At 43.4% G+C, this 576716-nt stretch overlaps 1 protein-coding gene and 1 pseudogene across 2 annotated transcripts; both read right to left on the bottom strand.

Moving 5' to 3' along the window:
• Positions 1-98277: 98277 nt before the first annotated feature.
• SLCO3A1 (solute carrier organic anion transporter family member 3A1) lies at positions 98278-424548 on the bottom strand. 2 transcript variants are annotated; one of them, XM_030815055.1, is made up of 11 exons: positions 424064-424426; positions 362011-362476; positions 175870-175968; positions 166218-166481; positions 152342-152506; positions 146692-146890; positions 144114-144252; positions 129031-129206; positions 125222-125286; positions 107682-107924; positions 98278-98934 (listed from the first exon to the last, which is right to left on the bottom strand). In XM_030815055.1, exons 1-11 carry the CDS (start codon positions 424241-424243, stop codon positions 98852-98854), a joined length of 2079 nt encoding a protein of 692 aa, XP_030670915.1. In that variant the 5' UTR covers positions 424244-424426; the 3' UTR covers positions 98278-98851. The 2 variants fall into 2 exon arrangements, with proteins under 2 accessions (XP_030670915.1, XP_030670914.1); XM_030815054.1 differs by lacking the exon at positions 98278-98934 and having other exon boundaries at positions 104764-107924; positions 424064-424548.
• Positions 424549-442533: 17985 nt separating this feature from the next.
• Positions 442534-442631, bottom strand: LOC115835783 (annotated as a pseudogene).
• Positions 442632-576716: the final 134085 nt, after the last annotated feature.

Raw genomic sequence — 576716 nt, 5'->3', positions numbered from 1 at the left:
GCAAGCACTGGGGTGACTGGGGAAAGAGGCTAACTGGCATCTACACTTAGTCATTATTGAGAGCTGGCACTGGAGTGGATGCCCTCTGGTGGGCATTTTTGTAAGAAATGATTGTCTTCTCTGTGCTCATTCTGAGAGACCCACCCACACATCTCTAGCCCAGGCTTCCCTATCACCATTTTCCCAATATTGGTCTTTCCAAGTTTCTAGCCAGTCACTTACCTGTTAACCTCTGCCAATGACATAATGTTGAGCCTTACTCCTGCTCTTCTCTTCCAGGTGAAATAGGCAGCCATCTGACTGTACAACTCAAAGCCTGCCCAAATGAGGATTTCCCTTCACCACTCTCTGAAGGCCACTCCTTTGAAGGCCACTCCTAGTGGATTTTACACCCTGAAAACCCCTCCGTAAACTGGAGACTGTTGAGCAGGAATTCCCTATGAGGCCATCAGTGTGAGTAGAGGGAGAAGTAGTGAAGCATAAGGAAGAGACACCTTGAGGGAGAGAGAGGTACATGCTCAAGCCATTTACTTGTACCTTCTGTACCTGTTTGAGTCAGTCTCATTTAGATCTTTTCCATGTAACTACAGGTTCTGTGCCCACCTCTATGATCTGGTGACTCAGATGCCACCCAGTTCATGATGGGAAGTTTCCCTTACCATGTGCATGCAATGAGCACACTGTCACTGAGGGAGTGCTCACACATGATGTTCTAGGGGTTATCAAAATAATCAAGATCCCTGTGCATTATATTATGATAAAGAAGCAGGGGAGTTATCATGGTCTCAAGGGAAAACATGTGGAGACAAATCTCTTCCAGTTATCTTTTTCAATAGAAACCAAAGAAATGGCATTTGCTATGTCAATAGTTGCATACCTGTAGCCAGTGGCTGTACTGATTTTCTCAGTCAATTACCACATCTGGAACCAAAACTACAGTTCTCATCCTCACCTGATTAAGTATGTGATAATGCACAGTTATTCTCCAGACTTATCTGAGTTTTGTACAGGCCCAACAAGCTAATTAAATGGCCACCACGGTAAGACCCAGCACCCCTGTCTTTCTCAGATTTTTGATTATGGCCTTCTACATGCTGGAACTGGACAAATAAATCACGGTGGGTCCCACTAGACCCACTGAGAGACTAATTCAATTTCTAGGGCTTGACATCTGCTCAGAGATGACTCTTACAACCCTTGGAAAGTCTGGATATTTCTTTTTCCTTGGTGCATAGTCACCCTGTAAATAAATGCAGGGCCCTCTGGGGAAGGCCTAGAGGTAGATGCACACCGTACACACGTGGTTGCACTATAGAGTTCTTCCTCAAAGAATCCAGCCTACTCTGGTTCTGTGAACTGGCCTAGGTCTGGAAAGTGGGCAAGAGGCCATGGAATCCCATTACGGTGATTCCATGTATTAGGATTCATTGTATTAGGATTCTGCTCACCAGAACCAGAAAGTTTCTTTCTACATGAGTCAAGTATACTTAAGTAAGTCTACCCATCGATTTCATTTCTAGGGACTCTACAATTCAATTAGTCATAGATGCTGCTGGTCAAAATACTTCCATTGCCACAAAAGACACCCCTGCTAATTTTAGAAATTGTGTCTATGTTGTTGCTTATGGTTAAGGGCTTCCACTCTGCTCCTGGAGCTACTGCTGGTACCAATTACAATGTTAGTCTAATCTTGTCAAAAAATAGATGGAAATTTCAGAAGGGTGAATGGCGAGAGTCTAACGAAGGAACTCTTTGCAGAGGTGCAGTTGGGTTAGGGGAACCCAGTAAGACATGGTGAAGCATCCCAGGCCCAGGAAAAGTAGAGAGCTTCCACCTGCACATCCCCTGACCCCCAAGGCCTGAAAGGCAAGGAGAGGGATGGTTTTCAGAAATGGCGGAGTGGGAACATCTAGTAGAATCTGTGGTCTTTGGTAGAGAAATGAAGCTACTGATGAGTTACTAAGGAGGATGCCAGGAGAGTGTGTTTGCTGAATTTCTCCCTCTTCCCCCACCCATACCCCTTTAGATTTCCTAAAGTTCCTTCCCATTGGCTGACCCCAACCAATAGCCAGAGGGCAAAGAAGCCACCCTCCTCACACAGAGCGGGTTAGAAAAGGTGGACACTGTGGATTTGAGGGTTGAACCGAGAAGAGCATCCAGAGCAGGTGCTTTATCTTCCCTGGATAAAGCCCTAGATATGATTCAGCACCCATTCAAGAGCAAACTATTAACAAACTATGGATTTAAAAAAATTTCCCTGACTGGGGCCAAATAATCTACCAGAAAACAGCAGCAAAACTTATACCTATTGGTGGAACTTTAAGAGAATTCCCATTTAGAAGTATCAATTTGCATAAACTCTTAACAGTGAATATGCCCATTTATGTCTTCCAATAATTTATTCTAAAATAATAATCATTCACAAAATTGATAGTACATTTATGTTCATTGCAGGATTCTTCATGAATGAAAAAAATGCTGGATGTGTTCAATAATTAAAGGTTAATTTAATAAAGTATAGCATAAACATACAATGGAATGCTGTGTTAAAAAAATTCTTTGTTGTTTTTTGTTTTCAATTAGCCTTTCCTGTGCACCTAACTATAGATCAGGCATGATCAGTCACTTTTTTAAAGTTCCATTCATTCTTCATTATTCTGTTTGGTTTAACAGCAGCCATTTGTTTTTCAATTTAAACACTTTTACGAAAGAGCTAGCCTTCTTAAGACTTCATCATTGAGGCTGTAGGATGTTCAAGATTATTAAGATATAATCTCTTCCCACAAGGAACTCCCAGCTGAAGAGGACAAATAAATGCCTATATAACACACAATGTAAGAACTGCTATAGAAAATGATAAAGGAGAGGACTCCAGAAACATGCAATGGAGAGGGCTTGCTTTTATCTGAGGTTGTAAGGAAGGCTTCCTGGAGGAGGAGGTACCTGTTCTGTGTCTCCATAATTAGGTATGATTTGACAGGTATACATAAGCAAAGGGCACCCAGATGGGGGAGCAGAATGTATTGGAGAATAGGAAGTGGTATGGCTTGGCAATATTGTTCTTCATTATAATTGTGGATTAACAGAATTTTATTGAATAGCCTGGGACCTTCACCATCATTGTTTCTATGAAGAAGAAATGTTCTAATTTTTTAGACAATGCACTTTCAAGTGAAAACGTCTTTAGCAGTGAAGGCCTTTTTATATCATCTTTGAGTCTTTTGTGAGCACAGTTTAAATCTGCCAATGATAATCATGCTGACTTTCTTTAACGCGCCACTTGCTGTTGGATTTCATGAGGTAATTTTTAAAGCAGGTGCCTCCTTATTGCTTATGTTGAAGATTTGGTCACGGAATTTTTTTGTTTGTTTGTTTGTTTGTTTTTGAGACGGAGTCTTGCTCTGTCGCCCAGGCTGGAGTGCGGTGGTGTAATCTCAGCTCACTGAAAGCTCTGCCTCCCAGGTTCACGCCATTCTCCTGCCTCAGCTTCCCAAGTAGCTGGGACTACAGGCGCCCGCCAACACGCCCGGCTAATTTTTTGTGTTTTTAGTAGAGACGGGGTTTCACCGTGTTAGCCAGGAATGTATGTTTCTCCCTGGGATCATCCCTTTGGGGCCAATGGTTTTTTATCAGCAGCATGTCATTTTATTTGAGGTTTCTTATATGTGTTTAACAAGGCATTCAGTTGGAGATATATCTTGTAATTTTAATTGTTGATCGCCACCCCTGGTAGGAGGGCCTTCCTCTTACCATATGGAATAGAGATGTGAAGAGGGTTGAAAGAGGGCAAATATAATGACCATCAATCAGGAATGTTCCAGGCTAAGGAAGAAGAGGAAATACCTGAGTCTTATCTAAATGGATGAATATGACAGCTGTTGGCCACAGGCTAGTTAGGACATAAGAGCAGCAAAAATTGAGATATGGAAACATGCTGGAATAAAAAGTCCTTTGGCAAGATTAATACGTGGAACGTGGCTTGTTCAAGGGAGGCACATATTTAGGTACTCTGTTGTCTTCTTGTAAAAGGCTGCTTGAGGGGCATGAAGAAGTTCTTGAAGTGAAGCAGGTGCTACTTTTGCACAGCTGTGACCCCGAGTCTGCCAAGCAGAGATCAGGGATGCAGCTGCCTCTTGCAGTTAATCATCCCAGGCATGCTCTGCTGCAGGTCTGCTTGCCGTTCTGTGTCCTGGGTCTTGATTGTGTCTTTTGACCACATTGCCTGGGATAGGTTGACCCTAGAGAGTGTGACAGCAGTTTTCTGGAATGTGATAATGGGAAAAGGGGCCAGGCAGGCAGCTATCAGAGCTGGGAATAGTGCAACTGCTCCTTCAATGCAGTTGGCAGGAAGAAGCTTGGCTTGGTGCTCCATCATTATGCAGCAAACATGTGCAGAGCGGGTGGTCACAAGCATTTATCTTCAGCCATGTACATTCCACTACATCCAGTCCTGCCACAGTATCCTTGGGGTGCTCCAGCCAGAGCAGGATGGATTCCTGGAGTAAGCATGAAGGCGGACCCTGTAGACCTGCTGCCATCTGATCCCAATGGGACTTGCCAACCTGCCTTCCCCTGGTTCTGACATCTGGCATATCTCATGTGCTATAACAACTGAACTGCTTGCTCTTCCCTATGTTTCCTTCCTGCCTGACTTGACTCATTCTATTCCCTTTGCCCTGGAAGCCATTCCAGTGACACTATGCCCTAGAATCCAAATCCTACCTCTCCCTCCTCAAATGTCCCCTCCTCCACAAAGCCTTCCATACCTTTCCCAGCTGGGAGAGAGAGGATGCCTGTTCAAGTCATCCCATCTCTTGGCTCTTTATGTGCATGGATGTCAAATAATAATATCCTTTGTGTGGACTTGGCTCACCATAAGACCGATAGCTTCCCAAGGGCAAACTACTCACCTGGTTCACAATCCCTTGCACAATGCCTGAGAAAGTGTAGGTCCTAAATGTGTGTTTAGGGTGCAATGATCTGTTTTCTCCCCTAAAATATTTCCAACCTGTTATCCTCTTTAGGGCCCGTCTTGTGTCTTGTAACTGATTGTCACAGCTGACTTGTTAATTTGGCTAAGTTTCTGTGAACTTTAGAGCTCAGCTAGCCGTGAAGGGCAGGAAAGAAAGAATGCATTTACTGAGCACCTACTTTGTGCCAGATCCTAATATGATATCACTGTCATACCCACTCTCCAAGAAAGATCTAAGCAACCCCTCAACTTTTATACATTCAAATTCCATACAACCTGTCCTTTAGTATGTTGACACCCTTAGCTACCTCTTCTGTGTCCAGTTTATATGTTACCCAGTGAGCAGAAATTTGTGCTTATAATGTGAGATCATTGCCACCAGCCAAAAGATCGTAGGCAGAGACCAGGTAGATATAAGGCTCTGGAGGTTGCCTCCTTCTCCTTGGGCTCCAGTGCAGTTGCCACTTGGCCTCCACAGGGTAGGGCCCATCTGGAATAAAAGACAGCTCTATGCACCCCTTAGACACCAGATGCTCTGACAAGAAAGTGATAGAAGACAGCAAATTCCAAGGAAGAGGCCAATGAAGGGAACACAAATAGTCCAGCAAAGGGAATGCACCAACAGGCTGGAATTCTCAAGCTCATTGCATTTATGCAGGGGAAGCTCCATACCAATTATGCTGGCCCAATTTTGTCCTGGGCCTTGTCAACATCAGCTCCCTTTCTCCTCCCCAGTAGGTAGGGGAGGCAGGAAGCTTTGAAATGTGCTACCAGGACAACACAGCTTATTAAGTCTTTTATGAGTCATCTCTTGACACTGCTCTTGCACTCTACTTTTCTGCAATGCTGCAATGCTGAGCATCCATCATGTTCGCTTTCTTCTCAGGCTTTGACTCTGCTGCTCTTCCTCCTAGAAAATTCTTCCCCTCTTTACTACCCCACTCTTACTCTCTTTTGTCAGGTTAAAATCTATTTGGGCTTCCCCTCTCAGCTGAAGCACCACTTCCTCCAGCAAGCCCTCTGTCCTTCCTTAACTCTTATGTTGTCCTCATGGAAGGCCTTGTGACACTCCACTGAAACTACCTCTTCTGTCTCTGAATCTAGATCTTGCACTGCTTTAAGGTGGCTACTGTGTTTTAAGCACCACTTTATTTCTAGCACCTGGCGTCTGCACACAGAAGGGACTCAAGGAATATTTGATGGGTGAATGAATTAATTAATGAATTTTTGCATTGTCCTGCACATTTTCAGTGAATGGTTTGCTGTGTGGTAATGGGAACTATTAGAGGAAGTTATTTGTGGACTGGCATTAGCAGGTTTTCGCATCTCTATGGGCCTTGCAACGTGAGCGAGTTCAATTTTCCTAAGTCTGCTTGCAAAATTCCTAGGGCCTCAATGCTCAGAATGAAACTTTTGTTTTTGAGTAAGGCCCTCCAAAGATTCACCATCAGCCTTGACTGATGAAGTATGTAACACTACTTTGGCTTAATTGTTTAAAACAATGATATATTCTGTTCTCTGCATGTACCTATCCTAAGCCCCAAATATGGGGTCACTCATGGTCCCATGAAGTTTGTATGTTACAGAGCTGATGGGCACAAAGACACATTAGCCAACAGCTATAGGAGTGGAGCATCTAGCGGACAAGATTCTGGTTCACAGCCATTATGACTATTCCTGAGGCTCTGAGGAGTGAGTCATACTCCTTGGCTGGGTTCACTTCCAAGTGAGAAAACCAGTGAACACCTGTTCATGCTACCTCATGTGGGAGCACAGGCTCCAGTACCGGGGTGGTTCAGAGAGGCAAGGATACAGCCTGAGAACACTTCAACAGGAGCAGTAAGCCAGAGTACAAGCTGTTGTTTATTTTATTTTAAAGATTAATTCCCCAAATTTCAGGTGCATCTTTGAGAAATCTGTGCATACGAGCTGCAAATCTACTCATACATTCATATTTTGTATTTCATTCTCAAACCACAGTGAATAAATTTGGTAACTAAAGGATCCTACCCCTCTCCCAATTGCCGAGTCCCAAAAAAAGCAATCAGTGTTAATGCATTTCTATTTGTTAAACATGTAGATGTTTTAGCATAATGGTAATTATAGAGTAATGATTTCTTATCTTCCTATTTCCTGTTAATGTTATCAGCATGAAAATAACATTTTTAAAAACATGATCTTTAAAAAGGCTCACTTTTATTATCAATTTAATGCATAATTATTAAACAAAAATTTTGGATAAATGAGCAAAATTTGAAAGAGCTGCAAACATGACTAATGCCTACATTTTGCAATGTTTTCTTCCAGGTGTTCCTGGGTAGGAAGTTTTTAAAATACAGCTGTAATCAAGCTCTAGGTGCAGTTTGTAGCCTTTGTTAAAAACTTAGCCTAGAAAATATTTTTGTTATAATACCATAATAATAGTTATTATTATTTTTTGAGATGGAGTCTAGCTCTGTCGCCCAGGCTGGAGTGCGATGGCGCAATCTCGGCTCACTGCAACCTCCGCCCCCTGGGTTCAAGCAATTCTCCTACCTCAGCCTCCCTAGTAGCTGGGACTATAGGTGCCCACCACCACGCCCCCCTAATTTTTTGTATTTTTAGTAGAGACAGGGTCTCACCATGTTAGCCAGGATGGTCTCAATCTCCTGACCTTGTGATCCGCCCACGTCAGCCTCCCAAAGTGCTGGGATTACAGACATGAGCCACCACACCCGGCTAATACCATGATTATTCATTGGTCTTCACAGACATAATTTTTAATGGCCATGTAATATTCTATTGACTTAATGCTGGGCATTAAATTGTTGATAATCTGTCACTTTTCCAAGAATAACTACAATAAATATCTCTCTTCGTGTTTTCTTGTAATGACTTCCAATACCAATATAGGTTGTTTTTAGTGATGATGATGGTTATTATCGTTTGCTTTTGTTTGGGCCCCTGATTCTGGGGCATCAGCTCTTTCTTCAGCGGATGGGATAGCTGCCCTTTAAGAACAGCAAACCTTTACTGAGCATCAACTGGATTGCAGTTACTGGGTGTTAGAGACTTTTGAAACCTGAGGGGAAGTTTGCATTGAAATGCTAGGGCCCTTGGGACTGGACATGAGCCAGGCCTTGTACAATCCATGCTCAGTGGAGATGGCTGCCTCTTGGCAAAGGACAATGCCTGGCCCACAGCTCCACTGCTAAGGGCAATGATGATGACTCTTAGTACTGCACATCCTGTGCCATGGAAACTTAATATTCAAAAGTTCACCAACTTGAGGTTGATAAAGCCAGGATGCATTTTTAAAACATTTGAAAACCTTTTCAGAATGCAATAGGACATAAATAATAAAACAAGCAAACAAATTATCCCAGTGAATACTATGGACACATCCACCTTGTGGAATCTCTGATGATAAGCAGCCTTTCATAAGCTTACCCACTTGTTGATTTATGCCTACGGTTTTCATCATTGACTCTCTCATGTTTAATTTCCTCCCGTTTTCAATCTGAATCAACCTGTTTATGTCTAAAAGCCAGTAGCCTCATTGTATTACATAAGTGAGAAAGGTCAGAGCTCAGGAGAGCTGCTGCATCTGGAGCAATAGCGTATGAAGAAAGGAGTGGCTTGATAGAAAATGACCTTTTGCTTTCAATTAAATTTGGCAAATAGAATACCCTCAAATTCACGCATAGTTCCAATTCCATAAAACAATCTCCCTTGTACATTTCCTTCTAGATTTCTTAACAGGTAGATTATTTGTAACTAAAAATCATACTGTGCTATTTTCCTGTTTTTCCTTATGCTTTCATAGTTAATCTTGTTTTACTGTTTTCCACTCCAGTCTGTAGACCGATGATTCTCAAAATGTGGTCCCTGGGCCAGCAGCATCAGAATCACTTGGGAACTTGTTAGAAATTGCAAAACTGGTTCCCCTTCAGACCTACTGAACCAGAAGCTTTAGGGGCAGGGCCTATCCGTCTGTGTTTATCAAGCCCTCCAGGTGGTGTGATGAAGCCAGTTTAAGAATCACAGCTGTAGGCTGTCGTATTAAGCACCTCCAATGTGCCAGAAATTCTTTTAACCCTTGCTACCCAAAGTGTGATCCTTGGATCAGCGGCATAGTATCACCTGGGAGCTTATTAGAACTTCAGAACCTCAGGCCCTTCCCAGACCTGCTGAACTAAAATCTGCATTTTTTTTTTTTTTTTTTTTTTTTTGAGACAGAGTTTTGCTCTTGTTGCTCAGGCTGGAGTGCAATGGTGCCATCTCGGCTCACCACAACCTCTGCCTCCAAGGTTCAAGAGAGTCTTCTGCCTCAGCCTCTTGAGTAGCCGAGATTACAGGCATCTGCCACCATGCTCAGCTAATGTTTTTTTGTATTTTTAGTAGAGACGGGGTTTCACCATGTTGGCGAGGCTGGTCTCGCGCTCCTGACCTCAGGTGATCTGCTCACCTCGGCTTCCCAAAGTGCTGAGATTACAGGTGTGAGCCACCACGACCAGCCCCAAATCTACATTTTAAGCGCAATATGGATCACCTGAATCTTGTTGTAATTCAGATTCTAAATAGGTGAGTTTGGAGTATGGCTTGAGATTCTGCTCATTTCTAATGAGTGCTTCGGCGACGCGGATGCTGGTTGGTTTGCGGACTACACTAGGAATAACAAGTATGTGTTGGGTGTTTTTAATCCTTTTACAAAACGCATGAACCTGAGCTTTTAAAAAAGGACCAGGTACTACTCATAAGCATCTTATAAGTTATGTGCTGGTCATAGTTTCCTTTCTGGATGAGAAAAATGAGGCAGAGAGATGTACAGTGACTTCCCTGAGGTTGCACAGCTATTCCTGCCGGAGCCACGCACACAGGTATGTGACTCTTCACTGCTACAACTCGACTTCTACTGCATGATTTTGAACGTTGATTGAATTTAAAACACATTCAAAGGTAATAACTTTTGGGTAACTAAAAAGCAAATCAAAATCCAATCTGCTGGTGCCACAATCTTCTATTCTCTTAACATGCTTAGCATTTTTATCTCTATTTTTTGAGGTTTGCTAATATTTTATCACACAATTACCACATTCTCTTTAAATATGTGAATCTAAAGCTATTAGCTGTCTTATGAAGTGTGACTTTATCTTGAACATAACATTTTTACCGAAGATTACATTTCCAGCTTTGCCCAGCGCTGCCAATTCCTCTATTACTCCCCTCGAGGGGTAATAAACACACGTGAAACTGTTAATGGCTTAGGCATCTTTTGATTAGAATCAGCTGCTATATTTCTGTGTGGATGTAAAGCATATCATTTTCTAAAGGGGGTGGTCAGAGGAAAATGCATTTGCAGCTGCTTCTCAGTGTCTCATTCTGGAGTTAGCTTAATGTGCATGTGTTCGAAGGCTCCTGTCTGCTGTTGTGGTTTTGTGCAGAGCCTGGAGTAATGGATCCCGACCTGTTGGGAGGCGAGCTGGAGGAACAGCCAAAGTCCTGAAAGACCCATGTCATCACTGCTTTCTGTCCTGCTCTCTCAGCCGACACTCATTTTCTGAAAGGAATAGGTTTCATTCTCTACCTGTTACTGATGTGTCAGTCAGCTGCATGCAGCGTCTAAAGCTATTACCAAGGGAGGGGAGTGGGAAAAAAGCCCCATTGAACTTTTAAATTACATTTCATGTTAAACGATCTCATTACTTCCCAAGTAAGATGAAATACAATATAATTTTAGCATATGTCTTGGCAGCCTCTTCCTTTTTGATAGGGTGTGTTGGCGGTCGGGGGATGATGGATAAGTGGAGAGAAAGAGAGGCCCGGCTTGCTTCGTGTCATCAAGAGCTCAGTCGATATTCAGTGATAAACAGAAATAGATCACCTCGCCAACCCCAAGGCAGGCTGGTGCATTTATCCGGATTGATAACTGAGGGGGTTCACAATACAGGCAATTGCAACATCAGGCTGAAGGAATGCAGAGGAGGATTCTATCAGACACGGTTGCCATCAATAACTCACTGCTTGTCTGGGAAAGAGGCTGGTACATTCCTTCCTCAGAGCTTACTGCCCAGCAAAGGTCAGCCCCTCCTCTAATGGGCATCACGCTCTGACCCACACACCGTGTGTCTGTGCAAGTCTCAGTGGCCTGGACTTTTAAAAATAAGGTCTGTGGGACTCATGGACACAGATCCCGTTGTTATTCCTCAGAAAGGGGATGTGCATTTCCTGAGAATCTGCAATGAACACTCTCCTAGCATTATACCACCTGATTATCACCCAATTCAATTTACAGTGTGCTGAGCAAGGCAGAAAGGTAGCATTTGCCTTTGTGCTCTAATTTGGACACTCTGGTTATTCACACTGATTCCTACCAAATAAGGCAACCACAATCTAAAGAACTGCTTCAGAGAAGTTGGGAAACTGTCCTGTCGCTTTATCCTGCCCCCTAGATTATGTTCCCTAACTGCAACTGGATTCTGAGCCACTAGGGCAAGCACTGTGTCCTGAGGTCTTCTGGTTTGGGTTTGTTTCCCACCCCCCAACCTTATCCACAGTAAATACGTGAATACCTATTTAAATCTTCATAGAGAGTTCTGGTTATGTCACTATTTATTTGACAATCTCGAATGGCTTCTCATGTTCTAAAGAATCAGGATCTAACTCCCTGACATGCCATGCCAACGCCTTGACGTGACCTCAATCCCATTTTCGCCACCTATTCCTTTCCCCTGTGAACGAGTCAAACCAAAAGACTCTGTTTCAAAAGCTTTGCAGTTTTCTCTTGTGAAGACATTTCCCTCTGCAGGGAATTTTCTTTCTCCCATCTATCAAAATTCTTCCTGCTTTTCAAAGTTCAGGTCTGTTGCTGTCTTCTGCTTGAAGCCCTTCCCAACCCCCTGGTTTCCTCCAGAAGACTGTTGGCTACACAATTACTAACATAGGTGCTTTGAGCCATTCCGATCCTGCTGCCCAACACGACATTCTATCTTTGCTGTTTCAGCTGTTCTAAAGTCGCTAGAGAGCCACTCTTACCCCTCTGAGGATAGAATGGGCACATTTGTGAAAGAAAAGCAGGCAAACTGCAGATTAATTACTTTCTGCAGTGGTAGTGTTGAGGATTGGGGGGACTTGATGTGTTCTGAGCCCGTTATGAAAAGAAGGGTGGTAGAATTAAGTGGGGGCAGGAGGGTGAAGGTCTCATGTGACACAAGAGGACTTCTCCAGAGCCAACTGTGTGGAGGGCTCCTAGAAGTTGCAGAGCACTCGAGAGCATGACCATGGAGTGTGTCTGTTTTCTTGGCTTCCATGAAGTTTACTATGCCAAAAAAAAAGTTATGTTATAAATTATAATAATCAGACACTCATAACCCCACTAGCCAACTTAAAAAAATACAGCATTACAGAAACTATTACATTTTCTGAATGTTTTCTCAATTCTGTCTCCCTATCCACTCCGAAACCCTCCATCACCTGTCCTGCCCCGCCAAATAGAGTAACCAGTATTCTGAAATTTATTATTCCATTGCTCTCATTATAGTTTTATCACATAAGTATTTGTGTTTAATATCTTTATTTCATTTTTTCTTGTTTTGTACTTTATAAAATGGCATCATATGGCTTATATTTTTTTAACTCAGATCATACTCTATAGATTCATCCGTGTTCATGTGTGTAGTTATAATTCATTTATTTGTATCTCTACATAGTATTCTCTTTGAGTACACCACAATTATCTGCTCATTATCGATGGGTACTTGGGTTATCCCCACCTTGCCATTATGAAGACTGCTACTACTTAATATTCTTTGACACATCTACCTGGTCATAAGTGCAAGAGTCAATACCATACCTGGATTTTATATTTTTTATGTGGCATAATGCATGGATAAATTCAATCTTTTTCTCAGATTGAAAATAAATCCTAACACTATGTATTAAATAATTCCTTCTTTCCCCAGAGATAAATGTGTGGGTCTGTTTCTTAGCTTTTAATTGGTCTATTTTCCATCCACTCACTAAAATCACTGTCATAATTATGGTTTATTTATGGTAAGTCTTGATATCTAGTAGTGAAGCCTATTCAGTTCCTCAGGAGTATCTTGGTTATTCCTGGTCTTTTGCTTTTTTACATCCACTTAAAATTTGGCATGTTAGAGGAATGATGGAACAAAAGGAACTAGATTTACTCTTCCATCGTAATACTTGAACATGGGTTATAGTAAAAATGTAATGATAGTTCTCAGGTATTTAGAGAATAGAGATCATGGTACAGGGATCCCTGAGAGCAAGGAGAAAAACTAGGTGAGCCCTTAAAGTGCCACCATTTTCAGGCCAAAACACAAGGAAGGGTAATCCAGAGTCCATCAGCCTGGCTCAATTGATGTTCAGAAAAGCTAAGGTAGCTGAATTTATGGAGGAAAATACTAGAAAGGCAACTGAAAAGAGATAGTGCTCCAAAGTCCTTCTGATGTGTCTCCTGGAGTCTTTGAGCACTGATCTGCAACATGTGAAGAAACTACTGGGATTGGGGAAAAAAACACCAGAAAGAAGGAGGAAGAAAAATTTCCATAGCTCACATGAGGCCAAGGACAGTTTTCATTCCCATCGGTTAGAGTGGAAAGACTTCCTAATAGACGTGGCATTGGAGAGCATCATAAAAGAATAGTGCCTCAGGAGTGGGGTCGTATTAGCCCTAGCTGAAAAGCTGTTCTGGATCTGCCATAACAAAGCTTACAAACAAAATGTGAATGGATAAAACTGATTACAAATAACTTCACTGCATCCCCAAAGTGGCCGAACAATATTTAAAAGAATGTCATAAAGTCTAGTCCCCGACTAAAAAAGTCATAATGTCTGGCATCCAATAAAAAATTACCAAGCATGAAATAGGACTTGTACCCAGAGGAGAATTCAGTCTCAACAAATAGAAACAGACCCAGAATTGATACAGATGATAGAATCAGTAGACAAACATATTAAAACAGTTATTAGAAATATGGCCGGGCATGGTGGCTCACGCCTGTAATCCCAGCACTTTGGGAGGCCGAGGCAGGCGGATCACTTGAGGTCTGGAGTTCAAGACAAGCCTGGCCAACATAGTGAAACCCTGTGTCTACTAAAAATACAAAAAATTAGCTGAGTGTGGTGGTGGATGCCTGTAATGGCAGCTACTCGGGAGGCGGAGGCAAGAGAATCGCTTGAACCCGGGAGGTGGAGGTTGCAGTGAGCCGAGACTGCACCATTGTACTCCAGCCTGGGCGACAGTGTGAGACTCTGTCTCAAAGCAAAAAAAAAAAACACCTCATAGGCTCAAAAAGATATGCCCGTATGCTAAGGAGAGAAATAGAAGATATAAAAAAGACCCAAATTGAACTTTTAAAGATAAATGCAACAACTGAAATAAAAAATATCCTGCATGGGATTAGCAGAAGATTACATACAGAAGAGGAAAAGCTGGTACATCTATAGCAATAAAAACTACCCAAAATAAAAGACAAAGACTAAAAACAATGAATGAAGAGCATCAGGGAACTATGGAACAATGTCGAGTAGCCTAAATGCATGTAATTTGAATACCAGAAAAGGAGTGGGGAGAAAAAAATGTTTGAAACAATAACTTCAGAATATTTTTCAAGCGAATACTGGAAACAGACCAAAGTAGCTCAACGGAAGCCAAGCAGGAGACACATGAAGAAAACAAATGCCAGAGCATGTCATAACCCAATGGCCAAAAATAATCAAAAAGAGAAAATCTTAAAAGCAGTCAGGAAAAAAGATATACACAGAGGAACACAACTAAGAATTGTAGCAGACTTATCAGAAACAATGAAACCCAGAATGCGGTGGAGTGACATTTTAGATTATTGAAAGAAAAATGGAAAACTCAACCTAGAATTCTATAGCCAGAAAAACAAAACATTCAGTAATTAAGGCAAAATTGAGATCTTTCGGACAGAAAAAAGCTACATGAATTAACTGCCAGCAGGATAGCAATACAAAAATGTTACATTATTCAGACTGTGAAACTTGAAAATCTGAGGCAGGTCTCAGTTAATTTAGAAAGTTTATTTTGCTGAAGTTGAGGATGCCCACCTGTAACACAGCCTCAGGAAGTCCTGATGACATGTGCCAAGGTGGTAGAGGCACAGTTTGGTTTTATACATTTTAGGGAGACATGAGACATCAATCAGTATATGTAAGAAGTACATTGGTTCCGTCCAGAAAGGCAGGGACAACTTGAAGCAGGGAGGGGGCTTCCAGGTCACAGGAAGGTGAAAGCCAAATAGTTGCATTCTTTTGAGTTTCTGATAAGCCTTTCCAAAGGAGGCAATCAGATATGCATCTATCTCAGTGAGCAGAGGGATGACTTTGAATAGAATGGGAGGCAGGTTTGCTCGGAGCAGTTCCCAGCTTCAGTTTTCCCTTTAGCTTAGTAATTTTGGGGCCCCAAGATTTTCCTTTCACAAGACAGAAGGAAAATGATGCTGGATGCATATTGGGATCTATACAAATAAGAGAACTAGAAATGATTAATATTTGTGAAAATATAACATTTTTTAACACAAAAAATTTAAAAAATTCTTTAAAGCAAGAATGATAATGTGTCTATAGCATGTATAAAATTAAAATGCACAATAGTAGCTGCACAAATGCCAAGTGGAGGAAATGGGAGAATATTTTTGTAATGTTTCGTATTCTATGTGAAGTGACACGGTATTATTTGTAAGAAAACTTTTGTAAATTGAAGGATGTATATTATAAACGCTATGTGGGCCAGTAAAAAAAATACAACTAATGGCTCTGTTATGGAAATAAAAAGTAATATAAAAATATTCCTTTTGTATAAAAAGTCAGAGAAAGGGTGGGGGAGAAGAAACTATGGGGGTGCGAATAGAAAACAACTTTGAAGATGGTAGACTTAAGCAATATTGATAACCACGGTACATGTAAATGGTCTAAGCAACCAAATTAAAGACGGGAATGGGAAGTTGTTGTTGAATATGGGTAGAGCTTCTGTTTATTATTATTATTATTAAATGGTGGTAAGATATGCACAATTTAAAATTTACCATCAGAACAATTTCTAATCGTGCACTTTAATGGTGTTAAGTACATTTACACTTCTGTACGGCCAATCATCAGAACGCAAACTGAAACTCTATGCTCTTAACTCCCCATTCCTTATCCCTCCTCCCCCAAGCCCTGGCAGCCACCATTCTACTTTCTGTCTCTGTGAATTTGACTACTCTAGGCACCTCACATAAATAGAATCATACAGCATTCGTCTTCTCATGACTTCTTATTTCATTTAGCAGAACGAAGGGTCATCCATGTTGCAGCATGTGTCAGAATTTCCTTTTTTTTTCTTTTTTTTTGAGATGGAATCTCGCTCTGTCATTCAGGCTGGAATACAGTGGTGAGATCTCAGCTCACTGCAGCCCCTGCCTCCCTGGTTCAAGCATTTTCCCGCTTCAGCCTCTGTGGTACCTAGGACTACAGGCACCTGCCACTACATCTGGCTAATTTTTGTATTTTTAATAGAGACGGGGTTTTACCATGTTGGCCAGGCTGGTCTCCAACCCCTGACCTCAGGTGATCTACCTGTCTCAGCCTCCCAAAGTACTGGTATTACAGGTGTGAGCTATGGCGCCCAGCCAACAATTTCATTCCTTTTCAAGGCTGGATAGTATTTCATTTCATGTATATATCACACTTTGTTTATCCATCTGTCAATGGACACTTGGGTTGCTTCCACGTTTGTCTATTGTAAATAACTCTGACATTGTCTGTTGTAAATCTGTCAAGCACGCTCTGCTTTTAGCTTTAAAATGTTCTTTATTCTTTTGTGAGTTTAATTTGCTATTGTTTCTTAGAGTTTAGATCATTCAAGACTTTTCTTGTAAGCTTTTAATATTATAAATTTCCTTCTATTTTCTATATTTTTGGTGAACCCCACCAATTTTAATAACATGCTTTCATTTCTGTTAAAAATGTTTTCTGATTTCTGTGGTAATTTTCTCTTTGGCTTGTGAGTTATTTGAGGTGAGTTCAAATTCTAAACATCTGGAGATTTTTCCAAATACATTTCTATTATTGATCTCTAGCTTAATTTCTTTATGGTCAGAAAATATACAATGTGTTATTTCAGTGCTTTTCAATTTATTGGGGCTGGGTGCGGTGGCTCACGCCTGTAATCGCAGCACTTTGAGAGGCTGAGGCAGGTGGATCACTTGAGGTCAGGAGTTCGAGACCAGCCTGCCGAACATGGTGAAACCCCATCCCTACTAAAAATATGAAAATTAGAAGGGCGTGATGGCATGTGCCTGTAATCCCAGCTACTTGGGAGGCTGAGGCAGGAGGATCGCTTGAACCTGGGAGGTGGAGGTTGCAGTGAGCCAAGATCTCACCACTGCACTCCAGCCTGGGTGACAGAGTGAGACTCTGTCACAATAAATAAATACATAATAATAATGCATTTATTGGGAATTATTTTATGGCCCAGAAAAGGGTCTGTGTTGGAAAATGTTCTGTGTGAATTTGAAAATATTATTTTCTGGGCTGTTATTAGGTAACTTGTTCTATAATAAATGTGTGAAATATAATATTCTTTTTGTGACTTTAAAATTTTAGTTGAAATTATTCAAGTCTGCTTGAATAAGACACTCATATGCAAAGAATGCACTTCCAACCATACCTCACAGAATAGGCAAAACTGAACTCAAAATGGATCATACACCTAAATATAAATCTAAAAATGTAAAAATTCTTTTTTTTTTTTTTTTTTTTTTTTTTAAATTGAGACTGAGTGGACTGCAGTGGTGCAATCTCGGCTCCGTGCAACCTCCGCCTCCCAGGTTCAAGTGATTCTTCTGCCTCAGCCTCCTAAGTAGCTGGGATTATAGGCGCCCGCCACCATACCCAGCTAATTTTTGTATTTTTAGTAGAGACAGGGTTTTACCATGTTGGCCAGGTTAGTCTCAAACTCTGACCTCAGGTGATCCGCCTGCCTCGGGCTCCGAAAGTGCTGGGATTACAGGCGTGAGCCACTGCACCTGGCCTAAAAGTGTAAAAATTCTAAAAGAAAATTTTGTAAACTTGGAGTGGGCAAATATTTATTAGAGATAACCCCGAAAGACAATACATAGAAGGAAAAAAAAGATTAAACTTTGTCAAAATTTAAAACTTTTGCTTTCAAAAATTCTATTAAGAGAATGAAAAGACAAGCCACAGACTGGGAGAAAACATTTGTAAATCACATATCTAATAAAGTAATTGTATCCAGAATATGTGAAAAACTTTTGAAACCCAGCAATGGGCAAACAACCCAACTAAATAAATGGGCAAATGATTTGAATAGACATTTCACCAAAGAAGATAGATGGATTGCAATAAGTACATGAGAAGATACTCGGCATCATTAATCAATCTTTATTTAGTTTTCTCGTTTAAGCTGTCTTAGTAGAGATTTACAAATTCAGATTCAGTGCATCTTCCTGGGGAACAAAATTTTATATGCTTACCTTTCTAATCTTGACTAATGATTTTCACCTTAAAATTTACTTTGTCTGATATTAATACAGTTACACCAGATTTCTTTTTTAGTAGGTACATGAAATATTTTTCAATCATTTTATTTCTCAATCATTTCTCTCAATTTTAGGCATCCTTTACATAAATAGACAGTTCAATTATCTTTTAAATCATGTCAGAAATCATTGACTTTTAACAGGAGATTTTACTTTATTCCCATTTATTGTGATGAAATATTTGGCTTTATATCATTTTGTGTATCCTACTTCTCATACTTTTCCAGTTTCTTTTTGTGTCTTCTTTGCCTTATTTTTAGATTCTTTGTTCATTTTTTACTTTGCATTAGTTTGAAGATTTATTTTCAGTTTTATTCTTTTAGTGATTATCCTTAAAATTATAACACCGATAATTAAGTCTAATATTTACCCTCCTCCTGACAAATACAAGAACTTTAGAATATGTTAACATCAATCTTCCTCTTCCAGCCTGGGTGTTATTGTTGTCCAGGCATTTAGCTTCATCTTGTTGCATTTTAACTCCATAAACTAGAAACAATTACTCTTTTATGCAGTTCATTTCGATATCCACACGTTAACTATTTTCTTTTGTCGCCATTCCTTTTTGTGTTTTCTTGAATATAAATCTTTAGATTGAGAAATGATAGCTCACAACTCCTTTTTTTCTTCATCTGAAAACATATTTCAACCTCATTTTTTATATATCCAATTTTTAAGTTCTGGGATACATGTGCAGAATGTGCAGGTTTGTTACATAGGTATACATGTGCCATGGTGGTTTGCTGCACCTATTGACCCATCCTCTAAGTTCCCTCCCCTCGGCCCCCACCCCCACAACAGGCCCTGGTGTGTGATGTTCCCCTCCCCGTGTCCACATGTTCTCATTGTTCAGCTCTGACTTATGAGTGAGAACATGCAGTGTTTGGTTTTCTGTTCCTGTATTAGTTTGCTGAGGATGATGGCTTCAGCTTCATCCATGTCCCTGCAAAGGACATGATCCCATTTCTTTTTATGGCTGCATGGTATTCCCTGGTGTGTATTACCACATTTTCTTTATCATTGATAGGCAATTTGGGTTGATTCCATGACTTTGCTATTGTAAATAGTGCTGCAATGAACATAGTGTGCATGTGTCTTTATAGTAGAATGATTTATAATCCTTTGGGTATATACCCAATAATGGGATTGCTGGGCCAAATTGTAATTCTGGTTCTAGATCCTTGAGGAATCTCCACACTGTCTTCCACAATGGTTGAATGAATTTACATTACCACCAACAGTGTAAAAGTGCTCCTATTTCTCCACAGCGTCACCAGCATCTGTTGTTTCTTGCCTTTTAAATAATTGCCATTCTGTCTGGCAAGAGATCGTATCTCATTGTGGTTTTGATTTGCATTTATCTAATCAGTGATGTTGAGCCTTTTTTTCATACGTTTGTTGGCTACGTAAATGTCTTTTTTTTGAGACAGTCTCGCTCTGTCACCCAGGCTGGAGTGCAGTGGCACGAACTCGGCCCACTGCAAGCTCTGCCTCCCTGGGTTCATGCCATTCTCCTGTCTCAGACTCCCGAGTAGCTGTGACTACAGGTGCCGGCCACCACACCCAGCTAATTTTTGTATTTTTAATAGAGACGAGGGTTCACTGTGTTAGCCAGGATGGTCTCAAACTCCTGACCGCGTGATCCACCCACCTCGGCCTCCCAAAGTGCTGGGATAACAGGCGTGATCACCGCACCCAGCTGTAAATGTCTTGTTTTGATAAGTGTCTGTTCATATCCTTTGCCTGCTTTTTGACGGGGTTGTTTGTTTTCTTGTAAATTTAAGTTCCTTGTAAATTATGGATATTAGACCTTTGTCAGATGGATAGATCGCAAACATTGTCTCCCATTCTGTAGGTTGCCTGTTCATTCTGATGATAGTTTCTATTGCTGTGCAGAAGCTCTTTAGTTTAATTAGATCCCATTTGTCAATTTTGGCTTTTGTTCAATTGCTTTTGGCATTTTCTTCCTGAAGTCTTTGCCCATGCCTATGTCCCAAATAGCATTGCCTAGGTTTTTTTCTAGGGTTTTTCTGGTTTTGGGTTTTACATTTAAGTCTTTAATCCATCCTGAGTTAACTTTTGTATGAGGTGTAAGGAAGGGGTCCAATTTCTGTTTTCTGCATATGGCTAGCCAGTTTTCCCAGCACCACTTATTGAATAGGTGATCTTTTCCCCATTGCTTGTTTTTTGTCAGGTTCGTTGAAGATCAGATGGTTGTAGCTGTGTGGTGTTATTTCTGAGGTTTCTGTTCTGTTCCATTGGTCTATATGTCTGTTTTGGTATCAGTACCATGCTGTTTTGGTTACTGTAGCCTTGTAGTATAGTTTGAAGTCAGGTAACATGATGCCTCCAGCTTCGTTCTTTTTGCCTAGGATTGTCTTGGCTGTTGTGGGGTCTTCTTTGATTCTATATGAAATTTATAGTAGTTTTTTTTTTCTAATTCAGTGAAGAATGTCAATGGTAATTTGATGGGAATAGCATTGAATCTATAAATTAGTTTTGTCAGTATGGCCATTTTCATGATACTGATTCTTCCTGCCCATGAGAATGGAACGTTTTTCCATTTGTTTTTGTCCTCTCTTATTTCTTTGAGCAGTGGTTATATGGAAATTGAACAACCTGCTCCTGAATGACTCCTGGGTAAATAATGAAATTAAGGCAGATCAAGAATTTCTTTGACACCAATGAGAACAAAAGAGACAATGTACCAGAATCTCTGGGACACAGCTAAAGCAATGTTAAGCAGGAAATCTATAGCACTAAACGCCCACATCAGAAAGCTAGAAAGATCTCAAATCGACACCCTAACACCACAATTAAAAGAGCTACAGAGACAAGAGCAAACTAATCCAAAAGGTAGCAGAACACAAGAAATAACCAAGATCAGAGCATAATTGAAGGAGGTGGAGACATGAAAAACCCTCCCAAAAAATCAATCCAGGAGGTAGTTTTTTGAAAAAAGTAACAAAATAGATAGACAGCTAGCTAGACTAATAAAGGAGAAAAGAAAGGAGAATCAAATAGACACAATAAAAAAATTATAAGGGGGGATATCACCACTGACCCCACAGAAATACAAACTACAATCAGAATACTATAAACACCTCTATGCCAATAAACTAGAAAATCTAGAAGAAATGGTTAAATTCCTGGACACATACGCCCTTTCAAAACTAAACCAGGAAGAAGTCGAATCCCTGAATAGACCAATAACAAGTCCTGAAACTGAGGCAGTAATTAATAGCCTACCAACCAAAAAAAGCCCAGAACCAGATGGATTCACAGCCAAATTCTACCAGAAGTACAAAGAGGAGGTGGTACCATTCCTTCTGAAATATCCAACTTTTTATTATGAAAATGTTTAAAATACTGATAAGAGAACACAAAGAAAAATAGTACATGTAGATTTTTTAAAATTAATTTTGTTTACTGAAATATCTGAAAGTAAGCTGCAAATGTTATGACATTTCATTCTTAAATATTTCAGCATGCATCTCTTAAAAATGACATTCTTCTATAAAACCGCAATACCACTATCACACTGAAGAAACATTAATGATTCCATGATATCATCTCATGTCTGGCCCATATTCAGAATTTTTCCACTGCTTCCAACATAATAGCTTGTTTTTTTTTCTAACTTTATTGGCTTGTAATCAGGTTCACGTATTTGGTTATTAAATCTCTTTTAACTTAAAACTGTCCTTTTACTTTTTAAAAATAAGTTGACATTTTTGAATGTAGTTTTCTTAAACACATTCTAGATTTGTCACATTCTGGGTTTGTCTGACTTTCTCATGACATTAGAGATGCTAAGTATAAGCATTTGATTAGGGCTCAGCCTAATTCCTGAAAGATATTGGCTCACAGTGGCCAGGCGTGGTGGCTCACACCTGTAATTCCAGCACTTTGGGAGGCCAAGGTGGGTGGATCACAAGGTCAGGAGATCGAGACCATTCTGGCTAACAAGGTGAAACCCCATCTCTACTAAAAATACAAAAAATTAGCCGGGAGTGGTGGCGGGCGCCTGTAGTCCCAGCTATTTGGGAGGCTGAAGCAGGAGAACGGCGTGAACCTGAGAGGCAGAGCTTGCAGTGAGCCGAGATGGTGCCACTGTACTCCCGCCTGGGTGACAGAGAGAGACTCTGTCTCAAAAAACAAACAAATGAAAAAAAAAAAAAAACACTGGCTCACAGTGACAAATTTCTTGGTAGGTATCATTTTCCCCAGTACTTTGAAAACATTATTTCAACGCTTTCTTGCTGATTTCAAGATCTTTTTCTTTGGTGTTCTATAACGTAACTATGTTGTATCTAGTTGTGGGCTTCTTTATTTTGTTTGCTATTCATTGGGTTTCTTGAATCTTAAAATTTATCTTTTCACCACTCTGGAAAATTGAAACCATTATCTTTTCAAATATTGCCTTTCCTCCACCTCTGACATCTAGTTGGATGGTTTATGCTCAGTCTTTCATGCCTGTAATCTCATATTTTCCAACTCTTAACCTAGATCCTAGATGCATGCTGAAAAATTTAACAGCAAAATGCTATGATATTTCCAGTTTACTTTCAAATGGCTCAGGAAAAAATGTGTGTGTGTGTGTATACACATTGTTTTTTCTTACTTTTTGCTATTCTTTCAACCATTTTATATTTTAAACCTTTTCATAATAAAAAGTGGAAAATATAAAGAGTGAGAATGAAATAAGAATATTCTTGGAACTCCTAGCTAGAGTAATCAGACGAGAAAGAAATAAAGGGCATCCAAATTAGAAAGAAAGATATGTTTGCAGATATGATCTTATATTTGGCAAAACCTAAAGACTCCACCAAAAAACTATTAGAACTATTAGAACTGATAAAGAAATTCAGTAAAGTTGCAGGATACAAAATCAACATACAAAAATCGATAGCATTTCTATATGCCAACAGTGAACAATCTAAAAATAAATTTAAAAGTAACCCCATTTCCAGTAGCCACAAATAAAATCAAATACCTAGAAATTAACCAAAGAAGTGCAAGATCCCTGCAATGAAAACTATAAAACACTGAAAGAAATTGAAGAGAGGATACATAATAATGGAGATTTCATGTTCATAAATTGGAAGAATCAATATTGTTAAAATGTTCATACTCCCCAAAGCAATCTACAGATTCAGTACAATCCCTAACAAAATACCAATAACATTCTTCACAGAAATAGGAAAAAAAATTCTAAAACTCATATGAGACCACAGAAGACCCAGAGAGCCTAAGCTATCCTGACTAAAAACAAAACTGGAGGAATCAAATTATCTAACTTCAAAATTATACTACAGGGCTATAGTAACTACCCTACAGAGCTATAGTAACTAAAACAGAATGGTACTGGCTTAAAAATGGACCATAGACAAATGGAACAGAATAGAGAACCAGTAAACAAATCCATACATGTACAGTAAACTCATTATCAACAAAGATGCCAAGAACCTACACTGGGGGAAAAACAGTCTCTTCAATACATGGTGCTGGCAAACCAGGATATCCACATGCAAAAGAATGAAACTAGACCTCTATCTCTCCATATACAAAAATAGAAATGGATTAAAGACTTAAATCTGAGACCTCAAACTGTGAAACTATTACATGAAAATACAGGAAATTCTCCAGGACATTGGGCAAAAATTTCTCGAGTAATAACTCACAAGCACAAATTTCTTGAGTAATAACCAAAGCAAAAGCGAACAAGTAGGATCACAACAAGTTAAAAAGCTTCTGTGTAGCAAGGGATACAACCAACAAAGTGAAGAGACAACCCACAGAATGGGAGAAAATATCCACAAACTGCCCATCTGGAAAGGGATCAATAACCAAAATATGTATGGAGCTCGAACTATAGGAAAAAAAACCTAGCAATTTGATGGCAAAAATGAGCAAAAGATCTGAATAGACATTTTTCAAAAGACATACAAATGGCAAGCAGGCATATGAAAAGGTGCTCAACATCATTGATCATCAGAGAAATACAAATAAAAACTACAATGAGATACCATCTTCATCCAGTTAAAATTGTTTTTATTAAAAAAAAAAACAGGCAATAAGAAATGCTGCAAGGGAACCCTTGTACACTGTTAGTCAGAATATAAATTAGTACAACCACCATGGAGAACAGTTTGGATGCAGATTCCTCAAAAAACTAAAAGTAGAGCTATCATACAATCCAGCAACCCCTCCACTGGGTGTATACTCAGAAGAAAAGAAATCAATATATCTAAGAGATATCTACACTTCCACGTCTGTTTGTAGCATTGTTCGCAATAGCTAAGATTTGGAAGTAACCTAAGTGTCCATCAACAGATGAATGGGTAAGAAAAATGTGGTACATATACACAACAGAGTGCTATTCAGCCATAAAAAAGAATGAGATCCTGTCATTTGCAAAAAATATGGACTGAACTGGGGATCGTTGTGTTAAGTGAAATAAGCCAGGCACAGAGACAAACTTCACATGTTCCCACTTATTTATGGGAACTAAAAATTAAAATAATTGGACTCATGGACATAGTGGAATGAAGGTTACCAGGGGGTGAAGGGGAATTAGGGATGGTTAATGGGTACAAAAACTGGTTAGAATGAATAAGACCTAGTATTTGATTGCACAAAAAGGTGACTATGGTTAATAATTAATTGTACATTTTAAATATAATAGGATGGTAACATAAAGGATAAATGCTTGAGGGGATAGATACCCCATTTACCATGATGTGATTATTTCATATCGCATGCCTGTATCAAAGTATCTCATGTACCCCACAAATACATACACCTATTATGTACCCATAAAAATTTAAGGGTTTATGTGCTTTAATTCCTCATGAAAGGAATGTCTAATAATTAATGTCTAAAGAGTCCCCAAAAGTACAGATCTACCTTTTAGTTCACAAATTGCATCTAATTTTATTATGTTCTTTAACCTTTCCACAGGATTTTAAAACTAAATTATTATATTTTTATTCTTAGAAATTTTTTTCAAATCTACCTGTTAACTTCTAATAGACTTTACTTTTACTCACCTCTTAATTCTTTTACTTCTTTAACCATGTTTAACATCCTTATTTATATATTATGTCTGATAATTCTGTTATATGAAATCTTTATTAATGTCTGTCATTGCAGTCTTTTTTCCGCTTTATCTTAGGATGATTTATGTCTTGTGATTATTTGTGAGGTTGTACTTTTTGAGATTCATTCTGATTTCTCCAAACCAGGAATAAGGCTGCATTTGTCTAGGGAGTATTTGTTTCTCCCAGAGACTGGTAGTAACTTACAGACCAGGTCTGTGTTAAGTAGAATTCTCCGGGAGAGGTTTTGGGACACATGTGGATTATTTGGCTACTATATATGAGTTAGCTTATGGCTCAGGAGTGGCTTTATTTAAAAAACAACAACAACAACAAAACTGTACCTAGAACCTAGACTAAGCAAGTAATCACACACAGAGGCCTCCACGGCAATGCCTATGCTCACTTCCCTTCTGCCCCTACTTCCGTTTAACCTCCTTTTCAGTCACTGCCTCGTGGAATTTATCTTCCCAATGTATTCATTTTAAAGTGTGTGTGTGTGTGTGTGTGTGTGTGTGTGTGTGCATGATGCAGAATTGTTACCTAATTTGCCATCAGAATTTCAAATCATGTTGTCAGATATATATGTTAAGATATGTGTTATGTGATATCCTTGGATTTGTATTATATGACACACAATTATAATTCTTTTGTGGCTATATTTCCTTGAGTGCAATGTTGCTGTGGACTGAGCCTCACGTATCCTAACAACCTATGGATTAGAGCCCGGTAAATGCTGCCTGTGTTCTGACTGTTGCTGCACTTGTCTTATTTCCCATCTAGGAAGCAAACATCTAAGGACTTAAAATGCATCTTGCTCATGACTGTATTACCAGTGGATGCTGGTAAACTGGCTCCCTTAAATTAAAACCCCTGATCTGTAGTGTTTGCCAACTTCTGCCACGTAAATACTCCAATTGTGGCCAATTTCAAGCTACCGATGCTGTAACAATTGGCTCAAATAAATTCCCTGGAATTTTAAGAGTGAACCCTTGCCAGCTGAAAGGGCTGGTCCAGCACACCACTGTCACGGCTCCTCATGTGGCATGTGACAGAAAGAGTGCTCAAGAAATACTTGTTGAAGTACAAAATGACTTTTCAGTACCTTGAGTAGTGCTAAAAACGGTCATAAATTCCTCCCATTTTTCGGATTTTTTGAAGGGATAACTCAAGCAAAATTTCCCCTCTGTATCTTCTCTCATTCTCCCATCTTTCCAGTTCAGGCAGTGAAATGACTAAATACCTTGTTCTTTAACATCTTTCAATTTCCTACAAGACTGCAAAAATGAAATGACTAGAATGGAGATGATAGCTAAAACGTGACATTGAAAGCAAAGTGTGTCATAAGTACGTTTCGATGTATTCAGTGCCTCACACAACAATGAAGGGTTGCTGCAATGCAAAAAGCAAATTTTCTGCTTTGTGAAAATGGAAGAAAAACCCTAGTCCTTCCTTAGGAGTAAGATAATTGGTTTTATGGATATAGCATGTGCAATATTCCTGAGTGATTACCCTGGCCCAGTTAAATCAGCTATTGGTATCCAATAGTCTAAAAAGCATGCAAGTTGAGAGAAAAAAGAGCTGCTTCCAGTTTAGTGGTTGTAACAGGCTTCATGAGAGAGATAACACTGAATTGGACCTAAAAAGATGTGTAAAATTTTAGCTACACAATGTTGGGAACACTTAGGAATAGAGGGAACCTCTAAAAATCATACCACTTCTCTGTATTTTCTAAATGTAAATTCTTTCCTGGACAACTATAAATGATACAATAATCTACAGATTTATGTAGGTGAAGATGTCTTAGCTATTAAAGGATAGATAGCTTGCCCCTTGACAAGGGGGATAAGAATTAAACTGCTAAAGTCTTCATTTCTCTCCTTTTTCCAGTTAACCTAAATCTTACTTTTAAAGGGACTAAGAATTCTAGAAAGGAATTCCGCCATGAAATTTTCATAGCACATTCAATTTTTAAGGAAAATAGCTAAAATAAATTTCCCTTGAAGTTAAAGTCTTTTATACTTCAAAGTGTTTGGGGATGTGATTTGATAAGTCTGATTTAAAAGTTTGCTTGAAATCTTATGGAGTTTATTACATGTTTTGTTGACAGGGCGTGGTTGAAAGTTGAGTGAAGATTTGAGGGATTTTTTCAGATTGTCTACGTTTCAATAGCAAACATCTTGAGAGTTTACTGTAAGCAGATGATGATTTATTACCTCCATTGTCTAAAACCGGAAAGTTGAAACTCAGATTCCCTCTCATCACCTGCCTCCAATCAATCACCAGTCTTGTTCATCATACTTCATTAATGATTTCCCACATCTAGCCACTCTTCTGTACCCCATTTACTGCTCAGTTGAGGCTACCACCTGTCATCTTGCAGAAACCTGTGGATGCATCTCTTCTAGCTGTGCTTTCCTTCCTTATCGGTTATGATTAGTTTGCTGCTGCCTATAAAAGTAAGTACAAATCACAGCAACGTAAAATAAAGATAAATATATTTTTTTCCTCCAGTACAGGAGGTCTGAAGCTAAAGAGACTCCTAGGGCTGGTACGCCATCTCCATGGACAAGAGGACTGTGTTTCCGCTTTGCCATTCTAAGCATGTGGCTTCCATCCTCAAGGCTGCCTCACGATAACAAGGTGGGCACTGTTGCTAAGGCCATCCCATTCACAGCAAGGAGGAAGAGAACAGGGGCGCAGAGTATGCCATGCCATCAGTCCCCCTCTAAGTTTTGCCAGAAGCCTTATCTCCACAAACTGTACTTGCAGCTCACAGAGCTCCCTATTTGCAATGGAAGCCACGAAAAATAGTTTAATTGGAAATATTGCTGTTCCCAATAAATAGAGGTTCTATTGATAAAGAAGAGGAAAGGGGATATTGAGGAGGCAACCAGCAGTACTTGACCATGTATCAATGTTTGGGTGACATTGCAACTCTTAGTAAAATGAAAATTGATCACATCAGTCACCCAAGTGAAATCCTCTCATTGCTCCTTGTTATTCTCTAAGTTTCCATACAAGGCCCTGCAGGATCTGCTTCTTCTGCTTTATCTCTTGACATTCCCCATCTCACTCTCTGTGCTCTACCCATGGACTCAAGCTCCTGCCTCCTCCCCAGACTCCCAGGACTTGACACAAGTTATATCCTCACTCCCCGCTACCCTCCTTGGCTGTTTACTTCCTAATTTAGATCCGGTGTAGACTTTGTCAGAAGTCTTCTGTGACCACTCAAGGATGGGTTAGGCGCCCCATTTCTGTTTCTTTACCCCTTGTATGCATTTAGTACATTCTACTCTATTTATCTTCTACTCATCTATCTCCCCAAATAGATGGTAAGCTCATGGAGAAATAGGAAATTGTTTCAGTCATCTTTGCATCTCCTGCACCTAGCACAGGAATAGCACATCAGAACTCTTAATGCATTTTGGTTGAATGAATAAACTAACTGACTAAAGCATGGGTTGTGATGGGATCATTTGTCTTGATGACTCCAGCAATAGTTGCCAGCCCAGGAGTGGGAGCAGCTGGGAACATGGTGGGGAGTTAGGCACAGGAACAAGAATCAAACAGGCAGTGAAATGACCCATCGGAGTTGACAGCTTTTAGCTTCAGATTCAATAGTTTGCATGTGAAATTTATAGAAACCACAAAATCAACATGAAAAGATTCTTCTGCATGGCCATCAGAAGATGAATCCATATCACGGTTTTTAAGTAGAGTTTGAGATTAGTTGTGACTCGTAAAGACTGTCTGGGAGTCCTGTGGGCAGGTCTCTTGACCTGAACATACATGTGATACGTAAGATACAATTTTACTAATGATAAACTATTGGAATTTCTTCAGGGGCATCTCATAAAAGCAATGCCATTTTCCCTATTCTTCTAAATTATGTTATAGAATCTAGCCTGTGCTCAGGACTAAGGGGTTGGTGGAAGGTGGGTTCCCACCACCCTCTGAGATCATGGGGCCAGTATCTGGACCAAGGCTAGGGAACAATGAATGTGAATAGCCCCCATGTGGGATATGTGGACATCACACCCCCGAGAACATCTGAGTGACAGAAGTATAGTGATCCTTCCCCCCAGAGCCACTTAATATTTAAGTTTTAGAAATTTCTCCTGAATAATATCTAGTCATTAGAGGGAAAGAAACAGGTCTCATCGCTAAGCCATGTGAGGTTTAATAAAACCACTAATTTGACTGGCAGTCAAGCAACTGGATATCCCCTGCTTCAGAGCCAAGCCCTGTGTCTGACATGCAGTAAGTGTTAAAAAAAAATAATTATTAAATGGAGGAACGAATGGTTTGGTGGCACCGATCTAGATTTTTTTTTTTTTTTTTTTTTGAGACAGAGTCTCGCTCTGTCACCCAGGCTGGAGTGCAGTGGTGCAATCTCAGCTCACTGCAAGCTCCGCCTCCTGGGTTTTAATGAATGTATCACATAATCTTTCTCTGCTGAAGAGATCTTCAAACAAGGAAGTTTGGGAATTATGCATCACCTAACAAGATCCAACTGCGCTTGATTTCATACTTTCTTTCTCCTATAATAAAGAGATGGTTGAAATCCTAATTTTACCATAGTTCTCACAAATTTAACCTTAGTTCTTTAGTTCCTTTGTGTCATCTTAGATCTGAGAGGTTAAATTGAGCGTTTTGTAATGTGGCTTAATTTATTTCTCTTTTGCCAGTGGAGAAATAATTTTATTTGGATGGAAGGTTCATGGCTAAAGAACTCCTATAAGATAAACTAGAATAGAATGCACATATTCATCATGCTGTCTGAAAATGCATATATTTAACTTTCGGTTACCTACTCTAATAAAGAGAAGGGCCGTCCATGTAATAAGGATTTGACATAATACAGAGAAAAATGTTTGAAATTAAAACTGAAGTCAGAGTTCAAAATGTGGAATTTCTGATCATTCAAATAGAGTAGATCTAAAATTTTATAGTCTACATGAAAGTTTCTAATATGCTATTTCAAATAGTCTTAAGTTTGTTAAAGCTATTCTGGTTGAATCTCCCTTGGGAACCACTTTGGAGTTGTTGGTAAAGTTATTGTTATACTCCAGAAAGCATAAAGCTACATTTCTTGAAACATGATCTCTAATTCTAAGGAAACTCTTTTATAATTACTCTGAATTAAAAAGGGCTTTTTTGTTAGAAAGCATTATAAGATATTCAGAGACAGCAGATTTATCGCCAGTTTTCTTTGGCATAGGCTAAATATTAAAATTACTCAACCTTCCTGGTGTGTTATGAAGTAACCTGGACAAGGGACCCTGATGGCCTCGCCATTGATAATTGTATCTTTCTTGGTTTTTAATTGTTCTGGGGCTCCGTGTAAGCACTAAGAGCAATGCCAAGTCACAATATTACTCACAAGAAGATCTATCGTTTTAACTGGCCAGCCTGCCTAATTAAGGAAAGGGAACTGGATCTTTTCTTAGGAGACTGAAATCATATTAAGAGCCCTTCCAGAGTTCAGAGAAATCCTGTTTGATGTGGCTGAAATAATGTGAGTTCAAAGCAGCTTTGTTCTCCTCAGCATGGCTCAGCTCTGGACACCTCAGAGCGTCAACCTCAACAGTTTCGAGTTCCCTAGACCTGACTGCCACGTGGGTTACTGAAGACAAGGGCCTCAGAGGCCAGATGTGGCATCATTAGGCAGGGTTAGAAAGCTACTAGTGGGGGCACGAAGATAAGAACTCGGGCTTCCAGAATTCTAGAATGGTTTTTCTATACATATGTGACTAGTTCTCTACCCCATAGCAATATTTGCAATCAGACAGGTCTGGCTTTGAACTGGGTAAAAGTTTAATCTCTCTAAGGCACTGGTTCATAACTGGGGTCAACTTTGCTCCCCGGGGGACAGTTGGCAACGTCTGGAGACACTACTGGCATCTAGTGCCAGGGATGCTGCTAAACATCCTACAATGCACAGCCCCGTCATAAAGAATTATCTGGCCTCAAATGTCAAAAGCGCTGAATAATTTTAATATTTAAAGGTTGAATAATTTTAATATTTAAAACCCTGCTCTAAGCCTTGGTTTCCTCCTCAGCAATATGGAAGTAACAATGCTTTCTTAATAGGGTCACTGAGAGGATTAAACATGATAATAAAAGCAATATTTTTATTAGTTACCTTGCCCACAATGGGCACTCAGTAATAGATGGCTACCAGGAAATTTAGTGGGGCATAAACAAATTTTCCTCTGTCACTAAAACTCCCGTGACCACTGCTTGGCTTCATGCAGCCCGGTGTTTCTTTACAGGTTCACATCCATTTTACGATGGTCTATGCCTGTTCTTATACAGACATTCCTCAATTTACGATGGGGCTATGTCCCAAGAAATCCACTGTAAATCAAAGATATCATAGGTAGAAATGCATTTAATACATCTGTCCTACTGAACATCATAGCTTAGCCTAGCCTACCTCAAACGTGCTCAGATGACATTAGCCTACATTTGGGCAAAATCATCTAAGCCAAATCCTATTTTATGATAAAGTGGTGAGGATCTCACGTAATTGAATACTATACTGGCAGTAAAAAACAGTATGGTCATATAATTATGTGTGCATAATTTAGTACTTGAAGCATGGTTTCTACTGAATGTGTATCACTTTCATACCATCGTAAAAGTCAAAAAATTGTTAACTTGAACTATCCTAACTTGTACTGTGTGTATATGATATCTCTTCATTCTTTAGGATCTTTAGTTTTTTAAGTCCCTTATTTGGTAGGTAGGAGAATTTATCAGTTATTGCTTCAGGCAGGAGTGTTTGGGTGAATGTGTTAAGTATCTGCTTGTGTAGAATATTTTCTGCTGTCCTCCCATGTGCATAATAGCCTGAAACCCTGGAAACAAGGCTTGTATAGCATTTTCTTCTGGTGTTTAGAATTAAGAAAGAGAACTGAGGCCAATCTAATTCTTCTTTCTAGATAATCTGAACTTACTGGATTTGTAAGATATTTGCTTTTTGCTTGACATAGTAGTAATTCAGAATATGTTTTTCTGTTTCATTAACGGTTTGGGAAATTGATGGAACCTTAAAGCTAGAGATGTTATTTGGCCAAGGCGACTTCTTAAATATTTTATTACTTTTTGAGACAGTCTCATTGCATCATCCAGGCTGGAGTACAGAGGCACAATCTTTGCTCACCAGAACGTCCGCCTCCCAGGTTCAAGCGATTCTCCTGCTTCAGCCTCCTGAGTAGCTGGGATTACAGGCACGTGCCACTATGCCTTGCTAATTTTTGTATTTTTAGTAGAGACAGGGTTTCACGATGTTGGGCAGGCTGGTTTTGAACTCCTGACCAGGTGATCCACCTGCCCCTGCCTCCCAAATTGCTGGGATTACATGCGTGAGCCACTGTGCCTGGCCTATATGTTATTTTATTTTTAAATTAACTATAATTGTACATATTTTTAGGGTGCATAGATCAGAGTAATTAGCATATCAGTCAACTCAAACATTTATTCTTTCTTTGTGTTGGGAACATTCAATATGTTTCCTCTAACTACTTGAATGTATGTCATATATGTTAACTACAGGCATCCTACAGTGCTAAGTGAATAAAGAAAATGTACATATACACAATGGAATACTATTCAGCCATAAAAACAATGAAATCCTGTAATTTAAGATGACTTTAAAAATGTTTTATTGAGATAAAAATCGCGCACCAACAATCTATTAAAGTGTGCAATTCAATGGTTTTATTTTTTACTTATTTTTTAATATTTTATTTCATCAACTTTTGGGATACATGTGGTTTTTGTTTACATGGAAGAATTACATAGTGGAGAATTCTGAGATTTTATTGCACCCAAGTAATATACATCATACCCAATATGTAGTTGTTTCTTTTATCCCACCCTTTCCCTTCTACATTTCCAAAGTCCATTATACCATTTTATACATTTTTGCATACTCATAGCTTAGCTCTCGCTTATAAGTGAAAACATACAGCATTTGGTTTTCCATTCCTGAGTGACTTCACTTAGAATAATGGCCTCCAGCTTCATCCAAGCTGCTGCAAATGACATTGTTTCATTTCTTTATATAGCTGAGTAGTGTTCCGTGGTGTATATGTACCACATTTTCTTTATCCTTCTTACTCATTGATCAGTGAGCACTTAGGTTGGTTTCATATCTTTGCAATTGTGAATTGTGCTGCAATAAATGTACATGTGTGTCTTTTTCATATAATGACTCCTTCTCCATTGGGTAGATACCCATTAGTGGGATTGCTGGATCAAATGGTAGATTCACTTTTAGCTCTTCAAGGGATTTCCATACTGTTTTCTGTAGAGTTCTATTAATTTGCATTCCTACCAGCAGTGTATAAGCATTCCCCTTTTGCCATATCTATGCCAACAGCCATTGTTTTTTGATGTTTTAGTAATGGCCATTCTTACAGAAGTAAGGTGGTATCACATTGTGTTTTTAATTTGCATTTCCTTGGTGATGGCGATGTTGAGCATTTTCCAAATATGTTTGGCCATTTGTATATCTTCTTTTGAGAAATGTCTGTTCATATCGTTTGCTCACTTTTAGATGGGATTTTTTTTTTCATGCTGAATTGAGTTCCTTGTAGATTCTGGATACTGGTTTTTGTCAGATGCATAGTTTGCAAATATTTTCTCCTATTCTGTGAATTGTCTGTACTGATGGTTATTTCTTTTGCTGTGCTGAAGCATTTTAGTTTCATCAGGTCCCATTTATTCTTGTTGCATTTGTCTTTGGGGTCTTAGCCATGAATTTTTTCCCTAGACCAATCTCCAGAATTTTTTTTTCAAGATTATCTTCCAAAATGTTTATGGTTTCAGGTCTTATACTTAAGTCTTTGATCTATCTTAAGTTGATTTTTATATAAAGTGAGAGAGAGGGATCCAGTTCCATTCTTCTACATGTGGCTAGCCAGTTTTCTCAGCACCATTCATTAAATAGGGTGTCCTTTTCCCAGTTTATATTTCTGTACGTGTTGTTGAAGATCAGTTGGGTGTATGTATTTGGCTTTATTTCTGGGTTCTCTATTCTGTTCCATTGGTCTCTGTGCCTATTTTTATACTAGTACCACACTGTTTTGGTAACTATAGCCTTGTAGTGTAACTTGAAGTCTGGTAATGTGATGCCTACATATTTATTCTTTTTGCTTAGGGTTGCTTTGGCTATTTGCACTCTTCTTTGGTCTTTATATGAATTTTAGGATTTTTTTTTCTAATTCTGTGAAAAATGATATTGGTATTTTGCTGGGAATTGCATCAAATCTATAGATTGCTTTGTTTAGTATGGTCATTTTCACAATGTTGGTTCCAATCCACTAGCATGGGATGTGTTTCCAGTTGTTTATGTCATCTATGATTTCTTTCAGCAGTGTTTTGCAGTTCTCCTCATAGAGATGTTTCACATCCTCGTTTAAGTGTGTTCCTAGGTATTTTATTTTATTTTTGAAGCTGTTGTAAATGGGATTGAGTTCTTGGTTTGATTCTCAGCTTGGTTGTTGTTGGCATTTAGCAGTGCTACTGATCTTTGGGTACATTGATTTTGTAACCTGACACTTGATTGAATTTGTTTATTAAATCTAGTAGTTTTTAAAGTTTTCTAGGTATATGATCATATTAACAGAAAAGTGTGACAGTTTTGACTTCCTCTTTGGATGACCTTTATTTCTTTCTCTTGCCTGATTGCTCTGGCTAGTACCTCTAGTACTATGTTGAATAGAAGTGGTGAGAGTGGGCATCCTTGTCTTGTTCCAGTTTCAGGGGGGGAATGCTTTGAACTTTTCCTCATTCAATATGATGTTGACTGTGGGTTTGTCATAGTGGCTTTTATTAATTGAGGTGAGTCCTTTCTTTACCTAGTTTGTTAGGGATTTTTATGACAAAGTGATGATGGATTTTGTTGAGTGCTTTTTCTGCATCTTTTGAGATGATCATATGTTTTTTATTTTTAATTCTCTTTATATGATGTATTGCATTTATTGACTTGCATATGTTAAATCATCCCTGCATCCCTGGAATGAAACTAACTTGATCATGGTGTATTATCTTTTTGATGTGCTGTTGGATTCAGTTATCTAGTATTTTGTTGACAATTTTTGCACCCATGTTCATCAGGGATATTGATTGTAGTTTCTTTTTTGTTATGTCCTTTCCTGGTTTTGGTATCAAGGTGATACTGGCTTCACAGAATAATTTAGGGAGGGTTTCTTTTTTCTCAATCTTTTGAAACAGTTTCAGTAGGATTGATATCAATTCTTCCTTGAATGTCTGGGAGAATTCAGCTGTAAATCCATCTGGCCATGGGCTTTCTTTCTGCTAGCATTTTTTTTTTTACTGATTCAATCTCTCTGCTTGTTACTGGTCTCTTCAGGGTTTCTATTTCTTCTTGATTTAATCTAGGAGGGTTGTATGTTTCCAGGAATTCACCCATTTCCTCTAGGTTTTCTAGTTTGTGTACCTACAGGTATTTATAGTAGTCTCAAATGATCTTTTGTATTTCTGTGGTGTCAGTTGTAATGTGTCCGGTTTCATTTCTAATTGAGCTAATTTGGATCTCCTCTCTTCTTTTCTTGGTTAATCTAGCTAATGGTCTATCAATTTTATCTTTTCAAAGAACCAGCTTTTTGTTTTATTGATCTTTTGTATTATTTTTGTTTCAATTTTATTTAGTTCTGCTTTGATCTTTGTTATTTATTTTCTTCTGCTAGCTTTGGGTTTAGTTCTTGTTCCTCTAGTTCCTTGAGGTGTAACATCAGGTTGTCAATTTGCAATCTTTCAGAATTTTTGATGTAGGCGTTTAGCACTATAAAATTTCTTAGCACTGTATCCCAGATATTTTGATAAGTTGTCATTTAACATTCACTTTAAAGAGTTTTTAATTTCCATCTTGATTTCATTAAGTCAAAAATCATCCAGGAGCAAATTGTTTAATTTCCATGTGTTTGTATAGTTTGGGGGGTTCCTTTTGGAGTTGATTTTTAGTTTTATTCCACTGATGTCTGAGAGGATACTTGATATGATTTTGATTTTTTTTTTAAAGTTTATTGAACACTTATTTTGTGTCCTATCTTGGCAAATGTCCCATGGGCTGATGAGAAGAATATATTTTCTGCAGTTCTTAGGTAGAATGTTCTTTAAATATCTGTTAGGTTCCTTTGTTCTAGAGTGTAGTTTAAGTCCATTGTTTCTTTAACTTTCTATCTTGGTGATGTGTATAGTGCTGTCAGTGGAGTATTGAAGTCCCTCACTATTATTGTGTTTCTGTCTATCTATTAGGTCTAGTAGTAATTGTTTTATGAATCTGGGAGCTTCAGTGCTAGGTGCATATGAATTTAGGATTATAATAACTTCTTATGGGATTGATATTTTTATTATTATATAATGACCTTCTTTGTCTTTTTTTTTTTCCAAAGGCTGAAGTTTTCTTATTACTCAAATCAGTCTCCCCAAGAATTTGGGGATTGAAGTTTTTAAGAATAATTTGGTGGGTAGGGGGCCAGTAAGTTGGGAATGCTGATTGGTCAGGTCAGAGATGAAATCATAGGGAGGTGAAGCTGTCCTCTTGTGCTGAGTCACTTCCTGATCAGGGGCCGTAAGACCGTATGAGCCAGTTTACCAATCTGAGTGGTGCCAGCTGATCCATTGAGTACTTAAGATCCATCAAGTATCTTAAGTACTGATCTTAGATTTTACAATAGTGATGTTATCCTCAGGAGCAATTTGGGGAGGTTTAGTATCTTGCAGCCTCCAGCTGCAATACTCTTAAACCATAATTCCTAATCATTTGGATAATTTGTTAATCCTACAAAGTCAGTCTAGTCCCCAGGCAAAAAGAGCGTTTGTTTTGGGAAAGAGCTGTCTTTGTTTCAAACTATAAACTAAGTTCCTCTCAAAGTAAGTTTGGCCTATGCCCAGGAATGAACAAAGACAGCTTGGAGTTCAGGAGCAAGATGGAGCTGGTTAGGTTAGATCTCTTTTACTGTCTCAGTTATAATTTTGCAATGGCAGTTTCAGTCACTCCCTTTGGGTTTTATAACACCTTGATCTTCAAGTGTGAGCTAATGAAGATGGAAAAAGGATGACCGCTCTGACTTCTTCCTGATGACAAAAGGGCATAGTGGGGGTAGGTGTTGACCCCATTTTGCAGCTGTCTGAGCTGTCTGAGGATACTCCTGAAGGTCAGGCTAGGGTTCCAAGGCTTTCATGACAAAGGTGTTAGTATTCTCATCTATAGTTTTAGTACAGCATTTAAGTTGTCAGTGTACTATAAGGTAAATAATGAGTTCTAGGATAAGGAGTACAATTCCTGGTTTAAAAAATAAAGATTTGAAATCATTAGTATGGGGATTTGTAGCCAATAAAGAATTTAGGATTTGGTCTAACTTACAAGAAAAAATTTGCAAAAAGTCAGCATGAATAATTATTTGCCATATAGATTCCTTTTAAAAATTGCCTTTGCTGATACTTCATTCTATAAGGAATCCCAAATTGAAAGCCTTGACCCCAACCCATACCTGGCTGCTTGATGAATTCCTCACCTTGAGGTCTCAAGATAACTTGGGGCTCCTGGGCCTGTCAAAAAGTGACACTCTTTACTTACCACAGGTCAGGAACCCTGTACAGTGACTGTATAGATAAGGTATGAGGCCAGCTTTCCTAACAGACTTTTACTGGCTCTATAAGTCAACATTGATTATTTAAAGCCTGTCATTCCAGTCAAAGCCTTGGTAAAATAACTAGTTTATCCAATTGTGTCCTGTTACAAAATAAAACAGATTCTTATTGTACTTATGCAAAGAAATACACTGCCATAAGTTGTGAATGCTTACAAATAGTTTTTAAATTTTGGAGAAATCAGGTAGGGAGAAAGCAATATGCTTCAAATTTTGCTCCTAGGAATATACATTTTCCTCAATTGCTCAAAGTTGTAAGTAGCTCAAAAGAAATTTTTTGACTCTGAAAAATAAAGGGGTTAGCAATGTTTAGCAATGTTTAACACATCAATTCTCCACAAGAGTACTTAGAAGTTTTTTCCCCTCTATTACAATGGCACAATTTCTAATGTTATCAGAGATCTGCATTCAAGAGTATCTGTCAGAGTCCTATATCTGATTATAAACCACATTTTGAAAAGGATCAAAACAAGACAGAAATTATCCATGGATGGCAAAAGACTCAGGAAAGCCATAAAGGTGCAATCAACAAGGAAATTTGGCCATCTCTGTGATACCTAACAATTTAACATAATAATTATAATTATTACTGATGACATATACTAAGACATATCAGAATTACAGGAATCTTATATGATACTGCTGTTGCTTTAAAGTCTCTTTTATCTGATATAAGAATAGCTATTCCTGCTCACTTTTGGTTTCAATTTGCCTGGAATGTATTTTTCCACCCCTTTACCTTGAGTGTATATGAATCTTTATGTGTTAGATGAGTCTCTTGAAGACAGAAGATATTTGGTTTGTAATTCATTTTTTAATCTGTTCTGTCAATCTGTATCTTTTTAAATGGAACACTTAGGCCATTTATATTCAACATTAATATTGAGATGCGAGGTACTGTTTCATTCATCATATTAATTCTTACCTAGGTACTTTTTTTCATTTTGTTATTTTATAGGCCCTGGGAGTTTTATGCTTTCAAGAAGTTCTATTTTGATGCACATTGAGCTTTTTGTTTCAAGATTTAGAACTTTTTTTTAGTATTTCTTGTAGGGCTTGTCTGATGGTAACATTCTCTCAGCATTTGTTTGTCTGACTTTATTTCTCCTTCATTTGTGGAATTTTGTTTTGCTGGATACAAAATTCTTGGCTGACAATTACTCTGTTTAAGGCGGCTAAAGATAAGACCCCAATCCCTTCTGGCTTGTAAGGTTTCTCCTGAGAAGTCTGCTGTTAGTGGGATACATTTTTCTTTATAGGTTACCTGATGCTTTTGTCTCACAGCTCTTAGAATTCTTGCCTTCATTTTGAGTTTAGATAGGCAATGACTATATGCCTTGGTGATTACCTTTTTGCAATGAATCTGTCAGGAGTTATTTGAGCTTCTTGTATTTAGATATCTAAATCTCTAGCAAGGTCCCAGAATTTGTCTTTAATTATTCCCCCAGAGAAGTTTTCCAAAATTTTTGCTTTCTCTTCTTCCTCAGGAATAACAATTATTCCTAGCTTTGGCCATTTTACATAACCCCCTATTTCCTGGGCAATTTGTTCATTTTTTATTCTTTTTTTCTTTATTTTTGTCCAATTGGGTTAATTCTAAAGCCTGCTCTTTGAGCTCTGAAATTCTTTCTTCTACTTGTTCTAGTCTGTTGTTGAAACTTTACACTGCATTTTGTAATTCCCCTAAAGTGTATCTTTCATTTTCAGAAGTTCTGATTGGTTTTTCTTTAAGATATCTCTTTAGATAATTTTTCATTCATATCCTGAATTGTTTTATAAATTTCTTTTTCTTAGTTTTCATCTTTCTCTTGTATCTACTTGAGTAACTTAATAATAAACTTTTTGAATTCTTTGTCTGTTATTCCAAACATTTCATCTTGGGTCTGAATCCATTGCTGGAAGGTTCGTATGATATTTGGGGGTGTTATGGAACCCTGTTTTGTCATATTACCAGAATTATTTTTCTGCTTTCTTCCTATTTATTCCTTCTAATTATTCTTGAATTTATTTTTTGACTGTGTGGCTTGTTTTAATGACTTTGTTTTCCTTCCTTAAGGATGTGACCCTAATGTTTATAGTTTATTGTAGCCTAATTTGGCTCTTGGTGCTTTCAGGGGTGAAGATTCTTTATGAGTTCCTTGGTTGTAGACAGTCTTTGGATGATGGCTTTCTCAGATGCTGGTTTTAGTAGCAATGCGCTCAGTGTACAAGCAAGTTCACTGTCTCCTGTAGTGTTGGAATGGCAGAGATCTCTTAAAGCTTATCTCATTCCCCCATGGTGTATACTTTTAAAAAGAAATATTTTTTCCTCAGTATTTTATTTACTGGGTTGAATAGTTCAGGCTTCAGGCCAATAAGGGAGGTGTTCATGGGTAGAAAGTGGCTCTGGCTAAAGCAGCTGTGTCAGTGCAGTACTCTGTCCTTGACAGAGGTGGCTGGGGGAGCTCTTAGTAAAATGCATTGAGGTCTTATCAGAGGAAAGGACTGGAGCCACCTCAGCTCTCCTGCCAGGACAGCAAGAAAGCTATCCACTTCCCAGACAACTCCTGATCCAGTATTCTGGCTATTCAGATCACATAGGCACCTTTTTTAATCTGCAGGAATGTTCATATTCCAAGTAGAGAGGAACTGTGACCCTACCTCTCAGCAAGCCTGCACCTGAAAGACATACTTCTGTGGGGATGCAGTTACCCTGAAGTGTCCAAAGAGGTTGTCTATAGGTACACCCCTGCTAAGCTCCTGTGGGAAAAACCCCAGCTGTGTCTTCAGTAGTGGATGAGGGGGCAAAGAAGTCCCCTTCTCCAAGACCCTTCATGAGAACCAGGACTGGCTGACTGTTGGGTAGAGCTGCAGACTTGCCCTGTTGTGCCCAGCACTGCAACTGTGCCTCAGCTGAAGGAAACTTCCCACTAGGAGAAAGATCTGGGACTCAAGACCTGCTGTCTGAGTTCTTTGGTCCCATAAGGCATTCCCTTCATGTGGTGCACTTCCCCTTCCCCTAGGAATAGAAGTCCTTGAGAGCCAGACTGCTGTAAATGCTGCTGCTCCTCTGGGTCTAGCTGCCCAGTGGGGCTGCCATACTCCAGGATGGTGCTGGGGAATGTCTGCAAGGGATCCAGATATGTGACCTGTCCTCAAGTCGCCCAGCAGTGGGTACCAGCACAGCTACAGCTCTGATGGAGGTGGAAGCGGGGAGACATAAACTCTGAGATTCCTTGGTTATGATACCCTTAGCATGTTGGCTCTCTCAAATGCTGGTTGTAGTAGTAATGAACTGGTCACACAGCATACTCAAAGCCTCCTGACTAGCCAGGGTGGTACAGGCAATGATGATAGCTGAGGTCACACACAAGTTTTCTCCTTCCCGGGTGCAGTGTTAATCTACCTGGAGATGAGTGGAGTTTTGTTGTTTTTCATCTGTCTCACAGTGTAGGCTGCAGCCTGTCACTTCTTTCAAAGGGTCTGTAGGTTTTAGTTTTCCTGCTAAGTTCCTGTATTGCTTCTGTTGCTGGCTTCTCCATCAGCGCCACCTTGACATGGCTCCTTCCTGGGGCATGAAAGCTCTGGCTTCGTGGCCTGGGCACTCTCAGCAGAGCAGGTCAGGGACCTAGCTCCTGTGGCCACTGTCACCACAGCCAGATCTCAGCTGTGCCACCTTGTAGGCTGGTTTCAGGGTGCCTCCTGCAGCTAGGGGTAATGCCCTAAGTGTGAGCCCATGCTGGTGCTTAAAACCATGACGCAGTGTGGGTGGCAGGTTGCCTAGGAGCTGTCCACAGTGCTGTCGTCCCAACAGCTGACCGCCACGTTTCTGTTCCCCTTTTCTGCCCCTCCTTCTGTCCCTTTCCACAGAATAGCGCTTTCCTTTCCCTCTCCCACTCCTTCAGAGTAGTGCAACCATCATCATGGTCAATTTTAGTATAATTTCAGCCCCCCTCACAAAACCCCATGCCCATGAGCAATCACTCTGTGTTCCACACCCTCCTCCCTCCAGCCACAGACAACCACTAATATACCACATTAGTGCCCCCCGCAATCCCGTATCTGCAGGGGATATATTCCAAGAGCCCCAGTGGATGCCTGAAACAGTGTATAGTACCAACCCTTATATACATTTCCCTCTCCATCCCCACCTATGGTAAAGTTTAATTCATAAATTAGACACAGTAGAAAATTAACAATAATAATAATAAAGTAGAACAATTGCAGCAATATGCCAGCATCACTACTCTTGCATTTTTGGAGCCATTATTAAGTAAAATAAGGGTTAGTTGAACATGGTACTGTGATACCATGAGGTTGATCTGATAACTGAGATGGCTACTAAATGACTAGCAGGTGGGTAGAGTAGACAGTGTGGATATGCGAGACAAAGGGAAGATTTGTGTCCCAGGCAGGATGGAGCCAGGCTGAGAGATTTTATCATGTTACTCATAACAGCACACAATTTAAAACTTATGCATTATTTATTTCTGGGATTTTCCATTTAATATTTTTGGGCCATGGTTGTCTGTGGGTAGCTGAAACCTCAGGAAAACTGGATGAAGGGAGGCTATTGTATTTTTTCTCTATAGATCTACCCATTCATTTCATGCATAGAATCATACAACATGTGATCTTTTGTTACTGTCTCCTGCTTAGAATAATATTTTCAAGATTTATCCATATCGTGGTATATATTAGTACTTCCTTCTTATGACCAAATACTATTCCATTGTATGAATATAACACATTCACTCTTCAGATGAGGGACATTTGGATCATTTCTGCTTTTCTGGCTACTTTTAAAAATGCTGCTATAAACATTCATGTATGGTATTTTTGTGTGGACATGTTTTTCTTTTAATATCCCTTGAAATGGAATTACTAGGTCATAACTTTATTTAACCTTATAAGGAACTGTCAGACTATCTTCTAAACTGGCTGTATCATTTTACATTCCCATCAGCAGTGTATGTGGGCTGCAGATTTTCTACATCCTCACTGACTTCATTGTAATCTGTCATTTTGATTGTAGCCATCTTAGTGGCTATGAAATGGCAAGGGAACTTTTAAAATAGGTTTACTAATCATCTTAATCTTTATCCTTTACCTCTAAATCCTGCCATAACTTCTCAAACTGAGCCACTAAGTCATTTGATTTTTTTGACATATCTACTTAATTCTTCTCATTATATCCATTAGATCTATTTCTATCCATACCCAAGCCCCTTGACTCTTCAGTTTTTCATTGACAGGCTATCTATTTGGTCCATACAAAACTGCTAGTTTTGTTGGTCAAAATGATCAAACATCAACAATTTTATACAGTTTAGCCCAATGTTTTGATTTTGGAGTTCTCCCTCTCCACGGATATAATGTCTTCTTGAACAATTTCGTGAGAGTGATCTAGAGATTTCTTAAAAATTGTCTTCTGGTTCCTGGAGAAGACTTTTCATGAGTAATGTTTGTCTAATTCCTCAAAAGATCTATCTGGATTACTCAGTCTACTGAGATCTGGTTATTTTGTTTTCTTTGCTCATTCTTCAAGAGGTAGCTTTTTAAAAAAATTTAGTATCACAACGTGTGATGGCTTTTTCCCAAAATTCCAGGGGCTCCTATTCAAATTACTTAATCTCTGGCAAAGAGAAACAGGGAAAACTCATTTTCCCTCATTTTTGTTTTGCTTTCTTCTTGCTTTACCAAGAGTTGGGAGAGATGAAAGAGTGAGGCATGTTTATAGCTGCGCTCAGGACTTTCTTCCCCAAATCACCTTGTGCCCTGGTAGGTGTTGGCCCCAAGAAGGCCCAGAAGTTCTTTACAAGGTTGAGCTTTGCCTCTTGCTTCCTGTCTCTGATTCTCTGCCTTCTTTGACCACAGTCCCAGGAACATAGGAGCACCCACGCCAGGCCAGAGCTGTATCTTCAAAGGGAATTGTGAAAGAATCCTGAAGAAATGGTCAGTGAGCCTAGGGGTCATAACTCTCTACTCCCCATGTCTCCCTATCTTAGCTTCTTCCTGTGACAGCTTATAGACCCTCAAAATTTTCTGAGGAGTCCTGGCTCTTTGAGAGTCACTGTAATAGAGACAAGCAAGATTTCTTCTAATATTGCTGGTCCACCCATTGCATATCTTGGGGGGTACATTATTATGATTAAAATCTTTCCAAGAAGGAAAGAAAAGGCAGAGGTGAAGGGGATCCACACGCTCATCCCACCCCATCAAGTCAGCTTGAGCACCAAGCCATGTTTTCATTTGGCCATCCTCATTTTTCCTTTGTTTGGAACCCTGCACAGAGGCAGTGTGGTAGAGAGGGTGGAACTGGGGTGACCAGTGCTTTATATGCAGGGCTCCAGTGAGATTCCCAGAGTTCTCCCAACTATATTCCAGTGTGACCCTTTCATCCAGCCCCTGCTGGCAGGACTTAAGCATATTTCAGTGTCTGAAAAGAGCTTTACTAGGTAGTAAGACAAACACAGGATGTGGTGAGACAGTGCCCACTTAGTTGATACTCCCATATTTTCTTTTTAAATCATCTACATCAAGCAAACTTTGGGGACAGGCATGTGGCCAGAGCTGCTGATCTGTCATCGCCCATGACGCCCTTTTTCTGGGCCCTGCCAACTGCCCATGGCCTAGTCTGCTACTGTCCTCAGCATCAAAACTCTAGATTTCTTTGTTTTTTGTTTCAGGGTCTCTGGTGGAGATGCTTCCTTGTAAACAGACCCCTATCCTCCAACCCAACTTTAGTTATAAAATTATGTGCTGGGCACCACTGATCCATATTTTCCTCTTAAAAATATCATCTGCTTTGTGATGATTAATTTTATATGTCAACTTGACTGGGCTATGGAGTGCCCGGATATTTGGCCAAACATTATAGAGCGTGTCTGTAAGGGTTTTGCTTTCGTGGGGGGAGATGGATGAGGTTAACATTTAAATCAGTAGACTGAGTGAAGTAAATTGCCCTCCCCTAATGTGACTACATCTAGTCAGTTGAAGGCCAAAATACAATTAAAAGACTGACTTTCCCCCAAATAGGAGAGAATTTCTCCTTCCTGTTTTCAGACTTGATCATTGGCTTGCTCCTGCCTTCTGATTCGAATGGAAGCATCAGCTGTTCCTGGCTCCTGTGCCTACTGGCCTTTGGACTGCCATTGCACCATTGGATCTTTAGATTACTGACTCACCCTGAAGATCTTGGGACTTGTTAGTCTCCACAATTTTGTGAGCCAGTTCCTTATAATCATAAAACATATATCTCCATCCAGCTGTTTCTGTTTCTCTGGAGAGCCCTGACTGATACATGCTTTCTTACTGTCCAGTAGTCCCTTAAGTTTTCTTGTTCTGTGTCTCCCTTATTTTTCAGTGCTGCCATAGACATTGTTTTTATTTTGCATCATCTTGGTCACCCTAATGAGTTTCTAGGAGGAGGTGAGATAAACATGTGAGCTCATATCTCTGTCTTGAAACTTGAGGTCCATTAAAGTTTTCAAAGCAGTGAAGAAATCCTCCTTTTTTTCCCTGTAAGCTCCTTCTTATTTTTCACGTTTTCACACCTCCTCCCAACCCCCTCATCCTTTTCTTCCAAGTCACGACACATTTTCTCTCTTCCTTCTCATTGCGGTGTATACTCTGTAGTTCTTTAAAATATACCTCCATTTTTGTGCTTTTTGGTAGTTAAATGCCAGCCATGTCTCTCTTCAAAGGCTGTCATTTTCCTTTTTATTCCACTCACTGACCCTGTAAATGGCATTTGATGTGCAAGAACTAGAACAGTCATTAGCTTAAAAAGGCTTTTTTTTTTTTGAAAGAAAAAAAAAGATCTCTTGTAGCTCTGAATCATTTCTTTAAAAAAAAAAAAAAAAAAAAAAAAAAAGGGCACCCTACAGTAAACTCTCTCAATGTCCATGCCTGGTCCTGCTGGGTTTTGATTGCACAGGAAAGCAGAAGAACACTGGGGAATGTGGTTGTGTGCATGGTGAGGTGAGTGGCTGAAAGTACCTGAAACCCTAAGGTAAGGCTCCTAGGATCAACTATTTTTTTTCTTGTTCCTTTAGAGTAGATCATAATCTTCCCTCTGAAGGAAGTTATATTTATTTATTTTGCCTGTAAAACTTTTATCTTTTTCTTTCCAGCTTTTATTTCAGGGGTACATGTGCAGGTTTTTTACATGGGTAAATTGCACGTCTAAAGTTTTAAAACCAGTCTTATATATTATATCTTTCCTGTGAGGCAGAATCTTTGAAGGAATTGAACAAAAAGGAATGTCTAATTGAAGCCCCATGCTTACTAAAGTGAGTTGGATTGCATCTTGGACTTATCACTAACTGAATGCATTAAGAAAGTTTTTTCAGCCTGGTGTCAGATACACCTAGTTAAAAGCCCAACTGGCATGATACAGAGGGGCAATAACAAGGTGACCAGGTATCTTAGTCCATTTGTGTTGCTGTAACAGTATTCTAGATTTAGGCAATTTATAAAGAACAGAACTTTATTACCCACAGTTCTAAAGGCTGGAAAGTCCACAACCAAGGTGCTGGCAGGACTGACATCTGGTGAGGACTTTTCTCTGCTTCCATGATGTGGTCTTGTAGCTGCATCCTTTGGAGGGGAGGAATGCTGTGTCCTCACAAGGCAAAAAGGACAGAAGGGGGGTCGAAAGAGGCTGAACTTCCCCATCAAGCCCTTTTATAAGACCACCTAATCTCATCCATGAGGGTGGAGCCCTTATGACCCAATCACCTCCTAAAGGCCGCATCTCTTAATACCATTGCCTTGGGGATGAAGTTTCAAAATGAATTTTGGAGGAAATACAATCATTCAAACCATAGCCTCGGGTGACTATTCTGTGTTTGGGGCTGCTCTGGGTTACTTCAACTTGCACATTGTGTAGAACATGGCATCTGCATGTTAAAGTATCTGGAAAGAACCCCCACCTGGAACAGGGACATCCAATCCCCTTTGTCATATTCAGAGTGTACTAACAGACTCCATTCCACTTCCAGGTTAGGAACCTTGAACCACCTTTTACCCCTTAAGGAACCCGAAAGGCCCTTAAACCTTATGTGTCCTGGGGCATTGTTCTCCAGAGGGTGAATGAGACAACCAAACTGTCATTAAGTTGCATGGTGGCACCCATGGTGCATGTGATGACAAACTGTAAAGGCAACTTAAAAGCAGGAAAGAACAGAGCACACGCCATCTCCTGAGACCCAACATTATTCCCTAGAGTGGTGTGCTTGAGGAGTGGAGCAGTGGAGCTGAAAGTGCACTCCAATTAAACATCTCCGTGCCACCAATTTACATATTTATAGCCTAGATTAAGGTGGAGTAGGGAATGCCTGGTTTTCTATGAAATAAAGGGGATTCCTGATCCAGAAAGTAACTTTTATTACTCGGGTGCTCAGTGAGGGAGTTTGAATATCACTGTTGCTAATAGAACTTGCTGTCCTTTCGTGAGCTTGTGCAGACAAGATGAACGAACTTTTCATTAGAAAGGACCATCCCATTGCACGGCCACCAGAGACCAAGGGTTTGTCCTTTCTCGGTCTGCCTTCTGACCTTTAGGATACATTAACTATAAGCTTCCTCATTTGGAAAACCAGTCTTGAAACGGAGCCTTCAAAGCTTTCTGACAGCATCTGAGGAGTCACTGTATAATGAGAGAAGTCTCTAAACATATTGTAAAGCACATCATAGGGATTTGAAGAACTCTACTGAGCCAACCCACCACGGAGCCCAGGGCTAAGAGGTGAAAACCTCATGGTGTTGACTGAGAAAGAACCTGTAGCCACCCAGCCTGCTCCTGAGATAGTTGAATGTTGAGAGCAGGAGATACTTCCTATAACATGGACTCCATCCAAGGCTATCCACATGACCTGGCAAGAGAGCCAAGCCTATTCTTTTCAGGATTGAGGTTCCAGTTGGTTCTGAGCAATATGCTTTAGGGTAGCCACTAGGTGGCAGATAATGTCTTGGCCTCATGAAGTGCTTATCCGTGTCCAGAATTGTCACATACAATGGTGAAACTCTGTTTCCTTAATACCACAAGCGAGACCCCAGTGCTGGTCCCAAGAACCTTAATGACCAGTACTCCAGTGGATTTCTGAGTCACTATAAAGACTACAGAATTATTCCCAGAGTGAGAGACAGATTATTACTAGGAAGAGGCATTGCACAGCTGGATATCCATACAAAGAAACAAGTCCCAAGATGGATACCACACAGATTCAAGATAACATTCCACCTCCACTTGGCAATGACAGTTTTTCATCGGATAAAATAACTTGCGTGCATTTAGGTTCTAGTGTTGGGGTGGAGCAAACCTCATTGCTGTACTAGCATGCAGAAGAACACCACCAGGTCTCTTAGGGCATTTACAAGACTGCTGGGAGATGAGATGGCAGAATGGGAGTATCACTACCTACGTGAAAGGATGAAGAAAGTTGAACATGATGAGTGTGGCTGTGAAAGCACTTAAGAGGATACAGCAAATGGGGACTCTGGACCTTGCTAGCTATTAGCAATATTCTCAGTGTCACTGGGAATAGGATGCCAGTAAGATCATCAAAGCTCGATTAGATTGGGGATGACAAATTCAGTGTCAAAGGAAGTTTTCACAGTGAGCCACTGCCTGGGAGAGTTCATAAAACTATTCAGGGATCTCTGTCTATGTAGACAATACACCATTTGTTTTTTCCTTGTTGCTTCTGGATATACTTTTGACTTTCATATGGATCTGTCACGTTTCCTGATATATTTTCTATTATTTGCAGTTTGGCACCTATTCAATTTCTGGATTTTATATTTTTCAGTTCCTCTACTCATGAGCCATAATTCTATACCTTCCTCAATGGCTCCTAGTACCATCTGGTATTTACATGCTTGTGTAGTTCCCTCCTACACTGAATCTAGGCATCTTAAAAAATAGAATTCAGAGAAAATGATATGTGACTTCAGGGCTAGGTCATAAAGTCATGATGGCTTCTACCTTATGCTCTCTGATTACTTGCTCTGTGGAGAGGCAAAACATCCAAGCATTCCGTGGAAAGGCCCACATAAAGAAAGATGGAGGCATCTGACCATTGACCAATACCCACTTGCTGGCCATATGAGTCACTGTGTATTTAGGGCACAGTGATAAGCACATAAGTCACCTTCTATGATGATGAAGAACTGTCATTGCCAAGTGGTTGTAGAATGTTACCTTGAATCTGTGTGAGATAGCTTTGTGTATTTTGAGCCAACTTAGGAGTAAATTCTGCAGCCCAATTAAGCCTTCAGATGATTACATCCCTGGCCAAGATTTGACTGCAACCTTACAAAAGACCCTGAGCCAGAACCCTCCTACCAAGCTGCTCCTGAATTTCTGACCTTGAGGAATAGTGAAAGAGAATAATTATTGTTTAAAGCCACCGAGTTGTAGAATTATTTATTATATAGTGATATGATTTGGCTCTGTGTCCCCATCCAAATCTCGTCTTGAATTGTAATCCCCACATGTCAAGGAAGAAACCTGGTGGGAGGTGACTGGATCATGGAGGCAGTTTCCCCACTGCTGCTTTTGTGATAATGAGGGAGTTCTCATGAAATCTGATGATTTAAATAATCCAGTTTCCCCTGCACTCTTTCTCTCCTGCCACCCTGTAAGACGTGCCTTGCTTCCCCTTCACCTTTTGCCATGATTGTAAGCTTCCTGAGGCCTCCCCAGCCATGCAGAACTGGGAGTCAATAAACCTTTTCTTTATAAATTATCCAGTCTCAGGTATTCTTTATAGCAGTGTGAAAATGAACTACTGCATATAGCAATAGCTAACTAATAGGGAAGATGACATGAGCATAGAGCTACAGGACAAAGCCAAGGTCATTCACTTCAAGAAATTCACAGGACTGAGACCTAATTAAAGAACTGGGAACATGTGCTTGGCTAGATTTCAAAATTGCTATGAACCAGTGACTCCTGTGTACCTCTGTTTTCCCTGTTAGTGCAAAAATGATTATCTTCTGCCTCATTCACCATTATATGTTGGATGAGTTGGGGTAGAAAATTGTCTTTTCAGTTCATAGGTGTTCAGCCTGAGAGAAACTGTCCCTGAGGAGCTTCATCCACACCTATGCCTGGTAAGGAGGGATGATGAGCCTGAGCCTGATGCTGGCATGAATCAAACTATGGAGGAATCTTTGGAGGGTTTTAGTGTATTTTGCATGTGGAAGGAATGTGGATAATTTGTAGCCAGTGGACAGATGGTGTTGGTTTAAAAACATATTTACAAATGTTTCCCAAAAAAGTGGAGTCTAATTCTCCCACTTTTTGAATATGTCAGCTTTAGGCAATTGCTTCTAATTACTAGAATGCACTAGAAATGATTCTATGTGGTTACAAAACCAGGATAGAAAAGATGATAGCATTACTGTCTGGCTCTCACTCTGTACTTTAGCCCTTGGAACCCAGACACCATGCTGTGGGGATGCCGAGACCATATAGAGAAGTCACATGTGAGTTTTCTGGCAAATAGCCCTAGCTGAGGTTCTAGTCAATGGCAGCAACAGCTTCCGGACATGAGTGGGGGAGCTTTCAGATGATTCTAGCCTCTGTACTTTAGTTCTCAGAGTTGATGCCAGGTGGAGTACGGACTGTACTACCTCAGCCATATTTTGCTCAAATTGTAGATTTATGAGCAAAATAATTGTTGAAAGTCTTGTAAAACACCAAGTTTAGGGGTCATTTGTTACACAGCCGAAGTAATTGAAATAGGGTACTCTGTCCTTTCTTTCTTGATTCCCTTTTTTTTTTCCTTTCTACATAGAATCCTGAGACATTCTGGGGCCCCTTTTCATTATTTTCTACTATGAGATAGGGTAATATCAGCTTCCCTCAGTGAAGAAAGCAAATGCAAACCACTGCCCATTTGAGAAGGGCATGCCCATATGAAATCATCCTGCATTCTCTGCATCAAGGCATATATCAGCTATTCTCTTTGATGCCCAAGTTCTCATATGGCTATGTTAACAGAGCAACCATCTCAAAGTGGCAACTGCCTCAGTGAGGTACTGCAATTTATAATCTCAGAAATATCTCCTAAAGGGGATATATATAGTCCTGAGTCACTTACTGATGAGGACACATTCTGAGCAATGTATCATTAGGCCGTTTCATTGTGCAAATCTCAGAGTGTACTTATACAAACCTAAATGGCAGCCGGGTGCAGTTGCTAATGCCCATAATCCCAACACTTTGGGAGGCTGATGCGGGTGGGTCACATGAGGTCAGGAGTTCAAGACCAACCTGGCCAATATGGTGAAACTCCGTCTCTACTAAAAATACAAAAATTAGCCAAGCATGATGGTTAGTGCCTGTGGTCCCAGCTACTTGAGAAGCTGAGGCAGGAGAATCGCATGAACCCAGGAGGTGGAGGTTGCAGTGAGCTGAGATCGCACCACTGCACTCTAGCCTGGGCGACAGAGTGAGACTCCGTCTTGGGGGTGGGGGGTGGGGGTGGGGTAAAACCTAAATGGCATAACCTAATACACATTGAAGTTATATTTTATAGCTCCTAGGCTGCAAACCTGAACAGCATGTTATTGTACTAAATACTATAGGCAAAGATAACACAGTAAGTATTTGTCTATCTCAACGTATCTAAGCATAAAGAAGATAAAATGTTATAGTTGTATAGGACATTTACCATGAATAGAGCTTGCAGGACTGGAAGTGGCTCTGGGTTGAGTCAGTGAGTGAGTAGTGAGTAAATGTGAAGGCCTAGGACATTACTACCCTCCTTTAGACTTCATAAACACTGCATACATAGGCTACACTAAACTTATTTTTAAAACTTTTCTGTTTTCCATAGCAAATTAACCTTAGCTTGCTGTAACTTTTTTTACTTTATAAACTCTTTAAATTTTTAAAACTTGACTATTTTGCAATAATGCTTAGTAAAACACAAACACATTGTACAAATGTACCAAAATATTTTCTCTATATCCTTATTTTATAAGCTTTCTTCTATTTTTAAAATTCTATTTGTTTTTTACTTTTTAAACTTTTTGTTAAAACTAAGACAGAAACACTCATTAGCTTAGGGCCTGCACAAGGTTAGGATCATCAATATCACTGTCTTCTACCTCCACATCTTGTCCCACTGGAAGGTCTTTGGGGCAATAATGACGTGCATGGAGCTGTCATCTTCTATAATAACAACACCGTCTTCTGAAATGCTTCCTGAAAGACCTGCCTTAGCTATTTTAGAGTTATTTGGAAAAGTACACTTTTAAAATGACAAAATACAGTATAATAAAATCAGTAACAGTCATCAAGTATTATGTATTAGACATAATTGTATATATTTTTATATAATTGACAGTAGGTTTATTTACACCAACATAATCACAAACATACGAGTAATGCATTGCACTAAAATGTAATGATGGCTACAACATCACTAGGCAATAGGGATATTTCAGCTCCATTGTAATCTTAAGGCCACCACTGTATATGCAGTTCATCATTAGCTGCATATACAATGTCATGAAGTGCATGACTTCCCAAATCCACCAAGTTCTTGATCAAGAATTGGACAGAAATAGCCTTCCCCCGCATTAACCAACCTAGGCAATCAGTTCTCTATTCTTTTGACAAGGGTCATATGTTATTTTACCTATTGCTTATTATGCAGCATCATTCAGTAAAACTAATGCCATCACTTCTTCATTCAAAATAACATCCCAAGCCTTTAAACACCCCTCTGCAGGCTGCTGATAGCCCTCCTGGAAAGACTCAGTTTTCATATGGAATCTGGTACCTCCTCCAAGTGATGGTTCCCCTCACTCCCTGTACAATATGCCCTATGATAACTGGTTTCAAACTGCCTCCATGGCTGCAATAACAGTCATTCTTTTTTCCCTCATGGAAGAACTCCCTCTGTGTCTGAGGTGGCCAAGTGACTGTCCTACTGGCAACACTGAAGATGGTGGATACAGAACCATGCCCATCCATCCCATCTCCAGGTCAAGTGATTGACTTTAGTAGCTGCCCTAGATGCAACAACAGTATTTTTCCTGTTTTCATTTCCTCCTCCTCTTGAGGGCTCAAAAACACATCCAAATGCAAAGGAATCAGGGGGGAAGTTCATTAGCAATGCTATCTCCCTTCATGGCCCTCTCACAGCACTTCTACCCTTCTTCCATGATCCGCAGCACCATCCAGCCACCTCAGCGAAGTGAGCTTGCCCCTACTCCAAGGTCAAGGAGTAGGGCATATCTCCCACCTTGGCCCAGCTAAACTCTTTCCCTGATTGCAAAATATCAGGTTTGGCAAGTATCCCACAGTGTGTATCAAACATAATGTATGATACATGGCGACCTACACCATGATGCATCCATGGTGTAAACAATGATAGTATTTATTGGGAAACAACTTCATGAGCATAGATGAAATACAGTGCATAAGAGTAAGGTATGTTTGGGCCGGGCACAGTGGCTCACACCTGTAATTCCAGCACTGTGGGACCCCGAGGTGGGCGGATCATGGGGTCGGGAGATCGAGACCATCCTGGCAAACACCGTCTCTACTGAAAATACAAAAAAAAAAATAGCCAGGCGTGATGGTGGGGCACCTGTGATCCCAGCTACTCAGGAGGCTGAGGCAGGAGAAGCATGAACCTGGGAGGCGGAGCTTGCAGTGAGCCGAGTTGACGCCACTGCACTCCAGCCTGGGTGACAGAGTGAGACTCCGTCTCAAAAAAAAAAAAAAAAAAAACCACACAGTAAGGTATGTTTAAGCCAGTAGAAGTATAAGTGCTAAAAATAGCACCCCAGTAGAGAAAACTTGCCCCACACTGCTTTAGCTATATTGGCTAGGCTGAGAGTGGTAAGAGACACCTATATATCTATATAACAAAGGCGTTTACTGTTAGGAACCTAAAGCTGAGCTATGGAGTGTCTATTATCAATGTCACAGGTATCAGCTGGAAGCCTTGCTGCAGGAAGAAAGAAAGGATAGGGGTCTGCATGGATGTAGGGACCAAAGGTTAGTCTCTTCTCACAGGCAGATGATGAGAGCACCGGCATTGCTCATGTTGGGACTAAATGAAAAGGGGCAAAGGACTGCTCAGAGTATAGGATTTGTGAGGATTTTGTTTACATGGAGTAGGTTTCCCCATCAAGCCAACCCAGGACATCTCCCAGGAGCTCTCAAACTCCCGAGAAGCCTTCTTTCCCTCTCCACTCACCAACACAGGGCCTCAGTATCCTCAACCTCTTTGTGTTTCAGTTTTGCTGATTCCCATGATCCTGTCTTCAAGTTTAGTAATTCTTGTCTTCACTGTGTTGAGTCTGTTGATGAGCATGAAAAGGAATTTTAAATTTCCTATTGTGTTTGTCATTTCTTGTATTTTCACTTAATTATTTCTTTGCTTCCATAGCTCTACTGAAATTAACATCTGATTATGTGCCTTGTCCACCTTTTCCACTAGATCACTTGACATTAGTCATGGCTATTTTAAATTCCCTAATAGTTCTAACATCTGTGCCATATCTGAATCTACTGGTGATTGATTTGTCTCTTGATAGTGTGGTTTTTGTCCTTGCTGTTTTTTGTAAGCCACACAACTTTTTGCTGAAAGTCAGATACCTTGCATAAGAAAGTAGACACTAAGCCTTAATCCCAGCTGCTCAGGAGGCTGAGGCAGGAGAATTCACTTGAACCCAGGAGGCGGAGGTTGCAGTGAGCTGAGATCATGCCATTGCACTCCAGCCTGGGCAACAAGAGTGAAACTCCGTCTGAAAAAAAAAAAAAGTCATGCCTGGAAATGAGCCTACTTTTCCTTCTGCTGGGCATTTACCAAGTGGGGGTTGAGCCAATCTACTCAGGAGTAGATGGTTAACTCCTACTCAGGAGTTACTGTGACCGGCCCCTATTTATAGATCTGCCCCCACCCACCTCCTCAATCCCCCAACACATATTCTTACTCATCCCTGTGGATAGAGGTCTTGTTCAATTTCTGTTCTTCAGCTGTGATAGTTTTTCGCCAGTTCCCTAAAAGCACATAATTTGCTGTTCTTAGGTAGCTTATGCTTTTTGTTTGATGAGGGAAATAGAGGAGAAGATCCAAGAATAGATGCTTCATATCCTTTCCCCCAGTGGCCACTGTTCCCACAAGGGATGCTTTATTAAGACTCTTGCTCTGCCTCCAATATTTTTTGTGCGTGTGAGCTCAAGGTATGTGGCAATGCCCTGCAGGGGATTGTAAATTGCCTTTATGTCTTTGTCTCACAGGGACTCTCTGCCTAGCTCACATGTGATCTTTAGCAATTGGTTAATATTAGCTGGATTCTTCTTGCTGATGTCTGGCAATATCTACCCCAGTTAAGAAGTGCTCATGACCGTCTCTCCTTAAACATGTCCATATTCCTTAGATTTTATTGTCTGAAACTTCAGCTCTCCCATGGGTTCAAGATGAGTTGTAAATTTGACAATGGTCTGGCATTTTATTGTTCTTGCTGTTGTAAGGATTAGAATGATGTCCTCTCCATCTTTTTATATCCTAAGAAGAAACCAGAAATATCTCTTATTTCCTTTAAATGAATCAATACAAGCTACTGATCTTTCCACAGTAAACAAACAAAAGTGAGTCACTTAATGAATTAAGTCTTTAATAGTGTATGATGCCTCATATTATTAATTATATAATACTTTTACTTCAGATAAAAGTATTTAAGGTATATTTCTTGGCCCTTAGTAGGTAGTTGAATCAGTTATCTGCCATTATTTTTTCAAGGCAAATGTTCCTGAGTTACCCAAGGTGAATGTTATTTTTAGCCTGTATTCTTCTTGTCCAGGTAATTGTTCATTTCATTTATTTTTCTTATTTCCCAGTTAATTGCTTTAAACAACATTCTTTAATCTTGCATTTTTCTCGTCTATAACATTTTATGATATTCCTGCACAGGAATCTGATTGGTAAAATTCAGGCAACTTGGCATATACAAAAGCATAACATCTAGGCACCAAGAAGTCTAGAATGATTGACAGCTTTGACATAATTGCCTCATTGTACTAATGAGATAACACTCCAATTCTGTCTTTTGCTATGTTCATTACGGAACGTGAGTTACGCAGTGATGAAAAAAATAGAAGATATTGATAAGATATTTTAGTATTGTAACCTATGATTTACAAAATTTTCTGAATCAGGTTTGGATAAAACAAGACCTATTCTTGTGATATTGATGGATATTATGGGGTCAATAAAACCCTAAGATGATGTGAACTGAAATCTTCTTTGTCACTAAGAGATCATGGCTATCTAGGGAGTGGTGAAGCTTCTTGTATCATATAATCCTGAAGAAAACTATATTCTTGGCATTTTCCCTTTAGACAAAATTATCTTATGAAAAAGCGTGGGTCTCCAGCTGAAGCCGACATAAAAACCAGGTCTTATCATATGCCATAAAAGAAAACATTATTTAAAAAAATTTTTTTAATTATACTAGTAGTATAATTTTTAAAATATAAAACATCTATCAGAGTTGAGAAAGAAATTTTAGATCTTTTAAAAATAGAATAAGAAAATCTAGCCTGGTAGCCTTAATGGTTATATTTCTTTGTAGACACACACACTTATATATCCATATATAAGCAATCTTAACCTTAAAACTCATATATATATGCATATTTATATATATATTATCAGTGTCATAATATATACAGTTTTTTATCCTGCTTTTTTCAAACTTATTACATCAGAAATATTTTCCCATGTCATCAAAAACTCTTCATAAATATTTTTTAATAGCTGAATCCTATTCTGTTTTATAGTTGTGCCACAATTGGTTATAAGCCTTTTGTGTATTAAGGTTGTTTCCAGTGTTCCAGTATTGGAAATAATACCATGATGACCTTATTTATATATAAATCTTTATCTTCATTTTTGATTACTTCTTAGAATCCATTCATGGAAGTAAAATTACTGATTCTAAGAGAATGAAATTTTTTATAGCTCATGACAGATATTTACAAATCATGTTCTGAAAAGTTTTAACAAATAACATTGCTACCAGTATTTTGAGAATATGTCTTACTGAACCCTCAAAAATACTGAATACTGTTATTTTAAGAATCCTTGTCAGTGGTGAATCATGAAGAATAGTATCTAATATTGTACTTTTCATTTATTTGCTTAACACTGGGTCTGTAATTTTTTCCACCTTTTTGTGCCATTTGCGTTTCATTTTTAATGAAGTGCTTATTGATGTTGTTTCTTTTTTATTAATATTGTTAGTGTTTCTCACTGATCTGTAGGATTCATAATGAATAAATAAATATTTGACAATATATTTTCTTATTTCTACTTTTTGGTTTTCCCATGTGACTACCATTTTGCATTCCCAACAAAAATGTATAAGCACTCCAGTTGGTTTATATCCTTGCTGGTGATTTGATATTTTCAGCTTTTTAAAATTTTTAGACATTCTGAAAGGTGTTTAGTGGTATCTCATTGTGGTTTTACTTTGGATTTTCCTAATGGTTAATGACGTTGAGAGTATTTTTCAGGGGTTTATTTCCCATGTGTGTCTTCTTTGTTGAAGTGTCTGTTGAAATCTTTTGTCCATTTTTATAAGTTTGATTATTTGCTTATTACTGAGTTTTGAGGGTTATCTGCTCTGGATATAAGTCTTTTTCAGATATATGACTTGCAAATATTTTCTTGAAGTTCATGGCTTGCATTTTTATTCTGTAGACAGTATGTTTTGCAGAGCAGATGTTTTTAATGTTGGAGAAGTATAATTCATTGTGTTGTTATTTAATGGACCATGCATGCCTTTGGGATTATATCTAGAACTCTGGTACAATATCACAATGATTGCCCCATTTGTTTTCATTTAAAAGTTTTATAGCCTTAGATTGTCTACGATTCATTTTGAATAACTTTTTATGAGATGTGAAGTATATTTGAGGATCTTTTTTTTATATGAATATTCACTTGTTCCAGAAACATATGAAAATATTATTCTTTCTCCAGTGAATTGCCTTCGTGACTTTGTCAAAAGTGAATTGACCATATGTATGTGGGTCTATTTCTGGACTCTATTCTGTTTCTTAATCTATGTATATAATCTTTCAGCAATGTCACAGTGACTTGATTTTGTAGGTTTAAAGTAGTCTTAAAACCAGGTAATATGGGTATTCTGACTTCATTTTCAAGATAGTTTTGTCTCTTCTACTTTCTTTGCCTTTCCATATAAGTAATAGAACCAATTTGAAATATCTATAGGAGATTCTGCTGGGATTTTTTATAGCATTGAATCTATAATCAATTTGGAGAAAACTGATGTCATAAACAACACTGTGTCTTTAATCTATGAACATAGTATATATCTCCATCTATTTGGTTCTTTGATTGTTTTCATCAGTATAGCTTTCCAAATACAGATTCTATACATATTTTGTTACATTTATACTTATGTATTTCTTGAATTTTGGTACTAATGTATTTTGTTTCAAATTTTGATTTCCAGTTGTTCATTTCTAGTATAAAGAAATGTGACTAATTTGTGTGTTGATCTTACATCCTAGTGTCTTGCTAAACTCACCTATTAGTTCTAGGAGCTTTTTTGCATATTCTTTAAAGTTTTCTACATAGACTATTATGCTGTCTGTGAATAGAAACAGTTATATTTCTTTCTTTCCAATCTATATCCCCTCAATTTCTTTTTCTTGCTTTATTTACTGACTAGAAATTTCAGCAAAATGTTGAATAGAAATGCTGAGTATGAACATCTTTTTTTTCCCTGACATTAGGAAAGAAAGCATTAAATTGTCTGCTATTAAGTAGGATGTTTGCTCCAGGTATTTTGTAGATGTACTTTATCAGGTTAAAGCAGTTCCTTTCTTCTAGTCCCAGTTTGCTGAGTTTTTTTTTTTTAAATCAAAAATGGCTTTTAAGTTTTGTCATTCTTTCGTTGCATCTATTGGTAGGACTATATGATTTTTTAAATATATGAATATAGTAAATTACATTGATTATTTTTTAATGTTGAATTGATCTTGCATTACCAGAATAAGCTAGATTTGGTTGTGAGGTATTATAATTTTTATATATTGTTAGATTTGATTTGTCAATACTTTATTGAACAGTTTTCTGTATTTATGTTCTCAGGAGATATTGGTTTGAAGTTTATTTCCCTGTGTGTCCAGAGTTGGTTACTTCTGGTGAGTTCTTGGTCTTGCTGACTTCAAGAATGAAGCCAGGGACCTTCACAGTGAGTGTTACAGCTCTTAAAGGTGGCATGGACCCAAAGATTGAGCAGCAACAAGATTTATTGTGAAGAGCAAAACAGCAAAGCTTCCACAGTGTGGAAGGGGACCCAAGAGGGTTGCAACTGCTGGTTGGGGTGACCAGCTTTTATTCCCTTATTTGTCCCTGCCCATGTCCTGCTGATTGGTCCATTTTACAGAGTGCTGATTGGTCTATTTTACAGAGTGCTGATTGGTCCATTTTTACAGAGTGCTGATTGGTGTGTTTACAATCCTTTAGCTAGACACAGAGCGTTGACTGGTGCATTTTTAGAGTGCTGATGGGTGCATATTTAGAGTGCTGACTGGTGCATTTACAATCCTTTAGCTAGACACAGGGGACTGATTGCTGCATTTACAATCCTCTAGCTAGACAGAAAAGTTCTCCAAGTCCCCACTGGACCCAGGAAGTCCAGCTGGCTTCACCTCTCAATCCCCCCTCTAAATAGGACACCCCAAATGCTGTTGGGAATTGGGTGATGACCACTCTAGCTACTTCCTGCTGGATAGGGGCAAAGAAGGGGCCCTGCAGTTGTAGTTTCCTCCAGAGGGGAACTCTTTAGGCCAGCCAAAGGGCCAGTGGGTTGATCCAGAGGTCCTTGGTAGAAGTTCTTAGTTGAGCTCAACTAACAACTTACAAACGGGTTTCCATTTGTAAGACCTTCTGTAGCTTGATGGCCTCCATCCTAGGGGAAACAAATTTGACAAGGAGGTTAAAAATGCAGGGCCCAAAGGCGAGTAATAGCAAGATGGCTGTCACAGGACCTAGAAAGGGGAGAAGCCATGTTGTCCAACTCCAGAAGTTGGTGTATGAGTTTGAAAGGCATTGTCTGATTTCAGAAGCCTTTTCCTGTAAATGCTGGGTGGCATCTTGTACTATCCTTGACGGGTTAGTGTGAACAAAACACTCTTCCCCTAAGAAGGTGCAGAGTCCTCCTTTCTCAGCAGCAAGGAAGTCTAGGCCTTAGTGGTTTTGGAGAGTCACTGCTGCCAAAGAGTCTATTTGGGATTGTAGAGTAAGGATAGATTTCGTTATTTCTTGCAAACTGTCTGAGAAATCCTTTGAGAGTGTGTGGTAGTAGGATAATGAAGTAGATAAACCGGCTATTCTGGTTCCTGTAACAGTAGCCATTCCTAACCCTAAAAGTAGGGGTATTAGTTGTATGGCTCTGCGCTGATGGACTGGAGATTTGAGGGGTACTGATAGGGTCTGATTTCCTGGGGCGATGTTAATGTTAGGACTTAGGAAGACTAAGGTGCAAGTGCCTGTCCAGTTAGTGGGGAGGCAGATATAGGTTGATGTTCCACATTAGAAGAATATACCTTGGCTGGGTAGACAGAACTGGTTGTGTATGTTAAAAAGGTATGTGAGTTTGTTGTTTTTATTTTCCCATACTCCTAGAGTACTTGCCAAGGTAGCTCCAGTGAGCAGCTGGAAAGGGGTGCTGAGAGCAAACTGAGTGGCGCCCTGTGTTCTGTTTTCTCAATGGAGAAAAAAACCGTTTTGTATCTACTAGGAACCATTCAAGAGAATGATTGAAAGAGGGGATGAGAAGGCATTCACTAGTGGTGGGGTCGCTGCTGCAAGGGGTCCAGGGGTGAATGGTCATGCACGGAGTACATTTGCCATTACAAAACCTGGACTGTTTGTTAAGCAGGGAGCAGATAATGATTTTCGGAGGCCCTGAGAAGCAGACAAGCCATCCGAATGGAGCTGTTTGGGTGAATTGGAAGTTACTATGATCAGTTGGGGCTTGAAGTTGTAGGGTGTAATTACACTGATGGGGTAGTAGGTGCCCCAGGGGCAGGCCTGGTAACAGGTTGCGTTAGATGCATAAAGGGGCTTGGAAAGTTAAGATGTATTCATAGTTACAGGGCTATGTATGGGCTTTTCATTGCTTGTGTAATAGGTGAGATTGGGAATACAAGAACGTAAAAGTTGGATTGCACGTCCTGTTAGGGTATTCTTGGTCCCATCAAAGATGGGGAAGTTGGTTAATGATTGCATATTTAGAAGTCAGAAAGGGTCTTTTCCTTCATAAGGAGGATGGTAGGTTAAGTTGGTAAAGACCCAGTTTTTTGCAGGAACAGGAATGGCAACATAAGCCTAGGTTGATAGAGAGATACAAGACCAACAGTCATTTGCCATGGAAGGATTGAACTGGTTTAACAGAGAGTGGGTTAAGTTGAGAGTCTTGTAGAGGTAATTAGGAGCTAGTGGAAGAGGAGCGGTGATTGTATGGGTTATCCAAGGAAGCAGGAGGGATAGATAGGCAAAGAGTAAATAGGAAGATAAAGAGAGTGCTCTGGAAGATGAGATCATTTTATCCAGTTTGAGTTAAAGGTAGGAGTAAATTGCTGTCAGAAGGAAGGAAGATAGAAGGTTGATGTGATTAGGATTTTCATCCCGGCAGGAGCTACAGTATATAGACCTGTTGCAAAGAGTATGGTTAGTATGCTGCTTAATAATATGACGAAACAGTAAAAGGATTCCATTAAAGGGGCGAGGAGAGATGTTAAAGATTATGTAGGTTTTCACTTATCTTTTTTGAGGAGGAAGGGGTTTTTCCTCAGGGTCAGTGGTAGGAGCCTTTTTAGTCTGGGATGTTTCCTTTCAAAATAGGAGATACAAGTCCTCCAACAGTTCGCAGGTGTATCGAGGCTGGTCTGGCTGATCTTGGGACTCCTGAGCTGATGGTCCCGCAGGGGATGTCCAAAGTTTAACTCCGGTGTGGTGAATCCAAGATTCCACTCCTGCCACCTTAACTGCAGTGGGGGTAAAGAGGATTACCAAATATGATCCTTCCCACAAAGAATCCATAAATTGGGAGGTAGAGGGGAGAGATTTGACCAACACTAGATCTCCTGGTTGAAACAACCTTGTTCCCTTTTCTCTGTGACATTCTTCAGGTAAGTTTTTAAGGTTTCGTTGATATTTTGCCAAAGAAGTTATTTCTTTGACCAAGTTGGCCATTTCCTCATCAAGTAGGAGGTTGTTTTTGAGAAAAGATCATCCATACAGCATTTCATATGGACTGAGCCTCATTTTATGAGGATAATTTTGGATTTTCAACAAGGCCATGGGCAAAAGAGTAGGCCATGGGAGATGAGTTTCTTGTGTTAGTTTCCTTAAGTGCCTCCTGAGTGTTTCATTTGCCTTCTCGACCTTCCCTGTGAGGATTGTGGCCTCCAGGTGCAGTGAAGGTGATGTATCCCTAGCACCCTGGAAATTCCCTGAGTTATCATGGCTTTAAGAGCCAGACCATTGTCACTCTGTAAGCTTTGGGGAAGCCCAAATCTAGGAATTAGTTCATGAATTAGGACTTTAGCCACTTCCTGAGCCTTCTCTGTCTTGTAGGGGAAGGCTTCTATCCAATTTGTAAAGGTATCAAAGGACCAACAAGTATTGAAATCTCTTTGATTTAGGCATATGGGTGAAGTCTAACTGCCAGTCCTCTCCTGGATAGTGACCTATTATTTGTTCCCCTAGAGAAGCCTTACGATGGACCAAGGGATTATTCCTTTGGCACACCTCACGAGCTTTGACCACCTGTCAGATGGTCTGGAGGAGATTTGGCCCTTAAATAGGGATTTGGCCATTTGATGAGTGTTCTCAATACCCATATGAGAAGTTTGGTGAAGGGTTTTAAGTATGTTCCACTGGCTGACTTTGGTTATGAGTACCTTTCCTTCTTCTGTTGTTAACCACCCTGAGAGGAGAAAACTATGCCCCCATGAAAGTCCCCATTCTGTTTCAATCGGGGAATACTGGGGCTTGATCTCTTGGAGGGGGTTGTTCCATACCAAGGATCCTTCCATAGGTATTTCTAATGGGAGGTTCCACCTGGCAGCAATTTTGGCCTCAGGATCTGCCTAACAGTTTCCTTCTGCCTTTTCTCCTTCATCTTTTTGATGGCTTTGGCAGTGTAAGACTGCCACCTCCTTGGGTTTTTGCACTGCATGCAATAACTCCATGATTTCCTTGTGGTATTTAATGGGGGTTCCCCCAGAAGTTAGGAACTCCCTATCTTTCCATATTGCAGCATGGGCATGTAGAATTAGATAAGCATACTTACTATCTGTAGCAATGTCTCCTAATTACAACCGAGGAGGTGGGAGAAATACCTGGTTACAGGCTGTCCCAGGATTCCTTGGATGGTAACGGACCTTGAGGACAGTCGCCCAAGACAGGAGATTAACACTGAGAAGGCCGCGCCAGTGTCCAGGAGGAAGTCAGTTTCCTGGCCCTTAATAGTTAAACGTACCTGGGCTCAGTGAGGGCGATGACATGAGCTGGCCCTTGCCTCGGGCACCCTCAGTCCTGTTGTTGGATCATCTGGTTGGGGGCTTCTGGCCCAGAGAACATTTGTCCTCTGGGGCAGTGCACCTTCCAGTGATTGCCTTGGCATAGTGGACATGGGCGAGGGGGCAGCTTGTTTCTTGTTGGACAATCTTTTGTAAGGTGTCCTTGCAAACCATGCTGGTAACAAGCCCTACTGGGTGATTGGCCTGCTCCATTTTCTGTCCTTTCTGAACCACCAAGGTTTGTTTGTCTGAGGGCCATGACTAAGGCTGCAGCCTTTCTCTGATCTCACTTTACCTTTTCTGCCTGTTCCTCTTGGTCCCTATTATAGAACACCAAGGTTGCCAGGTTTAATAATGCCTCCAGATTTTGTTCAGGGCCCAGGACTCACTTTTGGAGGTTTCTCCTGATATCTGTGACTGCCTGGGTGATAAACTTATCTTTTGGGATCAATTGACCCTCGAGTGAGTCAGGTGACAGATATATTTTCTTAAGGCCTCCTGTAGCCGCTCGAGGAAGACAGGATTTTCTTCCTTCCTCTGACTTATGGTGGACATCATTGAATAATTCATGGACTTTTTCCTAATTATTCTTAGTCTTTCTAGAACACAGGTCAGCAGATGTTTGTGACTCCAGTCCCCATGATCTCAGTTGAGGTCCCACTGGGGATCCATACTGGGGATGGCTTGCTGACCAGCAGGGAATTTGTCCTTTTCTTCAGCTGTCATTCTATCATTTACTTAGCTAAGATACCAGGTATCTCCAAACTCTCGGGCTACAGCTAAAGCTGCATTCTTTTCATTAAAGGCCAGGGTTTGATCTAACAATAGCATGGCATCTCTCCAGGTGAGATAGAAGGTTTGCCCTAGACCCTGTAGGACATCTATATATCTATCAGGATCATCTGAAAACTTCCCCAGGTCTGCCTTGATCTGCTTTAAATCAGAGAGGGAGAAGGGGACATGCAGCCAGGTTGGGCCAAATTCCCCTCCCCCTACAGCTTGAAGGGGACATAACCGATAGCCCGGGGGTTTTTGTGGCCCCTTGGAGATTTCTTTGCTTCTTTCTTTCTGGGCAGGGGAGATTAGAAGAGGCTTATCATTAATTGGAAGGGGAGCTACGGGGAGGCTAGGATATGGAGGTAAGCTGAGAAGTCCTCTTGTGGGATGTAAATTGCACACTTTGCATAGTTGTGGATTCTCCTTCAATGAAAAGAAAGCTTGGACATAAGGTATTTAACTCCATTTGCCTTCCCTCTTATAGAAAAGGTTAAGCTGCAGGATAGTATTGTAATTTATACTTCCCTCAGCTGGCCATTTTTCCCCATCAGAGAGAGAATATTGGAGCCAGGCTGTAGTGTGGAAAAAAAATGAGCCACCTCTTTTTCAGGGTTTGAGGGTCAAATTGGTCCCAATGGCTTAGGATGCATTTCAAGGGTAAGCCTGTTGATGCCTGAGTGTTTCCCAACTGAAAGAAAAAAATGCCCATGGTTTTGGTTTGTGCCCCCCCCACCCCCGCCACTGCCCAGGAACCCACAATGGTGCCTGGACCCTGCTGATTGGAATAGTCACACTCACTGATGCAGCAGCAGAAAACCTTCTTGCCCAAGAACCTGCAGTGGTCCCTGGACCCTGCTGATCAGAATAGTTGTGCCCACCAATGCAGCAGCAGAAACCCCTCTTGCCCAAGAACTGCAATGGTCTCTGGACCCTGCTGATGGGAATAGTTACGCTCACTGGCACAGCACAGAAACACTAGTTTTCCTCCTAGACCACAAGGAGGACTGAGGAAGGTCGGATTTAATGGCCCTTACTGACACATTCTCGAAAACCTGCACCCTTGCCTGTCCTCTTAGACCATAAAGAGGACCGAGAAAAATCAGATTTAGTGGTGCTTACTGATGCATTCTCGAAAACCTGTTAGAGTCCTAAGCATTCTCCTGTTAGTATTGAGACCTTACCCCTGTCCTATAAAGATGTTATGCCCCCAAAATAAAGTGGAGGGCCATACCCTGAGGGAGGGAAGAGATCTCCAGGGTTGGAAGAGTGATGCCTTTGTCCTCACTTCTCATCATATGAATAGGAAGTGTATCATTTCTGAGGCTCCCCATATCTTGGCTTCAGGAATAGCCTTTGTTAGGCCTGCTAGTCTGAGGAGGGATCCTAAAATTCCAGATAGTTCCCCACCCCCGACAGGTCTTTGGGCAAAAATTATGTCTTTCTGATTGGTGAGCCTGGATGCCTAAAGAAAGGAACCAAGTCCCAAACTTTCTACTAGAAATTATCTTATAGGAGAAACTAGAAAAGCACCAAAGACAGGGAGTGGTTTTTAGAAGCAGGACTAGCCTTGGAGAAGAGAGGCAGGAGGAAGTTTGTCTGGCAGGCATTAGGATCCAGGAGGCAAGGGTCAGGATAGATAGGATAGATGGGCGAGTCTCGCTTGGGTGACATGATGTTGAGAGTTCCGCTGATGGCTACAGGGTCAACCAACTTTTTGTCAGGCCCCCGGAGCTGAATGGCTTTCCTCTCTCTTGACCCTCAGCTCAGCCCAGAAGTACAGGAAAAGTGGAAGCTAGTTCCAGGCAAACCAATGCTCCCAACTCTGAAGAGTCTGGGGTTGCTAGCCCTTTCCCAGAAAGCCTGACACCCGTGTCTTTAGTCCAGCAGCCATGCTAGTCACTTTTAACTGGTCGACAGATGCCTGGTATTTAGCCCCCAAATTCTAAGGAAAAATAGGACAGAATAGCAAGTGAAAGGGGTCTGATGGTACTCACCACTTGGTGATGGTCCCGTCCTGGCCACCAAGATGTGTCCCATCAAGATGTGTCCAGAGTTGGTTCCTTCTGGTGGGTTTTTGGTCTCACTGACTTCAAGAATGAAGCTGTGGACCTTCACGTTGAGTGTTACAGCTCTTAAAGGTGGCACTGACCCAAAGACTGAGCAGCAACAAGATTTATTGTGACGAGCAAAAGAACAAAACTTCCATGGTGTGGAAGGGACCCGAGTGAGTTGCTGCTGCTGGCTGGGGTGGCCAGCTTTTATTCCCTATTTGTCCCTGCCCACGTCCTGCTGATTGGTCCATTTTACAGAGCGCTCATTTTGTCCATTTTACAGAGCGCTGATTGGTCCATTTTACAGAGCACTGATTGGTCCATTTTACAGATTGCCGATTGGTGTATTTTTACAGAGTGCTGATTGGTGCATTTACAATCCTTTAGCTAGACACAGAGTGCTGATTGGTGCATTTTTACAGAGTGCTGATTGGTGCATTTACAATCCTTTAGCTAGACACAGAGTACTGATTAGTGTGTTTTTACAGAGTGCACATTGGTGTGTTTACAATCCTCTAGCTAGACAGAAAAGTTCTCCAAGTCCCCACTCGACCCGGGAAGTCCAGCTGGCTTCATCTCTCACTTGTGCTTTCTCTGTCTGGTTTTCATATCAGGGTAATGCTGACTTCATAAAATGCATTAGAAATTAATATTTTCTATGTTCTGTACTAGACTGTGTAGTATCAGTTTTATTTTCTTTCTTACCTGTTTGTTAGAACTTGCCAGTGAAGTAATTTGTGCCTAAAGTTTGTTTTGTTGGAATGTTCTAAATTACAAATTCACTTCCTATAATAGGTACAGTACTATTTAAATTATCTATTTTTTTTCTTGAACATTTTGGTAGTTTGTGTCTTCCAAGAAATTGGTTAGTTTTCTGAAAGTGAAAAAAATGGAAAAAGATGTTCCATGCAAATGGAATAATAAAAGAGCAAGGGTAGCTGTGCTTATATGAAACAAAATAGACTTTAAGTCAAAAAACTGTACAAGGAGAAAAAGTCATATAGTGATAAAGGAGTCAATTCATCAAGAGGATAGAACAATTTTTAATGTATATGTACCCAATATCTAAAATAAAAGTTGAAATTAAGCCAGGCACAGTGGCTTACGCCTGTAATCCCAACACTTTGGGAGGCCAAGGTGGGGAAATCACCTGAGGTCAGGAGTTCAAGACCAGCCTGGCCAACATGGTGAAGCCCTGTCTCTACTAAAAAATACAAAAATCAGTTGGGTTTGGTGGCAGGTTCCTGTAATCCCAGCTACTCGGAGGCTGAGGAAGGAGAATCGCTTGAATCCAGGAGGCAGAGATTGCAGTGAGCCAAGATCGCACCACTGCACTCCAGCCTGGCAACAGAGTGAGACTCTGTCTCAAAAAAAAACAAAAACAAAAAAACCCACCACTGTGTTAGTTCATTTTGCATTGCCATAAAGGAATACCTGGGGCTGGGCAGTGTATAAAGAAAAGAAGTTTATTTGGGTCACCATTTTGCAGACCATATAAGAAGCACAGTGCGAGCATCTTCTATTTGTGGTGGAAGGTAAAGGGCGAGCAGGTGTGTCACATGGTGTGAGAGAGGGAGCAAGAGGGAAGGGAGGAGGTCCAGGCTCTTTAAACAACCAGCTATCACATGAACTAATGGAGTGAGAACTCACTCATTACTATGAGGAGGTCACCAAGCCATTCATGGAGGATTCACCCCCATGACCCAAACACCTCCCACAAGGCCCCACCTCCAACATGAGGCATCAGATTTCAACATGTGATTTGGAGGGGACAAAAATTTAACCTATATTCCATTCCTGGTCCCCCAAATTCATGTCCTTCTCACATTGGAAAATACAGTCTTCCCTCCCCAATAGTCTTCAAAAATTCTAACTCATTCCAGCATCAACTCAAATGTCCAAAGTCTCATCTGAGTCTCAAGGCAAATTCCTCCCACCCATGAGCCTATAAGATCAAAAACAAATTGTTTATTCCCAATATATTAATACAATGGTGACACAGACATTGAGTCATCCCAAAAGAGAGAAATTGGCCACAAGAAAGAGGCAACAAGCCCCATGCAAGTCTGAAACCCAGCAGGGAAGACAATACATCTTAAAGCTTCAATATAATCTCCCTTGATTCCATGTCCCACATCCTGGGTACACGGTTGCATGGGATGGGCTTGCAAGGGCTTATGCAGCCCTGCCTCTGCGCCTGCTTTGCAAGGTACAGCTGCTGTTCTTGCTGTCATGGGTTGGAGTTGAGTAACTGTGGCTTTTCTAGGCTAAGGTGCAAGTTGCTAGTGGTTCTACCATTCTGGAGTCTGGAGGGCAGTGGCCTCATTCCCACTGCTCCACTAGGTAGTGCCCTGGTCGAGGCTCTCTGTGGGGACTCAAACCCCACATTTTCCCTTGGAACTAGCCTAGAAAAGGCTAACCATGGGGGCGCTGCCCTTGCAGCAGACTTCTTTCTGGGCACCCAGGCTTTCTGATATATCCTCTGAAATCTAGGTGGAAACTGCCAAGCCTCCACCACTCTTGCATTCTGCACACTTACAGACTTAATGCCATGTGGAAACTCCCAGGGCTTGCAGTTCGCACGCTCTGAAGTGGAGGCCTGAGCTCCTATTTGGGGCCCTTTGAGTGGAGGCTGGACTTGAGATGGCTGGGATAAGGGAAGCAGCACCCCAAGTCAGCACTGAGTAGCAGTGCACCTGGCCTTGTCCCTGAAACCAGTCTGTCCTCTTAGGCCTCTGAGCTTGCGATGGGAGGAGTAGCCTTTTTCCCATTGTCTTGACTAGTAGCACCTGCTTCCCTTTCAGTCATGCTAATCTCTCTAGCAAGTGGTTGTTCCTCATGCCTCTTGGATTCTTATCCTTTGGGTTCCTCTCCTGAAAATGTTCTTTCCTTCTCCACCATGAGCCAGGCTGCAGATTTTCCAAATTTTTACACTCTACTTCCCTTTAAATTGTAAGTCCCAACTTTAAGTCATTGCTTTGCCCCATATCTGATCTCAGATTGGTAGAAGCAGCCTTGCCACTTCTTGGATACTTGGCTGCATAGAAATTTTTTTTCCTCCAGATACCCTAAGTCATCACTCTGAAGCTCAGTCTTCCACAAAACCCCAGGACATTGGCACAATGCAGCCAAATTCTTTGCTAAGGTGTAATAAGGGTGACCTGTGCTCCAGCTCCCAATAAGTTCCTCATTTTCATGTGAGACCTCATCAACCTGGCCTTCACTGCCCATATTTCTATCAGCATTTTGTTCATAATCATTTAACCAGTCTCCAATACGTTCTGAGAAATAAAAATGAAATCCTAAGCCCTTCCCCCCACCCAGACTACTGAATGGACCCCCCTCTTGGCCAAGCGGACCCCAAAGAAACCTTAAAACTGAGTCCCAGCCCTGATGCAATGGGAGGTCAAACATACCTCGTTAGAGCCCGTCCCTTGCTGACCACCACTAGGCTTTCTTCTCTAAAGGCTAAGCAGGAACCAGCCCTTTCTCTTTTTTAAGATTATTTTATTTTAAGTTCTGGGATACATGTGCTGAATGTGCAGGTTTGTTACATAGGTATACATGTGCCATGGTGGTTTGCTGCACCTATCAACCTGACATCTAGGGTTTAAGGTATTCGTCCTAATGCTCTCCCTCCCCTTTCCCCTCATTCTCCAACAGGCCCCAGTGTGTTATGTTCCTCTCCCTGTGTCCATGTGTCCTCATTGCTCAGCTCCCACTTTTGAGAACATGTGGTGTTTGGTTTTCTGTTCCTGTGTTAGTTTGCTGAGGATGATGGTTTCCAGCTTCATCCACGTCCCTGCAAAGGACATGAACTCATTCTTTTTTATGGCTGCATAGTATGGTATATATGTGCCACATTTTCTTTATCCAGTCTATCATTGATGAGCATTTGGGTTGGAACCAGCCCTTTCAAAAGAGTCGCCTCACCACTGATTTCAACCAACCACCTGATGCTGTCCCTCCCTTTTGCAGTTTCAACAGAACAACCAACCAGCATTCCTTCCTGATAAAAGACCACCAACCACTGAGAGGTTCTGGTCAGTCTAGGAAGGCTGTGCACTGACTGAGGAGTTTTGTGTCCTCTGCTTCAACTTTTGTAGTCAGAGGCCCAAAAACTCCCCCCACACATCTTGCTAACACTACCATTTTTTGAACATGGACCCCATGAAGGGGCTTGGAGGTCGACTGAGCATGTGCATGTTTCTTCTTTCGTAAATATTCATGGCTCCTCCTATAGCTTGCTGAATATATATTTGGCCACCTCACTCAGCACAAATCCTTGTTTTATTCTTACACTCCAAGTGCCTGTTTCTAGCTTCTGGCCAGAGGCTATGCTTCCCATTCATTCTGAATGGCCACCCTGCAGGCTGCAACCATTTATGAGAAATACAGCTCTCCTTTCCACATTTATGAACCTCATTATCCTTCGGTTGACAGTTCTAAATTTTCCCTCATCTTCCTGTCTTCTAAGCCCTCCAAATTCTTCCAATATCTGCCAATTTACTCATTTCCAAAGCTGCTTCCACATCTTCAGCTATCTTTATAGAAAAGCCCCACTCCTCAGTACCAATTTTCTGTGTTTGTCCACTTTGCAGTGTTACAAATGAATACCTGAGGCTGGGTAATTTACAAAGAACAGAGGTTTATTTTGGCTCATGGTATGGCAGGCTGTACAGGAAGCATAGTGTTGGCATCTGCTTCAGGTGAAGGCTTCAAGAAGCTTCCACTCATGATGGATGGCAAAGGGGAGCAGGTATATCACAGTGAGAAAGGGGAACAAGAGAGAAAGTGGGGGAGATGCCAGGCTCTTTAAACACCCAGCTCTCCAGTGAACTAGTAGAGTGAGAGCTCATTCATTCTTGTAAGCAGGGCACCAAGCCATTTATGAGGGGTCCCCTATCATGACCCAAACTCTTCCCACTAGACCCCATCCTCAAAACTGGGGATCAAATTGTCACATGAGATTTGGAGGGGAGAAATGTCCTAACCATATTAGCCAGCATCTCAGCTCCAGATAATACCAGACTACTAGAGGGAGGAACACTGGGGGGTCTTCATGCTAGCTGCTTTCCACTGACATTTTCCTGGCCTCTGGATCTAGAAACAACCAAAAATAACTTGATGAATGTACTGAAGTTATTTATCAACCATTTACTGAGACCGCAACATTGTAAAAAAGACAGGGCTTAACACTAGGTGTAGGTTAAAGATACTGGAAGGTTTTGTTTCAACGTACTATATTTCTAACATCTTTCCAGAATCATCTGTCCCAAAACAGAAACCATCTTGTTTCTTGGGCATGCTATCAGAACAGGAAAAGAACTAAATTTTTTTTCAAAAAATAATTTCAAAATCCACATGAATGAAATACATTTTTAAGAACTGAACTTTTCTTAATATCAACCTTCGACAGGAAGCATCCTGCCAGCTGTGAATTAATGAGTTGCCATGCCTCCAAGAGACTGCATAATCCTCCTCCCATTTGAACTGGTGGCTCCTCCTACAACCTTCTTTCACTTTCCTTTGCTTCCCAATTACAGTTGTTGGTGAAAGACAAGCAATCTTGCAGAATGATTGCTTGCAGGCAGAAAAAGGGCTTCTGCAGGCCACTCACTTCCCCTGCTCCCTTCTCTAGCTCTCCTGTTTCTGCCCTGAAGCACAGGGTCCATATACCCAACACAGCAGGAGCCCAGGGTTGATTTAGTTTGGCTTCTGCACTTACTGGGACCTCAAATGCCATCACCAAATGAGGTTGTGCACAGACTCCCCCAGAGACTGACTGGAGAGAATGAAGAGATTAACACACAACCTTCCAATTGTTCTCTGTAACCACACCCCACTGCCTTCCTGTGCTTTGAATTAATTTTTCCTAGGAAAGCTCTAATTATCTTGTGAATAGAATGATTGTATAGCATTCTCTTCTGTCAAAAGCCTTAATTCTAAAAATGTAAACAATTTAAATAGTTCTTGATATTTTAATCCCATTTTTGGCATTTCTTTCTTGATTGTGAGCGTCAAAAAATGGCCATGCTCTCTGGCTTTCCTCAACCTCTGAGAAGCCCTGGAATCTGTATGCTGTGCTAGAAAGAGCAAAGGCAATGTGAAGAGATGGGTTCTGCAAACTTTCTGAGCCTCTACTGCTGCTTCTAGAGCAGGGGTCTCCAAAAGCAATCCACTGGGTTACAGGCAGAAAATATGAAAACTTCTATTGATTTTTTATCTCAGCCTAAAAGAGTCTAGTTTCTGTATTTGTGGTATAGTGTACATAATATGTTAATGCAATGGTACATATGTGTGCATATGTATATATAATTTTAAACTTAATAAATATTTATGGACATTTTATCCTGTAATCTTTTAAACAGCTTTAATTCATATACCATACAATTCATCCACTTAAAGTAGTATATAATTCAATGAGATTTTGTATGTTCACAGAGTTGCACATCCATCACCAAAATAAGTTTTAGAACATTTTCATTATCCCCAAAAGAAATCCCATACCATTCAGCTGTCCTCCCACCCCCAGGCCATGGCAAACACTTTTTTTGGTCTCTATAGATTTGCCTGTTCTGGATATTTTATATAAATGGAATTATACAAACATGGCCCTTTATATCTGGCTTCTTTCATGTAGCCTAATTTTTTGAGGTTCTTCCATGTTGTAGCATGCATCAGTACTTCATTCCTTTTCATGGCCAGATAATATTCCATTATGGATTCAATTCCACCACATTTATTTATCCATTCATCATTACTCCCATAGGTAAACAACTAAACTTTATTGTAGACCCCTGACCTATGTAATTATATATTCTATGCACTGTGCATAAAATATGACATTTAAAATATTCAATGAAAGCAAAGCACTAACAATAACAGATGCTGTCAGCACTGGAGTTGGCTTCTGGAAGCCCCACTTCCTGCTCAGGTACATCTTTTACTTGCTGGGGCCAAGAAAGTAAAAGGGCACTCAGGCTCGGGGTAGAGGCTATTTGCCAGCTGTTGCAGAAGTATTTTGATTTTTTTTTTTTTTTTGAGACGGAGTCTTGCTCTGTTGCCCAGGCTGGAGTGCAGTGGCGCAATCTCGGCTCACTGCAAGCTCCGCCTCCCGGGTTCACGCCATTCTCCTCCCTTAGCCTCTCCGAGTAGCTGGGACTACAGGCGTCCGCCACTACGCCCGGCTAATTTTTTTGTATTTTTAGTAGAGACGGGGTTTCACCGTGGTCTCGATCACCTGACCTCGTGATCTTCCCGCCTCGGCCTCCCAAAGTGCTGGGATTACAAGCGTGAGCCACCGCGCCCGGCCTGTATTTTGATATTTTTACAACTGGTATGGTCATATGCGTGCATGCAAGTTGAATACCCTGCTCGTGACATCTCCTTGGCAGATTTGCCTTGAGGGTTAAATAAGGCCAAGCACACAGAAGGGCCTGGTGAATGTTGTCCAGAAATATGTGGTACCTTGCCACGTATAGCACACACAGCAGTCATCTTAAAGTCACTGCTTCTCATTCCATTCTATCTAGGACTGCTCCCTGCAGCTGAGAGTTCCTTCCCTGGAAGCCTATTTTATTATGCATGTGAGGGGAGTCATAGATCTATAGCATGTGCCAGCGCACCACTGAGATATCAAAGGGAAAATCTCTTGCATGGGCCCCATGTTCCCTCCCTGGAAAAGTAGGAAGACAAACCTGGCTGGAGTCTGATGAAGCAGCCTGAATGTGGAGCCACTAAGAGACAAGAAGGAAAAATGTTCAAACAAAATCCTACCCTTTCAAATCACTGCTTGCCTTGCCTTGGTCTGTAACCCTAGAATATTCTCTGATTCAGTCTGTGGGCTGCTGATCACTTCATTTTTGCCATTAGGTCACGGAATTTTGGTGGAAATGGAGAGAGGCCTAGGTCAGGAATGTTACTCGCTCAAGATCACACACAGCGAGCTAGCTCGTGGCAGAGCTGAGATGAGAGCAGAAGTTTCCTAATTAGAGGCTATGGCTTTTCTAATACACCAGCCCTGCAAGAGCAGCCAGTTTAACAAGAGTGGCTGAAATGATAGTTCAGTTCAACCGAAAAAAGTGGTGAGCATAATTGAACTCGTTCTCTCTTCAGTCATGGTACCTTACACTTGTGCCTCACTCAGTTTATACTCACAAAGTGTAGTTTCCCAAATCCAGTCTCTTTCAGGCCTTATTATAGCCATATGTAATAGAAGGAGTTTTAACTATAGAGGATCTTGGCCACTGTCTGATCTGAAATGGAGTCAAATAATAATTTAAAAGTTAGAAATAATACTTATAAGAATGTACTAAAAGGACTTAGTCTGAAGAGAAAAACGAGGAGGCAGATTGATGATATTTTTAGAGGTTTTAGGTGACAAAGATTAATGCAAAGGGATGAGAGGGCAATTGTTCATTGCCCCAAGGTGGTGGAACAAGATAGCAGGGCCAGGAGGGGTGTCAGTGTCCCACTTTCAATTTCATACGATGTTTCATGCAGGCCTGAGGGCAGTATTGGTGGATTAGGACCTAGAATCCCAGGAAAATGCATCATCATCCCTTTGGGTTATTTGAATGTACCACATGTTTGCACTGCTGTCTTGAAGGGAGAGTCAGAAATTGGAAGCCAAATGGCATAAATTCCTACTGAAAGGTGTGAAGAAAGCCACACATCACCTGAGCCAGGGTTATAGATTCATCTGCTTGACTCCTCTCACCTCTGTGTCATTAACTGGAATCAGGAAGGGTATCCAGCTCCTTTGCGACTCCTCAAAAAGTTAAGGATTAGTAGGGGCTTTGAGCTGTGTATAACTTAGTCCATTTGGACTGCTGTAACAAAATATCGTAAATTGGGTAGCTTATAAACAACAGAAACTTATTTCTCACAGTTCGGGAGGCTCAGAAATCCAAGATCAGGGCACCAGCAGATTCAATGTCTTGCAAACCATTTTTTTTTGGTTCATAAATGGTACCATGTGCAGGCACTGCAAGAAGGTAGAAGGGGTAAGGCATTTCTCTGAGATCTGTTTTAAAAGGGCACTAATCCCATTTGGGACAGCTCTACCCTCATAATCTAGTCACCTCCCAAATGCCCTACTTCCTAATGCTATTACATTTGTGGTTAGGGTTCAACCTATAAATTTGGGGGAGTACACAAACACATGGACCATAGCAGTAACAGAAAACCCCAGCTCAGGCTGACTTAATGAGGGAAGATTATCTCCTGTAATTGGTCGTGGAGAAGTAGGTCAGGACCTAAGCATAGAATGAGAAACTTCTCAGCTATGCCATCAAGTTCCCATCCTCTTCATCTTGCCATGCTGGTGTCTTCATCTTTGCCTTCAGCCCACAATCCTTTCTTTGATGGTTATAAAGTGACAGCCAAGAGAAATTGGAGTGACAGGCTTTCTTATTCACAGAAGAGAAAGGGAAAGCGCACTTTCCCAAGCATGGTATAAAATCCCTTCCTGTTCACCTGATTGGACTAAATTAGATCACACTTGCCTCCTCTTAGGCCAAAATCAATCACCAGGGAAATGCTATAAGCCAACTGACTTTCAGCTCTTAGACTAAAATGATGTGGGATGGAATTTTGGGAGTCAACTGCAGTGCCCACTACACTTCATTCCATCAGGACAAACTCACTGCATGCAGCACCTGCCTGGGTAGGAAGGGAGACTAGGCCCGCTGGCTCTTGCAGTCACTGCCTGAGGATGAGGGTGTTTCTGAATCCCAGTTCCATCTTCTTTTGACTACCATTTATGTCACACTGTCAAACACCTGTCACTCAAGTAACACCATCACATGTTTTGCAATATCAGTATGTCACGTGTATTCTTTTCTTATAATTTTTCTTTAAATGAGCTCACTTCTTTTTCATAATTCTTTAAAAAATGAAATGTTATCACCATTGAAATTAGAAAAGCTGTATGTATCTCTTGCCAGAATAAGGTTGCCATAAAAATATGATATTAATCAATTTTTTCTAGATACTGTTGCCTGCAAAGATAGTGATTCTATAGAGCTTTTTAATTTAAAACAGGCAATTAGTAGTATTTTAAAATGTTAAAGACACACCAATACCAAATAGATTTCCTCTTTAACCTAAGTAGTGAATAGAAAAAAATTGAGAGTAGAATAGTTTCCTCACTGTATGAATCAATGCTATCTAATGACATATCTGTGTACCACATATTCAGTAACCAAAGGGATTAACCAATAACCAAATTAATTAGTTTTATTTTGCCATTTTATATGGGCAACGCTAGACCTAACCACATCTTGTGTACCATTAGTGATCTATGCCTACTCTTTGGGAAAATGTCTGCAATGTGATGTTGCCATTCTCCAGTTTTCATATTTCTTTTTTAGCACTAAGGTAGAGAGAGCAATTGTGAGAGTATTGACATTGTTTGCTAGTAGAGAAAAGTAGAGAAAAGAAAATGTTATTAAGAAAGTAATAAGGAAGAGAAAATATATTAACTCTTAAATGGAAGTAGATCATCATGAAGGTTTTCATCCTAGTCTTCACATTGAATAGACTGAGGGGGAGGAGGAAGAGAAGGGGTTGATCTTGCTGTCCTGAGTGGCAGAGGCAGAGGGAAATCCAGGTATAAGTGGACCTGGGCGGTTCAAACCCATGTTGTTCAAGGGGCAACCACATACATGTATTTATTGAGCACTTATTATAATTTTAGAGGGTATAAGTCAGAGTTCCTACCCTCAATCAAGATAAAGGAAGACAACATGCAGAGGAAAGGTTACTTAGTGATGGAAGATGCAGTAAGTTTCAAAGCTAAATTAAATATGATCTGGGTGCTGATTTTATACTTAGTAGTGTATACGTATGATATGTGCACTTTTCAATAAGCAGGCTACTCTTCTGCAGGCTTTTTTTTTTTTTTTTACCGTAAGAATTCAGAAAAGCAACAGAATACTGGTTAGGCCAGACCCATTAGGAAAAGTGGGAACAAACTCAGCCTTCTATGTTTACAATATGTAATTTGGTGAAAAAGTGGAGAAGGCTTGGGCAAAGTTGAAGAGGCAAGGAGGAAGGAGAAAGGCAGGACAAGGCAGCAGAGAGCAGATCAGCTCAGGTAAGGTCAGCCTAGAATGACCTGCTGCAGAATGTGGTTCAGCATTTGGCACCGCCATATTGGCGTTTTTAAACTTGGAGCCACAAGGGAGCAAGCAGAGTTTTAGGAAGTCAATCAGGTGGCGGTGGACAGAGGAGTATTGAGGGAGGATGTGAGACACTCTGAGCAGGCAGGGAGAGGTCTCTATTCCGTCTTCCCTTTCTTTTTCTTAGGCCCAGGCTGAGGTATGCTTGGGTGTTGCCTATTGGAACTTCTTTCTCTCTAATAGAAGTTGAGCATTGAGGGGCTATGCTTAGAAAAGATGAGCTCAGCCCTGGGCAAATCTTCACCCAGACAATATTATTCTTCTTGATTTAGAGGTTGCTACATGTGACCCACACATGGCCAGTTGAGGTATCAGGGAAGGTGTGCTAAAAGGTTGGGGAGAGATTTTCCTCTCTGGTGAAATAAGGAGGAGGATATATAGGAGGTTTTTGCCTCCCTTTTATTCCTCTCTGTGAAGTCGATTCTGCTGAGGATACTGTACTTGGAGCTGCTGCAACCATATTTGGACCGTGAGGAGAGGCACTGCCCGGCTGAGGATGGTAGAAGAAGGATAGAGAGGTCAAGGTGGAAGAAGATCTTGATGTAAGGATTGAAGTCCCAGACCAGAGGTCAGCTGACTTGTTGTATGTGACCTCTTGATAAGAGAGGTACTAGTAAGCCCTTCTTGCTTAAATCACTTTTAGGTATTTGTAGTTAATTTATCGTAAATCCTTCTACCCACTCATCTACTCCTGATACTAACGTGTAGTCAAAGACCAGGTAGAATTGTAGGCATTTTCCTAGGCTCTAGAGATCTTCTGACTGCAAAAGAGCTGCAGGCCAAAACCTCAGGGAGAGGCATTTCCACACCTGGAACGTCCTCTTTCCTATAGTTGGCTTTTGTTTTGCCCTCAATATTTAGCAGAATGAGGGTGAGGAGCTCCTTTTAATATTAAAGCATTTCAATAGTAATGATAATAGATATTTTAAGGCTATCGTTAATTGGGTACTTACTATACCAGGTATTGTGTTTAACTCTTTCAATATATAATAAATCCTCAAAAAAAACTGCAATGAGAACTACCATTTCCACGTTACAGATGAGAATACCCTAAGCTCAGAAAGTATAAATAACCTGACCTAGATTTTGTAGCTAATAAATTCTTAATGACATAAATGTCTTCTGAGGTCAATAGTGCCTTTAAGGAAATTTATAATTTCTTAATCATGAATTCTACACACAATTAGAAAATAATGGTGTGCGTAGGTGAGATGTTATGTCTTCCCTCTTTGGAGACAATGCTTGGCATCTGCATGATTCCCAGGCTCCTTGAATTAATCCTCTGATTCTCCAGGGAGCCAAAGTCCCTGGGCTGTGAATGACCAGCTCAAAGAAGTTTGGGAAGGTACACCCGACAATCTGGAAGCCCAGAGAGGTTGCTTAAACTGCCTCTGGTCACACAACAAGGTCAAGAATCCTTGTATGAAGATCCAGGTGTTCAAACTCCAGACAGTATCCCAATGATTGGATGATGCCTAAATCTCCATTTTAAGTGCTTATGGTCATTTCAACTGCCAGGCTAATTTGTCTGTTTTTAAAAATCTTTTCCTATGTGAAAAGAAGAATAGACAGGTAAACTTTCTATTAAGCATTTATTATGTGCCAAGCTCTGAGCTAAGTAGTGGGTATTACCTTATTTGAACCTCACAAACACCCGGCTTTTTAACCTGCCAATTGAAAAAAGCTTGGGCTTTGGAGTCAGACCTGAGATCAAGTCCCAGATTCACCAAGTATTAGCTGCGTGGCTTCGGGCTAGTTTATTTGCCTCCCTGAACCTCAGTGTCTTCATCTATAAGATGAATGAATGTACAGGAGTCTCCCGCTGAGGTTTTGCTTTCTGCAGCTTCAGTTACCCACAGTAAACTGCAGTCTGAAGATATTAATTGGAAAATTCCAGATATACACAATTCATAAGTTTTAAATCATGCACAGTTTTGAGTAACATGATGCAATCTTGTGCCACCCTGCTTTATCGCATCAGGGACAAAGCATCATTTTTTTATTCAGTGTATCCATGCCATATGTGCTACCTGTGAGTTACTTAGTACTTGGCTTGATTATTTGATTAAAAAATAATAACCATAGCATGTGTCAGATTTGGTACTATCTGCAGTTTCTGGCATCCACTGGGGGTCTTGGAAAGTATCCCTAGTGGATAATGGGGGGCTACTGTACTAATAGCTGTTTCACAGAGCTCTTATGAAGATAATCAAGTTTCAAAATACAAGAGTACACCATGTGTCAGGCACAACCTCCTCCTTGTTTGTATTGCTTCCTTCAAGTTGTGCTAAATTGGGGAAAAAAAAACTAAATGAGCATTTTCTGCAAGATATTGTGGTAAGACATGTTTAAGAAAAATGAGAAAATAAATTCTGTGTCCCAACACAAAAGTCATGTGCCTTGTTAGAGGTGACACTGCCAGGTCCCTTTCTCTCCATCTTTGTTTGGGAAAGATGCAGAAACAGTCCCTGTGGCCAAAATTGTAGCCATACAGTTAGAAAGTAAAAAGGGGAAGATGTGAGTGGTGTGAAAGAGCAGCTTCTGCCTCTACTCCTGCAGCTTAGAGGCAGCCCAGGGTGCCCAGAGCACTTCAGTCCCTGGGTGGTGACTGGGGAGTGAGGGGCAGGGGCCTGGTCACTACTTGGGTCGCCTAGTCTGGAGTAGCCCCATGCTTTCTGTATCTTCCTCACCTCATGCCAGTTGGGCACTAAGGAGAGAGATGCCATCTTGGTTTCGAAAACTAACTTTAATGGCCAGCGTAGCTAGGGGACTTGAGTTAGAGGAACTGCATGCTGAAGTCTCCCTCCAAAGTTCAGGGAAACCGAGCATTCAGAGGCTCAGCTGTGCCTAAGAATCTGGAAGAAAAGGGTAGGATATGGCTCTCACATTGAGTTAGGGGTATGTGAGAGTCCTCCTGAGCCTTGGCCTGCGGTGCCCTCCCTGTGCCGTGGAAAGAGACAGTTGCTAAGAAGAGGCTTCCCTGGTAAGGCATTTCCATTCGCTTACTTTCAGAAAGTCCTACAGGCTGGTATCTGAGCTCTGTTTGACTCCTTTGTCTTGATATTGGTTGGGGCATTGCTATTCTCATTGCAGGAGGAATAGCAGGCAGGAGATTCAGTGAATACCCTGCCCTGAGTTAACTGACTGATTGGTTCAGGGTCTACTGGTGATGTCCATCAGTGAGGACCCTGCTGCCTTTTCATTGTAATGCTGTTTACGTACCATCTTCCAAGGCTCATCGAGAGCTGACCTCAGCCATGCTCAGACCTCAGCAGATCACCCTGTTGCCCACTGCTTGTATCCCACAGACCGTGTCCTTCCTCCCACACAAGCCATCCGTTGCATTAGTAATCTCGCCTTCCCTCCTACTCCTCATCAAACTCAGCTCCTGAATTATTTAGCAAAACTTGACTAGCTCAGAGGAATTCTTTTCACCCTCTGTTTAACATTTATTTATTCCCTTGCTGGGTAAGGCGTTTGAAAGCTGCTGCTTCATTTGGGTTGGGACTCGGGAAGAGACTTGACTTCTCTGTGGCTGTACCTGATTAAAACCCTGTTCCAAAAATTAGTTCCAGGTGGTACTGTGCTCACTCCCAGTGCTGCTCTCCCAGCCTTTGGTTTTCCCTGTGTGATGAAAACAGCACAGATGAGGGAGCTAGACACAGGGTAAGACCCTTGGGCAAGGCCAGCCCTCCAATACTCCTGTTTCTTGTCTGTGAAATATATGTAGCAGATACTAATTTCACTTCACAAACTCAGGTGTGCAAGATACGTAACTATTTTTTGGTAAGAATGTAATTTGTATTTTGAGTCCCTGTTCTGCAGGATGGCAAAATTGTATGCTCAAATACTTTGGGCTTTTTTTTTTTTTTTGCCTTTTCCCCAGATTTACATTTATGTTCTGGGAACCTTATCTAACAACATGATCATTTCCAGGGCCCTATTGGTCCACGATGTCATCTGAGCATTTGCTGAGCTGTCCTCCCCTATGTGGGTCTCCATTGTCTATTGAAGCAGTTGTCAGAGGAAGTCTCATGTCTGGAGGATCCCTACATCTGGGACTCTCTATTCTCCTACTCAGCCATTTTTTGAGAGCACAAGTGTCATGCTGTGACCTGTCTAAGACTTCTAACACCTCCAGTCGTGTGCTAGTAAATACTTAACCACAGGCTCTGAGGGAGTTACAGTCAGAAAGGTGGAGACAGGGAAGTCCTGATTTGAAGCATTTGGAAATTTCCAGGTGTAGACACTTCCACCATAGCCGATTTCAGGCTGCCAATGATTTGACAGTCAGGTCACAGAATCCTAGAAATGTCCCAGTCATCTCCAGCTTGCTGTCTCCAGCACACCACTGCATGATGTAGCTTGTAACCAGTTCTCTGGATATGAACTGCCTCCTTGCCATTCTACCTGGCAGGCAAAACCAAGGTCATCTTGCCCTCACATCCCAGAAATAAATCCGATATTTTTTTCCACCTGCTCAGGCTCAGCCTAGGCAGCAGGGCATTGGGCCACTTCCAAAGGGTCTCCACCCTTAACATCTATGCGATCTCAAATTGTTTTCTAATTCCTCCTTCTCTCAGACTGGGAGTCACTTTTCTAGTTGGCAGATGGCTTTGAATTAGAGGCATGACCTATTCCTGAGCCCAACTCTCAACCTTGAGTGATTCCAGTTGCCAAAGAGCCTTGACTTCTGTAATGGCTGATTTCATACCCTCTCTTCCCAAGGTAACCAACACAAAATAGCCTGCCTGAGTGAAAGGAGAATGGAGCCAAGAGAAGAAAGTAAATACAAAGAGAAAAATTCATTAGTATTTCCAAAGCATTACTCTGTTGCATGGATGTAGTAATATACCACAAGATGAGAAGAATAAGTGAGAAAAGATATAGGAGGAGGTTGCAGAGTCTGCCATGGAGAAGGTGCTCCATCGCATGAATGAATGTGATCCCCAATGAAGATATCAGCAATTTCCATTGGTTTGCATTGTGCTGAGTCAAGCATGGCTCCTCTGGGCACTGGCTGCCCTGTCTCCTTCCCCTCCATTACTTTGAGAATGTGGCACCATCCTGGAATCAGAATGAACATTCCTTATACCTTTCCACTAAGAAGTCAAGAAAGGAGCAGTCACCCTACGAAGAGTTTACAGATTTTGTACACAGCAATTTTTTTTTTTTTTTTTTTTGAGACAGTCTCGCTCTGTCACCGGGGCTGGAGTGCAGTGGTGCAATCTCAGCTCACTGAAGCCTTTGCCTCCTGGGTTCAAGTGATTCTTCTGCCTCAGCCTCCCAAGTAGCTGAGACTACAGGTGTCCGCCATCATGCCCAGCTAATTTTTGTATTTTTAGTAGAAACAGGGTTTCACCATGTTGGCCAGGATGGTCTTGATCTCCTGACCTCGTGATCTGCCTGCCTTGGCCTCCCAAAGTGTTGGGATTACAGGTGTGAGCCACCACGCCCGGCACAGGGCAAATTTTAGCCACAGAAGTTAAGTGGTAAATGACAATGCCATGGAGATGGATCGAACACATTTAAGTTGTTTGACTCTGTTTGGGCTTTCAAGGAATCCTCAGTGTGAAAAGTATATTAATGATGACTCCATCCTATCTGCATGTTTTAAAGGACTTGCCACCATTCTGCATTGTGTCCTAGTTAACTGTGTTTTTAACCTCAGCCTTCCTGTTTGATGTACATCCACTGAGGACAGAACCTTGTTGGCTGTCAGAAAATGACTGCTACATTATCTTCTTGATGTCCTGGTTTCATTATGGTTTTCCATCTAGAAAAAGCTACACACCCAAGAAAGGGATGGAAAGTGTATATTTCCTCAATGTTGCATTGCTTGCCTTTTGACTTCTAGGCCTATCTGGATCTATCATTTCTATTGGTTTAGTCTAAATGACCTTCTGTACATGCAGGGAATGTTCGTTGTTCTCTCTCTGGGAGAGGGAATAGAATATGACATTCTACCTTGGGTTTGCTTGGAGTCTTCATCCATAGAGGTGCCTTTCAACTTATGTAGGGCATGGCTGCCTAAGGAAAGGGAAATGGTCCTTGGAAGCCAGAGGGGGTTTGCCCTGGCATGGGAATGCAGAAAGGTTTCACTGTTTGTCTAATCCCTTGAATCTCATACTTGGCATAGCTCTTTTTGATCCTGGGAGAGAGGACTATGAAAAGGAAAATTGGGAGGAAGGAACTGAAGATCTTCAGTTGGCATTGAATTCTGCCCCTTCAACATTGACTTTTGATTGCAGTGAGGACCAGGGGACTGCAACCCTGGTTAGGTGCTTAAAGAAAATAAGGCCAGGCTCTAGCCTGCAAATCAGGTCAAATGCGAGGCCAGGCTTTTGGCATGGGAAAGGGACCTTCAGTGCTATTTTTTCTTTCAAGAAAAGGTGAATGGATACCTTCTCAGCTGTAAAATATCTAGAGGTTGGTATGGGAAGCTCTCTAAATCTTGCTCCAGATTCCCTTCGAGCTTCAGGTTCTAATTTTCATGCTTTCGTGGCATGAAAATATTCTGCAGCATTAACCAATACATTTTCATTTCTAGTGGTTTTCTTACTTACCTTTTAGTCTTCACATTGACACTAGCCTGTGAAGCATCCACTGTCTCAGTAAAGGGTTGGTAAACCAGAAAAGCAAAGAGAAGAGTTTAAAAGCTTGGGCATTTGAATACTAAAATCCAAGGCCTTGAAGGAGGATGACTGTTCAGAATTTGGTCAGAGAAGTTCTCCCTCCTCAAACACCATTAGAAGAAAATCCCCTGAGATGAGAGAGGGAAGGAAAGAGAATCAGAGGATGGGATATTGGAGGTAAACTCCAGTGTGAGTCCTCAGAAAAGGTGCCCTGAGCTGTGCCCATACTCCCAGGGTAGGATAACTTAATGATGGAACACCCAGGTAGGACAGGGAATAATCCACAAGTAGCTGTTACCTGTGTCTTACTTCTCAATTGGAGCCTGGGGAGTTTGGTAAAGTCTGTAGACCCCACCTAGCATGGGGGGAATAGATATAAAATGGCTGCATGGCATATTTTTTCTTTTTTAGCAGAGAGATCCTGAAATAGTCTACATTTCCTAGAGCCCCCAGCAATGGTAGACAGTACCTGAAATTCCTCTGAGCCCCAGAAGAGAGCTTGAAAGCGGCCAAGAGGGAGCCAGCTCTGGAGACCCTCAGTGATGGGGACATACAGGATACAGTAATGACCTCACTCTGGTCTCTAAATCTTGCAGCAGATATTTATTTTTCCTGGACAAGGAAAAAGGAGTCATGGCTGCGCTATCTTGGGGAATCCAAACTAATACTTCCTCAGGGACTCTTTCCAATCCTTTGACATGAAAACTGCAGGAGGAGAGGGTCACATTTCCCAGCCTCTTCAAGTGGTATGTAGTGCAATGTTCCAGGCCTGCATTACCTAGTACAATAACCACTAGTCGTAAGTGACCATTTACATTTAAATAAATTAATATTGAAATAAAAATCCCCTTCTTCAGTTGCACTAGCCACATTTTGAGTGCTCAAAAACCACATGTGCTAGTGGCTATCAGATTGAACACAGCATGTAGGGCATCTTCACCATCACTGGAAGTTCTGTCGGTCAGTGCTGTGGCCTTTGCTGCTATTCCTGCTGAGACAGTGACCACGGACCACTTCCTCCTTTCCCATCACATACACATAAACATGTACTCAGCAGGCTGAGTCCAGAGAAGTCTGCCCCCAGTTTCTGAGCTGGCTTTTCCCTGGATATGGCCATATCCTATTAGTGGTATGTTGCTGACTCTTTCTTGTGTCCATACTGCTCTTACCACCACCACCGTTTCTCTCTGATATTGATGTAAGCAAGCCAGTGTCATGAAGCCTAAGGGTGGGCAGCCAACCAGGGACCATGCTTGCTCCTCCCATAGCTGCCTCAGATGCCACAGTCTCTGTGAAACCTGAATCATTTCATGATATGAGCTTCCTGGGACTAACAAGTCAACCTAGACCCAACAGAGACCACAGAGGGTGAGCAGCATTGATGGCTTGTGTGGATAACATGAATGGACCCTTCCAGGGTCTGCTCGTTCCCACCATATTGCAATAGAAGGTTTTCCAGGAGGAACCAAAAGAGGTTTATCCCTAAAACCTACCATTCCCATCACCACCATCAACTATTAATATAATTCTTCCAAGATTAGAAAATGCAAGGCCAGTGCCCTCTATTGAGGGCAAAGTCACAGAGGTTGGGGCTTGGACTCCAGTTCTACCCATTCTTAGGAAGGACTTTGAGTATCTCTTTCCTTTTAGGAAAACTGACATAATTGTACCTGCCATATAAATTTGTGAAGATAAATTAAAACACTTAGGAGAGTAACTGACACATAATTGGGCCTCAATAAATAACAGCTGCTATTTTCACTGCTCAGCTGCCCTCTGGGATCATCTGCCTTTTCAGGGTACAGCAGTAGGAGGAAAAATAGCAGTGGCTCCCTGCACCGCAGGCCACTTGATCTTGCCATCTGGCGTAATGAGAAATTGTCCTGCTTATTTTGTGGAAACTGCCTCGTGCCTGAGTCTGCACCTGTTTTACCTTGCTGGGTGCTCAGGCCTTCTTTCAGGAGGCTCGATGGTTTCCCGTGGCTAAGTGTGGGCAGGAAGTGCATTCAGGAGCAGTCTTGGGGGGTCTGTCTTGAGGACCTTTTGGGGAAGAAAGCCCAAACCTCCTTCCAGAAGACTTGAAAACACTGTAGGGTTAGGGCACACTAGCCCAAGCCTGCCTAATATAAGATGCCAGCCAATATCCAAAGGGACCTTTGAAGGAGAGGGGAGCACAGCTTCCCAGGCTCTGAATATTCAGAGGTGACATGACCTTAATCCTTACAGATCAGCCTCAGTGGAGTCACAGGACAAAAGACTGTTGACCTGGCTCTTCTAGAAGAAGAGTGGCCCATCCTGCCGAATTTGTACTGGAGAGGTTCAGAGGGAATACACAAATAAATCAAGCTGTACTCAGAGTGTCCTGGGAGAACATGGACCTCAGGAAGGGTTAGTCAGGAGCTTGCTTCTTGGAACTTTCTTCCAAGAAGCAAAAGGACCCACGCTGCAGTCATAAATGGGTCTCAGTCTGAAATTCAGGGTATCCGTGAACTACGTGGAGCCTTGGTTTGTTGCCAGAGGAAATGATGTTGGTCTCTCAGCCTGAAGATGCCTATGTTGAATGTTCCAATTTGCTGACAAGCATGCATTCCCCATTCCAGAGCTCAGAGAAGACTGATAACCCCAAAGGCCCCTGCCCGATGGCCAAATCACAGTCATCTCCTGGAAAGATGGCCCTGGAGAAACTACAGAGACTACAAAATCTTATGTGGCTCCCTGGACCCATGCAATTCAACATGCTTGAAAATGAAATCTTAGTAGACCCTAACAGGCATTGGGTTCTGGTCCCATTTCATATGTATCTACACCTCCGATGAGGAATTGACTCCTGATTTATTTGCAAAGACAGAAGTAGTTTGGGGAGGGGAAACACTCAAATATTGGACGAAAATGCACTGAGATTATAATTCCAGCTTTCCCGCTTACTAGCCAAGTGGCCACTGGTTAAGCCACTTAGCCCCTGGCACTCCAGATATTTCTCTGGGTTGCTAGAAAATCAAGAAAAACATAACTGGTTGTAGAAAAATCTTGGGAACTCTAAAGTCCTATACAGGCATAAAGGGTTATCAGTCCGAGTTGCTGATTTGAATTCAGCTAAAGGGAGATGGGGAATAACAAGGCACTTTCAGTTCTGGCTTAGCATAGATTATCACATAATCTTAGCAGAGATTTAGTCAATCACAGAAGATGCATATGGTTAGAAATAGCCTTAGGTGTTAGACCTTCCCCCTGGCTATGTTATCCATCTTTCTAGTCTGTAGGACAGAAATGAAATTAAGAGTATTTAATGTACCTTTATGTGTATATTTAACCTTATGTTAACACCTTAAAAATAAGGTGTTATGCACTGTGAGGGTTAGAGAATGAAACAAGACACAGATATTGTCTGTAAGGAATATAGCTCAATAGAGGAAATGTAACATATGGACCAAAACATGAGTAACACCAAGTATAAGTGCAGTGAGAGCACAGAACTGTGGGATCAAGTGAGAAACTATCACTCCTGGTGAATGGGTGGTGGTGGGGTGGCAATGTGGAGTGGCAATGTGGAGCCAGTGGACTATCCGCTGTCTCATCATTGAGTTTGTTGGTGCATTAAGACTTCCCAGCCGGGCTTGTGCCGTGGACCCCAGGTGGAAGATTTGAAAAATGCTTAGGTATGCTCATCCTGGGATAACTGGGGTGGGTAGGACATCCCATGGAAACTATTATGTGAACAAAGTATTAAGCCTTTGGCAAAAAGTCAAGCTGAATGAGCTAATCCCAGAGAGTACTACAGTTCTCTACAATATTTGTTCTGGATATCGAAGGATGGATTGGGTTTAAACTAAAGGAGGCAGTGGGGTTATAACAGGAATGTGAGGTAGAAGGAAATGAAGCTGTGTGCCCAGCCATGCTCTATGCAGGTCATGATGTGGGAAAGATGACATGGTGGCCAGAAACTCAACCCTTGATCACCAAGGATCCCTGAAGACCTAAATCCTATCATTCTATGTAACCCTCCTTCCTTGATCCCCACTCATCCCTTTATTTAGGGTGGATGTTGAGAAAGGTGATTTCTGGATTCCACTGCATAGGCCTTTACAGGTTTAATAGACATTGCCAGATTGTCTTCTGGAATGACTGCACAAGCATGAAATTCTCACCTTGAATTGTAATAATTCCCACGTGTCAAGGGTGGGGCCAGGTGGAGATAATTGAATCATGGGGGCAGTTTTCCCTATTCGGTTCTTGTGATAGTGAATAAGTCTCAGGAGATCTGATGGTTTTATAAAGGGAAGCTCCCCTGCAGAAGCTCTCTGGCCTGCCGCCATGTAAGACTCCAGCATTTGCCTTGTACCCTGACTGGAGATACTATTAATCTAAAATTTTAGCCAAAAGTTTTAGGTAAAAAATTATCTTTTTAAAATTTGTATTTCCTTCATTATTAGTGAGTTTGAATACTTAAAGGACATTTGTGGCTCCTCTCTTGTGCTGTGCCCATTGGTATTATTTGTGTGGTTTTCTGTAGGATTTACAGAGATGACGATAGGAGTTGCAGCCTGAAATTATGTGATATAGTAGCTCTAGTTCCTCTTTTTCTTGTTGATATGTAGAGATTCTTTATATATTGACAGTAATTTTTTGTAATTTATAAATCAAATATTCACTTGTGATTTTATACATGCTTTTCTAGATTATATAGATATTTTAACTTTGAAGTAGACAAAACTATATCTTTTTATTTATGGATTTTTAAATTATGGGTCTTTTTAGAAAACCACAAAACCGTGAATATATTCTCCTGTTTTTCCTGAATCTTTATAGCTTCTAAACACTTTTAGCCATGTAAATCACGTAAGATTTGTATTTTTCACTGGTGACTGGGAATGAATCAAATTTGTTTCTAAGTTGTCTCTCCAAACCATTAATCGAGTAGTCTGTTTTCCCAGTAATCTAAAATATTCCCCTTTAATTAATATATTCTAAGTCACACACATATATAAATGTGTTTATTGCTATTCTGAGTCTTTGACCTATCGTCTGGTCCTGTATGAATGCTGGTCTTGCTTTGACACACAGACTATAGTGCAGTGGTGCAACCATAGCTCACTGCAGCCTTAAACTCCTGGGCTCAAGCAATTCCCCCACCTTGGCCTCCAGAGTAGCTGGCCTTATAGGTGTGCACCACTATGCCCAGCTAATTTTTTTTTTTTTTTTGTAGAGATGGGGTCTCAGTGTGTTGCCCAGGCTAGAGTTGAATTCCTGTCCTTAAGCTGATCCTCCCATATCAGCCTCCCAAATTGTTGGGATTACAGGCATGAGCCACTGTGCCTTGGTCTGGTTTTAAGTATAGTTGTTCATTGGTTTACATGGGGGATTGGGCCCAGGACCCCCACACGTACTCCAGTCCCACAGTCAGCCCTACAGAACCTACAGGATACATCGGCCCTCCATATGTACGGGTTTCGCATCTGATGTGACTTGGTTTTGTTCCCACCCAAATCTCACCTTGAATTGTAATAACTCCCATGTGTCAAGGGTGGGGCCAGGTGGAGATAATTGAATCATGGGGGTGATTTTCTCCATACTGTTCTTGTGGTAGTGAATGAGTCTCTATAAATGGGAGTTCCCCTGCACAAGCTCTCTGGCCTGCTGCCATGTAAGACATGACTTTGCTTCTCATTCACCTTCTGCCATGATTGCGAGGCCTCCCCAACCATGTGGAACTATGAGTCCATTAAAGCACTTTCTTTATAAATTACCCAGTCTAGGGTATGTCTTTATTAGCAGCATGGGAACAGGCCAATATAGCATCCCAAGAATACTATATTTTTGATGCGGCATTTGGTTGGAAAAAACGCATATAAGTGGACCCATATGATTCAAAGCCATGTTGTTCAGGGGTCAACTGCACTAGTGCTTTATTAATATATTGATTTTTGAGAAGGGCAATCCTCATTCATTTTTATTTTTATTTTCAGAATTACCATGGCTATGCTTGAGCTCTTATATTTGAATTTTGCATTCAGTTCATGAATTTCCATAGAAACTCTTATTGAGATTTTCTTGGGGATTGCATAGAAATTACAGATTCATTTGGGAGAAATCACATTTTTCCAGGTTTTAACCATCCGATCTAGGAATATGGTAATTGTCTCTATTTTTCAAGTTATTACTTTTGTTTTTTAGGATAGTTTTACTATTTAAAAAAGTAAATAGTGCATATTTCTGATAGGTTTATTACTATGCTTTTTTATATGTGCTGTCATGAATGAAACCATTATCACTGTTGAGATTGTAACTAAGTACGAAATCTTTGTAAATGAACGGGGCTGGGTATGGTCTTTTCTGTAGCCATGTTTTTTTTTTTTTTTTTTTTTTTTTTTTTTGAAAGCAAAGCAGGTAGGAAATTTATATTCATCAGTACTCAAGGAACAGAACTTTGTCTACACCCAGTATGCCACAGATAGAAGGATGTGCAGAATTGTGCAAATAAGGCCATGTCCATGGATCTGAGCCTATACAGGCAGGGAAGTAGAGAACATTGATACACCACATTTACTAATTTATGCACACAGCTACCAACTATGTAACAACTAAGATCCATTTATACTAGTCTCTAGAAAAGATTACTTTATATTAAAAAAAAAAAAGACAACACAAGAATCTTTCTAATACCAAACATTTTAATTTTGGGTAAATATTTAGAAGGATCGTTAAATGTTCTTCCAAAGAGTTGAAGAGGGTAGCAATTTGGCTGTATTTCAGTTGTAGTCTAATTGGGTTAGATTATTAATGAATGTGATTTGCTCTAAGGGCACATTTCAATGCAACTTGAAATTCTCAAAGCTAACCATGGTCTAGACTCTGAGAGCATGTCAAATGCAGAGTAGATATTGAATGCACCTATTTTTACTTCTGCAATCACTTTGTATGAAAATTCGTTTTTCGTGAATGAAAATGTGGAAGTGATTGAAATGCTCTTCCAGGCCAGTAACAGCTTGTGTTCTTCTCTGGCAGCCATCTTGGGACAGATGGTTTTACTTTCTTTTGTGACAGGAGCAAAGTAAGAGCTACAGGGAAAGACACCTTTCCTCTTTGGGATTTTTCCGGTAGTAAAATAAAGTTTTATGGCTTTGTTATCTCTACCTCACAGAAGTATTTCAAGAACCTAAGAAGTATGCCAATGTAGACTGCCACCAAAACTCAGATGGAGAGCTGCATAAAAATTCATGTAACTAATGGATACCAATTATCTTGAGGCTTTCGGAGTGAAAACAGTAGACAGATTTAGGAATGAAGACTTAGACCCGTGTTACTAAGAACAATGAGAGTGTCGGACGTCCCAAAGGGAAAAGGAAAAATCCCTTATCAGGATCCATAAATTTGAAGTCTGCTTATTATTACTAGTTTGCTGTGGAATTCATGAAAAATTATAATAGTTTATAAACTCACTTTTTCAAGGTATTTTGAGCCAGATCTGCATATGATTATTCTTGGAGGGTTTAAGGGCAAAAAACTGTTTAAATGTGTGAGGTGACAACATATACCATGGTCTTTGCCTACTGTTTGAAATAAAATTCTCAAACCAGAAAACATATAATCCAGTCAAAATATTTGCCGAATTGACTTCACCACAAAGTATGATTTTACACATGTAGTTTTATACAAAGATCAAGAGGATTTGTGTCTGTGCGTGTGGTTTATAAAACCATTGTAGTCAAAGCTTCTCAGAAATACATGGTGTTTATAAGGGCTGGAGGCGTGCTGATTTTTGGAAAAGAATTAATACATAATTTGAATTCAGAGTACAAGCTTTTAAAAAATACGATCCAGCTTGGAGAAGCATTTCTGAAATACCTCTAGGGAATAAATTTCTTTTATTAATCCAATCAGCCATTGGATGTCATTCTTCCAATTTAATTACGTTTATCTGCCAATGGGTGACTCTGTTTCTTGTGGATGTAATTTCGGTGGGTGCAAATGGTGATGGCAAATAATTGCCCTCAGGGAGATAATTGCTGTTATAATTATTTACCCATGCAAGTTAGCTCTGTTAAAAATTTAACACTCTGTCAGATGACCTGGAAATGTGAGAGAATGTGTTTTCTATGTGCTGAAGTGGAAGAAGAGCCCTTATATTTCTTGGATATTTTCTAGGGGCCAGGCACAGTACTAAGTGGTTTAGAATCATCATCTCACTGAATCCTCACAATCTTCTTATGGAGTGAGTATGATTATCCTCATATTATTGATAAGGAAACTGAGGTCATACAGACGGCAAGTAGAGGAACTGAGACTCAAACCCCAGCTAAGGGGCTGGTATGAAATGATTCGTATTTCACAGGGGGCTTGCAAGGATTAAACGAGGAGACAGTTTTGTAAAGAATTTCTCCCGGCACCTGGTACGTTGTTGTTATCCTAGTGTCTATTCATAGACATTTTACTTCTGTAATCACTGCCCTGCCTCCTTTCAGAAACCTATTGTTATGGGCAGGGCAAAGCATTGTACCTGAAGCCTAAATGACAAATATTTCCTTTGGGGTCTTTGCACACTCCAAGTTCTTTAGAAAGCTTCCTCTGGCTATTTCAGGTCATAGGGCTTCTCTCCACTCCAAATGCCCATCACTCTCATGTACTTACTGCTCAGTAGGAGCCCTTGAATAGACAGGGCTTTGATAGGGGTCTTTGTATTATGTGGGTGCTTGTCTTGCCTTAATCTACATTGAAAGTTTGAGTACAGTTTCTCCTTGGATCTCTCTACAGGTCCTTAGAGGATACAGGGCTCCATAGCAGGCTTTGAACCAATACTCTTTGATTAAGTGTGAAATCTACAAAGACATACTTACCTGGAGGTTAGAAGACTGTTGGAGGCTCAGGTGTAGGGTGGGTGCTTATTATGAAAAATTGGGAGGTAGTGTCATCTCTCATTATTGTCACCCGTTGGCTGGCCTTCCTCTTTCTGTATTTGTATAGTGCGGTAGTGTGGTGTGCAGGGTGAGGATCTTTTGAGTTTTCTCCTTTCGGAGAAACTCACACTACCAACTCCTTGCACCTACCCTATATACACCCGTTCCCAAAACACACAAAGGGCTGGAGAAGAGCATGAGAGGTCACCTTTTTGGGTGAGAAGAGTAATGTTTCTGAAGCAAGGCACTGTTTGGGAAGGGTGTTCCCAAAGCAATTGCTCATAAAGTTTGGGGGTATGCACACTGGTTGTGTGTCCTCCCAGCATATGGACTTACCAACATGTCTTGTTGCTATCAGAGCAGACTGAGAAGAGGTGTGGGGGAGTACACTGGAAAGATGGGACCATGGAGGAGGGAGGCAGGGACAGCCCTTGGAAGCTACCTGTCAGTCACAGTGGGGAATAAGAGTCCTGCGAATACTTCCATCCTAGAGTTCAAGCTAAAAGGAAAGATGAGGTTGGGCTATGGGATTCCCTGAGACGAATCCATGCAGGGGAAAAGGGTGCTTACTGAAGGAGGGTGGAGCTCACAGCGGGCAACTGAGAGTTTGCTGGGAGCTGGAGCTGCCTCTCAAAAGGGAGCCCCAGAGCTGAAGGGAGCTGTTGGATGGTTTTCTCCTTCAGCTGGGCTTACTGGAGCCTGCCTGCCTGCCTCCAAACGTACTTGACAGATGGAGCTGCATCAGTAGTGGTGGTCAGTGATGGCAGCAAGCTTAGCCACAGGCAGTCTGCTGAATGTAGCTCACTTCCCTCTTCAGCTCCCACACCTCCATCTGGAGCCCAGTTGGGGCAGGGAAGAGAAAAGGGTTAGGAGAGGGTAGACCACACTTCCTCCTCCACTATAGGCCCCCTGAGCCACAGGCCAGGCCTGCCATTGTGGGGGTTAAATGGTGTATGAGGATGAAGTTCTCAAATGGTCAGGATCTTAATGAGTGAAGCAAATCTCTTTTAATAAGTAGAAGTGACTAAAAAATTAAGGAATGGACTGAGAACTCATTAAGAGAGTCAATACTCAGCAGGAGAGAGGATTCCCGAAGAGCAGAGTGGTAACATATATTGGCAAATAGAAGTGGTTTTGTATTTATATGGCCAAAAATGAGACTTCTGAATGAAACTCATGACTTCCTGAGCCCTGCCGGGGACTGACACTGGGCTGTACATGTACACTGAATTCTCATGATGTCTCTGCCAAGCAGGCAGCTGTAACCTTCCCATTTTATAGCTACATAAAGACTGGTTTAGAGCGAATCTTGACTTGCTAACCTGGCGAGGCTGAAAAGTGGCTGAACCGCTGGGATGTAAACCTGTTACCTGCTCTTTCCCCTATGCCAGCAGTCCCTAACCTTTTGGATTTCATGGAAGACAATTTTTCCATGGATGGAGAGAGTAGGGGGTGGGATGTGTAGAGATGGTTTCATGATAAGACTATTCTCAGGCATTAGAGTCTCACAAGGAACACAACATAGATCCCTCGCATATACAGTTCACAACAGGGTCCGTGCTCCTATGAGACTCTAATGCTGCCGCCGCTGATCTCACAGGAGACAGAGCTCAGGCAGTAATGCTCGCTTGCCTGCCACTCATCTCCTCCTGTGTGGCCTGGTTCTTAACAGGCCATCGACGGGTACCGGTCTGTGGCTGGGGGTGTTGGGGACCCCTCCCCTAAGTCATCTTGCTCTCCTATTGCCCCCAATTATGAAGTGGCCACTGTGTGCAGAGGACTTTACGGAGTCCTGTCCATACTCACTTGCTAAAAGTCACGGCCTTGCTTTAATCTGACATCTATCCATGTGAAATAGGGAATGAAACTAACCATCTTCCTCAGGGTCTATCTTCCCAGGGAGCATGGGATGCAGGAAGTGGAGGGTGAGACCAGGTGGCAGTGAGGCCTTCTCATGTGCATTCAGCTCCCTCCTCACCCAGCACGGGTCTTCACTCTGCACTCTCCTCCCCAGTAGCTGCCTCAGTGACTTTGTCAGGATCAATTCACTGACACCACCTGAGAAAATAATTGGCAGTAATGTGACCCTTCAAGAGTCACATTCTCTGGCACAGATGAAATGGAAATAAAATCTTATCTCCAACGTCCTGCTGAAAAGGAACATCTCCTTTTGTAGTATTGCATTGTCATGTCTAGTCATTTGCACAAAACTTGAAGAGCTAGAAAATGATGATTTTAGAAACAATGGAAAAGAATTGTCATTTTCTTTGGGCTGTTTTTTTTTTAACTTATATCAAGCACTAATTTTTACTATGAAAATATAGTTGCCTCAATACAGAATGATTGTCCACAGAAATGGAAGCATAAGATAGAGGGCAAGGTAAGCTTCTGAATGAAGAAAGGAGCCAGCTGCCAAGCTGAGGGGTGTAGAGTCTGGGGACAGGGGTCTTCCACATCTTTCTCATTGGCAGCATGTTTCATTTGCACCTGTGTACTGTGGTCAGGGTCTCAGTGATGTGTGATGTAGAGAGGCCTGACAGGAAAATACTTCGTTTCCGAAGGAGACCAGGGGCACCTGTCATATTGAGTTCAAGTCCCTGGTCAAACTCATACACTGGCCACCTTAGCTTGCTGTTCTGTCTTCTTTACTTCACCCCTTAATTTTATGAGCAACAGAGGAGCAAGATTCTGGAAGATCTGAAGTGCCCTCCTTTGGGGATCCCATAAATACATGTTCATGTATTTTATAACTGGAAACACTATAACTCAAGAAGGTTAAGACACTTTTTAAAGGCTTTCAGGAAAGCAAGTGAGTCTGCCCTGTGCATTAAGTGTAGACACTTGTCTCAAGAGTTATGGAAGCTGTTCTATAACAGTAGCTCGTTAAGTAACAAAGCCTAAAAAGAAGACAGAAAGCTCTTTGTAAAGTGGATGTATGAGTGGTTCTGAATCCATGTTATGGGGCCACAGAAACAGCCTGCTGTTGTTTTGGTTGAGCCAAATGCTTGAGTGCATGGCTAACCCTTTCCTGAAGACTGGGAAAGAGGTCGAGTTGGACTTTCAAGTGTGGAAGATGAGCTACTTGTGTATGTAGTTCAAGGCCCTGGTGGCCCATGGCAGCTGAGAGGACATTGGGAAGAGGGGGCATTTTGGGGTCTGATGAAGCCGTGTATTCTCTCTGAGTTATTAATAGTTGGACAGGTTTTGTGGACAGATTTCTCATGAATTCACTGAACTATTGAAAGATGAATCTCTTGACTATAAGAATGTCTTTGCAAGGCTGAGATAAAACGGAGAGAATAAGTTTTCTTTAAGTTGACCACCTTTATGGGGGAATGGTAGCCAGGGAAAATAAACTGGGCTATAGATAAAAACAAATGTAAAATGTGGGACTGAACAAACGGATACCTTAAGCACTAGCCTTTCCCTACTCCTTTCCCTTCTGCCTCCATCTGAATTTCTGGTGCAGGTGAAGCCCAGGAGGAACCGCTAACAATTTTTACAGCTGCTTCAGCATCTTTTAACATCAGGACAGAGAATGTCGAAATTGCATTTTCTTGGGATTTTTACACTGGAGAGAATAAATCATGTTGCTTTGCAAAAAATAAACAATCACATAACAGGGCAAGGCTAAAAAAGAATCCCCCAGGGCACCAATGGCCTATAATTGGACCTTGAAGAAAGTCAAGCACATTCTTTCCTGACCCCTAAAGCCTCAGAGTGAAAAGACAACTCAGGGCTGAGGTGGGTGCAGTCTTCAAGTAATAATAGATTTGACAAGCTTTGATTTGGGGTGAACTCAGCTGCAGTGGATGATGGGCTACAGAGGACAAGATTCAGGATGGAGAGGACTATGAAGAAAAGTGGGTCAGTCATGGGGCTAGCCCCATAAGAAAAGTGGATTCTAAGTTCTTTGCCCAAAAGACAAAGCACAGATAGAATTCTGGCAAGCATCCATGCCTGAGCTCCAGTCTGGCCAGTGGAGTAATGCAGTGGGGATTCCACTCTGCAAGTCAGTGGCAGGTGTCAACCCAACCTATCTGCTCATATGAGGTTGGAGTCCAGCCAGTGAATTAATAAAGATACGGAGGTGAGGCCAGCCAAATACAAAGAGACCTAGCAAGGTATGGGAAAGCCACTGGAGCTCTAGCCACTGGGTGGCTTGTGGACCTACAGAAAGGGAGGCAAATGCTGTAGTTTCCATTGAGGGAATGGGACTGGGTCTGAGGCTGTTTGTTCATCATTCATTCATTTGCATATTGATCACCCACGGAATGACATGCACTATACCTGGCCACTATACACTATACATGCACTGGGGCTTTTGTGAGATGAAGCCAACTGCCTTTCTCCTAGGCTTTACAGGCAGTGGGAGAATCAGAAATGAAAACCAGACAGCGACAAGATAGGATCACTAAATGTTACCAGTAGAAGCTGCTTGGTATGGAACATTTAGATTCCAGCCAGAGGTTGGGGTAGTAATGAACAATGACAATTTCCATGCTGTATGTTGCACTTGGTACCTTTACACATGATCTAATTTAAGTCTTACCATAGTTGTATAAAGTAGGCATTAATATTCTCATTTTACAAATGGTGAAACGGGGGCTAAGAGAAGTCAGATCACTACATTAACATCACACCAACAGTGGGGTAGGGATTTGAGTTCAGGTCTCTCTTGGCTCTAAAGCTCATACTCTCTTAAGTCCATAACCTCAAAGCCCATAAATATAGAACACACATGGCCAGAAACACTCTCCAGAATCTTTTAGAATCATTCTACCTGAAGGCACAAGAAAGATAACAGAGATTAGAGCATGAGACAAGAGGAAGAATTAAAATAGTGCTTTTAATATAATTTTCAGCAAACGTACAGTATGTACTTTACATCACATATTTCTAAACTGCTCATTTGGAAAATAAAAGCTGCAAAAATACAGAATACCACACTCAAAAATCTATTGAGTATGTGCTTTTTTCCCCCTCCATTCTGTGCAACAGGGTGGTTTTCACCCTCTCCGCTGATTTCGTTAAAGCTGTTGGAGCCCTCCGTCAGAGGAGCATTCCCAAGAGGGGAGTTTCTAAAGCATGTCGGCAAGCCATCCCCAGAGGAGGTAGAGGGATGGGTGGAAGGGAATTTGCACACCAGGTCAGCATGACTCTTTAGAGACCCAGGAAAGATGCCTACTCTGAGAGCTGTTTGGAGTACTCGTGACCATAAGTCACCTCTTTAGTCCTCATCACAGGCCTGCGCTTGGGGCCTCAAAGGACCACACACTGGCTGGATAATCCACATGGGGACCCTCGGGTTCTCGGGCAGGGAGGAGCACGCTAAGTGAGGCCCGCGAGGTCTGTGGGTGGTGGTGGGCTGTTTTCTCCAGGAAGAGGAAGAGGGCCAGGCCCTCAGCTTCTCACAAAGGAGTCTTCTGAAGGTGAATGGGATTCGGGGCAGGTTTTCTCAGTCTCAATGTCTTGGTACTCTGTGCCTAAAGGGGGAGGAGGGAAGAAGAGCCAAGAGGAAAAAGAGATCGGTCTTTTCTGCTTCACCTACTTTTTGTTAGGCTTATTTAATAGCATGATGGCTTTGCAGTGAAGGGACAAGAGTAGGCAGTCAAAGCAATAAAGTGCTGGGTTTCAGTCCACGTAACCCCAAGGGGCCAGATTCTGAGCCCAGAGACTTTTTTGAAGGCCAAATATCCTTTCTGGGAAGGATATTTATCTACATGACCATCCCCACAGCCAAGCAGATGTTGGGGATGAGTAAGATGTATCCCAGTCAATAATTTATCCTTATCTTATGTAAATTACTAGTGACAGACCTTGTGTTCTGGGGCTCTAAGTGTCACTGTACATCTCTATTGAAGAGATTCCTGAGTGTCAGAGACAACCGCCTGGCATCACAACATCATACTTCCTCCTCCAGCATTCGGGACAGTTTGTTTTTTTGTGTAGCCACAGATATTCACTGCATGCCGGCTGAAATGATATCCTCTTTGGAGCAAGGTTTTAAGGCTAGGCCACATTTCCAGAATAGATGCTGTGGCTTCATTTTAAAGGTATTAAAAACACAACTAGTCTCAGTGATGATTCACAAGCTGTGCAGGTCTCATTGATTGTGACATGCAGCTCTCCTGTTCAATAGGCACAATGAGGCCATAGAAGTCTCTGTCCATTTATTTGTCCTCTTTAGACTTTGACCCAGTGCTACAAAGGTGACAGTTTGGAAATGTCATTCCTTTCCTCGGGATTGTGAAGCTGAAGCCTGAGTCCTGGGCAAGTTGGAGCATCCTTCCTTCACTCTCACAAGGCCCAAGTTCTTATAGTCTTGGGTTTCACTGAAAGACTTGGGCGTGGGGAGTTGGGAAGGGTGGGACAGAAGTGAGAGAGCTGGGGTTCATCTCTGCTCAGCAGAATGAATAAGATAAAGGCTGATGAATGGCTGGGAAATTCCTGCTGATGTGGCTAAGGTTGAAGTAGGAAGGAGGAGTGTTTTGAAAGGTTTCCAACATTTAATTATTAAAGTGAAACCTAGATTCTTGTGCCCATAGGCAAAACTTTGCAGAGATTCTCACCGCCAACTCCTGGCTCACTTCTCTATGAAACAATAGACTCCTGCTAGGGGTTTCCCACAGGTAGATGCTCTGTTGGCTTTGTAGAGGCTTCATAAGAAGCTAGTTCCGTGTTCTAACTTCGGGGGCTGTGTGTTGTAGTGGAAAGAGCACTGGTTTGGGAGTCAGATCTGTCACTGGCTCCTGGTGGCTTTATAAACTAGCTATGTGATCTTAGAAAGGTTGGATTTGCTGAGCTTTAGTTTTCAGACCCGTGAAGTGGAAAAGAATATATACTTACCTCGTAGGGCTGGTGTGAGCAGGCTGCTGGGAGCAGTACCTGGGATCATGAATTCACAGAACCTGGCACGTGGGTAGCAGGTGCTTAATAAAAACATGAGCTTACTGGCCCCTTCCCTCCCTTACAGTGCTGGATGGGAGCACCATTTGTGTTCAGTTGGGATCCTCTTATAGAACATTTTGTAAATTCTATGCTTCCAATTCATTTTATGGCCTTAGATTATAAAATCAAATGGTCTTGCCAAACATGTCTCCATGAGAGCAATCTTCTATAAGGTTAGTGTTAAGAAAAACATTAATGGGATGGCAAGTGTCCACCTACAGAATGTTAAACTTGCAGAAAACTTACTATGTTGTTCATTTGCTCACAGCAAAAGAACATAATCAATTGTATCTTATGGGGAAAAAATTCAAAATTTATGACAATCACCAACTCCTGATTGTTGACCTGAGTCACTATTACAAAAATGGAAATGTCTGGATATTCTGTTCCTAAAAGCCTGGAATCTGAGAACAGAAGACAGAACAGCAAGCTAGGGTGGCCAGTGCATGAGTTTGACCAGGGACTTGAACTCAATATGACAAGTGCCTCTGGTCTCCTCTGGAGAGGAAGTATATCCAATTAGGGACCAGCTTCGGTGTGTTTGAAGCCCTGGGGCCAGAGCTGATCTCCTGTGGTTGATGCTGTAGGCTACAGGAGTGCCAGGCATGGCAGGTATCTGGGGTCTCTCCAGGGGAGCTCATGACCAGCACTGTGGAGTGCCTCCCTGGCATCTTGGTGCTTTGATAGTGCATTTCGGAATGCACTGGAGTAGGAGAGTCTCCTATCTGATTCCTCTTATCTGTCCGTTTCAGGTAAAATACTTCACATCAATGGACCACTGGGATCAGGGGTTAGGACACACAGCCCCAGAACCCAGCTGCCATGGTGTCCTGGTTGTTACATCAGGAGGCATGTGGGAGCATGTGGGGCCCCACAGTCCACTCGGGCCAGAGTCTTACCTGGTAGGGAGGTAGTACCCATAGTGGTTATGGGTCTGTCTGGGAATAAGGAGAGCTTTTTAAGACCTAAAAGCTTTTTCATAGACCTGGGTTTGAATCCCAACTCTGCTTTGTGAATTTGAGCCAATTCTGGACCTTCTGAGTCTCATTTTCTTCCCCATGTAAAATGAAGCGAATAACAGCTCCTACCTCACAGGGTTATGGTTGAGATTACATGAGCTAATACATGAAAAAAGCTCAGCCAGTAGCTGGTTCATAGTAAGTGCTTGAGAAATGTTAGCTACTATTATTAGTGCTTACCAAGTATTTTACCTGGCATATCTGTTAACTTTAGGGTGCCAGTGTTTTGTGTTGGTTGTGGGGAGGAAAAGGATTGGAAATACTCTTTGGTATCTGGAATCACTCTTCTTTTTCTAGTTTGAACGTTTCTCCCTCATGTGCCCATTTCCATCATTTAAGAGAAAAAGGATGGGGTAACTCTAGTCGAGCTACGGTGTCACAGCTGTATGGGAATGTAGACTATACAGTTCAAATCCGCCACATCACACAAGAGAAAAATAATGTTGCCTTCAATTTTAACCATGAGAGCAAAGGGGTACTTACCTTATTCTTGGAAATGAGACATCTGAATTAGAGTCTCATGGTCAGGAGTGTTAAGGCTGATAGACACCTAGCTCAAGGTCCCTTCCTAGGTTTGCCCTGGCCCATGCTACAGCAGAGTCTTAGGTGCTGGGATCTGCCTCACCTATGCTCAGCCGCTAGGGTCCCCCAAACATGCAGTGCTGCTTGAGGCCTTGCCTGTGCAAGAGAACAGAGATCAGCACACTATGGCCTTCCCTCAGCCACCGACTGCCTTTGTAAATAAAGCTTTATTGGAACATAGCCCATTTGTTTACCTGTTGTCTATGGCTGGTCTCACAGTATTACAACAGTTGAGTAGTTGCAACGGAGACTGCAGGCCCACAAAGTCTAAAATATTTACTACTTGGCCCATTAGAGAAAAAACTTGTGAATATGTTTTGGTGGCTCTCTCTCTGGGGGCAATTCTGCCCCTCATCTTCTCACCCTGTTTCCCCAAAAGTCACCCACTGCTCCTTAGTTCTTAGTTTCTAGGCCACCCACTCTCCAGAGCCTTCCTGACTCTTGCTGCCGTGAGGCAGAACTCACCACCATCATGCATTGGCTCTCTTTATCCCCAGACAGACTCTAGCTCTTAATACTATTATCCCATTGGTTTTGTTTGTGTTCAGATCTGTCCAGGTCATTGAAATGGGGGTTCTTGGAGGGTAGGGACCAAATCTTTTCCACTTTTGTATGTGATCTAGGGCTTGGCATATAGCCAAAATTTTAAGTAAAGGAATGAATAAAAAAATACATGTTTTGAATATATCAAACTCATGCAGTGCACCCCCAAATAAAACAAACTCTGCAAAGAAAAATGCTAATGTGGATAGTCTCTGAGAAGTGTGAGTTGTCCCTGTCTCCATGGCAGTCGCAGGTTTCTAAGGGACAGGGCCATCTTTGCTTTCCAAAATTTTCCATTTTAGGTTTTATAACCCATGTTGTCCCTGCCACGATGACCAAGCATTCTGGGTTGCTGAAGCTACTGATGAGGCAGGCGTGGGTGGCTGCGTGCATTCAGGGTGGATTCCACATGCTGTTCTAGGCAACAGGCCTGATAAGAGGCATTTGAACAAAAATCTTCCTTGCATCTTCCACCAGTGAGAGAGTATTCCAATTTACTCTTGAGCAATGACAATACACTAGGGGCGTGGGGTCCAAAGTCTGTCATTTAGGGTGGTTTACTCTAAGGGATTACATTCTTGCGGCTGTTGGGAGAGTAGCGGTTTGGAATAAGTTGGGTGGAGCAGGTGTAATAAAAAAGGAAGGAAGGTTAGAAAATGGATCAATACTATATTTGGGTCTTGAACTAATCTTCCAGGCCAAATTTAATTTCACTAGCACCCTCTCTTGGAAAAGTTGGCACCTCTTAGATATTTGAAGTGGATTCTAACCTAAGGGGAAACAGTCCCTAAAGGGAAACATGGATCATGGTTGAGAGGAGGTCAATCAGAGGAGAATGGCATGAGCCCAGTGGAGCCAGCAGGCCCCTGCCATGTGTCTGGTACTTTCCTCTGGCTTCTGGCCAGATATGTGGTTCTCCCAAGCCATCAAGATAGTCAGGTAAGAATAGCACCAGGCAGCAGCAAGTATTCTCCATCTGTTAGACTGAAAAAACTGCATGGTTTCTTCCCTCATCTAAAGCAAACCAAATAAAATATTCAAGCAACAATAAAATATAGTGTAACTCCGTCCAACTGCAACAGAAGCTCATCCTGTTTTTCTGGTCTTGACTGTATGATCAGATGCACTGACATCTATGCATTGACCTCCATAGCTTGCCACTGCTGAGTAGGGCCTTTGGAGTTCCTAGCAGGGCTTAGAGCAGACTGCACAGGTCTGGCAGGCATGGCTGGGTGGAGAAGAAACCAGACTTCCTAGGACCGGAAGCAGCAGGCAGCAAGAAAACCAGCCCAGCAGGCACATGGGGAGCCAGAAACTACTTTTCCTCGGAGGTTTCTCTGTTTTAGTACATGTATCTATCTCCATTTTACATGTTCCTCAGTGAATGACCTCCTCTGGAAGGTGGGAAAGAATATCCATTAGCAACCACAGGAGAATCTTTTTCCTGGGAAAATTCCTCAAGAGTGGTGTGACCACCATCCCAGGGACCAGCTGGTTGCCCTTGTGTGGAACATTTCTGCAGGCTTTTCGACTAGAAGGGCTGGGAAGCCCTGCCATAGCGTGAGTGAGGGGAAGCTGGAGGGCAATTACTGGACACAGGGGAGTGGAATCGGGGGACTGGAATGTACAGATGACACTCAACCAATCTTTAAAAGTCAGCACTAGAGCGAGCCATTCCATGATCAGATGGTGAAAAGGAAGTGATTTGTATGGAGGGGCACGCTCCCTCCTGCTCGGAAGACGTTAGCAACTCTGTTAAATGATTCCTTAGGAGCGTCTGGCTTTCCAGTTATTATTTTGCCTGTTAAGTGTTCCTAGCAAGCTCCTCGGGGGGACCGTGAAAGGAGGCTGCTCCCACTCCTTCGTTAGCTGTGAGGAAAGCCAGCATGCCATGCTGTGGCCTTCTGGAGCCCTGTGTCCCCAGGGTGCCTCAGAGCCAGCATTCCCTGACAGCACACAGCCTCAGCTGAGAGAAGGCAGCAAACCCTGTCCCCTAGAGAGGTATTTTTGCAAAATGTGCTTACTTCATAGGAGGGAATGATATTGGTTAAAAAAAAAACAAAAAACAAACAAAAAAACAAAAAACCCAAACCTTCTTTGTCTCTATGTAGGAGTTACAAAGATCTGTCAATTTCAGCAGAGAGAGACTTTTCATCCACCCTGGGCATGTTCAACTGAGATGGTGTAGGAGTTTGTAGCAGAAGAGAGAGAACTCTCGCATTCACTTTCTAGGTTTATTCCATCCCGTACATTTTTGTATTCTGTAAATCCAATGATCTTACCAGGAAATCTTTTCATTCACTTGAAACCAAACAGATAATCGAGGGGCTGGATCTAGTGTTGTATGTACAATGCTTCTTTAGAGCACAAAAGGCAAATTAAAACTAGACTGAGTTTTCTGTTCGGTACTATATGAGAAAAATTAAAATTTTCAAAGACGACACAACAGAATTCAGAGCCATCCTGCAACAGTGGCCTTTAAATTTATACCCAGTTTCTGATAAAACTCAGCCCTGGAGTTGTCTTCCTGTTATTCTAACATCTTTTTCACATTCATCCTAAAATCTTTCTTAGGAAAAAAAATCCAAAATGCAAAGAGTTTAAAAAACGTTTTTTTTTTTTTTTTCTCTCAATGCAAATAGTTCCATAAAACACTAGGTCAAAGGTCCTCAGTGTGTGTGTACTGAGTTTGAAGGGCCAAGCAATAATCTATAAGAGGGGACCTATTAGCAATATATTTGCAAAACTAAACCAAAATCTGTACAGGATATTATCAAAGGCTTAGGAACAACAGAACGTACATATTTTATGAAGTGGTTGGAGAACCATCTCCCCTTTACTAGTTAACATACTGATGAGTGTCCCCATTTTCATAAGCAAGGACATACTGACACTAGGAGTTAGTTGAAAGGCCTGTCTCAGAAGCATCCTGCCCCAGGTAGCTGATCACAGTGGCCCCACACCACGACACAGCTTTTCTTTTGGTCGTTCTTGCTGAGTGCTTTCTCTAGATTTGGGCTGTCATTCAAGCCTCTTCATTTACAATGTTCATTAAAAATTCGGTACCATACCTGTCCCACTCCCAACCATTTTTTACTTCCTGATTCTTTTGTTTGCCTTGTGGGTAAAATGCAAATGTGTCCAAGGTGAAAAAGCAAACCAATCAACCTTTGAGTGAGTTTTTTTCCAGCGCCAGGAATGTGACATGAACAAAGGTCACTGGAGAAGCATGAGGGGTAAGTTAGCAGGGCCCTTTGTTGTGTGTGTATGAGTGTTTGTGGCTTTACCTAAGCTCTGTCCCCTTACAGAAATGGCCATAGAAGGCCTAGTGTGCTGGTTGCAAGAGGTTTTCCAACGTGATTCTTACCCCAAATCATAACAGGTTCATTCTCTGAGGTTCACCCACCTTCAAAACACACAGACAAGGGCCTTAGTTCAAGACTAACACTGAAAATGTCACGGACATTTTCATGCATTGGACACACGACAGCTTCCAGGAGCTTGTGGGTCTATTCGTTATCAGAGATGCTACAGACTTCTTAACAGCTTGTGTTAGGGAACTGTTCTTCTTTCCTATCCCCGGAAGTGTTGCACCCATACACACAAACCCACATCTAAGAGTGTCTCCTCCACAGGCTGAAAAGAACGCCTCTTAGAATGTCAAGCATGAATATAAAAGGGCTTCCCGTGACAGTGATCACTGAATCATGGGGAAGAAAGCTAAAAGGCAAATTTGCAATTCATCACATTATCCCCTGTTGTCTCAAATGTGATTCTTTTAAAGGCAGGCTGCATATACACTCTTTTTGAAGCATTTTTTTTCTTCTTGTAACACATTGTATATTCTTGTTTTTGTAGAATATCCGAATGAGGATAAAATGATAAAAATTACAATAGGTTAATTGCATCCCTTGTATCACATATTTTTGGTGCATTAAAAAAGGAGAAAAAAAGTAAAAGCAACCAGCATAATAAATCCAGCCTGGAGAACTGTGTTAGTGACTTGACTTGAAGGGTTAACACAGATTTTAGAAGTAGTTAAAAATAGTATTAGAAGGTTATACATACAACAGTTTGAAATTCATATGGATTGTATTTTTTTCTTTTAAAAATGGCAAAATGTTTGTTTGGCAAATGTAAGCAAATGACTTGGACTGCGTTGGGTCTCACCAGCTCTGAGCCGGGTCAGTCATAGCCAGGCGAGGCCTACTGCTTCCTGAGGTCACTCTGTGGGGCTGGGGGAAGGTGGATGCCCGTCACTGGGAGGTGCTGGCCCCCCACCCGGCTCCCCCTCAGTCTTGAACGTGGAAATGGAGCTGGTGAGAGGTGCCAATTACAAACTCCAGCATGGATCACCCATTAGCATCACTGAGAGAACTCTGGGGCCTTGAACCACATGCAGACTGGGTGAGTCGTCTACACAGTGACCCATATTGCGAAAGTCAGAGAGAGGAGTGGGGCTTCCACCCCTCCGACTTGTGCGCCCGCCCCCAACCCCACCTAGAGGAAGGAGGGTGGCACGGGGTGTGTCACTAGTGCTTAATCTGGCAATGTTTTCAACTTCGTTTTTTTTTATTTTTTTTTAGTAAACTTTTAAAAAACGTTTTCTGTTTTGTTATGTGTATGTATATCCAGAAATGTCCATCCTCCAAGCTGGCCACCACTGTTCCCTGAATTTGGCAGTGCCTGTTGCTTGCAGCTGTCAGCATCCTGAAAACCATGAGGTGCCTTCAAAGTAGACTCTGTGGCCCAGCCGCGCGAGTGGCCTCCAGGACCCCGCCGCACGATCTCATTCTCTCCTTATTCTGAATCCTGTCTGGCTCTGATGTTGAGAAAAAGGACAAAGTCGGTGTGTCTGTGTGTGTGTGTGTGTGTGTGTGCGTGTGCGTCTGTGCCTCTGTGTGTGTATTGAGTTTCGGTTTTTTTTGGAAACCTTTTTTTCTTTTTTTAAGAAAAAATGACCCTTGGATTCCTAACACAGAGTTCACCCTCCTTTAGTCACTATAAAACCGACTCCATGTTTTCACACCACTCATGGTCTTCCAGGTTATAGATAAACTTTGTCCTATGTGTCTGGTTTGCGGGCACAGGGTCCCTCCCCAGGTTGTCTAGGGTCAGAGTAGAGGCAAAGAACTCACTGGTGCTCAGCCCGCCCTCGTGGTTTTTGATGTAGCGTTTATAGTTTTTCCTCAGGCACTGCCACGTGGTGGTGTACAGGATGAAGGCGAAGGATTTGAGCGCGATGGCGATGCTGACATACAGGTATCTGTAGACCACGTTGTCGTAGAGGACGCAGGCGCCCTGCTCCCCACAGAACGTGCTCCAGAACAGGCAGGTGGAGTCGATGCCCGCCCCGAAGATGAGGGGTGGAGGGATGAAGCCTGTTACGGGGAAAAGAATGTTAGCGTTCTGGATCTGGTGGTCAGTGCTCCCCTGTTCCTGTCTCTGCCTAGCTTTTCTTACAGCACTGCCAGGCAAATATGTCTGACTCCGTGGCTCGAAGACATGCTCAGCAGGCAAAGCGCATGAGTTTGTGCCCCAGTTCTGCCTTTTTATTATGGTACAAATCTCAGCAAGTTATTTAAGCCCTCCTGCCTTAGTTTCCTCATCTGCAAAATAGGGATGATGATAATACTACAGTCTTCACCAGATGGCTGTGAAGACTAACTTTACACATAGAAAGCATCACTCTGGCATGGTGGCTCACACCTGTAATTCCAGCACTTTGGGAGGCTGAGGCAGGTGGATCACCTGAGATCAGGAGTTCGAGACCAGCCTGGCCAACATGGTGAAACCCCATCTCTACTAAAGAGACAACCTGGAATTTGCACTGTGGTACATGTTGGTACACACTTGTAGTCCCAGCTACTTGGGAGGCTGAGGCAGAATAATTGCTTGAACCCGGGAGGCAGAGGTAGCAGTGAGCCAAGATTGTGCCACTGCACTTCAGCCTGGGCAACAAAGCAAGACTCCATCTCAAAAAAAAAAAAAAAAAAAGCATCTAGCACAGTCTGTACTGGGTCACTTTACCATGTAAAGTGAATGACGGCTGCTATTATCATCATCATCCTCTGCTGAGGGCCTGAGAAGGCCAAGATGGTCTTCCTTGAAGGGAAACATTCTTAGCGTCAGTGAAAGCGGCGTAGTCTCATAGGGGAAACTGCAAAGCACCGGCATACTATGTGTGGTGCTTCTGTATGAGGCTTTCAGGGCTGTGTGTGCTCTTGTGTGCAGGGACCACAAATTGGACTTGAGTACATCTGTGTGTATACACATATAGTTTAAAATGGAAAATATCTGCATATATACTGACAACTTCCCTTCCCCTGGATATTTAATATTCCCAGCTCAGAATGAGGTGGTAACCAGTTTTGAAACCCTCACGGTAGAGCATTTCCGGTACCTACAACCAGTCACCAAAAATTGCAGATAAGATGAAAACCGTTCCCCTTCCTTACTTCAGTTCCCTGTTCCTCTCTGTGTTTCTTTGCCTGCTGTTATCCCTGAGTTATCAGACCTGGCTGCCCATGACAATCATCCAGGGCGTCCCATCCCAGACCAATGAAATCAGAGCATTTAGTGTGCAGCGCAGTCCTCAGCACCTTCACATTCCCAGGTGATTCTGAGTGAAGGGGGAGAGTGTCATCTGTACTATGGGAAAGTGACAGATGAGTCACTAATACAAATTAACTGTTCAAAAAAACTGTCCCCTTGAGGCCAGAATAAAGTGCCAACCATCTTCAGCGACAGACTGCAGGAGGAGGAAGTGACCTCTGGAGCTAGGTGTGGCCAAATCTGAGATCCCAGGGCCTGTATACCTCTATCCGGAGTGTTCCTTGCAGAGCTAGTCCTAGAGCATCTGAATTTAATTTGTATGAAGGAAGGTCCCTCTGAGATTTTGATGAGATCTAGACCCATAGCCCAGCAAAATACACCTACCCATAAAATCGAACCCGTATTTCAGGGGGTTCATAGGCCCCTGAAGTCCATCCATGATTGCCGGAATAACAGCATGTGCATTATAAGCACAGCAGCACCTTCGTTCTGTGGGGCCTCCAAAGGCAGTTGGGGAGAGGGGGAAAGCTTAATGAAGGAGGCAGCCCTTCCCCCGGTTTTAATGACAGGCCTGGAATCGGGTGAGAGCGGGGCTGTGTTACCCTATGAGTGCTAATGAGCTTGGCAGAGCTCCGGGCTCTCTCGGCCCAGGTGCCTCTGTACTTCTCCTTGGAACTCTTCACCTCTGCTGCTTGATACCCCAAAGAGAAGCCCCCGAGATTTCCGGTTGAAACCTCATTAAACTTCCCAAGCAGCTCGGTTTAATAAACAAGCTCCAGGCTCAAAATCCCACACAACCTGCTTCCTTCTTTCCGGTTGCCAGGTTGGGCTGTGGTTCTGCTGAATGGAAGCTCATATTCCTAGTATTCCCTGTGATCCCAAAGGCTGCCCAGGTGTCTGAGCCCTCCCCCACCAACCCTGTGTGTTTTCCCTGCCCCCTAACAAGTGCCTTTTTTCATTTCACTGAAAAAGAGCCAACTGGAGGAACTGCCATGGCAACCGCATAATAGAAACTAAGCCACACAGCACATTATTTATGTAAAAAATGAAGATCTGGAGCCAGTTTGTATTACAGATAGACCTAGAGATAAAAGGAACTAATGTGGCCTGTTTCTGTGGCACAGCAGGGCAAAGCAAATCCATTCACCTTTCTGTCTCTGCATGGGGCATAATCATTATATTATGATTAGCTCCCAAATGCTCGTCCCTCCTTGTGAGCTTTCTTGAGGTCATTTCACTTTGTTCTAGCCACCCTCACCTAGCGACAGGGAGCCAAGGTTAGAGAGGACACCTCTAGTAAACGCTTTGCTGTGGGAAGGAACTGAGGGTACAGGTGTCCCTTGCTCTGTAATGCATGGATACTTGGATACAAATTCCAGGTCCGTGCAAATCAGGTCATATTTTAAGCACATCGAAGGAAATTTGCAACATAAAGGAACCATTCGTTAATATTTGTTAAAACCAAAATATCCCTCCAAAATACCACTGTGTAACTCATTCATGTACCTGAGTGAGAGTTTTTATAACACTTGGTTGTCTTTCAAGTAGGGCATACCTCTATGTGATAAATAAATATGCCAATTTTATCTTGCCTATTGTCAAGCTCCACTACCAGATGACAAAACCTCTAAACAACAATTTGAAGGCTACGTACTCAGGAGGCTGATGGGAGGATCACTTGAGCCCAGGAGTTCCAGGCTGCAGTGAGCCATGATCACGCCACTGCAGTCCAGGCTAGGAGACAAAATGGGATCCTGTCTCCAAAAAAAACAAAACCTACCAAAGTTTTTCATGCTATGCTCTGCTCAGTATTTCAGAGAGCGTTTGTGGTAGAGATGAATTTTTTTTTTTTTGAGACAGAGTTTCGCTCTGTGGCCAGGCTGGAGTGCAGTGGCATGATCTCGGCTCACTGCAACCTCCGCCTCCCGGGTTCAAGTGATTTTCCTGCCTCAGTCTCCCAAGTAGCTGGGACTACAGGTGCATGCCACTACGCCCGGCTAATTTTTGTATTTTTAGTAGAGACGGGGTTTCATTATGTTGGCCAGGATGGTCCGATCTCTTGACCTTGTGATCTGCCTGCCTTGGCCTCCCAAAGTGCTGGGATTACAGGCGTGAGCCACGGCACCTAGCCGAGATGAAAGAACTTTTAAGGTGCCAAAAGTCCTGGAGAGAAAGTCACTTGATCTTTCAATGTCTGTTTCTTCATCTTTAAAATGGAGCTAATACCACCCTCCTTGGTAAGGGCTAAGGTAAACACTACACAAATGAGCTGTGTGTGTGAGTGTTGTGCAAGGGTCTGATCTTTCCATGCAACCAGAACTTTTGCCACCTTATTCATGTTTTAGGGGACTTGGGGTGGTATTTTAGAATAAACTCTAGGTTGAGTACCTTAAGTATAACCTTTATGAGATTCCTTTTATACTTCTGAATAGTGAAAATATTGGCTTTTCCATCAAATTCATCTTTTCCTTTTTATTCACTTAAAATTCTTTCCCAAAGGGAAGGTCTAGTTATCAGGCCCTAAACTGCAGGTGTGCAGAGAATACCAGAGACGAACTGACTGCATCTTTTTTGTTAGAGGCCTCTGCCATTCTGGAACTCACCTGATGAGTCACAGAAGGGAGTCCCACCTTGGTGTCATTTTCATGCCCAGCCCCACATCCTTATATGTTTATCACTCAGTTGGACCAAACAAAAACTCAGGCAGTCCCTGCAAGGAGCTGGTTCCCCACAGACAAATGGGAGACTGTGACAGTGTGACTGTGGCAACTGTCATGATAAGTAGTATCATTAATTACCTTCTACCCAGGACTGTATAGAGTGCTCTACATCCATTATGCATCCCCTCCATAACCACTCCCCCTGCCCCACCTTATTTCACATACAAATAAACTGAGAGTGACAGAGATTATTTGTTCCAGGTTTGATATTTCAAAATTCCAAACCCAATAATCTCCTTCCTTCTAATTCAGAGTCTGTTGATTTGAGAAGACTTTAGAGCTCTTATTGTGGATTTCCAGGGATACAGAGAACATTTTATTTACCCTTTTGCTAAGCTCCTGGAGTAACGGGCTTGTAGAAGCCTGGTTTTGAAGTGTGCAGAGGGTGAAACACACAGGAGGTTTGATCTTTGCAAAGCGGGCAGCCCTTCCTTCTCTGGGGTTGCTAATACATAGAGAAGGCTGGGAGACTTATTTTGTAAACAAACTCAGTATTTCACGGGACACCTGAGGCAGTAATGGCAGATACTGTGCTTGTCAGCAGGAAGAGACACGGAGTTGTCATCGTGGTAGGGTTTGATGTGAACTCAGACAGGGAGTTCACGTCTGGAGTTTTGGTGATGGGGAGGAAATGCAAATTTATGAACCAGAGACAGCTGATTTTGGATTCTAATTCCGCCACTTGGGAACTGTGTGATTCACACAACTTTAGTGCATCTCGGTTTCACTGTTTATACAATGGGCACGATCATACCTTCAGGCAGAGCTTTTGTAAGGAATCAATGGGACGCCATTTGAGAAGCCCTCACAGGGTGGGCGCTCCAAAAATCTGGTTCCCTTGCTGCTGTTTGGCTTTTGTTCCATGTTCAGGAACTCTTTTGGGTAAATGAAAATCCGTCCTAAGTTCACCACCTCTAGAGAGAGAGTTGCAGAAAACCTTTCAAGCTGTGATGCAGTGAATAACCCCCATTGGCAAGAATTCTGCACATCTACTCGGGAGGCTGAGGCAGGAGAATCACTTGAACCTGGGAAGCAGAGGTTGCAGTGAGCCAAGATCACACCATTGCACTCCAGGCTGGGTGACAGAGTGAGACTCGTCTCAAAAAAAAAAAAAAAAAATTCTCCACATCATAAGTGAGTTTTAGAGGATAATCAGGTGTGTCCAGAAGGCAGGACAAGGCAGAGGGTGGCGGGGGGGCCAGGTGGACTTTAGTGTCCCCTCTGGTTTTGAGCTCCTTCACTGTTCAGTCCTTAGTTACAAGGGAGCTTGATGATGGTGGTGTATTTCTTTAGTAACTGTGTCTTTTGAAGAAATGCTGTCTTCCCTAAAGCCCTCTTCCCTAAAGCCTGCAAGAGCAGTTCTCTTTTTTTTATCTTGTCTTCTCCCTATGTCCTCTGGGCAGGAACTTGTGGATGAAGCAGGTGTTAATAGGGTCCCATTGTTGGGGCACTGGGAACCCACCGTGTGCTGAGGAGGGTATGTGCAGGCTCAGTGCTGCTCCCCGCTACTAGAGGGAATATTAAAAGGACTAAATCTTACTATTACACTCTGGCTTAAATTGCAGCTATCTATATTTCAATGCATAAATTGCTGCACAATTTAAGAACATTGTCTCTGCTTTCCTGAAATCTATTAACAGAGATTAAACCTCAGGGCCTTATATCTTGGCTATTTAATTTACTCTCTCAGTTGAAATGGCTGGGCCTATTTATATTCTTTGGTCTAAACTTAAAAGGTGAACTGAAAGGCTTTTGTAAGAAAAATAAGTTCAAATTCCTTTATGGGACAAAATGGAAGCTGAAAATTACGGCCATTTACATTTAAAAAGATATCTGTTTCTCTCTGGCTTACCCGCCAAGACTCGAATTCACCATGGAATCTCTATTCAACCTGGTGGAATTACTGTTATGTCCAGCACCAGCTAGAAAGGGAGATGCTGAAAAGTGTATTCTCCTGGAAGGTTTAATGAGTTCTCTGCTTCAGCAATGCCAAGAAAGAATCTGGGCTGTTTTCCAGTGATACCTGACATTTACTTTTCTTAAACTGGAGAGTCTGGAGGAGCTACTATGTTCTCCTTTCATTCCTGGACCCCTTGTGAAAGTTGCTAAGGCCCAGAGAGCTTAAATAATCTGCCACATGGTCAGGAAAGGCAGAGCTAGGCTCAAGAGCAGGTGTGACTGACTTTAGAGGGCCATGGTAAGTACTGGATGTCATCTCAGCATAGGTAAGGGAGGCAGATCATGGGTGGTGCAGGTCCATCAGGAGGTGAGGTACACTGCTGACAGAGCCAGGGCACATGGCTGGCGCCTAACATATGTTCGCCGAACGAACAATTAAAAGTGTAGGCAAGTGGAAGGGGTCTTCCATGCATCCCACCGCCGTATCTCACTCCCTCTCATCTCTCACTTGGGGCCCCTGGGCCTGCTGTGCTTGCTTCTTCCAAAGCAGCATTTAACACATTCATTTCTCCACTTGCCTATAAACTAAACTTTGTCGTATGCAAGATGATGCTCACAGCAGGAACTCAACAAATGTCTGACAAGCCACATCAGGAGTGTCTAGGATGTGCTTTTCCAGAGTAGTTCACAAATCACCCCAGACCAAGGACAATCTGCTCAGGAATGACCCCTGCCTACAGAAATGCACCCCAAGGGCCTTCCCTATGCTTTTGGCTAGGCGGGCACGCTGGAAAATTAAGAGGCAGGGTCAGTGAATGGGGAGTTTGTGGTGGTATTGTGGAAGCTAAGCCCATCCCTAATGACACCCTGAGACACTTGATCTATTGTGTCTTATTCTATTAAAGGCTTCTCCACAGCCCCAGTCCCAGGGGCTCCAAACCTCAGCCTCATCTTGAGCTTTCGTTGCTTCTCTTTCGCTTTCACTTAGGTCGGTTGGGTTGGGGGGTCTCAATAGATGCTGTCTCTCTATGTGGCTCCCATCTGTCTTTGCCATTCAAACCCACTGCTTTGCTGGTGGTCAGCTTCTCACTTCAATGCTTTTGATGGGTTATCCTGCATCCTGCTAAACCTCATGCCCTGCTCACCTGCTGCTCTACCTAAAGCAGAATTCTGAATGTATATTCACTCTCCCATCTGAAACTCCCATTTGCTCCACACTGGCAACTACTCAGCCAAGTATAATTTCTCCCCTTGAAAATCAAGGCCCTCTATAACTCTTCTAACCCCACACCTTCCCCACACTTGCTTCGTTCTCCTACTGGAGCCGCCAGAGGCAGGATATTGGCACCTACTTATCTGTGCACCCTGAGCAGCCCCTAGACAGCACCTTGGATGTGGAAGAGTCTCAGCGCATGTTTGTTTCCACTAATTTAATTTGGTGTAACGTCCTGGCAAGCAGTAGGCCCCAGGAACAAGATTCTAGACCAACTCAGGAGCAGAGAGTTTGCCCACAGCCCGGAGAGAAAAGGAGTAGCCACGACACCTGCAGAAGAGTAAAGGAGGATGGACTCAATTACACCAGGAATTCTGCTATGAGTAGATCGTTCAGTTTCCTCTGAATTCACTGACCTTTCTCCAGCTCAGTGTCTTCCTCCCCTACTCAACATACACTTGTCCACGTGAGCCTTTCATTAACTCACTCTCAACATCCAGGCTCTTGACCCCTGTCCCTCTCTGGCCAGCAACACCCTGGGCTTTGTCATTGGTCAGAACTGCTCCACTTCCATAATCTCGAAGTCAGACAATAAGGCTTTGGCCACAGCCTCCAGTTCTTTTTCCGTTATTTATTACAACTAGTTTTTACAGTTCCTGTATCCTCTCTCCTTTCTCCCATCTCGGCCCTACTTTGATCATCACCCTCAGCTTCTTTGCTCCACGCTCCTGCTTCTACTCCAGGGTGCTGGGGCCACTCCCAGAGCCCCACTGACCAGTGCCTCTGCAGGCCCCGCCCTGGCCCTTTCTACCAACTCCTTGCTGTTGGTGTGTAAAGCAACAAGGGAGACCAATCTCACATTCATTTCTAGCTCCTGCCCTCTTCACTTACACCCAAGTGTCTGGAAAGAGGGTCTTCCTGTTCCCCTATCCCACTTCCTCACTGTGACCCATGAGGATGGTGCATCAAAGATGGCCCCCTCATTGTCCAGTATGGCAGACACTGGCCACATCTGGCTACTTATGTGAAAACTAGTAAAAATAAGTAGGCTACAGAAGCCACATTTCTAGTGTGCAACAGCACCTGTGGTACAGACAGAGAACATTTCCATCATCACAGAGTGTTCCACTGGAGAGCACTGGTCTCCACCACTCCCAACTTGCTCTACATCCTCTCTTCCTCTCATAAATAATTCCCCTGTTCACATTACCCAAGACTTTCCTAGGAGTGGGCACTGTGGGTGCCCCTTTCTGAGACTCCAGTCCTTATGCTTCCACTCAGAGAATAATGCAGGTTCCTCCTTTTATTTCTCAACCCTACCCTCTCCCCATCCTAGCATGAGCCACAGTCATTCACTTCATTACAGCAGCAACTTCTTCAGCCATGTTCTTATTCTCCACATGGCAGACAAGCCCTTTCTAAAATACACAGTGGATCTTTTCACTCTCAGGTTAAAGCCCGTCAACAACTTTCATTTGCTTCCCGGGTTCAAGGGATTCTTCTGTCTCACCCTCCCGAGATAAAGGTCAAATGCAGCAACAGGGCAGAAGCCCTTCCTGACCAAGTTCCTGATCTACTACCCTCTCCAGCTGCATCTTCTTCCATCCTCCCTTTCCCCCCAGTCTGGGCCTTCTGCAGCCCCCAAACATGCTGGGACCTTTGTTCATCCCCAGGCTTTTACCCCTTAAGTCCTTCTCTCTGCTCATCTGTATGACTCTTACTCCTTCCCCAGGGCTAAGCATAGACATCACGTCCTTTCCGAACCCACTGCTCGCATCCCAAGGCAAGATCAGGAGGCCCTTCTACATATTCCTGTTGCACCTGTGCCAACTGGAATCTTGTCACACTAACCTGTGATGTCCCCATTGTATCCCCATTGCCCTTGCTAGGCCAGCAAAAAAGTTGACAATGTCACAGGATCTGATGTCTTTGCCGGCCTTCACATTAACAATAATGGTGGTTAATCTTACTGGGTCCTGCAAGAAAGGGAATTAGGCCAAATGCTAAGACTTCTTCAATGAGCTGCTTTTAATTGAAAGATGAAGCTGTGTCAGTCTTCTAGAGCAGGGTTTTCCAGTCTCTAATTTATGACTCATAATGGGCAATAAAATCAATAGAGTGGGTCACAACCAACTTTTTTAAAAGCATGTAATAGACTAGAATAGAAAACGGCGAGGGTGGAGCCAAGATGGCCGAATAGGAACAGCTCCAGTCTCCAGCTCCCAGCCCCAGCGACACAGAAGACAGATGATTTCTGCATTTCTGCTTGAGGTACCGGTTTCATCTCACTAGGGAGTGCCTAACAGTGGGTACAGGACAGTCGGTGAAGCGCACTGTGCACGAGCCGAAGCAGGGCCAGGCATTGCCTCACTCGGGAAGTGCAAGGGGTCAGGGAGTTCCCTTTCCTAGTCAAAGAAAGGGGAAACAGACGGCACCTGGAATATCGGGTCAGTCCCATCCTAATACTGCGCTTTCCCAACGGGCCTGGAAAACAGCACACTAGGAGATTGTGTCCCGCACCTGGCTCAGAGGGTCCTATGCCCACGGAGTCTCGCTGATTGCTAGCACAGTAGTCTGAGATCAAGCTGCAAGGCGGCAGCGAGGCTGGGGGAGGGGCGCCCGCCATTGCCCAGGCTTGCTTAGGTAAACAAAGCAGCCAGGAAGCTCGAACTGGGTGGAGCCCACCACAGCTCAAGGAGGCCTGCCTGCCTCTGTAGGCTCCACCTCTGGGGGCAGGGCACAGACAAACAAAAACTCAGCAAGAAACTCCACAGACTTAAATGTCGCTGTCTGACTGACAGCTTTGAAGAGAGTAGTGGTTCTCCCACCATGCAGCTGGAGATCTGAGAACGGACAGACTGCCTCCTAAAGTGGGTCCCTCACCCCTGAGCAGCCTAACTGGGAGGCACCCCCCCAGTAGGGACAGACTGACACCTCATTCAGCCGGGTACTCCTCTGAGACAAAACTTTCAGAGGAACTATCAGACAGCTGAATTTGTGGTCTCACGAAAATCCGCTGTTCTGCAGCCACCGCTGCTGACATTCAGCCAAACAGGGTCTGGAGTGGACCTCTAGTAAACTCCAACAGACCTGCAGCTGAGGGTCCTGTCTGGTAGAAGGAAAACTAACAAACAGAAAGGACATCCACACCAAAAGCCCATCTGTACATCACCATCATCAAAGACCAAAAGTAGATAAAACCACAAAGATGGGGAAAAAACAGAACACAAAAACTGGAAACTCTAAAAAACAGAGCACCTCTCCTCCTCCAAAGGAAGGCAGTTCCTCACCAGCAACGGAACAAAGCTGGATGGAGGATGACTTTGATGAGTTGAGAGAAGAAGGCTTCAGACGATCAAACTACTCTGAGCTACGGGAGGAAATTCAAAACAATAGCAAAGAAGTTAAAAACTTTGAAAAAAAATTAGAAGAATGGATAACTAGAATAACCAATGGAGAGAAGGGCTTAAAGGAGCTGATGGAGCTGAAAGCCAAGTTTCGAGAACTACATGAAGATTGCAGAAGCCTCAGTAGCAGATGCGATCAACTGGAAGAGAGGGTATCAGTGATGGAAGATGAAATGAATGAAATGAAGAGAGAAGGGAAGTTTAGAGAAAAAAGAATAAAAAGAAATGAACAAAGCCTCCAAGAAATTTGGGACTATGTGAAAAGACCAAAGCTACGTCTGATTGGTGTACCTGAAAATGATGGGGAGAATGGAACCAAGTTGGAAAACACTCTGCAAGATATTATCCAGGAGAACTTCCCCAATCTAGCAAAGCAGGCCAGCATTCAGATTCAGGAAATACAGAGAATGCCACAAAGATACTCCTCGAGAAGGGCAACTCCAAGACACATAATTGTCAGATTCACCAAAGTTGAAATGAAGGAAAAAATGTTAAGGGCAGCCAGAGAGAAAGGTTGGGTTACCCACAAAGGGAAGCCCATCAGACTAACAGCTGATCTCTCAGCAGAAACTCTACAAGCCAGAAGAGAGTGGGGGCCAATATTCAACATTCTTAAAGAAAAGAATTTTCAACCCAGAATCTCCTATCCCGCCAAACTAAGCTTCCTATGTGAAGGAGAAATAAAATACTTTACAGACAAGCAAATGCTGAGTGATTTTGTCACCACCAGGCCTGCCCTAAAAGAGCTCCTGAAGGAAGCACTAAACATGGAAAGGAACAACCGGCACCAGCCACTGCAAAAACACGCCAAATTGTAAAGACCATCGAGGCTAGGAAGAAACTATAGCAACTAACGAGCAAAATAACCAACTAACATCATAATGACAGGATCAGATTCACACATAATAATATTAACGTTTAATGTAAATGGGCTAAATGCTCCAATCAAAAGACACAGACTGGCAAACTGGATAAGGAGTCAGGACCCATCAGTGTGCTGTATTCAGGAAACCCATCTCACGTGCAGAGACACACATAGACTCAAAATAAAGGGATGGAGGAAGATCTATCAAGCAACTGGAAAACAAAAAAAGGCAGGGGTTGCAATCCTAGTCTCTGATAAAATAGACTTTAAACCAACAAAGATCAAAAGAGACAAAGAAGGCCATTACATAATGGTAAAGGGATCAATTCAACAAGAAGAGCTAACTATCCTAAATATATATGCACCCAACACAGGAGCACCCAGATTCATAAAGCAAGTCCTCAGTGACCTACAAAGGGACTTAAACTCCCACACAATAATAATGGGAGATTTTAACACCCCACTGTCAACATTAGACAGATCAACCAGACAGAAAGTTAACAAGGATATCCAGGAATTGAACTCAGCTCTACATAAAGTGGACCTAATAGACATCTACAGAACTCTCCACCCCAGGTCAACAGAATATACATTTTTTTCAGCACCACACCACACCTATTCCAAAATTGACCACATAGTTGGAAGTAAAGCTCTCCTCAGCAAATGTAAAAGAACAGAAATTATAACAAACTGTCTCTCAGACCACAGTGCAATCAAACTAGAACTCAGGATTAAGAAACTCACTCAAAACTGCTCAACTACATGGAAACTGAACAACCTGCTCCTGAATGACTATTGGGTACATAATGAAATGAAGGCAGAAATAAAGATGTTCTTTGAAACCAACGAGAACAAAGACACAACATACCAGAATCTCTGGGACACGTTCAAAGCAGTGTGTAGAGGGAAATTTATAGCACTAAATGCCCACAAGAGAAAGCAGGAAAGATCCAAAATTGACACCCTAACATCACAATTAAAAGAACTAGAAAAGCAAGAGCAAACATATTCAAAAGCTAGCAGAAGGCTAGCAATAACTAAAATCAGAGCAGAACTGAAGGAAATAGAGACACAAAAAACCCTTCAGAAAATTAATGAATCCAGGAGCTGGTTTTTTGAAAAGATCAACAAAATTGATGGACCGCTAGCAAGACTAATAAAGAAGAAAAGAGAGAAGAATCAAATAGATGCAATAAAAAACGAAAAAGGGGATATCACCACTGATCCCACAGAAATACAATCTACCATCAGAGAATACTACAAACACCTCTATGCAAATAAACTAGAAAATCTAGAAGAAATGGATAAATTCCTCGACAAATACACCCTCCCAAGACTAAACCAGGAAGAAGTTGAATCTCTGAATAGACCAATAACAGGTTCTGAAATTGTGGCAACAATCAATAGCTTACCAACCAAAAAGAGTCCAGGACCTGATGGATTCACAGCTGAATTCTACCAGAGGTACAAGGAGGAACTGGTACCATTCCTTCTGAAACTATTCCAATCGATAGAAAAAGAGGGAATCCTCCCTAACACATTTTATGAAGCCAGCATCATCCTGATACCAAAGCCTGGCAGAGACATAACCATAAAAGAGAATTTCAGACCAATATCCTTGATGAACATTGATGCAAAAATCCTCAATAAAATACTGGGAAACCGAATCCAGCAGCACATCAAAAAGCTTATCCAACATGATCAAGTGGGCTTCATCCCTGGAATGCAAGGCTGGTTCAACATACGCAAATCAATAAATGTAATCCAGCATATAAACAGAACCAAAGACAAAAACCACATGATTATCTCAATAGATGCAGAAAAGGCCTTTGACAAAATTCAACAACCCTTCATGCTAAAAACTCTCAATAAATTAGGTATTGATGGGACGTATCTCAAAATAATAAGAGCTATCTATGACAAACCCACAGCCAATATCATACTGAATGGGTAAAAACTGGAAGCATTCCCTCTGAAAACTGGCACAAGACAGGGATGCCCTCTCTCACCGCTCCTATTCAACATAGTGCTGGAAGTTCTGGCCAGAGCAATCAGGCAGGAGAAGGAAATAAAGGGTATTCAATTAGGAAAAGAGTCAAATTGTCCCTGTTTGCAGATGACATGATTGTATATCTAGAAAACCCCATTGTCTCAGCCCAAAACCTCCTTAAGCTGATTAGCAACTTCAGCAAAGTCTCAGGATACAAAATTAATGTACAAAAATCACAAGCATTCTTGTACACCAATAACAGACAAACAGAGAGCCAAATCATGAGTGAACTCCCATTCACAATTGCTTCAAAGAGAATAAAATACCTAGGAATCCAACTTACAAGGGATGTGAAGGACCTCTTCAAGGAGAACTACAAACCACTGCTCAATGAAATAAAAGAAGATACAAACAAATGGAAGAACATTCCATGCTCATGGGTTGGAAGAATCAATATCGTGAAAATGGCCATACTGCCCAAGGTAATTTATAGATTCAATGCCATCCCCATCAAGCTACCAATGACTTTCTTCACAGAATTGGAAAAAACGACTTTAAAGTTCATATGGAACCAAAAAAGAGCCCGCATCACCAAGTCAATCCTAAGCCAAAAGAACAAAGCTGGAGGCATCACGCTACCTGACTTCAAACTATACTACAAGGCTACAGTAACCAAAACAGCATGGTACTGGTACCACAACAGAGACATTGATCAATGGAACAGAACAGAGCCCTCAGAAATGATGCCGCATAGCTACAACTATCTGATCTTTGACAAACCTGACAAAAGCAAGAAATGGGGAAAGGATTCCCTATTTAATAAATGGTGCTGGGAAAACTGGCTAGCCATATGTAGAAAGCTGCAACCCCGTCAAAAAGTGGGCAAAGGATATGAACAGACACTTCTCAAAAGAAGACATTTATGCAGCCAAAAAACACATGAAGAAATGCTCATCATCACTGGCCATCAGAGAAATGCAAATCAAAACCACAATGAGATACCATCTCACACCAGTTAGAATGGCCATCATTAAAAAATCAGGAAACAACAGGTGCTGGAGAAGATGTGGAGAAATAGGAACACTTTTACACTGTTGGTGGGACTGTAAACTAGTTCAACCATTGTGGAAGTCAGTGTGGCGATTCCTCAGGGATCTAGAACTAGAAATACCATTTGACCCAGCCATCCCATTACTGGGTATATACCCAAAGGACTATCAATCATGCTGCGATAAAGACACATGCACACGTATGTTTATTGCGGCACTATTCACAATAGCAAAGAGTTGGAACCAACCCAAATGTCCAACAACAATAGACTGGATTAAGAAAATGTGGCACATATACACCATGGAATACTATGCAGCCATAAAAAATGATGAGTTCGTGTCCTTTGTAGGGACATGGATGAAACTGGAAAACATCATTCTCAGTAAACTATCGTAAGGACAAAAAACCAAACACCGCATGTTCTCACTCATAGGTGGGAATTGAACAATGAGAACTCATGGACACAGGAAGGGGAACATCACACTCCGGGGACTGTTGTGGGGTGGGGGGAGGGGGGAGGGACAGCATTAGGAGATACACCTAATGCTAAATGACGAGTTAATGGGTGCAGGAAATCAACATGGCACATGGATACATATGTAACAAACCTGCACATTGTGCACATGTACCCTAAAACCCTAAAGTATAATAAAAAAAAATAAAATAAAATAAAATAAAAAAAAAAGAAAATGGCAGAACGTGTCATACCTATTACAGTGAGTATTTTTTCATGGTTTTTTTTTTTTTTTTTTTTTCAGCTGTATCTAGGCATAGCATGTGTGTACTGGGCCACAATGCAAAACTTGTCACCTCTTGCTCTAGATTACAGTTGCAGCAGTTGAAAAACACTATTCTAGGTACCACCTGGTTGATTATTCCTGGGGCAGGCATACAGATATTGAAACTGATTTACCGCAGTGTATGATGATTTTAACAGTATCATATGCCTCATAATGTTCACTTTTCCTTTCAACTATCCTACAATTTTCATTAACTTTTCAGAAATATCTTGCAAATTGTTTTCCATCTTGTGCTATCAATAAAATATTTTGCCAGTTGTGTTGAGTCCTTAGTATCTGTCTAGAGGTGCAGAGATCTCCATAGCAACTCCACAGATGAGGAGGGTGGGCTCTTACCTTCCCTGGCCAGCCCCAGAGGACTCGTAAGGGCGGAGCTGAGGTCACTTACCTGGGGATGGGTCATGGCTTCGAACACAATAGGTTTTCAATAAACATTAGCTTCTTGAACAAATGCATATGTGGAATGGCTTTACCATTTGCAAAAATTAGGGTCCCAATGTGCCAGTTAATATTACACATCCACCTTTCGATCCACCCCACACTGCAGTGAGAGCAGGGGTGTAATGATGTATGCAGATTGCACCCTCCCACTGACAGGAAAAAATCAGCACGATGATAACTCTGCCTTGGTATTTCTGCATGCTACTACAGCTTCCCAGGAAGGCCCAAATGCTTTACTTTGAATTAGCGCTGAACTTGTTTTAATTGGGGCATCTTCATACCTAGAGCACTTCTATTTTCCATGACTTAGACTTAAGACAATGCCATTTGAGTTTCCATGTATATACCAAGAAACATGGATTGCTATGGTTGAGAGCATTCTGAGGTCTTCTACCAGGCACAGAGGGAATGATCATAGATTGATTGATAGAAAGTTTTTGCTATAGGCAGAGAAGGAAGGTGAGGAGAGACATATGCTATGTATTTGCCATTCTCCAGGGAGGACCTTAATGGATCTAAAGGTTAATATTTTTCTTTCATATATCGGTATATAAAAATTAATCTCATAAAAGTAACAGACATTTCGTTCAAAACTTTAAAACAAATTTAGAAAATATAACCTTATTACTCAAAGGTAATAGCTGATACTCTTTTGATATCTTTTGCAATATTTTTCCACTTTATTACATTATAGACCTTTTTTTTCCCCTTCCACCTATCATGTGCCCTTTCTAAGTATATTTTTCTTTCCAGAATTTTAAAGGGGAACATAAATCCTACTGCGATGATAGACCATAACTGATTTAAGTAATTGCCTGCCGTTGGGCTTTTGGGTTGCTGCCAATTTTCCACTTTTACAAACATTTCTATAGCTAGGTATTTGTTCTTATCCATGATTATATACTTGGAATGAGGAATTTTATTTCTACCCTAAAAATACAGGTCATGGTTGTCTTCCCTTCTACATTCAGATGCCATTTAAAGTCCACTGGGGAAGGCGACTGTCCTATTATTCAAGGAAAAAAGTTATCTTGATCTTGGCCTTAACAAAAGAACGCTCATAAAGCAACAGTGTGGTACGGCAAGAGAAAAGCAGGCATAGCTGGGAACCAGGCCCAGTGTTAGCCCAGCCAGTGCACAGGAAGGACCTTGGGTGAACCACGGACTATCTCATCTTCCTTTTGCGTATCTTAAAAACAAGAGGTTAGATTTTATTCCTTCTTTCTATATCAAATCTTGAAACATGGGCCCTATAGTATGAAGGTCACATTTGCCCCATCCCAGAAATTCAAGGTAAATGAACTAAGTCAGTTTGGAAAAATTTAAAGGATGCAAAGTTTCCATTTTCAAGGCATTGTGAGAACGCCTCTCTCTCCCAGCTGGCGGCCCCATAAACGAAGCATTTCACAAGCTGCTCATGGCTTGCTTAATGAAGATGCCAAATTACACCACCAGATTTTTTTCCCCTTTGGTGCCATCACTTTTCCTCCTTATGCCGATGAGAATTCAGGGTGGCATGAAGATAAGAGTTGGTATAAATGAGAACTTTGTGATATCCAGGCAGTGTCTGAGTTTATCTCTGACCAAAATTTTGAGACTTAAAATTTCTTATTTACTAATAATTAAACTTCAAAGAAAAAAGAGACAGACCTAGGAAATGGGATAATTTCACTGACAGTTACTCACCTAGTAATAAGCATCCAATTCATTATTGAGGAAACAAAAAGATAATACGTACCCAACAAACGAAGGAGGAGAAAAAGAACTCCCAAAGCGTAAGACTTGAGTTCAGGGCTGACTGTCCTACGTGCAAAGAGATGACGAGAAAAAACAAACAAACAAACAGATTCTTATCACTCCCCTGTAATTAACAGACCCCAGAGTCATTTGCTGCTGTCCATCAGAGCTCTTCTTTAGAAAATTACTAATAGTGTCTTTTTCTTTTCCTGCCTAAAGTCTGAAAAATAACTGCAACTGTGGTGCCAAGATAAGTTTAGGAATTTAACAGTGTTTTTTAATAACTGGAGCTAACCTTGTCATTTGAAGGACAGAATGCAAATTTGGTCATAAAGCCTATGTTTAAAGACATGTTGGTTTTGCTGAGATCAGGAAGCATCTTAAGTTGGTGGGGTACGTGTATGCAGGGGAAAACATCAACTGAGAAAATAACTCCCCTTATCCTTCACAAACAGGCTGAAACCATGAGCACCTTTACCATTCTCCAGTCATTTTGTGAAATCCACCAAATTAGCATGGTTAGACACCCTAGATGGACCATTTGGGAAATAATCCACTTAGCATGTTTCAGCACTGTGAGGTTAATACTGTCAACTTGATTGAAGGATGCAAAGTATTGATTCTGGGTGTGTCTGTGAGGGTGTTGCCACAGGAGATTAACATTTGAGTCAGTGGGCTGGGAAAGGCAGACCCAGCCTCAATCTAGGTGGGCACCATCTAATTAGCTGCCAGCACAGCTAGAATATAAAGCAGGCAGAAAAATAGGAAAAGACCAGATGGGCCTAGCCTTCCAACCTACATCTTTCTCCTGTGCTGGACTCCTCCTGCCCTCGAACACTGGACTCCTAGTTCTTCAGTTTGGGACCCAGACAGTATAGCTAAGTCATCCCAGGGCAGCAGGTCATGACTTTCATTGAGTGATGGGGACGTGACTCTGGCTGATTGAGTTAGACACCAGTACAACGTCCATGATGAGTCTAGTGTCTCTGGACAGAAACACAGTACCCTTTAGAATGTGCATGTTTCAAAATCCAAGTTCTTCAAAGCTATTATCAGCTCCACATCTCCAGTTTTTGCACTTTCGTTTGAAAGCACTGACTTGAAAGACACATAAATAGAGGCAAATTCTCCTTATCAAGAAAGCACGCTGGTATAATGAGCTAGAATATTTATCACCTGAAATTTGATTTCCTTTCAGCTATCATGTCACTAGGAACAAAGTGAGCAAGGTGCTAAGATCTCCCTTCATATCCTGTTGGGAAACTGGTTCCTATGAGAAGAAGAATCCTTCTTGGCTTGAGTTATGAAGAAACGGAGGGCTCCGTGCGAACACTATTGAAAGCTCTGGACAACACTGGGAGGAGTCTTAGCTCTAAATGTACTATCTGGGTGACCTTGGGAACACTGCCTAATTACTCTCGGAGCCCAGTGTGGGGCCTAAGAGGGGCTGGGCATCAGCTTTTAACCTCGCTTCCAGACGTTCTGAGCACTGTTGTGGGATGGTCCTGTTTGGCATGACAGTGGGTCCATTCTTCTGGGAGGGGGCAAGGGCTGGTGCACATCTGTGCCCCTGTGCCAGCCTGAGACATCTGTGATGGCAAATCAGACTAGGAAGGTGATGGAATAAAGCTGTGTCTTGGACCTCTCAATATGCACAATGTATAGCATGTGCTTCCAGCACAGCGTGGAGTTATAAGCCTAGGCCATTTAGGCCATCTGTTGCTGATTAATTTAGAGGGAATCAAATAAGAGCTGTTTATCAAGCTGAGATTTGGAAGTGATTAAGAATTTCAACAAACTTTCCATGTTTGATAGTCACCACTAGTGAGTGTCTAGAGGCTGGGTTTTGGCAGAAGAGTCATGGGGCAAGCAAATAACAGACTAGTCATTTTTCATGCTTCTCAGTGCCTTTAGCGTATGAATATCACAACATAACTTCACGAGAACGTCTAATAATGAAAAATAAACTACTCGTAAGGCAGCCACCTAAAACCTATACATGAGATCTGATGGGTTTTGTCCAAATGCATATTATATATAATCATCTTCTCTAAATAGTTTTAAATTCAATAGTTCCTTTCATAAACACTTTCACATTCTTAAGAATTTTCATTATTCCATGGAGCTGCAGTGCCATAATTTAACTCACTATTCCAATTCAGGTTTTTCTGCTATTATAGTTAACGTTGTAATAAAAATTTGTCTGCATGGAGCTCTTTCTTTTTTTTTCTTGTAGAGAAGTACTTTTTTAAGATAAATGGCAAGGGGTAGGGTTACTGAATAAAAGGGTCTGAATATTTTTATGGCTCTTGACTCACACTGCCGTATTGCTTTTTTGAAAGGAGTGATAAGCCTTTTCCCATGCCACAAGCAATTTGTGATTTTGTCAGTTTTGCTACAGCCTTGTAAGCACTGGGTGTCAATTTTTAAAATTTATTTGTCAAACTTAGTAAGTATAAAATGGCAATTTGCTATTATACCCTAATGCTCTGCACATTCACAAGGCCTTGCTAATGACGTTCTAGGTAACGTTAGTACTTGTAAAAATCCTCTTCCTTGGGAATTCATAACAAAGATGAGGAAATGTGGTTGGCAAAGTGAGAGGAAGAGAGAAGCTGGATAAAGTAGAGGTGAGGTGCATGGACACTGGGTACTTCCATGTGTTTCATTCCTACTTTTATTTCCAGCCCTTGCTATTGAATCTGTTCACTTACATAACTTCATCCCAATAAGGCAAGTCTGTCTTTTTTTTTTTTTTTCCCCTGAGACAGAGTCTTGCTCTGTCACCCAGGCTGGAGTGCGGTGTCACGACCTCAGCTCACTGCAACTTCCGCCTCCTGGGTTCAAGCAATTCTCCTGCCTTAGCCTCCCAAGTAGCTGGGATTACAGGCGTGTGCCAACAAGCCCTGCTAATTTTTGTAGAGAAGACGTTTCTCCATGTTGGCCAGGCTGGTCTCAAACCCCTGGGCTTAAGCGATCCTCCCACCTTAGACTCCCAAAGTGCTGGGATTACAGGCATGAGCCACCATGCCCAGCTGATGAGTCTTTGTGTAGCGTGCCTTCCCCTGATTCAGATGAATGGCAGGCTATGTGTTAGTTCACTTCTGGGTTTCCAACACAAATCTTGGTAACTCTGCAAATGATAAAAGTTACTCAGAATATTACTAATGGCTCATCTTTGAGGCACCTCACCTGTCCCCAGGACAGGTCCCCAGAGACAGGTAACAATAGAATTTTGGTTGGCTCTCTCCAACAACCTCTTTGTACAAGAATGGTCACTGCTCACCTGCCATGAGCCAGGGTGCACAATAACCCGTCATGTCTCTACTGTGTTTGCATACACATGGTCTCAGTGGGTCCTGCTTCACTGCGGGAGGCAGGCAGGATCGGTCATATCCCCCCCAGTTACAGATTCAGAAGCAAGTCTAGGGGGAAAGTACCCACGGTCATAGGGCTAAGCAGTGGCAGGGTGGTAGGGGCTGGGCACTGATGCCATTTTCATTTTCCTCCAACAAGGCTGCGTCCTGTAAGGCTCAATGCAGGATCCTTTTCAAAATTGCCTGCAGGCTCTATTTCTGGGTGAACATGAAAGTGCTGTCTTCTCCCCCATGCCCTGCCTTCTCTTGGTGGGAGGTCCCTATCAAACATAATTGATTCCTATCAGTCAGCCTAGAGAAGCTGCGCTCCTTGCTGTGACCCTAGCTCACCTGGCTCAAGAGATTGCTGTTGTCTGAAGCTCTGGTCCCTAGGAGGCCTGCAGATGAACACCAGGTGGAAAGGAGGAGAGGCGGGGCTGTGCCGACGGCTTACCTGATGAGGATGATGACTGATGGCGTCTGTGCCATGGCACCGATCAGGCTGCAGATACACATCACACAGAGGAAGGTGAGGAAGGCCTCTTGGCACCCAGGACTGGGGCATTTTCCAGGAACCACGGTTGCGTTCTCAGCAGGGACGGTGGTGAGGCATGCACAGCCTGTGAGATTCTGAAAGAGAAGCGTTCAGCCCTTTTATCTGAGGGTATCTCTGGTTTCCAAAGGCAAAGCCATCCATCAGCTGAATCTGTCACAGCCTAATTACGCATTCTCTGGCATTCCATTAATTAGGCCTGAATAAACGAGTTAGCTTTTTTAAGGAGGCTGCAAAACACACGCAAATAAAGGAATATTTACGGGGAGGAGAGCTGATTTCTCTGTCTCTTGTGTGTTTCATTTCCATTCTCAAGAATCCGTCAGTAAGCTGAGCCACAGATAAATGTGTCCCCCAATACAGTTAGAGAGGAAATTGCGCTTCCACAATATGATAAAAAATTGCCAAATTAACATTGTAATTACTTGCCAATTTGTCCTCTCTTTTATGCAGTTATAATTACACTGAAGTGTATTAAAAGAAGTAAATCAGGTAACCCGCATATTGTTGCTGGTTGAGTGCCCAGCACGGCACTTGGAACAAAGGCTGCACGCTGTCACGCGTGAAGTCACTGTGTCTGTAAGGCCGGGCGAGGGACAGCTGATGGAAAGTTCTCTGGAGACTGAGGAAGCAAAGGGGGCTAAGAGATGCAGGAGCTTGGAGCAGCTGGTGGGGAGCAGAGCTAAAACCCAACAAGATACATTTATTAATATATGATCAGAGAGAAGAAAGACAAGTGCCTGCATTTCATTTGATCTTCCGGGTGGATTCTAGCCCAGCTGCCTGTTCCAGGCAGGGGCCTCTCTCCCGCTCACTCCAGGAATTTCTGATGGCAAAGGGAGGAGCAGGGGCTGGGAGAGGCAGTGCCCAGTGCCAAGCCGATTAAGGTTCCATAATAATAGTGCAGAGGCCTTTAATGAATACAAAGTGAAAACAATCATAAATGATTCATTGCTTTTCCTTCCACAACTGCTTGGCTTTCAGACCACATGCCCAGGTAAATCCTCCTGAGGGTCAAATAAATCCCCTCTGGCTTTTACAGGTCTCCTCCTCTGGTCCTCCCCGTCTCCCCACAGAACATAGAGATATGGGTTGTCCGATCCCATTAAGCTATATGGGATGGTTTCAGCGGTGTCTGAAAGTGTTCATGTGCCCCAAACCCAACAGGGCCAGTCTGTATAGCTGTGCCCCCAACAGGTGCTTTTATCCATGGGGAAGGAATGGGGGCAGATGTGTGCTGGGGCTCCACCCTTCCCCTCAGTGTCTGCCCAGAGCAGGTGCCTTTGTGGAAGTGGTTTAATTAGTGTACCCAGGGGCATTTACTGTAATTCCCAGAAGATCCCCAGGCCCCACCCCTCTGTCCCTTTTCATGTACCTCTGCCTAGAGACTTTTTAGCTCTTCGTCAAAGCCCAGCTCAGATACTGCCTCCCTTCTTGGAACCTCACCTCACTGGGCACATCCCAGCCTCCTTCCAAGTCCTGCAGGGCCCTGTTCAAGGGTCACTCCACCCCTACTGCAGAGACCTTTACATGCCTCCTGGAGGAGACAAGAACCTCTTGGGACAAGACCTATGTCTTTTGCATTCTTTCCCAAGCGTCTTTTCCTAGCACAGAGCTGAGACGTAGATGAAACTAAGCATACAGCTTTAGAATACACACGAGAACGAACCTTCCTCACTTTTATTAGGAAGCAAGACTTCTCCCCAACTTTCACTTAAAATGCCACTCCTCCTCTCCCCAGGAGAGGAAACTGCCCACTCCTCCCCAGCATCACAGCCGAACTTTTCTAGCTATTTAGCTCACCACCTGCATTTCCTCTTCTCCCACGCTCTCAGCTCACTCTGACTGGCTTCTGTTTCCACACGCATGAAGCCGGTGGTGCTAAGCTCTTCAGTGGGCTCCATATCCCAGGCCTACCATGCATTTTTCTCTCCTCGGAGCTCCCAGGAGCACAGGCCCCTTGCTGACTAATCACTCCCTTGTTTGGCTTCAAGGCTCCACTCTGTTTCCCTGGTCCCCCTCTGGTCACTCACTCTCCATCTTTGTTGCTGGTACCTTCTCCCCTTTCCCACCTGGTCTGGACTTTCTTCCTTTCTTCATCTGTACTCTTGCCCCAGCTCTCCTTCCTTCATTTTACCATCTCTGCATTTGATCACAACTCTCCCCAATTTAATCTTTAGCCCAGATCCTTCCCAGACCGACGTGCTATATCCCTTCCTAAGACTCATGAGCACAGTGAGGCATCAAAACTGCCTCCAGGAACGAGCGCCTGTACTGGATTCTGTGCTTTCAGCGTAGCACTACTGTCCCGCCTAAGGTTGGGAACTATCTCCCCCCGAATTCGCTTTCCTGCAAGGACAGAAGCTGGACGAGAAGGAAACCTGGGAGAGACTCAGAAGGCAGGAGTTGTAGGAGACCAGCATATGCCACCTTGCAGTATGCCTCTTTTGCATAAAGAATATTTTGAGCTGATTATTTTGAGAAACCACAGACACAGGAAGAACCTCTGACAACAGAAGTTATCGTTGTGTAAGGAAAATTAAATTTACATTTACAAGGGAAATCTCCATTTGTCAGGGTGGCTTCTCTCTGTACCAGAGATAAAGGAATGACTGAATCCCTAGAGACTATCATCAATCTAGAACACACTGACTTCAGCTTGCATAACAAATGTTACTCTTTTTTAAGGTGCTTTTTCTGGGCATCTCCGCATGACTGGCCTTCCCCAAACCCTTCTTTGTTTGGCTGGACCATGGTATTCAAGCCTGAAGTCAAAGCCACCTCTTTGAGATTCACTCATTTCTCTGGCTATCTCCTGTGTATACATCATGTATATGTGTTTCTAAACCTTTGTTTTCCTCCTGTTAATCTGTCTTAGGTTACAGGGGTCTGTCCCAACTGGGAACTGTGAAGGGTAAAGAGAAAATTATGTATTCCTCTTCTACAAAGGGAAGCTGAGGCCATTGCTCCCAGAAGGTCACACAGTCAGGCATGAGGATGGACACACAGACGCGCCCGGAAGGCACCGGCCTGTCCCAGCACTCCCCACTTTGTGCCGCCTTCTTTTCTGCCTACCCTGCTGACCAGTGGAGGCGCCATGCCCACCTCTAGTGACCTGGCTACAGCAGGCCACGTGGCTCCCCACATCCCAGAGCGCCCATCAGATCTCCTGAGCAGCCATGCAGCACAGCTTCCTGGGATGTTCCCCTGAGCTCTGACTCGCCCACCTGTGCCAGGGGTGTCTAGGGAGGAAATGTTGCTTTGCTTCTTCCTCTTACTTCAAAACACTGTTTTCCTGACAGTTACGCAGCCCCAGCCCCAGCTCCAAACTCCTTTCCCTACACCTCTTGCCTTAGTAACAGCACCCTATTGACTATAAAAGTAACGACAAAAACCGCAACTTTGCACCAACTTAATAGAAACCAGGAGGTAATTCTGAATCCCCCATTCATATACCTACATCAAATCCATCTTCCCCCGACACTAAAGCTAATGAAGACAGAGACCACTGTGGCTATACTCCCTAATTGACCCCAGCCATCCAGGACAGGGCTTGGCTCACAACAGAGATGAGATATATATACATACATATATATATATATAAATATATATGTGTATATTTATATTATTTATATATATGTTGACTGAGTGAATACCTAAGTTCTGTTCATTTTGCCACGTCCTAAATCTGTCTCAAACCCTGCCCTAGTTCAAACCACCTGCAACCATCCTTCTTTGATTACTGCAGTGGTCTGTGAGGAAAAAAGATTTGGGACTCAAGTTCTTAGAACCATATGGACTCAAAGAGTAGTGAGGCATAAATGAAAAGTGGGCCCCTTGTGGGTGGCTGTGGTCTTGCTTGGCTACGTACCCCAGGAATCCCTCAATTCCAGTACCCCCACATCACATTCCTCAGTGTTCCTGAGAGGCTACGTACTTGTAGCACACAGTCTCTCAGGAATGTGATATGGGCGCTGGGGTTGAGTGAGTGAGGCCAGAACCCTCTGAATAAGCCATGTGATCGGTGAGCTTTCTTTGGTTTAACAAGTCATCTGCAATTGCTGCCGGCATCTTGGTCTTATTTGTGCCCATACCTAGGCCATGGCTCGATTGTATTATATTTACCATAAAAAAGGAAACTGGCCTCTCTCTGCCCTAAAAAGTGGTAAATCCCTCCTGAAATGGATCCTCTGATCATGGCACTAATGGAATGGATAAAAGGAGACATCTTTATCTCAGGCTACAGCTGGCATGGTGCCTGCACAGCCCCATCCGGGTGAGCTAAATGTGTCCATGATGTCTATGTTCATGTTAATGAGGTGAGCAGACAGCAGGGTTAAGCTGCCATAGGATTTGCAGCCGAAACAAAGGGTAGCAGTGCGTGGTTTGAATGTTTGGTGTCCCTTGACCCAAGAATCCATATGTTGAAAAATAATCACCAATGTGATGCTATTACAAGGTGGGGGGTCTTCAGGAGGTGATGAGGTCATGAGGGTGGAGCACTCATGAATGGGCTTAGTGTCCTTACAGAAGAGGCCCCAGAGAACTGCCTTGCCCCTCCCACCACGTGAAGACACAGCTAGAGGGTGCCATCTACGAACAGGAAGCATGCCTTCATCAGACATTAGATCCATCAGCACTTTAATCTTGGACTTCCCAGCCTCCAGAGCTGCAAGAAATTTGTTGTTTATAAGTCATGCAGTTTAAAGTGTTTTCATATAGCAGCCAAAATGGGCTGAATGGACAGGAATGGGATGATTTAGGGTTAATGACATAAGAAGAAAAGCCAGACTGGCACAAGACCAGTGAAAATGTCTGTTTGTTGGTGTCCAAGAGGAAAAGCTGGAAAAGGATGGATCTCTCCTAAAGGTTCTAGGCAGATCTGTATTTACGTATTCAGATTTAATAGAGAGCTGTGAAAGAGGCTGAGGAGGAGATGCCAGAGTGATCTGAGCAAGGACTTGGATGGGTTTCCTTTTCCATCCCATGAGTCAATCCACCAGGATGGGCTGGGTGGTCCCACACACGGGGAGCAGGCTCGGGCAGCCCTGCAACCTCTCCAGCAAGGGATCCGAGGGAAAATGATGAAGTTGTGGTCAGATGGCAAGGGGTAGAAAGCTCCTTTATTGGGGCTTATGTTGACATAAGAGCCCAGATTTGTCCAACGTTGTGCTAAGGGAGCTGGGTGCGTAAGGTCGTGAGGCTGTTAAGGAGGAATCTGCCACTCAGATGTCCGAGGGTGGTAGGAAGAACTGCAGATGAGGACTTACATAGTTTCACCTTTCCCAGAGTGCAGAGAGATGATTTCCACCAATGGGGTTTTCAACTTTGATCTGAAGGGAAAAGGGGGAGTAGGGGATACCCCTTCAGCTGGCAGTAACTGGGCACCTACATGGGAAGCCCTAGATCTGCAAATGCTTTGAGCCATAAAAAGTTAGAAAAGCTAGATGTTGGAGACCAGTCTAATCTAAGGGGATGATAAATGTTGGGATCCTAATTCTCACCCCAGACCCCAATAGCATAGTTCTATTTGGCCAATCTAAAAAGCAGGTGTAGCTTGGAATTGACCTGTAGACTACCATGGTCTGAATGAAGTCATATGCCCCCTAATGCTTTCTATGGCTCTCCCTAAGACAATTAACTAGTAAGAAAGTATACCAGACTTCAGATTAGTTTATGATTGCAGAATTGGCAAATGCCTCCATTTTCAATCCCCATTTCAAAGGCAAAGCAGTGTCTTCCTGGTTTGCCATTCTCTGGGAAGAAATGCAGTCCCTGCTGCCTCTGGGAGAGGTGAATTCTCTGCTTGGCATCCAAACTTGCGGGGTGGTGGGATCTAGCTTTACTGTCAATAAAATGTACCATGACACTTCATGTTAACAATAAGGGGACCACTGAGCTCCCAGCACAGACCTGACAAGTGTGTTGACCTGGAGGACAGGGGGAAAAGGCTTGTCCGTTCTACGAGAACATATCCAACAGACAGACCTGCCCAGGCAAAAAAGGACATATATACAATATGAGTCACAATGTGGTTTGTCAGAGCTCAAGTTTTGCAGCAGTCTGGATGCTTACTGATAAGAGACTGGTTAAAGACAGACTACGAGGTCCACGCGATGGAAGACTATATAGCCGTAAAAAAGGTAGAAGAACATCCCTTATGTACTAATTTAGAAATAACTCCCAGGTAAACTATTAACTGAAAAAGCCAAAAAAAATAGTGATGTACAGAATAGGGCCTTTTATGTGCAGTAAAAAATCCAGAAGGATGTACAAGAAACCAAGGACAGCAATTGTCTATTTGGCAGGTTGAGGAAGAAGTAAACAGGGGGAAGAGGTGAAAGGGAGAGTCCCTCACGTCCTCCTTTTTATACTTTTTGATTTTTGAATCATATAAATGTATTAAAAATTGAAAATGCTATAAAATAAAGAAATCGATGAAAGGAGAAGAGCACATCACTGAAAACTATTTCTGTTCCACCTTCAGTCATTAATTTCAATGGAGAAATGTTTCTATTCACATACAATGATGAGAATAAATAATTACAATAAAGCTAGAGACCACAAAAATAGAAAAATGACTCTCTGGAATCTTAGACTTGTTTTCTATTGATGAAGGAAGCTGTCGGCATGCTATCTTGACAGCCAGTATTACAAGAACAAGACACTCCTCAGCAGTGTTTCAAAAATACTGGCAAATAAAGTTGTTTTCTGCTTGTTATTTCCCCCCCACATCCAATCCTGATGATCGATCCCTATTAATTGTACAAAGGAAGCGAAGTTCTAGGTGGAAAGGTTATTTTTCTAAGAGGATGGTATGGGGATATTTGCATTAAGAGCCTTCTATGGAAACTTGAAAGGTAGAGGATCACCCCTGGAATACTATTTTTGCTTTTCCTCCTTGAAAGCAGTTACCAGAGAGATATGAAAATTTCTTTTCTCTTTCCTTTTTTTAGAGATGAGGTCTTAGTTTGCAGTGCAGTGGCATGATCATAGCCTACTGCAGCCTCAAACTCCTGGGCTCAAGTGAGCCACCTGCCCGCCTCATTTTTTTTTTTTATCTTTTCAGATAGGGGTCTCACTATGTTGCCCAAGCTGGTCTCAAGTTTGGGGCCTCAAGTGCTCCTCCCCTCCTCAGCTCCTGAGTAGATGGGAGTACAGAGGCATGCCACCATGCCTGGCTCTGACAGTTTCTAGAAATGTTCACAAAGGGAGTTTACCAGGGAGTACCACCACAGGCCATGCTCTTCCTGCTTTTGCCTGTGAGATCTTTGATCTTTTGCATCTGATGTCCTAATAGCTGACATATCAAAGAACGTGGGACACCACCACAATAAAGTGGGGCGTTTTCCTTTGAATGGCAACATACTTCTCTGAGTTCCAGACACTTACGGATTTTCTCATGATTCACTGATGTTCCTCAGACAGTCTCCTGTCATTTATTACTGTCTTTTTGGAGCTTAGAATCTCTTCACTTCATTGGTTCAACCAAAGCCGGTATTTCCAGGCATAACCCTCAGATCTCATCACAAAGGGCGCCAATGGCAACCTACAAGCTCGAGGCAAAGGGGACACTGAAAAACTGCAAGAAGAAGTACGATCTCTTCTTCCCTTGCGGGGTCACTGGCTGAAGAATAATAGCCAGGGAGAAAAATTCTGAGATGAAAGCAAGACCTCCTTCCACCTTGCACCCCGGTAACCTGTGGCGCGTGAGCCTGAGCACATCCTGTTAGATCTTAATTATCTCCTGCTGAGGGGAGGAAGGGGGTTTTTATTTGGGGAGCAGAAAGGCTCACTCTGCTCCAGCTAACATAGGACACAGTGGGGAGATCATGGAAAGGTGAAAGGTGTGACTGCAACTCTGAAGGAACACGGGGCCCCTCCATCTCTCCCTCCAGCTTTCTCTCTTCCAACTCCAAACCTGCCTGCATCACGAGGTCCAAATTGTCACACCTCAGCCTGTGCACTCTTCCGGCTGGAATGTCCTTCCATGCCTGGCTACCAAACACCCACTACCCTTCATGATGAAAGCCTGGCCCTGCCACGCCTCCCCCTCCAACTCCTGGGCTCAAGTGAGCCACCTGCCCAGCTAATTTTTTTTTTAATCTTTTCAGAGATAGGGGTCTCATTCCCCCATCCCCCAGTGGAGAACATGCCCACTCCCTCCTTCCACCCCTGCCCCACCCAGAGCCAATTTCTACCCCAGCAGGCCTGACATTGCAAGTTCACTGATTTGTCTACATAGCTGCTTCCCTCTTTTAGAACCTAACCTAACCTAACCACCTAACCTTTAATGTTGGATTTTTTAAATTAAAAAAATCTGTTCCTCATTGGAAAAGTGATAGTCATTTTAGATAATTTTGAAATATACACAAAAACTGGAAACAAGCAAAATTTAGTTTTTCAGCCCCCTAACCTGAAGTATCCATCTATGAATGGATGGCTATATGTTCTTCCAATATTTTTTATGCAAAGATATGCATATATTTAAATGTTTCTTTATCAAAAGGGATTATTATCTATATATTTTTTTAAGATAAAATCAGCTAACATTTTAATGAATTATTATTACTATTTTTGAGACAGGGTCTCACTCTGCCACCCAGGCTGGAGTGCAGTGGTGTGATCATGGCTCACGGCAGCCTCTATTTCCTGGGCTCGAGTGATCTCCCTGCCTTAGCCTCTGGAGTAGCTGGTACTACATGTATGCACCGATATACCCAGCTAATCTTTTTTTTATTTGTTTTGTTTTGTTTTGTTTTTGAGATGGAGTTTCACTGGGCTGGAGTGCAACGGTACGATCTTGGCTCACTGCAACCTCCGCCTCCTGGGTTCAAGTGATTCTCCTGCCTCAGCCTCCCGAGTAGCTGGGATTACAGGCATGTGCCACCATGCCCAGCTAAATATTATCTATATATTATTTTATAATGTGTTCTTTTCACTTAACTGTATTGTAAGGTAAGGTTAGGTGTTGCTTTGGGTGCTCCCTTGCACATAACTCTATTAATAATATGACATCTCATTTTATAGTAAACATGAGCTCCTTTCCTTATTCATCTCTACACTTACAATGCCTAGCACAGGGCCTGAGATATATCAGGTGTCCCAGGTGGCGACGACCCAGTAGGGTTTGATTTCAGAATAGTCACAAGTCCCTTCTGACAAGCCATTACCAGCATAAGTACAGACTTTTAAATCAGCTCTGGCAGACAGGGCCAGGCTATATTAGAAGGGCTGCAAACTGTCTTTGGAACCAGACAGGAAACATAAATTTAAAAAATGGCTCAGGTATATGGGATGGCCAGTGGTGGGGGCTGTGTCTAAGTAGACAGCAAATGTCCTGCCCAAAAGGCCAGCGCTTCTCAGTTCCAGCCAACCACTGCCCTACTGGGTAGGGTGCAGGTCCCATGATGGCTATCTTCCAACTTTTTCAGGGAGGCCCAGTTAAACTTTGGCTCAGGCCACATTAAATGTATCTTCAGGGCAGACACACTGTTTCCTGTGCTACAACATGCTTTATGGCAGAGGTCCCCAACATTTTTGGTACCAGGGACCAGTTTCGTGGAAGACAATTATTCCACTGACCAGTGTGGTTTGGGGGATGGTTTCAGGATGATTCAAGCACATTACATTTATCATGCGCTTTATTTCTATTATTATACTGTATTATATAATGAAATGTAATTATACATTTCACCATAATGTAGAATCAGTGGGAGCCCTGAGCTTGTTTTCCTATAACTAGATGGTCCCATCTAGGGATGATGGGAGACAATGACAGATCATCGGGCATTAGATTCCCCCAAGGCACAAGCAACCTAGATCCCTCATGTGCGCAGTTCACAGTAAGGTTCATGCTCCTATAAGAATCCAATGCCACTGATGATCTGACAGCAGGCAGAGCTCAGGCAGTAATGTGAGCGATGGGGAGCGGCTATAAATACAGATAAAGCTTTGCTCACCTGCCAGTCGCCTCCTGCTGTGCAGCCCAGTTCCCAACAGTACCAGTACCACAGACTGGTACTGGTGCTAGAGGTGGGGGACCCCTGCTATATGGCACAACTAACTCTCCAGTTGGTTTTTATAGTGGGCAAATATGGTCATGGTGAGAAGAAAAAAGAGACTGAAGGATGAATACTCAGTGTCAGCTTAGATGCTGACCTTTTTCAAGAAAGATACAATTTATAGAACATGCCTCATCCCTTCTATGACAGCAGTGGTTCTTAATTGGGGGTGATGATACCCCCCAAGGGACATTTGGCAATGTCTGGAGACATTTACAGTTGTCAGAACTTGTGGGTGGGGAGGGCAGGGGTGGCATGTGGTGGGGAGAGCCCAGGGATGCTGCTAAACACACAGTGCATAGGGCAGCACCTCATGACAATCTATTATGTGGCCCAAAATGTCAATAGTGCCGTGACTGAGAAGCCCTGTATTAGAATAGTGGTTCTCCATCCTGATTACATATCAAAAACACTTGAGGAGGTTAAAAAAATACTGATGCGTGGATCTTACTCCAAAATAAGGGAATCAGAATCTCTGAGAGTGGGGCTCAGGCCTCATGTTTTAAAAGCTCCCACATGATCCTAAGGTGCAGCCTATATTGAGACCCGTCACACTGAACCATGAGCTGCCTGCCTGCGCCCATAATGGAGCTGTCCTCCTCCCTGCCACAGAACCTACTTGGCATTTCGCTGAAACCGGTGCTCAATAAATATTTGTTGCCTGGAATGGGGGGTATGAATTAGTCATCTATCATTAGTATCCTACAAACTGCAGTGCTGGACTCATACTGACTTTCAACATTCTATTGGTGGCTGATGGAAGTTTGTTTTTTTTTTTTTCTAGTCAATTAATTTAGTACATCAAAAGGATACAACTCACAGCAATCAGTCCGCAGCATACTAACATGCTTCTGTTGGAATAATTACTTCTGAAAGTGAAAGGTACAGAAACAATCTGGACAATATATTCATGCCAAAGGAAATTTACAGAATTAACTCATAATTGTTTTTTGGTCACCCTTCCTGGTCATATGCAGTGAGAAGAATTAGAAGTTGTACATTAAATGCAGGCCTGGAAACTTCCATTGCTATCACTCAAGGAGATATAATAAAAAAAAATGCAATCCAGAGCAGGAAGAAAAGTTTAATATCAGGAAACTGCTAACACTCATCAGATTTCCCTATAATCAGAATTTTTTGATCAGTGACTGATTTACATCTAATTGAGTTATGGGGAATTTTCACGTCTTGATGGAAACGATAAAGTGGTGAGTGGTGAGCAAGGATCAGGTCTTTAGTATTGAAACTGGCACCATCCAACCTACCCACTTGCCAACTGCTAAACAAGAGAATGGTATTACCCCTGTCTCCCTGGGGCTCTCTGAGGTCAGTACAGGGCCTCCAGCTGGGTGTTGAGAAAGCCTGGGGCCTTTATCCAGAGCCATGGCTGACAGTGAGAATGCAAGGGTCCACAGCAGAGCCCCTGTCCCTGCAGCTTAATGAGGGAGGTGCCAGAGTAAATGAGCCATTAGAACAGGTGAGGTGAGAGCCTTGCTAAGCAAGAGCAGGAGCAACAGGGGTTTGCAGGAAGGACACTAACACGCCCTGGAGGAAGCAGTGAGGTGGAGAAGGCTTCTCAGCAGTGGTGAAGGAGAGACAGCCCTGACAGATAAGACAGAGCTTAGAAGGGAGAGACTACTGCAGGTAAGAGAAACAACATGTGCAAAGGCCCAGGGGCAGGGAGAGCTTGATGTGTTGGAGAACTCCAAGAATTTCCACTTACCAAGGGCTCTTTAAGAGGTGAGAGGCCTTGTAATCCCAGCACTTTGGGAGGCCGAGACGGGTGGATCACTTGAAGTCAGGAGTTCAAGACCAGCCTGGCCAACATGGTGAAAAACCCCGTCTCTACCAAAAATATAAAAAATTAGCTGGGTGTGGTGGTGTGTGCCTATAATCCCAGCTACTTGGGAGGCTGAGGCAGGAGAATCACTTGAACCCAGGAGGCAGAGGTTGCAGTGAGCCAAGGTTGTGCCATTGCACTCCAGCCTGGGTGACAGAGTGAGATCCTGTCTCAAAAAAAAGAAAAAAAAAAAAAAAAAAAAGAGGTGGGAGGAATAGGGAGGCTGAGGCTGGAGAGGAAGCCAGGGCCACACGGTAAAGGCCAAATAATTGTCTTGAATGAGAAGTGCACGTTTGAAGAGGTAGAAAAAAGGTGGACCTCTTAGGGGAGGTGCAGAGGAAGACACTATTTTTCCTTTCTTGGTGTCCATGTGTACTCGACATTGGACAGACCCTACATTCAAAAGCCAGATCCCCCACTTCCTACTGCATGGCCTTGGGCAAGTGACTAACCTCATCTGTATTCAGGAAATAAGAAGAACACCTATTTCCCAAGGTTGCTGGGAGGATCAATGAGATAATATACACACGGTTGAGGCCATGGGTGGAAGAATTGATGAAACCAGGGAGAATGGCTGAATTCACATTGGGGAAGGTGGAGAATTCCAGGGGATCACTGTGAAAAGGAGAAGGAGGTGAAAGGTTTTAGCTTGTCAAGAGTTTTTGTTTGTTTGTTTTGTTTTTTTCCCCGAGCTTGGAGACAAGAAGAGTGGAGAAAAAAGGGGGAGAGGGAGGGAGTACACGTACCAGGAATATAGCCACCATTTGGCATTTTCTCAAAATACTGCAGCAGAGATTTAAAGGATTTAAATTGCTTTTCACTCATTTTTGGATGTTGGCCTGAGATTTCTCTGACTCTGGGCCAAGCTGCCATGGGCCACGAGTGACACACGGAAGGCCCCATTACCTGGACCTTAATAGGGCTCTCGACAAAGCTCGCTGCTGCTGCAAGTTTTATGGTTGTGGTTGTTGTTAAGGCTAGACTGTCACAAGGGCCCCTTTCCAGGATAAGCATTGCTCTGGCTCTCCCAATCCCTCATCCACTTGTTGGAAGCCAGGGCGTCTAGAGATCTGCCTCTGCAGGGAAGGCATTGTATGCCCCACCCCAGCTCTGGGGCCTGGTGGTTTCTCAATCTCTGCACTGCAATTGCCTGGGAATACCCTCCTTGCCTCACCTACACTCCAGCAGACAATGTGAGGCCTCGAGTAATGTGAATAAAAGGCAGGTGTCTGGGGGATAAACAGCAGGTCCAGAGGTAAGCAGAGAAGCTTGCAGTCTGATAACTGCATTCTCCAGCTTTGCTGTTTCAGCAGCGGGATGCAGCCATGGATGGGCCTGGTAAGGCTCTTATTCAATAAGACTCCTGTACATGCAAGATCAGGGGAAATGCAATTTTTAAGATAATTTTTTTGGTCAGTGCACTCCCTGGAATAGAGACTCATTTGGTCTCAGGACACTAGACTATATTGAGTCAATTTAATTCTTATAACAGGACAATAACCGAGACTGATTTATAATGTAACTTTTTGGATATTAAAATGTTAATGAAATTGTTGTCATGAAAAATAATGGCTTGTGTTTTTATTTGAACCATTCTCAAGGCGCATCCCTTCTTTTAAAATTTATTTCCACTCACATAAAGAAATTGCTTTATCATCTAATTTAAAAAAATCAGTTTCTCCCACCCACCCCCCATGGTGATTTATTTTCTCTATAGAAAATGTTAATAACTGGCCAGGAATCTAAATGTTAAACACAAGGAAAAATGAAATCTTTGAAAATGAAAATAAATGATCCATTTTTCTTCTTTCAGAGAAATTGCTGCTCCTGAAAGATACAAGACGTAGGAAGCAGCAGCAGCTAATGATCTCAACTCTAAGTCCCTTGAAAGCTGCCACTGGGGGTTCATATTTTCCTTCCCACTATGCCTTGCACAGACATTCATGGAGTACTTCTGGGTGCTGGCCCTTGCTTAAGAAATCCAAAGACCAGAGCAGATGACAGACACTTCTAGCAAATCACCGTAATAAAATGAGAACACTGTCTTTAGGAGAAACAGGTACCAAAGGACTTCAGAGAGAAAAACCCCAAAGATAAAAGAGGGAAGGGATGGTTTCAGAGGAGGGGACATTGGAGGAGGCTACTATCCGGTGAGTAGGACCTGTCCAACTGGAGGGAGGTGTATGAAAAGACAGGTTGTATGGGGGAAGCTGAACACCACAAACTGAAAGGAGGTAGAGCTGAAGACACGTGGCACCTAGAACTGATCTTCTAGTTGACAGAATAGCATGAGAAAGGGTCATTTGCTATGTTACAGAAACCCTTCTGACTGCAGTGTTGAACAAAACGCAGGACATAAGGGGCCATCCTGGGAGGCCAGGTAGGAACTACTGCTCGGGTCCAAGCAAGAGATGGGGGCAGGGCCTGTACAGGGCAGGTGCCAAGGACTCCTGGAAGGTGGGATCAGCACCACTGGATGACCCGTCACTAGCATCAGGTTTTCAGGGAGAGAATGTGGAAAGCTGTGGGCTGACAGCCAATTGTAAAATCCACGCTAAGCAGGAAAAAGCAACCCACCTCCTCCCAAAAATGTGTCAGGAACATGGAAAGAGGTGGGAGGCATTTAGTTAGGAGGAAAATGGCAAAGCAAACTGAGTAGGAAAGAAGCTGAATTGGTGTCAGAGTGTTTCAGGTCTGGAAGAAGTCTTTCCTGATAAATGGTTTTTAAGCCTTTCTTGACATACTTCCGGTGATGGGGAGCTCACTACCCATGCAGACATCCTATTCCATTGACACTCTGCAAGTACCTTGAACCACCATCTTTTCCTCTGGTTCCATACATACAGCTTCCTTTGAATTTTTACTTTCAGTTGCACAATGAGACTTCCTACAAACCCACTTGATTTAGCAAGAAGACCTGAATCAGTCCTCTCATCCTGCTGATGGCGCATCTTCCACTAGAGCAAGGCAACAGCTGAGACAAAGTCACACGGAAGGCAAACAGCCTGGGCAAAAACTTGGGTTTTAAGCCACTTTGGCTGCCTGAATCCACTGCCCCATCCCCTGCCCCATCCCATTACCGTGCTGTTGCAGCCAGCAAAGCAGGCAGACAGGTAGGTGATGCCATCTGCCCCACACACTGGAGTGAAGGAATCGGTTTGGCATTCACAGTTATTATTGCAGGGCGAGTAGGGGTCCAGGGCTGAGCCAGGTGCTGTGCTGGAAAAGAAAGGAAACACGGAAGCCATTAGAAACAGGTCAATTCGGAATCAGATGCCCCCAGTGACAGCCTTTTGCCTCTGCTGTGATGAGTCGTATGGTACCCTGCTTACGGGATTGTTCGGGATTATTACCTGGTTCTCCCTTCCCTTTTCCTTTTCCAACCTTAGCCTATCCTGTCCAGCAAGGAGCAGCCCAGGGCCACTACTGCGAGCTACGTGGGTTGTGCCCTGGCCAATGATGCCAGCTTGGGTGGTGGGCTGGGTGGGAGCTGAGTCCACTCCAGCCCCTCTCATGAAGCGAGGAGGAAGATGCTTTTTATCACTGGTACTGATGTGCCCTCTGGGCTGGCATCAGTTGGGACTGCTCAGGGCCAGCCCCTCCGCGATGCCTCTCCTGATTGCTACGGCCTCGGCTTATCCCACTGTCCTGAACCAACACCTATGCGTGCACCACTGAGGATTTAACTTCTTCCCTCTTTGGGCTGGTTCTTGTCTCTTTGCTTTATTCCTCCCCTACAGTCAGGAAGCCTCATGATGCTTACTTACTACACTGCTACAACCAGACTGACTTCAATAATTATTGTCTAATTGATTCAATGTCCTGAGAAAAATAACACTAAGATGTTTTAATTTTTCCTTTGCATCATTAAAGGCACAGTTATCTAGAGCAAGCAAATTGAAAAAAGAGCGAAAGGGTAGAGTGAGCGTATTAGCTCTGTAAGAGAGGAAACGTCTCTTCTTTAGTCTGATTATTTTCAGCTGTGTCTCCCAAGGCTCCGAGCACTTCATAATAAGAAAGATGACGATGGCGACACCTGGCAATTTATGTTTCATGCACTATTCAAAGTACTGCATGGATTATTTAATTTATTCTCATTATAACCCCATGGGCTTTAGAGAAGAAACCGAGGCACAGCCAGGTTAAGTGACTTGTCCAAAAGTACAGAACTCATAAATGGTAGAGGAGGCATTGGAACTAGGGCTGTCTGACTGTAGGATATACACTTTTATTTTCTTTTTCATGGAAGAATAACATCGTTATAGTAAGACCTTGTGCTCCTAACCACTGCACTTTACTACTTGGGAGTTGAGCAGTCTGCTACTTGAGACAGCTGTTATGCACAGCACGTGCAAACGGGAAGAAGCCATATCTGAACAGGAAGTCGGGGCCAGGCTGGGGTGGGGATTGGAAGCGGCAACCCCATGATGGTGTAAAGGGGAAGGAGGGGCCAGGTGCGGTGGCTCACGCCTGTAATCCCAGCACTTTGGGAGGCCCAGGCAGGTGGATCACGAGGTCAGAAGATCGAGACCATCCTGGCTAACACGGTGAAACCCCATCTCTACTAAAAATACAAAAAATTAGCTGGGCGCGGTGGCAGGCGCCTGTAGTCCCAGCTACTCGGGAGGCTGAGGCAGGAGAATGCCGTGAACCCGGGAGGCGGAGCTTGCAGTGAGCCGAGATCCCGCCACTGCACTCCAGCCTGGGCGACAGAGCGAAACTCCGTCTCAAAAAAAAAAAAAAAAAAAGGAGGGGGGGGAAGAAGGGGCAGGCACATGGTGCCTGGATTGTACACAGACATACAGAAAGCTGCCTCTGCTCTGCTCTCCCACTCTGCCTGCTCACCCTTGTGGGTGGCAGAGAAGCCCTGGCTCCACTGCATCTTCTGGCACAAGTGCAGGAGCAGGCCTCGTGGCCTCCTTGGAGGAAGAGTCTGGCTCTAGAGAGAGAAACTGGTAACCTGCAGGCCAGCCATGCTTCAGCCTCAATGCTCCAGGCTGGATTTCCAAGGCAGCCTCAAGTCCCATGTGGAAAAGGGGACAGCTATTGACACTGGATAGCTGAGGACTCTCCAAAATTCCCTCTAAGGGCAATTCTCACTAGACTCTAGTCCTAAGTCTTGGGATAAAAACTAGGAAGAAAGAAAAGTGGTCCTATGAGAACTTCCTTCTCTTCCTCCCTCCCTTCCCTCCACCTCCCTTTTTCTCCCCCTTTCCCTCGCTACACTTAAAAATACCTGCCATGGGCCAGATCCTATAATTGCCATGTGAGCCTAATGACAGCTTCTGATAGTTTAAGGAATTGTTGAAATCAAATCAATTCTGTCTTTTATTTTGAGCTGAATTTTGAATTAAAATTTTTATTTTCTATCTTCACATTTCTCCTAAAGTCAAATGCCAAAAATCGTGATGTGAGTCTGCCAGGGAGGAAACGGCTTCTCTTCTCCCCCAGTGCTTCCCAGCCTTTGAGTGCAAAGGTCTGCTCTCTCAGCCCAGAGGGTTCTACTGAGTTTCCAACGTGGACAGTAAGATGCAGAGGCAGCCTTGATGCCTCTCCTTGGGTCACTAGGAACGAAGCTGGCTCCCTCAACCTACTGCAGAGGGAGAGTGCTAGGGTCCCTGAACAGGCGGGAAGGCGGCAGACACTGCCAGTACTCACTTGTTTCCATAGGGAACAGTAACCCCAGCCACAGGGCCAGTGTCGCAGCCCAGGAAGAGGAAGGAGACGTAGCAAGCAGTGGACACCAGGTTGACGAGCATGGCCATCCGAATGGCCCCCAGGGCAGACAGGCTGAGCTTCTTCACCAAAAGACCGCCCAGAAAGATACCCAGACAAGCACACGGGATCGCAGTCATCCCTAGAAGGAAAATAGAGGGGCAGGGCTGTGAACAGGGAAGGTGGTGCCAGTCTACAGACCGGCAGGCGGCAGGCCTGAGGCTGAGTCCTGTGAATGCCCCATGACCCCACTGTGGTGTCACTGCCTCCATGGGACACTGGAGTCTTCAGCAAGGGCCTGATTTATGTCCCCAGGGAGCTCATGGAGAACTGGGAGAGACAGACATAAAGCAACTCTGCTTCATGAGTCTAAGTGCATGCACCTGTCCTGCTAAGTGGGGCACCCTCAGGAGAAACACAAGCTGAAGAGGGGACTACCAAGAGACGGAGTCAGAGAGACTGGGAACACAGACGTGCCTTCGGGAGAGTACATATCATGGAGCAGTGATGTGCTCTGTGTGCATTTTTGAGATGATGTGGGAAGGAGACTCGAGATCATTTAGGGATTTTCTCCTCGTCTTCTAATGAGGCAAGAAGGGAGGGTTTCACAGAAAGTACGGAGGCTGTTTAACCTAAAGGTCACGGAATTCACCAGGCCACAGAGTGTTTGAACCAGCTCCGCCACCCCTCAGGAAGTGGCATCAATCAATATGTTTTGTAGCTCTTGGTGAATAAATGGCATATATATTTTTTCCTTTCTCTCTCTTCTACCCAGGGCTATCTGCAAGGCAGCAGGACCATAAACCTGTTATTTCTGATTCGCAGAGACCATGGCATTTCAGGAGGACTAAAGGATCCCAGGGTTCCAAGTTCCTGGGTTGGTTTTGCTCCATTCTGATTCATCTCATCTGAAACTCAGCTTTCAATTGCCACGTGTCATTTATCTACCATGTAGATTATGCATGGCCAATTTTCCAGTCTAGGCTGCCTTCTTGCCAATCAACAGACCTCTAGGTCAACGGACTATATTAAGCAGCTGGTATGTGCTAAAGGAATGCAAATTAATTTTAATATTGGGTGAGAAAAAATATAATCGGGGGGTATAGCTCTGCAAGAAAACAGCACAAGTCATACTTAAAATGACATATAATATCTCTTTATCATCTGCTGCTCTTGGAATATCTGTGCTTGGTTTTCTTCCCTTGGTATAGGAGTGATCTCATGAGCCAGCTCCTGGGTGCCTCTTTATCCTCGTCCCGTGCCGCGCTGCCCACCCCAACCGTGCCACTGTCCCTCCTTTCTCTCCCTAGGACAGGCCAAACAGTTCCGGTTCCCCAGGCTTTGCACATGCAGTTCTCTCTCCTGGGACACTTGCCCGATGTGTTTACTTGGCTGGCCCCTACCCTCTTCAGACAGGTTTCCCAGGCCACCCTACGTAGAAATCCATGCACCCCCACCCTGAGATTCCGTACTGTTTTCATGGCTCTCCCAGCTCTTTGAAACAGCCTCATTTATTTTTGGGTTTCTTGTTTCTTGCTCTCTCTCTCTCTCTCTCTGCTAGGATACAGCTTTCCTGTGGACAAAAACCCTTTTTGTCTTGTTCAGTCCAGCCTAGATTTTCTGTGTCTAGCATGGTACCCAGCACGGAGTGGGCATCCAAGTATTATTTTCAGAATGAATGAGCTAAGGAACAGATTGGATGTGTGTGAATGGATATCAGTGACAACATGCCCACACCCAGAAAGCAGGCCTGTGTTTTGTTTCATTTCCTAGCAGAGACAGTGGGGGTGTCACCTGTCAAGGATGGTAACCATGGTAATCACAGGCTTTCACACCTTTTCTCCAAGCCATCGTCAGGCCCCCTCCCTCCCTGATGTGTGTGCTGTCCTTAACACTCCAGGCGGTGATCAGAACTTCCCTGAAATTCCATTCTCATTACGTTAACCTATGCAGATTGAGTCCTTTTTATCTCCACTCACATATCAACACCACCAGCTCTTTAATCACCTGTGTTGCTCTTCTCTGAGCTCTGCCCCATTTGCTGATGACTTCGCAGGGGGTGGAAGGGGGACCCAGTGCTGATGCTCTGGGATGACTGCCTGGGCCTCATCTTCCAAGTCTGCCTTCTCTAACCGCCCACTGCCAGTCCCTCCTGCAGCCAGCCTCCAGAGTCCACACTGACTGGACTGTCGCCAAGGGCAGGGCACACACAGAGGACACCCGTGCTGCTTGCCTGGACTGCCCAGCGCAGGAGAAAGTGCCCCCTGCCAAGCACACCAGCAGACAGAAATCACTGGGAGACAAAAAGGCGCAACAAGGCAGAATTGTGTTTTTGACCTTCTGCCCTGAAGACGATTGATTTGTTTGTCGATAGAAGACACAGGCATCTGTTCTAAAACAGAACACGGCCCAAAGTTGAAGCAACTGTGCAAATGTAACCAAAATGGAAGAAAAAGCAGCAGAGGAGTCAGCAGGTGAGAGATAAACTCTTCAGGCGCTGAAGGGCTAAAACTGAGAGATCCTGGGGATAACAAAGAAGTTATGACTTTAATTATAAAGAGGTGTATTTTACCCTGTGTCTGTCAGGCAGATATTAAAGGGCTGACTGCATTTTGCCAACACCTCTTGGAGGTAAAATTTACCAAGTGGTGGGTGGTAGAGAGTTATTTGTGTAAAAAAGAAACAAAAGACTCGTGGTACCCTGGCAGTTCCCAGGGAGAGGGGTGGTAATCTGGCCATATCATTGTGATAGGGTTTTACATTTTAATTTATTAATTAATTAATTTTATTTTTCTAGATGAAGTCTAGCTCTTGTCCTCCAGGCTGGAGTGCAATGGCGCGATCTCGGCTCACTGCAACCTCCACCTCCCGGGTTCAAGCGATTCTACTGCCTCAGCCTCCCGAGTACCTGGGATTACAGGTGTGTGCCACCACGCCCGGCTAATTTTTGTATTTTTAGTAGAGATGGGGTTTCACCATGTTGGCCAGGCTGGTCTTGAACTCTTGACCTCAGGTGATCAGCCCGCCTCAGCCTCCCAAAGTGCTGGGATTACAGGCGTGAGCCACCACGCCTGGCCTACTTTTCCTTTTAAACTGAGATATGTTATGTCCTGTGAAGTACAGAGAGCTTAAGGGAACAGCCTGATGAACTTCTGCATCTGTACACACCCTGTAACTACAGCTCAGATTAACCCTAGAACATTTCTAGCAGCCCAGGAGGCTCCCTGGTACACCTCCCAGTTAGCTTCCCCCAGGGGTAACCACTATTCTGGCCTCTATCACCTCAATTAACTATTCCTCTTTTTAATTCATCTAAATATGTGCTCTTTTGAGTCTCATGTCTTTCAACTCTGTGAGATTCAGCCACATTGAGGCATGTAGCAAAGTTCTTTGTTTCTCATTCTGTGTAATAGTTTACCATAGAACATTCTATAATTTATCCATTTTACATTGATGGACATTTGGGTTGTTTCAAGTTTGGGTCTATTATGCATAAAACAGCTCTGGACATTATTACATATACTATGTAAATGAGTGAACATAAACACTTATTTCTGTTGGATAGATGACCAGAAATGGAACTGATAGGTCACAGCATAGACATATGGTTAGCTTTAATAGGCACAGCCAAAGAGTTTTCCAACGTGGTGGCACCAATTTGCATTCCCACTGGCCGAGGACGAGAGTTCCAGTGGCTCCACATCCTCCCCAACACTTGGTGCTATCAGTCTGGTGGATATTTAGCAGCATCTCATTGTAGTTCCAATGTACATTTCTCTGATGACTCGTGATGGTTAGCACCTTTGTGTTTGTTTCTTGGCCATCTTGTGACATGACAGGAGATTTTAAAGGGAAAGATCAGAAAGCATCACCTTCCCTTTCCTCTCAGCAGACAATCTGACTCCTACTTTACAGAGAAGATGAAGTCTGTGGAGCTGTAGCTGCCCCCAGGCCTGGCTGTATCACCACACTCTCAGTAGCTTACATCACGTGTCCCTCCCTCTGCTCTTTCAGAAGAACAGGTGAACTCCTCTATCAAGGGCTGTCCACCACATTCCCTCTCTCTGCTGCAAATCCCCAGCTGTGGGCTCCTTTCCCTCCACTGAGAAACCTGCTCAAGTCTTTCCTGTCCCAGCAACCACATAGTCACCACTCCCTCCCTCAACTCCAACACACGTCACAGGCCACATCTTCTCTCCTTTCTCCCCTGGCTAAGTCTCGTGCTCACTGTCTACTCCTTCCCTCTGGTGGGCTGCCCTCCACACCACAGAACAGGTGCCACCACTGCCACTTCAGGGACACAGCCCTGACACATGCTGCAAGCTGTCCTCATCATTAAAGCCAATAGAGACATTTGGGCCCTCACCTTGCTTGACTGCTCACATTGCAGATGGCTGCTTTCTTCTTGGAATCATCTCACCCTTGACTTCCATGATCCACATTCTCTGCATTTCTTTTGGGTGCTGTTGCTTAAATTTCTCTGCAGACTCCTCTATTTCTTCAAGTTGGGGTTTCACCTATCTTTTTCTAACTCTACACATTTTTTCCTATGTAAACTCCACTCCAGTGTCCTCAACTACTATCCATTTACTGAGGCAACTGAACCTCTACTATTACATATAATATCAATTATCATCCCAGAGACCCTTCTTGACCCCACCCCTCGGCTGAATACTGGACATCACTTAGATAGGCTATGGGCATCTCACACTCAACAGCTTCAGGTCTGATCTAGAAACTTTGCACAGATCTGATTCTTCTTTGTTATTTCCAGTCTTTACAAATGGTACCACAAGCTCTCCAAGCCAGAAATCTGAGAGCCATTGTTGATCCTTCCCTCTTGTTTAACTGCTATGTCTGTTGCTGTTGTGTCCACTACTTATCAACATCTCAGCTGATTAACTCAACAAATGCAGCTTCCTGTCATTTGAAGTAAAGGATGATATATTGTCACAAAACAAAAAGCAAACTAAGACATGCTGTAGGACCACATTCCTTACCCTGCCTAAGCAACACTGCTTCTCATGAGTACAAATTGGTTTTCTTTAGTATGTCAACTCTGAACAATTGGGAGTAGAAACCTGTAGTCTACGATTTAAAGAACTGTAAAGCCATGCCTGACCTTACGGAGAAGGAGTGTCATGATCCATTAGTTATGTCTGCTGTGGGCACAGGGAGGAGTAGGGAGTGTATGGCTTCCAAGCTCTGCAGTTAACTATGGGTTTCATGCTGCCAAGAATATTCTTACTTTATGTGGCTGATTAAAACCTGCTCACCTTTCAAGATTTATCCTTCTTCATCATATCTTCCCCAGATTTCCCATTTCACACCCATCTATCCACTTACTGGCCTCTCAAATGTACATTTTATATTTTCACTCTTTATTATCATGTGCTTTTAGCAATTGATCCAGGCAGGCAGATCTTACTCTGAGAATATACTTTAAATTCCTTGTGCACAGAGGCCACATATATCTTGTTGCTGTAGGCCCAGAGCAGAGTGGGGCTCTTCAGCAGGGCTCAGTAAATTTTTAGTGCCTTACACACAGGACACCCTCCCCCGACACTCTCAGGAGGCCTGAGGACACACTCACCAAGCAGCTGGTTGGCAGAAGAGGTGGTGAGGTTAAACTGCTGCTCCAGGTACTTCCCCAAAAAGGCAGCAAAGCCAGCCACCACTGCAATCTCCATGCAGGCAGCCAGGATGATGCAGGTGAACACAGGGTTTGAGAGCAGGTGCTTGGTGACCTTCGGGATCACTGCAGGGAGAGAGAAGGCAGATCGTCAGGGTCAAGGTCACCCCCTGTGCTCCCATCTTATAGCCTCCTGCTCCTAAGGCCCCTTCTTGGCCTGCTCTTGTCCATTTCAGCAAACAGCATCCAGAGGCGCCCAGTTGCTAAGGCCAAAATCTACACCCCATAAGTCATCCATGATTGTGAAATCTCTGGCTTCAAAGCATACACTGACATGTTGCCAATTACTACCTTCTACTAAAACAGGAGAGAGTATACCAGGACTTTTCTTACAGTTCACTAGACACACTAAAAATTTTTTAAAGCAATGTCAGAAGATATTTTCATCCTCTACTAACAAAGAGTTTGGGGTTTGTTTCTCAAAAGAAAAAAAATGTGTGTGTGTGTGTATATAAAATAAATTATAAATATCAATATATTTAAGTATATGTCAATATACCTATTGATGGATCTATATATATAAGAAAATCTACTTAACAGTTTCAATAAAGATATGAAATTGTTGTGCTCTCCAAAATGTGCACATGCCTAATCAAACCCATTCTTGCCATCTTCATGGCTACCTCTCTGGCAAAATTTCCATCAGCTCTCACTTGGAGACCACCAGAGCCACCCAACTGGGGTCTTGGTTTTCACTCTTGATCCAATATAATAAGTCCCTGAGTAGCAGTCAGCAAGATCAGCTCAAATCAGTTTCCTGCTCAAAACCCTGGAATGGTCAAAATCCATAGGCTGTGCCATGGCCCGAGGTCTGCCCCTCAGTGATCTGATCACACCCCCTAGCCCCTCCTCTTCCCACCCTCCAGTCCAGCCCCAGTGGCTCTTGCTGTTTCTCGCCTGCACCCAGGTCCACCCCACCCAGGTCTTTGTCCTTGGGGGTCTTCCCTATACAAGAATGCCCTGCCTGTAGATCTTTGCTGAATGTGTTTCCTTCTCCTTAGGGGGTCTCTTCTCATCACCCAGTCTACCCTAGAAGAAGCCTCCTACTCAGTCCTGGTGCTCAGGGCTTCTATGAGAGCTGGTGACGGGCAAAAGTGCTCTGAAGTTCATGCACCACTTTAAATAATGACAGAGCCCGAAAGCAGGAATTGTTGAGGTCTGGTATTTCATTCTTTATTTTACTCTGTTTTTCTTAAAGCATGTGGTTTCATATACCACTAAGACTTCCCCTTATATTGGTGCTTTTAAAATAGGAGATTCGTTTTTTAAAAATCCTTTGAAAACAAGCACATTATTTGGATATTCCCAGCAATCAGAATCATTGGCATGTGGTCTTCAGCCAAGTCTCCTAAATTATGGTATGACGTATCCTGGCAGTGTGCAAGAGAGCTCTGGGGCACCAGGACAACCCTGTCATTTCAATATTTGTGCCATGATTTTAATGTGTCCTTACAACAAAGCTGAAATACAGCTGATACATCGAATGTGTGGTTTCATGGCTGTTATGGCTTAAGACACTGCTGGGCTACAAAAAGTAAGTAGATTTAAAGTTATTTAGAAAGAAGTCTTAGGTGCATAATGGTTCAGGCAGAATGCAAATAAAGCAAAAATTATAGAGGTGGTGTCCCAGAGACTAAAGTTAGGGAAGTCCGTGCTGCTGCGATCATAAAGTGTGGAATATCTGACATGCAGTTTACTTGTTTCCACCTGTGCAAACAGAACAGATAAAACACAGAGTCCCAGAGGAAGGAGGTACTACACCACGTCTAGGAAAAACTGATCAGTGCTGTGGTGGCATGCAAAATAAACAGGTGGGCCGGGAGTCTCAGACTGCATTCCAAGGTGATGAATTAGCCAGCTGTCCTAAAGAAGAGAGCTAATTATCAGGCTCAATCTCATCTCCTAGGAGATGAAACCTCTAAACGGCCCAACTAATTAGAATAAAATAATAATAGGGGATGCATAAGTTTTTAATAATATTAACAGACAAGCTCAATAAGTCCAGAACTGGCAGATATACAAAACTTAGAATTTATCATTTCTAGGAATGGTATCAAGTTTCAAGAATGAAAATCTACATAGAAGACAGGCATCTAAGGGTTCTTTGACATAATAAAAAGAACTTAGATATGCAAATGGACTGAGCCAGATGACCAAAAGCTTGGAATTGGCAAAGCCTGAGCAACCGAATCCTAAGTCATAAAAAGATGATAACCAGAGCTGGTGGCCTTGGCTGTTCTGTGGTGGTTCCTTGTAAAATTCCTGAAACATTAGGAAGGCAACTCTCTGATTAAATAAATGCACAAATAAAAATAACACTTTTAAAAGGGTATGAATAAGAATAAAGATAATAAGAAAACAACTTTAAGTCCATGGTATTAATAGACTTATATCCTCCTTGATTTTAAGTGTACTGGCCTTTATGTGTGTGTTTTGTCTATTTTTACAAGGTTTAAAACATTTACCATCATCTGAATTTTTAGAAATATCATTTCAAATAAATGTTTAGAAGTGTTTACTTTTATAACACCTACATGTAAATGTTGGGAAATTTTCCTGTGTTAAATCCACACTATGTTTAAAGTATGGTACAAATATTTAGAGTAATCCTGACTGTGAAATATTTAAATATGTGGATTGTTCAACAAATAAAGATGAATTCATTGGGCATAAACACAGGACAGTGAGGTAAGCATTTATCTTCATGTACAGAAGCCCCTTGGATGTTAAAACTCTATCCTCATAAATCACTACTAATGAGTGAAAGCTGATTTGCTATAGTGTGTGGCACGTTCTGATGGTGTAGTGTACCCGTGGCAAGAAACCTGTCAGTCATGCCACAGAACAACAAGTTTCACAATGTAGTGAGAACAGTATGGATCACAGCAGGTTGTAACAGTGCTTCCCTGTAATGAATACATTTGAATGTCCTGGTGGTTTATATGTTTTGGCAAGTAATAATGCCATTTCTCAATCACAGTGCTCTTTTGGAATAAAGATATCTAAATTCTGGAAACATTGCCAATGGCAAATAGGCAGGCTGGGGACATTCCAGGAAAATGATCCTCTGCCGTGCTTTCACTGTAGCCTTTATTTTTTTTTCATTAGGGTGCAGAATCTTCAGAGTCTAGGACTCCTGGAGAATAAAGCAGCACAGCCACACTTGGTTAGAAGTAAAACTGCTGCCAGGCTGCTACCTCCAGCATTTGCTGATTAGCAACTTTGCTCTTTGGCTCATCAATGACACTGATGATGATTTCAGTTTGATCACATTATCTATTTAGGTCCTGGTATCTCCCTGTCCTTGTTCAGAGTCATCATGATTTGTTTGGGGATGAGGAAGGCACTGTTCAACAAAGGCAACTCCGGTTAATGGAATGCTTTTATACTTCAGCAAGCAATTTAATTATTCTGGAGATAATTCCACTTCAGTGGGAAGGATTCCTTGTCAAGATAGGAGTCTGCCTGCTTTTGTCTTAATATCTAATAACTAATTTCTCCTTGAATTAGATGTGAAAAATCATTAGGTTTGAGAATGATTTGACTGAATCATTTGACTTGAGGAAGCCTCAGTGGGCCTTATTTGCATGAAGAACATTCTTTTTTTTCCCTCTGCCAAGGCAATTTGCCTCCAGAAATGACAGTTTCCTCTTGGGTTCACTACTTCCTTCCAGGTTCTTCCTCCCATCCCCAGTTTTATTGCAATGACTTGTAGCACACTCAAAAGATGATTGCTTTTCAAAGCAATGACTTCCATCCCCAGTTTTATTGCAATGACTTGTAGCACCCTCAAAAGATGATTGCTTTTCAAAGGTTCAGCCTACCTTCTGAAACCCTAGTTTGAGAAGGGCTATTAATTAGCTTGGTCCCAGGGCCAACCCCGTGTTTCAAGCTTTTTCATTCAAATAGACTGTTAAGCCTATAAAATTCTGACTTTTTAAGGAGGCAGCAGCTAATGGGGTGGCCCAGGGAAACAGAAACTGGTGAACCAAGGCCACACCAGGCCATTGAACATCTACGGACTCTCTTAGCCATGTACCCCCCACCTACCAATTTAGCCTCAGAACTTGGGAGCTGGAGGTGGGAGGTAGGCTGGCTTGAATTATGCAGCCTCACCAGCTGGAGAAACCTTTTCGACTCTCATTAGGAGCTTGGTACTGTCACCAGCAAGATGACACAAAGTTGGAAAGAGCGGCAGGAGAGTGGTCTCTAGGGAAAACAGGTTTTCTACTGCTAGTCTTCAAAAGAGATTCCTGTAGGATTAAGAGTTCTTGGAAACTTATGGGTCCTTCAGGACGGAGAAAGGCAGATTTTGGAGGAGTCATAAAAACTAACGTTGACAGAGCATTTCCTTTGTGCAAAAATGCCGTTCTAAATGCTTACCTGTCTGCTCACATAATGCTCACAACAAACCTGTGATCATGGGACTATTAAATCCTCCATTTACAGATGAAAAAGCTGAGGCAGAGAGAGGTCCCATGGTTAGAGCAGCACAGCAGAAACTCAAACCCTGGTACCTGCTGCCATGGCATGTGCTTGTAACCAGTATGCTATTCTGGTCTGGCCTCTGAGCTGCTCTTGGTTTGAAGATTAAGCATGCAGGCTACTCCTGGTAGTCAAAGGTGCAGCTTAATTCTAAGAAATAATGATAGTAATAGCAATAATAATAATAAAAAATTTCTACTTAGGTTGGGGAAAATGACCAGATCTGGCATTGATCTGGGACTTAGTCCTTTTTTTTTTTTTTTTTTTTTTTTTTTGAGGGAAGGGAACTAGTGGAGAGAGGGAGGGAGAAATATTAATAAAAGGAAGAAAGAATTGTAGAGCTGAAAGAGGAGGCTTGTACTGTAGAAAAGGTTTTGCTGAATGAGGTTGTATAAAATAATGGCTAAGAACCTGGTCTAAGGAGTCAGGTAATGGGGATTGAATTCTGGCTTCAAGGCTTTAGTAGATGTGGAAGTGACTGGATCACAGAACTCCATCCCACAGACTGCTATAAAGATGAAATGAGACCCAAGTGTGTAAAGCATGTGGCCCAGTGTCTCTGGCACACAGGTGTGAGCTCAGTAAGAATAATAATAATTAATACAAAAGTGATCCATGGTCAAGTCAGGGAGGAAACCCTCAGGCTCCTTGTCATGTGGAGTGTTCCTCGGAGCCGTGGGGATACACGGCTTGCCGCAGATGTCTCTGTGTTTGCAGCTTGGTGAACTAGCAGAGAAGGGAAAGAAGGTGAGGTGCGGCAGCCATAGCCATGGAGAAAGTGGGCTGGGCTGAGTTCCTGGGCCATCTCTGTGGTCAAGAAGAGCTCCTACCTCCAGAGGGCCAGGCAGCAGGCCAGGTCAGGAAGCAATGTACTTGTCCATGGCCTTGGTTTCCATGTCCAGTTCCCTGGAATTGAAGTTGCCCCAGGCAGTGGTTATCGTGGGGCTCAGTGTACCTGCTGGACTCTCAGTGCGTTTCTGCTTTAAATCTCTCTGCTGAAGTTGGCCTTGACTTTCTTTTCCTTTGATAACATTGCTGTCAACACACTACTGTCACGGCTCCCAAGAAGGGGAGATGAAGCTAATGCATGCAACTGTTCAGTAATTACAATGGTAGCCAATGCTTTTTGGGTTATCGTCTTAACATTGTCATTCCAGACATGAGAAAACCAAGGCTTCATTGGGCGGCTATAAATTCCACCTTGCCCAAGAATGCAGAGCTGGGAGGTGAGGGAGGGTGGATTTGAACTAAGGTCAGCCTGAGCTCCAAAGTCCACATGCTTAACATTCAGGTATTTTGTGGGGACTTGAATCTATAAAAGTTGTTTTTCTGAATGTTGAGTTGCCATGAGGAGCTTCCCAACACATGAGACCCACAGACAGGAGACAACAGAGAGCAGGGAGGTCTTAGATGAGATAAATGACAGTCTTCAAATCATAACTTAAAAAAAGGGAAAGAGGAAGAAATAATAAAGATGTAGAAAAATACTCTGACGGAAGTACAGGTGTGAATCCAAGGTGGGGTGACTCCTAGGAGAAATAGTGTCATGGAATAACATCAAGGTTTAGCAACCACCGAGTTGTTTGCTGATGTGCCCTGTGCAGGCTTAAGCCCTTGTGCTGATGTGCCACGTGCAGGCTGGATGCCCTTGCCTGAGTCCTTCTCGTCTCCCAAGCCAGAAGCCACCTGGGAACAAGGATGGAGCAGTTCCGTCATTAGATGTGAGCACCACGCCCAGTAAGAGCAGACACTTAACAAACTCAAGGTGTATTAAAGAATCTAATAAATAAATTTTAAAATGAATGAATGAATTGCAAAGCTTCGAAGGGTAACTATTATAGCCTCTTAAGAAACATCAACTGACGCAACAGAAACAAACTTATGAACAAACCATTAGTGACATGCCACAGGTTCCCTGTCCAGGTGGAAACACGTTTAGACCCTCGCTTCTACAGTCAGGCTGAGCTTATTTGGTAAGTCAGTTCCCCGCCATTACATGCCCCTTGCCTGTACAAATGCAGGAGGACCAGCTCTGACCTATTGACCTCCAGAGGAGATCAAAGAACCCCCATTGCTTCTGGCATTCATGTGCAATTGGGAGTTCCCAAAGAATCATCTAGGGGGCTTTGAAAACCTACGGATGCTTGGACCCCTTCTCTACCCACAGAATCAGAATTCCTGGGCTGTGGCCCACACACAGGGTGGTTCAAGAAACTCCACAGCCGATGCTGACTCAAACTCCTGGCTGGGAAACAAGGGCTCCTCAGGATAAAGTCCAGATGCTTCAAAAGGGCAATGCTAAGGCTTTCAATAACTCATTCATAATTTCACAAAAGCCTCCACATGCAGCTTCAGATACCAGGAACTGCTGGTGTGGGAGCAGCCCCTAGTCTGCCTTCTAGCATGACCTTTTCTAAAACCAGACATCTAGCTCCCAACACAGTGTCTTGGGCATTCCTGTCCATGTGTCTCTGCTCATCCCTGTCCCCCATCCCAAAGCTCTTCTCTCTCCATCCACGGGGATCCTGCTCATCCTTCCAGATTGGGGTGAAATGCTACAATCTTTAAGCAAGTATCTCCAAGTCCCCTCTCTCTGGTCCTCAGTTCATCCCTTTGAACCTCCTGTGAGCCTTTCCACTTTCTACCCTGTATTCTGGAAGCATTAGCCAAGTAGCCACAGTTAATGTGAATAAAACAGTTCCGAGTCACATATGTTTGAGAAGTATGAATCTCAGAGAGGATCAAACAGCACACAGGTTCCCAAAGTTATTTGGCCATGTAACCATTTCCCCATCCTTCTGTTATTGCTGCTGTTGATTTGTTTTTCCCTGAGCATCTCAAGGGACCCTCATTGGGAAATGCTGCCTTCTAATTATTTCCTTCATTCTTTCATTCAACACGCACTCCAGGAATACCAACAAAGTGCCAGGCATCATGCTAGGCACCCTCACATGGTCTGTCTCAGGAGCTTTGCTGAAATAACTTGAGAAGTGCAGCTGTAGCTTATCTATGGACCTATCCCTCCAGTGCTGTCCACAGCAGGTCCCCTCCCCTATCAATCAATATTGATAAGAACTTAAGCCAGTGACCAGTCTGGTCCATGGGGACCTATAAAAACAACTCCTGTGACATGGCAGAATGTAAATCACAGCCTGGCACAGGATTCCAAGCATTTGGGAGGGCAGATGGTCTCCTTCACCATGGAATCAGGAAAGAAAAACTTTAACAGGAAATCCACACACAGGAAGAACATGGTTCTGAGGACACAGTGCATGATTAAAAAAGCGCTCAGCTGGTTAGCCGGCAGAACAAGGACTCTCAGATCACCAGGCTCCTCATGATAACGTTATGCTGAAAGCCAGGCATGGGGTTTTAATTAAGAAAAACATAGAAGAAACTGACTGCTAGATGGTAATGGATAGAGGAGGCCGAGATGCAGAAGCATGAAGTGGGTCCTGTGGCCAGGGCTGAGCCGTGGAGAGGCATGAGCTGGGTCCTGTGGCCAGGCAAATGTGTGGCTCCTGCTGAACTGTAGGAAGCACGGTGGTGGGGCCGGGGTGAATGTGCTCCCTGACCAAGATGTAAAGCACCTGCCAGAAGATGGGCAAGTGACAACACGAAGCCCAGAGTCCCCAGGGCAAGTCAGTTTTGGCACCGGGGCTGGCACATCCTCTACCATTCAGCAGCCAGGGTGCCAGGAGCAGACCCTCTCCAACACAGGCAGTCACGTGTGGGCTGGTGGTGGCACTCAGGACACCTGAAGCTCTTGCCAAGTCTATGTCCACGGATTGGTCAGACACAGGCCAAAACCCTGAGTGGGAAGTAGGGGGCAGGGGAGCTTTGGGGAAAGCGGCAATCCATTTACTCCCTCCCCTATCAAATAGCAGGCACTGAGCACCTGCTGTGTACCAGGACATGAGCAAAAACAACTGCAGTCCCTGCCTTCATGAAGCGTACAGAGTAAGTGAATAAAGGAAAATTATTCACACATATAAAGGAAAATTATGATGTGCCTTGGAAGGGGTACCACCAGGTCAGGAAGATGTTCCCAATAAATGACGCATGAGCTGATGTCTGAAGATGAAATCAGAATTCCAGTAGAGGGAACAAATGCAGAGTCCTAGGAGGAAAGGAGCCTGGGGTATAAGGAGAACTAAAAAGAGGCCAGTGAGGTGGGCGTGGAGGGAACAGGGCATGACTGGCATGAGAAGGGTTTGGAGGGACTCAGAGACCATGGAAGGACTCTGCCTCCTTCCCTTAAAGCAAGAGGCAGCAACTTGATCAGGTGTGTTCTGAAGAGATCACAGCATGGACAACAGCCTGGAGGGCCCAGGGCATGCTGGAGTGTGGAGTGTTACCTTGTTAATGTTAACAAGGACTCTCGGATTAACAGAGATCAAGAGCAGGCTGGAGAGAGACTTGGGTGGCAAAATCAGCTGAACTCCATGATGGACTGCATTGTTCAAGGGGAGGGGAGGTGACAAGGACCCAGGAGGATCTCAACTCCTCAAAAGGTGAACCTTCTCTAGAGCTTGGGCTCTGCATGGCCTCTTTTGGAGGGGGGAAAGGCTGAGCAGAAGTGTAAGTTTCTCAGACACAGGAAGGGCTTTGTTACATGGGCCCCAGCCTGATTCCCTTTCTCCTCTTTCATCAGTTTATGAACAATTTAGTGAACCCTTACAGGAAACAGGCGAAAGAGCACGGGATTTGGAATCTGGAGAAATAGGTCCAGCCCAGCCAAGGGCATCTAAGTACCTGGTTTAACATCACTCACCCCTCCGTCTCCCCAACCACCTGCCAGCTTTGGTGTGCTGATCACTGATCAGGACAGAGGTTAGTAACATAACCACCCCATCAGCCACCCGTGGGGGCCAAATGGGAGGTCGATGCAAGAGCTCTGGAAATCATAACTCATCTCCTAGATTTGGGTGGTGGCTTTAAAGACTCTGAGCCTGAGGCCCCAGCCCTGCCCACCCAGCTGGCACCTGCTGGCACCTGCTATCTTTTCTGGGACAGGAAGAGACCACTTGGCAGTCAGCGTGAAGCGCTCAGTGACAAGAGTGCTCAGCTTTTGATTGCCCTCTCTTTCAGTGATCAAAGGCAGGACTCTCCCTTTGGATTTTAAACCTCTGGTGCGGTTATACTCATCCCAGCTAGAAAACCTGGCAGAGGGTCAGGACAGGCCAATGGTTGCAGGGAGTTGGTTCTTCCCTTCCTTTTAGGCTGCAGCTGTGTCTGGAAGCCCCGTCATTTTAGGGCACATCTGTGCTGTTGCAGCCAGCAGCCGTAGTTTTAGTACACTCTGCTAAGAAGTCAGTTAGCACCTGCTGACGCCACTTATTCTTTAAGAGAGTGTCCGTTTACTGTCAGAAGTGGCAGCATAATGTCATTGTTAAAAAGACAGACACTGGAGCCTTCGCCCGGGTTCAAATGCCTTTCCTTTCCATCTACAAGCCTCACTTGCCTTACTGGTAAGTGGTACCGACGCCTCCTAAGGTTAGAGGGATGAAATATGACAGTGTACAAAAAACAATCATTACCTGCTATTTGTGCACGTGTCCACATCTATACATACATGCAGGCTGGCAAGAAAGTATTCACTTATTACTTCATTCAACCAGTATCACCCTACATGCTATGCACTGTTCTGTGCATTGGAAATGAACAGATGAACTACAGCTTCATCCCTGGAAAATGTATAATCTTTGGGCAGATACAGACAAGCAGAGAGACTGCCACGGTAATGTGTTCACAGGTGCTTTGCAGGGATTCTGTGGAACTCAGAGGAAAGCAGCTAATCTAGCACCGGGTACATAGGGGCAGGTACACAGAGGGGCTTTGCAGGGCTTCCTGGGGAGGTGAGAACAGAGTCCAGCCCAGAAGTGAACTGAAGGAAGAAGGGCATTCCAGGTAGAAATAGCAGCAAACAAGAGACTGCCTGATGCATTCCAGGAACTGTACAGAGCTGGAGGGAGAAGGCAGATGGACATGTGGCTGCAGAAAGGTCTCTCAGGGCAAGAGATGCTGGAGACAACTTACAATGAAGCACAAAACTGTGGAGATGCTATTTAATATACTATCTGATGATGATACTGTACATTTGTCTATTACAGTCCCTGAACGTCTTCCCTCCAGGTGTAGCCTCTCACAAGCAATTCTGCAAATTCTGAGCATTTGCTAGATTCAGCACACTAGGTGCAGTCTTGCCCACACACGGCTTAACATATAGGAAAGGGGAGGATAGGACACAAGAGGACGAATGTGAGGTGTGTAAAAAACAGGCCATCCAAAATGCAAGATCAGGGAGGAGCAGAGCCAGAGCCAGGTCTTAAAGGAAAAGTTATTTGGTGGCACAGCTGAGAAGTAAAAATGTGCCCTGGCTTGGCAGGCCCCCACATCAGGGAGATACTGGCGTTTAACAAACCCAAGCATTTGTTCATCTGCTTTCTGCATGGTAAGATGGTTATGGGGCTGTTGCTGTAAGATGGGGACTTCCAGGCTGACCTGGAGCAAGACTCTGGGCTTTCCTTCTCTCAGCTTTGGATAAGGGTTGCAAACCCAATTGATGGCTGACTGTTGGAAGCAGACCTCTGAAGCCCGCTTTTTTTAGGGGAATGTTCTTAAAATCGAACCACAGACTCAAAGCCCCATATCACCAGAGCTTGGTTTTCTCATCTACAGACAGGAATAAACAGTGATACTGACCTTACACAGCTTTGGTAATGACTAAACCAGACACCACATGTGAAAGCTGAGAGGAGTTAAGTGATGTGGCCAAGGCTGCGTGATTAAGAAGCGACTGAGCTTCTTTTTAACCCAGGTGGGTCTGCCTCAAAGCAGACAGCCCCATTCTCTCCCAGGAGCAGGAGAAGACTCTAAGTTCCAGAGAAGAAGGCGCTGGAAGAGCTCTTCCTGGTGTAATGCCAGCTCTTCTCAGGGGCCTTTGCTGTCTGCAGAGCACGGCAGGGGACACAGATTGATGGCTAAAGAAGAAACCCATTTGCAAGCTCAGACAAAATGGATGAGAAATTGCAACATACAGGTTTTAGGAGCCAAGTCAGTTCTACATATACATGCAACGCTGTTCAGCTTATTTAAACCCACAAATGTGTAACACACTGCATGTATATAGAAGTGCATTTGCAGCGTGGGTTTCCCAGGATGCAAACTGGATGAAGGGTTTTGGAATGCCAGGGAGCACTGCATGGTGCTTTTGGTGGAAAAACTCATATAGCAAAAACATGTGTCTCGCATGGAGAAATAAATCATGTAAACGACTGTGGCCCTACTTCCTGCACTGGCACGTGTAAAATGTGTTTATCAGCATAATAGCTCATTTCACTGTATTTTGGCTCTTAAGGAATCTTGCAGAAACACTTTCTTCCTTTCCTGTTGAGACATCCTTTTAGTCCATTATGGACCAATTGCCTCTGGGAATTGTTCATTCTAAATTAAAATCATTAACCGTCAGAAGCGAAGCCTGTGTGTATACAGATCACAATTTGTAATCAATATGGCCTTGCGGGTCCCAGACTTGTCTACCTGACTGTCTACTTGTCAGCTCAACGGCAGCTCACCCAGTGCTTGCTTACCTTGTCATTGCTCTGACCTTGCCTATTGCACCCTAGTGGAATATAAGCTCCAGAATATAAATCGCTTTAGTCAAGGCTGTGCTCAGCACCTAGTAGGGTCTCAGTAACTACCGATGGAATAAAACAAATGAGTTAATGAGCGACTGAATCATGACCGAAGAATGCTGAAGCCATGGCAGGCCTCAAGACTTGGCTCAGCTCTGCCGCTGACCCTTCCCTCACCTGCGACTCCTGGCCCAGCAGCGGTGGGCTTCTCTCTGCCTCTTTGCTGCATTTCTGTAACCACCTGTACTGCTTGTTATTGCGGTTCTCAAAACACTGGGCTGCCTTTGCTGACTTGCAGGCCTGGTCCTATGTGGGATGGTGAGTTCTCTGATGGCACCATTGTATCTTTTTCATCTTTTTATTCCCAGAGATGAAAGATAAGTGATTACTAGTGCAGCTTTTACAATCAGAGCCCTAGGGAAACCAGGTCATCATCCAGAGATGGGAAGCAAACTGCAAACGCTGTGGTCGCCCAGGGCCAGGATGTCCTTTGAAAGCCACACTCTCATGCCTGCTCAATTTATTCCTAGGGGTCTCGTTACCAGGACACTTTCTATGGATGGCTGTTCTATTAGGGGAGTCGCAGGCATCACTCTCCTGCTACTAGGGGAGTCGTAGGCACCTTCCTTGCCTGGGGGCTGCTGGAAGTGAGACTTTTATTAAGCACATGTGCATGGGGACGGGGACATTCCAAGCCAAGGCAACCTTAGAGGACACAGATTGGTTCTCATTCTCATTCTGCATCATTGTTTGTGTTTCACCATTTTGTCAGAAAAGTTGCACTTTTTTTCTTTAAAAAATGATAGCAAGAGCTTTGCTGCATCCTAAAGTGTGACTGTGTCATTAAGACTGGGTTAATATTTCTTTCTGCAGGAAAACATCTCTCATCTTTAGTGGAGGCAATGAAAGGACAAAGTGAATCTAAAGAAATGTAATTTGGAGGTGGCTTTTTTTTTTTGAGATGGAGTCTCATTCTGTCACCCAGGCTGGAGTGCAGTGGCGCAATCTGGGCTCACTGCAATCTCTGGTGAGCTTGAACCCAGGATCAAGTGATTCTCCTGCCTCAGCCTCCCAAGTAGGTGGAATTACAGGCACGTACCACCAAGCCCGGCTAATTTTTGTATTTTAGTACAGATGGGGGTTCACCATGTTGGCCAGGCTGGTCTTGAACTCCTGACCTCAAGTGATCCACCTGCCTTGGCTTCCCAAAGGGCTGGGATTACAGATGTGAGCCACTGCACCCGGCTGGAGGTGGCTTTTTAAAGAATGCTGATATCAGGCAAAGGAAGCCAACTTTAAAATTCCTTTATTGCTTCCAGGTGCTTATAGGTGGCCTGAAAGAATTCAAAAAAGCTCCATAGACTATTTTGCTTCCTTCTAAAGACATTTATGTTTATTAAATGTCAGGTCCTATATTAACCACTGGGTCCCTTTAACAAATGGTAGCTATTTTTGTTTTTATTAAGCAAGTCAGGTTACTTACTTCTCAGGAATAAGTTAAGCACCTGGCTGGTAGAGGCCAGCCATGCAAGCCAGTATTATTCTGCCTCCACCAAGTCCCCGAGCACCCCAGTCCTGGGTGCCACCCCTTCACTCATCACCCCCATCCCAATCCCCCTACTGTTCTGAGCAGAGGCAGATGAGGCCACCTTTACCTCTCAGCTGCTGGAAACAGGAGGCACTGCTGTCTGGCTCCAGGGGGTGCCTCAGGACCCCGTTGCTGGGCTTGGGTCTCTCGTATTCTCTTTCGGGGAGCATGGCCTGCTCGCTTTCCATGGCGGGGTCTGAGTGCGGGGGCAGGGACTGTGGAAACCCAAACATCAAGAGGGAAGAGAAGAAGAGTAAGGCACCGCAGAGCAGAAAGCCACCCCACCAGGCTCCGATCCAGCGGGGGTCATCCGGAGTGATGTCCAGGTTACCTGCAAATGGAAAGAGCACAGCTTAGTGGAGAAAAGAAGCCTGGACCACTGGGGATTTTGCTGAGAATCTGAGTCAGCTGAACAGAGAGGGCAAGGGCTCTAGAAATGACTTGGGGTCGGGAACACTGGCTGCCAGGCTGCAAAGCCTATTGTTCCACACCAGCGGCTCTGTTTGTCTCAAAGCCGGAGGCTGATCACATTCCCTCCTTAATTTTCTTGTCTACCCTATGTTTATATCAGTCTAAACAAAAACAGTGAGAAGCCAGACATTCTCTGAATTTAGGCTAAAACTGGCTTGGCACAGCTGCCAAGGTGTGCTCAAAGAAACACAAGGAAATGTTTATTGTTCAGAGGTAGATTTTCACCAGGTATATTCACTCTTGGCTTCCAAAAAGCAGCTCATATGAGATCCCACTCAATGCCCCACTCACTGTCTTAAATTAGGTTCACAGCTCATAAGGGGAGGCACACAATAGGGTTTTAGAGCACGGCCTCTGAAGCCAGGCTGCCTGGGTTGAAGTCCTACCCCCTTGTCTCTGTGTGACCCTAGGCCAGTGGTTTGAACTCTCCATGCCTCAGTTTACTGATCTGCATAACATCTATGATGATGGCAGCACTTAGTGGGAAGATCAAATGACCACACCAGACATAAAATGCTCAGACGACAGCCTGGCACATGCTTGGGCACCCAGATGATGGTAGCCTGTTATTTATGGTGAGGGTCCTTTGTTTCCATGCATTAATTAATTAATGCCAACCTTGTTGATGGCCTGTGGTTTGGCACCAGCTCTCTAATACAAAGCTTTGCAGCCAACTCATGTGCTTAAAGGTGCTATGCATGTGGTTTGGTGGCATTGTACCACTATTTCTTTGATTGTGCCAGCTAAGTCACAAGAAAATAAACTTCAGCTTACCCTTTGGTACAGTTTTTCTCTTTCTCTCTCTTTACAACTGCCTTGCACAGCATGGCTCCCAGGTGAGCTGCTTAGAAATGTCTCTTTGATAATAAACCATGCCCCTGGAACATGGAAGGAGAACTGGGGAGGTCTGGGCAATGGTGTATGAGGTAAGACCAACCGGGCTGCAGGCCTGGACCAGATGGATGGACAGCTCTGGGAAGAGTAATGACCGCAGACACCAGATGAACACTTCAGCATTCATAAAATGCTCTCCCTGAAGCCTCCTCAGCTAGCATTAATGATAATGCCAGCCATCATTTATTGAAGGCTTCCTCTGCACCAGGCATTATGCAGAGCACATTCTTAACTGTTCCAGCCAACCTTCCCCATAACTCTACAAGGCAGGACTTTTATTATCTCTATTTTCTATAGATGGAGAAACTGAGACTTAGAAAGGTTAGGTTCCTTGCCCAGGTTCGCGGGGCTGAAGAACGGAACACAGGTATACACATGCCAAGGTCCACACTCTCACCTTTCTGTTCCACTGCCCCTCTTCAATGTCTGGACTTTGTTCTGGGCTCCCTATAGGGCCCGAGGTGAATGATCAATTCCTGCTCTTTGTGCCATGAGCCTAAGGCCACCAGCTCTTCCAGTAGGTAGCAAGTGGCCTTTGGAACACTGGTAGTCACTGTCCTGGAGATGCTGACATACACCCAGCAGCAATAACAGCACTACGATGGACCAGATGTTTCTGCATAGCTACATGCTGGAGAGGGGACAGTGTAAGCTTTGAGGACTTGGGGCTGAATCCCATCTCTGCCACTTACTAGCATGTGACACTGGGCAGATTACTTGCGAATCCCAGCTCTGCCACTTACTAGCATGTGATACTGGGCAGGTTACTTACCCTCCTTGAGTCTTAGCTGCATCATTTGCAAAATTAAGACAGCTTCAACCTAGAGTGGTTGCAAGGATGACAGGCAATGAGCAAGAATCACCTGATGCATAGTAGGCTCTTTATATAGAGAGTAGATCTTGTTATTCTCACTTTGATGTACATATATGTATGTAAATGAGAATCTCAAAATAGGGATCTTTTTAAAAAAGGGTACAGCATGGGAAAACACAAGGTGATCTTGAAAGCATCTTTATGCAAATGAGCGAAGACACAAGGAAATGAAACTGCCTCTGGTAGCTGAACAGGAGTATTTTCACTAGTCACTTACTGTGTTTCTTCACCTGCTGCCACGCAATGAATGAAAACAAAAGACAGCAAAAGGGAGCTGAAGTATTTCCCTCCATTGTCTCCAGGCTCCATAAAGGGGGAATTGAAAAGCTGGCAGATGTGAGCGGGTAAAGAGAGAGAAATCCTAGCAGCTATTTGGGGGAACAAAATTAGAAAAGTCATATTTTAGGAAGTTACTGACTCTGTTGTTCTATGTGTGAGAAAACAACCCAGGGAGAGGCACGGCAATGGGGGAGGTGGTGGTTTGTGTGAACGTGTCAACTTGCTCCCTGTAGGTATGTGTATGTCTGGGGAAGGCTGACGTTGGCTCACAGTTTGAAAGATGGGGAAGGGCACGTCACCTGTGTCAGAACCAAAGCCCACCTGCCACCCGGGCAGGGACAGGAGACAGGGCCTGCGTGAACGTGGTGGACAGCAGGATTCTGTAGATCCAAGACACTCATCACTGACTATTTTGGGAAGTATTGACTTTTTTTCTCCATTTCAATTATCCAGAGCACTGTGGCAGAGAGAAATAACATGCTGAGGGAAACAGCTCAGCTGTGGAGTGTGCTGCCCTGAGGGCGGGGGAGGCTTTGGTGAGTTTGATCTGGGGAAGACAACTAATGGTTGGACCCGTCTGAGAAATGTCTTGCCTCTGTCCATCTCTATAACAAATACTAATTTTTTTTTTTTTTTTTTCTGAGGTGGATTCTCGCTCTGTCGCCCAGGCTGGAGTGCAGTGGTGTGATCTTGGCTCACTGCAACCTCCACCTCCTGGGTTCAAGCGATTCTCCTGCCTCAGCCTCTCAAGTAGCTGAGATTACAGGTGCCCACCACCATGCCCGGCTAATTTTTGCACTTTTGGTAGAGATGGGGTTTCACCATGTTGGCCAGGCTGGTCTTGAACTCCTGACCTCAGGTGATCCACCCGTGTTGGCCTCCCAAAGTGCTGAGATTACAGGTGTGAACCACTGTGCCCAGCTAACAAATATTATTTTTATGAGGCAGTTTGGCTAGTTATGGTGAAAAATCTCCCTCCACCTGTTGGCAATTGTCCGTCAATGCTCTACAGACACTGTTTCAGAACTAGGGATATTGAGGGAGAGTTCTCTGTGTGGCTGGAAGAGGACGGTGTGGTAGATGTTATCAGTGTCTGCATTGGATCCTCTTCCTCTGAGGACAAGGAGGATGACACCTCCTCACTCTGTGAAGTTAGGTGTAACTATAAGCCACAGAGCTTTGCCTATGAAATGTGAGCAAGGGGACATGTATCATTTCTCGGTGGAAGTGTGTATGAGCTGGTGCATGACTCCACCCCCCCTTTCCTCCTAAGATGGTATCTGACAGGCTACAAATAAACGAAATGTCCCTGTTGACCTGCATTGGATCTAGCACAAAGAAGAAAGAACCCTTTGGTATTCCAAGCTGCTGAGAGTTGGGAGCTGTTTGTTACTGCAACATAACCTAGCCTACCCTGACTAGTACAAAAGGTTTAGGAAATAAAAATCCATGTTCTATAAGAACAGCAGTTTCAGGCAGGCTTGGCATAGCAAAAGTATTGTTTTAGATAAAGGTAGGGAGGAAGGCTTGAAAACTTCTTTACCTCTCTATTTGGTTCTAGTTAGTGTCTTAACTTTAAAAAAATGGCTGCAGTTTCAGCCTTCTGGCAAGGGCTGCTTTCAGTAAGATGCCCAGAACAAAACTGAAAGCACCAATCTGTCTCATTTACTTAGATGCATTCAATTGCCAACAAAACTAGACACATGGATGAAGAAAGATGTTGAATAAAATGAGGTAGAGACAGTATGCCAGGCTGAGGGAACAGGCTGAGTCAAGGTGTGGCACACTCAGGGGTCTCTAAGTAAATAGGCTCAACTCCCTCATCAAGCCACTAATCTACCCCGTGGTCATTCCAGATGATGAGAACAGATGCCGTTTCATTCTGAGGGAAGTCTGGTAAAGGGGACAGGAGAAAAGGGTTGCAGAGTAGAGCAAAGAGCCATACACTGGGTGTACCATGAAATATCTGTCATGAAGCCAGGCACATCTTGGACTTGTCTTGACATAGGTGTCAACAGGCATAGAAGGTGTTTCTCCTTTTCTAGATCCATTTTCCGTTTTTTTTCTTTTGTTTCATTTTGTTTTTTTTTTTTTTTTTTTTTGGAGATGGAGATTCACTCTATTGCCTAGGCTGGAGTGCAGTGGTGAGATCTCAGCTCACTGCAACCTCCACCTCTTGGGTTCAGGCAATTCTCCCGTGTCAGCCTCCCAAGTAGCTGAGATTACAGGTGCCTACCATCACGCCCGGCTAATTTTTTCGTATTTTCAGTACAGACAGGGTTTTGCCATATTGGCCGGTCTGGTCTCAAACTCCTGATCTCAGGTGACCCACCTGCCTCGGCCTTCCAAAGTGCTGGGATTACAGGTGAGAGCCACCATGCCCGGCCTTACAAGATCCATTTTTCTGACCCTTCCACTCTTTGTATCCGATTTTTAGGTTGTTCTTATTTGTTGCTTGTATTGGGTAAATTGAGAGCTGTTGACAGCTGTTTGCTCTGTCAAAGGTCAACTGAACTAGGGGGCTCATGGAGATTTCCACCCATTTCCAAGATCAAATGAAAAGTCACTGAAAATACAGTTAAACCAGTTTAAAACTAACCAACCAACCCACCCACACACTCATGAGGATACCTGAGATTGTGAGAAGAGCAGATCAAAGCAAACTGGGGACATTTACTTCTTATTCCTGGGCCATATGGACCTTTATTTTTTTATTTTTTTGGTAGTTCATTTACCCATTTGTTTAACCTATGTTGCCAAACTTTTGCTATGGGACCCAAGAATTCCAAGAGTATCATTAAGTTACGAACCTAATTAGAAACCGGAGACAGGAAGGGGCTAAGGCTGGAGGGTGGCATTGAACATCTAGAATCCCAGCCATTGGGCTAATTAGCCCAAAATGAAGGAATCTAGCAGTAGCAGCCAGCCCTCAGGACGGCAGAGTAGGAGGCTCTCAGTCTGTTGACCTTTTTTTGTGAAGCAAACAGATGGCCACATCTTGTTCCAGCTGCAAACGCCATGCAGCCTTCTGCGAGGCTGGCTGGTGTGTGCCTCAGGATAAGTCTGCACGGATGTGCTGGTGAGGCTAGGTCATCTCAGCAAGGCTTTTGTCCATGGAAGGGAGCCGCCTTCTGGCTAAATTTCTGGAGATGTTTCAGGGAAGCCAGCTGTTCTGTTAAGAGTGGGGCTTTGAGGTCAGACAGGCCTGGGGATGAATCCTTGCTCTATCCCTAGCTGTGGAAACTGTTAACCTCTCGGATTTCTTATTGTGAGTATTTATTGTGTGCTTACTATACGCCAGGCATTGTGCTAAATGCTTTGCATGAGTAACTCATGCCATCCATGCACCGACTCAGGATGTGTGTGCAATGTCCCCAGGATCACAGAACTCATAAGGGGTACAGTCAGTATTCAAATGGAGTCTGATTCCAGTGCTCGAATTCTTAACCACTGCATGATAATGCCTCACCTAATAGTAGGATCTACACTCCCATGAGAATGTGCTGAGGCTCCAATGAGGCAATCTATGTACAGCTTTAATAAGTGACCAGTTCATGGTTGCTGTTACTACTAATCTTTTTGTAATAAACCCACATAGTTAAGGTTGGCCAAGGCAGTGATTAGATATGTACTCTGCTACTAAGTCCTTTTTTTCAAGTTCCTGTTCTCACCTGGGTTTCAGTTTAACAAAGAACCTAAAAAACAAATTCTGGAGGCACCATAATTTCTTCCCCCAGCTCTCAGGGGAGGGATTTATTCTCCCTGAGCTGAGGAGCAAAGGGAACCACGTAGGGATCAAACATGGATGAAAGGCAGCAGCAGAAGCAGCCCATGTCTAAGTGGAGCCAGCTGGGACCTCCAGGTAAGGTGCCCCGTGGGGGCTCTCACCCCAGAACTGGCCCATGTCTACAACCAACCCTCCTTGGCAGCCCCAGCTGCGTCTACTCACAAGTTTCAACCAGCCTTCCTCACTGGATTCTCCTCTCAATGCTGGCACCAGGCTGTGTGGTAGATGCCGCCTTCTCTCCTCCATCTACCCCATAATAAGGGCCCTCTGTGGACCTGCCTTGCTGCTTCCCTACAAATTTCAGGCTGCTGCTTTTCCTGGACCCCGATCTCAGTGGGGACTTCAGAAACATGTGTCCACGTGTATGGCCCTTGTCTATTAATGCCTACAGTAATGTTCCCATACATTGGACAGCCCTAGAGAAGAGCACTGTTTTAGGAAAGCAAGGAAAAGATAGGGTAGGCCCTAAAGAAATTAAGAATCCCCTCCTCAAATACAGCCCAAATCCACCTGCAGGCGGCAAGTTTCAGTCACAAGATTAGAAACAATAAAAACTGCTGGAAACTACAGAATTCTATGGCTGACTCCCTAAATAGGATAAATGATATTCTTCTGCCCTCTACTGGTAAAGAGCTGTGCCACACGGTGCCTCACGGTGCCTCCGGGAAGGATGCAAACAAAGACCATGACTGACAATGCACCTTGCATTCTTTAGAAACAGAAAGGGAAGTCCGCTATCAACTTGGTGGGGAAGGCTGCCATCAGCGAGATGCCCACACGGGACTGAAAAGAGCCCACCTGCCTTACATCCATGCAGGCACCAAGTAGCCAATGAGCCTGGAACCATGGATCACACCCGTTCCACCCTGGGCCTTAATGGGCAGACAGAGATGCCGAACACAGTAAGATGGGAACAGCATTCCAGGCTGACGGAACAGCCTCAGCAGATGGAGGGAACTGGGAGTGGATGGGTTAAGCCCCCTCCAGCCATCTGTCTACCCGCTGGTCATTTCAGGTACTGACTGAGAAAAGGTGCCGTTTCATTCTCCTAAGAGAGTTTGGTGAGTGAAATCTCCACAGGCAGGCTCCAGATATCTGGGTTTTATGGAGATACATTCCTTGGATTGGGGACATCCCTTCCCCTCTCTATGACTCGGTTTCCTCATTTGTAAAATGAAAGAGTTGGAAAGGAATGACGTCTGAGGCTCTTTCCAGCTCAGATATTCTGGTCATTCACAGGCTTTTGGTTCAAGGCCACCACTGATACCACTGAGGGCAAAATATGCCACCTGGCCACTTTGCTACCCTTCAAGGTGGCTTACCCATTGCATGAGAAGTATGCCTCCTCTCTATCCCCTCTGCTGGCCCTGTCTTGTGCTGCCTTGGGTGCAGTGGTGGAAGCTGGCCTGTCTATACGAGCAAGATAGAAACTGACTCACTTCATGCGTCCTGTCTCTTCCCAGCCCACCCCTTACCGCACTCCCTAGGAAATGGGTTCAAAGGGCCAGCCGTTGGCTGCAAAACACCAGCACTCAATCACCTTCCGAACAGACTCAGCACTTTAAAAGTACATATAAATAGGGCTGCCTCTGATTTTTTTTTTCCACTTGGAAATTTGTAACATCATTAGCTACAAATAAATATATCAGTGGGATTAATGGAGTGAATCACAAAGCGACTTGATTGGATTTAAAACCACATTATTTCTTTGGAGTGAATTAGTAAATTTAGCACTGTCAAGAGACGACGGATTGAGAACCTGGGGACTGCGAATTCTTATTGATCCTGAGGATAGATCGGCATGAGAAGCAAAGGCTGGAATGGCTTCTCACCATCTGTTTTCAGAGAGAAAGGAAATATGGTTTTGCTACATGCTAAACTACACAGAAATATAGTGTTCTTTTTCAGACACAAGGTAGAGATGTGACGGCACATGGTAGGCAATGACCCAGATAGTCCCCTAAAATCCCTGCTGCCTGGCATTCCAGTCCTTGTGTAATAATCCCTTCTCTTTCGATAGTAAACCTGAACAAGTGACTAGCTTCTAACAAACAAAATACAGCAGAAGTAATGAGATGTCACTTCTGAGATTAGGTCATAAAAAGACTGTGGCTCCTGCCTCAGGTGCTTTCTCTCACCTTCTCTTGGGTTGTTTGCTTCAGGGGTGTCACGGTGAGGTAGCCCCCTCCTGTGGGCCCATGGCAGTGAGCTTGGAAGTGGATCCACCCCAAGCTGAGCCTTGGGATGACCCAAGACCAGGTTGCCACCTTGCAACACCTTGACTGCAGCCTCATAAGAGACCCCGAGCTAGAACTGCCCAGTGAAGCTGCTCCTGTATTCCAGACCCACAGAAAAAAATACGAAAAACTGTATGATAAGAAATGTCTGCTGTTTTAGGTCATTAGGTTTGGGGTAATTTCTTATGCAGCAACAGGAAACCAATACACCACATGGCTTGCTTTGGTTAATGAAATATGAGGGAAACATTGTATGTCATTTCTGAGTAGAGGTTTCAAGGGCCAGAGTAAAACCGGTTTCCTGCCTTGGTAACTATGCAAGCTGGGGTCAGGATGGAACTTCTGTGGGCCTGGGCCTGGGGGGCTGAGAATGCTTATTGATCCTGAGAGTAGATCTACAGGTCACCACGATGAGCCAAGTCTCCCCGACCCTGACACTGCCGACCTACACTGCACATGTAGTGTGACCAAGGAATAAACCTTAGATAAAATCACTGAGGTTTTGGGACTGTCTGTCACCACAGCATAGTCTAGCCCATCGATCTAGCATCCCATTCAATCCCACAATCATGGATTGGGGAACTCAAGGGTATTCTGAGAAATGCGCTTGCACTTCCTGCTAAGAACACAGGTTCTGCTTAAAATGGTTTTGAGTGTGGATATTTCCTCACAAAGGCCACCACAACAGTGTCTTCTAAAAGGATTTTCCAATATTCTGTCTCATTGACCCCGTTCGTACACTTGCACTTCCAGAACACATGCTCCAACTTTTAGTTTGGAAAGTAGGATCCTCACATAGGTTAATGGGCCCCCACTCAATGAGCATATGCCAAGCATTCCTACACAGACACTGTCATTAAATTCTTATCTGCCAGTCAGATATAATTATTGTTACCCTTTATTTACAGATAAGGAAAATACAGATTTGAGGAATAAAATCAGCTATCGGGGGTTATTCAGCCTCTAGGTAGATGTTAGCAGAACCCAGACTTGAGTCAGGCCCCCTGAACCAACACCCATGTTCTTTCATCTAATCTCGGGTGAGCCCCAGCTACAGAGGCAGGGGCATCAAGACTGTCTCTTAGCAAGAAGGTTTTAGAACCCACAGGCTGAAGCCACATTTATAAGGGAGGAAACGCTTGTGGATGGAAGGTAGACATCGAGATATATTCCTTACTTGTGTCAATGAAGACCGCATCCACGTAGATTTTGGTACAGAAAGAGCCCAGGATAAACCCGCAGGCTGGTCCAAATACCAGCATCGTGAACAGGATTCCTGAAAGAAGATGATGAAAAAAATAGATTACAAAACAGAGGCTATTTGATGAGCAAAATCACCAAAGGTCAAGGAGATTATTTTATAATGATGAGATGAGATGTCTGCTTTTACCAATGACATTAGGAATTAATCTAAAAATCCTAGAGGGGAAAGCCTGTATTTCTAATTTTTGGAAACTCTATGAAAGCACTGTATATTATGCTATAATTCTATAGTATTTTGGTAGGTTGCTTTGAAATTTGTGTCCCTTACTTTTAGAGGACTTCACCCTACATCAAACATATTAAAATACATCCACATCTATCATTAAATATTTTTTCTGCCATCCACACTTTGAAAAGACTTTTATAATTTTGCTTTTACATTTATTTAGTTTTATGTAACTCATTTAATTTATGGTTGGCTAAGATCCCTTGACACCCACTGTGCAAACTCAGGAATTTTTTGTGAAGTGAGGATAATCTACGCCACAAATTATTTTCAAATATAATAAAACGTTCATGACTCTGAAATTCAGCAAATAACAAAGTTCACACAACAATGGTAAATATCTAACATTTAATTGCATACTTATTAATTTCAATTCTTCAATTTCTCTCCATGTTTTGAAGTCATTATCTGTTTCCATTGTTGTTGTGGCTATAACAGCTGTTCAGGAATTAAGCGATTCTGTAGGACTTGAGAATATGGCAGGCTCTGGGCAGTGCTTAAGTATCTGATCGATAAAACACCTGGTATTTTACACAGAAATTTTAGGACATTCTGGGAAAAGTACTGGTCCCAAATTCAAACCCACAGGCTGTATCTATTTAAATTTCAATTTGGAAGACATTTCTTGAGAACTGACAGTTCTCCAGGCCCAGGAGGCAAAAATACGAGTCAAGAAAGTGGCCCTTCCCTTTAGAAGTTGGCCATCTGATGAGGACAGTCAGTGCATGGGTAATTCCAACCCAGGCAGCTCCAAGGCTGGGTGCTAACAGGCCACACGGGCACCTGGAGAGCAGGGTGAGATGAATGTCACTGCCGGGAACCTAAGCCCAGTGGATGGTAGCTCTCCAGCCTAGTCTGTTCATAGGGGTAGACCAGCTCACCCTAAATTCTCTCGGTGATGTCATTGTGGAATCAATCACATATTCATCCATTCAATCAAGTTTTACTGAGCTTCTTCTATGTGCCAAGTACTATTCTCAGGGTTGGGGATTCAGCGTTGAACCAAACAGTAAAAATCCTGGCCTCGCTGACTTGAAGCTTTCCCTCCTCCGAACTCATTCATTGACTTGGGGTGGGGAAAAACAACTTAAACCACACAGAGGAAGGCAAATGGTTTTTAAATACTGGGCAAAGGAAGCCACATAATATAGTTTGCATGTTTGTCCCCTCCAAATCTCATGTTGAAGTGTAATCCATAATGTTGGAGGCGGGGCCTAGGGGGAGGTATTAGATCATGGGGGCAGACCCCTCATGAATGGCTCAGCACCGCCCCCTTGATGATGAGTGTGCTCTCACTCAGTTCACACAAGATCTGATTGTTTAAAGGAGTCTGGGACCTCCCCTTCTCCCTTTTGCTCCGGCTCTCGCCACATAATGTGCCTACTGCCCCTTTGCCTCCTGCCATGATTGGAAGCTTCTGGAGACCTTCACCAGGAGCAGATGCCAACACCACGCTTCTGGTACTGTCTGCAAAACCCCGAGCCACTCAAGTCTCCTTTCTTTGTAAATTACCCAGCCTCAGGTATTTCTTTATAGCAAGGCAAGAACGAACAGACATTTACAGACAGGAACCCAGAACCCTGAAGCAGTCACTTGAACAGGGATTATAGGAGATGTTTGATGAAGGAAAGAATGAAGAAAATATGTTTTATATCACAGGAACAGGGCTGAGTCCACCCTCAGCAAAATCCTACTTGGATCAGAAGAAATCTGGAAGTTCCACTGTTTCCAAATAGTCACTCCACAGCCAACCAGAAACTGCAGAATCCTATTTCTGTTAATAAGCTGCATTTTAAAAAATGAAAATGTGTCACTTTGGAGAGGAGTGACATTCACAGGATTAGCACATTATCTCTAGTTTGTCATAACTTTAAGATAACCAAGCACATAAAGTTGGGGGATTGGGGATGTTACTGGAAATATCTTTTAGGGATGGACGAGAATTAGGGGGCTCTATTTAGTGGGGTTGTGGTTAGGGAGCAGGGCAGCAGGAAGAGGATCTGAGAAAGCAGCAGGAAGTAGAGGGCATGGAGAGCAGTTGTCGAAGTCAGCAGCGGCACCCACGCTAGACCCGAGAGATTCCTGCAAAGTCCTAGCCAGTCATATCCTCCCATCCAGGCTGCAGTCTGTGCTAAGCCATCAGTCAGAGTTACGGGCCCTCTAGAGATGGCTCAGCAAACTCACTGCTTAGCGCTTCCCAAAAGGATGACACGCGGAGCACGGGAATACAATTCTCTTGCCAAGGGTGCTGTGCCTACCCTTCTGACTCACCATCTGCTGTGACTCCCGGCACCTCCCCCATCACCCATAATCATAGGCCTTCTTCCCTTAAATAAATCCCCCAAGCAATGTATTCATCACTGATCCATGCCCCACAGACTGAATAATGAGAATTATTATTAATACTTAATAGGTCAAAGGACCAAGCCTTCAGTATCCTTGGAAAAACAGAAACAACCAACAAGCTGAAGAGGTTGCATTGAGACTGTGCTGATACCCCCATGCTTGGGGACAGACAGTAGAGTTGAAAGTGAGGACTGGCCAGACATCATAGCACAGCAGGGGTCCCAGGCCTCCTACCCTCTTGCAGAGAAGGAGGGGTGTCCCTCAACCTGCCGGCCTCAGCTGTCTCCAGGAGCCGCACAGGGCCCAGATGGGCCAGTGAGTGGGGACGGTGGCTTGAACAGGGAACAGCAGTGGCCTGCTGTCGAGACACCACACCCTGAGGCAGCCTCTCCACCAATTCCTCTATGAGAAGGTGTGGGTTTCCAGAGTTTGGATTGTGGCGTTTTCAAGGTCCTGTTCTCATCTGGGTTTCAGCTGAACAAAGATAACCCAAAAAGGAACAGGACGGAGTTGAGAGGACCCCATGCCAAACACCAAAGACATTGTGCACATGTATTTTGGTATAAACGGCATCTTCCTCCTCAGGTGCAACCTCTGGTCACTTTTCTATGTCACTCCTCCTCACACAGACCTCAAGGTAAACCTCCACCTGCGACGCGTTCTCGAACCTTTTTCAAAGGACAGGCGGGTGGTGGGACATGGGAGGGGCCTTCACGCATCGGGAAGTATCTTAAGACAACAACTGAAACGGGCAGCTTCGGAGGGCCCAGATGTGCAAGGCAGGTTCTGAGCTCACACAACGGTTATGCTGAGCTTGCTTCCTCGGTTTCCCCCTTTATTCAACCTGCTGGGCTGTGATTTTGTTCTTGTTTTGGCAAAGCCACCTCGAATGTTCTGCCTGAATGGAGGATCGGCAGATTGCCAGGTACTGAGACGCAGGATCCCTGTGGAATGAAGGGCCCGCGCCTTCAGGTGCAGAACCTTCTGCAGCGGCCCGGTGCTGCCCCCTGCTGTCTTCCAGGTTCATGTACGTCGGTGGGGAGGAGAGCCTGGGATTCCCTAGTCCAGGGAGCCCTGAAGGCTTTCTGTGCTGCTACCCTGGATAATAGAAAGCACTTTACATGCCTAATCTCCTGGAAGCCATTCAATGACCCCAGGGGGAAGCTGACGGGGCCTGTTTCACAGCGGAAAAACAGAATCTTAGAGTGGTTCAGCACCTGGCCCCAGCACATTGCTAGAAAGCAGCACAGTGGGAAGGATTGCCCAGGTTTTCTAACCCCCTAAGGGGAAAGTCCAGGTGAGAGTATGAACAGCTTGGGTTCAAATCCCGGCTTTACCACTTCCCAGCTCCATGAACCTTTGGGCAAGGTATATTTAACCTCCCGTGCCTCAGTTTCTTCTTCTGTAAATTGGGGGTAATAATAGATCGACTTCATCGGGTTGTGGTGAGGACTGAATGACGTCCTATTTGCAAACCTCTTAGAACAGTGTCTGGCACACAGGAAGACCCAGGGAAGGGTTTGTTAAATAGATGATACCTGTGTCTCTCCTACAACAATGGGGGCTGGCACCCTCCTGGGTTCCCAGTCCTTCTCTTTCCAAAGCTCACGACATCCTCCATACCTCATTTCCTAAAGCTATCTTTGGGGGAGAGGAGCTGGAGCTGGGAGCAGGCCAGGCCCAGGAAGGAGTTCTTGCTGGGAAGCAGCTGAAATCTCAAGCGTCGTCTGTGTCCAGACTGGACTGGCTGTCTGGAGTCCACCTCGTTGTTCTGCTGCTTGCCAAGCCAAGCACAATGAGTTGCTAACCCAGCCTCCCAGGGACGAGACGGCTGGACAAGATCAGGGGCTGAACGCAGTGCTCCCTCATGGTGATCTAGCTCTGGCATTCTGGTCTGCACACAGGCCTTCAGTGAATTATATTAGCACAAATCTGCAGTTTACAGGCTGTGTGCTGGGACTCCACTGGGTACTGCAGTGAACTCACAAGGGTAAGGCCGAATATTTTGGGTTTTTGAGGAAAACATAGCAATACTTGACATCTCTTGGACGTGTGAATCTACTATCCCAAGGTAGCCTATGGTTTCAACACTGGATTTCTTTCAATGACATCACATCTTTGTGAGCTGAGTTTTCTATAGTTGCTGTGAGAAAACCAAGTGTGGAAATCAATATGCAACAGAAAAAGAGGGTGGCAGTGTCCAATCTGATTCCAAGGTTTCAGAAACTGTGCAGTCACCAACAGGGACACACATCCCATTAGTAAGCGATTATGGTTAAAAAATATATATATATTTTTTCTGTTGATATGTATCATGTTTTTCAAGCAGCTACTCTATGCTGTTAGGATAGAAACACTTATTAAGTAGTATGAGCCTAAATGCTTGATAAATAAAACTATTACGTATTTCTTTTGGACTCAGGACACTGTGAACCATGCAAGTTTGGGACCCTCTGTTGCAAATTTGCCTGAGAAGCTTATTATCTCAACTTATGCCCAGATGATGAAGAGTTTCTGCCCATGACAGATTAGTCCAGGTATAGACTACGGCAAATTCCTTAAGAAAATGACCTCCAGCAAGACTTCCTCGTGGTGAGTCTGCCTTCTCCCTCACTATACAATCCTTAAATTTAGCACCAGCCACCTCTGGACCCTGGGGAAGAGAAGATAACTTGGACAAGAATTTTGCCCTCAAGAAGCTTGCTGTCTCATTAGAAAGACTTTCCACCGCTCTTGGTCAACAAATACCCACTGAGAACCTCCTACTTGCTAGGACTGTGTTAGCAACAGTGAACACTATGGGACATGGCAGTGAACAAAACAGATGAAAACCTCACCCTTGTGGAGTTTGAAGAACGGCAACAAACACAAATCTATTACATGATGTCAGGAGCAGTACCAAGATGACAGTACATGATGGTGAGGCGCTAGAGAAAGACCCTACCCTGCACCGAGTCCTCCACACCATGTGCCACATAGTATCGGATGTGTTTTAATAAAGCTGGGGTGGCCGGGCACGGTGGCTCATGCCCGTAATCCTAGCACTTTGGGAGGCCGAGGCAGGCGGATCACAAGGTCAGGAGATCAAGTTCATCCTGACTAACACGGTGAAACCCTGTCTCTACTAAAAATACAAAAAATTAGCCAGGGGTGGTGGCGGGTGCCTGTAGTCACAGCTACTCAGGAGGCTAAGGTGGGAGAATGGCATGAACCCAGGAGGCGGAGCTTGTAGTGAGCCGAGATCACGCCACTGCACTCCAGCCTGGGCGACACAGAGAGACTCCATCTCAAAAAATAAAGCAAGCAAGCAAGCAAGCAAGCAAGCAAGCAAGCTGGGGTAAGTGGACTCACAGGGGTTCCACTACTGTAGCAGGAAGAACAGTGGCCCCAAAAAACCTCCACATCCCAATCCCTTAAGGCAACTATGTTACCTTAAGCAACCAAGAGGAATTAAGATCGTAGATTAAGAGATTATACTGGAGAGTCCCCATAGGCACGATCTCATCACAAGGATCCTTTAAATGTGAAGAGGGAGTCAGAGTCAGAAATGCGGATGTGATGGCAGAGCCAGAGAGACGGCAGCATGAGAAAGAGCTGACTGGTCATGCTGGCTTTGAAGATGGTGGATGGCCATGAGGAGGAGGCAAGAAAACAGATTTTCTCCTCCATGCAGGATCACAGCCCTGCCAGCACCTCGATTTTAGCCCAGTAAGACCCAATATGGATGTCTGACCTCCAGAAGCATAAGATAACAAATTTGTGTTTTACACTAAATTTGCAATAATTTGTTACAGCAATGATAGAAAACTAATACAATCATTAAGCAAATCTGGGTTAAACTCCAAGACTTCTCAGATCTCATAAATGCTAATATGCATGAATGGAATATTGCACAAAGGTTTTGTGTTAATTATTTGACCACAAAACATTTGTGTGTGTGTCATTTCTCAGTCCTGGTGTTGACTGCAGCACAGTCCAAGAGACACTGTTGTAGATGCTAAGCCCCTCAGGCAGAGATGATGCTTTATTCTTCTTTATATTCCTATTTCGCCCCAGTGCTGATGGACAGTAAGTTCGCCGTTTGTTGAAAGGATGTGTGGTTGAGAGCACTAGTCACAGTGGCCATGCAGAGGAAGGAGTGAGCGACTCTTCTTGGCGATGGCCTCCCCAAGCTCACCTGGCCAGTTGGGGGCAGAGCTGGGACCCAGACCCAAACCTCCTCTTTCCCTGACCAGTGCTCTTTCCCCAAGTCCCTCTGCAGATGTCTCTGTCTGCACTGTGGACTCTCCCACTCGATGTACCTCCTTCTAGATGCAATCCGACCATGGGACTCACTAAGTGTACATAAAGGGTTAGGCTAGGTGCATGTAACCAGAAGAATTTGGAAAATACAACTGGAAACTTGAAATTTTCTGGTCCAGGAAGAATTATTCAACTTTAATACTATTACTGATATAAGATAATAATAGATGGGGCCGGGTGTGGTGGCTCACACCTCTAATCCCAGCACTTTGGGAGGCCGAGGCAGGTGGATCACCTGAGGTTGGGAGTTCAAGACCAGCCTGACCAACATGGAGACAACCCCGACTCTACTAAAAATACAAAATTAGCTGGGCATGGTGGTGCATGCCTGTAATTCCAGGCACTCAGGAGGCTGAGGCAGGAGAATTGCTTGAACCTGGGAGGCGGAGGTTGAGGTGAGCCAAGATAGCGCCATTGCACTCCAGCCTGAGCAACAAAAGCGAAACTCCATCTCAAAAAAAAAAAAAAAAAAAAGATAATAATAGATAATAAAAGTACTAGGGAACATTTTGTGTTTGTGGAATGTAGCAAGCTGATTCTAAATTGTTCATAGAAATGCTAAGGACCAAGACCAGTCTAGACGTGTTTGAAGAAGCACAACTGTTGTCAAGACTTTCCCTGCTGGGTGTCAGGACTTCTTTTAAAGCCAAGGTGCCTCTGGCACAAGAAATAACAAATATAGCAATGAAGCAAAAGAGAAGCCCAATAACAGATCCACACCCTTACAGACACCTGCTTTATGACAAAGTGTGCACTACAAAACAGTGGGGGAAAGAATAGCATTTTCCATAAATGGTGCTAGGACAATTTGCAACTGTAGGCGGTGGGCGGAGTGGGGGGGGGGTGGGGGAATGAGCCTCACCTCACAACACGTGTAAAAATCAATTCCAGGTGGATCAGAGACCAGAGACCTTAAGTGTGAAAAGGAAAACATAAAAGCTTCTAGAAAATGACAGAGTAAAGTACCTTCATGATGTTGGGAGTAGAGAAAGATTTCTTTTTTTTTTTTTTTGAGATGGAGTTTTCCTTTTTCACCCAGGTTAGAGTGAAGTGGCTTGATCTCAGCTCACTGGAACCTCTGCCGTCCCCACACCAGGTTCAGGTGATTCTCCTGCCTCAGCCTCTTGAGTAGCTGGAATTACAGGCGTGTGGCACCATGCCTGGCTAATTTTTGTATTTTTAGTAGAGACGGGGTTTCATCATGTTGACCAGGCTAGTCCCGAACTTTTGACCTCAGGTGATCCACCCGCCTCGGCCTCCCAAAGTACTGGGATTACAGGCATGAGCCACTGCGCCTGGCTGAAAGATTTCTTAAACCAAACTTAAAAAACACTAGCTATTGAAAGAAAAGACTGGGCTGCATTACAATTAGCAACTTCATTAATCAGAATGAAGCAGATTTATCAGAAGAGTTCACCAAGAATGTGAAAATGTGGGAAAATACATGTGTAACACGTATATTTTTATAATACATGTGGGAATCAAGGAGTTCATATGTAGACTATATAAAAACTACTATAAATTGATGAGAAAGAAAAAAACCAGGAGAAAAGTCGACAGAAACCTTAATAGGCATTTCACAAAACAGGAAATCCAAATGAACAATAAGATATAAGAAAATGGTCAGTCTCATTAGAATTCAGAGAATTGTAAATTTAAACCCCAATTAAATACGAGTGCGTTTCAGCTGGTTAAAGAGTCTGACACTACCAAGTGTTGACAAGGGTCTGAAGCTCTCCTACACTGCTGGTAGGAGTGTAAATTGGACAACACCTTGGCAAAACTTGGCAGTGTCTGAAAAAGTGAAGATAAACTAATCCAATGATGCACAATTCTGAGTCCTTGGTAAACACCCCACAGAAAGTGGCCTTACAGACTGGGGGAAGCATCCAAGAATGCACAGACCAGCACTGCTTGTAAGATTTCCCAGCTGGAAACTATCCCAAATGCCCACCCATGGTAGAACAGAAAAACATACTGTGATCCCCCGTACTCTGGAGTTACTCTACGGCAAAGAAAACAGATCATCTACAGGTGATCATCAACAACATGGTTGAAGTTGAAAGATGTAATGCCTGGCACAAGAACGCGTCCTGGTGTGATTCTGCTTAAGCAGGATTCCAAACAGCAAAGTGAACTCTTTAGTGACAGGGAGTCAAACTATAAAGAAAACTAGGGAAAGGAATATTATAGAAGTCAGGACTGTGGTTACTGTTGGGGAAAGGGAGGGTCCTTGGGGACACGTGGGGAGGAGATTCTCCAATGCTAGTTTTGTGGTTGATTTGTTTATAGACTCCATGGGTATTCGTTTCACAACAACATGTAAGCTGTATATCTACGTTTCAGGCAAGAAAACATGATTTTTATATTTTTAATACACACGTATGCACATCGTGATATAAGTGCATACACACAAATGGCTATTTGAGTGCTTGCTGTGTGATGCCAGTTGGACTCTGTGATTCACAAATGTTACCTCAGGATTACTCCCAGCTATGCAATGGGTTGGGTGCTACCATCCCCGTTTCATCCAAGAAGGAATGAGGCCCACTTAAGCAGCTTGCCCCAGGGCACGTGGCTTCCAGGCAGCAGCTTAACCACAACATGCCTATGCAAAACTGGATCCCCAGTTAGCTCAAGTGCAAATAGACAGGGTTAAAGAACAAAAACAACCAGACTTTGCTATTCAAAGGCAGCTCCTTGAATTGAGGAGGCCATTCAGATGCAGGGACACGGCTACTCTGAAATCAAAACTTACAGCAGGGAGGCCCAGTTGCCCTTCAGAGGGCAGGTGGGGTGGGGGTTCAGAGTGGGTTCTAGAGCTGGACTGGATGTGCATTCCAAGTACTACCAACTTAACTGACTGGAAACCTGGGGAGCCCCCTCAGCCTCTCTATGCTGGTTTGCTGCATCTGAAAAGTAGTGTGCTAATAAGACATTTTATAGGGCTGTGGTGAGTAATAAATGAAAGCAATAGTGGGGGCCCAGCCCTGGCACAGAAGCAGCAGTTCATAAACATCAGTTTCCACTGATGCTCTCCAAGAGGAAGACTCCATGGCACCCATTCCTGTTCTCCCTCCTTCCTCCTGGCCCTGGGGCTTCTGCAGGCTCACTGGAAGGCCTGCTCTTGGAAGAGATATATCACTGGCTGGCTACGGTGGTGCATGCTGCATTGTTTGAGAAAAATGTTGACCCTTTCACGTGAACCTTCATTTTTCTCTTTGTCAAAGTGTAGCATGGGGCGTGGCTCCTGCATTGAACATCCTGTGGGGCTGGGTGAGAGGAGCACAGGCTGCCCGAGGAGCTGCAGGCATCTGCTACCTGCTGGCATGAACTCTTTATACCCCTGAGAGCAAAGCTAAACAGGCCATCCAGAAACCCAGGGACTGCTATCAGCTCCCCTACTCACTTTGCAATTAGATGCACCCATTCGTGTTTCTGACCCTCAGCCTCCTGGGGTGGAAAAGGACACAGAGGTAGTACTGACCTTGAGGGAGGATTGGTGCCAAGGCTCTGCTGTACTGGTGTGTCTGTGAGCATGGTACAAATGCTCCCTTGGAGTCAGTTTCCTCCTCTGTAAAATGGGATGACAACAATCCCTACCTCCTAAGGGGTTATTGAGGGTCAAATACATAGTGCACAGAATACTTCTGATCAATTCCTGGAACATCGACATTCTCGAAAACCATCAGCTGCTATTTGTTCTTCTTACTGGTGCCTCTAACAGCAGGATTTTCTTTTCTTTTATGACTTTTTAAATCACTTAGGTAAACTATGCTTATTTTAGAGAATGTGGAAAATACAGGATCGTGTAAAGGATTAGCATCATTCTCATATTTCCCTTTAGGCATTATTATATTGGTACTGTCTTTCTTCCTATGCGTTTATCATTCATGGAACCATATAAGTTAATTTAAAAACGAAACCCCTTTTCTTCATTTTAAAAGCAGCACATGCTCATTAAGGATGACTGAGAATAAACCAAGCATAGAGAGGCAGAATAATGCAGTGGCCAAGAACACAGACCCTAGAGCTGCATGGCCAGGGTCTGCAGTCATTGGCTGTGTGACCTTGACAAAGGTACTTACCTACTCTGGCCCTCCATACTCTCACCTGTGAGTGAGGTTAACAGTACCCACCTCATAGGATTGTTTTGAGGTTTGGGTGATTAGTGCCTCACAAGGGCTTTCCACAGTGCCTGGCATACAGCAAGTGCTCAATAAATTTTAGCAATCATTATTACAAAGATGACAGCACAAATCACCATCTGTCACCACCCAGAAACACTGACATCCATTTAGATCTTCCCTTCTCGTCTGTTTCTATGTACAAGGCTTATTTCTTATGAGTAATTTTTAATAAATCCCCAACACAGTTCTCCTAATGACAGAAAGCTTAGAGACAAATACGATTCTCTGAAGAACGTATTTCTGAAGAATACAATTATCTATTGCAATAGAATGTCAGGTGCTGATGGAATGGAACTGCAAGGACCAGGCACTTCTCAGCTGCCCTTGGGAGAGTGGTGAAGGGGGAACCTACTGTACCCAGGAGTCACGCTGCCCTGCACTCAAACCTCTGCTCAGATCCCTTCCTGAATGTGGGAAGGGAGGGCACCTGAGGACAGTGAGATCTCACATGACAGTCAGTCCTGACTTCTTAGCAGTGACAGAGAAAACACTAAGCTGGGCAGCAGAAGGGCAGAGCTGAGGGTTCTGTACTTGACAAAATGAGAGATCCCTTCGGGGGAAGCCTGAGGTTTTCTTTAGAGGAATCTTGAGATTTGCTTGACTCAACTTCGAGGAAACAAGAAAACGGTCTCTCCTATACGATCTTGCAGAGCTGGTACACGTGGGTGAAGGCTTCTACCTCTTTACAAGGAAAGTGATCATTTGGTCTGATTATAAAAGTAATGCATTCAGCAGGGGGAAAACACAGTTTTCCTACCATCCAGAGGCAGTCATTTTCTTCAGCTCTTTTCTCTGCCCCTTCTGATTTATTCAAGGTCAATCATTCTCACTATGCCTTGCTAAGGTGAGTTTATGAGACTCTTCTTGTAGATGAGAATACAGAAGCGCAGCGAGATCACTCCGTTGCACCAAGGTCACACAGCTTGTACATGGTGGAAGTGGATTTGAACTCATGACTCCAGGACCTAGTTCCTAGAGAAAGAGCAGGTATCACGGCATAGTGGTGAAGGCTCGAGAATCAGCTCAGGCTGACTCCTTCCAGGCTGGAATCCTGGTTACATTGCTCAGTTTCTGGAAGATTCACTTCCCAACTCTGAGGCTGGGAAGAAGAGTTATCAGTCTTGTAGAACAGCGAGAATTATATGTAATGCATGCAAAGCTTCTGATATCTGGCATGAATAGATGCTTTCTAGAATTATCTTTGTGTTTCAAGAACAATGAGTCCAAGAACGGGGGCGTGCATGGCTGGTCTCCCTAGGCTGTTGCTTTGGCTGGACTTGGAGTAATTTTAACCCTAGATGGTTCTCGCAAGCGGGAGCAGTGAGGAGGAAACGCAGGTTGGCTGTGGCTCTGCCCCACTAGAGGGCAGCGCCGACCTAGAAAAAAGAGCAATTCCAGGCTGCTTGAACATCCTTGGCCTCCACTTCCTAAATGCCTGTGAAACCCTCCGTCAGGGCTTTGCGTTTCTCATCTCCCACTTGCCTTCGTGCCCTCAATTTATACAAATGTATTGCCACATCTTGAAATCTGCAGGCTGAAGGTTCTCCCCTCAGAGGGAGCATTCTGCATCATATGTGCATGAATAAAACATGATCCATAAACAGCAGGAAACCTGCAATACACATTTATCCGGTGCCCGCTGCCAACAGCCTGCCAGCATTACGTAACTGACCTTGCTTATGTCTGAGGAGGAGGTAAACAGGGAAGGAGAGGGTGAGGAGGTGACCATTTATTGAGCACAAATTAGGTGTTAGACACTGTGTAATAGAATTATCTCCATCACAAAGTTTACATACAAAACCAAACACTAATGTTACCAAATCCACACAGTATATGATAGAGCCAGAGCATATGTGCCCCTCCCCACATTACTGCACCTGTTAACCTCTTAGATCAGATACATCATTGGGGCTCAAACTGGGCTGCACATTGGATTCACCTGGGAAACTTGTACAAACACGAATCCCTAGGTCCCACTCCTGGAGATTGTGATGAAGCTGGTCTGGAAGACAGACGAGGCACTGGGCTTTTCTCAAAGTCCCCAGGTGATTCTACCTGCAGACAGGTTGAGAATCCTGGACTAGAACGAGCCTCTGCCCTTGCTGCCCTTGACCAGACTTTCCCATTAAAAAGCACCACCAGTGGGCTGGGCGCAGTGGCTCACACGTGTAATCCCAGGACTTTGGGAGGCCGAAGCGGGCAGATCACCTGAGGTCAGGAGTTCAGGAACAGACTGGCCAACATGGTGAAAACCTTATCTCTACTAAAAATACAAAAATTAGCCGGGCATGGTGGTGGGTGCCTGTAATCCCAGCTACTAGGCAGGCTGAGGCAGGGAGAATTGCTTGAACCTGTGAGGTGGAGGTTGCAGTGAGCCAAGATCGCACCAGTGAGCTGAGATCACAACACTGCACTCCAGCCTGGGCAACAGAGCAAGACTCTGTCTCAAAAAAAGGAGAAAAAAAAAAAAAAAGCACCACCAGTGGTACCAGCACTGACCAAAGAAACAGCTGGTACCCAAAATGCATTTGGGAGGTAAAGAGTAGAATGATGGTTACCAGAGGCTGGGAAGGGTGCAGGGGAGGTGGGGATGGTTAATGGGTGCAAAAATATAGACAGGATGAATAAACTCTAGTATCTGATATTGCAATAGGGTGACTACAGTCAATAGTAATTTATTTTACATTTAAAAATAACTGAAAGAGTATAACTGGAATGTCTGTAACATAAAGAAATGATAAATGCTTGAGGTGATGATGGATACCCCATTTACCTTGATGTGATTATTGCACATTGTAGGCCTGTGTCAAAAAATCTCATGTACCCCATATATATATATATATACACAGCTACTATGTATCCATAAAAATGAAAAATACCTACCTCCCCCACCCAAAAAAATGCATCTGGGCAAGTGGTTTAAAGGAAGAATATGGATACAATTTGATATTCATCCTGGAAGGTGGAGGGGCAGCCATTCACCAAATGTGGCCAGACCAAAGTCACTGAGCATGGTGACAGAAACCAAATCTCTTGTAGAGCCAGCCAAAGCAGCACTGTATGCCGCCACGACTGTGAGCACTCAGCACAGAGCTCTGCCTGGTGTAGTCTGTGTGGCCTCTGGGGCACCGGGTATGGCCCCTACTGCTGTCTGGTATGGGCATAGGCCTCGCTCATGCTGGTCTTCAACCCAGTTTCTCCTTCTCCTCCAGGGCCGTAGCGGTGCATCAAAGCCTGATCCTCCATTCAAAGCGTGCCTTAAATACCACCTCTTCCAAGGAGCCTTCCTAGATTTTCTCTCTTCCTTCACCTTCTCTCTTCTGTCACAGCACATGACCTGAGACTTTTTCTATAGTTCTGCTTCTAGTCGGCCTGGATGAAAAAAAAATTCCATGTATTGGGCTTGCCATAATAATTGTAGGCTTGGGAAAAGCAGAGACCCTGTTTAAAAAAAAACAACAAAAATCACCTTTTCCATAGGTGCAGTACAGCCTTTTGCCTGGAGGAGGGACCCCCATGGGTGTTGAACTGTAAGCTGATTACTACCCAGGCTTGGGAGGGGTAGGAAGCCCCGGCCTCATGGAGAATAATTTGTATAACGATCTCATCCCACAAAGCTGGACGACTTCAGGATGCTCAGGGAGGATCTGCAGTTGGTCAAAGCCGCAGCTGTTGCCACTCTGGGCCTCTCAACCTAGCTGAAAGAAGCATCTTTTCTTTCTCTCCAGCCCCAGCCAGGCCTTACCAGGGTGAAGGCACATGCCTTTCTGGCTGGCTAGCCGCGGGCAGGAAATCCATCCAGAGAAACAACAGCTTGTGACTTCCTGAAGGCCTGCATTCTGTGTGTGAACCCAGTGGGGTCCTCCCAGAAGCTCTCTAGGGACTTCCTCTCAGATGCAGGTTTAGCAGGCTCCCTGCTGTCCACACCCAAGCCCCCAGCAAGGGGCAGCGTGGAGACCGCAGGACCTTGTGTCCAGTTCAGGCTTCAAAGCTCTGCAGGACAACTTGGCAACAGCAGGAGGCTGTGCTCAAGGCACTCACCCCTCAAAGCCTCAGCAGCTCCATCTGGAAAACAGGGCAGTCACCTGCCCCGCTCCCCCTATTACGGGCTGGACTGTGTCCCCTCAAATCCATGTTGAAGCCCTGGCCCCAGGAACTTCAGCATGCGACTGTGTTCAGAGATAGGGCTTTTAAAGAGATTATTACATTAAAATGAGGCCCTTAGAGTGGGCCCTAATCTGATGGGTGTCCTTAGGGATTTGGACCCAGAGACATCAAGGAAGCTCAGGTACAGAGGACAGACCGTGTGAGGGCACAGTGAGAAGCTGGCTGTCTCCTGGCCAAGGAGAGAGTCCTCAGGAGACCCATGGCCAACACTACCATCTCAGGCTTCCAGCCTCCAAAACTATAAGAAAATGAGTGTCTGTTGTCGAAGCCACCCAGTTTATGGCACTGTTGTTATGGCAGCCCCAGGAGACTAACACAACTCCCAAGACCAGAGTGGGGATCATGTGGGCCAACACTTGAGAGGGTACTTGGAAGCTGTGGTGTGCCCCCTAGTGGCATGGAGTACTAGATGCATGTGGTGGGCCAACGAACGTGAATGCAGCCATCCCAGGGTCCCCAGATGTCAGAATAAAATCAGCACTCCCTGGTTAGGACTGGCCATTGCTCGCTGGTTAGGACTGGCCGGGTGGAAAACTGCCAGGGAACTCTGACCTGTGGGACCGTTTTATTCATTATCGCTGGACCCCTCACCATGCCTAGCAAAGGGCAGGCTTGGAAATAAGTTTCCTAAACATGGTACACAAGATAAACTGTTTTCTCAGAGGGCACAAGCAGATGAGTCACAGCACATCAGTGAGGGAAATATCCCATTCATAGTGTAGGGCCAGAGCTGGGTTTTGAGGCAGGTCTGCTGCTAGTGAGGATGACGGTGCTGATGCCTAGTGAGCTGAGGGTTGAGTTCTAGCACATTCCATGTATTACCTCATTTAATCGTCGCCACAACCCTATGCGCAGATACACTCCCATTTTACACGTAAGGAAACTGAGACACAGAGAGATTAAGTAACGTGCCCAATGATACATGTACAGTAAGTGGGAAGCTGAAATAAAAACAAAGCAGAGGACTAAAGAAAGGGGAGGAAGGAGAGGAAGAAGGCAGGAACAGCCTGGGCAAAGGCAGAGGTGTGGGAGAGCCCCAAGATGTGAGGCAGACAGTAGAGGGAGGCCCTTGCAAACAAGCAGAGTCATTGGTGTGGCTGTGCAGGAGAGGGCTGGGCTGCAGCTGCCTGTGGAGGTGCGCCGAGGTCAGGCTATGACCTGCCTACAGCAGGGAGCACGGCAGCTCCTGGGCTCAGGTGTGTTCTGCTCAGGCTATGTGGCCTCAGGGAGACACCTGCTATGCAGTGCTGCTGTGGAGGTCCCTGAGGCTCGGAAAACCTTGGGGATGAGCCCAGGACTCAAGGGCAAGACCCAAGTCAGGCCCTGTGCTAGCCAGCTCTGGTGCTCCCAAAAGCCAGTTTGTGTAGTTCCCAGTTATTTCTCACTCTCATTCACTAATATGCTCAGGTGTTCACTCAATGGGGATATAGCCACCTAACTCTGTTTCTGCTGCTCCACAGTGGAAAGCCCACTGCTACCTCGAGATCCAGCTCTGTTGATGCCATCGATAATGGCAACAACAAAATCATTCTTCATTAAATACCCGCCGTGTGCTAGGGCCTTTAGACACTGCATAGAATGTAATCCTCACAACCCCGAGGGGCAGGTGTCTTCACCACCAGTTTACAAATGAAGAAATGGAGGCACAGAAAAGTTAGATGATCAGCCTGCGGCCACACAACTGCGTAGGAGCCCAGGTCCTGCAGGATCCTGCACTGCCTCCCACTCAGAAAGGGGAAATGGCAGCAGAAGGTTGAGGGCATTGGAAATCCCTCTAACTCTAAACTAATTTTAAAGAAATCTAATTAATTCCAAAGGAACCAGCACCTGCAGAGTGTTGAAGAGCCTGCTCGGAGCCATGTCCCTGCTGGCTCTGGGAAGCCCAGGGTCCTGAGAGAGAGAACTGAGCTTAAGTGGCATGGGGCCTCTACTTGGGACTCTACCCCACACCCACAGTGTGGGGGACCTCTGGACCTTAGTTTATCCATCCTCACCTCCTGCTCCACCACCAGTGGAAATGGCAGCAAAGGCTCAGCTGCTTCCTCTTGTCACCAGAGGGAGCCAGATACTTTATCATGCCAGGGAATGCCTGCCTCACCAGTGTTGCTGGAGTAGTGCAGTTCAAGGTAAGAGTCACCAGCTCCTCTGAGGGTGGCTCCCCGGCCTGTAGGAGGACACGGCAGGGCAAATGACTCTGCGGGGGTCTGTGGTAATCAGTGAAGGTCCACATGCCATGTCTGTCAAAAAAATGACCATCTACGAAAAGCCCAAGAAGGGAAGGGAGGCCTTCTATTACCCCAACCACAAGGTAATAGAAGGACCCATATCAGGGACATCCCTGATATGGTTTGGCTGTGTCCCCACCCAAATCTCATCTTGAATTGTAGCTCCCATAATTCCCACAGGTCGTGGGAGGGACCCCATGGGAGGTAATTGAATCATGGGGGTGGTTACCCTCATGCTGTTCTCATGATAGGGAGTTCTCATGAGTTCTGATGGGTTTGTAAGGGGCTTTCCCCCGTTTTGTTCACCACTTCTCTCTCCTGCCACCATGTGAAGAAGGAAGTGATTGCTTCCTCTTCTGCCATGATTGTAAGTTTCCTGATGCTTTCCCAGCCATCCTGAACTGTGAGTAAATTAAATCTCTTTCCTTTATAAATTATGCAGTTGTAGGTGTGTCTTTATTAGCAGCATGAGGATGGACTAATACACTCCTCAATCTCATATAGTCTGTACTTGACTCAGTTCATCTTCCTGAAACGTATTAAATCACACTCATCCCTTATTTTAAACCCTCATGGGCTTCCTAACTCCATGCCAGGCTGTGCGACTACAGGAAGACGGGGCTCTGAGTGCAGGTGGGGACCTGGCTCAGGGCCTCCCTCTGAGTGTGTGCTGACTGGTGGGGACTGCCCCAGCTGGTATACGGTGCTGGTGCACGGTGTCCAAGGAGGCCCATGAGCACCAGAGTGAGGCTGAGCGGAATGAGAATCAGGCTCTGGGGGCAGAGTAGATGGGCTAGCGGCAGGTCCCTGGGGCACTGTCTATCCGTGGATTCATGCCCAGGCCCTGCGCAGGAGCAAATGAGTAGAGACTCAGTGATCATGCATAGGGCACAAGATAGGGATGGGAGCTGGGGTTCCAGGATAAAGCAGAAATCCTAACATCAAAACTACGTCCTGCATCCGGGGAAAGTCCTGAACATGCGGCAGAACATAGGCTGCATCTGCAGAAATCCCTCCTATCTAGAGGCAGGGTTGGTGTCCTGAGGTTCTGACTAGGAAAGGCAGATTGCAGAGGTGCTAGCCAGGTTGGGACCAGCTGCAAGCAACCGATGCATTCTCACCCCTTTCCAACCTCACCTCCAGCGGGGCCCCTACACCATGCGTTTTGTTTGACGAATGGTGGAAAACAGTCAAGATGTGAGTAAAATGCAAATTTCACCCTGATTTATCACTAAGGGGGACAGGGCCGCTCGCTGACATGACAGTCGGCTGATTTTGAAGCCTGGCAAAAACTAAGGATGGATTATTAAACTCTGGATTTATGTGTTCTGCAAGCAGGGAGCTGTCACTGTCAGAAGTCGACAGAGTTCAGCAGGAACAAGTCATGCCAGACCAACTTCATTTCCTCTGCAGTTTTCTGATAGGGAGAGGATGCTGATTAGATTGAAGACAAGTCATAAACACATTATGCTGTGAGGCAAGTACAGACTGGACAAAAACACTCACTATATGAGAGAGGGAACCATGCGTGATGCTGAGATTCAGAACTGGCCGAACCATCTCAAAGCCATGGAGCAGGTGTGTGAAGGCTTGTGGAGCAGGATGGAGGTCTTGGCCAGTGTGCCAAAGGGTCACTCCTCTCCCATTCTCTGCATGTGTGATGGATACACTGGCATGTTATGCCCATTTGAGAGGGAAGATTCATACACTGGAGGTAGATTGAGGATTCAAGATGGCCAAACTATCTGTCTGAAAGGGAGCCAGCATTCGCCTGCAAGGACTTTAGGATGGGCTGAGGAAGGTATGGAGCAAGAGCTCATCAAGGCAGGAAGAGCTGCAGCGGAATGTAGCTTCAGCATGAGTTCCCACCAGTGATGCACTTATCCCAAATGCCCATGCAACCTCCGTGGCATTAACAGAGTCAGGGTTACAAAGGGGCAGTGCCCCCATATTCTCATAGGGTCAGCTGCCAGTGTGGTCAGTCTGGAATATGACATTTAGAGGTGGCCATACCATGCTGGATTACCTCCTGGAGGGGCTTTTGGGAGAGGTAAGGATCTAGAAGCCGTGCCATGTAATAACTAAAGGACTGGAGAACTTTAGCCCCCGAAAACACAATGAGCAGGCAGCAAGGCTGAAACACTGTCATGGGGAATAAAAGCTCAAGCACCAACTTTCCCTCCAGAAGCCAGAGTCGGATTCAGGATGCAGTCATAAGATAGCAGGTGACAAGGAACATGGAGCACGGGGGACTGGCTGTCTTCAGCAGGGTAATGAGCTGCTCACCACCAAGGGTATTCAGGTGGAGACCAAGTGCCCAGGTATCAGGGTTGAAGGGAACGGCATTCCTGCTGGGTGATAGGAAGGCAGACTGGAGAGTCTCCAAGTCTGAACAAACTGCCAAAACTTTCTCAAGCATCTCACTATCCCAGGCATCCAGAGGACCCGGAATCCACCTCACTGTTGGCTCTAGGCCACGGGTGTGAAGTACTTTCCTGAAGGGGCAGAAGTGATTACGCTCAGCACAGGGAGGAAGCAGGATGTGGGGCTGCCTACCAGAAGGCCATGTCAGCTCTTGGCCATCCCCACGGCCCACTGCCCTGCTTGTCAGCTCTCTTGCGATTCCCAGACTGAATCAACATGAGTTGCTTAATTTCTCTGCGTCTCTGTCCTGGAAGATGGCTTTTCTGGAAAACTCATCTTTGCAGGCAGTGTGTTCCTCTAGAGAAATCTGAGCATCGGGGTTCTAACTCACAGGCTGGAAAATGGAGGCCAGGTGTTGCTGAGGAATGTCTCCTCTAAAAAAGGTAACAAGACAGACTGGTAAATAGCAGACCTTCAGGGCACACCACGTTCACCTGGGCAGATCACCTGGTGAGGTCCTTAAGGTCCACCTGAGACCAGAACTGGAGAAACGATCCCGATAATTGGAACAAACAATATGAGCTTTATTCTTCTGGAAAATCACTTCTGGTTCTGTTTGCAGATGAAGGAGAGGGAAGAGACAAATTGCGCACAGCAGGGAAGCAAAGTCTGGCCCTGACTGCATCTTTTGGATTGGGGTTAACTGAAGTGAATGGCTCAGACTTCCTGCATCAGCAATGGGCAGGCAGCAACTGGGCCTTTAAAAAAAAATTATATGGAAAATGACTGTTTAGTTCTGATACATGACAGGCTGGCTTGAAAGAAGATAGGTTCTCTTTATTTTTTGAGGAGTTTCACTCTTGTCGCCCAGGCTGGAGTATAATGGGACCATCTTGGCTCACTGCAACCTCTGCCTCCTGGGTTCAAGTGATTCTCCTGCCTCAGCCTCCCAAGTAGCTGGGATTACAGGTGCCTGACACCATGCCCAGCTAATTTTTTGTACTTTTAGTAGAGACGGGGGTTTCACCATGTTGGCCAGCTTGGTCTCAAAGTCCTGACCTCAGGTGATCCACCTGCCTTGGCCTCCCAAAGTGCTGGGATGATAGGTGTGAGCCACGGTGCCTGACCTCAAGGACAGGTTCTCTTAAAGCAGTGGTTCTTAACCAGTGGCAACTTTGCCTGCCAGGGAACACTGAGCCATGTCTGAAGACAGTTTTGCTTGTCACAATGGGCTGGGGTTGCTGCTGGCATCTAGTGAGTAAAGGCCAGAAATGCCGCTGAACCTGCAATGCACAGGACGGTCCCCACAACAAATAATTATCCAGTCTGAAATGTCACTAGATGAGATGGAGTTGAGAAACTACTCTAAAGCCACCAAAGTGCAGTTGATCTCAAAGCCTTGTTTGGCACACAGTCCACTTGTGGTATAAGCAGGAAAGGATGTGGGGAGCTCACTGGGATCTATTTAATATGGCTTGTCATTTGGTACTTAGAATTGAATAGGCTTGAAGAATGCTCTCTTTTCTGCCAAAGGAAAAGATAAAAACCTGAACCCTACAATTCTAGAGCTCTTGGCTTTCTTTGAAAGCCAGAATTAACTTTCTTGTCCACTGGTTCAGGAACCAACCCTTCTGTGAAGTCAGAAGTGTTTCCGTAATATCCCAACACCTTTTCCATGGGGTAGAATGTCGTGGGATGAGGATAGAGCAAACTCATGCTACCGAGCCCTGGAAATGACCAAAGAACTAAGGATCTCATTTAGACTCTATGTCAACACTGTAGCGTAGACCTGAATATCTCATTTTTCACAGATGATGAAACCGAGAGGCCAAGTGGTCTTGTGCAAACTCCAGGCCCATTTCCCAGCGTAGGCCTTTGACTCCCAAGTCTCCCAAGCTCTCTATGCTAAAACTCTGGTTTTCAAATTTGGATCCTTGGTGCATGGCTTACCGGGCAAAGGATGGGGGAAAGGGGTGGGATCTGAATGTGTGGAGGTCAAGGTCCTGATAATGTGATAATGATATAACCAGAGCTCTCCCCTTTCTCTCTTCTGCCCTGTGTAAGGTTTTAGTACTGGGTTGAATGACGGTCCTCAAAAAAATATGTCTATGTCCTGGAACCTGTGAATGAGACCTTATTTGGAAAAAGGGTCTTTGCAGATGTAATTACGTTAAGGATCTTGAGATGAGATCATCCTGGGCTACCCTAGTGGGCCTATAAATCCAAGTGTCCTTATAATAGACACACAGAAAAGAGAGAAGGGGAGCAGAGGATGCCAGTAAAGCCACAGACCTGAGTTACACAGTCACAGACCAAGGAACGCCTGGATCTGTCGGAAGCTGGAAAGGCAAGGAAGGATTCTCCCCTGGCTTCTGGAGGGAGCACAGGTCTGCTTGATTTCAGATTTATGGTGTTTAGAACCATGAGATAATCAACTTCTGTTGTTCTAAGTCACCAAGTTTGTGGACAAAAATACAGTTTTTGCACAAAGTTGTTGCACAGTCTCAGAAAACCAATCTTTTGTTTAAAGAGACCCATTGCCAAAATTTGAAAACCACTACCCCTAGTGGGTCATCTCTCTCAGATCTTCTATTCACTTAAGTCCAGAGCACAGACGCGGAAAGTAATTGTTAAAGAAAGGCTGAGTTCAGTTGGTTATAACGGGCGGACAACAACAACAATCAGAAAAAAAAAAAAAAAAAGAAAGGTTGAGTAAATAATGGCTTGAGGCTGGGTTGGGCCAAATCTCCTTTTAAATACACAATGCATTAGCCAGTTAGGGAAAAAAAAACACCCAAAAAAGAATGGTGGTTATGCTTATTGGGCTAGGCATTTTTCATTTCTTCCAAAAGGCCTCCATTTTGCAAATCCCCTGAAACCTATGAACTAACTGGAAGGCTATTGGAATCCAGGAGGGAAAACGCGCAGTGGAAGTGTCACTTTTGCTATCCAGGCATCTCACACAAAGTGCATCATAGGGAAAAACCGATTTGTGCCATTAATTGTACCCTTGGTGACAGCTGAAAAAAGGACCCTGGTTGAGAGGCCTCCTTAGGTTCTAGTGCAAGTTACGCAGTAGAAGGAACAACAGCCCATCATGCCCAGGCCCCCAAATTACGACTAAGACATACCCAGTGTGGTCTGCCTGCCAGGAACAACTGCAAACATAGACACAGCTGCCTGTGATCAGTCTTTGGATTCGATCCAGTCCTCCCTTCAAGGTGGGGATGCGGAGAGCCCAAGAGATGAAAGGACATATCCCCAGGTGCCACAACTGAAGAATTGGGGCCAGAGGAGAGGCCACGGCCCACCCCAGACTCTGCTGCTCTGCCAGTGGCCTGCATTCCCTCCTACATTGCCGGGCCGGTGTTGTCCGTCAGGAAGAGTGCTGTGTGCACCAATCATTTTGTAAAATCTAGTGCTGGAGGACAATTATTCCAAGATGGGTGACACTCAGCTTCAAATGACTCCATTTCTGACACGTGTTTTTTCCCCTGACATATATTTTTTAAAAGGCAAAAAGGGAAGTGATTATAGCTTTCATTTCATCTGTTTCTAAGTCCAAACTACAGCCCAGCATGCAGAGCCCTCCACACTGTCCTGTATCTTCATTTGCCTTGCTCGCAGCCAAATGCGAGGATGGTGTGCTGGGGTGCTCTCTGAATGTCTGCCCTGCAGACAGTGGGCCTCTCCAGGCTTGGGCAACCTGTCTTCATCCTTACACCCCCGGGCAGGCACAGGCCTGGCATGCGTGCAGCACCCAACTGCTCCTCAACCATCTCAGGTCACGTGCCACCAGGAGGGTCTTTCCAACGTCCTGGCCAAAGTTCCCTGCTCACTCTCTAGTCCTCCAGCCAGGGAGAGTCCTGCTTCTTTCAGTGGTTGTACTTAACAAATTCCCAGAAAAGGGGGCAAAAGAGCTATGCATGCCCCTTTCATCCTGGCTTTCTCTTTTTCCTTCTCATATGATTGCTTTTCTGTGTTCCTTGTTCCTCATATATATTGCTGATCTCAATTACTGACTTTAAAAGAGGGATGTGTATATATATGTGATAAAATGTCCATAACATAAAATTAACCATCTTAACCATTTTTAAGTATATAGTTCAGTATACCTAAAATATCTAACAGATGTTTTTAAATGGCAGAAATTCAAATATAAAAGTAGAGAGAATAGACTAGAAGAATGAAGGCACAGATACCTCTCACTAGTCACAACCATCATCAACTCACGGTCAAGGTTCCATCTCTGCCCCCTCCCACTCCTCCATCCTTATGTTAAAGCAAATCCCGAATATCGAATATCATTTCCTCCATAAGCATCTCAAAAAAAAAAAAAAGAGTCTAGAGTCTTGCTCTGTCACCCAGACTGGAGTGTATTGGCCTGATCTTGGCTCACTGCAACCTCCATCTCCTAGGGTTCAAGCAATTCTCCTGCCTCAGCCTCCTGAGTAGCTGGGATTACAGGCATGCGTCATCCCACCTGGCTAATTTTTGTATTTTTAGTAGAGATGGGGTTTCCCCATGTTGGCCAGCCTGGTCTTGAGCTCGTAACCTCAGGTGATCTGCCCACTTTGGCCTCCCAAAGTGCTGGGATTATAGGCATAAGCCACCGCACCCGACCCTCCATAATTATTTCAAGACATGTTTTTGAAAGATGACAACAAAGCTACAATGCTATTATCCTATCCCCAACATGTAGCAATAATTGTACAAGGCTGTTTAACTTTCGAAGTCCCTTCACGTGCCTGAACTCCTTTACCCTCCAAACAATGGTACGACGTGCCATCAAACCCATTTTGAAAGCCAGGAAACTTCCAGATGCTCAGAGAGGGTGAGTGATTTCTTAAGGCCCTGGATATTTCAACTCAGGCTCACGTTTTCTTTCCACCCTGCCTCTGCCTCTTTGGGAGATGACTTGCTTGAAGCAGTCGGTTCTAAACGAGCCTGATGCCAACGCAACAGAAGAGAGTCTTCATCGTGCTCGACCTAATTCGGGTAGCCTACCAGTTTGGCTTCTTTAAACATTTTCACTTTCTTATTATAAAAGTATAGAAGTTACTGCAGCAAGTCATCTTAACTATTTCCCGATTTATTTTTAATCTTTTGTGGGGAGAGGCAAGAAAGGAACCAGGAAGTTATGTCGCCTGGGTGGGTTCTCAGTCACAGCTCCCGGGGAGGGCTTTCCCCAGTGATTCACTTGGTGACTCATTCATCATTTTCCCCAGTAGAGCTCGAGTGAGGGATGGGGGTGTTCAGATGAGAGGGAAGGGCAAGTGCAAAGGAATACTCATTGCTGAAGACTGCCTCCTCCCCCAGCAGGTCCAGCTCTCATTCTGGGATCCCTCTGCCCCCAAGGTCCTGGTAACCTGTAGATGGGCAGGAATTTTGACAGAGCTGGAAGCAAGAGTCAGGACTGGATCACGCAAGCCAGGTTTAGGTCACCTGGAGTGACACCTCCCTTGTGTAGTGAATGCAAAGACTGCCTTCTTTCTCTGGCTATTTGCTACCAACGTAAGTCCTTGCAGACGCAGGTCACTGCATGAAGGGCATGACCTTTCACTGAGAACTACCAAGTCTTGGCCCCTGTACATAAAATATTTTATTTAGTTCTCGTAACTCCTATCACACTGCACTGAAATTATCTGCATATCTATCTGGATTGGTCTGTTAGATCAGGGTTCCTCAACCTCAGCACTACTGACACGACAAAGTGAGTAATTCCTGGCATGGGGCTGTTCTGGGCATTGTAGGATGTTCAGCAGCATGCCAGGCATCTGCCTGTTAGATCCTGGTAGCGCCCTCTATCTCCCATCATGACAATCAGAAATATCTCCAGCTATTGGCAAATGTCCCCTGAGGGGAGCAAAGCCCCTGAATGAGAAGCACTGATTTGGAGCATGGATTTATTGAGGGGAAGAACCTCGGTCTTATTTCTCTGTCTCCCTACTGCCCAGTACAGTGCCTGGCACAGAGTAAGAATCTCCAAATATTCATGAATCTCTAGGAATCACCCTACGAAGGAGTTGTGTGACCCAGCGTGTTACAGATGCAGCGAATGAGGCACAGAGAGGTTCTGAACGTCCAGGGTCACACAGCTGAGTGACAGGGTAGATAAGTCCAAAGCCTGCGTAAGGGGTGGGGGCTAGCAGGTAGCTCCAAAGAGGAGCTTCACTTGGGATCTTTCTGCTTTCCAGTTCTGGCCACCAAAGGGATGAGGCTGTTAACACCATTCGGACAGAACATTACAAATGCCTGCAGCTGTTAATTAATAAGGAGCATGTTCAGAGGCTTGCTTTAGTATGAAGCCTCCGTGCTATCTTGATCAAAGTGACTGGAGCATTGTGGCCCCGGCAAGCATAGAGTTAATTTTTAAAGATTTCTCTAGAAACTTAAACCCAAGAGTAAATGATGAACGATAATTATTTGAACCAGGTTTGCAATATGAGGTGGCCAGAGGAAGCTCACGCATCCCTGTGCGATTGGGCTATGAATGAATTTAGTTATAGAGCTGAAACGCTGTCTTAATTAGGTTTGGATTCTGCTTCCCTTTTCTGAAGAGGAAAGTAGAACAGAGTAAACCATCTGATTCATCTCTGAAAGTGGGAGTAAGGTGGGGGTGGGGGAATGGACTCACGTGGTTTGCAATCTGAGAGCTAATTTGCCGAGCAGAAAAGTCTAATTTCTAACTCTATCACAGCTAAGTTTTCCTTCAAAACATGCTAATTATGAAAGACACAAATAGCTTCGTGCCGCTCTATCACGCCTGCACCATCTGATTTCGCTTGGCAGTATTATTAGGAGGTAGCCTGGCCAAGTACTGCTATGGTCTGAATGTTTGTGCGCTCTTACTTGCCAACCTAATCCCCAGGGTGATGGTATCAAGAGGCGGGGTCCTTGGGAGGTGATCAGGTCATGAGGGTGAAGCCCTCATGAATAGGGTGAGTGCCCTTATAAAAGAGGCTCCAGGGAGCTGCCTCACCCCTTCCCGCAGAAGAGGACACAGTAAGAAGATGGCCATCTATGAATCAAGAAGCTGATCCTCACCAGACACTGAATCTGCAAGTGTCTTGATCGTGGCTGTCCCAGCCTGCAGAACCATGATAAATACATTTCTGTTGTTTATATGCTGCCCAGTTTATGGTATTCTGTTATAGGAGCCCAAAAGGACTAACATAGGTGTGATTCCTTCCAAGCAGGCTAGTGGCTACAAGGGAAACCACAAATAGTAGTCTGCATGGATGCTTCTGGCTCTAGACATCCAGTTCCAAAAGGTGCAGCACCATCTACTTGCAGTTAGACGATGCTTAATGAGTCTTATTTAATGACCCAATTGATAACACTTGACACCAGGTTAATGGCTTTACCACATCATGCATGTACTTCTCCTGATTGTGAATGTGTGAGAAGTCCAGTGCATTTGTGTTAGGAGGAAAAAAAGACAAGCCAAAGATAAAAGATTCCAGTTCAGTCTCTTAATGTCATTCCCGTAGTCAAATTTCCTATGCTTTAGAATAGTCTCACTTTTCCCTCGGGGATGTAGGCCACGTGACCTACATGAGGGCTGAGGTGAGGGCAAGGCAGCCCAGGCTGAAGAAACCACACGGGAAGCAGAGGGAGGAGGGGATCGAACTTGGCCTCCCTCGGGCATCACTAGGAATCCATCTCCCTTCTTAATGCAAAGCTGGAGCAAACATCCTCCTACCCCTGCATGGTGTGCAGGGCTCTGGGCTCCTGTCCCTTGGCCTGTGGGAGCAGGGGGTGTTTGTGGCAACACAGCAGTGGGCATGATGTCCTGCAAAAACATACCTCCTGGTTGCCATCAGTGAGACAGGTCCTCAACATTTCTCCTATTTAAGCTCTAGCTGACTCCCTCACTCTTCTCTCCTAATATTTACATACAAGGTGTGAAGAAGCAAACTCCCAGAAGACTCCCTGAGACATTCTAGGACTGCACATGAGTTCTCATTACGCTCCTCCATAGGCCTGTCCTTTCAGGCTTGAGTTAGGGAGTTTCCCAAGCACAGAGAAGTTGCAATATTGAGTGATGGTACCCAACGGAACTGGGACAGAAGGCCCCTTTGAAAACACGGCCACAACAAGTCCTCACCACTGCCAGCAATAGAGAGGGCAGCAGTGATGGTGACACTGATGACAAAGGCCAACCTTGACAGGGCACCCGGCAGGCATTGGGCCCTGGCTGAGCGCAGTCCGTGTGGTGTCTCATTTGCTCCTTAGCTCAATTCTACAAGGCAGGTGCTATTCTTAGGCCCACTTCATGGATAAGGAAACTGAGGCTCAGAGATGCTTCTATAAGCAACCTGTCCAGATCTACACAGAGTAAATAGAAGAATATGGACTTGAACTCACCAGTAAGACACATTCTCATTTCTTGCAAGGAACCGGATACATCTTGTTCAAGAGTGTTCAGGTTTTGCGTTTCTCAGAAGCTGTTTTCTTAAACAATAACTGAAATTGTGGCTGTTTATTGAGCATCCCAGACCCTATAGATGCATATTGTTACTCACTTTGTGAAAATGCCAGAAACAGGACAACAATTTTCTCCAGTTTTTGAGATGAGGGTACTGAGGCTTAGAGCTGGTAACTGGTGAAGCCAGGATTTGAACAGGTTCTTTCCATAGGGTCACTCTTTGCTTGAAGAGCCTGAGGGCATCCTATGAGTGCTTGGCCTCTTTACCAACTCCTCTCTGGAATCTAGACTTGAGCTGGCCTCTTCCCTTCCCCTTCCTTCAAGAGGGATGCAGCAGGTTAACCCGTGGAGGCTGTTCAGAATTTCTTCTCCCAGAAATCCTGCCCTCCACTGAGGATGCCCACACACTGGAGACTCTCACAGGAAGGATGGAGGGTGGCCGGTCCCTGCTCCTCCTCTGGAGGTTTCACCTTTGTGAATGTTACCTGTAAGAAAGCTCAGTACTTTCCATCTAAGGAAAGTTTCCTGGGAGCTTCCTGGCCTCTGAGCTGTGTCCTCACTGCCTTTCCTAACAGGCTCAGGAAACCTTTTTTCTTTTAAACTTTCCAGTGAGGGGCTCAACAGGACCAGCACGTAACTTTTTATCCATTTTAAAACAGGAATAACAGGGAGTTGTAAATGTTTTAATATTAGATGGTGGTGATGGTTGTGCAACTCTGTAAAATGTGCACGTAAAATGAGTGAATTTTGTGGTATATAAATTATACCTCAGTAACATTGTTTAAAAAAGAAGGAAATAACATGGTTTCTTGAAAAGAACTATAAAGGGGTTTGAGCGCACGGATCCCCCTTAATTACTGCAGGAAATAGGGGCCACTTGGGAAAGGCGGCCATAGAGTTATGGCAACTCAACTGAATTATTTAGCCTAGCCTCCTTTTTTCTTTGCAGAAAAACTGGAGTTGAGACTCCAGTTTGTCTCCATCCTAACTAACTCTTCTTTAAAAATTTTATTTTTAATTTTTATGAATACCTAATAGTTGTACATATTTATAGGGTACATGTGATATTTTGATACAAGCATATCATGTGTAATGATCAAATCTGGGTAAATAGCCGGGCGTGGTGGCTCACGCCTGTAATCCCAGCATTTTGGGAGGCCGAGGTGGCCGGATGACCTGAGGTCAGGAGTTTGAGACCAGCCTGACCAACATGGCGAAACCTTATCTCTACCAAAAATACAAAACAAAATTAGCCTGGAGTGATGGCGCACGCCTGTAGTCCCAGCTACTTGGGAGGCCGAGGCAGGAGAATTGCTTGAACCCAGAAGGCAGAGGTTGCAGTGAGCTGAGATCGTGCCACTGTACTCCAGCTTGGGTGACAAAGCTAGACTCTATCTCCAAAAACAAACAAACAAACAAACAAACAAACAACCTAGGTGACTGGTATATCTATCACCTCAACCATAATGTTGGAAACATTTCAAATCTTCTCTTCTAGCTATTTTAAAAAATACAATAAATTATTAACTACAGTCACCTTGCTGTGCTATTGAACACTGAAATGTATTTCTTCTATCGAACTGTATTTTTGTACTCATTAACCAATCTGTCTTCATTTCCCCTTCCTCCCTACCCTCCAGCTTCTGGTAACCATCATTCTAGTCTCTCCCTCCATTAAATCAGTGTTTTTAGCTCCTACATATAAATGAGAACATGCAATACTTGTTTTTGTGCCTGGCTTATTTCATAATGTCTTCCAGTTCTATCCATGTTGCTGCAAATGATAGAATTTAATTCCTTTTTTTGGCTGAATAATATTCCATTGTGTCTATGTATCATATTTTCTTTATTCATTCATCCATTGATGGGCACTAATGTTGATTCCGTATCTTGGCTATTGTGAGTAGTGTTTAAATGTAAGACCTGAAACTATAAAACTACTAGAAGAAAACACTGGGGAAGACACTTTAGGACACTGGTCTGGGCAAAGATTTCTTAAGTAGGACCTCAAAAGCACAGGCAGCCAGAGTACAAAGTAACGAATGGGATTAAATTAAGCTAAAAAGCTTCTGCACAGCAAAGGAAACAACTAACAAAGTGAAGAGACAACCCATGGAATGGGAGAGAATATGTGAAAACTGTTCATCTGACAAAGGATTAATAACCAGAATATATAAAGAACTCAACCAACTCAACAGCAAAAAAACTAAGTAAATGGATTTAAAAACAGTCAAAAGATCTGAAAGACATTTCCCAACTACCTCTTATGCTCTGGGAAGGTTCAGCAGGCGAAGGGAGAAGGGAAGGACCTTGAAGCCAAGTTCAGCATCAGGTGCCTCCATGGGGGTCACTGATTAAAGCCTCAGCAGGTCTCTGTTAGGAGACTGTCTCTAGTGTTAGGTTCATGGCTTGAATAGATGCAAGGTCAGCCTGTTGGAGAGGTTAACTTATGCTCAGTCACTGATAACCTCAGAGTAAACATATCCCTAAACTGTGTTCATCCCATCTATAAAATAGGAATAGCCTTTCATAGGCTGCTCAAAGGGTTCCACAGGATAATGGAAAAAGTAAAAAACAAACAAAAGAACAACAACAATAAAACAATGCCGGCCTGGCTTCATTTTTTTTTTTTTTTTTTTGAGATGGAGTCTAGCTCTGTTGCCCAGGCTGGAGTGCAGTGGTGCGATCTTGGCTCACTGCAACCTCCGCCTCCCAGGTTCAAGCAATTCTCCTGTCTCAGCCTCCCGAGTAGCTGAGACTACAGGCACGTGCCACCATGCCTGGCTAATTTTTGTATTTTTAGTAGAGACAGGGTTTCACCATATTGGTCAGGCTGGTCTCAAACTCCTGATCCACCCACATCAGCCTCTCAGAGTGCTGGGATTACAGGCATGAGCCATCACACCGGCCAATTTTTTAAAAAGTTTCATTACACTACTTAGAGCAACCAACTGCAGGTGGAGTTTAACTGATTTCATTCAATCTTCACAATAATCCTCTGTAATGGTTCTTACTATTCCCATTTTATAGACAGGGAAAGACAGGCTTGCAGAGGTTAAGACACATGTCCAGGTCACCTGGCTAATAGGTGGCAGAGCTGGGATTTGCAGCTGGGCCTGTCTGGCTTTGAGAAAACTGACACTACACCATGCCATTACACCGAGGACTCCACCCACCTTTCCAGGATTTGGACTGAAATGGGTTTAACTGGATATCTATGCGCAAGGGGTCCCGATCAGCATCTATCACATTAATGAAACATCCATCTTTGCTGAGGTCCACACTCTCAGTTAACATGACCACATTCTCAAAATGAACCCTGGTAAAACATCAGAGCATATCTGGTTCCCAAAGGGATAAATTCCCTCTAGCCTGGCGCTTAGTATTTATAAGCAGAACCTGAGCCAACCTTAAGGTGTTATTCTGAGCTGCCCATTTTGGTTGTTCTTTTTGGGTGACCTGATAGCCCAGGCTAAGCTGTTTTCTGCCCCAAGGTTTTTCTTCTCACCAACACCCACTTTGAGAAACGCTGAGGTTCCAAAGGTCTGGGTCCACAGAGCTGTACATTCCAACTTACTGAGAGGGACCTGCAGGAGGCGGGCAGGCCCTGATTCAGGAGCCATCCCAGGGCTGCCCTGTGGTGGGAGAAAGGTTGGACACTGATTTCCAGGGAAAGCCTTAATGAGCATCCAGCAGAGGGACCACAATGATAACACCCACAGCCACGCTCCAAGCGGTAGTCAGGTACGGGAGCCGGAGCCTGAGAGGGTGGCCTGGCATGTCAGAGACTGCCTCTGGACCACAGTTCTGGATCTCGCCACTCCAAAATAACTCCCCTAACAGCTTGCCAGTGTCTGAAAGTCCACAATTAGAAATTCACTCTTCAGGCCAACCAGTCTCCTGCTGCCAAGCCCTTCTCTTTCCAAGTCTTCTAAGGTGCTGCCAACAGAGTTGCCTTCTCTAGGACACAAACTTGACCATAGCAACCCCCTCCTCAAAACTCATTAGTGGCTTGATTCTTCATTGCCTTCTGGATGCAATTCACACTTCCCACATGGACCACATAGCACTCGGGCCCCTTTGCAGAGTTCCTGCCTGGTATGGTTCAGGCCACTGAATCCTTGCTTTTCTTAGGATGACTGACCCGCCTTGGACCTAGGTCAGCCTGCTCCTTGAGCTGTTCCCACAAAATTCAGACAGAACGCAAATGTCACCTCCTCCATAAAACTGCCCCTTTCCAGCCCATGAGCTCTTCCAGTTTTCTTCCTTTGAGCATAATAAATGTTCAACCCAAGTTTGCTGCATTGAATTATAAGGCAGCTGACTTTGGTTAACATATGCACATTTGTCTGGAAAGGGAGACATCCTTGGTCACTGGCACTCCTGTGCAAACACACTCCCTCAGTGCTTCCCCGCATGCGGAGTCCGATGGTGAAGGGCACTGGCCAGATGCAGGGAGAAGGGCAAGGAGGTCTCTGCCTCTCTGTTTGCCTGGGTCACAGCAGTATGCCCTCTGACATTTGGTGTTTGCTGGCCTCCTGTTGAAACCAGAATCAAGGTGCTCACAATCTGATGACAGGGAATGGCATAGGAACTGATCCTTCTGGAACAGACTGTGCCCTGATACAAGGAGAGGTGAGAGTTTCTAAATTACTACAACTGTCCGAGGCAGTCAAGGTGGTAACCTTAGGCTTCATTTATGGGTGCAGAACCTGAAGCCCTGAGGTTATGTGATTTAACCAAGATCCTACAACTTGTAAGTGGGAAAACTGGGACCAGACCTAGATCTCCCGATGCCAGGTCCAGCACTGTCCACCCAGCATGCTATAAGTCTGACCATATGACACAAAGGCCTTGTGTGGCTGACCACTGGGGCGGGTTTTCCGTAATGCAACTGGTATGTGCCAAGTGGCTCCGGGTGCAGTGGAAATGGACTCCTTCTCCCTTCTTGGGAAGGCTGGATGTTAGAGGAGTTCAACCTCAGCCCCAGGGCTGACACAAGTGACATCCAGGAGAACTTTCTGTCAAAAATAGATTCCCTTAGGGAAAGGAAGAAGACTGAATCAGGACACCCAATTTCCACGCCTCAGGCTGGACGTAGCCATGGGCTGATACAAGTTAGTGCCACCAAGGAGGCTGCCACTTCCTGACACATGGACAGCATGTGTGAAGCCCTCTGGCCGTGCAGATGCCTCAGAAGCAGCTAGACAGGAAAAGGGACAGCTCCTGGGAACATCAGAAGAATTCATACCCACCATTCCCCTCCAAATAATCTACTAAGAGCTAACCTTTATCAAGTACTCACTCAGTGCTAAGGGCTTTTATCTTAAGATAATAAGCAAAATGTCAACATAAGGAAGGTTCTTTTCATTCACACAGGGGAGGAAGCTGAACATGAGAGAAGTTAAGCCACTAACCTAGGGTCACACAGGAACTAGCAGAAAGATGTGAATCCAGGAAAGGCTAGTTTCTGAACCGGCTCATTTAATCACTATGAAGGGGCTGGGCTTTGCATTTCCTTCATACCCAACACAAGGCCTGGATCCCCATAAGTGCTTAGAGAATATTTATGAATTAGTGATCAAATGAGTTCACGTATGTGAACTCACAGTACATTTGATCTTTGGGGATTCTCAAAGAAGACCACTGCCTCTTACTCAGCATTCCCAAGGCACTAGTAACCCAGGATTCCCTGAATGCATTCAGTCACCCCGTCCTCCGTCCTTTCTCCTCTGAGTAAATGTTCTTCGAATGCTCCAATGGACATGGGAGGACCTGCCACAGCCCTGGGAGCCCTGCCTCCCTGCTTACAGTTCCCTGGGTTTCCTCTGCTCTTCATCTCTGGCTGCCTATTTTAGAGGCAAAAGAGCTGCCCTTTTCCTGGAAGACCAAGGCCAGAAAAGGTAAGTTTGCTGCCTGATGTGAGCAAATAAACAGGAAAAGATCAGGAAGACAGGGCTCCCTTCCTTTTTTTTCTGCAGTGTTCCGTGGAATGCAAATGAAAAGTCCCAAACTACTTCACAAAGAATGAGGGAGGAGAAGGAACCTTTGAGAAGGCTCTTAAGAGAACATAGTGCTGGGATGACTGTCCTCGCTCTTAGGCAGAAGCTGCTCTCGGCCATGTGACAGGTCCTGCCAGACTAGGGTCCAGGGAGCCACAGAAGCTACACACACCACACCCTGGCTCCTCAAAAACACCAGGGAATCCAACCGCCATGGCTTGTGTGGGCCAATGGTGCATCTCCAAGGGCTCCTGGGAACAAACAGCAGTCTTAGGGGGACCCGTTGATCTTGACCTTGCTATTTCCTCTGCCTGTAGGGAGATGAAGTTGTGGCCACATCCATTCCATCCAGCCCAGGACATGCTAACAATTCTTCCCAGGTGAGGCCAATGCTCCAGGAAATGTAAGAAGCCCACCTTGCCCACATTCTAGGGGGCCATAACTTAGTTTTGGCTGGAGGGGAAGGTGGAGAACCTGGATTCTGGCCCCAACCCCTTACCTATGCCTTGGGTGATTAGTTTTCCAACACAGAGACAGCTCAGCTACTCCCTACTGAATCATGCAGGTGTTAGGGGTGAATTATATTACTAAAAACATGCCAAACCCTTGGAGGCCTTCAGGACTCTGGAGAGAACCAGTACAGGAGATTGCTGTGATAAGCAGAGGTGGTAAGAGCTTTCTTTTAGTAGGAAAAACCTACAATTCTACTTGTGTTATTTTTCACAGTGACCTTTTCATTTAAGACACCAACAGGTGTCTCCAGAATCCCCAAAGGGAAGTTTACCTCTTCAGACCCTCCTATTACATCTCAAAGCAGGGTGAGCCAAGAGAGGGCCTGTGACTCACAGGGAGCCCTTCACACAAAGGAGGACAGTCTCTTGCTGTCTGGGGCCTGGTTTTGAGCAGCTATGGGTTCACCCATTTACTCACTCATTTTGCAAAAACTTTTATCATCTGAAACCCTTCCTGGAACAGAATCAGAATAGTATGTGTGTGTCTGCTGTCCTAGTACAGGATTTTGAAGGCTCAGAGCTGGGTAACAATCAGGTCTTCCTCAGTTGGATTTCCCCAGTGTTCAGGGTTCGCTCTTCATCCTGTTTTGACAAGGCCTCTAGGAGGGGCCTGGGGCAACATGTAGAGATGTTAGGCAGTGGGAGCTCCAGGGAGGGCTGGGTGTGAGTTGCGGAGCTGTCTGTCAATGCCATCTGATGGCGGCAGATGCGTGACTGCCACAGGCTTGCCAAAATCCAGACCTTGCCCTGTATCACCCAGAGCCTTGACATGACCGTGTAGCTAAACCCTTGTGGCCCCCAAAGGGGAGGCCGTTGTGTAAGGATGTACACATGCACCCACGAACAAGCCCATAGGAGTGTCTAACAGGGTGATGGGTTGCCTAGGAGGACAACCTGGCAGGCTCCTGGTCCTCCTGGCCTGTTTTGCTAGCATGCTGTTCAACTCTCTGCTTTCCTGAGGGCCTGGAACCTCCTGTAGCTCCCCATCTCCACCACGGTGCCCAGTGGGGATGGACAGCGGGTGCACATCCTCCACCTCTTAGCTTTCTCAGGATCTTCCCAACAGCCAACAGCCCTATTAGCCCTTTGAGTTTTAGAGATTTCATAGCTAATCCCAGTAAGAGGACACTTCTGGAGTGATGCAGTGAACAAACGCTTGGGAAGTCTCAGTCTCTCAGGACTTTCAGAGGGGCAGCTACTAATGAACTAGGAGTTTGAATCAAATGCCAGTGGGGAGTGGAGGGAAGATCTCTTCTGCTGTGCATCTCTTTCTCTTTGATCCCTGGAATGGAACTCAGACAAGCCCTCCCTTTCATCCATGTCTACATTCATTTCTGCCCACTCTCAGTCTGATATTTGTGGTCCTGAAATATTATTAGGGCTGAGCTGTGGGCCAGTCAGCCTCTAAACATCCCTAGACTCATGGAAGGAGAGGGGAAACCCAGAAGAACAAGGATCATTTATTAGGCACCTATGTATACCAGACACCAATGCAAACGCAGAGAAGAGGGAAAATGCTAATTCACAAACATTAATTTACAAACACTCACCCAACATGTATAAGGCACGTCATTAATTACTGTGGATGTCAAAATATGAGACCAGTGCCTGCAGCTCAGATCCAAATATAACCATGAACTGTGTAACAAATGTTTCAGTCAATGATGACCGCGAATACGATGACAGTGGTCCCATAAGATTACAATGAAGCTGCAAAATCTCCATCACCCAATTATGTCTTGATGATCCTGATTCTGGGTAGGCCTAGGTTAATGTGTATGTTTTATCTTAGTTTTTAACAAAAATATTTAAAAAGTGAACAAAAATAAAAATTTTATTAAAAAGTACCGGCCGGGCACAGTGGCTCATGCCTGTAATCCTAGCACTTTGGGAGGCTTAGGCGGGCGGATTGCCTGAGCTCAGGAGTTCGAAACCAGCCTGGGCAACATGGTGAAACCCCGTCTCTACTAAAATACAAAAAATTAGCCGGCCGTGGCAGTGTGCGCCTGTAGTCCCAGTTACTTGGGAGGCTGAGGCAGGAGAATTGCTTGAACCCGGGAGGCGGAGGTTGCAGTGAGCTGAGCTTGCGCCACTGCACTCCAGCCTGGGTGACAGAGTGAGTGTCCACCTCCAAAAAAAAAAAAAAACTCAGCTCACTGCAACCTCTGCCTGCCAGGTTCAAGCAATTCTCGTGCCTCAGCCTCCCGAGTAGCTGGGATTACAGGTGTGTACCACAGCACCCAGCTAATTTTTGTATTTTTAGTAGACACAGGGTTTTGTGATGTTGGCCAGGTCAGGTCTTGAACTCCTGACCTCAAATGATCTGCCCACCTCGGTCTCCCAAAGTACTGGGATCATAGGCATGAACCACTGAGCCCAGCTGGCTAAGGTTAATTTATTTGTGAAGAAATTTTTTTGAAATAAATGTAGTGTAGCCTATGGTACAGGAGTGGACAATACTGTCCTAGGCATTCACATGCACTCACCACTCACTCACTGACTCACCCAGAGCAACTTCCAGTCCTGCAAGCTCCTTTCATGGTAAGTGTCCTCTATAGGTGTACCATTGTTTATCTTTTATGCTGTATTTTTACTGTGCCTTTTCTATGTTTAGATACACAAATGCTTACCGTTGTGTTGCAACTGCCTACAGTATTCAGTACAGTCACATGCTGTATAGGTTTGTAGCCTAGGAAAAACAGGCTACACCCTATAGCCTAGGTGTACAGTAGGATACACCATCTGAGTTTGTGTGAGTACACCCTGTGATGCCCCTGCCATGACAAAATTGCCTAGCGACGCATTTCTCAGAAAGTGTCATCATTAAGCCATGGATGACTGAGTATAGTGATATGCACATATCAGGCTGTGTCAGGGCTATGGGGAGCAATGCTGGTTTGATGAAGTCACAGGGTCTTCTGTGCTAAAGGAGTACTCAGTGTAGAGACCCCTGCGTCTATACAGCCCTCTTCTCTCCACCAATGTGAATTTTGGTATCTAAATCCAGGGAAGCCAGCCACTAGGCTTACTGTGGAATGAGCAGCCCTGGGCTCCTTGTGTGCCATCTGGTCGGGGGCACAGAGCTCACGGTGGGCACATCGCCAGCCGCTGCTCACAGGCTGGATAATGAGTGAAGTGACAAGCTTCCCTGAGGGCCAGGAATGTGTCCTGTCAAGCCCTGGGGAAAAGTCCTGGACAGGGGTGACGGAAGTAGCATGGGGAATGTGACACTCCTGAGGATGTACCCATGCTGCCAGAGAAAGTGGTGTGTGTCCCGGTCGGAAAGCGCTTTGGGAAGTAATGGAACCCAGCCCCCTGCCTGAGGGCAGAGAGAAAGCTAAACCAGCCCAGCCACAGGGCACCCGACAGCTTCTTGGAAACAGACAGGTAACACTGTCCTTGCAGAAACCTGTTCTAGCACCCTGGCTTTGGCCTTTCTCTGTGACAGGACACACCCCCCTAGGGAGGAGGTTGATCTACTTGGTAAGAGAGGCTGGAGATGGAAGGGGGGAAGCTCAGTTACCCTGAGACTTCCAATGGCTTCCCCAGCTGCTGACATACCATGACAGAGCACTGACAGAGTGGGTTGGATAGTGCCTTCAAACAGATACTGCTCCAATCCTAACGCCAGCACTTGTGAGTGTGATGCATTTGGAAATAGAGTCACTGAAGATGAAATGAAGGATCTCAAGATGAGATCATCCTGGATTTAGGATAGGCTCTAAATCCAATGACTGGTGTCCTTCTAAGAGAAAGGAGAGAAAGACACAGGCACAGAGGGGAAGGCCATTGCAGGCAGAGATTGAAGGGACATGTCTCTAAGCCAAGTAACACCTCACATTGCCAGCAACCACCAGAAGGCAGGAGGGGCAGGCACCGATTCTTCCTTAGAGCCTCCAGAAGAAGTTAACCCTAAGACACCTTGATCGTGGACTTCTGGCTTCTAGGACTGTGAGAGAATACATTTGGGCTGCTTTAAGCCATCCAGTTTGTGATACTTTGTTTCTGCAGCCCCAGGAAAGTATTATCTCTGATGGGGACTATGGGATGTGGGTTTGGAATATTCATCTCCCAGAGAGCACTAGGTGTCCCTACGTGAATGGGGTAATGGGCCACATTTGCCTGTTCTTCTCTTCCATGGGACAGTAGGTGGGGTCACCCAGTGGGGTGTAGCCATACCCTGCGGGACACCCAATATCCTATCTTCAAGGTCATCTGAAGGCCATTCCCTTAAAAGGAATGGGCTTAGGGGATGGGTGAGGGGTAAAACTCAACCCTTTGGTTGATTTTAACTTATAGAATAAAAGGGGAAAAAACTCAGTAATGAACCCCATTTATTCTTTATGTATAGGGTTAGAACTCACAGACAGGTTTCTTTCCCTTAAATAGTAGAAAGGGCACTGAACTTAGACTCTCAGGACTTGATCTCAGTTTCTGGATCTGTGGAAACACCCTCCACCTTCTAGAGATGCTACACGGATCAGGCGTGCACAAACACACACACACTCTCACGCTTATACAGGAACCTAGTGCAGCATTCAAAAGATGGCCGCATTTAATCAATAGTGATGATAAGGCTCAAGTCCAAATTCAGCTGACCCCTTGTGACCACGGGCAAGTCACACCCCTTCTCTGCTTCTTGTTTCCTCACCTGGGAATCTGGGGACAATAGGATATATCATACTTACAATAAAAAGGAGAGATGACAAATGCCATTAGCCTTGAACATTGCCCAGCAAAGAGTTGGGCTTTGTTTAATAATAGGCATTATTATTAACCATCATCAAAGCTGCGTCCACATTCAGGTTCTGTTAGTCCCCTGGTGTCACCAAGGGCAAGGCCCCTCTCCCTTCTGCAACCAAATGGGCTCATTTGTCCACTGAGAAATGGGATGGCTCTGACAGCTCATGCAGCCTCTGATGATCAACGATTCGTTTAGTGGGCTGGCACATGAGGTTCTAGGAGAACTCGCATCAAGAAGCAGCAGACATTCTGGTCAGTGTCTGGAGGCTCAAGTACTGGGTGTGGATGGGGCTGGATTCTCCATCCCCAAGGGTGGGGCCTGAGGAAAATCCATCTCTCTGGGACTGTGTCCTCACAGATGGACTGGTCTCCTGGTCTGTTTCTGCAGTTCTGGGAAGACAGGCACGTCAGTCCCTGGGACCCTCTCCATGTTGGGAGTGAAAATCCACTGTATTTTGTTTTTTTTCCGAGGACTGTGTGTGATGCTTGGAGCCTGCCAGTATTCTCAGTTCTAACCATTATCTTTGGGAAAAAGTAAGCAGCTTGAGAGTAATAAGAAAACGAATACAGTAATCTCTCTTCTAAGCTGGCTTTTCCTGAGATCCCCTTGCTCAGTGAAATGACGGGCTGCCAGGCTGCTGGGCTGCCCTAGGGAAGGGGCATGGGACCCACTCTTCCCTCTGCAGCCTTGCCCGAGTTCCAGCCTTCTCACCAGCAGTCCAGGTGGCAATCAGGCCCCAGCACCCTCGGCTTGGAATGACAGAAAGCTAAGAATGGACTTATGTGCCTGCCAGGCTTCCTGAGATGGGCACAGCAGAGCAGCTGGCTGGGTGCTCTGATAGCCCAGAAGGGCAACTGCCAGGCAAGGGCTACTTTCTGGAAGGGCACAGGCAGGGAGACCTTGAGATGTTTGGGAATGTATTTTCTGGCTGGAGGGAGAAACTGGCATGATGTTTGTCTTTCCATTATGAAAGAATTAACTGGGTAACACAGTAAAGAAACCTAAAAGCCAAATCCTTCCACAGTAAAGAAAGCTAAAAGTGGGAAGGGGTTGAGCTTGTTCTCTCCAATCAACTCTGGATGCTGGAATTTATCCTGTGGATCCTCAAGTCCAGGTACTCCCATAAACCCTACCCATGCTGCTGCCAGCAAGGCTTTCTTAGGCAGGGGACAGTGATAAGAGGTGCCTTTTCTCAGCAGAAAAGTGAACGTAGAGCGGTGAAGGTCTGAACAGACCTCCTCTGGATATTAGAACAATTGCAAATTGTTTGAAAGGGAAATTATAGGGAACATGGCTTTGGAGAGAAGGAAGTCCAGAAAAATAAACACTCTCACTAATACCATATGGGAGGAAATAATATGAGTCTATAGTTTAAACGAGAACCCTTGGATCAACTTAGAATTTCCAGTGACAAATGATGGAAGGAGTGTCCTATTTTTAAGGATGGATATGGAAGAGTGGCAGGGACCTCTAAGCAAAGTATTTGCCCTGCTCTGGCCCAAGAGGGGCTGAGGTTCTGAAAAGCAAAGGTCTCAGAAAGCCATTTTTTTTGAAGCAGAAAAAAGCAGGAGAAAAGGATGGGTCTTCAATTTAGAGCAGATGGTTCAGCAAGGAATTGTATTCACTTAACTGTAATTTTGTATGCTTTATTTTGCCTTCAAGGATAATGCTCTTCAACCCCCAAAGGCTGAACAAATGTGGTTATGAAGGAACTGGAACCTGGAAATAAAGGGGAAAGAAGGAAAATACATCTTCAAATGACTTCAAGTCCCCCTGCAAGCCCCAGGTGATATTAGATGCAGACAAAACTGCAGAAGCAACAAAGACTACATGGGAAAAATACTGAAAAACAGAGAAAATACCACCAAGACTGGCACTAGGTAACTGCTTAGTTTTTAAAGACTGACACAGATTCTGGAAATGACATTAGCAAAATTACAGAGTGAAGTTAAGCACAGTTTGTGGATTCTAAAAAAAAAATAAAATAAACGCAATAAGTATGAGCACAAATGGATGTTCTGAAGACAAATCGAATCTGACCAACCTCACTTCCCATTTTCATAAGGTCATTAGATTGAACAAATTAGGGAAAAGCTGATAGACAGTGAATCTCATGTGACAATGTCTTTCCTGATAACCTTGATTCAAGATGGCGGGACGCTGGCTAAAGAAGGAGCCACATGCAGATGCCTGTGGAGTGATGGGTGCAGAGAGCTCAAGAGGCTGCATGTGGCCCAGACTTTGTCTTGTCTGCCATGGCAAGACCTGTTTGTCAAATGCAGAGAGTGTATGAGGTGGAATGCACAAATCAACACTGTAGGAAATCACAACAGGATGCAACCACGACGTGGAATACACAATATGAGAATGAATAAGGAAAGGAAGTTCTGCATTAAGAGGAAAAAAAAACCTACACAAGTAGAGACTAGGGGGCTTTGCAAAAACTGACAAATCGAATCTAACTAAATTAAAGAAGTTCAGCACAGCAAAAGAAACCATCATCAGAATGAACAGACTACCCACAGAATGGGATGAAACTTCTGCAATCTATCCATCTAACAAAGGTCTAATATTCAGAATCTATAAGAAGAATCTTTAATTTATAAGAAAAATACAAACAACCCCATTAAAAAGTGGGCAAAAGACATGAACAGAAACTTCTCAACAGAAGACATTTATGCAGCCAACAAACATGAAAAAAAGCTCAACATCATTGATTAGAGAAATGCAAATCAAAACCACAATGAGATACCATTTCACACCAGTAAGAATGGCAATTATTAAAAAGTCAAGAAACAATAAATGCTGGCAAGGCTGTGCAGGAATAGGAATGCTTTTACACTGTTGGTGGGAATGTAAACTAGTTCAACCATTGTGGAAGACAGTGTGGCGATTCCTCAAAGACCTAGAACCAGGATTCCCATTTGACCCAGCAATTCCATTACTGGGTATATATGCAAAGGAATATAAATCATTCTATTATAAAGATACATGCATGGGGGCGTGGTCAGTGTAATACATTGGAAGGCATACATCAGATCGAGACAGTAACCCCTCTATAAAAGACAAAAAAAATAGCCGGGGGGGGGGGGGGGGGGGGGGGGGGGGGGGATGGGAGGGGAGATCGCCACGCATCCAGCTTGACAGACAACTGTCAAAAAAAAAAAAAAAAAAAAAAAAAAAAATAAACATAAAAACCAGAACATGAAATCAACCCGCATGCCCATCAGTGATAGACTGGATAAAGAAAATGTGGTACATATACACTATGGAATACTATGCAGCCATTAAAAGGAACAAGATCATGTTCTTTACAGGGACATGGATAAACCTGGAAGCCATTATGCTTAGCAAACTAATGCAGGAACAGAAAACCAAACACCACATATTCTCACTCATAAATGGGAGCTGAACAATGAGAACACATGGACACAGGGAGGGGAACAATATACCCTGGGGCCTGTGGGCGAGGGCAGGTGGAGGAAGAGCATCAGGATGGCTAATGCACGTGGGGCTTAATACCTAGGGGATGGGTTGATAGGTGCAGCAAACCACCATAGCATATGTCTCCCTATGTAACAAACCTGCACATCCTGCACATGTATCCCTGAACTTACAAAAAAAAAATAGAGGGCTTTGACTTAAAAAGCATTTCAGTGAACAAAGACTTGGGGATCATTTTTTGCTTGACTAAAAGTTCACTGTGGTGCTACAACTGTTAAACAAACAAACAAACAAACAAACATTAGAGAAGTGTGCAGGGAAATAAGCATTACTTGCAGTAAATCATTCAATTTTTAGGACAGCTCCACAAGACAGGCACAAAAGCATCCCCATTTTCATACAGCATAAGTCTAGAGCATCTCACAGAGCCAGAAGTAAAAAGTTGCTGGAAAATGAACATCGATGGGGTACGTCAAAGGGACACAGCAGCCAACTGAAGGAGCCCCCAGTGGCCAAAGCTGGAATGCCTTGAGCAACAAAACATAGTAGTATTGGATTGTAAATCGAAATATAGATTTCCATGCGTCTATACTGACAGAAATCAATAACTGAATAAACGGATGGTGAGAACAGACAAGCCTCCCATGCAGAATTCCAAATAATTTATGTAGACGTGCCACTGTCAAGGAGGTGGAGCCTAACTCCTACTCTGTAAGTGTGGGCTGCACACCGTGACTTCCTGCCAAACAGTAGGCAAAGAGGAAAAGAGAGCAGCTTCCCAGGGGAGAAACCTGACAAACACTCCCTCAGCCAATACCCTCAGTGAGAAGTCCGACTGATTCTATGTGCCCTTGATATGATGGGATGACAATGGCAATTTACCTCTGGTCCTTCCTCTTCCAAACCCATAACCCCAGTTTAACCATGAGAAGTAAAACCAACCAACCAACAAACAAAAAAACCACGAGAAAATCGCAACTGAGGGAGCTTCTACAAAATCCCTGACCAGTATTCCTCAATGCTGTCAAGGGCATCAGAAAGAAGAAAAGTCTGAGGAGCTGTCACAGCCAAGAGGAGCCAAAGGAGACATGATGACTCAATGTAATGTGATGTCCTGGATGGAATCCTGGGACAGAACAGATGATATTAGCGAAAAACTAAAAGCATCTGAATAAAATGTGGACTTTAGATAATAGCAATGTATTGATATTGGTCATCGGTTGTGACAAATATTCCATATTAATGTAAGATGTTAATCATGGTGGAAACTGGATGTGGGCTCTGTGGGAACTCTCTGTGCTATCCTCAGAACGCTTCTGTAAATCTATTGTCAAATAAAAAGTGTATTATAAAAAGGGGGCTCCAAGAAGCCACATTTGGAAGCACAGTCCTGCTTGTGAGGCTATGATTGATGTCTATCTCCCCATCAAACTGTAACCCCAGGAGTGAGAAGACTGTGCCGGTCCTGCTCATTATCCCATCCCACCTCAGCATCTACACAGTGCCTGGCACATAGCAGGCACTCACTCAGTGAAGACTTGTGAATACATGTCCAGAAAAACTTAGGGGCATAAGACACATGCCTTAAAATATCTGAAGGGGCTGTTAGATAAAAGGGCTGGATCTAGTTTATTTTGGATAGTTCTAGAGACGCACTGTCCAGCAGAAGTATAATGTGGGTCACCTATATAATTTAAATTTTTCTAGTAGCCACAATATAAAAGTAAACAGGTAAAATTGATTCTAACAACATTTTATTTAACTTAACGTAGCCAAAATATTATCCTTTAAACCTGTAAAAGGAAAAAAAAAATTAAAATGTATTTATATAAATATAAAATGTACTTATGCGTATGTATAAATTTTACATTTGTAGCACATCTCAGTGTGGAGTGGCCACATTTCAAGTGCTCAACAGCCACATGCAGAGTGGCTACTATCTGGGACAGCACAGCTCTAGAGGGAAAGGCAAGAACTTGGAAATTACATAGAGCCAGGCTGCATATAAGGGAATGCATTTGAACACTGAACCCTGTGTATATGTGGCTGGAAAGAGTGATCTCCCTGTGACTGAAGGTATCCAATCTGAGGCTGGTGACTGCCTGCTGGAAAGTGCTGAGAAAGAACTCTTTCACTGGCCTGGCATTTGGACTCGATGAACCTTATCTAGTTCTTACCCAGGTGAGTCTAGGATTTATGCTCTGGAAACTGGAAGTCATAATAATGAACATTCATATGATCCCTTACAGAATGCAAAAGGCCAATCTCTCTTCCAGTGTCTCCAGGTAGGTATTGCTCATCCTCTCCTGAGATGAGGAAACAGAGGCTCAAAGTGGAGAAAGAGAACTTTATTCAATGCTGACCCCATCTCAAGGTGGATGACAGGAGCATGGACACTCAGCTGAGTACCGGCTGTCTGTCCAAGGAAAAATGTCTTAGAGCCCCAGACCAACCACACAAGTTCTGTGCACACTCAGCAGCTTGGGGCAAGGAGGGGTTGGGGATATGGCGATGACCAGGGACAGGGGCAGTGCGGAGTACCACTTTTGCTCTGAATTCAAGAACCCTGGAGCCCAGGGATTAGGAGACCAGAGCTTGCTTTACTCAAAAGCTGTGTCATTTGGTCTTTAAAGTCACACCCTTGTGAGGTTATCACCAACTGCTCCCCAGTACATATGCCCAAAATAGTACTGACATCTGGGTGTTTTTTTTTTTTTTTTAAAAAAAGGCTCATTGCTGTAGAATTACAAAGAGCATCTAACCCTCATCAAGCAGCACTTTTGTTTCTGTCCAGCTTGAACTAACAGGAGAGGGAGGAAGCCATCGATGGAAAATATAAGTGTCTTCTTTGAAGAGTTAATCTGCTGATCTCATGGCTGTTCTTTCTGCCATTTCTCATCTTTCAGAGACAAGCACGAACCTAGCACACACAAGACTGTCACGTAGCTGTTCATTTCAAGATGGGATCAGAAAACAAGATCTCATGCTTCAAAGCCCCTCCTTGATTCGTACTCCAAACTGAAGCTCCTGGTCTTAGCACACTCTCCCCCTCCTCTCCAGGCTTGGCTCCTAATAAAATTGGAATAAAAATATTCCAAATAGAAAAACCCCTCAATTATACTTTCAAACCCTATTTGGTTCCATTGAGCAAATCCATGAGGTCTAGTGAATCCCTTCCTGTGCACTGATGATTCCAACTGCCCACAAGATGAAGCCTAAATGCCCCCAGCAACTCTTGCTCTGCCTTCCTATGCAGTCCAGGCTACAGGGATGCTGTCCAAAAGCTGTTCCCTAAGGGTAATACATTCCCTAGCCTCTGTGCCCTCACACATGCTGTTGCCTCTAATGAAATCTCTCCATCCACCTCTTGACCTGGCAAATCACACCTCTGTTTCAAGTTCCAGCTCAAACGTTACCACTGCCCTGAAGCCTTCACCTCACTGTGGTCCCTGAGCATACTATATGCCTTACTTAATTCCCCTGATTATTTGCACCTCTATCATAGTAAGAGAAATACACAAGAAAATTGTAGGTAATAATACTATGGAGAAAACACAACAGGTGTATGTGACAGAGTGACGTGGGGCAGGAGGCACCTTTGGATGGGGCAGAGAAGTCTGCTCTAAGAAGGTGGATTTAGGCTGGGGCCTGAGAGATAAGAAGACTGTGTCTGAAGGCTGAGTGTCACCCGTGGAGGGAAAAGCACGTGTGAAAGTCTTAGGTGGGAGTGAGTTTGATGGATGTGAGGAACAGCAAGAGGGGTCAGGAGGCTACATCATCCTGAGCCGTAACAGCATAGCAGGACACAGGCTGAAGAGGAAGGCAGGCTCTCCCAGTTGTGATAAGCAGTCAGGGTTCTATCCTATGTGGAACAGGAAGCCACCAAAACATTTTAAGCAGGGACGTGACCTAAAAGATGATTCTGGTTGCTGAGTGAGTAATGGCTTACAGAGTGGACACATGAGATGGTTGGTGGTAGTGACAGTGGCCAGGACTAGCACAGTGGACGGAAGATACAGATGTAGCGGGTTGGAGTGTAATTTGGAGACAGAGCTGAGAGCATTTACTGATGGGTAAGATGTGGGTAATGAGTGCAAGGGCTTGTATCCACTTCCTGACCATACCAGTGTGCATTCCCACAGAGCAGGAGGCATTTCCTGAATCTCTGGATGGTGGCACTGTGCCTTCGTGTGCAGGGACTGTGTGACAACATCGCATCTGCTCAGACAGGTCTGAAAATGTGTTCCCTAGGTGTGTTTGTTTCCACTCTTCTTAAAGCTTGCAATAAATTGCCTTGTCATCTGTCTGGTCTCAAATAAGCCATCCCTCTGTGGCTGGCAACTCCTCAAGGGCAGAGGGCCCAGCCCACAGAGGTGCACTATCCACACCTGCTGGAGCACTGAAAAGGCCACAGGTGCTAACACCTTCGAAACAGAGAGCAGGGGCAGCATCACCAGAAAAAGCCCACAAGACCAGAAGCTAAAGGCCACGCTTATTTGTATGCGACAGTCACCTAAGTGTGCAGCTTAGCGATCAGTAGCATTGACTATTGGTCACCCGGTCATGAGGCAATGACCCCTGGAAACACCTCAGACAGCACCAGGGTTTTGGGCATCTGGGAGCCTGTTGGATTCATTTTAAACTGGAAGAAATTCTGCTGACATTCGCTGCTCCTTCAGGTTCTGAACTCTTCTGTGATTAAAAAGCTCACAAGCAACTGTGCTCTTGCTAAGAGATGCCAGTGTCACTGTACATTACTAATCTGTTGAGTCTTCTTTTCCTCCCCCACTCCCTAGCTGTGCCTAAAACAATTCCATGACTATTTCCTCCCAGATGTCTTCCTGAATCGCCTTGAATGTCAGTAATCTCTTGGAAATTGGCCACTGCTGCTGTTAATGTCTAGGTTGTCAGACCTCTAACAGCCTTTGGATTTGTCATGGGCTATTAACTAGCTAACTCTTCATTAAGTCTTGGTAAAGATCGATTTCTGGGGTGCTGATCTGGCTCCACTTGTTTGCTAAATGGAAGAAACAGATGTGTCTGCCCACATCTCCAGCAGTTTCACTTTGTAGGATGCTGTGGCCTAGGCACCGGCTGGTAAAATCTTTGTCCCAAGGTGTTGGGCAAAATTGGCCTCCGTTGCCATGGGGACAGCAGGGCAATGGTAGCTTAGGGTCAGTTGCAAGAGCTTGGGGGTACTGGAGAAGCCAATCACTTCCTTCCCTCACCAAACCCACCCTGAACACACACCGCTTATTGGACCTTGAGCAAATCACTCACCCAAGCTGAGCCAATCATTGTTTTTTTCCTGGGAATCTGGATTTCAGACACAGAGACTAAGGGACTTTAATAAGGCTGGGGGCTGGGGTTGGCACCAAAGCTACAGCAGGGAGGGGAGCAGAGGCCAGGACGAGAAGCCACTGTGCAGAAAGATGCAGGCACGAGCTGCCTGTAAACTATCCAACTGTACCCTTAAAATAAACCCTATCAATGGGTGTCTTTTCCTTGTAACCACTCATCTCTAAGATCATGGGTTTTGATGTCAGACCAACCTGGAATCAAATCTTGGTCCTGGCACTTCCTATGTTATCCTTTCACATGTAACCTCTCCAGGCTTTGGCTTCCTCATCTGTAAAATGGGGCTAAAGCCAATCATTTCATGGAATTATTGTGAGCATGAAGTGAGTCACCATTGGTGAAAGAACCTGCCTCACAACAATAAACTGCTGAATGCACAAATGCTCTAAAGCAGTGGTGCAATGGCGTGATCTCGGCTCACTGCAACCTCCACCTTCCGGGTTCAAGCAATTCTCCTACCTCAGCCTCCTGAGTAACTGGGATTACAGATGCCTGCCACTAGCCTGGCTAATTTTTGTATTTTTAGTAGAGATGGGGTTTCACCATGTTGGCCAGGCTGGTCTCCAACTCCTGACCTCTGGTGATCTGCCCACCTTGGCCTCCCAAAGCAGTGGTTCTTAATGCAGAGAGAGGAAGGGTTACCTCCCCGGCAGACATGTGACATATCTGGAGACATTTTTGGTAGTCACATGGTAGTGGGCTGCTACTGGAATCTAGTGGGTAGAGGCCAGAGACACTGCTACACATTCTACACAGGTCACTTCCAAGCAACAATGATCTGGTCTGAAATGTTAGTGCTGCTGAGGATGAGACACTGTACTAGGAAGTCTGGATTACTGCAGTCAACTAGGCTGGGGACTCCTTCCCAGTGACAACACGACCACATTTCATAGCAGCAGGACTGGGGAGCTTCTGGGACTTCCCCAGGAGAGGAGAGAGAGGGATGGCAGTACAATTTCAGAGTCCGATGGGGGCACAGCAAACTCAACTCTATCCGAACTGGGTGCCAGGTCCCTGCACTGATGTTTGGGGTAGGGATGGCAGAATAAGTCCAGGCAATGGTAAAATGTGGGTGTTACAATGAGATATTGGGGTTCTGGGGAGGTCTGTGGCAGTTTAAACAGATTCTAGATACCACTCAGGGACAGTGCAGAGAAGCGGTTCCTGTGGAGAAGTGACTGTCAAAAGCTAACAAGGTGGCAGTCCAGGTCCCCAGGCAAATGGCTGTGCTCCATTAGGGGCAGAGAGAGAAAACAGCAGACCCTGTAGTTCAGTGAGAACATCATTGTCCTGGGCACCCAACCTCAGCTCTCGAGATCCCAGGTTCTGGGCATCCGTTGCTCAGATGAAGTGCCTGATACATTGCCAGGCTTGAGAAAGATGGACTCAAGCCTGGTTGGGACTGAAACTGCAGCTGGTGGCGGGAGGGCTTGAGGCTGAGCAGGAAGAGGCTCAAGCCCATAACTACACTGATTACAAACCGATGAACACATTCTGGACTTCAAAGGATGTCAAGGATGAACGATTCGAATCACATAGGTTTTGAATGACACAGGTTTTGCCATTTTAAATAGTGGGGCCAAAAACACCAAGTTAACTGTATAACCTACAGTTATACAGTATTTATATTTATTTAATGGCCAAAGGCAATGGTTTATCAATGTGTGGGCCCCAACCAGCAGCATCATTATCCCCCAGGAGCTTATTAGAAATTCACAGGGCCCTTGCCAGCCCTATTGAAAATAGTCTGAGAAACACCTGCCTAAAGAAGAGAGACCTAGGTGACAGACAACAAAAAATGGAGATTTTAACTCTCTGCGGAATGAATTCCTAAGCTGGGACTATAGCCTTCTCATAGCTCTGCTCCACCTGAAGTAAATCAAGGAATTCACAGGTGATCTACGTGGGGCTTCACAGTTGATTCTTCAACACTGATGCAGTACAGTGGCTACCGAAACTGCAGCCTTGGACGAGACAGCCTGTATTGCACTTCAGTACAGCTGCAGATTCTGATACATGTGCACAGAAAAGAAAGTCTATATTATAAAGAAAATACTTTTTTGTTTTTTGAGACAGAGTCTCACTCTGTAGCCCAGGCTGGAGTGCAGTGGCATGATCTTGGCTCAATGCAACCTCCGCCTCCTGGGTTCAAGCGATTCTTTTGCCTCAGCCTCCCAAGTAGCTGGGATTATAGGTGCCCGCCAGCCACATCGCCCAGGTATTTTTTTTTGTCTTTTGGTATTTTTAGTAGAGATGAGGTTTCACCATGTTGGCCAGGCTGGTCTTGAACTCCTGATCTCAAGTGACCCACCCGTCTCGGCCTCCCAAAGTGCTGGTATTACAGGTGTGAGCCACCACGCCCAGCCGACAATAAGTTTTTAAAGATGTTTTTATGTGTCCACTGTAGGCTGTCCAATATAGCTTACAACCTGACACTGTAGATACTTCTTGAACCTCTTAGTTTCTTATAAAATAAGAAAATCCCTTACCAGCTCTGATTAGGTCTAAGATTAACCCTAATGTATACATCAGACACCTAGGAGGATCTTATAACCCAGTTGGAAAATGGTAATAAAATAAATGAAACCATCCCTTCCCTTCATTAACACTTAGAGCTTGCCCACAGACGTGCACCGGTGTACTGTCAACACCATCACGAGAGGACAGAGCGATATGGTTTAGATTTGAGATCAAAGGCTGAGCCAAATCTGAACCTCGTATCCTAGCAACTGGGTGATTGAAGCCAAGTGACTGGAGATATTGATAATATCTACTTTGCAAGGAGGCTCTGAAGGCTTACGTGAGAAAGGGAAGTACTGAGTATGGATGCTGGCACTCAGCAGTAGCTCAGTAAATGCACCTTGCCTCTGCATTACAAAAAATTCTAAATCATATAATGTCCAAAACAAATGACTAGAGATAGGAAATAGGGACATTTGTTATTTATAATGCTGAAAAGGTGGAAGCCACAAAATGACCTAGAGTAGAAGACTGACTAAATAAATCAATTGCACATCCATATGACAGCTATTATACAGGTATTAAAAATGCTATTTAAAGACAAATTAGTGGGATAGGAAAAATTTCATATTACAGTGGTTACAGAAGATCTATACCTAGCATAATATCGGTTATGTAAAAATAATATTACCTTTATATGCATGAACATTTATTTCTTTGAAGGATACATACACATTATAATGGTAATTTCTGGGTGGCAGAATTATAAGTGATTTTTATCTCCTGTGTATGCTTTTCTGTTCTTTAAAACGTTTTATAATGAGTATGTGTTACTCTAAGAGACGATTTTTTTTTTTTTTGAGACAGAGTCTTGCTCTGTCGCCCAGGCTGGAGTGCAACGGTGCGATCTCAACTCACTGGAACCTCCGCCTACCAGGTTCAAGCGATTTTCCTGCCTCAGCCTCCCAAGTAGCTGGGACTACAGGTGCATGCCACCACACCTGGCTAATTTTTTGTATTTTTAGTAGAGACGGTGTTTCACCATGTTAGCTAGGATCGTCTCCATCTCCTGACCTCATGATCCGCCTGTCTCAGCCTTCCAAAATGCTGGGATTACAGACAACATGTTTTAATTACTAATTTCAGAAGTAAGACGGAGCAAGATTTGAGCCAAGGCTCGGAGGATGGCTGGAGATGAGAGATGGAAGGATGCTCAGAGGGTGTTCAGGCCAAGGAGAAGCAGATGGAACCACAGAGCAGGTATTGCAAGGGGATGGGGACAACCTTAGAAGATCTGCTTGTTGGAAGCCAGAGAGTAAGCCAGGAGTCAAGGGAAAGAGGAATCGATGGACAGATTGGGTGGCACTTTGGGCAGAAGCTGGAGCATCAGACAGGCTGGACTTGATGCAACAGTTGGCAGAGGAGCCATTGCAGCTTCCTAGGCAGGTGACGACTTAAGAAGAGCAATTCCGTGGGCTGCCTCAGTCTCTGAGTGCAGGATGACCTGAAGACACATGGACCTAGGAGGAGGAAGATGAGGGGCCCTGACCGTGATGGGATCTGGAGGAAGGAGCTCCAGAGTGGGGATGCCTCCAGGGTTGGAGATCCAGGAAGACTTCCTGTCCACTTGGGTATGAAGGGAAAGGCTGGGAGAAGGGAGCCAAAGGTGCCTCTTGTTTGCTTGCCTGAGAGAATAAGGATGTGGCAGGGCTGTCACTGAAACTCACAATGGGAAGAGATTTTATCTAGTGATCTAGCAGGCAGAATATGCCTTCAGTTGGGGCCTGTCTGAACAGGATAAGAGATGAGTTCCCAGAGAGAGGAACAGGGGTTCGTGAAATTGGTTTCAGGAGGTACACATCATTCAAGGACTGCAGAGGAAGAGCAGACCCGGAGAGGGATAAAGCAGTGGGCACTGAGATAGGAGGGAAGCCAGACTTGCCCTCCTTCCCAGAAGCCAAGGCAGGAGAGTGTCCCCGGGAAGGTCATGGTGGAGATGAGGCAGAGATCGCTGGTGGGGCTGACTCTAGATCCTAAGAATTAGTACAATGGTCTATGAAGCTGCCAGATACAGTTACAGCAAGAGTAGGAGAGAACCAGGTTGAAGCTGGAAGGAGTAGCTGGGTCTAGGGAAAAGTTCTTTTTCAGACAGGGGAAGCAGAAGCAACAGAAGCATGCAGAACATGTTGGAAGGCAGAAAGGAAGCAGGCTCCCAGGGGGATGGAAAAACCAACCAGGGAGAAACAGGAGGAGGGAGGCACAAACAGGTGCTTCAGCTTCTCTGAGTTCCCCTGGACTGATCTCTACAAGGAGGGTTATAATTTTGACCTCTCAGTGTTCTGAGTAAGAACTGAATGAATTAACTCATGTAAAACACCCGAGACTGTTGACACGCAATCTATGAAAGTGGTTGTCATTACGTGGAAATAAAGAAAATGGATGAGATACAGTGGACTGAAAAATGTGAGCCAGGAACCTGGTGGGAAGTTCAGCTAAGAAAGGAATACAAATGAAATAAAACTTCTCTATGCATGGAGCTTATTGAAAAGCTGCCACTCAAATGTGGACAGTCCTGAACAAAAAGGTATCAAAGCATGTTTAGGCTTTGGGGTTGGGCTGGACTGGATGACTCAAGGATGCTTCTCACTGACGTTCACAGCCTGCCTGGGCCAGTGAGGGGCTGGCAGTCCTGACATCTGGGGCCTGCTATCTCTGGTTATACAGGCAGAGCAAGAGCACCTGTACTGTGTGATGTTTAATTCTCATTGGATGTTTGGCCCCTGTTTGTTTTTGTGGCCTGCAATTAAAGAGACAGAGTGTCTATAATCCCATGGACAATGCTGTCCATGAAATCTGTACTCTACCTTAGTTTTGTGGGTAACAGGTCCAAACACTTCCTCCCACCCACCTACCCTTGGGGCTTAGCCAGGTCTAGGAGGCTGGTTCTGGTCAAGGAATAAGGTCAACTGGCATCCATGGAAAGCAAACACAGTTAGTAATTGGCCAATTACTAACATCACAGCTCAAACAACTGGGCCAAATGACTCTTGGCAGATCAAACAGCCATGTGTGTGACAACTGCACAAAGGTAGGTCACCAAAAGTCACAATTAACCCAGAACAGAAGAGCCCATCCTCATCATTGTGTTTCTAGAATCTCTCTTATCTTCTAATGATTCCGTGGCCACTTGAGTCATCCTTCTAAAATATACAACTTAAAACCTGCTGATGACTTCCTATGGCCTAAAAGATCACCTGACACCCTACGGGTGGAAACCGTTCCAAAACACGACATCAACTTTTTACTTCTCCTAGGCCTGTCCTATGCTTGCTGATTTCTCAGTGTGCCTTGTACTTTCACTCTCCTATATTTTCACATCTTAGCACACACTATCTTCTTTGCATGGAAAGGCTGCCCTCCTCCCTCAGTTATCTGGTGAACACCTACCCACTCTTTGAGGCACATTAAAGTCACACCTTCTCAGACCTCCACCTCCATGTTACAGTCAATGGCCCATTTCTCTGTGCTTTGTAGGATGTGGGCAATGCTGGGTTTTTCTGTGTGCTCCTCTGAAGTAGGAGGTGACTCTGCAATTTCCCAGTGCCCGGCGTAGGGCCTGTCACTATGCTCTTAAGTGTTCAGCAGGTAGATGAATAAGCTAAGCAGACATACGGCTTTGTTCCTACATCAATTGGCCCAACCGTGTGGATCCTCTCAAAATCATTTTCTAGATGGCATAATAAAACAGTCATAGCTGATCCCTTAAGTCATCCTCCACTTTTGTCTGCAACAGTCAACCTCTTTTCCCTTTTAAAATTAATTTTAAGTTCACTAGGCAAGATGATCTGAGCAGGTTTGCACAGCCTCTGCCTGGCACATTTCTGACACTGTGTGAATGTTAAATGGTAGCAGTAAAAAGAAAGAGTAAAAGTGTTTACTCAAGGAAAGATGAGAATAGCTTGCTGTAGATGGAAAACAGCATCAAATACTGAAACCATCTGGCTGAGAGAGGACAGGGCAAGAATGCAGAGAGTGCCATTAAAGAATCCCAGAGTCACGTGGGGCTCATCTGAGACCTCTCCGACCTCTTGCCTGCTTCCACCCACTCTTTGGAAGGGGCATTCTGCTCATTATTTGGTTTGAAGCTGAGCCTCATGGCCATTAAATTAAATAACACCCCACCCCCACCGTACTTCCTGCCAACCCTCCAATTACATGATTAGAATGTGATAAACATCATTTAGCTAGAAATCTACAGTATACAGATTGGCTAAAATATTAAAATTAAATACTTAAATGTCATTACACTTATCCTCTGTGTTTATGTGCTTCTAATTCTGAATTCCTTTCTGCACCTAAGCTAGTATTTCGTCTACTTGGACCTCTGCAGTTCTAATTTCTAATGTCAGGTGACATGTAGGAAGGATGGAGAGGATAGGGCAGGCTCTAAGTAAGTGGAAGATCCCTCAGATTCCGCAACTATGATTTGAATTACACACATGGGCACATATATTCAGTGAAACCTGACATCTCCGTCTGCATTTAAAATGTACGGGTTGAAAAGACCACATAGTTCATTTGAGACTCCATTGGCTGGCATAGTCTACCATTGCTTTCCCTGTTCTCTGAATTCATAGCATACAAAAAAACTGCATAACTTAGTCTTATGCTGTATATTAGCTGATTTCTTAAAAGTTCTGTCCATTTGGCAAACATGTCATTCATGTGCTGAAGTCTCACCTCCCAAAAAAGGGCTTCTAGTCTATTGTGCTGGGAAATATGAATCTTCTGTGTCTCCCTCCCTGCTTCTGCAATGCCTGTTCTGCAAGATGTGTGCCCTGTTGATTGATGGAAACACACCTGTACTATACATGCACAAAAGGGTTAGGAGGAACAAAGCACTATCATTCATCTTAGGAAAGCTGAAATAAAGCCAGTTCTACTTCTTGTCCAGGGTTGTTATAAGGGAAGGGGGCTAAGCATATTGAGGCTTCCTGTAGAGCAGACACGTTCTACAAAAGCATCACATTCAATTTAATGCTCAAAACAACCCCATGAGATGGGCATCACGAAGGAGGCAGAAAGTCTGTGGTCAGATGGGTCCAGGCCACACAGAATGTCGGGAGGAGTGAGGACACATGCCCAGAGGACTAGGATTGCTCAAACCGAATCAATCTTAGTATCAAAATGCTGATTCCCAGGCCCAGATCCCAGACTAAGTCAACTTGAATTTCTACATGTTGCATCTGGAAATTGTCGTTTTAAACAGCTCCACAGACACTTTTGATGTTTGAGACCCACAAAGGACAGTAATTAAAGAAGGCTGAGGACCAATCTGTTCTCCTTCAGAACCACCCCACTTGACATTATCAGCCTTAACCACCCTAATGTCCCTACGTGGCCTACTGTGTCATAGGCAGTGGGAGAGGCTGGTCGTATTGTCCAGGTATACGCCACTTGCTCCTCAAAATTGCACAGGCAGAGCACCAAGCAGGTTCTTAGGAAAGGAAGGTACCAGTGTCATGGTAGGACACTGCTCTTGGAATGTGGATGGGTTTATAGTTGCATCATCTGCCTTTGGCCACTACCCATTTCCTGGGCCTGGAACTTGGGGAAGATAACATGATTGCTCTCATTTCACCTGGGGATATCTCTGGGCACAACAGATTCAAATGCTCATTAGAAATCAGGATCTCCAAAATTCACTGGCCTAGCATGAAAACCAACATCTGAATGGAACCTGAAATATTCAAAGAACTGATCTGTTTGCATGCTTTTGAATAGACATTCCAAATTTTTCTAATATTTGGCTTTCTTGAAAAGATTAAGGTGACAGATGCAAAATTAGTATTAATGAAGTTGGGTGTCAAAATTGCATGTGTCCTTTATTTTTTTAATTTTTTACTTTAAGTTCTGGGATACAAGTGCAGAATGTGTAGGCTTGTTACACAGGTATACGTGTGCCGTGGTGGTTTGCTTCACCTATCAACCCATCATCTAGGTTTTAAGTCCCACATACATTAACTATTTGTCCTAATGCTCTCCCCTCCCCTTGTGCCACAGCCTCCAGCTGGCCCTGGTGTGGGTTGTTCCCCTCCCTGTGTGCACGTGTTCTCATTGTTCAACTCCCACTTATGAGTGAGATCCTGTGGTATCTGGTTTCCTGTTCCTGTGTTATTTCGCTGAGGATGATGGCTTCCAGCTTCATCCATGTCCCTGCAAAGGACATGATCTCATTCCTTTTTATGGCTGTATAGTATTCCATGGTGTATATGTACCACATTTTCTTTATCCAGTCTATCATGATGGGCATTTGGGTTGGTTCCACGTCTTTGCTATTGTAAATAGTGCTGTAATAAATATACATGTGCATGTGTCTTTATAGTAGAATGATTTATATTCCTTTGGGTTTATACCCAGTAATGGGATTGCTGGGTCAAGTGGTATTTCTGGTTCTAGAACCTTGAGGAATCGCCACACTGTCTTCCATATGGTTGAACTAATTTACATTCCCACCAGCAGTGTAAAAGTGTTCCTATTTCTCCACAGTCTCACCAGCATCTGTTTCTTGACTTTTTAATAATCACCCTTCTGACTGGTGCAAAATAGTATCTCGTCGTTTTGTTCTGCATTTCTCTAATGATCAGTGATATGGAGCCTTTCTTCCTATGTTTGATAGTCATGTAAATGTCTTCTTTTGAGAAGTGTCTGCTCATATCCTTTGCCCACTTTTTGATGGGGTTGTTTTTTTTCTTGTAAATTTAAGTTCCTTGTAGATTCTGGATATGAGATCTTTGTCAGATGGGTAGATTGCAAAAATTTTCTCCCATTCTGTAGTCTCCCTGTTTACTGTGATAGTTTCTTTTGCTGTGCAGAAGCTCTTTAATTAGATCCCATTTGTCAATTTTGGGTTTTGTTGTAATTGCTTTTGGCATTTTTGTTATGAAGTCTTTGCCCATGCCTATGTCCTTAATTGTATTGCCTAGGTTTTATTCTAGGGTTTTTCTGGTTTTGGGTTTTACATTTAAGTCTTTAATCCATCTTGAGGAGGATGGGGTCCAGTTTCGGTTTTCTGCATATGGCTAGCCAGTTTTCCCAGCACCATTTATTAAATAAGGAATCCTTTCCCCATTGCTTTTGTCCCGTTTCTTGAAGATCAGATGGCTGTAGATGTGTGGTGTTATTTCTGAGGTCTCTGTTCTGTTCCATTGGTCTAGATGTCTTTTTTGGTACCAGTACCATGCTGTTTTGGTTACTGTAGCCTTGTAGTATAGTTTGAAGACTGGTAGTATGATTTATCCAGCTTTGTTCTTTTTGCTTAGGATGGTCTTGGCTATATGGCTTTTTTGGTTCCATATAAAATTTAAAGTAGTTTTTTCGAATTCTATGAAGAATATCAATGGTAGTTTGATGGGAATAGCATTTAATCTATAAATTACTTTGGGCAGTATGGCCATTTTCACAATATTGATTCTTCCTATCCATGAGGATGGAATGTTTTTCCATTTGTTTGTGTCCTCTCTTATTTTCCTGGGCAGTGGTTTGTAGTTCCCCTTGAAGAGGTCCTTCACATCCCTTGTTAGCTGTATTACTAGGTATTTTATTCTCTTTGTAGCAATTGTGAATGGGAGTTCATTCATGATTTGGCTCTCTGCTTGTCTATTGTTGGTGTATAGGAATGCTTGTGATTTTTGCACATTGATTTTGTATCCTGAGATTTTTGCCCGTGTCCTTTAAAATAGCCAGCTACTTCTACATTCCCATGCATTTCCCTCTTTGAAAATCACTTTTCATGTTTATAGAAGGCAAATAATGATCTCACATTGGTATAGAACTTTGTAATTTACTTGGTGCCTTTACACACATTATTAGCTCATATATTTTCTCCTGGCCAACCAGCAAGGTTGTTCAGACTGGGATCATTATCTCCATTTGAGACATGAGGACACAGGATCAAAGAGATGAGGTAGCACATCTATTCACATTCCCTACTGCTTCCTTAGAGAAACAAGCACCTGAACACGTCTTTCAGCTCCAGTACACTCTGCTCTTCTGTGACCTTCATGGGAGGTTCTTGGTCACCTTCAAATAATTTTGGTAAGGAGCACAGGAGGCATTTAGGTCCCATTACTATACATGTGAGATTAACTGCTCTTCTCATTACCTGGGACTCTAGTGGTCCAATGGCCATGGATAAGGACAGACCACCTTGTCATAAACCAGAGACCCAGGTGATGCTGTTAAAGTCACCACCTTGCCAGAATGCTCACCACTAAGCTGTTACGGTAAGCTGGGGGTAAAAAATTAAAAACCAGCTGAAGGGAAGGAAGCCTGCTAACATTTTAGTCCCTGAAAGAGCTGCTAGAGCAAGGCAATGTAATTTGTAGATAACTTCAAGTCTTGGGCTATGTCTTCCAGGGGATTACACAGTTGGCTTGACAATGAGAATGAGTAAGAATAAAGTGAAAGCATGGCTTCTGGTAATGCAAACCTGGTGTTATAGAAATGTAAAGACCGTTTTAGAAATCTGTCAGGAATTTAACTCACGCTGGGGGTGGAGGTTGAGGCTGATAATTAGGACCCATGAAATAAGTTCTAGGTTTAGCATTCTAGAAGCTGACTCCCTGTTATATGGACACATGACTTCATTTTGCACTGGGGTTTTCATTAAAAGAAGGCTAGATTTAGAGTTGGGGATCTGGGTTGGAAACCTAGCTTGACGATTTCTTTGAAATATCACCACACATCACTCTCTGAGCATCAGGTTCCTATCTACACACAGAGAGCTGTTTGGAGGGTTTAGTGAAGAATGTATGAATCCTCCAAGACAAGCCAGGAAGAAAAGGCAGTCTTGTCTGGCAGTAAAACATATCATTTGGCATGAACATGGTTACCAAATACTATGTAGGTGAAAATGATTGTGGATCTTAAAGATAATGGTCGTAAGCAAGAGAAACTATGGAGAATCAAAGCTGTTGGGGGGCTTATAGAATACAACTGACCATCCCACAGCATGATGCTACCGTACTGCGTATTGCGTATTGCTCTTGTGAGGACAGGGTATTCAGTTTTATTCACTTCTGTGTACTCAGCACTCAAAACAGTGTCCAGTCCCTAGTATGCATTCATTTATTATTTATGAAAATAATGAACCTCTGGGGCTAGTCCCAGGAAACAGGAGAACCTGGAACCAGGACTTCCAAGTCAAAGTTAACCGAAACAGCTTCAGAAGATCCCCATGGGCCGCCTCCTCCATTTCTGTTGTCTTCACAGAGGTCACATTCTAATGGTCTGTTGAAGGAAAAATGTAATTCCCACGAGATTTGGGTGCTTCTCAGCACAGTACAAGGTGAGAAGTTAAGAACCTACAAAGTCACAAGACTTCAGGGCTGGAAGAAGTCTCAGAGACCACCTGACTTGGTCCTTTTGAAATGGATGAAGCTGCAGCCCAGGAAGGCAAGCTTAATTGGATAGCAGCAAAGCTAGAACTCAGGACCAAGGAGTGGTAATGGAAACAATTTTTTTGATAAAAAAAATACTGTGGCTTCGAAGGAGGCAAACAGCTCCCTATCAAGGTGTGTAAGGTGGTTGGGTTAAGCAATGCCTCTGCCCAGATGGGGAGAATGCAGAGCTGTCAGTGTTTAAACCTAAAGGCAGCTCCCAGGAGCTAGAGTCCCTTAATTCTTGGCAAAGTGGAATTTTCAGTGAGAGGAAAAGAAAAACTCAAACACAGAAAAAAAAAAAAAGAAAACCTCAGAAGGTTTTTCAGATACCAAACAGCTCTTCTTCAATAATAGGCTGGCAAAAGAAGCACACATTTTACATTTTCCAGAACAAACTCTCAGATTGGCTTTAAAAATTAGAAGAGAATGTGCTCCAGGCAAGATCCGCTTTGGGATTCATGAAATCCAGCTGGCTAGAAGGATTGTCAGACATGCAGGAGAAATCTAGAAAACAGATGGGGCAACTTTCTCTAATTTCAACATGGCCTTGGGAGGTTCTGCAGTTGGAGAGTGGCTTGATGGTGCCGGTCCAAGCCCTGGGCAGTGGCCACGCCCCAGTTATACTGGAAGAGACGCTGTTTTGGCAGAAACAGGTCGTGGGCACATCTGGCTGACACTAGGGTCTACACTAGGCAGTGCATGAGACCCCTTCCTTGCCAGTGAGCTCAGGATGGGACCAGCCTCCAGGGACCCAAATTGCGGTACCACCCAAAACTTCTGTCTTTTCCCTACCACCAGGCTTTATAAGCCACAGGCTCTGCGAACAGCACTGAGCTGCACCCCCACCCCAGGAGAGGAAGCAGTGCCTTTTCTGGGCTGGGAAGTAACACTGGATGGAGACTAGGGGACATTCACACTCTCAGGGACTTCTCAGGGATGAGCCTCTGCAAAGGACAGGTCCCAAAGGTCTGGGGCTCCATGGGTGTTAAAAGCCACTTCATGGTTGCAATTACGTGAGCTTTGTTCTCCCTCTCTAAATTGTCCTGTGGTGAGCTCCCTGGGGCTGGCAGGAGCTAGCCTCATGTTGTCAGCAAGGGGGCAACAGGAAGTAAAACCAGGCAGCCCGCAGCCTGGTTCCTGGTCCTCTTAGATCACTGTATCTGCCCAAGAGTCTTCTTAGAATTAATAGTCCTATATGTGCATATTTCCATGAGTTTATATATTCTATATTTAAACAGATGTGGGTTTCTGTATCCCTTTGGGCCATACAACAGGGATTTTCAGCAAACACAGTTTGGATGAAGGAAAAAGCAAAATCGTGGTTTCCCACTGGCAAAGTTCACTTTTGCACTTCTATTGACATAACATATACAGCATAGAGCAATTTTGATTTGGGGTCATTACCAACCTGCTCTACAAATTCATCTAAAGGTCTCCAGGACACTCAGGAGGCCACCTGGAAAAATAGAAGGCTGACCCCGTACATGGCCGGTATGGGAGAAAGAGCCCTGGAGTTTTCCGGACCACTGGAGTAACTGCCCACAGTTTAAAAACCCATGTACCTGGGAGCTTCATTGTCCTGGATTCTCCATTCTGCCCTGCCTCTTTAACTATACCTTGGACAAGCCATTGAATCTTTCCAAACCTCAGTTCCCTCAGATGCAAAATGTGGTAAACTTACAGTGCCATGGTGAGGATGAAATGAGGGAGTAGATGTAGATCACTTGACAGATTAAACAGGAAATCAGTGAATGACAGTTAGAGCTATCAGTACTAAAGCAGGGACAGACTTGATACACAGAAGCATTATTCTCACTGGCCAAAGAGCCAGCCAACGTTTCATTGACAGTTCCCATGGCCACATGCCACCACTGGAGAGGACATGGGAATGAGGCCTCCCCAGGCATGAAAGTGGGTGAATCCAGTGGTCACTGTCACCTGACCTGATCCATCCTCTACTTTGGGGACCCAGTTGGTCCCTCTTCCTCCTGGAAATATTTTCTTCCTGTGGCTGCAGGGCTTCCACCTGGTCCTGCCCACCCTGGATACTTCCTCTGGTCTCTGGGCCAGGTCTTTCTCTTCCGATTGCTCGGCAAGGGAGTTGCTGCAGGCTCCCTTTTTCTTACATCCACGCCCCCAACCATCTCACCCAGCCTTGCAGTGTTAAGTACCATCTCTACCCCGATGACTCATGAACTCACATTTCCCTGACTTCCAGGCACACTCATCGTCTCCACTTGGATGTTCCAGCAGTATCTCCAGCATAGCACATCCAAACACGAGCTCAGGACCCCCACCCCAGCCTGCTCTCTCTGAGCTCTCCCCATCCATTGGCAGCATCACCTAGCCAGTTACTCAGCCCATGCTGGACTTCTGGCCTTTTCCCCTTCTCCACATCGATTCCATCTGAACATTCTGTCAGTGCTTCCTTTAGGAGGCATCCGTGCTATCCCCGGCCCCAAGTCCCCAGGTTCCCTCTCCTGGATCCCTGCATACAGCCCCCACTTTCCTCCTCACTCCTCCACAGTCCACTCTCCACAGAGCACCCAGGAGTTGTCAGACCATGTCACTTCTCTGATCAGCACCCTGCAATGGCTTCCTTCTGCATAAAAGCCAAGATCAGCCCAATGGTCACCAAGACTCCACGTGATCTGCCATGGTGCCCCCATTCATTCTGCTCCTCCCCCTCCCTCACTGGGTCCCAGCCATGCACCTGCTCCAGCCCTAATAAGCCTCAGCCCTCGCTGGCATGTCTGGAATGTTTTTCTTCCAGATGACCTCCCGGCTTGTCCCTCACTCCCTTGATGTCTTTACACACATGCCAAAACCTCAGTGAGACCTGCCCCTCTGACACTAAAACTGTACTCCTCCCAACACTCCTATCTCCATCTTTTTTGCCACCAGCGAGCCACCACCTACTCTGCTTAGTTATATTGTTTACTGTCTCTCTCCCTCACTAGAATATGTGATCTGAGTGGGAAGGGATTTTTCTCTATTTTGTTTGCTGCTGTATGCACAGCTCTTAAGCTAGCATGTGTCGTGCTGTGGAAGCTCGGGCTGAACGAACACATGCCAGTCCCAGCTGGAAGTCATCCTCTGCTCCTCCCTTGTTCTCATTTGCCCACCATCTTGGCATTTAGCTCCCTTTAGGTTTTCACTCCACAATGTGTCCATCCAGCTGCCCGAGTGTGAACATGGTTACTCTTCCACTAAGGGGAACAGAGTTGGAGGGAGAATGTGGGAGGAGGAAGTTACCCTGCTCTTGGGGGAGGGGAGGGTTGCAGAAGTCTCTCCAAAGGGCAGAAATACTAAGAGGACATCAGTGTCCATTTCCACACTTCCAGGTGCTGGAACAATATGCCCAGAAATCTCCTTCAACTTGACTCTTTTCTAATCAATACACGTTTGTAGGCATGGTCTCAGTCTCCTCATCCCAGAATGGAAAAACAATGCCCCATCCAAGGAGTTCTTTTGTTTTTTTTACACGTGAGATTCTTTGGTAAATTCTAAAATTTTATATAAATAAGATAGCATCACGAAGTTTCCTGTACATAGCTTGATCTGATCCATGCTCTAAGTGCTAAACCCACATCCCACACTACCAGCTAAATCCACTGACATGGACTTCCCCTGATGCCTCACAATCAAGGTGTCCAAACATGACTTGTTTTCTCTCACCCCACCCCGCCCCACTTTTTCCATCTTGACTTCCTATCACAGCTGCCAGCTGTATGGACTTGAAATTTCAGAGTAATTGTTATCTCTTCTCTGTCCCTTATAAGGGCAATCCAACCATGCTCCAAATCTTTTTAGTACTGCTTCCGTGATGCTCCTCAAAGCTGTCTCCTCACCACATCTCCAACTTGGCCCGCTTCCCCCAAATTTTGCCAGGAGCATCGCAACCGCCTTCGACGGGGGCCTCTGCACCTGCAAGATGCTGCCCACTCCAACCTACCCAATCAACGCACCCAGGGCTTTCTGCCAAAACCCAGAGCACCTCCGCTACCCAAAGCTTTCACCCAGTTTGTCCATTACATGCACTGAAAAATCTGAAAATTCATAGCCTTATCCAAAATCCCTCCCTTCCAGCTTCATCACCGACTATACACACCCTCACCACCCCTGCACTGGCTCTATGGTAATGAAAATATAACACAGCCCTAGACTGGGAATTACCCCATACACTTAGCCTCTCAGCCTTCCCTGCAGCCATTCGTTCCATCTAGAACACTGTGTTGAAGTCCTCGTTTTCCTTGAGGACCTCTGTGGTTCTGCATCCTCAAGGAGGCATTCCTAGATGCTCCCAGGGAGAGTTCAGTTCTCCTCACACCTGACCCCACTGCTCCCTCATTCTCCCCCTGCCACACACCTGCACATGGTGTGACCCTCTGGGCTTGAGAAAATACTGGACAACATTTAATGCCAGCCTGTTCTTAGGGAACTCATTCTGGCTCCCGGTCTTGGCCAAACATTGCTACAGCAGAGACCTGACACTAAGTGAAAGACACACGCGCAATGGTCCAAGAGTGAGGGCAGACTGAATACCACTACCAACAACGACAACCATGCATGGACGACCTGGGCCTCAGTCCCCACGCCAATCCTCTGAGTGGACAGAACTGACATCCATTTACAGACACCTACTGGGGCTCGAAAATTCCTACCCACTTGGCCAGTATCACAGAGCTAGTGAGTGGCATGGTCCACGATGAAACACTCAGTCTTGCTCAAAAGACTGTGCTCTTCAACAAGGCAACTACAGTAAACAGTAACTTATTGTATATTTAAAAATAACTAAAATAGTGTAATTGGATCACTTATAATACAGAGAAAGGATAAATGCTTGAGGTGATGGATGCCCCGTTGACCCTGATGTGATTATTATGCATTGTATGCCTGTTTCCAAATATCTCATGTACCCCATAAATATATTCACCCACTATGTCCCCACAAAACACTGTGCCCTTGGCCCAGCTCTATGCCCCTCCCAGGAGTGAAGGTGATGAAGGCATCCCTAGGTGCTGACCTCAGACATACCACACTTCTACAGAGTGTACAGTGAAATTCCCAAGAGGAAGACAGTCAAGGTCAGGGATCCACGAAATGATGCTCCCCAAACCTTTGCAGCCCCAAGGAGCATGAGGAGTTATTAGTGGAGCAATTGAGCTGCAAACTCAGCCCTCTTATGTGAGCTTTTAGGAAGTCTTTACTGTCAGGTGGATGTTTTCAACAAAACAAAACAGGCCCCCATTCCTGCTGTGCACTGGATAAGTTCCGAAAGGTTAACATTATTAACACTCTTTCTTTCTCCTCATGCTTTTCAAAGTCTTTTCATACGGCTATTGTTTTTCTACTGAGTCATCTCTTTGAAAAAACTCCTCCTGTTCAACTCCTTTAATTTTTTTCTCATTCATGGCTCTATTGATGTCTTTTGTCTTTCCTCTTTCCTTGCCCTGGCTTTCCTTTGGGGCTCTGGCACCACTAAATAAAGCCTTAGCAGATACCAGAAATGCATGCAGAACATTTCTTTAAAAGCATAGCAGACATTGGCAACACTGATGAAACATCCTCCCCTTCCCTCCCTCCCTCCCTCCCTCCCTCCCTCCCTCCCTCCATCACAGGGTAAGGCCCAAGCCCAGACAAGATGCCAGATGGTTGGCTGCTGCAGCTACAGGTGCATTTATGTAATTCTACAGCACAGTCATTCCAGTTAAGAACAAAATGGGAACTCCATAGGTTGGCATCTGTTTTTCAGGTAATCCAACTGCTGAGTCAATGGTGGGCATCTCTCATTTCCATGGTACCCATCTCAACACACAGTTCAGTAGTGTACTCACCGGTGTACTTAGAATGCGAGCACTAAGAGGTACCAGGAAGCATAGGCGAGGCATGGCTTGGGCTATGGAGAGGTGGGCACCACTTTCCTCTCTGCCATGGTGGGGTGGGACCTAGAGCACATTGCTCAACCCTCAAAGAGCCTCAGTTTCCTCATCTGTAAATCCGAGGTCCAAGAAAAGATGACCTGAAGATTCTTTTAGATCTAATGTGTCCCAAGTATTTTATCCCTTCAGTGAGCTGGATTTAGGGCAGAGTTCTTCAAAGTTCATGTTAAGTTTCCAGAGTTCAACCAGCAGAAAAGATACCAGGTTTTTAATCTGTCTTAGATGGCATAGTAGCGGCTGTGTTACTCACTGCGGCTCTAGCACGAAATATAATCATACAGGCCTGTGCCAGCCCACCACCATCCTTCCCCACTGCAGAGCTTCTGCCAGAAGCTCCCCCCAAAGCAAGAAGAGTCCACTGTGGATTCCCAGGATGAAATTTTGTTATTTTGTAAAGGTCTTTTCTCTTGGTATTCATCTAAGAAAAGCATCAATTCATAATCTCAAGGCCACGAAAGGAGGGTAAAAAAAGACCAAACTGTGTCTAACACATAGCTTTTGAAAACCAACTAACCCTTTGGGGCATTTTGTGGGATAAAATACACAGAAAGAATCAACAGGAGGATCACATTCAATTATTCAAGGGAACGTCATTAAGCCAAACTTTGCTATGCTATGGTAGGAACGTGGGCACAGCCCGTGTTCAAGATAAATGCCCAATCCCCTTTGGGACTCCTATCACCAACTGTTACGAAAATGTAGCCGAGGACATTTTATTAGAGTAATAATGCAACAGTGGAAGCCAGACTGAGCCGGCAGGCTGCAATTCTTAGCAGCTCCGAGGTAATTGACCTGTGGCCTTTTGGTTCACAGACTCTTCACCTGAGCCAAGAAGGTGCCTGATTGAATCATAGATCTTTTATCTCTCATAACATGAGACGGAAGAGTTCTATTAAAAATGTATGAAGGCAAGTGAGCAGGCCTCAGCTGCACTGGGAGCCCAGATCCTGGGGCCAGAGGCCATTCACCTTTCCTTTTAACAAAATCTTATGAAATAATTCATTTACACAGTGTCAGCTCGACTACATGCATGTGTTTGGGAAAAAAAAAAAATACAAGGAGGGGGAAAAAAAACAGTCAAAAATGTACTTTTTCCCTGGGTTGTAGGAAAATGATTATTTTCCTGCTTAGCCTTTATCGTGTTTCCAAATTTTCTACAGAGAATAAGTATTTCTTTATGAGAAAACAAACATTTTTCAAAAACAAATGTTTACATGGGTCTTTGCCCAGGCACTGACTACGCTTAAGTAGGTAAAAGACGCAAAATGGAGAGTTTCTATATGGACACGTACCAAGCCTGGCAATAGTCTCTGCTTCGGTCCAGTGCAAACATCTTTAATCCCCAGAGCAAAGGGGTCCTGCTGCTCATGCCCACTCCAGGGCAGGAGCCTGGCTGGGAAGGCAAAACAATCTGATAGCTGTTCCCATCGCCAGGGACAAATCCTAAATTTGGCAACCTCGGGAAGTGAACAAGTTTCCTTTCTTTCCCCCAGGGTCAGAGACCTGGCATGGAAGTAAAAGAGGCTGCGGAGTTTTTAAATAAACATTTTCCTCCCGAAGAAAGCCATCCAGTAATTATAGCAAACTTTCCCAGAAGAGATTCCATTTACCGCCTCTCTTTAAGAAATTACTTGGCAACAGGATGTAATTTAATTAAAGTATTTACTTAAATGTACGCCCTCTGGGGCCTGAAGGAAACAGGACATTTTTCTAATCAACTGGCAGTTTTGGGGGTTGTTTGACCATGGGTCAGGGGTTTTCTCATGTTCACACACACACACACACACACACAGACACACACACACACACACACACACACACACACACACACACACACACACACACACACACGTGCCTGCAGCTGAAACAAGAACGTCAAGATCTCCTAACTGATACGCCAGCAAAAAGCAAAACACTCTCATTTCTAGATCCTACAAAAATTCTTGGGAATGCCAAACTTCTGGCATTCTCCAGTTGGCTTCGGATAGAATGGAAAAACCCCTAATTGCAGTATCTTCTCCACAAAAAGCAGAAGCAGTGATTTTATCGTGGAACAAAATCTACTTTGCTTTTTAAACCCAAGTCCTGATCATTCCAGCTTAAAACGATTATATTTGGGCTGTCTGAATATTGCATTAGGTCCCAAATCCCGATTGGATTGGCTGGGTTCTGGGTTAGACTGTCTCTCAGATCTGAGGGCTGGAATTTCTGTCTTTTCTCTCCTCATCTTTTCTCTCTGTATTTCATTAAAAATGTATCCCCAGGGCCTACAACACTGGCTGTCTAGTGCTGTCGGCGTTCAATAAACATCTGTAGAAAAATACTTTTGCTGAGTGAAGCATGGTGGCGAACGTCCTGCAAATGTTGAGGGGCAGGAGCCGGAGCTGTTCTTGGGGTAGGCAGACCAAGGCCAGGGCAGGGGGCAGATTTTGGTGCTGTGGCTTCCCGAGGATGCTAATGAAAGCCTGGAGGCCTCGGATTTGGACTCAACCATCCCCTGGCTGGGGACTTCAAGGGACTTGTGGAAATTCCCAGGAGGCCCCCAGCCGTTCTGGCACCATCATCACCTGACATACGACTGACCAGCCTCCCCCACTCTGCACTGCCCTCTCTTCCTCCACAAGGGACTCTGGTCTTTGTTTCCCATATGGTGCTCAGAGGCACCCAGTATAAACAGCAGCACACAGGCAGAGTGATGGGTTTTGTGCTCACTGCTAAGTCTCGGCAGAAATTCTAGGGAAGATTCTCAATATGGTTTGTGCAGATTGAGCAGAACGCTGTGATCAGAGGAGTCAGTGCAGGCTCTTACCTGTCCACATCCTTGTCTCAAACTCTGCTCCTAAGCTTCCTCTTGCACATTCGTGCCTTACCTGAAAACTAAAATAGACTAAAAACCAAGCTGCAGACTCGCGCACTTTGCAATGGCGGTCGAGGTTTCTGTCCACGGGTGTGACAGATTATTTTACGTTGTCCTGTTTTCATGACCTAGTCCTCCAGTCTGTGCCAACTGCTTAGCTTATGTGGTAAGTATGTCTTTGTGTTTTCATTAGGGTCATGGATAAAAATGTTGAACAGCACAAAGCAAAGGGCACAGTCTTGTGGCACTCCACACCAGGGGTCTTTCCAGACCAATGTCAATCCTTTAACGCATGTGTCGGGAGCAAACTGTGCAGCTTATAGAAGTCCTTAGAGGGCACTGCAGTGCTGTGGTCAAACCATCAGAGTGAACAGGCAACCTACAGAATGGGAGAAAATTTTTGCAACATACTCATCTGACAAAGGGCTAATATCCAGAATCTACAATGAACTCAAACAAATTTACAAGAAAAAATCAAACAACCCCATCAAAAAGTGGGCAAAGGACATGAACAGACACTTCTCAAAAGAAGACATTTATGCAGCCAAAAAACACATGAAAAAATGCTCATCATCACTGGCCATCAGAGAAATGCAAATCAAAACCACAGTGAGATACCATCTCACACCAGTTAGAATGGCCATCATTAAAAAGTCAGGAAACAACAGGTGCTGGAGAGGATGTTGAGAAATAGGAACACTTTTACACTGTTGGTGTGACTGTAAACTAGTTCAACCATTGTGGAAGTCAGTGTGGCAATTCCTCAGGGATCTGGAACTAGAAATACCATTTGACCCAGCCATCCCATTACTGGGTATATACCCAAAGGACTATAAATCATGCTGCTATAAAGACACATGCACATGTATGTTTATTGCAGCACTATTCACAATAGCAAAGAGTTGGAACCAACCCAAATGTCCAACAACGATAGACTGGATTAAGAAAATGTGGCACATATACACCATGGAATACTATGCAGCCATAAAAAATGATGAGTTCGTGTCCTTTGTAGGGACATGGATGAAACTGGAAACCATCATTCTCAGTAAACTATCGCAAGGACAAAAAACCAAACACCGCATGTTCTCACTCATAGGTGGGGATTGAACAATGAGAACTCATGGACACAGGAAGGGGAACATCACATACCGGGGACTGTTGTGGGGTGGGGGGAGGGGGGAGGGACAGCATTAGGAGATATACCTAATGCTAAATGACGAGTTAATGGGTGCAACAAAACAACATGGCACATGGATACATATGTAACAAACCTGCACATTGGGCACATGTACCCTAAAACCTAAAGTATAACAATAAAAAAAAAAAAGAAGAGAAAAAAAAAAAAGCACAGGTGAAGCCGACAGAGAAACCAGGATGAGACTCCTCTTAGCTGCTGCTGGCTGTGTGACCTTGGGCAAGTTGCTATATCTCTGAGCCTATTTGCTCATCCACAATATCGGAAAAAACGACGATGGTACCTTCTTCAAATGGCGAATTTGAGATTTATGTGGGACAAGGTATGTAAAGGCATTAGACTGTGCCTTACACAAAGTTTATCGCTTAATAAATAAACCAATGTGGTGTTGTTTAAAAAGTTCACAAGGATATTAAAAGAACATTTGTTCTACATCTCCAGGAAATCACATCTTTAGCATTTATTGTCATAATAGCAACCCTATCAAAAATGTAATGCATTATTTGGCTTTGCTTCTTTTTAGAGAGCTCAAGACAACTCCCAGAGATGATCTATCAAAGCTCAACATCTGTTTAATAATCTACTCTTTTTTTTTTTTTTTTTTTTTGGAGACAAAGTCTCGCTCTGTCACCCAGGCTGAAGTGCAATGGCACGTTCTTGGCTCTCTGCAACCTCCACCTCCTGGGTTCAAGTGATTCTCCTGTCTCAGCCTCTCAAGTAGCTGGCATTACAGGCGTGCACCACCACACCAGGCTAATTTATTGTATTTTTAGTAGAGATGGGGTTTCGCCATGTTGGCCAGGCTGGTCTTGAACTCCTGACCTCAAGTGATCCACCTGCCTTGGCCTCCCAAAGTGCTGGGATTACAGGTGTAAGCCACTATGCCCGGCCATAATCTATGCTAGACATTTGGTGGGAATGTTGTTACACTCTCTCATGAATCGTCCATTATTTTCAGAATCCATCTTTACCAGTGTAATAAAAACCATGATGGTCATGGCCACCTCCTTTGTACATGTCCCTTTCCTTGTCCTGCATAGCTTTTTTATAAATAACTGATTACAGACCTATGAACTCACATCTCCAAATTCTCTGAAGAAAATGGAAAGCAGAAATCATAGGAAACCTCAGGGCTCCCTAGACTATTTTTTTTTTCTTTTTAATTACTATGGACTCTAGCTGCTTTGTAAACCTGTTTGTCCCACACTTTCCATTTTAAGGTATTCTGCTCAGTGGGAAAAATAAAAATAAAATAGAAGCTGATGAGTTCTACTTGCTCTCAGGTATTTGTTAAACATACCACCACCTGCTCTGGTCATTTCTGTCTCCTTAGTGAGAAACTTCTTACAGGCTGGGAGGAGGAACAGTCCACTAGACAAGGAGGAACAGTCCATTAGACAAACACACACCTGCCTTCTCCATTCTTTCCTTCACTTTGCAGATAGGAAAGCCACGGCTCTTGTTTCTTGCCAAATCTAGTAGTCAAATTGGGAGGTCACACCCAAGGCTGTAGTTCCCCTGCTTGCCTTTCCTAATGACAGTTAAGGAGTTACCGGATGTAGAAACAGAGACCCGTCTCTACACTTGGTGACTGGTGGTGGACAAGGGCATGGACACGGGCTTGCACACGTGCAGGGTAAAGAACTGCACCAAAGCCTCCCTTCTGCACACAGAGCAGAGCTCTCAGGGATGCGCTGACCTGGGGCAAAAGAAACAGGCCAAAGGACTGAGATATGTAAACAATTAGTGCCAATAGCAGATCGCTCTAGCTCAATAAAATGTCTTTACGAGGTAATTAGCAGTTGATAAAATCTGTTAAGTAACTTAGAAACCCCTGTACCACTCTTCCAGCATCTCCACTGCTAAGGGACCCTTGGGAAACATTAACTCTTATTGCGATGAATCACGCGGCATCAGCAAGGTAGATAGCAGCCACTCACTGCCGGAAGAATTCAAAATACTTCCTTCTGCCTTTGCTGACTGAGAAGAGAGTCCCAGATCATCCCAGTTTAACACTAAACTCGTAGAGACAGCTATGGGGATGGTTGGGGAAGGAAAAGAATTGATCACAGCCTCATCTCAAGCCTCAGTTTGCTCACCTGTGGAATAGGATATACCTGCCTTGTAGAATTGTCACAAATCAGAAAGCAAGAATGGAAAGTGCCTGGCCCAGTGCCTAGCATTCTCCAAAACAACAAGTGGATGCCACTGATATGTTTGCTAGCCATAGCAGCAGCAGCAGCAGCAGCAAGAGCAGTAGCACTAGTGTCATCGCTGTTGCTGCAATTAGCTTATGAGCCTACGTTGTCCCCCATACATTTCTCACAAGAACACTATGAAGTATCATCCACAGCCTTAAAATAAGAACTTAAAATTTAGGAGGGATTGGCTTGGCTTACCTTTGAGCCTGTATCCTTAAGTGCTTCTTGAATTTAAAAATCTCTTGCAAGTGAAAATATCACTCTTATAACACAAAACAAAAAACCCAAAAAAAAAATTTCTTAAAAGCAAAAAAAAAAAAAAAAAAAAAAAGAGGAAAAAAAAGACAACCAAAGAAAAATAACTTCTACTAAACTGCTATTAAGGAACAATAATCATTCTCTCAATATGCCACACCATGAGGGCATGCCATTAAGAGGATGGGAGGATGGAAGGATGGATAGATGGACAGGTGCATGGATGGATGGACAGATGGATGGATGAACAGATGGATGGAAAGCTGGCTAGCTGGCCGGCTGGATGAACGGATGGATGGATGAACAGATGGAGGGATGAGTGGCAGGACAGATGGAGGGATATATGGGAGGATAGATGGGTAGGTAGATGGATGGGTGGGTAGGTGGGTTGATGAATGGGAAGGCCTTTGTATTTGTGGGTTTCCTAATATTTCCTGGGGCATTCCTTCACTTCATTCAAGTCTATTCAAATGTCACCTTCTCAGAGAGGTTTTCTGTGGCCTACTTTTGTAAAACAGTACTTCATTCCCACTAATTCTCTAGCCTCTAATCCTGTTTTGCTTTGTGTAGATGTTAAATTTTTGTCTCTCTTATACTAGGATGTAAGCAGCATGAAGATTTTGACTTTGCCTTTTGATAGCTGTATCCCCATGACTGAGAGAGCACCTAGCACATAGTAGGCACAACAAACATTTGTTAGGCAGACATGAGTGGGTGGATGAATACATACACATGAACATCACACAAACACATGTCAATACATGGTAGCATAAATTCCACTTAAATACAGACTAATCATGAATTCCCAAACTGTCTAACTCACTATAAAAGCAAGTTGGACAGCATAGTATTTCCATAAACTTCCCACTGGACCCAAGGCTCAATTTCCTCTGAAGATTAAAGCCTGGGAGTGGGAATGAGAGTGAGGGAAGCCCTCTCCCTTTTTACTCCTTGTCCAGTCACTTCTATTTACCAAACTGTACTCTAGAAATGAACACACAGACTCCACTAAAAGAAAAAAATACTGAGATTAACTCTGCCCGTGATATGTACAGAAGTAGGGATTGCATCAATTTCTTTTGCTTTTTTCATTCATGTTTTTCACTCACTGGGGAACAAGTCTGTGCTATGTCCACAGTTTTGCAACCTAGTGAATCCACAATAGGGAAAAGACGATTTAAATACTAAGTGCCACCCAGGCATGGTGGCTGTTCTGGAAGCACAAAAGACAGAGGAACGAGGGACCACATGGCCCAACTGATTCACTGGACTTGGCTCTGGATATGACACCAGGATATACAGGAAACCTATCCTTCTGCCACCACTATGAGCTGGAAAAAAAGTTATCTTAGCCCCATAAGACGGAGCTCAAAAGCCCTCTAGGGTAAGGGTCAATGGGATAAGGATCCAGCTCTTCAGAATGACTTTCTGTAGGAGGGTTAAGATCTGTCTCAACTTTTAAAGTTAAGTTTGTTTATGAAAAATCAGTCTTGGCTGGGCACAGTGGCTCATGCCTATAATCCCAGAACTTTGGGAGGCTGAGGCGGGCGGATCACTTGAGGCCAGGAGTTCAAGATCAGCCTAGGCAACAGAGTGAAACCCCATCTCTACTAAAAATACAAAAATTACCTGGGTGTGGTGGTGCATGCCTGTAATCCCAGCTACTTGGGAGGCTGAGGCAGGATAATCGCTTGAACCCGGGAGGCAGAGGCTGCAGTGAGCTGAGGTCCCACCACTGCACTCTAGCCTGGTGACAGAATGAGTGATACTGTCTAAAAAAAAAAGAAAAAAAGAAAAAGAAAAAAAATCACCCTCATCTTTTAACAGCAATACTTTCTGAAAGCTCCAGTTTTCATCTCATATAGAGTACCAAACAATGAAAAAGAATAATTTTAAAAATGCAATAAATTTCAATCCCATAGTCTTGAAAATATGACCAGGCTAGCTGTTTGGCACAAATGTGGATGCAAACAGCTACTAGACTTTTCCTTGTATGTTCTGTAAAGAAAGGTGGATTCAGTTTAAGCTGAAGTTTATCCTTGTAAGGCTGCAGGGAAATATCAAGGAATCCTCGAGGTGGCTTTAGCATACTTAGCGCCAAGCCCTTCTGCCACACTTGAAGAAGCTAAGACTCAAGTTCTGGCTGTGAGTCTTCTCTAGAGTTGTGTAACCTTGGACAAGCCCCTCAATTTCTCTGTGCTTCCTCTCCTGTAAAGTGAACAGGTTTGCTGGCATAACCATCCACTCAGTTGATTCGATGACTTCTGGCTACAAAGCCACTCTGCTCTGACACCCAGAATCCCACGACTCCCTGACTGCAGGTAGCACTGCAGGCGTCGCAGAATCCCACGACTCCCTGACTGCAAGTAGCACTGCAGGCTTCCCAGTGCTCATGCCTTTTCTGCCTTTCTTCTTCCTGGGAAGCCTCCTGTCAACCCCTGAAGCCCTGGTGCAGATGTTACCTACTGTTTCAAGACAGCATTCCCTAACCAACCATGCAGTTAGTCTCTCCCATTCTGTAAACATTTCTCACCTATTATACCATTTATCAAAGCATCTTTTAACTGTATGTTTGCAGACCTGCTGTAACCTGTGAGGGCAAGAGACCTGTTTCAGAGAGGCAAAACGGGTAAACAGCTGATGGGTGAATTTGAAAACAAAATAACACATTTATTTAGCTTTCTGTCTTCTCTCACGGGTGTTTCGTAATAAGGCAGAAACAATGCATTTTGAGAAAATGGCCACTCCTACAAGGCCAGAGCTTTTTCCTCCATCTGAGAGCTTCCTACATTTTAAAGCAAGTGGGCTAAGGTCATAGATTTCCTTAATAGCTCTATTAGTGACTGCGTATGGTGACTATTACCCTCGGTCCTTACAAGTTATCATTCAGCAGGTCCTACATAGAATGTTCACATGCACAGGTCTTAAAACATCTGTTTTTGTTCCTAAATACAATCAGTCGAATCCACATACTGTACCTAAGTCAGCAAGAAAAGCTATATATAGCTGGAGGCTAAAAATAATTGGGGAAAAAAAAGCAACTCTAAATATCCAACTTCCTCTGCAAAAATCTTGTCCTTTTAAAGCCGGGAATTTCTTGGTATCACTTGAATATTACTGACGTTTTATCTCCCCTAAAAGGCTCATTAGGATTTTATGCCAACAGATGGGAACTCTGGTTTCAGACAGGATTTCCTGCCTCATCACTACACCTTCTGGCTGAATCTAGAGCCAAAGCAATAAAATGTATCGGCTTTGCCTTCCTGCCACTCCAGGCAGGTGTGACGATCTGACCACAAGTCAGCTTTGGCCTTTGCTTTGTGAAACCAGGGCTGCCACCGTATTAGGCTGGGTGGAACGGCACAGGAGGCTCGGACACTCCTCTGCCTCCCACAGGCTCCCTTGGGCATCCCTAGCCCTGGGTTCTCGGTGCCCCTGATGCTTGCTTTGCACAGAGTCATCGTTACAGTAAAAGTACTTCGACTGTGTATGTGAACATCTCTCACCACAGTGGAAGCTTCTTGAGGGTAGGGCTGTGTCTCATTCATTTTTGTGACCTTAATGCTTAGCCCGTAATAAGAGCTAAGTAAGTCTCTCATGAATGATGAATGAAGACCAAGTCACCAATACAACTATTAAGGAAACCTATGAGCTTCGCCCACTTGCTTTAAGTGTAGGAAGCTCTCGGATGGAGGAAAACCCTCTTGCCTTGTAGGAGTGGTTGTTTTCTCAAAATGCATTGTTTCTGCCTTCTTGCAAAATGTCTGTGAGAGAAGACAGAAAGCGAAATAAATTATTTTGTTTATGAATTCACCCATCAGCTATTTACTCATTTTGTCTCTCTCTGAAACAGTCTCTTGCCCTTATGGGGCACAGCAGGCCTGCAAACGTACAGTTAAAAGATGGTTTGATAAATGGTATGATAGGTACATGAGAAATGTTTACAGAATGCGAGAGGCTAACTCTGCATGGTTGGCTAGGGAATGCTTTCTTAAAACAGTAAGTGACATCTGCACCAGGGATTCAGCAGGCCTTCTGCTGCACCATCAAGGGCATACTAAGTCTGGGCCACCCAAAAATGTGAGGATGTGATGATGACAACAAGCACAACCATACTGGTGATGATAGGGACAGTGGCTGCCATTTGTTGAGTACTTAGACATGTCTGGGAAAACCCGTGTGATATCTTACTTAATCCTCACTACAACCCTCAGAGGTAGGTATTATTATCAGCATCTCCTCAATAGGCAAGAACTGTGGTTTGGACAGAAGATGCAATTTACACGAGATCACACAACAATGAAGCCAGAAATTTTACACTGTTACTAAATTCACTTCTTTATCAAATACCACACAAATAATGTAATGACTAAGAATATTTCTAAGTCGGCTTGGAAGAATATCTGTTTTTGGAAAATGCTGTACCATGCACTATACTACCTTCTGGGTTGGGTAAATTCTCCACCACTGCCCACACGGATAAGCTATGGAAACAGGTCTCTTCTGAGCACTAATGTCAAAAGAAGCCAGCTAGCCTCATGGCACTGGCCTGACCCTCAGAACCAGCTTTCTCTCTGTAGGGGAGTGCTGGGTGGTGCATGGATGGGGCCATCCCTCCTTCTGTCTATCCATCCTCCTCACTTCCTTAATCAACATGACCCACACAGAATACAAATGGGAGTCAAGAGTGGCCACCATGAAACTGTAGGAAAATGAAAATAAAAATGGACTGATTTTCTATGCTAGTTAGCCCAAAACCCTGGGATGTATTTTTTCACTTTCCCAGGACAGGGGTCAAGTGGGCCAGCCCACATGGTTTCAGGAATTTAGTGTTTCTGCCAAATAAATTGGCTGAGATTAGACTATTAATCCATTGAGTTGACAGATTTCAGCACTGCTTCAAACTAGAGGCTTCAGGACATCACAAAAGTGTGGGCTATGGGGGAAAATATAGACGGATGGATGGATGGATGGAGTACATATATAGTCTACATATAGTGTGTGTATATATACACATGCACATATCACATATACACTGTTTGAAGCTACAAGTCTACTTGGCTGGTAAAAAACTTGAGGTACTCAGAGAGAGTCTCATACCCCAGATACATAACAATTGAAAAAAGTCTGCCCCCATCTTGTAAATGGATCACATTCAGGGGAAGAGAATGGTCAACAGGCAGCAGTTCTCTGGAAGCGCCCTCTCTCAGGGTTCTGTATCCATGTCTCTTCCCCCACGTGGTTCCATGAGCCTTGGGCTTTGATACAGTCCTCACTGCCCTGACATGAAGGCCACTCTGACTCCGTTCTCCTCTTCCATATCTGGGCAGGTTGCCACCAAAACCCTGAGGTCTCTGCTATGGGGCACCCGACAGACAATAAGGCACCCAAGTAGAAAGGAACCACCCCACAAGTGGCAACGCTGCCAGGCTCTGTACATATCTAACACACACACGGGCTGGAGTTCATCCTCGGGAAAAGGGACAAATGCCTCCCTTTCCTGCCTGCCCATGAAACTGGGTGATCAGCTAAAATCTAGAAACTAGATAGGCTTTAAGAGGAGGGTTCAGTCATAGGACAATCATTCCCCACACCCCCAGATTTCTGCCCAGCAAACTCTTGATCATCCCTCAAGATGCAGTTCAAGTTTCCTGCTGTACAAGGAGTGCTTCCAGCGTGTGTCATACCTTAAACACCACCAGCTCACCTGGGCCTAGGGCAGGGCTTGGCCATGGCAGTGATTAACGAAGCTTATAAATAGGAGGAAGCCTCTAGGGGTGAAGGGGAAGAAAGTAACATTTACTGAACACTTAGCACTGAAGAGCTACATGCTTTGCCTTTACCTGATTTGATTCCCTATGACTTTCATGAAATCAGTGCTCTCACTACCCCAAGTCACAGATGAGCAAACTGAGGCTTTGAGAAACACATCAAACATAATACATAGCTTGCCCAGGGTCACAGAGCTGGTAAGTGGTAGAGCCAAGAGTCAAGCAGACAGTTTGACTCCAGGGCACCCTAAATCTCACACACAACCTCTGCCTGCACAAGTGAGAGGCAATGAGCAAAGTCACCCTGGCAGGCTGAAAGCAGCAACCGGCCAGCCTATATATGCTACCATTAGGAACCGCATCAGCCCCTCCCAGGACGCACACACCTGCCTCGTTAATGACGCACACGCTCCTAGTTAAGACATAGAGTTCACAGCAACAGTTCAGCTGGAGCACTCTAAAAATAGCCTCCTGGGGGAAAAAAAAGTCCCCATACGGCACCTTGTCCCAGGCCCAGCATCAGGGGAGTGATGGCAGCAGCACCAGATGCTGCAGTCACATTATCGTAACTGAGGGTCACCCAGCTTGCACCTGGCAGCCTCAGTGGCCAGGCTCTTAGGTTCACAGACTGGGAGGGCGACTGAAATGGGGAACACACTGGAGGACATCCCTGCACTCCAACCCACCCTGGGATCCCCTCCGACGCCATGCTCACCCACTCAGGTGCAGCCCACAGGTGAGACAGGCTCCCCACTCCTGGTGGCCTGACGGATGCCAGTCCTCCCTCCTGCCTCACTTCTCCTGGATTACCACAGCAGCCCCACCTTATCTGCCAGACCTGAGGTCAGGCTGCCAGGAGGCTGGTGACGGGACTGAATTAAACCTGGCTCTGAAATTCAGAGCTTCCAATCCCTGCGGAAGAGAAGTGGCAGCGTCACAAGGTGATGGCTGCCTGCTGCCACTTCTGATGCCATGAGAGATGCTGGTGGGGACGTGGACGTAACACTGGTTAGGAGGGAGGGGGCACCGTGTTCTGTGGAGGTGTGACCACGTGAGGCTGAAGCGCCCAAGGTCACTGCTCTGAACCATCACCAGGGCCCCTGCTGGCCCTTGAGAACTACTGTGCACAGTAATGCAAGAATGGTGCTGACAGCAGCCCCTCACCAGGGAAACCCAAGTGACCTGGCCAAGGCCACACAAAGACTTAGCAGCAGGGTTGTTAAAACCTAAGTCCCTGACTCCCACCCGGTTCCCTTCCAGCTATGCTAGCCCTGCACACCGCCCCAACGCCTGGCCTCACATCTGTCTTCTTCAGCCCGTCCATCTCAGTCCCTTGTACTCGGGTACGCATCAGCCACAGCCCAGCCCTGAACCACATCATTACCTTCTCCGTTCCATCTCTGAGATCTCATCCCCGGCACCTCCCACCCATCCTCCTCCACTCATCAGCAGCTTGCCTGCTTCATCAAGAAGTTTCCCTCCGACCTCTCCAAACCTCCAACTGTTCTGAGCCTCCTGCCCTTCCAATTCTGCTAGTGTGATGGGCCCCTGTCTCACTCACCTCTGCCTATGTCTCCAAGCCTCCACCCTGGTCTGCTGGACCAACCCCCACAACCCAAACAAGATCCCTGGCTGTCCGAGCATCCTGGGAGGTGTCATGTGCCCCTGGTGGCTTCAACTTCCCTTTTCACTCATCCCTGTGAACTCCTGAGCCAATCCTCCACAAAAATCATTCCAGAATTTCTCCTCCCCAAATGTCCACACAGGCCTTCTCCCACCCTCCCCTACCACCCACAGCCATCACCCTCTCATTGAACATCCCTAAGAAGCAGTGGCTATTTTGTATAAGCAACCCTGCTCCAGTCCTCTGCTTCCATAAATATCCACCTCTACACCCATTTTCTTCCACCCTTGGATTTGAGAAGGGGAGCACCATCATGTCCAGCCTTTCCCCGCCTTTTCCAGAACACGCTTCACACACCGCCTCTTCTCTTTCCCATGTGTTCAACACTAGGTCCTTCCCTGTCAGGGAACATAATTTGGTTTCACTTACAGCTTTTTAAGTTTATATAAGGATCCCTGCTTCCTTTTGCTACTTAGATGTTTTCAGTGCCACCTGCTCTTTCCCTACCCCCTCAATCCCAGCTCCTCCAACTCTATGGAAACAACATTCTTAAAGATCATCTGCACCTTTGAGGGATCAGTTCCAATAACCAGATCTTAACCCTCATTCTCCCTAATCTCCCTGCAGCAGCTGAAGCTGCTAGTGTTTGATGTTTCTTCTTTGGGCTCTTTCTCCTTTGCAAACGGTATCTAGTCGCTTTTTATGGTGCCTCTTAACCTTGGAGTCCTCCTTTATCTGTTCACTCTCCTTCTTCGGCCCATCAGAAGTGAGTGTTGAGTAGCTGATCCTCTGTATCCTTTTCTTCTCCTCTCTTTGAAGGAAGTGGTCTCCCTTGTGACTTCTAGAGAGATCCACACTACAGAGAAAATTTTCAAATGTGCGATCAAGCCCTAGTCTTTATCTTAATCCCACATAACTCACTTTGAGATGTAAGCATTTGGATTCTCATTGCCACCTCAAATCCACAGGCCCGAAGTTCATCTTCCATCCTCCCCCAATCTTTCCCTCCTCCTCCTTTTATGACTGTGACCATCTGTCACTCACTCCCCATCTTTGTGGTCTTTTTCCTCATGTCCCATCCACTCTTGCTTTGATAACTCTCTGGAACTCATTCTCTCTGCTCCATTTCACAGTCAGTATCCTGGTTCAGCCCCTTATTAATTCATTCTTTAAGCCATGCAATAGTCTTTCACACTAGCCTCTCTGCTTCCCATCTCTTTGTCCCGTGCTGCACACCACCTCCATGTCAACTTACAAGGGCCATAGAGATTGCCACTGCCTAGATCCCAAGGGATCAGGACCAGATTCCTTCCTTTAGCCTTCAAAGCCTTCTTCAGGCCAGGCACAGTGGCTCATGTCTGTAATCCCAGCTGAGTCAGGGGGATTGTTTGAGGCCAGGAGTTCAAGACCAACCTAGGAAACACAGTGAGATCTCATCTCTACCAAAAGTTTGATATACATTAGTTTATATCAAATACATAATATATATATCTATAACATAGATATATATATATAGATATATATAAAATAATATATACAACAAATCTGCAACATCAAGACCTGGTTTGCTATCTCCCAGGCTTACATCTTCAGGCCTTTTCCACATCATCTTCCTGCCCAGAATGTCTAACTCTCTTCTTGGGGTTTGACAAAACCCTATAATGTCTAGCAGAAATTTCATCTCCTCCTTGGAGTGCCCCATCCTGAAATCCTTTCTGCCCCCTCTTTAATCCTCTGAAGAGTGTCTCTGCAATTCATCTGGTAATCAATCACGTGCCAAAACATTTGTACCTTATTTTAAATTTCCATTTCATATTTTTCTTATGCTTATTTTTCCAGCTATCAGCTCCTACCTTCACCAGTTCTTCTTGGCCCCTGTTTCTGAAGCCATGTCCCTATAAGCTCGGGCCTTCCTGATTGAGCAAATTGGGTCAGAGCCTGGGCCCCACCAGCAAGCAGGGACTGGACCAGTCTTATCATCAGCAATGCTTGGGCAACGCCCCCAGTAGTTACCCTTAGCAGCCTGTTCACACCCCACCCTCACTGCCATGTGTAAACTCTAGGTTCTGGCCATCTTCCTGCTTGCTTAGTGTTCTGCCTCTCCCTTGGGAGTGAAAGCTGTCCTGAACCCAATATGGTTTGGCTGTGTCCTCACCCAAATCTCATCTCGAAATGTAATCCCCATGTGTCGAGGGAGAAACCTGGGTAGGTGATTGGATCACAGGGGCGGTTTCCCCCGTGCTGTTCTCCTGATAGTGAGGGAGTTCTCACGAGATCTCATGGTTTAGAAGTGGCAGTTCCCCTGGGCTTTTCTCTTTTTCTGCTGCCTTGTGAAGAAGGTACTTGCTTCTTCTCCGCCTTCTGACATGATTGTAAGTTTCCTGAAGCCTCCCCAGCCATGTGGAACTGTGAGTCAATTAAACCTCTTTCCTTTACAAATTACCCAGTCTCAGCTGGTATCTTCACAGAAGTATGAAAATGGACGAATACACCCACCAACAGGACCTATGGAAAGCTCCTGGCATTAAATGTAGCAAGTTGCTCACTCCCATGCCTAGCTCTTGGCTCCCCAAGCCCCCAAGGATGGACCTTGCTCATCAGTAGGACATCACTCCAAAGAGCTCTGCCACCTAGAACTAGAAATGGTGGCTCACCTGCTTCCCGGTATTTCTCTGCTGTCCAAAGCTTCTGAAAGCCATGCCTTAAGCTTAGCCATGGCACCAAGACAGAATGCATCAGCCTTTTGGGGGACTGCAAACCAAAAAGTGGAGCTTTTCCCCTTAGGAAGGACTTACACTCACAGCTAGCTCAGTTCCCTCCACATCAGATCCAGGCCTGATCCTTCTTACCCTCCTCCTCCACCTCCCTCAATGCCTACTCTGTCTCCTCGCCAAGCCATGATGCTGAATTCCCAGAATTCTTGGGACCTGAAAACCTCCCACCCTTCTCCCTCCACAGAGAAGGAAAATATCCTTAAAGTACCTCTTTTCCCTCACCACTTCCACCATATAGCCTGGCAGACTAGGCACCCAATAAATGTTGTATAAGCAATAAATGTTGTTAATTTGATTTTTAAAGGGCAGTGTTTTAGTGGACAAGTGGAGGAGGAAGAGGTGGGTCTTTTGTGACAAGGAGGAGAGGGCAGGTTTGCATTCTCCCACTGCTTTTTAGCCATTAGGCCCCTTTTTCTGAGTAGTGTTTAAATGCTGGCTCATTTCCTGTGTATGCAAAGCCCATGGCAAGTATAGTTTGGTGCCCATAATAGCAATAAATTATGACTGTAATTGAAAATACAGGCCTAGAAGGAAACCCTAATCATGGGGCATTCTCACTCCTGCAGCCCTCCGAAGAGTGCCAGTTTTCTTTCCAGCTCTTTGCCTCTCTGCCACCCACGCTTCATATCTGTGCCCAGGTATTTGGCTTGAACCAGAGTTGCACTTAAAAGAGCCGCAGGTGGCCCACTGCCCCTGCGGCCCAGTGAACTGCAATCTAGGTGAGATGCCCATCAGGCTTCTGCATTTCCTTTTCCTTGGGAGGAAACAAAGGTACTGATTTTCCTCCATATATTTCTCCCCTGCCAAGGTGCCAGCCGAGACAAAGGAAAATGGGCTCAGGTTTAAGCTTTGGCCTGGATCTGGGGAGATAAAGAGGTCTTAGCACTGCTCGCTGGGGGTAAGATTGTGCCCTCCTGGTCCAGAAAAGATGGGGGTGGGAGTGACCAAGCTAGGGAAGGTCACCTATTTTTGGTGAAAACCTACTGTATGCTCAGCCCTTTACATAGAAAAACCTGCTTAGTTCCTGCCTGGCCTGTCACCTATTAGGAGAGCATATTCTTAAGCAATTTGACAAAGTGAGAAACTGAGGCTCAGAGAGGTTCAGCATCTTGTCCAGTCACTGAACTGCATGGCGCAGGTCCAGGAATTAAACCCCATGTATCTGACTTAAAGTCCAAATCCTTCCTCAACATACCCTGCCAGTAGGACCTCTAAAGGGCCTTTTAGATGCCATGATTTTATGACGGGTCTATAGCTCAGCTGGATTTAAAAACAAGAAAGAATGTTTGATTGTGAGTGACATTTTCTGCATCACTGAAGAATGCCTGTTTGTCTATTCTTAATAATTTAAGCCATCAGCTGACAAGTTTAACCTAACTCGGCGGGTGGCTGGGGCACCTTGTTTAAAGGCTCCTGTGCTGTGCTCCTCGGGCACATCAGACAACAGGAACAAATCTCATGTCACCTTTTGCCACCTTTTACCACATCAGTCCACAGGAACAAATCTCATGTCACTCAACCTTTTGCCACAAAGGGGTCAACACTATCCAAAACGGCTGGTAGGGTTGAGATCAGATCACCATGGCAGCCAACACAGCACCTGGCCCAAAGAATAGACCACGTATTGCAAGAACATCAGAGGCATTTGGCAGCAGCACCTGTATGACTCAAACCAAGCCTCAACATCTATGAGCCTCTCTATTCGTCTACGAAATGAGATACCAATACCAACCCATGCTGCTGAGAGAACTGATGAGTAATTAGAGTCCAAGTTCACATTCCCTCTATGCTGAGAGGGGCCCGGTCTTGCCCTTTGACAAGTCTAGAAAGATGGCTCTCTCCCCCTAGCTTCAAGGTCTGCCACATACAAAGCCACCCATCTGCACACAGGCTTCCTTTCTTCTAGTACATGGAGATGTCAGTCTCCCTCTTTCTGGAAGCTGAAGCCTCGTAGCCAGAACTGCGGGGCCACTGGCTATTTCCCTGGAGGACTGTGTGATGCAGGGTCTTTTAATTTTCAGGCTGCGACAGCTTTGGTCCATAAGCTGCTACCGCAGTTGTTCTTTTACATTCAACAAATGTCATTTTCTTTCTCATGAAGTACTTCTCTGAAGTTATTCATCTTTGTATTCATCGGTGATTTATTTGTTCTTTCTCCAGCTCCCTGGGGATGCTCTGAGGATGTTTCTACCTCAGTCGAGCAGGGCCTAGAGTTACGCCTCGTCTGAGCCTTTGTTTTTTTAATTAGAGGCAGCATTTCGTCATGTTGCCCAGGCTGATCTTGAACTCATGGGTTCAAGCGATTTGCCCACCTCAGCCTCTCAAGTTGCTAGGATTACAGGTGTGAGCCAGTGCTCTTACGGGGGTAAACCATCTACCTGTACAAGGTTCTTCATCGCAGTCTACATAAACTCCAAGGAAAACAATTTCTAGAGCAATGTGCTCAGTGATGGGAAGGGGACACTTTACATAAGGCCAACACCACCTCTGGGTCTGGCTTTATGTACTTCCGAAGTGCCTGCTATTCTGAGTCATGAAATGAGTGACACACATCCTCCCTTGGCTTCAAGGTGACTAAATTCCCGGAACAGTGCGCTGGGAAGGGACCTTGAAAACCTTCACTTTCAATTTGCTCATTTCACGGCAAGAAGAGCCCAAGAAAGCTGAGCCCTTTCCTGCTCTTATCCAGACTGATTCCTAATGGCGAGCTGTTTGCTCACGTGCAAGCTGCTCCAATCTCAAAGGCTTGTAACTGAGAAGATGAAAATACAATGGTATTTGTAAGAAGCAACAAGGACAGCAGAAGATGCACTCACGCAATAAATGGCACTGATTATTACATAAAGGCAACTTCAGTGACAGTGGGTTGCCTGCATTGCTGCCCGAGGCTCTGCAGGGCTCCGCCTTCTGTCTCTTCCTCTCTGGGCTGTCTTTGCACCACCTCCTTCTTCTCTGAGGCTTCAGTTCCCACTCATGTGCTGGTGATTCGCTGGCTCTCACCTTCAGCTGTGACAAGTTTACTCAGAAGTAGCAGTCTGTGACCCTGGGGACAGCTGCCAGGCTGAGCCATTCCAAATAACACAGCAAACTGAGAGGTTCCCTGATGTTCACAACCTCTTGCGTATAACTCACTCTGGTCACATCACTAGAGGGCTGCTAGCCACTGCCATTACTCATCCATTCAATGGTCAGATCCTGGGCTCTGACTGCAGGCCAAGCACCACGCTAGGAGCTAGGGATGCTGCCGTTGGCAAATCTGAGCCCTTGCCCCAGCACAGCTAACATTCCTTTGAGAAGGTGAGTCAGTAAATAACAATATAAATACATCACAGGGCAGGCACTGATGACGCCAAGGGGGTAAAAAAGCAAGGAATGAGAGAGTGAATAACTGTCAAGGAAGTGGGGGATGTTTGCATTTTACATACGGTGACCCAGGTACGCCTCTCTGGTAAGATGGAATTTTTTTAAGAAGCATGTGTTTAAATTTTTATCTTTTTTAAAACTGATATATAATAATTGTACCTTTATGGAGTACAATGTGATGTTTCCATACATGTGACAATAAGGTGACTACAATCAACAATAAGGCACTGTAATCTCAAAATAGCATGAAAAGAGGATTTTGTATGTCCCCACAACAAAGAAATGACAAATGTTTGAGGTAAGAGCTATGCTAATTACCCTGATTTGATCATGACATAAGGTAAGATGGCATTTGACAGATGTGGGAAATAAGCAAGGAAGAGAGCCATTTGGATATGAGAGAAAGCATCCCAGGTAGAAAGGAGAGGAAATGCAATGGTCATGGGATAGGACCCTGCCTGGAGCATTCCAGAAGACCAAGATGTCCGGGGTTGCTATAGCCAGTGAGTGAAGAGGAGTGTGGCAGGGGCCCTGGTCATGTAGAGCCTTGAAGGCTATTGTGAGGATTCTGGCATTTTCCAGGCATTGGACTGACTTGATCGGACTTGGGTTTTAGCAGGATTGCACTGGCTGCTGTGCTGGTAACAGTCTGTTTAGATGGTTACTGTGAAGATCCATGTAAGACACAATGATGGCTTGGTCTGGAACAGCCAGCTGGTGATGGAGGTGGTGAGGAGTAGGGTGCATCCTAGATATTTTTTCAGAACAAAGTTGATTGGATCATAGAGATAGTTGTTAAAACAATCAGGGTCCCCTGAGACTGCCCAGTGAGTCTCAGCCCATCATTTATTACTGGGCTTGGGGCTTCATGCGGCAGAGGGGTCATCATGCAGAAAGATCAACAGGGCTCATAAAAAAGTAAGTCCAGCCGAACATTTGATCCCCGCTGACATCAACAACAGAGTTATAGGAGAAAAATTTAAAAGAATTTTGTTTTGCAGACAGGTAAGGACAATGGCACTGTAACAGGAAGCAAATGCCTATACAGAAGTCTAATAATTACATAAAATGCACAAGGATTTATTATTATATACTAATACCAATCGATACGCCATTGATTGATGGGTTCCAATATGCATGAGCTGTTAATAAGTGTCCTAGGAAGAAGTGAAAAAGAGTTCCTAGAGCAAATAAAGCGGAGAAACGCTGAATCGAATGCAGTTAAACTGGTTTCTTTGTGCAGAACTGCCTAGGGCGTTTAATATGTTAACGTGCATCATCATTCTCCAAAAGGGATCTTTATCAAGACCATACATTTTATTGGTGTTGTTTTAATGGAGCCCCTTCCAAGAGAAATGTTATTTGAAACACTTTAGAGAAACATTGAATAGGTTACATAGATCACTTGAGTATCTACTCTCCAGTCTAGCATCCCATAATTCAACAGAAACTTTCCAGGGTCCTACGCTGAGTGTTGCAGATAAAACGAAAAGAAAAGATCCTAAGTGTCATGTGGTAGTTTATCCTAGAGGGGCTCAAGGTACCTGCTCCGCCATCTCCCATTTGCTTGACTCTGGGCTGTCAAGAGTGCTGTGAAGCTGCAGGGAGGAGCTACACAATGAAGTCTGGGGGAGTCCAGCCCACATGGCATTTCTCCATAAGACTTCTCTGTGCCACTGTCCTTCTCCATGAGCATGGGGCTTTGGAAAATGCCTCTACTGGATGAATGCACACCTTTCTAATGCACGTCCCTCATTTCACATCGCCTGCCCATCTGAACTAAACAGAAAGGACTTCAGGAAAGAAACATCTGTGGGACAAGCTTTGTATTGCTTCATGTTACTTCCCTTTGGTCCTCATTACAACTCCACACTGATAGTAGCTAACGATAAGGAAGCTTTTAGAGGGAGATAAGTTCTGTCCATGCACCACCCCATTTAGACAGACCTTTGAAGGATGTAGGTACTGTCATTCAAAATGTAGGAGGGAAACTGAGACTTGTTGACCTTTGATGACCTGCCCAAGATCACACAGATCATAGTGGTAGAGCCAAATCCAAATGGCACCGTGGTGTCAAAGCCTGCTGTCTTCCTGACACATGAATCCCTGGTTTACTTATTGCACAGGCTGTACAACAAGCATCAGGCCATGCTGGAGACATTCTCAAATTGGCTTTTGCAGCTCAGAAACTGAGTGGGCTGGCGGGAGTTAACCCAGGGTGCTGCTCAGAACCTGAGTCACTTAACCAGGCTCCTGAGTGACAGAATGACAGAGATGTGAAGGAGCCCAGGACACTTTGTATCTGTTCTCTCATGGTTGAGCTGTGTGCCCTGGACTATGCCCCCAGCAGAACTGGCTCTTTCTTATTTCAATTCTAGAGTTGTTCCTCCAGAAAATATTCTGTTGGTGAGTGAGGCAGAGGTTTGCAGACTTCCCAACTGTAATTCAGGGGACGGCTCAGCAGAGCATAACATTCGGGACAGCATGCGGCCCTTGACCTTGACTTGGATGATGGCTGCGGTCACTGAGAAGAAAAACACATTGGCACAGAGAAATGTCAGAGTGCACAAATGTCATTTCAATTAAAAAGAACATGTCAGAAGTAATATATTTTTCATTTTCTCTACAAATGACTCCGTCTATAATATGATACAAAATCATTTTACACATCAGAAATCCATAAAATCTCTTCAAATAGAGTTTCTATAGCTGAAATATTGCTCTTCTTGGTAGACAGGGAGTTTATCTGCCTTTTTGACCATGACTGATGCTATCTAAAGCAGATTTGCTTTTTGAAAGGATTTGCTTTTAGTTTCAGTTTTACATTCACATATATCATATAAACGATTATGGTCCCAATTATTGTTTTCTAGGCGTAATAATCACATTTGCCAATATCACTGAAAAACATCATTGAGAAAACAACTTATACCTATCTCTGTGCATGTGTGTGTATAAAACCCTTATGTTCTACCAAGTTGAATACAGAATTTTAAACCTGATTTATGATTTCAGTGTCAATGTTGACTTTCCAAAACCTGTAAAAATGAATCTAGATTATCGTAGTATGCCAGTTTAGAAAGGAGGTCATAAGTCAAGGAATTTAAAATGAAAACATCTTAACTGCAATTTTTCTTTTGGCCCATTGAATGTGCCATTCAGCTAGATACTTCATAAACATTACATGTTCACAAAACCCACATGGAATAAGTGTTATGATTCTGTTTTTATAGCAGGGCAAACTGGAGTTCAGAAAGAATAGGTGACTTGCCTTCGGGGCACTGCACAACCTGGCGGCGAAAGGGGCATGCGAACCCCAGTCTGTGTTACTATAAAGCCGGAACTCCAGGGAGGTCTCACTTGCTGGGTCCAGGTTTTGATCTAATCAGACCCATGTCAACCCCAGTGGAAGCCATTTCAAGGAATATAGCAATCTGAATTATGTGTTATGTGTGTACGTATTTGCAGGGATAAAAAAAGGTCTTTCAGTTTTGCTAGTGGGTCATTTAGGGACCAAGTATGGGGTTGCTCTCAAGTTCATTCAAGCAATGGCACCTGTGATTGGGTCCTCCTGTTTACCGAGCCGACTTCTTTAGAAAAGGCAACCTTTCTGGACCCATCAGAGACATTTGACCTGCTGGTTCGAAATCAGCAAGTCCTCAAGGCTGTCAGTCTGGCTCTTTCTAAAGTCTTTCTTCTGAAAAGAGATGCTTCCAAAAATTTAGAAAATAAATAAACTTATAGTCTTTGAGGTACTACCCTACAAACTAGGAGAGCTTGGATCACTCTTCCTTGGGTAAAATACTCATGGTAACCTCAAAATACCCTAATTTTATGCTTTGGGGATTATTTTAATAATTTAATGCATGATGCCCCAAAACTTACAGAACAGGAAAAAGAAGTATACTACTTTCCTTCCTCCATGCCCTCTCCAGTTCTTCTAATCTTCAGAAGAGCCTACTAATTCTAAGGCCTCCAAAAATCTGAGAGGTTCTTAACATCAATTGAAGCATCCACTTCCCTTGCTCCTCCCTTCCTATGCAAGGCCATTCTAGTACATACAATCCAAGCCCTTCTGCCACTCATCATGAGGCAAGCCTCCTTCCACACTATCCCTATTCAGTGACTCCTCTTCCTCTGTTCTCCCCCAAAACAACATCTGACATCCACCCCCTCTTGTTGTCTCCGCAACCTTTTCCTTGCGATCTTCCCTGATTCGATGTAAGAGAGGACTTCCCAGCCTCAATACTCCAGCCATATATCCATCCAATGTCCCTTCAACTCAAGCTTGGAATCCGCCATGGTAGAAAGCTGTCATCTTTTCACTATGGAACAATGCCTGAGTATTTTGTGTTTATAGGTTCTCCAACCAAATTCCACATTAACTAGACAGGTGTTAAGAGAACAATCTCTCTCCCTTATTCTTAGCAGCACCTACCAGGAAACTGACTTTTATCTAAGTGAGAACATATATATAAAGGTATTGTCCTAAATGTTACACCACAGACATATTGTAGTCCTCCTGCGTGTCAGTGGAAAAGTTGCTTAGTTTGTGTATAAACTATTGTGCAATGCATGTGAGTGCTTAATCAATATAATATGACATTCCAGGTTATATAATTTGATGCAGCACAATTCCCAAACTAACAGTTAACGAGCCTTTCTGCTACTTCCTTTAGAAATTATTTTGTTGAAGTAAAGGACTCTGGTTCTCTAAAACAGAGATCAAATAAAGGGACACATTGCTAAAAGGATACATTTGGGGGCTTTCCCTAGAGGGGAACTCCCTTTCTGGTCTGGAGTGGTAGCTTAATGAAGAAGCTTCAGTTAGTAATTCTGATGATTCTCTCTGCACTAGATACATCTATCCTGTTTATTACACTCACACTGCTGCCTTTTGGGGCACTGGAAATCTAGTTTTGAGAAAGAGCTGAGTCTTTAACAATAACAGCAGTCATTTAAGTGAATAGGAAATTGTTGTCTTTTTTTTTCCTGCTGGAATTTTTTACTCAGCTCATCTTAAAGACACAAGGAGTGTCGGGCACAGAAAAGGCTGGATCAGGGAGAAATACGCCAGATCAAAGCAGAAAATAGTCACCAACATGAACCCCAGCACCCATCATTTGTGGGAAAAAGACTCACAGAGATTGACTTCTAGCAAGCTCATGACCTAATATGCCTCTCACCAAAAAGCATCTGTGCTCTTGAACTAACTCAGTAGCTGTACCAAAGTCTAGTAAAACTCATTCATTCTAACAAAGGTCAATCTGGCGCTCATAGAAGCTGTAGCTTATGTCATGGATCTTTAACTAATGTCACCTCTGAGCTCCTGGTCAGGCAGACCATCTGCTCTTAGAACCAGGATGGTGAACAAGCCCTGCTCTTTCTCGAAGTGCAGAAGTTAGAATGCAAAATTTTTAGGCAACTCCAACACAACCCGGCTTACGTGAGAGACCTAATTAACCTCTGAATTTAATATTTTCTGATTGTTGCTTTCTAGGCTTTATAAAAAACAGATTAGCAAATTACCTAACAGCACGCCCAAGCATGAGACGACAGAGCAACTCAGCTGCTAACAGACACAGCCTGAGCACACCTGGTGTGGCATTATCTCCTTTCATATACAAGATGTTTTTAACCCTCACTGGGCGCAATTAGCTATTCCATTCCTCCTGTGATAGTTAGAAGGGCTGAATCTCAGAAACGCTTTCGCTCAGTCCCAAAGTCAGTGTGTGGCAGGTTCAGCAGTGGAATTCACATCTACTTGATTCCATGGCTTGAGTTCTTTCTATCACATAGACAGGCCATCCCTACAAAAGGGAAGGTGACTGGCCACAAAGGAATTATCCAGTGAATAACATCAAGAAATCTATCGGGTTGTGTAGAAGTGAGCCAGCATAGATGTGCTCCGTATCCCTCAGTGGTCAGGGCTATCCTCAAACTCAACTTCCTACAGGACCGGGGTCCGTCCCCCCAGCTCCAGAGGCTGGGCAGCTGGCATTTCCAAGCAGTCCTTTAAACAAGCAGCAGCAAAGCGCAGGCAGGTGCTTGAGCCTAACGTGTGTTTTCTTCTGTGCAGGACCACTCTCACGCTTGCCTTGAAACCTGGACAGCAACAGCAAGGTAGAGTTTCTCACCTACCCGCCAGACCCAGCATGAGTCCAACTGCAACCAGACTGAACCACACAGGATGTCGAGATCGCAGTGACAGACAGACCATCAACTTTGCAGACGCTCTTGAAGCTATCAGCCCCTTCGGCACACTATGGCCATCACTGCACCTCTGTGCAGGCTGTGATTGCCTGGCTGGTGCTGTTCTGAGCCAGGAACTTTAACCAGCAGATGGTTTCCATAAGCAAACACCAGGTGGGCAGAGCTACCTTGATGACTTTCTACTTATTGTTCAAAGGCCAATCACTTCCCCAAGTGAGTTCCTGGGTCCAGCAAATCTCTCTGTAGGGTCCTAAACACTGGTTTCTAAAAACACCTAGAAGATTGAACTAATTATTTAATTAGACGCTTCAAAGTAAACAATGCAAATATCATAATCATTTCATTTAACCACTGCTCTGCTTTTTAGTAAGTTGTGGCAAATAAAGCCACTGATGTTTTTTAGGGTTCAATAAAAGAGTTTCAGAGGCTTTAAAAGATTTTTTGTTTAATTAACCCCATAAGGAAATGACGAGGCTTTCAGAGCTTAGAGCCATAGACCACACTTGGAGTGTTCTGCTCTCTGCCACACAGAACTACTTTAGGTGGGAGCTCAAATGCAGGCCTTAGATGCATCCAGGATGAAGAGTAAAAGAATGTTTTTAACATTAGACAAACCACCAGATTTCAGTTGGGACTAATGCATTTGAGGGACAATTGGGAGAAGCTCCAACTATTATTTCTGGGATGCACCTGCTTTAGTTCTCCAACTCACCAGCATCTATCCCCTGCCAAACTCAAAGCTTCCTTCAAAATCACTTTGGAGATTTTGTTGATACACAGACTATGGTGACATCTAATCCAGGGAGTTAATATCTTTCGTTTTTGGTGTCCTGTTTGTCAATAAAATGGCCAATAATTCATCATCTATTCAACACTACTCAAGCATCTATTCTTCTAATGCTGCGTGGAGCAGAATTACTAAAACCACGCCCCTCTCCACGGATAGTCATCATCATTGTCATCACTGCCTCACCAGCTATATTCTTACCTGCCTGTGGTAGGCCATATGCTGTGCTATGATGCCTTGCATACATTATCTCACTTAATCCTAACAACTCCATGAGATGGACACCATCATCATGATCTTCACCATATAGGAGGATGCAGAGGCCTCAGGGATGCATGCCACAATCACACAGCTAGCAGGTGGCAGAGCCTAGATCCCACCCAGGTCTGTCGGCTCCAAAAACCAGACTCCCAGCTAGTCCAACATGGCTCTCCACCTTTCCTGTGATTTAGCACGGACTGGAGCATGTTAAAGCTGATACTTATGAAGCCAAGAGAGCCTCTCCCAGAAGGTCTGGGTGGGATCCAGGAATCTGCCTCTATAACCAGTGCCTGAGACAGTCCACGTACCACATACCATGAGGCACCAACCTATTTTGCACATTTCAGTTAATCTGGACGATTATCAGAATCCATGATAGAGGCTGACAGCTACAGCTGCTGAGCAGTGTGAGCATGGTCCTTCTGCAGCTGGTCCCCAGCTGCGCAGTGCTGATGGGGAGCACTGCCAGGCAATGCCTACCCCAGTGCCACCTCATTCAAACCTACTGCCAAGGGCTGTGATCCGACCCACAGCCTGGCCAGGCTGACCTGGTGTCATCTTCTGGCTGGTGGTGCATGTAATCCTGGCCCTGTATCCGTGAATTCCATGGGGAACTAGCTGTTGTGTGTACCTACTGTATCACTCATGAAAGCCCTTCATCCCACAGGACAACCACTGCATGTCACTACTGAATCTTGTCTAGCTCTCATTTGCCAACTCCTGACCTTTCCCATGAAGTCTGGGATTTCTCATCAACGCAGCTGAGAAAATGACAGAAGGTCTGATGAAGGAATAATGAGGTATTCACTAACAAGATGTCCACTGATGAGACATCCTCTGATAGGAAGGGGGAGGCAGAATGACAAGGTCTGTTGATAGATGCTGAGGCCAATGCATGACGGGCTAGCTGATGAAAAACTAATAAAGTACTAATAAGCAAAAGGAATGTATACTCCATAGTGTATCTTCTCTGAAGCCGAGACATTTATTAGCACTAACCACTAGGGGTGACACAGGACATGTGTAAGTCATTTCAGTAAGTCAGTGTTCAACCATCAAGTAACTACCTCCTACCACGCATAAGCGCACTTGACAAACATTTACACAGCACGTATACCATGCTCGGCACTGTTCCAGACACTAGAGATATAGCAGTAAATAACATGACAGAATGTCCCTTCCTATCAGAATGTTTTAGAGCAGAGCTGGGGGACTTGGAACGTAAAGATACATAAGATGAATTTCCTACTATTGAGGTACACAGGGTTCACGGGGGAGGCAGGCAATGTAATTTTAATGCAGGGAAGAGTGATATCCTTGCCTCACTTCACCTTTGTAATACTCTGTGAGATAAGCAATCATCCTCATCTCTACTGTTCAGATTTGAGAATTGAGGCTTGGGATGTTGAAGTAATTGGCGGCATCATACAGCTATTAAGTAGAACTGGGGTATGGTAATCCAAATGATCCTATACTGAGTTAGCACAGTGCATGTAATATTATCAGCATAGGTATCCCTTGTGTTCTACTAGAAAAGATGTTTTAATTAAGTTTATTTAATTGAAAAAGAGATGCATTTGGGAAAATTTAATTCAAATATTATAGAATATTCAAAAAAAGTGAGTCTCTTGCCCATCGCAGGCCCTTCCTGAGAGATAATTGCTAGTACCAATTTTGGAGAATATCTTTACCATAAAACTCTTAATCCACTATGTGTGCATCAGGCAAATAAAATTAATTGTTTGGAAAGGCTGGAGTCAATAAGAAGAAAAATTCTCAGAATGACAAGTAGGAACAGACTTGCATTCCATGTTAATAATGTTTTTTCTTAAAACAGAAAAGAAAAAGCACTAAATACATTCACACTATGCTGTTTTCATCACCTGGGCCTTATGGAATTGTAAGAAATGTTGCCAGACTGATAAAAACACATCACTTTGTCCAGACAGGTCCTGGATGAGGAGTACATTGTTCAAGGGCCTTTCCAGAGTGAGTTTCCACTGGACGGTTTCTTCCGACTGATAAAAACACATCACTTTGTCCAGACAGGTCCTGGATGAGGAGTACATTGTTCAAAGGCCTTTCCAGAGTGAGTTTCCATCGGACAGTTTCTTCCTCTTGCTATCTCAGGCCAAAGACTGTGTCTAGACGTTGCCTGCCTTGGAACAGGGGGCCCTGGCTGCCTATCAGGGACAATTAACACCTGGGGTAGTAGCAAGTAGGTGCCTTCTTTCCCTGCGAATGTACATGTGGACTGAGGCTAAACGGGAAAACCACACATCCACTCCATAGGTTAAGAATCTTCACATCCTCGCTGGGCTAAGACCCTCAGTTCCAGCAGCTAAGGGCTCAATATGGATTCAGCACTTACCCAAGAGTCCCTATGTTGTGGTCTTCCCTATGTAGTGATCTTAGAGGAGCAATGTGAAAAGAGGAGGCTCTAATGATCCTTTTAAGCAGGATGGAGGGACCTGCATTGAGCAGGTACCTCTCTAGGCAAAGGTGCCAACTGAGCTAATAAAAAGGACTCACACACCTTCCATGGATTTCAGTCTTCACGTTTCTAAAATGCCTGGCAAAGTGTAAGAACTCAGTAAATACTAGCTAGCTGGTTGGTTGGGATAGAGATCTTTAATATATGACCACTTTAACATTCTAAGAATGGAAATTGTACTGTGTTGAGAAACAGCACATTTGTTTTATATCTTTTCATGCAGCCTTAATCCACTAAACAATCTCCCTGGGTGGCAGGGGGGCATGTGAGACCCAGAGCTGAACCAGCATTTAGGTGTCCTTATCATATCAGTTTCTGGCTCAAGCACTCCAAGTGACAGAAAGACTGGCACAGCAGGCCAGTGGGCACAGAAGGCTGGGGTAGGAGGCACCGGCATGCTCAACTCTGTAGACCAGTCTGAACAAGGAGGTTCAAGCCAGAAGGTTCCTAATGGACCACAGTGACCAAAAGGTAGGAATTTATTCCATAAGCACTAATGAAGCAGCATCCCATAATATGTGCTGGTGCCAGGTCCTACAGCTGGATGCCTTGCCCATGGAGGCATTCCCAGTGGTTGGAAAAGAGGATCTGTAGAAACAATGCGAATACAGCATGTTTTCTTTTCTTTTTTTTTTTTTTTCCCCCACCTGGTCCCTAAAGCATTTCCTGGTTCTTAACTGCTTATTTAGAGAAAATGGTTTAAGGTTGTAAATTTTTCTTTTTTTCTTTTTTGATTAGGCATTCACAGTTACGTCTTAGAAATGAATGGCTGAAAATGAGGTATGCAAGCTGGGGAGAGTAGCTAGAAGATGCTCATGACAAGGTAAATTGCATATTTAGGAGGCAGAGACAAAGACAGACGGACTGATCAGCCTTGCTCTCGATGACAGTCCTCGAAGGGAAATGAACAGCCAATGCACAAAGCCCTCCAACTACCCCAGACTCAGCAGGAGACAGAGCATCCCAAGTTGCCAAGGCAACAGCAGCTGAACATGAGATGAATACAAGCGTGTGTGCACACAGGCCTGGTACCAGCGCTCATGCACAAACACCTTCCGGTACACAGGGACAGACCTAAAGAGAATGTTCTCCGCTAAGAGACAGATTTCCAACAGTTTCTCTGGGTACATCTCAAAAGTGCTGATGGCTGTTGCTTCAACGAAGGCTTTTAAACACACAAATACAGAAAATAATTAAATTAGTATAATTGACCCTCAACTTTAATTAGCATAATCAACCCTCAAGTTTAACAAATTCTGTGACATTCCTTTAGGTCTCTTATTATTTTGATTCCTTTTTCTGCATTCAACAGCATTTAATACATTCACCTTGTGCAACCACCACCTATATATATATTGTTCCAAAACATTTGCACTACCACAAAGAAAACACATACTCATTAAGCAGTCACTCCCTAGATTTTTTTTTTTTAAAAAAGGAAAAAAACATTAAAGAGTTAAAGCCTCCTTTTCACTCCAGCTCAATTTAACTTGCCCCCCTTCCCTTCCCAGGGGATACTGTTCTCGGGAACTTCTAGATGTCTTTCATAGGCATGATTTCATAACTGTGGGGTGTGCTTGTGTATATATGAATTTTATATGTAAATATACATGTTTTGTATATCTATAGACACATACCCACAATTATAAAATCATATATATGTCCAAAAGTAATTTAAAGTGCCATTTTGTGGTTTTAAAAAATGTTACACAAAAGGAACATTACTTAGCTGAGACTTTTATCTGACTCAACATTAAGTTATTCAAATGTATCCAATCCATTCATTTAATTGCCATATAGTATTCTATCTTATACATATCAAATACTTTTTAAATCTACTCTCTTCCTGATGGACATTTAGACTGGTCTCAGTTTTTAACTCTTAGAAACAATGCCCCAGTACATTCTTATGTTTCCTCCTGTATTGATGGTTTTCTCGAGTATATTTGTATTTGTAGATTTGCTGACTTGTAATAGAAAATGCCACTTATTTTCCAAAGTGATCTTACAATTTTTTTTTCTCAGAGACAGGGTCTCGCTGTGTTGCCCAGCTAGAGTGCAGTGGAGTAATCATAGCTCACTGCAGCCTTGAACTCCTGGGCTCAAGAAATCCTCCTGCCTCAGCCTCCCGAGTAGCTGGGACTACAGGCACACACCACCACCCTTGGCTAGCAGCATTGTGTGAAAATCCTCACTTCCCTATATTTTTGCCAACCCTTGGTGTTCTCAGATTTTAATTCTTCCCAATCTGAGAGGTGTAGGACAGTATCTCTTTGTATTGTTTTAATTGCACTTTCTTGACTACTAGCGAGGTTGGGCACGTTTTTTATGCTCATTACCCACTCAGTTTCCTCACCTCTGATTTCTTCCTCTTCCCATTTTGTACCCATTTTTCTATGGCATAGTCTTTTTTCTAATTTTTAAGAATTATTAAGTATTCTGAATATTAATCGTTGATTGGTTATGTGTAGCAGAAATCTTCTGCCCACATGTGTCTTTTTATTTAATTTTTAAAATAATTTCAATTTTTATTTTAGATTCAGGATATACATGTGCATGTTTGTTACACAGGTCTATTGTGTGATGCTGAGGTTTGGATTATGAATGATCCCATCACCCAGGTGGAGAGCATAGTACCCAATAGCCTTCCATCCTTTTCCCCACACCCTACCCCCATTGTAGTCCCCAGTGTCTATTATTGCCGACTTTATGTCCACCAGTACCCGATGTTTAACTTGTACTTATAAGAAAAGAACGTGTGATATTTGATTTTCTGTTTCTGCATAATTTGCTTAGGATAATGGCCTCCAGCTGCATCCATGTTGCTACAAAGGACATGACTTCATTCCTTTTAATGGCTGCTCAGTATTCTATGATGTATATGCACCACATTTTCTTTAATCCACTGCTGATGGGCACCTAGGCTGAGTCCATGTCTTTGCTATTGTGAATAGTGCTACAATGAATATACACGTACATGTGTCTTTTTAGTAGAGAAATTTATTTTCTTTCGGATACGTACCCAGTAATGGGATTTCTGGGTTGAATGGTAGTTCTGTCTTAAGTTCTTAGAGAAATCTTCAAAGTACTTTCCACAGTGGCTGAACAAATTTACCATTCCCAGCAACAGTGTATAAGCATTCCCTTTTCTCCATAGCCTTGCCCGCGTCTGCTATTTTTTGACTTTTGGTAACAGCCATTCTGACTGGTATGAGATGGTATCTCACTGTGGTTCTGATTTGCATTTCTCTGATAATTAGTGATGCTGAGCATTTTTTCATGTTTGTTGATTGCTTGTATGTCTTCTTTTGAGAAGTGTCTGTTCATGTCTTTTGCCCCGCCCCCCCCCCCTTTTTTTTTTTGAGGCAGAGTCTCACTCTGTCACCCAGGCTAGAATGCAATGCTCGATCTCGGCTCACTGCAACCTCAGCCTCCCAGGGTCAAGTGATTCTCGTGCCTCAGCCTCCTGAGTAGCTGGGATTACAGGGGTGCACCACCACATCCAGCTAACTTTTGCATTTTTAGTAGAGACAGGGTTTCACCATGTGGGCTATGTTGGTCCTGAACCCCTGACCTCAGGTGATCTGCCTGCCTCGGCCTCCCAAAGTGCTGGGATTACAGGCATGGGTCACCACACATGACCTTGCCCACTTTTTAATGAGGTTTTTTTTGCTTAATGAATTAAGTTTCTTATTAATTTTGGATAACAGACCTTTGTCGAATGCATAGTTTGAAAATATTTTCTCCCATTCTGTAGGTTGGCTGTTTACTGATAGTTTCTTTTGTTGTGCAGAAGCTCTTTAGTTTATGTTCCACTTATCAAATTTGTTTTTTTTTCAATTACTTTTGATGACTTTGCCATAAATTATTTCCCAAGGCTGATATTCCGAGTGGTGTTTCCTAGGTTTCTTTCCCTAGGATTCTTATAGTTTGAGCTCCTACATTTAAATATTTAATCTATCTTGAGTTAATTTTTGTATATGGTGAAAGGTAGGGGTCCAGTTTCAGTCTTCCACGTATGGCTCATCAGCTATCTCAGCACCATGTATTGAATAAGGAGTCCTTTACCCATTGCTTATTTTTGTCAACTTTGTTGAAGAACATAGAACTGTAGGAGTGGAGCTTTATTTATTGGTTCTCTATTCTGCTCCACTGGTCTATGTAGTCTGTTTTTGTATAAGTACCATGTTATTTTGGTTATTATGTCTTTATAGTATAGTTTAAATTCAGGTAATGTGATGCCTCTGTAGCTTTGGTCTTTTTGCTTAGGATTGCTTTGGCTATTTGGGCTCTTTATTGCTTCCATATAAGTTTTAGAATAGGTTTTTCTACTTCTGTGAAAAATGACGTTGGTAGTTTGATAGGAATAGTGTTGGATCTGTAGATTGCTTTTGGCAGTATGACCATTTTAACAATATTGATTCTTCCAATTCATGAGCATGGGATGTTTTTCCATTTGTTTGTGTCATCTATGATATCGTTCAGCAGTGTTTTGTAGTTTTCCTTCTAGAGATCTTTCACCTCCATGGTTAGATGCATTCCTGGGTATTTTGTGTGGGTGTGGGTGTGCATGTGGCTATTGTAAATGTTGATTTACATTCTTGATTTGGCTTTTGGCTTGAATGTTACTGGTGTATAGAAATGCCACTGATTTCTGTACATTGATTTTGCATCCTGAAACTTTACAGAAGTCATTTATCAGTTCCAGGGACCTTTTGGTGGAGTCTTTAGGGTTTTCTAGGTATAGAATCACATCACGAGTGAAGAGAGACAGTTGGACTTCTTTTCCATTTGGAAGACTTTTCTTTCTCCTGCCTAATTGCTCTGGCTAGGACTTCCTCTTTTATCTTTTAACTTAGTTTATGGTGTCCTTTTATTAAGGTTTTAATTTTAATGTAATCAAGTTAGATTACATTAAGAGTTTCCCTTAGGGTTTTTGTGTTTTTTCACTATACGTTTTAAATTTTTGGCTTTTCATACTCAGGATGTTAACCATCTAGATATATTTATACTGTGGTATGAAGTAGGGATCTGATTCTTTTTGTCCCTTTCATTTGCTGATAGTTTAAGTACCATTCATTAAATGTCTCATTTTTCCTCATTAATTGTAGTGTTGTTGCTCTCATTTAGCTGTCTGTATATGTAACGGGTTGGTTTTTGAGTACATTAGGCAGTTCAAATAACATCTATTTCTAAATCCCTGTGGCAACACCACATGTATTAATTACTATAATTTTTAATCCTGAAAACTATCAGGGTAAGTTCCCTCCTGTATGATCCCCCTACATGAAACTATGTTAATTATTCTTGGTCATCTACTTTGCCACATGAACTTTTAGAGTTATCTTATATAGTCCCCAACCCCCATGAAAATCCCTCTTTTGTTTTTATTGCAATGGAAGTGAAATTACAGCTATATTTGGGCAAAAAAAAATCCTTATGATACTGAATCATCCCATCCATGAATATGGTATATTTTACCCTTTGTTTAAATATCTTATTTTATGCTTTTCAATAGAGCTGTATAATATTCTTGCTAAAGATCTTATCTTTGTCATATTTTTTTCCTTAGATACCTTATGGTTTTGATTACTAGCATAAATATTCACTTTCTTAAACAATTTTCATTTGCCACTTGTTTGCTTATCTATAGAAATGCTAAGATTTTTGTACACTTTTGTTGTAGCTGTTAAACTTGAATACTAATAGTTTTAAAATTATCTCTTTTTTAACACTGATAATCTTATCTGCAAATATGGGCAATTTTGTTTGTTCTTTTCTCATCTTACTTTGTTTCCTGTCTAAGTAGCTAGAACATCAAGTGTAACAGTAAATGAAAAAGGTAAAAGCATCCTTAAATCATTCCTATTATAAACGTTCACAATTAAGTATGATATTAACCATGTGTTTGGGTCTTGAATATTTTTGTAGACATTCTTTATCAGAATAAGGAAGTTATCTTCTAGGTCTAAATTTCTATGAGTATTGCTTTGTAATATTTTGTTTTTAATCATGAATGCATATTATACTTTATGAACTGCTTTTTTTCCCCGGCTTGTGTATACAGACATGTACAAGTTTTTTTTTCAAGAAAATCTTTCAAGGTATATATAACTTTTTTCCTCCAGGGTCAGAAACACAGACTTAAAAAGACTAAAGCTCCATTTTCACAGCCAAGCTAGGTCTGAGCATTCAAGGCTGTGTCTGCTCTCCTCACTAGGGACTTCTGCAGACCTCACAAGAATATAACTACTCTACGATTGTCAGCCAAAATGTCTTCACACTGTCTTAGTCCAAAGTTATCACTAAGTTTCCACTGCAAAACAAAATCTATTCTTGTGTACGTCTGAACTCCTAACCATTAGCTTCCTATGACGCTAGCTATCCAATATAATCATTATGAAGGGAAAGGGAAATGATATTCATGCATGTACCCCACATTATCCCATGGGCTCCTCACAAGGAATCAATGAAGTCAGCATTATTTGTATTTACATGCAAGGACACTAAGCCTCAAGGTTAAATAACTTGCCCAAAGTCTCACACCAGATAGCACTGGCAGTGGGATTTGAACCCAGGTCTCTGTGCCTTCCTCTGCTTATGTTGCTCTCCCGTAAATCACCACCCACATCCAACAGCATCACCTCTGGCTCCACAATACGTATTTCACAGAGCCAGCAGAGCCGCTCCACTTTGTAAATTAGTGGTTGGGATTCAAAACCAACCACTCTGTAGAGTGTTGTGCACAATGTAATTAAACACAGAATATCATTCATTGTAGTCTACAACCTAACAAAGAAGGCCAGGAGATGCTCAGGAAATGGATTTTTTCCTATGTGGAAATGAGGGCAGAGTCCCAAACAGGAGTCTCCTTCTGATAGCTGTGAGTACCTGTGCTGGGATGCCAGGCACAGCTCTCCTAGGCTCAGACAGCAGCAGCATCCAGGCAAGGCCCATGTCTGCAGGGACCCTACAGGGGACAGAGTTCCCCATTAGTGGTGATGAGCAGGCTGTGCAGAGCAAGGGAAGGGAACTCAGGTGTACTGATGCCCAAGCTAGAGGGCTTTCATGCATTATCTCATTTAATCCTCAAAAATCTCTCCAAGTGGGAAGTAATGGTTTTACAGATGATTGTACAGAAGCTCCAATAAGTGATTTATCTGAGACGTCCACTTGAGTGGTAACAGCACTGGATTCTGAAGGCCGTTCACTCTTCTCTTAACCCTGCACTTCATCACCTGATTTTATAACTGATTTTCTAAAACATGCTCCTCCTTAAGGACAACACAACGTAGCTGCTGAGGGCATGGACTCTGGCCAAGCTGCTTAGTTCATTTTTTAAAAAGCAGATTCTACTAAGGGGTAGACTGCTCAATTCAAATTCCAGCTCAACATTTTACAAACTGTGACTTTGGGCTAGTAATTTAAACATCTCTAGATATCCATAAAAATTAAAAGTGAAACATTTTTACAAAATAAAAAAAGACAAAATTTTAAAAAGTAAAAATAATCTCTGGGCCTCAGTTTCCACATGTATAAAATGAGAGTAACTGTACCTACTTTGAAGAGTTGTTATGAGGATTCATGGGTTATTATTTGCAAAGGCCTTAAAACAAAGCCTGGCACACATAAAGACTATGTATTAGTTATGTATTGCCACATAACAGATTATCTTAAAACACAGAGGCTTAATACAATAAACATTTATCATGTCACGCAAATTTTATAGGTCAGGAATTTAGGTGGTTCTAGCTGTGGTCTCTGATGAAGTTGCAACCAAAGACATCAGCCAGGGCCACAGTCATCTGGAGGCTTGCCTGGGGCTGGAAGACCTGCTTCCAAGGGGACTTCTTTTCATGGCTGGAAAGTTGGGGCTGGTTGTTGGCAGGAAGGCTCAGCTCTCCATGCGGTCCTTTCCACAGCCTGCTTAGGTGTCCTCACAACATGGTGACCAGCTTCCCTCCAGAGCAAGTGATCCAAGAGAGTAGGGTAGAAACAGCAACATCTTTTATGATCTAGCCTTGGAGTTACAAATCATTAATTCCATATTATCTTATTGGTTATACAGGTCAGCCTTATTCATTATGGGAGGGGACCGAACAGGGGTATGCACACCAGGAAATGAGGATTACTGGGAGCTAGTCTTGCAGGCTGGCTACCATGGACCAGGTCTATTAAATTAAAAACAAAAAAGGATCTTAACTATGCCTGCATTCTAAGTGCCTGGAATATCATGATAAAATCAATAAATGTTTATCTGAAGAATGGATGTGTGGATGAAACGAGGAAATGCCCATGTCATCCCAACCAAGTTCCATTTAGCTCTCCTTTGTGTTACTATCCGCTTTCTGAGCTATTTCCAAGGAAGAAAGGATTTGCTCTCAATTTCTACTCTAAGTCATTATCTCTATAAATCAGTTCTCAAATTTCATCTTCATTTAAGGTGTTTGGAGTGGTAACCTCAAACCAAAAGTGCTCTGTAACTTTCTCTTTCATCTAAATATATCAGCATGAAATACTTCCTCTGAATTCGGAAGGCTCAAAACAAAGACAACTGAAATTTTATGTGTTGATTGAAATGTTTGCACTAATGCAATTCGTACAAAGACTAGTATGCATCCCGAGACAATTGTGGGCAAGCTGCTTCTTGCACAAAGGCAGAATTTCTGCTTCCTCTTCTCCCAGTCAATGCTGTATTTAGGAGATAAGACTGGCTGAAACCAAGTGGAGGCTGCTTACTGAAGCCAGTGAGTCTAGACACATGCCAGAAAGGTTGTACCTAATGACTTAAGAAATGACCATCTTTATAAGGGGCCCTGGACTCCCTTCAAGGTTCCTTAGACTCTTGTTTCTCAAAGTCATCATACTTGGCAGCTTTTTTCACAACAGATCCATGCCAGAGAGTTCAGATATGGGGAAATGCCACAGCAATAGCTCTAGGATGACCTTTCCAATAATGTTGACAGTTCAACCCAGGATTGTAATTGTGCCATTGCCTTAACTCACCAGAGTTGGGACCCTTGGCTCCTGGAGAGCACTAATGGTATGTGTCTTCCAAGATACTAAAGCTATCACTGAGAACATTAGACAGGAGTTACACAGGTATGACTAACAGTCCTGAGAAGCTGTCCTACTTTCCCTTGTCCCTTCTGGTAGTAAGGGAGCATGAATGACCACATCTTGACTGTTACTGGGCAAAAAGAGGCCTAGCGAGAGCACAATGATCCATGTACACAATACTCCATGCCTGATGGTTGACATCTTACTCTGGGGAGATGCTAACATGGTTTAGAAGATCACCGGCTTTCCATTTTAACCCTCAACAGATCCTTGAGCATATCAAGGATGCAGTAGTAAGGAAACACAAAAATCATGTAGTCAGGGTCAAGAAAGGAGTCACTGGAGGTCATAACCTTCATGAGGTCAGAGCTGATAATAACTCTAGAACCCTGCTTCCCAGTATGAATGTGCAGTGAAAGCTGGTAAATATTGGGTGGAAATGCTCATCATTAGCAGTGTAGTGCATTTGCTAAATCTTGATTGAATGAAGTCATCAATGAATTCAGAACACTCCTCCCCATTTTACAGTGGCTTCCTTGATGCTCATTTTGTTTTAAATGCTTATAGACAAAACACTCACCTTGACATTTGCCATTTAGAAGGGCAACAGCATGATAAATCCAAAATGGAAGCTAACCTTGAAATATGAATTAGAACTTAAACTGTGAACTCCTGTGTCACAGGGTAGAGCTCCAGAGAGAAAAGTCCCTTAAGGGATTATTGGAAGCCACGCATGATAGACTTACGAAAGTCTATCAATTATCACTCTGGTGCCATCCCAGCAATTTTTTTCTATCTATTTCTTTTTGTCATATTTGGACTCATCATTCTCAGATTTACTATCTTTGACTTTGGATTACCCCCAATTCAACTTATCTAGCTCTACACAAGCATAATGAATAAAATCCCACTTCATTATATGTGCACGTAATCAATTCTTGTTCTTCATCCAGAGCTGGGCTGCACAGTACAGCAGCCACTAGTCACATGCGGCTAGTCTAAATTGAGACGTGCCTTTAGTTTTGTAAAGCACAAAGACTTACATGTAAAAACAGAATGTGAAATCTCTCAGTGATTTTTCCTATTGGTTACATGTTGAAATGATACTTGGGAAATCTTGATTAAATTAAAAATATTAAAATTAATTTCATCTGTTCTCTTTTAACTTTTGAAACATGGCTACTAGAAAATTTTAGATCACCCAAACGTCTTGCATATGTCTACTGGATGGTACTGAGCCAGAGGTTCTAAATCAGACATTGTACACTGGCAGCTGAGGCCCACACAGGACTAACAGACACAGTTTGTATGATCTGCACAATGTTAGCCTAAAAGGTGATTTTAATTTCAAACAATTGTTAACACATATAAAGTTGGGCAATATTTTTTTGAGACATGGTTTCGTTCTGTTGCCCACACTAGAGTGCAGTAGTACCATCATGGCTCACTGCAGATCTCCTGTGATCCCCCACCTCAGCCTCCTGAGTAGCTAGGACCATAGGTGCACACCACCCTGCCTAATTTTTTCATTTTTTTGTAGACACAGAATCTTACTATGCTACCCAGGCTGGTCTCGAACTTCTGGGCTCAAACGATCCTCTGACCTCAGCCTCCCAAAGTGTTGGGATTACAGGTGTGAGCCACTGCACTTGGCCAAAATCAGGCAATTAAAAACAAACATACCCTGCATTCTCTTTAAAAATAAAGAAATCTAGTAACACTGGGCCCACACACCTACATGGCAAGGATGGCCTGGTGCTTAGTAGGAGGTGCCCGCTTTGCTGCTGCACCAGCTCTCCAACTCTTCACTGTCCCCACAGGCTCTACTGCTCCCCAACACTGAGGCCAAGGTCAGCTGCCATTTTGCACCCTATTCCCAGCCAGCATCACAAATGCAAATTCCTCTACTCGCTTCTGGAGGCATTTGAGTTTAAGAACTGTATTCTAGAATGGGGGATGGTGGGGGGCATTCTAGGCAACAGCAAATGCATCAGGAAGGGTCTGATCATGGTATGTCCAAATTAGAGAAAATATCTGGGAAGGCAGGTGGGTTTCAAGTAGATCTGCTCAACACAGGGAATTTTTTTTCTTTTTTTTTTTTTTTTTTGAGGCTGAACATCTAAGTGGAAACGTCCCGGGGCATTTGGTAATACATAACTGAGTATATATAGGAAGGAGTTGGAGGTTAAGAACAGTGCCTTAGGAACCCCAGAGGCAAGAGGAAGAGAGATTAAATGAAACCAGTTCAGGAGGATGGTCAGAGTCAAGAGGGAGGTGTGCTGAGACAGTAAAATGTAGGAAACCAGGCTTCCCAGAGAAGCAGCCAACAGCAGGCACTAAGTAACACCAGTTCTTTGCTAGACCCCATAGTGGCCCTGGTGTTCCTCTTGTCATAACAGTATTGCTTTTATTCTGGCAAAGTTGTATGAGAAAGAAGAAAAAAATCTACTAAAAGCAATTTCACAAAACTCTAGCTCTGACATTTCTTCAAAACAAATGCTGCCTTTTCATGCCCCACATTGTAAATAGTCCCACTATTCAGTGACTGCCTCCAAAGAGAAAAACTGCCCATTTCCCTCATCTTAAAGCACCATCTGTTCCCCTTTCCCCCCATCATTTTAAAAATCTATGGTATGTGAAGGATAGAAGTGGTAAGCAATGCATTTGAAAATACACTACGTGGACTGAACTCATGGGTCATCTGACAGTGGATTTAGAAATATTCTAGATGATTAGGATTCTACAGCTACTCTTTTCTAGGCAAATGGAAGAAGTTTTCATTTTCATAATCTTTTTACTCTCTTGGCAAATACTTTCCCAAGTGATTATGTTAGAGCTGAGGATTCAGACTAATTCTGTCCTCTAATTCATTTGATAATCTATCACTGTGACTAAAATATAATGGAGATGACAGATGCTTATGGATAACTATTTTGTGATATTCATTCATGTCCCTGCGTTCGTATCAGCAAATTGCTTTTTATTAGTAGCTAAATAATACTTCGGTTCTTCCATGAAACGATTAATCTAAGTAGAGCCAAAAGTGGACTTCACTGTGATGCAGAGCAACGAGGTAATGGAAATCTCAGGACTTCTCATTATGGTCTTATTTGTACCATGACTCTGCAACTCTTTTCCAAATATCAGTTATTTGAGCCCTCTACATTCCTGTTATTGGTTGTGATTGCAGCCTATTATTTTTATAGACTGAGAAATCTGGAATGCTTTTACTAAATCATTCAATCATGCAGTCCATATTTACTAGGAACGTACAATCCATAAGTATCTGCTCACATGTGGGCTGGAAACGGGGGCCACAAAACTGCAGAAGGTAAGGCTGATGCCCCAGAGTTGCTCACACGATAGGAAGGGGACTACATATGTTACGGATTATAATACAGTATGTTAAGGGCTGCAGCAGGAGTCCATATAAGGTACAGAAAGAAGACGGAACAGGGAAGATAGAGAAGACAAGATCCTCAAGAGGAGGTGGCAGCTGAGTGGGGTCCTAAGTAAGAATACACATTTGCAGCAGGTGAATAGAGGAAGTTTATGCGAGGGCACAGTGGAATAAACAGCAATGGGCTTATCTGCGAGTGATGGTCCCAGTAGTTTCTGCAGAAAAAGGGCAGTGTCAGGAGATGAACCAATTCAAGAAGAGTCAGATTACGGAGAGTCTAATTTTGATATCCCCACAAGGGGACACAAGAGACTGGCCAAACTAGTCAAGGACACCAAGGTAAGTATAAGAGAGAGGTGAAAACTGTACACACAGTTGACATGTTTTTCCCCTAATTCTTTTTGCAGCCATGATTGGACTATATTCTACCTTGCTCTGCATTAGTAGGATTTATGGTCTGTCCTTGCATTAACTGTATGAAACTGATGCACAAAGCTGTTGTGTGCATATATGAGTGATGCAATGAAATAAACCTGTGAATTTTCAAAGCCTGGTTCCTGGACCAGTAGCATCAGCATCACCTGGGAACTTGTTAGGATTGCAAATTTTCAGGCTCCACCTTAGAGCTATTACAAACTATGAACACAGTGACCAGCAATCTGTGGTGTAACAAGCCCTCCAGGTGATTCTTATTCCTCTCAAGTTCAAAAACCACTGAAAAGGACCCAAAGGATTTTCATTATTTTACTAATTGATCTACAAGTTTCGTTTTTATTGTGTCTCATGCTGAACCATTCTGTGTAATCAAGTTTTCCTTGGGCTCACTAAATTTTTAATTTCTTTAAATAAAATAAAATAACATTTAAAAATAAAATCAATTTTATTTTTAAATGTTAATTTATTGTGTTCACTTCTTATTTCATTAATGATGCCACGCGTCTCATCTATGCCTTTATTGGTTGATTGAGACAGGGCCTCACTGTCACCGAGGCTGGAGTGCAGCGGTGCAATCATGGCTCACTGCAGCCTCCTCCTCCCCGCCCCCCAACCGCCCACAGGTGCCGGCTCAGGTGATCCTCTAACTTCAGCCTCCTGAGTAGCTGGGACTACAGGTACATGCTACCACGCCCAGCTTACTTTTTTATAGAGACGAGGTTTCACTACATTGCCCAGGCTGGTCTTAAACGCCTGAGCTCAAGCGATCCAGCCGCCTTGGCCTGCCCAAGTGCTAGAATTATAGGCGTGCACCACCGCCCCCAACCCTATGCCATTTTTTAAAAGTATATCTCCTTCCTATCAGCCCCTAGAAAACCCTGCATCTGTAAGCGATAAAACACAATTATCTGTCAAGTGACAAAGAATAGTACAGACATGGGTTTATAATTCAAAATAAATTTGAGACAAGTGCTCTTGAACGGATTCCCTTAATCCCTTACCAGCAAATCCCACATCCTCCACGTGGCCACGAGGACCCCCTTCTTTAGGTATTTAAATATCCCTTGTGCCTGCTGACTAATTATATCTTTTAAGACTCAGGAAAACTACTATTTTTATTCTGAGCTCTTTAAGAATCCATCAAATTTCAGAATGTCATTTGAGCTGTGACCACAATTGATTATTATCATTTTTTTTTTTTTTTTAGACACAGTCTTGCTCTGTTAGCCAGGTTGGAGTACAGTGGCGCCATCTCAGCTCACTGCAACCTCCGCCTCCTGGGTTCAAGCAATTCCCCCTGCCTCAGCCTCCCTAGTAGCTGGGATTACAGGTGCCCACCACCACACCCGGCTAATTTTTGTAGTTTCTAGTAGAGATAGAGTTTCACGATGTTGGCTAGGCTGGTCTGGAACTCCTGACCTCAGGTGATCCACCCTCCTCAGCCTCCTAAAGTGCTAGGATTACAGGCATGAGCCACCGTGCCTGACCTTTTTTTATCATTAAGAAAACAGGCTTCTCATCAATAATACATAAATTCCAAGAGAGCAAGAACTTTGTCTTGTTCACTATTGTATCCCCAGAGCAAAATACATCACTTGACACCTGACACATGATAGGTGTTCAGTAAATACATGTTGAATAAACAAGTTAATTCATTAGCACCTACTGTACACTAGGCTCTAGGAATATGGGGGAAAAAAAGGCAGATCTATGCTCCCCCTTCATGTGGCACCTACCGACACAACGCAAAGAACTGGGTTTTGTTCTCTTATTATCTGATTATTGCTGCCACTCTTCTCAACTATGCAGTTTTTGAAACCTGCATCACCTTCCTAGAAAACCTCACATCTGTAAGTGATAAAAAGCAACTTCTGGTCAGGTCGCAAAGAATCTTTGGGGCTATGAAGCCCCAAAGATGAGTAAGAAACGGTCCTTGCCTGTGTCCCTGCCTGGATACACTGAGATGGACAGCATCTGACCATGGCCACCACCAACCTGCCTCTCTCTTGACCGCTGACCGCTACCAGAATTTATGGGCAAAGGTACAAATGGAGATACCCTTCTCCCCATATGTCTCGATGTTAAAAATTTAAATTCAACCTAACAAACTTAAAATATGTTCTATCTTACTATTTTTACAAACATATCTTCATAACAAAATCAAAACTATGGAAAAGCAACAGTTCATATTAAATAGCTATGGAGAGTACAAACCCCAAATTAACTTCATTTCCCATCAAAGGCCATGTTCCCCTCTGGGGCTGCCCTGTCCAGGAGGTTAACCAACGCAGCTGGTCTGAACTGAGGTGTGCTGGAAGTGTCAACACACATCTGATTTTGAAACCATTTAAAAAAAAAGAATGTAAACATCTCACTAGTAATGTTTACATTGATCACTTACTGAAATTATATTTTGGCTCTATCAAGTCAACATAAAATGAATTTTACTTCTTACTGCATACTTTAAAAAAAAAAAAACATGGCTACTAGAGAATTAAAATGACACCTGTCACTCACATTATCTTTCTTTGGGACAGTGAGCTCTAGGAGGCAGGCAAGGATGGAAGGAAAGGATCCTGCTGCCAATAAGCACCCATAGCCACTTCCCCATCTCCCTAATCTTATCTCCTGGAAGCCCATGGGGTGAACACCCACCTTCTTGTCCTCTTCCCCAGGAAGCCAGGGGGGCTCTTTATCCCCTGACCCAGGCTCAGCTGCTTGCCCACCATCACACCCCTACCTGGACAGCGGCCGAGGAAAGGGCAAATACAGGCCGAGCACGGTGGCCAGCAGGCACTCCCTCATCTCTCAAAAAGCCATGCCACTCAGCCTCTGCCCACCAGGTGCTCCCAGAGCCCACCTCCACTGGTTTCACCTTGTCACACTCAAGGGAATGTAAACTCAGAGGACCAGGTCCAAATGTGGAATTCCCAGCCTCCTCGGCACTGGAAGCCTGTTACAGGCACTGGAAGCCTGTTACAAGGGGGAGAGCCACGCCCTGGTCATGGCACCCTCTTCCCCCAACCTAGGGCTCCATCCTGCTCCTCGAAGGCCTCCCCTACGTCCATGTAGACTAGGAAGCCCACAGGAACCAGCTTCGTGCAGTCACTCCTCCTTCCATCCCATCTCTGATGAGAAGCATCTCTTGGCCAACCCTCCTTCAGGCTACCTTCTGCAGGACAAGCAGGCCCTGGAAGTGGTCCTGTGGCCCTTCGCAAGCAACCACCCTCCAGACCTGGCACACTCCTGAGGAGCACTAGTGCAGAGCCCTCTGTGACACGGGGCCTGAGGGACCCCTTTGTCTGACCTAAGGACCATGCTGACAGTATCCCCCGGAACAGCTAAAGCTAAAAAGATGACACTAATACCAAGTGTTGGTGAGCGTGGAACTGCTCCTCAACCCGTGCTCATTAGGAAACGTGCATTGATACTTTTGGACAGTATTACTAACAATGAACATACCTGACGACCCAGCAATTCCACTCCTAGGTGCACATCCCACATAAATGTGGGCATATGTTCACCAAAACCCAGGGACAGTAATGCTCACAGAGACACTATTCATGATAGCCAAAACTCGACAGTACACAAATGCTCTCAATAGTAGAAGGAATAATGAAATGGGGCTGTCACAGAATGGAGTGCTGCACTTAAACAGAATAAACTACAACTACATGGGACAGCATGGATGAATCCAACAAAGAGAATGTACTGCAAAAGCAGCCAGACCCAAGAGAATAGATGCCATCATTTCATTCATGTAAAGCTCAAACACAGGAAAAAGTAATATAAGGTAACAGACCTCAAAAGAGAGGTTACTGTGGGGGTTACTATGGGAAAGAAGAGGGTGGGAATGACTTGGAGAGCCATCATGGGGGCTTTGGGAACGTTCTATCCCCTGATCTGGGTAGTGGTCATATGAGCGTGTACATTTTGTGAAAATTCATGTTGTACACTTATGATCTGAGATGAAGCACTTATGTGCTTCTCTCTGTGTATGATCTACTTAAGAAAAAATTTCACTTAAAAAAAGATTACTGCAAAAAAAAAGTGTGAGTTGAAGATAATAATACAAACACAACACCAAAAAATGGCAGGGCCTCTCATTCCCCTAGTAAAAGCTTTTGTCAGCCCTACCATAAAGTTGAAAAGCAATGACAATTCAGCAAACAAATGTGAAATTATGGATAAAGTAACTGGAAATATGGATTTATACTCAAAATTATTAACAATAAATGTCACTCTAAGTGACTCTAAATATCTCTATGTCTTATCAGCTGATGACAGTATAAAGCCATCAGGCTAGTGAGACATTTTACAATACTGTTTATTTCATCTTTATCTCCTCTTTTTATGTACATGTTTGCTTGTTTTATAATATGCCTTCTATGTTATCAAATAATACAAGTATAAAATTGATAAAGTATTGTTGGTACTTATCACAACCTTTACCGATGAGGTTTAAGCAAAAACATTTGGAACCTCTTATCTGAATGTAAGTGCATAAATACATCATCTTATCTCTCAGGAAAAAGGCTCAAAGGTATCCAGACTTTGCAGAAATTCTCAACTTTTAGAATTATTTGTAAATCCCCAATAAGAAAGATGATGGAATCACCGGGAAATCTGCTTTAAATTTTTATTTTTCTTGTGAAAATAGCTGAAGCGCGAGGTTAAATTTAACTTTATCTCCCTTCAAACCTTGAGTAATAGTCTGGAAAGAGGATTTATGTCACCGCACTGAGTTCCCACTACCGCCTCCTGGAAAAGGCCAACAAAGAGGTGGACCCTGCAACTCATGTCTTGGCCAGACAAGCAATTAAACAGGAAAGCACAAACTCCTCTCCTCAGTGGGAATAACCAACTGCATATCTGACCTGGTGGCCCCCCGGTCTGGATAAACAGAACCCTTGTTTGGTTGGGGAGGGTCAGAGGTACAGCGCTGACCTGGGAGCCTTGTGACCAGGAACCACATCCACTCTCACAAGCTCCCTGTCTTGATTTTCCTCCTTGATTTATTAGCCTAGTTACCACAGACGGATTCATCTGTACAATAGATGGCAGCTTCTAGATCAACATTAAAGCGATGTTATGGTCCAGGAATGTGACATGGGTTGAATGTCTTCTAACTGGACTTAGAAAACCAGAGATCTATACACATGTTTGTGAATTCCAACTTTCCTCCACCCTGTTTCTGCTACCAGGGCACATTCCACGTTGATCTCTTTTATGCCAATCAACATGATTTTATTGCTTTTTGTCACACATTTTAAACCCCGATTTTCACAAAGTTATAGTCCCCGTGGCCTCCCCACGCCACAACCAAACAAGTGTGCTTTTACTGCCTCAAGGAGGATGTAAGTAATTTACTTGTAAAAGTGAGCTGAATTCTCAGGAGAAATTCAGCCTCATGCTTCGTTCTGATGGATTTCAGTTCTCAATCTGTCTGGGAGAATCAATTAAAGATTAAGTTGGAATTGGAGCAAAACCTTCCAAGGCTCATTCAGGTAGGGCCAGACACCCTCCATCAGGCCAAACAAAGGATGAGGATAAAGGATATGGACCTGGCTCTCCTCCTGGGGATGCCAGAAAGAACTTCTCTAGAAATAAATAGCCTCCCGCTCCTGTAACTCTCAGGGTCATACTTTAACAAAAAGATGCAAGAATATGCACCAAGCCTTCTTGTTAAAATTCTTAATTGGAACAGCCTTTATAAAGTGGGAATGCTGTAAAAATGAGATAACGTGTGTGTGCACAGCATATAGGGCCATGCCTGGCATAGGGTACATGCTCAGTTATTGATCACTACAGCAAAGGTCAAGTGTATCTTGTAAAACATAGCTTGTTAAAATGTGACTGCTACTTCTGACTACTCCCATCTCCAGCTTAATGGAAATAAGACCAAGGGATACCTGGAGAGGATCATCCACTTTGGATGAGGTCAGTTTCTTACTGCTACTCCGATAGCCCAAGCAGGGGCTGCCATTCTGTAAAGGGACAGACTCCATCAATTCCTGGGAGTTTTGGGTGGAGGTGATGCAGGGAAGGCATCCCTGGAGAGGGTCCTGTTCCCCTTGCTGGGTGTAATTCACAGGCCTGGGCTTGGGAGACTTATAATGGAGCTGAGTGGCCTTGGGCAACTCCAGGCAGCTCCCCACCCACTAACATCCATTAAACACCTCCTGTAGGGCTGGTTGGGCAACACCTGTCCTCCCACCCATCTTAGCCTGTGCTTCACTCAAATCACTTGTCAGCAACTCAAATCACTTGTGATTCCAGGACACGCATCTTCCTTATTAAACTCTAGAGCAGTGATCTTCAAGCTGTTTTCTCAGAAACTCTATAGAGGGAGCCCGTGGCAAGGGCACAGAACTTCAAGCCCTAACACTGCCTTTGCTCAGAAAAGCTTTACTTGGTTGTTTCCCATTTTGGAATCTCCACCCAAGATGTTGTTTGAACCAAGGATTCTCCAGCTAAGGAAGAGAAAGAGTTGAAAATCACTGCTTTATTGGAGATCAATCTTAAGGACTCTTAAAGGAATCTTTAATAAGCTCTTATAGCAAATGCAGATTTGTCAAAAGAAACTACAACTCTTTTGCCTACAAGCCCTCCCCAGAGCCAAGGCTGGACTATGAACCTGTTACTTAACTAGGCACTCCAGTGTGGGCTAAGCTGTCTTAAAACTAGGGCCCTGCCTTGATTGCTAAGTGACTTAACTTGATGCAAAATAAGAAGCCACACTCTGGGTTTCTTGCCTAAAGGAATGTGTGGCCGGCATGACCCATAGGTGGTCCCTCTCTGACAATCATCAAATATTAGCAAGAGCCACGGCATTGGCAAGAGCTCTTTGGGCAGCTGCCTGAGGGCCAGAATCTGGCATGCTGGCTGAAGCACAGTCCTAGCCTTGCACGCCAAGGACTTTGCAGCTGCGGGCACGCCCCTCTCCTGCAATGATATGCATAACTTCAATAAGTGGTGCTGGGGACAGAGGAAGGCATGTAAGCATGCAGCCATGCAGCATCAAAGCGTGCTCACCAGCAAGCAGCTGCTTTGAGGGTCCGTGGGCATCATCTTTGGGCAACGGGTTGTACAGGCCGCTGGTGAGGGGACAAGACTCACTGGGCACTGTGTCTGTTCTCAGGGAGCTTAGAACCCGGGGCAGAAACTAAGTGTCTACCCTGATGTCCACACTCTGTGGCAGGGGAATCTGTGACAACCTTTCCAACAAGAAAAAATTGAGAGAGCCAGACAAGGGAGGGATACAGTCCTCTTTGTAAAGGGTTTTTGGAATGGGTGACCGCATGACCTCATGGCCCAAAGGGAGGGGTAGTTTGTGAAATTTCTTTCCGAAAAAATCCTTGTTTAGATGATAACTGTTACGATCACCATACATAATGTGAGCTGGTCCTTGAAGGATCTATGGAATGCACACAGGTAGGAAGCACTCTGCAGGATGGGAAGAACTAGAGGAAAAAGCCATGAGGTGGGAAAGCGTGGGCATTTTGGGGGAATGTCAAGCTGGAGTCTGGAGTGGCTGGAGCATAAAGGGCATGAAGCGGAGTCGAAAGAGAGACGAGATATGCGCGGATTCCGAGGGGCCTCACAGGACAAGTTTACACTTTCTTTGCCCAGCGATGATGTCCCATGGAGCTTTCTGAGCAAGAAGTGTCATAGTCAGAGGTGAGCCATGGCACAAAGGAGCAGGGAGAAATGGGAGTCCCTGGCTGGCAGAGCAAGGAGGGCCTGGCTGGTGGGAGAAGGACCATGGCAGCCAGAAGGCCAGGCATCTGAATCATCCCGCCCCAGCTTGGCCACTGCCCTGCTCTTTACCCTCCCAGGCCGCCTGTCACTCTGAGGAATGTGGCTCACACTCCCTAAGGGGGAGGCAACTTGCTCATGCCACTTCCTGAACCCAGACTGGTCCCAGGACCGTCTATTTTTGGCTCTCCCAAGCCAGTGTTTGACAAGAAAAGCACAGCTGCCAGTAATTTCGCCCCAGTGGAACCTACTGTTCTATAAAGGGTCATGCCAGTTTCTGCATATGAATTATGGTTACCTGGACCCAAGGCCAAGGGGAAGCACCTCCGTCTTTAGCATCACGGTACACTGGAGTCCTTCCCGGACCTGGGAAAAGTAGGCTGGTGCCTTTGTTCAGCTTGCACAGAAGTAGAAACAGAAGTTCAGCTTGCACAGAAGTCCAGTTGTTCCTAGGACTGTGTTTGTTCAAGGGGCACCAGGGCACCAAGAGACACACTCACTTCCTAGAGCATACAGCCTGCTCCGTGCCCAACAATAGCTGCATGGTGTGAGGGAGAAAACTGCAAAGCCAGCCAGGGCTACACTCCTTATGGAATGATCCCTGGAGTAAAAGGGATTTCTAGTAGAGGAGTTATGTTTAAGAAGGACCCACTCAGAACAGGAATGAGCTTAGAAACTTCATACCAATTAAAGGTTCATCCCTGGCCAGCTGAGTACCCCCTTCTCCCCTCTATCACCCTACGAATCCATTCACCATCTTTGCTTGGATTATTTTTTTTAAACTGTCAGATTTCCCAGCCCCCAAACTCTTGCCTGTCCAATATATCTTCAAAACTGGGGTCCAAGATGGTGAGCCCCTTAACGGAAAGGCTAGGTGTTAATATCCTGTGTTACCTCTGCACCCAGTACAGTAAAATAAATTTGAAGTGAATGAATAAAGAAGCAAACCAATGAATGGATGTCCCTTGGGCAGCTCCACCAGGGCAGCGAGGCCTCTCCCCACACCAACCCCTGAGAAATGTGAGTGGCACTGCTGTAGTCACACAGGGACAGCTGAGGCCGAGAGGACTTGTTGACAATGCAGTCAGGAAGAGTGAAGGGAATCAGGCAGCAGGTCTGAAAGAAATGTGCAAATCCAGCCTCTCTGTTGCTTTTCCTTTTGGAATGTTTCTAATGCACCAAATGCGGATGGTGAAGCTCTAGATTCATTTTCCCCAGGAAAACATGTTTTCTTTGCTTGCTTAAGTGAAGCTCAATGGGAAAAGTTTTGGCTGACTAGGAGAGTTGATGTTGGCAAATGTGGGTAGAGCTGATGAATGCCATGATCCTCACCAATAGTTTGTACACCCTAAGAAATTAATAATGATAACACTGATGACAACAATAGATGCTACTATTTAATTAGTATATACTGGGTGCAAGGCATTATGCTAAGCACCTGACATGCACTGTATACTGAAGAGTCACAGTTGTACTTAGGACATAGATACTATTATTATCTCTGGTTTTAGAGGAGGTTTAATGAGATTAAGCCTCTTGCTCAAGGTCACACAGCTAGTAAGTGGCAGAACAGTGATTTAAACCCAGGATAAGTGATAGAAAATTTACTTCTACACTGTGGTGCCATTCAATTTTTTTTTTCATGGATAAATGGTCATACTCTTCAGGGAAGAGGTAGAAAGAAGAAAGGGCCTGCTAACTGCCAGACAACATGCTAGGTTATTTATACAGGTTAAGCATCCCTAGTCTGAAATCCAAAATGCTCCAAAATCTGAAACTTTTTGAGTACTGCCAAGTGGAGAATTCCACACTTGACCTCATGTGATGAGTTGCAGTCAAACTGCAGTCAGCACTTTGTTCCATGCACAAAATTAGTTAGACTATTGTATCAAACTACCTTCAAGCTATGTGCATAAGGTGTATATGAAACAAAAGAATTTCATGTTGAGACTTGGGTCCCATCCCCAAAATATCTCATTATGCATATGCAGATATTCCAAAATTAAAAAAAAACTAGAAACACTCTGGTCCCAAGGTTTTTGGGGATAAGGGGTATTCAACTTGTATGTAAACTCACTTAATGCTTAATGATGAAAAGTGTATTATGTCCCCTTTTTGCAAGTGAGGCACCTGTATCTCAGAGAAGTTAACTAGCAGGTCTGAAGTCATAAATGATAGTTAGTACAAGTGAAGAGAACTGAGAATGGCAAACCAATTTTGGTAATCAATCAGTGCCAGAACACAGGCCAAAATAGGGTAGGTATGAGCAGTGCTTGAACCTACCAGAGTTACCTACTGGTAAGTGTTGAACTAGACCAGAGGTTGGCAAACTTTTTCTGTAAAGGGCCAGATACGGTCAATAGGATTTGGCCCATGGGCCACGGTTTGTTGACCCTTGAACTAGATGATACTGATACATGGAAAGTTTGAACCTTTGTGAGACTCCTGTTCCTAACAGTAGTATTCATATATGAATCCATTAGTAATTTATAAGTTTAGTTTAATCTATCAACTTAGTAAAATCATTAACATATAATAAAAAGGTAAACCTGGGTTATTAAATAAACTCCAACGGGAAAATTCTAAGGCACATGCATGTTTTATAGAGGGAAAAGTAAGAAAAATACATTCCACTGAGGGGGGAAAAAAGGAACACATTTGTACTATGAGCCCTGAATACAGAACAGATGCCAAGACTTAAACTGACATCCAAATCCTTCCCTCCTCTTTGGAGTATGGACCAGGGCTTAGATGAGTTGGTGGCTTGGGTAATTAAGAACTCTAAAGATCACTGCCTTCATTCTAAAAGGCCACATGTTCACAGAAAGCTTCTTCCTTGTGTGGATGCTGGATACTTATGCACAGTACCATTTTCTTTTTTTTTTTTTTGAGAAGAGTCTCGCTCTGTCGCCCAGGCTGGAGTGCAGTGGCACAATCTCGGCTCACTGCAAGCTCCGCCTCCCGGGTTCACGCCATTCTCCTGCCTCAGCCTCCCGAGTAGCTGGGACTACAGGCACCCGCCACCACGCCCGACTAATTTTTTGTATTTTTAGTAGAGACGGGGTTTCACCGTGGTCTCGATCTCCCGACCTCGTGATCCGCCCGCCTCGGCCTCCCAAAGTGCTGGGATTATAAGTGTGAGCCACCGTGCCCGGCCGCCATTTTCACTGAAGAGTAAAAGAGCTTAGTTCACTGAGAAAGAAAGAATTAAAGGATTGGAAATATCTGAATCAGAAATAATCCATCTTCATAAACAGCAGTGAGAAGGCAGGGTACCACAGGATGGCCCATCATTTACAGGGGGGAAAAGACCTCTGGTAACTGACTGAAGTTCTGTCTTTGATCAATGACCTTCAGCAATGTTCCCAGTCCTACGTCTACCTGCGAAACCTGAAAAACTCCCTAGAAATGGGCGATGGGAGAAAACAAACAAGAAGCACAGGGTGGTATTCATTTTGTTTGGAAAATTATCTGATTCAATAATCAATTATTTCAATATTCAGGATCTGAGTCAATACTCGGTATTTACTGAGTGCCCACTCAGTGCCTGGACCCATGCGAGGTTCAGGGAGACAACATTAGCAAGACAGCCAAGGTCTTTATCCTCAAGAACTTCAGAGTTTCCTGGGAGGATCATTTAGGAGATATGTTTTTAATCTCAACCACTAAAAAGCATTTCTAATAAGGTTTGCTTGCAAAAGACTTTCTCTGATTTTTCTTTATCGAGGTATCTTAGGATGCTATTGTCTTTTTAAAAATCTTTTATTTTGATAGTTTTTGGGGTACTGGTGTTTTTTGGATTAGCTCTTTAGTGGTGGTGTCTGATTTTAGTGCACCCATCACCCAAGCAGTGTACATTCTACCCAATATGTAGTCTTTTATCCCTCACCCACCTCCCAATGTCCCCACACCCCAGTTGCCAAAGTTCATTGTATCACTCTATGCCTTTGCGTCCTCATAGCTTAGCTCCCACTTAGAAGTGAGAACATATGATATTTGGTTTTCCATGCCTGAGAACCCCACTTTCCTAGAGCACATTCTCACCATTTTTCCCCTTCCTCCCCAATAACCCCAAACTTACTGAACTGGCTTTCTCTGCAGCTGCCAGGAGATATCACCTCTAAGTGTGTTGCCGACAACTTGGAACGTATCACAACATCCTCGGACAGCTCCTTCGCTTCTCTCAATGAGCCATGAAGATACAGAAAGGAGGGTCAGCAATGTGAGGCTGAAGCTCTTGGGTCATCATAACGCAGGGGAGACCAGTGCATGTCACCCCCGGGGTGGCAATGAGGAATTGACTGCTGGTCTCATTGCACTGACAAAACCTCAGACAGTATGTCTTTGCATGATCCATGTATCCATCCATCCAATCATTCATTTTAAAAATCGTGGTAAAACACATGTAGCAAAAATTTACCATTAGTGACACTGTGGTAGTCTCACAGTGTTTCACAACTATCACCACTATCTAGTTCCAGAACACCGTCATCACTCTGAGAGAGCCTCATGTCCATCAAGCAGTCACTCCCCACTCTCTCTCCCCCATCCCCTCCCTGGAAACCACTAATCTGCTTTCCATCTCTATGGATTTGCCTATTCTGGACATTTCTTATGAACGGCATCTCACAATATGTGTCCTTTTGTGACTGCCTTCTTTCATTTAATGTTTTCTAGGTTCATTCATGTCATAGCATGTATCTGTACTTCATTCCTTTTTATGACAGAACAATACATCATTGTATGGATATACCAGTTTGTTTATCCATTATCTGCTGATAGACATTTGGGTTTTTTCCTCCTCTTAGCTATTATGAAGAGCACTATGAACATTCTTGTATGGTTTTTGCTTAAATGCTTACTTTCAATATTTTTGAGAACATACCCATTAATTAATTTTTAACAAGCGTTTCTGAGCTTCTGTTATACTTTAGACACACTGTGATGGTGTGGTAGGAGGGAGTGTTAAAAAAGTAGTAAGATATGATTTAGGTCTCCAAGAATTAAAGTTAGACAAAGCAGAAACACATTAGTAATAATACTTATAACGACATATTACTAACAGCCAGGTTTTATTCAGCACTTACTGTGTGCTGGGCTCTGTTTTAAACACTTTATGTGTAGTCCCTCATGTAATCCTCACAACAAAACTATGAGCAGGTACTACTAATACCCTAATTAGAGAAGCCTCATCTAAGTATATGGAGGCTGAAGCAGGGAAGTGAATGGAGGTGCTGGCCAAAGTTAATGAAACAGAAGATATAACCCAGAGGGAGAGTGGAGAATGAGAAGGGGGGTGATTAAAGATAAAACTGGGGCGGGGAGGGGGATTGCAGGGAGATCTGAGGGATGGTCCAAGGAAGGGGAGATCTGGAGGAAGACTCAGAAGAAATGGCTTGGGAGATGTTAGAGACAAAGAGGAGAAACTCTGTCAGAAACGCCAAGGGAGAAGAGAATGTCAAAAACCCCATCTGCTGCTGCCAACTGGTAAAGCCACAGAAGAACCACCAGGGACCCACTGGATTTAGGGTCCAGGAGTCTAGTGACACAGCAAAGCACATTCATGCTGCAGTGGAGTCAGGAGCCAGAGGGCAGGGCAGCAGAGACAGAAAGAGCAGAAAGGAAAGAGAGGGCTACAGAGGGGAGAAGGAAGGTTCTTGGCTGACGTGGCCTGCAGTAGCAGAGTCTGACAAACTGAAGAAACCGGGGAGAGAGCTGAAAGGAGGTTGAGAAATTGACTTTGCACACCTCCAAAGGACAAAAAATCCAATGCAAGTAAATCATCAATTTCCTAGGAAAAGGAACAAAGGAGCATTCACACCTAGATGTACTCAGGATTAAAGCAACTGATTCTCATGAGCAGACAGGCAAGGAAAGCACAGTACCTGCACACAAAGGAACAGAGGGCAGGCTCATCTGAGCTTACTGCCCCATTCCGAGTCAAGAGCTGCATAATCAGGAGGAAATGACCGTGACAACGAAGTATTTTTATCTGGGCAACGTACTGTTGAGATATGAAGAAACAAAAACCTTTTTCAGATACTTTAGAACCAAGGAAATATATCAATCATAAGACTTTTACCAAGAAAGCTTTTCAAAGACATATGCCAGCTAACTGACAGCTAAAATCAAGAACTGAGGTATGGGCAGGTCCCAGTATACAAGGAGGGGCAGAGAGGTATGACATCATCTAAATTTAAAAAATATAGAAGACCTGGCCAGGCACGGTGGCTCACACCTGTAATCCCAGCACTTTGGGAGGCCGAAGCCGGCAGATTGCTTAGAACTCAGGAGTTCGAGACTAGCATGGCCAACACGGCAAAATCCTGTCCCTACAAAAAACACAAAAATTAGCCAAGTGTTTGTGGCACATGCCTGTAGTCCCATCTACTCGGGAGGCTGAGGCTGGAGAATCGCTTGAGCCCAGGAAGCAGAGGTTGCGGTGAGACGGGATTGCACCACTGCACTCCAGCCTGGATGACAGTGAGACCTCATCTAATATATATATATATATATATAACCTCTTCTATATCATTTTTAACAGCTTTACTGAGGTAGAAGTGACATACAAAAACTGCAAATATTTAACATACGCAATTGGATGAGTTCGGACACACACATATACTTATGCAACCATCACCACAATCAAGGTAACAGATATCTCCAAAAGTGTCTTGTGTCTTTGTGGTTTTCTTGTTGTAAAAACACTTAACATGGAATCTACCCTCTTAGGAATTTTTAAGTGCCCACTTAAAAATTGTATTGTTGACCACAGACATGTATTGTATGGCAAATCTCTGGAATTAGTTCATCTTGCATAACCATCACTTTATACGACTTGGACAACTCCCCATTTTGTTGTTTACACAACTACATATGTTTATCAAAACTCATCAAGTCCTACACTTAAAGGGGTACATTTTATTGCATGTAAGTAATACCTCAATAAATTAGACTTTTAAAAATTAAAAAAAAGGTAACAGGAGCAAACAAGGCCAGGTATATTTAAGATACATTGTAAAGGATGAATATTTTATAAAACAAACACCATCTAAAAATTAGAACAAAGAGAAACTGAGGAGGACAACATCATATGGGTGAATTTAATGCTCCTTTATTAGTCCTTGATTGATAACTAGATTTAAAAAAAAGACCATAGAGAACCATTACTTAACAAAACTATAAATGAGTAACTAAAAAGAATAGCAAAAACTTGACTAACTGTAGATTAATAGATTCTAACTACTAGAATCTATCTCATTTCTACCTATTTACAGTCACACTATCAGATGACACAAATTAAGACTGGGTAATGTGGCAAAGGCCTTGCAGCCACAGGAATAGGAATTCAAACCCAACTCAGTTGCTGTGAAGGTGACAATAGCCAATCCTAGTCATTTACATGTGTAAAGCTGCCACTTTTAAATGTAAAAATAGCATTTCCTTACGTCTCCCTATCTCATTTTCATCTTTCCACTATACAATAAAGGGCACAACAAATTCATGTGGGATTTGTTTTTTCCATCAGTTTCTGGGTCCAATATTTGCCAAATCATGTGATCAGATGCACCTAAAAATAAGCTCCATTAAAAATCACCCAGATCCAGAAGTCTATGAAGCTAAGAACATAGAGAAAAATCACTGCTTGTAACTGACAGCCAATCACAGACAGAATCCTACAATTCTGTAGGATCACGGTGATCCTACAGAATTGGGGTAGAAAGTAAATATGATTCTGCAAATGTTTCTTTGGATTCCCATTCATAACCTTTATGGTCACACTGAAACTGTCTACAGCAGGATGAAATGTTTAAAGAATTTTCTCAAACTTTCTCATTTGAGGACTATGCCACTTGGACAGGAAAAATCCTACAACACGGATCTGATCTGGAATCACCCAATTTCAAGTATTCTCTCCCACTGTTCCTATAAACTATCCGTACGCCCCAGGGTATGTGCCGATCATCAGGAGCTGTGGAAAAGGGGCCCCAGACTAAGGGGTCATAAAACTCTTCCAAGAGAATCTGATGCGAGACCTTGCTCTGAAGGATGAACAGGAATTATCCAGATAAAGAAGTTAGAGTTGAGACTACTCCAAGGAGAAGGAGGAAAAAGTCTTGAAGTCCAATGGCACATACAGAATGCAACTGATATATGGCTACAGCTGTGTTGTCCAACGATAGCCACATGTGACCAGTGAGCACTTGCAATGTAGCTGGTCTAAAGTGAAATACGCTGTACATTTTCTACATTTAAAAGTAGAAACATGCAAAATTAATTTTAATAATATTTAATATTTAACCCAAAATATCTGAAATGTCATTTCAACGCATGGTCAACACAAAAGTTATTAAGATATTTTACAGTCTTTTTTGGTACTAACTCTTTGAAATCCTCTGTGTATAGAGTTTCTTTGCTTCCATCTATCTTCTCCCCAGTACAGTTTGGGACGCTCACCACAATCAACATCCCCATTCCTGCCTTCTAGCCCAGGCTGTGGATGGTTGGCCACACTTCAAGAAATAATGCAGCATTGCTAATTATTTTGAATGTCCATCATTTGCAGAGTATCTAACATTAAAAATAATAATAATAAGGCACCTCTACACACACTGCCTCTAACAACCCAATAATCAAGTGAGGTGCTGCAAGCAATACAGTACCCCAGGGGTTATAGACAAGGAAGAGGACTGCAGGGCTCAGTGACCTGACCAAGGTCACACTTCAGTGAGGTCTTTTACCTCTGGGGCCAGGGTTCTTTCCTCACTCCACCACTAGCACAGCCCTTCAGGCTGGTGTGTACTAGGGAAAGCAGGCTGCTCCTCTTGCCTGCCTTGGAGCGTCCACCACCGGGTGGCTGTAAGGGGCGATCTGACAGTTACAGGAACAGGTCAGGCAGGTGGAGGCGTAGGAAGGAGGAGGCTGTGCTAGCAGTGCAGACACAGGTCTGAGAGGCTGAGAGGAAGGTTGTCCCTGGATGCAGCTTGTCTGCTGGAGACAGAAGCTTGCAGGGTGCCCCCCCTGGCCCTAGAACCTGCTGCCATAGAAAGTGCTCATCAACAAGCTCCTAGGCTGAACCCAACATTTGAAATACACAGCTGCTTCACAAGCAGGGCTCTCACCAAGGGTGTGGCATGACAGCTGCCTCAGTTTGTGGCTAATCCTGCCAACGGTTCCTCCTGTAACTTGTCTCTGCTTAATGCAATCGCCAGTGTCCTCTGCTCTCATGTTTAGGGAGCCAAGTGCGGGGGACACTGCATGTGTGATGCTGGACAGGCTTGGGACAAGGGGGTGGGGTGGAGGATGGACTATGATGAATCATGGATCATGCCAGCTCCACGCAAAGGCATTCAAATTCAAATTTTTTAATGCACACCTGTCAGCCAATTGCAGCACACCCAGGTGCCAGTTCATAAGTTCAGCTCTAGAACATGACACTCTCTTAAAGCCCTTTCCTCTGCTTTCCCTAAATGGTGAAAAGAGAGTAACACTGGTTAACTCTGAGAATTTACTATATTCTAGGCACCATTCCAGGCAATTTGTTTGCACTAAATCATTTAATCTCATAGAACACCTATGGATGCAGGAACTTATTCTACTCATTTTACAGATAGGGAACTGCAGTACAGAGAAATTAACAACCCCAGACTGCACACAGACGAACCCCAGAAGCTGGGATGGGAACCCAGGCAGGGAGGCTCCCAGAGCCCGGCCCTCTCTAAAGGGTATCTAGTGCCAGCAAGATATGCTTTTTTAGTGAAGGAACTGTCTTCTCTATTTTGATGCTAAATTGGGACACTGGCTGCATCATACCTCTTGGAGACAGGGTCACCCCTACCCTACCACAGAGGGACTGGAAATGAATGTCTCCGCCTTCCTGCCAGGAAAGCACATCTTTCTTCTTTCGGAGCGATTCTCCCTGGAAGCCATAGTGGACACTTGCAGGAGGCAGCCAATTCTCTGCTCCCTGGGCAGTTCCCTGTGGTCTTCCCCTCACCCCACCTCCCGCCTCCCTGCCCTGCCCACAGCACACTCCTACCCTGCCTGGCTCTGCCCGCTTGCACCTTTTACCTCTCACCACGCTCTTCCCTCTGCCTGGACTCTCCCTTCACCTTCTAGTTTCCAGCAGTGACTCACCCAGAAACCTTCACCCTCCTCTGTTTCTCCAGGCCAAGGTGCCCGTCGCCCCCTCTGGAGCCCTGTAGCACTTGGCAAATACTCTCAATACAGGAATTTACACAACTCATTTTTATTCATGAGTCTGTCTCTGAAAACTGCAAGTTCCCCCAGGATACACTGCAAATGCTAAGAGGGCTTAGAGAAATAATAATAATAATAACAATAATAATAATAATAATAATAATAATAATAATAATAGTGTCCGTTTAGGTCAGGCTGACCTCTTATGAAGGGACCTGGCTTTCTGGAACCTGCTGTCCCAGTTCTTATCCTTACTGTTGGACCCCAGGCTGACCTTGAGCCTTGAGTGATGTCCCACATCCCGTGAGTCTTTTCCAGATGGCTTTGGGTCCACAGCCTGGTTTCTTAGGTCCAGGGACACTCTCTCTTGCCTGCCTTGTCACCTATTGGTGCCTGCTCACCACAGAACAGGCACCAATAGGCCTGGCTCGCAGACAGAGTATATCTTACTGAATATAGAATATGTAGAAAGAAAAGTGAATTTTGAGCCGGGAATGATGGCACATCAGAAGGAAATACCTTCATTGAAGTTTCTGGATATAGTTTGTAACTTTTCAGCCCATAACATGCTCCCACTCAAACCACTTCAAGAGCCTGCTTTCACCTTAATCAGGTATTCTCAGGCTTGGCATTATTGACATTTGGGGTTGGATAATTCTTTGTTGTGGATGCTGGTCCTGTGCACCGATGGAGGCTTGACAGCATCCGCAGCCTCTCCCCACTAGATGCCAGTAGCACTTCCCCTGTGTTCCAGCCCTGTTATGACAACAACCAAAAATGAATCCAGACACTGCCAAATGTCATGAGGTGCAAAATCACCCAGGTTGAGAAGCTCTGCTCTAACTCGCCCTTGAATCCTGCAATTGCTCACTCAACTTCATTTCCCTCAAACGCACCATGATTTTAGACACTAAGACAATACACCAGCTTCAGCTCCCATTCTTCCTGCTGTTGCATCTGTTTTTCCAGTCAGCCACCAACTAAAGATAATTGTATCTTTACTTGGCACAGGTTTGAATTTAAATTCCACCCCTCACTAGCTGTGTGTCCTCTGACAATGCAGGTAACCTCGCTGTGCCTGCTCTTCATCAGCAGAATGGAGATAATGGTATCTCAGAAGGCTGCCGTCAAGTTCAAAGACATCCAATGTGAAGTGCCTGGCAGGAGCAGTCACCTGAGAATTCATTCCTTCCTTGGATATCCAAGACCACTTCTTCTCTGGGAAATAAGAAAGCAGAGGGGTTGCAATCCCCACCCTTTTGCCTCAGTTCCCCTGCCCCAGGGCACTGCCTGTTGCCCTTCTCTTTTTTATTTGAGATGGAGTCTTGCTCTGTCGCCAGGCTGGAATGCAATGGTGTGATCTCGGGTCATCGCAACCTCTGCCTCCCGGGTTCAAGCGATTCTCCTGCCTCAGCCTCCCGAGTAGCTGGGACTACAGGTGCATGCCACCATGCCCAGCTAATTTTTGTATATTTAGTAGAGACGGGGCTTCACTATGTTGGCCAGGATGGTCTCGAACCCCTGACCTCAGGTGATCCGCCCACCTTAGCCTCCCAAAGTGCTGGGATTACAGGCATGAGCCACCATGCCCGGCCCCACTGTCCTTTTCTATGTATGTGTGGACAGAGGGGCAGTTCATCCACAGCCAAACCTGGAGGACTGAGGCAGCACCAGGAACCACACCAGAGGCCACATGAGGGCATTCCCTGGGCCTCTGTCCTGACCTGGAGGACACGGGCTCATCAGTGCATCACCCTTTCTAATAAATCCACCGTACTGAGGATCGATCCGTCAGCCCATTTCCCTGGTGCCTTGAGCCTCAGTCTGTCTGAGGTCCTGTAACAGAATACCACAGCCTGGGTGGCTAACAAACAGAAATTTACTTCTCACAGTTCTGGAGTCTAGAAGTCCAAGAGAAGGCACCACCAGCAGATTTGGTGTCTGTTAGAAGGCCACTTTCTGGTTTACAGATGGCATGTCCTAGGTTGTACCCTCACGTGGCGGAGAGGGCGAGGCAGCTCTCTGGGGCCTCTTTTATAAGGGCATTAACCCCATCATGGGGGCTCCTCCATCATGACCTATTCGAATTCTGTTGAAATCTAACCCACCTTGGGTTAGGATTCACACAAACATTCAGACCATACCACCTCGATTCACGTCAGCACCCTCATCTCCCATATCCACCTCTCAACCGAGCGCAGCCGCCTGTGTGAAGGTATAATCTGTGTAATGGAGACTTTTCCATACGACTTCAAATATGGTAGACGTTTTCCAATATGGTATCATAGGTATAGAGCTCTACATAAAACCCTCTCCCTCACCCCTTTATACAGTCAATTCTCATTATCCAAGATATAGGTTGAGCATCCCTCATTCAAAAATCCAAAATCGGAAATGCTCCAAAATCCTTAGCTTTTTGAGTGCCAACATGACGCTCAAAGGAAATGCTCATTGGTAAGGAATATAATGCAAATACTCCAAACTCATAAAAAAAATCCAAGATCCAAAACACATCTGGTCCCAAGCATTTCTGATCAGCGATACTCAAACTGCAGTTGTGTTCTAGAAAGTCACCACAAACACTGAACTGGTGAATACGGAACCACTGCTACTAGGGGAAATAGCACACACACACAGGGTTAGGTTCCTACGAGCCTCTGTTCACATTTTCATCAACTCATCACCATACAGCCTTAAGTGTGTTTCTGCTTAAAGACACCCTATTTGTCTTTAAACAGACAATATATATTATCGATTCATTAACATGGAGCTCATGGCAAACAATGTTGTAATTCATGCCTGCATGAAGCTTCTTTAACACACATATTTTCTCTGTAAGGCACATCACAGGCGTCCTGTGCTTAGGAACACTAGACATCTTTTCAGAACTGTGCTTGGGGCCTTTTCAAACAGTAAAATCATCAACAAAAGCACAAAAACATGGAAGAATATGACATCAAATAGATAACAAAAAGGATACTTGTGGATACTTGTTTACAGCATGAGAGCTGAAACAAGAAGGCAGTGGTTGCCTTTTTTTTTTTTTTTTTTTTTTTTGAGAGGGAGTCTCGCTCTGTCACCCAGGCTGGAGTGCAGTGGCGCAATCTCGGCTCACTGCAAGCTCTGCCTCCCGGGTTCACCCCATTGTCCTGCCTCAGCCTCCTGAGTAGCGGGGACTACAGGCACCTGCCACCATGCCCAGCTAATTTTTTGTATTTTTAGTAGAGACAGAGTTTCAACCTTGCTAGCCAGGATGGCTTCGATCTCCTGACCTCATGATCCGCCTGCCTTGGCCTCCCAAAGTGCTGAGATTACAGGTGTGAGCCACCACGCCCGACCGAGGTTGCCTTGTTTGACCTCAGCTGGGAACAGGCACATCAGGCAACTCAAATGTTTCCCCACCCTGCACATGTCTTCAAAAGTGCCGTGAGTATTGATTTGGGGGCTACAAATACATTTTAGCAAACAGGCAAATTCCCAAATACAGAAACCACAAATAATGAAGACTGACTACATATGCCTATACCTATTTAAGGATTTGCGTGCGTGCGCGCGCGCACACACACACACACACACACACACACACACACACACACCCTTCACCTGGTTGGGCATTAGCAGCATGAGGACAGCAGACTCCCCTCTTACACAGGTGGAAGCTCTGTCTACTCTTCTAGCCTGAGAAGGCTACCGCCTGTCAGAAGGGAATTTCATGTTCACATGGGCACTGTCTAACCAAACCAGGGCACCGCACAGTGGCAGGATCCACCCTGGATGCCTATTTTTTGGTCAGGGGAAACCTGGAGGTTTGAAAGCGTAATGGGAGAAATGGGTCCACTTAAGAAAGAACCATGTTGTTGCATTAGGGCTCCTTGTGAGTCCCTGGGAGCTGGATACCACCTGTCTCCTATCTACCTGCTTTCATTCTCCAGGAGTGCCTCCTGGTCACAGGCTCAGCAAACGCTCACAGACCTCAAGTTCCATGTTGACTCTCGTGTGTTGGCTACAGAGAAAGGAGAGGACTCCACAACTCTGCCCACCCCAAAGGCACCTCACATCCGTGGCTCCAGCAACTTTGCTGGCTGTTCCAGAGTGTGATGGAGCCCAAACTGCCCGGGCTTGGGGCCAGCACACCAGCTGTGGATTTCATCACCACTCTCCTTGTTTTAGGAACAGAGCCCAAAGACAGGCATGCAAATATGCTGTGCTCTGGCCCGATTTTAAATAATACACTAAAATGTTAGTTCAGAACATACTCGGCCTCTCTCCTACATGTGCTTGCTCATGAAATGTTTTGAACAGCGTGGGGAGAAGGTACTGTATTTCAATGCCTCTTTTTAGTTTTAAGGCTGCAAGATTTTTTTGTTTTGTTTTCTGCTAGAGCTCAAATGTTTTTCTGGGTGAGCAGAAATAGCCTTTTTGCCTTTTAACATTTAGCTGAAGGGAAAAAATACTACACTCCCTTGTTTGTCATGGCAAATGTCATGCTGGAGGATTCTGACACACACAGAACTAGCTAGGAAGTTAGAGTCCAAACTGACGACTGCGCCCAGGTCAAATTCTCTTCTACCCAGCAATTCAAAGGGCTCACCCTGCCCAACTCCCCTGCAACTCAATCTAGGTCTGTGACCAGCCCCCGCCACCAGGAAACCTGTAGACATAGCTAGATCTCCTCCATTGAAGAACGGGGACTTCTCTTGGGAGAATGTAAGGGTGAGTCCGTAAGATGCCAGGTCCAATGAGGGAGCGCTTCTACCAGAAAAGGAATTCTACAGATTGAGTCTTATGAGTGTTATGAAGTAAAAGTACATTTTGGTAATGTTTTTGATAGAAAGAGAACAATAATTATAACAAGAGGCCAGGCACTGTGGTTCATGCCTGTAATCCCAGCACTTTGGGAGGCCAAGGTGGGTGGATCACCTAAGGTCAGGAGTTTGAGACCAGCCTGGCCAACATGGAGAAACCCCCGACTTTATTAAAAATACAAAAATTAGCCAGGCGTGGTGGCACGTACCTGTAACCCAAGCTATTTGGGAAACTGAGGCAGGAGAATCACTTGAACCTGGGAGGTGGAGGTTGCAGTAAGCCGACATTGCGCCACTGCAATCCAGCCTGGGCAACAGAGTGAGACTTCATCTCAAAAAGAAAAGAATATATATATATATATATATATATATATATATATATATACACACACACACACACACACACACATATACAAACACAAGAAATTTTACTCCACAACAACAATTAGTTCTTAGTATTCACATGTAGTAGTCAGATATTCTGCACCACTCCTACCCCCAAAAAAGGATTTATTCACTCACTCATTCAACGAATGTCTACTAACTGCCTTTATGTGCCAGGCACATATTTCTACGCATGTGCTATATACAATGAAAAGATGAGCTTTACCTCTCAAAGTGTGTAGCGGGGACACAGGTGTATGTACAACACATACAATCACACCAAAAAATGATGCAAGGTGACAGTGCTAAACACAGCGTGGACCTGGAAGCAAACCCTTGTGCTGGAGGTGGGTGGAGGCAGAGATGGCTTCTGAGAGGAAGGGACCTTTGAGCTGACTCTACATGGAGCAACACGAGTTTGCCAGATCCTCTGGGTAGGGGAAAGAGAAAGGAGACTCCATGCATAGGAACCACAATGTGCCAAGCAAAAAGGCTCCAATAAACAGCGCCACCCTAAGGGTAACCACGGACAGTGCAGTGCCTGGTGTGAGCGCACGAAGAAGCTGGACATGTTGTGAGTGCCGTAAATACTGCGCCTGTGTGAGCACACGTGTGAAGGCTGTGCTTGTGTGTCTGCATGTGCACCCTCTGTCTGTCTGGAGAATGGGCTGGGGAATGAGGCTTCACATGGAAGCAGGGGTCACTTGTTTCTACCCTGGCTTCTTCTCACTCCTTGTCTGTGATGGAAATTCCTTTGTTAGCACCAGAATTTGATGCCATTGGTCCCCACGGTGGTTTGTGGAGCCCTATTTACCTCACCTAGAGAGAAGACATGATAAATTAGAGGCCCTGTTCTAGCCAGGACACCTCCATGCTGCATAATAAGCACACACTAGAGAATTCTAGAGGGCCACTCTATGACTCACTCTCTGTGCTCACCAATCCAAGCAGAACTCAGCAGAATCTACTTGAGAGAAAGCTCACAGGAGACTAGAAAGTATCATTTTAATGATGCCAGCTAAACTTCTCTTTCCTCTCCTCCGTCTGCTGTTTTCCCCAGGTGGAGAAGTAAAAGACTGTAAGGTAGGGAGGGGGCATACAGACTTTTCCAGTCTCTGATCCTGCACTGAAACTCAGGGCACACGCTCTCCTCTGTGGCATGGACGATTATGTCCTCTGTCTGAGAAAGGAGACATGCACTGTGCTTTGATGGATGGGCCATGAGTGGCTCCCCTGAGTACTTTCCAGGGCGATTAGGCAGGGGACTCTAGAAAATGTTCAGGATGGAAGCAACTGAACAAATAAGGCAATCAGAAGGGAAGGAAGATAGGGACATTTCAAAGCCATCTTGCATCTCTGCAGGAAGAGGGAAGCAAAGAGGAGGGAAGAGAGCCACCTTCTTGATTTAGCTGCCTGTGGATTTGCTCTTGAGAGCTCTTGGTGCTGAATCCTGCAGACAAAGCAGACAGGGAAAGAGCCTGTGCCAGCAGGATTTGGGAGAATACTGAAGTGACCTTGACCTTTGGTCCTGCCACTATGTCCTCGTGGTCCCCCAAAAGTAGGCTGGTTGAAAACAACACAGCCAAAAACTGTGCTATTGATATTTGAGAGATAATATGATCCAAGAAAACAGGAGAGATAACAAGGTCTGGAAGTCAACAGAACAAGGACAAAACAATTAATCCATCTGTAAAATAGGTTTAATTTATTTCATATGGGATTATCTGTGTAATAGGTGTCTTATCCATATTGATTTTTATTATATGTCGAGTGCTGTCTTTATCATGTGGCAATGCTTCTGGGTTATGTCCCCACAACAGCACCTCAGTACTGCAGGAGAGGTGGGGAGACAAATGATACTATTAGCCAAAGGAAAGCATAAGCAGAGGAGGGACATTCTACCACAGATCACCATATAAAGCTTCAAGCAGGGGGAGTTATTTGTACTCTTATGGATTAATCTATACTGCTGTTCATTTCTGTGTAGAGCAGTTAATCTAGAAAACGGTACTCTCTGCTTCCTCTTATACCTCTGCAACATGCTCTGATAACTAAAAACCTCTCACATAACTTGTCATTTTAATATTTTAAATGAATATAAATGTAACAACTCACTGGGTTTATTTAGACATAGTTTCCTATTATCTAATACTCTTTTTGTTTTTTAGAAAGGATAAAAAGCAGCAAAAATAGATTAAAGGTATTTCAAAACTTCTTTAGAGCCCAACTCTTCTGGATCATTTACAAAGACAGTTTTAAAGCCCTTTATAAAGTTATCTGAAAGCAGAGTTCAAAAATACAAATTGTATCTCATCTCTCTTGCTGTTCAAAAAAAAAATCCCCAAAAAACTGCACCATGCTTTTGTCTTCTCCTCCATGACCAAAGCTGCCCTTTGGAAGTAAAATGCCATACAACATAATTGGTGCAGCAGCCCAGCTCTCTGCAGAAGCTAGGGTTAGACTTTTTTACATTTTACAAAGCGCCACCTTATCTTTCTGCTTCAAGTTGAAATCACCTTTTTCCATGAACAGTGCCAGATGCTGTGTTTGAGAAGCATCACCAAAGCCCAGGCATGAATTCCTTCCACTGCTGAGACATTCTAATACACCAGGTTAATTGGGATCTGAGAATGGTTACTGCTCCTAAGGGTCCCATTTAATTAAATGTTCCTACAATTTGCAATAGGAAAGCACATCATCATCACTGCCTGTTGCTTTAATGAAAACTTGAGTCCTCAAAATTTGGGTGCTAGACACAGTATCCTGAAAGGGTCATATCCTGAAATGTTCAGAACTGCAGTTTTGTGCCCAGTTCTAACAGGGATTTTTCTGTCCCATGTACCCTGGGGACAGAGTGATGTTGCATTGTGCACAGTGGGAAATACATCTTCCTCAGAGATGCTGGTACTGATGATACGTTAGTGGGAACTTGTACACAGGCCATGAGAATCATCCTCAGCTAAAATCTGAGCTGCCCGTCCCTCTACTCCCCTGGCTACAAACCTCTTTGTCTGCACTGGTGTCAGTGCTGGTCTCAGTCAGTACAAAGCCTGAACTCTTTTCTCTGCGTCCCAAATCTGTCACAAAGCAAAAATGTCCTGACCTCATCTGAGCCACGGGTGCAGTTACGGTGTGGCTGGGGCTGCCAGCCCAGGCCCCTGTTTCTGTCTGGGTCATTTCTCAACCTATCTCGACTCAACCTTGTTACTTCAGATCAGAGCTGCCCATAATTAGCTGGGCACAAATGCCCTGCGGCTGCCAAAATGACAAGGCTCTGATGCCTACTGGATGACTCATGGAATGAACCAGGAGGGGATGAAATACACCGATTCTTAACAAAATTGCAGAAAATGACACCAAATTCAGAAAGCTTCACACAATCTCCATGAGGGCTCCTATTTGAGTTTCTCTCCTCCCTTCAATGAAAGCAAGGAGCTGGAACCAAAGTCCTCAGGGCTGGACTGGCTCAATTGACTAAGGGCTTACTCCTTCCTGATCCCTCCAGGAGTACATTCTGGCATAGAAGCAATTTAGAGCAGGTGTGCACACCCACACTCACTCCTAAGAATTTCCCTCCACACACACACACACACACACACACACACACCCTGCTAACTGCCCACAATCCAAGTGCACCTGTAGACAAAAGATTCCTTTTGGACTTGGTCCCTCTCAACAAAACCCTCCCGTAGGCAAGGCCTGCCAACTCCCACACTCTAGGCGAGGCCAGGCTGGTGAGAGGAGGAAGGATGAGCAGGCAACATAGAAAAACAAAAGGGAAGGGAAGTTGGGGGTGGGGTGGGAGTCTCAGTCCTGGATTCTAAAGTGAACAGTCAATGAAGGATATTTTTAGACAGCCTCAGAGGCCCAAACGAGATTGTTTCTCACAATGGAGGATATTTATTTGGACCTGTCAGGGCTAGTTTTAAAAGTCCTTCTTCAGTACCACACAGAATCCAGGGATTTGAGCAGGATCTCGGGCCTCTAAATCATGATGGGATATCCAAACATCCAGGGGATAAGTGTTTCCTTTGGGGATCCCTGAGGAGCCAGGGCTTGGCTTTGGGTTTCCCAAGCACTGGGATGCTGGTGGTGGGAGAGAGGTCCGCATATGTGCTTCTCTTTAATCGTGTGTCTTCCCTCCAATTCCTCTGTTCTCTCGGGCACTCAATTTTAATGTATACCTCTTCCCCTTCCCAAAAGATTCGGAAAACCCTCATCATCCACTGAGTATCCCCACAGCCCCCTCTCCCTGGGTCTGTTTGCTGTCATGGGGGAGCTGAGGTCCCCAGTACCTCTTCAGATGGTGGTGATGACTGTAATCCTCCAAAGCTGGCATGGCACACGTGGAAAAGTCTAGAGGTAGGACTGCTGGCCACACTCAAAAACTTGTGGAAAGACAAAGTATGAGACAAGGTAATGGATAAGGCCTGGATTCCAGACCACACACTGTCACCTGACGCTCTGTGACCCTGAGCAAGTCACTCAATTCTGTGAGCTGCCACTTCTTCATCGCAAAAGGGGGGTGTCCAAGGAAATAACTTTCCAGAACATACTCAAAGTACATTAAAAAAAAAAAAACTATCTAATTTTAAATGATGATAGTACTAAGCTTGCTTCTGTTTCTTCCCAACACACTGCTCAACTCTCTTTTTCTACCAGAGATGGGATGGAGCTGTGGCCAATGAGGTGCCACTTCCGGCCTGGTCTCCAAGACTTCCCAGGCCCCTTCCACCAGGGTCTTTTCTCCTCCTGCTTGATGCCGACAAGCACAGCAACCTTGAATGGGAGGAACTGAATACAGCAACACTAACATGGCAAGAGCTACTATACAGAGCTGCCCACATATTAGTAAAGCCTGTTCTGGATTCACCTGAGCATAAAAAATTATAAGTAATGATGCATGTGAGGGTTTGCTTCTTGCAGTAGCTGTCAGTCCAACAAATACATTTACCATGCCCTTAAATGGGTAGAAAGTATAAAGCACTATTAAATATTTCACCTAAAAATGACCAAAAAAAAAAAAAAAATTACAGATGACAAAGCCATTGTATCTACTTTTAGAGCTCTGAGCAATCACACAGAAGTCTTGTGATTAATGGAACATTCCAGGTAAGTCTAAAATTTCCAGTGAGTTTCTACCACAGGTTTGCTTTTCCTGAAAACCTACTTTCATAAACTGAAAACAAGTAGGTTCCCCATCCATACTGACAGGTGAAGCCAGCTGAGCTTCTGGCTCGGGTGGGGACTTAGAGAACTTTTGTGTCTAGCTAAAGGACTGTAAATGCACCTATCAGTGCTCTGTGTCTAGCTAAAGGATTGTGAATGCACCAAATAGCACTCTGTAAAATGGACCAATCAGCACTCTGTAAAATGGACCAATCAGCAGGATGTGGGCGGGGCCAAATAAGGCAATAAAAGCTGGCCACCGGAGCTAGCAGCGACAACCGGCTTGGGTCCCCTTCCACGCTGTGGAAGCTCTGTTCTTTAGCTCTTCACAATAAATCTTGCTGCTGCTCACTCTTTGGGTCCACACTACCTTTATGATCTGTAACACTCACTGTGAAGGTCTGCGGCGTGACTCCCAAAGTCAGCGAGACCATGAACCCACTGAGAGGAACAAACACCTCTGGACACGCCACCTTTAAGAGCTGTAACACTCACTGCGAAGGTCTGCCGCTTCACTCCTGAAGTCAGCGAGACCACGAACCCACCAAAAGGAAGAAACTCCGGACACATCTGAACATCTGAAGGAACAAACTCTGGATGCACCAACTTTAAGAACTGTATAACACTCACCGCGAGGGCCCATGGCTTCATTATTGAAGTCAGCGAAACCAAGAACCCACTGGAAGGAACCAGTTCCGGACACAATACAAGTAATATCTACTGCAATAAAATTCCATGGTGTGATCCAATCAGATGAAGTATGACATGGGGCATTGGTTCTCACTACCCACACCTCTTTCTCTCTTAGCACAACATTCAGGAGTTAATCAGCCCCAGGCTGCTGCCCCTCCAAGAGTTAAACCCTCTCTAGAGAGAAACTGTGGCAGGCCTGGTCTCCCTAACAGCTGAACAGGGTAGCCTCCATAATAACTGTCTCAGCACTGACTGACTGGTGAAGTTAAATATTAAAAGCAGAAAGAGCCAGTGCCCATACACAAAGGCTGGAATTTAACAAAAGCCCACCATGCGTCTTGCCTAGGCCTTTCCTGGGCCTTGAAGCATGACAAGATAACAAAGGAATTCTTAAGAGGACCTATTTAGGATTAAACAGGTGTATTGGGGGTCTGAAGGAACTCCCCAAACCTCCATGATTTATTGAGCAGGAGGCAAGGGTAATCACCCCCAGCACCCGGACCCATTTAGATTAAGTAAATTTACTGAGGCTCCAGAGGAAGGTCTTCAGGAATCAGATCTTAGTTACAGATTGGAAGAAGTTAATCACTTATGTCTTTAGATGAATGCACACTTACACACAGACATATAGCTTACAAAGTATATAAGCTCTGGAAAACTTTGTAATTTTGAGTTGCTCTGGCGATATTTTCCAGGCCTTCTCCCTGTACCCGGCTACAGAAATAAACTCTCCCCTTTCCCAGTTCATCTGCATCTTGTTATTGGGTCGTGAAAATAAGCAGCCCGACGACCCTCGGTTTGGTCCGGGAACAAAGCATCTGGCGTGCTGCTGGGGATGGGGTGCACCGGACAGCCTGAGATCACCACGAGGCTCCTAAAACATCACTGCTGGGCTCTCCGTTGGGCTTAAGACCTTCCACAGCCATTTCCACCTCTCATTCTCTCCTTCTTCCCCGACTCGCCCTTCCCTCCTCAGCACCAAGTCTCTCCCATTGCTGTTTGGCCAGCTTTCAGTTGTTTCCTGTTTTCTTTCTCAGGCCACAGGAAATCCTTGCTCTTTAATTCTTTTTTTTTTTTTTTTTTTTTTTTTGAGACAGAGTTTCGCTCTTGTTGCCCAGGCTGGAGTACAATGGCGCGATCTCGGTTCACCGCAACCTCCGTCTCCTGGGTTCAAGTGATTTTCCTGCCTCAGCCTCCAGAGTAGCTGGGATCACAGGCATGCGCCACCATGCCTGGCTAATTTTGTATTTTTAGTAAAGATGGGGTTTCTCCATGTTGGTCAGGTTGGTCTCGAATTCCTGACCTCAGGTGATCCATCTGCCTTGGCCTCCCAAAGTGCTGGGATTATAGGCGTGAGCCACTGTGAACGGCCACTCTGTAATTCTTAAAATATCCACTCCAGTCACTACCTCATATGCTACCTCCCACTGCAGTGTGTGGCATCTTCTGAGCCTGTCTGTATGACCTCCAGAGTTTGTTCTTGGGCCCTGCGAGCCTGAGATGGCTGCACCAGGACCCTGAAGAGCTGAGCTCAACTTCTGGGCTCAGCAGCGACTACCTTGTGACCTTGAATAATTCTCCCAAGTCCTCTGAGTTCAGGTTTCCTCCCTACATGATGGGAATTACAATACCTCTGTCCCAGGGTTTTCATAAAATCAAATGCATTCATTCATTCAGTACACATGTGCTGGGTCCCTTCCATGTTCTGAGAATCATCTCAAGCTTTAAACATGTAACAGTGAATGGGTCGCTGTCATAGAGCTGGCGTTCTGGTGAGGAATGACAATAAATAAATAAATGTATTTTATGCTAGATGGCAATAAGTGAAGAAAAACAAAGCCAAGTAAGGGGACCAAGAGTAAAGGTGGCAGATGAGTAGGGGAAGGGTATTCAGGGAAGGCCTCTCTGATGGGAAGACCCACAAGCAGGGGCCTGAATGAAGCCAGAGAGCAAGTGCAAAGGCCCTGAGGTAGGATTTGCAATACACTGTAGGTGAAAATACACTGAAAAGTGCTCTATGAGTGTGAGATATGACTCATCTCTGGAATCCCACATACCTTGGACTGAGATGTTTCTAATCAACCTCATTGCCTGACATATGCCCTTATTTTCCTTTCCTCAGAGTAGAACCAGAGAGCTGGTCTTCTGCCCCACCATTCTTCCCTCTCCTTCAAGACGACACGCCGCTATTGCCTATGCCCTTCAGACAAAATCAGGAAAATCAGGCCTTCCTTTAGGAAAATGGGAAGAGAAAGCCTCAGAAGTTCAAACACAAGTACTTGCCAAGGCAGTCCTGACTACGCCTTTGTTATCACATCCTTGCCAGCAGGCAGCCAAGACTTAATGAATCTTCTACAAATGCTTTGTAATTCTACTGGGATAATGGATAATGCAATTAGGAGATAAAGAGATTGACTAGAATGAGATAAACTAAGTATTCAAAAATCACATTTCAGACAAGTCTGCTTAAAGTCAAGGGTCCTCTCGGAGCAGAATGGCAAATTTCATTCAGAAAAGGGCCACTCAAGGGAGAGAGTAATATCCTCAGAGGGGAGTAAAATAAAGCCGCATGGCTGAGCAGACTATGGTCTGACAGAGGCATCAGGAACATCAGGCTACGGGGTGGAGCATTTCTAATCCAAAAATCTGATATCCAAAATACAAATCCTTTTGAGTGCTGACACGACACTCAAAGGAAATGGTCATTGGAGCATTTCAGATTTTGGATTTTTGGATTTGGGGTGCTCAACTGGTAAGTGAGTATATATAATGCAAATATTCAAAATTCTGAAAAAATCCAACGTCTGAAACACTTCTCATCCCAAGCATTTTGGCTAAGAGATAACCTGTAGGATGAGCTAAGAAGGGGTACTGCAGGTGGCAAAATCAAGTGAATAACCAGCTAGTCATATGAAATAGTGAGAAAATAATAAATTAATCCTGTATCAAAAGAATGTCTGCTGAGATAAGTAAAATAGCTCTCTCAAAATATGTTGTTAATTTGAAAGGAACGAGTTTAGGAGCTACAGGACGATCTGGGACACCACAGACAGAAGGCATCCCAGAACTGGCTTGGATGTATCCAATAAGAGGTTTCCTCGTCCACACCAAATGTGTATACAAACCTTCAGAGCAGAATTATTCTTCACAGTGAAAAAGTGGGAACAACCCAAATGTCCATCAGTGGGTGACTGAACAAAATGTGGTGTCTCCATACCCATTACAACATGGATAGACCTTACAAACATCACGGTGGTGAACGAAGGCAGTCATAAAAGGCCACATAAGGCCGGGCACGGTGGCTCACGCCTGTAATCTCAGCAGATCACGAGGTCAGGAGATGGAGACCATCCTGGCTAACATCGTGAAACTCCGTCTCTACTAAAAATACAAAAAATTAGTTGGGCATGGTGGCACGTGCCTATAGTCCCAGCTACTCGGGAGGCTAAGGCAGAAGAATCGCTTGAACCCAGGAGGCGGAGGTTGCAGTGAGCCGAGATTGTGCCACTGCACTCCAGCCTGGATGACAGAGTGAGACTCCATCGCAAAACAAGCAAACAAAAAAAGGCCACACATTGTATGATTCTCTTTACATGAAATGTTAAGAATGGGCAAATCAAATAGACACAGAAAGTAAATCAGTGTTTGGCAGCACCTGCCAGGGAGGGAATAACGCAAGTGACTGCTAAGGAGTAAGAGGTTGCATTTTAGGGGTGATGAAAATGTTTTAAAATTGAATTGTGCTAATGGTTGCACAACTCTGTGAATACACTAAACAACTGAACTGTGTATATTTTTTATAACTTTCTTTTTTTTTTTTTTGAGACGGAGTCTCACTCTTGTTGCCCAGGCTGGAGTGCAGTGGTGTGATCTCAGCTCACTGCAACCTCCTCTTCCCAGGTTCAAGCGATTCTCCTGCCTCAGTTTCCTGGGATTACGGGTGCCCACCACCACACCCAGCTAATTTTTTTGTATTTTTAGTAGAGATGGGGTTTCACCATGCTGGCCAGTCTTGTCTCAAATTCCCAACATCAGGTGATCCGCCCGCCTCAGACTCCCGAAGTGCTGGGATTACAGGTGTGAGCCACTGCGCCCAGCCTATAATTTTCTTTTTTAAAATTTCAATCGTTTTTGGAGTACCAGTGGTTTTTCACTACATAAATGAGTTCTTTAGTGGTCAATTCTGAGATTTTGGTGCACCCATCACCTGAGCAGTGTTCACTGTACCCAGTATGTTGTCTTTTATCCCTCACCCGCCTTCCAACCTCCCCAACTCCCAAGTCCCCAGAGTCCACTAGATCTCTCTGTATGCCTTTGTGTCCTCATAGCTTAGCTCCCTCCCACGTATAAGTGAGAACGTACGGTACTTGGTTTTCCATTCCTGGGCTACTTCCCTTAGAATAACAGCCTCCAGCTCCATCCAAGTTGGTGCAAAATACGTTATTTCGTTCCTTTTTATGGTTGAGTAGTATTCCATGGTGCATATATGCCACATTTCCTTTATCCACTCCTTGGTGGAGGGGCACTTAGGTTGGTTCCATATCCTTGCCGTTGTAAGTTGTGCTGCTATAAACATGTGTGTGCATGTGTCTTTTCCAGATAATGATTTCTTTTCCTTTGGGTAGATACCAAGTAGTGGGATTGCTGGATTGAACGGTAGTTCTCCTTTTAGGTCTTTAAGGAATCTGAATACTGTTTTCCACAGTGGCTGTACTAACTTACATTCCCACTAGCGGTGGGAGAGTGTCCCCTTTTCACCACATCCAAGCCAACATTTATTGTTTTTTGACTTTTTAATTATGGCCATTCTTGCAGAAGTAAGGTGGTATCTATATCATTGTGGTTTTAATTTCACTGGGGAAAATTTTATAGTATATGAATTTTATCTTGGTAAAGCTGTTTTTTAAGAAGGCTTTCCTCTGTTTGCCTAACACCAAATTAATGTAGTATAAGGGCTAATAAGTACTGAGCACCCAAACCTCCATTCCTCCAACAGCCTGCAAGGTGGGGCGTTTGCCCTCCATTCTGCAAGTGAAGAAATGAAGGATCAGACAGGAAGTTAATTTGCCCAGCATTACCCGACTGGGAACTGGGAGAGGCAACATTCAAATGCAGGGCTGCCCAAATCCAGTGCCCATCTTTGCTCCATGACATCAAATGCAGAAATGCTGAGTGAGTGTGGGATCCAGACACGTGGTGGATGAATACAAAATGAAGTACGGTTGATCCTTGAATAACACAGGGGACAGGGTCACCCTCCACCCCAACACACACAGTAAAACATCTGACTATAAATTTTGACTCCTCAAAAACTTAACTACTAATAGTGATAATTGGAAGCCTCACCAATAACATAAACAGTCAATTAATACTTAGACTAGTATCAACATATATTCTATGTATACATGATATACCTAAATTTCTTAAGTTTTTCAATACTCCTAGGCTACATAATTCATCTGCAAGTTTTCTCAGATTGTTGCAAATCTCCAAAAAATTTTCCCAATATATTTACTGAAAAAAATCTGCATAGAGGCGGGTCCATGAAGTTCAAACCCATGTTGTTCATGAATCAAATGTATATGGAGACTCAGTCGTTACCTTTCATTCATATGACAAAGACCTGGTGGGTACCTGTTATGTGCCAGGCCATGCTTTATGCACTGGGAATATAGCACTGAACTGAATGAAGTCCTTGTCTTTATGGTGCTTACATTTTGGTGTAGTGGGACAGAAACTATATATCTAATTAATGAAGCATGTATTAATACTACCTCTGGTGGGGCTAAGTTCTATGGAGAAAAATAAAGCTGAGTATGGGGGACACAGAGTACAGGCATGACAACGGGGATACGACTTTACATAAGGCCAACAGCAAGGGCCTTTCTGATAAGGTAATGTCTGAGCAAAGCCCTGAACCAAATGAAGGAGAGCCAGGAAGATATCTGGGGAAAGTGATCCAGGTAGAGGGAACAGTAAAATGCAAAGGCCCTGAGGTGGGAACTGAGCTTGATCCATGTGAGGAACAACAGAGCCAGTGTGGCCGCAGCTGAGAAAGCAAGAAGGTGCCAACAGGAAAGAAGGTGGGGAAGGCAGACTGACTCCATAACACAGGCCTCATGGGCCACAGGAAGATGAGCTTTCACTCTGAGTGAAGCACCGGAGGCTTTGATTGCAGGTGTGACGGGAATGGATTCGCCCTGTACTTTTGAGACCACATTGGTGGCTGAAATCTACAGAGGAGACAGAAGGGTTCTCAGGCAGAAGTCAAGGAGGCAGCCAGGTCCGGTGGTTCATGCCTGTCATCCCAGCCAGTGGATCATCTGAGGTCAGGGGTTTGAGACCAGCCTGGCCAACACAGTGAAACCTCGTCTCTACTAAAAAAATATATATAAAAATTAGCTGGGCATGGTGGCGCGCGCCGATAGTCCCAACCTTGGGAGGCTGAGGCAGAAGATTCGCTTGAACCCAGGAGGCGGAGGCTGCAGTGAGCTGAGATTGCATCACTGCACTCCAGCCTGGGTGACAAAGCGAGAATCCATCGCAAAAAAAAAAAAAAAAAAAAAAAAAAAAGAGTGGCAAGGCGAGGCTACAGCAAGTCCAGGGAACAGAGATCATGGGGGCTTGGACAAGGAGGGGCACAAAAGTTGACTGGACAGAGAAACTTTTAAATTCTCAAATGGTATGGGGTGTTTTACGCTGTTTCTCCCCAGGGCCTAGCCTCAGCAAGGAGGCAGAAAGGTTCTTTCTCTAAGATGATACAGAAGCCAAATTCCCCTCTGCTTGCTCAGACAAGGCTAAAGATCTCTCAATGCCAGAGGCCATTTCCCATTGCCAGATGAGCCATTTATCCCAAGTTGTTTTCTTTTCATCTTTTGCAAACTGCTTCTCTTTGAAAAATTCCGCTTACTCCACTCACAAATAAATCTGCCTGCAGATCTGCAAAGCTGGAGGGAAAAACCCACAGAGCGGGCCAACTGAGGCTGCCCAGAAGTGGTAAAAAGTAGCACAACTGAGAGTCACTTTTCATCCCCAACACTCAGGGCCCATTTTGCATCAAATCCTCCTCAATCATTTGCCCACAAACATGATCACTGGTTCTGGGTCTCAGGCCTGCTGCTGAGAAGCCACCAGGGAATTCTGTACAGCACCAGAAACCAACCAGCCTCAGCAGGAAGTCAGAGATAAGGGAATTACAATAGCCAGACCTTAGCTCATTTTCCTTTTCCAAAAGCTGGTCTCTGACCCCAGTGCACGCCCAGGGGACGGGCCTTCTGATCACTGCCTTGAGAATCACTCCCTCCTCATCTTGTCCTTGCTGGGAACCAACAGCCCCAGCCCTGGGCTTGGAAAGTACACATCCCAAGAGGCTTTTGCTTTTAATAATAGTAATAATAGTAAAAACAATACCTTCTGTTGGCATACTCACCAGGGACCAGGATGGTTTTAGAACCTGTCTAGGCATTATGAACTCACACCTCTGCCCTAAAGAAAGCTGGTAATTACAGATTCCAAACACGCTAATACGTGGCAGTCACTGCTGTTTGTTTGGCTTATTGGTCCAATTACTTGTTTCTTTATTAAGGGTATATGCACAAGACATGATGACCAGGAAGAGGGAATACGAAAATGAATTCATGTGTCAAATTTCTAATGAGCTCCTACTACGTGTTTAGCCTGGGGATACAAACACGTGGTCCAGAGCTGGAAAGAAAATGACATAGAATGGGCTGGGCGCGGCGGCTCATGCCTGTAATCCCAGCATTTTGGGAGGCTGGGGTGGTGGATTACTTGAGGTCAGGAGTTCGAGACCAGCCTGGCCAACATAGTGAAACCCCGTCTCTACTAAAAATACAAAACTTGGCTGGGTGTGGTGGCACACGCCTATAGTCCCAGCTACTAGAGAGGCTGAGACAGGAGAATCGGTTGAACCCGGGAGGTGGAGGTTGTAGTGAGCTGAAACCACGCCATTGCACTCTAGCCTGGGTGACAGAGCGAGACTCTATTTCAAAAAAAAAAAAAAAGAAAAAGAAAATGACACAGAATGAAAAGCAGCCCAGCATAGTGGTTAAGAATCTAGATGGAAGCCTGTTGGCCTGGGTACAAATCCCAACCCTACCACATCTTGGCTATGTGGCCTTGTGTGAGGTGTTTAACTTCTCTGGGCTTCAGTTTCTTCACATGGAAGCAGAGAATGACAACAGGACCAAGCCCACAGGGGTGCGGTGAAGACTGAAGGAGGGAATGTTTGTGGAGCACTTGCAATAGTAGCTCATAGTGTGAGGATGGGCTATTATTCTTATGAAAGGGATATATACAATAGGAGGCAGAGGACAACAAGGTGACCCTGACAAGTGAGGGAAGCAGAGAAGGGAGACAACTGAGTATCTGATCAGAGCCCAAGGCTGAGAGGAGAACATGGCTCAGGGCACAGAGCCAAGAAGGGCCTAGTTCCTAGGAATTAGGAGGGGTGGTGCTGTCCAGCCCTTGGGCAGTGGCAGAGAGCAGCGGGGGCCCACAGAGGGCGGTTCAGGGTATGGTGTCTAGGCCAGTGATGGACTCCTTCCCCTCTGATGCTTGCTGTTGGAGAAGGAAAGAGGAAGTGGAGGGTGCTTTGCAGGTCAACCCCTCTCCCTATCTCTACCCCCCTCACTCATTGGGCTCTAACCACAGGGGCTCCACCCTGATAAAAATCATACACAGGCCACTTCCTGGACCTGCAACGCTCTTCCCGGCCAACTGCCTCTTCCTTTTCCCCACCAACTCCCACTTCCTCTTCTGTCTGCGCCTGGATTCACTTCTTAGGGAAGCCTGCAGGGCACCTGACCAGGTAGGCTGTTCATCACTCTCCCACACAGCCCTCTCCCAGTGGTGAGGTAAATATTTGCTTCTGCAACAATTTATTGAATGTTGGGCCCCTGGAAACTGCAGAGGGCAGGATTCTGTCTGCCTCACTCTGTGCAGCACCCGCCTGCCCCTGCCTGGCTGAAGCTTAGCACAGTGTCTGTCCTGCAGACAGCATTCAGGATCTGTCACTTCCACGGGTGGATGGTTTATCCTGAGAAACTCACAAAGGGCTCAGGGACAAGTGAGAATGTAGAGGCACCTGCATAGCTTCTAATCCAATGCAGTTCTCAGTGTGTGGTTCAGAAACCCCCAGGGGTCTGTCTCTAACACCCTTGAGTGGAGAAGTCTAGGAGGTCAAAACTATCTTCACAGCAATACTAAGACTGTATGTGCCTTTCTCAATCTTTCCCTCATGAGTGGCGGTTTCTACATGCTGTGTGAAGACATGTATCCTTAGTTTTAATTTCTAATACAGTAAATATCCATACACATACCCCTATTTAAAAACAAGATCTGTGGAGTTCCTCAGTATCTGTAAGAGTCCTGAGAATGAAAAGTTTGAGAACCATTCACTGTTCCAATCAATCCATTCCCACCCTCCACCTCAGAAGGAAGATACAGTTCCAAAGACGAATCAACACAAGACATTGTTGGATGGAGCCGGGTGTTCGGATACAGGAGCAGGGCAATCAGCCCAGACTCACAGCAGTGTGGGAAGTGTTCCCACCCACCTTGAGACCAACCCTCAGAGCCTGGGATGCTCCCTCCGGAATCTCCTGCCAGCCCCACGCCCTTAAAGCAGAGGTAAACAGAGGTGGGAAATTCCCACTGCCAACCTCACTTTCCCCACTCCTGGGTGGCAGCCAACTGCCTCCATCATACCAGGCTTCCCGCAGTTCCCTTCCACGCCCTGTAGTTCTGTGAGTGCAGGCCCCAACATGAGTGGCACCCCTCTGCCTGGCACACCCGGTCTGCCTGACAAACACCTACTCCTCCTGGCAGGCTCTCCCTTCCCGTGGGGGGCCCTCCTAGGCCTCCCCAAGAGGCCTGACCCCATTCCTCCCCCCACTGCATTCACCACCTCTGGTTCATCTCTGCATTCTAGCCTCACTGCCTGTGTCTCCCAGGAGAACACAAGCTCCTCGAGGGCAGAGGCTATACTTCACTCATCGCCCCAGCCATAGCATAGTTCCCTCCTGAAACACACCAAGAACGCAAGTGTCTATTCAGTGAAGGTTAGAACAAACGAGTGAGCAAATGAATGAGCGAATGAGTGAGTCAGTGAATGATGTTTTCTAAGATGACAGTTCATCTTACGTTAGCCACGTTATATATAGATGTTTCCTCTGCAGGGATGACCTGGGCCCTGTTTCCAGGATTAAGGAAGCCTCCCTCCTAGTCGAATCTGCAGAATGAGAAATCCTTCTTTGAGCAAGTTATTTCCCGAGGCAGCTTCCACTGAGGTTGATGCCTATCTACTTCTTGGGATTCTTTGATCTAATTTTCAGTGCAACTTTGCCCCACCTTGTCCCTAAATCTGTGACTCACTCAGCTGCCTCTTCCTAACCAAGGTGAAGGTACAGCTGAAGTCTCCTCACTACGTTACATCCCTTCTTCCCTCCTGGACACAGCAGTGTGATGAGGTCAATGGGAATTAGACTTTGGAGATGGGGCAGAGTGGCACTAGGGGCAGGAGGAAATGTATGAATACCTGCTGAGAAGACAGAATCGATATGTGACAACTGTAATTCTCAGCACAGTAATTACACCATGTTTACAGGGCTCTGCAGAGTCACCCTATTGATTTCGGAAGAGTATATTTACTGCATCAGAAACACAGGTGCAATCCCTGATCTGCACTCCAGTCTTTCATTGATCTTGAACATCATAACCAGATACAAGGTGCTTTAGCATGCAATCTTGCATCTTTGCCTCTGTGGTCTGGCTCAGCAATTCATTATCCATTTCTGTCTACCTTACCACATCCATTTTTACTCTCAAAAGGTGGCAAACAGAAACATTCATTTATTTACTCAAATCACTGGTTCCTACTTTATGCCAGGTGCTCACCCAGGTGCTGGTGATGCAAAGATCCAACTGTTCTTTGGTAGAGTTTCAGAGCACTACCCTTTGTGGCTGACCAAGAGCATAATATTCTAGTGAAAGGTACTAGTTTGAATGTATACTTCAGGCAACCCACAGAATGAGAGAAAACATTTGCAAATGATAGATCTGGTCTAGTATCCAGAAAATACAAAGACCTCTTACAACTCAACAATTAAAAAACTAATAATTTAAAAACAGGCAAAGGATGTGAACAGGCATTTATCAAAAAGGTCATATACAAATAGCTGATAAGCACATGAAATGATGCTTAACATCATTAGTCATTAGAAAAATGCAAATCAGGCCGGGCGCGGTGGCTCACGCCTGTAATCCCAGCACTTTGGGAGGCCGAGGCGGGCGGATCATGAGGTCAGGAGATCGAAACCATCCTGGCTAACACGGCGAAACCCCATCTCTACTAAAAAAAAAAAAAAAAAAAATACAAAAAATTAGCCGGGCGAGGTGGCAGGCACTTGTAATCCCAGCTACGCGGGAGGCTGAGGCAGGAGAATGGCGTGAAGCCCAGGGGGCAGAGCTTGCAGTGAGCCGAGATCGCGCCACTGCACTCCAGCCTGGGCGACAGTGAGACCCCATCTCAAAAAAAAAAAAAAAAAAAGAAAAATGCAAATCAAAACCACTTCACACCTATTAGCATGCCTACAATCAGAGACAATAATAAGTGTTGGCAAGGCTGTGAGGAATCCACATTACTGGTGGAAATATAAAATAGTGCAGTCGCTTTGGAAGACAGTTTGGCAGTTCCTCAAAATGTTAAACCTAGACTTACAACACGACCCAGCCGTTCCACTTCTCAATATATACACAAGAGAATCGAAAATGCATGTCCACACAGAAAATTATACACAAGGCCGGGCGCGGTGGCTCACGCCTATAATCCCAACACTTCGGGAGGCCAAGGCAGGCAGATCACTTGAGGTCAGGAGTTCAAGACCAACCTGGCCAACATGGTGAAACCCCATCTCTACCAAAAACACAAAAATAAGCCAGGTGTGGTGGTACATGCCTTAATCCCCACTACTTGGGAGGCAGAGGCAGGAGAATTGCTTGAAACCAGGCAGCAGAGGTTGCAGTGAGCAGAGATTGTGCCACTGCACTCCAGCCTGGGTGACAAAGTGAGACTCCGTCTCAAAAAAAAAAAAAAAAAAGAAAAACAAAGAAAATTATACACAAGTGATCAGAGGAGCGTTATTCATATTAGCCAAAAAGTGGAAATAACCCAAATGTTCACTGACCGATGAATAAACAAAATCTGTTACAGCCATACAATGAATTATTATTAAGCCATAAAAAGGAATGCAGTACTATCGATAAAGTGAATAAACCTTGAAAACATTATGCTAAGTGAAAGAATTGGACACAAAACACCACGTATTGCACTGATTCCATGTATACTAAATGTCCAGAAAAGGCAAATCCACAGACAGGAAGTGGATAAGCAGTGGCCAGAGGGTAAGGGAACAGGGGATGGGAGAGGATTGCTAATGGAGTTTCTTCTGGGGATGATGAAATGTTGTGGAATGAGATAATGGTGATGGTTGTACTGCCTTGTTAATATACTAAAAACCACAGGACTTTACAATTTAAAAAGGTGAATTTTGTGGTATGTGCATTCTATCTCAATAAAATCATGTACACTTAAGTCTGTTACCTCATTCTTACCTCAAAGCCACATCACCCCTAGGGAACTGTGGGAACTGACTTTACTAAGAGAATACATACAATAGCTTCAGCTCACCTGTCAGATGAAGTGAAAGCCAGAGAAATACTTCCTTTTTTTTTTTTTTTTTTTTTTTCTTTCTCAGATTGGATATAAGCTACCTGTTGGTGGAGTAAAGGGTGGCTCCCTGGCTGTGTTTCCCAAGAAGTCTCTGTCATCAAATTACTAAAGGCAGAATTAGCATTGCACATACCATAAAATTAAGCATTGCCAAAGACTTTCAACAACACATCAGCCCTCACCCCAAAAAGCAATGACCTGGACAAGAGCAGTCAGACTGGTTGTGAAATACAGAACCAAATGGAGTCAGACAACATGTACATTAAATAAACAGTGGGAAGATGCGGTGCATGAGAAATTGAAGAGAAATTAGGTAAGAACTAGGAACCTCATTCTCAGGTGGCTAGAAAGACCGGATGACATTATGGAGCCTGCAGCAAAAAAAAACAAAGGATCACACACCCATGTGGGGTGCGCCTGCCATACTACACAACATTGCCCTGCAGGGGTTCATCTGCCCTTCCCCATACCCCGCCGGGACCCTTGGGGATTAGAGACCCCATTTGGTCAAGGCCTGGGATCAAGGGCCAGTGACAGGGCTGGGCTCCCCCTGCCTGCCCAGCCAGGGCCCCTGCACCACGTGCAACACGACTGGCTGTCTTCACCCACCACTGCAGACTGATCTCTGCTTCCCCAGTGCCCTGCAATCCCCCCACGGTACACACACCCGAATCTCTGGCCACAGCAGGCAGCCCCGAGCACGCAGACTCCATACCATCAGGCCGCCCTGCCTGGTTCTAGCTGCTTCCTCTGCCTGTTACAACTTTCTTCCCCAGGGGCACCTTCAATCTGCCTTTCTCTTAAAAACCTCCCTTGTCAGGACTGATTTTTCTCCTCTACATTTCCACAGCAGGGCATTTATCTCTTTCGTACAGAATCCATCACAGTCTGCCTTCTTTTTGTTGTTGTTTTTTAGAGACAGGGTCTGGTTCTGTTGCTCAGGCTGGAGGGCAGTAGCACCATCAGGGCTCACTGCAACCTCAGTCTCCCAGGCTCAGGTGATCCTCCTGCCTCAGCCTCCCAAGTAGCTGGAAACACAGGTGTGCAGCACCATGCTCAGCCTGCTTGCTTGCTTATTTATTTATTTATTAAAGCCGGGGTCTCACTATATGGCTCAGGCTGGTCTTGAACTCCAGGCCTCAAGTGATCCTCTTGCCTTGACCTCCCAAGTAGCTGGGACTACAAGCCCATCTGCCTTCTATAATAAAGGCAACCACCAACACACTTTCGTAGGGCTTCACAGCTGCCCAGAACCACGCTGGCAATTCACCTACAGTTACTCTTCTTTTGGGGGGACAGAGTCTCACTCTGTTGCCCAGGCTGAAGTGCAGTGGCATGATCTCAACTCATTGCAAACTCCACCTCCTGGGCTGAAGTGTGTCTTGTGCCTCAGCCTCCGGAGTAACTAGGATTACAGGTACATACCACCATGCTTGGCTAATTTTTATATTTTTAGTAGGGATGGGGTTTCGTCATGTTGGCCAGGCTGGTCTCAAACTCTTGGCCTCAAGCGATTTGCCTGTCTCAGCCTCCCAAAGTGCTGGGATTACAATATAGTTACTCTTTTACTCCTCACAACTGCCCTCTGCATAGGTACTACCACCCTTATCCCCACTAACAGATGAGAAACCTAGTGCCGGATCATGCAGCCAGGAAATGGTGGAGCCAGGATTTGAACCCAGGCAGACAGTATGGTCCTATGGGTCACATCCTTCCCCCCAGCGCCAGTCTCTCTCTGTGCCAATTTGTGTGTGTGTCAGAGTCATCTGTGTGCAGAAGCAGCTGCACACAGCCTAGCCTTTTTGATGCACCCACCCCAACCACACCTAGATACATGCATGCTGAGGGTCAGCACTCAGTAAGGACATGAGAACTGCATAAATACTCAAGGATAACAATGACATCTGCCAGAGGGCAGGGAAGTTTACACCGGGGATAAAAATGGAGGGAATTATTCCCCTAAAGGGAATAATAATAATAATAAAGCAGAAATAATAATAAAATAGTAAAATAATAAATTTTATTTAATTTTATTATTTATTATTTATTTTATTTATTATTTAAATAAGATAATAAAAAGCAGAAATAATAATAAAAAAACCAAAGTATTGATTCCTAAATGGGTGACACGTTCCTCAGGTTATTAACGGAATTGAGGATGGAGGGTGCTCCGTGGGCTCTGAGACACTTGGCAAGGAGGCTGGCACATGCCACCCAGAGTATCTTTGGGGTCATTAGTCAGGATACAGGACCCAAAGGACCCTGACTTCCAACTTTACATCCCAGACTGACTTTCCACTTCCTGTGCCATGGCTCTCCTATTCCTTGGATGGCCTTCTCTTATCAGGGAAGGAAAACCCAGCCCTCATGTCTGTAAACACAGGGCACCACAGAGTGGCCCATGCAGGCATCCCTGATCAATTGCCTGTACTATTTTGAAAGCTTTTCAGCCTTGTAGACAAACCCTCTGTCTCATCAGCAGCAAGCAAAGCACAAGGACACATGTTTCCTGCAGTCTCATGTACATTCGGCCCTCTCCTGACTTGCACTTCCTCGGGAGAGCACTTAGACTAGAAAATCCCCAAATTCCTAACCAATGACTGCTGCTTTCCACCCAGGTGGTGCTGTGTGCATGCCGGCACTCCCACAGAGCCTGCAGACTTATCTGCAGGAATAGGATGCTGTGGCTGGCACCACACATGCGGCCACTTCTAAACTTGGCGACAGCTCGAGCTCTGGAAGCCCTTCTAGGACAGCTCAAATGCACCTCCCAGGAGCACTACACAGGGTCACATTTGAGCCCACTGTGGAGGGACCAGCTGGTTGTATTCTCACGCGCCAAGCAGGAGGGGAACAAGCTTCCCGGAGGTCGGCACTCATTAGCGGCATGGCACCGAAACAAAGGGCAGGTAACAAAGGGCCAGGGCCTCCACCCACTTTCTGGCTCAGACTTTTATTAGGGCGTGGAAAGTTGAGCAAGGAATGCAGAAGTCAATCTCTATTTTATCTCCATTCATATATCTGGCATCTGAATTCTGCTTCTGCTCCCACGGCCCCGCTGGAACACCTAGTTGGGAGGATAAACAATTCTCACATGGAACTGGGAAAGCCCTGGCTAACTGGGCTGCAGTCACTTTTGGTAACCTGCACAGGGGCCAAAGGGGAATTGCCAGCAGCTGTGTGTCAATAAGAGCCCCAGGATCCAAGACAGCACTCTGCAGTGTACAGACCAACCCAGGGTCCCAAAGTCACCTGCCTGCTAGGGCCAAGCAGGAGGTACTAATGAGGAAAGCAGTCTGGGTAGGCAATGGGGCCATCGGAGCAGGGCTGCCCCATCTAGCTGCTGCACAGACGCTTTTGGCTTCAGCTATTATTGCTCCAGGAGAAGCCTAGATCCAGAGTGAATGTTGGGAACTAACTCACATTTTTAATAAACACTCAAGTGGGTTAAACAAGCGACAAAGGCCAAAGGCAACGATCTGTTGGCCCTATCTATAGTCTATTTCCTGCCCACAATGACCAGGCTCCTAGTGCTCCACACCTAGAAGGGTTTAAGGGCCCTCCTCGCCCCACAAAAACACTCCCGAGCAGAGAAGAAAGGGAAGAAGGAGTATAGCATGTCCAGGCAACAAGGCACCATCTGAGTGAGAAGCTAAGAGACACTAACTCTGCCAGCGGCAACCAGACCAAGAGCACAGGAGCTTGTTCGGGAAAGGCCTGAGGATTCCCACAATTTCACAGAATTGGAATTCACAAGCTGAATTTCAACGATAAGCTGCTCTTCCTATGTCATCGTCACCATATGCCACAGAGCCTCGGAAAAGACCGCCCTCGACAAGGAGGGGTCGTATCATTAGAGGTGCACCCAGGAGGGAGGTCCCAGAAGGGGCAAGCATGGCTATTTCAAAGAGCGAAGCTTCCTTTGCCTTGTCGATCTGCCCTCCACAGCCCTCTCAAGGCCAGGGAAGGAAATACACAGGGCCAAAGGCCAACATAACATCCTGTGGTCACTCGGGGCCCGATGACAGGAGCTTGCTTTGTGCTGCTTTAAGGGGTATGACTGGGGATGGAAGAGCCCTCTGTGAACACCACTGACTCCTCCTGTCTTGGACTCATGGACACATTTGATTATAAACTTCTTCCAGCAGCACGCACTGCAGGTCCCCACCTTTGCCATTCCACAATGGCAGGTTCCGTTGGCTAGATGAATGTTTGCAGAAGGACGCAGACCTGCCCTTCCTCGAGGGGAGTTTTGGTAACTCCAGTCATTTGCTCTTACCCCTTGGCCTTTAAGCATTATGACAACTAAACTGGGAACTGGGGTTCTGACAGCATGCTTCCTTTTTTCATGTAACTGCATCAGAGACATATTTAGGAAAAATAAAACACAGTATAATCCTCCCAAGTCCTTCTCCTTAAGTGCATTGCACACTCAACTCGTACTACGAAGTCCTATTTTTTCACTTGGTTCCCTACCACATGCATTCCAAAGTTACAGAATATTCTTCTGACTACTACCTAATATTTGGGCCCGGAGTGTTCCTCACTGGTTCTTGGCACTGCCTGGAACACAGGGTATTTGGGAAATCAATGGGAGGTAACACGATCAGTTTCACAGGCTGACTAGGGCTGATCTCACTGGCAAGAGTGTAAGTTAAAATCAAAGATGTGCAGCCTGGCTCCCTGCCACTGACCAGCTGGGTGACACCAGCTGGGTGGCTCAACCTCTCTGCAGAGAAGACGCTGACCTAATTATCTCTAAGTCTTCTCAGCTCTTACATTACAAGAGGCCTGCTCTCAGGGTCCACAGACCCAAGGTGACATGGGGACATACTCCCTGAAGTAAGAAGTCCACACTGAATCCATGCCCACAAACTAGTGCAGGATCATGCCTGATGCTTTTACTTTGCCATCGCCAAGGGATATTTATATGTTCAAAGAAAATGACAGATAGTGTTTAATCAAAACAAGAGGGAAAAGGGATGAGTGTTTGAGAAAGTGAAAAGCTCTAGGCATTATCCGGGATTTTTCTCATTGTCTAAATTCTCTTCCCTCCCTCTCCATCACAATCCATCAGGAACTCCTCTCAATTCTCCCTTGAAAAGCTCTCCAACCTTCTCTGCCTCCTTGGTAGCCCAGGCTGACGTTATCTTCAGTCGCCTCCAAATCAGTCACCCAGACCCATTAGCACAGTAGCCAGTCACCATCAGATCACATTGTTCCTACCTAAACCCTGAAAGTGGATTCCCATTATACTCAGAAAAGCACTCTGAAACTTTCCTGCAGCCAGCCAGGCCCTGTGGGGCCAGCTGTGGCCACCTCTCCAACTCCCTCTGCCTCTGGGGTGTTATTTTGGTATAGTAACTTTCTCTCCTTCTCCCCTTCTCTCTCTCTGCCACAGGACCTTTGCATATGCTGTCCTTGCTGCCTTCAGTGTTTCCCCTTCACAGCACTCATTACAACTTGCCACTATTGTGTCTGTTTACGTATTCATTTATTCATTCACTTTTGGCTGTCTTCCCTATTAGAATGTAAATGAGGCCAGAGTCCTTATCTCCTTTGTTCATCACATTCCCAGTACAGAACCCAGTGCCAGCCACGTAAAAAAATTTTTTTTTGAGTTGGAGTCTTGCTGTGTCACCCAGGTTGGAGTGCAATGGCATGATCTAGGCTCACTGCAACCTCAGCCTCCCAGGTTCAAGTGATTCTCCTGCCTCAGCCTCCCAAGTAGCTGAGATTACAGGCACATACCACCATGCCCAGCTAATTTTTGTATTTTTAGTAGAGACAGGGTTTCACCATGTTGGTCAGGGTATCTCGTGATCGCCTGCCTCGGCCTCCCAAAGTGCTGGGATTACAGGCATGAGCCACCATGCCCAACCAAAAATATTTAATAAATATCTGTTGAGTGAATAAAGGGAATATACAGTTCATAGCTCAGAATAAAAACTATTCAAAGACAATTCAATTAGGGCCTGAGTCCTCATTCTAAGTTAAAGAGAATATTGGAGAAAAGTTGAAATTTGGGTGTGGCAGAGGAATCTTAACATGTACTATAGAAAGCTTAAGGGAAGTGCAATGTTTCTGTTGCACCCAAAAAGAGAGGGGGAGAGAAAGAGAGAGAGAGGGAGGCTGCTTGTGCCTTTCCCCCTCTGGATGGCCGTCATCAGTTCTGCAGGGAAGCAAAGCCCCCTTGACCTCTCCACATTCCTTCGTGAAAGACTCAGACGTTCAGAACTCAGAGCAGGCCTCCTCCTTGAAAAGCATCTCGGGGGAGAGTGGGAAGGATTACTCTGACTCCTCCATATCAGAGATGCAAACCCTCCAGGACTTGCATTGTCATAATATCCGTGGCTGTCTGCTTGTCCATGGCTGAGCAGGGTGACAGAGTTCCAAAGGGGGCTGGCAGGACTTGTGACGGATCACTTGCTAAGTAAGCACGGAAGCCAAAGCCACGCTGCAGCTGCTTACTGTTCTGTGAAGCTGGTACTGAGAAGAGGGTTCACCCAGTGCTTTGTCTCACTTTGGTGGATAGGTCTGGGAGCATCCTTCCAATACTGCTTTTCTCCCCTTGGCCATGTCTGTCTTGCCTCGAAGCCCAGAAATCAGATACTGAATCTGTGAGGGGCTCACATTCCAAAGGGAGAGCCCTGGAGGCCTAAGGCACCTTACGTCTTAGGAGGGACACTGCATAGGGATATGGTAATCATCCAAATAATGGTGAACACTTACGTAAGGGCTTCCTATGTGCCATGGCTGTTTTCAGTCCTTTGTAATAGATCAACATACATCAGCAACCCTAGGGAGGCAGTTTACAGATGAAGGAAACTGAGGTACAGTGAGGTTGTGCAACGTGCCCAAGGTCATCCTGCTAGTAATTATATCAGTCAGGACGTGCAGGTAGCAAATGGCACGCTCAAAAGTTTCCAGTGAAGAGCAGCCAATGGAGGACTATTGACAGAGGTGAGGGCAGAGCCAAGGGACCCACTGAGGGATGCTAAGGCACCCAAGATGAGCAACATGGGAGGCAGTCACCCGAGGGTAGCCCTGAAGGGGCACAAAGAGGGAACCAGGTCATTGGAATCCAGCAAGAGCTGGTCTCTGGGGAGAGGAAGCCAGCGATGCCCAAATCATGACCTAGGACAGATGGAGGGAATACATTTCCAGGCCATTCTCTCTCCTCTAGGGCTCTGACTTCTTCCTGGAGCCTCTTAGTCACCTCTATTTTATCAACAATGAGACAGGAAAATTATGCACGGGGTATGAAAAACAGTATGGCAGTTCCTCAAAAAATTAAACACGGAATTACCATATAATGCAGCATTTCCGTTTCTGGGTGTAACCAAGAGAATTAAAAGCAGGAACTCAAAAGACATTTTGCACACCTATGGTTCACAGCAGCATTAATTCACAACAGCCATAGGTGCAAGCAATCCTAGTGTCCATAGCAGATGAATGGATAAACAAAATGTGGTCTACACATACAATGAAATATGATTCTGCCTTAAAGAGGAAGGAAATTCTGACACAGGCTACAACTTGGATGAACCTTGAGGACATGATGCTAAGTGAAGTAAACCAGTCCCAAAAGGACAGATACTGTAGGATTCTACTTCCAGGAGGTAACTAGGATAGCAAGACTCACAGAGACAGAAGGAAGCACACTGGTGGTTGCCAAGGGCTGAGGGGAGGGGGAATGGGGAGTTGTTTAACGAGTGCAGTTTCGGTTTTGCAACATGAAACATTCTGGAGATTGCACAACACTGGGAGTGTCCTTAACACTACTAGGCTGCACACTTACAAATGGGTAAGATGCTACGTTTTATGCTATGTGTCTTTTACCACCAATTTTTATAAAATGGAAATTAGACTAGACCTGAAGTTTTCAGTGTGCTCTGTGGAGACTTGAATTAATTACAAGGACAGAAGGGCAAGGGAGATGCTTTTAGGGGAGAAAGGGAGGCAGAGCGAGGTCAAACGGCTGGGCCTTGGGCCCTGGGCCCCACGCCCAGTCAGGCAGAGCACTTCTGCTCTGTCTGATCAATAGGGGAACTCCCCTTAAGATTTCCAGCAAAGGGCTGGGTGTGGTGGCTCATGCCTGTAATTCCAGCTCTTTGGAAGGGTGAGGCAGGTGGATCAATTTAGGTCAGGAATTCGAGACCAGGCTGGCCAACATGGAGAAACTCCATCTCTTTTCAAAAACTAGCAGGGCGTGGTGGTGCACACCTGTAATCCCAGCTTCTTGGGAATTACCTTCACCCAGGAGGTGGAGGTTGCAGTAAGCTGAGATTGCGCCACTGCACTCCAGCCTGGGCGACGGAGCAAGACTCCGCCTCGAAACAAACAAACAAACAAACAAACAAACAATTTCCAGCAAAGAGTTCTGTTGCAAAAACAAAGTTTGAAAACCAGTGAGCCTGGGCATCGTCAATCTAAGAGGGAGGGCCACTGACACACAACTCCAGGCCACATCAAACTACGGTCTCTACATGGCGCCCCCTGCAGTTATGCCATAGTAGCACTGCTAAATGGCATGTTTTACCTGCACAGCTATAGGAAAATACATAAAACAAAATCTCAACAATGGACAGGTGCGTGTTCTCATATCACCACTGTGTAGTAATATCTAATCAAGTACTGGAGGCTCCGAAATGCCTGCTATAGATCAGACACTGGGGTTCAGCAGTTGCTACATTTTTGGATTTCACAGAAGAGTCAAATATAAAATATTGAGGGGTAAATGACAGAGGTGCCACCTTTTTATTTCTACAAGTAAAATTTTAATAAGAAAAGCTGCCGTGATCCAAAATTATGATTTCCTAAAATTAGGTACATTTAAACAGCAAAACAGTAGGTGGGGGCATTATCTAGAATAAAGAACAAGACTCTAAATTAAATAAATGAAGCTTACGACAAACTCTCCACCTTGTACTGTTCTCTCATTTTTGTCGTGGATGGGTAAGACCTAGCTCAAAGGCAGGCAGTCCTCACCCAGTACGCTGGCGCAAGCCCCCATTTGTAGCCTGAGAGCTGCCCTCCTAAGACCAGCCCCCAGCCCTCACTCTCAGAACTGCAGATGCCCGTAAACCAGTGGCATTTATGCAGCTCCTACAGTATGCAAAGCACTGCATTGGGCAGAGGAGAGAGCGAAGCCTGAGCGCTCTCAGATGAAGTTGCACACAGACAAGCTCCATGAAGGTTAAAGAACAGAAGATATTTTAAACATAAAAATTAAAAAGGAAGAAAAATAATTTTTTTAAAGACAAAGAGAAACAAACATCCCAAGTAAGAAAAAGTATAAAACCCATGGGAGATTAGAAGCTTCAAACCCTACAAGACGAAGGAAGAGAAAAGATTACTTACTGAGTGAAATAAACCTCTGGTTCATCTAGTTGCCAAGAAAGTGAGGCTCAGAAAAGCTAGGTAACTTGGCCAAGGTCACTCAATCAAATCTCAGAGTTAAAGTTTGTCCTTCCCTAAGGCCAGAGGAACCAGGCCACCTCACTGAGCGACAGCGCCACTCCCGTGACACAGATCTGCTGGGTGGCAGACCCCACAGCCTCCCAGGGACTCTCAGGTCTTCGGGCTCAGTCCTAGCTGGTCACTCATGCACTGATTCAGGGTCTCTCTCCCAACCCCCAGCCCAGCCCCACCCCAACACACCTAAACCAGCTCACATTCCCTTCTCAGGAGAACACTACAACCTTCTGGCCAGGCCAGTGAAACAAGCCTACTTTCTACCTGCCCTGGAGCACTGCTGCCCACAACCAGGCAAGGGAGCCTGCAGAATTAATTTCCCATTGTAGCTGCCGAACAACCTCTAATTGCATGGCCAGAGGCTTGCACGTTAATGTCAGAGAAAATGGTCATAAATTTTAAAGGGTGATTTCCTTTCCACCCACCCCCTCTACCTTCACTTCAATAAATCACCCTCCTAAAACGGCAGGGTGGCAAAGCCCAAGGGCAAAGGTCAAGGGGGCCCCATCCTGACCTGATCCCTTATTAACATTTAGCAGCTCCTGAGTGGAATGTTCTCAAGAGTTTCCAGAAATGCTGGGGTGGTTAGGAGGGGGCAGACACCTTGCTCAGAGAGGCAGCAATCAGGAAGTAGAATATTTGCTCATTCACCACTCACTCACTCACTCACTCACATCTCCCCATAGAAAGGGGGATTTACACAGGGCATTCATTCTCTGGGTTGTGGAGAGTGCCTCTGAACCCTGATCAATACTCACAGGCACACTGGTGCAAACACAGCCAAGAGGAAAGAGTCAACTCACATGAGCATGTGAATGTGTGACAGGGGTTTTCTGAGTTACAGAGGGTGCCAGATGAGTGGTGCTCTTGGATCACCCTGTCACAAATTTCCTGAACCACAAAAAGGGCCATCAGTTTAAGCACTGATTTGAAATTCACTATGCCAATTGATTCATTTCTGTAAGCACAGAAAGTCCCCTTGGCACTGTGATATGCACCTGGGTCTGGAGTCAGTGGCCCCTGGAGTCTGGCTCCAACCTCTTTAAGCCACTGTCCCTGAGTCTGGATCCCCTCTTCCATAAAAGCTGCTTGGGGGAGTCTCACGGGCTATGAAGTGCTCAGCAAGGTGCTGGCACAGACTCAGGCTTGGTAAACATTGTCATCTATCGGATTGTATGTGTATAAGAAAGGGCAGGTGTCAGGACCCCGAGGAAGGCACCAGAAACAGAGAGGAAGCTGACCTGAACCTAGGCCCAGAGACAAAGGAGACCTGAATGGCTCCAATGCCAGGCAGGAGCTGCTGTCATTGGGTGTGACCCTAGGAGAGGAGGGAAAGCAAGTTTGAAGGGGGAGGGCCGGGAACAAGGAGAGAAGGAAATGAAAGGCAACAAAAGGAAGAGTTTAGGGCACAATGCGAACATGTGGTGAGAGCTCCCGGTGCAAATGGTAGGGGCTGGGTACATAGGCTCCAGAGCCTGACTGCCAGGGTTCAAGGGTGGACTGCTACTTTCTAGCTATGTGACCCCAGGCAAGTGACTTGGCCTCTCTGTGCTAAGTACATAGACCAGTGTCTGACCCGTGGGAAGAACTCAGTAATTGCTAACTGTGTCACATCAGCAGCGGGCTGGCATGGCTCGAAGCAGCACCCTGTGAGCTATGGGGGCTGCCGATGTCTTTATAGCAGGGTAGAGGTCCTGGGCAAAGGTGTGGAGGAGAATGGAGGAGGCGGGTAGGAGGCCAAGGCTGACGGGAAAGAGTCCAAGCTACGGACTGGAATGCTGCAGAGGAGGAGGGAACAGAAGCCTGGCACCCCCTCTGACACTGCCTGCTGACCTGCATGCAGGACCCATGAAATACTTTATTAGGAGGTGCTGGAGCTGGCAGCAGCATGGCATCCATCTGTAGCTGAGCATCTGCCCACCTTTGCCAGGCCTGGCTGCAGCCAGCGAACCATGGGGAAGGTCTGCCCAGCCCTGCAAAGCTGGGAGGTGGGGCTTCTGCTGCAGAGCCACATTCTGCCACAGCGCCTATATGATCTGTGTCCCCACCCAAATCTCAGGTTCAGTTGTAATTGCCAATGTTGGAAGTGGGGCCTGGCGGGAGGTGATTGGATTATGGGAGTGGATTTCTCATGAATGGTTTAGCACCACCCTCTTGGTACTGTCCTTGTGATAATGAGCGAGTTCTTGATCTGATCCTTGAAAAGTGTGTGGCACCTCCCAACTCTCTCTCTCATTCCTGTTTTGGCCATCTGACGTGCCTGCTCCTCCTTTCCCTTCTACCATGACTGGAAGCTTCCCAGAGGCCTCCCCAGAAGCAGATGCTGGCACTATGCTTCCTGTAGAGCCTGCCATACTATAAGCCAATTAAACCTCTTTTCTTATATATTACCCAGTCTCAGGTATTTCTTTATAGCAATGCAAGAACAACCTAATACAGCACCCAAGGCAGCTTCCACAAGTAGAGCAGATGACAGGCCCAGATGAGCCCAGAGGAGGGTACAACATCCCAGCTACGTTTAGAAAGTCTTGGGGGCCTGCCCTTCCCTACCCAACTTCTCCAGACTAGGATAAAACCTCCTGGTGGCCTATGCTTTTTCCCCTGATTAACCTTCTGTGGTTCCTAGTCTTACCATGTTCCATAACTCAGAAATGCAACAAATGGCCCCCTGCTGTCTAGAATTTCAAAAGTGTCAATCGCTGAGGTGAAGAGCATATATTCTGAAGCCTGGGTTCAAATCCCGCACTGCCACACACTAGCTGGGTGATCATGGGCAAGTTAATCTCTCTGGTCTCAGTTACTTCATCTGTAAAATGTGAACAACAGTACTACCTTTTATAGTTGTCTGGAGGGTTAAATCAGCAATACATGTAAAGCATTCAGAGTAGCCTGACACATGGAAAAAGCTATTGTAATGATATAAGGAACCATCTTGTAACTATGACACAAATACCTAGATACCAAAAAAAAACAAAACAATATTTAGAGTATTGTAAGTTGCACTGTTGCACATGAGCTAATCCATCCTACACACAGCTGCTGAGTTAATCTTCCTCAAATGCCATTTCATTTCATCACTTAACTAAACGGGTTGCCAAATTACTACCAGGAAATTTGGGAGAAGGAGGAGAGGAGGAAATTAACACTTATTAAGTAACTTCTCTATACTGGGCCCTGCACTGGGATTTTCTAGACCATACCTAAATTTCACAAGAATCCTCATAACACACATAGTATTACCCCATTTTAATCGTGAGCACACTGAGGCTCAGAAAGCTCCAAGTGGCTTGTGCAGGGTCACTGGCAGAGATGGCATTCGAATTCAACTCCAAAAACTACTTCTCTTTCAATAATAAGAGCAATATGCAGAGGAAGAAGATAAATAATAATGATGAAAGCTAATTTTCCCTGATTGCTTCCTCTGAGCCAGGTGGGAATCTGAATGTTTCACCTGTATTAACTGATTCATCCTCAGAACAGCTCGATAAGATAGGTACTCATAACCCCATAAGGTAGATACTGCCTCCAAAATTTACAGATGTGAAAACCAAGGTTAAGTCAATTATGCAAGACTGCATAACTAGGAAGCAATAAAGTTGTTCTAATATCCTGTTCTCATTGTCTCAAATTAAAACTTTGCATAACCTGTTCTTCCCAGAATGTCCCCCTCCCCCCTTCTTCCCTTTCCACAGATTTATAAGCCTCACTCCCACTTTTTTTTTTTTTTTTTTTGAGATGGAGTCTTGCACTGTCGTCCGAGCTGGAGTGTAGTAGCACAATCTCGGCTCACTGCAACCTTTGCCTCCTGGGTTCAAATGATTCTCTTGCCTCAGCCTCCCAAGTAGCTGGGATTACAGGCACCCACCACCAGACCCAGCTAATTTTGTGTATTTTTAGTAGAGATGGGGTTTCACTATATTGGCCAGGCTGGTCTCAAACTCCTGACCTCATGATCTGCCTGCCTCGGCCTCCAGAAGTGCTGGGATTACAGGCATGAGCCACCATGCCTGGCCCACTCCCACTTTTTAAAATGCAGCTCAGAAATCCCCTTCCACCTGGCTGTCTCCCAGAGACCCTTCATGCTTTGTGGGCACAACAGTCAAAGCTTCTGCCTCCCGCCACTTGTTCCCCATGGGGCCTGGCACCTAGAGAGTGCTTTGCCCGTGCTACCTGCCCACTAGGTAAGGCAGAAAGCTGACAGCTGAGCACAAAAGTCCTTATTAACGCCATCTCTAATGAGCCCTCAGAGCTCATAAAGCAGAAACACATTTTAATGCAAGTGGGTGGTTTCCTTTTACATCGTCAGCTGGGAAGACAGCCGGTTATTTAGCTACAAATACACAGCTGACACCCTTCACCCACTTCTCATGGAGATAAAACCCAAAAGAAAGGGAGACAAAGGCATCCTGGCTCTCCGGCCCCTTTCAGGATGGATTTTTTCCTCTTTGCAGATTCAGGGGGCAGAGCCTGAACAGGAATAATGATCTATACTCAGCAACTTAAATGGAAAGCCTTATGTGCCCCATAATCACAGTGACCATATTTGTGGAACCCAAATTGGACATATGGTGCCTATGAGAGAAACAGGACAGAATATCGAACTCAGGAATGTCCTCCTGGTGGCTAAAGCTATGGAGGAAATACAGCCTCCTTCACCCAGAGGGTCTGCACAGGAGACTGAGACTAAAAGGCGCTGAAGGGACCCTTGGCCACCTCTCAGGACAGCCTCAGCCTTCACCTTGGAGAAACTCCTGCTCCTCCTATTGTATCTGCAAAGGCTTCCTCATCTCTGTGAATCTCATACTCCCTGAAGTCTGTACATTCCTGTAAGCCGCACGACATGCATTCTCTTCTATTTGTAGAAAAGAAACTGGGATCAGGAAAAAAGTTCCAAAATTAAACAGGCAGTCATCAAATCCCTCAAGGTTTAAACCCCCCAGGCCAGGGCAATCCAAAAAAAAAAATTTCTGCAGCAACAGGAATGTTCAACAGTCTACATTCTCCAAAATGCTAGCCAACAGTCACACGTGGCTACTGCATCTTCAAATCTAGCTAGTGCAAATGAGGAACTGAGTTTTACATTGTATTTGGCTTTGTTAATTTAAATAGCCATATGCAGTTAGTGGAAGCCATATTGGACAGTGCAGCTCCAGATCATAGGAAGAAAACCTACTACAGCTTAAATCTAGAAATCATGTAAATTAGCAGATTGGGCTTGTGCCCAATCCTCTATTTAATAATAACGCATTGAGCACTTACTATGTGCCAGCCATGGCACCTATTCATGTCACTTCCTATAATCGTTAACAGCATCTCTAATGAGAGCACAGTATTATCATTCCCGTTGTATCTGGGAGGAAACTAAGCTACAGAGCTAGTCAGTGTGAGGAGCAAACCCTGACGATCTGGCTCCAGAGCTCTCACCCATCAATCACTAACCCACCTGTGACTCCCTGCTCGATGGTCTGCCTATGCTAAGAAGGGCTTAAGCAGTGCTCTCTCCATTATAAGCTGTGCAAGCTTTAATAATTAGGTCTTATATTTCCTCTTATGTTTCCCAGGCTAACTGTGGTGTCCCTTGAAACAGTTTTAAAGTCCTGAAAGACTCCATTGAGCCTGGTAAAACAGAAAAAAAAAGAAGAAAAACTCCAAGAAGAGGCCCAATGAGAAGTGTAAAATCTCCTAAAAGAGTGACCACATATAGGCACAGATACCTGTTCAGCAACTCACTTTCTGCAATGCAGGTGAAACGTCTTGAGGATTCCCCAGGAAGGAAGTGGCAGGCCCTTCACTCTCCCATCCACTCACCACTCCAGAGTCTAACACCTTGCATGAAAATTCACAAGAGAGGAAAAAGCTGAGGCTTTACTCCATGTCTAGCACATCATACTTGCAATTATCAGGCTGATTGAACTAAACAATTCCCATCCTAGTAGCTAATAGGGGTGGGCTAGGTTTTAGGGTAAGGGGTGTGCTGAGTGCTAAATGGCTTTTGCACCCCTTGGCCTGACCTCTCCTCTCTAGCCCAGGTCCTGTTGTGTTCTCTCCCTCCATGCCTCTGATCCTCGGGTCCCAGTTTTCCTCAATGGAGCAGAATTACACCACATTTACAAAAGCCCCTTGTGTTGCCATTTTCCTTCTTGCAACTTAAAAGGCCACTTCTCACCACTGAACCCTTAATATTTCTTATTTATCATAAGAAGTCTGGGCTGGACATGGTGGCTCATGTCTGTAATCCCAGCACATGGGAGGCCGAGGCGGGCGGATCACGAAGTCAAGAGATCGAGACCATCTGGCCAACATGATGAAACCCTGTCTCTACTAAAAATACAAAAATTAGCTGGGCGTGGTGGCACATGCCTGTAGCCCCAGCTACTCAGGAGGCTGAGGCAGGAGAATTGCTTGAACCCAGGAGGCGGAGGTTGCAGTGAGCCGAGATGGCACCATGGCACTCCAGCCTGACAACAAAGCGAGACTCCGTCTCAAAAAAAAAAAAAAAAAAAAAAAAAAAAAAAAAAAAAAAAAAAAAGGGTTAGGAAATTCACCAAGGATGCCTCCAAAGAGTTTCACCAATCAAAGCTCAATATGTGTTACCATAAAAAAGCAAAGTTATAGTCAGGGCCTTAGGAAGGGTAGTAACTTACAGAATTATAAAACTCACTGGCAAGAAAAACTAGGCTTAACATTGAAAAGAAGTTCAACCAGAAAAACAGAAAAGGAAATGAAAAAGAAACTGCCTATTATGTGGTAATGAAATTCATCAATGCTTGTCCACCTAATCTCTCTAGCTAGTTCCAAAATGGTCCCCATTACAAATAAAAGAGAAAACCCATAGATTTGCAATGCAGTAGTATTTAGAATTTGTTAAAGGTGGTCTTCAAACAAGAGTTGACCCTTTTTGCTATAGCTAGAATTTGAGAATGACAAAACCTGGAGTAAATGCAACAGGGAATATTGGCAAATGTATTAAGAAGAAGTCATTTGGCAAAGAAATGATATGGAGCACCCGCTTTTCTCTTTATTCTAAAATCATTAAAACCGGTGCAAAGAAGCATTTTGGGAGACAGTGACCCATGGGTCTCTAGGCTTCTACATGTCTTAGTGGGTATGCCAAGAATGCAAGACACTGACCACTCACTGCCTAGCCATTTCTCAGTGAGCAACCTTGAAGAAAGAGAAAAGGTATGCCTCTGGGGCAAAGGGTAGGCTTGCTTACTGCTTGACATAAAAGTAGTGTGCTTCCCCAATTCAGTATTCCTCTCCTATAACATTCACTGGGGGTACAGACATCCACCTGGTCCTCACCATCACCCCTGTGGTATTTACGAGGTAAGAGGAACAGACACACACACTGATTATTGTCAATGAGTAATAAAGCCCTTTGTCTCTGATCCAGGAGTCTCATGTCTTCTGAGCATCCATGAAATAACAGTCTAAGTTTTTAGCTTACAGTTAGGTAAAAATCAAAGCCCAGACTCAACAACAAGCTGCAAGAAAAGCCAGTACTATCAGAAAAAGTAATAATCCTTGGGCCAGGGCACGTGAGTATTCAGACCTTTAACATAACCATCCTGGGGTTGTAATTTCCTGACTCATAAAAATCAGAAAATTAAACTCTGGCAATTCTGAAGCAGTGTAATGCGGCATTTAACAGCAAACAACTGTATTCAAGTTCCGCTACTTACTAGTTCTGAGACCTTGGGCAAGTTACCTAACCTCTCTGTGCCTCAGATTCCTCATCTACAGAATGAGGATAATAATAGTACATACCCCCAGAAGATTACTGTTGTTACAAGAATGAGTTACTTTATGTAAAGCACTGAAAACATTGTGTAGCACAGAGTGCCACATGTTTGCTATTATTAACAGCTCTAAAAATTCAATGATTCTGTGTCTCTATGTACTGCTTGTTATCCTGATCCTTTATATACTGCAATATTCTGTGATTTTTTAGTATAGTTTTTAGGTGAAAAAGTAGAGAAACTGTATAAACTACATTTTATTACAAAAAAAGGGAGCTAGTAATATATAAATGTATTTGGTCATATTTTTAAAACAGAAAGATAAAATCCAAAAACAAAGAAAAATTGATTACTTCTAAGGTAAGAAATGGAATAGAAATGACAGGCTTAGAAGCTAGAATTCTCAGAATATTCTTGGTTTGTGGATTTGAGTTTGAAGCCCTGTAAATAGCTTACATAATTATATATTTTTGGAAAAGCAATCTATAAAAATCAAAAGCAAAATGAAGCAAACTTAATTGTTCATTGGAGTCAAAACTGCACAGAGAGAAGCCATTTTCCATTACTGGAAAACACAGTAATTTCACTGTATATTTCTAATAGGATATACCTTAAGGAGAAAAATAACTGAAAAAAATCTTAAATTTTAAATTGTTTTTAGTAATTGGGGAAGATTTTTCCTCCTTTTCTCATTCCAATTCTAACTCAGGATAACAAGATAGTTGAAATGGGGAAGATTCTCTTAGTAGAAGCAATCAAAGGAGTAATGATGGAATTTAAATATCACCACCCCCAAGGCCATGGCCAAGCATAGCTGTTAACACCACAGAAAGCTACATGTGTCCCATGATGGAAGTACATATCATCATCCTTGTCACTGATTAAATATCGGAGCCCCTAAGAAATGAAACCTGAATCTGATAAAGTCTCTAGATCTAACGACCATGAGAATGGGATTGTGATTACGTTTTGAAATAACTTTTAGAAATAACCGCAAATAGGCCGGGCATGGTGGCTCACGCCTGTAATCCCAGCACTTTGGGAGGCCGAGGCAGGCCTCCTGAGGTCAGGAGTTTGAGACCAGCCTGACCAACATGGTGAAACCTCATCTCTACTAAACTTACAACAATTAGCTCGGTGTGGTGGCACGTGTCTGTAATCCCAGCAGCTCAGGAGGCTGAGGCAGGAGAATTGCTTGAACCTGGGAGGCAGAGGTTGCTGTGAGCCGAGATCATGCCACTGCACTCCAGCCTGGGCAATAGAGCCAGACCCTATCTCCAAAAAAAAAACTGCAAATAAAATGGTATATCTAAAATTTGCTTCAAAATAATCACGGAGAAGGGAGGCCAGGTAGGGGTAGAGATAAAACAAGAAAGGCAACATGTTGATAATTACTGGAAAATGGGCACACAGGGATTCATTCAACTATCCTTTTTGATTTTGAATATGTTTTAAGTTTTCCATAATGAAAAAAATCAATTATTCTATGAAATCTCAATTTCAAGCCAGATTCGATCAGTGAACATTATATTTAAGTCTTATCACTGACCTACTAGGAGGTATGACTTTGCACAAGTTACTAATTCTGCTCAGCCTCAGCTTCCTACTGAGGAAAAATGGCCATTATGAAGATGAAGTGAACAATCATAAAGGCAACAGTGAGCTCAGCGCCTTGCATACGATATGCACTCTCTCCATGGAGCCTCCTACCAGCCAAAGCTTTCTAAGACAGTCACCATTGCAGACTACAAACTACTGAACCTAATCTTCCACCTTGATTTTACACTAAAAGTCTGTTTAATGCTCACATCACTTGCCTAAAAGTCTCCAGCAACAGTGATTTCTTAAAAGAACATGCTTGGCTTTTGTGTGATGAATAGCAATCTGTTTTTTCCCTTCATCTACTCCTGTGTGTGTGCGTGTGTGTTTCCACACTTAAGATACCACCCAGGCCGGGCGCGGTGGCTCAGTCCTATAATCCCAGCACTTTGGGAGGCTGAGGCAGGTGGATCACCTGAGGTCAAGAGTTGGAGACCAGCCTAACCAATATGGTGAAACCCTGTATCTACCAAAAATACAAAAATTAGCCGGACGTGGTGGTGTGAGCCTGTAGTCCCAGCTACTTGGGAGTCTGAGACAGGGGAATTGCTCGAACCTGGGAGGCAGAGGTTGCAGTGAGCCTTAAAAAAAAAAAAAAAATTACAACCCAGCAGAAGAAGCAGGGTTTGCCCATTCACAGAGGAAGAGGAGTGGGGGCTACCTGACAGCAGAGGATGCCACTGGCCCCTCTCCCCAGCTGTGAACCTTGGCAAATTCTGAAAATGCTTCTCCTAGCTATATCCAGATGGCCAGTTCAGAGACATCACCTTCCTTTCTGAGGCTATGAGTGAGGCTTTGTCATGTTATTTCTTTGCCTGCATAATGCATCACATCAGGGAGCAGCATTTGACACCTACGAAAAACCGAGTTTACATGAGCTCTTGCTTTGAGAACACGCAGAATGTTGTTTCTTTTTTCTAACAGCAACTACGGTTTGGGAGGCTGTCTCCTTGCAAGGGACTGGTCATTATTCACAATTGTAAAATATTTCTGAGCACATTTGGTCAATATTTTCCAGCTCCACATCTATAAATGCATATGTATCAGCCTGGTGTTTCATTTTGCCCTTCCTGTTTCAAACTGTTGGCTTTGGCATGACAGTCACTGGTACAGTTTGCTGTGAAGCAGGAAAACACAGTAGTTGAGAATATTGTGAGGAGCAAGAACACCCTCAACTCAAATCCCCAAGCTGTCCCTGTATTCAAGCTCTCTGCATCAGGATTTCCTCCCATAAAGTGCGGCGAATAAAAACCAACTCAGGGGTTGTTTTCAGAATTACACCAGATAATATATGTCAAGAACTCAGCCCAGTCTCTGGCACACAATAAGTGCTTAATAAACATTGGGTGATTTTACTATTACTCCTACAGACAGAAGCTAGGTCTGATTCATCCATGTATCCCCAGCACCTTGTACAGGGACTGACACATCATAAGTTATCAATTAATATGTGTTGAATGAACGAATAAAATGTAGACAATTAAATTTAACACCTCTGTTAAAATGGAGTCAGGTTATTTTAAGTGTCTGAAAAATACAATACTATAATCTCACCATATGCATTATATTAATACACATAACCATATGGTTATTACTCATTGGGCATGTAATAAAATAAAATTAAATCCCATGCAGAGCTCTTGGAACCTTTGTAACAAAGGTTCCAGAACAACGCACATCTCTCTAGGTTCATAAAGTTCACAGCCTGCTTTGGAACAGTGGCGATGTGAAGGACAACTTGGAGACAGGCCGGATTGGGCACAGTGAAACTCATCAGAGGTAGAGGCAGTGGTCCAGTTGAAAGGTGCTGAGAGCTGATCTGTGGCAGGGAGGGGACGAGTAGAGGAGGCTGGGGACCAGACATAAGACAGGTGCAGGAGCCCTGATCCATGAGAGGCTGGAGCTTTTAAATGCAGGAAGAGAGAGGGGAGGACAAGGCTGGTCAATAAGGCAAACCTGGGAGGACATTAAAGAGATGAATTATGGATTTACTGAGTTTAACACACCTTAGGATACCCAGATGGAGATATACTTTTATAAGGCTGAAAATACATGGCACACCCATGTTCACAGCAGCATTATTCACAATAGCCAAGAGGTGGGAACAACCCAAATGTCCATTCGTAGATGAATGGACAAACAAAATGTGGTTTAAGCATAGAGTGGAATATTTGGTATATAATATACATAGGAAGGAAATTCTGACCCAATGCTGCAACATGGATGAACCTTGAGAGCATCCTGCAAAGTGAAATAAACCAGTCACAAAAGACAGATACTCTACAATCTTATCTGAGGCACTTAGAGTAGTCAAATTCATAGAGACAGAAAGTAGAATGGTGGTTGCCAGGGCCTGGAGAGGGGGTGGAATGGGAGTTGTTGTTTAAGAGGTAATTTCAATTTTGCAAGATGAAAATGTTCTGGACATCTGTTGCACAACAATGTGAATATGCTTAACACTACCAAACTGTACAGCTAAAAATGGTTAAGATGGTGACCTTTATGTATATTTTACCACAACTTACAACTTTTTTAATTAAAAAAAGACTGGAAATATGAATCTGGCATCATAAGCTGGAGGAGCTGAGTCTCCCTACTTTGCACCAATGCTACAACATGGAAAACGTGGTCCCTCACCCAATTTAATCTCCAGACCCTCTCTTAACTCCCCAAGATGGACCAGTAAGAGACTGTCATTTTTTCTGAAGGTCACCAAAACGCTATCTCAATGACTTCGGGAAAATGTGGCTTCAGGACATAGAGTTGGAAGGGAGTTCAGCTACTTGGACGTCAAGTCCTCGAGGATGCCTTAAGGCGGCCTGCCTTTGCCACTCCCAATCCATCCATTGTGTAACCACCTTCTTCTGCAAACACAGTTCATGTATGTGGACATGCCACTCTTGAAGGTCTTCAGAACACCGCAGAGCTCAATAACTGCTAATGCTGATTATTTCCCCACGATGAAAGGTCTTGGGGATTACATTATCTCTACTTCTTGTTCTTTCTCATGTATTCATCCATGATCCTTGAAGTCTTTCTTGCCCTACCTTCTTACCATTTTTGTCCCTGCTGGCGTCTAGTATGTTTTAAAATCACTCTTGACTTGCTCAGAAAAGCAAGTCAGCTTCATCAAGTCTGGGAGTGAAACACTCAAGTCCAAGTTGCATAAGTGCAGTGAATGTATACCAATTAAATGCTGCCAGGCCTGAGATGTAAACAAAACCGTCTGGTGAGTGAGCTTCTCTCACTTTACTACACGGAGATTTTGAAAACAACTCACATGATTTTTTTTTGGGAGCAATGCTTTATCTGATAAGAGTTTTAAAACTTCCCATAGAACTAGACCCTGAATACCCCAGACCCATCAGACTTCTCCTGGCCTAGAAACACCTCACCATTTCATATTTTACAGCTAAAATGACAAAGCACCACAGGTGGGTACTATACTGAGAAAGAGCTGTATACCTATTTAGGTAGTTGGGTTGAGTCACTTTTCACACTTAGTGTGACATTCTTGGGGTCCTATATTATCCTGCTGTGGATGTAATCGTGCCTGGAGATGGTGGAGGGGTAGCATACAATGGGAAAGAGAAGGCCCTTGGGATAATGGAGACCAGACTGGGATTGTAGCTTGGGCCTTCACACTCACCAACCATATGACGCTGAACAAGTTGCTTAAGCCCCATGAACTTCAGCTCCTTTATCTATACAGAAAGAATAACACCCTTTATCTCCTTGGGTTTTATGAGGAGGGAGTGAGAGAGTATATGCAAAATACTGGTTGTCTGTATGTCATACAGCTAAGACCCCATAAAATGGGAGCTAGTGTATTCAGTGTTATTATGGTCACTATTCCAACTCACCTGTGCTTAACGCACTTGTCTAAATAAACAGACAGCTGTTAACCTCTCTTTATGATAGTAATGAATCCTAGTATTAAACAAACACACAACCAATAACAAGGCCAATATTAAAAAATAAAAGCACCAATGTGGGAGACATTTTCCTCTATGTACTGCCCAATGGCCTTTTTACCTTGTCTTGTCACCAGAATCATAGGTATTAACATGTTCTTCAATCAATATGGTAGATCTACCTTGATGAAGAGAAGGCTCTTTGTCCCATGATACAAATGTACAGTCTGAGGCCAGGGTGGATGAAACGATTTAGATCTAATAATAGACACCACCAGGTTTCAAAAGGTTCCAGTGTCCATATGCAATTTTAGAATCTATTAGATCCTTGCTGTGTTAATGAGATCTCTTGCTGGGAATCCAAATTCCCTTTGTAAACGCCATTAACAACCCACAAGGCAGGTGGGCAAATGTGAATGTTCTTATGGTAATAGCATCTTGCCCAGAAAGGGAAGCAGTGAGAAATCACACCCATTGGCCCCACTTGCTTGGAACATTACAGAAAGAAAGGGAGAAAAGTATCTCTCCTTGGAGAGACATCAGAATGAGTTCAACGCCAATCCTCCCTCAGTCCCCCAACACCCGAAATAGGCGGCCGTGGTATAAAATAGAAGGTTTCTCAAATGCACCAACTATCCCATAAAAGGTATGCCAATAAAAAGTTTGCCCAGTTCATTCGTGTTCCCAGAATTCTTTAGTCCCTCACAACTTTCTGCCTTTGTTTTTCATTGCCCCAACAGTGAGTCTTTTTCTTAGTAAGAACACATGGAAAATTTTGACTTTGAGAGTTCAGATTCTATTAATGATCCAAGTGCCATTTTAAAATGTTTTTGCTTTTAGAACTAAAAAAAAAAAAAAAAAAAAAAAAAAAAAAAAAAAAGTTTTGATTTTCCTATCTGTGCATCAGTTCAAACCAGCACAGAAAATCTGCTGAATATTACCCAAAACACCCACGGTTAGGCTGAAAGAAGGGATGGAAAATTTCAGCCCCAAAGGAATTTTCGGGGGAGTGGAGGGCTGAGGGGTGTCTCCAATGCCGCTGAGAATGCATTCTGACTTTTCACCACAGTTGCCTAAGTGATGCTTAAATGCTTCCTGTTGTAAGTACAGTGGCTCTCCAGGGAGCAAAACAAGCTAAGAGCTGAACAGTGAACAACATTCCGGTCTCTAAATGCCATCTGTCACTCCATACAGCCTATCTCACCTCAACTAGCTAGACTTATCTCACCCCAAAATGCCTGTCACCGAAGTCTAACATTAGGACTTTATATGGTTTTAACCTTCTGTGGGCCATGAACCTCGTTCAATCCAGTGAAAGCTTTCCTCCCAGGGTACGTACACACATAAATCTCCACATAATTCGAAAAGGTTATGGCCCCGACTCCTGCAAAGCACATCCAAGAACCTTTAGCTTCAAGCAGCCAACAATGACTCCTGACATTCTAAAGCCAGATTCTTGAATCTGAGTGCTAAAGAAATACATCTCAATTTTGATGAGTGTTCACTAGCCACCCAAGGCTTTGGTATCTTCATATTTGTCTATTATGTGGGCTAAAATAAGCACGCGCGTGCACACACACACACACACACACACACACACACACGGCTTGGCAGGAATGAAATGGCAAAGCCACGCTGGGAATGGAACATATTCATTTATTTAGCTTATTCATTCCTGACAATATGAAGTCACTTGAGGGAGTTAAGGTAGCTTTGGCAATTGCAGTCAAGTAAAAGAGCCAGGATTGGTTATATTTTTTCCATTCAATAAACAGAGCCATTGAATAAACTGAGCATGCTCAACATGCTCCTGCTCACATACACGAGGTGCTATTAAACACTTACTGTTCCTGCACAAAGCTTGCCAACAGGTTATTTTTAAATACTTTTGTTTTTGATAGGTAGGGAGAAAGGTGGAGAGGGGACATTCCTTTTGGCATCTAAGTCCTGTAACTTCAATGCCTCTGAAATAATGAAGAGCTAAGCCAACACTTTCAAGCTAGCACCTTTTATTTTATGCATAGGGTCAGGAGTTCTTCAGAGTCTCATGAGTGGTTATCTTTGTACTGTGAAAGAACTAACACTTTGAGCAGAGAACAAATGCCTTACCTGAGTTTCCCCGGGACTCTATCCCTATTCAAAGATGCTTGGTTATACCTCAAGAGGGAAGCAATCCAGACCAACTCTTATAACATGACAGGGCACTCAAGCCTGAGGAGGCAGAAACCTGGCAGCTGTAGATGTTGGAAAGGATAATTTATGTGTTCAAGTGACTAGGATTCTAAGGGCTAGATGCTAGCTTCAAGCACGGCTGGATCTAGGAAGCCCTTTTGCTCTCCCTTTTCCCTGGTCTACTTTTCTCTGCAGGCAAGTTCATTCATTCTTAGGCAAGTTCTCTGCATGTGGCAGCAATGATGGGCACTGGAATCTCTGGGTATTCAGAGTTCTTTCAGTAGCAGTCCTACAAGGGAAGATGGTCCATTTCTCTCAATCCACTTCTCTCACCTCACAGTGGACTCTGATTGGCCCACTTCTGGGGCCAGTCACTGTAGACTACTGTAGACCTTCTCTGTGTCACAACTGACCGTGCCTGGACTGACCATATGGCCACTTCTGCAACCCTACAGCAACCACCTAAGATGGGAGAGGTAGTTTCTCAGTGAAAAAAAAAACAAGGTACTGGACAGACAAAAGCAAATATTCACAAGAGACTCTTCTGTGAGGCATTTTAACACTAAAAAATTATCTAGCAATGAAGAACTCACTTCCCACTAAGGAGGAAGACCATGAACCTCAAATCCTAGTGTCAACAATAGCAAAACACAATGCTCGACAGAAACCAAACCCTTCATGCCATCTGCTCTCACAGAATGCTTCTTGTAGGTGAAAAGGACAAAAAGAAAATGAAGCCAAGATTATTCTCTCTCAGAAAAGTAAACAGTCTTAACTGAAGAGAAACAACATGCATGTTATTAGAGGAAACGTCTCAAAATCTTTTTTAAGAACAATAGCTGTGCCACAGTTGAAAAGCAAATAAGATGGGTATGCCTTCCCTAGTCAGATGCAGTAAGGAAGCTGGAGTAAAGAAGTGACTAGCAGTATTCTTTGACATCCTTCTGGAAGTAAAATTCCTTTACGTGGGCTTTCACCTTTCTTTAGGTCATTCTGGGCCTCTCTGGTCCTATTTCCTGCCTATCAAACACTTCAGTGCTATGTTCTAAAGTTTCTTCACAAAGATGCTCTTAACACACACAGGAAATATCTGTAGGCCCCAACCAGCCCCAAATGGTTTTGGTTTATGCATCCCAATACTCTCTTCGGGGAACCTTGAACCATGCTTTTCTTCCTCTGGCCATGTTAAGCTTGGGAAAATGGTTTCATTTCTTTCCAATCCTGGGAACCCCCATCATTGTGAGGCAGTAAGCAAGGTGTCAGTAGGAGCGGGTCCACTCAGCAGTGGTGTTTCCCTCACTCCTGCCAGGTTGTCCTCTGTTCGTGCAAGATGCCCCATCCCCTTCCTCCAAATCCAATACCCCTAACATTCAGAACCACAGCAAAGAACACTTTTTCCTGGCTGTGACATTCACAATGTGCGATAGCTTTCCTTTCTTTTTTCGTGTTTTATTTATTTGCAACTCAAAAGATGAATGCAATTTGAAATTGATGGTCTGGAGCAAAGAGCCCACCATGGCAAGCTACCATGTGTGTTTGCGCTACCATGTGTTTGAGACATGCTAACCAATGTTGACTCGCAAAGGGCTTGGAGAAGATTTCAATCAGTTGGCAACTCAATCCTCTTGAAAAATATGGATTTCCAGTCTCTGTTAACAATCAGAAGATCTGGAAACACTAACTTTGCATTCCCACAGGGCAACAAATGGTGGAGGACGAGGCAAGGACCAGCTCCCCAGGCTCCACCCTGTCTGCTTTTCTCATTTGTCAGCTGAGCCCCTTCAGCACTTAAGACTGTGACCCCTGAGCAGATGTGGAAGGGGGTTGCAAAACAAGAACGCCAACACCCATGGCCGGCCCAAAGCCTGTCTGCATGACACTCCTGGCCTAACTCATTTATCTTTTGGAAAAAGTCACCACAGGGCCAGGGGGCTGGCTTTCAGCTCACACTGAATCTATCGGAACTAACCTGAGCTTTTAAAGTTTTCAGCCAACGTCGACAAGGCTAAAGCCACAAAGACATTAATCACCTAAATGCCCAACTAGCAAATTCCAGCATTTCTAGATTCACAAAATAATATGCAATTATCTAAAATGACATGTATTGTTTATGACACAGGAAAAACTTTATAATATGCTAACTGATAAAAAGCAGGTTTATTTATAGTATGGTTTTTAACTAAGCAAAACTATACACAAAGAAAAAAGGCTGGAATAAAATATACCTAACTACTGACAATAATTTTCTATAGGCATCTGGATTACATATTATTTAGGTTTTCTTATTGCATTTCTGTTTTTCTCAATGTTACTAAAACAAGAATACATTATTTGAAAGAATATTGAGCCAATATGCTTCCAAATTAAGAAGCAACATGCTAGAACCCAGAAAGCCAATCCATACATCACACTGGGGCAATGGCCATACTCTGGGGTGCTTCCAAATTAATACAAACTGGCTCTCCTCCTGCCTGGGGCACTGCTAGCACTTCATGCACTTTGAGATGAGCCACTGGAGGGGGTCTTCAGGAAAACAAGAGCCCTGCTGGTTTAATTCAGGACTGAAGAGGTTGCTATTCTCAGCTCTGTAAGATGGATCACATCCCAGGCTGAAAATCAGGTTCCAAGGGCTCTTGTCCAAAGATCTGCTCCTGTGTTTAAACAGGTCAGTCGTGTATCCATCTGTGCCTTAATTTCTACATCTGGAAATGGAGATGCTATGACCATAAGGATGAAAAGGGCAGCATTTACTGATCCCCACCGTGTACAGGATACCTGACATTCATGGAAAGCCTGGCCAGGTAGACCAGACCATTTTACTGAAAAGGCAAAAGTCTCAGGGCAACTGGAAACTCATCCAAAACCCAGGAGTTGTGGAGGGGCCAGGATTTGAATTTCAAGACTGTTGGGCTCCAGAGCCCACAGAGTCTTGTCCAAAGGTCACCCAGGCAGCAAGCACAGCAGTGATGCCGTGAACCATAGGGCATGAGTTATGAGTGGCTGCGAATGAATGAGAAACACCTATCAGCCCAGGCAATATGGAAGCACCAGATAAGAGCCACAGGCTGTTTCCTAGCAGGTTGCTAAAAACACACTGAAAATGGCATGTGACCAGCAGCTGGGGAGAGAATGGAATATGGCCAAAACAAATTGACCACTTTTACAGTGCCATTTATTTTAGAAAAAGAAATTAATGAAGGAAACTTCAGTATCAATGAAGTTGCAAGAATATAATGAGCAACGCTTGCTCCCACGAGGGATGGCTTTTTATTTATTTTTTTCAGATGAACTGCAGTCACAGTATATTTGATCCATACCTGAGCCACGTTCTTTGGAGAGTTAAAACACATTTTACCCAATGTCAAGTTAAAATAAAAACTCATCAGAGGCAAAATAACTCTTTGCTCCCAGGGCTCTGAAAGGAAATTTGGTTCTCTTTGGTTGCTGGCCAGTATTCGGGGGGTCTTTGTGCTAAACAAACACTTGGCAGATGACATCTGAGAATTATTCTCTTTGCATCATTAATGGAAACACAGAGGGCTGCACTGGGGTTCAGGATAAGTGATAAACAAAGAAAACATGATACATTTTTGTGTCTAAGATGTGTGCCTCCTGAGTTAGAGCACTTGTTCTGTGTATTCAGGCAAACAACAAAGGCTCCCTTCTAAAAGAACCCCTTTCCCCTGGCCAGCTCCCATTCTCTCCAGAACATCCATCCTCAGGAGAATCCGCCAGCCCCTGTCTCTGTGCTGTGCTCTGTGTGTGTGTGTGTGTGTGTGTGTGTGTCTGCCTAACACACACAACTCAAAACTATCTGGTTTAATCTTTATCCCAATCTGCATTCTTAAAACTGCATCATCCGCATTTGATACAATTGCACAGAACCATACACAGACACACAAATGAGCACATATAAAACTGGAGAAATCTTGGCCAGGTGCAGTGGCTCATGCCTGTAATCCCAGCACTCTGGGAGGCCGAGGCAGGCGGAGCACTTGAGGTCAGGAATTCGAGAGCAGCCTGGCCAACATGATGAAACCCTGTCTTTACTAAAAATACAAAAAAAAGTAACCGGGTATGGTGGCAGGCACCTATAATCTCAGCTACTCAGGAAGATGAGCCACGAGAATCACTTGAACCCAGGAGGCAGAGGCTGCAGTGAGCTGAGATGGCGCCACTGTGCTCCAGCCTAGGTGACAGAGTGAGACTTCATCTCAAAAAGGAAAAAAAAAAATCTGGAGAAATCTGAATAAACTTTATGGATTATAGCAATGTTAATTTCCCGGTTTTGCTACTGTGCGATAGTTACCATGACATCAACAGCAGGGGAAACAGGAAGAAGGATACAGGGGACTTTCCTGTATTTTGCCACAACTTGTGATTCTATAATTTTTAAAAGTTATTTAAAAAAAAAACTATATCATCAATTCCTCAAATACTCAGAGAAAAAAATGACAATACAGCTCCTTACAGAAAACTTTTGGCAAAGAGGCAGGAGTGTAGTCTTGTTTTGGTACGGATCTCTTTGGTGTCTGTTATGGGCAAAATAGTGTTCCTTCCCCCAAATTCATATATTGAAGCCCTAACCCCCAGTACATCAGCATGTGACTATATTTGGAGACAGGTCCTTTAAAGAGGCAGTTAAGGTTAAATGAGCTAATATGGGTGGGTCTAAACCAATCTGACTGGCGACCTTGTAAGAGGAATAAATCGGATACACACAGAGACCAGGGATGTGTATGCAGAGGAAGACGACGTGAGGACACAGGTAGAAGGCAACCATCTGAAATTCAAGGAGAGAGACCTCAGAGGACGCCAACCCTGTGGCACCTTAATCTTAGACTTCCAGCCTCTAAAACTATAAGAAAATATCCTTCTGTCATTTAAGCTTCCCAGTCTGTGGTGTTTGCCTAGGGCAGCCCTAGCAAATTAATACAATGCCATATCCCACATCCCCCATTCATCTGGTTTTGTCCTCTGGTAATGAGCTCCCCAGCCCTTGGCATCCCTCTTAAGAAGGAAGCATGGCAAATCAAAACCACAGTGAGATACCATCTCACACCAGTTAGAATGGCCATCATTAAAAAAGCAGGAAACAACAGGTGCTGGAGAGGATGTGGAGAAATAGGAACACTTTTACACTGTTGGTGGGACTGTAAACTAGTTCAACCATTGTGGAAGTCAGTGTGGCGATTCCTCAGGGATCTCGAACTAGAAATACCATTTGACCCAGCCATCCCATTACTGGGTATATACCCAAAGGACTATAAATCATGCTGCTATAAAGACACATGCACACGTATGTTTATTGCAGCACTATTCACAATAGCAAAGAGTTGGAACCAACCCAAATGTCCAACAACGATAGACTGGATTAAGAAAATGTGGCACATTTACACCATGGAATACTATGCAGCCATAAAAAATGATGAGTTCGTGTCCTTTGTAGGGACATGGATGAAACTGGAAAACATCATTCTCAGTAAACTATCCCAAGGACAAAAAACCAAACACCGCATGTTCTCACTCATAGGTGGGAATTGAACAATGAGAACTCATGGACACAGGAAGGGGATCATCACACTCCGGGGACTGTTGTGGGGTGGGGGGAGGGGGGAGGGACAGCATTAGGAGATACACCTAATGCTAAATGACGAGTTAATGGGTGCAGGAAATCAACATGGCACATGGATACATATGTAACAAACCTGCACATTGTGCACATGTACCCTAAAACCCTAAAGTATAATAAAAAAAAAAAAAAAGAAGGAAGCATGGTAGGAAATCCCATCAAGCATGGAGCAAAGGTCTTAGCTCAAAAGAGCTAAGCTTTAGATACCCTCCGCCTACCCATGAAAGGTTAGTGCTCAACTATTTGCAGAGCCATCAAAATATAGAAGAGGGATAGGGATTTTTCATGGTAGATCCAGAGGGCATAACCAGAACCCAGGGTATGGGAAGTTGTAAGGTGGCCTATTTCTAACACAACATTTTAAAAAACCTCCTAGTGGCTACTGCGGTTCAAAAAACAGAATGAATGGCATGTGAAGGTATGGCGCCCACATTGCTGGAAAGAGCCGAGCAAAAGAAGCAACAGATCAGCTGCTCCTGCCCCAGATGTCTAAGGTCTGATTTGCAGCCATCTCAGCTCAAAGCACTATGAAACAGGGGCGCAACCTCTTTCCAGAGCCCAGACCTGAACCATTAGCTAGGACCACCTTCCTCTCTCTCCATCCTACCTCCAATACTCCATTCTGGCTCTGACACTCATTCTCCATTTCAGCAGCACCTCTCTCCTTGGACTCCAGACACACTGCTGTCTTCCCACCTTCCTGGCTCCTGCTGCAATTTTTATGCCCAGGAGGCTTCAGCTATCTTGTGGAATCCCTGGCTTGCACCTGACTCCCTGGACCGTGCACCACCCTTGAGCTCCCATCCCAGCCTTGTGAGCAGATCCCAGACATACCTGAAATAAGCGTCACTTTCAGACCCACAGCCCAGCCCTATCCAGGTAAATGAGCTTGGGTAAGTTACTCAGCCTCTCGGAATCACAGTTTACCTATCTTCTTTGTTTAAAACAGCAAAAATTTTAAAAATCCATGTCCAACTATAGAAAGTATTAAATATTATCATGTATATTCAGAAGGAATTATATATGCAGCAATGTCATAGAATAGTAACAAAGAAATGCTCATGAAATAGTAAGAGAAATGAAATTACACAAAACATCATTTATCATGAACACATTTTCATAGAAAAGCATACTAATGCAGAAAAGAGAATAGAATTATGTACACCATAAAGCTACAATATTCTCTAATTATTCTTTTTCTACATATTCAAAATTGTAAACGGTGAACATGTAATGCTTTTTAACTAGGAATAAAGTTATTTAGAAATCTTTACTACTCACATTTCACCTTTTCCTCCTTGAAAAAAAGGGGGCAACCTAATGAAAGGGCACAGTAAGTCCATTCCATCATCCTACTTACACTTTCATAAAAAGCAAATATGACTTTTATTTTGAACTTAGAGAAACAGAAGGACAGCTAAGAAAACTGGGCTAATGGAAGATGACAACATGGAGCTAGAGGCATTACTAGACTCCCAAAGAATGGATTCTCCGACCTCAGTACGGGCCCAATGGTCTCCACTGCCACTGCGCCCATGTAGTCACTCTAGGAACAAAGAGTGCCACGTGCCGCCCACGGGTCACTGTCTGGCTGCACTGTGAGGCTGGGTGCCACATGATGCCGCAGTGAAAGCCTGCCAGCAGAGCTGAGTCCCCATTCATCCAGTTTTGTCCCCTGGTAATGAGCTCCCTTGGCTCCCTCCCACAATGGAAAGGACGGGCTAAAGAATGGTGCCAGCCAGAGGAGCCCCTTGTGAATAGCCCATCCAGGAATCCAGGAGTCTGGCAGCAGCTCAGCCACAAGAGGCCAAAGCAAGTAAGTCATTTCAGTGGAAAATATCGGCTTGATTCAAGATGGAATGCTTCACTTTGCCCTGGGTTGTAGTGGAAGCTACGACACGGCCGCCGATGTACAAACAGCACCCATCTAGTGACCCATGATGCGGGCAACCCAGGGGCAGGTATCATCACCACTGACCTGCAGCCTGAGCCGTGCATGTTGATCATTCCCTTCCCTGCTGACACCCCCAGGGAAGACTCAGCTCAAGAACAAGCTGGTGTTTTACACATGCCATCTTTAGAATCCTTTCAATCTCCACTGTAGTATCACAATTTAGGCATATGACCAGACAGCTGGTTGTGGGCCCCTCTCTAGACCAGCTCTGCAGGAGCTGGAACCAGGGATACACATGTTATTCCTCCCCGACGGATATACATTTACACCTACAGTCCCAGCTTCAGTCCCTTGAGACTTTCCTCCTCTTCAGGGAGTTAAGAGGCCAGAATTTTATATCAATCCTGTTCAGTGGGCTACTCAAAATACTGTGAAGTACAGTTAAGTGGGTTCAGGAACTAGTGCCATATTACAGGAGATAAACTCTGAAATATTCTCACTACCACAAACACTTCTTTATAGCTCATACAATAAATAAATGAATCAGTTATGCTCTGCATATGCTATGATCTTTTTTTTTTTTTTTTTTTTTTTTTTGGAGACAGAGTTTCGCTCTGTTGCCCAGGCTGAAGTGCAGTGGCGCAATCTCGGCTCACTGCAAGCTCCGCCTCCCAGGTTCACGCCATTCTCCTGCCTCAGCCTCTCCGAGTAGCTGGGACTACAGGCGCCCGCCACCACGCCCGGCTAATTTTTTTTTTTGTATTTTTAGTAGAGACGGGGTTTCACCATGGTCTCGATCTCCTGACCTCGTGACCCGCCCGCCTCAGCCTCCCAAAGTGCTGGGATTACAAGCGTGAGCCACCACGCCTGGCCGCTATGATCTTAAACTATACCTGGAGAATAAACCATGTATGGAATAAAAGGCCACCTATTGAGGCCAATCTATGCAAACGACTTGTTCTCTCCTGATCCCTATCAACACAAACCCATGAAACCAGTGCAGAGAGACTCAGAACTATCATCTCCACGGCATGGGCTACGATGTTTTGGAATCTGGCCATATGTAACAGAGCCACCAAGATGTTCATATGTCATGCAAAGAGACACTCCCCCAACTCAGACTTACCACAGAGGAATGGGGTGACCAAATAGAAATTTGGCTAAATAGTTCTTCCTACCAAAGACTCAATGCAAATCCCACAGACAAGGCCTCAGAATTCAAGAAGGCCTCCTGCCTCAAATGATCAGCCCTACTGTCCACACCCCCACCTCCCACACTGCCATGTCCCAGACCAAAATCCTTCCTCATTGTAAAGCTTTTGGCACATTCAAACCAACCCTCACCCAGTGTGGGGCAAATAGCACAGCTTAACTCATCAGGAGACACTTCCAGAAGAGAGTTCAGCCACTACGGCTGGAAGCCCCAGGCAGAAGTGATATAGCACTGTTAGGACTTAAGGGGGGACTCTGGGGAGAAATTTTTCTACTTGATTCTATCAGCAGAGACAACAACTCAGGTTTTCACTCCCCATTTCATTCCCTGTGCTCTGATTGATCTACTTCCTGTTATTCCTACCAGAAAACAACTCTTCCAGAGTCCTAGGGTGACATCAGTCAAGTCAGAGGGTGGACCTCAGGAGACCTTTGTGGCTACATGCTGTAGTCCATGATCTGGTGGGCAAAAAACTCACATGGAGCGGCTTTCTCAAGCCTTAAGGCAACGAAAGAAAAACAATTACCGTAGTCCCCTTGCTCCACCATGCTCACTCTCAGGTAATAATGGAAACCCCTAACCATCTCTGGCCTGAGCCGTTTTCTCTTCCACTGTGTTCCATAGGTAGGTGGTGACTAGGCTCACTGGTGCTCCATCCTCTGAATGGACAGGCGCATTCCTTCCACCTTTCCTGCCCAGAGCCTGCTCACAGACAGCCAGAACATCTGCGTGCAACGCATGTGTTCAGTAAACGCATCTACTCCAAAGCTGGGCCAGAAAGACACAGAGAAAAATCCGCATTCCGGTGTGTCCTGCTTCCAAACCGTCCTATCTCAGCAAGCTTGAAGCTTGGCAGATGGGAACCTTTATGTCAAATCCAGTTCAAATTCTATTTCTACTTAAAACTCCGTAATATAATTAACTGTCTACCTCAAGGCACATTGCTTTTGGGAGGCATAAAGCTTCTCTGGGTAGAGGTAATTTTTTCAAAGCTTAGCACTCAGTAACTGGGGATGTGTCAGAAAAATCCAGCTGACAGGAGACAAAATTATACTTTGTAAACAAGGGATAGAGATGCTGGGCCGGCCAGCCCTCACCTTACATGCAGCCATCCAACAGAGCCCACCTCAGCGACTGAAAACACTGCCCGCCACGTAATAAACAACTTGCCACTCAGATGATTCTTAACCCCCACGCACAGGTGGTTTCCATCCTTCCAGTATAAAACATCAGAAACTCTGACCGTGAAAAATAACTTTTCAAAACACAAATACCTTATTTCTCTCTAAATACCCAATTCCCATGCATACTTCCATTATTGAAAAAATTACCGGAAGTCACCAACTTTGATGCCAAATGCTGGCAAAGCCATCACCTCTCCTTTTGAGCTGCAATAGGACAATGACCAGGACATCATTTTGATTCTTCAAAGCTGGAGTTTCCAATGTGTAGACCCCAAGTATACCTCGGTGGCTAGTATCACAAAGCCCAAAGTCCACATACACACCCAAAAAGAAGAGAGAAACATACAACTCCTCCCGATCACGTTTTCCCACTGAGGCGGTGTTAGTGGTCTAGCCCCGTGGAGCTCAAATTCGGCCGCTCATGAGAGTCACCTGGGAACTTTTAAAAACGTCTCAATGCCAAGGTTGCACCCCCAGGCATGAGTATTTTTCAAGAACACTAGGTGTGCAGCCAAGTCTGAGAACCAGCACTCTGGCAAAATCAAAGTCCACCAGGCCACCTTTTATCCATGGTCAACACACCCTGGTCTCTTGCTAACACAGCTGGGGCAGCTCCTACCTATATAGAGCGAGGAGTCCTTCCTCCGCACGTGGTCGTCGATGTAGGAGACGCCCAGGGGCTGCACAGGGGTAGCACCGATGCCCAGGAGCACCTGGGCCCCAATGAGCAGCAAGTACATCATGTTGGTAGCCGTCCGGTTGCGGCAGATGAGGTCGGGGTCTGGCCCCTCGTCGCCGCCCGAGCCGTTGGCTGCGCAGACGTCGCGGCCCTCGGCGCCCCAGCGGATCTCGCCCGCCTCGTACTTGTACTGGTGGGTCAGGAACTCTGGCAGTGCCGACAGCAGCGCGCCCAGCGCCATGACGATGCCACCGCAGCCGATCAGGCGCGGCCGGTGCCCGCGTGCCCCGAAGTAGCTCACGAAGAGAATGAGCGCCAGGTTCCCGATCTCGAAGCTGCTAGCGATCACACCCACGTCAGCGCTCTGCAGGTTGAACCTGCGCTCCAGGGTGGTCAGGACGCTCACCTGAGAGGGGCAAGAAGAAATGTCAGAGCCAATCCAAAGAGATGCCCAGGAGGCCTCTCCTTCCCGCCTGACAGTGCGCTCTGCCCTTCCCCCCGGGGACCCTCCCACCTGGCCTCCGGTGCCAGGTGGAAAAAGGCAGCTGTGTAAATGCCTTTTAACCTGACGAATCAGAAAGACGTTTATTTAGTATCATAACCCTAATTCAGTTAACGAATTCACTTTCCCAGTAGCAACGATGTTTTTTCTGGCACCTGTTTCCATCCTGAAAGCTTCTACTCTCTTCCGGAAACACTGCATTCCCCACCCGCACAGACCTCCATCACAGCCAGCCCATGAAATCCTATAAAAGTCTTGAAGTGCGCGGTTTGCACACACTCCCAAATATATGCTAGGGATAAAGTCCACGCCAGGAAGACAGAGGACCCAGGGGATTTTCCACAGGAGGTTAGCAAAGCCTATCCCCCACCTCAAAATAAAAACAAACTTAACAAAACCTAAGTGGCAAAATGGACAAGCTAAATTAGCCCAGCGGGGTAATCATTTGCACTTTGCTTCCAGCTGGAAATTTCCAAACAGTGTACATTTCCCTAGAGGCCATCAGGTGACTACAGCCCTGACTGTTCGAAGCACTATGACCCTGCCAAGTACCCTCCAACTGAATATTACGATTTCCCCCGTTTTTTTGTATTCTTGTCTGCCCTATGTTTGTTAAATATATACTGAACATCTGCTGCTTGCCAGGCAATACCCTAGAAACAAGAGAAAAGTGATGGAGAGAGGACACCTGCCCTGAAGAAGCCATCCAGCAAGAAGGTAAACATGTACCTAAGAATCACACAAAGGGACTGGAGGTGAGATGTGTGATGCACACCTCATACTAAGGGGGCCATGAGGAGATGCATTCTTATAGGGCTTCCTGAAGTGGTAAGAAAATGAGATGGCTACCCTCTCCTGCTGTGTGCAAATTCCACGCAGGGTGCTATGAACAAGACAAGAGTCCTTGTCATGGGAGATCTGACAGCTGAATGATGTCCTCGCTGAGCAGGGAAGTCAGGCAAAAGGAACAGCATGAGCCAAAGATGGGTGGCATGATTTCATCATGGAAGAGAAAATAGTTGGGGCCGGGAGCAGTGGCTCACACCTGTAATCCCAACACTTTGGGAGGCCGAGGTGGGCGGGTCACTTGAGGCCAGGAGTTCAAGACCAGCCTGGCCAACATGGCAAAACCCCTTTTCTACTAAAAATACACAATTTAGCGAGGCGTGGTGGTGCATACCTATAATCCCAGCTACTCAGGGAAGGCTGAGGCAGGAGAATTGCTTGAACTCGGGAGGCAGAGGTTGCAGTGAGGTGAGATCACACCACTGCACTCCAGCTTGGGCAATAGAGCGAGACCTTGCTTCATAAAAAAAAAAAAAAAAGAAAATAGTTGGAAAGGTGGGGTGAAGACAGATTGTAAGGAGCCACAAATGCCACAGGGGTGAATTAAGACAATCCTGAGCAATTAGGTAGACAGAATACAGATCACGGAGAGAGGAAAACCTGGTTTGAACCCCTGTTATCATTTCCTTAGCTCTGTGTCCTCAGTCATGTTACTCAAACTCTCCCAACCTGGATTCTATGTAACAGGAATCATAATATCTACTCAGCAGAAGGGATGTGAAGATTAAAAATAATGGATGAAAAGTCTGTTAGCACAGAGCAGCCTCTCCCTTCCTACATGGCAGGAATGCATGGAGAGAGGCAGCAAAACAGAGGCTCTGGGGCCAGACCACCATCCTGACTCTGGCTGACCTTGACCAAGTTACTTTGTGCGTTAGTTTCCCCATCTGTAAAAGGGGGATAAGAGTGCTACCTCATAGAGCTGGTGTCAGGAGTCAACAACACATACATGTAAATGCTAGGGAAGGGTCAGCTATAACCATTATCATTATCATCATTTAACTGTGAGCACCCGAGAACAGCAAAGGTTTAATAGTGTAAGGGTCACACCAGGTGTGGTGAATGGAGGGTGGAAGAAGGCCAGCAGTGAAGACAGCTGGGCCATATGCAGAGAGGGGAGAAGAAAAGGCCACGTCAACACAGTGGCAATGCAAATGAACAGGAAAAGATGTAAAAAGCATTTTAGGGCAGAGTTCTATTTCAGGGAGAATGAGCTGGATCTGCTGACCAACTGGGTGTGTCTACTAAGGAAAGGTCAAAAAGGAGAGTCATATGGATCTAACCTTCCTCCAAATCTACAAATATGGACACTGTTGTAAACATCCATGCATCTACAACCTTTGCAGTGTCCAGATACGTGTATCTATGCACATACAAACATATGCCTGTACTAATTAGCATGCCTCTATTCAATTTCCCTTTACCAAAAAAAAAAAACGCTATAGCCAGGTGATTCCTCTTAGCCTCATTTTCAAACCCACATATTTAAACAAACTCCTTGAGCCTAGTGGTTCTCAAGCCTACCTGCAGATTGGAGGCACTCCGGGAGCACTAAAAATTTCAGAGGCCTGGTCCCACCTGGGAGGTTCTGATTGAACTGGTCCGGGGAGCGGCCTGGGGGCCCTAGGACGCTTTCAAAGCTCCCAGGTGATTCTAATGGCAGTGAGCAGCACGGGGCTAAGGCCATGACACCCATTATTGGGGGTCTCCCTTTCAGCCCTGGCCTTGGGCAAGCTCTGCAGAGCAGGGTTATGACATCTGTGACACCCTCTATCTCTGGCATTCTGGTCCCAGCTCCTATTTCCATTGTGCTTTCTAGCCAAGTCAAGGCCAGCTTGCAAATCACTCAGCCCTAGTTACATGATTAGATTGTTACTTTTAAAACACTAGGTATTTGCCGCTGTTGAGAAACGAAGTTTAGCTAGTCCTGGCATCATTCAAATGGCTTTTAAATACTCCCAAAGAAGTTCTGTCTAAAGGGTCTGGGCAAGTAAAAACAAATTCATTTATATACTACTTTCCTTCGCAACACAAACAAACATACAAATATGATGGAATAAATGATTTACCAGAGGTTTATAATAGGTGACACAATGTGGGAACAAAAAGGAAGGCAGCCTAAGGACCTGGGAGGTAGGGGGCTTTGGGGAGCCTCGCCAAGGCCTTTGTGTCAGTCTTGAGAGGGGCCCAAAGGGGACTGGATGCAGAAGTGGAAAAGAACATGTCTGGGTGGGGTCCCCTAGAGTCACCCCTGGAGAGGCGGCTGAAGCAGTCTGGTAGGTCTTCAGCTTTAGGACCCACCATGAGGCTGGAGGGTAACAAAGTAGGAGGAAAGGTTAGAACAGAAGCCATATCTCATTTTTGCCATGATGCCTCATGACATACACGCAAGAGAACAAATCTGAAACATGACAACTGCTCCATTTCAGCAGGTGTGCTGTGTCATAAAATATCATGCAGGTGTGCACAATGATGACAGATAAGGGTGATGGGGACAGAGATAGCTGTGGGCAAAACAAAAAATAATCAGTTCTTTTAGAGACAGATAACGCCCGTGCCTACAGCTCTTGTCCTGGCTCCCACCTGCTCTTTGCAGAGCAACTCACAGGGGTGACAGGAAGTAGTAAGGTCTTTCCCTCCTTGACCTGTGGCCTTCTGCTGGGCTGCAACGCCAGTCTGGGTCAACAGTTAAGTCATGCAAAGATTCTGAAATGATGCTTTGTGGATCAATTAGAGCAGAGGCTAATGTTTTCACTCATTTAAAACACAATTTTGAGAAGACAGACTAATTAAGTATGCATGTGGCCATAAAACCCACTTGTGGCTTTTATGTGGCAGTGAACAATCCAGCCTGAGGAAGAGCATGTGGAAGCGAATGACTGTCTGTACTTAATGGGTAACGGCACTAATGGAGAAGGTCTTGATAATTAGAGAAGAAGGAGCCACAACTGCAAGAGGAAAAGGAAAGAGGAAGTGCCCTTATCCTGAACCAAGTGTATATGAAGTTATTATGTAAAGAATGCAGTATCAGGCTTCTACAATGATTATTCAAAAAAAAATCAGCTTGCATTTCAGAATGTCCCGGAGCACTTGTTAAAAATATAGATGTCCCGGCCGGGCGCAGTGGCTCACGACTGTAATCCCAGCACTTTGGGAGGCCGAGGCAGGCGGATCACAAGGTCAAGAGATCGAGACCATCCTGGCCAACATGGTGAAACCCCATCTCTACTAAAACTACAAAAATTAGCTGGACGTGGTGGCACATGCCTGTAGTCTCAGCTCCTCTGGAGGCTGAGGCAGGAGAACTGCTTCAACCCAAGAGGCAGAGGTTGCAGTGAGCCAAGATGGCACCACTGCACTCCAGCCTTTGTGACAAAGCAAGACTCCATCTCAAAAAAAAGTAGCTAAATATCTATATAGATACAGATATGTATATGTATATAGATATAGATATGTGTCTGATACCCAGCTGAAGATGAGGACCATTGACCATTCAGGCACCAGGCACATACTCACCATCATTCTAGAACCAAGGTTCTCAACCTTCACTGGCAGTAAAATTACCCCCAGAGGGTATGAGGCTGCTGAACCCCAAGCCCAGAGTCTTTGATTTTGCAGGTCTGGGGTGGGGTCTAGACTATGCATTTCTAACAAGCTACCTGGTGACACTGATGCTGCTAATCAGACGACCCCACTTTGAGTACCTCTGCTTTACTCAACTTCCTCTTCTCAACTAGCCTTCCCCCATTCAAAAGATGAAAGAGTTTAAGTTATCTACAAATTGAAATTATCACCTCCTCATTTCCAGTTCATAGAGGCACTTTCTCCTCATGTGGGAAATGTTGGGATGCATTTCTGGGAGCCTCACCTTCTGGAAAGTGCTGAAGTCACACTAAGGCCAACTGCAACTGTGAGCACTTAGCCCAAAAGGGAGAGCTTCAGTCTATGTTGCCATAGGACAGGACACATTCAGAGGCCACGGCCAAGTACTCATGAGCCCATCCTCACCTTCAAACGGTGTCAACCAGGGGCAAGGTTATCAGGCATTCACTTAATAAAAACACACTTATTCTTAGGGGAAGGCAGCAGCAACTCAGGGGCTCTCACAGAGGTGTGCCCATTTGTTCACTCTGGCCTGGGTGGCGGGGCCTTGGCCTGAACTGGCATTGCCTGAGCTTCTGAGAAACACCTGCGCTTGTCCTCCCACCTGCAAGACTTGCCATCTGTATTTTCAGAGTTCGCTGGGTGACTCTAACATGCATGCAGATAAAGGCATGTGCATGTGTGTCAGGTGGCAGAGAGGGTGTGCAGGCATGGATGTTTACACCAGAGCAGCCTGGTCCTATCAGTGTAAGTCTGGAGCAGGAGAGCCTCGAGTTCCCATCTGGCTTTGACAGCATTTGGTCAACTCAATCTTCCTGAGCCTGTTTCCACACCTGTGTGGTGGAGAGAACAATACTTGCTTCTGCGGACATTAATGAAGTCATACATCAGAGCAGCTGGCCCACAGTAGGTGCACACTAAAAAGCTAGCCATATCACTGGTGTGCCTGCTCTGTGGGAGATGCAAGAAACATAACCATGATTAAGAGAGCATGCTGCCTTGTAGGAGTTTACAGTCTGGGGACAGCAGAAAGAAACAATCTAACAACGGCACAGCCTGCAACAGGGTAACAGAGTGGCAGAGGGTTTGAGGGAGCAAGAACACTCATTTGGCTGTGTGTGGAGGAATATATACCTGGGAAGCAACAAAGATCAACTAGATTTTAATAGCTGTGGGAGGGGAGAGGCTGCCACACCATTCCAAGAGCAAAGATCAGTGGCGTCAAGGAGGCTGGCAGAGGGAGAGTTTAGACCACCTCTGGGGAAAGGCAGGAATATGGAGTGGCTTCAGAGAACTGTGAGTAGTCGTCTGAGATAAAAACAGCCTTGAAGGCCAGACTGAGGCTTTGATTTACAGGTCAATGGGGAGCCAAGGGAGGTTCTTGAGCAGGAGCCGCTCTTCTGCAATATTAACCTGGCACTGCTGTGCAGGTATCAGGGAGGAGAGACTGCCGGGGCAGCTGTTTCCACAGTGCTGGGGAGAGAGGAGGCTTCAGCAGGCTAATGCTGGTGTAACAGCAAGGAAAGGCCCCTGTGGCAGTGCCACCTTAGAGGCCCAGCTCAACAGAGGCGGCAGCTGATTGGAGGCATGGAACAAACAAGGTGGAGCCGAAAGGTCCCTGTGAGAGTCCCACCTGGCTCAGTCTGGAGCTTTTGTGAAGTCTGAGAGAGTAGGATGCTCTGTGAGGCCAGGAGGAGCCCGGGAGTGCAGTGTGGAGAGCCTGCATTTTAAAGTCCTTCTGCTGAGTAGTGGCAGATGTCACGGAACTGAGCGGGCTCTTCCTGGGGAGCTTCGGGGAACCTACACCCTCAAACTGCACGCTCAGCAGCAGGGCCCATGGCAGGGAGCAGATGCTAAAAACAGTGCAGGAGATGTCAACCTCGCTGCGGTCCTGCAAAAACCTGTGGTTTTCCCAGCAGGGGTTCCTGAACAGGGTTTGGCATACTTCCTCTGTAAAAAGCCAGTCAGTAGATATTTAGGCCATATGGTCACCATAGCAACTACTCAACTCCACCACCGTAACACAAAAGCAGCATGCATGGACAATATATGAACAAATGGAAATGGCTGTGTTTCAATAAAACTTTATTTACAAACACAGGCAGCAGGCCAAATTTGGTCCACAGGCCATATGTAGAATGCCAAACCCCTGATCTCTGTAAGTCCAGCTTGGGAAATCACACCATTCCGACGCCTGGCAGTACAAACGCTGGCCATTGGTAAGTATACGAAGCACTCCTGTTGCTATAACAGAAAAGTCATTCCAGGCACAATTTTAATGCAAGTTTTTTGGGTTTCTTTGTTTGTTTTGTTTTGTTTGAGACAGAGTCTCGCTCTGTCGCCCAGGCTGGAGTGCAATGGCGCGACCTCGGCTCACTGCAACCTCCGTCTCCCAGATTCAAGCAATTCTCCTGCCTCAGCCTCCCGAGTAGCAGGGATTACAGGCACCTGCCACCACACCGACTAATTTTTGTAGTTTTAGTAGAGATGGGGTTTCACTATGTTGGCCAGGCTGGTCTTGAACTCCTGACCTCTGGTGATCTGCCCACCTCGGCCTCCCAAAGTGTTGGGATTACAGGCGTGAGCCACTGCACCCTGCCAAGTTTTTTTTTTTTTTTTTTTTAAATTCCATTAAAGTAATTTGCAATATAACTTCAATGTGTTGTCTGATGTGCCAAGGACATGTCTTCCTGTAGTAAAGTGGGAGAAAGAGACTTAATCACCTAAGCCCAGAAGTCATTTCCCCATGATGAAGCAGCAGCAGCAATAGCGCGAGGTTTTGTTTCTCATCTAGACAGCAGCTCCTTGGAGTGAGTCACTTACAGTTCTAGGGAAATGGCACACAAAATGCATTCACTTGTGAATTCCAGGATCCTAGATCTGCAGAACCAAGTAACAGAAGACGACACAGGATCAGCCTCTTGTCATGGCTATGGTGGCAAAGGGAACACCCACCTCATGTGCTGACTAGGGAAAAGAGACATTTAGTCAATGATGTTTTATTTCTGGTGGAATGATTTAGCCTGGATCATGTTCACATATAAATGGGGGCCATTTTAAAACCATTTTTCTTTAAAAAGCAGAGTAAGAATCATACGGAGAATCTCATAGACACAGACTCTAAACTCTAGTCTACACCAAAAGCATCATCATTTTAGGGGGCAAGTTGTGGGGGTAGGGGTTACAGTGGAAAATGTGTGAGATTTTGAGTTTCATATTAACTGGGTAATATGAGACAAGGCACTTAACACCCCTGCAACTCTCCTTTCCCTTCTATAACATGGAGATAACAATCCCTCCGTTACAGTTTTGTCATAGGGTCCCAGTGAGGGAGAGAAAGGCTCTGCACACCCGCACGTCACAGTTATGCCTGGGGTTGTGCGTGGTGGCTTTCCTCGTCCTTGCAACAGGATCATGAAAGCTGCTGGCTCTCTCCCTCTGGGCCTCTGTACTGCCCTCTATGCCTGGGTCTTTCATAGGGGCACTATCATTCTCTCTGATCACCTAGTCTGCGAGTGACAGTCAGCCTGGCTTTCCTTAGAAATGCTTCCTTGGGGCTGGGCACGGTGACTCACGCCTGTAATCCCAGCACTTTGGGAGGCCAAGACGGGCGGATCACCTGAGGTCAGGAGTTCAAGACCAGCCTGACCAATATGGTGAAACCCCGTCTCTACTAAAAATGCAAAAAAAAAAAATTAGCTGGGCATGGTGGCACATGCTTGTAATCCCAGCTACTCAGGAGGCTGAGGCAGGAGAATCTGCCTGGGAGGCAGAGGTTGCAGTGAGCCAAGATCATGCCACTGCACTCCAGCCTGGGTGACAGAGTGAGACTCTGTCTCAAAAAAAAAAAAAAAAAAGAAAAAAAAGAAAGGCCTCCTTGGGCCAGGCAGAGTGGCTCATGCCTGTAATCCTAGCACTTTGGGAGGCCAAGGTGGGCGAATCACCTGAGTTCAGGAGTTCAAGACCAGCCTGGACAACATGGTGAAACCCCGTCTGTACTAAAAATACAAAAATTAGCCAGGCTTGGTGGCCGGTGCCTGTAATCCCAGCTACTCGGGAGGCTGAGGCAGGAGAATTGCTTGAACCCGGGTGGCAGAGTTGCAGTGAGCTGAGTGAGATTGCATCAGTGCACTCCAGCCTGGGCAACAGAGTGAGACTCCATCTTAAAGAAAACAAAAAAAAAAAGAAAGGCCTCCTTGGTCTGTCCTTTAAGACTCCATCTCTGCCATCGCCTGCATTTTTCTCTACTTCACTATTTGTACCTTCCTCAGGCTACTGTTTCCTCTATACTCCATTTCTTAGTTTCTCTCATCTCCCTTTTCTTCCACTCTTTCCTCTAAACGACCCTAAAGTAAAATTGAGGCAAATGTTATTATTCCTTATATTTAGTGGATTTTTATGTTCATTGATCATTCTGAGAGTATGTAACATTTCATGATTGTCTCTTTAAAAAAAAAACAACTCAATTTAATTACTTCCTACTCATAAATCTCATCATTGATTTTTCTCTGTAGCTCTTTGGTCCATCATACAAAAATAAAGACTCTCCATCCCTCCTGGGTACAGTCAACTAATAGAATTTTCTACCACTCAGGATCGGAGCTTTCAATTCATTTCCAGATATTTTTGCATCAGGCTATTATTAATAGTTTGTGTTTCACACCTTTAACACACCAACTTCTGTGGTGCCAGGGCTCTTTTATTAGATAAACGTTAAGAATAATGATTTCAATGATTTCCTCAGCATTCAATAAAAATGTATAGAGGACCAGACATATTCTCAAGACAGAGATCTTAGTCTAAGGCACTCATTTGATTTATGCACACACACATGCTGCTATAGGCAGAACCGTTTTCACTGAATCGGGCTTCTTTATATGCCCCAGGGCCCCGGCTTCCTGTCAAATGCATTGAAAATCCTTTATTGCAAAGCTGTAGCATGCCAGGGGCTGGATATGCAAAGTTTGATAAGACCTGGTCTCTGCCCTCAACCAGCTCACAGTATCATGGAGACAACAACTATGAAAACAGGTAATTATCATAAAGGATGAATAAAGTTTCTCTCTACCGGAATAAGGAAAAACACACAATCAGTACCCAAAGAAATAGCACATAGTTAGCCCCTAGCAACTGAGGAGAAAAGTGTCTCATCAGAGCAAGCTCTGGAATGGGGGTATCATTAAGTACAATCATATTGAACATTTGTTATTACTTATGTCAAATCCAGTATGGAGTGCTTTACGTATTCTGACACACTTATTCTCCACTATGATTCCATGAGGCAGAAATATTATTATCCCATTCTACAGATGAGGAACCTGAGCCCGGAGAAGATCACTAACCCATTGATGCCACGCAGCTAAGGCACAGAGCCAGGATTGATACCCAACCCCACTGGTCCCATAGCACCCAAGTGACCAAGCACTGTGCCCCTGCGTCGGCGAGGTGGCCCCCGACCCGGGGGTGAAGGCTAATGGGCCTATCAGCTAAGCAGAGGCAGCCCCAAGCAAATTGGTGACCAAACTTGCCCTGAAAAGTAATGATAAGTTTAATTATTGTTAAAAGTTATATAAGGATGAAAAACAGTTCTGAGGTCATATGAAATTTTTAAAACTCTGGGTTGAACAAAGATAAATAGTTTTCTTTACAAGACTTTTATAAGTTTTCCAAATGGTAACATTTACTGTCAAAAATCCACCGAAATATATATTATGAAGGATTTCCTGAAACTCCCTTGACAATGTAACTTAAAAAAAAAAAAAAACCTAAGCATCCCTTGAAACATATATATAGCCTGCCGTCCATTTCCACAGGTCTATCCAGGGATTCGACCAACCATGGATCCAAAATATCCGGAAAAAAATAAAAATTAAAAAAAAAAACACAGCAATCAAAATAACATAAATTAAAAACCAATAGTATAAGAACCATTTATACTGCATTAGGTATTACAAGTAATCTAGAGAAGATTTAAAGTATATGAAAGGATTTCATAAGTTAAAGTCCAATGCTATACTATGTTCTTTGACGGACTTGAGCTTCTTCAGATTTTGGTATCTGCAGAGGGCCCTGGATATCCCGCAGATACCAAGGGATAGCTATATATACTATCAGAAACATTGGTTTAAGGCAGATATGAGACATTTTTAAAATTAAGGTCTAGCAAAAGCTCTGCTTCCCCTGGGAACTAGTTCTACTGTTTCTCTCACCTTAGCTACACCCAACCAAAGTCTATAAATAATATGATTATAGCTGTATTTCCCTGTTTGCTTTGGTTCCCAGGAATCTCAGACCCAAGCCTGCAGCCATGCAAGAGCAATGATGTGGGATGTCAGGGATGAGCGTAAGCATCTCATGTCTTTTTTTCTTGGCCTTCAAATTCTACTTGTAATTCCATAGGACTGTACTGCTAACAAACCATCTCTACCAGGTCAGGGTACAAAATCATTGTATATAAATGCCTCAAGAGCAAACCATCAGACAGGTAGGGTTAAATCCTAACTATCAAGATAACAAATTTCCACCTAATTATATCCTCTCTTGGAAATGAATCTCCATAAATATGCTAATAAAATAATATGATGACCAAAGCTTGTGCATGTAGGTATGGAATAAACACAGGTCAGAACAAAATAGCATCCTCCCATATGCAGCATTAAAAAGCTTCCAGAATAACAAAGTCCAATTTTAGTGTCAGAACAGTGAAGAAAACAACCACGAACCATAAGAACTCACCTTCTCTGACCTGCCTCTGCCAGCTTGCTGCTCTGATCCACCTGTGTGTCCTTCTACTCCTATTTTAGTGTGTCTCAGGCACAAAACACCCTCACTGGCTTCATCTGAGACACACGGTGACCGACCACAGGACCAACGGATATTAACTGCTAATTGGATGTTGATATGATCTAGTCCATTCCTTGCAGTCTACTAGGAGGAACCAGAAGCCCAGAGGAATGAAGCAATTTGCAATGGATCACGCACCTGCAAATGACACACCTGACGCCCAGTTTAACTCTACTCCCCCCGCGTTAGGAGAAAAGTAGACACAACACTACTTGGTCTCACTCCCTCAGGAGTAAAACAGTTTCCTACTTGTTGGATGCATAGTATCTGGTTAAGGTGCTACAAATGCTATACCAATAAGTACCCAAATAAATAGCAAAAGGTGTACCTGTAATTGAACACAGGAGCAGAGAGGTTAACATCAGTGCATGATGTAACAGCAGTGCCTCTTCCTGCTGAAGCCAAACGTGGGACCCTCTTCAGAGGAAGGGGAAGTGAGGGCATATGCTGTGGGGTACCTCACCTCCACCCAGGAAAAGCGTGGTCCTCCCTCCGGCTGAACACAGATCCCTCTACCCAACCCACTCCTTCCCATCTCCTGAAAACCTTTCTCCATCACTGTATCCTGTTTCCTCCTCTTCACTCTCACCCTCTCCACTGGCTCCACCCCTATCCTCTCCACAAGCACACCCGATCCTCATCCATGTGAAACAACAACTTAAATTCAACAATCACCTTTCTTGTCACTGCCATCCTCCTTCGGTCCTTCTGTTAAGAATCATAGGAAAGTCCCCATTTGCTGGGTACACCTCAGTCAAACCTATGTAGGCAGATTTCATATCTATGGCTACCATCTTATGGCCATGCTGCCCTGCTCCTGAGCACAGAGCTGGACACGTGGTGGCTAAGCCAGGATCACTGCATACAGCTGCGTAGGACATATGCCTCCCTCCACAAAGGCATCCCACACTTTGTTCACTCTAGCTGTGTCCACTGGTGGAAGAGGCACCAATCTCTCATTTGCTCTATGGCTCTATGTGGGTGAGAAACAGCTGAGGTTGGTGAGTACACACCATAAGACCCCCTGCTCTCCCACAGCTCCCCAACAACCACTCCCTTTTGCAAAAATACCTAAAAACCAGCATCCTCGCAACATTGTCCTGTCCACTGCTGAAGTGCCCGACACAACAGAGCTTCTAAAATGGTGGCAATTGTGCTAATTAATTTGTTGGATTGGAAATGCAAGTGTACAGACCTCATCTCAAATTCAATGGCATCTGAGCAGCACCAGGCAACTTGGGCAGTTCCTAGAGCTAGGAGAGAAACACACTGACCAACCTTTGGCCTCAACGAGGCACCAGACCATCTGTTCCTCAGGTCCCCTGCAGTCCCTCCTCCTCGCATCTTCAGTTATTCCGAGAGCTGTCCTCATTTCCTCCGTATGTCAAGCACCACTTAAGAAAGATGATCTGAGAATCCAATGAGCTGACTACGTGCAAGCCACTAGACCAAGGATGGTGGTGCAAGGTTTAAAGTGCCAAGTAAGATACAGTCCCTGCCCCTGCTGCACCAATAAAAAGAGCTAACATATTGCATTTGCAGTAACAAGCACCGTTGCTATCACTATGTAGATGAATCCATTTCATTCTTACAACAACCTTGTTAGGTAAGTACTATTATTATTTCCAATTTGCAGATGAAGATACAGAAGCACAAAAGTTAAGTTATTTGTCCAAGGTCTAGTAATTTGCCCAAGATCTTGCAGCTTGCAAATGGCAGGGTCAGCATTCAAGCACAGGCAATCCGGTGCCAGAATCCATACTTTATCTGCCCCATGAGTTTTCCTCTCTAGAAAATGGAAAAAGACAATGGGGCTAGAATGGCAGTGTGAGAAGCCTGGCAAATCCTCTCAAAAACAATGATAAAACTGTCAAAAACAACCATTTCAAGATGTGGACAAAACATACAACAAATTGAGGAGCATTAATTCATTTAAAACTTCTGGGTAGATCAGTGGGAATCTGGTTCTTGCCCTCCCTCCTACTCCTATGTAGGTTGGCACAACAGTGGCAGGCAGGGCTGGCCATGCAAACCAGCAACCCCACTGTTGGAGGGAGTTCACTTTGGAGTGTGATGTGAAAAACTCCACACTTAGTGACACTGTCAGTAAGGAAAGCAATATCGATTGCAAATAAACAAGGAAATCCCCCTCAGCTACCCTGAGGCTGCAACCAGTAGTCCTGGTTGGGGCAAGCAAAAGACTGGCAAACTAAACAGAATTTTAAACGGAAGACAGGGATCAGCCATAGGGATCCTTAAGCTCTCCCCATTATCTCTGGTTGACCAGAAAGCCATGAGCACACACTGGAGAGAGCCCTAGCTGCTCAGGAGGCTGGGATGGGAGAATCACTTGAGCCTAGGAGTTTGAGGTTTCACTGAACTATGATCATGTCACTGCACTACAGCCTGGGTGACACAGTGAGACTCTTGTCTCTTAAAAAAAGAGATATAGAAATTATTTTTCTTTAAAAAAAGGGAGCCGAATGGAAATTCTAGAGTTGAAAAGTATAATAAACAAAACGAAAAATTCACAAAAGGAGCTTGATATCAGATATGAGGTGTCAGAAGAATCAGTAAATCAGTAAACTTGGAAAATAATCAGTTAAGAATTATGCAATCTGAAGCACAGAGAAGAAAAATGAACAGAGCCTCAGAGACCTTTAGGACACCACCAAGCATACCAATATACATGCAATAGAGTCCGATAAAGAAAAAAGAGAAAGAGGCAGAAAAAAAAATTGAAGAAATAATGGCCCAAACATCCACAATGTAGTGAAATACATGAATCTACAGGTCCAGCAAGCTCAATGAACCCCAAAGAAGGACAAACACAAAAAGATCCCCACCTAGACACATTATAGTTTGTTAAAAGGCAAAGACCAACAGAAAATTATGAAAGCAGCAAGAAAAGATGGCAACTCATCACATATCCAGAGTCCTCAATAAGATTAAGAGCCAACTTTTCATCAGAAACAATGTATTTAAAGTTCTGAAAGCAAACAAACTGTCAACCAAGAATTCTACATCTGGCAAAGCTTTCATTTGAAAATGAACGCAAAATAAAGGTATTCCTAGATAAACAGAGACTTGGGGGATTCATTGCTAGCAAATCTTCCTTGAAAAAATAATAAAGGAATTCCTTCAGATGGAAAGGAAATGATACCATATAGTAACTCAAATATACACTAAGATATACATTAATAAAGAACACCAGAAAAGTTAAATATGTAAGTAAATACAAAAGGCTATATAAATGTATTTTTCTTCTTCTCTTAACTTCTTTAAAAGGCATTAGATTGCATAGAACCATAACCCTGCATTTATAAGATATAGATGTAATATGTATGACAATAAAACTACAAAGGAGGGGGATGAAATGGAGCTATACTGGAGGAAAGTTTCCATGTTCTAGAGAATTTTAGTACTGATCTGAAGTACACTGTGATAACTTAAGACACATATTATACATGCAATCACTAAGAAAATAATTCAAAACATGGGGAAAAGGAATCAAAATCAAACATGAGAAAATATTTAACACAAAAGAGTACAATAAAGAAGAAACAAAGGAACAAAAAAAAGACGAGACATAAAACAAATCACAAAATGGCAGGTGTAAATGCAACTACATCAACCTAATAATAGAGCCCCATAATACATGAAGTAAAAATTGACAAAATGAAAGGAGAAATAAACAATGCAACCGTAATATTTGGAGAGGTTAATATCCCTCTCAATAATTGATGAAACAATGAGACAGAAAATCAGTCAGGATAAAGATGATTTGAACAAAACTACCTACCAACCTTACAAATCAACAGTAAAATGACAAACAACTCAATTTAAAATAGGCAAGTAATTTCAGTAGATATTTCACCAAGGAAGATACACAAATGTCTAACAAGCATTTGAAAAGATGCTTAGCATCATTAGTCTTTAAGGAACTGCAAATAAAATGTCACAATGAGATACCACTACCCACCCAGTAGAATGTGTATAATGAAAAATAAAAACAGGCCAGGCACGGTGGCTCACACCTGTAATTCCAGCACTTTGGGAGGCCAAGGTGGGCGGATCACCTGAGGTCAGGAGTTTGAGACCAGCCTGGCCAACATGGTGAAACCCCGTCTCTACTGAAAATACAAAAATTAGCCGGGCATAGTGGCACGCACCTGTAATCCCAGCTACTTGGGAGGCTGAGGCAGGAGAATCACTTGAACCCAGGAAGTGGAGGTTGCAGTGAGCTGAGATCACACCACTGCACTCCAGCATGGTGATAGAGCAAGACTCCATCTCAAAAAACAAAAACAAAAACAAAAACAAACAAAAAAAAAACAGACAATACAAAGTATTCACGTCCATCTGAGGAAACTGGATCACCCAGATACTGCTAGTGGGAACATAAAAGATAAAATGGTTACAGCCACTTTGAAAAGCAGTTGAACAGCTTCTTAAAAATTTAAACATAAATTTACCACATGACCCAGTAATTCCACTCCCAGGTATCTACCTAAGAGAATTAAAAACATACATTTATATTGACAGCAAATAGAATTATTCATAATAACATCACATTGGAAACAAGTCAAACATCCATGAATAGTTAATAGAGAAACAAAATGTGATATACCCAAAAATGTAACACCAATACAATCTGATAAATACAGTATCTACTAAATTCCAATACCAATGAATAGTAGTGGCAGTGAAATGGGACAAACTATTAATACATGCTATAATGTAGATTAACCTCAAAAAGATATGCTAATTGAAAGAAGCCAGATGTGAAAGACTATATATATTGCATGATTCTGTTTGTATGAAATGTCCAGAAAATGGAAAGCTATGGAGAAAGAAAGTAGGTTGTTTGGAAGATGGAGATGGGGCAGGAACTTACCACAACTGGGCATCAGCAACTTTTTGGAGGGATGGAATGTTTTAAAACTGAGTGTGGTGATGACTGCATAACTTTATGAATTTGTTAAAAATCATTGACTTGTATACTTAGCATGGACAAATTTTATGGTATATAAATTATACCTCAATAAAATGGAAAAAAAGACAATGCACAGAAATGATCAAAATGTAAGGTGGAATGTCATAAATGCAATGAAAAAATGGGGCAGAACTGGGAGAGGTTCACGAAAAGCTTCCTGCAAGAGGAGTCATGTTGGAACTACATACATCTTATAGAGCAAATAGAATGTTGTTAGTTTATGATAAAAGAAAGGGAACTCCAAGTAGAGATCACTCAATAAGCAAACGCATCAAAGTGGAAAAGGCAGGGGGACAGTTGGTGAACTAACCAGGTACTGTCTAGTTTACCAAAGCACAGAGGTGAAGGGAGCTAGTTAGGGAAATGCCTGTAAAATAGCCCCATCCCCCTACCCCCACACTGAACTAGCTTCCCTTCTAAGTCACTCTCTCTCCTTGTTCTAGATCAGAGGTTACAGACTTTGTGTTGGCCTGGATATTTAGGAATCACCCAAGTGCTGTCCAGACTTCCAGAATGTTTCTGGGGTACATTTGCAGAACCCAGGAGTTGGTATGTTGAAACCCTCTGGGAGATTCCAATGCTGTTTAAACCTCATTGATGACTTTCTCCAAGGAGTTTTGAATTGCTCTTCACTTGGGAACACACCAGCCCTTCCCTCCTTCCAGTATGGCACCTGGCCACTCTTCATCCCAAGGAGAGAACTAAAGAGTTTCATTTTATGCATTATTTGTTGTGACTGGGTGATATGAGCCATGAAGAATAAAATTCTCAGCAGTGTCTTTTAACCTTTCTTCATCATCACCTCCAAGAACCTTTTTAGACATTTCTTCCTAATTGTCCCCCCCAAGAAATTTTAATACTACCAATTAAATGTAAATCTCTCTATATATGCATAATATGTATATTTTGCTTTATACATAAAAAGAGTAAGTTTGTGCCTCCCTCCCCCACCCAGAAGTAATTTTCCCTCCACTAGAAGTGATATTACCTCCATCGAAAATGCATGCTCTGGAGTCTCACAGTTAAGGGAAGAAGATGCCAAGCCACTGAGGATGATGTTAGTATCTTGCAGATCTAAATGTTAAATTCCTTTAGCTGAGTTTTCCCAGATCCACTGGAAATGAGGAAGGGAGTGCAGCCTTCTCAGCCCTCCAGAAGAGACTCAAATAGCCCTGGAGGCCAGAGAACAATGGAGCCAGGCCTGACAGGAGAACAATTACAGAAATGAGATGTTTGTGTCTAATAAAAGCTGAAAGCCAAGAGAGACACATTGTTTGCGGAAACTGCATAGACAAGCAAGTCTAATACAGTATTAGAAATATTAGCAAATGTAAAAGGAAATGCACTCTCTGGAAAGACTGTGATCTCAAGCTTCTAGAATAGAGGCATTGTCTCTCCAGTTACAGGACAAGGCCATCTCAACCTCAGTGAGGAAGTGATTATTGCCTAACTGGGGATCAACAAGCTTAGAGCATGTTGCTGTGTGCACCAGTGATGCAGGAACACAGTTCTGTTCTTAGGCAGGTGTTTGGTACATGATGGATAGTCACCAGATGCATCTCCAGAAATGACGGAGCCCTATAATGTTAACTGGGTCACACTACCTCCAACTTCACACTTAGAAAATGTGTCGAGAGAGGCACCTTAACACAAGCCAAGAACACCAGAAACAAACCATGCGCACCTGCTTTCTGCATCTCAAGATATTTTTCTAATTTGAAAACCCTGTGTGTGTAGAGCAATGATTCCTTCTTGTTCTCAACTTTGCCTGGCTCTGCCCTGCAGTTTCAGCTCCCTTTTGCCTCCTGCACCCATCCTCATGCTCACATGTCATCCACTGCAGGCTATGCCTGGGCAGGTCAGAAAACAGAGAGAACGGTCTGTTCCAACACTGCCCTTAACACACTGCTGCTGGAGCCGACGCTGCAGGGTAGACTCAGCCTAGCACATGGGAGCACACCAATCCACTCAGCCACCACTGTCCAGGGAGACTAACTTTATCAAGAGGACAGTCCCAGCATTTCATCAGCTGGGAAAACACCTGCAGCCATGTTTTGAGATAGTCAAAGGCACCAGCACAAAAGAAACTGTCAGAAATCAGAAGAAGGCTGTTGATTTTTTATTTTGATCCAAAGAAAGTTAAAAACCAGGATAGGACATTAGTTGGAACACCCAGCTTTATATGTTTTGGAGGTTTGTTTGTTTGTTTGTTCGTTTTTAGACAGAGTCTTGCTCCATTGCCCAGGCTGGAGCGCAGTGGCGCAATCTTGGCTCACTGCAACCTCTGCCTCCTGGGTTCAAGCAATTCCCATGCCTCAGCCTCCCGAGTAGCTGGGATTATAGGTGCCTGCCACCATGCCCGGCTAATTTTTAGTAGAGATGGGGTTTCATCATGTTGGCCAGGCTGGTCTCGAACTCCTGATCTGCCCACCTCAGCCTCTCAAAGTACTGGGATTACAGGAGTGCACCACCGCATCCAGCCTGTCTTTATTTTAAAAGCAATAATTGTATAGACAATGGCAAATAGTGTGGTAGGAACTTATCTTACGGTTACTTTGATTTCTCACAACTTTCCGGCTGCTAAAACAGCATTATCATCTCCATTTTCCAGAGGCAACTAAAGATCACAAAAGTTACATATCGTTCCTAAAATCACAGAGCTACAAGTGGCAGAGACAGGTTTCACCCACGACTGTCTGGCTCCTAAAAGCCCACAATACCTCTCCTCAGCATCATGGCTGGTATCACTGAGACATTTTCTAAGTACCATTTGGATTATTTTCTTACAAGACACAGCATGTCCTGGCGATAAACATCTTACATAAGACTCACCTTTATTCACACTAATCAGAGTGTCCCTCCAGAAAAAGCACCTCTGTATTAGTCTGTTCTCACACTGCTAATAAAGACATACCTGAGACTGGGTAATTTGTAAAGAAAAAGAGGTTTAATGGACTCACAGTTCCACATGGCTGGGGAGGCCTCACAATCATGGTGGCAGGTGGCAGAGAAGCAAAAGTATGTCTTACATGGCAGCAGGCAAGACAGCGTGCACAGGGGATCTGCCCTTTATAAAACCACCAAATCTCATGAGACTTACTCACTATCACGAGAACAGCATGGGAAAACTCACCCCCATGAGTCAATTACCTCCCACTGGGTCCCTCCCACAACATGTGGGGATTATGGGAGCTACAATTCAAGATGAGATTTGGGTGGGGACACAACCAAACCTATCAACCTCCAAGTGTCATTTCTACCTGGAGTCCTACCTGTGAGAAGCAATCGTGACTGCACCATGGATCTGACTTTTATTTTTTTGGCAGATAAAGAAAAGTTTTTTCAGCTTTGTGATGGGGCCATCACTCTGAGTCCTCATCCAGGATGTAACAGGCTGGTTTCTAGAGTCAGAGGATAGAGATGTGCATATGCTTATGCCGGGAGCATTTCTTCCAACACAGGAAAAGGCCCTGCTTTAATTCCACAACCATATTACGAACTGCAGATATTTCATTAAGGACTCTTAAACCATGCCTGTTTTATCTCTGGAGTTAGCTATAATTGCGGAAATGGAAGAGAAACAAATAGGAGACAGAAACATTGAGAACTGGAGGATTTAGGCTTCTTTAGAGGAGCAAAATGGCAAACAGGTTGAGTGCTTTTAACTGAATAGTTTCCTACTGGAAAACAAGAAAGGATATTGGTAGTTTTTATTAAGGCTGGGTCTACACAGTTCATTGTCCTTGACACTGCCTAGTTTTGAAAAATCTGTGTGAGCTCTGAAGAGAAGATTTGCATTTATTAGAAGTGAAGAACGTAATAAAAATGGAAAACACCACATAATTTAATAACCTGTAACGATAAATGCCATGGCACTCGGCAACTCAAAAGATTAGATAGAAGAAAGCTAGAGTGCATGCTTGGTGCAATAACCCTAAGTGTTTAGGCTGGAGGAAGTCAAGAAAATAGCTTCAATATCTCATATCATATGAAACGAGACAGATTATTAAGAACTACTAGAAGCACTATGAAGCAACAGTATTGGCTGGGAAACCAGATGGCTAGTCACAGTAATTTTCTCCCAGTAATCAAATGTTAGTTTCATTTACAAAAACCTCCCATATGAAGTCCTGCCTCAATAAAACATCGTGTGCAAGCCCTGGATGACCACTATGGTTGAGCTAGCCCCTTTTATACAAGAAATACACTCATTTTAAAACAGCCCTAAATCCTATGGCCTGGTATAGCAACGAATATGCATCACATTAAACTACTTGACACTTCCTTTCCTGGTTCATTGTTTCACAAAGAAATGAACCCACAGCTAGAGGAACCACTTTGGAGTCAAACTTCCTTTCTGCTGAAACTGATCATCATATTATTAATATCTCTAGTGATAAAGTCTCATTTCTCCCAGACACCAAGAAAATGCATTGTGTTACTAGCACAGGGTTCTTACAGGGAGTCACACTGCCTTCATACTCACAGCTCATTTTGCTTTAAAGGCTTCTTTTTCATGTAAAATACATCCCCTCAAAGCAGTTCTAAAGATTGGACTCAAAAAGATGTACCTACACTGCTACAGGCTGTGAAATAATTGCCCAGGAACTCTGTTCCCAAAGGACAAACAAAAAAGCAGGGACTTCTGTGTCCTCACAAAGCAAATGCCTGGAGTCTCTGGAGACTCACAGCCATAAGTCCAGGATGCAGGTATGGATTAGGAACAACAGACTCAACCCTGATTCTTGAGGGTTCTTGCAGGTGAGCTGCAACCTGCTTCTACGCACTCCCTGTCCCTCCGGGAGTTCACTGTTCTGTGCCTCTGTGTGGCAGCATATGCAGGGTGAGGGTGAGTAAGCCCTTGCTAGATCAAGTGGGGCTCCAGCAGGAGTAGCTGACATCACCAGAGAGCCTTTTAGAAATTCAAAAATCTCAGACCCTGCCCCCCCACAGAGTCAAATTCTACATTTTACCAAGATCCCCAGTGGTACATATGAACATTCAAGTCAAAAATGCTACCTCAGGCTACAGGGGTCTTCAGCCCCACTATCCACTCTATGGCAACACAGTGCTGCGGGCCCTCCTCCATTGCCTCTGCTGCCTTCACACATCTAATCCACCCATCAGTTGGCCCTACCTTGGCAGATTCCAATCTGTCCACTCCTCTGTCTCCACTGCCACCACCTATGACTTGGTGACCATCATCCCCTCACCTGAGATACCACCACACCTGCCATGCCTTTCCCCATTGTCCATGCACACTACATGGCAATTAGATATTTTGAGTACAAAAGTCACATCATGGCAAGTTACCCAGTATTTTCCAGTGGCTCCCCATGGGCCTGGAATAAAATCCTAACTCCGGACCCTGGCCTGCAAGATGCTATAAAACCCCCCACCCCTGCCCTCCTATCCAACCTCATTTCCTACCACCATCCCATATGTTTACCATTCAAACCACACCAGTTGCCTTGCTGTTCTGCAAACAGATCAAACCCATCCTTAACTTGAGACAATGTGCTACTGCATCTGCCTGGAACACTCCTATCTCACATCATGACAAGGCTGATTTCTCCCCAAGCAGGTCTTAGCTCAAATATCCCCTCCTAAGAAAGACTTCCTTTGATCAGCACCACCTTCACTTCCAATCCAGTCACTATGGCAACACCCTCTTTTGGTCCTCCTGGCATTCAAGTACCTTGTCCAGAAGTGTCCTGTTCACTGTGTGCTTTTCAATCATCTGTTCCCTACCTGCATACAAGTTCTTTGAAAGCCAAGACTTTATCTTTGCTGATTGCTAGTTCCTAGAAGAATAACTGATGTATAACAGGAACTTAACAAACATTTGTCGAATAGATGGATAGATGGATAAATAGATGAAAAAGTACTGGCCTAAAAGTTCTAACTCTGTTCTCAATTCTGGCTGCATGTTAACCACCCAGGGATGTTTGAGAAATGCTGATAATAGACTGTATGGACTGAATGTTTGTGTCCTTTTAAAAATGTTCATATATTGAAACCTAATCACCAATATGATAATATTAGGAGGTGAAGCCTTTGGGAGGTGATTAAGTCATGAGGGTGGGGCCCTCATGAATGGGATTAGTGCCCTTATAACAGAGGCCCCAAAGAGTTGCCACGCCCTTTGGCCTGGTGAGGACACAATGAGAAGGTGCCATCTATGAACCAGAAAGCAGGCCCTTACCAGATACCAGATCAGCCAGTACTTTGATTTTGGACTTTCCAGCCTTCATAACTATGAGAAATAAATGTTTGTTGTTTCTAAGCCACCCAGTTTATGGTGTCATGTTATAGCAGTCCAAACCAACTATGACACAGACCAAGTGAATCCCAACCTCTGAGCCCACTGGAACAGGGCTGTCCAACAGGACAGCCACTGGCCACATGTGGCTAAGTTTAAATTAATTAAAATGAAATAAAATGTAAAATGCAGCTCTTTAATCATACTACCCACATGTCAAGTATTCATCAGCAACATGTGGCTAGTTAGTGCCTACCTTGCAGAAGGGCAGAGATAAGGCATCTTCCCACAATGCAGAAAGCTCTATTTGAGTTCTAGAAATTATTCTAAGGCTTATTTGTTATGTGGCTAATTTATGCATTGAAGAATCCTTATTAAGCACCTATTACTAGCCAAGTATCATACTAAGTGCTAAAAATAACAGTAACAAAACACTTTCATAGCACCTGCTATGCACCAGGGGATTGTTCTAACAACTTAACAGATATTAACTCATTTTATTGTTATATTAGCTATGTTAAAGGAATACTATTATTATCCCCATTTTACATACAAGGAAATTTCAGCACAGAGAGATTTCAGAAAGTTACTGGGGAGTAGTCACGCAGCTGGTGAGATATGGAGTCAGAACTGGAATCTAGGCCCTGCGTTAAAGGACAGTTATAAAGAGAGCTGAGTAAGACGGAAGATCCTCCACATTTCTTAGCTGTGATAACCGAGTCTCAGGCTGACCAAGGGGCTTGCTTGGCACAGTCAGTGTGTGGCACAGCTGAGATAAGAGCTCCACTCCATGCCAGGATGCTTTTATGGACAATAAGCTGTTCTTATCTCCTACTCGCGTCACAAATGCAGGTCAGGAAAATACTATCCAGGCTGGAAAATTCCTCTGGAACCAGAGAATAAGTCCTACCTCCATTCCAGTTACCTTGTTCACAGGTAAATCTGCCTATTCTGGGACAATTCCAGGGGACATGGCCTGGGCAGGGACTCTTCAGATACTGCTTTGTTCTATGAATCTGCAGCCAGCTCTGTTTGTTGAGCGCTTTTCTCCAAATAGTGATGAAAAACACTGCTCCAATGCATCCTATGAGTGAGGAAGGTAGGATGATAAGAGTGGGGACAGAGTGGGCCTCGGGGTTAGACCTACCAGGTTCAATTCAAGAACCATCATCTTCTTAAGTAGTAAAGACCATAGAGGCCTTTCCTGAGCCTGTTTCCTCATTTGCAAAGTGGTAATGTCAGCACTTTGTAGGCTGTTGGGAGATTACACATCATATTCTACAAGCGTCAAAAGGGCAAAGCTGGAGGGGAGGGGGCAGCCTGTCCTTTCAATGTCATACTGGAACATTGTTTAATACACCAACTCAGGATTACTGATTTATCTAGGACAAGGGTCCACATACTATGGCCCAAGGCCAAATCCCACTCACCACCTGTCTAAGTAGAGTGTCGCTGGAACACAGCCATGCCCATTTGTGTAGCCATCACGGCTATAGCAGAGTTGAGTTGTGAGAGAGCAACAGAGACAGTATGGCCTGCAAAGCCTGAAATATTTACTATACAGCTCTTTACATGGTAAGTTTGCCAAACCCTGATGCAGAGGAATATACCTGGGTTTGATTTTCCTATTTACTATATATTAAGGGCACAAACACTGTGAAGCTGCGTGTTAACTTACAGATTGCTGTACAGTAGAAAAGATAAACCCCAAAGTCAAAGAAACATTACCCTGTAAGACATTCACTAATTTTGTATCTGTAGAGATTGAATTTCCCATGAAGCTGACCCTGGAATTAACACTAGTGGGCCTCAAGTCTATGCAGGGGTACTCTAGGGGCTAACCTAGAACCCCTATATAAGAGGGAGGAAAAGAAGCAGGTCTGGGTAGAGTGAGAATTGGGGATGGGATGCAGTTGCAACAGAAGGCTTAGCTGACCCTATGGGAAGTTCTGAATACAGGATAAGTGACCTTCAAGAGATTCAAGCAGTGGTAACAGAATTGGTCTTTTTATCTGCTCATGGATCAGACATTGGGTGCAGGCTGCCCTAGAACAAAGCCTGACTTCAGACAAGGTGGCTGTCTTCAGCCAAGGTAGTCCTAAAGGGAGCTGACAGCTGGGCACTTTCTGCTGGCAATATTCCTGAAGCTACGGTACCTGTGGCTAATCTGAATGGTCCATCATAATTTCCCCCACACTTACCAATAATGGTTCTCTTCTATCATTCTTTTTTTTTTCCAAAATGCCAATAAATACGAAGTTCCTCAAAAGTTTCTTTGAGCTGGATTTACCAACTCACTGGTTCTCTCATTAATGAGTTAAAAAAAATAGTATTTGACTCAGGTTCTCTCTGTAATTGTATGAAGGGCAAATTTTAACTTTCTCACAATTATTTTTGACAGAATGCACACATTATGTGGCAATTATTGTGATATTATCATAAGGGAGAAAGGCTTTACTTAAAAATGAATGGGCAGTCCCCACCCAGCAATGCCTTCCTTTCTTCTGAGCCTCGCGGTCTGGCCAGGGCAGTAGCGAGGCACCAGTGAGTCAGAGCAGCAGAGAGCTCCTTCTCCTCCAAGGTCAACCTGGATTGGCTGGCTGGAAGGTGAGGGAGGCTGCCCAGACCAGAGAACTCTGGAGAAAATAACCAGAGGCTAAATCAACCTGCCTTTAAGAGTTGGTATTTATCAGAGCCTTAAAAGACACAGAGCCTTTATTTGGCTCGTGCTAAGGGATGGGGATCAGAAAGCATTTTCTCAGAATTCCAGTTAAGTCTCTTCATCGGAGGAAGTAAAATGAGAGACACAACATCTTGAACATCCTTGCTTTGAAATGCACAGTAAGAATCAGAATTGTCAATGCCAGGCATAGGGGATAGAGCTCTGGGTGAGGCCACTGGGAGGGCTATGGCAGTCATGAGTAGGTATCAAGGTCTCTGTAAGACAGAGGTTCAGGAAAGGCTCGAAGACCCAGGATATGATATATGCTTCCTGCAAGCTGAGCACATAGTCATGATTAGGGGCCAGGCAACTTACTTAAAAATACAACCACCACCACAGCAAGAAGATGAAAATGGATGAGTATGGTGATGAAGAGATGAACAATTACACAGCAAATATAGCAAAATGTTAATTGCAGAATCATGACAGTGGGTATATGGGTATTAATTGTATAATTCAACTTTTATGCTTAAATTTTTCAATAATAAAATATTGAGGGTAAATGACTACTGAGACTGCCCACAAGGCAAAACACAACCTCAGTCCTACTATATTCCACATGTTAAATGTGTACATATTTACACAATATACATGCTGATATGCCTCTATATTTATAGTCATAAATGAGTAAAATACACAAATATATGCAGAATATTGGACATGTAAACAAATTTTGCTTTTCTAGCAAGAAATTAATGCTGCAAGCTTCCCAGACTGCATAACTCAGTCTAGGATATGCAGACTAGACTAGGAAAGACTATCTTTCCCTTAAAGTAGGTTAGTCTTAAATGTAACAGAAAATTGCTCAGGGCGAATGGTATTTATGAACTAGACATCATAGAATGACAACAGTTCTGAATGATGCAAAATGAAATCATTCAAACAACCTATGGAAAAGGCAAAATTCAGCCATCATACTTTCACCTTAATGGCCTGGTTGATTTGCCTGGGCAAACTGCCTAAAGGAACACGTAGAGAACAAGGCCTGTCTCTTTTTTTATATGAGAACAAGACCAGATCCACCCTACAGTTATGCAGACAATACAAGCAGATTCTAGGTGCAATAATTATGCTATATATGACACTAAGCGAACAGCAATTGCATTTGAAATGAGCCTACCTTACAGAGCTTCCAGATCAGTCAATTCATAGAACAAGCCAGCACAGTGTTTTATAAGGCACGGAGCCTCAGACTAATGTACGCATCTTACTGCCCATTACCAAAGGTCAAGATACCCCTGGGATGTAAGAAGAGGCAGTGTGAGCTCTGGACCAGAGACCCAGGGAAATTGAAGGGCTAGAATAAGTGCTGAGTGATGAGTAACAACAGCCTTAGGGGAGACAGAAGAGGCCTACAGGTGCTATGAAGCCCATAAAGTGTTGCAAATGCACTCCAGGTCCAGCAGGGCCACCCACAGTCCTTTCCTGGCAACAATTTTAGAACTTACATTCATCTAAGGAGCGTGCATCTCCAGTGTTATGACATCAGTCAAGGAACAATAAGAGTTTATGCAGAAAACCATCCATATCCACCTAGCTGGAATATATTTATTCTGTAATAACAAGTACACAAATGTTAGCTATATGTTAGCTAGTCATAATTGTAGATTTTTTTGGGTTTTCTTTTCTTGTTTTTTTAGAGACAGTCTCACTCTGTCACCCAGGCTGGACTGCAATGGCGTGATCATAGCTCCCTGAAACCTCGTGCTCCTGGGCTCAAGCGATCCGCCCACCCCAGCCTCCTGAGCAGCTACAGCCACAGGTGTGTGCCACAGTGCCCAGCTAATTGGTGGTGTTTTTTTGTTTTGTTTTGTTTGTAGAGATGAGGTCTCACTATGTTGCCCAAGCTGGTCTCTAACTACTGGCCTCAAATGATCTTTCCATCTCTGTCTTCCAAAGCACTAAGATTACAGGTATGAGCCACTGTAGCCAGCCAGCTATTGCTATTATTAATACAAGTAATTTTTATTAAACAGTTATTACATAGCAGGGAGTATGTTAAGCACTTTTACAGGTTAATCCTGCTAATATCCTACGAGATAAGTGCTATCACTAACCCATTTTGTAAAAAAAAAAATTGAGGTTTCATATGCCTAAGGCTATTCGGAACCTGGTATAAGGGACTGGAATCCAAGGAGTTTAATTCTAGAGTCACACTAAACACTTTAGCTAACTGCTTGTTAAAATCAAATAGTTATGCATATGTCATTTGTATAACTGGATGTGCACGACTGAAATTAAGTGAATGAAGAGCAAAGGGCAACAGCAAGTATATCTATAAGGGCCCAAGACAAACATGCTCAGGAGGTAATAAGAGAGCTGGCAGCCCACATTGATTCGACGGGCCAGTCTCTGAACCCACACCCCGTTCAGATGACACTGCCAACCCCATCTTTGAGACAGAGGGAGTTGGAAGTTCTGCAAAGGAAGTATTGACTTCCAGCTCCTGACTCCCAGCCAGCCCTTCACTTTGCAACAGTGAGAGGGCAGGGAGTATTCCGAAATTGGTTAATAATGCAACCAACCAAACCACAAACAAGAGCATAATTAAAGCTCTTTTACTTTGGTTTAAAATAATCTCAAATCTGCCAAACACAGATGACTACATAGAACAAAGCAGCACATCATGGGGTTTATTTGTCTTTACCTTCTGTTTGGGACTCTGCCTGAGAAAACTAATTATCTACTCAGCACATACAGCGTGTAAGACCTTAACAAGGTGCTTTTCACAAACACTATCTTATTAAATCCTGGAACAAACTGTAGTGTAGGTATTACTAAGTTCAATTTGGAGAAACAGAAGGAGAGATTCAGAGAGGTTAAGTAATTTGTCCAAGGGCACACAGCTCGCCTAGCAGAATGATATTTTAAACCTAGGTAGTTGCATCTAGCCTGGTTTTATTAAACCATGTGGCTACCTCGAACATCTTTCATCTAAAAGACACATAAAAGACAGGGAGAGAACAGCAGGCCTCAGAAGTTCCCAGGATTGAAATCTGTTTATTACTATGAAGTGGCCAATCACCTCTGCAGGGCAGGCCAGCAACCCTGGCACCAGCTGGGTTCTAAAAGGCCAAAGCTGCCAGGCCATGCCAAGATGCCACAATGAAAATGAGCATTGTTTGGGTCAGCTGCTGCAGGGCTCCTGTGCACACAGGCAGTACCATGTCACTGAATGGAGAGGGTGCCTCAAGGTTGCAGGGTTAGTGGCTGCAATGTCTCATGCAGGCAGGCAGGCAAAGAGGGGCCTGAAATTAGTGCTTTAGGGTCATTGTTACAGGAATTGGGCAGGCAGGGGTCTTGACAGCAAAACTCAGGCAGGAAATAGCTCAAGCCATTCTGCCCTCTGGGGAAAATGGCCGAGGAAGGGGGAAGGGGTAAATGGGATGACAATATTCTAAAGAGAAAAGGAAAGCGTTGAAGAATAAAGCAAAATGTCATCAACCTGTGGCCCACTCTGGATTAACTCTGAATTCTAAGGCACTTCTAAACTTGTCCATGACCCAGCACTGAATTAGACACTTGACAGTGATAATGACACCTGGCATTCACACGTCAGTCCCCTGTGCCCTCTCACAAAACACCATAAAAGCCACGAAGGATTTCCCACTGGAAATGGGCTTGGCCAATATACAGACACACGCAGAAACAAAGAGGGGAGAATAAACTCCTGCTCCCTCTCCCACTCAACTGCAACTTCAGCTGTAAGCAGAATTCTTTAACCTCTTGAGCCTGGGGTTCTGAATGATAATATACAAATTGCAAGACTAGAAACAGAATATATAAGGCACTTGTCAGCACCTGCCATCTTGCAGAGCTCATTAAATACCCATGATTACTCATATTCACAACTTTTAAAGAGAATCAACAGAGGGCCATCACATCGTACCCCTGAATTATTGTCTGGAGTTAAGCTCGATTATTCAGATTGATGTAGTCAGTGTGAAGTCTTGAAAGCAAAGCCTGAAAGATAAGGACATTGGATGCATCTGTGCTGTGTGCCGGTAGGTGACTTAGGAGTCAGTAAGCACATCGATATGGTCACACCGTAGAAACAACACTGATGCTGAGGCTGAATCTTCCATCTCTCTTTGGAAGGGCAAAGCGTAAAGAGGAAAATCACCAGGTCCAAGTCAATGCTCACTGGGGCCTTCTAGGCATGGAGCACTGCTGAGGACCTCACACAACTCACGCTGATGTGGAGACAAACAGGAGCCACCCAGACCCATGGCAGGTGCAGTGGGCTAGGGGCTCATAAGAGGCAGATCTTGCCTAAGAGGAGGACTTGAGGGAAATCTCAATTAAAAGACAAGCATGGGAGACAAGCGCTGATGTCAATTTCTAATTAGTAAGAGTTAGCTGGTGAGAAAAAGATACAATCCTCTAAGCTTCCAATGTGGATTTTTGTGCTCTGCTACTACTTTCCATTGCACAATTAAGGGAGACCAAAGGGAAGCGCAGGACACACTCAAGAAAGGGAACAATCAAAGGCAAAAATGCAGAAATGAGGAGTACTGGGGAAATGGACTAGTCAGATTTGCCAGCCCCAATATTTAAAAGGGACCAACTCTGTCTCCCTGTGGCTCCCAGGGTCCTGCCGGGTCTGGTCTTCCACCCACCTCTCTGCGTTCATCTTCCCCTGCTTCCCTCTCACCCTCTCTGCTAGAGACACACTGGTCTTTCCATTCCCCAACCACATCAAGCATGTTTCAACCCCAGGGCCTTTGCACTTCCTAGTCCCTTTGCCTGAAACATTCTTGCTCCAAATAGTTGTATAATTTGATCCCACACTTCTTTCAAATCTACTCAAATATCACCTGCCCAGAGAGGCCTTTAGAGAAAGGTCCAACCGATTTGTTAGCAGCCATAAAAATAGGGGATGGGAGGGCGAAGGGATCTGAATTGTCAGGCCGCATGTATGTGTCTGCTCACAGCAGGGATCTACCTAAAACTGTCTACTGTGAATGAAATCAAGGACAGAGAATGATGCACTTGTTCAAGGGCCATCAGTTTAAGGGTTGATATTGTATAAATGCTACAAACCAACCAAGGGCCAATTCTAAGCATCCCTAAAAGACTGTGAAGATCTTGGGCCCAGCTGCCCAGCAGCAAAGGGCTGCCTTTTCCTGTAATGTATGATTTGTGACATGCTGGAGTTTGGCTGCTGGAACAAAGAGGCATCTGCCCAGCTTCTTCCTGAAACACAGGAGCTAGGGCAGCTTTGAAAAGGGCATTCTGGCTTCAGATGTCCTCTGTCTCTTGATACAGGAGCTTAGGAAGCTCCTGACCTCTGAGCTCACTCAAGGAGAAGCCACTGCATCCTGCCTTTAAGGAGTGAGCCCTCAGGAGGTAGCCCTGGAGAAGGAAGATGGTGATAAAAGGCCAGGCCAGGGGTGGGGCTTCGTTACTGGGCCTGGAGGGTGACGCCAAAGGGAGCAAAGAGGGAGACAAGACCCCTGCTCCTTCTGCATCCTCCTTCCAGGTGACGCAGAGCAGGTGGGCAGGCTCAGCACCACCCCCATATGTGTCCTATATGGGACGGAAGGCTTTTTACTTCTAAAGGAACAAGAATTGGAGAATCCACACAACTCCTTTCCCCAGAAAGCCTTCCTGATTCACTGAGGAAGGGAATCAGACCCCATGCTCCTGGAATACAGCTGAGCTCGCCAGCAGGGGTCCAGCTGTTTTTAGGATAGACATTGACTAGTTTCCGTGATGCTCAGCTGCCTCAGGTCTAAAAGAATCAGATTAAAAAAAAAATGAAATGAGATAATATATGAAAATATGCAGCATGGGGCCTGGCATAGAGTAAGCATAAAAAAAAATGCTTAATCCAAACAAATAATTCCAACGATGTAAAAAAAAAATGTCACAATTAGAACTGAAATATAATTATCAAAGCTTTCTAGAAAATGCAGATTGTGAAAAATCACTTAAGCCTCATTTAATACTAGAAAATAGACATTTCATAATAATTTCTGATTGTAGTGATTCACATAATCTGTGCTGAATAAATCAATAAGTTTTATTTTAAAACAATTTAATATTAGAAAAAGGCTCTGAAGTCAGACTGCCCCCCCCACCTTTCTTCTTTTTTTTTGAGACAGAATCTCACTCTATTGCCCAAGGTGGAGTGCAGTGACACGATCTCAGCTCACTGCAACCTTCCACCTCCCTGGTTCAAGCGATTCTCCTGCTTCAGCCTCCCAAGTAGCTGGGAATACAGGCCTGCCCACCAAGTCTGGCTAATTTTTGTATTTTTTTTAGTAGAGATAGTGTTTCACCATGTTGGCCAGGCTGGTCTTGAACTCCCAACCTCAGGTGATCTACTCACCTCAGCCTCCCAAAGTGCTGGGATTACAGGCGTAAGCCACTGCACCCAGCAGAATGCCCATTTTTGATGTCCAGTGTTGCCACTTTCAAGCTATGTGACAGGGAGAAAATTTCTCCAACTCTCAGGACCTCGGAATCCTCATTACAAAATGAAGATAATATGTGTACCTATCTTACAAGGTTTTGCAAAGATCCAAAAGGTTAATCCACAGGAAAACCTTAGAACAGTGTTAGATATGATCACTATTCTTATTATCATTATTTTGATCATTAATGTGACTGTATGTATGATGCTATGGTGATAAAGCTTTCCAATCAGGCCAGACCTTTGTCTGAAACTGGATCCCTTCAGTTGCCTGCTCTGTGAGATGTTTCTGCAAGTGTCTCAGTGTGAGGATGAAGAGGACAACAGAAGACATGCATGTAACACGGTGCCTGGCACAGGGTATGGACCCACAGAAGTGACTGTTGCAACTGTGATATACTATCACGATGCTACATTACTATTGGTAAGTAGGATATTACAAACATAGTCCTGCTTCAAAAAATACTTGGGACCAAAATTTCTATGCACAACCCAGTAAAACACATGAAATAATTATGAGCGTATGAACAACGTATAAATGCATTACCTTAGTAACTATTAAGGGTTATAAATCACAACTTGGAGTTTATAACCCACAGCCACTTTCAGGGTATATAATGGCATAAAATAAGATAATTACAAATACCTGAGAGGTAGAACTCCCTATGGAAGACTACTGCATGCAAGAAAATGCAAAGGGTTAAGGGCCCCAGCGAGCCAGTGCGAGGCACATCCCTCAGGGGAGCCCCAGCCTCAGAGCAAGGGAACCAGTCAGGGATTGGACGTTCTGATCCCAAACTGGCACTGCTTCTGCCAAGTAGCCTCAGGTCTCTGGCATCCCCTGTGGTACCTCAGCTCATGGAGTGAAAAAGCAAACCAGAAAGAGGGGATTCTAGGGTCCTGGTGCCAAGTTTCTCTCTTCACTCTCCAAACAAGCTGACTTCACACAGAGAGACTCCCGGGCACCTGATGTAAGTGAAACCCAGACCACTTACTGCCAGCTGTTAAAAAAGGGGAAGGAGGGATACTTTGTTATCCACCAGCCTCAAAGCATCTGAGTAACCTGGAGATTAAGAGGAGCTGACAGAGAGGACTGGAATCTGAATGGCTGGAGCACATGGCTCTTTCCCAAGTCCTCACCATTCTCCTCTCTGTTTACAGTGGATGGCGCCTGCCTGGCTTGCATGGTGGCTGCTGTCCCATCTGCCATTCCCTTACTCACTGGGCATTAATAGAGCAGCCCAACCAACTTCTTAAAGAACAAGGTGATATTACATCTCTTTGGGACACCAGGTGATACCTAATTGCAAGGAAAACTTGATGAGGTTATACTTATCGCACATATTCAGTGAAATCAGAGTGGGATTAAGAAGTCACGGCCGGGTGCGGTGGCTCACGCCTGTAATCCCAGTACTTTGGGAGGCTGAGATGAGCAGATCACCTGAGGTCAGGAGTTCGAGACCAGCCTGGCCAACATGGTGAAACCCTGTCTCTACTAAAAATACAAAAAAGTTAGCTGGACGTGGTGGTGCACACGCCTGTGGTCCCAGCTACTCAGGAGGCTGAAGCAAGAGAATCGCTTGAACCCGGGAGGCGGAGGTTGCAGTGAGCTGAGATCATGCCACTGCACTCCAGCCTGGGCGACAGAGTGAAACTCTATCTCAAGAAGAAAAAGGAAGTCATACATAGTGGGGGTGGGGTGGGCGTGGAGGGTGGAAGCCCCCAAATCTATACTGTATTAGCAAATTTCATGTCCCTCTGTTTGATCATTCATTGATTCATTTAGCAAATATTTACCAAAGGCTACCAAGTGTCCAACCTTAAACTGGGAGCTATGAACACAAAGAGAAGCAAATGCATGGGTTCAATATATATCATTTAAGGAGTGTGAATGGTTTGTCCACAAGTCCACTTAACAAATGCACATCCTGAGTGTGTGCTTGAGAAGGGAGACATAAACTTCCCATCCTCACACTGACTTTCAGTCCTCACATGCCCTCTCCTGTGCACAGATCTCACTATTACCATGCTAAACGTGATCCCAGTGTTCAGAGGTAAGCACTGTTTATACTGCCTGATCCTGGAATGCACTGCTTCCCTTCTAGGCAACTAAGGGAATGTCCTTGAGTAATATTCCACCTCCATATAACACTGGTCTCACTGGCTGCTTTAGAACCAAACTCTCCAGTGAAAAGCAGTTGTACTTGAAGGCACTGATCCTAAGGGTTTTGCATGATAATAGGGTCAATTGTAAAAGAGACCCGAAGAGAGAGGACCCAGACCTGGCCAGGGATGGAGCAGGGTTACCTCATTCAAGCAAACATTTTTCTTTATCTTGCATTTTATGCAAGCAAAGAGCAATGTCAAATCACCGGGTCTGTTAGCTCAGGCCACTTCCTGATCAACCTCAAACCAGAAATACAGACCTGTGGCTGTTATTCACAGAATAGGTTTGGTGTTTAAATTCTGTCATATGACCAGTTAGAAAATGCTGGAGCATTTAAAAAAAAAAGGTAGGGGAACACTTTTCAAAATGAAAATCAATCAGTAAGACCAAGGAAAAGATCCCCTCTGCTTCCTGTCCTAGAATAAGGGTTCAGGTTTTGATCTTTCCCAAAAGGGTTGGAGGGACCAAGCTGGCCAAGCTGCTTGTATTGCATCTCCTTTGATGACAGGCTCTGCAGAAAAGGTACCTTCTCCCACCAATTCTTGTAAGAGAAATGCAGACACCTGAATGCAGGTCTCAGGGCACACAGAGCCTCAGCCCAAGCCCCATCCTGAGCCCCATTTTGAAAGGAGACATATCGCCTGGCTAGCCAGCTCTCTGGGCTCATTCTGCTCTCTCCACCAAATTCCATCACTCTAAATAATTTGGGCCTTACTACTTCTGGAAGGATCCCTGCTGAAAACCAAGAAGAGAACCATAGACAGAGACTGGGGCACTTTGCACTGCTTCCTGATTCTGTGCTATTAGGAGCCCAAAAGCCCTCTCCCAAATACTTCTGTTTAAATAGATAAGCACAACCCAAATGCCATCAAGAGGTGAATGGTTAACTAACAGGAGTACCTCCACACTAGGGAATATCACTCTGCAATAAAAAGAAATGAATTATTGATATATGCAACAACTTGGATGGATCTCAAGGGATTTGTGCTTAGTGGAAAAAAAACAATCTCAAAAAGTTGCATGCTGTATGATGCCATTTACATAACATTTGTAAAATGACAACATTAGAGAGATGGAGAACAGAATAGTGGTGCCCTGGGGTTAGGGAGCAGGAGAGACTGTGGCAATAAAAGTACAGCAGATTCTATATCCTGCTTGTGGTGTTGGTCACATTAATCCACACAAGTGATGAAACTGCAAAGAAGTACACACACACACACACACACACACACACACACACACAGAAGCACGAGTGCAGGTAAAACTGAGGAAATCTGTTGGTGGACCCTATCACTGTCAATTTCCTAATTGTGGTGTTATACTACAGTTTTGCAATATGTTACTATTGGGGGAGACTGGGTAGAGTGTACAGGATCACTCTGTATTATTTCTTACAATTGCATGTGAATCTACCATCATCTCAAGATAGATAGATAGATAGATAGATAGATAGATAGATAGATAGACAGACAGACAGACAGACAGACATACAAGCAGGTTGAGGAGCATATCTATCTATCTGGAGCACTTTTTCTTTCCAAGGAGACTAAATGAAAGAGGAACACAGCCAGCTTCATTCAGACATTCTGCACAGAGCCCTGAACATCTTATTAAAGAGATCCAGGTGCCCTCCCTGGGACTCACTGTGCCATCTCTGCTGTGACACACAACTGTCCTTACATAAAATCTCTGGAGCTTTTGAGACCATGGGATCCTCTTCAGGAATCTCGTTAAGAGCTTGGTTGCATGTCAGAATTGAACCACTACTGCCTGGAACACAAATTTCATTCAGAAAGCCAAAGACCTGTCCCATGACAGTATCTCTATAGAAGAAAAATGGACCATTAGCTGATATAAATTACATCTATATAGGGACATCTATATATTTGTATTAACCAGAAGGCCGCCTTCAGAAAATGATGTTCTGAGCGGCTAGAACAATTATATGAATGCCCTGACCTTCCATTTTCTCTCCTTTGTATTTTTCTTAGTCTTCAGCCATATTTTTGTTTGCAACCTAAAAATCACACAAATGCTGATTTGTTACATGCATAGGCATCATAGTAGCTACAGTTGTATACCCACACCATTCTCTCAAGCATACTCATAATTTCTCCCAAGTGTCATATAAATTTCAACCCATTAAATAAAATTTTTATACTGTCCTTGTAGATGTTACTAACCCTCACCCCCACCAATGACATCACTGTTTCCATAGTAACTAATGTACTTCAAAGTAGAAAATGCAGATGGTGGCTTTAAAAAAAAAGGCAGAAAAAATAAGTGACAGATACCAAGCATATCACAGTGTAAGTGGTGTGCAAAATGTACCTGCTTTATAGGCACCAACTCAGGGTCAAGCAATAAATATTTTAGTAGAACCCTTATGCTAACAGATATTCTATATAACCGTGGCCTATCCAATTACTCTATTACCTTTGGAAAAGTGGCTGCCTAATTCAGTGTGCTTACCCTTCAGAATTTGCATGTGGGTAGAAGTGTGTGTTCAGAAGCATGTGTGCAGATCACAGGCTGATTTTCAAAATAGAGTCACGTACTTCATAGATATGTTGTAATTATGCCTAGATAAGAAGAGCTATTTCAGAAATACTTCAATGCCAGGAAGAATGACTGCAACTATTCACAAGAGAGAAATGGATAAAACTGGTAAGGAGGAAAAAAAGCCCAAATTCTTATTTCCTAAGTGTAAGAAAAAAATTATAAAATCTCCATGAAATGCAACATTTCTCTCTTTAAGCATAAGGTCCTTTTGAGGAAGCATGGGTACTTTTTCAGTTACTATAAGTATTTCATTGTTTAGATGTCTGTGAATGAAAATTTTTCTGGGCATGAAAATCTACGCTTTGAGTTGTGAGAAAGATGGCTAAGAGATGACAGTTCTGGATGGTTTGACAAAAAACGAGAATCTGATTTTAAAACATAACAGAGTGTGGTAGGAATGCTGATCTGTCCCTGTCACGATGCCATTCTTAACACTGTCTGCATACTGAGCAGAAGCTTCAAGTGTCCCATCATCTAGTCTCTGAGTTGTGGGGGCCAATATTTAGAAGACCATGAGATGACACCATGCCCTGCAAACAGTCCATGAACTAATTTCTTCTGATGGCATTTGGCTACCACCAAGGACAGTGAACACATCTGCAATCCTGGAGCCCACTGCAAAGGCCTAAATCGCCCTGGCGCAGTGGCTCACACCAGCACTTTGGGAGGCCGAGGTGGGCGGATCACCTGAGGTCAGGGTTTGAGACCAGCCTGGCCAACAGGGTGAAACCTCGTCCCTACTAAAATACAAAAATTAGCCAGGCGTGGTGGCACGTGCCTGTAATCCCAGCTATCCAGGAGGCTGAGGCAGGAGAAGCACTTGAACCCCGGGGGCAGAGGTTACAGTGAGCCGAGCACCACTGCACTCCAGCCTAGGAGACAAGAGCAAAACTCCGTCTCAAAAAAAAAAAAAAAAAAGGCCTAAATCCCTGCTTCAGATGCCACATGATGATGGCTTCATTTCCGGGATACTAGATCTTGCCTCATGTTGTCAGCACAGTTCTCTCTGTTCCTGTGCAGCCTCACCTAAGGAAAGCCCTGAGATTCTAGTCTTTCCACAGGATGCTCTCTGTGTGGCCCCATCACCTGGTAAATGGAGAGCTGGAAGGGTGGCTCCATTCATACACCTGACTCCCTAACTTGAGGCTGCAGGCTTAGATCAGACTACAAGTCTCAGATTATTTTGTAGGTTCATTGAGCTATTATCTTCCTAAAACACCTCCTTCTATAGACCACACCCCTTTTTGCAAAAACCTGTAACAACTCCTTTATGCCCACTAGATTGAGCCTAGACTTCAAAACCTTCCCTTACCTGACTGGACCTTCCAGTCAAGGGAGTTACCTCCTTCCCCTTCCCAAAGGCCTTCCCTGAAATATCCTCCCTTCCTCTTCACAGAGCTCCCCTCCCCTCTACTGTGGAGCCTCTGTTTCTGCAGATCCACTTCAATTTTCTCCTCTGTGACTTGAATGGACTTTTACATTCGGCCACCATACCACTCTTTGAAGAATATCAAACCTTGCAGTGATGTCATGAGCAAAAGCACCACAACGTAAGCACCTTTATAGCGATTTCTTGTGTTTTGATGTTCCAGGTCCCCAGTATCTAGAAGAGTGCCTGACAAGTCACAGAAGCTCAATAAATAGGTCTTCAATTAATAAAGCAGCATCAAAGAACACAAACATCTTAAAATTTTTAAGGTTAAGAGAGATTAGAGAGGGAGGTCTGATATCAAAATTTTAAAATATATACAAGGAGAACAGCCATCATTGTTTGAAAAAGCTTCACACCAAGTTAATTAAAAGATTAAACAGCTACTTAAGTGGTTAGGAGACAACATAAAATATAAGGGAAAAGATTCTTTCACATCAGAATTCAATTTAATGCCTCAGATCAATAAAAACTATCTTAAAGATCAAGAAATAAATCAAGTCACGTAAGTTGCACATAATAGAGAATGACTTTAGGAAAGTGTTCTGTTTCTGCGAAAATGCAGAAGAAACTTCTGGTATTGAGGTTTCTCATTCAATGGATTTGAATCAGATCCATTTGGGTCAAACAGCAGGACCCCAAACATATTGGCAAAAGTCAAATATCTGTAATGAGCTGTGATGGTTAGTGTGTGTGGGCAGGCAATGTGAATACAGAAAAGGCCTGTGATCCCACAGTGCAGTCCCTCTACCATAGGCCACATCCATGCTGGACAGCAGAGAAGAGTGCGCCGGGGCTCCCTTCTGGGTCACCTGGGAAGTGCTGTGCAAAACAAAAGCAGGCCTACTCAGTGGACTGGCTGGGAGAAAAGACTTACGGTAAAGAGAACAGTTCCAACTGAGAGGCCTCCGGAACCTACCAGTTATCCACAGCCCATGCATGCCAGCCTCAGATCTGCAGGAGGGGCCTGCTCAGATAAAGAAGTCGGCCTCCAGCTCTAGGTAGCTTGACTAGATTTAATTTGTGCTTAATCATAAGAGATACCTGTAAGGAATTCTTTCAAGTACTTTATATTAAAACACCTGCTTGACCCCTGCTCATGGTGCTAAGGCTGACCACCGGATTGAGATGGGTGGTAACATCCAGACCGCTCCATGTGAAGCAGACATTTGCTCCCTTGAAGTTGGCAGTCTGCGCTGGTGCCCTCTTAACAGATGAGGCACTTGCCAAAATCCTGAGTAGGCTGTAACTTGGTTACCAGTGATCACAGTTACTAGTGTTTATTGAGCATCTGCTATGTGTACCTGACGCACGTTATCTCATTTAGTCCTTTAGAGGCAGACTAAATGAACTTTCCCAGCTGGGAAGACTGGGAAATACCACTCCTGGGAGTGAAAGCTGAAGGCAAGAATTTAGCAGGAGGTGGCTTTTAAAAATTAATTTATAGAAATAGAGATGGGGTTTCACCATGTTGCCCAGGCTGGTCTAGAAGTCCTGGGCTCAAGCTATCTGCCCACCTTGTCCTCCCAAGGTTCTGGGATGACAGGCGTGAGCCACCACGCTCAGCTGAGTGACATCTCTGGGATTTTACCTAGAGATATGAGACCACAACTCTAAGAATTCTTTAAGATTCTAGAGCAGGGGGTAGCAAATCTTTTCTGTAAAGGCCAGATAGCAGCTATTTTAGGCTTTACAGGCCGTATCACTTGCAGGCAATATGGTTTCTGTCACATGATGATGGTAATATATACATAAATCAGCACGGCTGTGTTCCAATAAAACTTGACTTACAAAAGTAGAGAGCAGGCCAGGCTTGGCCCACGGGCTATAGTTTGCCAACCCCTGCTCTAGAATCACTGTCACTGCTTTATGTTTGTTACCTGATTTTCAGTCATCCCCAGTGTTTCTCTATTGTGAGTTATGGCAAAACCTTCAAAGCAAAACAGGGGCTGAGCAACTGTCTCCAGGGACCCGTGGAAGGAATGACAGAGAACGAGGCTAAGACTTATCACACACGAGTGCTTCCCAGGCAGTAACTCCTTTCACGCTCAGGAGAGCCCTCTGTGGCAGGTACTTTAATCATCTCCAACTGACGGGGGAGGAACCAACCCAGGTTTACATCACATGTGACGGGCAGAGCTGGGATTGGAATCCAGGCAGTCTCTTGCTCCAGAGTCCAGTTTTTACCCCACGGAGAGAGTCAACTGGAAAGGCAGTGCCAACATCATGCCATGGAGCTGGGGGAGGAGACCACGATCCACTGTTGGGGGGAGGTCAGAGGAGAGGGAGGCAGGAGTGGCTTCATAACAGAAGTGCAACTAGGATCTCCCACATTGAGCTACAACGTGGGACAACACTGCCGCCCCTAAAGGACTAAATGAGATGGAATGTGTCAGGTACACACAGCGGATGCTCAGTAAATAGTAGAGATCACTGGTAACCAAGTCAGAGCCTACTCAGAATTTCAGCAACTGCCTCATCTATTGAAAGGGCACCAACACAGACTGTCTGCCAACTTCAAGGCGGCAAACGTCCCTTTCATGTGGAGTGGTGTGGATGTAACTACCCATCTCAACCTCATGGTCAGCCTTAGCACCACGAGCAGGGGTCAACCAGGTGTTGTAATACAATGTACTTGAAAGAATTCCTCACCAGTTATCTCCTCTAATCAAGCGAAAATTAAATCTAGTCAAGCAAAAGCTAACTTCCATTGTACAGGAAATACAGAGAAAAGAGACAAGTTAAATGAAACCACAAGGAAATAATCAGATACATTCAGAATATGGAACATTATATAAGATGTTCTGTGGAATGACAACTGACCCAACCTCTTCAAAAAGTTAACCTAGTGGGGAAAAAGTGGGGAAATTATTCCAGATGAAAGCTGTACACCGATGATCGGAGTGGCATTATTCACAAGAGCTAACATGTGGAGGCAATGGAAGTGTCCATTGACAGAAGACTGGATAAGCAAAACGTGGTCTATACATACTATGGAATATTCAGCCTAAAAAGGAAGGAAATTCTGACCCAGCCCCCAACTTGGATAACCTGTGAGGATATTATGCCGACTGAAACAAGCCCATTGCAAAAGGACAAACACTGTATATGAGGCCCTATGGTAGTCAGAATCACAGAGATAGGAAGTGAACAGTGGTGGCCAGGGCTTGGGGAAGGGGAGTGGGCAGTGATCTTTAATGGGTATGGAGTTTCCCTCTGGGAAGAAGAGTTCCAGAGATAAGTGGTGGTGACAGTTGTACAACGTTGTGAATATACTTAATGTAGGATCCCCGCTTACCCAGAGTTTCACTTTCACAGTTTTCAGTTACCTGAGGTCAACTACAGTCAGAAATTAGTAGCAATAGTAAGATATATTGAGAGAGACCACATTCACATAACTCTTATTACAGCATATTGTTATAATTATTTTGATTATTGTTGTTAATCTTACTGTGCCTAATTTATAAATTAAACTTTATCATAGGTATGTACATATAGGAAAAACTGTATCATATACAGCATTTAGTACTATCCAAGGTTCCAGGCATCCACATCAGGAGTCTTGGAATATACACCCCAAGAGCAAGGGGGGACTACCACACCACTGAGTTCAGTGTACACTTCAAAATGATTAAGATGGTAAATTTTATGTGTAATTTTCCACAATAAAGAAAAAAACAAAGGAAATGACACAAAGTCATGTAACAAATGAAATGTATGATCTTGCATTGGTTTGTGGCTATTTATAAACAAATAAATATTTCCAGAGAAAGCTAGGTATAGAGCTAGAAATGGCAATTGCAATAGAGATATTTTGGGAACATTTTGGAGAAATCTGATATGTAGGAAGTATTAACTGAAATTAGGGACTACTTAATTTTGTTAGGAGTGATAGTAGGGTTGCAGTTTTATAGGGAAATGACCATATTTTATGAAGAGGTATACTGAAGTATTTAGGTGTGAAGTGTCATGATTTCTATAACTTACTTCAAAATGGTCCTGAAATAATGTATATATGTGTGTGTGTGTGTGTGTGTGTGTATGAATGTAGCTGTATATATGAAGCAAATGTGTCAAATCTTAACAACTAGTCAGTCCTAGGTGGTGAGTATATGGGTGTCCACTGTTCTATTAATTTCTACTTTTTTGTTTCGTCATAATAGAATTAAAAACAAAAGTGGGGCAAAATTGCCCCACAGATGTCCCAGGTTGCTGTCAGTCTGAAATGACATAATCCCACAATACTGAAATCGGCTGAACACTCCACACATGTAAGATGGCATGGTACCCACTTTTGTTTTCGAGGAGAAAACTGAAACCCACGGTAAATAGATGGCTCTCCCATCAGCATCTTTTAGCAAACATCAACATGTTACTCAGCCCTGTGGAATACTTTTTGAATAAGGTAAATGTAATTTTGCACTAAAATTTTGAAAAATGATCACTTGTTGAACAAGTAAACACTAATTAGAGTGTCTGTTCACACTGACACAGAACACTCTGTAATTTTGTGGGAATTGTTATGGCAGAAATATTACATAATAGCCCATGTGTTTGAGTGGCTGGCTGTTCAAATCAGGAACGCAGGTGAGTGCTGAGCATGCAGGTAGCTGCATGCCAGGAGCAGGGGCCCTGTGACCAGCCCTGGAATGTATCACAGGTCTTTTCCAGAGCACTCTTGTCACTTGCAGATGCCACCATGCCCTAAAGGGGAGGAAGGGAACAGAGAACAGATTCTCTGGCCCTGGTGAAGTTATTCTCTGGTCCCAGTAAAGTCATGTTCAATGTTTATTACCTTTTACCTCAGTTTAAAAGAGAGAGCGAGAACAGTGTTCTCTCACAAGTGGTAACATGTTAAAACGATATCAACACACTCAAGACACTGAAGCATTCAGTTGCGAATTTTTTAAGGCGTGGTGTGATGAAAGAGAAGGGAATTTAGAGCTGGAACCAAGAGACCCAAGATCGTACACTAGCTGTGCCAACTTGGGCTTGGGCATGTTCTTTCTTTCTTCTTTTTTCTTTTCTTTTAGACAGTCTCACTCTGTTGCCCAGGCTGGAATGCAGTGGCACGGTCTTGGCTCACTGCAACCTATCCGCCTCCCAGCTTCAAGCAATTCTCCTACCTCGGCCTGCTGAGTAGCTGGTATTACAGGCAACTGCCACCATGCCCGGCTATTTTTTTGTATTTTTAGTAGAGAAGGGGTTTCACCATGCTGGCCAGGCTGGTCTCGAACTCCTGACCACGTGATCCGCCTGCCTTGGCTTCCCGAAGTGCTGGGATTACAGGCGTGAGCCACCGTGCCCAGCCAGCACATTCTTTAACTTCTAGAAGTGAGCCCCATTTCCTTATATGGAAAAGAGAAATAATGACATCTATCGCATGGGATTTGTGTGAGAGTTCAATCAGACTGCTCGTGTGCTCCTGGGCACACACCACATCCTCGACAAAGGCAATTCCCTTTTCCACAGAGGATCTGACTCCCCACATATTTTGTGACCAACCCCTTGAACTCATCATCCCATTTTGTAATTCTGAAAAGCAAAACAATGAAAAGCAATGTGCAACCAGAATTTCTATCAGCAAAACAAAACCATAAGCAACCTACCATACAGAAATAGGGAGATGGAATACAATGGAATATTACACAATCTTTTCAAATGTTGCTAGACATTTCCCAGTTAAAATGGTAGAATTAAACCTCTGTATAAAATCTCACTCTTCCTAAATCTGAATTAAAAAAAATTAAACCTGAAATAAAATATTTATCACCCAAAAAAAAAAAAACCAAAAAAACAAAATGAATACACCCCAGTGTCATAAACTCAAAAGGTGCCTGGGAAGGAAAGTAAAGGAAAAAAGATCCAGTGTGGCAAGGCTCAGAGCCCTGAGTCTAACACCCTCAGGAAGATAAAACAGTGAATAAATAAACATTCTGAGAGTTTTCATCACTATCACCACATCTAGAAAAAAACAACCTGAGTAGTTATCCCTATATTCTCTTCTTCTGACTATGGAAGACAGAAAACATCCGCTGGGGAGAAAAGGATGAGATGATGCATAAACCGTGGTGATGATCATCTCTGCTGCAAGGAATGAAGACTCTGGGAGTCCAACGTGAAATCCAAGGCTGACCCGAGGCCACAGAATACTGCCGGAGGGTGTGCAGCGTGTGCCCCCACACAGGAAGACCAAACCCACTTAAAAGGGCCTTCAAAAGATCCCACAAGTGAAAGCTGCCAAGCCCACATCTAGCCAAGCCTACTCAGCACCCAGCATACCACCTGCTACAGCTTAACTGGCCCAAGATACTTCATATGTCTTCAGGCTACAGAAAGCATGACCAGAAACGAAAAACCAGCCTTCGAACTTCAGTTTGGTCGCAAGGAGAAAAAAAGACAGCCTTCAAATAAATAAATCAAAGAAAGATATAGGCTGATTTACTCCAGCAAGAATAAAATGAAAAGCCACAAGGCATGGCATCTCTAAACACAGACTCCTGGAAAGGCAAGAAAGCAACAGTAGGTATCAAAGACAAAGAACTCAAAATAAAAGAAAACATAACTCAGCCAGAGAAAGATTCCCCCTGAAAGATCTTTGAGCCATAGAACTTACTAAGAATATGAGTTCAATACATCAAGAACCCAAAGACAACATCTAAAAAAGGGAAAAAAAGATTGTAGATCTAAAGAAATAAATTGAAAACTAAAGCCAACACTAGAAAATAAATATATGAAACAGAATCTACAGAGAACTAAAGAAAGATGGTTTAAAATCAATTTTCTGATGAGAGGAAAGCTAAAAATAAACATGGTGAATGTAGATAAAAACAAGGGATTCAAGTAATCGAAGCAAAACAGACAACTATGGAGTTCAAAGACAATGTAACATACAGACAATTGGCGCCTTACAGCAGAGAATTCACTACATAGAACCCAGTGTTTGAGGAGATAAGGAAATCTCCCAAAACTAATAAAGAATTGCATCTGTTGACTGAAAAAACACATCCAGTTCCAAAAACTATGACACACATCACACAGCAGTAATATACATCAGAATTAAATTATCTGTCAAATATTAAGAAAAGATTCCTCATATATCTAACCTATAGGCAATAATAAATTATCTCTAAGGGAGGAAAAATAAGGCTGGCCTTGGACACTTCTACAGCAACATTTAGTAGCAAAAGATAGTTACTTCTTTCCAGTTTTACTGAAGTCTTCTGTTAAATTTCAGTGAAATTAAATTTACTGCTATTTTTAGAACATACATTTTATATCTAGTCAGCCATTTTTCCATGTATAAGCATAGAAAGAACTCTAAAATGATATATTCCTAATAATAACATGAAATTCTTCTTCCCTTTCCCCAGAATTCATACCTTGATATAGACTAGAGAAATGTCCACCTTCTGGAAGTTAACAGAAAAAGCATCTGCTCTTCTGACTTCCTCACTCAATCCTCCCCAAAGGGAAGGAATTGCAACTTATTTGATTCATAGAATTGCAAGCAGGAAGCTGGCAAGCTTGCCCTGACCCCCTTCTCCCCCAGTTCTGTGAACAGCCCTCAGGATGCACATATTCTCTGCTCCTCCAGGAGGTAAGCTTACCTGAGCAGGTGAGCACCTGCAGGGACAAAGCCTGAAGTTCTGACTTGGATAAGTTTTATTCTGAGAACAAAGTAGTGAAAAGAAGCCTGAATCTGGACACAAATGGAGTTTTCCAATCCAAACTCCAGTTTTTTCCACACAACCCCCAAGATTATGTTTTAAACCCCTGTGGCTGGCTGGGGTATCTACTTCCCAAATGATCCTTTCTTTTGTTGTTGTTGTTGTTGTTGAAATAGTGTCTCACTCTGTCACTCAGGCTGGAGTGCAGTGGCACTATTACGGCTCATTGCAGCCTCAACCTCCTGGTCTCAAGTGATCCTCCCACCTCAGTCTCCCAAATATCTGGGAGACCGAGTGGTGGCATGCACCACCACACCCAGCTAATTTGTTAATTTTTCTTTTTTTCCCTTTGAGACAGAGACTGGAGTGCAGGCTGGAGTGCAATGGTGCCATCTTGACTCATTGCAACCTCTGCCTCCTGGGTTCAAGCAATTCTCCTGCCTCAGCCTCTTGAGTAGCTGGGATTACAGCCATGTGCCACCATGCCTGGCTAATTTTTTTATTTTTAGTACAGACAGGGTTTCACCATGTTGGCCAGCCTGTTCTCAAACTCGTGACCTCAAGTGATCCACCCGCCTCGGCCTCCCAAAGTGCTGGGATTACAGGCATGAGCCACCGTGCTCAGCTAATTTTTAAATTTTTTGTAGAGACAGGGTCTCCCTATGTTGCCCAGGCTGGTCTCAAACTCCTGAGCTCAAGCGATCCTCCCACTTCAGCCTTCCAAAGTACTGGGATTACAGGCAGGAGCCACCATGCCCCGCCCCCAGTGGATTCTTAATAAGGAGGGGCTAGAGTGAGGGCAGAGAGAAAGGTGTGGTTAACAGTCACTTCTCAAACCCCACCACCAGTCATGATTATTTCTGAATGGGGGATTTTGAATTTTTAAAAACATTTTTGTGTAAACTTTTCTTCATGATGAATATGTATTGTTTTATAAAAACAATAAGGTCATTTTTCATTTGAAACTATGACAGCAGAGAAGAACATCTGATGTTACAGAAAAGCCATCAGAATGACTTAGAGGGAAGAGTAGGTTCCTAAACAGAATTTATAGTGAGATCCAATTTTATTACTTTTTAAAAATCACGACAGTAGCACATACTGCAGAGAGGCACGGGCTGAGTACTTTGGATGGATTCTCTCATTTGGTATTCACAAGATCACTGAAAGTATAAATATCATCCCAATCTTAGAGATGAGGAAATTGAGAATTAGAGAGGGAAAGTAAAATGCCCAAAGCCACACAAGACTAACCAGCCATAGATATGGACGTCAAAGACCCCAACGCCCACATCCTTTACTACCGTGTGGGCCTGGAAGTCATGCGTCAATGCAGGTAGACGGAGAGAGACTTAAAGGATCCACGCCAAAATGTTCAGTTTATCTCCAGGTTCTTTGAATTATGGATTTTTTTTTTATGTTATCTATGTGTATTTGTATTTTCCAAATTGTCAACACCACATATATTCCTTGTGTAATAAGTAAAACAGTAATGTCTTTATAAAAAAAAAAAAAAAAAAAAAAAAAAAGCCAGCCGGGCGTGGTGGCTCATACCTGTAATCTCAGCACTTTGGGAGGCCGAGCCAGGTGGATCACCTCAGGTCAGGAGTTCGAGACTAGCCTGGCCAACATGGCGAAACCCCGACTCCACTAAAAATACAAAAATTAGCTGGGAGTGGTAGTGCACTCCTGTAATCCCAGCTTGTAAACCTGTATAGGTTTACTCCTGTAAACCCACCTAGAGAGGCTGAGGCGGGAGAACTGCTTGAACCCAGGAGACAGAGGTTGCAGTGAGCTGAGATTCCACCACTGCACTCCAGCCTGGGCGACAGAGCGAGACTCCATCCCCTCAAAAAAAAAAAAAAAAAAAAAAGCATGAACTTGAAGTTCAAGCTAGCACTAGAGCCAGGTGATGAATATATAAAGACACAGACACAGGATGCTCACAGAGCTTTCCAGCCGGCTCAGCCAGTGCTTGGATCAGCCGGCCACAGGCTTGGAGCAACAGTGCAGAAAAGCTTTCTGACCTGACTCGCACAACCTTTCACACAGGCCTTGAAGCTGAAAGGAAACCTCCACTGGCCTCCCAGCCCCCGGAACACCTCGGGCCTCATCCCAGTCGCCAAGCAGCTCCACTCACAGGCTACCTTCCTTCCCAGGCCCCAGTGACTACCTATCCAGGGAGGAGTGGCCTCTCTCAGCAGCCTGCCAAGCTCTTCCCAAGGAGAACAGGAGGGGAAGTTTGAAGGGCCTTCATCCAATTTTTAAACTGTAAACTGCACACCCACTTTTTGTTTGGAGACATTTCCTGTGTGTGAACACAGTTTGTTCTGTTACCAGCTTTAAAGTTATCCAGAACTGATACATCCGAGGCCAAGCAAAAGTGTTTTAAAAAAAAAAAAAAAGAAAAAAGAAAAAAGTCAAACATAATAGGACCTTTCCTAATGTTAGCTCATCTTGCAGAAATCTAATTGTATATATGCAAAAGAGAGGTTCAATACAGAGGTGTCATTTTGTCCTCAGGCCCAGGACCCTATAGTTGCCCCCCTCCCATGTGGCACCCATCCTGGTGAGCACAGCATTCCAGTACAAGAAGCATTCTGCATCCTTCAGCCCCTTGGCCTCAGCATGCGATGAAGCTGTGCTTGCTTCTAACCGAGTCTGAGCGTGCCCTAGATGAAGTTCCCTCCACAGACTAGCAGACTGACTTCCAGCCACATTTTACCACACCACTTCAAAGCAGGGGAGGAGGGGCAGAGGGATCCAAGCTTGGCCAAAAGAGATGCCAACAGCCTCCACACTGCTAACTGGAGTGGCACTCCACAGTGCCAGCCCTGACATGCCCCAGCCCGCCTGTGGCCCTGCGTTTCCAGCCCTCCCCTTCTCCATCCCAGGTTTCCAATCACATGCTGCCTCCAATGACTCTCCACAGCCAGCCTCTTACCAATGGTTCCACTTGACATCTTGCTACCCTTGGGTCTCTCCCCAACCAAGGTTGAGAAAGTTATTTTATATCTCCGACCAGTCTACCCAGGCCCATCTCCCACCCTGGCCCAATGCTTTGCTTCTATTTTTAGTCTGGTCTATTGTAATACAACTAGACTAGACATGAGGCTTCCAGAGGGCTTGGCTGCCACCTGGCCCAGGACCTGAAACGTCCTAATGAATGAGTCATTAATGAAAGAATTATAAACATGCCATCTCCCCACCCCCCCCCACGATAAATCAACTCCATGAGGGCCAAGAACACGCCTTACTCAACTCTATATTGCTTGCAGCACTTAAGGAAGTTGTCGAAGTTAATTAGTTTGGCAGAGATCAAGCTGACATTTTTTTTTTTTTTTTTTTTCAAAAAAGGAGCCTGTGCAGAGAAATTCTGGGAACCATATCACTCCCACCCCCACCAAAAAAACCACGGAGATGGATGAGATTAGAATGCAGATGTCTGGTGCTAACTTAATACACACCTGGCCAAATCTGGGACTGGCTGGCACAGCTCACAGTGATAAAGTCTCTTTTGGTCTCACTGAATCGGATAGGGCTTCAGGAAGGAGACAGAGCCAGCTGGAGATTTTACCAGCCCTGATTCCTGCTAAGGAATCCTGGGTGTGAGGGATGGGAACATGGATGAGTACCTATGTACATACACACAGTAAATACACAAACACATATTCCTCACCCACGTATCTGTCTAGGATTTTTTTTTTACATGCATTCTCCTTAATCAAATGACGTGATTATCAGTCCAATCCTAGCATTCAGCTAGGCCCAGAAAGAGAAAATGATGTGTTCAAAGCTAACGAATCATCTAACTAGGTTCATTCCTGCAAGTCTAATCACCACCACCCCAGAGAGAAACATGGTTACCTTCTTACAGAAAGGAAACAGGGACTGTCCGCATTTCTGTGAAGACTGAAATGTTATCTTTGGGTATGAACGACTCTCTTACAAATATCCGACAATCCTCCTACCTCACCCAAACACTTAAGAAGACAGTTTGCCTTTGTTTTCTTTGTACACACAGACTGTTTCAGCATCCTTTGCTCTTTTTCTTCTCTGGTGTTATGAACTGAATTGTTTCTCCCAAAAAGATATACTGAAGTCCTAACTCTTAGTGCCTGTGAACGTGACCTAATTTGGAAACGAGAACTTAGCAGATGTAAGCTAGTCACATGAGGTCATTAGGGTGAGCCCTAATCCAATGTGACTGGTGTCCTTAGAAGAAGAAGAGAGAGAGACGCGGGGGAAATGCCACGTGACAGCAGAGGCAGAGATGGGAGTGATGCAGCTGCGAGCCAAGGAATCCAAGGACTCTTGGCCACCCCCAGATGCCAGGAAGAGGCAAGGAAGGGTTCTCCGCAGGGTCTCAGCAGGAGCACGGCCCTGCTGATGCCCTGATTTCAGACTTCTGGCCTGCAGCACTGTGAGACAAAAAATCTGTTGTTTCAAGCCACCCAGTTTGTAGTAATTTGTTACAGCACCACTAGTTAATGAATATACCTGGTTTTTTCCTTCTGAAATGCCCACCATCTCATCCACCCTCTCCCCTCCAAGCCCATGTCCACCTCACCAACAGATAAACTGTAAAAGTCACATTCTCACTTATGATATGACCCAATTTTGGTCTAACATCTGAGATACTGAAAATGTTAGGGAATAATCCTACTGTCCTACGAACTCTACAAAACGAAAGGTTTAAATAAAATGTGAAGTCCCCACTTATTCCTGCTCCCAAATAAAGTATAAAAGAGCTCAGAATTAGTCCAGGAAGGCAGGAATCACATACAGTCTGTGGTGAAAGGTGGAATTGGATCTGAAAGGCTTGTAAGAGACCACACCCAGCTCCATTATCCACTGGATAGGGACGGCGGGTGGCCAACCATGGAAGGGGCAGAAAGGACACTGCCCATGGCAAATGCCTGGCATGACGGTCCCACTCAGGAATGGCGTAGGTCTTGACTCCCAGAGGCCCCCCCCATGTGACTGTGACATCCTGTCAGGGATGGTGAGGCGTGACACTGATGGGATCAGGGGCCAGTGGAGGGAGGTAGGAAGAAAACAAACAACCAGGAGGTGACAGAGCGGCAATGAACACCTGTGACCATCACAGTTGGGCTCACTGGGTGCAAAAAGCAGCCACCAAGGCGACAGACCTCAACAGGAGAACACTCAGCTTCCTTTTGGGGGATTTAAATGTTTCACTTGTCACACAGAATAGTTCCCCTGATAGCCTTGGGTACCACAAGCCCTTGAGCTATTTTTAATCACCTCCCTGTCACTGTTATTTTTAAATACAAAAGTATTCCCGAATGAAATCCTAAGCATCAGAAGGCAAATAAGTATAAATGTATATATATTATCTGTTCACTCCATTAAGGATAGGTAGGGAGCCTCTTAGAAAGCATTAAGCCTATTTAGACAAAAAAAAAAAGAGAAACATTTTAAAAGAGAATAAGAGAAGTGATTTTTCCCCAGTATTCACCAAAACAATATTTTTATTTATGCTTGTTTATAATTGCTATTCCCAAAAATAAAACTATCAGTTGTCTTTGCTTCCTGGCTGCTCACCTGCTTACACCTGCCAGCGAATGTGAGCTGGCTCCCAAGGGTGGGGCTGCACATTTGGGTAAGTGCCTCAATTCTGTGCCCTGATTTTGCCTAATATGAAACCAACGAATGCAGAGATTCTACAATGTTATACTTAAGAAGACCTAAAAACAGGCCAACTCTGGGACACAGAAACAATATGCCTGTTGGACAGTCGATTGCACATGTCCATCTCTAGAAATCGAACAAGGTTGTACTTGGATTTAGCCCAAACACTGCTGGCTCCACCTGCCACTCTGAGCCTAGTGCAGCAAGGAGAACCTCCCCATCTGCTTCCATCAAGTGCAAGCTGCAAAGCTGCAAAACTGCTCACTGGCTTTTTGATCTATTTATATGCATCTCCTTGATGCATATATACAGCTTGGCAAAGGTAAAGGAATGGTGCTAATTTATGGTTTTTGTTTCCAAAAGATATCCTCCCTTTGGCTGGCTGAGAAACTGTCATTGGCATGTTAAGCCTCCCAACCTACAAAGTATTTACCAGCACTGGGGAGGTGACACAACATGCTACACAGTAAGTCAGGAGTCTTGCCCTCAAGTTTTTGCATAAGGACAGGAGAGGCTTGTCTGAAGCTCTTCTACATCTATTTCACGGGTCTGGCTCCCTTTAAGTTTCTTCTCCTCAATCATCACTCTGGCCAAAAAAAATATGCTCCTTTCCTACATTTCAGGAGGAGGTTGGAAATCTGAACTTGACCGTGTGGTGTGCTGAGCACCCCACGCATGTATAGCTTCAAGAAGAGGATGGTGTGATGTGCCACACTGGAATACATGCTGCTTATGCAAGACACAGTAAATTCCGAGTGCTATCACAGCAGCACTTTGAGAAATGAAACAGCCAAAGGATGGTGTCTGTCACAACCGGCAGTGGTTGTACTCACGGCCATCCCACTACACTACACGGGCAACCTCGAAAGCCAACCTTAAGGGAGGCCTGCCCTCCACAACCTTGAAAACTACAGTGACCACAGACCCAGGACAAGCCTCCTGTACCCCTGGAGAGAAGGGGAACTGGTGCTGACACCACAGCCAGCTGAGTTCCAGGGGGACAGCTCTAGGTGGCTCTGTGGATCTACTTTAAACAATTCTCTGACCCAAAAGCCAACAAAGAGATTAATCAACCCCATTGTTTATTTTACAGGTTGGATCACCGTAATTGAATCTTACATAATAAACACATATGGGTCCATGCTGCTTAGAAATTTTCATCTTCATTAAGGGAATTCTTAGCAGAGTAAACACAAGACTTCAGGTGCTGTATTTTACAGCTTACATAATCAGCTGAGGGCCGCTCTCCCAATTTCAACCTGCTTATATTCAAGGTGGTAATTTCTCCTTCTCATCAGCTGAAGTTGGGGGACAAATTCAACAATTAGAAACAGCCTGCCTATTTTACATAAGCCTCTTGCAAAGGGGGTGAAAGACAATAGCCATTCACATTAATATTTTACAGTAGTCTTTAAATGAAAAACATCATGACACTTCTCCCTAGATCAACCTTGCAAGTGCAGAAATGGAGGTAAAAATAATCACTTCTAACTTCCTCAAATTCCTGTAGTTTTGTGAGCAGTGATTTAGTTTGCCTTCTATTATTTTCTCCGGAACTATTTGTTAAAAGCCTGATCCGCCCCTGCTCATTTCTTCACACTCTGCACAACTAGAAATTTAGGTATCAATGGACGGAGAGCCAGAACAGACTTTAGAGCTACCAAGAAAGTCTCAAGGGCTATCTGGACAGGTTCATTATCCAGAGACCCAAAAGTTGTCCCAAAGGACAACTTGGCAAAACAAATGTGGTAGTCACATCACTGCCCATTGGGATGGGTTTATGGGCACAGCCTGTTCCCAGAATTTTCAGAGGGCAAAGCTTTTAACAAAAACCAATGCTAAGGCTGAGGTGAGTGGATCACTTGAGGTCAGGAGTTCGAGACCACCCTGGCCAACATGGTGAAACCCCATCTGCACTAAAAAAAATTACAAAAAATTAGCCGAGTGGTGGTACGTGCCTGTAGTCCCAGCTGCTGGCAAGGCTGAGGCAGGAGAATCGCTTGAACCCGGGAGGCAGAGGTTGCCGTGAGCTGAGATGATGCCACTGCACTCCAGCCTGGGTAACAGTGTGAGACTGTCTCAAAAAAGAATAAAAATAAAAAAACAACACTTCATCATTACAGTCAGTGGGCTCTCTGAGTCCATTACCAGATAACTTAAAATGCCACTTGGGCTATTACATCCATGAAAAGGAGAGTACTGAAACGGCATGGCAGGGGTATTTATAAAGGAAATCATGAGGGCAAAGGGGAAAGATGAGTTCACACTTCTTCCTGCCTCACCCTCCCCACCCCACTGAAAAAAGTAGGGCTGGCAAGGCACCGTGGCTCACACCTGTAATCCCAGCACTTTGGGAGGCCAAGGCAGGTGGATCACTTGAGTCCAGGAGTTCAAGACCAGCCTGGACAACATGGTGAAACCACCCCACACTCCATCTCTACGAAAAAAAAAAAAATAAGAAAATTAGCCAGGCTTGGTGGTATGTGCCTGTAGTCCCAGCTACTTGGGAGGTTGAGGTGGGAGGATCATTTCAGCCTGGGAGGTCGAGCTGTGATCCTGCCACTGCACTCGAACCTGGATATGATAGGGCAAGACCCTGTCTCAAAATAACAACAACAACAATAACAAAAGTGGGGCTTATGGCAGCCTATGTTACCTTTTGCTTTTAAATATTTTCAGTGTGTCTTGGCTAGGAGGAATAAGTGCAACTTTTGTCTAAGTCCAGGAAAATACTAATGACCAACTATTCCGTGTTTAAAGAGGAATGCCCAGTCATATGGGAAATAATGAGGCTGGTAACACCGTTTCTACGAAACAATCGAGCTGCTAAGTCCTCAGTTAGTAAGGGCTTCCCTTTTCAGAGGCACTCGACTCAAAACCACAAAGAAGAACCTAAATAAAGAAGTTGGGAGTCACCAACTGCTGAGGTTCTGTGCACATCCAAGGGAGTGTTTCCAGTCTCTGTGTTGTCACTGGAACTCATGGATGAAGGCTCCCCAGGCTTGCTCACTCCACACCTGTGGCTGCTACAAGATTCAGTGCTTTACACACAATTCCTCCCTCAGCAAAGTCATCGGAGTGACCCGGCTTTGGGGCTCTGAGGTCTTCTGAGTACAGATTCTCTCCTGAAGCCTGTGGCATTTGAAGGTGAATCTAAAAACTCACCTAAAACATACACTGCCACCTGATTCACTGAGAAAGGCCCAGTTCCTTCTCTATCCTTCGCAAGGGCAGGTGTGACCAGACTGGGGGCGGGAAGGCTGCTTCTAAGACTACAGATGGAACGGGAGCGGTGTTGTGCAGAAGGTATGTCCGTAAGCCGAGATGGATGAATCCATGGGACGGGAAACCAGACTGGAGGAACAGGTCCATTGTTCTGCTTATGAGAAACCAAAAAAAGAGATCAAGAGTGGGGAAATGCCCACAGACCTGCTTGCCAGCGTCCACTTAATACTGCAAGAGAACCCGAGGTGAAGGCAGCAGACAAGGCGTGAGACCTGAGCCCCTCTGGGCAACCAAGGCTGAGCTCTGCGAAGGCACGTTTTAAACAAGGCTGCCTGGAGGGCAGCATATGTCCACAACATATGTCCCTTTGTCCTCCCCCTCCTGACACCTCGGGCTCCCCTGAATTCGTCACTCAGCCTTTCAGCCAGTGAAGCAGAGCAAGCTTCAGGGGCCCAGATCACCGGTTAAGGAAACAGAAGCCTTGGCCTCACACAATATTCCAAATCCTCAGCTCCCTGGGAGGGACTTTTGTTGGTGCTAATGTCGACGAGGATTATACCATTACTGTTAAAGCAACTGTGGAATACCGTACCCTATGAGAAGTACTCTATCACATGACTATTTGTTTAAACCTCACAACCATCTGTAAGATAAGCTCGATTATTATCCCCATTTTTCAGATGAGGCTATTGAGGCTTGGGTAAGTCAAGTTGCCAGGAGCTGGGAAGTAGCAAGTCTAAGTTCAAATCCAGCTCTTCCAACTCCAAGTCCAACATTCTCTCCACCTACCCTCAGCCTTCAGCACCCAGTGGCCATAGACCACAGCAAGAGATACTGAGGACCTCCCAAAGTGAAGCATCAGGGCACCTGCCACTCCCAGCCAGTCCTGCCTGCCCTGCTTTAACCTCCTTCAAGTACCCATGGACTGTAAATGATCAACATGAATCACCATTCCTGCAGTGGGCTCCTCTCCATGTGACTAATTTTTACAGCATCTTTAAGATGAAATGGATTCCTATATTTATAAGGGAATAAACAGAATTAGAAACTGATATTTAGCTTATTACTTGCCCTTAAAAACTTCTTACCTCCCAGACAAAAATGTTCATGTAGAATAGGAAACTACTTGAATATGCAATTCACTAAACCAAAACCAAAGTTTAATTGAAATAATTTTATTTCTCATTGGTTGGGGCTACATAGTTATTATGTTTGCAGTAAATATGCATAACCATATTATTATTAATAGTAATAGCTAATATTTCCTGGGCACTCACTATGTGCCAGATACTGTTCAAGGTGCTTTACATGTACTGACTCAGTTCATCCTCACAGCAAAACGGAGGGTGGGTACTATTATAAACCCAGTTATAAAATGAAAAAGTGAGGTACAGAGAGGTTAAGTAAACAGCTCAAGGTCACAGAGCAGGTAAGGGGAGGACATAGGCATGAATCCCAGTCTTCTGACACTCATCGAATAAGCGACAGCTGCCACAGACACTTGCCTTTCTCCACCTTGGAACTGTAATCATTTAACTTGGAGTTTTAACCGTTAAGCAATAATTTGTCTCATGCTAACACATAAACACTTAGGCTACATAAAATACAAGTGTCTTTGAATCACATCAATTCATTTATCCTACGAACCAAGGTCCATGATTCCACTGTTTTTCCCGTTTATATCTGTTTTCCAGATACAGACATAGAAATCGAAAATAAAAATGAATTGAAAGAGCAAGGATGCTATCTTTCTGGCCTACAGATTACCAAAGGCATTTCTGACAGGCCGGAAAATACAGAGATTTTCTTCAGGGAAGAACGGTTCCAAATCCATGTGTCAACCATACAGTCAAAGTTACCACTGAAATGTCCCTTCGCACCTTCAAAAAGTATGGCATACAATATTCATTGTATGCAACACCGTACATGAACACGTATGTAAATAGGCAATGCACGCAGCAATGTACAGAATAGAGCACATATGCAAAAGAGAAGTACTTTGACTCCACTTTAGAGAAACATGCTTATTAAATGATGCACGTAGTGAAATCTGCGCAAGTTGGAACTAAAGCCAGAGAAATGCAGCTAGTAGGGAGTTTTATTCTTCACTATTTCTGCATGAAATGCAGCCGTATCCTCATCATTTTTGCAATACTACCCTTGTTCATCCAGACCAATCTGCTAAGAGAATACAGTCCCTCATCAAGGCAGCACCTCAAAGTTTGCTTTTAGGTGTGCAAAATAAATTCACAGAGACCCTCTTGGTGGTGCTGCCTTTGCCCAGCAGTTCACCAATGACTTCGTGCAAGAAGAAGCCCATGCAGCATAATAGAAAACACGATTCCAGCAGCATGCAAGATGAGCTGCAAATGCTGGGCAATTGATTAGCAAGGCGGTGCCACTGCAGAGAGGCCTCTCGGCGATCCTTTTCATAAGGTGTCTAAGATTCAACAAGGGGAAGAGTTACCAAAATGCAGGATAGAGCCCTTGCTCATTTTACAACTAATTCACTTTCTCCTATTGTTAAATACACCAACAAAAACTCCCTCAGAAACAAAGATAAATACACAAAGCTGGCTGAAAAGAATTTTCAGAAATACCTTTTTCCCTTAATAATTATTGACATTTTAAACGAAGCTATAAGGAAACAAAAATCAAGGTAATTTTATTTCTTACTACCTGGGGCTACGTAGTAATTATGGAAATGGCAAGGAATTTGCCACTTTGAGTAAGCATAAGTGTATAAAATAATTTGATTAAATGAAATACGGTTACCTTAGTCATCATAGTAATTTGACAAGGACTTTAAAAATGTCTGTCTCTGTTGAAAATGTCAACAGACAGTTTCCTCAGCTGTCTGCTTCTGGGTTGAATATGCAAAATCTCATCCTCGAAATGATGTTTCTTTAGAAAAAAACAAAGGAGTAACAAATCTAGCAGTTTCGCCTCACCCATTAATTGCAAGCCCACTTGACTGTTCTCAGGCTGAAAGAAAAAGTGTGACTACAGAGCAGTGAGATAGAGCCTCATTAACCACACTCAGTCATCTATGTCATTATTTTGTCACCACAACCTCAAACTTATTTTTCTATAACTCTAAATAGGGAAATACCTACCCCTTGTTCACAGGAACTCCCTTTGTGCCCCACCCAGGAAACTAGACTGGCCTTTTCTCAGTTTTCGACCTGAGGAAATTCAAATATATTTGTATGTATGCCTCAAACTAATCGTCTAGAGGTGTCAGAGGTTTTAATTTCCTGTACACACCCTTATCTACTCCGGTCCTCAGTAATTTGATACCACACAGAAACCTCTATATACAGGGCTACCCTCAGCGAGTGGCTTAAAACATTTTAGGGAGTCTCTGCAAAACACCAATAAGCACACACAAAATGACTTTCTCCCCATGCAGTTCTCATATGCCTGCATCTTCTCCAACCAGTCCAAGACTCAAGCACATGTTACATCCTTACAAACAGGACTGGAGCCACTCAAAGCCAAAACCCAAGTAGAGGAAAATTAAATTGCATTCTCTGCTGCATACAAAATGACTATCAAACTGAGCAGGCCTCTCCTCTTATGCTGCAAGAATTATGTCACAGCCAGTCAGGAGGTTTAGCTGACTATGATGGAACATCCCTGTGACTATTGGCTTATCTGAAGCATGGTTTCCAGTTAAGATGTTTGTAACTGTAATAGATTTCAGAATCCACAGTTGGCCCAGGTTGCACCTGGGTTACTTTATCTAGATCACTGAGTCTGGCTTTCAGGATCAGTGTCTTTCTGTACCCCCCGACACCAAGGCAAAAGTTGCAGGCCCCCAGCCTAGCCTAACAATTGATGGCCTTCTTATATACAATACACTTTTCCCTTGAGTCTCCTCCCTGGGCAGGTTCTTGGTGGAAAACTAACACATGCATACATACACACACACACAGACACACACACACACAGACACACACATTTTCTCTCTCTCTCTCACATACACACACACGCACACACAGACACACACACAGAGACAGACACATTTTCTCTCTCTCTCACATACACACACATACAGAGACACACACATTTTCTCTCTCACATACACACACACACAGAGACACACACACATTCTCTCTCTCTCACACATACACACAGACACACACACACACACACACACGAGTCCTCCTTCTCAAAGTTGCTTCTTAAATCACAGGCAACCTTCTGCTTCAGTTGTGCAGTTGGGAAGCCTACACTCGTGTCATTCAGGACACTGAGAAATTTGTCTTTTCAGAAAAAAAGTAAGGAAATGAAACTGCAAAATTTTAAGGCACCTGGGGAGATGAAATAAGAAGGTGGACTCTGGGAATCTAATAGGAAATAATGTTGTTGGCACAGAATTCGTAACCACCCTCCTTTCTGTGAGAGGGAGCATTGCTGGCACTGTCCCAAGGCAAGACCTTCCTCAAGTATCTGGAAACGCCTCATTAGAGGGGCAGGCTGATTGCCAACCTGAGGATCATATATAATGCACACTTGGCATGTGGACCCTGCCCTGTGGTCCCCTACAGACACAAGGTCTCAGGTTTCCTAAGAAAGCCATTATGAATTAAAAGGAAGAAATCAGCCTTTCCTGCAAACAGCTGCAATATTTCATTCTCCAATTATCCACAGAGAAGTCTCACATGGCTGAAGGAGCAAACTTTTTTTCCCCATCTCCCAAATAACAGATGAAGAGAAAACTCTGAAGTGGCCCAGAAGAGCAAAGCCCATAGCAAGCTGAGTCAGTCAACCCTGACAAGCCAACTATTTATTTTCATGAGGCTCTGATGGCAAGGCAAAGACGAGGGCAGCCGGGCAAAGCAGAGCCCTTAGAGCCTTATGCCTCCACTCCTAGTAATCAAAATGAATTCAACTTCCTAGGCCTGTCCTCTCCTGGGCCTCCAGCTGCTTTCTGCAAGTCACCTGTTGACTCCTGTTACCCTACCCCACTCAACCAGGCTTTCCATCAGCTAAGGCTAGAAGTGCCAGGACGCCGCCACCAGGTGGACCGAATTCCTCCTCTGCCTGCCATTCCCCCGTTCTGGGATTAAAGTCAACCTCCTATCTCCTGCGGCCAGCCCTTCCTCCAGAAGTCCACCATTCCAGGAGTACTCGGCTTCTTAACTTTCTAAAGGAGCTAGGCCATTCATCTAGTTGCAGCCCGGCTTCATTTCTTTGTCAAATCCTTAGATCACTGCAACCGAAAAATAGTAAGCCCACGCTTTTATCATTCCTGGGGTGAAAAGTTCTGTTGGTGTTTGCCACACATGAATAATGCACTCCACTGAGCAAAATTGGTTTGAGGCAAACAAACCGTTAAACTGGAGGCAGCTGTTGATATACTAATTACCTCCTTCTAAACATAGACCCTGTTAGGTATTATGTACTTTGCATATGTCACAGTACAGACCCACATATATTTTATTAATGTGAATTTGCATCTCTGTAATACATGTACTTATTTAAATATTTTAAGTCAAATTTCCCCTAAGGAAGTGCTGATAAACTGACTCCCAAAACACAATTATCCCCTATCCCTCAAATTCCAAGGGCCAATAGGTACTGTCTGCAACTGCATATCGTAACTATAGACACAATAAGTGTATTTTATAGAACAGAAAACAAGATAAGCTTTTGACTACAGGGTTCACTTGCAGTCTACAAGTTAGGAATGCACAACACAGAGACGGGGACGTAAACGCTTTTCGTCTCAGAAGGAGCAACAGAAATGTATTCGATTTTCAAAAGCCCTGAAATTCTGTCACCCCAGGAACAGAGCTGTTTGAAGACCCTCTCTCTCACAACCACCTAACTTACTCAACACCGGAGACCAAACACTGCTTGTATTTCCCTCTAACAGTGAGCTCTGAGCCTTAAGAGATAGTTTATGAATGGTATACAGCCCCCAGCGTCTGGCCCTCATTAACTTTACCCCAAGGCCAGGAATGAGGGATTAATCATAGCATCAGGATACGCATGGTTCTATCTCTGGATGTGGTTATTCAATGGCCAAAATCTTGTCCAATTCTATCTCCATCAAACTTGCTCAGGAATACTCAAAGTCTATGACATTTGATTCCAGTTGCGGGTCAACAGCCAAGTAATGATTTAACACTATAAACTCTAAAAAAAATTTTTCCGTTTAGACAGGACTGTACTTAGGTGTGGAAGCACGCTCTCTGGAACTCAAGTTGCGACCACCTGAGCAGGGGAGGCGAAAGCGACAAAGTAGGTACCTGACAGTGCTGAGTCATTACAAGCTGTTTCCTCTGAAATGTTATGCACCCATGGGCCCTCTGAGCATTAACATCCCCTTTCTGGAGGCAAATAAAATACATATTCATTGTGGAAAATGGTGCAACCTTCTGTGGGCGACAGACCACGATGGGGAATTTAGCACTAAGAGTGGATAGCAGGAACTACACAAACTCGCAGCTGCTCTCTAGGTACCGTAACTTTATCCCAGACACTGAAAGAGGGCTATAGGGATACCGGGTGGGAATATTCCCCCTGCAGCCCCGGCTCAGGTCAGGGCCACACTAGGGCGCATTTTACTCTAAGCTGTCATATCCCCCTGTAATTGGCGGATGTAGAAAGCGCCGGGAGAAAATGATGCATGATAGATTTGTTCTCGAGGAGGATGCAATGGAGAGTAGAGGACGCAGGATGCTAACTGGTCTTTCTTCCCATGTGCAGGTCACCTGAAAACCCCGATGCTTTCCTCTCCAAGGAGAACCCTGAACTCACCGTCTCGCTCCGCTCTTATGGGGGGAGAGGAATAGTTTCACGCCCACCTGCCCGCCGCCTCTCCTCCCCCGGCACCCCCTGCCTCAGCCGGGCGCGCGCGAGCTGCTACCGGCATCAACGGTCCCGCCCGCTACCCGCTCCCTGGCAGCCCCGGCCGGCAGCTCCCCCGGCGGCCGCCTCTGCACCACTCGCCAACCTCCACGCCGGGCCGAGGTCATGCCCGCCTGCCCCCAGCGCCGGGCGGCCCCCTCCTCGTGCCAGGCGGCCGCTCGGGAGCCGGGCTGGGGAAGGGGCCCGCGGCGGAGTTGGCTCGGGGACTCACCAGGTAGGCGCCCACCGTGCCCTGCGCCAGCATCAGGGCGCACTCGGACACCAGGAAGATCTTGATGTTGGAAAAGCAGGACACCTTCTTTTTCTTTTTCTTGTTCCTCTGCGCCTCGTCCCCCTGCAGCTCGCCGCTCCGGCCGCCGCCCGACGAACCGCCCGGCTTCTTCCCCTGCATCCTTCCCCCGCCGCCGCCGCCGCCGCCGCCGCTGCCGCTTTCCCGCTCGCCCCGGGTGTCGGGGCCACTGCCGGGCTGGGGTGCGCGCCTCGAGGCTGCGTGCTGTCCCCGCCCCGGGCTCGCGGCGGCCGCCCCCGTCCTGCCGGGGCTGGAGAGGTGGAAGGCACAGCTCCTCGCCGCCGCCGCCGCGCTAGCCCCTTCCTCCTCCTCCTCCCCCGCCTCCGCCCTCCCCTGGCCTCCTCCTCCGGCTCCGGCTGTGCCAATCACAGGGGCTCCTCGCGCCGCCCGCCGCCGCCGCTGCCTCGCCTCCCGCGGCCGCCCGCCGCTGCCATCGCCCGGTTCCCCTTGCCCGCCGGCCGCGCCTGCTCTCACCCCCTCAGCCCCAGCCCCAAGGCCTGGGCCTGGGCCGCCGCTGCGCGCCCTCGCCGCGCCGCTCCTCGCTGCCGGTGCGCCCCCGGGGAGGCACGGGAGGCGGGCTTGGGATGCGGAGGGCGGCCCGGCGGCCGAGGTTGGGAGGGTCCGGCTGCCGGGAGAACTGGGGAGACCCGGAGTCCTTGCGGAGTAAGGGGGGTGCCCCTGAGGGAGGGAGGCGGCGCCCGGCCCCTAGGTGGCGCTGCGGGGCACGGGGCCCCGCGGCGGAGACTGGCGGCTCTGCGCCGGGCGCAGAGATGGGGTGCGGAGGCGCCCCCGCGGGGCTGGGACCCGGCGCTCGGGAACCCGGGTGCCCAGGCCTCAGAGGGCAGGCTGTTCCCAGGAAGGGAGAATACTGAATACCCAGGAAGGGCTTGGCGCGCGCTCTTCTCCGCCCGGGGATTTCTGGGGACAGATGTTGTGCTCTGGGGCTTGGGGAGGTGCCAGAGGTCAGAGCTGCTTGAGGCTTCTGCCGCCTGCCGGTTTCTGCCCCAGCTCTCCCCGGCCACAGGGGGTGTTGAAAAGGCCCCAGACCGAAAGGAGAGAAAGGGGAAGTTAGAGGAATACGTCGGGAGCCCCACGGACTGTTAGTGCCCAAGCCTCGGTGTCCAGGCGCTGCAAGATCGCCGCGGCCCCAGCAGAGGGCCTTGTCCGGCCCTTCATCCGCCCAGGGCCCCGCGGCTGGAGCGCCCAGGAAGCGGCCAGCCACAGGCCTGCTGGGTCCCCACCCCTCCCCTGGCTCTGTGGCCCTGGCCACCATCCTCGGCCTTGACCTGAATGCCTGGCCCATGTCAACCGCTCCTAATTACTCCCCACTCTCACCGTTACCAAGGAGTGTGGGCCGCAGGGCACTACCAATAGGATCTGCTATTTCTCAACTGCAGCGTTTGGAAGCTGAGAGAAAAGCCCGGAGGACTGGACAGGTGCCAGGAAACAGCACCTTCCACCTGGGCCATTGGGGGACTCAAGGAATCATTTAAAACGCTTTCCTTAGTAATTGTGTCAAAGAAAATGACCCACTCTCCCAGGCTCCTGTGTCCAAATGCAGGCTCAACTTCAAAACTCAATAGCAATGAACCCTACCATATTTTTCCTTTCTCCCGAAGAACTTGAATGAGAATAGAGAGTGTAATGGTGGGGGTGTTGTTTTGCTATGGCATTTAAATATAAACTGCTTCATCCTTCTGTGGCTCCAGACATGATCTCACCCAGGCTTGGTGTCGCTTTGAGATGCCCCCACCTTGTCTAGGCCACCTCCTATCTGAATTGGCTTCCCCCACACTTGAAGTCTCTTCCCATTTTCCCTATTTCCTGAATCACTGGCCACACCATTCCCGGCCAGTCCTGTAATGAGAATCCTTACTGTCCCCTCCTTTCTTCCCCACACCCTCCCATCACTCAGAGCCAACTTTTCTGCAGGATGTTTATGTCCCCCTCTTTCCCTCCCCGTCACTTTGCATCCTGGGGTACCTCCCCACTTCCTCCTGAGAAGACCCTTGACAAGCTAGCTCTGTTCTCTGCCTCTGACGATAAGCTACAAAGCTGAGCTGAGACTTTACTTGTCTATGAATGGTGACCCCATTGCTAATGAAATGTGCAGAGTGCGTTATAGTCTTCAACTCTTATTTACATTCTTTGTAATAACAAGAGCTAATGCTTACTGTGTGCTTATTATGGCCAGACACCATTCTCAGTGCTTCACCCGCATTTACAATGTAATCCTCACAACAGTCCTCTAAACCAGATACTATTATTAGGCTTGTTTTACAGATGAGACAACTGAGGCCTAGAAAGGTTAACCTGACCAATGTCACTTGTCTAGTAAATGGCAGGGCAAGTCTTGGAAAACCAGGGTGTCTGCCATTATAGCCCAGGTTCTTTATAACTACATACATATTATCTCATTTATCACCCAGTGTGGTTCATCTCATGGAGAGGCTGGGACTTATGTTGTTCCTCTTTTATAAAGCTAGAAAGGGACAAAACTTGCATCCATGTCCAGCCCTTTTTGTTCTTGTTTGTTTGTTTGTTTGTTTGAGATGGAGTTTCACTCTTGTTGCCCAGGCTGGAGTGCAGTGGTGCAATCTCGGCCCATGGCAACCTCCGCCTCCTGGGTTTCAGCGATTCTCCTGCCTCAGCCTCTGAAGTAGCTGGAATTAGAGACATGTGCCACCACGCCTGGCTAATTTTGTATTTTTAGTAGAGACAGGGTTTCTTAATGTTGTTCAGGCTGGTCTTGAACTCTGACCTCAGGTGATCCACCTGCCTCAGCCTCCCAAAGTGCTAGGATTACAGGCATGAGCCACCATGCCCGACCAGCCCTTTTTGTTCTATACCACAATGCCTCATGTACAGACTGAGAAGGGCACAGGCTTTTTTCAGCTTAACCATTTATTTTAGATTAAAAAATTAGCTGTCTTTAGAGAAATCACACACTTTTGCTGCCAGATAAAGGATTTCGGATTAGGGTTGTGGATTCTTCCTATAATTAATGGTAAGCAGCCATGAAAGTAATCCTGTGCCTGAAGCCTTAAGAATCATCAAAGTCAGCCTCAGGGAAATTAGGCTGCAGCCTCACAACAGTCAGAAAGAAGGAATTTAACAAGTTCAACTCCCTTCCTTCTTTGCTCATCCTTTATTTACTTGTAGATCAGGGCTCCAGGGATGATAAGGTGCGTTTATGAGCACCAGGTGCTTCTGCTGGGCATTCCCCTAGCCCCGTATGCAGACAGAGGAAGCAGCAGAAAAATAGTAAACATCATTGTATCTGTACAGCACATTAATGCTTATGAAGTACTTCTATGTCCTGTATCTCAGCTGAAGCTTACAACAGGGAGAGCTGGTCTTATTAACCCCTTTTTTTCTCAAAAGAAACAACAGCAGGTGGGTTTGGGGAGCTCACCACCAGCAAGTGGCAGGAATTGAGTCTACATTTGCCACCCCAAATTGGTGGGAGTGAGAGCTGAAGCCAGCTGGACTTCCTAGGTCGGATGGGGACTTGGGGAACTTTTCTGTCTTACAAGAGGATTGTAAAATGCACCAATCAGCACTCTGTAGCTAGCTAGAGGTTTGTAAAATGTGCCAATCAGTGCTCTGTAAAAATGCACCAATCGGTGCTCTGTAGCTAGCTAGAGGTTTGTAAAATGGACCAATCAGCACTCTGAAAAATGGACCAATCAGCAGGACATGAGTGGGGACAAATAAGGGAACAAAAGCTGCCCCCCGCCCCAAGCTGTGGAGCTTTGTTCTTTCGCTCTTCACAATAAATCTTGCTGCTGCTCACTCTTTGGGTCCGTGCCACCTTTAAGAGCTGTAACACTCACCGTGAAGGTTCACAGCTTCATTCTTGAAGTCAGTGAGACCACGAACTCACCAGTAGGAACCAACTCCCGACACAGGAGCACCGAGGAGGAAGAGTAGAAGGTAGAGGGTGTTTAGCCCTTCCATGAACTGCAGTGCCCCCTCCAACGAGCCTCTGAAATAGACAGTTGACACTCATGTGAGCAGCAAAGCCGACAACTTAAACCCCATTAAAGGCCTCAACTGGGCTTCCTTAAATGTTGCCTTGGAGAAATGCTGTAACCACCACTTCCATGCTAGGGCCTTTTTCATTCATCTCTCCCTCTAGTGGTGGATGGTGAATTTAGGAACAGGTCAGTATTATGAATGACTCTAGAACCTTTATGATTATTTTAGCCGCTCAACTACTTTCTGGACTAGATGACTTTTCAAGATGAAACTATTGCTAGCTAAGGCTGTGGTTCCGTGATTCCTTACTTTGTTGGCTACTAGAGGTATTCTAAACATTGAGAAGCCAAGTAATCTTAAAATCTGATGTAGGGAAGCAAAAAAGAAAGTGGGGTGACATGGGAAGATAAACTGGCTTTTAGTTCGTAAGACATTAATAAGCTATAGGTAAATGCTTAGTCATCAGGATTTGAAGAGCTTTTCTCCCTCATTTTAGAGAGGACCTCTGTTCATTTTGGTAGGAGAGAAGTGGGTTAACTATATGGTCGTGAAAAAACGACAATATCTTCCTCTGTTACTGGGCTATGGAAGATTTCCCAGCAAGCAGCCTCAATGTAATTCAACACAATGAGAAATTGTTGTTCAAGTAATTCACGTGAAGCATCTTTTGCCAGCTTCAATTTTGTTCACAGGCAAATACAAAGTTGAAAAATAAATGCAAAGAATGATTTCTGATTGTCACTGGGATGGAAAATAGATGCTTAGATTCTCACCCCGTGAATTTTTTTTTTTTCTGAAAATGCACCAATCATATGTTGTGTCCAACCAAGGATAGAATTGGGGCTAGGCCAACTTCTTTGGCTTGAAACTAATATTTGGGCTGAGTTGAAGCTTATTTTCTTTTTCTCAGAGCTTTTCTCTTCCCACCCCCATTTTCCAATTAGCCTGGTCCATATGCCTTTCTACCAAATAGCCTCCGTTTGCTACTTACTATATTCATAGTTTCATGTTGTAAATTATATCTCTTAATTTGAATGTGCCCTAAAGCTCAGCAAAGAAGTGAAAAGGATAAACATCAATGTAGATACAATTCTAAAAAATGGTGAATTCAAGTGGAGAAACAGAAGAAAGAAAGAAGAACATTACTGGAAATAGAATTGATATGAGAAAACCAGGGTTTTAGGGATCTGTTATATTTACGGAAAATGAGTTTTGAGGTAAAGGAGAAGGAATAGAGATAATAAACATTTCCCAATATTAGTACATTTGGGGAGATCATCATTTGCTACTTCTGTTTATATGCATATAAATAGAATTTGTTTATCCACATAGACTGTTAGCTTCTTAAGGGTATAAGAAGTGTTTTACTTTAAAAATAAAGGATCCGCCAGGTGCAGTGGCTCACACCTGTAATCCCAGCACTTTGGGAGGCCAAGGCAGTTGGATCACCTGAGGTCAGGAGTTCAGTACCAGCCTGGCCAACATGGCAAAAACCGGTCTCTACTAAAAAATACAAAAATTAGCCGGGCGTGGTGGTGAGCACCTGTAATCCCAGCTACTCAGGAGGCTAAGGCAGGAGAATCGCTTGAACCCAGGAGGCAGAGGTTGCGGTGAGCCGAAATCCTGCCATTGCACTCCAGCCTGGGCGACAGAGCGAGACTCCATCTCAAAATAATAATAACAACAATAATAAAAATAAAGGATCATTTGTTCTCCTCAGTGCCCACCAGGCCTCGTGCCAAGAAGCTTAATACCTCTGATTAGGACAGAAGAGACCCAGAAGGTGTCAGTGTTTATAGAAAAGTTCCTTCCAGGCATTCTCCCCAGGGACCCTCCTCTCCATCCTCTGTGCAACTACACACACACCCTTCTTGCAGCAAAAATTGTCCCCACAAGCCCCTTTCCCGAAAACAACGTCTTTCGTCCTCTCTCTTGGAGGAGGGCTTTCCCAGCTCTGCTCCTGGTCTCTGAAAAATGCACACAAACCTTGATATTTGGAGAGTGGGTACTGCTATGGTAGGCAAATGACATGAGCCAGCACTGGAAACCAGCTGAAGGCCCAACAGCATTTCCACAAAGGAAGCATGAGGGATAGTGATTATATGTCAAGAGTATCGTGCGTTCCAAGCTCAGCAGAAAGTGGTCACAGCTGTCTGCCCTCCTGAGGGGTAGTGGGTGCCAGGCCTGTGTACCTCAAGTGGGCATGGTGCAGTCAGTGCATTAACCCTTGGACTGATCAAAGAGAAAGAAGAGTTTCTTGAGAACATACAAGGAGGTCATGGAAAAAAAATCTCCAGGGTGTAGAATGCCACTAGAGAGAAGAAAACCTAAATTAAGAGCATGGCTTATAGAGACTTCATATACCCTTGGGAGAAAGATAAAAAAACCTCTGCTCAGGATACATTTGTGTCCTGCACCCTAGCTTCCTTACGCTGCCTCCTTGCCATTCCTCCAGGCATACTCCTCTCCCATACTACAGCAAGTAGGAGGGTTGAGGAGTGAACAAACAAAACGAGAAGTCTGTCCAACCTTTGATGACCTGTTATGGGCGGAACTGTATCTCCCCCAACATTCATATGTTTCAAACTCAACCCCCACCACCTCAGAATGTGACTATATTTGGAGACAGGGCCTTTAAAGAGGTAACCAAGGTGAAACAAGCTCATATGGCTCCAATCCAACAGGACTGTATCCTTATTGGAGATCAGGACACAGATATACATAAGAGATGACCACAAAAGGACACAGGTGGAAGGCAATTATCTGCAAGCAAAGGAGAGAGGCCTCAGAAGAAACCAAACCTGCCAACACCTTGATCTTGGTCTTCTAGTCTTGAGAATGATGAGAGAACACATTTCTGTTGTTTAAGCCTCCCAGTCTGTAGTATTTTGTTATGGCAGCCAGAGCAGACTAATATATAACTGTAACCATCTCCCAGCCCTTCACACACCTCATACTCCTTCTGTGCTTTATTACAGTTCCTTGAGCTCACCATGTGGTCTCCTCCTGTAAACACTTGCACAGGCTGTTCCTTCTGCTTGGAATGTCCTTCCTTCAGCAGGCTTACACCTACTAGTATCTTAAGATCCAGCTAGTGTCACTGCCTCCAGGAAGTCCTCAGAGAATACTCTCTCACTAACTGCCTCCTGACTCCCTCCCACCTGCTTCCCCTCTCCACCTGAGCCAGCCTCTGCACAACCTAGCATGGATCCCATTGTGGAGAGCTCTCACTGTGCTTCTCCCTCATTAGCCTTTGGTCGGTGTCTTTCATTTCTATATTTTTGCCTCCTAAAAGAGTCAAGCCCAGAGTGGTCAGTAAGTATGAGGGAGAGAACAAACAAGTGAGGACACAAGAAAAAGAAACCCTTCCTCACTGGAGCTGCCCAACAGGTATGGGACAGGAGAAAATGGCAAGAAGAGCCCGCAAGCATTAGGAGGAAAGAAGAAAAAGGACATGGTAGTGACAGTAGTGATAAGACTGCACCTACCCAAGCAGGAGGTGAGAGCAAGAGGGATTGCCTAGAGCCTGGCTACTCAAAGTGTGGTCCCTGGGCAGCAGCACAGGCATTACATGGGAGGGAGGGAGGGAGGGAGAGAGAGGGAGGGAGGGAGGGAGAGAGAGGGAGGGAGGGAGGGAGAGAGAGGGAGGGAGGGAGGAGAGGGAGGGAGGGAGAGAGAGAGGGAGGGAGGGAGAGAGAGAGAGAGGGAGGAGGGAGGGAGAGAGAGAGGGAGGGAAGAGGAGAGAGAGAGACGGGGAGGTGGGGAAAGGGAGAGGGAGGGAGGGAGGGAGGGAGAGAGAGAGGAGACTCTCAGCCCAGATGTGCTGAATCAGAATTTAAAGTTTAACAAGCTCTACAGGTGTACATCATGACTTGAGAAGAATTGGCTTAGAATGGTATCAAAAGAAGCCTAGAGTTAGACGATTTTAAGCAGTATTTTAGTATTTATATTCATTCCCCTTTTTTATTGTATTTGGGGCTTTAGAAAAAAGGACTAAGAGGAACAATTGGCTCTGAAGATGACGCTGGTTATTTTCATTCTCTGGGAATCCTCGCACTGTGGAGTGCCGCAGGGAGGGAGCATAGACGGCTGATGACACGGCCAGGGAACGGGGGAGTGGAGGAGAGGAAACCTGCCGTTTTATTTTGTGTCTGATTGTTGTTTTGGCAGCATATCTGAATCTCAGAATGAAAGTTGAGATACTGAGCTTCTGGATCATAATAGTTGCCTGGATTTCTCCCTCCTAACTTCCTTTACCCAACAAAAATGCAGAGGCTGACACGACATAAAGGGCTGAAAACCCAGGATCCTGACTATTTCTCAGGGAAATTACTCCTCACACAGGACAGATGGAATGACCAAGGAAGAGGAGTGCCTACTTCCCCCATAGGAAAAAGAGAGGAAGGTTCTGCAGAGGGGATGCTAGCTGGTTCCCCAACCAAATACCCTGACAGTCACCTCCTGGCTGCCTGAGGATGGCATTCTCACCTTGCTGAATCTATCTGTGCAATTGTAACTCCCAGAAAGGCGCTATGGGCCTCGGTGAAAGGGGTAGGTGGTTGCAGAGTATGCCCTGGGATGTAAAATAAATATAAGTGGGAATAAGGACGGGAAACTTTTAAAAAATTATCTACTGCTGGGTAACAACCCACCACAGAACTTAGTGGTTTAAAACAATACGTATTTTGCTCAAGAAATCTGCAGTCAGGACAGGGCTTAGGAGGGAGAGCTGGACTCCACTGTCAGCTGGGATCATCTCATTTGGCACCTGGCACCTGGTCTACAAAGACAAACAGCTGCGGGTCAGAATAGCTGGGCCTCTTTGGGCATCTGTTTGTGGGCTTTCACCCTGATCTCTCCAGCATGACAGCCTCAAGGCAGCCAGACTTAATGCATGCATGCCCCCGGCTCCCAGTGTACCTGCCTCAGAAAGGAGGCCATGTGACTTCTATGAGCCAGCCTCAGAAGTCAGCCATGTTAGTTCTGCTGCGTTCTCCTGCGTCCTGTTCATGGAAGCAGCTACAAAGTTCCATCTGGACTCAAGACAGGAGAACACAGACTTCACCTCTTGGTGAAGGATGTTCGATGTCACTTTGTTAGAAGAACCAAGGAGTGAGGTATATATTGCTGTGGCTACCTTTGGAAAATACAATCTGCCAGATACATTGAGAGCTCTGTGTCTTGGAATCAGAGTTTCCCATGCACTGTTTCAGGCCACAAAAAGACTGTGGAATGTTTCAAAGTATTTAGTAATGAATTCACCTTTTATTTACAAAGAAACAGGGAAGCAAGGGAAATTCATGTCATAGTGTAACAGTACACATTGCTAGCTAGGCACCATAGCTTGCTCTTCAGTTAAACATTTAAGAGGAAGATTCTGGCAGATCCAGAGTACAAACAATTTGGACAGCTATATCCATGTTGGAGAGGGAGTAAGTGCATATGCGTTGGGGGATGGTATAAAGATACATTGAGTCTATGAAAAATATTCTGTAACATGTAACAGGAGACTCGCTAGACCAATAAGGCAGAGAAAAAGCATGCTTGTTTAAGGAAAAGCTAACTGCATAAAACAGAAAAAAGATTTAATCCTATTTTTTGTGTTCTTAATACTAGGCGGTATGTACTTTCTGAAGTAAGAATGAAACTGATGAAAAAGGTGACACCTGAGATTCTGAGATTGAAAAGGAAACTGACATGTTAAGAATTGAATTCAGGTAAACTAAAAATAAAATTGTGGAATCAAAATTCAATTCTGATGCAGTGAAGACCAGAAGTGAAATCACAAAAAGCCAAATAAATAATGTGGAAAACAAGGTAGAGAAGTTTTCTATCTATGCAGAGAAAAGAAACAAAAAATGATGAAAGAAAGGATAGGTAATTTGGTCGATCAAAAATAGTTACTCTATGGATAAGAAGGACCCAAGGGAAATATAACCAGAACAAATGACGTTGCTTTAACATGGAGAAAAATGGAAGAAAAAGTTGAGCTAGAAAAAAAAATGTACAACTTAAAATACTGCACGATGTTCCGGGCAAAAGTAAAGATGTACACAGACATAATCTAGCAAATGTGTTCAAATGGAAAAGATTTTAAAATATTCTACAAACATCCAGACAAAACAAATGTTACTTATGATAAAAATGAGAATAGGCTGAATTAAGGGTACGGCACAAGACTAGATGCCACATGAGAAATGAGTAAAGTCTAAATGGTACTAGAAAGTGCTTATGACTCAAGCTGAAATGTTAATTTGCAAAGAAAACAAAAAGAGATTCTTAGATATTCTAGTCAAGGGTTCAAAAAAGATACCACCCATGCACTTTTCTTGAAAACATTAAAGATACGTTCCAGTGAAACAACATGTTAAAGACAAAAACTCAATAGCAAAAACGAGTTCAAAAGAATTGTGATAACTCCAGCTAAACATACTAAATTAAGTTTTAAAAAGTTGTAAATAAAGTACAGTTGGAAATTTTTCTTGAGATAGAAGTAATAAATAGGTCCATAATTCTAAATGACATTGGCAAGAATGGAGGAAAAGGAGTGTGTGTGGGAAAGAAGAGTACGAAATTCTTCATCTTGTAAAGAGTCAAAAGTTATATCATTCATGAATTTGATGATTCGAGAATGTATGCATTCAAGTGTGATTTTAAAAAATAGAATTTGGGCTAGGCACAGTGGCTCACACCTGTAATCCTAGCACTTTGGGAATGCCGAGGTGGGCAGGTCACTTGAGTTCAGGAGTTCAGGATCAGCCTGGCCAACATCGCGAAAACCTCTCTCTACCAAAAATAGAAAAAATTAGTTGATCATGGTGGCACACACCTGTAATCTCAGCTACTTGGGAAGCTGAGGCAGGAGAATCATTCGAACCCGGGAGGCAGAGGTTTCAGTGAACCAAGATTGTGCCACTGCACTCCAGCCTGAGTGACAGAGCAAGACTCCATCTCAAACAAACAAAAACTGAATTTGAAGAATTCAAAGAAAATACATACTTATAGAAATGGGGAAAATAAAAACCAAGAAAAATGTTAATACAGGTTGAGTATCCCTTATCTGAAATGGTTGGGGCCAGAAGTGTTTTGGATTTGGGAGATTTTCAAATTGGGGAATATTTGCAGAGTGTATACCAGTTGACCATCTTTAATCTGAAATCCTCCAATGAACACTTCCCTTGAGGGTCATGTTGGTGTTCAAAAAGTTTCATATTTTGGAACATTTTGGATGTTTAGGTTAGGGATGCTCAAGCTTTACTAGGGGGGCGGGGAACAATATAATAGAAAACATCACAGACGTTTGAGAGAGAGATCTTATTTTGAAAGTGGTTCAGGCACTTCCTAACTTTCATCTTAGGGAAATTAACTTATCTACTTAAAACCTGAGTTTTCTTGTTGGTAAAACTGGAAAAAACATACACTTCCTAGGGTACTTGTGGGGATGGATTATCTAAAGAACATAGTTCAGTGTCTGGCCCAAGTATGATTTGATAAATGAGTTGTTGTTGTAATTTGTTGCCATCATTGTTTTTTTCATTATCACGATAAAAGATTAAAAATACTTGCATCTCCCTCTGTGTCTTTTCCTCAGGGAAGCTGTCTTGGCTTTGTTTTATGAACCCACTCCTCAATTGTATCTGACATTTTAAATTCTTTGATTTGTATCCTATTCTAGATTTCTGATCAATTCCACAGACTTGATTTTTATAATGCTCCTTTCTTTACCCATGATTAAGTGTTAGTTTTTACTCGTTTTCTTGCCTGCAACTGATTTCTTTGTCAGTGATGAGACTCAGTTTCCCTGAGCCCTGGCTGAGCAAAATCACAGATACCCAGAATAATTACCCAGGATGGGAGGATGGCCAGTTATAACAATAAATTTAAGTGATTTATATTCCTATATTTAAAATACTAAGACTTCAGGATTGGGCTAAGAAAATCCAACTATGACCTGCTCACAAGGAACCTATCAAAAACAAGGAGACACATATAAATAAAAAATAAAAGAATAAAGATTTACTGGAAAAATACAAAGAAAAAATAAAGGTATTAATGTTAACTTTATTCAAGACTGGGTACATAGCTAAAAATATTCAATAGAGAAAAGTACACATAAAAATATAAAATCAGTGATATTTTATGCATTAAATATATAAATATATAAAACAAAGGTATATAAGAAGAAATGGACAGAAAGCAATTGTTCTATGTGAGACTTTTATGGAACTATTGCTCTTTGACAATAGGAAAAGACAAAATATTTACGTTTTAAATGATATGTATTATATATCATTTAAAAGGTGTCTATAACAAAACCGATGAAAATAGAAAATATTTTCCGAAGATAAGCACAGAAAATGAACAAATTATTAAAAATAGAATTAGTAAAGTTGACATATGAATTCAAAAACTTTTTAACATAACTAGAGAATATATAAAGGTGAAGAGAAAAAATAAAATGTAAAAGTAGAAGAGAAATATAAAAATAATAAACAGGAGAATTTTAACAAATACAAAATTATTTGTTAAAGCACAGTGTTCATAACTTTGAAAAGTTGAATTAAACAGATATTTTCATGGCATAGTTTACCTAACCTTAAGAAAAAGGGTCATGAACTTTTAGAAGAAATCCTGGGGATATATATGTATATGTATGTATTGTATTGCTTCCAAAGATGTCTCATTTTCTGAAAATTTTATCAGTGATAACTTTCAGAATTTCAGAAAGACAAATAATACCATGTTATATGATTTTTCTAGATATAAAAACAAAAGCTGAGTGTATAAAGATTCATTTTATGAAGTCAGCATAACATTGATCTAAAATTGACAATAGCACAACCAAAAGAAAATAAATACTATTATGATTTTGCAATGACATATTAAATATTGTGATGACATGATGAAAAAATGCTGTGCCAATCAAAAAATAGTGTTATTTTTCTTCTATGACATTGTGATTCTTAAATTTATATTAATAACAAGCAAAAAACTAAGAATGTGTTGAAAAAGGAGAATCAGAGCAATTTCAAGTGCGTAGGCACATCCTACTAGGTATTAAAATATATTACAAGCAACTGCAACCAAAGCAGTATGGTACTAGCTCAGGAGCTGGCAGGCAGATTGATAGAATAGAGCGATGGACCCTGAAATAGACTCTAGTGTGTATTCCAGCTTAAAGTAAGGACAACAAAAATGGGAAAGGCAGAGATTATTTCTCAAATGGTTAGGAAAATTGATTAACTCAAGTGATAGCTTCACTATCCAGCAGCTCAAGACAAAAACAATAAAAACAGATGGATTAAAGAACCCACACATAGACAAAAACTTCTGGAGAGGGAACGATATTTTAAGCATAAAAGCAATGTAAGTAATTACAAAGGAAAAGTTAGATAGATCTTACTGTTAACACAATTGAAAGTCCTTTACATCAAGGAACATGTTCACAGCAATCTAATTACAAATTAGAAAAAGTAGTTGTAGCAACAGAGCAGAGATATAATACTGAAAGAGTACATGAAGTACTCTTACAAATCAATTAACAAAATACTCCAAAAGACATGGGTAGAGCATCCTCACAGTAAACTTAAATACAAAATATGATTATCTGGAAAAAATACTCACACTCACAAGTAATCAAATACTAATTAAAACAGTTACAAGATGCATTTTATTCACTCATTAAAATAGTAAAACATTTTTTAAAGAAAATTTTCTTTGCTGGTGGAAGTTTGAAAAGACTCCCTAAAATACATTGCTGGCAGAAGTATAAGTCTGCACAACCTCTGTGAAAGTTTATTTGGTACTATCTATATAGGTGTCAGAGGCGTTTGAACCAGACCAACTCCATCTTGAATAGGGGCTTGGTAAAATAAGGCTAAGACCTGTTAGGCTGCATTCCCGGTAAGTTAAGCGATTTTTAGTCACAGGATGAGATAGGAGGTCAGCACAAGATACGAGTCATAAAGACCTTCCTGATAAAACAGTTTGCACTAAAGAAGCTGGGCAAAATCCATTAAAACCAAGATGGTAACAAAAGTGACCTCTGGTGGTCCTCACTGCCACAGTCCCACCAGTGCTGTGACCGTTTACAAATGCCAAGTAACCCTATATGGTCTAAAAAGGGGAGGCGTGAATAATCCACCCCTTGTTTAGCATATCATCAAGAAATAACCATAAAAGTGGGCAACCAGAGCCAGGGACTGCTCTGTCTATGGAGTAGCCATTCTTTCATTCCTTTATTTTCTTAATAATAAACTTGCTTTCACTTTATGGACTCACCTTGAATTCTTTCTTGTGTGAGATCCAAGAACCCTCTCTTGGGGTCTGGATCGGGACCCCTGTCAGGTAATGTAGGTGCTCAAATTATCATTTCCTTTGGCTCAGTAATTTCCCTTCAATGAATTTAAGAAAATAATCAGACACATGAACAAAAATAAGTATAATGCTTTGCTTATTGTTTAATACTTACTGAATAATTATTTATAATACTGAAAAATTTGAAAAACATGTTCATTAGTGGGAGACTGGCAAAATTACCTTTTCAAGAAAAGACAGTATACAGTCATTAAAAAAATCTTTTCTAAAACTTTATGAAAGAAATGCTCTTGGTAAAATAAGTGACAAAAGGAGGATTTTGAATTATATGTAGGGTAGGATCCAGTTTTTGTTACACATACAGACACATATTTAGGACAATGGGTTCTGGAGTTAGAATCAAAGTACTGGGATTTGAATCACAACTCACCACCTACTAGTTTAAGAACATGAATAATTTATATAACCTCACTAAGCCTCTGTTTACTCATCTTTAAAATGGTACTGTCTCAGCATGCTATTGTGAGGACTAAAGAGTTATTCAGTGTCAGGTGCCTAGTATACAGCCTGGCTCATAAATGGCAAGTTTTACATTCACATACATTGAGTTATCATTAAAATATGTATATATATGAGAATTACAATTTATAGAAATTTTCCTTAGTATTAAAAAAAGTATACACATTTTATAATGCCTTTTTGCCTAGGCTAATGGGCAACCTTCAACAAATATCTCATGCACTCTGCCACAGCTTAAAGGCATAAAATGAAACCAGGGCTGCTGTAAAAACCAAAATCCACCCTGCTAAACTACATTGAATAAGAGATCAGATATGTGCTCCTTGTGCTCACTACTTTCTAGGTCTTTTCTCTGTAAGTAAATGTTCTCCCATTTCCTTGTCCAGTGCCTTCCTCCTAAGTTTAATGGTAGCAAGGGTATCTATGACACAACCCCCAAGGTGGTGGCCACTCCCATTATCCCCCATCCTGTGGATGGAAGGCTAAACTTATGGCCAGTGCAACCCTTGTGGAGTTCCAGATCCCTTGAAAAAATTATCAGCAAATCTGGAGTTATCAATTAAGGAGGATATACTTTAAACACGTAAGAAAACTAAGATTTCTAGAAGGAAATATATCAAGTTGAGACAGAGAAAAAAACAGTCCTTTCAGTGTTCATAATGAAGAGAATGTACAGAGGATGCATCATTCTTGCTTTGTATTCCTATATTTAAATGTGTTGAGAGAAAATTGTAGAGACAGATATGGAACTGACGGTAGAAGAAATATGAACAAAAGGAAATACCAGGTTCTTCAAAACTGGATCATGAAACAGAAAAAAGTCTTCTCTTTTCACAAGAAATAAAGCCAGGCCTTCCTTGTAAGAGAAGATTAACATGTCACCATCCTGAATATTTATTCCTCAGAGGCAAAATGTCTTACATGCATTTCCCAGGGGCCAAGAAGTCATCTGGGATGGGGGTTGAACTTGGGAATCGGTGTGATAAGGGCCACAATGAGATGTTGGAACAAAGACCAAGTACTGAGTCTTTGAACGTCAGTGTGATGTGAAGCCAGGCACAAAGGCAGATTAATATCAGGGCTGGAACTATGAAGTAGATAAGGTTCAAGCTGAGGTCATTTGTTGTACTAATATATTAGAAAGTCTTAGAGGTCGATAAAACCTCATCCTCTGAGAAGAGTCAGGTACAGCAATTTAATTATGTTAATAATATTAGGGAAAAAACCCAATGTGAACTCACAGCATTAAAAAGCAATATTTTTTCCTAGCTATGTGTTCCAACAGCAGTAGCATTTTGGTCACTGCCTATAATTTGGACAGGAGGCAAGGAAATTAAATACTGCATAGAAGGGGGCAGTTCCCTGGCAAAGGCCCCATCCTCAAGCCTGGAAACTCACGGCCCTAAATGAGAACATGCATTCCTGTTTTTGTGCCCAAATGGTGCCTTTTGGCCTGCCATGCTCCCCTATCCTGTACCCATTATCCCAAACTCCAGGATCCACAAGCAGAAGAGCAGAGGAACAGAAGAGCTGTACAGCAGAAGAGAAAAGAGAAGGAGCGTCTGAACATCGAGAGGAGTTCAGCTGGGGACAGTTGGAGAGGGGATCGGCTGCCGGCTGGCTGAACCCCAGGGGAAGATATTCGTTCCACTCCATCCCCTCTCCAGCTCCCTATCTATCCCACTGAGACCCACCCCCATCTGGCAATACAATTTCCCGCATTTACCATCCTTAAATTTGTCCATGTGACCTGATTCTTCCTGGATGCTGGAAGAGGATCTGGGTACCAAGAGGGCACTGAGCTGGTTAACACTTAAGCCACCTGTGGATGGCAGAGCTAAAAGAGCACTGTAACACACCCAGTGGGGCTTTGGGAGTCATAGGCACCCACCCCTAGATGCTACTGTGGGGCCAAAGCCCAAAAGTGCTCGCCCTGGCTCCTGCACCTGCCCAGCAGCATGCTCCCCTTCCTGTAAGGGGTTTGAGCCATGACAGTGGCCGAACACACAAGCCACACCCCTGTCACACATCCTGCAATGGGGGTCAGGGAACTCTCCCATTTCAGTAGCATTTTGGTCACTGCGTATACTCACATGAACTCCTAAATGCCCAGATTTAGGTCTCTATTTGTCACCCTCACTAGAAGGAACTAGTACTCCTGGATCACACATATACATGCAGTAGCATGAACCCAGAGTACCCTATTGTTTCCAGAAAGGAAAGATAGTTTCAAAAATGCCAGAGACAGTGCTGGAAGGACAAAGGAGCCAGCTTCAAGGTCTCCTACTGGCCAAGTTATAATTTGAAAATCAAAAAAGGTATAATAATTGCAGTTAACTGAAATATGATGAGTTTGTAAAAGGCCAAAATTTTATAATGATATTCAGAGAAAAGTTAATATATATTAAAAGTAATTAGGATGAACATAGAAATTTGGCTATCATGGGATATGTTTAATTTTTTATTAATTTTAATGAGGAAGTTAATATAAATTAGTTTTTTATTTCTTCTATCAACTCTGTTTGATTTTAAAATATAGACATAAAACTCATGTCAAGCTGCATAACTAGAGAAGAGGCAGTGCAGGAAAAAGAGTTAGCAAAATTGCCCAGGGAAAATATACAGAAACTCTACCAAGAACAGGAGGGTCTTCCAAGCACCAGTGGTCATACACAATAACTAGAAAAAGGATCAAAACTGTGTTCCAAGATGATGAAGTCAACAAATATCTTAAAAAGGAGAATGCATTCTCCTGTCCTGATAGATGAAACCTCTGGATGGTCTCACTCAGGATGAGACACTACTGAGGCAGCCATACATTTTAAATAACATCAATAGACCAGGCCCAGTTATCATAATGACAGGACAATGGGTTATGTCACGGTAGCCAAGACAGACATCAATGGTTGATAGGGAAATTCCAGGCTACTAAAAACTAAAATCCATGGGGAAAATGTAGACTTTATTTTTAATTGATGTGAAAAGTCAAGATTAACTTAAGAAGAAAGTTTCAGCCTGATGTCCATCATTTGGATTTAGATAGTCTTCAGAGAAATAATCTGGCCTCCTGCCCTAACTAAGAATCAATGGTTCAACCAGATCCTACGACCTTGGCTGTCTAAGCTGATATTCCTTTTCTTTTTGGTCTGGAATACTATAACCTTGAGATTTTTAATTAAGTACTGCTATAATCTTAGGTAGTATAGGCGTAGTATAAAAAAATAAAGAAATGGGGAAGAAAACAAGACGTTGACATTTTAGGAATAGACATAAGTATTAGTAACATTTTTCTAATCATTGTATTTGCGTATATTTTGTGGTTTGATGTGTTTGAAGTGCTTAAAGGGATGGCATGGAAAACAGGGACTAAAATGTTGTCCTTTAAAACAACTGACACAAGAATTTTTATTGAGTCTTTCAAGATTAGTTTCTATTGTATTGAGAGCAGAACAGACTGTAGTAGGTTGAGGAGCAGATGGAAATGGTTAAGACTAGAGTGAGACAAGAGCCTTGGGGCTCTTGAGGGGGGTGCCAAAAATGAAATAATCAAGATAAATAATTCTTTTCTTTTTTCATGTCACACAGATAATGCATCCACTTCATAAAAAGGTTTGAGGGAGACACATCTCACACATGAAAACCCAATCATCGTGTTTATAAACCGCAAAAGGAGCAAGGTAAATATTTTAAGGCACTGTTTTTTAAAAGTCAAAATTAATGTAAAGAAGTCTATGATAAACAAAATGTCCATATTACATACTGGTGGGATGAAAACTAAGAGTGTGGGTGCCCATAATAGGTCCTTTTAAAAGCTGTCTGTGTGCAAGAAAGAAGGGAGCTTGGGCTGGAAGGAAAGCAGAAGTCCACGGAGTTGGGTTGGCTTGCTTTCTACTTTCGAGATGGGAGAACTTTGAACATATGCCAATGCTTAGGTGATGGCCTAAGTCCAATCCTTTCTCATCCAACATCGTAATTACGGGGAGCCACAGGAATTTGGGCACTCCAGTTGGAGATACAGGACAAACGAATTCTTCCTGTGTGCATGTTATCGGGGTGGGGGAGGAGAAAAGCTTTCATGGGACAGTGGGATGTCTTGCCTCAAATGGCAAATAGCTCTATCCTCCTGAGAACACACAAGCTTTCTTATCCCGTTTTTCCAGGCTGTGTTGATTTGATGAGCCCCTTTGCCCACATCCTGCCTATATTTCTGCCCAGGCTCAATTATCTTTTCTTTCAGCTTCTTTCACTTTGCCAGGACATCATTGTGAGGTTGGGATCAGGGAGAGAAACTCTACACCTTGTTACTTAAAGGGCAGCCAGGGACCACACCAGTTGGGAGCTTGTGTCTTGTCTCAGATCCTGCCTCATTGGGAGGCACCACTTATACCTCTGGCCTCAAACTTGCTCTCCATGGGAGGCACTTGGAGGCCTTCAAAAAAATGCCAATTGCGAGTTCTCCCCCACCGGCTCCTGGATCCTGATTTAATGGGTTGCTCTCACTGCACTTCTCAACATGGAGGGGGCATCAGGATTCTTGAAAACTTCCAGGTGATTCTAGTGTGCAGCAAAACAGTGAAGTTTGAGAACCACTGCTCTGCACCACCTACTCCCCTTTCCTAGCTTCTGTGTGGCCCTTTCCCAGCAGCTAGAGGAAGGGAAATAATCATTTTTGTCTTGGATTCGGGATCATAGGTGGTGAGATCGATGATTTTCCCTCCAAGGGTCCTGTGCCTCAAACTTTTTCACATTAAAGCCAATCAGTTATCTAGTAAGTATATTAGCTATTAGGTTCTACATTATCCCATGCCTGGGTTCCCACAACCTAAGAATACGAGTATGTTCTCACCTGTTTTCATTTCCCCTTGAAATTCCAATGAGTACTCCAGGTTGGAACAGCCCTTGTGTACTGGGGCAACCAACTCTGCAGCTTTTCTTTCCAAATTTCAAAGTTTAGTTTTTAAGTAAGAGGCTTATTTACTCGCATAAGCTTATGGGTTTTCCCAGGCAAAAAGGGCAGATTTAAGTTTAATCAAATTTGGGGGAACTTTATTAGTGTCAGCTGGTTCACTATCTTTTCTCTGAAAATGCTTCAGAACCACAATAGCCGAGGGCTTGCCTTGTTTTGATCATGGAGGTAAGACATCACTTTGTTCCACAAAGACTGAAGTTAACAGTTGAAGTTAGAGTTACTCATTTTGAGGCCTCCTTTTTTTTTTCAAACCAATTACAATGATTTGATCAAATAATTGGCCAACAGTATTGTTTTAGTCAAGGTTCCCCAGAGAAATAGAACCAATAAGACATATATATAGAGAGAGATGAAGGATTTATTAGATACGTATAGAGAGAGAGATGAAGGATTTATTAGCATATTTGACTCATTTAATTACGGAGGCTGAGAAGTCCCAAGACAGACCAACTGCAAGTTGGAGAACCAGGAAAATCAGTAGCTTGGCTCAGTCCCAAACCCAAGGTTTCAGAACCAAGGAAGGTGACAGTGTAATTCTCACTCCAAGGCCAAAGGCCCAGGAGCTGCTGATGTGAGTCCAAAGGCCAGAGAAACTGGAGTTCTGATGTCTGAAGGCAGGAGAAGAAGGGTCTCCTGGCTTTGGAAGTGAGAGGATGAGAATTTGACCTTACTCCACCTTTTCGTTCTCCCCAGGCCCCCAGCCCATTGGATAGTGTCTGCTACATTGAGAGTGGATCTTCCTCATTCTAGTTCACCTACTTACATGCCAATCTCCCCCAGGAGCACTCTCACAGACACACTTAAGGCAGCCGAATTATTCTAATTAAATGCCAAATGAGTTGGGTTTCCCTTTCAGCAGAAGGGGGATGGGCTCAGTGCCTACTGAAGCACTGAGAATAAATAATGCCTTCCCAGCTATTTGGGTTCCTTTAATCCAGTCAAGTTGACACCCAAATCAACCTTCACAGTATTTCTGTCTTAGTCTGTTTGTGCTGCTCTAACAAAATACTGCAGACTGGATAATTTATAGAAGACAAGCATTTATTTTCTCACAGTTCTGGAGGCTGGGAAGTCCAAGATTAAGGCGCCAGCACGTTTGGTTGCCTGGTGAGGGCTGTGTCTGCTTCTGAGATGGTGCCTTGATGGCGTATCCTCTGAAAGGGAGGAACACTATATCCTCGGGGGTAAAAGAGCAAATGAGCCAAACACTGTGTGAAGCCTCTTTTATAAGACCCTCAATCCCACTCACAAGGGAGGAGCCCCCATGGCCTAAACATCTCTTAAAGGCCCCACCTCTTAATACTATCATATTGGCAACTCCTGAATTTTAAAGGGGGCATATTCAAACCATAGCAAGTACAAACCTTAAACTGAGAAAGAGGAGGAAGAGTAAAGTGTAGAGGAGAAGAAAAATAGGAAGAAGATGAAGATAAACAACACAACAAGCAGCTTCGATGCACAGAATATGTCTCAGACATTGAACAGCACAGAACAGCTAGTAGGTGCCCATCAGTCACTGTTTGAATGGATGAATGGATAAATGGATAGATGGATGATCTGCCATCCGTGGCTCTTTATCAAAGCCAAACGATCTTCTCTTAACGAAACAATCATGGTAGGGTGGGGTAGGGAAATTTATTTTTCTGGAGAATAATGATTGACCTGGGGTCCAGATGAAATAAGATAAAGGGCCATCTGGTGAGAAGTCCCCAACCCAACATAGGATTAGGCTTCAGAGATGGCAGCTGTCCACACAAATTTCATTCTTGGTGACTATCTTTTCTATTTCTGTTTGATCATGGCAGACAAGTGACAAAGAAGCAGCCCTCTGTAAGTCTCTTGACTCCCTGGATTGAATATGTCCCCAGTCCTAGGGAGAGACCTGCAAAGGAAATTCCATTAATGCCACATTCCAGCCTAGCAAATACACACTGACGTTTAGGTCTGAGTGTCTCACAATCCAGGTACAAAATAGAGCAAAGACTGAAAATGCTTCTAGGAATTAATGTCTTTTGGTCACTTAGGATCAGTGAGCTGGATTGAAAAGAAAGGAAATTTCATCTGGACAAGCTATACCGTAACTGGGCACTTCTACAATGCAGTAAATTGATAGGCCTTTACCAGTTACTTTTATTAAGAAACTCTTATAGCAGAACTCTGAAAATACAAGTAAAAGTGTACTGATTAAATTTATAACAAGCTGGAGTTTTCAAAGTTTTAAGATGGTCTAGTAATCACAGGGAAATCCCTGGGTGCTATTTGCTGTAGAGCCATGCATGAGAAAAAGACACTAGGAGATAGTGCAAAAAAACCAAGGTGTGTTTTCCTGTCCTTTCTTCTCTATTCAACACAGAACACAATGCTTCTATGGCCAGATTCATGTTTTTTTCTCCCCACACACCAAGCAATCAATTCTCTAGCCAGCTCTCCAGTGGACACCAGGTGGTTGTCCTCTGAGTCAACTTAATTCTGTCACTATCTACCTGGAGACAGCATCAGATCCCTCAGTTTGGGGGTTCAGCCCTGCAAGACTGCCTCCCACTTCAGATGCCAATCACAAGCCCTAGATTGTGGCCTGCCCCTCTGCCAATTGGCTATAAATTGGCGTTCCCACAACCCCCTCCTGGAGTTTGATTAATTTGTTAGAGCAGCTCACAGAACTCAGGAAATACTTTACTTATGTTTACAGGTTTGTTATGAAGGACATTACAAAGGACACAGTTGAACAGCCAGATGGAAGAGATGCATAGTGTGAGATCTGTGGAAAAGGGCATGGAGCTTCCCTGCCCTCTCTGGGTGCTCTACCCTGCAGGAATCTCCACGTGTTTAGCTTTCTGGTAGCTCTGTCCAACTTGTCCTTTCTCAGATTTTCATGGAGACTTCATTGCATAGTCATGATTGATGACATCATTTGACCATTGGTGATCAACTCAACCTTCAATTTCTCTCCTCTCTCCCCTTTCTGGGGATTCAGGGGTAGAACTGAAAGTTCCAACTCTGTAATCATGTCTTGGTCTTTCTGGTAACCAGCCCCCTTCCTGAAGCAGTTTAGGAAGGTCACCGGCCATCTCATTAGCATACAAAAAGACACTCATCACTCTGGAGAGTCCAAGAATTTTAGGCGCTGTGTGTCAGGAAACAAGATACAGGCATGTCTTGTTTAGTGATGAGGGATATGGTCTGAGAAATGCAATATTAGGCAATTTTATGGTTGTGTGAACATCAGAGCCTGTACTTACATAAACCTAGATGGTACAGCCTCCCACACACCTAGGCTATATGGTATAGCCTATTGTTCCTAGGCTATAAACCTGCACAGCATGTTACTGTACTCAATACTGTAGGAAATTGTAATATAATGATGAGTATTTGTGTATCCAAACATGTCTAAATATAGAAAAGGCACATTAAAAATATGATAATACAATCTTATAGGACCATTGTCATATATGTGGCCCATCTTTGACCGAAACTTTATGTGGTTCATGACTATATGTATTTCACAATATCAGGAATTGTGCTTTTGTTACCACCACTTTTTTGAAGGAATGCTGCAATGGACATTGGCTTTTGCACTGATTTAAAGAGGATTGGCTGAGAGGAATGGTGTTCTCCATATACCAGCTGGGAAGGCTCCTTTCATGAACTTATTAAAAATCACACTTTATTCTCTAGTGCCATGGGCTATTCCCCCTGTCTGGAATGCTCAGACCCTGGAGATGATACTGTTCTAGAAAAACAGTGAGAGGGAATGGTTTTAATACCTCCCTTTTGCAAAAGGCTTATGTAATGGTGACAGTTTATCTTGTTACTGTTCCACATGTCAAGTCAGTGTGCTTTTAGCACAGCAACAGAGAACATAATCAACTTTAGATTGAGGAAATTGTGGGTGATAATTATAATTATAGGGCATAACTCTATTTGCTTTTAAAAATACAATTTTTAAGAAAGTAGTGTAGAAATCAGAATCCATCCTATTTCTATTTCAGTTTTAAGGAAAAGCTATTCATTGAAAAGACATTCTTTGGCCGGGCACAGTGGCTCATGCCTGTAATGCCAGCACTTTGGGAGGCCGAGGTGGGTGGATCACGAGGTCAGGAGACCGAGACTATCCTGGCTAACACGGTGAAACCCCATCTCTACTAAAAATACAAAAAATTAGCCGGGTGCGGTGGCGGGCACCTGTAATCCCAGCTACTCAGGAGGCTGAGGCAGGAGAATGGCGTGAACCCGGGAGGCGGAGCTTGCAGTGAGCCGAGATTGCGCCACTGCACTCCAGCCTGGGCGACAGAGCGAAACTCCGTCTCAAAAAAAAAAAAAGAAAAGACATTCTTTTCTTTTGGATATTAACACTTTGGAGATCATCACACTAAAGGGATTTAAAAGCAATGCTGGCTTCTTCTTTTTTTTTTTTTTTTTTTTTTTTACTTAAGTGAGTTTTGCACAAACTGTTCTCCCTGTCTGAGATGCTTAGCTCCTGGGCCACTTGTCTCAGTCTTTAGGACTCAGTTTACCTGTCACTTATTCATAGAGGCCTTTGATCTAAATTAGGTCACCTATTATATTACCTTGTACCATTTTGCACTGTTTTTTCACAATTTATAATTATTATATTTTATAGAACCTAAGATGCCACTAATTGTAAAATGCACCATTATTGTACATACTTCTGAGAAAGTTCATGAAAAGAAGCTCAAGGTGAAGAATTTAGCGTGAGACTTTCCACACAAAGCTGGCCTACTGAAGTAAGCGCACATGAGAAATGAACCCAGCATGTAGAAAGGGACAGCAAGGAAACTTGCCAGTTTCAACCTTAGCCCCAGATGGAAGGAGAAAGAAAAGTCTCTCCTTTTCAGGAGAGAATCAGGAGGTGATCATCTTGCAGGTTTGTGGTCTAAAGTCCAATAACAAGTGTGGTCCAGAAAACCTCAAATGGAGAGTATAGTTTAAAAGGAATCCCATGTTGAAAGTGACCTGGGTGAAAGAAGCAAATTCGTATACAATCCAGAAGAACTTGACTCCCTTCCAGGCCAACTTCATCATAAGACATATTGATGGTACAACGTGTCTCAAATTTGATGTTTAAAAAGTAGTTGCATTTGAATATCAGCGAGATATGGGGTAATTGATTTGCAAGGATATTTGCTTAATGCTTAAGATTCATAGGATTGGCATCTGCTTCCTCACAACTTCATCTCCTTTGCCCAGTACAGTGCCTGCATATAGTGGACATTCAATAAATAGGAACAGAATGAATGAGCGAAACAAATTCCCCTTGAGCTTCACTTGTTGAAACTTTGACTTTTAAAAAAAAATCCAATTCTACTCACTTATGTATGTTGAATCACCTTTTGACATAGTGGAAAGAGTATTAAACCAGAAAATTCGAGACCCAGGTTTTGACCTTAGCATCCTTACTGATTAACCCTATGATATGGGGCAAAGCTTTTAATTTTTCTGGTCCACAATTTACCCCTCTGTAAAATGGAAGGGTTGTGTCTTATTATCTCCAGGGTCTCTTCCCATTCTAATAGATTGTCCCTTGATTGTATAAAAAAAAAATAATGAGGCCCACTATTGTGGAGTATGCATCATCTTAGTTATCACATAGCCTCTCACGATAATAAGAGAGTTGACATAGTGCTAAGAACTTGGTCATGTATGAAATCCTGATATGACTCTGTCTTCATCTTTAGTAACATTTCACTACATGAAGACTGCACTTTTCGTGGTGGTTTTAAATATTTTTACATAATGGATGTAAATGGAAGTCAATGTAAATAAAGAGTAAGAAAGTGAGCCTGAGGAAAATAAAACATGATTGAAAGAACCAGGTATTTGTCATGGATAAGAGGAAGTCCAACACTTTGAATCAAGGCAGAGACAAATAGCGGAGGTCAAGGTAAATTATGTGTAAGAAGCAAGGTAGATTTATAAGAAACAGGCGACCATAAACCCTGAAGCTTTGAGTCAAGCAGGAGACAATTTATGGGCAATCAGAAACCAAAGGACTCTTAGGAGCTGAAGACAGAATGTAAAGCAAGGAGAATGCAAGAGAGAGCTTGTATAGCAGAGGCAGGATGTTGTACAGTTGCTGTCCTGGCTCGAGGAAATTTCCAATCCATTCTGCCCAGTCCTAATTCGGTCAGGGTGTAAAGTTTCCCTTCCACTTACAAAAGGTCAAGGCTCTGTTAGTCTACTACAAAGTGTCTAGGGCCACAACATGGGGTTGTCCACAGGCAATGGGTCAGCTGTGGGAGGGAGGCCAGTATAGCCTCTTGTACTGAATGCTCCATGGCTGGTAGACTGATGGCTGCAGTGGGTGACCATTGCTAAGCGACAGCTCAGGCCTGCTCAACTTCCACTTAGTCTCCTGATCCTTATGAAAGAAGTTCCTTCCCTCATTCTTTGAGAACTAAGATACAGACACTCCTTCTCCTACTGACCAAGACACCCTGGGCATTCCACTGGCAGTGACCCCAGCCTGTGGACAACCCGCCCCCCAGTGGCCCTGCCACTCAAGACTCACTTGGGTCTTCCTTCTAGCCTGGCAATGACTCCCAGTCTTCCCCTCTGCAGCACAGCCACTCCACCTTTGTCGCAGTGTCTCTCCTGTTGACCTACATTTATTCTGTAGAGTTTAGTTTCCTTCTTTAGGAAGGGAATCTCTTCTTTCAAAGACTAAGTATCCATGAAGGGGCCTCAAAGATAAAGGCTTATGGCCCTCCCCTTCCTCCTTCCACTGACAGTCCTGAGTCCTGCATCTGTGCCTGCCTATTCTCTCTCTCAGGGTTTTGACCCAGACTCCACTCTAATTTTTGCTGGGTCAACCATGCAAAATATAGCTGCATGTGCATACAGACTATCAAATGTCCGAGAAAAGCCTCCCCCAAAGTAACTGGGGGAGCCATGAGAGCCCCAGGGAAGCCTGTGCTTGGCCATCATCTGTTTCTTTCTTGAGCCAGGCTCTGGAGGAACAAACAGGACATGGCATGAATGTCAGCTAAAGAGCTAGTCCTTACCTCCTGCTGCTTTGGGGCCCATTGGCAATTGCAGGGCCCACTCTAGGCTCACCCCCACTGGGGGAAAGCTTTCCTGATTGTATGGCTAGACTCCACTGTGAATGATGCCAGTTAAGGAAGCCAAGAGGATGAGAAGGATTCCCCACTGATAGGAAGTGAGATTTTCAGCCAATAATGAAGCTCACTTGGCCAAAGTCTGGGGGCCTGGAAGATAAACACACACGTGCAGAATGAAACCTACGTCCCACTTCCTTGGAATGAGGTAGACTTCTGGATGAAAGAAAGTGTCATTGGAGTGGAAGTGGTGGGTAGGGGGAGGGAACAACAGTTTATTAGGGAAATAATGCATTGATTGTCATGTTTTAAGAAAATATTAAACAAATGTGTGATTTATTCTCCTAGTAAATGAAGCAAGAATTCCAATATATTCCCAGGGAGGACAGGAGGCATACATCACCTCTGGAAAAAGGAGGATATGTGTATACACAAGTCCCAGAGTGGAAGAACAGGGTAAAACCTACCCAACTACCTGGCAGGTTGTGGGAAGGAGAAAGGAAAGAGGTAGTGGAGGCAGGAAGTCAGACCTAAGCATACTGACATCCCGGCTCCAGGCCAAGAATGAGGCAACACCTTACAAAACCCATGTCCAGGCAACTGCTCTTCCTGGCTTCATTTGTATTTGGCTGTTGTTTTTCTCTTTTGCGTATTTAATTCATTTTTTAGATTTTAGTATGGGAATGCATGTCGCCCATTGCAAATCCCTGTGGAATGAAAAACAATATGCATTCATTATAAGAATATATAACAACGGAGAAATAGCCTGCATCTAGGCTTAGTCCAGATAATTACAGGGTCTTCAATTTTAGGGAAAAAAAAGAGGGCTCCAAGGAGTTTATTTTGGGAATTTGGAAGCATAGTAGAATCCGAGCCTTCCTATTTTATTTTCTGAGAAATCGTGTGGGTGGGTGTGCATGTGAGTGTGTGTGCATGTGTGATAGGGGAATGGCAGGCACAGAGTTGGTGCTAAGGGTGACAAATATTACATGTAACTGACAATGACAATTACACATTTCTTATATGTTTTCAAGGAATCAGAATACACCATACACACACACACACACAGACACACACACACAAACACAGACACACACACACCCCATATGTCAGTTTTCAGAGAATTAGAACACAATTTCACTTAATATAAAAATATGCCGAATATAATTTTAAACTTTCTTTGATGATTCAGAAGCTATTTTAGGCTCCCTATGCCTCTGGGTTATTACTATGAACATAAATTATTATCATGCAATTCTGCACCATTTAGGTTGTTCACATTTTTCTGGTTATTTTACCCTGAATGAATGGGAGCTTCCTGTAGTACTTTAATTACTGTGCAGAAATAATCATGAATGTGCAGATCATTTAAAGGTATGCTTGGGTCAACTTAGAGGGAAACAATAAAACTTGTCCTAAAATGGAAATGTATATGAAAACTCTGCCAGCTGGGCCTGTTTGGTGATTGATTTCCCAATCAAACATACAAGAATTCCAGGGAGAAGTCGTTCATATTTACTTCAGAAAATCAGAGAAAATTTTAGTGAGGGGGTGCATTTGAGCTTGACTTTGAGGTATCAACCAATTAACTAAGACCAGAGGGCATTCCAGTTGTGGCCTGTGGAACAGCAGCATCCACATCCCCTCGTCAGGAATGCAGGATCTCAGGCCCTCACTCTGACCTGACTAAATCAGAACCTAAAGTTTAAGCAAGATCCCCAAATGATTCGTGCGCATATTAAGTGTTGAGATATCCTAGTTTAGGATATCATTCGTATTATTTGTAAATAAGGTTGAAAATGGTATCCCATTATGAGAATCCTTGATACCATACCAAGGGATCTCGACTTTATTTGGTGGATCATAGGCAGTATCCAAAGCTTATAAGCATATAGGGACAGCCAACTTGGACGTGAATTAACTAGAGTTGGTGGAGGGCAAGTTGCCCTGACGCATTAAGCTCCTTGAACTTGAAGTCTGGAGAGAGGAAGGATGGTGGAGCAGCTAGACTGACAGGGTATCACTGGGGAGACTGGTCAGTGGCAATTTACCAGATGCTGATATAAAAATGGAGGTGTTACTCTGGCTTCTGTGTTTCAGATAGATAGTAGTGAGGAGACAGAATCCAGGGGTGAATAGTTAGAAGGTTTTGTGGTTATTGAAGACAGAGATTTAACTCTTTATTTTGGGAGGCTACAGAGAAGATGGATATAAGGATAAAGATACTTTAGAAATTGCAGAGGCAAATTGACAAAACCTGGCCTATTCAAAAAAGATACCTTGGAGTATATTAACCCTTCAGTTGCAAAATTTTAATATGATTTCTAATGAGAATAGTGCCATTTAGCTGAGCTGAATTTTCACTCAGACTTTTGGGTAATGGTAATCAATGGAGCTCAACCAATTTGAGCAATGTTGTTTTCAGTTCTCCTCTTGTCAGTATTGTCTGATTATGCTAAAAATGAATGATAGATGCAAAGCCTCCCCTCAAAATGTAATCAATTCAGTTGGGTTTCAACTTTAAAAGCATCTGAAAGGCTTATTTACTCTGCATTTGAATACACACAATGAGAGAATGAGGGCATATTGGCATTAAGTGACAGTTATAAGATGTGTGTGTAAATACAGTCAACACATCATTTTTATTGACAGAAAAAGAAAACCAACATTTACTGAGCATGTGCCAAGTTTTGGTTACTCAGTGAGTGACCTTCCATAAGTGACCTTCCTTTCATGTCCACACCAAATCCACAAGATAGTTATTTTCACTGTTATGCAAAAACACTAGGACAGAGACAGGCATGCGTTATTTGCTCAAGGTTTCTGGGCTCTGAGCCATGGGGTTCAGACTCAGGACTGGCTGACTCTGAGGGCTGGGCTTTCTCTCTCACACCATGCTACCTCTCAAGAAAGTAAGATTAAGAATTCTTAATTATGGTAGGAATTACATTTTCCAGTGAAATGGCTAGAAAAAGCAGAAAGAAAAAATGAAGAAATGTGAGAAGTCAGCCTTCTGGGGCCTCTGGTGGATGCCTTTGAGCTGTTTTTGACTTTGCTGTCTGTTGGGGGCTGCCCTGGGACCCTTTGGAAGGGGCAACAAACACGAGTGAAGCTAAAAGCTTTGGGGAAAAAAATGAATGATCTTTTTAGACAGGCGTTTGGTGATGTAGATTCTGGAAATTTTTGTAAGATAACAGTGGCAGGTTTTGCCCAGTGATTGGTCTGTAAAGAACACAAACTCTGTGTTTGTGATTTATCATTACCTATTTAGGTTAACCATAGGATGATCAGCTCAGGGATTTTGATCTTTATGAGCCTTTTAGCCTCCTCTAGGCTTCCACTATGCCCTCTGTGATACAGTCAATGGGGGCCATTTATTGAGTGCTTACTATGGGCAACTGTCATGCTGAGTGCTTCGTGTTCATACGATTCCTTTTATCCCTTACAGTTATCTGTGGGGTAGCTATTTTTATCCTCACTTGCAAACAAGAGCATTGAAGCTTAGAGAAATGAGATAATTTGCTTAAGCTAGGAAGTGTAAAACTATGGTTTGTCCTCAGGTCTATCTGCTGATCACAAAAGCAGCTTCTAAGAACCAGTATGCTATACTGCCTGTATTAATCTGTTCTTGCACTGCTATAAAGAAATCCCTGAGATGGGGTAATTTATAAAGAAAAGAGGTTTAATTGGCTCACGGTTCTGCAGGCTGTACAGGAAGCATGGCAGCATCAGCTTCAGGGGAGGCCTCAGGGAACTTACAATCATGGCAGAAGGCGAAGGGGAACCAGGCACATTATGGCCAGAGCAGGAGCAAGGTGGGTGGGAGGTGCTACACACTTTTAAACAACCAGATCTTGTGAGAACTCACTCACCATCATGAGAACAGCACTGAGGGGATGGTGCTAAACCATTCATGAAGGATCCACCACCATGATCCAATCACCTCCCATCAGGCCCCATCTCTAACACTGAGGATTACCATTGAACATGAGATTTGGGTGGGGACACAGATCCTAAGCATATCACTGCCTTTTATAAGTCTGTTTTTTTCCAAGCATTTGTTGACTTTGCTGACTTTCTCATTGAACTGTGAGCTACTTGAGAGCAAACCTGAGCCTTATCTCTGGGACCTGAAGCCTAGGACGGTGCCTGATACACAATAGGCACTTATAGGCACTGGAAGAAAGAAACAGAAGGAAGGTAAATGGAGGGCAAAGCTAATATTTAGGGTTTATCCTAGTCTTTTCTGTATGTAAACATAAATATGTCTCTCTATATATTTAATGTGAGAGCATCATAATATACATACTTTTTAGTAATCTGCCTGTTCCCTGGATTTATATGAGCTTCTTTCTGAGTCATTATTCTTCTAAAACTATTTTGACATAAAAATAAATATGTACAAGTATTATGTATTCATAATAATTTAAACACTACAAAAAATTTGAAATGTGTTTCCCATTTTCCTCTCCTTCCACCAGAAAAATAAGCTGTTTATTGGGGGAAATTAAGATACATTACCTTGAGATTCTCTCATGGGGCACACTGGCTTCTGAAACACTATTTAAAATTTAATCTTCAGAAAAAATTAGCCATTCTCAGTGTAGGACTAGATAGAATTGTAAGGGCAAATACTGGTAAGGTTATTTCCAAGTTTAATTTTATCTCATCCTAGAGCCACAGTATTTTATGAAATGAAGCTAAAAGCCCTAAAACAGCACAAAAGGAAACCTTCATGCTCTTAATAAATTATATCAATACTCCAGATTTTTATGTTTTAAAATGATAAACCAGTTTACCACCAACAAACTACATATTTAGTTACGTAAAAGTGTGGTTAGTGTTCACTATGTGTTGATTGTTCATTGGATTTGGTAGGTTAATCTCTTTTAACCTCATTTTCAACAACTCAACATTTTTCCCTCAGGGCTTAGTGAGGGGTCAGGAATGCGATCCGGGGTCTTGGATCCAAGAACTTAATCCCCAGAGTGTGCTGTGTTTGGAGAATCCAGGTGATGTCTTGTGAAACCTGCACAGACCTGGGCACTTTGTTTCTGTGGTTTTGAACCAGTCTAAAAGGTTGCTGCCAATGGCAGAGATGAGACTTGTGTGAAGCCACCTAGAGGGAGGGAGGATCTGCTGAGAGGGACACTAGCTTGTTTCTATTTACCTTGTGCAGGTCCTGCCCATCCTTCCGCCTCTAGAAGCTGACTTGTATCTTCCCATCCTAACTAGCTGAGCTCCTTCTGCTTTCCTGCAGAAGCATAAGCTGGCTACAGTCTCCACAGGAGTGCTGACACATTTTGGTTCCATGGTCAGAGTTCTAAGTCTCAAGAGCTGCAGGGAGACCGTGTCTCCAGCTGATTGCACAGCAAGTGCAAAAACATACGTCAGCATGACTAGACCCTGTCCGTGGATCTGGAGTCAGAGATTCAGGACTCTAGTTACATAATCTTGCGAAGCCTCAGATTGTAAATAAGGATAATAAATACATTTCATAGAGTAGCTGGGAGAATTAAATTAGGAAATATGTGTAAAGTACATAATATATCAGCCATGTGACTAAGGTCTTATACTTTTACTGAATCACTACATATGTATTAAGCACTGGCTTTGTGCCAAGCCCTGAGGTGCCAATGGCAAGATAAATAGACATGATTCCTTTCTACCAGGAGATTATATTTCAGTAAACTTAATACATGTTTGTAGTTTTTTACTATTATTATACGGTTTATCAGTTATATATTGCTATGTAAGCCTTGAAACTTACAGGCTTGAAACAAACCTTCTTATCTTTGTTTCTATAGGTCAGGAACTTGGGAGCCATTTAAGCTGGTTGGTTCTTGCTCAGGGCCACTCAAGCTGATGGCTGGAGTTGCAGAGTCATCTGAAGGCTGGACTGAGGCTGAAAGATCTGCTTCCAAGATGGTGCCTTCACATAGCTGCTGGCTGGAAGCCTTAGCCCCTCACCATAAAGCCCTCTCTGTAAGGGTACCTGAGTCACCTCATAAGGCAGCTGGCTTTCCCCAGAGTAAGTGTTCCACACAGAGAGCCACATCTTGTCACTTTCAGGGCATTCCATTTGTTAGAAGTGTTGCAAAGGGTGATATGTGAGTATCAGATCTGTAAACAGAGCATATAGAGATCACAAAGATGGCCTTATCTTATGTTTCTTCTGCTGTACAGAGTCCAAATTAATGAAAGACTCATTTTCTAGAATGTTCCTGGTTTCCCTTCCATTTCTGCTTCTTTTAAGATCTGTGAGAAAAGCTTTGTCCTTTCTAAAATAGACGGAACTGAAATTGAGATTCTTTTCCTTTTTAATCTGTAATAAAATTTCTTTAAGTTCAAAACCTTATTAATAATCATAAAGCCTGAATAGTACGTTCAGTCACCATAAGTGAGCACAATACTTCTGGTTTTCCTAGAAATGGTTGAAAATCTTGGGTGCTCAAGCCCTTTTTCTTATGCCACAGTTCTTTCTCAGAGCTGATGAACATGTTTACTTCAATAAAATACATAAAATCTACCTTTGATGTGCTTCATTTTATTAATTTATTCCTTCTAGAAGGATAATTCTATATTTAAAGGTGCCTGGCATCCATTAACAGAGAGAAAATTATCCACACATCATTCAGAACACTTGCAATAACTTAAAATGCAGGATATCAAAAGTTAGGCATTGGTGTGTATGATTTATATGTGTTTAATATTACTAACCACCACATTGGTTGAGTAGGCTCCTTAAATCTGTTGGTTTATAGACAAAAGGAGGCAAACTCATCTGTTTCTCCTGTAACTGTGCTTTAAGAATGACTGAGAACTAGTGCAAGATTTCCACCAGCAAAGCATTTTAGAAGCCACGTTGGACCCTTTGTGGATTTTCATGGCATATTTTTCACTGTATTCTATTTACCCTATTGTTAATGATCTGTGGTTAAGTCAACACCCTCAAGAAGAAAAAGCCTAAGACACTGTCCTCTTTCTTCTGTTTCCTTCCCTCTCCCTTAGATTGGTGTTTAATTGATGTCATTTTCACTGGCAAAGTAAGGAAGACAATTTGTATCTAATTTGGTAGCTCAATGTTTTCCTGCTCATAACTTTTCAGTGGGGTTCCATTGCTCTTAGGAGGAAGGTGAAATTTCTCACTTTGGCCCACAAGGCTCTGCATGGCCTGCCTGGTCCTGTGCCTCTCTCCATCTGCATTTTTGTATGTTGCTTCTCTTGCTGTCTTGGCATCAGTCACCTCGGCCTTACCTTGACCCCCATAGTACTCATGATCCCTCCTGCTACAGGACTTTTGCACATGCAGTTTCTGTTGTTCCCTTTGCTCATAATGTTCTTCCCTCCTATCTTCACTCGAAACTCTCAACTCAAGGCACTTCAGGGGAGCCTTGCTCAACCTTCCTGACCAGGTCAAATCCCATTGTTGGTTCCCCAAGTGCCATGTAACTCTTCTTCTTCTCCCTCTGTTTGTTGCTTTTCTAATGCATGTTGGTGTAACTAATTCCTATTCATTTTCTTTGGTAGATGGAGGTCAAAGAATGTATCTGTTTTTGATCACCCTGGCACCTAGGTACTTAGCACAGTGTCTGGGACATCATAGATGTGTAATCAATACTTGCTGAGTAAATGCATGAATGCACCAGGGTTTGGACTTCCAGCACTTTCATTTTCTAGCTGTGTGAATTTGGGCACATTCCTTTAATTTTTCTAGCTTTAAGTTTGTTCTCAGTCAAGTGAAGTTGATAATATACACTGCCTTCATTGTCATGAAGATTAAGTGGGGTAATTAAAGTAAAAAAATGCTTAACACAGTACCAGGCATGTAGCAGAAAATAAATGTTTGAATATTTGTATTAATCTTCAGCCATCACATAGCCCTTCAAAAAAACACCGTGGCTTTTTTGTACTTAAAAGTCAATGTGATTTTTAGTTGAGTCTAGACCAGTGCTTTTTCATCTTACAGATGAGGAAATGCAGGAAGAGAAGGCTTTAGTTTCTTGCCTTGGGTCAGTGGTTGCTTAAAGTCCATTCTTCATTTTGGCAATGAGGACATTTCCTTTCTAAATCCAAGATTCATAAGTACTGAATGTAAGAAGCCAGTAACCTCCTTTCTTTGTTTGATTTTTAGTCTTTGATGCTTTTTTCTCCTCATCAGAGTTTCATCTCTCATTTCTACCTGAGATTCTATCTTCCCTCATATTTATGTTTAAATGAATGAAGTAGTATAAATCCTTCTTCAAAAGAACTAAATTTGGATCTGTTGCCAAGAGGACTGGGTTCTATTGTCTGTTCTTTGCCTCATGTAGAAAGAAGCCCAGTTCCAGAGGAGGGGAGAGAAGAGAAAGACGGTGTCTTCATGGATGGATTGTGCCCAGGAGTTCCCATCACACAAGATGCATCCTGGGTTTGGGGAAGTGAGATGACTTCCAAACCTCGCCCACTGGTGGAGTGTTGACCAGTCTTAAAATAACTGTTGCCTTTTCATGTGGGCAACATCCACATCTTTTACAATTCATGAGCCACTCCAAATCACATGGAAAAATATTGGCTGCTTTCATATTAGACAATGTCCTCACTGGACATGGAGATAAGACCAAGAAGATCTGTTTCTCTTAGCCTGGTTACATCAATGAGCCATGCAGCAAGGACCCTTAGAATTTGACCCACTTCTCCCTTGGAGCATCCTGACAAGCCAAGGCAAAGAACAGCACCTGGACCTTTGGATCCAGTGAACATTAGTCCTTCTCTGATTATCCAATATCCTAAATGCCCTTGACTTCTCCTCTTTAAAGTTGCAATGCTCTATTTAGGCCTCTACGGTAAATTGTAGAAAATGTGCTACAAAATGGAAATCTCTCTGGACCTGGACGAAGCCTGAGATAACGTTAATTCCTCTTTGGCCACAAAAAGAGCCCATGTTGTGTCTGTTCTGAATTAGCAACATGTAGAGGAAGTGATTCTGACGATGATGATAGAGCTTTAGATTTTAAGCATAATTGCTGCCTTCCAATTGGTTTTTGGTGATGTGAGGCTCATACCAATAGTGGAAGCCAGAGAAATTGCCCAGATGTGGTCTTTTCATTGCTTGTTAAAGTTATTTCCTTTTCATAATAAGAACAAGACAGTACAAGCAGTATAACTTTGGTGAATCTCATTATGTAACCCTTGACTTTTATTTAATAATGACAGAAAGAATCTACAATCCTGCTATCTCTGAAATTCATGTCTTATTATTTTATATGAGCTATATATTCTGAATTCACAATTCTACAGCTTCATGCCTTTCCCACTTACCCTCACCTTTCATTCTCTAGTGACCCTGGATTGCTAATTGTGCCTCCTATATATCATACCCTTTCCTGCTTCTATGATTCTGAACAGTTTTCTCGACTCTCTCTTTGATTGCCCCAGGGTCTGTTTCACAGGTAGAATCCTCCAGGTCCTTCAAAACCCAATTAAACACAAAGGGAGCAGTGGTGGTAACAAAGCTAACTCTCAGTTTGAACATTAGGGTAAAAGCCACGCGAGGAACAATTCTTATGTAAGGCTTCAGCTACCTCTTCATTTGTATTTGTACATAAGTGAGAGTTCAATAAATGTTTGTTGAGTTAAAGAATTAAAAATAGCATTCAGACATCACGTTTTTTGAGAAGCTCAAGGTCTCATTAAACCACCTGGCATACACAACTGTGGGCCCAAGAAAGCTTGAGATTGAAAGGGTGAATGGCTACCATAGCATGTAGGGATTTTGTAAACAAGAAAAGTGTCTTAGTTTTTAGTCTGAAAAGATTGGGGGCAGATGTCTTGAGAAAAGCTAATAGGGCCAAAGGTAATGCTATTTATTTATTTTAAGAGATGGGGTTTCGCTCTGTCACCAGGCTGGAGGGCAGTGGCACAATCAAGGCTCACTGTAGCCTCAACCTCCTAGGCTCAAGTGATCCTCCCAGCTCAGCCTCCCTAGTAGCTGGAACCACAGATGAATGCCACTATGCCTGGTTATTATTCTTTTTTACTTTTTGTAGAAATAGGGTCTCACTACTTTTGTCCAGGCTGGCTCAAGTGATCCTCCTGCCTTGGCCTCCCAAAATGCTAGGATTACAGGTGTGAGTCACTGCACCTGGTCTGGTAATCCTTTTTAAATCCCTGTGCTTCTAACTCCCTAGTTCCTTGACCACTCAAGTTTCCAATGCTACAATGACGGCAGACAAGACCAACCCATAGTTGATGCTACAGCCGGACCTTGCCTGCTGGGAAGTGAAGGAGCAATTATGTCCTATGCTTAAACTGAGTGATGAACACATTGCCGAGGGCCATTTTGGGGGCATGCTTCCATCTCTGCAGAAAGTATAAAACTAAATCAAATAAATACAAACAGAATCATCCAGGGAGGCCTTGAGGCTGATCTCTGCACAATATTACATCCAGAAGACATAAATTGAACTCAAAAGAGCTTTGAAAAGTAATGTATTTAGGGAAGTTCTTCCGAGGATGTAGAGATGAAGAAAAAGATCACATAAGACAGTGAATCAAAATATTCTTAAACCTCAAGAGGTTGATCCACTAAATTTGACTCATTTGTAAAATAAGTTCCACCAAATGCATGCATTTGTTTCCAATTCCTTAAACTCAAAGTTGTATATCCGGATTGTAAACAAAGATATTTGACCAATAAGAGAGAGACAAGTTTAAGAAGTGATGCTGGCTTCAGGATACCGGATGACTGGCAAGTCAAGACTGGCATTTCTAGAACAGTCTATTTTCTACTATGTACGATCCATGACGTATAATGAACACATTTCATGTGTATGTCACTTTAATTCTGTTATAATAGGAAAATTTAGCTCAGGAGAGGATAGCTCTGAGGAAAAAGGCCCTTTTTATGGTACTGTCCCTGCTTCTTAACAAATAAATGATTTTTTTATACATTTAAAAAGTATCTCTTCCAATGACATTAAATTGTACTTCTAAATAGGGAGAAAAATGTACAAAAAGCAATGGCTTATTTTGCTGTCTACCCTACAGAAAAATCAGGCTATATTAGAAATTCCACTGCTGACCTTACCTTAGCAGCTGTGTTACTGAAAGCCATTCAACTAATACCGTTTTACAAAATTTAGATTTATGCATCAGTAAAGCAAATGCCAAATACATTTCTACTGCTTTCATAATGCCTGATGAGATCATATCACAGCTTTTTAGATTGGGTTTAGACTTGATTTTTTAAAGAAACAATGGCTAAATAGACATCTTTCTCTGTATTAGTGGTTTTTCTTTCATCATTTCTTAATGTATCTTTGGTATCAAAATGGATTCATGTCTGTACTTCAGAGATTCAATGTTTTCTTGAAGGTAAATAGGTGATAGGCTCAGTCTGTGATGTGCGTTCAATGTGAGAGATGATGGAAAACTCATCTGTGGTCATCTGGATTGATGGTCTTGAGTGTCAGGTCAGTATGAAAGGTCTCTACCCTCCTTCCAGAGTTTGTTGCCAGAATGTGGTGTCATGAACACAGTTGGAGGAGCCACAGCAGTAAGGGGCAAGATAAACAAAGAGGATGAAAAGGGAAGGGAGGTTGCATATTGAGATTGGTGGTAAGGAAAGCCAGAGATATACAAGGAAAGTATAAAACGCAGTCAGGATGAGCAACTCTGTACTTCGCCCAAGAGAGAATTAGTGGTTGAAATCCTTTACGTCAGTATTGCAGAGGTGGATGTCAAGAGAAGAAGGTGGAAAGGTTCCTCTCCTCCAATGAATAGCATGGCAGAAACTGTCAATTAAGCATCAACATCTTTTCTCATCTTCTTGGTAAGTAAAAACACCTCAGATATTAGCCAGACACTTGGATGCTCAGAATCAGACCACACTTTCCAGACTTCCTTGCAGCTAGGTACAACAATCACTGCGTTCTATCAGAACATTAGCAGAGGTAGTGTGTGCAATTTCCAGGAAATGATGTAGAGGGGGAAAAGTCTTGCTCTTCTCTTAGAATTTTCTCTTTGGAATGCAGATGTGATGGACAGAAAGGAGGAGTCATCTTAGAGCACACATTGAAAGCTCTCAGTTGACAGCAGAACTATGAGTTAGAAGGATCTAGTTCTGCGTTGCCTAAATTTTTATGAGAAGGAAATACATTTTTTTTTCCTCATGAACTTTTCTTATTTATTTGCTTACTTTTTAATTAAAAATTTTTTTACAACAGTTTTAGGTTCTCAGCAAAATGAGGAGGAAAGTGTAGAGATATCCTATATATCCTCTGTCCCACACATGCACAGCCTCCCCTGCTATTAACACCAACCATCAGGCTGGTACATTTGTTACAACTGATGAACCTACACTGACACATCATCACCCAAAGTCCATGGCTTACATTAGAGTTCACTCTTAGTATATACTCTAGGGATTTGGGCAAATGTCTAATGATATGTATTAACTATTATAGTATCACACAGAGTATTTTCACGGCCCTAAAAATCCTCCATGCTCTACTTATTCATCACTCTTTTGCCCACAATCCCTGACAACCACTGATCTTTTTACTGTCTTCATAATTTTGCTTTTTCCAGAATGTCATATAATTGGAAACACATAGGAGGTAGCCTTTTCAGATTGGCTCCTTTCACTGAGTAACATGCATTTAAATTTCCTTAATGTCTTTTCATGGCTTGATAGCTCATTTTCTTTTTGGCACTGAAAAATGTTCTATTACCTAAAGTACCACAGTTTGTTTATCCATCCGCCCATGAAGGACATCTTGGTTGCTTCTGAGTTTTGGCAATTATAAATGAAGCTTCTATACACATCCTTCAGGTAATATCAAAGAGTATGATTGTTTGATCATATGGTTAGGATATAATTAGTTGTTGTTATTGTTTTTTCCTGAGACCAGGTCTCACTCTGTTGCCCAGGCTGGGATGCACTGGCATACTCTCAGCTCAATGCAGCTTCAACCTCCCAGGCTCAAGTGATCCTCCTGCCTCAGCCTCCCAATACCTTGGACTACAGGTGCACGCCACCACACCTGGCTAATTTTTGTATTGTTTGTAGAGGTGAGGTTTCACTATGTTACCCAGGCTGGTCTTGAACTCCTGAGCTCAAGCAATCTGCCTGCCTTGGCCTTCTGAAGTGCTGGGATTACAGGCATGAGCCACTGCACATGGCAGGATATTACTCGTTTTGCAAGAAACTGTCAAATGTTTTCCAAAGTAGCTGGACCATTTTGCAATTCCACCAGCAATAAATGAAAGTTCCTGTCATTCCACATCCTTGTCAGCATTTGGTCTTGTCAGTGTTCTGGATTTTGGCCATTCTAATAGGTACGTAGTGGTTTCTCATTGTTGTTCTAATTTGGATTTTCCTGATGACATATGATATGAAGCATCTTTTGTCATGGTTATTTGTCATCTGTATATCTTCTTTGGTGAGGCGTTTGTTAAGCTGTTTGACCCATTTTTAAAATTAGGTTGTTTGGTTTTTTATTGTTGAGTCTTAAGAGTTCTTTGGGTTGGGCATGATGACTCATGCCTGTAATCCCAGCACTTTCAGAGGCTGAGGCAGGTGGATCACCTGAGGTCAGGAGTTTGAGACCAGCCTGATCAAGATGGTGAAACCTTGTGTCTACTAAAAATACAAAAATTAGCTGGGCATGGTGGTGTATGCCTCTAGTCCCAGCTACACAGGAGGCTGAGGCAGGAGAATTGCTTGAACCTGGGAGGCAGAGGTTGCAGTGAGCCGAGATTGCACCACTGCACTCCATCCAGCCTGGGCGACAGAGTGAGAATCCATCTCAAAAAAAAAAAAAAAAAAAAAGAGTTATTTGTATATTTTTTCAGATATGTCTTTTGCAAATATTTTTTACTTATTCTGTGGCTTGTCTTTTCATTCTCTTGAAGTGTCTTTTGCAGAGAAAAAAGTTTAATTTTAAAGAAGTCCAGGCTGGGCGTGGTGGCTCACACCTGCAATCCCAGCACTTTGGGAGGCTGAAGAGGGTGGATCACAAAGTCAGGAGATCGAGACCATCCTGGACAATGTGGTGAAATCCCATCTTTACTAAAATACAAAAAATTAGCTAAGCATGGTGGCGCATGCCTGTAGTCCCAGCTACTCAGGAGGCTGAGGCAGGGGAATCGCTTGAACCCAGGAGGTAGAGGTTGCAGTGAGCTGAGATCGTGCCACTGCACTGCAGCCTGGTCACAGAGTGAGGCTGTCTCAAAAAAAAAAAAAAAAAAAAAAAGAAGTCCAGCTTACTCTTCTTTTCATGGACTGTGCTTTTGGTGTTATATCTGAAAAGTCATCGCCAATCCAGAGATCATTTAGATTTTCTCACGTATTATTTTCTAGAAGTTTTCGTTTTGCATTTTACATTCAGGTCTGTGATTCATTTTGGGTTAATTTTTGTAAAGGGTGTCTTCATCCCTGATATCTTTTTTTGTTTTGAAGTCTGCTTTGTCTGAAATTAACATAGTTACTTCTGCTTTCTCTTGATTAGTGTTAGCGTGGTATATCTTTCTTCATACATTTACTTTTAATCTTTAAGAGTTTTTATATTTAAAGTGGGTTTCTTGTAGCTAACATTTATAGTTGAGTCTTGGTTTTTGAGCCACTCTGACAATCTCTGTCTTTTAATTGGTGCATTGAGACCACTGATATTCGAAGTGATTATTGATATAGTTGGATTCACACCCACCATATTTGTTACTGTTTTCTATTTGTTGTCCTGCCATTTTTTCCTTCTTTTGTCTTCCATTCTTTTTCTGCCTTTTTGGTTTTAAGTGAGCATTTTATGTCATTCTATTTTCTCTCCTTTCTTAGCATATTAAGTATACTTTTTAAAAAATGGTTTTCCTTTAATGGCTCTTAGAGTTTGCAATAAATATTTACAACTAATCCAAGCCCACTTTCAAATAACACTGTGCAACTTTTATGGGCAGTGTGAATACTGTATAGTAAAAACCTAACTTCAATTCCTTCCTCTTATCCTTGGTATTATTACTGTTATTCATTTCACTTATACATAAGCATGCATAAACATACATATATGTATATATATACACACACACACACACACAAGGTATACAGATGCTCAACTTACAAGGGAGTTATGTTCCAGTAGGCTCATCACTTTGCATTTAATAACCTGATAAATCCATTATGATGTTGAAAAATCATGATAGAACCATCAGGACTATCTGTACAAGTAACTGTACAAAATCAAATACATTGTTGCTATTAATATTTAGATCAAACTGTTATCTGTTAGATCTGTTAAGAATAAAAGAAAAAAGTTTTTATTTTAGCTTTGCGTATTCCTTCTTTGATGCTATTCCTTTTTTTAAATGTAGATCCAAATTTCTGACCCATATTATTTTCCTTCTCTCTAAAGATCTTCTTTTAACATTTTTTGCAAGGCAGGTCTCCTGGCAATGAATTCCCTCAAGTTTTTTGTCTGAGAAAGTCTGTCTTTCTTCTTCACTTTTGAAGGTTAATTTTGCGGGTCACAGAATTCTAGGTTGCTGTTTTTTTTTGTTGTTGTTGTTTGTTTGTTTTCTCAAAGCACTTTATTCCACTTCTTTCTCTTTTTGTTTATGTGGTTTCTGAGGAAAAGTCAGATGTAATTCTTATTTTTGCTTCTGTATAAGTAAAGTATTTTTTTTCTTCTTGCTTCTTCTAAGACTTTTTCTTTACCTTTGAATTTCTACGGTTTGAAAGTGATTTGCCTGGGTGTAATTTTTTTGAAATTTATTCTGCTTGGTGTTCTCTGAGCTTCCTGGCTCTGTGGTTTGGTGTCTGATATGAACTTGGGGAAAATTCTCAGACATTATTGTTTCAAATATTTCTTCTATTCCTTTTTCTCTTTTTTCTCCTTCTGGTATTCCCATTCTGCATATTTACATTTTTTTGAAATTGTCCCACAGTTCTTGAATCTTCTATTCTGTTTTTCCGTCTTCGTTTTCTTTCCTTTTCAGTTTTGGAGGTTTCTATTGACATATCCTCAAGTTTAGAAATTCTTTCCTCAGCCATGTCCAGTCTCTTAATTAGCACCTCAAAGGTGTTCTTCATTTCTGTTACAGTGTCTTATATCTCTAGCATTTCTTTTTGTTTCTTTCTTAGGATTTCTGTCTCTCTGCTTACATTGTCCATGTGTTGCTGCATTCAGCCTACTTTACTCGTTACACCCTCTAGCATACTAATCATAATTGTCTTAAATTTCTGTCTGCTAATTCCTACATCTTGCCATATCTAGTTCTCTTGCTTGCTCTGTCTCTTCAAACTGTGTTTTTTGCCTTTTAGTATGCCTTGTACTGTTTTCTGGATAGCTGGACAGGATGTCCTGGGTAAAAAGAACTGCTAGAAATAGGCCTTCACAACATGGTGGTAAGGTGTTGGGGGAGCATTTTACAGACCTGTGATTAGGTCCCAGTCTTTCAATGGGCCTGTGCCCCTGGGCTGTGAACCTCAAGTGCTCCTCAGTTCCTCCCCCTGCCCCATCTCCTTTATTTGGGAGAGGATTGCTAGAGTGGGCTGGAGTTGGGTATGTCCCTTTCTCCAACTCAGTTAAGCTCTGATAAAACATCAACAGGTTAGACTGTGGTTAACTAGTATCCGGTGAGGGCAGGCCTTGTTAAAGATAGACTGCTCTGTAGTATTAGGTTTTGCATTACTTTTTTTTTGTTGCTTGTCTGTTTGTTTTTGTGACACAGTCTCACTCTTATCGCCCAGGCTGGAGTGCAATGTGTGATCTTGGCTCACTGCAACCTCTGCCTTCCGGGTTGAAGTGATTCTCCTGCCTCAGCCTCCAGAATAGCTGGGATTACAGGTGCCTGTCACCATGCCCAGCTAATTTTTGTATTTTTGATTATCTATTAAAATTAGTAGATAACTAATTAGTAGATAACTAAAACTAGAAAAATTAGCCAGGTGTGATGGCACGCGCCTGTAGTCCCAGCTACTCAGGAGGCTGAGGCTGGAGAATCGCTTGAACCTGGGAGGCAGAGGTTGCAGTAAGCCGAGATTGGGCCGTTGCACTCCTGACTGGGTGACAGAGGGATACTTTGTCAAAAAAAAAAAAAAAAAAAAGAAAAGATAACCTTTATCCACATGCACGAAAAAATTATATTTCAGATATCAGTCTGAACAATTATTGTTGAGTGTAAGATTAAAGCAAATGGCATTAAACTGTGACCAGTATATCTGTATCTCTAAGAGTGTTTTTAAATTTCAGCAGAAGCTCCTGACTCAAATAGATCTTCATTTGATGAACTATATTGGTGATATATGTATTGACTGGTGAGTTCTTGGGTATTTCTGGTCTACTCTGAAAGCTGTGACTCCACTGGTCCTCAGTACAACATTTGGAGGCTGCCTTTTTAAAATGTTCCTGAAGCTACAAATATATAAATTTGATGATATTATTCATTCAGTCAGTAAGTGTTTATTCAGCTCCTACTGTGAGGGTGGAACGCCACGGTGCTAGGTTCTGGGGATAAACTGAAAGTAACAGTCATGGTTCCTGTCTTTGTGGACTTTACAGTCTACAGGAAGTCACAGGAAAAACCATCAGCCAGACCGTTGAAACACTCAGAGGATTGTTAATTAATCCTGTTTAGTTAACAGGATTTGGGTGATGTATTGTTAATCACTGAGCTGAAAGGAAATGTAAGAGATCCTGATTGATAGTTACCTTTGTATTCTGCTATTATTTCTATGGGATCACCTTACGACCATCGTAGGATATCACATCTTATTGAATTCTCTTATCTTTTTTCTAAGAAATTGTCCTTAGGTAGGTTACAAGAATGTTCTGTTGTGCTTATATAAGGGAATTTTTAAAAAGCAATCATGCAATTATTTTAATGAATTGTAGGAAATACAAGCACCTGATAAGAAATTCTATGTTTCGTTTAAACTAACAAAGCTGTTCTTGCGGTATACCATGTTTTTATTCAAACCACTATACTTGGTCTTCCCATTAAATATAACATTTTTTAATTGTTGTATTTTGGTTCTTAGTTTTGGAAAAACCAAAACATCATACCAATATGGCATAATTTTTATGCATCAAATATTAAGGTGTTCAATAATGGCATTTTAAAAAATTCCAAATATTTTCCATTTCATTCCAATTTATGGTAAGCAAATTAGGTAAGAAAAAATTTAATGCAGCCACCTAAAAGCCTTTAAACAATTCTTTCTTTTTAATTATCTTTTGGTAATAAAGATGATAAAAATAGTCAGAATTCCAATATTAATCTTACTTCAGGAAAAAAAAAAGGAGACTCTGCTGAGTGGTTGAATGGCGTACTTTTTTGTTTGTTTGTTTGTTTGTTTTTAGGGATGCTTTTTGTTACATCTCTTTCTAGCTCTTTTCTCATTATCTGCCTGGGAAATCCTGGCCATCTTCAGGACTCAGATCAAGCATTAGCTCCTCTACAAAACCTTTGCAGTGCCTCTTCTTCCTGGGCAGAGCTGGTGTCTCCACGCTCTGCAGTTCTGTAGCACTTCATTATAGCACTTCCTATGCTGCACTGTAATTATTTGTTTACTCTCCTGTCCCTCCCGTTAGACCTTACCATTCCCCAAAGCATATACTGTGTCAGATTCATCTTTGTATCCTCTGCTTTGGAAACACTGCCTGACACTCATCAGGGCTCAGTAAGTGTTGGATAAACAAGTTAATATGCAAAGAACCTGATAGGAAACCAACACTGAAGAGTTTGCCCAGGACTCTTGGGTATCATTTGGGATCAGCTATGTCAATATATGGTTCAGTTCCTGGGTATATAAGCATTACCTAATTTAATCCTCATTACAACCCAGGGAAGCAAGCACTGTTACTCTTGATTTACCAATGAAGAGACTGATGCCTGCAGCGGTTACGGAGCTCGCCTATACTGGAAAGCGCAGCTCCATGTAGAGAGTCATTCTCAATCAACAACAGCTGTTATTATCAGCACATGGAAGAGGAAGAGGCCTTATTCTGAGTTGTTCCAGAAACCAAAATGAGAATTGGCATATGGACTTCAACTTGTTGATTTTAGCTCAAGAAAAACATTTATTACATGTTTACAAGTGTCCAGCAGTGAAACAGCTTCTGTGAAAACCTAGAAAACTCTCTGTCCTTCGACATATTCACACTCATGCTGGGAAGGTGTTTCAGGAAATCCGGCGCTGAGATTTTCTCACTGGATGGGATGGGAGACAAGACTGAATGGCATGTGCCAATCCATGGCTGCTGGTTGATTCCTCCACCTAGGGGCCCCTACCTAGAATGTGCACACCCCAACAACTACACTACTTTCTGTCCTCTCACCTAGCCTTATTCTCTTTCATAGCACATGTCACTACTTGTAACAATAGCATGTTATTTTTTATTTGTTATTTATTTTTAGCTTTTATTTTTTGCTGCCATCCAGACCAAAATGAAAAACTCCATGAGGACAGGGACTGGGTCCTGTTTGCCACTGAGTCCTCAGTAGAAGCTGGCTCTCACAGAGTCTTGGCAAATATTTGTTGAACGAATCAATGTCAAATATCCCACTTATATGCTCAAATCTAGATGTGGACTTAGAAATACATCTATTCTCTTACATCCTCCTTGCTCCTTCAACCAACTTCCTTCATTCTTCTCTGCTACCCTTGTTCCCCCAGCCAGCCACTCTTCAGATGATTTGGTGATCCCTGTAAGGAGACATTCCTCTGAAAGAGTTCCCTTGCCCTTCTGTGAAGGACCTAAGACCTACTACTAGCAGTGCTAGGGAATTCCACAGTGCTGGTGAATTCTGTGTGTGGTGTTCTCCTTATTTATCAGGCCATTTGCTGTTCCCGGGCACATATGGAAATCCCTTAATTATCAACATTGGTGTGACAGCGCATACTCTAATCCAGTGTTTCAAGCACAGCAGAAAGAAGGAAAAGAAGTAGATCCTTCCCTTTAGAAGAACGAAGTCAAATAAATGGGAAGAAAATATGCCCGGGCTCGGTGGCTCACGCCTGTAATCCCAGCACTTTGGGAGGCCGAGGCGGGCGGATCACGAGGTCAGGAGATCGAGACCATCTTGGCTAACACGGTGAAACCCCGTCTCTACTAAAAATACAAAAAATTAGCTGGGTGCGGTGGCAGGCACCTGTAGTCCCAGCTACTTGGGAGGCTGAGGCAGGAGAATGGCATGAACCCGGGAGGCGGAGCTTGCAGTGAGCCGAGATTGCGCCACTGCAGTCCAGCCTGGGTGACAGAGCCAGACTCCATCTCAAATAAATAAATAAAAATCTATTATAGGGGAATATTATATCCCACTCCTAATACTTGCCTCCATGTGGAGGAACTTCCATTAGAGAAATACTCCTGGCATCTCTCCTCTTTCTGGCTTACTTAACCCTGAAAGAAGGGGAGTGGATTTTTCTGAGAAGTGTATTTGGGAGAAAGGACCCTCCGTCTCTCCCTCCCTTCCTTCCTTCCTTCCTTCCTTCCTTCCTTCCTTCCTTCCTTCTTTCCTTCCTTCTTTCCTTCCTTCCTCTTTTCTTCTGAGAGGAAACCTGTGCTTTAGTTTGCTGTCTGCCAAATGGTTAGTTTAGCAGTCAAGACTGCTTCTTTTGATGGGGAGACCTGATGATTTCTATTGCTACCTACAACTGGGTAGGTATTTCTGATTCATGGTGGGGATGCAGTTTTAGGAGCATGTTACCATTTTCCATCTAAGCTGTGCCCATTCATTGGGTCTCTATCAATAACAAAGAAAATTTTTTAAACTTTATTGTTTCTCTGCCTTTTGTCTCTCTTTTAGTGGGTTCTAAACTTGGGTGGTAAGAAGATGTGAAATTTTAACCCCTTAAGATCTCAATAAAATAGAAAAGTAGAATCATATTATGGTTGAAATCTTCTCTCTCATCCAGGTAGTGTGTGATAGAGGAGTTGGGCTTCCCACAGATTCTCCTCTCAGGTCCAGGAAAATGATGGTTTCCCCATGTCTGTTTATCACTGCATGAGTGAGTTGGGGGTTTATTGAATATCGGGTACTGAGGGCTCCAGGACATCTCCTGAGATCTGAGCGAAAAGACTCAGGTGATAGGTACGAGATGTTATTCTCCAAGGAGGTTGGAAATCACTGCTCTCCTCATCCCCAAGTATGGACTGAAAATGCCTAAGTCTGTCTTTGAATTCTTGACAAGAATTTCCTGGGACCTCTTGCATCTGGCTAATAGCAGATTTTTTTTTTTTCTAGTTCTCCTCTTATATGTCTGCCCCTTCTCAAAAATGAGACTATATAGGGGTGAATCCCACTGCCATCAGCCTAGTCATTTTGCATTTCTGATTAGATTCCAAAGAAAAGCTAAATTCTAGTGTGTTCTAGGTCTGATTCACAACCACAAGTGACATTTTAACTGTCATTAACCTTTCAGAACAAAGCCAATGACAATCATCTCAGATAATAATCCTATTCTTCCATCAATCACTTGGTCAAGATGAGTATCTACAGAACTTCCTTCTGTCCTTTGTCTTTCAGCTTGATTTCTAGTCTCTTTCTAAATCTTTATCCTCTACTGTATTTAATGCTTGAAACTTGGGAGACTCCATAGACACGAATTAACTTGCTTTAGTCTGCTTTCCTCTTGTCTCTTCCTATTTAGCAGAGTTCCCAGCTCCTGATAACTTAAGCTGTCACATACTTTTTACCCCTTTTGTTAAACACTCTTTCCTCCTTATGCTGGAACCTCAACACTGGAAGCATAGGTGAAACCTATAGATAGATACTCGATTATTCCTGCCCCACAACAATAAGAATAAATGCTAGAAGCAATGGGATTAATAAGGAGTGGAAGATACAATTCATTGAGCTTTACGATTATAATTTATTCTCCTTTTTGGGTGTACTTTAATCAATGAGCATATGGATTGAAGTTAGTTTATTAACTATTATTTTGTTAGTTTGTTTTTAAGGCAGTGAACAGACCGTAACAACAGGACTGAGCTCTGGGCTAGGAGGCAGTGATTCACTGGAAAGATCAGAGCCTGTCTGAGAAACAGGGCAGTAAACAGAAAGCTCAGTGATGTATGAGCGCTGAAGAGTTTTTTGTTAAGATGCACAGGTGAGACATTTTTCTTCATTGCTCTTCATTGAGCCTGCCTAACGTGATAAAGGTGGGGGTCTTGAAAATCCTCAGAGAAGAGAGCAGGCCAGTTGCCATGGCGTCTTCTGGCTTGAGGCACAAACAGTTCTCGAGGGTGGGTTTTCTCATTAATGGGCTGGGGGGTCAAGATGCTGTGGATTCAATGCTATCCTGTGCAATGTTCGCAACCCTCCTGTGGAGGAAGTATTAGGTCTCTCTATACAGAGGAAGAAAGGGAGACAGAGGGGACAAAGTAACTTGCAAATGTCAAATGGCTGTGAGTGACAGGACTTGAATGAGGTCCATCATCTCTAAGCCCAGAAGCTTCACTCCATTATCACACTGCTTTCACCAGATCCCACGACTTCTTGTGGTTCCCTTATTCATCGTTAATTCATTTCATCCACCACTGTAGGCTCCTTGCCCTCTAGAAGGTCACAATCTGGTACCTGACAGTAGTGAGTCAAGCAACCAGCTCGGGTGGGGGAGGCTGAGACCTCACAGCATGCTGGGAGTGCTGGCTGCAGCACCAAAACACTTACCCATACTGGTTTTATTTCTTCCAGGAGGAAGACAGAGAATCTAGGAAGGTGCCAGGGATGATTTCTCATCCCAAAGCCCTGGGAGAAATCCCATCTCTGAGCAAGAAGAGAATCTGAATGCAAATGGATGAAGATGCTAATGAGGCTCAGATGATGAGAGCACACTAGGCTCACAGCATGCTGACAAATCCAGAAACCAGCTATGCTCCCCTCCCGCCTTCCTAAGACTTCAGCTAAGACACTGCACATGCCCGTCCATCTGCAGGAAGGCCATCCAAAGTTATATCTTGCTTTAAGAAAGCAAAACTTTGAAAAATAAAATGTACAAAATTGGGTAGTTATTTGCATTATAAAGCAATTTCATTTATTTAAACAGTCTACTGAGCTCATATAGGGCATGATTTGGGCTATAGAAATTCAGTTAGAATTGAGATTTACACCAAAAAGTTGACTATAAAAGGCCTAGTTTTATCCCCTGAATTGGAAGCTTGTGGTGAGAGAATGCAACATAAACACAAACTATTGGAAATATTTGCAACTGAGGTGCAAAGACAATACATGTCTTATTGCTCTGCTGCACACTGGGGCTAACGAACTTTCTAAACCTGCCTTGATATCCTCTGTTGACCAAAAACAGTGACATTGTCACCTCCTGCCATGTCACCCCCGAAATCTGAGGCAGCCAGCAACATTATTCACATTGGGGCAGTGGGGAAGCAAGCCCCAGCCAATGGGGGCACACCTGGGTTATTGCCTCCGAACCGTGTCAGATAGCTGTTTAAATTTTTAAATCCACACTTAAACCCTGGGTCCTGGGTCGGCACTGGTTCAAAGCAAGGGCACAGAGGAATGATCTGAGCTGTTTGTTGCTGCTACTGCAGGAGGATCAGATGAACGGGTCACACCGTGCTTCATACTGGTCATACAATCTCAGTAGGGGTTTATTCTGGGCTCTGTGTCACAGATGCTAACACTCACCACTTGGTTTCGAGACTGGAAATAGCACGCCCTTTTTAGAACCCACAATGGCTCTCAAGAAGCTAGTCTCAGATAAAAACCTTGAGCCTCATCTTGGGGATTTGCCAGCGTCTGACCTGCAGACCTGTTTATCCATCCTTACAAAGAATTCTACTCATTTTCTGCTTTTATGCATTTACTCATCAGATATAGACTAAACTGCCAATTTATTCTTTGAAATTAAGCTTTTTCACCTCCAAAATCCTACAAGGGTTTGACCCTCACGAGGACAATGACACCATCTGTCTATTTTTATTTAACAGTTGTATCTCCAGTGCATAGCCCACTGCTAGAATTATGCCTCCCGTGACTGTGCTGCCAACTGTCAGGACAAACTGTAAAGCCACAGTAATTCAAACAGTGTGGGACTGATGCACAAACGAACAGATCAATTCCAGGGGCAGAAGAGATGGCCTAGAAACAAATCAAAGCATATATTAAAATAAGTTTTTGAGTTTACTTTTTAAAAAAATCCTTATTGAGCAAATTTATGCTCCGTGCATGATAGTGGTGCTTACAAAACATTGGTGAACAAGACCAATACAGTCCGTGTCTCAGTGGAGCTACTAGTGGATGGTGGGAAAGGAAAACTTTAAATGAATAGTTTCACTTGTGATATGTGCTCATGAGGGATGGAGCACTTGTGCTCCCATCTCAGAAACTTTATACTCATTGCTTCTTCTGGAATTTTTCTTTCCTCATTTCCCAAGCTATTTTCTTGTTACCTGAGTTGATGCAGGTCTTTAGTGAAATCTCACCTTCATTGAAGGTGGCCTTGTCTGACCACATAATGTCAGTCTCATTACTCTGTATGTTGACCTCTTTATTTTTATTTGTTACACATATCACTACCTAACAGAATGCTATATAATACGTGTCTTTATTTGCTTATAGCTTGCCCCTGCCACTAGAAAGAAAGCTACCTGAAAATAGGATTATTGTTCACTTTAATATTCACAGCCCCTGGAAGAGTACCTCCCTGGGAGAAGACGCCAATTGAACGCATAGTAGTGATAAATGTCACTTTGATGACAATTTGCCTTTTTAATCAGCAGAAAAAGCACACGTTAATCAATAAATTATTTGAGTATAAGTAGTTTTCCATATACCCCTACATTATTCTACATTTATCAATAAATGCCAGGTAGGTTGAGCTGCTTAACAAATCTATTAGAGAAGCATATTTGAAAGAAAAGAACAACATGTCATAGTAGTTTATCACAGATGGCATATCACAAAGTGATTGCCATGTAACCATCACCCAGATGTAACCATCACCACCCCAACAGACCCCAGGACCCTGCCAGTTAGGGAAGCCAACCACCTCAGTTTGTTTAGTATTAACTCAGTTTTAACACTGCAATCCCTGTGTCCTTGCTAACTCTTCAGTTATTAGAAAACTAGGATGGAGTGGTGAGAGAGGGCATCCTTGTCTTGTGCTGGTTTTCAAAGGGAATGCTTCCAGTTTTGCCCATTCAGTATGTTATTGGCTGTGGTCAAAACCACAGTGAGATACCATCTCACGCCAGTTAGGATGGTGATCATTAAAAAGTCAGGAAACAACAGCTGCTGGAGAGGATGTGGAGAAAATGGAACGCTTTTACACTGTTGGTGGGAGTATAAATTAGTTGAAACATTGTGGAAGACAGTGTGGGGATTCCTCAAGGATCTAGAACCGGAAATACCATTTGACCCAGCAATCCCATTACTGGGTAGATACCCAAAGGATTGTAAATCATTCTACCATAAAGACACATGCATACATATGTTTATTGCAGCGCTATTCACAATAGCAAAGATTTGGAACCAACCCAAATGCCCATCAATGATAGACTGGATAAAGAAAATGTGGCATATATTTACCATAGGATACTAAGCAGCCATAAAAAGGATGAGTTTATGTCCTTTGCAGGGGCATGATAAAGTTGGAAACCATCATTCTCAGCAAACTAACACAGGAACAGAAAACCAAACACGGCATGTTTTCACTCATAAGTGGGAGTTGAACAATGAGAACACACGGACACAGGGAGGGGAACATCACACATTGGGACCTGTTGGTGGGTTGGGGGTTAGGGGAGGGATAGCATTAGGAGAAATACCTAATGTAGGTGATGGATTGATGGGTGCAGTGAAACACCATGGGACGTGTGTACCTATGTAACAAACCTGCACGTTCTGCACATGTATCCCAGAACTTAAAGTATGATTAAAAAAAAAGAAAACTAGGATGGGAAGTCACTGTATTTAAAGTCACTACAGTACTTTTCTGCTAACGTCACCTCTTTCCTGATTTCCAGTACTGTAGGTTAGCTTTGTCTAGTTTTGAACTTCATATAAATGAAATCATGTAGTTCTCTTGCTTGATATTATTTTCATGAGATTTATTCACATTTTGCACATAGAAGAGACTCATTTATCTTGTCGCTATAAAATATTTTATTTATTTATTCATTCTACTATCAATCGACATTTGGATCATTTCTAATTTTTGGCTATTATAAATAAAGATGCTGTGAACATTCTTAAACATGGCTATTATTGGTGAACCTATGTTATACATTTTTTTCTTTTAATTTTTATTTTTAGTTCTGGGGTACATGTGTAGGATGTGCAGGTTTGTTACATAGGTAAACATGTGCCACAGTGGTTTGCTGCACCTATCAACCCATCACCTAGATATTAAGCCCAGCGTGCATTAGCTATTTTTTCTAATGCTCTCCCTCCCCTCACCCCCTATGTATGCATTTCTGTTGGATATATCTATTCTGAGGAATAGAACTGCTGGGTCACAAAGTATTTGTATGTTCAGCTTTAGCAGTACTGCCAAATACTTTCCCAAAGTAGTTTCACTAATTTACACTCTTACTGGGAGGGTGTGAAGGTTACAGTTTCTCCATAATTGACCAATACTTGGTTTGGTCAATCCTTTTAATTTTACATATTCTTGTAAGTGTGTAAGTGGTATCTTATTATGGCTTTAGTTTGCATTTTCCTGGTGATTATCCTATGTTTTAGGAAGCAACTGTTCAAATCTTTTGTCCAATTTTATATTGAATTGTCTGTCTTTTCCTTATTTATTTACTCTTTATGTATTTTGAATATGAATCTTTTGTCGGTAAAACAGATTAAAATATATTCTCCAATTCTGTGGCTTGACATTCCATTCTCCCAATAGTGTCCAATGTATCTACTTTGTTCTTTATAAGAAATATTTGCCAAAATGAATAGCTTTGAAGAGATATTCTCCTATATCTTCTATAAGCCACTTAAAACAAAATTTTGGAGCTGAGCAGGGTGGTTCATGCCCATAATCTCAGCACACTGGGAGGCTGAGGTCGGAGGATCACTTGAGCCCAAGAGTTCAAGACTAGCCTGGGCAACAAAGTAGAACCCTGTCTCTACAAAAAATATAAAAAATTAGCTGGGCATGGTGGCACATGCCTGTAGTCCCAACTACTCGGGGGACTGAGGCAGAAGAATCTCTTGAGCCTAGGAGGTTGAGGCTGCAGCGAGTTGTGATTGTGTCACTGCATTCTGGCCTGGGTGACAGAGCAAGACCTGTCTCAATAAATAAATAAATACAATTGGATTTTGTATGTGTGTTAAAGGAAGGTTTAAGTTTTGTTTTATTTTGTTTTGTTTTTGCATCTGAATATCCAGTTGACACAGCATCACTGATTGTCAACACATTCATTTATTCCTCTGCTATGTAGTATCGCCTCTGTCATAAATCAAGTGTCCATATATGTATGGATCTATCCCTGGACTCCCATTCTGTTCCACTGGTCTACTTGTCTATCCTTGTACTAATTTACTAATATATTAATTACAGTGCCTTTATAATAAGTATTGATATTTGATGGTAGAAGTATTTCAAATTTATCCTATTCTTTATACTTGTATTTCCACACAAATTTCAAAATTCAGGTTGTCAATTTCCTCCCACCCACACACACACAAAGACATCTTGGCAGGAATTTAGGTCAACTTGGAAAAATCAGCAAATTTACATTCCAGTCCATGTATCATGTGCCTAAATAAGTGTCCTCCACTTATTTATGTCTTATTTATATCTTTCTTATACTGTTATATATGTTTATTTGTAGAAGTCTTTCATATTCATTATGTTTAGGCATTCAAATTTTTTGATACTCTTCTACATAGTTTCATTTGTTTAATTCATTTTTAATTGTTGCTGGTTTGTGTTGCAGTTTATTTATGATACTGCCCTTGTATCCAACAATTTTGCTAACTTCATGAACTAATTCTAATTGTAACTTTTACTATGTGTACAATCATGTTGTCTGTGAATAATGGCAGCTTAATTTATATTTCATTTTTTCTAATCCATGTACATTTATTTTATATATATATGACTATATATATTTTATTTAGTGATGTATTACAATGGTCACAGCCTCTAATACAATGTTGAATAGGCCTGGAGAGCTCAGGTGCAATGGTTGGATGTGTTCCCCAAAGTTCATGTGTTAAAAACTTGATCCCTAATGATGTAGTGTTTGGAAGTGGGTCCTAATCGGAGTTGTTTGGGTTATGTGAGCACTTCTCTCATGAATGAATTAATATTTTTATCACAGGAGTGGGTTCCTTATAAAAGAATGAATATGGCTTATTCTAGTTCTCTCTATTGCCCCTTGTCTTCTGCCATGGGATGACACAGCAAGAAGGCCCTCACCAGATGCTGGCAATTTGATCTTGGATTTCCCAGCCTCCAGAATTGTGAGGAAATGAATTTCTATGTTTTATCAATTGTCTAGTCTCAGGTATTCTGTTTTAGCAACACAAAACACTAAGACAGCAGGCATCACAGTCTTGCTCCTGATCTCTGTTGAAAATTGTAATAGTTGATGATTAAGTATGGTATTTGTTGTTGGTGCTTTGTAGACACCCTTTGCCAGATTAAGGAGATTCCCTTTTATGCCTGGTTCTAAGAGATTTTTTTTAAAAATCATGAATCAGGGTTAATTTTGTCATACTTTATCCTTCATCTGTAAAGATAGTTATTTAGTTTTTCTCCTTTACTTTTTCTTCTTTATTCTATTAATGTGATGAATTAAGTTCTGAATCTTAAACCAATCTTGAATTCCTAAGATAAGCTTAAGATTGGTACAATGTATTATCTTTTTAGTATATCCTTGATCTTGGTTTGCAATTTAAGATCATTTTGATCTATGTTCGTAAGAGGAATTCACCTGGAATTTTCATTTCATTTCTTTTCTTTTTTTTTGAGACAGAGTCTCGCTCTGTTGCCCAGGCTGCAGTGCAGTGGTGTGATCTCTACTCACTGCAGGCTCTGCCTCCCGGGTTCACGCCATTCTCCTGCTTCAGCCTCCCCAGTAGCTGGGACCACAGGCGCCTGTCACCATGCCCAGCTAACCTTTTTTTGTATTTCTAGTGGAGATGGGGTTTCACCGTGTTAGCCAGGATGGTCTTGATCTCCTGACCTTGTGATCAACCCACCTTGGCCTCCCAAAGTGCTGGGATTACAGGCATGAGCCACCGCGCCCGGCCTGGAATTTTCATTTCTTATAATACCTTGTCAGTTTTGGGAACCAGGGTTATGTTGGCCTCATAATACTAGTTAGAAAGTCTTCATTCTCTATTTTCTGAAGGCTGTTTTACTTCCTTTAATATTTTAAAGAATGCATCAGTGGAGTCATCTGGTCTTGAAATTTTCTTTGGAAGGTTGTGTATGTATTTGTGTGTAAAACAACAACCAGTTTATAATAATCATAATTTTGTGGGTTGAGAATTTAGGCATGGCACAGGAGAAACAGCTCTTCTCTGCTTTATCATGTATGAAGGAAATACACCCATTATTTATAGTTATAATTTTAAGACTAGGAGAGTCATTAAAGATAATCTAGTCTATCTGGCCTGGAAGCCATCTGATCTCGGAGTTTTCTTTGTAAATAGTTATTTTAACTCTATGTAGATTTCAAATACATTTTTGAATTTTTAATTTTGTGCCCATTTTCAGTTTTCTGATGTTCTTTCTCAGTTATCATCTCTTCAAGTATTGCTTCTGCTCCATGCTTTTTCTCATTCTCTTCTGGTGCACCAATTATCTAAATATTTGATCTTTTAAAGGTATACCATATATTCTATATGATCTTTTATGTATTTACATGCTTTTTTTGTCTTCATCCATAGTCTGGCTATTTTTAATCGACCTATTTTTCCAGTTTATCAATCCTCTTTTCTCCTGTGTCTAGTCTATTGCTCAATTCACCTAGTGAGCCCTTACTTTTATAATACATTTTCAGTTCTAGGATTTTCATTAGATCCTTTAAAATATCAAATTCTAATGAAATTCTCTACTTTTCTTCTTTCCTGTTTTTTTCTTTTTAATCTTGATTTTTAGTCACTTTCCCTAACTCCTAACATGTCTGGTAATTTCTTTATTGAGAGTCAAATATTGTTTATGGAAAATGACTTAGATCATCTGAGACTCTGCCTGACATCTTCCTCCATGGAAGATTTATTTTTTTCTTCCTGGCAGTCAGTTAGAATAGGGTCATATCCCCTTTAGTTTGGGGTTGAGTGGTTTGAATATTGGTTTCGGTTTTTGCGAGGAATGGTTTATTTCCAGGTCATCTTTACTCGTAGAGTTTATCCTGCTTCTTGGTTCTAACTAGAGGTCTGGAGAGTTTACCAGGGCTTCTATTATTTGGGGAGCTCTAATCTTTAATTTTTGTCTTCCCAGCTCTGCGGGTTACAAAAATCTTTGTTCAGTCTTTCAGACTCTGAGACTCCACTTTGTACCCTGCTTCCTAGTCTCTTGGCCCTGAGTTGTTTCAGAATTGGCAGATACCTCAAGAGGAAAAATTCTAGAATGTTGGGCTCACATCAGTATTCTCCTTCCTACTGCTTTTATGGCTCCCCAATGCCTTCAAATAGAACTTTTGAAAAAAATTTGGACCACATATTTCAGTTTCTTGGTGGAAGGATTGGTCTGCAACAGGCTACTCTGCCAGAAATAGATCACATCTTATCCCCTACCTTTCATTCAGTTAAGAAGAATTTTAGCAACTAGATGATGTTGCCTCAGTGACAAACTTTCAATGAGAGTGGACAATCTAGACTATCTTAGAATGTGTGAATGTCATAAAAATAATTAAAGAAAGAATATCATCAAAATTCAAAATTTTAAATGAGCCTTTAAGTAATTAAAAATAACATTAATTCAAATACCATTCCTGACTTAGGAGATGAATGCAATTTCACTCCAAGCACTTCATATCAGTTGGAAGGTAATTCTTACATTGTAAATAAAGATAACAATGATTGACAGTTCATAGCTGAAGAGTCTATGTCACTAATATGAATGGGACAATAGATGACAAATTCAGTGTAGTGTGGACAATTGTTGAAAACTGAATCTGGCAGCAAGCACTCAAGTAAGGTTATTGAACTGAAAGTAATAAGCAGTTGAAGTGGTAATTAAGATAAAAGTTCAGTGGATACTGTGCTAAAAATTTAAATTTACCAGGTAAATCTATATATCTATAGTTTATACAGAATAATCTGTCAATATGTCTATAGATTACACAGAATAATCTACAAATATATCTATAGATTACCTATTATATCTGTATCAGTCTGTTTTCATGCTGCTATAAAGAACTACCCGAGACTAGGTAATTTATGAAGAAAAACGCTTTAATTGACTCACAGGTCTGCATGGCTGAGGAGGTCTCAGGAAACTTATAATTATGGTGTAAAGCAAAGGGGAAGCAAGGACCTTCTTCACATGGTGGCAGGAGTAGGGTGGCGGGGAACTGCCAAATACTTTTAAACCATCAGATCTCATGAGAACTCACTCACAATCATGAGAACAGCATGAGGAAAACCGCCTCCATGATCCAGTCACCTCCCAGCAGGTCCCTCCCTTGACACGTGGGGATTATAATTAAAGATGAGATTTGGATGGGGACAAAGAGCCAAACCATATCAGTATCATAATCTATAGATTAGGATAGCATATATGTTTGCCTTTATGTACCAATTACAGTGAACTATCTGTAACCTACTGGATGACTATATTGAGAAGCATTTTGAGGCTGTATCCAAGCCTTGGGGAAAAAACAACTGTGATCAATTAGTAATCCCTGCCACTGACAGCACATGTGTCAAGCGTCTGCCATCTGTGATGAAGATGTTGCACAAAGATGATTTATAAGCATAACAATGTTGAATAATCAAAATTATCATCTTGAGATAATCCCATATGCTTCTTATACTTTATGGCTATGCTGTTATATCAACCACCCAGGTCCAGTATTCCTTGTGCCATTGAAGTTGTGGAACATGCATCATTCCTGTACTGTAGACCGGCACCATATTCATCTGGGTGTTCATGCTTTCATCTTGTTCATGATTTTGTCCTGCACTGCTTGGGCTGATCATGTATGTGTGCTGCATCTCTACTCATCGCTGCTTCTTCTGGCTTCCGATCTTCATGCTCATTCTTCCACTTTGAGCCTCATCTTGCCCTTGAGCTCTTGTGTTTGAGTCTGTTTTCCAAGTCAAGGCCATGGCTTCTTTCCTTAATAAAAATTCCCATTTGATTCTTCTGGTTACATTGCCTCTAGTCACCTAGACATGATGAGCCGAACAGGTAAGACAACGTGGAATCATGAAGTTGGGTGATTTTTGGCTGTTCTACACAGAAATGCCTGACATGCTCAGTGTCCCCAAATACTCCAATTCACATGGTCTCAGCTTCTTGTATTTTCCTGCCAAATTTGTCACTACTTCACTCTTTTTTCTCCCCCTAGCCCCTCCGTAGTATTATTTTCATATGGAACTCAAAAGACCATCTGTAGCTCATCTCTGATGATCTTTCTACTTTATCCACATGTGGTTTTGCTTTTTAGCTGCCATTAGCTTGTGTTCAGGATCCCATAACACCACAACCGAGTCCAATCTTCACAGTGACTTTTGCTCTACTGGCCAGGTTCTAAACGTTTTCTGTTTGCACTTCATCGTAGGAGTTTCAAAAATATAGAATTTTAATGAAATTTTAGTCTGTAGCACCATACCTGTGTTTTCAACTTATTAACAAAGACTTGTTCTCCTAAACCTAAAAGATTAGAATATCTTATTTCTATACATATCATACAAAATATTTATCAGCAAACTTGAGCATATAGTTTTCCTTTAAGCTCTTCTAACCATGCATATTTTATGCACTTAACTTTTAACTTAGTAAATATTTCTACTTCAGTACCATAAATTCCCTCTCATTAAAATAACCCAGCAAAAGGGGGCAATGACATTGAAAGCATGTATTCCCAAAGCCACGTCTGTCACATTTTCTCTCCGGTTGAACAATTCTGCCATGCCCCCCTTCCAAGCCAGGAGTTGGCTGACTATGGCCTATGGGCCAAATCTAGCCCTTCTCCTGTGTTGGTAGGGCCTGTGAGCTAAGGATGGTTTTTTACATTTTTAAATGGTTATGTTTTAAATTGTTCTTTAAGTTCCTACATCATATCTTTGATTTTGCCTCTAGGACTGCAAAACCTAAACTATTTACTATGTAGTCCTTTATGGAAGAGTTTGCTGACCCCTTGGTGAACTCAGGATGAGCCCTGTGTCCTTTAGGCATTAAGTCACGTGCAAAAGGGGATTCATTTAAGCATTGGTTCTCCCCACACAGTTGAGGCTATGTCAGGGATCACCAGGCTTGATTCTACTAATTTTAATGCTCAAGTGGGAGAGTAGCTCTGATTTTGTATGGGGAATGCACACACATGATATTCCTGCTGCTGTTGTTGAATGGTAGTCCTGGTTGTGGGGAGAGGCTTTCTTTGTTTCCCATCAAGTGCAAAGGGGATGGAGGGAGGAGGGGGACATGAAGCAGAGGCTTATCCTCAGCGTTTATTATATGCCCTGAAGGGCTTCCCTCATTCCACAAATCTACCAACCCAAGTTCATCTTATTCCCAGTGTTTTATTATTTTTAAAACTAAGGCTAAAGTCTGGGCATGGTGACTCATGCCTGTAATCCCAGCACTTTCAGAGGCCGAGGCGGGTGGATCACTTGAGGTCATGAGTTTGAGACCAGCCTGACCAACATGGTGAAACCCCATCTCTAATAAAAATACAGAAAATTAGCCAGGTGTGGTGGTGGGCGCCTATAATCTCAGCTACTTGGGAGGCTAAGACAGGAGAATTGCTTGAACCCAGGAGGCAGAAGTTGTAGTGAGCTGAGATTGCGCCATTGTACTCCAGCCTGGGAGACAGAGCGAGACTCTGTCTCAAAACAAAAAGAAAACCAAAAACCAAAAACCAAAAACCAAAACAAAAATCTAAGGCTAAAGACTAAGGGCAAAGAACTCTAATAGTTGGAACAAAGTCTGCAGGAACCTAAGATACCAACCATACAAAGCCTGGGTGGGTGTACTCTTCTCCTCTGGTGCAAGCTGCAGGAGAAACATTGGACATAAATGGTTTCTGCTCATTTTGAATGGAAACAAGATGTTTTTTGGAATATTCAAACTAAAAAACTACCTAGATTGCATATTAGAAAATTTCAGGTAAGCATGTGTTCCTTCACCAGAGTGATCATTTTCCTCTCCCATGGTGACACAACGTCAAAGACCTGACTGAAAATGAAATTGCATATTCCAGCATATGATTGTTTTGGTTTCCATAGTTTATCCTCTGCCAACCTGGCTGACTTTTCCCAGCTGGGGCTCAGGGGAAGGGAGTGGAGAATGAAAGGCAGTATTTTGTGAGATGTGATATTTTGGGGTCTGGTCCTTCATTTTGTACGTTCAGAAACATGATTTCTCTTTTCATGCAAGCCTGATCAGGCTCTTGGGCAATGACTCACAGTAATTCAACTGGAAAGGAACTGATTTGTAAACCAGATGCCAGTTTTTTACTTCGCACTGGGAGAAGGACTCGTCATGAGACCCAGGGCTTGCTGATTCCTGCTGGTAGAAGAGCTCTTTCCCTCTGTGTGGGGGAATTGGCACAGGAGACCACACTGAAGTTGTTAGCAATCTTTGCAATGAACTTAGAGACAAAAGTGCAAACATCACACTTTTATAGTCCTTTGGAACATTTCTACCTGAAGAACTTAGATTTATCTGGACCAAGGTCAGCAAACTATGGCCTATAGACTAGCCACTTGTTTTTGTAAATGAAATTTTATTGAAACACAGCCATGCCCATTCATGCATGCATTGAATACAGCTTCCTTCTACAACAGAGACCTTGTGATACACAAAGCCTAAGAGATGGGCTATCTGGTCCTTTGCAGGGGTCTTCAAAGCCCTAATCTAGACAAGTAGTTTTCAAGCTATAGTTGTGACCTATTAGTAGTTTTAAAATCAATTTTGGCCAACATGGTGAAACCCCATCTCTGCTAAAAATACAAAAACTAGCCAGGCACGGTGGCATGCGCCTGTAGTCCCAGCTACTCCCAGGGAGGCTGAAGCAGGAGAATTGCTTTAATCTGGGAGGCAGAGGTTGCAGTGAGCTAAGATCTCGCCACTGCACTCAAGCCTGGGCGACAGAGTAAGACTCCATCTCAAAAAAAAAAAAAGAAATTCAATTTAAAGACTTAAAACTAGCATTTTATTTTAAGAGGAATAAAAAAGCATAGAAAACATCAGAGTCCATTTTTTCAAGATAAGTAGTATTTCATGAAACCTTTTTTGGTATGTATATCCACAGACATAGATATATGGGCCCTGGCTCACAATGTAAAATATGCTTTTGCATTGAGAGTGAAATAAAAAGTTTTTAAAACCACTTACCTAGAAAGAATCCTCTTTCCTCAGACAATTCTGAGAAGCACCGAACAAATCTAACTTTCAGACTCCCCTTTTTCCTACCATTATGATTCATAATTTATGATAATAATATTGATAGCACATCATCATTTTCAAATGTCTTCCTTACAAAATCCCCATGAAATTTTTACACCAAACTTGGGAAAAAGAAACTATTATCTGTGGTTTAGAGTTTGGAAAGCCAAGGCTCCTGGAGTTTTGCTGCCTTGGCCAAGACTGCAATTATCATGGACAAGGCCTATCCTGAAACCCATGTCTTCTGTCTTGTTGTCTGGTGCCTTTCCTAACATGTGCTGTCTTTCTAGAGTCTAAGAAACTCCTTCCTGTCTGATAATGCCTCCAAAAGTTCTAGGATTTTCAGGATTATCTTTATATTCTGTTTTATACTGAAAGCTTTGGGATAAAACGTCCTGGAAATGCTTCTCTCCAAAACCATCTCTATAACGCTCTCTAGAAGGCTCATACATGGTAGCATTACAGTCCCCCTCATCATCCCTCTGTGAGGTCACCAAGGACTTACAAGGAAAAGGACCCCCCCATTAAATGGCAAGACTGGAAAGTGGAGTGACAATGACCCACCCAAGCACCATTTTTCCTCCGCCCTCCCCTCTCTTCCCAGGGTAGAAGAAACAAATTATAAAATTATCAGTCATGGAGGAGCCATGGATTGTGGAGGTATTGGGGAGATTCATTTTGGGGACTGGAAAATTTCTCTGCCCCTGGTGAAGTACGGGTACCTGGGAAGAAGCAGTGTGAGTCAGCTTCAGGCTCAGCCGCTGACCTTGGTGGCTCACACTGCGCTGGTCCACATTAACTCAGTTCAGCCCGCACAGCTTATGTGACAGCTGGATTGAGAAAAGCTGGTGGCTTGTGCAAAGCTCACAGGCAGCAGGGGCAGAGTTAGGACTCAAACACAGGCAATCTGACTCCCCAGCCCACATTTTTAACCACCCTGGGCATTGCCTGCTTTTGAATGCAGAGAATGGAAAAGCTCTTGAGACTCTGTTTTTTCAGGTCACATAGTCCAACTCACCCAAGGAGGGAACTGAGGCTGGGGTGAAGTCTACTCAGGAATCAGGCCCATGGTTGGCTGGACCCACCTCCAGGCTGCCAGGGTCTGGACAGCAGGACAGCTGAAGAACAGCAGGAGAGAGGAACCATTTGCTAAAGATGTTCAGATGGACGGGAGGACAGAATAACAGCACAGAGACAGAGCCTCACTCCATCTTTGGAGAAATAGACATGAGGGTTCAGCCCTTCCTGCTGTCACTTCGAAACTCAGAGGAAGACATCTGTTTTGGTGACTGTCTTTGTCCATTTAGGCAGCTATAACAAAATGCCTTAAATTAGGTAATTTATAAACAACATACATTTACTCCTCTCAGTTCCAGAGGCTGGAAAACCCACGATCAAGGTGCTGGAAAATTTGGTGTCTGGTGAAGGCCCACATTTTGGTTCATAAATGGCACCTTCTCACTGTGTATTTTATTACATGGCAGAAGGTGGAGAACAAGCTCCCTGGAGCCTTTTTTTTAAAGTTCCCAGGTACATGTGCAGGACATGTGGGTTTACTACATAGGTAAATGTGTGCCATGCTGGCTTGCTGCACCTATCAATCCCTCAACTAGGTAATAAGCCCTGCATGCATTATTTATCCTGATGCTCTCCCTCCCCCCACACCCCAACAGGCCCCAGTGTGTGATGTTCCCCTCCCTGTGTCCATGTGTTCTCATCGTTCAGCTCCCACTTATAAGTGAGAACATGTGGTGTTTGATTTCTGTTCCTGTGTTAGTTTGCTGAGGATAATGGCTTAAATGTGGTACATATACACCATGGGGCCTTTTAATAAGGGCATTAAGTGCCCCCATGACCTAATCACCTCCCAGAAGTCCCCCAGCTCTTAATACTATTGGATTGGGGATTAGATATCAACATGACTTTCGGGGGATGGAGGGAAGTGGGGGGAGCACAAACATTCAGGCCACAGTGAAGATGATGGTGTAAAGTCAACATTCCTGCCTTTTCTTCCTGAAAGTCAATAGAAACAAATACGAGAAAAGAGCTAAAAATATCAGCTCCATTTTCAGCACCAGGACCACCTAACGGCTTGGTAACTGAAAGATACTGGGGAGCACAGGAATATTCCCTGAACACAGGATTCTGTTTCAAGAGCAAGTGTCCTGTCTGGCCAGGACCAATAGCTGTGGAGCCTGCTGGGACAGCAGGGGCTGCCAGTGACCCCCCAGTGCCCTTCTGCAGACACAGAGGAAGATGTTTTCTGAAAATCCCTCAAGGCCTGGCAGGTGGCTAATGATAATACCAATAAAGGATGATTCCCCAGGAATACACTTCAGAGGCTGGAGGCTCCTTCCTTAATTTTTTTTGATGACTGTAGTAGACCAGAGGGTGTTGAGGAAAAGGCTAATCAAAGGTGTAGAACATTAAGCAGTCACTTTTGTTCGGAAGGATTGAGCTGTTCGATGATTTAATCGGGGTTGATGATTTCTCGAAGAGCAAATCCAGCTGAGCCAGTGGATTTGCTGGCAGCATATTAACTCATTCTAGAGACTGAGGTGAGCTTTCTAATGGGACGCTCGGGAGTGAGGGGGAAGAAGAGAGGGAGAAAGAAAGTTAGCAGTAATGACTGTCAGGGAGGAAAGAGGAGAAGACAGGTAAGCATTGTTCTCAAGGACTGGCAGGTGTGGCACACTGTTTCAGAGCGTCAGAGGAGGGTTTTAAAGTAGCTAAGCCCCTTGGGGTAATTGCATATTGATTAGATAAGGTATTTATTGGCAAGCCTTCCAGTGCCTTCTGGGGACACCCATGTCACAGTTGATTTTGATCTTCAACAGTCCAAAATAAGGGCAGGAGAGAGACACAGAATGGAGAGTGACTCGGGGTGGTAATGGTGTAGAGGGGGTGACCGGATGAGGCATCGCCTTGAGGCTGAACCTGATACATGCAAGGATGTGGTACAGGTCAACATAATCACCTGCTGTTCGTTGTCAAAAGACTCAGCATCTAGTTGTGGAGGAGATCATACTTGACGATCTTTAAGAATAGAGTAAATAGGGCTGGGTGCAGTGGCTCATGCCTATAATCTCAGCACTTTGGGAGGCTGAGGTGGGTGGATCACCTGAGGTCAGGAGTTCAAGACCAGCCTGGCCAACATGGCGAAACCCCGTCTCTACTAAAAATATAAAAATTAGCTGGGTGTGGTGGTGCATGCCTGTAATCCCAGCTACTGGGGGGCTGAGTCAGGAGGATCGCTTGAACCTGGGAGGCAGAGGTTGCAGTGAGTTGAGATCATGCCACTGAACTCCAGCCTGGGCAACAGGGCGAGACCCCACCTCAAAAAGAAAAAAAAAAAAAGAAGAAGAATAAATAATTATTTAAAAAAAATTTCTTGTGACTCTAGTTCAAAGCTGATATAGGGACCCAAATAGTAAATGTGTCACCCACCCATCCATTCCTCATCCATTCATCCAACTAACAAAGTGTGTGCCAAAAGCTACAGAAGACAGGTGCTGGGGACACAAAGATGAATAAGACAAACTCCACGTGCACAAAAACTCACAGTCCTGCACAGGAGAAAGGAGCATGAATAATGATGATGAAACTCCATTAATGATATGATCTAGTTAACAGCCAGTTACATCAGAAGAGCCGGGTGTCGATGTTATCCCCAAGGCATGGCAGGTGTTTCTTACCTCCATGGAGGCACAGAGCTGCGTGTGGCATTCTTTCTCTTATTTGAGGGCTGAAGCAAACCCTCAAGGACCTTGTTAGTTCTGTCAAAGGACTGTGTTCTGTTTCTTTTTCATGACAACCAGGTGAACTGGGGCTGCTGGTCCAGCCCAGCCAGTGCTAAGTTCAGGGACTGGTGACTAAGGAACTCTAGGGAAGCTCTTACCGGCAGGTGTGTTTACGATACAAGACAAGAGATGTTAACTCAGTTTAGCAATGAGAATTCCTTAGTGAGTAGTGACTGGGAGTTAATGCTGGAACCAAATACTCATTACACCTGCAATTAATTTGGGATGAGGTGTGTGTGTGTGTATGTGTGTATGTGTGTGTGTGAGAGAGAGAGAACACATGCACATTCAGTATGTAGTGACATAGTGTATAGGGTCTGGATATATAATATGTGCATAAATATATTTTATGGAGATGTGTCTGAGCATCAGTCTGCCCATTAGTGTAATTGTGTACACTCAAAATAGTTTTTGAAAAACATAGATTTCATTCTTAAAAATATTTTTCATTAAAATTTGGAAATTCAAAGAAGGAATGTTGTATATAGCTGTCATTTACTAAGGGCCTACAACAATCCAGACTTGTTTCATACTCACATCTTTCTGGAATAGGCTAATCTCATTATGATGATAAACAGACCTTTAAAAAGGTTAAGTTTAGTACTTTGCCCACACAGCTAGTCATTACCAAAGGTGCTCTTTGAGCTCAGCTTGCCTGATTTGAGGGTCATTTTCTTTTACATTATGCTGCTTCATGCTATTGAGGAGAGAGAACTTAAGCCAAAGGATGCAATTTCCTAGGGCTTTACAATTCTACTACCTGGAATAGGTAGACCATGGAGGCCTTGCAGAATGGATCTGAGCAAGCTTGTCCTCACAGACGGGCTGACTTGCATTAAGCATCCCTATATTCAGCCAGACAACAGTGCCCACAAAGACTAAGCCCCTTGTGTGTCCCCCAGGTTGCCAGGCCAACATTCAGGCCTCACAGAGTGGCACAGATGGGAGGATGAGTTAAAAAAATGACATCTCTGTTCTCAAGGTCTTCTTACAATTTAAAGACAGAGACAATTTCAGGAAAAGTTCTTATGAAAATACATATCCAAGGACTCATAGATTCACAAGGTAGAAGAAAAATCCTCTCTAGAATTCATACTTAGAAAATAGACACATAAGTTGGGATTATTGGTGTTCCAAATGATCACTTTGTTTAATAACAATTTCCTACATGATCATCGCAAGATTCTCTAGTATTTTTCAAATATGATCAGAAGGACAGATTGGTTTTCCATCCCCTATTTCAGGAGTATTGCTGTTTGATATCACAAAGTGCACTTTGGTAAAGAGAGACCTGCTAAATCTAGTCACCCGGTCTTGCATGCTCAGCGGAATGGGAATTCAACAATGATGTCAAGACAGAGAGATCTGATCTTGGACCACTTCATGTTAGCAGGGACTGTGGCCAGCAATTGTCAGGAGAAGAAAATATTTCACTGGAAAATCAGGGAGAGTGGGGGATAGCATTTTGAGGTCTAACATAGACACGAAGGATGCTAAGGAGCGTTGACTTCTGGATTGGAATGGACCAGCTGGAGAGGACAGAAGGGGCACATGTCATGTAGAGGAGGGTCACCCCAGACCTGAAGCTCAGTCCTACAGCCCGTGCCTCCTGGTCCTTCATAATTTTTATGGCAAAGCTCCCATGTTCTTGGAAGTCTCACCAAATCAACTTAGGCACCCTGCTCTCTCCTCCCTGTATCAGAAGTTCGCTTCTTTCTTTCCTGTTATACAAAGCTCTTTTTTGCTCCTCCACTGGGATTCTTAGCTTGATATTATAACTGTTCTAATTTGCATCCTATCTTCTCTACTAGATTATAAACTCCATGAGGGGGAAACTTGGTCTGCCTGGCTGACTCGTCTCCTGTGATACCTAGCACAGAACCTTGCTTTTGTCTTTATATACCCAGAGCAGAACATGACACACTGCATAGTCAGGTGGCACCAATTCTTAGTAGAATGAAAGAATCACAGGTGCCCAAAAAAGGCTTTGGTGACTGATTAATGTGCTGACTGACCGAATGTGGAGGGCGTTGGTCATCTTGTTCGTTTCTGTAAAATGTGGTCATATTCAAGCTTTGTCCCAGGCCTTGACAGGGTCAATGTCCTCACTTCTCCACAACTCTGCAGGTCTCTCAATCTGGTAACCTAAGATACCAGGGCCATTCCCCAGGGATCAGCCTTATCCAGGACTTGGGATATATGCTTAGCACTTCAGCATCAGGCCAGGCTTAGAGTAGATCCCTCCCTAGTCCTGAGGCTCTGGTCCAGAGATGACTGAGTCATCTGCTAAGGTCTCTGCGCTGTCCTCCAGTTACCAAATAGATGGAGTTCCAGCCAAGAACCAGTTTCCGTGGGCCTGCCCTGGCCCTCCCTGGAGCCCTTCTCTTGCTTCCTTACATCTCTCTAAGCGCACCTGGTGCATCTCCTGGTTACTTGGCCCTTCCCTTGTAGTCTCTTGCCTCTGCTCGGGCACAGTCCCTTACCTAGGCATTGGATTTGGGCAGATGCCAACTCCGTTACAGGTGTCTGTTGGAGGCACTTTCTGACACATGCCAACCCTGGTGGCAGCTGTGATCAAGCTCGGATGCTCGCTGTGAAGGTCCTCGGTGTGCTCTCAAGGTGAGGGTGATGGTGTCGTACTAAACATTAATAAGAAAAGCCTAGAATCTTCCATGAGCTCCAAATAGTGAGAATCTGGAACTTGCCATGCATCCTTCTCTAGAAGAGCAGCTCTTGTCCTGGCTCCATGTGCAGAAGCTGCACCTTTACTTGACCTGGGCCAACACTTGCCCCTGGTCCCCATACAGTGTCAAGGGAAAATCAACATTTTAGAGATTCCCTGAGCAGGGCTCAAGTTTCGATTTTGACATGTGACCTCGGAAGAGCTATGTGATCTCCTCGAGCCTCAGTCTCCTCAACTACAAGAATATGGATCTTCAGGCCGGGCGCGGTGGCTCACGCCTGTAATCCCAGCACTTTGGGAGGCTGAGGCAGGTGGATCACAAGGTCAGGAGATTGAGACCATCCTGGCTAACATGGTGAAATCCCGTCTCTACTAAAAATACAAAAAAAAAAAAAGAATTAGCCGGGCGTGGTGGCGGGCGCCTGTAGTCCCAGCTACACGGGAGGCTGAGGCAGGAGAATGGCGGGAACCCGGGAGGCGGAGCTTGCAGTCAGCTGAGATTGCACCACTGCACTCCAGCCTGGGAGACAGACCCAGACTCCATCTCAAAAAAAATAAAAAAAGAATATAGATCTTCATATCTACCCAAAGGGTGAGAGTAGCAATGAAATGATATATTCTGAATTTAGACTCTGGCACAGTGCTTGGCATGGAAAGTGCACAGCCCATGTTCCCCTCCCCTTTGCTTGCTCATCCCTGCACCATTTATGATGCAGTCAAGTCCAAGATTTTCTAAAAAGCTTCCATCTGCCTAAAAATACATTCTTAACTATTCTAGAATTCTGTCCCTAGAGAGACTTTTGTGTTAGATTCACAAGCAGGGGCATTATCAAGAAAAGCTGAATTTTCTAACTAGAAGGTGTTCTCTTATTGGTAACATATTGTCAGTATTTAATTTAGTGATGTAGCTGATTGGTAACCCCCATCCCTCAGTGGTGAATGTTGGGGCAGGTGGAGGTATTTAGGGCCAAGGCGGCCTTAGGCATGGGAAAGAGGAAGGTGGTGGCTATGGGAGAGGTGGCAAAGGTTTCAGGGTGGGAGGCAGGCCTCAGGGGGTGGACACACAATGCTACTCACTTTGACTCACCCTGCATGGTACCTTGACATGATGGGCAGGAGGAGAACAGAATCTTCGGATAGATGCCAACCCTGGCAGCTGCCCAGATCAAGCTGGGGGTCCCTGAAGATCCTCAGCATGCTCTTGAGGTTGGGGGATGGTGTCAACGCTAATCATTAATAATAAAAAGCCAGACTCTTCCATGAGCCCTAGAGAGTGAGAGTCTGGAACTTTGCTTTATTTTCAACACCAACTTTCTCCCAGCCTTGCTCTCCTCTCATATATAAAGATGACCACAAGTGCAAAAATTGGATTCCACTAAAGTGGAAGAGAGCCAGAGAATTTCTAGCTGGTTGGATTTGGGAGTTTTTCCTGTTATTGCTATAGTTAAATAGATATTGGCAAATAGTGTAACCTGCAGGGAACCAAACGGAGTGTGCAAGTGCCTGGTTGGTTATAATTAGAAATATACATCATTCTCCTTTCACCGAAGTGACAGAGAGTGGTATTTAAAGGGACAGTGAGGCATGGCAGATGAACAGCCTTGACTCAGCAACAGTTAAGAGCCACCTTACAAATTACTGTACATTTTGCAAGTGTAGTTAATATTCTTTCCCCCAATTTTTAATAATGCACCTTAGCCTGGTCGATGTGTTTCATAGCTGAATCTAGAGGCATGTAAGCACAAGATGTTTACATTTCAACAACAAATTACATTTGTTAGTATACGGTCTTTTAATCTGCAGTTTGTATTGTGCCTGCGTGTATTGATGAGAACGATGATTACTCAGTCACTTAGGAAAACATGAAATAAATCTATTTAAAACCCTGACATATAAAAAGTCCTGTTCATTTTCCTGGCTCTGATGAAAGCAATAGGAATGTAGTTTTCTTATCTGTAAAAAACGGGGCCCAACTCCATTGTATTAGACAAACATTGATTACGCGCCAACCTAGTGCTGGGCCCTGTTGCTAAGAGGGTGGGGAAGAGGACAGAGGGCTGAGGGCTGAGAGGAAGGGGGGAGAAGAACTAGGCAGTGTAGCCTAACGGTTTAGTGCATGAACTTTGTGGTCTGATAGATTGGATTTGAAACTTCCTTCTGCTCCTTAACCTCGTGACCTCCAGCAAGCTACTTAACCTTGGTTTCCTTATGTGCAAAATGAGAAAAAAAACAATGCCTGGGTTTTTAGGGTAGTTGATATAAGATAATGCTCAGTAACCATGAGCCAATGACGTTGGCATTGGGCCCATCTTGGCAAAAGTCCCACGTGGAGGTAAGTGTGCAAATAAAACATTTCAATAGAATATAGTAAGTCATATGGTGGCACTATATTCTGTCACATGAGGGCCACTCTGAAGCTTATAATTAGGACCTAGTTTCCTGAAACTGGCATCTGGCTGAGTTCCAAAGGAAGAAGAAGAGCTAATCAGATAAGAAGAGCAGCAGAGATACTGAGGATAACTTGAACAAAAGTGGAGAGGCATCAATCACCCTAAGGGAGCTAGGAGACAACCATTGATACAGCCCATAGCTCCTCCTGTGTGCTGTGAGGCTGACAACAGAGAACAGTGGGCAGGGAACACACAGAGAGAGGCAGAGTGGGGCCAGGCAAGCAGCAAGTGATGAAGTGACACCAATCTAAGCAATTTCTCATTTGCTCATTAAGCACTCTGAAGGTCCAAAAGTTTTGATAGAGGGCAAAGCTGCACAAAAGAGACAAGAAGAAGGAGGCTTTGGCGTTCTGAGTTTCCTGAGATGGAGCTGTGTTTATGATGCTCTGGATGACCATGAATTTATATTGTCATGTGTTGGAGGTTGGAACAAGTATGGCCACAGGGGTGTCTCAGCAGAGCTGTGCAGGGCCCTGACTGATGGTACTGTGTTAGGACACAAGCGGAAAGGGAAGACTATGCCCTCCTGGTCTGGAGATGGACACAGGCAGAGACAGAACTGAGAGCCTGTCTTTGGTCTTCCTGGGTTGGGCAAGGGAAACTCAGCATAGCTAATCTTCTTAGGCAGTGAAGGGAGAATGGCATTGTGAATTAAGGGCAGTTTCTAGATGGTGGCTTATTCTGTGCTTGTGGACAGATAGAATGACCTTCAGGCCCAAAGACATGCTGTGTGAGGGGTCACTGGGCCAGAAAGGAGTGGGTACATGACTGATCTTGAGCCTTGGTCCCCCAGTGGCTCATTAGCTGGATTGCAGCTGAGAAGAAAGGAGGCTGTAGCAGAATTATTATATCACTGATCTTAAGGTATCAGAAATTCTCAAAGGAAAGAAGCTGTAGAGGTACACATAAGGGAATACTTTATACTTTCCAGGTAAATATCTGAATGAAAACTTGCAGAAATATTAAATGATATGCATATGCATTACAAAATCACTGAAAATAAAATAACTTGAACGAAGAGCAATGCATGACGGTGTCCTTTTGGTGAAGATAAGTCAAAATGGGAAAGTAAAGGAGCAGTGGTATGCAGCCTTGAAACGAGGCTGCCAGTGCACCCTGCCTTCTGGGCCTCATATCCTTGTGTAGTTCCCTCCCCTTGAGTGTGGGCCAGACCACCTTGCTTCTAATGAGTAGCATATGGCAAAAGGGAGAGGATGTCACTTCTGAGCCTAGATTATAAAAGATCATGACTTCCGTCTTTCTCTCTCTCTCTCTGTTTTGCATTCTTGGTTTGCTTACTTTAATGAAGCCCACTGCCATGCTGCAGACGCCCGTGTGGCAAGGAACACAGGACAGCCTCCGCCCACCAGCCAGTGGGGAACTGAGGCTCCCATTCCAACAGCCCACAAGGAGCTTGAATCCTGTTAACAACCACGTGAGTGAGTTTGGGAGCAGATCCTGCCCCAGTCGGGTCTTAAGATGACTCACCCTCGTTGACACCTTGGTTGTAGCCTGTGGGATCCTAAGCCAGAAGATCCAGCAATGTCGCACCCAGATTCCTGATTTACGAGAAGTGTGAGATAACTAATGCATACTGTTATAAGCTGCTGCGCTTGGGCTAATCGGTTGTACAGCCATAGATAACTAATACAGGAACTAACATCAACTGAGCAGTGCTCTGATGTAGCCTTTTACAGTTTATCTTATTTAATTCCCTATTTTACTTCTGGGAAAGCTGTTTGTTTAAGAATACAGGACGTTTAAGAAATTTGCCTGGGGTCAGCCAGCCAGAAAGTAGCAGACAAACTTTCAACCAGGATCCACTGGCTCCCAAGGTGTGTGCCAAGTCTATGATACTAGGTCAAAAGGAAAGAATTCCCCCAAATTAAAACTTGTCTGGGGGAAACTCAGAAAACCCTTAGATATGGGTAAACTAAAAAGCCTACCTGCCCCCAAATAACTTTCCTGCTTCTTTTTCAATGCCCTGGGTCCCAGCTTTGGGTTAAAGACTCAGAAGGCTGACTACATGCAAATGCGCCACCTCATCTTCCCCTTGGCAGGATGCAGGTCCCCAAGGAGATGGTAAGCAGGGGAGCTCTGAACGGGACAAGGGTGGGAAGGGAGCACAGGCAACGTGAAGCACTGGCTCGAAGGCCAGGCACAGGTGGGGTGTCAGGGTCAGGGGAGAGGACCTTCGGGCAGGGCAGGGCTGTTTGGAAGGTATCGGGCACTTCTAGGGCAGAGTGGGTGGTGTGCTTGGGGGCGTTCTTACTTGGAGGAGTAAGGAGGCAGCTGAAAGGAATTGGGGGACAGGGAACCAGGGACAAACTCTGTCCCTATTTAACCTCTGGTCGGCACTCTGAAAACAAAAAGATGTGAAGGTTTTCTCTGTGAGACTGCAGCAGTCTCCGCTTGTCTATGATTTCACTTTTCAAGGTTTCAGTTTCCCAGGGTCAAACTTGAAATATTAAATGGAAAATTCCAGAAATAAACATTCACATAACTTTTATTACAGTATGTTGTTATAATTGTTTTATTTTATTATTGTTATTCTCTTACTGTGCCTAATTTATAAATGAAACTTTATTATAGGTATGTATATATAGGAAGAAACACTAATATACATATACATATATATATATATACACACACACACACACACACGGTTCTGTACTAACTTTGGTTTCTGGCATCCACTGGGGGTCTTGCGATATACCCCCCATGGGTAAGGAGAGTCCTCCTGAAATGCCATTATCAAGTCTAAGGACTCGCTCATCCATATATTGTGTAGGAATTACACACAGGATCTAAATATTCAAAGGGATCCTGCCCTCAAAAGAAACAAGAATTCCAATGGGGATTTTCATTTCATTGCATTCTTCTCTGCATCGATTCTGGAATCCCGGGTAAAACAAAGCAGGTAAAAAGCAAAGAAAGGCTGGTTAAGGGCATGCTAGGGTGCTGTTGGGGGCACAAGCTGCTAGCTGCAAAGATCCACCATTTAATTTAGTCTCAGGCTGGTGCAGGGACTGACTCTAAAAAACCCGTGCAGCCTCAAACTGAACCTGCCAGTGAAGGGAACCTACAACATTTGTTGTGCTTCATTATTATAAAATATTTGACACACAGAAATATGTATAAAGAATACTAATGACAGCAATAATAAAACTATGTACCCACCACCTAGCTTTGTTAAACTGTACTATTTTTCCATATATATGGTAAAACACATATGTTGTAGATTTTTATCAAGAAATAAAACAGCACAGTTAAAGCTGAAGCTCCCTTTGTAACTGCTCTAAAGCCATTTCTCACTTTGTCCCCCAAAATAACTACCGTCTTAATGTTGAGGATATCATTCCCATGCAGATTTTTATTTTTTTAAAAATTGTTTTAATGTTTTATTTTTTTGAGACAAGGTCTTGCTCTGTCACCCAGGCTGAAGTGCAGTGGTACAAACACAGCTGACTGCAGCCTCAATCTCCTGTGCCCAAGCGATCCTCCCACCTCCGCCCCTCAAGTAGCTGGAACTACAGGTGCACCCATGCAGATTTTTTCACTTTTACTATATAGACATGTGTCTATCAACCATATATAACTTAGTTTGCACAGTTTTAAGCTTTATATTAAGGATGTCATGTTGTATGTAACCTTTTGTTATTTGCTTTATCTTTATTTTAAAAACTTTTGTTAATTTGTGTTGAAATTTTCACTATAGGTAAATGTAGCTCTAGTCCATTCATTTTAGCTACTTTCTGTCTTGCTTACTTTCCATTTTATAAAAATTTTACACCTTTTTAGTAATTAATTCTCCTGTTGATAAGTATATAGATTTTCATTTCTTTTTTGCTCTTTTAAAAAATTCTTTTCATTTCTGCTACTACACACAATGCAACAATGACATTTTTTCTGCATGGCTCCTGGCATACATGAGTGAGTTTCTCTATGAAAAGGTAGAAGTGCTGAGTTGTAGAAGATGCATGTTTTCAGATTATGACATATTGTAAAAGTGGTTTTCAAAGGTATCCCAACAATTTACACTCCTACTCACAATGGCTGGGTGTTCCCTTCATCCCTGGTTCCCCAATCTTTCTCTGCATGATGTGGTTTCCTGATGCAAGCCCCACTGTGGTTGTTTCCCTCTGGTTACTCTCTGATGGGTCAAGGTCCTACCTAAGTAGCACTCAGGACTGAATGAGATGAATTTACATATGATTTGACCCTTAAAAAGCTTGTTGGAACTCTCTCTTAAGTTTGGCAACACGTTTCTTCTGAATTTTCTCTCAATAGATATTATCTAATTTTAAGCAACCACTTCCTCTGTGGCTCACACTCTTCATCTTCTCACCGGTTCATTAAAGCACCAGTAGCCTGGAGGCTCATAAAAATAGTTCCACAAATCTGTGCCATTAATTCCTTACCTTCTTTAAAATTGAGAGCTTTCTGAAAGTCAAATAAGAGCAGTAGACACACACACACACGCACATACACACACACACACAGTTGCATCATTTTGCATGCAATTCCAGAAGGCTCACCGACATCTGAAGCAAATCTGCAGATCTCAGGTTAATCCTGCACTGAACTGTGTTGGAGAAGAGTTTGCCCTATTGAAGTGCACCTAAACGTGGAACTATCGGGAAAACGCTCCAATGTCCTAAAGGTGTATAGGAATTTTACTGAACCTTAATATGTTTTTAGGGTTGTTAGTATTGTTTTAAGATCAAACTCCAACTGTTTTCATGATGCAGCAGGGTAGAATGGAGAGTTTAGATTCTGCCATTTCTTGTTGGGATGAGATACATAACCTCTGCTAGCCTCAGTTTCATTATCTCACAAATGGACTCATGTCTCACAGGATTCTTGTGTGAATTAATCAAATCTATCCCAGTGTTTGAAATGTGGCAAATATTTAATAAATGCTGGCTTGTTTTTGCCGTACCTTAGCCCTTTGAAACTTGGCTAGCAAATCTATACAAAGAAGCTGAAGTTAGTATTTCCCTGGGCTGGTGCAGTTTTATTGAAATTGCATATATAATGTTTCACTGTAGTTCACTCTGTAGTGCAGAGTAAACATGTTAATTTCCTCAAAACCAATTTTTAGAGGCTATGTTTTGGGGGGCAAGCCAAAATTTAATTTTGTTTATTTTCTATATTTGCTCAACTAAGCTTCTGTGCTAATAGGAACTTTAAGCTCTTCCATCACCACTGGCCCCAGGACATCTCGCTGGGATCCCTTGCCTTCTCTCCCCACCAGGCTGCACCTGCCTTTAATGATAACAAACACCTGCTCAGCCTAGTTGGGCCACATGCATGCAGAAGAATTATTATCTAGGGTGCTCCCTGGAGGTTTGGGGAAGCTCCTGATTTCCCACATGTCTTTCAAAGGCAAAGATTGTTTCAGACACCTATAAAAATAATAGCCACGAATTATTCATAGATAAAGATTAATGCTGCATCCATATTGAATCCAAGCACAAACTGAATGGCTTTATCTCCATAAGGTCCCAAATAGATTTAATAGAAATTTCCTCCCATTATATATTATTTACTCTTGATATCTAATAAAAATTCACACCAGTGAATGTAATGCTTTTGACACCTTTCACTTACAAACATTAGAAAAAATGTTTTGAGAAAGATTTGAGTTATTATTACTAAACCTGTTTCTGAAATTCCTAGCAAGAATTGCTTTTCTGAAGAAGAGAATTTCCATTTTGAAGACATATATCCATAATGAGAAATCCCCCTGCCTCCCACCACCCACCCAAAACATCTGAAAATGTCAGGGCTAAAAGGGACCTCAGAAGTTAGCTGTCTCAAGCCCTTCATTTTCCAGGTGCCCAGAGAGGTGCAGTGACGGGCTCCAGATCACTCAGGGAGCCCATGATAATTAAGAAGAAAGATCATGTGCCAACAGGTGCTATATGGCTACTGGTGCAACAGGCTGGAGAGAGAAAAATGAAGTCTAAGCTACTTCTTTTATGTGTCACAATATCAAACAGCAAGATTTATTTGTAATTAAAATGTGAATAACACACAACAGCTGTGTCATGACAAACAGAAAATTTTAGGTCAAGTATTTCAAAAGAACAAGCATGCAAAAAGCAAAAGGCACTGCCATACCTTCCTCTGCAGTGAATTCAGCCAAGCCAATCTGTGAGATAACTAAGTACCTAGCAAGAGCTAGCTGGAACAAGCACACACCACCAAAGTGAAAGAAAGGGAGAAAGAAAGAAAGAAAGAAGGGAGGGAGGGAGGGAGGGAGGGAGGCAGGAAGGAAGGAAGGAAGCAAGCAAGCAAGCAGGCAGGTATAGACATGAGCGGAATTGTTGATTTGTTGATTTTTCAGTGGCTTCTGTTATTTTTATATAAATGTAATAACTACAGAGGTCTTTTATTACACTGCCACCATGTCATTTTAGTGGAGAGAAATAAGATTTTCTGTCTTACTGACTTAGGTCGGCCTATGGGAAATCTGCCATCCACATAAACATATTAGTGACATTAATAATAAAGCCACTACTGTTCATTCAGCCTGGAAGAATGTATCTTTCTATGAGGCCAACGACTTTCTAAGCATCATTGACTCATTGTTCTCTTTATAAATCTCAGGAGGAGGAGGACACAGTCCCTACCCCAGAGGAGTTAAATATTCAGTTTGCAGATGATAGAAACCTGGAAGGGAAGTAAATGCAATATATGACAAAATCAAGATGCTGAATGATTTTGATGGGCTAGATTCTGAACCAAAATTAAATAGAGATATAAAAATAAATGAAGTCCTGTCCTTGGGTATAAAAAGAAAAAAAATGCATAGTACAGGATAGGGAAGACCTGACTTGTAGAAAAGATCTTAGGGGATATATTAATTTGCTAGGGCTGCTGTGACCAAGTAACACAAACTGAGTGGCTTAAACAACAGAAATTTGTTGTCTTACAGCTCTGGAGGCTAGAAGTCTGAGATCAAGGTGTGGGCAAGGGTGGTTCCTCTGAGGGCTGTGCGTAAGAATCCACTCCAGGTGTCTTCCCTAGCTTCTTATGGTTTGCTGTCAATCTTTGGCATTTATTAGCTTGTGGAAGCATCCCTCCCTGTCTCTTCCTTTATTACCACATGGTGTTTTCTCTGTGTGTTTCCAAATTTTCCCTTGTGATTAGGACACTAGTCATATCAAATGAGAATCCACCCAAATGACCTCATCATAACTAGTGACATCTGCAGTGACCCTGTTTCCCAACAAGTTCACATCTGAGGTACTGGGGTTAGGACTCGAATATATAAATTGAATAAGGGGAGGATACACAATTCAGCCTGTAACAGGGAGCTTTCAAGTTCTAAATCATAGCTTAGGTGATATTGATAGTCTAATTAATTACACTAAGTCCAGCATAATCTTTGACTATATTTATGAAAGTGTGGTTTACAAATTCCAGCAGGAATGGTCTCACTGGACTCCATAACCCAGAGCATGCGATAGGATTTCCTGTTACATAATTGGACATGGACACACGAGGACATGCCAAGTAGAAGATGTTGGAAAGAACTGGAGGTGTTTTGACCCCAAAACAAAGGGGAGTGAGCAAGGTGAAGAGTGGGGTAGAGAACCCATAAAGAGCAACCATAAAATGTCCTCACAACTTGGAAATAAGATCATTGTTAGAGTAAGAAGCATAGAGAATGGGATTTGAGACTGTAAAATGTAGGGATTAAGGACCCAGGTTTTGGAGCCAACTGCTTCGGTATGAGAGCTCACTGACACCTAATAGCTATGTGGGCAGATTATATCATCTCTCTGTGTTTTGATTTTCTTCCCTATAAAATGAGGATATTCATAGCACTGATCATATAATGGTGTTGTGAGAATTACATGAACTAATACAAGTAAAAAGTTTAGAATGGTGCCTGACACATGGTACACTAGCTGCTATTATTATTACTACCATTTGCAGAAACTAGACAGCTGAGGAAACAAAATCCAGGTGACTAAGGAAAGGAGATGAAGACAGATCATGAATGTGATCATTATAACAAAGAAAGCTGCTGTTTTCTCACCGAATGTAATGTCTACAGAAAGAAGGTGTTCACACACAGGAGAGAGTCTACACTTTTAGGAAAAGTGTAGACATGAAGTGAGTTGGGGGCAATGGTCTCCCAGAACTTTCCAGAAGCAGAGTCATTAAACATGGCTGTCACTGGAGGTGAGCTCTATTGCAGCAGAGTCTCCATGGACTATCCCTAACATCTCTCACATTCCGTTTGTAATATAATATTTATATGGTTTTTTTTGTTTGTTTTCGAGATGGAGTCTCACTTTGCCGCCCAGGCTGGAGTGCAGTGGCGCAATCTCAGCTCACTGCAAACTCCATCTTCTGGGTGCAAGCGATCCTCCTGCCTCAGCCTCCCAAGTAGCTGGGATTACAGGAACATGCCACCACGGCTGGCTAATTTTTGTATTTTGAGTAGAGACGGGGTTTTACCATGTTGGCCAGGCTGGTCTTGAACTCCTGACCTCAGGTGATCCACCTGCCTTGGCCTCTCAAAGTGCTAGAATTACTGGTGTGAGCCACTGCACTCAGCCCTATTTATACTCTCTTAACCATTTTTCAGTGTGCAGTTCAGTAGTGTTAAGTATATTCACATTTTTGTACAACAGAATTTTTTTCATCTTGCAAAACTGAAACTCTGCATCCATTAAACAACAGCTCCCCATTTTCCCCTCTCCCCAGACCCTGGCAAGCACCATTCTGTTTTTTGTCTCTATGCATTTGACAACTCTAGGTGCCTCATGTAAGTGGAGTTATACATTATCTTTTTGTGACTGGCTTATTACACTTAGCATCATGTCCTCAAGGCTCATCTGTGTTGTAGCACGTGTCAAAAATTTCCTTTCTTTTCAAAGCTAAATAATATTCTGTTGTATATATATACCAGCAAACTCTTAACTGTTAATTTCACCTGCTGGGCACCATAAAATTTGCCTGATCTGGACAATGGAGAGACTGATGGAGCCATTCTGTTGACTGGAAAGGTGAAGGGGGTTACAGTTCATTTTATCTTGTATTCCCTAGAAAACAGAGCATGAAGAAAAGGCTTATGTGTTCTTACTAGGTAGAGAGTAAGCATTTCAGAGAATAAGGCAGAGAAGGAGACAGAGCCAATATGAGGATAACTGACTGAGTTAGTCACCACCAGATGCCACTGCTTACTGGATTTCGAGGGGCCAAGGGACCCAGACACAAAGGGACAGTACAGTCCTCTGAGAAGGCTTATAGATGTGTCCCAGGACAGTGGAGGAGAGAAAGAGGGAAGGGTTTATCCTGAGTCCTGTCTTCCATTGGCCAAAGATTCACCCGTTGGTGATAACCCCGCCCCCTCCCCCGCCTCAACACACACATATCAGAGTTTTGCACAGGTTGGCGCTAAGAAGGATTTTGCAGCCCCTTACCCCCACCCCCAGAGCCCCGCATACTTCCAAGGCAATAGAAAAGCCCAGGATGGAGAGAAGCAGGCACAGGCAGCAGGAAGTGACTGCTAGGTTGTGCCTGCATGAAATTAGTCAGGGGCCATGCAGAGCTGATTGCTGCAGCAGTAGCTGGAACAAGAACAGGGAGGCCAAGAGTATCTGAAGAGCTTCAGGAGAAGCACCTGGCATAGAAGGTAAGGGAATGCAACTAACATGTACTGGGTCGCCACATTGCTCCAGGCACTTCACAGGTAATGGCTAATGCGACACTCACACCAACTACAGACATTACCAAGGCTCAGAGAAGTTCACTAACTTACACAAAATCACATCGTTATTGGGGCTAAGTTTGGAACCAGATCAGATTCTAACCTAGTACTTTTATATTGAGAAACTGGAAACCTATTCTATCATCACTCTTTTGTGAGTGTGTTTGAATTAACCTTGTCAATTCTGGAATTCTAGGTCCCCTGGCTAAATTGAGTTTCTGGAGTGACAAAGCTGAAGACAAGGATCTGGAATATAGTGACTTCATTGAGGAACATTCCTGGATGGTTTATCTGTGATATCTTCACCTTGTCTCTGTTGGTCAGTCTTAAAATATCTGCAGGGTTGTCAGAAGACCTGTTTTGAGGGTGTAGATTACTGGGAGCAAATTTCAACTCTATATAAGGTTTCAAAAACATAGGCTACCTAGGGAGGTGAAAACTGGGTGGACAAGCGCAGCACTAGTTTCCATGAACAGAAAGATCTTCTCACTGAGGTGTAACTCTGTATGTTAAGCAGTAGAGGAAAACCATATTACCTTCTCTGGGCATGGAACTGATTGCCCTCACGAAAGATCTGTGTTGCTATGCCTCATGACCCTTTGATTTTTCATCCACCCCCCTTCTGTTTCATCCCTTCCATCCATTCTTTCCTCCTTCCTTTCACTTTTCTATCTTCCAATCTTTCATTTTTCCTCCTTTCTTAAAAATTTCTTTCTGTTCATTCTTCTACCCTTATTTTCTGGTGATAGTTTTTTGTTTGCAAGCAACAGACACAAACTCTGGCAAACTTAAGCAAAAGAGAATTTGGGTAAAGGATATTAGGAAGCACTAATAATTACTAATAAGGTAAAAAAAAAACAGGCTTGGAAGCAGAACTATCTGACGCACTGGACCATCAGAAACCCTTCAGATGGAAAAAATGAAACCCAACAATGTTTTTCTCTATCCTTATGTCACTTTAAGCAGGAAACAAAGTCCTAGGAGAGTATAACCAGTTGATCAGCTTGGGTTGCACGCTCTACACTCGGCTGTATAGAGTAAAAGAAAGGATCTAGTAGAAAGTCTTTGCAGGGACCTCTCAGGTTTATGGTGGAAATACAGGTCATTTTCACAGCACCCAGTGTAGGGGTTTGGGGAGGTAAAGCCCCAAAGGAAACCAAGGTACACTTATGAAAAGGAATGGATGATCAATGGCAAAAAAATCATAAAAATTATTTTGTATGTTTTTTCTGCACTTTCCCAATTTCCACTTTACCTTACAACAGGAAGGCCTTAAGATGGCTCCCATGATCAGCTGCTTCTGGTGCAGGTCTGAAGCCGTTGTGTTACAACATTTCCTTCCAAATGATAATATATCATATCATCTAGCGCCTTGCAATCTATCATGTACTTGAAGGTTCATTATCTCATTGCATGCTTACACTGACTCTGTGTTAGGGACTGAATGGTGTCCTCCACCCCAACCAAATTAATATGTTGAAGTCCTAACCTCCAGTACTTCAGCATGTAACTCTACTTGGAGATAGGGCATTCACAGAAGTGATTAAGTTGAAATGAGGCATGACATCGGGCCCTCTCTAATTCAATCTGACTGGTGTCTTTATAAGAAGGGGAAATTTGAAGACACAAAAGATGCAAGGAATGCCTACCTAGAGGAAAGACTATTGAGAACACAGGGGAAAGGCAATTATCTGCAAGCCAAGAAGGGTGGCCTCAGAAGAAACTAAACTTTCTGACACCTGATCTTGGACTTCTAGCCTCCAGCAATGTGAGAAAATAGATTCTTAGTCTGTGGCATTTTGTTATGGCAGCCCTAGCTGACTGATACACTATGACCACTATTTCTCAGGTAAGGAAACCACAGATCAGAGAGGTCATGGTATTTGTCAAAGTCCCACAGCAAATAAATAGCACAAAAATCCTATCCTTTTGTTCCAATCCAGTATCCCCTCTGCTACATCATTCCTATTTCATTATGTCCTGCTGCAATCTTCTGCTGCAGGAGACCAACCCTGCCCTGACAAATCTGTGTCCTTCCATGTGAAACCCTAAGCTCATGGCAGAGTGAAAGGAGCTTGTGGCCTCTGGTTGGCTGTACGCTGTTCAGGGCATCACCGTCCATAACTGTCAGTCTGGTGCATTCCTTCTAAAGGCACTTCCTCTTCTTCAGTCTCTCTAGTGCTGATAAAATAAGACAAGCCTTGAACTCAGGGACTGCTGCTGACAAATCAACAGAACAGCTGGCGTGATAGTCACTCTCAGTATTGCCTCTCTTGCCAAGTGTGTGCAATATGGAGCTTTAAGTGAATTACATTTGTTACTGATTTAATTAAGGAAACTTCTTTCAATAGTGATTAGCCATCTTGTTGAGAAAAGTCATAATAAATTTAGTGATGCCTCTATCAAGATTATATGCAACAAATAGTAATTTTATATTTAAAGAGGTCTTTGCTCATCCCAAAGGATACTGGGTTTATAGTGCAAGTCGTATTACATTTAGTGTCTTATCCTTAGCAGTTTAACCTCTTGCTCCCATTCAAGTTTTGGCTGGGGTGGGGCATTTGTATTTTATTTATAAATAAGAAACTCTTTTAGAGGGAGCTTTGAGATACCAGCTGATGTAACAAATCTTATGTCACCTCATTATCTACTTGTGTATTGAACATCTCTCTGTGGCTTTGACCTCTGTTGCAGCCAATTCTTTTTTTGTAACTAGCTAGCTCAAAGAAAATGCACTTTGCCTAATTCTGAAAGCTTATATTTCAGAGTATAAAGCATTCCAGATGGATTGCTTCTCAGATTTACCATGATGTGTGATAACATACCCAGCAGGATAATTTATCATCGCACATGCATGGTCCTGAAATAGCTGGCATGTGCCTGGCCTCAGAGGGCGCCATGTTGTATCTGCACAGATGCCTTGCTTAGGACTCTAGCCCCACCAGAGCACAGAATTGCTGAGATATACTTTGGAATGTGCTGAAAAATTCTTAGCACAGTCATATTTTTCTTTCTTCCAGGGCAATGCCTTGCACTTACTGCTTTTCAACCAATAAATGATGCTCTTTGATTCTGATATGATGGAGGGCAAATTGCCCCTACAAGCAAGGATGTGTTGCCATCACCAAAGGAAGCAGGAGTCTGAAAAGCACAAGTCACAAAAACAAAGGCTGATCTGATGGAAAGGTGGGCATTTGTTTCAATTCAATAAAATAGCCTCTGTTTTCTCCATTTATACCTGCCACATACATAAGGCTTAATGGTACACTTAGCACAATTTAAACAAGAAGAAATTTTCGGGAGGACATTCATGGATTTTGATACTGCAACAGAAGAGCTTGTTTGTATAGAGTTTGATCTAGCTGCATATTCACAAAATACACAAAACAAATGTTGGAAAAATGTAAAATTGTCAAACTCCAGGTAAGTACAAATAAACCTTTACCAGGAATTTTGTTTAGTAGTGTCCCTCTTTTTTTTTTTTTTTTTTTTTTTTTTTTTTTTTGAGACAGAGTCTCACTCTTTCGCCCAGGCTAGAGTGCAGTGGTGTGATCTTGGCTCACTGCAACCTGTGCCCCCCAGGTTCAAGCTATTCTCCTGCCTCAGCCTCCTGAGTAGCTGGGGTTACAGGCGCCCGCCACCATGCCCAGCTAAGTTTTGCATTTTTAGTAGAGATGGGGTTTCACCATGTTGGCCAGGCTGGTCTCAAACTCCTGACCTCAGGTGATCCACCTGCCTCGGCCTTCTAAAGTGCTGGGATTACAGGTGTGAGCCACCACGCTTAGCCTCCTCTGTCGGTATAACTAACTCTTCGATACCAAATTCCCAAAGTGAGTTTCGTGGTTTTCAAAGGTTTTCATGAGTTAAAGGTTTATATAAATACAAACAACTAACATTTTGTATCCAATCCCCTTCCCATAATTGGGTGGGGGGAGTGTATAAAGAGATGAGAATTGACTCTGATGGTTCAATAATGCAGTACTACGTCACACTTATTGAAATACGAATTCTGAAGGATGTGGCAGGTGGGCTGGAGAAACCCTCTTACATATAGTTAATGGTGCTTGAAACCATGCAGCTAGTGTAGAACTGTGTTCAAGAAAGAAGGGTTCCAAAGTAAAAGTATCGGGGAGAGTTGCTGGAGGAGACTTCTGTGGGCACTCGTGTTCAAGTAGTCAGAGAATGAGATTAACAAAAGCGAGAGGCTGTAAACTATCAAGTGTGAGGATGTTCGCTAGGTAAACACAACAGGGAAGAACAGAGAGCTTTTGCCAAGTGTTCATGAGCTCTGTGGGGGCTTTGGAAGTAAGTGGGGTGGTGCGTGAATGGGCCAAATTCCTTGCTAAGAGCTCTTCGACACCCATGGGCCTCCTTCAAAGTGCAACATTTTAAGTTTTTTCAAAATAGTGTTTTTACACAGGTAGATGAGCTAGAAAGAAATTTCAGGTAAATTAAAATAAGAAGATAAAATTAACGCAGAGTCAACCTTTATGCAAAAGTAAAGCATGGGCATGTGCATGCATGTGTAGTTGTTTTCAAAATGGAAACATATAATAATCACTCATGAACTCATGCACGTCTTCACCGTCAGTGGATATATTTCCACAACGTAATTTTAGTTGTTGGGTGGTGTCCAATAATATGAAATGATTTATTTAACTAATTCCCTATTGCTGGATATTAAACATGTTTCAAGCCTATGATAAATAATGCTATATTGAAGAACTTTACAACTAAATCTTTGTTTTTTTTCTCCTAGGAAAATTTTTTAAATGGAAATAATAGAACAAAGTTTATATGCAATTTTAAATCTTTTGAATAATATTGTCAAATCATCCTTCAGAAATGTTGTATGAGCCAGGGACAGTAGCACACACCTGTAATCCCAGCACTTTGGGAGGCCGAGGTGGGAGGATCACTTGAGGCCAGGAGTTTGAGACTGACCTGGACAACATAGTGAGACTCTGTCTCTAAACAATTTTTAAAAAACTAGCTGACCTTGGTAGTGCATGTCCCTCTCGTCCCAGCTACTTGGGAGGCTGCGGTAGGAGAATTGCTTGAATCTGGGAGGTTGGGGCTGCCGTGTTCTGTGAGCCATGTTCGTACCACTGCGCGTCAGCCCGGGCAACAGAGTGAGATCCTATCTAAAAAAAAAAAAAAAAAAGAAAGAAAAAGAAAAAGAAATGTGCTAAAATTCACTCTGACCTATAATGTATGAGCACTCCTGTCTCCCAGATCTCTGCCAGGAATGAGTATTATAAATTTAAAAATTACTTTGGGAGGCCGAGGAGGGCAGATTGCTTGAGGCCAGGAGTTCAAGACCAGCCTGGCCAACATGGTGAAACTCCATCTCCATCAAAAATACAAAAATTAGCTAGGAGTGGTGGCATGCACCTGTAATCCCAGCTACTTGGGAGGCTGAGGCACGAGAATCACTTGAACCCAGGAGGCGGAGGTTGCAGTGAGCTGAGATCATGTCACTGTACTCCATCCTGGGTGACAGAGTGAGAACCTTTCTCAAAAAAATTGTTGCAGATCATTTCCACTGAATTTGCTATTTCTATATTTGGAGAGGGACAATCCTACCAATCCCCTCCCTTCAACACACACACATAGAGCATCACTTGGAGGCATTGACTACATCAATCCTGTTTGTGAGCTACAATATATACAGGTGCAGTGGCACTGAACATGACCAGAGGATTTGTTAATGAACCATTTTCACACACACATGAGCACAAGAGTGACAGGGCCTGAAGACCATTGACAGCAATTCATACGAGCCATTTCAACAAATTCTAGGCAATCAGAATACTTACGCTTCTCATTGACTTCTGTTTCTACCTAATGTGCATGAGCATTGTCAACAAATTGTTAGGCCTTTCTTACCCACTCTGTGTGTGTGTGTGTGTGTGTGTGTGTGTATGGATGATTTGCCTGGGGGAGGGGGAGGGCTTGGACAGAGTTACTGATGACAATAATTCTAGAAAAGAGTCTGGTGAAACCCCTTCTCTACTAAAAATACAAAAAAAAAAAATGAGCCAGGCATGGTGGTGTGCACCTGTAGTCCCAGCTACTCTGGAGACTGAGGCAGGAGAATTGCTTGAAGCTGGGAGGTGGAGGTTGCGGTGAGCCGAGATTGCGCCACTGCATTCCAGCCTGGGTGACAAGAGTGAAACTCTGTCTCAAAACAAAAATAAAAACAAACAAACAAACAAAAAATAAATAAAAAAGGAAAGAGTCCAAAATGTTGTAAAATCAGAGGAAGGTTAGAAGGCCTTGGAAGTCAAGAGTCTGGGGTGAAGGGAAAAAGAAAAGAGAGAAGCTCTGGTAGACATTGCCAGGGGTGGTAAATGTCCCATTCTTCTCTTGGGCACCTGCACTGCCCAGTTCTTTTCATTAGATGGAATCATGTGACTGTTCTGGTCAATGAGCTGTGAGTGAAAGTAGTGTTTGTCACTTCTGGGGTGTAGATTTTAAATTGCCAAAGGGCAGGACCTTCATTCGCTCTCTTGTCCTGCCATGGTGGCATGGAGGACCTAGACCCTCAGTCCAGGCTGGAGTATCAGTCCACCTGGGTCCCTGGGCATCCAAAGGAGCAGAACTCTCTGCCTATACTGGTCATCTAGGCTGGTATGAGTAAGAAGCAGACCACCACTGTGGTAAGCCACTGAGATCTAGGGGTTGAGTTTTTGCAGTTTAACTTAGTCTAGTTCAATTAATACAGAAGCATCAACTAATTCATTCCAAACAAAAGTCATGAGGTGTGAGGGGAAGAAGACTGAAAAATAATTGCCCAGAATCTTTTTGTAGTCATGGATCCACCTGCTCAACAATCTTCTTCAGGGATCCTACATATGATACAGTTAGAAGCAGAGATGCTTTGGGGAACCTTCCTCCCTTACGTTCAACCCTGGAGGAGCCTCTTCATAAACCCACAAGAAAATCAATCCAGTTTAGGAGGTGACTGCTCCAATGAGGGCGACTCTTCCAGCTCCTCGGTGAGGAGCTCCTCGGCTTCTGGACTCAGGGTTTCACCAGTTGGCCAGGAGTAAAAAGAGGAGGTGAGGCCAGAGTGAACCCTACGTCCTGTGGCATTAAATGAAGTCCAAAAGGAAGGGATCAAATGGACATTTCATGGGAAGAAAAATTTTAAGTCTTGTCTCTTTTCCTATTTTGGGAAAAGAGCTCTGTGTGGGGATATTTGCAGTAGACATTTCACTTTTTTTTCCTTAAGTGAAACTCCCTGGGGATTTCAAACAGCAGGAAGCTCAGTGGAAAGCTCACAATCAACCAATTAATGTGATCGATGTGCAAAGTGAGAATTGGTAAAGCAGGACAGAAGAAAAATCTCTTCAGCCCGAAATTAACAGAATTTGCTGTTTACATCAATCAGATCAGAGAAGTGATTGCCAAGACTTTGTTTTTGCTTGTGCCATGTGGGCAGATGTAAAGATCTGCTCTATCCAGGAGCAGGATTTTAATGGTACATATTTTATAAAGAATGGCCACATACTGCCTTGGAAACTCAGCAAAGTCAAGTCTTCTGATGTCACAGTATTTTTCTCTCTCTCATTATTGAAATACTCAGAGCTTCTTGTTACAAATTACAAATATTTGTGTCCCTTCTAATAATCTTCTGTCACATTAGACTTCACTGCAGAATCATAAGAAATGCAGGAAGTTAAGGTAATGCAAATCAGGTCTTCTGAATGCCAGAGATGTCTTTTCAGACTTTAAATCTCACGCATTCAGTGTGAGGTATAATAATTATCTTCAGTGTTGCAATTAACAGTTTCTGAAAAAATTCCACCATATGGAATGCAACTGCTGATCAATATATCACACTAATTAGGTGTGGTGGGAAATTTTATGTGTCAACTTGACTGGGCCACAGAGTGCCCAGATATTTGGTCATACATTATTTTGAGTGTGTCTGTGAGGGTGTTTCTAGATGAGGTTAACATTTGAATCAGTAGACTAAAACAGATGGCCCTCCTTCATGAGGGTGGGTTTCATTCAATTCATTGAAGGCCTGAGTAGAATAGAAAGACAGCTCCTTCCTCTAGGAGTAAGGAGAACACCTTCTGCCTGATTGCTTTCAAGGAAGGAATTCGGCCTTTTCCTGCCTTTGGGCTTGAACCGAAGCACTGGCTCTTCCAGGGTTTTGAGCTTGCTAGCATTCAGACTATAACTTGTACCATGGGCTCTCCCGGTTTTTAGGCCTTTGGACTCAGACTGGAAATTACATCATTGACTCTCCTGGGCCTCCAGCTTGCTGACTGCAGATCTTGGGACTTGTCTCAGCCTCCATAATCATGTGAGCCAATTCCTTAAAATAAATCTATTTGTCTCCCTGTATGCATTCTATTTCTTCTGTTTTTCTGGAGAACCCCCCAAAATTAAGTAGGAAATAATATCACAACACACTGAAGGGTATGTAACTGGCAGACTGGACTCTTTAAAATAAAACTAAAATACCTTCTTGGACTTCTGACTTTAAATTGGACATTAGTGACACTGAGCATGACTGTCTTAGGGTTTGTTTCAGATCTTGTATATTGTTTACTTAATGAGAATAATTTCCAGAGAGTATATTTGATGTGATTCTATTGCTCTGGAACTAAATAATAGCTAAGGAGTAGAAATATCCGATGCTTTCTTTTAAACAAGAAGCCTGATATTATCAACTCCTCTCTATGGTTAAGAAGTATGAATTGGTTTCTGTCTGCCTGCGTTTTCAAGTTTCTGGCAATTAAAAAAAGGTATATTGCTGATTTATTTTGTGTTTGACTCATAATGAGCAAGCTTAGAAGATGAGATCTGAAGTATCTGGGCTTGTCCCAAATCCATTGTTCTCCTGTTCCCATACGCCTTTGCACATTCTATTTTCTTGGTCTGAAAAAATAAAAATAAAAAAGATCTCACATCTTGTCTCTGTGGAAAGCCCCCCTGCTGCTCATCTTTGATATTCTAGTTCCAATGTCCCCTTCTCTGAGAAGTCTTTTCTTATTCTTGAGAAAACTTGGGAGAACAGCTCTTGAATTCTGAAATGCATTCACCTCCACTGCAGAAATTACCCTGTGTTTCATCTGTTTATTATAACTCCTGCTTTCCCACTGGATGTCAAGCTTCTGGAGACAGGACCTCATTTATATCTTTTCCATATTGTGTTGCTATAATATGAATGCTAGCATTTACTGAGCACTTATGCTCTTTAAAACTTTATATTAATAAATTAATCTTCATGATAGCCCTATGGTTTAGATTCTAGTCGTTTCTTTACCTTGAACTGAGGAAGCTGAGGTTTGGAGAAGTTGACCTACAAGAGTAATCTCCTTACTCTTGCTGTAGGGTACTCACTGTTACTCTCCTTACTCTTGTCGTTTTGCTTTCCCAGTAGGTTGGTCTATACAGCTGTCAACCTAGAAATGTTCATCATGAGACAACTCTCCAGGTGTCTGCTGCCAATGGAGCTGGAATTTCCTTACCCCTATATAACCTGGTTTCTGGGCTGGGTGCAGTGGCTCGCACCTGTAATCCCAGCACTTTGGGAGTCCGACACAGGCAGATCACCTGAGGTCAGGTGTTCGAGACCAGCCTGGCCAACATGGTGAAACGCTGTCTCTACCAAAAACATAAAAAGTTAGCTGGGCATGGTGGCAGATGCTTGAATCCCAGCTACTCGGGAGGCTGGGGCATGAGAATCACTTGAACCTGGGAGGCAGAGGTTGCAATGAGTCGAGATTGTGCCACTGCACTGCAGGCTGGGTGACAGAGCAAGACTCCATCACAAAAAACAAAAAAAAAAAAAACAAAAAAAACAAAACAACAACAACAAAAAGCCTGGCTTCCATTAGCTGGTTATAGGCTACTGGCCCATCATCAAATCCCCAGAGAGGAACAATTCAAATTCAGGGGAGACTGGCACAGGAGCTTAGTAAATACTTTATAATGTATGTTATGTTCATTTCTTTTTATTTTCTCTTGCACTCACACACACAAACACTCAATTTCCAAATTTCTTATATAAAAAATTTTGAGACAGTAATAGATAGGAAAGACACAGAAAATTCTCTCTGTTAATAGGTGGAGAAGAGAGGGCGGTATGGAGATTGAAGCAATCAGACACTCCTTTCTCAGGATCGGATTCCTATCTGCCTCCTGATCCCAACTTTACCTTTTCCTGTAGCAACCCCTGCTCCTCACTTGATCTCCTAGGGCTTGGCAATGGTCTCTTTCCCTTGTGCTTTTTTGAAGGCTGTAACTGGATATCTCAGAGAAACCCTTGATGGGCCAAATGAGAGATGGGGTCCCTCATTAAAGCACCTTGATTCTGGCTGGGAGGTCAAATAATGAAGGGAAAGCCTCACTGTTACTGTGAGGAGTTGTAGACCTGCTTGAATGACTCAAGGAGAAAGAAAGGTGGTCAAAGCAGGGCACCAGCTCATGTGAGGCCTGGAAACGATAATAAAATAATGTATTTCATCATCTAAAACAGCCACACATTTGTGGGAGGCTCCTCACCTTAGATGGTCAAACTCAGTTTGGAAGATTCCCGATTTGCAATCATTGCAGCAAAGAAAAAAGAAATAGTTTCCTGTAGCAAAGGTCTTTCATACCCATCAGCACCTGCCCTGGGGAGCATCACCCAGCAATCTTGAGTTTTATATCATGTGTCTCATTCTTTTCTCTGTTTGTGAGAACGAATCTCTGGGTAAATCAATGAATCTCTGCCTAAAACAGCTCAGAGAGGACTGATGGCCTAGAAACAGGATTTCCAAGTCTCCAACAAATCTCTGAAGTACTCTAAGATGCTCTCATTAGATAAGGATTCAAATTAGGTTTGGTGTGACTTCTTAGAAGATGCCTGCTTTTGGAGTAGGTAAAAAGTTGCTTCCAGGCTTTTTAGAAAAGAGATAATAAATACCTCTCTCAAAGAAACTTTGTGCCAAATGTCCATATGATTTCACAGTTCTTCCCATGCCCAGGGAAGTAGGCAAGAGGCCGGTGATTGTTGGATTTACAGTCAAGTAGTAGAATGTTAAAGAGACATCCTTTTCTCTAGTAATGTGGATCCATTACAGGCTACACCACTCACATAATACTTGCATCATTGCTCAAGAACGTCAGTAGTTAGAAATACTATTTAGTTATTTAAGGACTCCTGACATCACAAACCTGCTGGTCCAAGAAATTTTATTTAAACACAAAGATGTACTTAGAAAATAAAAATTCGGATTCATTCAACATTTTCTTCTCCTATGTCTACCTGCAGTCATCTCTCCACCCACAGGCGACCATCACTGCTCTAGGGGAGAAAAAGGCACCAGGGGTCTCCTCCCAGGGGAACAGCTCTGCCTTCTCAGGCCCTTCTTAAGTCAAAATGCCTGTCCTTCCTTGACAAATAATTTCTACATGGCAGGTCCTTCTGTGTCTGAGAGGAGAACTCCTTGTTGAAATTTTATATACACATATGTTTCGACAAGATAAAAGGAACCAGACAAGGAGATTAATTGTGTTCAGTGCTTTTCAGGTGAAGGAGCCCATATTCCCAGGAGAATGACTGGAACTCTGCTGAGGAGTTCAAATTCAAACAAACCACCATGGGCATTAAGACCCCAGGCAAAGAGTGCTGCTCTGTTTAATGTCCACTCCAGGTGACAGGCCCTTTTGCAAAGGGCACTGTTGCCACAGCCTCTGGACAGAGCAGTTATAATCGGAACCTTTGTTCCTCAAGCCAATCTAGGCCACTGTGTTCCTGAGATGGGGTTCAGGGGTATCAGTGACTTTCTTACCTCTATAGAGGGATCACAGACTCATCAAATGACCTCATTGCACTTAAACTTGATATTCAGCACAGACTTGGGAGTATTCCCTATTATAATTTCATGCACGCTATCACTGTGACCAGTATAAAATGAGAATTTGTGACAAGGTCTTGTTTTAAAGGTCCTTGCCAGTCAGTGCAGACTGTGGGCTATGGGAGATGTGGGGCTGCTATTTTTGTAAAAAAAAAAAAAAGGAGCTAATAAATATGTAAATCACACTATCTTTATTCATAACCTGCCAGGGATCAGACACGAGATAACAGCCCAAAAACACTATGTTATCTATAATATTAAGTGATTTAATATCTCAAAACTTCAAACACTGGGAAAATTGCATGAAATAAACACTTCTTCCTGGTCAACTTCTTGGTGACCAATATTTAACAGGACTGTCAATTCTTTGTGTGAGTGTGTGTGTGCGTGTGCATGTGTGTGTATTTCTTCCTTTTCTAAGCCACCTTGTGCTTTAAGTTGAGCATGTAGATCTCCATTCTTTAAAGAAAGAAGCCTGAGTTGCTCCCTTCGGATAACTGCCCTGCTGTCAAAAGCAAGGCTTCTTCAACTGTGGCCCCATCCTTCTCATTTTTTTATTAGGAGGCTTGGAAGCACCAGTGAAATCCCTCATGCTTCTATTTTCTCCTTGGGCTCTGGGACCCCCCACGGTGGAGGAAGCCCCTTTAGTCAAAGCTTCTGCCGCTCACCCATCCCTCTGATCCCCAAGCCTGTGGATGTCTGCTTCCCCCTGAGGCTCATGTTGCCAGGAGGATGGAGAAACGACCTTCCTATTAGAAACCAAGGGACTCATTTCCTTCCGAGATGTGTTTTTCTTTGGATCATCCAATTATCCTCACCCAGAAGAGTAATTGCTGAGAAGCCATGTGCTCCTGGAATCGGAGGGATTTTAGAGGTCACCCAGCTGGGTTTACACCTCAGATCCCCGGAGGACAAAGCCCCGGAAAGATGAAGATGGATTCTCAGCCCAGCTCTGTCATCCTCCCAGTGCTGTGACCTGACGTTGGGTAGGTTACTCCACTTCTAAGCCTTGCCTTTCTCATCCTCAAGACTGGGAAAGTGAGGCCCACCTTACAGGGGAGAGGAGGTCCCAGAGGGGCGGGAGGTGGCACAGAATAGGCACCCCACAAACGTGGATTTCTGTCCCTTATCACTTTCCTCTCCAAATGAGGAGTGTATTTTAACCTTTGGGTCCTATGGATGAGACAATTCTTCCTCACACAGCACACATTCATCTCGCGGTTGGCGATTTATGTGGCCCTCTCACGGGTGTTGTCTCACTTCATCTTCACAAGGAGAGCCAGAGCCATAACCCACATCTTATGTTTGAGCACATGGGGTCTCAGAGAGGTCGGTTTCAGCCTCCCCTTGGGTCACTATGCTCATCCCCCGATACTGCTCTGTGTTTTCTTTCTCCCATGGCTCTTTTCAGTCTCTAACTTATACTCTGCTCCTTGCCTGACCTAGCCCAAGTGCCGAACATGGCACCTGGCACCTAGCAAACAATCAATATTTGATGAATGAGCTAATCAAATTAATGCAGTTAGTGAGTGACAAAGAAGGGATCAAACCCCAAACTCCTGTCTCTAAATTTTACCTACCAGCTGGCCTAGGTGTGATACTGATTAGTATTCAATACCATTCAAGCTGATCAAGATAGAGAGAGGACAGAGAGAAGGAAAGGAAGAAGCAAAGAGGGGAGGGAAGGAAAGAAAAGAAGAGAAAGTGGGAATCCAAGGAGGTGCCACTAAAGGAAGCTGACAAATGCCATCTCCTTTAACGCACGTGGTAGGTATCATGACCCCGTGTCAAGCCTGCAGAGCTGCTTTGTGGATAACGCCCTGAGTTAGATGCTCCCCAAGGATGTTGGCACCACCACCACCAGGCACTTCAGCTCACTGTATGCCCTTCAGAATGCCCCTGCTACTCAGTTCAAGACACCACTCCACAGGGGCAAGAGGGGCAGCTTGCTCTTGTAACTGTGCAAACACAGGATTGCGTCCCTCTGTAGGCAGTGCCCAGGAATGGCCGCAGAGATGGGTGCCATCATCAGCCAGGATGAGCACAAAGTAGTAATTTGGGGGGACTTTTAGCACCTCTGTATACTTGGAAGAAGAAAAGACACAGGGGCGTCTGGCCAGTCAGGAATGAAGCGTTTTTCAGAAGCTATACCAGAGTCTGAGAAAAAAGAAGTGGCAGGTTGGGGAGTGGGGGTGGTGACTCATGCCTGTAATCCCAGCACTTTGGGAGGCTGGGGTGGGCAGATCACCTGAGGTCTGGTCCTCGAGACCAGCCTGACCAACATGGAGAAACCCCGTCTCTACTAAAAAAATACAAAATTAGCCGGGCATGGTGGCACATGCCTATAATCCCAACTACTCGGGAGGCTGAGGCGGGAGAATCACTTGAACCTGGGAGGCAGAGGTTGCAGTGAGCCAAGATCGCACCATTGCACTCCAGCCTGGGCAACAAGAGTGAAACTCCGTCAAAAAAAAAAAAAAAAGGCAGGGATCGGGGGAGGAGGGAAGAGGGAGAGAGGCGGGAAATCAGAATTTAAGCCATTTGGAATCCTACATAAGCAACTTTCTGGAAAGGAGAGCTCATGTACCATATCCCCAAGCCCCCGAGTCAGTTCCCAGAAACCTTTATTTTATGAGTTATGGAGACTTCCTGTGCCCAAACCAATGTGGAATATCTCCTGTCTTCCTGGAGTCAGCAGGTGAGAGAGCAAGAGACCTTTTCTCGCCCATCAGGATGTGACACAAAAGAGCTTCTTTTATTGCTAAGGAAAGTCTGAGGTCCTGTGCACAGTGCTCTGCCAATGTGGTTATACACCTTGGGCCTTCCTGAGCCATTTTTGTTCTTCACAGTCAGTTCTCATTATTTGCTGTAGTTATGTCATATAAATTCACCTCAAACACTAAATTAACCAAGACCAAAACACAGGGTTAGGGTTACTGCAAGCCTCCAGTCACATTTTCATCTGTCAATCAATAAATAGCCTTGCTGTATGTGTGTTTCAGTTTAAAGACACCTCATTTAATATATATTGTTGACTCATTAACATTGAACGCAGGGTCAATGGCACTGTCACGTGTGACTGAAGGAAGCTTATCTAAGACACATAAGGTGCATCATAGCCGCCCTGCACTTAGCCGCTAGACAGCACTTTAGCACTGGGCTTCGGACCGTTTTATACAGCAAAACCATGGACAAAAAGCACAAAAGTGAGAAAAACGTGGCCCTGAAGAGACTGCAAAAAGGATACTCGTTTTACATTGTGAGAGTAAAACAAGAAGACAGAGGGTCTGCTTGTCCAACTTCAGCTAGGAACACGTGAGCGTTGGGTGACTCAAATTTTTCACAGCTTTGCACATGTCCATGAATGGCCAAGACAGTGCTGCGCATGTTGATTTTGAGGTTACACATAGATTTCAGCAAGTAGGTGAATTTCCAAATACAGAATCTGTGAATCATGAGGACTGGCCATATTTTCAAGAAGTGGTTGGCACTGCTGTGAGGTTTCTGGGAGAAGAGAATTATATCAGGACACCAATGTGCTCTAACCAACAGTGCACCAACCCCTGTCCTAACTTTGACCAGCTTTGGAATGGCTGGTGCAGCCAGTGGTGAGTAGCAGGAGTCTGGGCATCATTGAGGGCAAGAGTTGGCTAATTTTTTTCAACCAAAGCCCAGAGAGGAAATATTTTAGACTTTGTCAGCCATGAGATCTTTGTCACAGCTCAACTCTGCCATTGTAGCACAAAAGCAAGCAAAGACAATAATCAGTGAATAAAAAGGACGGAGTTCCACTAAGTATTATTTACAAAAACAAATGGGGGGTTGATTTGTCCCAGGGATTTTTGTTTGCTTAAACCTGATCTAGGGCACCAGTGCCTATGCAAGGGAGCCTGTTCTCCTTGCTGTGAGCTCTAGGCATCTCAGATGTGCCTCTTTTCACCAAAGCCCAAAAGATGCCAAGCACAACAGTCTTTAAAGGAACCTATGTGAGAAAAGCAATAAGCCAAACTGTCATAGCATAAACAAATTATTTCACATTCATTCTATATTGGGTGTGAAGCTCAGATGTGGCAGTTGAGGTGAGGAGTCAAAGTAGAAATCATGACCTTCATCATCATCATCACCACCACTACCATGATCATCAACAATAAAACACTTACTGAGCATTTACTATGGACTAACATAGTTCTAAGCACTCTACATGGTTAACAAAACAGCCTAGTGCTGTAAGTTCTGTTAGCGTCCTTATATTATCAAAGATGAAATAAGACATAGGTCAAGTAGTAGGATAGTTTCAACAGGGGAAATGTTTGCAATTCATGTGAACAATAGATGCCTTTCTTTAAAAAAAAATGCATGGTGAAGGCCAATCTCGATTTTTTTCCCTCTTACATGCAGACAATATGTAGAACCATCTATATTCCCCAAATCCATGAGATGGTTTAAAGCCTCTGAGCCTTTGCACATACTGTTCCTTTTATGTGAATGCCCTTTCTCCAATTGTCTCCTCATTCACCCTTCCAAATGTGCCGTGAGCAGGCCCTTCTCCTTTGTAAATTCTTTTTCCTCTCTGCTTAACTTATCATCTCCACCCACGAGTAAAGCAGTCCCCCTTGAAAGCAATTCTGGACCTCTTATCCATTTTTTATTACTACACATAGAACAGTTAATTGCAAGAGCAGTTGATGTGGCAGTTTACAAAGAGCTTTCTCCCATATCGACTCATTTGACTCTCATAAGAAGTCGGCTAGGTTGGTGCTATTCATCTCATTTTACAGAGGGAGAACCAGGATCAGGAGTGGCAAAGGGGGCTAATCTCACAAGCCAACCCATATTATTTGAGAACAGGGGCCACCTAAGGGACTCAGAGTCTATGCATCTGTTGGTCCCATTCATGTCTGTGTTTCTTGTGCCTAGTGCAGTGTAGCCTTTCTCTGGCACATTGCAAGTGCTCAATAGGTGCTTGCTGGACAGGACATTTTTACTGTCCTATTTATAATAACACTCAGTAGTTACATCTGGAACTAGGATAGCAAATGAAGAGAAAAATTGCCATCCTGGACTTACGTGTCTTTCTAGCACAGAGATTTGTTTGAAAGGGGCAATTGCTCTTTTACTATCAGGAAGGCTAGATTGTCCTCTGGAATGTCAATCTAAAAACCATCTAGGGATGCCATCCGTGAAATTATCTAAGCTGCTCTGTAATAAAACTGATATCGTATGACGTTCTCATTTTTACTTGGAGTTTTCACATATATCGCTTTATTTCATCCTCAACAGGGAGGCAGCCGGATAGGGAGTGAGGATACTTAGACTAAGCAGCTGGCAACCAAGTGTTGGTTCTGGGCCCAGCACCTCCCACTGCTTACCTCTGTGATTATGGACAGGAACTTAAATGATCTGACTCACAGTCTTCCTCTCTGTAACATGGGACTAATAATCCCTTCTTCATCTTCTTTTCAGGATTGTTCCAAGTTTCAAATGAGATAGTACATGCAAGTGTATTTGAAATTTGTAAAGCATTTCGAAAATAGCTGTTTCTGTAATCAGGTTTATTAGTGTTTCCCCCATATATGTCTCTTTTCAAGATCTCAGGTTGTTCTACTAGGGTAGGACACCATGACCTAGCTGATAGGCACAGGGTGATGCACATGTCACTGCCTCCCACCCCCTTGCTCAGGGCAGACATCACTAATCAACCACGACACTGTTTCCTGGGCTTCAAATCCTTTTAAATTGATGCTCCGTCTAGGGAAATGTTTCTTAAATTATCTGTCATGAAGGGCCTGTTTTTTCTCTTTTTAATTTTCTGATCTGTTGCTGACTAGAATACAGTCCTACCGTACATGACTAAAAAAGAGCTCAAGCTGTGTGAGACTCACCATATGAGTTTGACAACAGGTAAACTGGTCCATACCCTGCTCAGTGAAATGAGTCTACTGATCACATGCTCGGATGTCATGGCAACATTAAATTCCTTTTAGAGTTTTTAGGTGGGGTGCAGTACCTTATACCTGTAATCCCAGCCGCGCTTTGGGAGGCCAAGGCAGGAGGATTGCTTGATGCTACGAGTTTGAGACCAGCCTGGGCAAGAAAGCAAGACCCCCATGTCTACAAAAGGTTTTTTTAAAAAATCTTTTAAAAAGGTTAGCCAGGCATGGTGGTCCATGCCTGTAGTCCCAGCTACTCGGGAGGCTGAGGCAGGGGAATCGCTTGAACCCGGGAGCGGAGATCGCAGTGAGCCAAGATTGCGCCACTGCACTCCAGCCTGGAGACAGAGTGAGACTCCGTCTCCAAAAAAAAAAAAAGAGTTTCAGCTGGGTGCAGTGGCTCACACCTGTAACCCCAGCACTTTGGGAGGCTGAGGCAGGCAGATCATTTGAGGTCAGGAGTTCGAGACCAGCCTGTTGTCCCAGCTACTCAGGAGGCTGAGGCAGGAGAATCACTTGAACCCAGGAGGCGGAGGTTGCAGTGAGCCGAGATCGCGCCACTGCACTCCAGCCTGGGTGAAAGAGCTAGACTACACTTCAAAAAAAAAAAAAGAGTTTCAAAATATTTATTTTCATTTTCTGCTCTTGGACTATACTTTGAATAGCACTGTGATTGGCAGGAGGGCTCAATTAATATGGGTTGGCTTGTGAGATCAGCCCCCTTTGCCACTCCTGACCCTAATTCTTCCTCTGTAAAATGAGATGAATAGCACAAACCCAGCCAACTTCTTATGAGAGTCAAATGAGTCGATATGGGAGACAGCTCTTTGTAAACTCTGCCACGTTATCTAAATGCTAGGTTATTACTGTGATCTCCATATCCATTTCCCAGTCCTTGAAAATTATATAACAATACATGTAAAAGCTTTGCTCAACAAATGCTGGGTATTTTCTCATTATTACTGTTTTCTCTTTGTGTTTGTTTTCCTAGATCAAGCGTGCTCATCATTTTTTGTTCTGTTCTTATTTGCCAGCACTGCAACCCTATTGTAAGAGAATGTGAAAATGTCACTGTGTCTGTGGCTTTCAGCAAGGCCTCAAAGCCTTAGAAGAGGACAGTAGGTGGCAAGTTCCACCGTGTCCTTAGCAGGGCATGCTGAGAGACTGGAAAACCAGTTCTGCAAGCATTAGCCCTTCATCTGCTTCCAGGCTTAAGGAAGGCAGGAGAGGCTGATAGAAAGAGGGTTTCTTTGGATGCATTTTCAGGGTTCTGTACTCCATCCCCTGTCCCCGGTGTGAGTGTGGGTTGGAACTTATGCCTTACTGCAAGTCAACTGAGAGGGCTTTAAGGGGCCACCCGGGGAGTCTGGCATGTGCCCACTGGCATTTGGGGAACATAGAAATGTGTCTTACTATAGCCAAGAGAATTCAAAAGGAAGCAGCTGTGACCGATGCCACCCTTATCAGATTATCAAGAACAAAGGTGATTGTTCTCCAGGGGCCAGATGTAGACTTGGTGAAAGGGACCAAAGAAGATGTCCTGGAGAGACAGTGTGATCCCAGGAGAGGGGTGGGCTATTAGAAACCCAGAGGCTGAGGAGAGGGGCTTTGTTCTCAGGAGAGAGGCTTTGTTGTGTGTGTGTGTGTGCATGAGTGTGCATGTGAGTGTGCATATGCATGAGCGTGTGAGAGTGTGTATATGTGACTGTGTGTATGGATGAGTATGGTGTGTGTGTGCATGAGTTGTGTGTGTGTGTGAGTGTGTAGCAAGTTGGCAAGGACACTTCAAAAGTGCCTGTGACAGCAAAACTCAGTAAATGTGTGCCTTCCGCCTTCCATCCAAGACAGACCAAAGCCAGATGCCAACAGTACCAGCATGTAAGACTATTTCCTCTTCCTCTGTTCCATCCCATCTTGGCCCTGCCAGGAACATTCAGAAACAGCATTCCAGGAACAGCAGAAACCAGGCACCCAGCCTGAAGCCAGCTTGAGGTGGGTGAGGAATTCACAGTGTTTTGATAATTGCGCTTTGTCTCACTGGAATTATGTAATTATTAGATCGGACTCCACGTTTTGATGCCAAAACAAAGCTGTTATTTATCATCTAAAAATGATTAAGAATTAGAAGGGCATGTCTGATAAAATATTTTATCCCACAATGAGAAAAAAAAGTTGGGTTTGAAGGGACAAAGGGGAAAATAATTAAATCAATTCTTCCACCCCTCTTTCAAGTTAAGCTCATTCCATGAACAGCTCTCATCATCATTCATTTTAGTTGCCTTCCTGGACTTTCTACAGCTACAGGAAGCATCCTGAGCTGAGGGCGTATAACCTAAGTGGTGGAGCTACAACCCTGTGAGTCCTACAGGAGGAGATGGTTTCCAGCTCCTCTTACCAATGCCGTTGAAAAGACCTGACCTTACTCTGATGACCAAGTGAGTCCGGATTGTACTCCCTCTGCGATAACCAACTGGCTTTAGTAATTAAACACAGTGTAGCCACCACCACTACACCATATTAGTGCCACCACTGCCACAGCAGCCACCAACACCACCATCACCATCACAGTCACCAACGTCATCACCACAGCCTGCATTTCCATCACCAGCACTACCAGAACTACTACCACCACCATCACTGCTCCCACCACCACCATCACTACCACCACCACCTCCACCACTACTGTTTCCACCACCATTATCACCACCTCCACGACTACCATCTCCATCACCACCACTACTGTCTCCACCACCATCACCACCACCGCCACCTCCACCACTACTATCTCCACAACCACCACCACCACTACCATCGCTGCCCCCATGACCACCGCCACCTCCACCACTACTGTCTCCACAACCACCACTGCTACCACTACTACCACTACTGTCTTCACCATCATCACCACCACCAACACCATCACTGCCTCTACCACCACCACCCCTCTACTGCTATTGTCTCCAGCACTACCACCAATGCCACTGTCACCATGACCAGCACCATCTCCACTGCCTCCACATCCACCACCACCAACTTCACCTCCACTATCACTTCCACCATCACCACCTTCACCACCCCTCCACCACCATCACTGCCAGCACCATTGCCAGCACCTCCACCACCATCATCTCTACTTCCACTGCCATCGCCACCTCCTTTGTTACCTCCACCATCTCCACCTTCAATTCCAACCACCTCCACCTCCACTACCATTGCCCCTACCCCCACAACCTGTAACACCTTCATTTCCATCACCACTACCACCTCCTCCTCCACTTCCACCACCACCATTATCACCACCACCACCACTAACACCTTCATCTCCATCTCCACCACCACCATCCCCACCACCACCTCCATCTCCACCTCCATCTCCACCACCTCCACCTCCACCTTCACCTCCACCTCCATCTCCACCTCCACCACCTCCACCTCCATCTCCACCTCCACCACCTCCACCACCACTTCCACCTCCATCTAAACCACCACCTCTACCACCTCCACCTTCACCTCCACCACCACCTCCACCACCACCTCCACCTCCATCTCCATCTCCACCACCTCCACCTCCACCTTCACCTCCACCTCCATCTCCACCACCTCCACCTCCACCTTCACCTCCACCTCCATCTCCATCTCCACCACCTCCACCTCCACCTCCACCTCCATCTCCATCTCCACCACCTCCACCTTCACCTCCACCTCCATCTCCACCTCCACCACCTCCACCTCCATCTCCACCTCCACCACCTCCACCACCACTTCCACCTCCATCTAAACCACCACCTCCACCACCTCCACCTCCACTTGTACAACCTCCACCTCCATCTCCAACACCTCCACCTCCACTTCCATCTCCATCTCCACCACCTCCACCTACACTTCCACTTCCATCTCCACCTTCATCTTCACCACATCCATCTCCATCAATTCCATCGCCACCACCACCACCATCACCATTTCCACTTCTAGTACCACCAGCTCCACCACCACCACAGCAATTGTCACCACCATCACTGGTGACATTATTGCCACCACAACCACCATTGCCACATCACCCCTCCCCCAGGACTAAAATCTCCACTACCACCCTGTACTTGCTACCACCCTACCATCTCTGCTGCCACCACCACCACAACCACTGGCATTATTGCCACCACTCCTACTGCCACAGCCACCACCACAACCACCATTGCTTACACTACCATCAGTCTCCACCATGACTACCACAACCTCTGCTGCTGCCACTGCCACCACCACTATCACTTCTGTCACTATTTGTGATGTATTACTTGTGCCAGAGTGCCAAATCCTGCATGTGTAATATTTTATTTAATCCTCACAGTAATCTTTGGAGGTAAATATTATTATTATCTTTATTTTACAAGTGAGGAAACAGAGGCTCAGAAAGGTTAAGTAGCTTCCCTAAGGATGCAAAGCTGCAGGTGCATTCTACTTTTACTCATTGAAAATAAACTAATAGAAGTGTTCTTCTTTGAAGAATCCTCATTTCAACAGCATCTTTCATGAGATTCTCATGACAAAGATATTCCTCCTTCTCATGGTTTATCCTCTTAAAGATATTCTTAATTATTTAATAAATAGAAAATCCATAGTGAATAAAAAATTTCCAAAATGGCCTGTAATCTCTCCAAATCCTGATCTCAGGAGGGGAACCAATGGAGGGAGAGTGAGTAGGAGGTACCCCAATTTTCCGGAGGTGGGGTCTCTTGTCTCCTGGTGGTGGCTCCATTGTGAACTTCCTGAACTACTTCCTTACTCCCTAATGACAATGGTTTTACACTCCTTGGCTAAATCACTGCATCAATGAGGTAGGTGAGTTTTGGGAAACCTTTGTGTTTAGTTAACGGGAAGAAAATGATCCCCAGTTTCAATGCACTCATCAAGCCTCCTTCCTGAGTTGCTGCTTTGTGATTTCTCCTTCCGCTATAATAGCATCATCCTCCCTGATCCCCAGCCACAGCCCTGGAAGTTGTCCTTATCTTTCTTTCTCTTAATTCTACATGCTTTTGATTAGTATGGAAGCAATCGCCCCACTCACCAGCGAAAGGACCTGGACTTTGAATGGATTTTGTTTTGTTTTTCCCTGGCTGGTATCTGTATTCCCTTGCCTAAGCCCTTAAGGATATTAGTGTTGACAATAAAACTGGCAGGCTTGAAAGTATAATTTCTGTATGTCGAATGGGATGTTTGAAAGATAGAGGTACTGGAAAGCATAAGTTTTCCCTCAGAGTTAAAAGAGCCTGAGGATAGAATATTGATTTCCCCTGAATGCCCCTTGAGCTCTGGTATTTCATGAATACTCCAAGATAAAAGACAAGTGCCTAAAGCACTTCTGCTGTATACTGAAGCACCATGGTTTTCCAGAGGAAAAGCACTTGTGTAGTTGTTTGAGTTGCAAGCTGAAATGTCAGCATTTTAGTATTTTAAGGAAACATCATTTTTATCTGGAACAATGACTAATAGACCAACTCTAGTTATGCAGATTTGGATATTCTCAAGACATTTTCTTAAAAATATATAAAGTGGGTCTATCACTAACAACTGACAATTTTTGTTGCCAATGATAAAATTTAACATTTCAAGTGAAAGTTAGACTTTTGGAAAATTTGTATTTGCCACTGCAAGCTTGGCAGCTTCCCAATAATTGCTTTTCTAATGAGATTGGTGGTGATATTAATAAGTGTAATTTTTATATTGTATAATGAAATATGACATTTAGAAGATCTGTATAACTCAATGAATTAATATTTTCTAAGTGATCACTGCATGACATTACAAAAGTACGCATGAGTTAAATGTCTGTTCAAAGTGCAAAGTGAACTGACAGATTTTAATGTAACCATGCATGAAAAATGTTCACTGATAATGTTTGAATTTGATATTTCAACTCATCTTTAAGAAATTACCACTTGTTGAATTTTGGTGTAGTAGTAAAGGAGGATATCCAAAATTTTTTTCTTTTTTTAAACAGAGTCTCACTCTGTCGCCCAGGCTGGAGTGCGGTGGCATGATCTTGGCTCACTGCAAGCTCTGCCTCCCGGGTTCATGCCATTCTCTTGCCTCAGTCTCCCAAGTAGCTGGGACTACAGGTTCCCACCACCATGCCTGGCTAATTTTTTGTTTTTCAGTAGAGACAGAGTTTCACCGTGTTAGCCAGGATGGTCTTGATCTCCTGACCTAGTAATCCACACGCCTCAGCCTCCCAAAGTGCTGGGATTACAGGTGTGAGCCACTGCACCTGGCCAATATCCATAATTATTTAAAAAGGTTATTAAAATCCCTTTATTTTCCAACTGCATAATTGTATAATGAGTTTTCTTTATATACTTCAAACAAACCAACACCTTGCAGCAGGTTGAAAGCAGAATCAGGTTTTAGAATCTAGTTATCATCTTTAGACATTAAAGATATTTTTTAAAAACACAAAACAATGCCATTTCTCTAACTTAAAAGGTTTTAATTTTGGAAATGTATTTCCAAAATGCATTTCCAAATACATTAAGGTAATAAATACATCTCCATTTATTAAGGTAACAACAAACCCATTGCATGTCAACAAAAATACCATGCATTTGTATTTTCATTGCATTTGCATACAAATGCATGTATTTTTATACAAATGCATGGTATTTTCATACAAATGCATGTATTTTTATACAAATGCATGGTATTTTCATACAAATGCATGTATTTTTATACAAATGCATGATATTTTCATACAAATGCATGTATTTTTATACAAATGCATGATATTTTCATACAAATGCATGTATTTTTATACAAATGCATGGTGATTTTGCTAACATGCAATGGGTTTGTCATTACCTTAATAAATTGCTAAGTAGATATATTTTAGCCTTTTGCAGTTTTAACTCAGATGAAAAAATATTGATAGATATAACCTATATAAACAATAGCTCTCTGAAGTCGTAAATCAATTTTAATAATGTAAAGGTATCTGAAGCCAAGATTTAAGCTGCTACTGTATCACACAGGGACATCAGTAAAGAAGGGCTTTGCTTTCCTTTTTATTTTGGTATGTATAAAACACTGACTGAACATATACTGTGGACAAAGCACCATGTTAAATCATCAATCTCCTTTTCTACAAAGAGAAATATGACAAAGTCCTGGTCAAGGGAGTTAGAGTTTGATAGGATAGATGAAAAAATATTAAGTAATACAAATGAATTAACATATTTTTCAGCAATTTTTTTTAATGTGTAAGATCCTGTGCTGAGAAAGGAGCCTACAATGAAGAACCTGATAGGCATATTCTAACATGTATTAGTCATTTAATTATTGAATCACATTGCTGGTAAGTGGGTCAAAGATAGAGAGTTCTAAAGCAGCTAATCAAGGAAGTGGTTAATCAGTTAATAGCTGATGATCAGTTAATCAGGGAAGCTATCCAAGAAGCTGTTATGTTTCACTGAGATCTCCATGAAGAGTAGGAGTTAGCCTGGAGAAGGGACGAGAGAAGAAAGAAAAAAGTGTTTCCAATAGAACAGACAGTGCATAAAATGGACCTAACCATAAAGACACTTTCTCCCTTGTGGTACTTAATGAAAGTTACTGTGGTTGTAGATGAGGAAATCAGCCTCTCTGCGATCAACAGATGTTCTTGGCTCAGCATGTCAAAATATCAGCCAAAGAGATCCTTAATATTTTGTTGCCCTGGGCAAATACTGTGTCTCCCTTGTACAGTTTCACTATTTTACTTTCCTGGACAAATATTACACTCTCTTATGGATTCTAAACACTTTAAAGGACAAATAGTTCCTTCAAACAAATGTTGTCAGTGCCTCTACATAAATAGCCTTTTGAAGTTTGATAGCTTATGACAAGGCTTACCTTTTCTTCTCTGGTGAGCAACACAGTGCCCCTTCTTCTCTACCTGAGCATCCTGAGACCTTCTCTCCCTTTGCTGGATACAGGGCAATTCTTGGAAACAGCATTTGTTGTGCTCAGATCTAAAATAAAGCCTGTTATGTTGATGTGTTAAGAATTGGGCTTGAAGTGGTCCTCGGCCCATGGCTGGTGAGAAGTCTTCTTTCTTCCTACATTTCTTATGAAAGGCAAAGCCTTGTTTTCAAATTCTGAATCTGTGGGGTTTCCTCCCCTACAGCATAAGGCTGCAAAACTCAAGGGGAAGGGGAGGATAAGCGTGATTAGGGTCCTGTAATTTTGGTGATTTTTACATTTTATTTTAAAAATCAAAAGAGAAACTATTGGAAGATTCAAGGTTTGAAAAACGTATAGTCAAATTAGTGTTTTCAAAATGATAAATTTGGCTGGAGAGAACATGACAGGAGGAAGGCAGTCATCTGTGGATACAAAAACAAACAAACAAACAAAAAAACAAAAAACCAAAAACAATTCAAGCCTATTGCAGTGATCCAGGTGAGAGACGAAGCTTTCACCCTGTGGAGTGTCCATGAGTATGGAGCACTGTGGAAAGATTTGAGAGATATTTTGTAAGGAGAAGCAATAGGACTTGATAAAGTATTGGATATATGTGGTATGTTGGATAGGGAGGTGTTAAACCAGGTTTCTAGCTTATGCAATGGCATAGATAGAAGTGTCACTAACTGACATAGGAAGCAGAAAGAGGACTGGGTATGGAGCAGTGTCCTTGAGTTCTGATTTAAATACACTGAGTTTGAATTGCCAGTGAGTGATCATGGTAGATATGCTAAACAGGCAACAGGATACATAGGTTTAGCATTCATAGGAGAAGTCTGGGATATGCAATATATGTTTGGGAGTTATCAATATATAGATTGTAACTGAAGCAATGGGAGTGGAAGATCTTGACTAGGAAGAGTATAGAGTGGGAAAGGAAGAGGGCTAGAGGAAAATGTATAGAGTAAATTCTGAGCATAGAGTAAGCTGAACACTGAAGTAGATAGTTGTAGGAACGCAAATTGACACATTATTGCTATAACAAAGGAAGGGTTGCTTGAAGAAAAAATATTTTTCTAAAACAAGCAATATGTGATTATTGCAGAAACCTAAGGGAATGAAGAAGAAGAAGAAAAAAAAGAACACATGGGAGCCAAAGAAGACTTGTCCACAGGAAAGTCTTTCTTTGTGATTATTCAAGAGACACAGGTCAATGTCCGGATGGAATCTTTTGATGAGGACCTTGCATAACCCAGTGGATTATTGGCTCAGGAACACAAGCTTTGTCAGGATTTAGTTCACAGCAACAAAAAGGAACAGAAATTTTGTCCCATTTTCCAGCACATACAGTCAGCTCTGTCACAGTGTAGCCCCTCAGAATTGTTTGCCCACCGCAGATAGTGACCCTTGTTCACCATGTTGTGGAGCATCACTTTCACTCCTCAGGATGACGTTGTATGAATGCTTTACTAAATACCTAAACTGAGCAGGATGCAGCTAAAAACAAGAAAAGCCCAGAGATATACAGGAGGTTAGACATTTCCCTCAACACATTCAAAAAGCATGGCCTGGCTCATGATGAAATGAGAATTCCCCAGCAACTTAGCTATAAGGCCAAAGGAAAATATAAAGAAGATCCCATTGATCTTCACCTTGATATTAAACATGGTAAAAAACATAAGGAGAAAGACGTTAAAAGAGGTAAATCAAGAGAATCAGTGGATTTCCGAGACTCAAGCCACTTAAGGGAAAGATCAGCTGAGAAAACAGAGAAAACAAGGGATCAAACAGGAAAAGCTGCCAGAACACAGACTGGCCCAGGTCATCATCCCCTTCCTCCCAGGCATCTCACTCTTGCAAAGCAGAAGTGTGCACGGAAGAAACAGAGGAGGGAAAGAAGAGCACCTGGGCTTTGAAAAATTGAGACTGGGGACCAAAACTTTGTGGGTCCAAGAGAAAGAGGAGCAGCAGAGCTTGAGGGACCTTCCCATTTCCAGCCAGGGGGCGTGGCTTGGGAAGAGTCAATTACTCTGGAATCACAGTAGCAACAATGATTTTCAAAAGAGAAACCAGGACTAGCAGTGGAATCCAGAGTATACACTCAAAAGCAAGAAGTGTTACTCACACAATGACCGTGAAGTTGAAGGCAGAGAGAAGTGGATGAGCCAGAGCCAGGGCCAAGGTTGGGGAGGTTCATATTTCAGAAGTCTAGCCCCAGCCCCAGATGGACCCATGACAAGTTCAGTGGGGAGGAAGGGGAGACTGGAGATAATGAGAGTGGGACAGAGAACCTAGGATAATTTATAGCCCACAACTCAGCGGGGGCTGCTTTTGACAGGAGCCCTCGCCTAGGGGAGAAAAGCGCTAGGAAGATGGCGGGTGAGGAGCTAACAGAGGAGCCTCAAGAAGATTCTGAAGATCTTACCCTCAACCCCACCAGCCTTGTGGAATCCTGCTACAGCCGAACGTATCCCACGTGCTGCATCCCATGGACAGGAGAGGCTGGCCACAGAGCCTGGGGTGAAGCTCTGCTCTTCAACAGAACAAAACACACTGGTCTTCAGATGAGTTTCTCATTTCTTCTCTAGGTGTAGGGTAGAGACTAGGGCAGCAAGGGAAACTGATGTTTAGATTTTGGGTTATTTCCTATTAGAAACCAATAATTTTGTGCTTAATTTCATTTCATTGGGAGCTAAAAGGATTAATTTGATGATTTCTAATCTCTTTCCCCATCTTGATTTTAAAAGCACCCCCCACCTCACCCTACTTTTTAGGCATTTGTAGTCGCATTAGCAGAAATATTTAATTTGGGCAACTTGAGTCCTTGTGAAAAAAACAATGTGAATAAACAATGTGAATGCAAGCATGTGAATAAGCATTGAAGCGTTCACCTCAGTTTGGAGCCACACTGCTGGAATCCTTGTGAAAGCCAGTGTTGTATGTCAGCGGGGAGTTAAGGTCTTTCTGACTACCTCGTGTTCCCCTTTCTCACACAGCCATGTCTCCTGTGGAGCAGCTCCCGACCACACCCCAGTCCCATATTTTCTGATTTCTCCAGGGCTGGGCTTCCCATTCCCCACCTGCAGCTCCATTGTCCCAGACTTTCTAGTCTGGAAACTTGATGGCAGTTTCTGGTCTATTTTCTGAGAAACTCCTAAATTCTATTATCTTTACAAATGTAAGGTGAGAAAATAATTTTTTTCAATATTTTCATTAATCTTTTGGTACAATTTGTAACAACCATAATCAGTTAAGGAAGGTAATTAGGAGTGAGTGGTTTGTGTGGGTTTTTTTTGTTGTTGTTGTTAATTTTTTTCTCCCCCTAATTTTTTTTTTTTTTTTGACAGAGTCTTGCTCTTGTTGCCCAGGCTAGAGTACAATGGCATGATCTCAGCTCACCGCAACCTCTGCCTCCTGGGTTCAAGCGATTCTCCAGCCTTAGCCTCCTGAATAGCTGGGATTACAGGCACCCACTACCATGCCAGGCTGATTTTTGTATTTTTAGTAGAGACGGGGTTTCGCCATGTTGGCCAGGCTGGTCTCGAACTCCTGACCTCAGGTGATCTGCCCAAGTTGGCAGATCCCAAAGTGCTGGGATTACAGGTATGAGCCACCGCACTCAGCCACCTTTGCACCTTTTCTTTTTTTTAACAAAATAAAAAAACCTTTAAGTTCTAAGTTGAAACATTTGTAGATGTTTGGGGAGAAAAATATCCTCTTAAAAGGGTCTTTGTGCTTGCCTTCTAGGCAGGCAGTCCTGAGCACACAGCCCTTAAAACACATGTGGACTGCACCCCTCTCCTTACTTTATTACATTTCTGTAGTTAAGTTGGTTTTACTTGAATGATTCATGTTTAGGGGAAAAAGAGGAAAAATTTCTTAAAATTTGTTTCAAATCTTCCTGTAAATAAGTAAATTAATTAAATAAAATAAATGGAGTGGCAGACATAAAAAAGGAAAAGATAAAGAACACAAAAGTCTATCATCATTGTAGAGCAGAGATCATTGTTACGAATATTTTATGTATTTCCAGCCATTTAAACTATAAACTATATTACATATTTCATGTCAATGAGATTAGAGAACATACATGGCTTAATATCTCATTTATTTCCTTTCCATGACATTATGAATGATTTGAAAACACCACTTGCATGTGTGCATAATATTCCATCATGTGGATGAGAAATTTTTAACAACATTTTACTCTGATAGCATGATTCGTAGGTAGAAAGTTGTCCTCTGTCTGAGTACGGAAGATTAGAGTGGATTTAGTTTCCATTTGGAAGGCAGAGGAAGGCCTATTGGGCATGAAACGTCTGGACTAGAATTATAACTTTCATGAAGTTAGAATTATTTTATGAGATCAGTGCTTATTTTCTTCTTTAAACTTGAAATTGTTCCTCTATTCTAGTTTTCCAAACCCACCAACTACATGAGGGAGCTGCTGGTTTGAATATAATATTGAGTTCCAGAGGCATTATTATTATTATAGTAGGATAGATAAAAAGTTGCCTAAATTGCAGGCTAAATAAGCCATTCTGCCATTTTTGGTTTTCTATAATGAGAAAATTCCAGGAGCAAAGGCACTCAAGACTAACATGCATTTGCAGTATCTTCCAGAGGTAGATACAGTCACACAGCATGTTTATGGATGTGACAAATGCCTCCTGCATTTGTATTTCAAATAGTTTGGGATGTTAGAATTGGAGGGACTTTATAAAGAGTAAATAAAGGAAAGGCAATTAAAAACAACAAAACAGCAGTTCTGAACTGGGGGCGGGTATGTAGGAAAGAGCGGAGAGCCAGCGTCATTTCCAAAGAAGCCTACAAAACTGGGCATCCACTCGTCCTGGCTTAATAATGGAATCTGAGGAACCAGTGGCCTAATACCAAGTTGTTCTTTCAGAACCTTGCAAGCTGTTACCCCAAGAAAACAGACGCCAAACAGTTGTTCCTTTTCTTTTGTAGCTCGGAACAGGGTGTTATTAGTGGCTAAATTTGGTTTCTTACCGTTATGGCCAAATAGCTACCCCCATTCCAAGCCTGAACCTGGACAGTTCACTTAACCTTCTGAACCTCAGTTTCCTCACTGTGATATTCTGCATCTGAGTTCACTCTATGGCAAGAGACAGTATGTGTTAAGGTATATTGGGAAACGTAAGGTATATTGTACTGTATGAATAAAAGTGAAAACTTTTTCTAGCAATTTTGCAGGTGTAATAACAGGATTTTATAGACCATTATATCTACAAATGCAGTTCTAAGGTAGGTCACAATGACAGGAGGAATTATTTTTCCCTCATTATCATCTCCTGCCTGTGATTTGCATTTGATATTTAATACAATAATTTTCACTTGCTTTTGAAGTCAATGAAATGGCTACCTCATGTCCTCTGACTCTTCTGGATAATTTGACTTCCTTTGAGGTTTTATTGTTGATAACAAGTGCAAAGCCCCTTGGAAGACCTTTTGGTAAGTAATTTCAAGGACGTGTTGAGAGACGAAGTGTTATCTGAGGCATAAACTTTTTCCTTATGGGTTAGGACCACAGTCTTTCACGGAAATAGTTCAACAGTTATGGTGACAGACAGTGTGTGGTCTGGAACAATCTCTCCCATGTGCAATTCATACACCCACGAGACACCTGTGGAGCTCAGGTAGTATTTAATGTGGATGATGGCTTCCCACTTTCATTTCTCTTGCTTAAAGTCAGGTGTACCATAAGATCCACTTTAGTCAGCAGTCTATTATCTCTCAGTGACAACAACTTAGGAGCGTTCAACAAATATGTAATCTGACTATGTATGTACCAGATTGATCCAGGAATACAGTGGCTAGTGACTCCGAGTCTGTAGTCATATTTCTTTGTTAAAAAATGTTTTTAGTTTTCTTCCAAGAATGAATATTGTGCAGCCCATTTTTATGAGGGAGAGTACTCACCCAATATACCTCTCCCACCAACTACCAAATAAAATATCTAGGCATTTCCATCTTTTGCATATGATTTCATACATTTGTCTAGTTCACCAATGATTAATGTTTCTTTGCGGGCCAGGTCCTCAATTCCACTTTGCTTCCTTGAACACTCACTTGTTGGTCCCACTGAACCATAGGCTTGCTTCCTTGTTAATGGCTGAGAAATCCTTAACGTCCTTCACATGTTCCTGCTTGTCCTTTGTTTTGCCAGCAGCATTGTGTCCATCACCATTTGGCATGTGCCTGTTGAGTGGCATGGCCTCATGGTCTACACTGTTTCAATTATTTACTTCTTATCTTGCTCTTACGTGGGCATTTTTGTTTATTTCCCTAGGCCATGTCATTGAATTAATGAGAGTGAAATGTGCACATGACACAGCTCCATTCTGTATTTGGGATCAGCCCCCAGGCTTGGCACATGGCTTCCATGACCTCAGCTCCAACACCATCATTCACCTGTTTCAGTTCTGCCCCAGATGTGCACCAGAGAGGGCCGGAGCAACATTCTGGCTCTCTGGCCATGCCTGTGTGGACCAGATTCTGTAGCCTGTCAAGTTTGGTTGATGTCCCTCAGTTTCTAAGCTTTGGGAGTCTCTTGCTAATGCACCAAAGGGTAAGAGTGCTTGATCCCTGTTCTGTTCTTTTATTATCTGCCTGACTTCATTTATTTGGGGGCATGTGTATCTGGAACATTATCTGGAAATTGGGAGGCATAGAAATCAACCCTATGTATACAAATAGATAAACTCAGAGCTCCTTCAACAAAACATTTATAAACTGGTTTTTAGAAATCTTAATGGTTTGTCCCTCTCTTTTGCTGCTTGGGAAATGAACATGACAGAAGGCTTAGGCTGCCCTTGGACTCTCCATAGGGATCAACACCAGGGGTTCATGGACCACCCAGAAAGAAAACTTGCATCAATGGGTATATGTTCATTTTCATGGAAAATGTTTTATGGCTTTCATCAGATTCTCAAAGGAGTCAGAACCCCTCCACCCCAATTATTCACCATTGCTCTGAGGGATTTTCTTATCCAGTTTGGGGATGCCCCCTCATCTTACTAACTACCTCTGAACTCCCAGTTAAAAAAATAAAAGATGAGTCTGTTGATTCATTTTTAAATTAAAATTGTTATTTAACACAATATGCTTTATTTTATATTTTGAATTAGTATATTTTAGATATAATTTATATATTTATATAAATAAAGTTTTATATTTAGTATTTATAAATTTAGTTACATATAGGTATAAAATATACAAACTATATACATACATATATATATTTCTATAATAGAGCTGAAGTTTGGTCATCTAGTGTATTAGTCCGTTTTCACTCACTGTTGATAAAGACATACCCGAGACTGGGCAATTTATAAAGGAAAAGAGGTTTAACGAGCTCAGTTCCACGTAGCTGGGGAGGCTTCACAATCACGGCAGAAGGTGAAAAGCATGTCTTACATGGTGGCAGGCAAGAGAGAATGAGAGCCCAATGAAAGGGGAAACCACCTTACAAAATCATCAGATCTCGTGAGACTTACTCACTACCAGGAGAACAGCATGGGGGAAACCACCCCCATGATTCAATTATCTCCTACCGGGTCCCTCCCACAACACGTGGGAATTATGGGAGCTATAGCTCAGGATGAGATCTGGGGACGCAGCTAAACCATATCATCCAGTGTCTTTCCCGTCTGCCTGTTGGAGTTCTGCTTTTAATTCTGGAGCGTGCTCCATTGGATTGTGACTCTGATCCCTTCTGCTGTGTAGGCTGCTGCATACTCAGCCCAGCCCTGCCCCTTTGTATGTGTGTTTAATGTTTCCTTGGGGGAAAGCTGCTGTAGCTTTGCACTGAAACTGCTGTTTCTGCTTTTGCTCGAGACTGTTTTCTCTTGTTACATAGATCCATTTTTGTTACTGCCTTTGAAAAGTAAAAACGTTTCTTATGACTTGAGGGGAAAAAATCTAAAAAGATGTCTTCCTGGCTTATACCTTGAACAGGTGGCTCCTCTGTTGAGAACCCTCTCCTCCTTCCAAGTTTACGTGGAGCTCAGAGTGTATCTTTGCAGGAAAAAAAGAAAAAACAGGGACAATTTGAGTTAACTAACAACCAAATGTTGCTTAACAGATTCTTCCATGTTTTTTAAAAAATGGTTTGTTTAAGTCATGGCCTCTGAGCTCTCATTTGCTTTGCTGGGGGTGTAGGCTCCATGCCGTGTTGCCCATGTAAGCACAGCTCTGCTCCCTGTGAATAAGCTGGAGGTCTGAAGCCAAGGAAATCTAATTTGATGCCCAGCTGACAATGCGACTTAATGCTTCTGAGCCTCAATCACTTTACCTCTAACAGTGGGGATAATAATGACTATTATGTAGGGATGGTAATAAAATAATGACCATTTAGTCCTGGCACATGAAGGCGGTTATTTCTATGCATTTCAGAAGCAGGTGTTCAATAAATGTGCAATTATTAAATGCCAACTACAATGAAGAGACGTGAGTCCTACTGCGGCTTGTGACCAGCTGCCTCAGTTTTACTTCTCAGTAGCTACTACTTCATCTCCTTTTTTGCTGCCTCCAGTTACTGTCTATATTGATTTTCCAGCCTGATGTGTTGCAGTGAAGACAGATTTGAGAAATACATTAAAAATATTCACCAAAGAGGCCAATTTTTCAGGCAAACGCATAATGAAACTTCTGATTGTCTCAAATGATTTGTACCAGTGACTATTCATCAAGCCGGGTGCACTATTTTTTTGGTGAAGTGGGAGATTTCATCACAAGATATAAGACCTGTAGTTTTTATGGATACATAGAGAAAAATTCAACAACTGAACTGATAGTTAATGGCAGAGTCACTCAGTTTATTAAATTGTTTGTTAAAAGTACAGTCTCAGCCGGGCACGGTGGCTCATGCCTGTAATCCCAGCACTTTGGGAGGCCGAGGCCGGCAGATCACGAGGTCAGGAGATCGAGACCATCCTGGCTAACACGGCGAAACCCCGTGTCTCCTAAAAATACAAAAAATTAGCCGGGCGTGGTAGCGGGCACCTGTAGTTCCAGCTACTCGGGAGGCTGAGGCAGGAGAATGGCGTGAACCTCCCAGGAAGAGCTTGCAGTGAGCTGAGATTGCGCCACTGCACTCCAGCCTGGGAGTGCAGTCTCTTTGGAGTAATCTTTAAAACTGGAGAATTAATCAACTCCTTACATGTCTCCTTTTTTTCTTTCCTTATTTTCTCTATTGGGCAGAGAGGCAAATTTTCCACGGCCTACAACTGAATGTTCCCAGACGGAAAATACCCAGGCAAGTTCTGTCAAATACCATGACTCAAAGTTGGTCTAATGGAGTGTTCTGTTTTCTGTGTTTTTTGAAACTTTTACACTTTTTACTTTGTAATACTTTTAGATTTACAGAAAAGTTGCACGGTCAGTAGAGAGAATTCCCATTCACCTTTCACCCAGCTTTTTCAAGTGTTGACATCACACATAACCATGGTATGTTTTTTAAAACAAAGAAATTCACATTGTTTCAGTACTATTAACTAAACTACAGATATTATTTTGCTACTTTTTCTACATGTCCGTTTTTTTTTGTTCCAGGATCCATTCCAAGACACTACATTGCATTTGTTGTGTCTCCAAAGTCTCCTCAATTCTGTGACAGTTTCTCAGGCTTTCCTTGGTTCCCATGACCTTGACAGTTATGAAGAGGGCTGGTCAGAGATTTTGCACGACGTCCCTCCATTTGGGTTTGTTGGATGTTTTTTCATGATTAGACTGGGGTTAAGGGCTTTGGGGGAAGAAACCACAGACGTGAAGTGCCCTTTTCTTTGTTCCATACTAGGGAACGCACGATATCAACCTTTTGGGAAAGGGAGAATCTACAAACATTATTTGGAATTCTTTAAGAAAGATTTATCTATTCTCCTCCACGTGTTTATTTATTTGATCAATTGTTTATATCAGTACAGGTCATGGATATTTGTTTTATTATTTGAGTTACAATTGAATATGATTGTTTTTTATTTTGTTGCTCAAATTCTTCCAGCTTTGTTCCAGGGGTGATCAAAGGGTTGGCTCCTGTGTCCCTTGGACAAGCCCTACCTATCTCCTTCCCTCTTCCCTCCCTCTCTCCCTCTTTCTTCCTCTTCTTCTCTCCTTCATTTTCTCCTTCCTTCCTTCCTTCCTTTCTTTTTCCTTCCTTTTTTCTTCCCTTCCTTCCCTCCTCCTTTTATTGGAGGGGAAGGGGGTACCACCTTCCTTACTTTCTGGGATTTTAAGATGTTTCTGGCTCATCTTGATTTCCCTCTCCCAACCTTGGAATCAGCCATTTCTCCAGTAAATGCAGTGTTTTTTTAACACAGACTTTTTGGCCAGAAAAATCTAGATTTTAGTCCTAGTTATGTCACAAGCTAGCTGATCATTTGTGACAAGTCTTTTTTAACCTCCCCAAGTCTCAGTTTCCACAGCTACAAAAGGCACAAAATAGTTCCTATATCATGAGGTTGAGATGTAGATTAATCCATGTAAAGGATCAAACACAGTCTCTTGTGTATAAGTTCTCATTGCCCCACTTCCTTTGCTGGCAGAAGCTATGTGAGGGATACCAAGATGAGGGTAAATAAATTCTATGAACCTGTGAATGGCAATGCTGGAAGAATTGCTTCAGGAAGGGAAGGTAAATCTGTATCTGGAATATGCATCTGTTGCTGTGAAACAATTGTTGATCTCCCCATGATGTAAGGGACCCCAGTGTAATTGATCTATTGTCATTCGACTGGCATGTCCCCCAAGGCACTGGTACCATGTCAGGGACTCAATGCTATTGAGAGTTTAGGCCTTCAGCTGGGGCACTAGCCAGATGAGGCTCGGTAAGGAGAAGTCCACGTTTTTGAGCCCATGTGTTTTCTCCATCTCTGCCATGAGAGCCACTTTGTTCATGTGCCCTCTGAGCAAACACTAGCATAGATGGGAAAAGAGACTGGCTGACATTTATGGTATCATTTTGTCTGCTTGATTGTATCCTCCTCCACTACAGATACTTTTTGGGGGGCATTTATATGAGATATGAGTATCTTCACACCCTGCTTCCAGTTGAGTGGCTGGTTCCCCAAGGGAATATAGTATCAGGTGCGGGGTCTCACTCCACGGGGATTCCACTGTTGGTGTTCACCAGGGCTTTCATCATGCATCTCTGTCTTTCTCTGACACTGGGTATCATTGGAGTTTATGCATCATAAGAACTGAATGAAGATCTGCCTCCTGGGACACAGAGCTAGCCTGGGAAGGTGGACCATGGATCTGCAGGAACCATAGTCAACACAGAGCCCTCCCCTGACTGCCCTGTCTGAAGAAGCCCTCCCGCCCCTCACAGTGACTGTTTACCATTCATACACTTTATTTCCATTGTGGCACTTATAATTATCACAACTGTCTTGTTCATTTACTTGCTAATTGTCTGTCTCCCCTCCTAGGATGTAAACTTCTGAGGGAAAATAATCTATCCCATTAATTTCTATATCCTCAGTGTGTGGAAAAATGCATGGCACATAGTAGACCCTCAGCACCTAGAAACTGAATGTGTGATTCATGGTAAGATCTCTTCTAGTGTGAATATTCTATCATTCACTGTGTCCATAGGCTTTAATAACAGTTAGCCATTCTTACGATGGTGTATTTTGTTTCAACCCATCACGTAGTCTGCATAGCTCAGTGGTTCTGGAAGACCATTATTTTCTGTCAGTCTAGGCAATCTCCCGTAATGGGACAGCCAGCTGTGGCACAGAATAGCTATGCATTTTGGAATCAGGCAGGCACATCTAAGTAACTGTGACCTTGCATGAGGCCATAAGACATTTTTCAAATGTTTGACCTATGTGGGCAAGCGCACACACACACACACACACACACACACACACACCACACCAGCATGGCATTTAGTTTCGTAGAATTCCAGGAAGGCACATGGATGCCGGTTTTTGCCTGTGATAATGGGCCTTTGTAACCAAGGAAAGGACCTGGTCCCAGTCCAGTGCAGCACTGGGAAATTCCTCAGAAAAACATCAAGAACAGGGGTGCATTGTTCTTCGAGACCTTTGTGCCTGGGTTATCTTAATTCCTTGGTTTCCATGTTCACTTGACCTCAATCATTCTCACAGGGACAGCAGCCAATCTCCAAATTCTGGGTAGTCTGCGATACAGTCAGTAGCTGATCTCCTCAGCCCTCCACGCTGGTTAGCAATGGAAGCAATTGTATTCAAGATTGGACTGGCCAAAGGGTCACTGGCCAGGGGCCATTTTGAGTGGGAAGTATTCAACTTGTGTTTTAACCATAACAATGACCCGAACAAAAAAAAGTTATAGAATTTGTACAGATAGACACTGTAACTTCATTTTCCTTGCCTTGCCAACTGGCATCAGACTCTGAGTTCCTTCTCTTGGCTACACCATGAGAGCCACATGGCAGATTCAGGGTGACTGTATGGGGGTGCAATAGAAAGGGGCATCAATTGAAGATGCATTTGTTATATTTCAAATTCACCACATGCTGAGATCCCAGCTTTGCAGAGAGGTGAGCCCCACTAATGCCCTCTTCTGGGACCCTCCTGCAGGATCTCGGGTGAGTCCACTAAAGTCAGTTCTACTGATAATATCATGCTCTGGTTCTCCTGATAGGTTGAAAATCTCCTTTATCCCTGGAGGCTGGTAACTCATGGGGAGGAACAATGCTCCATCCTCTTCCTACCCTAAAACCTCCATCTCCACAAGGCTAACCCATGGGTCCATGTAAAGCTCTTTGCTGAATGAGGAAGAAGTTTCCAGAAGGCAAAGACAAGCCAAGAAAGGCAAAATAAGAAGTCTCAGGTAATTTAGAACTTCTTTGCCACACACAAGGAAAGATACACCTGGACTCTGGGTGTAGGCAGAAATGGTGATGTCCTGGCAGAGGTGTGTTTGCCAAGAAGCAAACAAAGTCTTAGCTTCAGGGCCCTTCCTTTACATGACCCTGGGAGGAAAACTAGAAATGTGTTCAAGTGTTTGTAGCTTTTTGTTCAATTTGTAGGAATAAGAGATTTTCATTCCAAGTGTTGAAGGACCATCTCTATTGCCGTTCCATTTTATTCTCTGTCAACATCCCCTCTGATTGTCATGAAAGGTGGGGTGGAGGAATAGAGTGGCCACAGACATCTGCGAAATAGTGAGAGGAAAGTTACATTGAGAATATACATTTAGTTTGTCTCGTTGTAAATTTTTTGTGTCATTGCTATTGCTGCCATATATAGTCACTAGAAGCTGCCCTGTAGGAGTGGCCTGGAGGATTAGCCATGCTGCCCCACATGCTGGGTCTCCTAGCATCATTCCACAAATGAGCATGGCCGGACGTCACAGGAATGGTCTCTTGTGAAGCCTAGCACCATAATGGGAGAACAAGGGATGAAATGTACAAAGTCAGATACTAGCCTGGAAAATTCTTCCAAATCTAACAGCTCATACAAAAAAAGAAAATAGATATTAGTTTTCTGGTGTCTGTAACAATCTCAAAAACATCATGTGACATTACCAACAATAATTTTTGAAGCAAAATGAAATGTCCTAAACTCTCAATAATAAAAAATAAATTTTACACTATCATGCTAATGAAGAGACTGAACTACCTTCCTGGTTTCTTTATAGGAAATGTTACAAAATCCCAGGATATTTAGCCAAAAACTGGACAAACAAACAAAATTTAAAAACTGTGAACAAAAAGAGAAATATGCCAAATAATGAAGTCATCAAAGTGTTATTTACTGCATATTTTTGGTGTTGGTCAACTTTCAAAAATTTGTGATTTTTTGTAGTTTCTGCATTCTAGGTAAAGGATCACCTTTGAGGCTGATTTTTGTATCTTTAGTATTGTATTTTTCTTTCTAATAACGACTCCTAAATCGTATGTTCCAAGACCTGTAAAATCCTGAGCTGCCCTGTGCCCAGGGACTGTCCATCTGCAGGGTACCTGGTCTTTCCTTCTGTCCTCAGCACAACAGCGCATCCCACCTCCAATCTCTCAAAGTGTGACAAAACATCACCTGCCTGGGGAAAACCCAGCCCTTCCACAAAAAGAGATCTCATCTTCTACACTCAGAGATTGCTCTCATCTTATTCTTCAGGTTCTAAGACATGTCTTGTGCTCCAGCCAGGTGGGCAATAATATTTCACAGGCACTAAGGGTTAGGATAGGCTCAGCTGGGTGGCCAAGGGAGGTTAATTGTCCCACTTGAGTGTTCTTTTCAGCTATGGGTTCCATTGCCAGGCTATATACAAAACTTATTGTCCAAACACATCTATTCCTCTTAAAGACTATACAGTATAAAATCACAATAAAATTATTTCTTTTTAGAAGAGCTATGTTCCTTAGAGATAGAGGGACTTCATAATTTTCCTTGGAAGTGTTAGGTTTCAGCCAGGCGCGGTGGCTCACGCCTGTAATCCCAGCATTTTGGGAGGCCGAGGCAGGTGGATCACCTGAGGTCAGGAGTTTGAGACCAGCCTGGCCAACATGGCGAAACCCTGTCTCTACTAAAAACACAAAAAAATAAAAAATAGCTGGGTGTGGTGGTAGAAAGTTGTAATCCCAGCTGCTTGGGAGGTTGAGGCAGGAGAATCGCTTGAACCTGGAAACCACTGAGGCGGAGGTTGCAGTGAGCAGAGATGGCACCACTGCACTACAGCCTGGGTGACAAAGTGAGATTCCTTCTAAAAATAAAAAATAAAAAAAAACAGAACAAAAAACCAGCATTAGTTGGGTTTCTTCTTCCTGGCTTTTGTTTGAGATGGAGGTGAGAACAGTCAATGGCGTCTCAAAATGATTACAGTGACTGAGATTGTGCCCAGTTTAAAGGAGAGTAGCTGATAAGTTGGTGATTTAATACTGCTGATGGAAATCACCATGATTTTGGAACCAATGGAATTGAATAAACCATCACTAGCCATGTGTGGAGTTAAATCCCCTCACGACTAAGCCTGTTTAACAAATATTGAATAGTTGAGTGCCTACTATCTGCCAGACACAAGAAAAAGCATAAACTCATTAGACTTTTCTATATTTGTGTAAAATATTAATAAAAAGTGATTCAGAGACACATCAGAAATCAAATAATAAAAATTAACTTAGTGGTAGCCAGCACTTTATTTTATTACCCTGTTTTAGGCACAGAGTACCTACTTCAAATATATTATTTCACTAGGTCTAGTCTTCCCAATAAGCCTATGAGGTAAATACTGTTGTTATTCCATATTAAAACGTGTGTATTGAAGTGTAGAAAAGTTCTCAAAACTCACATGTCTACATGTAGCAGAGCTGAAATCCAAGCCCAAGCCTGGCTACAGATGCTCTTTATGCAAACACTCCTTCATATCTTTGTCTTATACCATGAAGTCTTTCTTGTGGGTACTGCTATCCCAATATTCTATTACCAAGGAAGGAACAATGAGAGATGGTCCAATCTGATATCAACTTTAAAGATGAAGATTAGACTTCCTATTTTGGTTGTGATAAATAACTTGTGCCTACCAGGAACAATGATAAAAAAACTAGATTTTAAAAAGCTGTTGAAAGTATCATAGAGCAAGCAAGGCAGCCAAGATTTGAGTGGCCAAGATCCTAAAATGAGAGGAACAGATAGACGTGAGCTCTATGGTGGCCACCACATTTCTCCTCAGGGTGCTTAATGATGTATGTCATAGAGCAGAGACCAAAGGCTTACAGCTGAGGTAAAAATAAAATTGAAATTTAAGGCTGTTAAGGCAGTCAGGATTTGTAAAGCCAAGACCTCAGAGAAAAAAGGACTATAGAGAAGTGAGCCTAAATTGCATCATGCATAAAAAAGAAGAATCATGTACATTTTCCAACATGTTCCCAACCTGGCATGAGGTTAAATAGCCTTAATAATAAAACTGACGAAGATATTACAACAAAATTATTTTTTATCTTCCTCATGAACTTAGGTACAGAAGTCCTTAACAAAATGTGAGCAACCAGAATCTAGTAACATATTAAAAGGATAATACATTACAACCAAATTGGAATTAATCCAAGAATGCAAGGCTGGTTTAACAGTTGAAAATCATTCCAAATGCTGTGGAACCAGAAGAAAAATTAGAATCTCAAATGATACAGTTTACTGAATAAATGAGAATATGGAGGGAATCATGATTATCTCAATAAGTGCATTATGATATGTAATATAATTTACATTGATTCATGATAGAAATGCTAAGCAAAATAGAAATAACAGGGAATTTCCTTTATCTAATAAAGATTATCGATAAAAACTCTATGACTAGTTTTATACTTAATGATGAAATATTAAAAACACTCCCCCTCAGATTAGGAGTAAGATATGAATTTCTGCTGTCCCTGTTTTTACTCAACATTTTACTAAAGGTGTTACCTAGTGCAATAAGGCAACCAAATAAATGGCACAAGAATTGGGAAGGATGAAATAAAGCTGTTATTATTTGCAGATGACATGATACATGCAAAAATGTGTTTTTTATTTTTACCAAAAAGTAAACAAATAAGCCATTAGAATTAGTAATTTAATTTAGCAAGATTGCAGCATACAATCTCAGCATGTCAAAGTAAATTGTATTTCTATATACTAGGCAGAAACAATTAGAGTATGATATTTTTTAAAAACCACCATTTGAAATGGAATACAAAATAATCACTGGAAATAAATTTAATGAAAGGCCTATAAGGCTTTTACTTATAAAGTCATAAAACATTACAGATATAGATTCTAAAAGACCCAAGTATATGGAGGAAATACATAATGTTCATGAGTTAGAAGATTAAATATTGTAAATATGTTAAATCATCTCTAGTTTCACCATAAATGCAATGGAATCTCAATTAAAATCCTAGCAGATATTTCTGTGGAAACCGACAAGCCAATTTAAAAATGTATGTGACTATGTAAAGGACCAAGAGTAGTGTAGAAGAGATTGAAGAAGAGTAAAATTGAAGAACTTTTGCTACCAAATGTTAAGATTTATTATAAAGCTGCGGTAGTCAGGTCAGAGTGATATTATTGTAATAATTGACAAACATACCAAAAGAACAAAATAGGCAGCCCAGGAATAGGTCCATATATATGTGGTCTGCTGATTTATGACAAAATTGCTGCTGTAGTCCAGAATGTCTTTTCAACAAATGGTGCTGTAATAATCGGATATCTACAGGGGGCAAAAATGAATTCCAGATGGGTCACAAATCTAAATATGTTAAAGTAAAGCAATAAAACTTCCAGAACAAAAAGGGAAAATATCCTTTTGGCCCTAGGTTAGGCAAAAATTTTAAAATAAGACTTTAAAATGCCATTAAGATAGCATTAGGAGAGTGTGAAGGTGAACCACACAGGAGGAAAACATTTGCGTCTAGTATATATAGAAGTCCTTTAAATCAGTAAGGAAAACACTATCAACCTAATGTTCAACAAAGGCAAAATACTTGGACAAAGGAGAATTTACAGATGGCCGATAAGTATAAGCAAAGGTGATAATGGAAAATTGCAAATTCAAACCAGAATGATATGCCATTTACATACCCATCAAGCTGAGTAAAATTAAAAAGCCTAACAATGCCCAGCATTGGAGAGGATGTGGAATAAGTGAGCTGTCCTAAACTTTCTGCTGGTGTAAATTAGAGTATCCACCTTGGAAACCTGTTTGATCATATTTACTAAATGAGAATATGCAGTGTCCCTAAGTCCCAGAAATTATACTATAGATATGCACTCAACAGAGACAAGTATAAAAAGGTTGCTAGAAGCATTACTCCTAATAGTCTCAAAATGGAAAAATAACACAAAAAGCAGAAATCAAGAAATAAATTACAGTTAATTTTTACAATGGAATATTACATAGCAGCAAAAAGTAATGAACTGCATTATGAACAATACTGAGACAACACAGATGGATCTTGCAGGTATAATTTTGAGTGAAAGAAGTGAGACACTAAAGAGTCTATTTAAGACATTATTTAATCATTTAAAAACAGATAAAATTAAACTATGATGACAGAAGTCAGGGCAGTGGCTACCCTTGTGGGTGGGTGGTGGGGTGGGGTATGGGGAAGCATTCTGGAAGTTTGGTAAATGCTTTCTATCCTGATACAGGCCATTACAGAGCACATGTTTGTAACAGTTCTTAGATCTGTTCACTTAAGATCTATGCATTTTCTGAATGTATATTATACTGCAATTTTTTAAAGCATTTTAAAAAGAGAGATTAGGCTCATTTGTTTTATCAAATCATCCACTGAGGGCCCACCCTGTGCCAGGCCTTATGCCAGAACTCGGGTATACAAATTAAGGAAACTGCTGGATGCTGTTAAAATAGACAATCAGTCTGTATACATTAAACATTATAATAGTCTACAAGCGGCTGTGGGAAGGCTATATTGGGGAAGGGTGGATGTTTTGGCAGAAGACACAAGTGGTTCCATTCTCAGCTCTGGATAGATGTGTATGCGATGCACTTGAGAATCAGTGTGAGTCTTTTCAGAGAAGCCTCAGACAATCCAGAAGTCAACTGGCCTGGCCTCTTCAAAATATTGATGTCATGAAAAAATGAGGTGGAAGGGCTCTTCTCTAAAAAAACAAGGCCAGGTTTGATGGCTCACACCTGTAATCCCAGCACTTTAGGAGGCCAAGGTGGGAGGATTGCTTGAGCCCAGGAGTTTGAGACCAGTCTGGGCAACATCTTTACACAAAATTAAAAAAAAAAAAAATAGCTGGACGTGGTGCCGCGTGCCTGTAATCCCAGCTACTGTAGAGGTTGAGGTGGGACGATCACTTGATCCCAGGAAGTCGAAGATGTAGTGAACCATGATTGTGCCACTGCACTCCAGCCTGAGCGGCAAAATGAGACCCTATCTCAAAAGAAAGACAGAAGAAAGAAATACAAAGAAAGAAAGAGAGAGAGAGAGAAAGAAAGAAAGAAACTGAGAAAGAAAGAAGAAAGAAGCTAAAATGTAATGTGTGAAATTTTTTTCTGTTCTTTTAAAAGCTTTATACCTTTTTATAAGTAATGGAGGACATATGCATATGACCTGTCTATTGGATTACGCTAGAGATTTTCCAATACTTTACGTGTAATAAATCACATTGTTGTGTAGAACACCCTGTTGTAAGGATATATGTACTGCAGTATTTAGGGGTGAAGTATTATAAAACTTTAAATGTTTCAGGAAAAAAGATACACACACACACACACACACATATATATATATGGATAAAAATTTGGCAAAATTATTGGAGCTAAGTAGTGAGCAATAGGTTATCACTGACCTATTCTTTGAATTAGTTTGTATATTTTCATAAAATTTTGAAAAAATATGAAGCAGACTGGGACACCACAATGCCATTTACTAGCTGTGTGATGTTGGGCAAATTACTTAATTTCTCTGCACATCCCTTTCTTCAACTGAATGATAATTATGGCACCAAACTTGCTGTTTTTTTGGTGGGGGATAAGTGGCTTAATATATATAAAGTGTTCAGAAGAGTTTATGGCCAAAGAAGAACATCGCTTTAACGTCTCAACTGGCAATCCTCACTGAGCCCAGTTCTCACTCACTGTTCTGGCTCTTCATTCCTATTTCTGACTTGGATTTATTTCACTCCTAACCCTGTTAAAACTCACCTACCACTTCTCTGTTCTGGCCTGCAGAGTCAGAGGCCCTTTCTGTGGTCCATCTCTTTCGACATTTGGGTCCTTAGAGAGCTGACAAAGGTTCAGCCATTGGAAATGTTGGCTCTTTGTTTCTGAGTTGTCTCCTGTCGCTGAGGAAGATGCCAAAACAGGCAGGTGCTAATTAATACTCATCCCTGAGGGACTTTACATGAAAGAGTGTTAAGAGCAATAGCAAACTAATAAAAACAGGGCTCAGAAAAGTCTAATGCTGGGTCCCTGAACTTAATTGCCTACTTTTGGTAGAACTCAAAGAGCTCCTTTTCTTCTCCATGCAGAGGAGTAATTTGGAGAAGTAAATGCAAGGCTCTGGACTAGAGGCGCACAGTTGAAAAGGGAGACGCCAACCACGTGCTGTGGGTCACGCCTGTAATCCCAGCACTTTGGGAGGCCGAGGCGGGTGGATCACCTGAGCTCAGGGAGTTCGAGACCAGCCTGGGCAACATGGCAAAACCCTGTCTCTACCAAAAAGGCAAAAAATTAGCCATGCATATGGCATATGCCTGTGGTCCCAGCTACTTCGGAGGCTGAGGTAAGGGGATCCCTTGAGCCTGGGAGGTGGGGGTTGCAGTGAGCTGAGATAGCACTACTGCACTCCCGCGTGGGTGACAAACTGAGATCCCATCTCAAAAACAAAAACAAAACAACCATAAACAACAATAACAACAACAACAAAAAAAAACAAACAAGAAAAGGGAAAGACCATGAGAGCTAACAGGGTGGTGCAAGCCCTTGGGGGTGCAGGATCTCTCCATCTCCAGCCCACATGGCAATGCTCCCTGGCTTCCTGAAGGTCAAAAAACAGGTCAAAGAAATAATGGAAGCTCAAAAAGATGCACTGGAAATCCATACCTGTTCACTCTCTCCACCTCTAAGGAGTGGGAAATAGCTGAGTTTGATAGGACACTGGCCAGCATAGACACTGGCCTTTGGGTCATCCCCAGCAGGGACGTCCACAAGTGATGGTGAAGATATTTCCTCTTGGACACACTGTGCTCAGGCTTGCAGAGTCCTGTGGCTGCTTTGACCTGTTTTTCCATTGTTGATGAGATGGACACTGTAGCAGGCAGAAACCATCTAGGGGAGGACCTTGAAGGCAACCCAGGAAGTACAGAAGATTTACCAGAGCATCATGTGGACGGAGGTGGAGGGCACATGGGCCCAGCTGGGGCAGTTGCAGGAATGGAGAGGCAGAAAGAGAAAGAGAGGAGGAGGTAGTGATGGTGTATAAAAGGAGAAAAGGGGGGTGGTGGAGATGCTGTGATGGAATGGAGGAACTCTTCCTTTGGAGAAAGGGGCACTTGGAGGATAACCCACTGGTAGGGAGGTAGTGAGGGATGGCTGATTAAAGGAGAAGAGACCTGCTGCCCTCCCAGCTCCAGGCCCCCTGCCCTCTTCCCTGCCTCTTCTGGTAGTGTATGAAATGGAGATATGTACATAACGTATGCATTCATGGAAAACTGGAACACTTGGAGATTCTTGGCTTAATGATATATAATAGGGTAATTGTGACATTATAAAATATATATTTGGTCTTTGACCCATTTTCTGACATACAGCTCCTAAAACTCTGGAAATCTCTGGAGTAATAAGAGTGTCTTTTGCATGCTAATGAGATGACTGGTGGCCAGAGTAGGTAGTTCAGGATGAGGCTGTTTATCAGAAAGACCAAGGCATGATTAGAGGATTGGGACTTTCAGCCCCAATCCCCAACCTCTAGGGAGGAGAGAAGAGATGAAGGCTGAGTTGATCACCGATGGCCAACGACGTAATCAATTATGTTTATATAATGAAACTTTCATAAAACCACAAAAGACTGGGTTCAGAGAGCTTCTGTGTGTTCACGTGTGGAAGTTCCTAGAGGGAGACTTGCTGAGGAAGGAACAGAAGCTCCATGCATCTTCCCACATACATTGCTTCAAGCATCTCTTCCATCTGGCTGTTCATTTGTATCCTTTTTGATATCCTTTAAAATAAATGGGTAAACATAAAGTATTTCCCTGAATTCTGTGAGCTTCTCTAGCAAATTAATCAAACTCATATGAGGGTCATGGGAGCCCTGATTTATAGCCAGTGGGTCAGAAGCACAGGTCACAACCTATGCTTATGACTGGCATCTGAAGTGGAAGGCAGTCTTCTGGGACTGAGCCCTCAACCTGTGGGGTCCGATGATATCTTCAGGTAGATGGTGTGAGAATTGAATTGAATTAGAGGATACTCAGCTGGCATTCACTACAGAATTGCTTGCTTGGTGTGTGGGGAAAGCCCCACTCACATCTGCTGGATAATTGATTGGTTGGAGTATGAGAGTAGTAAAAACACACAGGTTTGTTGTTTTCCCCTATATCCTTTATTTGATGTAATGCTTCTTAATCTATTGTTTGTTATGCTCCTTTTATTTAATTTTGGGAGTGCATGTATTTGGGGAAATGTGTATTGTCCAAGATAATAGATATCCCCAGACATGCTAACTAGGACAACCCTAAGGGTGAGACATTGCAAAATGGTGCTTGGAATTGCCTTGAAAGACCACTTGTGCAATGAGCCAGTGACACAAGGAGGTGACAAAATGGACTTCTCCAGGTCTATGGTGAGCCATATCTTCAACGTAGTCTCATTTTTCAAAGAAGCTGGACAAAGTTATCTTTTTTCCCCAAACCCTCAACTAGACTTGGGAGCCTCTTTCAAGATCTGAGAAAAAAATTGAACGATTTTATATTGACTAAAATATCCTCAGTTTTTAGCTTATGCTTAGGATATGAAGAAGAATGAAACTAATCAAGATGTATTCATCCATTCATTCTTACTAATAATTTAAGCCCAGACAGTAGGGAAAGTACAGATTTGATTTTATTTGATTTTTGTGGATTGCCCTAAAAGAGGGTGGGAGATCAAATTTTTTATCTTTTTGTGAGCTGGTTTATTTTATATGTATATTGGCAAGCTCAATATACAGTCAAGTTTGCATAAGATCTTGATTAAATTTGTTACCCTGACCACTATTGGATTTTAGCAAAAATGCCCGATAGAGAAGTGTGATATGAAAATATATATATGTCATCTTCTTCCCAGTTTCCTGGCATACAACTCCTAAAATCCTCAGAATCTCCAAAGTGCTTTTTGTATACTAACATTCACAGATAGCTTCAGGATAGGGCTGGTTGCCAGAAATGCTGAGAAGACAGAGGCATGATTAGAAGATTGAGAGTTTCAGCCCTACCCCTCAACCTGTGGGGGCTGGGGTGAGGGGCCACTGAAGGTTAAGTTGATTGCCGTTGGCAAGAGGTTTAATCAATCATGCCTATGTAACAAAGCCGCCATAACAACCCAAGAGGACTGGGTTCGGAGAGCTTCTGGATAGCTGAACACAAGGAGGTTTTTAGAGGTTGGCGTACCCAGGGAGACTGTGGAAGCCCCATGTCCCTTCTCCCATACCTTGTCCTATCCATCTCTTCATCTATATCCTTTGTAATACCCTTTACAATAAACCAGTAAATATAAGTGTTTCCTTGAGTTTTGTGAGCTGCTCTAGTAAATTAATGGAACCCAAAGAGGAGGTTTTGGGAACCCCAGCTTGAAGCTGGTTGATCAGAAGTTCCAGAGGCCTGGACTTGTGCCTGCTATTCGAAGCAGGGGAAGTTTTGGGGACTGAACCCTCAACCTGTGGGATCTGGCACTGGCTTCACATACATAGTGTTGGAATTGAACTGGAGGATGCCCCATTTGTATCCACTGCAAAACTGATTGCTCACTTGGTGGTGGGGAGAAACATTCCCCTACACCCAACATTTGGTCATGGATGTCTTCTGTGTTGGTGACTGCTGTGGTGTAGGAGAAGACGGAAAAGTAGTTTGAGTTTTTTCTAAACAAGAAGGATAGGTGGGCTGATATTTAGAATAGGTATTTGACCCAGGAGATATAGGCTCTGCACCCACAAATGTGTTTGTCTCTGTCATCTTGGACATAATCACTTCAAGTCTTAGTCCCTGCCCCTGCCAAACTGGCCTTACTGTACCATTCACATACTTTGTAATGCTTTGTGAACTAACGAGCAAGTCAAGCATCGTGAATGCTCTGGAAGAAAACACCTTATGATCCACCCATTATTTACTGTTACACAACGACTTTTCCATAAGCATTCAGGGCACACCATGGCTGGGTTCACATGACATAATTTATCACCCTCTTGCTCTGAGACTGTATTACTTTTTCATGTTTTGAAGACTCAGCTGTCTTCAAAATGTCCCTTCTTATTTAATAAATGATCATTTGCAAAAGTGGCAGAGACTGGCAACTGAGCATCATTCAAAGCTGAGCAAGGGCCTTTGGACCTTGAAAAGGCTTATGTTGCTCCTTTCCAACAGTTAACTACAGTTCTCATTCTCTCTTAGAATGTCAAGGAGATACATAAATAAAATCCCTCTTGAGATCAGTCAGTCTCATTTTATCATTTTTAAATTTAGAAGGGGAGAGTCACATGGGGTGCTACAATTTTGTTCAATTATTAATCCAGTATTTGAACATATTAGTGTTGGCATTGTCATTGATATTCTTGATCATTGAAAGATGTCCCTAAAGTCAGTGCCAGTTCACATGTCTCTTTTTCAGATGGTTAAAAATGGGGTCCTCAGGCCCAGTGGAAAGTGGTTCCCATTCTCTTTCTTTTGCCCCAAAACTTTCAGAGACAGAAATGTTAAACATGGCCAGAACCCAGACCGTTTTTTTGAATATCCTTCATGGTGGTAAATCTTTGTCCTTTAAGTCTAGCTATTTTTGGGAAATTTTCTGAAATAATTTAGAACAAATTTGGTATAAAACAAGGAGGACAGTCATGCTGGTAGTGAACACCTTATTCTGGTCAGAAATAAAACAAAGAAATCAAGTAACAAGAGCAGCCTCTTTTCTCCCCGCTTTCTTCTGTCTTCTCCTTGTGGACCTGAGCAATGAGTTAAATAGATGTTTAGGGTGGGTCAGACAAGGAGGCATCTACCCAGCGGGCGCACTATTAAGTGTAGCACAAAATCAAAGCTCACTGGATAGAGAGATGGCTTACCATGGTGGAAAGAACATCAGTTTTAGAGCCAACTTGGGCTTAAATCTCAGCAATTAATTCTGTGGCCCTAGATAATTTACTTAAACTCTCTGATTATCAGTTTCTTCATCTGTAAAATGGGGAGTTTTAACACCTGTCTCAAAAGATGAGTGTTAAGTGAGACAACAGGTTTAAGGGACCTGATATACAGTCTGGCACAGTAGAATTTTGTTCACTGGTAGTGATTGTTGTAAACCTCCAAGTTCCCGTCTGTCAACTCTGACTTTTAAGAATAATTCCTAAATTGTATCACCTCTTCAGTTGCAGTGTGTTATACTTTCATAATATCTAGCACTCTATGCTATAACATTGTATGTTTGTCAGTCTTCTCTAGTAGGTAGTGATCTCCCTGATAATAAGAACTTGTCTTGTTTATGTTTTTATTCATAGTACCTAAGTGCCTAGGTGCCTAGGTCTAGCAGCTGAAAATCAATCCTTGAATAAATGGAATAAAAACTGAAAACGTGTCTATTGGGATAAAGACCTAAGCTGTGGTAGCCAAGAAACTCAAAAATACAGTGGCTTAAAGAACATAGTCTACTTCTCTTTTTTGTACCTGTTTCCAGATGAGCTATCCACATCAGTGGGTCAGCTCTGCTCCACATAATCACTCAGGGAATACAGCTTCTTGCATGTGTTGCCCCTCCTTTCCTAGGGCATTGTTATTGTCTGCCTGGAGAATGCTGAATCTCTCCTGTGGCAGCCAGTGAGTAGGAGAAAGACCATGTGGAGGGGCATACCCTCTGATGCAAGGCCCAGGCTCTGAAGGGTTATGCATCACCTCCGCTCACATCCCAAAGAAGATAACTTAATTGCACAATGCAGCTAACTGCAAGGGACACTGGGAAATGCAGCCTAGCCTTATGCCCAGAGTGCCTGGCTTGTGTCCTGGTGGGTATCACAGGAAACCTCATACTCAAGCCTACTTTGCTCCCTAGTTTGGGGTAGGGTAGGCCAATAAGAGACATTGGTGGGGGACTGGAGGGCAGGAGCAGAAGGAAAGGCAGTGTAGTTTTCTACCTCTCTGCTTTAGCTGCATTTCCTCCATGGTTCTGCCTCCTGCCCGATTGTCCTACCCTCCATGATCCTGGCTCTCCTGAGACAAGCCCACTGTGGTTCTGGCTTCCTGGGCTACAGTAACATCACCTCCTACTTTGTCCCTTTAACCGCAAGGGGAAGAGCTGTTTTCTGATATTGCTAATTTCTTGATTACCTCATTTTCTCCTGTTTGCCTTTTCAATGTTTCCACACACTTTGAAGCCACTTGCCTGTGTTAATTCCCTCTCTTTGAAACACCTGACATGGTTTGTGTTTTCCTGAGCAGACACGGATTAAAACACACAAGAAGAGGAGAATGGATTTTTATGCTTGACGATCAGTCTCCAAAACAGTTCACCCCTTGGCCACCAATCATTTATGTGTATTCTTCTTCCCACACATAGAGCACAACCACTCTTCCTCAAGGGAGACCATCCAAAGCACTGCCGCATTTCTGAACGAAGCTCAAAGTGAAGATTCTCAGGCCTAACTTTGTCTCTTCATGGTTCAATAATCTATATACACAAAAAGACAATTTATCTGCACACTTCCTTCTCCCTCCAACACACACTCAATATACAATAGTAAAGCAGGAACAGGGCAACTGCAGCAACTCAAAAAGAGAGGAGAAGATTGGGGAGCACATAGCAGTCACTGGTCCAGAACCAAGGAAATCTTGCAGGGCAGACCTTGTGAAGACTCACTACCCCGGCAGGGAAGTGAGTTCCTTAGTTAGACTTTGGCTCTGTTCTTTTAGAGAAATTCCACCCATTCTTCTCCATGTCCCCTGCTCCTGCCCCTGCCCCTGAAAACTTCCCGATGGTCCATTAATCTCTGGAGCCACGTCTAGAGTGGGGACGGGGGAATAAGGTCTCCCTGGTAGTAGTGTAGATTGTACAGCCCAGTCCTGATGATAAGAACTTGGGGGATGTGAGGCTTGCTTTAAGGCCTGAACTGAATTCTGTGTCAGTCAGCATTCAGTGCAAGAAACAGAAACCACCCCAGTGAATTAAGCAGAAGGAAATTCCACTCAGGGCAATGAGTGCTCATGAAATTATTAAAAAGGCTGGAAAAGCAGGAGCTAAAGAGTGGCTCCTGGGAAAACCCTGCCACAGCAGTTCTGATCTGAGGTCCCTGCTGCTACAGTCCAAAGTTCAGGAAGTGTCAGAAAAATGCTTCCAATGCCACAGCAGCCCAAGTCCCTGAGGCTGGTAATTGGACAGTAGAATGGGGAATCTGCTGTTCTAAAAACCTGTATCTGTTGGAGCCCAGTCATCAGTTTCCACTGCCATGGAGAGACTGATGTCTCCCTTTCTTTCCCTTTCCAAATCTCTTGCAAGAACATTGCAGAGGCAAAACTTACATAACACCCAGAACCCTCAAGGCAAGGAAAACTAGGAGATAAACACAGGGTATGTCAATTAGGGTCCTCAAGGAGCAAGCACCAAGATGGGATTAGATGTGCAAGATATTTACTAGAATTGTCTCTGCATGATGAAATGGGAGAAAGCACAACCAGGCAGGTAGAGCCTTCAGACCACAATGCAGATCAGACACTTGTACAAGGAGAGAGGGAAGGAAGGATTGTGTGGGAAGCCTCAGGCTGCAGCACAGTTCTAGAACGTCTTGACCAGGCTGATGAGGAGTCCTCATGCAAAAATTGCCCATTAGAGGATTTCCACATTGGGCAGGAATGGGCTGGCACTAGGACCCCTACCCTACTGTGCTTATTTCACCAGCAGTCAATGGTGTGGGAAAGTGTAGTCTTAGAGTAAATGTGGCAGATGCAAATACAGGGGGCAGCTGGAATTGTCCACCAACCAGGTTCCCTGCAGCAGGTTCTCTTGGAATGACATAGCTCCACAGCCACCCCATGAGGGACAGAGTGGGTGGAAACAGAAATAAATGGTTGTTGATTTCAACAATAAGTGGCACAGCATCCTCATTGGGTGTTCCTTCAATCATCCCTTCCTCATCTATCCATCTGAAATAACTTGTGTAGTTACAAGCAAGAGATAACCGTTTTCCTCTTGCTTTTGTCTTATCAGAACTTTTAGGAGGAAAAAAATCCGTCAGTAGCATTATGTAAAAATAAAACTATTTTAATGAAAAGTGCTTTAATCGGATTAAAGAAAGCACAAAAGGTCAGTTTGGATTAATATACCCTGTAACCTTTCTATTCCCTGTAAAATTCTTGGAATACCAATACAAGTTGGTCTGCCTTGTTTCCTGAGTTTTGCTGTGATGCCATGCCTGTTATAAAAGAGAAATTTTCATGTACACATAAAATGCAATAATTATAAGAATTTGCCCTTACTAATACGTACCAGATACTTTACCAAGTGCTTTATATATATCAGCTGATGTTGTTTCATAACAAGTGAGGTAAGTATCGTGATCATCATACTCATTTCCAAAGGGGAAAGAGAAAGGTTATGTAGCTCACCCCAGGTCATGCAGCAAGTATGGAAAACAGAATTCAGATTCTCCTGCTGCCCTTGCCTGCACTCTCTGAGCCCTTCTATGTGCTGCAGGGCTCTACTCTACATAGATCACTCCATCAGTCCACCCAGCCCCATGGAGTGAGTTCTACATGTAGGTCTACAGTTCCTTATCTAGGACCCTTGAGGCCAGATGGATTTCAGAATTGAGAAGTTCTGAAATTTTAGGAAGGTACTGTGATTCATATACCACATATAATATAATGCTTCTAGTGAGGTCTGGGGAAGCACTTCATAATCAATGTAAATATTTATACCAAACGGGATAAATATAAATAAATATTTATATCACTGTCAATATTTCTACCAAGTGGGATAAATGGCCCTATAGTAAGTAAATAATTGAGCCAGGATTTGAGCCCTGGCTATTTTAATTGGGGTCTGGTTTCTGGGGTATGGGTCTTCCTTGTACTCAATTCTACCTCTAACATGCAGTGGCACTGATTCTATTATCAGCTGTTTACCTCAATCTAGGCACTGTGCTAGGCACTTTGCATATCCCATCTCATCAAATTCTCTCAACTGCCTTAGGACATAGGAATCAGCCTCACTTCTCAGTTGAAGTAACTGAGACTCAGATATTAAGTAATTTAACCATTGTTAGGATGTAGCCTGGCAAGATTTGAATCAAGGTCTGTTGGACTTCAAAACGCCACACCAACTTAGTTTTCACAATGAATGCGCTACATCTTGAGGAGCCTAACAAACTGCCAGCACTTTGGCACTGACACACTCAGCCATACTAGCTGTAGTTCTGCTCCCTGAGCAGCTGGAGCTCTGTGCTCATAATGCCTTTTGTCACTGAAGAATATGTCTTAACATTCCTGATTTCAAGCAATGGTTCAGTTCACTCTCCCTGATGGCAAAGAACAATCTGATATTCAGCTAGGAACACTCAGCAGAGTTGCTTTCATCTTCTTGTCCCTTCTTTCTTGTAAAAAGAAGCCCCAGTTCATCAGATGTGATAATCCATTCACATCTGTTGCAAGAGATTCAGGACTGTATTACTCTGTTCTTGCACTGCTATAAAGAACTATCTGAGACTGGGTAATTTATAAGGAAAAGAGGTTTAATTGTGCTCACAGTTCTGCAGGCTGTACAGGCTTCTGCTTCTGGGGAGGCCTCAGGAAATTTACAATCGTGACAGAAGGCAAAGGGGAAGCAGGCACATATTTACATGGCCAGGAGGAGAGAGAGAGAGCGAAGCGAGAAGTGTTACACACTTTCAAACAACCAGATCTTGTGAGAACTCTATCATGAGACAGCACTAGGGGGATGGTGCTAAATCATTTGAAACCACCTCTGTGATCCAATCACCTCCCACCAGGCTCCACCTCTAACACTGGAGATCACAATTCAACATGAGATTTGGATGGGGACACAGAGCCAAACCATATCAAGGACATTCACAACTGACACAATCTTGCATCATTAGTTTCTAAGCCTTTCTTGGGTGTCTGCTGATAGCAGAAGAAAGAGACAGAGAAGAAAGGAAGGTTTCCCATGATTCTCCCCTGGTTGCACCAAGAGGCTGCTGAGGGCCTGACAGATCTGTTACAGGTCGGTGCCACCATAGATCATCCCTTTATTCTTTCCAATTTGCCACATAATTATGGCAATTTCATGGCTAGAATTTTAGTACAGTCCAAATATATATCATATGTGGTTCTGACATATTCTACCATTTAGTGAATAGTTATTATGTACTAGACACTGCTAAGCATGTATAAAAACACATCACTCAATCTCTCCTATCACCTTAGGCAGGGATTATTAAAGGCTTATTAACCCATTTTACAGATGAGAAAACTAAGACTCAGAGGGACTAAATTTCCATAGCTAAAGTGAGCCACAGATCCAGGATTCTAACCCAGGTCCTTTTGAACCAACAGCTTCTGCTGTTAACTCCAGTACTTCTCTTAGAGTCACTTTCACTACCCCAACAGTAACTGCACTTGTCATGCCACATGCCTGATTTGGGTGTAGACATTCTCAACTCTATGTATTATATAACTTCTGCTCTCCAGCTGTTTGGATCTTATTCTGATATCGCCTATAATTTGGTCTAACTATACTTAAAATATTCAAAAACATGTTGGTCAGTCAAATCAAATTTACTGGTGGGCAGAGGGATGTTATATTCTATTGCCATTAACTTCTTTCATCTCAGAAATCTATGTGGGATTGAAACAGGTATTAGTATCATGTTGCAAATGAGAAAAACTATAGCAGAGAAAGGTTAAGAGGTATGTCCAAATACGCTTATTAGTTTAATCATTTGTTATGGGTTATTTTATGTCCCCTCCCCAAAAGATATGTGAAGTTCCATTATCCAGTAGCTGTGAATATGAACTTATCTGGAAATAAATTCTTTACAGAGGCAATCAAGTTAAAATGAAGCCATTAGCGTGAACCTTAATCTGATATGACTGTTGTCCTTATGATATGGTTTAGATATTTGTTTCTTCCAAATCTCATGTTAAAATGTGACCTCCGATGTTGTAGGTGGGCTTAGTGAGTGGTGTTTGGGTCATAGGTCATGAGATTCCTCATGAATGGCTTCGGGCTATCCTCTCTGTAATGACTGAGTTCTCACTTAGTTATTTCACATGAGAATTGGTTGTTTAAAGGAGCCTGGCACCTCCTCCTCTCCTTCTTGCTCCTTCTCTTGCCATGTGACATGCCTGCTTCCCCATCACCTCTGACATGACCAAAAGCTTCCTGAGACCCTCACCAGAAGAACATGCTGCTGCCATGCTTATACAACCTGCAGAACCATGAGCCAAATAAACCTCTTTTCTTTATAAATTACCCAGCCTCAGGTACTCTTTATAGTAATGCAAATGTGACTAAAACATCTTATATAAGGGGGAAATTTAGATACAGAGACAGACATGAATAGAGGGAAGATGGTGTGAAGACATACAGGGAGAAGCTAGCCATGTGGCTGAAGTGATGCACAAGCCAAGAAACACCAAGAAACACCAAGGATTGCCAGCAAAGGCCAGTGGTAGAAGAGGCAAGAGAGGATTCTCTTCTAGACCTATCAGAGGGAGCATGGCCCTGCCAACATCTTGATCTCAGACTTCTAGCCCCTAAAACATGAGACAATAAGTTTCAGCTATGTTAAGCCACCCCATTTTGGGTACTTTGTTAGCACAGCCCTGGGACACAAATACTGTCATTATTTATGAGGGCCCATCAGGCACCCAGCACCGTACTAGGCTAGAGATAGAATAAGACATAGGATTTACAAACAAGCACTGACAGCAGACATTTAATCAAAAAATCCACAAATAAATATTCACGGTTGTGCTATACACTGTGAAATAAAAGAGAATTCCTTGGCACAGGAACACTAGATTCTAACCTCATCTAGGGGTCAGGAAAGGTTTCCATGAAAAAAAAAAAAGAGCTTTAAAGCTGAGGCTAAAAGGGTCTCAGGAGTTGGGGAAGGGTATTTAATGGTCATGTACAAATATTCTGGGGAAAGAAAACAGTTTGTGAAATCATGAATACAAGGACAAAAAGAAGGGGTTTGGGGAAAGGTAGAGGAGACAGCCAGGGGCCTGAGTGTGCCCATAAATGTCAGTGTTCAGCAGGAGCCTCCTGATTCCAACTGCTTGTCTAATTTCCACCTCCCACCCAACCCGAGCATTGGTCCTGGGGCATCTGTACCGTGCAGGACCAGCCATATCTAGAAGAGCTAATCATTTGTACCACTCAGCTGGCTTTGCACTTGGCCACTCAAGGCCACCAACGCTTGCCTTGCGTGAGTCTCAGTCAGAGGGGCACCTGCTGGGAAGATTAATGTGACTTGCTTTGGGCTTAGCTGCCATTTACCCAAACACAGGGTCTGGAAAAGGTCTCCTTAGTTACAGTCAAATGGTCAGTAACTTCAGTTTATGGCTGTGTCTTTTTTCAATTTCTTAGAGTTCATGACTTTGAGTTCTGCATGAGTAAAGGAGTATTTTGATACAATAGAAAAGGAACTGATTTATTATCCCTATTGCCCCAGACATGGATGCTATGGCAACATTGAGGTTCAACGCCGGCCCTCAAGTTGTGCACCCTGGGTTTTTCTCTCCGATCTCTCATTTTCACAGTAACCTTCACTTTGGACTTTTTATGGTCCAGATAAAGAGAAAAATAATAGTGTCTGCTTCAAATTAAAGTTCTTGTGAGGATTAAACAAAAAAACACTTAGAAGAGTACCTGGCCCTTAGTAAGCACCCAGTTGATGTTAAGTAGTATTACATTATTAATATTGTTGCTACTCCCATTAATTAAAGCCTTTTACAATAGGAGCACACTTTTAGACTTCCAGGCGACTAACTACATTCCCATATTCTTCATAATCAAGACTAAGCGTGGGTAAGTGATTAGTGGCTATGATGTTGATTAACTTTCTCCAGTAAAAAGGGACAGAGGAAAACTCTGCACTTAAACAGCTGATGGCAATACAATGAGGTCTATTCCACAAAGTCTCTCGCAGGGGGCCCTCTGCTTTCCACTCAGAGGAAACATAAGTTAGAGAGCAAAAAGATCACCACTCCCCTCCTTTTTAATTAGAAAGCACTCAGAAGATGAAAATGCATAATAAGGCTCTCCAGTAGTTAAGTGGAATTTGTGCAGTGTGTGCCTGGGGACTCTCTCCATCATTACTCCAAGAGGCAGAGCACTACAGTGAGGAGCTAGCTATGTCAGAGCCTGGCATCATCAAGAGTTCAAATCTCACCTGCGTCATTTACTAGCTGTGAGACATTTACAGGGCAATTAACCTTTACTGAGCCTCAGTTTCCTCATGGGTAAATGTGACGATAATGACACCTATATCTCAGTGTCGTTATGAGAGTGAAAGTTGGTAATGGGATAAATGATGCTACTGACTACCATATGTTGAAAATATGACACATCTGAGGACATGGTAGGCACCCCATGGACATTAGCCCTTGGTATTCTTTTGGGAAAACTCAAGCACCCGGCATAGATTCTTTCATGTGTGAGATTGTGGGTCACAAGAGATTTGAAAGGGGCATTAAGTAGATGGCAACACTTACGTTGTTTTCTGAGTTGAAGACTGAACCTTCAAAATCAAATAGGCTGTGTGAAATCAGGAGTAAAAACAGGTATGGAGAGGGGAAAAGAGATTAGAGGCAGGGAGAGTCTCAAGCTTTTTTTATTGCAGTTTTCAGATTCTAGAAAATTCTTGGCAGTCAGGGTTAAGTGGCATAGACTAAAGGAGTCAGTGTTGCACAATGGTTAAGTGAAGAGGCTGTAAACCCAGACTGGATGGGTTCAATTCCCATCTCTGCCATTACTAACTGTGACCTTAAGCAAGTTAATTAGGTGCCTTCATGTACTCATCTGTAAAATAGGTGTAAAATAGTGACTGCTTCTCTGGGTAACTGGCACTTAGTCCAGTGCTAAGCATGTGGCAAATATTTAAAAATGTTAACTGTTAACAGACCCGAACTGACTTGCTAATTTGTCTGCAAATTAGCAAGATAAATTTGACATTTTAATTGACTATCAGGAACTAGTTTGTTTCTGGAATTAATTCAAGGTTATAACTTGACATCTTATTATTCAAGTATTAAGGCTGGCCAACATTTTTCCATTTTGTGATTTTGTTACTGAAAATGGGTCCCAATCTAGACCCCAGGAGGAGGTTCTTGGATCTTGTGCAAGAAAGAATTCAGGTCAAGTCCACAGAATACAGTGAAAGCAAGTTTATTAGAGAAGAAGCAAAAGAATGGCTACTCCATAGGCAGAGGAGTGGCAAGGACTGCTTGACTGAGTACACTTATGATTATTTCTTGATTATATGCTAAACAAGGAGTGGATTATTCATAAATTTTCGGGGAAAGGGGTGAGGAGTTTCCGGAACTGAAAGTTCCTCCCTTTTTTAGACCATAGAGGGTCACTTCCAGACATTGCCATGGCATTTGTAAGCTGTAATGGCCCTGGTGGGGAGTGTCTTTTAGCATGCTGATGCATTGTAATTAGCATATAATGAACAGTGAGGACCAACAGAGGTCACTTTCATCATCGTCTTGGTTTTTGTGGGTTTTGACTGGCTTCTTTACTGCATCCTGTTTTATCAGCGGGGTGTTTGTGACCTGTATCTTGTGCTGACCTCCTATCCCATCCTGTGACTAAGAATGCCTAACCTCCCAAGAATGCAGCCCAGCAGGTCTCAGCCTCATTTTACCCAGCCCCCGTTTAAGATGGAGTCACTCTGGTTCAAACACCTCTGATGATTTTAATCAAGCCACTTTGATTTTGATCTTAGAGATCCCTGAGACAGAACAAGTGTATGTAAATATTTCAGGTAAGACATTTGATGCAGTGGGGAGCCCAATGCAAAGGCTTTCATTATAAGTGCACCAATAATTTCAACAAGATTTCACATTACAATCATAAGAGTTAATATTTATAATATTTGAGGTTTATAGAAACCATCACAAATATTAACTGGCTTTGTTCTTTGAGTTTCCCTCCTTTGCTCTTCAACGGGTAAGGCCTGACTGTCCATTGATTCAGGGAAGGCAGGCAGAAAGTTTGCTTTGCTTTCTTTTCCAAAATTCCCAGCCTTAAGGGCAATGCAGGTGCCTCTGAACTATTAAGTGGAAAGGATTGGAACAAGGAATGGTAAGTGAGGGCGATAGAGATATTAGTGGATACTGAAGAGAGAAATGCACTTGAACCTGAACTCTGATTCCTGGTTTTGAGTCCCTGAGAGGGTCAAGACCTCGAGGGAGTTCGGGAGACCAAGCTTTGCTGAAAAGATAAGTTGATCTTTGCAAGATTTGTGGGAAATGTACAGCTCTGGAGTAAAAAAATTGGTAGGTCTTCTTCAAGGTTGACTAAGGTCTAGGACCCATCATGGAGTTTCTACCCCTATGATGTCATCTAAACCTACTTACCTCCAAAGGCCCAATTTCCAAATTCCATTGCACTGAGGGGTTCAAATTCCATATGAATTTGGGGCAGATGTGCACAGTTCAGCCCATAGCACCCAGTCACCACTCCAGCCCCCATTCTGCCTATGGAAGTTCCATGCTTAAGTCCCTAGGACCCACCCTTATACCACAGTTCCCAGCCTGGGCTTCTGCTCTGCCAAGAGTAGAAAATTCCACCACTTCAAATAGTTCCCTGCTCCTACCTCTCTTTAATTTGTCTTCTTCTCTATTTTCTTGCTCAAGTCAGCTGATGACTTTTCACAAAAGGGAAACGCAGGTACTTCTGGGCAAAGCAGGAAGGGATGCCCTGTATCCCCTTCTAATAGCAAGAGGCCGGTATTCCTGGAGTTCTGGAGCATCTGCAGTTGGATACCTTATGGCTGCTCCCTGAGATCACTGACTTACTTCTGAGATGTGTGGCTGTGGTGACGGGATGAAGTAGAATAATAACCTGGATTCACTGTACCCCAGGGATGTGGTTTTCACATTGTGTTTGCTCTGTGTAGACCCAGAGTTCCATAGATACACAAGGGAGTGGGGACACTTTGTGGGTGCAGCTCTGACCAGTGGTCTAGGTGAACTTGCTTTTATTGGCTGGTAAGAGCCAGTTGTTATTTTTTATAAATTCTGTGATCTGGTTGTTAAACAAAACCATTAAAACTCAAAGTAAAGAAACATGCAATTAAATAAATTAGTAAAAACAGAGAAAAATACTCAAAACTCACCATTTTTATTTATTTTACTACATTTTTCCATTATCTGTGCTCTTGAGATTCCGTATGTCTATGTTAACTAAAAGGCAAAACTAATATATATTATATATATCGAATATATAATATATGTAACATATAACATATGTAACTAATATATCTTACAATATATAAATATATTATATTGCTACTGCGCATCTCTATCCAATTCTGTCTTCAGTGAAATTGACCAAGGTAGGAGTATTAACGCACCACAGAAATTGGGACAAGCTTCAAAACAGAACTTTTCCCCCTACGAGAACCAGCTGTTAATAACCAGACACTTAACATAGGCTTAGGGGTTTGGAAAGATCTTGAGGAAAACCAGAACAGAAGCCTAGGCTGTGAACTATGATATAAGGGCAGGTGTTGGGTACTTGAGCATGGGACTTCCAGAGGCAGAATGGGGGATGGAGTGGTGACTGAGTGCTATGGGCTGAATTATGCACCACCCCCAAAGTCATATGTTGAAGCCCCAACTCTCAGTGTGATGGTGTTTGGAAATGGGGCCTTTGGGAGATAATTAGGTTTAGATGAGGTCATAAGAGTGGAAACTCCATGATGGAATCAGTGTTGTTATAAGAAGAGATAAAACAGTTTGCTGGCTCTTTTTCTCTCTACCATGTGAGGATACAGTAAGGAAGTCTTGAGGAAGAGAGCTGTCACCTCTCAAGAAACCAAGTCTTGTAGTACCAGCTTCCAGAAGTGTGAGAAATACATTTCTGTTGTTTAAAACATCCAGGCTATGATACATTTTCATAGCAGTTTGAGCTAAGACACTGGGTGAGGAGCATGAAAACACTACAAGAGGAGTGATGCAGGGCTCTGCAGGAAAGTCCAGGGATCCTGACAATCAGAGCATCCTAACAAGGACACTGGTACCATATGAAGCCCTATCGGGGAGGTAACAGGCAGCTGAAATATTTTCAGACTTCAACCTGTGAAGTTGAAGTCAGGGTATAATAAGGAGACAAAAAGCACACCAGTTATTTGAGCAGAGAGAGTTTAACATCAAGAATTATATCTAATTCTGTGAAAAAAGTCAATGGTACCTTGATAGGGATAACATTGAATCTATAAATTACTTTGGGCAATATGGCCATTTTCACAATATTGATTCTTCCTATCCATGAGCATGGAATGTTTTTCCATTTGTTTGTGTCCTCTCTTATTTCCTGGGTAGTGGTTCATAGTTCTCCTTGAAGAGGTCCTTCACATCCCTTGTAAGTTGTATTCCTAGGCATTTTATTCTCTTTGTAGCAATTGTGAATGGGAGTTCACTCATGATTTGGAATATACACCATGGAATACTATGCAGCCATAAAAAAGGATGAGTTCATGTCCTTTGCAGGGACATGGATAAAGCTGGAAACCATCATTCTCAGCAAACTAACACAGGAACAGAAAACCAAACACTGCAGGTTCTCACTTATAAGTGGGAGTTGAACAATGAGAACACATGGACACAGAGAGGGGAATATCATACACTGGGGCCTGTCAGGGGGTGGGGGTCTAGGGGAGGGATAGCATTGGGAGAAATACCTAATGTAGGTGACGGGTAGATGGGTGCAGCAAAACACCATGGCGTGTGTATAGCTATGTAGCAAATCTGCACGTTCTGCACATGTACCCCAGAACTTAAAGAATAATAAAAAAAAAAGAATTATTATCTGGGTATGAAATTGTTATCTAGTTAAGTGAGGGTAAAAAAAAGACAAAGGTTTCAAGGTGTCAGAACTGCAGAAGTGGAAACCTCCTCCAGGGTTGGAGGAAAAAAGGGAAGATCTTAAGTTTTTTCAAACTTAGAAACTCCGAGGAGGAATCCTGTGAATTGAAACTCAGATCCTTCAGGGGCCTTGTTGCTTGGTTGCAGCTGGGCTCTATGGGGATGGAGGAGAGCAATCAGCTGCTTTTTGCAAATGGTGAAAAAACTAGTTTCAGCTGTTGCCACAGGAAGAAACCACTGCTGTGGAGGGGAAGATAGCAAGGTGAAGGAGACTGTCACAAGCCTGAAAGGAACAGGAAGGAAACAAAGGAGCAAGTTACTCATCTCTCTTGCAGCCGCACAGTCTCCGTCTGGCGCCCTCTATTGGTAGTGCCTATTCGAACACCAAATGGATATGTGACTTGCAGCGAGCTCAGAGAATTGACATTTCTGGATATGGTGTAAGGCTGCCCCTTAAAGTGGGAGATGATTAATCCTAGATAAGGGCAAGAGCCTGAAGCTCAAGGAGAGACAGCACTTCCTTCTGCCAAATCCGAAACTGAAAGAAGAGACGGCCCCAATGCTTTCTTGCCAAAACATTGCTTTGACTACTCTAATGTCAATTTAGGAAGGAAAAAAACATTGCTTCAGCTTTTTTAAGGGTTGAAAGCTTAAGGAGTGGTGTTTGGGAAATGAGTCAGAATTCTGGAAAAAGAATAAAATAGATATTTGAAAGAGAAGGATCTGAAACCAAGTGAAAGCCTTGATAAGCACATTTCTTGTCAGCATCTATTTAAGCGGCCCATTTAACATAGGGTTCTGTTAAGCTATTTTTTCATTAGATAGGAATTTAGTCATCTTATATGTTTGAGATTTTTAGGTATATTTTAAGTTTCAGAGTCTTCTCTTATTCTCAGCTGACCTCCTTTCTAAAAAGAAGTGAGAACTCCATATCTCTGCCTTGGCATCCAGTGATTATCAACAAAACCCTAGTAGGTCACCTTTTCTGATAACAATATCTGCCTCAGTAGAGAAAATCTTTTGTCCTCTAGAAAAGTATCTTAGCAACTGAATCTCAATAGCTATGATCTACTGCTTACCTTTCCAGGGGAGGGCCAGGCTCCTGGGTTAAATGCTACAGGATGTTCCTGCCTACAAGAGGTCAAAATTTAATAGAGGAGGCAGCAACACAGCCAAGACAGTACTTGGAGGAGCCATAACTCTGCCCAGGGGTGGGTTAGGGGGCTTGAAGTAGTTAAAGAGTGGGAAATCTGCAGAGAAAATGGCACATTTGTGGTTGCTTCTGAAGAACAAGTAGTAGCTTGCTAGGTAGAACAGCGAGAACATTCCAGGCAAGGAGAACTCTATGGTGTGAAAGAGGATTAATAATAGGAGGGGCTACAGAGAGGTCTCTGAAGGTAAGAGGAGACCAGGTCATAAAAGAATGTTCTTTGAGGCATTTAACATTTATCCTGGAGGTGATGGGGAGCCATCAGAAGAAGCTGCTTATGCAGCAGCTATGCAGTCACCAGCGTCTCAGCTGTCCATCTGGCAAATCACACCTGAAAACCAGGCTCTGGCTAGTGATTAATGTGTCTCCTTTTTGTTCCATCGCTGGCTAGAGATGGCCCACAACAGAGATACGTTCATTCCCCCAAGAACTGCACTTCCTACTCCACATGGCTCATCGCACAAAAACCAACTGCAAAGGCTTAGACACGAAACTGTTGTTACTGATACTTCTGCAAATGCTAAGCTTTGGCTGCTCAGACCGAGGCCTCCAACTAGTCCCTTCCTCTGCCTGCCTTGAGTTATATTAACTATTGTTGTGTAACAAACAACTCCAAAGCATAGAGCTTAAAACAACCATGAATTGTCATTGCTCATGGATCTGCAACGGGGCTGGTGTGGCTCTGCTCCACGTGTTTCTGATACTTCTCCTAGGACCAGCAGGCTATCCTGGGCATGTTCTCCCAGAGATGGCAAAAGAGCCAGAAGGTGGGTGAAACATGTACATCCTCTTAAGGACTAGGCTCGAAACCATTCACTGTGTTATTGGCCAATGTAAATGTCATGGCCAAGCCAAAAGTCAAGGCTCACGAAAATACAACCTGCCCACAATGAGGCCATTAAAGCTGTGAAAGCAGAGAGGGATGAGGAATTGGAGCCAATAATACAATCTACTACAGCCATCTTGGTGACCTCATTCTATGGATCCTTTTCTCCATTTTCTTCTCCCTCATTTGGATGGGCGCTAACAGATGAAAACTTAAATTTCAAAATGAGTCTCAGGTCTCACTTCAGGTGGGCTACTGATAGTATGTTTCTTGTGGTGGCTTTGTGCAGTGTCGACCTGGCTAAGCTAGAACTACATTTTCTGGAATTCCCTTCCCTGTTCAGTGAGCCCTGGTTAGGGTTGGCCAAGAGAGAAATATGTCCCAGTTTTGGAAGTTAAGAGTCATATCATTAGGCACTGTTCTTGCTCATGATCTTGGTGTAGTGCTGCTGCCAAGCCTACATCTCCTTCAGCTTGTGTAGGATTTCCTTCGTCAACTTGTCTGAATCTTGGCCAAGGTATACATACAACTCCTGGTAAAAGGCACCAGTATGACCTGCATCATTGAGATGGGAAACAAAAGTGTGTCCAGATTCATTCTCATGGCTTCCAGTTTGTCCTTGCTTCCTCTGTTTCATGTCCATCTTTTCTGATTTATTCCACTGTTGACTTCAGCTCTAACCTCAGATATAGAAGAAATAGCTTTACATAGACTGCTTAATAAGCTTTCACAGTTCTTTAAGGTCTAATTCTCATAATAGTAAATCTCTCATTCTCTCATTCTGTATTACTCATTTTGATTCTGTTTTTAAAAATCAAACCCTGATACATCTATGATTAGAATAGGTGATTTAAAATAGTTGAAAGGTAGATTGTGAGTTGGTCCTATTTATTTGTTCATTCATGTTTTCATTCATCATCTGTACATTTACTGAGCATCTGTTACATGGTAATCCACTTACTCTGGATGTAAAGGTCTATAATATACCTTCTATACGATAGAGTCGCTGCCCTGGAGATAATCACAGCCTACAGAGAGCAATGAAATAAAGAAAGAATGATAATGCAATATGGTAACTGCTATAATAAAGAAGCAAAAGTAGCATATGTATAGAAATATAGAGAAAGGTGTATCTCATGCTGTTTGGGGTAATTAAAGATCTTCCTAAGAGGTATTGAATGAGCTGCAATTTGAAGGATGAGTAGAAATTCATCAATGGACTAGCAGTTTCACTAGCAGTGTAACTTGGACAAGTTATTTAAATTCAATGTCTCTCAACTTCTCATATTAGGATACAATATTGGGATAATAATTGTGCCCACATCACTGGGTCACTGTGAGGATGACATAAGTTAATACACATAAAGTGTTTAGAAGAGTGCCTGGCTTATCTGGTGAAGCCTGAAGAAATATAGTTAATACTGTAACTAACTGTTCCTATGATGATCTCTTTTTGTCCTTGGTTTACTGTGCTCACTCACATCGCTGGCCTAGAACAATGGAATAATGGTGAGGAAAGCAGTGAATAGGTAGAATAAAGACATGAAAGAATACAAACTCCTGTGTCCTAAAATGCAATCTGTCTAGTGAGACAAAGGGCTAATTGACACTTCAGAGAATAGATTGTGATGCCATTCAAGTTTCCTATAGAAACACCAATTGTGTATTTAAAATAGTGGCCTGTCTTATCTCTCTTGCCCTTTCCAAAATTCGTTATGATTGTAGAGGTTCTTAGAGACTAAATATTCTGTGACCATAAAATATCATGGCATCAATAATGGTTCTAGCCCCCAAGAAAACAATCAATGTGAAACCCAGCATTAAATCAAAGCTGAGCCACTGAAGATGAGGAAGGAAAGGGTCTATAAACTGTGTCAAAATAGTGGGTTTAACCAAAAGAGAAACCATATGATGAGAAAGATTATAGTGGTGCGGAGGTTGAACTCTATAAAAAAAGAAAAGAGAGAATTTCACTGACAACGAGGCAAAGATTTACAGGAGAAAAAAAGAAGCAGGAGAAAGCAGCAAGAAGTGTTTAAGTGAGGACTAAAATTTTCAAAGTCATTTGTGGGTGTGTGAAAAAAGAAGGAGGCCACGGATTTCCTAGAACTCAAACTGGGAGAAATGAGAAGCAAAGTTTAGGCAAACAGAGAAACACAAATTGGAGGCAACCTTAGATCCACAAGGGAGCTTTCAAAGAGGAGCAGGGAGAAAAATTAGCATAGAAAGCCAGCCCTGAAAAATCAGAGGCTAAGGTGTTATGGAGACAAAGGAAGATGGCTTTAAGAATTCATGAAAGAAAAAGCTTATGGTGGAAAGAAGGATTTCTTAAAAAAAAAAAAAAAAAAACAGTCATGAAAAGAACCCCCTGGGAAATGATGGCTCCATTCAACAATATTTATTGAGCACCTATAACAGACCATATGCTGAGGTCTGTGCTGGCATTGGAGAGATTAAACAAAAATGACAACCACCACCATAATCACCATCATGACCCTCAAAAATTGGCCATGTCTAGTGATGCACAGCTGAAAGTGTCTACTTTTCCATTGGTTTTACGGAGGAATTTTATCCACTCCTCACAACAGCCCTGTGGGAGTACAGAGGGCAGATATTATTATTTTAATTTCACACACGAGGGAGTGCAAGCTCAGGGCGATCAATGAATGGCCCATTTGGCACAGAGGCAAATGCACAGTAGGACTGGGAGACCCAGCCTCCTGACTCCTGTTCCCAGACCAGTCCATGCTGCTGCCATGTAATGAATACCATTTGTGACGATGAAACTTGGAGCATTTTCTGTGATACTTATTAATCTGTATTTCTATTTTTTACTCCCAGAACAGTATTCTTCTAAGAAGCCTGAGGCATTTTAAACATTTTGAATTCTGACGTATTCAACCATCCTTAGGAGGCATAGAATGACACACAATTCCCAAGTGGTAGGTGCTTAATGGAAAAACAGAAATATACCAATTTACATTTCCTTATTTTTTAAAAAAAAAAAATTCTGACCTCCCAGTAGGAAAGTAAATGTAAATTCATCATGAAATGAGGTTAGAGCCAATAATGAAGTCAGAACATAATGACAGAGTCCCAAGGAATATCTGGAATATTTGTATTCAAAGCCATTTGCCCAAAGGGTCCCAAGTTCAAAAACATGAGAGCGAGGCCTGACCACACGGACCAGCCAAATACACAGGATCAGAAAGATGTCAAGGCTGGACATAATCCTGGAAAATTGGTTTTCACAATATGGCCAGTTTTTTTTTCTCTTCTCATAATTGCATTTTTTTTCCATACCATAGGGTATAAATTAATTGATTTGGTTTGTCAGAAACTCATATTTTCAGGGTTCTCTGGTTGTCTAAGTGTTGACTTCCTAAATATACATGATTGTTTTCACAGGTTTGGTTTATACTAAGAGGAACTAGATCTTTTTCGGAAAAGGAGGTTACATGAACATTAATATTTCTTATTTTACTCAAGATTCCTATTTATGGCTGACTTCACTTACCTATAGCATGAGCAGCAATCTGGATTGCTGCCTTCCTTCCTCTCCTCCTTCATGGAACATCCCTTCCTTTAGGGGGTAGCAGTGGATCCCCGGATTTCTGTCTTGCTGCCTGTGCACACAGACAAAGTCTCCAGTTCACCTGCTCTAACCCATTCTCCATGCCACCACCAAGGAGGGCATTTTACATGCAGCTCTGACCATGCCATGTCTTTCCTCAAAGCATCTCAATGGTGCCTCACTGTCTCTAGGATTAACCTCAGGACCCTTAATTTGGTGTACAAGGTCCTTCCATTTCTGACCCTGCTTTTATCGCCAGTCTTACTTTTTTTTTTAATTGCAATTCATTTACGTTCCAGATGTGGGAGGCTCATGTCTGCTTCTATGTCTTTGCACATGCATGACTGGAACATTTCTTTTCTCTCTTCTCTACTTTGTTAGGCCTGTGAGCTTCTATATATCCCCCATATAAGATGCTCCACCTATTTGTCCCTTTCTTCTCTATCTCACACTTATCCTGATAAAATTAATTTCCATTTCCTTTATCTATTTCTTCTCCTAGAGCACTAATAATGTAACATGTTCCACATATGTAATATTAAATTTTCTAGTAGCCACATTTTTATAAAGTTAAAACAAAGTCCCAAGTGATTAACTTTAGTAATATATTTACTGGACCCAACATATCCAAAGTATTATTATTTCAACATGTAATACATATGTAAATTATTAATGGTACATTTTTCGTTTCTCTTTTTACATTAAGTCTTTTAAATCCAGTGTGTATTTTACGCTTATAGCACATCTCGATTAGGATGCTAAATTTGCCTTGGAAATGCTTGACCTGTACTTAGATTTCATAATATATTTAGACTTTATAAAAAAGACTCACATTCCTATTCTTCCAAGCATATGTAAAAGTTTTCCAGTAATGGAATTGAGTATTCACTTTTAAGCTAAAATTAAGTGAAATTGAAGAAAATGACCAATGAAGTTCCTCGGTTGCATCAGTCACATTTCAAGTGCTCACAGCTGCAGGTGGCCAGGGCTGGGCTACGTACTGGGCAGTGCAGGTCTAGTCAATGAGGTCCTTGAGGTCTGGTGGTCCTTCCAGTTGCACAGCTCCAGGGGCCACTCCCCCCACTGTGTTCTGCTCTTTGATGGGACAGCCAAGGGATATAGTGTCTCTCTCCTGTCCATGCTTCCAGCACCCAAGACAGAGCCTGACATACAGCAGGTGCTTAATACATGTCTGAACAAATGAATAGTTGGGACTGCAGGTGAGAAGTGAGGACAAAAGAAATGAATTTCACTGGGCTCCCAAGTTTCAATTTTTAATGAAGATGTGTAAGCACAAAGAAGCTCCTAGGTTGTCCTTCTAAGTGACAAGAGATGTCATCTAGTGGGATTAAAAAGAACAAAAATCCCTTAGCTAACTTTATTTCCAGAAAGTTTGTGCAATTTTTAAGTGTCTCTGTGATTCTGGATTCCATCCAGACCCCAATATGGCACTGAAAGAATGAGATTTCAGTGGCAGGCCGGTCCCCAAGGGAAAGGAGTTCCAGAAATGTGACAAGAGTTTTAACAGTTTTCTAGGGAAGATGTAAGAGCTTTGAACACTTCTGTAACAAAGCTTAAAAAGGAAGAGTTTGAACATCTAATTGCTTTGGCCTTGGTAGGGGTTATGCTAGAACGGTGCAGAGGCAGATGGCAAAGACAAACCTAGTAGACCTTCTCATCCTGTTTATGCAAAGAGGTACTCCCTTCATGACAACTCCACGGCCCCAAAAGTAGGAGAGAAAGAACAGAGAGAAGGGGAGGGAATGTGGAAGGGTCTGGAGACTTGAAAAAAAACAGTGTGTGTTGAAAGGTCTGTGGCCACACTGACGGTTTATTTGGAACAAAGTGTTCACAAATCACTGCCCTTGGCCTAACATGTTTAATTAGTGGGCCAAGATGGAGAGCCTGTCACTGCTAGAAGCAATGCCACAGAGATGAATACTTTGAACCTGACTTACGGAGCATGTGGGTTCTTGAAAGAGACAAGGTAGCATAGCCTTGATATGTGGTTCCATAGCCAACCCCAGCTACAACTGCGCCTGGTTTGCGGCAAGAACTCGGTGACCACTTGAAGCTCTGGGACTCTCCCTGTCAGTCAATCTCAAACTTCAGCTGAGGACAAATAGCTCCTTCCAAATCGGAAGGGTCCAAAGAGAGCAAGCACTTTGCCCCATGGCACTGCTCAGGGCCACGAAACTGCCTTATACTCATCTTTGTTTACCATTATCTATACTTAAAGCCAAAATAATCCATATACTCTCATCCTTAGGGAATATATTTAATTCTTTCTTGGAGGGACAGGACATTTCAGCTTGCCTTTACCACCCATCAGCACCAGTTGGAGATGGGAATGGATTGAATTATGTGAAGCAAGCAGTGCCTAAAATCTTTTGCTTCCCCTCCCCAGACCAATGTTCT

Source organism: Nomascus leucogenys, chromosome 6 (genome assembly GCF_006542625.1).
Source record: "Nomascus leucogenys isolate Asia chromosome 6, Asia_NLE_v1, whole genome shotgun sequence".
Classification (NCBI taxonomy): domain Eukaryota; kingdom Metazoa; phylum Chordata; class Mammalia; order Primates; family Hylobatidae; genus Nomascus; species Nomascus leucogenys.
The sequence above is the reverse complement of the archived record's forward strand: the minus strand, read 5'-3'. Positions and strand labels throughout refer to the sequence as shown.

Bases quoted from the DNA above. Each gene is read 5' to 3' on its own strand.
- SLCO3A1 (XM_030815054.1), bottom strand. From the start codon at position 424,243: ATGCAGGGGAAGAAGCCGGGCGGTTCGTCGGGCGGCGGCCGGAGCGGC. The intron at 144,253-146,691 runs GTGAGTACTGGC...TTTCTTTTCCAG, and splicing joins ACTGTTCCCTATGGAAACAA to CACAGCACCTGGCTCAGCCC. The intron at 129,207-144,113 runs GTAATGGGATGG...CTTCTCTTTCAG, and splicing joins TTGCTGGCTGCAACAGCACG to AATCTCACAGGCTGTGCATG.